Raw genomic sequence first — 576,716 nt, 5'->3', positions numbered from 1 at the left:
GCCCATATGAAATTGATGAAATCTTTGACAATGGAGCAGTCAAGATCAGGACAATCGACCAGGACTCCACCTCATTTATAGTGAATGGACATAGGCTCAAAGTTTACAATAGGCCTATCAGTAAAGAAGCATTTATGAAACAACTGATAGAAGATACAGAACTAGAACTCATGGCACACCAGGATCAGCCATCTTCCAGTCTTGTAGTTGAATAATAAAAAAAAAACATAATAAAAATATAAAAAAAAACATAAAAAAAAACAAATAATTTGTTTGCAAGTGAAAACCAGGCAACTGGCACTTAGCAAACACGAATTCATAGGGGAAAACCAGGGCAACTTGGACTCTATGAATTCCTTATACTTGTTCTATTGTTCTCAGATAATTTCAATGCAGGCACTCTCCACCAACAACTGACTTGAGGACAAGTCACATCTTCAACAAGGGGGAGACTTGCATCAGATCTTTAGCTGGAAAGCTGAAGTATAGAAGGAACTTGTATTGTCAACAGAGGGACCTGAAAGACCTGCCAATGTCAAAACAACATGTGCATATTTTGTAAGCAGTGCAGAGGGACCTGAAACAAAGAATCATTACAGAGGGACCTGACTAACAATTCAAGAACCAGAGCATGAAGAACAAGGAGCAGCAATAAAGTTTACTTTTTGATCCATCTACAACATCTGATCAATTGATTTCATCCCACTTGTACAACCATCATCCAGGGGAGTATATGTATAGTCATTTTGTGCTTGAAAATTCAAATTTTTCTTAGAAATTTTTAGTTTTTGTTAAGTTGAAATTAGTACCTGAGGATATTCATTATCATTCATATCCTATATTCCCTATACATATCCTATAACCCTTATACATCATAACCCTATTCCCTTTCATTTCCATACATATTCCCTATTTTCATTAACCCTATTACCCCTAAGTATTTTTCTTTAAGAGCTTAAAAAGACCAAACTGGGACAACTTTCAACCTGCACATACAACTCAAGCATTAGTGATGGTGATAATTTTAAATATGACCCAAGATGGTCATTTTAAAATTATAAAGATATGCTATACAATTCAAACAAAACTCATGCGCTATATGGAAATCAAAGTTATTATATACCATATCAAACTATATACCATAGTTCAAATAATGTGAATGCGCTATAGTCATATATATAACCCAAAGCGCATATGATATAAGGTTAATACATATGGTATATGAAACAATGGTGCATAACATATGGTATATATTATAAGTTATAAGTGAAGGCATATAAAAAAGCGCATATGATATGAAGAATGGTGGACGGCCGCACGCAAACCATATGGCACGACTGTGCATATAAACATTGCGGCGGGGTGTTGTTAAAATGTAATTGCATACATATCATTGCAATACAAGCAATGCTTGAATATCATTGCAAGCACACAGCGGTGGCAATAATGGTAAACACAACAGCAATGAATAAAACGATATACCCAAAACGACAAATGGCCAGCACACAGGTACAGGTTCAACACGGTGGCATGGCAACCGGTTGTCATTGGGCAATGCACTGTGCAAGGGTTATGCGCATGCCATTCAAATGAAACGATGATTTGGCCATCCTCATGACACAGTCGGGCGACTGGTCAAACAGGACGGCCATACCAACCACGCATTGTAAACACCAATGAATAAGAAGCGCACAGTACACCCATGAAACGGTCATGAACCGACTGAGTTCTTGCGTTGTTTAAACCATATTCCTCATTGCCGAATAGCTCAGAGAGATGGTGTTTGGAGCTGCAGACTAGTGAAAAGGAGGGTGAAGTGAGTTTAGGCGAATTTAAAGAAGGAAATCATCCCGGTTCTAACGTTCAGAGATCACCGATTTTCGGGATTCAATCAGGTAATGGAATAGTTGTTTAAGCTCGGCACACAGTGGAGTAGAAATTATGAATTATCTGTTATTAATGGTTACGTTACTCTGCCCTTGCCACCAGTCAATTGAACGGTTGAACAGGGATTTGGAGCGCCGGATATTCCTCAAGCGCTCATTGATAACAGGTAACGCCGAAACCACAGCACCAAATCAGTTGATTCACTGCGTAAATCTTGGCATAAACTACTAGTGAATCGCACTGCACTTAAATGAGAATGCATTGCATGGTTAACACGTTAGGGTCTGGCATTTTATGTGGAGTTTTAACGGCGTGCCGTGTTCACAACAAAATCTATGAACATAGGAGGCACGAAATTTGACTGTTATGGCGTGTTTATGTTGCATGGCGGTGATTGTTGATTGAATTGTGTGCGCTGTTGAGTGCGCAATGCGCCTTGTTTTGCTTCCGCACTTTGTTTTGTTGCGCACCGTTCCATTAAACTTCAAACAACAGTCAATCCAATATATCATATGCATGAAACGACATCAGCCTTTGTTATGAACCCTTGCTGTCTGCGCGTTGTTGTTTTCGTTTGAACCGAAACAGGGGATTGAAATGTCTAAGGGCTGAACGAACCATGCCATGTGAAATTTTTGATTGCCAAAGGGAGTTTGATTGTCGAACCATTTAAAACTAAATGCGCTGTGTTTTTGTTTTATCATCTGTGTTTTGGGGCCGAGAGTATGTTTATAATCCTCAACTTTTCATGCTGAGGCTGAGAGCCTTTTTGCAAATTTTTTATGATATAGCTAAGAGCATTTTTGTAATTTTTTTTATCATGAGGCCGCAAGCATGTTTACAATTTCCAAAATTGTGTGACACAGTCGAGAGCATTTTTGCAAATGTTTTGATTAGGCTGAGAGCATTTTGGAAATTTTAAAAACTTTGATGATGAGGCCGAGAGCCATATGAATGCGAAACACTCCTTAGTTTTCTTGGTTGTACATACACAGTAAAACGATGATTTTATTTTGGCAACAATATAAGGCGATGAGCATACATGGACATTGTTTGCATATGTATTTTGTTTTCAAGAACAGAGATTAGCATATTGACAGGGGTATACAGGTGTTTGCTTGCATTGAACAGGGAATTAAAACAGTGTTGTTGCAGAGACAAGAGTAAACAGAGGTTAAGGAAATCAGAATTAAGTTGATTGAGAGGAGGAAGGTAAGCTTCTTTGCTTTCAAAATTTCATTTTGAAAAAAAACAATAGTTATATTTTTATTGTCAAGATGAAATTAGTAACAGCAGAGGAATTCATTCACTGGTTTTCAGAAACAATGTCAGTCAGAGTAGAGCCAAAATTTCAGATAGAGAGCTGGGGGAAGGAAACTATAGAAAAACTTTATCAAGCAGGGATGATAAGCTTTTTACAAAAATTTGATGGCCACTCTAAACAGATAACCAGGGACTTTATAAATAACTTCAGTCAAGACCAGACACGGGTAAGAGATGTCATTATTCCTGTAACCCAGGAATATCTTTCCCAAGCTTTAGATCTACCTTAGAAGTATTACAAAGGCCTGCACTTCAAGGAGAAAGCTTGGACTTTCTTTCTTGAGAAGAACCGGAAAAGGACATTTGATAGAACAAAAGGGATACCCAGGGAATGGTTCAATGAACTATGGGGTGAGTTGGTTTTGGTCATCCAAAAGTTTTTGACTTGTGATAGAGGATATAGCGTTGCCCACTTGTATCATGTCAGACTTCTGCAGCATATTAAGGGAGAGGATAGGATTAACTTGCCTTATTTCCTATATAGGAGCCTCTTGAGAATGATTGAAATAGTAAAACATGAACACAGGCCTAAAGCAGGACAGATTTACCACCAAGGATTGATCAAAATCCTAGTTGAGTATCAGGTGAGGTCACAGGGCATAGTGTGGAGAGAGTTCATGTCTAAAAATCAATTCATTGAACAGCTTAATGAAGTACAGGATAAAACAGAGGATTGATGAACTCACCCTTGTATCCCAGAACAAGAGCTAAGCAACAGAATAACATGGCCATGCAGGAAAATGAAACATCTGTTATGTCTATTCCTAGAAGATTTAGGAATAAAAGTCCCATTGACTTAGACAAGGAAGTAGAAACATATTCCCCAAGACAACAAGAAGAAAATGATATTGCACAAGAAGTATTTGAGAAGGATTCTTCATATGATGCTGCAGCAACAACATCACTAATGAAAACAACACAAGATTTTGAGAGAGAAATCAATTTGGGAAGAATCAGAGACTTAACTGACCAATTGGAAATTAGCAAAATCTTGGAGAAACAATTAAAAGAGGAAAACAAGGCAAATAAGAAAGATAATGCTAAATTGGTTAAGGCAAATGAAAAATTAAATGAAGAATTGGGGAGACTGAAAAGGAAAAATGATCTACTATCTAAGCAAGCATTTAAATGGCTAAAGGGAAAGAACATGTGGCAAGCAAAGTATGAAAAACAGAAGGTCAAAGCAGCTTTGTTCAGGGAGAGACATGACACAGGTTTGGATTGTTTGGTCAGGGCAGCACAACAGGAAGCATCTACAGGTACAACATCTACTACAGAGAGAAGAAGGTCAAAGAGGAGTAAGCAAGCATGGGGACATGCTTGATGATAAGCAAGGGAGAGATGTTGGGCCTTAGTTTTGGTCTTATTTTTGCTTAAAGAAAGTTACTTATCCATCTATTTTCCATCCATTTTCCCTTCATTTATCCCATTTTGATATATATTTGATATCCATTAAGGTATTTAATTTTAATTTTTCAATTTCTAAAGTTTTTATGAAAATTTGGTTTTTTTAGTGCAAAATTGGCAGATTCAGAAATTCCCGTAATAGCTCTATGGTTGATATGGTTGCAGGACACTTGGGCACGAATGGAATGCATGGATGGACAGCTTGGGAACTAGGACTAAGCTAGCAATGCTTAGTTCGAACAGAACAAGCTTTATTAGGCCCATTTGGTGCTAGTCAATCATGACTAGTCATTCAGAAATCCCATAGAAATAGGGCAGTTTTGAGATTCTATAGGATTAGTCATCTTTCTTGGGATGGGAGTAATGAATTCGACTTAGATAGGTGGATTAGAGTAGATGGGTTTGTTTGAGTGAATATAGATCAGTTTGTTTCATGAGACTTCTTATTTAAAGCCAAAACTTTGATGGTTTATGTATTGACTTATTATATGCTTTTATGCTATGACATCTTTGGATTGAGGAGTTAATATGAAGACTTGTGTTATTATTATTTTTCTGTTCAATGCTATGGATGTGTGACTGAATTTAAGCTTCTGATATCACCTCTCAAGTGTGCAAGGCAAGGGTGGAGGGCCCCCATTCCAAGCTAAGTACACTTCCTTGTTAACTAGTTTTATTTTCTTGTAATTTGGTTATTATAGAACTGGTTTTTCAAAGCTTTATTTCAGATTGCTTTATGGTTCATGCATAGTGATTGATTTCATTAGTTAATAGCTTATTCATCACTTTATTGAGTTGGAAAAACAGGTGTTCAAGTTGGGCATCCCTTCTACTAAAACGATGAATCAAAACTAGTTTCTTTTGTTTGCATGCAAGTAGTTTCTTATTGAGATTTTGATATTGAGATGAATGAATTATGATGGAATACCTTATGTGTCTCTTAAGTTAAGAGCTTTTTTCATTAATAATTTATCCATCTTAAGCTTTTGGCTTTAATCTCTGATTCATTAAGTGGTAATTGAGGTGAAAGTGGACTTCTTGAGTCAAGAACCATTTCAATGTTTTTCCTCTTTTTAAACTGATTGAATTAGAGTTATAGAATGTATTACTTTTAGCTTTTAAATAACTTATCTTTCAAGGTTTGATTACATCTGATCTTCACATATAGTGAACTTGCCTCAAAGCATAAACAACCCGGATTGATAAGAAATAATTGTGTTAATTTAGGTACACAAATTAGCTCAACATTTTGTGATGTAGATATACAATTCCTAAAATGCAATCTAAGATGATAAACAATCGTTTAGTCTTCTTTTTGTAATGAAAATCCTAGCTACTAAAGAAAGAGAGATGATATTCTTTCAACATAGAGCAGAGAGCACACACTAGATGCACTGTCCTAAATCAAACCAACAAGCAGCCTAAATGCAAATGCACATGCATGTATTTGTTTTCATCTTTCTTAATGTGTGAATGACAAGAAGAATGCTAAGTACAAATTTGAATTATCTTTTCAAAGCAACAGTACTAACAAATTTCTCTTCAAAAACGAAAGGAAGATAATGACGACACTTTGCGACATTGAATTGAAAACTACTTTCGACACTTGAAAAACTACTAATTCAAATCAAATACAAGAGTAATTGTACAATCGACGATCAAGAACAATAGGATTCTTTTCTTTGACTGAAAACGACACTTGCGACACTTCCAAATCAAAAGACGACAGTTTGATTACGCTACTTTTTGTAAAAGGGAACTGTAAATGGCGCACAATACATAAAAACATTCACAATTCTTTGTACTATGGAGGCGGAATCATGAAAAGGAAGGGAGTTTCCACAGTGGTATATTGATCAGAGACATCAAAACTCTTGAATAAAGCTAAAGAGAGTGAACAAAGAAACCAAAATCTGGAAGCAGAAGAGGTCTTATCTGATCAGCACGTGCAACACAGGGAAAGTGCGATGCAGTGCACCTACTGCACACAGGAGGTGTGATGTATCCAGATTTCCAAGAGGAGAAAGTGCGATGGTCTAGGGACGAGACTTCAACTTGGTTCTTCATCACAGTTTGCAGCTTAGTTAAGGGATTTAAGCCGAGCTAATGATAGTCAGTAAATAGAAATCACAGGGGCTGATCTAATGAGGTTACTAGAGCCACCACTAGGGCAATTAGGATGTTTTCAAATCGATTGTTCAGTTTATAAACAAAACCCAGAGATAGACATAAGCAACATTGATCTACTTTGCACTTGCATAGAAAATGCAGTTCGAAGGCTAGCTGGCTTAACTTCAGGCTCCGTCTGTAAGTTTATAAAGCAAAAAAGTATAAAGAAGCAAACAAGCTATTCGCTCCCCAGTGGAGTCGCCATTTTGTTATTGGGAAATCTAGTGTTTATGCAGAGCTGCTAGTCCCACTAAAACGGGTAGCTATCTTAGAAACAAATAGATTAAAGTTACTTTCGTTTTCCTTTACGAGAAGTAGATAGGAGAGGATCAAAGAATACCAACCTCGACCTTTCGCTAGGTTCCTTGCTTGTTCCTTCTCCTCACGATAGGTCTTTACCACTTCTCCCTTGACCACTCCACTTCAAAGAGTACCTGTAAAGTCAAAGCAACATAATACCTTCAAAGTTCAAAGATCTACAATCATAAACAATATAGGACCAGATATATATTGACCACACAAATGCATATACTATCAGACATACAAGAATGTGGAGGAAAACTTGAATAGCTTTATTAATAAGAAGATTAGAAGAGAGGATTACAACCCATTGATCTGACCCAGCGTCATCCTCTTAGCATGAAAGCCCTACTTCACCTCATGAAAAGCTTAGATCACCCAACACTATGATATTCCACCAGGAAACCAATAGCACTTCCTTACAAGATACAAAATTCCAACATCTTGATCTCTGGATGAGGGATCCATATATAGATCATTGCAGGGAGGTGAGTCAGCTTCTGGGATTTTGATTAGTGTCTTCTCTCTGATAGTTCTTAATTCCACTTGGAGATTGATGATCTCTTACTCATCCCTGGGCGAATTCAGAGAGGCAAGTGTCACAGGAGAAGTTTTTGGAAGATTCCATGATCATCCACCTCGCAAACTGTCTCTGTCATTTGTCCATTCTCGCCCATCGCATCCTACAGAAGGGCTTTCCAGTATGCATCACACGTTTTACACTAGGCAGGTGAGATGCATCGCACCCTTAGCACTGAGCAACCTGTATGGTCCAGTTTTGACCAGTTCTGAGCAGTTTCCTGTGGAGAACTTCTGGGAGATGATGTAATCCGCTGACCTTGTTCCTTTAGGGCATGAAACAACACTTTTTGGGACTCAGAAGCCCTTGGTTTATGGACATATATGATTGGGATTGCAGTGCCAAAAAATGTTTATAACACCGTGACTCCAGTTACTCCAACCATTTCTGGTATCCCTGCCTCTATAGAAGAAGTTCCGCAGTTAGAAGAGGACATTAGAATTGATTCTAGTGTAATAGTAAACACTTCTATTCCTGAACCAGCTCCATCTAGGGTTGATTCAGAAGGTGTTGCCCCTCTAGCATTTGTCACTGCAGAATCTATACCTTCTTCGGCACCAGAAATATTTTACGAACTTGACGGTCTACCTCTTCCACCTGGATTGATTGCTATAGAAGAGATTACGGAGGATCTTCCATCCAGTATTCCATCGCATTTTGGAACTGGGATCCACCTATATCCTTCTACTTCAGAAGTTAATACCCCTTCATCGCAAGTTCCTGTAGAATCGCTAGGAAGTCTTTTTGATAGACTCGATATGTCTGGACAACCGTCGACATCTAGGACTGTGTCATCCGATACATAGGTAGTAGAACCTCCTGCCATCACTCCAACAATGTTCGCTGGTATACCATCTGTCCCAACTAGCTCTCAACCGCTAGAGGGAGTCCCCCCAGGGACTGTTTCGACAGTATGGTTTTTTCCTGTTTGTTCGTGAGGAATAATATCTGGAATTTCTTATGTTGGGTCTCAACAAATTGATCTTTCACAACTATATCAATTTGGGCAGTCCGGTCTCCAAAGGCCAATCTTTCCTTTGAGCACTGGATTACCGCCGTATGGGGGGAAGTATGCCCTTTCATTGTTCCCTCCGGGAGAACAACCATATGAGAGTTCACAACCAAATTCGGGTTAGATTGGAATCACATCAAGTGGTTGGGTGCCAATACTACCTGAACAACCAAGAGTTGTATACTCAATGCAACCAAGTCTACCTGTGTCGAATATCCCCACTACACCAGCTATTGTGACGGTGTCAAAAGTACAAGTGTTGCCTGTTGTATGCCAGCCTCAAGTTTCTCAGGTCGTAATACAACAACCTCTTGTCTCCACGATGCAACCGCAATCGCCGATTGGTGGCTCCTTAATTGGATCGACTCAGGCTCAAACGGGTACTATTACCCCTCATCTTGGTCAAACATCCAGTATTGGGCAACAACAAATGGTTTCATAACCATGGCTGGTGCAACATCAATAATCACAATTCCAGCAAGCTTACCAAGGAACTGAGCAACAAAACTTTGCAGGTAATGGGTAGCCGTATATTCAAAACGGTTATCATCAATCATCTCAAAATGGTTATGCCCAGCAACCTTATCAAAGTTATTAGCATCAAATACATTATGCTGGTATGCAAAGGCTCACTGCTCAGGAGATCCCATCTTATCTTGGGTATGCTTCGCTGAACCTGAATCAACAGTTGCCCTTTGTGGCGACTTTAGAGTTACCAGATCTAAATCAACTAACAAACGATCCAATTGCTTATGCCCCTTGGTGGCCAGCGATTCCTCATAAACTTCCGTAAGATATTCCTAAATTCAATGGAAATCTAGGTGAAGATCCGTCGAATCATGTGATGAACTTTCATCTATGGTGTTCCTCCAACACTCTAAATGATGATTTGATTAGGCTTCACCTTTTTCATCGAACGTTAACTGGCCCGGCAACAAAATGGTACATCGAATTTCCTAGAGTTTCACTTGATAACTTTGGTGCCCTTGCCACCACATTTTTAACCCATTTTCAGTTACCAATAAGGTACGAAACAAGAACAGAGCTTCTTACCAATTTCAAGTAGACGATGGCCACTCACATATCCGATCATATTCATGAGTGGCGACGTCATCGTAGAATCGTAAAAACATATGTTCCTGATCAGCTACTAGCTGAATGGTTTATCAAGTCATTGTTACCTTCTATTACAGAAGATGTGGCAAAGGGAGGAGTCGTCACTGAAGAACAAGTCATTTCTCATGCGCAATATCTAGACTTGATATATACTCAGTCTGGCACGCTCTATGACAAAATCCCTGATGCTCCCAAACCAGAATTTTCCGTTCCTCCTCCTCCTAAATCAAACAAAGACTCTCATGTCGGCGATGGTGTGATAGTTACAACCAACACGAAATCCACAAAGGTTGCATCTAAGAAATCCCGTAAGGTTTCTGGTCAAAATGCAAATGAAGAACTTCTAGCCTTGGAGGTTAATGTCGTGTCGACTGACAAAGGCAAAGAACTGAAGCAACCAGGAGGCAAGAAGAAAGCGAAGAGAAAAAAGAAGAAACAGGACGATTCGTCTCCTGAAAAATCTTCTGCAAACCCTTCTGGACAAAAGAAACCTAGTTAGCCATGCCTCATATGTGATGAGCACCATTGGACGAGAGATTGTCCATATAAAGTTGAATTTAAGAACATCTTCAAGAATTCAGGAACTTCAGCAACATTTACTGACCCATTTCTGAACCCAGGAACCAATCTGGTTGCTAGCGACAATGCTTCCCCATCCCAAGTGCTTATGTTGTCCATTTCAAAATAGCAAAATGATGCTTTGATATCGACAAGGAATAAAGATTACAGGAATCCACAACTGTCGAACAACAAGGCTACTGATCAACCTAGTAGTTCGACAACAAATTTGACCGAAGTTGTGCCACCCATCATTCCTGAGCTAACCATAAAGCTGCCAAAGGGAGTAGTACACGAATCGACATTTAATCCTCGTGCCAGAGCAGCACAGAATTATAATATAGTAGAGGACCTGGTCCAATCACCATCCGCTATGTCGACACTTAAAGTACTGCAAAATTGTCCCTCCCAAAAGTAGGCTTTATTATCAGCAATAGGTGGGATTGGCCCAACGGACTCCAATCTTATGGCCTTTAATCATAAAGGATATGAAACTTAGTTACCTTCTCAACTCGCTTTCCTCATTCAAGTGAAAGCCCTCAACAAAATTGTTCATCGAACAATTATTGATGTGGGGGCATCTACATGTATTATGTCAATGAGTTGCTGGAAAACTTTAGGATCACCACCCTTGTCACAATCGTCAACGACATTAAAAGCATTCGATGGACAAACATACGCTCCATACGTGATTTTGAGTAACTTACAAGTTGAACTGGGGGGAAAAATAGTAGAAATTGATGTTGAAGTTATCGATGAAAATCTTGATTATAACATCCTACTGGGAAGGCCTTGGATTTATGCTATGGCCGCTGTTGTGTCAACGTACTTCAGAAAGATTGCATTTCCTTTTCAAGGAGGAATTACAATCGTCAACCAACAAACCTTTCTCCCCAACAGTTCACAAGTTACGAGAAGCATCTCGATGATCCATGGAAGCTCTCAGTTGCTTCAAAATATCGGAGTAGGCCTGCTAAAAGACCCTACATTGATGGGTACTTTTGCCCTACCGCCTCCAAAAAACCTAGTGAAAGTGGCCATGGTGGGAACCTACAACATGGTATCTTCCATTCAAAAGATGTTCAAACACGATGTTAGCATGGATCATCACCAGGTACTGCCTCCAAGCCCAATAGAAATATTGTAGCAATCAATGTTCTCGGCATGGGAGGCAAACCCAAATGAACGCTCATCGAGTGTTTGGGTAGATAGGTCTAAGGAGTATGGTACCTCTTCAGATGCTTGGTCGCATGTACATTCTACAGACGAAGGAATTATTCAGTCAATGATCATAGAAGGGGCACAATGGGAAGATTACCACCATCGTTCCCATCTTCCAGATTACAACGAAGATTGCTCCAATGACCTTAATCATCCATCAATTTTTGATTTTCTATCAAATACTGTAAATACGGTGGATTCCGAGCAAAATATGTCCAATATTGAAGAAACTATCGCCATAAATATCTCGACCAAACCAGATGTTGTAGAGAATATTCATGTCGGCAAATCTTGTTCTTCTTCAGAACTAGAAGTATATTACGCTCTCTTTCGCGAGTTCAGAGATGTCTTTGCATGGTCATATGAAGAAATGCCAGGCATTGACTCGAGCATAGTTGAACACGAAATTAAGATGTATCCAGATGTCAAACCAGTAAGACAACGGCTTCGGCAGGTGCACCCAAAGAAAGCCACTGCCATTAAGGCAGAAGTTGAAAAACTTCTCCGTGCTGGTTTCATTTACCCGGTTCCTCTAACTGATTGGGTATCAAAATTTTTTCCTGTGATGAAAAAGCAAGGAACGATTAGAGTGTGCATCGATTACAGGGATGTAAATCAAGCTTGTCCAAAGGACAACTACCCTACACCCTTCATCGACCAGATAATTGATGAATGCGCCGGATGCGAAATCTTTTCGTTTATGGATGGATTTTCCGGGTATAATCAAATAAATATCCGCCCACAGGCCCAGTCAAAGACTGCATTTATTTGTCCGTGGGGCACATTCGCGTACCGTAAGCTACCTTTTGATTTGAATAACGTAGGGGAAACTTTTCATGGGGCAATGAATTATGCCTTCCATGACATCAAGAACATCATTCAACCATACCTCAACAATCTTCCGGCTCATTCGCGAAAGTGGACCGATCATTCGCAGCATTTGAGAGCAATATTTCTATGTTGCCGACACTACAAAATAAGACATAATCCGCACAAGTGTGTGTTTTGTGTCAGTTCTGGTTGTTTACTTGGCTTTGTAGTTTCAAAGGATGGAATTCGCCTCGACCCATGCAAGGTTCAGGCAATCATCGATTTGCCTCCACCTTCAAATTTGCTTCAGATTCAGAAACTCCAAGGGAAAGCAAACTTTCTGAGGAGGTTCATTCCAAATTATGCCGAACTTGCTAAAGGTTATATGCGTCTGTTGAAAAAAGAAGTACCCTTCAACTGGGATTAGGTTGCGCAAGCTTCCTTTGATGCTCTAAAGGAATCCCTAATAAAAGCATCATTAATGTACACTCCTGATTATCAAAGAGACTTTAACCTGTATCTGGCTGCAGCAGATACGACCATCGCAATGGTTTTAGTTCAAGAAGACAATGGAATCGAACATCCTGTTTATTATTTAAGTTGAAACTTAAATGATACAGAAAGCAAGTACTCCTATGTTGAAAAGCTGGCTCTTGCAACTGTTCAAGCAATAGAGAGATTTCGACACTATGTTCTCTTTCGAAAAACTATTGTTTTGTCAGATTGCAACCCCATGACTTACATCTTGTCGCGACAGTTACTTGGGGGAAAATATTCGAAGTGGATAGCAATATTTCAAGAGTTTGATCTGGAATTCATAAAATCCAAATCAAATAAAGCTCTTGTTTTTCGCGACGCTACTATGTGATTTCCCATCGTCGTCCAACGATTCAACATCCAAAGCAACAATCGTGGATGAATCCTTGTTTCTGATATCTTCAAGCAATCCATGGTATGGAGATATAATCATCTATCTCCAAACCCAAACATATAGGTCTAATACCTCTCGCTCAGAACAACGACGTACTCGATACCAAGCAAAAGACTACATGATCGTCGGTGATACACTTTACCATCATGGTGTCGATACAGTTCTGCGAAGGTGCCTCACCCATGAGGAGGCCGAAAAAGTCCTGAATGATTGTCATTCAGGCACATGTGGGGGGCATCAATCTGGTTATGCTACAGCACAAAAGATTTTACGAGCAGGATACTTCTGGCCAACAATGTTCAAAGATTGCATAACCGCAGTCAGAAGTTGCCATGCTTGTCAAATCTTCGACCGCAAAACCAGAATACCACCCGCACCTCTGCAGCCAGTAGTTGTTGTTGGGCCATTCGCCAAATGGGGCATAGATTTCATGACATGTAACCCCACCTCGGTCGGGGGGCATGGGTATATCATAGTCACAGTTGACTATTTTACGAAATGGGCTGAGGCGATGCCTACATTAAACAACAGCGACGAAACGAGCGCTCTTTTCTTTTTCAATCATGTAGTCTCCAGATTCGGCGTTCCACAAGCTATAGTCACATATCATGGATCGCATTTCCGCAATCACATGATGGTTGAATTGGCTACCAAATTAGGATTGTCCCACGACAGCTCTACTCCGTATTATCCGCAAGCTAATGGGCAAGTTGAGGCGATCAACAAAGTCTTGAACCGCATGCTGCAAAGGATGATTGGAGTCCGTAAACGAAGTTGGCACCTAATCTTGTACTCAGCTTTGTGGGCATACCAGACATCGGTGAGAAATGCGACTGGGTTTATGCCCTTTTAGCTGGTGTATGGCCTGGAAGCGATCTTGTCAGTTTAGTGTGAAATTTCTTCTCTCAAGCTCGCAGTTTACCTCCTCCCCGGAACTTTAGAGGAAGAGGCTCGTTTCTTAGAATTAATCTAACTGGATGAAACCTGTCATGACGCCGCCTTGGATAATTAAGCACATAAGAAACGATTCAAATCACAATTTGACAAGAATTTCAAACCCACATTTTCTCAGAAGGTGACCTGGTCTTGCTTTACAATCAAGAATCCGAAAAATTAGGAGCAGGTAAGTTCTAGTCTTTGTGGATGGGTCCCTATATTGTTAAGCGTGTATTAGCAAAAGGAGCCTACAAGCTAGTAGATTACGACGGGATTCCACTGTCGCAACCCTGAAACAGGTTGTACCTTAAGCGTTACTATGCTTGACTCAACGTAGTAACCTCTTCATATGCTTTTGTTATGTTTTTATTTCTGTTAAGAGTGATCGTTTTGGTTAGGTAATCCACTTTTGCATTTTGTTGCAGATGTCTAACCTATTGGAATCATTTGTTGGGTACACCGACGGAGCAAGTTGTAGTACAGGAACCTATCTTCTGCAGCTTGGGCCATCTTTGATCCAAGCGGCGAGTTAGTGAGTTTCAGAGGGGTGTGTATTGGTTGATCAACGAACAACATCGTTGAATACAACGCGTTGATAGAGATCCTCTCTGATGCCATCACGCATGGCATACGCCGACTTGTCGTCAGGCTAGACTCACAACTCGTCATTCTACAACTTACTGGCATCTATTCCGTTCGAAATCCAGCTATATATCGTATGTTCCTAAGGGTCAAGATTTTGGAAAGGCAGTTTGATTCCATTCAATATTAGCATATTTCTAGAAACTTAAACAAATTAACTGATTCATTAGCAAATTATGTGTTAGATAGACATTTGCAACATTTGTAAAAGAAAAGCATTTCATCAATATCTGCATCAGGATCATATAACTTAACCAAAATAAAGCTCTGAAAATCAAAAATATATATAACTATTTATAGTTTGTACATAGTGTTCTCTGTCCAGGACAAAATCAGTCATATGACCCAAAAACTAAAAATGCAAGGGGGCACCCTAATCTAATGGTGCTAGTGATAACTAGTCACCGCCTGTGAAATCATGCGTAAGAGCCTAGTCCATCGGCTCGGCATGGCAGTGGTATGGCGCTGTAATCTCAGAGGCAGCACATCGGTCCTCACATCCGAAATACTGAGGGTGAGACCCTTGATCTCATCCTGCAACACTGCAAGGGTCTCAGCTACATCCAGATCGCAAAGGACGGCCCTCCCGACAGCCTCTCCTGCTGGAACGACAGCTGTTGCTCTCAGGCGCACTGCTGGTCACACTGGCCCGATATCTGCATAAGCACATGAGTTTTGATTAGTCTTGATAAACATTTGAAAAGCACGAGAACATTATTAAAACAATAAATAGGGATATGGTCAGAACATTTAACTATAACACCCCACTGCTCACCGGCCGATAGTACCAAATCTTGGTCACCCCGAAAATCCATCCCAGCATATGGATACTCAGCAAAGACCATCTCTTGACAATCGAACCACTCAAAGAAGGCATCAAAGAATGAAATCTGTGACTGACCAGCATGTCTGGCCATAAGATCGACCCATCTTTGCATCCGTGGTTCCGTTAGTATTGATGGTCCCTGTGGCTGCATCAGTGGGATCTTCTCCAAGGTGAAAGCGGTCAGAATGGAACCATAGCCAAAGTTCTTAGATCTTCCATTTTTCACCTTGGTAAGATGTTCTTTTACCATCGGAAGTACTGCATCACACCAGTTGAATACCTTTGGTTAAAGGCATTCCAAGGCGTACTGCATATAGGACCTATTGGCCAAGTGAAGGGTCGCACTACCAGCCAATCTATCAAAGGTGAATAAAATAGTGAGAGAGGGGCACCACGCCTTGATAAACCGGTCAAGAAGTAGATGTACTCAACAGTAAAGGGGATGGATTTTCCTCTAATCTGGAACACTTGGTTGGTAGGATCCCATGCATCAAGGAAATATTGCAACAAGTTGATTTGTTGCCTCATGCTAGATATGCGGAAGAACTTGAGCAAGCTGCAGTTCCACAATGTAGTTACCGTACCCGGATAATGTAAGGCAACCATGTCCTCTTCTTCATGCTCATGTTCACGCCATGTAACGACCATTTTGCTCCAATGAATCTCTGAAAAACAAAAAAGAGAAGAATTAGGATCCTGATTTGGCAAAAAACAGGCAAAATTTCCATGAAAAATCAGTGCAAAAGTTTTCCTCCTTGCGCCCATCGCACCCTAGCTATGTACTAGGTGAGATGCATACTGACTGGCCAGTGGCCAACCTAGGATGCATCACACCTTTCGATGTATACTAGGTGCGATGGGGGCAGAACGAAATGTTCAAACCCCAGAGGCTCAGAAAAGCAGGAAAACATGCTCAGAATTCAAAAAGGAAAGAATGAAATTGAAGAGCTCAGGTTTAGCTCCTACCTGGTCCAGACAGTGCCAAAAATCGTCCACAGAATCTCCCAGAATCAGTTGATGAAAATCAAGGGGGAAAACACCTCCAGAGCTCCAACAATCACAAATCCAAATGAAATGGTAAAATGAGGGGTAAAAAACTAGTTGTAAGTTACTTTTCACATAATTTAAGTAGGGTATTAGTTTTTTAACTCATTTTCCAAGCATGTATTCTCATTTCTAATCAGTTTGATGGAGCAATTGAACAGGTAGTACGAACTTCAAAAGAACATAGTGTTAATGGTGAATCGAATATCAATGACCATTATCACGAGTAGTTTTACGCGAAGTTCAAGCTCGTTAAAAAATAAACCTAGCAATGAGCATATGTTCCACCAGAGTTTAAGCTCGTTAAAAAATGAACCCACCTTCGGTAAATAACCATTGCGATCGCATTATTATCTGCTTTTGAGCCTTGGTCGTATTCTTACCATCACCTCCACTCCTTTTTAGCCAATCATATGCCTCTGTTTGATTGTTTACCCCTTTTGAGAAACAACTGCGACAAGTGATCCTATTAGCCACCTTCTTTACACTGCCATGATTGAAAAGTTCCAAACATTACCTGGAACCAGTTGTTATCCGAAAACATCACTCGTTCCTCAAAAAACGAGTCTCCTTTAAGCTCTTTTCATCTGACTAGTAAAATATGAAAAGATTGTTGAGAAATTGGCCTCTCCAACTCGTTAAAGTGATTGGAAGTGCCATCCTTCCTTTAGATTTTAATCTTTTTGGACCTGAGGGATTATTACACAAAAAGATTGAGCGTTTGTTTTGTTTGGCTCATTAAAACTATTGAAAAGTCATCCCTTTCGCATTGTTTTATACTTTTTCGGACTTAAGGGATTATATTACGAAAAAGGAATATTGGAGTTTCCTTTCCGTCTCTTTTGAGACTCTCTAAAATTGAAAAGAACCGAGTTATCCTTGTCGTTAAACTCGTTAAAACAATAGTGACAAACTTGTCCATTCAGACAAGAGCGAGTCTCACTGTCGCTAGGCTTGTTAAAACATAGCGACGGGTTTTCCCGAAGGGAAAATTATAGAACAAGCATATGTTATCCTCCTCAAGCATGAAAAAAATAAAGAGGTATTGGTCAGAAATGACTGGGGACTTGAAGAAACTTTATTGGTAGCAGGTTGCTCTTGAACATGAAACTTTCACTCCATCACCATGATTAAGTCAGGTTGGGTTATTTCGTTCACTGGTCATATCACCATTGGTCCATTATACCATCCACTTTTGGGGTTAATGCTACCAATCCATTTCGGTGTCGCCGATATGTTCAAGAGAAGTCGCTAAGAGAATTCACCTACCCAGCTTGTGTCTCATCCATTGCAATACCTTCACGCTTCATTCTTTCATGACCATCGTCTTGAACCTTGTATCATCAGATCGTTTTCACCTCCACAAAATCATTTGCTCTGTTCCGTGTCGTAGATGTGGGATTCATTAATGCCCTCCTATGATGGGTCACTTCTTGTCGACATCAGCTCATTATCCAAGAAGTCGACCTAGGAACAACCCTTTCAGTACTTTGAAGCTTGCATGCCTCAATGGTAAGTTTCTCACTTCCGGCGATAGGTTTACATTAATGGCCTTCGACCGAAAGATTTTCGGTGGTGTTTGACATCGACTCATGTATTCACACCACGTGAATTGTACTGCAGTACCTTGAGGGTCATCATCATCATCGGTGATTCCTCTCGCGCCTGTTAATAGCTTACATCATTGGCTGGTAATCTGACAATGTCTTTCCATTTTCGACATCAGAACATCTTTTCACATGGACCGACTTGTACTTTCAGGCGAAGATTGAACGGGTTTTGAAGACCCCGGATCTAGTTTCATCCATCCGGGCTGCGATATATTCAGGAAAATAAAGACATCAAATGTACATCATTGCTACACAGCTAATCATTAAAACCAAAGGATGATGGCTCTACCAGAATCATTTGTCTGCTACACAGACGGTTGTTTGTCCTATGTACATGAAAATGAAATTATAAAGCTGAGCATGGGAATGCCCGCCTCAGCTAGATCATGAAAATATTATGAAGATAATGTATTGTATTGTATCTTATTACAGGTCACCTTCTAGTTCGAAAAACCTCGGATCCTCATAATAAAGCATTTCACCCGACATCAAAAAGATTTACGACCTCATGCTTTAGGGGGAAACTGTTATAGACATATTTGGGCACTGCAAACCCAATCATATATGTCCATAAACCAAGGGCTTAAAAGTCCCTAAAAGTGTTGTTTCATGCCCTAAAGGAGCAAGCTCAGCTGATTACATCATCTCCCAGAAGTTCTCCATGAAAAACTACTTAGAACTGGTCAAAGCAGGACCATACAGACTGCCCAGTGCTAAGGGTGCGATGCATCTCACCTGCCACATGCAAAAAGTGTGATGCATACTGGAAAGCCCTTCTGTAGGGTGCGATGAGCGAGAGCAAACAAATGGCACAAGCATTTTTCTAGGTGGAGAGCCTCAGAATCTTCTAGAAGCTGCTCATTTGACACTTGCCTCTATGAATTCGCCCAAGGATGAGTAAGAGATCATGAAATCTCCAAGTGGAACCAAGAACTATCAGAGAGATGACACTAATCAAAATCCCAAAAGCTGACTCACCCCCCTGCAAACATCTATATATGCATCCCTCATCCCAGAGATCCAAAGGCTGGAATTTTGTAATTTGCAAGGAAATGCTAGTGGTTTCTCTTTGAAGACATTGTTGGGTGATCTTGCTTTGTATGAGGTGAAGAGGGCTTTCATGCTGGGAGGATGGCACTAGGTCAGACCAATGGGTTGTAATCCTCTCTTCTACTACTTCTATCACTAAAGATATTTGAGTTTTCCTCCATATTCTTGTATATCTCTAAATTTTATATTGATATATTCATTTGTATGGTTAGTATACATCTGATCCTATATTGTTTATGGTGATAGATCTCTATGATTTGATGGAATTATGCTGCTTTGACTCTACAGGTGCTCTTTGAAGCGGGACAAGTAAGGAAGGAGTGACGAGATTCCGTCAAAGGGGAAAGGAAACAAGCAAGGAGCCAAGTGAAAGACTGAGGTTGGTACTCTCTGATTCTTTCTCATCTATCTCTCGTAAAGGAAAACACAAGTGACTTTAGTTTGTTTGTTTCTAAGATAGCTACCCGTCTTAGTGGGACTAGCAGCTCTGAATAGACACTAGTTTTTCCCGATAACATCATGGAAAATTCAGAAAGATGGACCTTGAAAGAACAAAGAAAGGTCTATTTACTTTTTCTAGAATCTATGTAGGAATAGACATTATCAAACATCTACCTAATCACATTCAATTGAAATATAAAACCATTGAGTGGAACCAAGAATTAGATTATGAGAACACGACATTCCGATGTAGTATATGCTTCCAAATAGGTCATTTGTAGAACACATGTGCATAGGAAAAAAATTCCCCAAAAAGAAAAAGGGCCAATCCCACGAATCCAAATAATGACAACCCTCAGATCCCCATTTCTTTGAAGAAGAAGCAAAAGGAACCATGGAGAACCATCCAAACCAAGCATAATAGGATGCACATGACCAGAATGAAAACATGTCTCACTTGTAGAATGAGATCAAAGCTCATGAGACCTAGGCATCAAATCTACAAAAATATGAGGCACATATAGAAAATGGGATGGGGGGTACCAAAAGAGTATATGTTTCTAAGAGTTCAGACTCAGATAAAGAATCCCAACCAAAAGAATCAGGAAGAGAACTAGCAATGGTTTTCATTAAACCAAACTCAAAGGGATGGTAGAAAGTGCCAAAAACAAAAGGCAAAAAAGAGAAGTTAAGTGATTATTACCACTCTTAACTTCAAATACTTTTGTAATATTTTTTTATAGTTTTTTCTCATTAGATCAAATGTGGTGAGGCATAAATACCATAATGTTGTTAGCATATGCATAATGTAACTTTGTTCTTTATTTCATGATGACTAAAATTATGAATATTTTTCTATAAAAAAAAAAAAAAAAACAAAACAAACAAAAACACACACACACACACACACACACACATATTTTTACATTTAAAAATGTACTTTCACATTTCTTTTTATAAGGAATAACCAAAATGCACCATATAATATGCAAAAGCCAATAATATATATGCACCACACAATACATAAAAACCAATAATCAAAGTGAACTTTTGAATAATGAAATAATATTGTACATGTGAGGATATACATGTCTAGCTTCGTGTGTGGATCCATAATTGTACTAATAATGTACATAGCTAGAACAAGCCTAATCTATATGTTCTTCGCAATGGATAATGTATATGTAGCACATGAAATTAGTTCATATATGATCCCATAACATTAATTACAAATAACCAAGCAATTAATCATAGATCATCTTCCAAATATTCTTCATCTAATCTCTACAATTCGCAACACCTTAGTAACTAGTCTAGTGCTCAAATGATCTCACTAAACAAGGCACATGTCCCTATGTTGAGACTAGCCATATATCAATTGATGTGGAATGGATGCAATAACTCATCCCACTTAAGAATACAATAGGCATCAAAAGTTAATCATCACAATTTTGAAGAAATGCGAGCATATCCCTATCCATCTCCAAGGCTATAAGCATCTAAAATATCACTAACTTTAGAAATATCAAAAGGCATTATTGCCTTAAGCATCGCATAGATGTGGGGTCACCAGTAGAGAGTTGGTGAAAGTGTCTTATTAAATCCTTAATCTATATTACTAACCTAGATCAATGGTGGGAATGAAATGAAAATAACAATAATAGGAAAAACAATGTTGGCCCAAAGGTGACATTTGGGGGGGAGGGTGTGAATCAATGTGGGATCACTTTTACCATTTCACAACTTTTCTTAATTAAACAATCATATAGTAATGAATCATAGCCATAAGCATCATATCATCAAATAGAAAAATGCATCATTAAGCTACCATCACACAAATAACATATCAAGAACCCATCACATCACAAGAGAGTGTAGGAATTTATAGGGTAAGTTCCGCAGATAGAACACCAAAGGACACCACTCACAAATAGATCACAGATCAATACACTAGTATTCTTGACGTGGTTAAAACCCTCAAAGAGGGAAACAGTCCATGGCCTGAGCCAACGCGGCCACTTTAGGCAATTTATTAATGTAAAAGAAAGAAATTTACATAAGCTTCTCTCATGAATGATCACCTTACAAAAGACCCTCCATGCTCTTTAAATAGAGATCATGGACCAATCAGGTGTTAATCCACGAATCAAGTATCGGTAATACCTAGGAGAGAATGAATCATTGGATCACTTCATGTCTAGAACATATCATGACCTTCAAATTGTAAGTTACAAAAGTTCATCGTAAAGAAACACACTTTACCTAACTCTACACTAGACCAAGTTATACTTAACTATTTCTTATGTGTCAGAATATCCTAACATCCCCCCTTATTTAAGGATGTACAAATATGACACAATAGGAGAAGGAAGGAGGCATTAGAGCCTATCCCCCCTTAGTGACAACTTCCTGAACTCCAACCATAAATTAAAGTTTAGTAAACTTCACCTCTACGAGAGCCTTTGTAAAGATGTCTGCAACTTGGTCATCGGTTGAACAATATTGCACTTCAAGAACATGGTCATGAATGAGCTTTCTGATGAAGTGCATGTGTAGTTCAATGTGTTTTTTGTGTTGATATTGGACTGGATATTTGCATAGTTAAATGGCACTTTGCTTATCACACAAAAGTGGAGTCAGATGGTGTTGCTGAAAGCCAAACTCTGATAGGATTTGACGAAGCCACAAAGCTTCCTTACTAGCTTCTAGGGTGCCACGATACTCTGCTTCTACTGAAGAAAAAGAAATGGAACTTTGTTTCTTGAAAGCCCATGTAATAGGTCCAAAACCAAGAGTGAAGACATAACCTGCAATAGATTTCCGATCATCAGCGTCAGCAGCCCAATCAGAATCAGTGAAACCAACCAATAGAGGAGATGCTTCTGCACTATAATGAATCCCAAACTAAACTATACCTCGAACATAATGAAGTATTCTTTTAGCTACTTTCCAATGACTTTCATGTGGGTTTTTCATACACTGAGAAATAAGGCCAACAACAAAGGAAAGGCCAGGACGGGTATGGGTTAGATACAAAAGTTTTCCTATAAGTTGATAGTATAAGGTAGCATCAACTTCAGGGGAAGTACAAGTGACTGAAAGTTTGGCTCCACACTGAAAGGGAGAACGGGTTGGTTTATAGTCTTCCATGTGAAAGTGGCATAGAAGATCACAAACATACTTGGATTGGGAAAGGGAAATACCTTCCTTGGATTGCAAGACTTGAAGACCAAGAAAATAATGCAAGTGTCCTAAGTCTGTCATTACAAACTTCTTTTTAAGGTTGGACTTCACATGGTTTATAAGGTTGGGATCACTGCCAGTAAGGATAATATCAACAACATAAATAATAAGAATGATAAGAGACTTACCCACTTTCTTGGTGTAGACAATATTGTGAGAATGACACCTAGAAAAGCCAGTATCTAAAAGAAATCTATCCATTTTGGCATACTAAGCCCGAGGGGCTTGCTTGAGACCATAAAGGGATTTCTTAAGTCGACATACAAGGCTGGATTCTGTTTGTATAAATACAGGAGGTTTTTCCATATAGATTTCTTCATGCAAGTCCCCATGCAAGAAGGTAGATTTAACATCCATCTGATGGACTTCACATTTGAAAGAGGCAGCAAGGGAAAGAACAAGGTTCTGTAAAACCATTTGCATCTAACATGTTTTCTTCGAAATTGAAATTAATATGACATTGTCATCAAATGGATGTTTTAAATTTTGAATTCATCACATGCAATATCTAAATGGGATAAGTGATAAACTAAAGAATTTTAATATGATAAATTGATAAGAAACATGCATTCAAGAAGTGCACAAATGAAAAGTTAAATCAGTCATAAATTTAAGAGGAAAGAAAATGGATGTTAACTTTAAAAATATGTCACATTCTAAGATTCAAACCAAACATATGGTTCGTGTTAATGTTATGAAGCATTGTGACATTCCAAATATTAGAAAATGTCATGTTAAAGGTAGATACATAGATGCCTTGATTGTTTTCATATATACTGACACATCATTAAGCGCTTCATTTTGAATTTAATATGATATTTGAAATTCAAATGGAAAAAGTGACAAAAATATCTTATATGGTAAAGATAACATATCCTAATCTAAAATGAAACCAAATGTCATGTACCTTCTCAAACACATTTGTAACAAGGTGATGCTACACAATTTTGCACGATTTTGGCTAAGGAAGAGAGCCCATTATTTTCGACTTAGGGACTTAGGTGGCAATTCGACTTTATTTAGTTGCTAGTGGAATGTGGGGGCCACCCACACGGGAGTTTGAATTGGCCCATTCGAATAACTTGGAGGGAAAGTCGGATAGGTGGATGGAGGGGCCCACATGAGTTTAGGGAGGCCCAAGGAGTTATAAGGAGGGAGCAACTCTCATTTTGGACTCATTCATACATCTTGCAAACAAAATCTCTTGACTGTTCACTCTGTCGTTTAGTTGAGTAAGCTAGTTGTTTAGCCACGAATCTCTCAAGCGGGAGATTCAACCTCTACTTCCGGGGACCATTTGTGCCCGCCTTAGAGAGGCATTTCTACAAGGATTTCAGGAATATTGGGGTAGCGACATAGCACCACCAACCAGCGAAGAGCAAGGAGTGCGTATTTATGGGCAGCCAAGAAACACGCAGAGGGAGATTAAGGCAAGCAGAGATATAATTTCTTGTCTGGGAGTTGGGGCGTTGAGGTAGCAACATTAGACCATCGTTCTTGCTAGGGTTTACAGCCAACTGAGCCAACATTCCAGCAATTCGAACTACTGGGCTGGGGCACAGTGCAGAGGCCACACAACAGATTTTTGTGGTACTTGGGAGCAGCTGGGTTGGACCAAGAGATCATCTGGGGAGTCAGGGATTGGATAACATAGGTGAACTTAGCATCGTGGATAACTTTTTAGGTGGATTTACAGGCAATTTCTAGCAAGTCAAAATTGGTAGTTAGAGCTGAGGTGAGGCTCCAAGGGGGTCGAAAATCATAAGTCTAAACAAGCCAAAATCCTTTCTGGGTTTTCCTGGGTTTTTGACAAGGATACCAAATATAAAGTTTCATCATTTTTTTAGCAATAAGGGTGTGGTTTTAAGCCGTATATTTTGTAGTAGACAATGTAGAATTACTTGGGATTGAATAGTGCCTTTGGGGGTTGATTTTGGGAAGTACATATTGAACCAAACTATTTCTGGGTTTTTTTGGGTTTTGGCCAAGGCGTCTATGATTAAAATCATATAAATTTCTGGGCAATTTCAGTGCACCTTCCAGCCATTCGAACTTCAGTAGAGCAATAATTTATGGGCAGCGCAGTGCAGATTGGTGCAACAGCTCGGTAGCCTTAAGCTCAACCATTTTCCTACCTGCGTTTGGTCCTGCTTGTCCTTTTAGAAAAGCCCAGGTGCACCATTCCATCATCTATTGTATTTGACTTGTAGAAATATAATAAAATGGCTCAGAAGTTCTCCATTTGCAACTTTTATATGGGTGTTTGCTTAATATTTCGTTTTTGTAATTTGTTGCGTGTATTATTTGCTTGTTATCACTTATATTCCTATTAAGGATCATTACAGTGGTATCAAAGCATGATCTTGACCCAACTATGGGAAATTAGCCAGAAGATGATGGAAGCTTTGGGTATGAGTGCACAGTGATGGGTGAAACTGGAGACAAACCCATGGCTCAAGGGAAATCTAGTATGCAGAAATTCTGGGGTAGAATTCATTGGGACGATGAGAGGTTGGCCCAGTTGAGGAGGGTGACAAACCAAACCCATCCTCACCCTTACAACAAAGACGTTAGAGGTGAGCAGGTTGTGGGGGTGAAACCATCTACATTGTGTGGGGAAAGTCGACCAGATTAGGGCACCAGATCTCCTGAAAAGGAGCAGACAGGATAAAGACGGTTAGAGGGTGAGACCAAGGGCGGCTTTTGCTGGTGGAGACCTGGCTTTAGATATCAGGAGCCTGAGGATGAGGTTGAGCATGATGTTGAGAGCCCACATGATGGTGAAGAGAACATCGATATACCCAGTGTGGCACAGGAGTCACCTTTAGTAAAGACCTCTTTGATAGCCCCAGTTGACACCCAAGTGGAGAGGATAGAGCATACTCACAGAGAGCCATTTTTTGAGGGGGTTCCATCCTTGGACAAGATGCCAATAGTTGATGAGGTATCTAGAGCCGTGACCGAGTTTACAGGTGATAGATGCCCACGATAGTTCCATCAATTTTAAGCCGACCTTCTAGCATTAAAAAGGAAGCCCACGTTAGTGCAAGAGGCAATTCTACAGTAGAACGAGGAGATGGAGGGCATGAGAGTGGTTTGTACCGAGTCCACAACCAAATTGACTCACGTTGGGGAGCAGTTGGATTACCTACTGATGCAGCTAGAGTGCACGTTGGAGCGTGAGAGCAAACCTCTTCGAGCATACATAAACAGGGCTTATAACACTATTAGGTTACCTTAGCCAATTGGACATAGGGAGACAGAGCTAACTAGTCAAATTGTATGTATTGGCCAGCATAGAGAGATGAGACGACCTGAGTTACACAAGGTGTAACACCCGCATGTTGGGGTTGTTCTATGTGTAGGAGCTTGTGCATTTGATCCCTCTCTTGGGGTTGGGTGGAAAGATATTCTGAGTTGGTACCTTGTGGAGTGGACTATGGAGATGGTAGTGGACCCCAATGGAGCTCAGCAGGAGTTTCCAGACAGTGGGGATGTTGGAAGCCCAGACTGACATTGTGATCTAGGAGGGACCACCTATCATTTCCCATGTATGTCGGTTGAATACAACTGGGATGGTGCAGTTAACCTAGTAGTTGAGCATGCACATTTCCTAGGGGAGTCTCGGTCAGCACCAATGGTCGACCAGTTTATCGACAAACTCTTTTAGTTTTCTTGGTATGGAATTTGTACACGGGATCACTGGGTGATCAACATACTCTGGCAGGAGTTTGTCGGGGGAGGTGGCATTAGCAGGCCACCAGATGGTACCTTGCATGGAGCTGGGGGCTCTTCACTTTTTTACGGGGCACAGAGGATGCAGAGGAGTGGAGCAGTGGTGGCATCACTACTGACACATAGGGAGAGTCACTTCTTAGATCCCTCAGGGGGGATTTGGAGGGAAGATCCATTCATCGGTGGGGATAATCATGCGATGGTGGAGGTGATGACACTGATCGGGTGTGGCCTCACACATAGAGGCATAGATCTAGGCCATCATATCTAGGGATGTGTGGGAGCATCGCATTGAGCAATGGTCTATAGGTGGGCATGGAGATGCATGTTGGTGTGTTGTAGCGTCTTGGACTGCGTTGCGGAGTGGGAGTGCCTCACATCGTAGTGAGTACATGTAGGGAGTGCAAGGTGTAGTGACATAAGTAGGAAGGAGGACAATACAGGATGGCATAGCTGCAACCAAGGGTATCCGATAGCGTATAGAGGTAGGCCACGGTGTACAGTGGCATGTCCAGGAGTACTGGGATGATCGGTGGCATGCAGAGCGTATGGTTCTGCACAGCGAGGTCTTGGAGTGTTGCCTTTGGGGACACCCATGGATGGAGATACCGGGCATACCTTTGGATAGAGCTCACCCAAGATCGATGGGGACACAAATGAGCGATACTTGATGGTATCCGTGGGGACCCACACTCCTGATCGTCTTCTATGTCACTTATAGGAATGGGTGATCTGGTTGTTGTCGTTTGACACTCTCGGCACGAGCAGGAGGGGACGAGGAGCTCACCCAAGATATTTGGATGATACTTGGTGCGATAGAGAGGAGACTTCTCAGCAGGGGCATCGAGTCAGTGTACAAGTTGACAACCACAGGTCGAGGGATGAGGTGATCACTAACAGGGATGGCATATCATTCATCATTGATCCTATGCCTGGGGAGCTGGTCATAGGGGAGACATGTTTCACTCTTTCCAAAAGGCATGTCTAGACCTTGCACGAGTAGAGGATATTGTGTACGTCTGAGAGAGTTGTCCAGTATGTATCCAGGTTCCCGACATTGTATCGACACATTCTCCAGGGGGCGGGTAGCTGAACCAGTGGAGATGGTTGGCAGGAGCAGGATGGATCTGCATACACTGAGTTGATTACACATATCAGATACCCATATATTGGTTGCATTCAGGGGGTAGCTATTTGGCACACATGGTTTCCAGTAGTCATTAGTACTACACAGTGGGAGGCACTGGACAGTTTAGCATGCCTCATAATAGTTCATAATGTATGGAGCCTATATATGGGTGGCATGCAGGGACCAGAGATGAGGGCCAAAGGGATTCCATCGGTTGTTAGGGTTATGCCATAGTCGGTCTGCCTATGGGATGCAGGGATTCAGTTGATCGATAGATCACTCGTGATGAGCGAAGTCGTGGAAGAGAGTGATACAGTTTGCTCTTGGGATGACACATGGGGGTTTACAGAGGGTTTCATCATATGGGGAGGTAGACATTCTCTATTGTTGCACAAGTTTAGAGTTAGATTTGGATGGGTATGCCTTGGTTCCATGGAGATTCCTAGGCATGATGTGTCTCGCCTCTTTCAGTATTCCACCATCGATTTCCAGGAGAGGAGGACATTGACTACGCACAATGGGGAGTATGACATAGTTAGAGTAGCACAATGTCAGCATGGTGGCACCACTCTAGGACTAGCAGGGAACTGGGGCATCACATCTCTTCACAACTCAATAACCTTTAGGGATGCACCAACTACTGCAGGGGGAGATCATACAAATCTTCCATTGGGCTTTAGCAATCCACCGATGGAGCAGGGAACTTCTGGTACTTTCACCCAGCAGGATAGTGAGTGGAGCGAGGGGAGCTTCATGTTGGACAAGATTTCCTGGGATCTTGATATTGAAGGTTCTTCCATATCAGGATAGTGCAGAGGTCAGGCATGATCCAGTGGCACATTGTTATAGACATATTTGGGCACTGTAACCCCAATCAGATATGTCGATAAACCAAGGGCTCTTAAACCCCTAAAAATGTTGCTTCATACCATAAAGGATCAAGGTCGACTGATTACATCATTTCCCAGAAGTTCCACCTTAAAAACTACTCAGAACTGGTCAAAACTGACCCATACAAACTGCTCCTTGGTCAAGGTGCGATGCATCTCACCTATTACACATGGGGGTGCGATGCATACTAAAAAGGCCTTCTGTAGGGTGCAATGGGCGAGAGCGGACAAATGGAAGAGATAGTTTGCTAAGTGGAAACCCAGAGAATCTTCTAGAAACTTCTCATATGACACTTGCCTCTCTGAATTCGCTCAATGATGAGTAATAGATCATGAAATCTCTAAGTGGAACCAATAACTATCAGTGAAATGACACTAATTAAAAACCCAGAAGCTGACTCAACCCCCTGCAAATATCTATATATGGATCCCTCATCACAGAGATCTAAAGGCTGGAATTTTGTAATTTGTAAGGAAGTGTTGTTGGTTTCTCTTTGAGACATTGTATTGTTGGGTGATCTTGCTTTTCATGAGGTGAAGAGGGCTTTCATGCTGGGAGGATGATGCTAGATCAGACAGCTGGGTTGTAATCCTGTCTTCTACTTCTACTATCAATAAAGCTATTTGAGTTTTCCTCCATATACTTGTGTACTTGTAAATCTTGTATTTGTGAATGCAATTGTATGGTTAATGTACTTCTGATTCTACATTGTTTATGGTATTATAGATCTCTATGCTTTGATGGTATTTTGCTGCTTCGCCTTTACAAGTGTTCTTTGAAGCGGGACAAGTGAGAAAGGAGCGAAAAGCTCTATCAAAGGAGAGAGGAAACAAGCAAGGAGCCAAGCGAAAGATTAAGTTTGGTGCTCTCTTCTTCTCTCTTATCTATCATCCATAAAGGAAAACAAAAGTTACTTTGAATTGTTTGTTTCTAAGATAGCTACCCGTCTTAGCGGGCCTAGCAGATCAAATAGCGACACTAGTTTTCCGGGAAACAAAATGGCAACTCCACTGGGGACCGAATAGTTTGTTTGCTTGTTACTGTTGTTTTATTTATAAACTACATATGGAGCCTGAAGTTAATCCAGCTAGCCTTCGAACTACTTTTTCTATGCAACTGCAAAGTAGATCAACACTGCTTCAGTCAATCTCCGGGTTGGTTTATGAACTAAACATCTGACTTGCAAACATCCTAAGTGCCTTGGTGGTAGCTCAATAACCTCATAATATCATACCCATATACTTTGTGTTTACTGTCTATCATAGCTTAGCTGAAATAACTGAACTTAGCTGCAAATTTTGAGCAAAAACCAAGCTCAGTTTCGTCCTCTGGTCCATCGCACTGTCACTCATTAGTAGTCTGGATGCATCGCACCTCCCGTGTGCTACAGGTGAGATGCATCCCTGTTTCCCTTAAAGACAAGTGCGATGATTGAATGAGACGGTTTCCCTCTCTGGAATTTGGTTTTTTCTTCATTGTTTTCAGCTCTATTCAGTAGTTTTCCTGCTTATGATCAGTATATCATTGTTGAATCCTTCTTCCTTTACATTATTCAGCCTCCATTGATAAGGAATTGTGAATGTTTTTTAATGTATTTTTCATCATTTACAGTCCTCCTTTGCAAAAAGTAGCTCAATCGAATTGTCGTCTTTTGATTCAAAAGTGTCGTAACTGTCATTTTGAGTCAAGAAGAAGAGTGTCGTAAAGTCTTCCTCTTCTAGATAGTCTATTGTACTTTTTCCAATGTATTTGATTTGAATTGTCAGTATTTGAAGTGTCGAAAACAGTTTTCTTTCGAAGTTGAAAGTGTCGTTTTAGTCTTCCTTTGATTTTGAAAAGAAATTGTTGAAGTGTCACTTTGAAGAAAATAATTCAGGTCTGTACTTAGTTTTCCTTTTTGGCATTCACACATTAAGGAAGCAGAAAAACAAATACATGCATGTGCATTTGCATTTAGACTGCATGCGGAAAATGATTTAGGAAAAGTGCATTTAGTGTGTGCTCTCTGCTCTTTGTTGAAATAATCATACTCTTCTTTCCTTAGTAGCTAGGATTTTCTTTGCTAAAAGAAAACAAACGATTGTTTATCATTTTAGACTTCATATTTAGGAATTTTACATCTACATCACATGGTGAACCTTGAAAGACAAACTTTTAAGAAAGATCAACTCTAAAATAAACCTCAATGAACATAAAAACGCTTTGGAACCTAATGCACAACATCTAGAAGTCTAGACTAGAGACGTATTCCGGCGTCGTAAAACCTAGTAACTATCATTTTCATTGAAGGTTGGGTGATTCCTCCTCTTTGATACGAAAGGTGCCAGTACGGACTTGTGCTCCCCGTACCGTCAAGTATATATTGGGAGACCACAATAGGCTGATATCCTTTATCCTTAGGAAGCCATGTCTGCCACCCTATCGATCGCAATGCACTGAACACAGCATTCGGGAAGATTGACTGTCGTACGTAAAGTCCTTGGTAATTTCTCTTTAATTTACCACCAAGGTGTATATTGCAGTTTTGCGATTGGTTTGGTAATCCCTCTATCTAGATTTCCAGAGTAGTCACTTTCGTTCCTTTTCGACTCCCTAAAAGAAAAGGTCCATCTGAGCACTTGTCACTTCAAGCTCATTAAAAATCGAAGGCGACTAGAGTCACCTTTAGCTTTTTCTCGACTCTTAAAAATTGAAAAAGAAAGTTGTGTCAAAGAATCATAAAATTCATTTAATTCAGAATAACATTTTCCCCTTTTAATTTTGAGTTGATCAAGTAATCCGCAATCGTGGAAGAAAGTCAATCAAAACCCCGTCGTTCACGGAGACTAGCGAGTCAACCGTCTTTGACGTCATCAGAGACTCCAGTTACTCCAATTATTTCTGGTACATCTGCCTTTACAGAAGAATTTCTGCAGTTACAAGAGGACATTAGAACTGATCCAAGTGTCACGGTAAACACTTCTATCCTTGAACTAGCTCCATCTAGGGCTGATTCAGAAGGTGTCACCCTTCCACTGTCTGTTACTGCAGAAGCTATACCTTCTTCGGCTCCAGAAATATTTTACAGACCTTACGGTCTACCTCTTCCACCTGGACTAATTGCTATAGAAGAGATTGTAGAGGATCTTCCATCCAGTACCCCATTGCATTTTGGAACTGGGATCCACCTATGTCCTTCTACTACAGAGGTTAGTTCTTTTAATCACCCTTCATCGCAAGTTCCTGTCAAATCGCTAGGAAATCTTTTAGATAGACTAAATATCTCTTAACAACCATCAACACCTAGGACTGTGTCATCTGATACAGCAACAGCGGAGCCTCCTACTGCTACTCCGACAATGTTCGCTGGTATACCATCTGTCCCAACTAGTTCTTAACCGCTAGATGGAGTCCACCCAGGGACTATTTCGGCAACATGGTCTGTTCCTATTTGTTTATCCGGAATCTTATCTGGAATTTCTTATGTTGAGACTCAGCAAATTGATCCTTCACATCAGTATCAATTTGGGCAGTCCAGTCTCCAAAGACCAATTTATCCTTTGCACACTGGATTGCTGCCATAAGGGGGGCAGTATGCTTCTTCATTGTTCCCTCCAAGAGAACAACCATATGAGAGTTCACAACAAAATTCAGGTCGAACTAGAATTGCATCCAGTGGTTGGGTACCAATACTGCCTCAACAACTAAGAGTTGTATATTCAATGCAACCAAATCAACCTGTGTCGAACATTCCCACTACACCTGCTATTGTGATTGTGTCGCAAGTACAAGCGCTGCCTGTTGTATGTCAACCTCAACTATCTCAGGTCGTAATACAATAGCCTCTTATCTCCACAGCTCAATCACAACCTCAGATTAGTGACTCCTTAACTGGAGCGACTCAGGCTCAAACGGGTACTGTCACCCCTCATCTTGGTCAAACATCCAGTATTGGACAACAACAAATGGTCCAACAACCATGGCTGGTACAATATCAACAACCACAATTCCAGCAAGCTTACCGAGGACTTGAGCAACAAAGCTTTGTTGGTAATGGGCAATCGTATTTTCAAAACGATTACCAAAAATCATATTATAATGGTTATGCCCATCAACCTTATCAAAGTTATCAACATCAGATACATTATGCTGGTATGCAAAGACCTACTGCTCAGGCAATCCCATCTTATCCTCGGTATGCTTCACCAAACTTGAATCAACAGTTGCCTTTCATAGCAACTTTAGAATTACTAGATCTAAACTGGCTGATGAATGATCCAATTTCTTACGCCCCTTGGTGGCTAGTGTTTCCTCATAAACTTCCCTCTGATATTCCTAAATTTAATGGAAATCTGGGTGAAGACCCATCGAATCACGTAATGACTTTTCATTTGTGGTGTTCATCTAACACCCTCAATGATGATTCGATTAGGCTTCACCTTTTTCAGCGAACGTTAACTGGTCCGGCAAAAAAATGGTACATCGAATTGCCTAGAGCTTCATTCGATAACTTCAGTGCCCTTGCCACTACCTTTTTAACCCACTCTCAGTTACCCATAAGGTACGAAAAGGGAAAAAAGCTCCTTACCAACTTTAAACAGACAACAACCACTCACATATCTGATCATATTCATGAGTGGCGACGTCGTCGTTGAATGCTAAAGACGTATGTTCCTAATTAGCTTCTCGCTGAGTGGTATATTAAATCATTATTACCTTCTATTACTGAAGATGTGGCGAAAGGAGGAGTTGTCACTGAAGAGCAAGTCATTGCTCGTACACAATATTTATACTTGATCTATATGCAGTCTGGCACGCTCTATGACAAAATTCCTGACCCTCCTAGACTAGATTTTTCCGTTCCTCCCCCTCCTAAATCAAACAGGACTCTCATGCCGGCGATGGCGTGATCGGTACCTCAAGTATGCAAACCGAAAAGGCTCCATCTGGTAAAGCCCTTGCAATTTCTAGTCAAAAAGCAAATGACAAACTTCTTGCCTTGGAGGTTAATGTCGTGTCATCTGACAAGGGTAAAGAACCAAAGCAACCAAGGGGCAAGAAGAAAGGGAAAAAAAAAAAAAACAGGACGATTCGACTCTTGATAAAACCTCTGAAAACCCTACTGGGAAACAAAAACCTAGTTATCCATGTTTAATATGTAATGACGATCATTTCATGACAGATTGTCCACATCAAGCTGAGGTTACAAAATTTTTAAAGAGTTCAAATACCTCAGCGGTGTTGACTGATCCGTTTCCAAACCCAGAAACAAACCTGGTTGATCATGCTTCCAAATCCCAAGTGCTTATGTTATCCATCTCAAAATAGCAAAATGATGCTTTGATATCAACAAGGAATAAAGATTATGGGAATCCACAATCGTCGAACAACAAGGCTACAGATCAACCCAGTAGTTCGACAACAACTTCGCCAGAAGTTGTTCCACCCATCATTCCTGAATTAACTATAAAGCCGCCTAAGGGAGTAGTACATAAATCAACATTTAATCCTCGTGCCCGAGCAGCACATAATTATAATACAGTGGAAGATCTGGCTCAATCTCCATCCACTATGTCGACACTTGAAGTACTGTAGAATTACCCCTCCCAAAAGCAGGCTATGTTATCAGCAATAGGTGGGATTGACCCAGCGGATTCCATTCTTGTGGCCTTTAACCACAAAGGATATGAACCTCAGTTACCGACCCAACTCGCTTTCCTTATACAGGTAAAAGCCCTCAAAAAAGCTGCTCATCGAACAATTATTAGTGAGGGGGCATCGACCTGTATTATGTCGATGAGTTGCTGGAAAACTTTAGGCTCGCCACCCTCATCACGATCATCAACAACATTAAAAGCGTTCGATGGAAGAACATACACGCTGTATGGGATTTTAAGTAACTTGCAAGTTGAACTAGGGGGCAAGAAAGTAGAAATTGAAGTTGAGGTCATTGATGGAAACCTTGACTATAATATCCTACTGGGCAGGCCCGAGATTTATGCTATGGCTGTCGTTGTGTCAACATATTTTAGAAAGATTGCATTTCCCTTCCAAGGTGGAATTACAATCATTGACCAACTAACCTTTTTCCCCAACATTTCACAAGCTTCTGGAAGCATTCCATTGATCCATGGAAGTTCTCAATCACTTCAAAATGTCGAAGTAGGTCTCCTAAAAGACCCTTCCTTAATGGGTACTTTTGCCCTCCTGCCTCCAAGTAATCTGGCGGAAGTGGCCACAGTGGAAACCTATCATATGATATCTTCTACATCATCAAATATTAAGAAGAACTCTAACCATTTTGATACTATGGGTCACCGAGGATGATTCTTATCTTGTGTCGACCTCGTTACAAAATGAAACAAGGGTTATGAGGATAGTTCTTTTACTGTGTCAACCTCATTAAAAAATGAAACAACTCCCTTTCCAAATTGAGTCTTTGATTACGATCTCGTAAAATCCAAGTCAAGTCTTTCAAAGATCTTGATGGTAAACCTTCATTCCAACCACTGCGTTGAATGCAATGAAGCTTGGGGGGCATGCACCTCTATTTGCGTCATTACACTGGGGGCATGCAAGCTTATAACAAGAATAGTTTTTTGTTTTAAGCTTGTGTAAACATGAAATTGAATCTAAGCATAGTTTCTTCCGATTCAAGCTCATTAAAAAATGAATCCACCCTCAGTAAATAACCTTTGTGATTGCCATTCTATCTGCTTTTCGAACCTTGGTTGTGTTCTTTCCATAACCTCCATCTGTTTGACCGATCATACCCTTCCACTTGATTGTTTACCACTTTGAGCAACAACTGCGATGAGTGGTCCTGTTAGCCAACCTCTTCACACTTCCATGTTTTGAGAAGTTCAAAGATTACCCGGAACTGGTTCCAAGATTACTCAAAACCTGTTTGCTATCCTAAACACCACTCGTTCCTCAAATAAAGAGTCTACTTTAAACTCTTTTTAGACTTGCTAAATATGAAAATATTGTCGAGCAATTGGCCTCTCCAGCTCGTTAAAGTGATTGGAAGTGCCATCCCTCTTGTGTTTTAATCTTTTGGACCTGATGGATTATCCCACAAAAAATATCGAGCGCTTGTCTTTTTCGATTCGCTAAAGTGATAAGAAAAGTCATCCCTTTTGTATTATTTTAACCTTTTTTGGACTCAAGGGATTATGCTATGAAAAAGAACTACTGGAGTTTCCTTTTCGTCCCTTTTCAAACTCTCTAAACATGAAAAGGACCGAGTTATCTTTGTCGTTAAACTCGTTAAAACAATAGCGAAAAACTTGTCCACCCGAACAAGAGCGAGTTTCACTGTTGCTAGGCTCGCTAAAACATAGCGACAGGTTTGCCCAAAGGGAAAATTATAGAACAAGCATATGTTATCCTCCTCAAGATTGAAAAAAATAAAGAGCTACTGGTCAGCAATGACTGGGGAAAAAGGGAAGAAAACTTGAAGAACTTCATTGGTAGCAGGTCACTCTTAAACATGACACTTTCACTCCATCACCATGATTGAGTCGGGTTGGGTTATTCCATTCCCTGGTCACATCACCATTGGTCCTCCGTACCATCCATTTTTGGGGTTAACGCCACCAATTCCATTTCAGTGTCGCTGATATGTTCAAGATAAGTCATTCAGAGAATTCACCAACCCAGCTAATGCCTCATCCACTGCAATACCTTCACTCTCCATTTTTCATGACCGCCATTCCTGAACCTTGTATCATCAGATTGTTTTCACCTCCATAAAATCATTTGCTTCGTTTTGTGTCGTAGATGTGGGATTCATTAAGGCCCTCTTACGACGAGTCACTTCTTATCAACATCAGCTCATTATCCAAGAAGTTGACTTAGGAACAACACTTTCATTACTTTGAAGCTTGCCTGACTCAATGGCAAGTTTCTCACTTCCAACAACAGGTTTACATCAATGGCCTTCGACCAAAAGATTTTGCGTGGTGTTCAACATCAGATCCTATATTCACACCACGTGAATTGTATTGTAGTACCTTGAGGTTCATTATCATTATCGGTGATTCCTCTCGCGCCTGTTAACAGCTTACATCATTAGCTAGTAATCAAGCGATGTCTTTCCATGTTCGACTTCAGAACATATTTTCACATGGATCGACTTGTACATCGGGCGAAGATTGAACGAGTTTGAAGACCCCGGATCTAGTTTCATCCATCCGGGCTGCGATATATTCAGGAAAATAAAGACATCAAATGTACACTATAGCTGCACAGATGATCATCCAAGCTAAGGGATGATGGCTCTACAAGAATCACCAGTCTGCAACAGCAAACGATTGTCTGTCCTATGTACATGAAAATGAATTTATAAAGCTGAGAATGGGAATGCCCGCCTCAACTAGATCATGAAAATCCTATGAAGATAATATATTGTATTTTATCTTATTACAGGTCACCTTCCAGTTCGAAAAACCTCGGATCCTCATGATAAAGCATTTCACCCGACATCAGAAGATTTACGACCTCATGCTTTAGGGGGCAATTGTTATAGACATATTTGGGCACTGCGACCCCAATCACATATGTCTATAAAACAAGGGCTCTTAAACCCCTAAAAGTGTTGTTTCATACCCTAAAGGATCAAGGTCAACTGATTACATCACTTCCCAGAAGTTCCACCTTAAAAACTACTCAGAATTGGTCAAAACTGACCCATACAAACTGCTCCTTGGTCAAGGTGCAATGCATCTCACCTATTACACACGGGGGGTGCGATGCATACTGAAAAGGCCTTCTGTAGGGTGCGATGGGTGAGAGCAGACAAATGGCAGAGACAGTTTGCTAAGTGGAAACCCAAAGAATCTTCTAGAAACTTCTCATATGACACTTGCCTCTCTAAATTCGTCCAGGGATGAGTAAGAGATCATGAAATCTACAAGTGGAACCAAGAACTATCAGCGAAATGACACTAATCAAAAACCCAGAAGCTGGCTCACCCCCCTGCAAATATCTATATATGGATCCCTCATCACAGAGATCTAAAGGCTGGAATTTTGTAATTTGTAAGGAAGTGCTATTGGTTTCTCTTTGAGACATTGTATTGTTGGGTGGTCTTGCTTTTCATGAGGTGAAGAGAGCTTTCATGCTGGGAGGATGATGCTGGATCAGACAGCTGGGTTGTAATCCTCTCTTCTACTTCTACAATCAATAAAGCTATTTGAGTTTTCCTCCATATACTTGTGTACTTGTAAATATTGTATTTGTGAATACAATTGTATGGTTAATGTACTTCTGATTCTACATTGTTTATGGTATTATAGATCTCTATGCTTTGATGGTATTTTGCTGCTTTGCCTCTACAGGTGTTCTTTGAAGTGGGACAAGTGAGAAAGGAGCGGCAAGCTCTATCAAAGGAGAGAGGAAACAAGCAAGGAGCCAAGCAAAAGATTAAGGTTGGTGCTCTCTGCTTCTCTCTTATCTATCATCCATAAAGGAAAACACAAGTTACTTTGAATTGTTCGTTGCTAATATAGCTACCCATCTTAGTAGGAATAGCAGATCAAATAGCGACACTAGTTTTCCCGGAAACACACATCTGGGACCCTGGCACATTTTGCAGTGACAGTGGGGAGAAATAGTTAGAGAGGTTACTTTCTTAGGCATTACTCGAGGACAAGTGACTTTTTTTTGGTGCATTGGAGGAGCTTATCAGATGAGGGTGCCTCTGGGAGGGTGAGCACATTTTGGAGCACCCAACTTTGAGGTTGCTTGAGGCAAGAAACATTTGGGAGGGGAGTATTGTCATGTCCCTTCCCAAACAAATTTGTAACAGGGTGCTGCTACACAATTTTCATGATTTTGGCTAAAGAAGAGAACCCATCATTTTCGACTTAGGGACTGAGGAGGAAATTCGACTTTATTTGGTTGCTAGTGGAATGTGGGGGCCACCCACATGGGAGTTCGAATTGGCCCATATGAATAACTTGGAGGGGAAGTCGAATAGGTGGATGGACGGGCCCACATGAGGCTAGGGAGTCCCAAAGAGTTACAAGGAGGGAGCAACTCTCATTTTGGATTCATTCATACATCTTGCAAACAAAATCAGTTGATTGTTCACTCTGCTATTTAGCTGATTTAAACGACTATTTAACCAAGAATCTCTCAAGCAGGAGATTCAACCTCTACTTCGGGGGACCATCTATGCCCGCCCAAGAGAGGCAGTTCTACAAGGATTTCAGCAGTTCCAGGTGTTATCGGAAAAACCTAGTGTATATTCAGAGCTGCTAGTCCCACTAAGACAGGTAGCTATCTTAGAAACAAACAAACTAAAGTCACTTGTGTTTTCCTTTACGAGAGATAGATGAGAAAGAAGCAAAGAGTACCAACGTCAGTCTTTCGCTTGGCTCCTTGCTTGTTTCCTTTCCCCTTTGACAGAATCTCGCCACTCCTTCCTTACTTGTCCCGCTTCAAAGAGCACCTATAAAGTCAAAGCAGCATAATACCATCAAAGCATAGAGATCTATCACCATAAACAATATAGGATCAGATGTATATTAACCATACAAATGCATATATCAATATAAGATTCAAAGATATACAAGAATATGGAGGAAAAATCAAATAGCTTTATTGATAGAAGTAGTAGAAGAGAGGATTACAACCCATTGGTCTGACCTAGCGCCATCCTCCCAGCATGAAAGCCCTCTTCACCTCATACAAAGCAAGATCACCCAACAATGTCTTCAAAGAGAAACCAATAGCACTTCCTTGCAAATTACAAAATTCCAGCCCCTGGATCTCTGGGATGAGGGATCCATATATAGATGTTTGCACAGGGGTTAGTCAGCTTCTGGGATTTTGATTAGTGTCATCTCTCTGATAGTTCTTGGTTCCACTTGGAGATTTCATGATCTCTTACTCATCCTTGGGCGAATTCAGAGAGGCAAGTGTCAAATGAGCAGCTCCTAGAAGATTCTCGGGGTCTCCACCTAGCAAATTGCTTGTGCCATTTGTCTGCTTTCGCTCATCACACCCTACAAAAGGGCTTTCCAGTATGCATCGCATTTTTTTCATGTGGCAGGTGAGATGCATCACACCCTTAGCACTGGGCAGTCTGTATGGTCCTGCATTGACCAGTTCTGAGTAGTTTTTCATGGAGAACTTCTGGGAGATGATGTAATTAGCTGACCTTGCTCCTTTAGGGTATGAAAAAATAATTTTAGGGACTTAGAAGCCCTTGTTTTATGGACATATATGATTGGGGTTGCAATGCCCAAATATGTCTATAACAATTGCCCCCTAAAGCATGAGGTCGTAAATCTTTTTGATTTTAGGTGAAATGCTTTATTATGAGGATCCGAGGTTTTTTGAACTGGAAGGTGACCTGTAATAAGCTACAATACAATACATTATCTTCATAATATTTTCATGATCTAGCTGAGGCGGCATTCCCATGCTCAGCTTTATAAATTCATTTTCATGTACATAGGACAGACAACCGTCTGTGTAGCAGACCGATGATTCTGGTAGAGCCATCATCCTTTGGTTTGGATGATTATCTGTGTAGCAATGATGTACATTTGATGTCTTTATTTTCCTGAATATATCGCAGCCTGGATGGATGAAACTAGATCCGGGGTCTTCAAAACTCGTTCAATCTTCACCCGAAAGTACAAGTCGGTCCATGTGAAAAGATGTTCTGATGTCGAACATGGAAAGACATCGCCTGATTACCAGCCAATGATGTAATTTTTTAATAGGTGCGAGAGGAATCACCGATGATGATGATGACCCTCAAGGTACTGCAGTACAATTCACGTGGTGTGAATCCATGAGTTGATGTCGAACACCACGCAAAATCTTTCGGTCAAAGGCCATTAATACAAACCTGTCGTCGGAAGTGAGAAACTTGCCATTGAGGCATGCAAGCTTCAAAGTATTGAAAGGGTTGTTCCTACGTCGACTTCTTGGATAATGAGCTGATGTCGACAAGAAGTGACCTGTCATAGGAGGGCATTAATGAATCCCACATCTACGACACGGAACGGAGCAAATGATTTTGTGGAGGTGAATATGATCTGATGTTACAAGGTTCAGGGTGGCAGTCATGAAAGAATGAAGCGTGAAGATACTGCAGCGGATGAGACACAAGCTGGGTAGGTGAAATCTCTGAGCAACTTCTCTTGAACATATCAGCGACACTGAAATGGATTGGTAGCATTAACCCCAAAACTGGATGGTACGGTGGACCAATGGTGATATGACCAGTGAACGAAATAACCCAACCTGACTCAATCATGGTGATGGAGTGAAAGTGTCATGTTCAAGAGCGACCTGCTACCAATAAAGTTTCTTCAAGTTTTCTTCCCAATTTTCCCAGTCATTTCTGACCAGTACCTCTTTAGTTTTTTCAAGCTTGAGGAGGATAACATATGCTTGTTCTATGGTTTGCCCTTTGGGCAAACCTGTCGCTATGTTTTAACGAGCCTAGCGACAGTGAGACTCGCTCTTGTCTGAATGGACAAGTTTGTCACTATTGTTTTAACGATTTTAACGACAAGGATAACTCGGTTCTTTTCAATTTTAGAGATTCTGAAAAGAGACGGAAAGGAAACTCCAATATTCCTTTTTCGTAATATAATCCTTAAGTTCAAAAAAGTATTAAACAATGCGAAAGGGATGACTTTTCGATAGTTTTAACGAGCCGAACAAGACAAACGCTCGATCTTTTTGTGTAATAATCCCTCAAGTCCAAAAAGATTAAAATCTAGAGGAGGAATGGCACTTCCAATCACTTTAACGAGCTGGAGAGGCCAATTGCTCGGAAATCTTTTCATATTTTACGATTCAGATGAAAAGAGCTTAAAGGAGACTCGTTTTTTGAGGAACGAGTGATGTTTTTGGATAGCAGCTGGTTCTAGGTAATGTTTGGAACTTTTCAATCACGGCAGTGTAAAGAAGGTGGCTAATAGGATCACTCGTCGCAGTTGTTCCTCAAAAGGGGTAAACAATCAAACAGAGGTGTATGATCGGCTAAAAAAGAGTGGAGGCGATGGTAATAACACGACCAAGGCTCAAAAGCGGATAATAATGCTATCGCAATGGTTATTTACCGAAGGTGGGTTCATTTTTTAACGAGCTTAAACTCTGGTGGAACATATGCTCATTGCTAGGTTTATTTTTTAACTAGCTTGAACTTCGCGTAAAACTGCTTGTGGCCTGGTTCATTTTTTAATGAGCTTGAACCATTCGACAACATATGCTCAGATTCGGTTTCATATTTACACAAGCTTGAAATGAAAAACTATGCTTGTTATAAGTTCGCATGCCCCCAACATAATGACGCAAATCGAGGTGCATGCCCTCCAAGCTTCATTGCATTCAACGAGGTGGAGGGAATGAAGGCTCACTTTCGAGATTTTTGAAAGACTCGACTTGGATTTTACAAGATCATAATCAAAGACTCGATTTGGAAAGGGAGTTGTTTCATTTTTTAATGAGCTTGACACAGTAAAAGAACTATCCTCATGGCGACCTTTGATCACAACTCATAAGGGGTCATGAAGGAAAGATTTGGTTCCAATGCCCCCAGTACATAATGTACAACATCACTGAATTGATCGTCAGATGATGTAGCTATGGTAGGGCTTGGAGGCAATACCTTGCAATGATCCACACTATCAAAATGTTCAGAGTTCTTCTTCATCTTTGTTGATGTAGAAGATATCATGTGACAAGTTTCCACTGTGGCCACTTCTGCCAGATTACTCGGAGGCGGAAGGGAAAAAATCCCCATTAAGGAAGGGTCTTTTAGGAGACCTACTCTGATATTTTGAAGTGATTGAGAGCTTCCATGGATCAATGGAATGCTTCCGGTAACTTGAGAACTGTTGGGGAGAAAGGTTTGTTGATCAACAATTGTAATTCCTCCTTGAAAGGGAAATGCAATCTTTCTAAAGTAAGTTGACACAACAACAGCCATAGCATAAATCCAGGGCCTTCCCAGTAGGATATTGTAATCGAGGTTTCCATCGATAACTTCGACGTCAATTTCTACTGTCTTGCCCCCAGTTCAAATTGAAAGTTACTTAATATCCCATACGGCATGTATGTTCTTCCATCGAACGTTTTTAATGTCGTTGATGATCGTGACAAGGGTGGAGAACCTAAAGTTTTCCAGCAACTCATTGACATAATATAGGTAGATTCCCCCTCATCAATGATTGTTTGATGAACAGTTTTGTTGAGGGCTTTTACCTTTATGAGGAAAAGGATTTGGGCCTGTAACTGAGGTTCGTATCCTTTATGATTAAAGGCCACTAGATCGGAACCCATTGGATCAATCCCACCTATCGCTAATAACAAAGCCTGTTTTGGGAGGGTCAATTCTGCAGTACTTCAAGTGTCGATATAGCGGGTGGCGATTGGGCCAAATCCTCCACTATATTAAAATTTTGTGCTACTCGAGCATGAGGATTAAACGTCGATTTATGTACTACTCCCTTAGGCAGTTTTATTGTTAATTCAGGAATGATTGGTGGAACAACTTCTGGCGAAGTCGTTGTCGAACTACCGGGTTGATCTTTGGCCTTTCCGTTCGACGACTATGGATTTCCATAATCTTTATTCCTTGTTGATATCAAAACATCATTTTGGTGTTTTGATATGGATAACATAAGCGCTTGGGATGGGGAAGCACGATCACTAGCAACCAGGTTTATTTCTGGGCTCAAAAACGGATTAGTCAACACCACTGGGGTATTTGAAGTTTTTAAAAATTTCATAACCTTAGCTTTATGTGGACAATCTTTCGTGAAATGCTCATCGTCTCATATGTAACATGGATAACGAGGTTTCTTTTGCCCAGTAGGGTTTTCAGAAGGATTTTCAGGAGCTGAATTTTCCTGTTTCTTCTTATTATTTTTCCCTTTCTTCTTGCCCCCTGGTTGCTTTGGATTTTTGCCCTTGTTAGTCGACACGGCATTGACCTCTGAGGCGAGAGGTTCTTCATTTGCATTTTGACTAGAAACCGTACGGGATTTCTTAGATGTAGCCTTTGCGGTTTTTGTGCTTGTCATACCTATCACACCTTCGCCGGCATGAGAGTCTTTGTTTAATTTAGGAGGAGGAGGAACGGAAAAATCTGGTCTAGGAGCATCAGGAATTTTATCATAGAGCGTGCCAGACTAAGTATAGATCAATTCTAGATATTGCGCATGAGCAATGACTTGCTCTTCAGTGACAACTCCCCCCTTAGCCACATCTTCTGTAATAGAAGGTAACAATGACTTAATAAACCATTCAGCTAGCAGCTGATCAGGAATATATGTTTTTACCATTCGACGACAACGTCGCCACTTATGAATATGATCATATATGTGAATGGATGTTGTCTGCTTAAAATTGGTAAGAAGCTCCATTCCTATTTCGTACCTTATTGGTAAATAAAAATGGGTTAAGAAGGTGGTGGCAAGGGTGCTGAAGTTATCAAACGAAGCTCTAGGCAATTCTATATAGCATTTAGCTGTCGAACCTGTTAACGTTCGTTGAAAAACGCGAAGCCTGATCGAATCATCATTCAGGGTGTTGGATGAACACCACAAATGGAATGTCATCACATGATTCGATGGATCTTCACCTGGATTTCCATTGAATTTAGGAATATCAGAGGGAAGTTTATGAGGAATCGCAAGCCACCAAGGGGCATAAGCAATTGGATCATTCGTCAGCCGTATTAGATCTGGTAATTATAGCGTTGCTACAAAGGGCAACTGTTGATTTAGGTTAGGCGAAGCATACCTAGGATAAGATGGAATCGCCTGAGCAGTGGGTCTTTGCATACCAGCATAATGTATTTGATGCTGGTAACTTTGATACGGTTGATGGGCATAACCATTATAGTATGGCTGTTGATAACCGCTTTGGAAATGCGGTTGCCCATTACTTACAAAGACTTGTTACTCAGGTCCTTGATATGATTGCTGGAATTGCAGTTGTTGATATTGAACCAGCCATGGTTGTTGGACCATTTGCTGTTGTCCAATACTGGATGATTGACCAAGATGAGGAGTCATAGTACCTGTTTGAGCCTGAGTCACTCCAGGTAAGGAGGCACTAACCTGAGGTTGTGATTGAATCGATGAGACGAGAGGCTTTTGCATTGCAACCTGAGAAACTTGGGATTGACATACAACAGGTAGCGCTTGTACTTGCGATGCAGTCACCATAGCAAGTATAGTGGGAATATTCGACACATGATGGACTGGTTGCATTGAATATATAACCCTTGGTTGCTGAGGTAGTATTGGTACCCAATCGCTGGATGTAATTCCAGTTTGCCCTGAACTTTGTTGTAAACTCCCATATGGTTGTTCTCCAGGAGGGAACAATGAAAAAGCATACTGCCCCCCATATGGTGAAATCCAAGTACTTAAAGGGTAGATTGGCCTTTCAAGACACATTGGATCAATTTGTTGAGTTTCAACATAAGAAATACCAGATGAGAATCCGGATGAAGAAATAGGAATTGACCATGTTGTCAAAACAGTACCTGATTGGACTCTAGCTTATTGTTGATAACTTGCCGGGACAGATGGTATACCAGCAATCATTGTAGGAACGATGGCAGGAAGCTTCGTCGTAGCTGTGTCAGTTGACACAATCCTAGATGTTGATGGTCGTTCAGACATGTTTAGTCTATCCAAAAGATTTCCTAGTGATTCGACAGGAACTTGCGATGAAAAAGAGCTAACTTCTGTAGTAGAATGATGTAAGTGGATACCAGTTCCAAAATGCACTCGACTACTGGGTGGAAAATCCTCCACTATCTTTTTTATAGCAATCAATCTAGGTGGAAGAGGTAGATTGTCAGGTTCGTAAAATATTTCTGGTGTCGAAGAAGGTATAGACTCTGTAGCGACAGATGTTGGAGGGGTGACACCTTCCGAATCAACCCTAGGTGGAGCTGTTTCAGGAATAGAGGTGTCTACCATTACACTAGGATCAGTTCGAATGTCCTCCTGTAACTGCGGAACTTCTTCTGTAAAGGCAAATGTAACAGAAATAATTGGTGTAACTGTAGTCTCTGACGATGTTGAAACACAAGTTTCAAATAAATCAGGTGAATTCGACTCAGTTAAACAAGAATGCCTTGCCTGGGATGGTTTTGTTTCTGGGGTCAAAGATGGTTGACTTGCTGGTCTCCACGAACGATAGGGTTTTGATTGACTTTTTTCCATGATTGCGGATTATTTGATCAACTCAAAATAAAAAGGGGAAATGTTATTCCGAATTAAATGAATTTTATGACGCTTTGACACAACTTGCTTTTTCAATTTTTAAGAGTCGAGAAAAAGAAAAAGATGACTCTAGTCGCCTTCGATTTTTAATGACCCTGAAGTGACAAGTGCTCAGATGGACCTTTTCTTTTAAGGAGTCTGAAAAGGAACGAAAGTGACTACTCTGGAAATCTAGACAAAGGGATTACCAAACCAATCGCAAAACTGCAGAATACTTTTTACGGTACGGCAGTCAATCTTCCCGAATGTTGTGTTCAGTGCATTGCGATCGATAGGGCGGCAGACACGGCTTCCTAAGGATAAAGGATATAGCCTATTGTGGTCTACCAATATATACTCGACGGTACGTGGGAGCACAAATCCGTATTGGCACTTGTCATCTCAAAGAGGAGGAATCACCCAACCTACGATGAAAGTGATAGTTACCAAGCTTTACGACGCCGAGATACGTCTCTAACCTAGACTTCTAAATGTTGTGCGTTAGGTTCCAAAGCATTTTCATGTTCATTGAAATTTATTTTACAATTGATCTTTCTTAAGAAGTTTGCCTTTAAGGTTCAAGGCGTGATGTAGATATACAAATCCTAAATATGCAATCTAAGATGATAAACAGTCGTTTAATTTCTTTTTGCAATGAAAAACCTAGCTACTAAGGAAAGAGAAGCAAAATTCTTTCAACATAGAGCATAGAGCACACACTAGATGCACTTTTGCTAAATCAATATCAACAAGCAGTCTAAATGCAAATGCACATGCATGTATTTTTTTTCCACTTTCTTAATGTGTGAATGATAAAAATAATGCTAAGTACAGATATGAACTATTCTCTTTCAAAGCGACAGTACTAACAATTTTCTTTTCAAAAAACGAAAGGAAGACTAAGACGACACTTTGTGATTTTGAACTGAAAACTGCTTTCGACACTTGAAATACTATTAATTCAGATCAAATACAAGAGCAACCGTGTAATCGACTATCAAAAAGAGGAGGATTCTTTTCTTTGACTAAAAACGACACTTGCGACACTTTCAAATCAAAAGACGATAGTTCGATTAAGCTATTGTTTGCAAAGGAGAAATGTAAATGGTGAAAAATACATAAAAACATTCACAATTATTTATCAATGGAGGTTGAATAATGCAAAAGAAGGGAGTTTCAACAGTGTTATATTGATCACAGACAGCAAAACTCCTGAATAAAGCTGAAGACAATGAGGAAAAAAACCAAAATCTGGAGGCAGAAATAGTCTTATCTGATCATTGCACCTGTAACACAGGGAAACAGGGATGCATCTCACCTACATCACACGGGAGGTGTGATGCATCCAGACTATCAAAGGGAGACATTGCGATGGTCCAGGGATGAGACTGGTCTTGGTTTTTTTCACAGTTTGCAGCTTAGTTCAGGGATTTAAGCTGAGCTAATGATAGTCAGTAAATACAAAGTATAGGAGCTAATCTAATGAGGTTACTTGAGCTACCTCTAGGTCACTTACGATGTTTGCAAGTCAGTTGTTCAGTTCATAAACAAACTTGGAGATTGACTAAAGCAACGTTGATCTACTTTGCACTTGCATAGCAAATGCAGTTCGAAGGCTAGCTGGCTTAACTTCAGGCTCCGTCTGTAGTTTATGAAGCAAACAAACAGAGACAAGTAATCAAACTATTCGATCTTCCCAGCGGAGTCGCCATTTTGTTATCGGGAAAAACTAGTGTCTATTCAGAGCTTCTAGTCCCACTAAGACGGGTAGCTATCTTAGAAACAAACAAACTAAAGTCACTTGTGTTTTCCTTTACGAGAGATAGATGAGAAAGAAGTAGAGAGTACCAACCTCAGTCTTTCGCTTGGCTCCTTGCTTGTTTCCTTTCCCCTTTGACAGAATCTCGCCACTCCTTCCTTACTTGTCCCACTTCAAAGAGCACATGTAAAGACAAAGCAGCATAATACCATCAAAGCATAGAGATCTATCACCATAAACAATATGGGATCAGACGTATATTAACCATACAAATGCATATATCAATATAAGATTCAGAGATATACAAGAATATGGAGGAAAACTCAAATAGCTTTATTGATAGAAGTAGTAGAAGAGAGGATTACAACCCATTGGTCTGACCCAGCACCATCCTCCCTGCATGAAAGCCCTCTTCACCTCATACAAAGCAAGATCACCCAACAATGTCTTCAAAGAGAAACCAACAACACTTCCTTGCAAATTACAAAATTCCAGCCCCTGGATCTCTGGGATGAGGGATCCATATATAGATGTTTGCAGGGGGGCGAGTCAGCTTCTGGGATTTTGATTATTGTCATCTCTCTGATAGTTCTTGGTTCCACTTGGAGATTTCATGATCTCTTACTCATCCTTGGGTGAATTCAGAGAGGCAAGTGTCAAATGAGCAGCTTCTCGAAGATTCTCAAGGTCTCCACCTAGCAAACTGCTTATGCCATTTGTCTGCTTTCGCTCATCGCACCCTGCAGAAGGGCTTTCCAGTATGCATCGCACTTTTTGCATGTGGCAGGTGAGATGCATCGCACCCTTAGCACTGGGCAGTCTGTATGGTCTTGCTTTGACCAGTTCTGAGTAGTTTTTCATGGAGAACTTCTGGGAGATGATGTAATCAGCTGACCTTGATCCTTTAGGGTATGAAACAACACTTTTAAGGACTTAGAATCCCTTGGTTTATGGACATATATGATTGGGGTTGTAGTGCCCAAATATGTCTATAACACCAGGGCAGTGACATAGCACCACAAACTAGCGCAGAGCAAGGAGTGCATATTTCTGGGCAGCCAGGAAACACGCATAGGGAGATTGAGGCAAGTAGAGATCTGATTGCTTGTTCAGGAGTTGGGGAGCTAAGGTAGCAACATTAGACCAACGTTCTTATTGGGTTTTACAGCCAGCTAAGCCCACATTCCAGCAATTCAAACTACTGGGCTGTGGACAGTGCAGAGGCCACACAACAGATTTTTGTGGTACTTGGGAGCAGCTGAGTTGGACCAAGAGATCATCCAGGGAGTTAGTATTGGATAGCACGAGTGAACTTAGCATTGTGGAGAAGTTTTCAGGTGGATTTACAGGCAGTATCTAGCAAGTCAAAATTGGCAGCTAGAGTTGAGGTGAGGCTCCAAGGGAGTCGCAAATCAGAAGTCTAAACCAGCCAAAATCCTTTCTGGTTTTTTTGGGTTTTTGACAAGGACCCAAATATAAAGTTTCATCATTTTTTGAGCACCAGAGGTGGGGTTTTAAGTCGTATCTTTGCAGTAGACAATGTAGAATTGGTGGGGATTGAATAGTGCCTTTGGGGATCGATTTTGGGAAGTCCAAATTGGGCCAAACCATTTCTGGTTTTTTGTGAGTTTTGTCCAAGGAGTCCGGGGTTAAATGCATATAAATTTTTGGGTAGTTTTAGTGCACCTTCTAGCCATTCAAACTTCAGTAGAGTAACAGTTTCTAGGCAGCGTAGTGCAGATTGGTGCAGCAGCGTTCAGCTCAACCATTTTACTACTTGGGTTTGGTATTGCTTGTCCTTTTAGACAAGCCCAGGTGCACCATTCCATCATCTATTGTATTTGACTTGCAGAAATATAATAAAATGGCTCAGAAGTTCTCCATTTGTAGCTTTTATATGGGTGTTTGTTGAATATTTTGTTTTTGTAATTTGTTGCATGTATTATTTGCTTGTTATCAATTATATTCCTTTTAAGGATCATTAGACCAAACTAGTGACAAATAAAACATCAATTAACATTAATTGTTATTGTATGATTGTGTTGCCAGTGAACCAACTTTTTCGTAAGTTACCTTCCAACATCCCCTTCAGAAATATGATGTAACTACCCCATAATTCTCTTCATATTAGATCAAATTTAAAGTGTTCCATAAAAAAATAGCATGGACGCCCACTTCTAGTAGTGACCATATTTTGAATGTGTGCAAGGTACTCTTCATGCATGGTGATATCATGCAAAAAAAAAAAAAAAAAAAACTTTGAAGAATCTGTAATGTTTATAACTGCAAGGCCGAAATAAGAACATTAATAAAGAATATTATCAATTAAGTAGGAGAAAAATTTATAAACAAGAAGAAAATAAAACATCACATAAATTGTGAATACAAAGAGAGATGAAAATTGAATAAACAATAATGTTGTAGATCATCCTTGCAAATAATTCACAAAGAAATAGAAAATGTAAAATCACTCTCTAATTGAGGAAAGGCATGTGTAACATATGCACTATTTTTCATCTTAGTATAACAAACAAAAGAGAAGAGTGGTGAAATGCATAAACCGTCCATGGATTTTTCTCTTGATATAGTGTTAAAATCCAAAAAATATCTTTCTCTATTGCTAATATCAATAGTATATCATTCTAAAATCAGCCTTCCTTATATGTGTATAGTAAGGGCCCGTGCCATCTTCAAAGGTATTTCTTTACAATTTCCTCTAATAATTGTTGTTGTGGGTACAATGTTTGGAGAAGTTTTGTCAAATGGAACACCTATTTATTTATCCAAAAGAATCGTAGTGAGAAATGGAATTTGAGGGACCTTGAGCCAGTCACATAAAAGATATCTTGAGTATATCCAAGTGCACCATTAACTAAGCCAACTTCTACTCACAAGTTACATGTCAATAGACACACTATCCATGGCATTACAACACTTCATGTTCTAATTAGTGATCATCATTGCCAACTATTTTTGTTCTTCTACTATGCTATGCAATTGGAGAATTCAACGATTTTAGCATCTAGTTGTTATGAAAAATAACCAAATTATTTGTTGAAAATAATTGAATTGTTTTTTTTCCCAAAAGATAAATCGTAATTTCCATTAATAAGAAAATGAAAATTACATGTAGTAGATGCTTTCAAGCATATCCTAAAAATATTACGATGATGTTGTTATGCCTCCTAGATAGTAAAACCATCTATTTGAATATAAAACTATCCACATAACATATTCATCATTGATATCTATACCTAAGTTATTGTTTATACATCTATATCAAAACTAGATAAAATATACATGACATCCAAAAAAACATAAATAGGTGGCATGGGTAGTATCTCAGGTAGTTGCAAACTGTCATAAAAAAAAATGCCTCAAAACTTTTCTATATCCCATCATCCTGTTTGTATGCCTAAATTCTAAACTGGATGGTGATAGTATTGGTAGGAATTCTTCCCATTGTGCTCGTGTATCATCCATGTGCCCGGAGCCTATTTCTCACCTTCTTTGGATAGCTGATTAGAAATGGTATTTCTTTCCTTGTAAATATGTGAACATGAAATGTCATCAAATTGTGCTTCTATCATGTGGGTGTCTTCCAAAAGATTTATGAGTGTGTGTGTGTGTGTGATATTGCACTATCTGATTGAACCAGTCAATGACAATTTTGGAGTCACTGAATACCTAAATTTGTCCACGCCACTTTTCCAGTGCGAATAATACAAGTAGCTTTAAGCTGAAAAGTTCAGCGAAGTTATTTTTCCCTGGCCCAAAGTCGAAGCTGATTATGAAGAAATGATTATCATTTAGGAATAGGATAGCTCCCCCTCTACTACTATTCTCATTTGTAGATCCGTTGAAGCAAGCCCAAGATTTTGACGAGTCATTCACTTCAATTCTGATCATGCGATTTTTTCTCGTGGATGGTTCTTCTAGAATGAGATCATATATGACTAGGCAAGGTCCAAGATTTTCAATGTTAAACAATTGATCTTTAAATATCTTCTAATTTATTCCTATCCAGATATCCCTACAAATTAGACTCGGAAGGTTCCATAGCTTTTGAGATTTGGGCTCCTGAAACCATTCCTCTCATGCTTCATTTATCGATCCTCCTCTCCATCTGTACCAGATACCTAAATATCGATATGCTAGATCCATATCCTATTTGTTGTCAGGCATGTTATGAAAAGGTGATCTATTGTCTCTTCTGCACGTTGACATAATGAACACCCTGATGGTCCCTGAAAAGCTCTTTTCTTAAAGTTATCAGTAGTAGGAATTTTATTTATTAGGATACACCATAATAATAATGTAGCTTTTGGAGGACTTTTCAGCTTCCAAATATTGTTCCACCACTAATGTGTTTCTTAAAGTTTTCTATAATCATATGCAACTAGATATCCTTATTTGGGATTGTATATACCCCTTTTCGAGTGGGTCCATACCAATTCATCATCCCTGTCAATGATCCTAACATGAGATCTGGATAATGCATTTGTAAACTCCTACCAAGCTTGATGCCATTGTTTAGGAATATTTAGTCTTTGCGCAATCATCCATCCCTATCCCCATATGGATGTGGCATCTGGGTTTGATATTTGATTGATGGTTTTCATCCCCTGGCCATTTAGAAAATTTATGAGATCAAGAGGGAGAGTGTAGCTATTTCCACTGCCAGACCAAGGATCAAATCCTATCGGGGCATGTTCCCCCGATTCAATTCTCCATGCCAACCCTGATTCAATTATGTTAAATGATGTCAGGACAACTTTCCATATAGTTGATACATTTGTTTTGAAGATTAACCCAATCAATAATAGATAGAGGATAAATGTACTTTCTCACGATGACTTCCATCCAAAGATTGTTTGTCGTTATCAACCTCCAGCTGACCTTTGCAGCCAAAGCCCTTGAGAAAGTGAATAAGTCCTTGATGCCCCATCCTCCCCATTTTTTTGGTAGTGCAATGCGTTCCCATCTGATCCATGCAAAGACCCTGCCTTCTTTTTCCCCACGCCATAGGTATTCACAACATTTCTTCTGAATTATGTGTAAAATGCCTTTCGGGATCCAGGATAGAGCCATCCAAAAGACAGGAATTGCTTCTAGTACAAATTTTATAAAAACCAATCTTCTTGCCCGAGATAGCCATCTATGGCACCATAAGTTGAGTATTTTTTTTATATTTGCAATCATCCACATCTAGTTAGTATTCCTGTAATAATTTGGTTTAAGCCTGAATCCCAAGTATTTTATGCCCTCTTCCAATTCAGTGAAATGAAAGGGAAATATCTCCTTGGTGTATGGTTATTTCATCTATATAACATGCAAAAGTTGTAATAGTTGATTTATGTGGATTTATTTCCATGCCTGATGCCTTCCTAAATAGACTGATAATTTGATGCAGGGTTGTAGAATCACTCATGGATCTGTCAAGAAGTACCAAGACATCATCTACAAATAGTACATGCGATCATGATATATTCCTAATGATTTTCATACCTTTGAAGAACCCTCTTGATTTTGCATCCATTATAATTCTATTTAAACCCTCCATAACAAGTAAAAATAGTAATGGGGAAAGGGGACATCCCTGTCTTAAGCATCTTTCCCTGTGAAAAAATTAGTTGTTGATCCATTTATTAACACTGTAAAGGAAGCTAAAGTGATACAACACATAACCCAATTTATAAAATTATATGAAATCCCAAGTGAGTGTGTAACATCCTAATATAAAGCCAACTGGATTTATCATATGCTTTTGTCAAATCAATCTTAAGAATCATACGCTTCAATTTCCTTGTCTTTAAGCTATACATCGCTTCATGTGCAACTCTTATGGCTTCATGAATCTGACGATCATCCAAAAATGCAAATTGTTCTTTTGATATGTGTTTGGACAGAATCGACTTCAACCTATTTGCGATAATTTTGCAATGATATTATAAATGTAATTTCATAAAGATATAGGCCGATAATAGTCATAGGACTGGGGCTTATTTACTTGCGGGATAAGTAATTGAATTGAATTGCCAAACAAAATATTCTTTTCCATGGGAGGCAGGCTCATGTCAACACATGACATGAACAATCCCAATTATGAAGAAATGGTTTTGGATTTCTCATGTCAGATAAAAGATTACAAAACGAGGATTGTTTCATATCATTTCCTTGCAGGAAAAAAACATTCTATCCAAAGTGACAACAATGTTGAAATTTTCCACAAGACTTTCCTTGTTGTTTTACATACATAGAAAGCTTTATCTTTGACAAGAGGTAATTGACCAAGGTCGCCCACAAGAATGATGGATTTACCACCAAAGGAGTAGATTTATTATCTAGGAATGTTTCTCATAAATGAGAATCTATCTATATGACTAACCTTGTACTTATAATGCTCATTTCATGAATAAGGATATATCAAATATGCCTCATCTCTTTTGGAAATATTGCTAGAGCTTGGCCATTAAGTGGTTATATATATTTAATAGGAAGCTTTGGAGTAGAGTGTATTGCTTTTGCATGTATAAAAGAGCAACAATGCCAATTGGAGCGAGCAATAGCAATGGACTGCTATCATTAGTTGTTAGAGTAGAGAAAGCAAAAAGAAAGAATAATAAGAAAGGCCTTGTCAATGTTAGATGTTCCTTGAAGAATAATTTTGAGAGGATCATAAATTTCATATTCAACAAAGTTATGTAAAATGATGTCAAAAGTAAGTTGTTATTTCTCCAACAACGAAGATGGTGACACAAATGTATTCCCAATTGAGTTGTAAAAAAAAACTCGATAGATTGGACATTTTTTATAAAATGAATTGCTTCTACAACATCATCTAAGAAACATTGAGATTATTTGGATGAATTATTCAAAATAGAAGTTGCCACTCTTCAAAATATTCTTCAACATTGGCTTGTTGTATGAGGTAGTCAACATCTTCTTTAGGGGTTTCTTATGACAAAGGGGCTCAATCAACATGCCATGGATGATATCTTAAATTCCTCCAAATCTCAATAACTATTTCATTTGAATCACTTATATCTAAAGGAATGTTACAAAATGGTTTTTTACAAAAACAAATCAATCCAACAAAATGTTTTTGTTGAAAAAATGTAGCAAGAAATGCTCAATTTTACTTTAGCCGTAGTCAAATTGAGTAAATCGAATTTCCACATTAGCAGGACAATGTGGAGGCAGTTAACTTGTCTGACATGGCTCTTGTCAGTCAGTTAGCTCAGTAAATTCAAGTTAGGGAGCTTGGAGTTCAAATATGCATGTGTGATTGCTAAATTTTAGTGATCCAATTCAGTTATTTTCAATTGTATTCAATTAACAAACCTCTAACTATTGTAGAGTTAGTTGAAGGTCAGTGGTTTAGTGGGACAACAGTATAACTCATATATCTATCAGTTAACTGATCAATCAGCCCAAAATAGCTAGTGCAAGCAAGGAATTTGAATTCCTCAGCTGAAGTGGAGATGACAAGGCAATGTAACATTAGTTGTAAACTAGTTTTGAGTGTACATGTAATGCATGCAATCAATGATCAATCCTTGGGAATTGAACAATAAATTTGGAGGAAATTCATATCTTTTAGGGGGGAATTTCCTCAGGAATTGCGTAGGGAAATAGGAGGCGTGGTGGGAAAATAATTGGCAAAATGTTTGCCAGAGTTTTCTATTGAGAAAAGAGAACAATTATTCTTTTATAGGTTTACCTCAAAGTTGGAGCTAGAAATTGTAATAGTTTCCCTATTCCTGTGATTAATGCAAAAAGACCTAAGGAGTTTTTCCCAGTTGGGTTCCCCTTGAAATCACTATGTATTTATGGTTTTGATTATTGCATGTCTATGCATGTTTTTCTAAATATTGATTTATATTCCACAAATCAATAGAGTAGAATTGTGTCTCTTGTTGTCATGTTGAAATCTTGAGAAAATGCAATTTATATCAAACTTTATACATGTTGTCGAAGCCCTGAAATCACATTAGAACTAGTATTTTGAACTTGTCTCTTAGGAATTTCGAAATAGTAAATTCAGTGTAGCAGTTTTTCTTCAAGACCTAGAGAATCTTTCAATGGTCTGAGATTCGAGTATGCCCTAGAGGGTAGCTCGAATTTCAAAGCCTGGAAGGGTCAAATGGAAGTAGTGCTTGATGAAAATGGTGTGTTAGAATATGTGAAAATTAATATTGTAAAACCTCCATAGTTAGATGCACAACAGTTAACCCATTGGAAGAAGGATGTTGCAAAGCGAGAATAATTATTCTGGAAGGTGTGAGGAACCATGTGGTCTCAAACTTCCATGGAAAATAGACACCATTTTCTATGTGGAAGACACTGACTGAGCTATTCGAAAATAGAAATAACCATAGAAAATTGGCCCTAAAAGACAAACTTCGAAACATCAGGATGCAGAAAAATGACACTATTCCACAGTATCTTTCCAGGGTTACACAAGTTCGATGAGCTTGGACGGTTTAGGGTGAATGTAGAAGAAGATCACCTGGTGAGCCTCGCTCTTCTAAGCCTTCCAAAATCCTAGGACAACTACCAAGACTCTGTGAATGGAAGGGAAAAATTATTGAATTGGGAAAGGTTGTGGTCTGATTTGGTTCAAGAAGAGTTCAAGAGATATAATAGAGATGGAACATTATCCAAAGCTGAGGTTGAAGAGAATTTTGCATTGGTTAGGAAAGGGGAGAAGGGTAAAGGAAAGAAGACCCAAAGAAAACTTGAATCTAGCCAAAATAATGGCAAGAAGAAAGACTTAAGCAAGATAACATGCTTACACTGCCATGCATACGAGCAAAATGATGGCAAGAAGAAAGACTTGTGCAAGATAAAATTCTTGCACTGCCATGAATACGGGCACTCTGCAATAAAATTTATGCACAATAAGTCTAACAAGAAGCCTTCAAGAGGAGCAACGGGTGAAGCACTGGATTCACAATTCGAATTGGACTTCACGCTAATAGCATGCAAGGCCAACACTGTTATGGGGAGTGTGTGGTGCCTTGATTTTGGTGCCTCGTTCCATATGACAGGGTGCAAGGATTTTTTCAGTAGCTTGGAGGAGAAGGATCTCTAGATGCATGTATAATTGGGGATGATGGGAGGTACAGTGCTACAGGAATTGGCATTGTCACCTTTGAGAGATAGAAATCCTCCCCTCTTCGCCTCAAAGATGTTATGTTTGTACCTGAGCTGAAGAAGAACCTAATCTTTATAGCAGTTTTGGAGGATCGTGGTTATGATGTTATTTTCAATAAAGGGAAAGCCTTTATGATACACATATCTACCGGGTAAGTGAAGTAGATGGGAGTTCAAGTCAAAAACCTATACAAACTTGAGGTAGGAGATTGTGATGCATTAACCAACAAGGGCGAAAAAGTGTAGAGTCAAGATGTTAGAGAACTCTGACACAAGAAATTGGGTCATATTGATCCAGGTGGATGTTGGTGGCCACCCACCTATTCCACTTGGCCCCCACCATCATCTCTTTCAGTTTTTCAGTTTCCTTAATTGTAGCACATTTTATTATTTTTGGCAGTTTTTCGGGCCCTGAACTTTCGGAGTCATTTTCAGGCCCTAAACAATGTTGTTTTGGGAAAATTGGGGCCAACATGGGTGTTAGATTAATATTGGCCACTTGATATTTGTATTCCTCGGATAGATATTTCTAATGAGGTATTGTGCGCGTCAAACGGAGATCGTATGCCAAAGTTACAACCCCAAGAAGTTGATGTACCAATTTACCCAAACGAGGCTCATAGTTTTTCCACTTCATCTCCTAGGATTAGGTTTTTGGATATTTAGCATTTTCCATTGTTTCTCAATAATAAATATGCCTTCGAGCCTCATTGTAACATAGTTCAAAGGCATTTAGCCGCCACATCTCTTCTCAGAGATAAGCTACCATCGTCGAAGCTAGTCTTATTTCCATTGTGTTTGTAAGCATATTTTAGTTTTTGATATTAATGAAATTAAGTGTTATTTATGTTGTATCCCTGTAATTTTTTGTGTGCCTGTTTAAGTTCGAATCACATCTACACCATGGTGGCTTAAAAAGCATGCAACAAATTACCATCGGTCTCCCTAAAGGCTCCCTTGACGGGCAGGATGTCTGCAAGGGATGCACATTGGGAAAATATGCCAAATCCACTTTCAATGGTTGAGATAGCAGAATAGGTGCAACCTTGGAGCGAGTCCACTATGATGTTTGGTGATGCAAGTGCATTAGGCCGAGCACATAAAAATGATAAGTTATTAAAGTCGGACCAAGAGCCTAGCAATGTGATGGATTCATCACATGTCATGGCTAGAACATTTTAAAGTTTATTTTTGAAAAAGTTTTTGATATTCAGTTAAGATTAGTTAGAAATATCTAGTTAAAACAAATGATTTTATAGTTAGTAGGCAGTTAGGGCTAAGGGAAATTGGTTCACATCCACGAACTCATTTCTTGGACAATGAATTTTTAGTTTTGAAGGAGAGAGGAGGAACATTTTTGGGTGCTGGAAATTTTGGTGTGAGATTGAAGTTAATTGAACAACATTTCTTAGACCAGTGGTTTTTTGTATCAGTAAATCAAATCTGTAAGTGTGTGTGAGACAGTTATTTGCATACATGTTTGTGAGGCTTATGAACCATAGTATCAATATCTGGAGATTGAAATTGATTTGGTCTTTAAATTGTTGTGTTGAATGAGGAATTCTTGCACTGTATTTTATCTGTTATTTACATTTAAATGAGAACCTGGAGAATCATATTTCAGTTAATATTTTAATCCAATGCTTTTTCACCCATTATTGTGTATTGGAACGAGTCATTTTACATTTTAGATTTGAGAATACAAAGCACTTTGTATCAAGCAAACAGAAGAAAGAAAATTCGTAAAGGAAAACCGTCACCAATATTGCGAGTCAATTTCTGACCAAAGGAAGACGAATTTTGAAATTCTAGCATCTGGGTTTTGTGTAGAGTAGGGTCTATTTGATATCACACAAGCGATTTCCCAAAAAGATCCTTCTTTTGGGAGTTACAAAGGGATCTTTAAACTGTGTTTTCACAAATTGTGTGGCTAAAAAAAAAAAAACCAAAACAAAAAACAAAAAAAATGTTGTTCCTCCTGTGACAGCACTGTAGTTTGTTGTGAGAGTCTATAACAGCACTATAGTCTGTTGAGAGAGCCTATAACAGCACTGTAGTTTGTTGTGAGAGTTTGTAATAGCACTATAGTTTGTTGTGAGAGTCTGTAACAGCACTGTAGTTTGTCGAGACAGCCTGTAACAACACTGTAATTTGTTGTGAGAATCTGTAACAACACTGTAGTTTCCTCAGAGAGCCTGTAAAAACATTGTAGTTTGTTGAGAGAGCCTGTAACAACACTGTAATTTGCTGTGAGAGCAAAGATTTATTGTTCGTCCTGTAACAACACTATGGTTTGCTGAGATAGCAGCCATCAATTTGTGGTATCTGAGCCTCAACGTTGTTCGTATCTACAGTATAGAGAGATGAATAGGCGTGCAGGAAGGGCACAAGGTCGAGGAGGCAGGCCCGCAGAAAATTTAGAACTCCAGGAAGAGATAGGGAGATTGAAAATTCGGCTAGAAGCCATGGAAGTAGGGAGACCACTGGATCTAGAAGGTGGAGATGTTAGTGAGGCTGAAGAGGAATTTGAAGAAGAAGGAGAAACACCTGTTGAAGAAGTTGTTGATATTAAGTCATTGAGAGCAGTATTGGGCTCAAGTTCAAGGCCAAAGCCTGAAATCTCTATTTATTATGGCAGTTTGAAATATGAGAATCTACTAGATTGGATCAGTGAGATGGACAAGTATTTTGAGTACGAGGAAATTGATGAGGATAAGAGAGTTAAGTTTGTTGTGACAAGGTTGAAAGGCCATGCTGCACTATGGTGAGACAATGTACAGGCTGAAGGAAGGAAGAAGGACAAACCATTGATCAAGAGTTGGGATAGAATGGTGGAAAAGATGAAGAGTAAGTTCTTGCCAAAGGATTGCCATATAACTCTTTACAAACAGATGCAAAATCTTAAACAAAAGATAATGACAGTGAGAAAATACATCGAAGAGTTTTACAAGGTGAATTTGAGAGTAGGCTATGTAGAAGATACCTCGAAAAATACAACAATTATATCAATGGTTTGAGGTTAGATATTCAAGATGAAATCAACATACTTTCTCCAAGGACAATAGAGGAAGCATACCAGTGTGTTTTGAAGGCAGAAGAAAAGATAGCTAGGAAGCAAAGCTCTGGCAAAGGACATGGTTTTTCCAAAGGGAAAGGACAGACAAGTGGAAGAGGAAAGTTTCATGCACAAAAGAATGATGAAGGCAACTCAAATCAGCAAGGGCAGTGAGAGAAAGAAGGTGGCAACAAAGGAAAAAGACCTTACCAGAGAGGTAGAGGTAGAGGATGAGGCAGAGAGACTACCTACCGGTGTTACAAATGTAACAAATTGGGTCACTGATCTTTCGAATGTCCTGATAATGACAATACGAGACAACGAGGTGCATACATACCTAAAACCGAAGCAGTAGAGGCACAAGTACCTGAGGTAGAGAATGTGCCAGAGACTAGAGAGGTGTTGATGATGCACAAAGTCCTTTTTAAAACTAGCAAAGGAGGTTGTTGAACCAGTCCAAATGAAATCCTTATTCAAGACAATGTGTAAGGAAAAAGGTAAATGCTGCAAATTGGTGATTGACAACGGAAGTACAAACAATCTAGTTTCCAAAGAAATGGTGGAAAATTTGGGATTGAAAAAGATTAAGCACCCCACACCTTATAAGGTATCGTGGTTGCAAAAAGGACACCAATTGTTGGTGCATGAACAAAGTGAAGTTGAGTTTCAAATAGGCAGGTATAAAGACAAGGTGCTCTATGATGTAATGCCAATGGATGCTTGTCACATTATTTTGGGTCGCCCATGACAGTTTGATAGGAAGGTGACACATGATGGAGAGAGAAATTGTTATAAGTTCGAAAAGGATGGCATCAAGCACACTCTTGTACCATTAAAAGAGTAAGGTACAACTGAAACAAGCAGCCCAAAAGCACTGCTACTTAGTGGAAAGGAATTTCTACAACATATGGAAGAAGAAGAGGTAAGCTATGTAGTGACTTGCAAGCCAAAGGTAGTACTTCTGCACATTGAAATTGTAGATTTACCTCTTGAAGTTCATGAGTTGTTGCTTGAGTTTCATGATATTGTAATTGATGAATTGCCAAGTGAGTTGCCACCCAAACGAAGCATCAGTCATCACATAGACTTGATACCAGGAACAATTCTTCCGAACAAGGTTGCATATCGAATGACACCAAAAGAGAATGAGGAAGTGAGGAAGCAAGTGCAAGAATTGTTGGACAAAGGACTAATAATAGAAAGTTTGAATCCATGTTTCGTACCTACAGTATTAAGTCCAAAGAAGGGTGGAGAATGGAGAATGTGCACTCACTCTAGAGCAATCAACAAGATCACCATTCGTTACAGGTTTCCATTACCACGGATGGATGATATGATGGATTTCTTGGGTGGAGCAACTTACTTCTCAAAGATTGACCTTAAAAGTGGTTATCATCAAATTTAGATCAGAGAAGGAGACGAGTGGAAGACAACTTTCAAGACCAATGAAGGCTTGTACGAGTGGATGGTCATGCCATTTGGATTGTCAAATGCACCTAGTACCTTTATGCGGCTGATGAATGAAGTCTTGAAGGAGTTCATTGGTAAGTTTGTCATTGTTTACTTGGATGACATTTATATTTTCAGTCAAACTAAAGAAGAGCACTTAAGTCATTTGAAGTATGTTTTAGAGAGATTGCAGCAAGAAAAGATATTGATTAACATGAAGAAGTGTTCTTTTATGAAGAGTGAACTTGTATACTTGGGTTTTTTCATTTCTAAGGATGGCTTGAAAATGGATCCGGAAAAGATAGAGGCAATTGTAAACTAGCCCTCACCTAAAAATATTTTTGAGAAGAGACGTTTTCATGGTTTAGCCAGCTTCTATAGAAAATTTATCAGGAATTTTAATGGCATTTGTGCACCTATCATTGACGCCATCAAGAAGAATAGGCAACCGTTTTATTGGATAGCAGCAGCCAAAAAAAAAATTCAACTATTGAAGAAGAAGATCACTAAGAAGTTGGTGTTGAAGTTGGCAGACTTCAATCAGCCCTTTCAAGTGAGATGTGATGCTAGTGGGGTGGCCATTGGAGCCGTATTGAGCCAAGAAGATAAGGTCGTTGCATATTTCAGCGAGAAGTTAAATGAGTCAAAACATAAATACTCTTCCTACGACAAAGAATTTCATGCAGTGATTCAAGCTTAGAAGCATTGGAGGCATTACTTGATGCCTAACGAGTTTGTTCTATACATGGATAATTCTGCCTTAAAATACATTATGCAGCAGCATAAGCTAAATCATAAACATGCAAAGTGGGAGGAGTTCCTTCAAAGTTTCACTTTTGTTTTGAAGCAAATTAGTGGGAAGGAAAATAAGGTTGTTGATGCCTTGAGTAGGAGATGCTTAATCACGCAGGAAAGTCAAATATAAATTTTAGGCTTTGATTATTTGAAGGACTTATATGAAATTGACGTTGATTTTAAAGAAGCTTTTGTAGCGTGTAAAAATCCAGTTAATAGGGACAACAGTCCATGGAAAGAGTTTATGTTGCAGGATCGGCTATTGTTCAAGAACAATCAGCTATGTATTCCCAATTGCTCAATGCAGGAAAACTTGGTCCAAGAAAAGCATAATGGTGGGTTGGTTGGACACTTTGGTGTTGAGAAAACACTTGGGCTGCTGAGTCACTTCTATTATTGGCTTAAGATGAAGGCAGATGTACAAAGGTATGTGAGTAAGTGCATGGTATGTCAACATGCAAAAGGGAGAAGTCAGAATACTGGACTATACATGTCGTTACCCATTCCCAATAGACCTTGGGATTCGATCAGTATGGACTTTGTTCTGGGTTTACTGAGAACTCAACGAGGTAATGATTCAATCCTTGTAGTTGTGGATAGATTTACTAAGATGGCTCATTTTATTTCGTGTTTCAAAACTAGTGATTCTACCCATGTCACTAATTTATTTTTTGATGAGATTGTTCGGTTGCATGGTTTGACAAAATGTATAATATCTGACAGGGATACAAAATTCACCGGACATTTCTGGAGAACCTTGTGGAAGAAACTTGGCACTAAGCTAAATTTTAGCTCAGCCTATCATCCACAGTCTGATGGGCAAATGGAGGTTGTAAACAGGAGTTTGGGTAATTTGTTGAGGAGTTTAGTAGGTGACCGACCAAAGTAGTAGGATCATGTGCTAGCCCACGCCGAGTTTGCATATAATGACTCACCAAATAGGAGCATGGGAAAAAGTCCATTTCAAATCTTTTATGACATGCATCCGAGGGGAATTTGTGAGCTAAGATACTTGGGAAAGCTTGAGCATAGAAGTGTCGATGAAGAGGATTTTGCACTAGCCATGAGTGAGCTGCACGAGCAAGTAAAACAAAGATTACAAGATACAAGAAATAGCTACAAGCAACGACCAAATGTACACATGAAAGAGGTAAAATTTGAACTGGGAGATATGGTCCTAGCTCACCTAAGAAAAGAGAGGTTTCCAAGGGGAGAATATAACAAATTGAAAATGAAGAAGATAATACCTTGTAAGGTCCTCCGCAAGTTCTCAGCGAATGCATATGAGCTGGAGTTACCTCCATAAATTGGCATTTTACCCATTTTTAATGTAACGGATTTGTATCCCAACACAGTTGGTGATGTAGATCAAGCTTCTAGGAATCTTGACCAGGATGAAGGAAAGGAAAAATAGTGGCTGAATAAAATGCCTGCGGCAAAGAGTTTAGAGGCTAAACAGATTTTGGATACATGTGTTTCCAAGAAGACCAGAAAGTAAGAATACTTGGAATATCTTGTGAAATGGAAATATCGTCAGATGGAGGATTCTACTTGGATGGATGAAGCAACACTACAAAAAGCAGGTCGTCCTATACAAGATCTTATGAGCAGGAGCTCATAAAATTTTCTTTCTTAGGGAGTTTGATGCAGGTGCATTAGGACGAGCACATAAAAATGATACGTTATTAAAGTCAGACCAAGAGCCGAGCAATGTGATGGATTGATCACATGGCAAGCCTAGAACATTTTAAAGTTTATTTTTGAAAAAAAAAATGATATTCAGTTAAGATTAGTTAGGAATATCTAGTTAAAATAAATGATTTTATAGTTAGTAGGTAGTTAGGGCTAAGGGAAATTGGTTCAGAATGTGATACAAGTAAATTCTAAGTGCGACACAAACAATACCTCTAGCCCGAGAGAGCGGGTCTAGTCACAAACATACAATCTACGGAAGATTTCCTTAAGCTAGAATCAATTAAGCGGGCCTACCTCTTAGAACGTTATTCCGCTTGGTGATGATCCTGCTTCCTCGCTCCAGCTATCTTTCGTTTCCTTCCTTCCAACACTTGAAACAAGCAAACAATAGCAAACAACAAGCATAATAACATACCATATTGTATTCAGCATAATTAACAGGTCATGGAACATTAAGTCATAAAGTTGTAAAATTACACTTCATGTAGGAAATCAATCGATATTGTATTTATATAAATCAAAAAGAGATTACAACCAGTGCCTTGACATTGCTGGTCTCCTCTAACGTATCTGGGTTCCCACACTTCCTCTAGGACTTCATGGACAGCCCCAACAATAGAGGTTTTAAGGCCTCTTTCCCTCTAGTTGTTACCGGGAAATCTAGTGTCTACTCAGAGCTGCTAGTCCCACTAAGACGAGTAGCTATCTTAGAAACAAACAGATTAAAGTCACTTATTTTTCCTTTATGAGAGAGAGATGAGAAAGAAGCAGAGAGTACCAACCTCAGTCTTCCGCTTGGCTCCTTGCTTGTTTCCTTTCCCCTTTGACAGAATCTCGCCACTGCTTCCTTACTTGTCCAGCTTCAAAGAGCACCTGTAGATTCACAGCAGCATAATACCATCAAAGCATAGAGATCTTTCACTGTAAACAATATAGGATCAGATATATATTGACCATACAAATGCATATAACAAACACAGTATTCAAAGATACACAAGAATATGGAGGAAAACTCAAATAGCTTTATTAGTAAAAGTCATAGAAGAGAGGATTACAACCACTTGGTCTGACCCAGCGCCATCCTCCCAGCTTGAAAGCCCTCTTCACCTCACACAAAGCAAGATCACCCAAAAATGTCTTCAAAGAGAAACCAGCAGCACCTCTTTGCAAATTACCAAATTCCCAACCTATAGATCTCTTGGATGAGGGATTCATTTATAGATATTTGCAGCGGGTGAGTCAGCTTCTGGAATTTTGATTAGTGTCATCTCTCTGATAGTTCCTGGTTCCACCTGGAGATTGTAGATCTCTTACTCATCCCTGGGTGAACTCAGAGAGGCAAGTGTCAAATGAGCAGTTTGTAGAAGATTCCCTGGGTTTCCACCTAGCAAACTGCTTGTGCCATTTGTCTGCTCTCGCTCATCGCACCCTATAGAAGGGATTTCCAGTATGCATCGCACTTTCTGCATGTGGCAGGTGATATTGTTAAGGGAAATGTTCCCCTAGGGCTTTTGGGTTGAAATCCTAGCAGACTGAAAGTTGTCTATAAAGAGAAACACACATTCACACAGCCATTATGCTATTATAAGCAAATTCTTTGATAAGGGGGCATACCTTAGGTCCTACGTTTGAGAAGGTCCTTTAGGGTCCAAACCCTTCTTCAAGTTCCTCCTGCTCCTTTGTCCTGCAAAACAACCAATTCCGGAGAGCACAACAGTATATGGACAAAACCTTATAAAGAAACCATCTTCATGTTATAAAGAAAGGTAGTTAGTTATGAAATTTAAACAGCCATTCACATATGAATTTCAACATGAATATCATAAACATAAAGAAGATTTATATCAGGAACCAAGACATGTGTTTCTTTTATTATAGACAAATAAAGTATAGAAAAGGAATAATTTCACCTGAGTCACCTTCCCCAGACTCCAAGCAAAGCTTTCTTCCGGATTCGTCCAACCTCAAGCCTTTAACAAAACTCCTTCCATGACTTACTCCATGATGTCACAAGTAGTGGATTAACATCAACACACAAGGAAACAAAGGTTTCCTGTACAAATGGGGGAAGTGCAGGAGGCACAAGGATCTTCAGACCTGGTAAGGGTAAAAATCTCAGCATAATAACCTTTCTCTCTCTTCTCTCCTCCTTTAGGCCTTCCCATTGAGGTCTTTTTATACCTCTCCCAAAGTAGTTTTTTAGTTGGGAGTTGGTTGGGAATAGTTGGGCCACGGGCGCTAACAGGTGATCAACAGGTAAAACCCGCGATCTCCGCTCGGAATTAAGGAGTTTTATATTTTTTTAAGTGTTTTAATACATACATGCGGGTTGGGTATATGCCTACTCGCGTATACACGAGTTTAACTCAGGGCAATGTCGCGTATAAGGGATAAAACACTGTTTTTTAAATTTTTGGACCAGGTCTGGAAGGAGGGGTTGCCCTAGGCCATGAGTGCAGCATCACAAAACATAAGAGTGAAATTTGGAGCTATAACAGAGATGCATCGCACCTTTAGCACTAAGCAGTCTGTATGGTCTTGATTTGACCAGTTTTGAGTAGCTTTTCATGGAGAACTTCTGGGAGATGATGTAATCAGCTGACCTTGCTCCTTTAGGGTATGAGACAACACTCTCAGGGACTTAGAAGCCCTTGGTTTATGGACATATGTGATTGGGGTTGCAGTGCCCAAATATGTCTATAACAGTTGCCCCCTAAAGCATGAGGTCGTAAATCTTTTGATGTCGGGTGAAATGCTTTATATTGAGGATCCTAGGTTTTTCGCACTGGAAGGTGACCTGTAATAAGATACAATATAATACGTTATCTTCATAATATTTTCATGATCTAGCTGAGGCGGGCATTCCCATGCTCAGCTTGATAAATTCATTTTCATGTACATAGGACAAACAACCGCCTGTGTGCAGACTGATGATTCTGGTAGAGCCATCATCCCTTGGTTTGGATGATTATCTGTGTAGCAATGATGTACATTTGATGCCTTTATTTTCCTAATTATATCGTAGCCTGGATGGATGAAACTAGATCCGGGGTCTTCAAAACTCGTTCAATCTTCGCTCGAAAGTACAAGTCGATCCATGTGAAAAAGATGTTCTGATGTCGAACATGGAAGGACATCCTCTGATTACTAGCAAATGATGTAAGTTGTTAACAGATGCGAGAGGAATCACCGATGATGATGATGACCCTCAAGGTACTGCAATACAATTCACGTGGTGTGAATACATGAGTTGATGTCAAACACCACGCAAAATCTTTCGGTCGAAGGAAATTAATGTAAACCTGTCGCCGGAAGTGAGAAACTTGCCATTGAGGCATGCAAGCTTAAAAGTACTGGAAGGCTTGTCCCTAAGTCAGCTTCTTGGATAATGAGATGATGTCGACAAGAAGTGACCCATCGTAGGAGGGCATTAATGGATCCCACATCTACGACACGGAACGGAGCAAATGATTTTGTGGAGGTGAAAACGATCTGATGATACAAGGTTCAGGGTGGCGGTCATGAAAGAATGAACGGTGAAGGTATTGTAGTGGATGAGACACAAGCTGGGTAGGTGAATTCTCTGAGTGACTTCTCTTGAACATATCGACGACACTAAAATGGATTGGTAGCGTTAAACCCAAAACTGGATGGTACGGTGGACCAATGGTGATATGGCCGGTGAACGGAATAACCCAACCCGACTCAATCATGGCGATGGAGTGAAAGTGTCATGTTCAAGAGCGACCTGCTACCATAAAGTTTCTTCAAGTTTTCTTCCCAATTTTCCCCAATCATTTCTGACCAGTACCTCTTTATTTTTTTCAAGTTTGAGGAGGATAACATATGCTTGTTCTATAATTTCCCCTTCGGGCAAACCCATTGCTATGTTTTAACAAGCCTAGCAATAGTGAAACTCGCTCTTGTCTGAATGGACAAGTCTGTCGCTATTGTTTTAACAAGTTTAACGACAAGGATAACTCGATTCTTTTCAATTTCAGAGAGTCTGAAAAGAGACGAAAAGAAGACTCCAATATTCCTTTTTCGTAATATAATCCCTTAAGTCCAAAAAAGTATAAAACAATGCGAAAGGGATGACTTTTTGATAGTTTTAACGAGCCGAACAAGACAAATGCTCGATCTTTTTGTGTAATAATCCCTCAAGTCCAAAAAGATTAAAATCTAGAGGAGGGATAGCACTTCCAATCACTTTAACAAGCTGGAGAGGCCAATCGCTCGTCAATCTTTTCATATTTTACGAGTCAGATGAAAAGAGCTTAAAGGAGACTCGTTTTTTGAGGAACGAGTGATGTTTTCAAATAGCAGCTGGTTCCAAGTAAGGTTTGGAACTTTCCAATCACGATAATGTAAAAAGGTGGCTAATAGGATCACTCATCACAGTTGTTCTTCAAAAGGGGTAAACAATCAAATGGAGGCGAATGATCGGCAACAACAGAGTAGAGGTGATGGTAAGAACACGACCAAGGCTCAAAAGCTGATGAAAATGCATTCACAATGGTTATTTATCAGAGATGGGTTCATTTTTTAATGAGCTTAAACTCTGGTGGAACATATGCTCATTGCTAGGTTTAATTTTTAACGAGCTTGAACTTCGCGTAAAACTGCTTGTGATAATGGTCAATGATATTTATTCACCGTTGACACTGTGTTCTTTTGACGGTCGTACTACCTGTTCAATTTCTCCATCAAACTGATTAGAAATGAGGACATACGCTTGAAAAATGAGTTAAAAATCTAATACCCTACTTAAATTACGTGAAAAGTAACTTAAAAATAGTTTTTTTTACCCCTCATTCTACCATTTCATTCAGAGTTGTGACTGTTGGAGCTCTGGAGGTGTTTTTCCCTTTGATTTTCACCAGTTGATTCCGGGAGATTCTGTAGACAATTTTCGGCGCCGTCTGGACCAGGTAGGAGCTAAACCTGAGCTCTTTAATTGCATTCTTTCCTTTTTGAATTCTGAGCATGTTTTCCTGCTTTTCTGGGCCCCTGGGGTTTGAACATTTCGTTCTACCCCCATCGCACTTAGTGTATATCGAAAGGTGCGATGCATCTTAAGCTATCCACTAGCCAAAATGTATGCATTGCACTGTGTACTTAGCCAGGGTGCGATGGGCGCAAGGAGGAAAACTTTTGCACTGATTTTTCATGGAAATTTTGCCTGTTTTTTGCCAAATCAGGACCCTGATTCTTCTCTTGTTTGTTTTTCAGAGATTCATCGGAGCAAAATGGTCGTTACATGGCGTGAACGTGAGCACAGACAAGAGGACATGGTTGCCCTACATGATCCGGGTACGGTAACTACATTTCGGAACTATGGCTTGCTCAAGTTCTTCTGCATTTCTAGCATGAGGCAACAAATCAATTTGTTACAATATTTCCTCGATGCATGGGATCCTACCAACCAAGTGTTCCAGATAAGAGGCAAATCCATCCCCATGACTGTTTAGGACATCTACTTTTTGACCTGTTTATCGAGGCATGGTGCCCCTCTCTCACTTTCAGGGTCTGCCCATGGGGGTGAATCCGTGAGGGATTATATTTGCCGATACTATAGGGAAGGATCTCAGCCGAGCAGGGACTGTAAGATCAGCATCTGAGATGTCACTGACCAGCCTTTGAGGACTATTTTATTCACCTTTGCTAGATTGGCTGGTAGAGCGGCCCTTCACTTGGCCAACAGGTCCTATATGCAGTACGCCTTGGAATGCCTCGAACCTAAGGTATTCAACTAGTGCGATGCAGTACTTCCAGCTATCAAAGAACAACTCACCAAGGTGAAAAATGGAAGATCCAATAACTTTGGCTATGGTTCTATTCTGACTGCTTTCACCTTGGAGAAGATCCCATTGATGCAACCACAGTACATTTCACTTGGCCTAAAACCACCGGCTGAGCCACGGATGCAGAGATGGGTTGACCTTATGGCTAGACATGCCAGTCAACCACAGGTTGTATTCTCTGATGCCTTCTTTGAGTGGTTCAACTGTCAGCAGATGGTTTATGCCGAGTATCCATATGCTGGGATGGATTTCCGGGGTGACCTGGATTTGGTGCTGCCGGCTGGCGAGCAGTGGGGAGTTATAGGTAAAAATCTCTGACCACATCTCTGTTTATCGTTTTCATAATTTTCTCGTGTTTTTTAAATTTTTATCAAGACTAATCAAAACTCATGTGATTATGCAGATATTGAGCCAGTGCGACCAGCAGTGCGTCTGAGAGGAGCAGCTGTCGTTCCAGCAGGAGAGGCTGTAGGGAGGGCCATTCTTCGCGACTTGGATGTATCTGAGACCCTTGCAGTGTTCCAGGAGTAGATCGAGGGTCTCACCCTTGGTATTTCGGATGTGAGGACTAATGAGGTTCCTCTGAGATTACAACATCATACCACTGGTGTGCCGAGCCGATGGACTAGGCTCTTACGAATGATTGCACAAGTGGTGACTAGTTATCACGAGCACCATTAGACTAGGGTGCCCCCTTGCATTTTGAGTTTTTGGGTCATATGACCGATTTTGTCTTGGACACAGAACATTATGTACAAACTATAAACAGTTATATATATATTTTTGATTTTCGGAGCTTTATTTTGGTTAAGTTATATTATCCTGATGTAGTTTATTGATAAAATGATTTTCTTTTACAAATGTTGCAAATGTTTATATAACACATAATTTTCTAATGAATTGGTTAATGTGTTTAAGTTTCTGGAAATATGTTGATATTGAATAGAATCTAACTGCCTTTCCAAAATCTTGACCCTAAGGAACATATGATATATGCCTGGATTCCAAATCGAATAGATGCCTGTAAGTTGTAGAATGACGGGCTGTGAGTCTAGCCTAATGACAAGTCGGCATATGCCATGCGCAATGGCATCAGAGAGGAGTTCTATCAATGCGCTATATTTAGCGATGTTGTTCATTGATTGACTAATACACACCCCTATGAAACTCACTAACTCGCTGCATGGATCAAAGATGGCCCAAGCTGCAAAAGATAGGTTCCGCGTACTACGACACGCCCCATCGGCATATCCGACAAATGATTCCAATGGGTTCGACATCTACAACAAAATGCGAAAGTGGATCACCTAACCAAAACGATCACTCTTAACGAAAACAAAAATGTAACAAAAGCATATGAAGAGGTTACCATGCTGAGTCAAGCATAGTAACGCTTAAGGTACAACCCGTTTCGGGGTTGCGACAGTGGAATCTCGTCATAATCTACTAGCTCATAGGCTCCTTTTGCTAATACACGCTTAACAATATAGGGACCCATCCATAAATACTGGAACTTACCTGCTCCCAATTTGTCGGATTCCTGATCGTAGAGCAAGACCAGGTCACCTTCTAAGAAAACGCGGGGTTTGACATTCTTGTCAAATTGTGCTTTGACTTGTTTCTTATGCGCTTCGTTAGCCAAGGTGGCATCACGACGAGTTTCATCCAGTTGGATTAATTCTAAGAAACGAGCTTCTTCCTCTGAAGTTCTGGGGAGGAGGTCAACTGCGAGCTTGAGAGACGAAATCTCACACTGAACTGGTAAGATTGCTTCCAAGCCATACACCAGTTGAAAGGGTGTAAACCCAGTCGCATTTCTCACCGATGTCCGGTATGCCCACAAGGCTGAGTACAGGATTAGGTGCCAACTCCGTTTATGGACTCCAATCATCCTTTGCAGCATGTGTTTCAGGACTTTGTTGATCGCTTCAACTTTCCCGTTCACTTGCGGATAATATGGAGTAGAGCTGTCGTGGGACAGTCCTAATTTGACGGCCAATTTGACCATCATTTGATTGCGGAAATGCGATCCATGATCTGTGACTATAGCTTGCGGAACGCTGAACATGGCGACTACATGATTGAAAAAGAAAAAAGCGGCCGTTTCATTGCTGTTGTTTAATGTAGGCAGTGCCTCGGCCCATTTCGTAAAATAGTCAACTGCGACTATGATATACCCATGCCCCCCGGCCGAGGTGGGGTTACATTGCATGAAATATATGCCCCATTTGGCGAATGGCCCAACAACAACTACTGGTTGCATAGGTGCAGGTGGTATTCTGGTTTTGCGGTCGAAGATTTGACAAGCATGGCAACTTCTGACTGCGGTTATGCAATCTTTGAACATTGTTGGCCGGAAGTATCCTGCTCGTAAAATCTTTTTTGCCATAGCATAACCAGATTGGTGCCCCCAACATGCGCCTGAATGACAATCACTCAGGACTTTTTTAGCCTCCTCATGGGTGAGGCACCTCCGCAGAACAGTATCGACACTACGACGGTAAAGCGTATCACCGACAATCATGTAGTCTTTTGCTTGGTATCGAGTATGTCATTGTTCTGAGTGAGAGGTATTAGACCTATATGTTTGGGTTTGAAGATAAATGATTATATCTCCATACCATGGATCACTTGAAGATATTAGAAAAAAAGATTCATCCACGATTGTTGCTTTGGATGTTGAATCGTTGGACAACGATGGGAAATCACATAGTAACTCTGCAAAAACTAGAGCTTTCTTTGATTTGGATTTTACAAATTCCAGATTAAACTCTTGCAAAATTGCTATCCATTTTGAATATTTTCCCCCAAGCAACTGTCACGACAAGATGTAAGTCATGGGATTGCAATCTGACAAAACGATAGTTTTTCGAAAGAGGACATAGTGTCGGAATCTCTGTATTGCTTGAACAATTACGAGAGCCAGCTTTTCAACATATGAGTACTTGCTTTCTATTTCATTTAAGTTTCTACTTAAATAATAAACAGGATGTTCGATTCCATTGTCTTCTTGAACTAAAACCATTGCGATGGTCGTATCCACTGCAGCCAGATACAGGTTAAAGTCTCTTTGATTAGGGATCCCTTTAGAGCATCAAAAGAAGCTTGCGCGACCTGATCCCAGTTGAAGGGTACTTCTTTTTTCAAGTGACGCATATGACCTTTAGCAAGTTCGACATAATTTGGAATGAACCTCCTTAGAAAGTTTTCTTTCCCTTGGAGTTTCTGAATCTGAAGAAAATTTGAAGGTGGAGGCAAATCGATGATTGCATTAACCTTGCATGGGTCGAGACGAATTCTGTCCTTTGAAACTACAAATCCAAGTAAACGACCAGAACCAACGCAAAACACACACTTGTGTGGATTGAGTCTTATTTTGTAGTGTTGGCAACGTAGAAATATTGCTCTCAAATGCTGCGGATGATCGGTCTGCTTTCGCGAGTGAGCCGGACGATCGTCGAGGTATGGTTGAAGGATGTTCTTGATGTCGTGGAAGGCATAATTCAATGCCCCCTGAAAAGTTGCCTCTGCATTCTTTAAACCAAAAGGTAGTTTACGGGACGCGAATGTGCCCCACGGACAGATAAATGCAATCTTTGACTGGTCCTGTGGGTGGATATTTATTTTATTATACCCGGAAAATCCATCCATAAACGAAAAGATTTCACATCCGGTGCATTCATCAACTATCTGGTTGATGAAGGGTGTAGGGTAGTTGTCCTTTAGACAAACTTGGTTTACATCCCTGTAATCGACGCACACTCTAATTGTTCCTTGCTTTTTCATCATAGGAACAATATTCGATACCCAATCAGTTAGCGGATCTGGGCAAATGAAACCAGCACGGAGAAGTTTTTCAACTTCTGCCTTCATGGCAGTGGATTTCTTCGGGTGCACCTGGCGAAGCCGTTGTCTTACCGGTTTGACATATGGATACATCTTAATTTCGTGTTGAACTATGCTCGAGTCAATGCCTGGCATTTCTTCATATGACCATGCAAAGACATCTCTTAACTCACGAAAGAGAGCGTAATATATTTCAAGTTCTGAAGAAGAACAAGATTTGCAAACATGAATATTTTCTACAACATCTGGTTTAGTCGAGATATTTATGGCGATAGTTTCTTCAATATTGGACAGATTTTGCTCGGAATCCACCGTATTTATAGTATTTGATAGAAAATCAAAAACTAATGGATGATTAAGGTTGCTGGAGTGATCTTCGTTGTAATCCGGAAGATGGGAACGATGGTGGTAATCTTCCCAAGGTGCCCCTTGTATGTCCATTGACTGAACAATTCCTTCGTCTGTAGAATGTACATGCGACCAAGGATCTGAAGAGGTACCATACTCCTTAGACTATCTATCCAAACGCTTGACGAGCGTTCATTGGGGTTTGCCTCTTATGCCAAGAACATCGATTGCTACAATATTTGTATTGGGCTTGGAGGCAACACTTGATGACGATCCATGCTAATATCGTTTTCGGACATCTTCTGAATGGAAGATACCATATTGCAAGTTCCCACCGTTGCCACTTCCGCCAGGTTGTTTGGAGGCGGTAGGGCAAAAGTACCCATCAATGTAGGGTCTTTTAGTAGGCCTACTCCGATATTTTGAAGCGACTTAGAGCTTCCGTGGATCATAGGAATGTTTCCCGTAACTTGGGAACTGTTGGGGAGGAATGTCTGTCGATCGACGATTATAATTCCCCCTTGGAAGGGAAATGCAATATTTCTGAAGTACGTCGACACAACGGCAGCCATAGCATAAATCCAGGGCCTTCCTAGTGGGATGTTGTAATCGAGGTTTCCATCGATAACTTCCACATCAATTTCTATTGTTTTGTTCCCCAGTTCGACTTGCAAGTTACTTAAAATCCCATATGGAGTGTATGTTCATCCATCAAATGCTTTTAACGTCGTCGATGATCGCGACAACGGTGGTGAGCCTAAAGTTTTCCAACATCTGATTGACATAATGCATGTAGATGCCTCCTCATCAATAATTGTTCGATGAACAGTTTTGTTGAGGGCTTTCACTTGAATGAGGAAAGCGCGCTGAGTTGGTAACTGCAGGTCATATCCTTTATGACTAAAGGCTACAAGATTGGAATCCGCTGGGTCAATCCCACCTATTGCTGATAATAAAGCTTGCATTTGGGAGGGTCAATTTTGCAGTACCTCAAGTGTCGACATAGCGGACGGCGATTGGGCCAGGTCCTCTACTATATTATAATTTTGTGCCGCTCTGGCACAAGTATTAAATGTTGATTTATGTACAACTCCCTTTGTTGGCTTTATCGTTAGTTCAAGAATGATGGGTGGCACAACTTTGGTTGAAGTTGTTGTCGAACTACTAGGTTGATCAGTGGCCTTGTTGTTTGACAGCTATGGATTCCAGTAATATTTATTCCTTGTCGATATCAAAGAATCATTTTGCTATTTTGAAATGGACAGCATAAGGACTTGGGATAGGGAAGCATTGTCACTAGCAACCAGATTGGTTCCTGGGTTTGGAAACGGATCAGTCAATACTGCTGAGGTTTTTGAATTCTTAAAGAATTTATTAACTTCGACTTTATATGGACAATCTCTCGTCCAATGATCCTCATTGCATATGAGGCATGGCTGAGTAGGTTTCTTTTGCCCAGAAGGGTTTGCAGAAGATTTTTCAGGAGACGAATCATCCTATTTCTTCTTTTTTCTCTTCCCTTTCTTCTTGCCCCCTGGTTGCTTCGGTTCTTTGCCTTTATCAGTCGACACGGCATTAACCTCCGAGGCTAGAATTTCTTCATTGCATTTTGATCATAAATCTTACGAGCTTTCTTAGATGTAGCCTTTGTTGATTTCGTGCTCGTCGTACCTATCACGCTGTCACCGGCGTGAGAGTCTTTGTTTGATTTAGGAGGAGGAGGAACGGAAAACTCCAGTCTCGGAGCATCGGGGATTTTGTCGTAGAGCATTCCAGACTAAGTATATATAAATTCTAGATATCGCACACGAGCAATAACCTGCTCTTCAGTGACAACCCCTCCCTTTGCCACATTTTCTGTAATAGAAGGTAACAATGACTTAATAAACCATTCAGCTAGCAGCTGATCAGGAACATATGTTTTCACCATTCTACGACGACGTCACCATTCATGAATATGATCGGATATGTTAGTGACCGTCGTTTGCTTGAAATTGGTAAGAAGCTCTGTTCCTATTTCATACCTTATTGGTAATTGAAAATAGGTTAAAAATGTTGTGGCAAGGGCGCTGAAGTTATCACATGAAGCTCTAGGCAACTCGATATACCATTTTGTTGCCGGACCAATTAACGTTCATTGAAAAAGGCAAAGCCGAATCGAATCATCATTGAGAGTGTTGGACGAACACCACAGATGAAAGGTCATCACATGATTCGACGAGTCTTCACCCAGATTTCCATTAAATTTAGGAATATCTGACAGAAGTTTATGAGGAATCACTGGCACCAAGGGGCATAAGCGATTGGATCATTCGTTAGCCAATTTAGATCTGGTAACTCTAGAGTTGCCACGAAGGGCAATTGTTGATTCAGGTTCGGCGAAGCATACCCAGGATAAGATGGGATCGCCTGAGCAGTGGGTCTTTGCATACCAACATAATGCATTTGATGCTGATAACTTTGATAAGGTGGTTGGGCATAACCAATTTGAGACCATTGGTTACAACCGTTTTGAATAGACAGCAGCCCATTACCTGCAAAGTTTTGCTGCTCGGGTCCCTGGTAAGCTTGTTGGAATTGCGGTTGTTGATATTGCACTAGCCATGGTTGTGAAACCATTTGCTGTTGCCCAATACTAGACATTTGACCAAGATGAGGGGTAATAGTAGCCGTTTGAGCCTGAGTCGCTCCAGTTAAGGAGCCACTAACTGGCGATTGCAGTTGTGTCGCAGAGACAAGAGACTGTTGTACAACGACCTAAGAAACTTGAGGTTGGCATATAACAGGTAATGCTTGTACTTGCGACACTGTCACAATAGCTGGTGTAGTGGGGATGTTTGACATAGGGAGACTCAGTTGCATTGAGTATACAACTCTTGGTTGTTGAGGCAGTATTGGAACCCAACCGCGGGATGTGATTCCAGTTTGACCTGAATTCAGTTGTGAACTCTCATATGGCGGCAATCCAGTGCTCAAGGGAATGATTGGCCTTTGGAGACTAGACTGCCCAAATTGATGTTATGAAGGATCAATTTGTTGAGATTCAACATAAGAGATTCTAGATACTATTCCGATGAACAAACAGGAACAGACCATACTGTCGAAACAATCCCTGGGTGGACTCCTTCTAGCGGTTGAGAGCTAGTTGGGACAGATGGTATACCAGCGAACATCATCGGAGTGGTGGCAGGAGGTTCTGCTACTGCTATATCGGATGAGACAGTCCTAGATGTCGATGGTTGTCCAGACATATTGAGTCTATCCAAAAGACTTCCCAGCGCTTCTACAGGAACTTGCGATGAAGGGGTATTAACTTCTGAAGTAGAAGGATATAGGTGGATCTCAGTCCCAAAATGCGATGGAGTACTGGATGGAAGATCCTCCGTAATATCTTCTATAGCAATCAATCCAGGTGGAAGAGGCAGACCGTCAGGTCCGTAAAATATTTTTGGTGCCGAAGAAGGTATAGTTTCTGCAGCGACAGATGTTAGAGGGGTAACACCTTCTGAATCAACCCTGGATGGAGCTGGTTCAGGAATAGAAGTGTTTACTATTACACTAAGATCAGTTCTAATGTCCTCTTGTAACTACGGAACTTCTTCTGTAGAGGCAAGGATACCAGAAATGGTTGGAATAACTGGAGTCTCAGAGGATGTTGAAACACAAGTTTCAAACAAACCAGGAGACTTTGACCCAGTTAAACGACTTCTCTTTACCCGGAATGGTTTGGTTTCTGGAGTCAAAGACAGTTGACTCGTCAGTCTCCACGAACGACGGGGTTTTGATTGACTTTCTTCCACGATTGCGGATTTATTTGATCAACTCAAAATAAGAGGGGAAAATGTTATTCCGTATTAAATGAATTTTAGACGCTTTGACACAACTTGCTTTTTCACTTTTTAAGAGTCGAGAAAAAGCTAAAGATGACTCTAGTCGCCTTCGATTTTTAATGAGCCTGAAGTGACAAGTGCTTAGATGGACCTTTTCCTTTAAGGAGTCTAAAAAGGAACGAAAGAGACTACTCTGGAAATATAGACAGAGGGATTACCAAACAAATCGCAAAACTGCAGAATACTTTTTACGGTACGGCAGTCAATCTTCCCGAATGCTGTGTTCAGTACATTGTGATCGATAGGGCAGTACACACGACTTCCTAAGGATAAAGGATATAGCTTATTGTGGTCTCCCAATATATACTCGACGGCACGTGGGAGCACAAGTCCGTACTGGCACTTATCGTCTCAAAGAGGAGGAATCACCCAACCTACGATGAAAGCAACAGTTACCAGGCTTTACAACGCCGAAACACGTCTCTAGCCTAGACTTCTAGATGTTGTGCGTTAGGTTCCAAATTGCTTTTATGTTCATTAAATTTATTTTACAGTTGATATTTCTTAAGAAATTTGCCTTTCAGGTTCACCGCGTGATGTAGATATACAATTCCAAAAATGCAATCTAAGATGATAAACAGTCGTTTAATCTTCTTTTTGCAATGAAAATCCTAGCTACTAAGGAAAGAGAAATGAAATTCTTTCAACATAGAGCAGAGAGCACACACTAGATGCACTGTCCTAAATCAAAATCAACAAGCAGTCTAAATGAAAATGCACGTGCATGTATTTGTTTTTCGTTTTCTTAATGTGTGAATGACAAAAAGAATGCTAAATACAAATCTGAATTATTTCTTCTTTCAAAGCGACAGTACTAATGATTTTCTTTTCAAAAAACGACAGGAAGGCAAGATGACACTTTGTGATTTCGAATTGAAATTTGCTTTCGACACTTGAAATGCTACTAATTCAGATCAAATACAAGAGTAACAGTACAATCGACTATCAAGAACAGTAGGATTCTTTTCTTTGACTGAAAACAACACTTGCGACACTTCCAAATCAAAAGACGACAGTTCGATTAAGCTACTTCTTTGTAAAAGAGAAATGTAAATGGCGCACAATACATAAAAACATTCACAATCATTTGTACAATAGAGGTTGGATGATGCAAAGAAGGGGGTTTCAACAGTGGTCTACTAATCACAGACATCAAAAGTCCTGAATAAAACTGAATAGAGTGAAGAAAAAACCAAAATCTAGAGGTAGATTTAGTCTTGTCTGATCATCGCACCTATAACACAGGGAAACAGGGATGCATCCCACCTACTGCACACGGGAGGTGCGATGCATCCAGATTGCCAAGAAGACAGGGTACGATGGTCCAGGGACGAGACTTTAACTTGGTTTTTGGTCACAGTTTGCAGTTTAGTCCAGGGATTTAGGCCAAGCAAATGATAGTTAGTAACTACCAAGTATAGGGCTGATCTAATGAGGTTACTCAAGCTACCTCTAGGGCACTTAGGATGTTTGCAATTCAATTGTTCAGTTCATAAACAAACCCGGAGATTGATTGAAGCGGCGTTGATCTACTTTTCACTTGCATAGCAAATGCAGTTCGAAGGCTAGCTGGCTTGAATTTAGGCTCCATCTATGGTTTATGAATCAAACAAATAGAGACAAGCAATCAAACTAATCACTCCCCAGCGGAGTCGCCATTTTGTTACCGGGAAATATAGTGTCTATTCAGAGCTGCTAGTCCCACTAAGACGAGTAGCTATCTTAGAAACAAACAGATTAAAGTCACTTGTTTTTCCTTTACGAGAGAGAGATGAGAAAGAAGCTGAGAGTACCAACCTCAGTCTTTCGCTTGGCTCCTTGCTTGTTTCCTTTCCCCTTTGACAGAATCTCGCCACTGCTTCCTTACTTGTCCAACTTCAAAGAGCACCTGTAGATTCACAACAGCATAATACCATCAAAGCATAGAGATCTTTCACTGTAAACAATATAGGATCAGATATATATTGACCTTACAAATGCATATAACAAACACAGTATTCAGAGATACACAAGAATATGGAGGAAAACTCAAATAGCTTTATTAGTAAAAGTCATAGAAGAGAGGATTACAACCACTTGGTCTAACCCAACGCCATCCTCCCAGCTTGAAAGCCCTCTTCACCGCACACAAAGCAAGATCACCCAACAATGTCTTCAAATAGAAACCAACAGCACCTCTTTGCAAATTACCAAATTCCAAACCTCTGGATCTCTTGGATGAGGGATCCATTTATAGATATTTGCATGGGGGTGAGTCAGCTTCTGGGATTTTGATTAGTGTCATCTCTCTGATAGTTCCTGGTTCCACATGGAGATTTTAGATCTCTTACTCATCCCCAGGTGAACTCAGAGGGGCAAGTGTCAAATGAGCAGTTTCTAGAAGATTCCCTGGGTTTCCACCTAGCAAATTGCTTGTGCCATTTGTCTGCTCTCGCTCATCGCACCCTATAGAAGGGCTTTCCAGTATGCATCGCACTTTTTGCATGTGGCAGGTGAGATGCATCACACCTTTAGCACTGGGCAGTCTATATGGTCCTGCTTTGACCAGTTCTGAGTAGCTTTTCATGGAGAACTTCTGGGAGATGATGTAATCAGCTGACCTTGCTCCTTTAGGGTATGAAACAACACTTTTAGGGACTTAGAAGCCCTTGGTTTATCAACATATGTGATTGGGGTTGCAGTGCCCAAATATGTCTATAACAGTAGTCTCAAATCACACTATTCTCCCTCAAACATACACTAGAAAACTTCAGACTTTAGATGTCTTGCTGATTATTCTAACTCCAAACTAAAATCTAGCTTTTGCTTGGGAAAAAGAGAGGTTTTTATAGCTTGGATGGATGGTCCCTCTTCTCATGGGAGAAGGCCTTATCTCTTGGATTAGTTCCATCTTAATAGGGAAAGGATCTAAAACTAACCTCCTCAACTCCATCCAGCCTAACCATTTACCAGAATTTCATTTGAAACTTCTAGAGCTGGAATCTTCGACTCCATATTTAAAAAAAATTCCAAAAGAGGATCAACGTGACTAAGAAAGGGCTCAGTCAATCTGATTTGTGCTAGGGATAGTTGTAATCCTTGCATATCGGCACGAGGACATAGGTCATTAGCGTCGGTCTTGTAAACTGGGGTAAACAGAAGATTTTTGGGAAATGATGCAAAAGGGAATTATTCTGCTCATGAAGAGGGACATAATGGGAGTTTCTTCATGATGGGAAAGCATGTAGGGTTCACTGTAAAGGTCCTCCAGGATCATGGAACGGGGTGTACAGGGATAGTGAAAAAATGTTGTGTAACAGATGCCCCCTAAAGCATGAAGGCTGAACTAGAGTGAGGAGTGAAATGCTTTACAAGTGCATGCGGGGAACTGGAGTTTGTCGTCGGAGAACATGCAAGCAAGCATAGATACATATACATCACTGAAAAACTCTGAATAATAATACATGAATCATGGTATGGACACAGCCATCCAGAGAATGATCATGTAAAGGGATCCAAGGGATGGGTGCAGCCATCTAGCAGAAATGATCATAATGAAACCAAGGTATGGTTGCAGCTACCCAATAATGAGAAGGATCACATATAACAACTCATGATATGGTCGCAACCATCCATCTAAAAGAGACATGTATATCAACATGACCATGTCACATCGTCTCACAACTTGGACTTGTGTAATCTTAGCCCAGGGTCTTGCGCTCCAAACGACCCAATCAAAGTACAAATCTTAACATGCGAATGAATGTGTTGAAATCGAACATGCTAGGAAGTCACTTGATTACTGGTTAATGATGTGAACTGTTAACAAGCATGAGAGAAACCACTAATAATGATAATGGCTCTCAAGGTACTGGCAACACAGTTCACGGAATGCGAATAACAGAAATGATGTCGAACACCCATGAAATCACTCGATCGAAAGCCAATGACGTGAACTTGTGGTCGAGTGCGAAGAACTTGCCATTATGGCATGCAAGCTCTAAGGTACTAGAAGGGAGTCTCTCAGTCAACTTCCTAGATAATGAGCTGAAGTCAACAGGAAGTGACCATGTCGAAGGAGGGCCATGATGTATGCCACTTCATTGACACGAGACAAAGGGATGCAAATGATTTTAGATGGTATAGAGAATCGGGAGTAAGTGTAACTGTAGAGGGACTAACTCTTGAACATATTGGCGACACAATTCTGGAGTTTGGCAACTTTCATATCCATGGAATCAGCGGTCATGATGATGTGGCAGAGATAAAATGGAAGGTCAAGTGAACGGCCCAACCCAGGAAAGTAAATGATGAAGGGAGGATATCCCAACCCGACACGAAACAGAGAGTGTCAAGTTCAAGAGTGAGTTTCTGACACGACTAATAGGATTTCCAATTTCCCCCCACCATTTCTGGCAGGTAGCCCAATTATCTTTGATAGCAAGCTTGAAGGGCATAGCATGTGCTTGTACTATAAGTTCATCCTTCGGGCGAATCCGACCTAGTAAGTTTAATGAGCCCTAGGAAGGAGAAGCTCATGTTCGTCACAGTGATGAATCCGATGTCGTTTAATGCTTTAACGAGTCCAACAAAGGTGTAACTTGGTATCTTTTTCATGTTTAGAGAGTTTGAAAAAGACACAGAAAATAAAACTCCACATGGTCCATTTTCGTACATTTGTGTCTCTTGAGCCCGAAAAGGTAGAAAATGATACTTGAGAGAAACGCTTGACCATTTTAGTCAAGGAGTACCTTTTTCGTAAATAGTTTATCCCAGCCCCAAAAAAGGGGTAAATGTATATTGGGTAAACAATGTTTCGCATCCTTTAACGAGTTCAAAATGACAAGAGATCGACAATCTTTTCGTGTTTAAAAGGTCAGAAAAGAGCTGAAAGCAGACCCTCCCCCATTTTGATGTTTTTTATTGTTTTTTAAATATATGTATTCGTGACATTTCAACTTTATGAATGCAGATGTTGGACCAGAATGCCTTGTCAGGATGTCCCTGATTACCAAGCGTATTGCTCGTCAGTTTGATGTCGCTCCTTATCAAGAAGGAAGAGATAATGAGGAAGAGATTGCACGGAACCTTGAGGGCTTGACCCACGGTATCCCAGAGTATGCCCAGGTGGGTGATATTCCGTGCTAGCACCAAAGGAACACAATGGGAGTATCAGATCAGATTTGTCAACTTCTGACTCGTGTAGTCCGAGAAATTACATGCTACCATGAGCATCATGCTGATTAGTGCATAGGCCTAGCATTCCACATTTTTTGAGGCCTACGAGCCATGGATGTTTTTGAACACACATATTTTTATTTTGGGTTTTGATATATGACAAACATTTTATATATATATATATATATATATACACACATATACACACATATATATTTTCTTGCTTACTATGATACAAATGATTTGTTTTTTTATTTTTACATGTTTTGCAAATGTCTATCCAACACATAATTAGCTAATGCATCTGTCAATGTATTCATATGTCTAGGAATATGATGATATGTAATGTAATCAAAATTTCTCTCCAATAGACGAATATGTAGATACATTTTCAATATCTGAGGGTTTCTGACAGAATATTGCATGTTGAGTTGAAGAACCACAAGCTGTGAATCAAGGTTGACAACTAGATCCCGGATGCTAAGAGCGATAGCTTCTGACAACAATTCGATAACTGTTTTATACTCAACGACGTTATTAGTTTTTTGACCTAGACAAATACCTTGAAGATCAATCAACTCACCATGAGGGTCATAAATGGCCCACGCCGCGGATGATAGATTCTGGGTACTTCGGCAAGCACCATCAACAAAACCGATGCTAGGAGACACCAACGTCTGCAAATTAGGAAAAAACATAATAAGTAGGAAAGTTGCTTGCAAAACAACACACCAAACCTCACTGCACAATAAATTAATGACACACTTATTGTACAAAAGTAACCATGCAAGATGACCTAAGCATAGTATTTTTTGAGATAACCCATTACGGGGCTTGTCTAAGGGATTGCCCTCGTAGTTAATAAGCTCATAGGCCCATTTTTGTAACACGCGTTTAACAATGTAGGGCCCATGCCACATGGGTTAGAACTTGCCTGCCCCCAGCTTATCATTAGCATGACCATACAGAAGGACAAAATCGCCTTCGAAAAAAGCTCGAGGAGAAACAGACTTGTCAAAATGGGATTTGACTCGTATTTCTGTGCTTCAATGACCAAAGTAGCAAGATGGCGAGTCTCGTCCAGTCATTCTAAATACAAGAGATGCTCTTCCTGAGGTGAGGTCTCGGGGAGAAAATCAACAACTAGCTTGAGGGATTGAATTTCGCATTCAATAGGTAAAGTTGCTTCCGACCGTAGACTAGATGGAATGGTGTAAATCCAGTTGCATCCTTGGTTGAGGTTCGGTAAGCCCATAGAGTTGAAAAGAGAATGAGATTCCAATTTGACTTGTGCATCCCAATGGTGCACTGAAGCACTATAGCCAAGACTTTGTTCACAACTTCAACTTGGCCATTGGCCTGAGGGTAATATGGGGTTGATCCATCGTGGCGTAAACCCAACGTAGAGGTCAGCTCAGCCATCATGTAATCTCAGAAGTGGGAGCCATGGTCGGTGACAATGGCCTGAGGCACTCCAAACCTGGAAATAACGTGATTGAATAGAAACTGAGCTGTTGTTTTACCGTCTACAGAGTATGTAGGCATCGCTTCGGTCGATTTGGTGAAATAATCCATAGCAACAATAATATAGCCATGCCCCTCGGCCTAACGAGGGTTACATGTCATATAGTCGATGCCCCATTTGGCAAAAGGACCAACGGTAATAACGGGGTGTAGGTGAGTGGGCGGGGCTCGCATTTTTCGCTGGTAAATTTGGCACTCATGGCATTTTCAAATATAAAGGATGTAATCCTTGAATATGGAGCGCCAGAAGTAACAAGCGCAAAATATTTTTTGAGCAGTAGCATATCCAGACATATGATCGCCACATGCCCCGGAATGGCAGTCATTTAAAACTCGCTCAGCCTCCTCGAGAGTAAGACCTCAACGAAAAAATGAATCGACACTGACACGGTATAAGGTATCTCCAATAATATGGCAAGGTTGGGAGTGATGCCGAATGCATTGACGGTCATCCTTAGTTAACGTAGACCAGAAGGTGGATTTCTAGAGATACACGATGATATCTTCGTACCATGGGTCGAGGGTGTTAATCAGGAAAATAGTCTCATCTTAAAGCTGCCCAATGGCACCACCAGGAAGAGATGTAGAAGGAAAGGAGCAAATCAATTCGGCAAAAACCAGTGATTTCTTAGATTTGGTAGTTGTGAACACCAAATTGAACTCTTGTAGGATGACAATCCATTTAGAATACTTTCCCCCTAGCAACTGACGAGTCAGGATATAGGTGATGTGGTTGCATTCAGAAATCACAGTGGTAGTGCGTAGGAGAATGTAGTGTCGAAAGCGTTGAATGGCATGGACGACAGCCAAATCCAACTTCTCGACATCAACATAACGCATCTCAGTTTCGAGGAGATTGCGACTAAGGTAGTAAACAACATGTTCATGGCCTTCACCATTCTCTTGTACCAACACCATGGCGATGCTGCTAGCGGCTGCAACAAGATAAAGGAAGTAATCTCGATGATAATTCGAGGGATGTAGCAAAGAAGATTTTATGAGAAAAACCTTGAGGTCATTGAACGACTTTTGGGAAATTTCATCCCAAACAAAGGGTGTTCCTTGCTTGAGCAACCGGGTGAACCCTAAAGCCAAATCAACATAATTTGGTACAAAACGATGGAGGAAATTTACTTTTCCCTAAAGAACTTGCAGTTGGTGCAACAAAGATGGAGAGGGTAAATTAACTATGGCCTCAACTTTAAGAGGGTCAAGGCGAATGCCTGAATTAGAGACAATAAATCCAAGGAGTCGTCCGAATTCGACGTAGAAGACACACTTATGCGGATTGAGCCGAATGTTGTAGTGTTGACAACGAAGGAAAATTTGTCGAAGATGATCAGGGTGGTCACAACATTTACAAGAATGAGCGGGAAGGTCATCCAAGTAAGGCTTAATGATGTTTCAGATGTCGTGGAACGCATAAGACATCACTCTCTGAAATGTAGTCCCAACATTTTTAAGGCCAAAGGGGAGCTTTTTGTACGCGAAATTACCCCACGGACAGATGAAGGTTGTCTTATCTTGATCATCCAGTGTAATTTTGATCTGGTTGTAGCTAGAAAAACCGTCCATGAAAGAAAATAATTCACTCCCAACACATTCATCAATGGTTTGATCAATAAAGGGAGTGGGGTAGTTATCCTTTCGACAGGCACGATTGAGATCACGGTAATCAATGCAAACACGAATCGTCACTTGCTTCTTTGTCACTGGCACAATATTCGGCACCCAATCTGTAAGAGGGATTGGATAAATGAATCTAGATTTGAGAAGTTTTTCAACTTCACCCTTAATGGCAGCTGCTTTTCTAGGGTGCACTGGGTGGAACCGTTGGCGAACAGGCTTTGCATGAGGATAATTCGATATTTCGTGCACGACTATACTTGGGTCAATGTCGGGCATCTCTTCATATGACCATGCAAAAACATCCTAGAACTCTTGGAATAGACGAGTATAGAGCTTGATCTCTTCGGGAGAACAAGTTACCCTGATATGGATATTTTCAGCGACACCAGGTTTGATAGAAATATCAATTGGCATCATTTGGGTAATGTTACCCATGTTCCCTTCCGACCAAACTTCATGAGTCATGATCGATGTCTAAAGTGATAGGGAGGGGAACTGAGAAGAGAACTCCTCGAGACAAGTAGACAAGACCGCCGAGCTAGGCAAGAATGAGGAACGATGATGAGTATCGTTCCAAGGTACTTATTCTAGATACATTACTTCCATGATACTCTCATCAGAAAGAAAAGTCTCGACTAAGGGATCGGGAGAGTCCAAAGCACCACGCCACGGGGATTGAAAATACACATCAAGAGAGGTTTTTGAAACAAGATAAGCAGAGGACAACGAAGGCGAAGATGAAACAATTTCCAAGTAATTAATTTCGGCAAGACTTAACGGCATTACCTCGCCCCATGTGTCAACAAGATCTGGAGAGGGAATTACCCAAGGGTCATACTTGACCAAAAATCATCTTAATAGAAGCAATATGAAGAGGTGGGAGCAGAAAGATACCCATCAAAGAAGGATCTTTAAAGCATCCTGCCCCCACCCTCTCATAAGGAGCATCGGTGTGCTTAACATAAGGAAAATCCCCATTCACGGAGGAAGAGGAAAAGAAGGATAATTGGTCAACAGTGACCATCTTCCCTTGATGGGGAAAATGAATCACGCGGAACAAGGCGGAGGCTACAACATGCATGACACGGGTCCAACTCCGTCTGAGTAGAAGATTATAATTGAGATTAGCATCAACGATCTCTACTTCGACATGCACTGTCTTGCCCTCCAAAGTAATGGCAAGGTTGGGTAAGGCATTGAATGGTCGTGAATCACGCCCGTCAAAGGCTTCCAAAGTGTTAGGGGACTCGTTCAGAGTAGGAGAACCAATTGCCTTCCAACGAGCAACAGACATGATGCAGGTGGAAGCACCTTCATCAATGACGGTTCTGTGAATGGTTTTCTCATTGATGATGACCTGAATGAGAAAGGAAATTTGATGAGGCAAATGTGGAACGTGGTTTTCCAAGTCAAAACAAATAAGATTAGAATCAATAGGATCAATACCCCCAATAGCCGACAGTAATGATTTCCGTTGAGGATTGCTTTGAAGGACCTTGAGAGCAGACATAGTTGATAGTGCTTGAGCCAAATCCTCAACAATGTTATAATGTTGAGCGGCTTGAGCATTTGGATTGTACGAGGACTTTTGTAGCACACCCCAAGAAGGTGGTCGAATGACAGAATGAGAATTAGGTCACTCTATATGCATAGGATAAAAACTTGACGAGGTAGAAGAAGAAGGGGCATATTCTTTTTCTTTCCCTGCTGTCAGAGTAGGAGTTTGATAATCTTTTGTTCAGGTAGCCACATTAATTGGTGTACTCATCATAAACACTTGTGAACCCGAGGAAACAGATGACTGAGGTTGGTCTACCATTTGGGTCTGTTGGGATGGAAAGGGCTCTTTCAGGACAGTTGGGGTCCCTTTGAGCAACCGACTAACTTTGGATCGTCTGGGACAATCCTTAGTATAGTGATCTTCCTCACAAATGAGGCATGGATACTTAGGCTTCCGTTGGGAAGCATCACCAACAAACGACTTAGGAGGACCCTATTTTGGGGCATCAGCTTTACCTTTTCCTTTACCTTTCTTCTTACATTTTGAGGATTTTTTTGTTGTGGTAGACTGAACAACATGGACCTCTGAGGTTTTATTAGGGCCAGGTGGATTCTAAGAGGGCCTATTGGAAGTAGTGTTTGAGGTCGACTTATGTTTGGAAGAAGATTTTGCAGGGGGCCTGGGACACTAAACCAATTTCTCTATCAACAGGAGGTGTATCTTGTGACTTCGATGTCATTGGATTGGATGATGGCCTTAGAGCATTGGGTAATAACTCATACAAAGTGCCAGACGGAGAGTAAACGAGATCTACGTACTGGGCATGAGCAATGGCTTGCTCCTCTGTGACACACCCACCCATAGCGATATCGCGAGCAATTGGAGCGACGAATGATTTGGTGAACCATTCGGTCAGTAATTGATCAACAATCTTGAATTTGATCAGGCGACGCCTACATCTCCATTCATGGATGTGATCAGAGATGTGAGTTGCAGTATTTTGCTTGAGCGATGTAAGCAAATAGGTGTCGGTTTCATAGTGAATCGGCAATTGGAAATGCGTGAGGAAATCCATGGCTAAAGAGTTGAAGTCATAATAAGTACTTCGAGGGAGCTTGATGTACCACTTGGTTGCAGCGCCTGTGAGAGTGTGAGAGTTCGTTGGAAAATATGGAGACGAATAGAATCGTCAACGTATGAATTCGAAAAGCACCATAGGTGATATGTCATCACATGGGCTTGACGATCCTCTTTCGCTTTCCCATTGAACTTCAAACAATCGCTTGGGATCTTGGATGGGGCTGGAGGCCAATATGGCGAATGAAGAATTAGATCATTCATGAGTCGAGACACATCTGGCAACTCTATTGTAGCAAAGAACGACAATTTCTTATTGAAAGGCATTGGAGGTCGATAAGCGGGTCCAACTGGAGGAGCCCATCCCTGCTAGTAAGGATTTTGTCCCCATAGTGGAGGGTTTTGTCCATAGGGCATTTGATTTTGCCCCCACTGTAGGTTACCTTGCCCGTAGGGAGGATTCTGACCTTGAAAGCCTTGAAATTGTCCAGCCATAGGTTGTTGATAAGCAACATATGGGTTAAAAGGTTGTTGAGCCTGTTGACCTTGGACATATGGGTTTTGCACCTGCTGTCCATGCACATACAGGTTTTGAACCTGTTGGCCCTAGACATAAGGATTTTGGACCTGCTGTCCTTAGACAAAAGGATTGTGAACATGTTTCCCTTGGACATGAGGATTTTGGGCTTGTTGCTGCAGGACTTGACCCTGACCTTGTCCTTGTGAAGTTTGACCCTGTTGATATGTATATAAGGTTTGTTGTTGCCTGGGTTGGCCTTGCTACTGCGAGGATTGACCTTGCGGCTGCAAAAGCTGTCCCTGCGGCTGCATAGAATGGCCTTGCGAAGACATAGGTTGGGAGGTTTGTTGAACATACTGCATTTGCGGCTACATGGTTTGCTGCAACTGCTGCGAGGGTTGCCCCTGCAGCTGTTGTTGTGGTCCCTGTTGCTACATCATCAACCCCTGCTGCTGCATGGATGGCCCTTGCTGCAACAAAGATTTCCCTTATTGCTGCAGAGGTTGTCCTTGCTGCTACAAGGGTACTTGGACAGCTCTCCGATTGAAACCTTGAAAATTTCTGAATTGTATCTGGCCATATCCATTAGGAATGGTGATTGGACCAGGCTGAATGTACTATCCAGGCTAAAGGACGTAAGGTGGATTTACCATTCCTTGGGAACCATATGGAACATAAGGAGTTTGGTACTGAACCTAAGCCTCATAAGGCTACTGACACTGGAAATTGCTTGACCTAGACGGACCAACGGGATTTTGGACCTATTGGTACTAGACATTCATGATCCAGTAGGACCAGCAGGGTTTTGAATGGCACCAGAAGAAGGTTGGTTCACCCCAACCATGTGAGCCTTTGAGCTACTCACATTAGTTGTGCCCGACACCATAGAGACATTTGGATTCTGCCCCCTAGGTGGTGGCAAAACCTGTGCACTTACTGGAGGGACCGAAGGACTAACAGAAGCAAGACTCAAGATCATCGGTTGCACTGGACAGGTGACTTGGATTGATGAGACAAGAGGGTTCAGAACGATGGGTTGCACCGGGACTGAAGTAACTGTAAAAATCACCGTCTGGTTGGGGGCCGGTTTCCGAATGAACGGACCTGTGGTAGGCATAGCGCCAGACGCCCAAACATGATTATGATAAAGCGAAGAGGCACTAGGTGTACCTGAGACCAATTGTGCTAAATTCATATAATTAGAAGGTAAGTCCCAATAAACATTGATGAGAATGCTTCCCGTGTAGGGGAAACCTTCAGCAGGAAACTGACCTTCTTCCTCTTCGATAGTGTGTGGAGTGGAAACCTCCAAGTGACTCGGAGAGGAGACTGGAAATTCGCCTTCGAGTTCCATGGGTAGAAACAAGTGACGACGAACGACCGAAGATGTTCAAGGGGATAATTCCAAAGAAATACTTGGCTGATCGTACGAACTGTACAGACGCTGCGGTGATATCATAACAGGGTTGAACAAAGGATTCAGAGGATAAACAACCAGTCCAAGCTGACCGTCAGTATTCGGTTGACTCTTAGGAGTCTGGATAGGGTTATCCAAAGATTCAGGGCCAATATCAGAAAGTGACCCAATATTTGAGGGAGGTGGAGGACGAGATGACAAAGGTTGAATGCTTAGAACAATTCCAAGTTTATCACCTTGGTCCTCCACTAACTACAGTAATTTAGGAAATGGTTCCTCAGACAATCTTTCAAACGGAGGAGAGCAAGAGGAACTAGATGAACCGGATGGTTCAGCCACGATGGCTTCGTCTCATATAACAGGAAAAGAGAGATAAATTGCAAGGCTTTTAAATGTACTTTAAAAGGAGTACTCATGATTTGGTCTAGAAAAGACTAACAGGGATGTTATGAGATCATGGGCAACAATTTTTTAAGGCGCATAAACAAACTGGTGATATTTCATGTTTTAAGAGTCGAGAGAGAAGAAAAGGTGACCCTATCACTTTTGATTTGAAGCAAGCTCGAAAGGACAAGTGCTTGGATGATCTTTTAAGCTTAAAGAGTCAAAAAGATTAAATGACTACTCAGGATGATCTAGGTAAAAAGGATTACCAGGTAAACGTGAACTGTAGAATACTTCCGGGCGAACCGAGAAGTACAGGCAGGCGATCTCCCCGAATGTTGTGTTCAGTGTATCATGTTTACAAGGAAACAGACTCGGCTTCCTATGGATAAAGGATTGCAGCCTAGTGGGGTCTCCCTTTATATACTCGACAGTACGGGGAGCACTAGCCCATACTAGGGTTGTCTAGTTTTGGAGCGAATGACAAATGATAGGTTTAAAGACTTTGGAACACGTCTCTAGCCTAGACCTTCTAGATGTGATCGTTAGATTTCAAATGTGCCTTAGTTTAATTGAGTTTATTTTAAAGTTTATCTTGAATTATGTCTCGGATTTTAGGCTTTAGCGATGTGACTCGAAAAATCCTATATGTAGCTAAATGAGACAATACTCTTCCAATTCGATGAATTGTTTATGCTAGAGAGGGTAGAAAACACAATCAAATACAAACGACCAAGCAACTAAAAGCAAAATAATTTTTTCACTACTTTACTTTTTGAAAACAAAATAATGAAAAAACTCTTCCCAATTCCTATTTTCCTAACAAGTGCACTTCAGCAGTGCTTTCAAAGGTAAAGAGAATTATTTTTATTTTTAAATACAAATGCAACTCTAATCTTCAATGATGCTAACTAACATAACATATTTACGCAACAAACTAGAATTGTGTACTTTTCATGAAATGACAACAATATTTTATTTTTTTTGTAAACACTTCAATGAAAAAGTTTTCGAGACAATCAATCCTGAGACAGATGAAAAGACACAAAAAGAACTTCTTACAAACTAATGACGCAATGACTCTACCAAAAAACAAGACAAGCAAGGTGATCTGTGCCGGAAAAGAGACGTTTAAATAATCAAACGAAACTTTTCAAACTTGAATGATGGGGATCAAAGCAATGAGAGGACTACAAACAAAATGCGAGTAAATTTACCAACAAATTGACTCACTGAGTTCACAATCAGCTGAATGGATGACAACCTAGATGTCATAGAGCCACTAACCATCCAAAGACTCAAGAAATCAAGCAAAGAAGGCAAACCAACAAGCACATAAACCAAGCCAAATCAAGCTTTCCAGTCAGGGAGAAACAATCTAAAACAAGTTAAGAGGCAGAAATCAAGAGAGCAAGGCACACTGGTTGAGATATGGGGTAAACCCTAATATCCACCTATAGGCATCAACGCGACTACCTAACTAACAACAAGGGCCAGAAGGGGGTCAGCGCAACTGTTTTACAAAAACCGCGTTGCTCCTCTAGCCCGAGAGAGCGGGTCTAGTCACAAACAGACAATCTACGAAATATTTCCTTAAGCTAGAATCAATTAAGAGGACCTATCTCTTAGAACGCTATTCTACTTGGTGATGATCATGCTTCCTCGCTCTAGCTATCTTTCGTTTCCTTCCTTCGAACACCTAAAACAAGCAAACAAGAGAAAACAACAAATGTAATAGCATACAATATTGTATTCAATCTACTTAAGAGGCCAAGGAACATTAATCCATAAATATGTAAAATGACACTTCATGTAGGAAATCAATCGATAGTTGCATTTTTATAAATCAAAAAGAGATTACAACTAGTGCCTTGACGTTGTTGGTCTCCTCTAACGTATCCGAGTTCCCACACTTCCGCTAGCACTTCATGGATAGCCCCAACAATAGAGGTTTTAAGGCCTCTTTCTCTCTAGTCTCAAATCACACCAAAGCACACTATTCTCCCTCAAACATAGACTAGAAAACTTCATACTATAGATGTCTTTCTGATTATTCTAACTCCAAACTAAAAACTAGCTTTTGCTTGGGAAAAAAAGAGGTTTTTATAGCTTGGATGGATGGGAGATGGCCCATCTTCTCATGGGAGAAGGCCTTATCTCTTGGATTAGTTCCATCTTAATAGGGGAAAGGAACCCAAACTGACCTCCTCGACTCCATCCGGCCTAAACATTTACCAGACTTATGTTACGAAGCTTCTCAAGCTGGAAGCTTCGGCTCCATATTTAAAAAACTTTCCAAAAGAGGATCGACATGACTGAGAAAGGGCTTAGTTGATCCGATCGATGCTAGGGACAGTTGTAATCCCTACATATCAGCGCGAGGAGGACACAGGTCATTAGCGTCGGTCTTGTAAACTAGGGTAAACAGAAGATTTTTGGGAAATGATGCAAAAGAGAATTATTATGCTCATTAAGAGGGACATAATAGGAGTTTCTTCATGATGGGAAAGAATGTAGGGTTCACTGTAGAGGTCCTCCGGGATCATGGAAATGGGAGTACAAGGACAGTGACAAAATGTTGTGTAACACACATCCATGAACTCATTTCTTGGATAGTGGATTTTTAGTTTTGAAGGAGAGAGGAGGAAAATTTTGTGTGCTAGAAATTTTGGTGTGAGATTGAAGTTAATTGAACAATGTTTCTTAGACCAGTGGTTTTTTGTATCAACAATTCGAACATGTAAGTGTGTGCGAGACAATTATTTGCATATGTATTTGTGAGGTTTATGAACCATAAAATTAATATCTAGAGATTGAAGTTGATTTGGTCTTTAAATTGTTGTGTTGAATGAGGAATTCTTGCACTATATTTTCTTTGTTATTTACATTTAAATGAGAACCTGGAGAATCATATTTCAGTTAATATTTTAATCCAATACTTTTTCATCCAATATTGTGTATTGGAAAGAGTCATTTTACATTTCAAATTCGAGAATACAGAGCACTATGTATCAAGCAAACAAAAGAAAGAAAATTCGTAAAGGAAAACTGTCACCAATTTTGCGGGTCAATTTATGATCAAAGGAAGACGAATTTCGAAATTCTGGCATCTGGGTTTTGTGCAGAGCAGGGTCTATTTGCTAACACACAGGAGATTTCCCAAAAAGATCCTTCAGTTGGGAGTTACTAAGGGATCTTTAAACTGTGTTTTTACAGACTACGTGGCTGAAAAAAATAATTAAAAAAATAAAAAAATATAAATATAAATATAAATAAATAACATAAAAAACAAAAATAAAAATTGTTCCTCCTATAACAGCACTGTAGTTTGTTGTGAGAGTCTGTAACAACATTGTAGTCTGTTGAGACAACTTGTAACAACAATGTAGTTTGTTGTGAGAGTTTGTAACAACACTGTAGTTTGCTATGAGAGTCTGTAACAACATTGTAGTCTGCTGAGAGAGCCTGTAACAACACTGTAGTTTGTTGTGAGAGTCTATAACAACACTATAGTTTGTTGAGAGAGCCTGTAACAACACTATAGTTTGTTGCGAGAGCAAAGATTTGTTGTTCATCTTGTAACAACACTGTGGTTTGCTGAGATAGCAGCCATCATTTGTGGACCCGTTTCTACAGCTCCACAACAAAACATAAGCACTATGTTATGTTTATGATGATTTCTCTAGAAAATATTGGATCTTCTTCATACAGAAGAAGGATGAAGTTTTTTCAATTTTTTTTTAATTCAAGGCATTGGTGGAGAAGGTAATTCAGAAGAAGGTGAAGGCTCTCAGGAGTGATAATGGAGGTGAATTTGTTTCGCATGCCTTCAAGGATTTATATGCAAAAGAGGGTATTCAAAGGGAACTCATAGCACCCCATAACCCACAATAGAATCAGATAGTTGTGAGGAAGAATAGGAGCATAGTGGAAAAAACAAGGGCCATGCTGCAGGATCAAGGGTTGCCATTACATCTATGGGAAAAAGCATGCAACACCATAGTCAACTTGTAGAACCAAAGTCCTCATAGAATACTTGGTATGATCACACTGGAGGGAGTTTTCTTTGGGAGAAAGCCTGATGTGTATCATTTCAAAAAAAATTAAGCCTTTTTTATTGTCTGTCTCCAAGCATTCGAGGAATAAATTTGAGCCTACAACAGAGTTCGGAGTTTTTGTAGGATACACCGAAACTCCACACAATTACCGGGTGTATTTTCCTTCACTGAGGATGACATTTATAAGGAGATATGTCAAGTTCGATGAGTAGAAAGTTATGAGATGCTCTATGGAATGAGAGATGAGTATCCAATTGGAGAAAAAACTTCTAGATCCAAAGGAGGAGCCTCGGGATGAGCTTCAGGAGGTTATGGAGTAGCCACATGCAGAGGAGCAGACAGGAGGATAAGTGGAGGGATCCACTCAACCAGAATCTTCCAGAGGGGAGAAAGAGAACTAGAGAAGTTGACAAATTGTTGCAGGATGCTAGGAGAATGTGGGAGCCCCCACATCACAGCGCAGGCATAGGAGGTCACCTGATAGGTACACTAGTTACATGGATATCATAACAAAGCCTTATTCATTTGAGGAAGTTATTTCTCAATTTGTTTGGGTTGATGCCATGGTGGAAGAATATGAATCCATAATTAAGAATAGTGTATGGGAGGTGGTGTTGAGACCAGAAGGGAAATCAGTGGTTTGTTCGAGATGGGTCTACAAATTGAAGCATGCAACTGATAGGAGCATCGAGAAGCATAAGTACAGATTTGTGGCCAAAGTAATTTCTCAGATATAAGGAGTGGACTATGAGGAAAAATCTTTCACCTGTTGCAAGATATTCCTCAATCAAATCCATTCTAGCATTCGTTGTGCAAATCGGGTGGAAAATCCACCAAATGGATGTGAAGGCTGCCTTTCTCAACAATGTTTTTGAGGAGGAAATTTACATAGAGTAACCAAAAGGATTTGAGACATATGATCGATTTTTGCATGTGTGCAGACTCAAGAAGGCATTGTATGGTCTCAAACAGGTGCCCCGAGCATGGTACACTCAGATCGACAGTTATCTTAGAGGATTGGGCTTCACCAAAAGTGAAGAAAATGTGAACCTCTATCACATTGTGGTAGATGGTAAGTTGTTTATTCTTGTTTTGTATGTAGATGATTTAATATTGACAAGTGATGAGCAATTGATATACTCTTGCAAATAGGATCTTGCAAAGGGAATTTGAGACGAAAGACATGGGCCGCACACATTACTTCCTCGAGTTATAAGTATGGCAAGGTGATGGTGAATTATTTATGTCTCAAGGCAAGTATGCTACCGAGATACTTCAGAGATTTCACATGGAGAATTGTAAGCCCATGGATACACCTTTTACTACAAACTAGAGGAAGGAGTATGCTTCTTCACGTGAGGAAGTTGATGCTACCATTTATAGGAAGCTTGTGGGTTCACTGATGTATCTTGTGAACACACGACCTGACAGGTGCTATGCAGTCAACACACTTAGCCATGCTATGGTGAGGCCTACCAAATTATATTGGAAGGCAACAAAGCATGTGTTACGATACCTCATAGGCACTACCCAATATGGATTATGGTACAAATGGACAGAGGGACTGAAGTTAAAAGGCTTCACTGATGTATATTGGGTGGTGATTCCATCTTACAGAAAGAGTACATAAGGTTCTATCTAGTGTTGGGTTTGCAACTATTTCTTGGTACAACAGGAAGTAGAGCTTTGTGGTGCTCAACTCAACATAGGCTAAATACATGATTGAAATCCAAGCAACATGCGAATCTATGGATGAGGAAAATACTTGTGGGACTATTTAGTTAGGAGATGGATCTGACATTGGTATATTGTGATAACCAGAGTTGCATTAAGCTCTCTAAGAATCTGGTATTTCATGACAAGTCCAAGCACATTGATATCTGGTATCATCATCTGTGAGACTGTGTGCAGAGGAGAATTATGTTGCTACATTATATTCCAACTAAGGAGAAAGATGCTGACATCTTTAAAAATGCATTATCAAGAGGTAAATTCGAATTCCACAAGTGTCGGATAGGGGTGATGGAAAATCCCTTTCTTGCTAAGAGGGAGCGTTGTAAAAATGTAGCAAGAAAGACTCAATTTGAATTTAGCCTTAATCGAATTAGGTAAATCAACAGTACAACTTGGAGGCAGTTAACTTGTGTGACATGGCTCTTGTCACTCAATTGGCTCAGTAAATTCGAGTTAGAGGGCTTGGAGTTTAGTTATGCATGTGTGATTGCTAAATTTTAGTGATGCAGTTCAATTATTTTCAATTGTATTTAGTTAACTAACCTCTAACTATTGATAGAGTTAGTTGAAAGTCAGTGGTGCAGTGGGACAACAATCTAACTCAGAGGTCTGTCAGTTAACTGATAAATCAACCCAAAATAGCTAGTGCATGTAAAGAATTTGAATTCCTCAAGTAAAGTGGAGATGACAAGGCAGTGTAACATCAATTGTAAACTATTTTGAGTGTACATGTGTTACATGCAATCAATCATCAATCCTTGGGAACTGTACAATCAATTTGGAGGAAATTCCTATCTTTTAGGGGCTAATTTCCTCATGAACTATGCAAGGAAATAAGAGGCTAGGTGGGAAAATAATTGGCAAAGTGTTGGCCAGAGTTTTCTATTGAGCAGAGAGAATAAGTATTCTTTTGCGAGTTGAGCTCAGAGTTGGAGCTAGCAATCGTATAGTTTCTTTATTCATCTAATTAATGCAAAAAAGGCTTGAGGGGTTTTTCCTAGTTGGGTTCCCCTATAAATCGCTATGTGTTTGTGGTTTTGCTTATTGCATGTTTATGCATGTTGTTCTAAATTGTGATTTCTATTTTGCAGATCAATAGAGTAGAATTGTGTCTCTTGTTTTCAGATTGAAATCTTGAGCATTTGCAATTTCTATCAAAATTTCTACAGTCTCAACCCCTTATCAACCCTCATTTGGAATAGCATAAAACCATGGCCAAAATTGAATAATGGCATGGAGATATATATTTTTCCATGGTTCTTTCTTATGGTGGGCATCAAATGTCCAATATCTTCAATTTCTATCATAGAAAAATGTTCTAAAAAATCGGGCTAACTTTTGAATGAAACTATTTTGGCAAGAAAAATGATGAGCATCCCTTGACAGTTTCTAGGACACATTTCTTCCAACATTCAAGGGAACAATTTTGCAACTACAGACAACAAGAAGTAAATTCAACAACATATGCCAAGCTTCTTGTGCTCAAATGTCGTAGTCAACAAGGGTTTCTACAAGGAACGTTTTGTATGCACACAAAGCTAGATCTTCACATCCATTTTCATTTGCAATTCTTGTCACATGTCTTGATAATTTTTATAGATATTTTATATTTTTGAAGCATACTTTATAATATATTTCAAGGCTGCATGCCGAGAAACAATTAGCTGACAATCAACATTTGCTCGCCACATTGTGAACATTTAGCCTATCATCATTATGTGCAAGCTCATATTTCTTTCCCCCCTTCTCATATATGAATAATATTGATTCATCATGAACCTACCATGGAGCAATGAAGCAACATGCTAGTATAAACCGCTTTTTGCACAAACAATTATCAACACCACACTTTGTATGTATCTGAATATGATTCAACAAATCCTCATGATCTTCATGAGCATTTCAAGAAAAAAGTTTATAAAGTGTTCAAAAGGTTGGGATTATCCTTCATAATTCAATGAACCATTAAGTTTTTTCGATGGATGTCATGTGGATTTCAAGCAGTTACATATTTTTCAAAGAATATATTTGCAACATGCACATTGGAAAGGTTGGACTAGTCCAATGTTTAATGTTTGGAGCACCTAACAACCATAAGAAACTATGGATGTGGGTTGAACCTCTATGTTGCTACTCTTACCTAAACAAAAATAAGATATAGTAAAGATATAACAAGCAATTAGAACAACATAAATACATGCCAAAATCATAAAGTAAGCAAAAAAAATGAATGAACACAAACTTGTACCAAAAGTCTTTAGCTCCAAGGTATTTTTACAACACTAATTCACAAAATGTGTTGAATCTATGGTGCATATACATGGCAACAATAATGGGGATAATAAATAACATTTTCAATTTTATTCCATGTTGATTTTGTGCGTGAGAATATGCTTTTGAAGGCATTAGATTATGTAAGTCGGGACACTTCATGCATGATGCACTTCAAGCAACAAACAAAGTTGGGCAACCCAATTGGGATTAATCTCAACGAGTTTAGTATGACAATTTGTCCTATATACCCTTGTACCCCTAAGAAAATAACCAAAATCCATAATTAACTAACTTTTTTTAGGTAAATTCCTGAGTTGTTGACACAAGCCTTGGAAAGGCATAGGTACAATGTCATGAATATTCTTTTGTACAAAGAAGGAATTTATTCCTTGGCTTTAATGACATGTAATCATGTTCAATAAAAAATATTGAAACCAAGGATGGCTTCCAAAACTTATATCAAAATATATGAGTAGATGCAAACCATATTCATGCATTTAAACATTACAAATACATGGATTTAACCAATCAACACCACCAACAAGAAAAAGAGTGAGGAAAGCCATGTCTAATAAGCCTTCGATATTATACTCATTGATGATATATGAACCGATTTTTGGCCAATCCATTGGTTGATTAGGTGTAGAATCTACATTTTCAATAAATATTTTTATTTGATCTACTCCCCTTCCTTCATCATGTAGACAAGCAATAAAAGATGAGGGATGAGAGTGCCAATAATTAGGGGCCAATCCTTCAATCCCTACATCATTTCTCTCTATTTCATCAATATCACAATCAATCATTCTTTCTGGGAGAGAAATAATTGAATCCATGTCAATTTCAACATACATATAATATTTATCCACATGAATTATGTAAAGCAATACATCCATCACCCATGCTCTTTTTACATAATTGGAATGGGCACCACATCTCCTCACAATCAGGAAGTCAAATTGTTCAACAAGTCATGGGAATTTCTTTGCAATCACATATATATCTCGTGGAAAGCTAAATGTATGGCCACTATATTTATATTAGCAATATTAGATTAACCCAGGTTATTAACGTCTCTTCAACTAGTGTAATAATTGTTATAACATGAGGTTCTTCACTAGGATCTATGTTATTGAAATGAGATAAATGATAAGAACCTCTCTCATTCTTACATATTTTACAAATAGGTCCTTCAAGTCCTCTCACAACCTATATGATAGAGTAAGATTCATTGCATACATGGCTCATTTGGACAATATAGAGAAACTATCAATTTAGGACCCAATTTTTTTTATGAACTTCAATCATGTCTCTGCCAAAATGAAGAAAGTACTTTCATTTTCTCTATCATGAGGAACTCTAACATAATCATGATTTGAAGCATTTCATCAAACGTGACCATTAATTTGAACATTATATCCATAAATGATGGGATTGCATTCTTATAATTTGGTTGCATCCAATCATGTTATGCTTAGACAAAATTAGAATTATTAATGTTAACATAAAGCATGGTAAAAAAAATAAGAATGTTAATGTTAACACAAGGCATGGAAAAAATGAGAAGTGAAATTGTAAAAATAAAGAGTAAATAAAAGACATAAAACATTCACATTTTGATGTTAGTTAGATGGTTCATGTTCAACTTGAGATTGCCTTGGTTGAGAATGTGTATTTATTTCTCTAGAAATATTTATTGGAATATTGTTTTGCAAAGAATAAAAAAAGAAAACATGTATAAAATAAATAATATAATAGATCGAAATGTGCAAAATAATGTTTACTTAAAATACTTGTGTTGTTTCGAGAGAGATAGTATGGACATACACTATAGGAGGGACAATATTTTCTCTGGAGGAAAGGTAGATGAAATGTTGGCAATAAAATGTTCTAAATTTTCAACCATTTGGGCAAGCATATTACTATCACCAACAAATGAAATGTTGTTAATTGTTGAATGCCATCGTCGTGCATGTCTTCCATACTTCCTTCATGGTCCAAACATGGGGTTGCATTTGTAGAAGGTTAGAGGTTGTGTTATGTAGGCAGGGTATCTTTGTAAACACATTATTCTTGAAGAAGACTATTGTTAGGAGAGAGTGGAATAATAGAAAATTTTGGAGATAAAAAATAGTTAGGGAAATAAACATTGGTAGGGAAATTTGGAGATATAAAATAATTAGGGGAATAAACATTAGTAGGAAATGTTCTTCGCATGATATGAACTTAAAGCTTTGATACTTGTAGTTAGTGGGATCATGATTATGAAGATTTATTTAACTTGTTGTTTCTCTACAATATACAACTCTTTTTTTGTTTGTTTATTGCATCATTATTTTGTTGATACCACATATGTTGATTTTCATTGGTTCTCTCATGTGATGCAAGCCAATGTTAGAAATTGTAGCAATAAAGGCTCAATTTGACTTGTGCCTTAGTCAAATTGAGCAATTCGATTGTCCACATCGGCAGGATGACTTGGATCGCAGTTAACTTGTGTGACATGGCCTTGTCTACTAGTTAGATTAATAAATTTGAGTTATAGGCTTGGAGTAGAGTTGTGCATGCGGTGATTGCTAAAATTTAGCAATCTAGTTCAATGGAACTAAGTTAACTGAGCTCAATTCAGTAGTTGAGTCAGTTGAAGGTCAATTGAGTAGTAGAATTGTTGTTAACTCAATGATCTCTCAGTTAAACTAGTCAATGAACTAAAAATAACCAAGACATGCAAGTAATTTGAATTGCCTAGTTGAAGTGGAGGAAAAGGCACACTGTAATTATCAATTGTATACTAGTTGAGTGTACATGCTTGGCATTGATGTAGGTTATCAATTTCTTGGGATTTGTGCAAGGAAATAGGGAATTCCCCTATTATTTAAGAGCCTAATTTCTCTTGAATTGCACAAGGAAATAAGAGGAAGCTAGGGCCTTGAATTGGCTAAGTGTTGGCCATAACAGGATAGTCAACAAGAGAATAGGCTTACAATGCAGGGTGTGCTTCAAGATTAAAGCAAAACATTGTAATAGTTTCTCATTCTCATTTGATTAATGAAAAGCAATGGATGGGATTTTCCTAGTTGGGTTCCACTGTAAAACCATTGTGTTCTTGTGTTTTTGATGGTTGCATGTCATTGCATGTGTTTCTAAATTGTTATTTTCATTCTGTGGTATTGTAGAGGAAAATTGTAATCTCTTGTTTTCATTTCGAATTCATCAGTAGTAACAAATTTCAATTAATTTATACATGGTATCAAAGCACGAAATCACAATAGAAACTAGTCAATAGAGCTTCTCCTTCAGAGATTTCAATTTGCAGATTCAGTGAAGCAAGTTTTCTTCCATGCGAGAAAATGTCTTTCAATGGGTTGAGATTGGAGTATGCCCTGGAGGGAACCTCGAATTTCATAGCTTGGAAGGATAGGATGGAAGTTGTACTCGATGACAATGGAGTGTTGGAGTACACCAAAATTGGCATTCCAAAACCAGCAATATCAAATGCATAACTGTTAGCCCAGTGGAAAAATGATACCACAAAATCCAAGAGGATCATCCTAGAGGTTGTGAGAGACCACATAGTATCGAATTTACATGGAAAGGAGACTCCATTTTCTATGTGGAAGACCCTCACTGATCTATTCGAAAATAGTAGCAATTCCATGAAATTGGCATTGAGGGACAAGCTTAGAAGCATTTGCATGCAGAAAAATGAAACCATTCCACATTACCTCTCTAGATTCACTCAGTGTCGAGATGAGCTTGGAGGAGTTGGAGAAAATATACCATCTTCAGAGTTAGTGAGCCTAGATCTCCTATGCCTTCCAAAATCCAGGCACAACTATCAGGACCCTATAAATAGAAGGGACAAATTGCCAAATTCGGAGATACTTTGGTTCAATTTAGTGTAGGAATAAATTTAGAGGAACACTAGATATGGAGTAACATCAAAAGACGAGGAGGAAGATAATTTTTCCTTGGTTGGGAGGGGCAAGAAACATAAGGGTAAGAAGGCCTAAAGCAAGCCAGAGTCCAAACAGAACAATGGAAAGAAGAAGGACCTAAGTAAGATAAAATGTTTTCACTCTCATGAACATGGGCACTATGCAACAAAGTGTCTGCATAATAAGTATAACAAGAAGCCTTCAGGAGGAGCAGGAGGTGAAAAACTTACCTCATAATTCGAATTATACTTCACCCTAATTGCATGCATGGCAAACAATGTAACGGGAAGTGTGTGGTACCTAGATTCAGGTGCCTCGTTCCATATGACAAGATGTAAATAATTATTTAGTACCCTAGAAGAGAAGGATATCGAGATGCACATAGAATTTAGAGATTATGGGCGGTACAATACCAAAGGAATTGGAATTGTAATCTTTAAGAGGGAGTCAAGCTCCCATATTCATTAGAAAGATTTTATGTATGTACCGGGTCTGAAGAAGAACTTGGTCTATGTAGCTGTATTGGAGGATAGAGGTTATGATGTTGTTTTCAATAAGGGGAAATCCTTTATGAGACATGTAGTTACCCGACAAGTGAAACAGATTGGAGTTAGAGTGAAAAATATTTACAAACTTGAGGTGGAAGCTTGCACTACACTAAGTAGCAAGGCATAAAAGGTGCAGAGTTGAGATGTTGGAGAACTCTAGCACAAGCGCATGGGACACTTACACCATGGGGTCTTAAAAATCATGCAGTAGATTACCACCAGTCTCCTGAAATGTACCCTTGACTAGCATGATGTCTGCAAGGGATTCACATTGGGGAAATATGTAAGATCCACCTTCTAGGGACAAGATAACAAAGCCAGAACAATCTTGGAGCAAGTCCACTATGATGTATGTGGACTATTTTCTATAGCCTCTATAGAAAAACACAGGTATTATGTGATTTTTGTTGATGACTTTTCTAGAAAATGTTGGATATTATTTATGCAGGAGAAGGATGAAGTTTTCTCAAAATTTGTCGAATTCAAAACATTGGTTGAAAAGAAGACTGGCCAGAAATTGAAATCCCTAAGAAGTGACAATGGAGGAGAATTTGTTTCTAGCACCTTCAAGGACTTTTCTGCCAAAGAGGGTATTAGAAGAGAAATGATAGCACCCCATAACCCACAACAAAATGGGGTGGCTGAAAGGAAAAATAGAAGCATAGTGGGAGCAACAAGATCCATGTTGCATGATCAAGGGATGCCATTACATCTATGAGCATAAGCATGCAACATCGCAGTTTATTTGCAGAACAAGAGCCCTCATAAAATACTTGGCATGATCACACCCGAAGAATATTTCTCTAGGAGGAAGCCAAATGTATCTCATTTTTGAATTTTTGGAGCTATTGTGTATTGTCTTGTCTCCAAGGCTAGCAAGAAGAAACTTGAGCCTACAATTGAGAATGGAGTCTTTGTAGGATACATAAAGACACCACATAATTACCGGGTGTACTTGTCCTCACTCATAGTGATATTAGTTAGGAGAGATATCAAATTTGATGATGAGAAGGCTATGATATGCTCTCTGGAGAGAGAGCTAAGTATCCCTCCGGAGGAGGAGCCCATATAGAGCTTCAGGATGTTGTGGAGCAATCACATGTGGAGGAGCAAACATGAGGCTGAGTGGAGACACCCATTCAACCAAAATATTCCAAAGTGGGGAGGAAGAGAACCAGAGAAGTTAACAGATTGGTGCAGGATGCACTAGAGCATGTGGGAGCTCCTACATCTCAACGTAGGAAGAGGAGGTCACCAGATAGGTACACTAGGTATATGGCTCTCATGACATAACTCATTGAGTCAGAGCCTTCCTCATTTGAGGAAGCAATTTCTCGGCCTGTGTGGGTTACTGACATGGTGGAGGAGTATGACTCCATCATGAAGAACAATGTATGGGAGATGGTGTTGAGACTAGTGAAAAACTCAGTGGTTGGTTCCAGATGGATCTACAAAGTGAAGCATGCAGTCGATGGAAGCATCAAGAAGTACAAGGCCATATTTGCGGCCAAAGGCTTCTCTGAGGTAGAGGGAATGGACTATGAGGAAACTTTTGCCCCGATGGCAAGATATTCCTCGATCATAACCATTTTAGCATCAGCTGTGCAGATGGGGTGGAAGATCCATCAGATGGATGTGAAGACTGCCTTTCTCAATAGAGTTGTCGAGGAAGAAATGTACATAGAGTAGTTAAAGGGATCTGATAAATATGACAAGGAGACACATGTGTGTAGACTCAGGAGAGCCCTGTATGGTCTCAAATAGGCGCCCTGATCATGGTACACTCAAAATGACATATATCTCAGTGGATTGGGCTTCACCAAAAGTGAAGTAGATGCCAATATCTATCATATTGTGGTAAATGGCAAGTTGCTTATCTTGGTATTGTATGTTGATGACTTGATACTTACAGGGGACGAGTAGTTGACCCACTCATGCAAGGAGGACATTGTAAGAGAATTCAATATGAAGGACATGGGCTTGATGCATTACTTCTTTGGGCTGGAAATATGGCAGGGTGATGGTGAGTTTTTTGTGAGTCAGGGGAAGTATTCCTCTGAACTACTTCAAAGATTTCACATGGAGAACTACAAGCTTATGGACACAACTCTAGCTACAAAATGAAGGAAGGAGATTGCTTCTTTAGGAGAGGTAGTAGATGCCACCATCTACAGGCAGACAAGGCCTGACATATGCTATGCAATTAATTAGTTGAGTCAAGCCATGGTGAAGCCTACCAAGCTGTATTGGAAGACAACAAATCATGTGTTAAGATACCTCAGAGGCACAACTGAGTATGTGTTACGTTACAAGAGGACAAAGGGAGTGAAGCTCTAAGGCTTCACTGGTGCAGTTTGGGCAGTGAGTCCATCATACATGAAAAGTACTTCAGGTGTTATCTTCAGTGTTGGGTTTGTAGCTATTTCTTGGTATAGCAGGAAACATAGGTCTATGGCACTCAACTCAATAGAGGTTGAATACATGGCTCCGATAGTGATTTATTGTGATAATCAGAGTTGTATTAAACTCTCTAAGAATCAAGTATTTCATGACATGTCCAACCATATTGATATCAGGTACCATCACTTGCGAGATTGCGTGCAAAGGAGAATTATGACGCTACAATACATTCCAACTGAGAAGCAGGATGCATATATCTTGATAAAGGCATTGTCAAGAGGAAAATTCAAATTCCATTGGTGCAGGATAGGGGTGGTGCAAAATCCCTTTCTTGCTAAGAGGGAGTGTTAGAAATTGTAGAGAGAAAGGCTCGATTTGACTTGTACCTTAGTCAAATTGAGTAATTCGATTTTCCACATGAGCAGGATGACTTGGATTACAGTTAACTTGTGTGACATGGCCATGTCTACTAGTTAGATTAGTAAATTCGAGTTATAGGCCTGGAGTAGAGTTGTGCATATAGTGGTTTCTGAAATTTAGAAATCTAGTTTAGTTATTTTTAGTTGAACTCAGTTAGGCCAGTTTAGTAGTAGAACTATTGTTAACTCAATGATCTCTCAGTTAAACTAATCAATCAGCTAAGAATACCCCATACATGTATGGAATTTGAATTCCCTAACTAGAGTGAAGGAAAAGGTACATTGTAATTATGAGTTGTATACTAGTTGAGTGTACAGGCTTGGCATTGATGCAGATGATCAATTCCTTGGCATTTGCGCAAGGAAATATGGAATTCCCCTATTATTTAGGAGCCAAATTTCTCCTGAATTGCATAAGGAAATAGGAGGAAGTTGGGGCCTTGAATTGGCTAAGTGTTGGCTAGAGCAGGACAACTAGCGAGAGAACAAGTTTATCGTGCAGGGTATGCTTTAGGATTGAAGCAAGACATTGTAATAGTTTCTCATTCTCATCTGATTAATGAAAAGCAACGAAGGGGTTTTTCCCAGTTGGGTTCCCCTGTAAAGTCATTGAGTTCTTGTGTTTTTGATGGTTGCATGTCATTGCATGTGTTTATAAATTGTGATTTCCATTCCACAGTATTGCAGAATAAATTTGTAATCTCTTGTTTTCAGTTCAAATTCATCAGTAGTAGCAATTTTTCTATTAATTTCTACAAAGAATGAGTCTTTGTAAATTACACCTACTTGTTCCTTCACTTGACATTTCTACAAATAATTACGAATATTTATAGAACTAAAAAATATTTCAATTCTTAATAAACATAAAAAATATTTAAACTTTAAAACTAATAAGATATAGATATGTAAACAATAATTGAATAATCAATTTTTGAATATTTGGATATACAGGGACATATGCATTGAAGTGCATTGGTCCATCTCACAAATAGTACATCTTACAAATAGTATAAGAATGTAAGTTTTTCAGCAAACTATAAAACAAATCGATATCACTGTGTTTTTTAGTATATAGTCAAAAGTGGTATGACAATGACTTTCAATATATAGTAAAAAAGGTGAAACAACAGTGACATGTTTGAAAATGTGTGAGAACACATTTTTGGAAGCCTTAAAGCCTAAGGCATGATATCCACAATAAGTAATGATATGTCAACAATAGAATATGTATGTGGAACAAGTGAGAAAATATTTCCACTTTGAGTAAGAGCATTGCAATGTTCGAGCAATGACACATGGAACACAAATTTCTCTAACTTGGATACATTAACAACAATTAACGGGACACAAAAGCGAGTAAGTAAATCATATAATTTGGATGGTACTTCCATGTACTTGCACATTGGTACTTTCCTATCAACTGTAAAAAAAAGGAATGTAGGCATGAAATCTATTATTAATATCTGCAGGAATGATATGCAATAAGGTCCATCTAAATCCCCAATCATATTCAAAATACTCTAGGCTTTGTTCTTTTCAGGGTTGGCCAACTTGAAAATTTTAAATTTCCTTAAGTAACTAAACATTGGTAGAACCATCAACGATGAGACAAATAAGCTAGTTCTTGTATAATGCCAATGGTATACATCCTATGTCAATGATAGGAACAATGAATAACCATACATGTTTTTAAAAATATCCAATCAATAGATAGTGTACCCATGTAGGGTAGTCATCACGATCTTTGTCTAAATACAACCAATATCCTTTTTCTTTATAGAAGATGGTCTCTTTTAAGGGAGTTATTCCACCATAAAGAACTTTTGTCCTCCCCAACACCATATCGATATTGCTACAAATGCAAAAATGTGATTGCATATTTTCATAAATATGTTTAAGGAAAACCCAATAATATTTTCATGCACTAAATTTTTCTATAGACTAATCAAAATAAATGAATAAAATATTAATCAAAATAAATCCAACAAAATGAAATTAAAATGTTCTGTATATTTTAATATAAAATCGAACAAATGAATGTTCATTAAAAAAAAAATGAATATTCATTAAATATAATATGGATTTAATATAAAATCAAAGAAAATGATGTTCATCAAATAGAATATAGTATAGTTGTTAATAAATTGAATATAGATTTAATAAACCATGTTTACTCTATAGAATATAATGTTTATATGTTTTAATGTGAAATTAATAGAATAAAACTTTAAATAAATTGAAATAAAAATATATTAAAACATAAAAAATGAATGAATTGAAATAAAGACATAGTAAAATAAATGAATAAAAATAAATATAACATAATGAAATTGAAATGCTTTATATATTTTAATATAAAATCAAATTAAATGATATTCATCAAAGTTGTATTCATAAAATAATATAGATTTAATAAACATGGTTGATTAAAATGAAATATTTTATATGTTTTAGTATAATATTAAATGGAATAAAACATTAAATTAATGTAAAGCAAAATATATTATAATATAGATTTAATAAACATGGTTGATTAAAATGAAATATTTTATATGTTTTAGTATAATATTAAATGGAATAAAACATTAAATTAATGTAAAGCAAAATATATTAAAACATTAAAATGAATAAATTGAAATGAAATAATCAAAATATTTTATATGTTTTAATATGAAATTGAGCGAAATGAATAAGATATTTATTAAATATAATTAAAATGAATAAATTGAAATGAAATAATCAAAATATTTTATAAATTTTAATATGAAATTGAGCCAAATGAATAAAACATAATGATATTTATTAAATATAATGAACATCAGTGTCAATTTCATTAAACAAAATATGTATTTATTTAAACATGGGTCATTAAATGAAATGAAATAATGGTTTATAAAACAATAGAATGAAATCAAAACTTGATTGATATACATGCCTGCCAAAGCTTGGAATAATCGAGCAACAAGCAGTTAAATGAGCCAATCAGTGATTTAGTGGAATAATCGAGCAACAAGCAGTTAAATGAGCCAATCAGTGATTTAGTCTAGCTGCGTGCAGCTGGGGTGTGATCTAGGTGCGCGCAGTTGGGCTATGACAATCCAACAACAATAGAGAGAGCAATCCAGTGGATGAAGACAGACAGCCATATGATACACTTTCTAAAAATGATTAAAAATAGAACTCAAAAATATATATATATATATATCTATATAAAAGCGATATACCTTGCGGGAAATCATTACATTAAAAATAAAATAAAAAATAAATATATATAAATTTTAAACAACACTATTTAATTTTCAAGTCAAAAAGCAAACTGCAGCTTACCCAGTACATTATCTACCTGCGTGCGAAAATATAAAAATGATATTTAAAGCTTTATGATCATAACTTCGTGTGAAAATATAGAAATGATATTTAAAGTTTTATTATCATAATATTAAAATAAATATAATACATTGTTTACATTATCTACTGAAAATAAAAAATATAATTTTCTATTCACAATAACATATGAATTCTGCTTTCTAGCGGGAAATGTGTTATATCTGATAGCATATAAGTGGTAATATCCTCTCGTCATATTGCCTGGTTACCTCAGGTGTTCAAACATACCCTATGGAAGTTAAAGGCGCACACATGGGGAGGTTAAAATTCCTTTTCATAAATAAAACATACAAAAACAGGAGAGTAAATACGGGTCACAGAAAAACAGAGAGTTAATGAAGGTGCCTGGTAACGAGCCAATAGTAGCGTCTAGAACTGTCTTCACAACACTGGCTATTTGCTTATCCATATGCATATATACAAGGAATTATTGTGTATTTGCCGTAACGCCTGATGAGCTCCTTTTGTTCCACCGGGCGGGAGTGGGGCGTAGTAGTAGCAATAGTAGCTTCCGTCGCCCGATGGCCACTGCTATCGATTCTCACGCTCTTTTCCCTCTCATGAACTTTATCCCATCAAGCAGATCAGCTCCTCGTAAATATACCGCCAAAAGGACGCGCAATTTCAATTTAAGTCTGATGGTCTGCGACAAGCTACGAATTAGAAACAACATGGACTCCGTGAATGGTGTATCCTCCAGAGCAGTAGCGCGAGAGGAGCGGGAGAGTTCATTAAATTTGAAATCGATATTGGAAAGATGCGCGTTCCTCTTGCGAGAAAGCGTGGAGCATAGCTTAGTTTGGTGTACGAGCATGGCAGCAATCCTCTCCATTCTTACACTTAATGTCGTCGATACCGCCGACGCTAACGCTTTTGTTGTAACTCCTTCCCGGAAACTGCAAGCAGATGAGCTCGCCACTGTTCGCCTTTTTCAGGAAAACACACCTTCCGTGGTCTATATTACCAATCTCGCTGTCAGGTAACATTACTTTACTATTTTCTCTTTAGACTTCAATGGGTTAGTTGCCCTTATCTCTATGTAGGTTAGTATCTGTGACATTGTCCAAAGATAGTCTTTGTTGCTTTTAGCAGGTAATATTGAGATAAACTGCCTACTGTTCAATTTTCTGTTTCACTGGCGCGGCTGTAGCCATTCCCATTTGTTCAGCGTAGTTGCCAAAGACAAAAACTTCACCCAAAATTCTGTAATTTTTGTTAAATTAAAGTTCAATTTTAGGCGAAACTCTGCAAAGTTTGTTGGTGAAGCTGCACACATGAAATTCAGAAACGGCTGTTGGTCCAAAGTGTTCGTTACTGCTTTTTTCCTTCTCAAATTTAAGGGTTTGTTTCAAAACGATGTTATATACGGGTAAATTTGAACAAACTGTGCTTGGATAAGGTGTCCAAATTGTGTGCTGCATTAATCTAAATTCTTCTTATTGTTTTCCGCTGAAAATTTGAGAGCATTTTGTATAGTAAAGCAACCAAAGTTGAGTGATGGTGTGGCAACAATCAGTTGGAAGCGAGGATCTTTACGATGTTGTTGTGGCCTCGTTGCACTTGCAGGCAGGATGCCTTCACGCTTGATGTTTTGGAAGTGCCTCAGGGTTCAGGATCAGGGTTTATATGGGATCAGCAGGGGCATATTGTTACTAATTATCACGTTATTAGAAATGCGTCGGATCTCAGGTCAGTTTTATCCAACACTTATATATCAAATATCCAAGTTAGTTATATCTAAAGATGCCATGAGTAAAGATCTGAATCCTGTGAGTGTGAAAACGATGTTCTTAATACGTAACTGAGTATATGCAGAAGATCATGTAAACTTTCAGGTTAGGCATGTAATCACGTTTGGTTACAATTTGACTAATTTTTAAATGCAAACTATATATCAGAAAAACTAACCTGGTTGGTTAAAGCAGGTCTCCTAGCTGGTTTCTTATCTTATTAGCAGTTTTTCCAGCGCCCCTATGAAAGAAACTGTATCCTAGCTAATGTTAGTCGTGCGAATGAGGAGTAGCGATGGTTAGGTGCTGATGATGGCTCAGATTCCAGATGGTTATATCCACCTAACTTTAGTTAAACATGAACCTTATTACAAATGAACTCCGGGAACATAGTAATAGATTGTTCTATGGGTCCCAGTCCACACGCCATTTATTTAGTTGCGTCTATTCCAATAAAAATGAAGAATTTAGATGCAGTAGTAATATTCGGACTCTGTTTTTCAATCTTCCAAAACATACTCCTAGGCATTAACCTCGGAAAATGTCCAAACCAACCTTGAGCGCTTGCATTCAAAAGTGGACCCCAGTAAGCTTAGCTCCTTAAGTTGATAGGGACGCATATCTCCTGTCTTTGTGTGTATCTGTTATGAGTTTTCAGATTATTCTGGGTTGTGTGAACACTCACAAAATGTGCTGGATTTGTGAAATTTTACGTTCTTCTGTAGATTTCGTTAAATTTATATAAATAAACAATATTGATTATTCCAATTATGAGTTAAAGCAATGATCTCGGAGAAAAGGGGCCTGCTTTTGTTTCTGCAAAATATACACTCCTTCCCCCTGCACATTCCAGGGATGTTGAAGTTCCTTTGTCCGGTGCTTGTAATTAGAGCATGCGGCCTTATTTTCAGGAAGAATGCAGCTTTTCTAGATGCTTCATCTACATGCATGTCCTTCGTGATTCAACTTCATGCCGTGCCTAGCAAGATAAGGCAATTCATGATTCCCTAAACGAAACAGTCTTAGTTCTGAACTTTATGTTACTTCTCTATTACTAATTGTATTTCTAGGCAAAAGTAAACTCAATGAATAAGAGCTGCAAAATAGATCCAATAAGGAATCAATACTAGTTATCACAAAAGTTTATGCGAAAGAGAAAGACTGAGAAACTGAAATAGAAAAGTGAAGAAACTGGCATCTGTTCTTTGATAGATCTACTCTAATCTATCAAGCGTAGTGTATAAAAACTAAAAGGTCTCTCTGGGCTCTACACTTAAATTATTGCATTTATAAGAGGTGTGCTTAGAGAATGCCAGACTGGAGCCCCGGGTGGGCATGCAAATTGAAGCCCATCAAGAGTATGATTTCTGTAAATTTCTTCTCTGGTTTTAATATGTTTGGTCATATTTTATTTTTATTTTACACCGTGTAAGGCAGAATACCTGCCAAGCCTTTAATGGCTAGAACTGTGATAGCAGGCATTCTCGTCCAATGAGGGAGACATTCAGCATCATGCTAAGCTCATCTTTGTCCACAATCTACTCATCTGTGGATATGTATTGGAGCTCTATTGCTCCTCTCTGCATTATGTCTTGGATGAAGTGACTTGGCCATGTCCTTTTGGCTTTTGAAGCCTCATTGCTTCATGACTTGTGATATTCCTGCAAACACTAACTTCATCTCATGAGATATATCTCAAATCACATCCAACTTTACAACACAGGTACCATATGCTTTGCTGTCATCCACTGTATATGCCTCGGCTCAACCATAAATTGATTTAGGGTGTTTATTGCAAAGCGAATATTTGGCCTGGTGTTAACTAGGTACATCACGAATCCAATCGATTGCCTGTACATTGTGGGATTCACCAGCGCTGAATCTTCAATTTCAAGAAATAATATATCTGCTAAAATCCTTCATTTTGATCTTCGAGGCCAAACTCCCTCTAGCATTGAAGCAAATCCTCCTGCCACTGCTGCTTCCTCTATCACGCAAACAAGTCCATCTGCTAAAGCTATAATCAAATCCTTCTGCTGTAGCTACTCCCTCTTACTGCGAAAACCCTCTTGTTACAAACTTTGCTTCATTCTTTTCGATGCTACTAGAATCATTGCCTTGGCAGCCTCCACGATGTACTTGCAAACCTCATTCGGAAGGCTATGGAAGAAACAATATGACCAAACAAATATTGTGACACTCTCCTCCCACATCTACCCAAGTAACTGGCCAACCGGGGTAAACATGCGACGAGAGGCTACTATGATCAGATTTAACCTCCTATGTGACCTTAAGGAAATGGAATCAACAAAAACACAACATACAAACCTTCCACATCAGCTACAGGACCCCTGAGAACCATCACAACCCTTCAAACAGCTTGCCCCTGGGTCCCACTGAAATTTTTGATCACTTGACGTCTGGACGCTCTCATACTATAGGCCTGCCAGCGTCCAGGAGGCTCTGGACGCTCTCATGCTGTAGGCATGTCAGCGTCCAGGGACTATTTTGTTTAAATCTGTGCTAGCGTCCCCGGGATTTAAGCCACTTTTTAAGGCTCAGAGCCTAGGTCACTGCCCATAAGTGAATGACATATTCAGAACAATAAAGTATCAGGGAAACAATGATGCACAAGCAAATAGTTGACAATTCCTTAACTAAACCCCTACTAGCCATGACAGACATTTCGTCAAACATATCACAAATATTTAATCTACAGGTGTAAACAACAGATTTAATTGCTAAGAACTTATGTTCCCTCATATCATTTGCTGCAATATCATCTATTAGTTCATAAATAGATTGTTCATTCATTTATAAGTAAAAACATGATGAGGGCCATACATAGCCACTGTCATAAAACACATATATAACTAGCATAATAGAAACAGAAATACCAATGAAATCATAGCTATATGATCCACATATAAATCAGTATAATACTCATAGAAATATAAGGAGAAATAATCTCTCATTAATGATGCAAAATCCAAACCCGGGACGGGACTACCACGTTTCACCTGACCATAGAATGGCTGAGCCAAATCTCTCTTCAGCCATTTACCCCCATGCCATATTCCAAGCATGAATATGAGACTCAAACCAAAAGAACCAACTAGGGCATCCCGAGGCTAAAACACCTCACCATCATCAATAGAAACTAGGCTTTACCGTAATACATCTTGGATCATTAGACCAACACAATAAACATGTCATAACAGACTTTACCATGATCTCCACCCAATCACTAGGACAAACAAGCATGGATGCCACCGGATTTCTCCACCTACACCCTGAGGAATTTCCCTGTTTCCTAGTCTCTCAGGATTTACCGCAATCTAAACCTGGATCACTAGGCCCTAAATCGAGACCCACTCTCCAGGCTTTACTGCATATCCCAAACCCGAGATTACTAGGGCTAACGAAGAGCAAACCACCTCTTGACTTTATTGTATATCTTGCTATTCACCGGCAAGGACTCCTTAGGCCCACTGAGGCAACACAATCCTGGCTTCACTACAACCCATAGTTTGGCTCAGGGGTCACTAAGCTAGTGGCTTTACCGTGATCCACAGTCCGGTTCAGGAACCACTAGGCCATGTGCTCTATCATTCAAAGATCCACCTCACTTAGCTTCGAATCCATCCAACAATCCAACTCAAACAAAACATGAGAATCGCATCACACTATGGCTATCCAGAAATGGCAAGGCTAGGCTGAAAACATTGTTACACCTGGCAAAACCCATGCCATAACAGCAAAGGAACCACATGCAGTACCATGCATGCCAAATCTAGCAAGGAAAATACACACGCAAATCGATACCTGCAAAGAAGCATGCTGTCGTTGCTTGATCATGCCTTTCCCTGCTTGATCTTTGCTTCCTCTTGCCTTCTTTGCCTTTTTTGATCCAATGCCAAAATGCTCCAAGAAAACTCTTAAGTGTCTAAGAGTGAGAGAGAGAAAATAATGAGAGAGCTCAAAAACTGAACTAACAAAAGGTTACCAACTTATCCTCATAATCTTTTTTATTAATGAGGCCTCTAATTTCTTCATTTTCCATTATATTCCTTCATTTTCCTCCTCACATGCAACCTGTGACCTCTCACTTCCCTTTTCTCCTACTTTCCATTATTTTCATAAATAAATGTGCTAAAAATGCCATTTTGCCTTTCCAAAGCCTTAGCCATTGCCTTTTCCAATTTCCTTAGCCATAATAAACCGATGAACACCCACACTAGGATGTCTTGCCCAACATTCAGTTTGGAATAAGTGTCCCATCAACCGTGGTTATTATTTTTGCCTTTATTAACTTTTATTGCATGGAATTTTCACCAGGGCTATTACAGAACCCTCTTGGGGGGAACCGTCCTCAGTGTTCAACCACACCTATACCTCAGCAAAACCGTTGAAAAGAAAACATATTGCCCATGGAGCTTTATAACATAACTTGATGCAATATTTACAATCATCACCCTACTGAGAAGCAAACCAACACGACAACATAACAACATAATGACATGACACCCATACCGCTTATTGGAGCTTTATAACATATCTCATGGCGGTATTTACATCCATATACATATGTACATATACCAAAACATCACCAAACATGTACCAAAACATATACCAAAGACATATGCCAAAACACCATGCCAAAATTGCTTTGCCTCAACCAGCAAACAATGAAGGATACATAGTCCGCATCTGATCCGCCATCTCCCATGTAGCTTGATCGGCCTTAAAGTGCTTCCACTGCACTTTAACTTGCTCGATTGCTCTATTCTGGAGCATGAGCACATTTTTCTGCAATATACACTGAGGCTCCGACTATAATTATCCATCTGGTTCCACCTGCAATACAAACCAGTCAATCACATGATTGACATCTTTAACATATTTGTTAAGCAATGACACATGGAAAACATCATGGACTTTCACTGTTAGAGGCAGCGCAAGTCGATAGGCTACTGGCCCAATCCTCTCAACAATACTGAAGCGTCCACAAAACCGTGGTGCCAGCTTAGCACTTGATCTAATCTACAAGGAGCTCTTCTTCGGTTTGATGCGCAAGTACACTTGTTCCGCAACCTGGAACTCCTTGAACAACCTGTTCCGATCTGCATAGCTCTTTTGCCTATCTTGTGCTGCCTTTAGATTCTTCTTGATTACCTGCATTTCCTGTTCCATGTCTGCCAACATATCTGGTCCAATCAACACCCTATTAACTGGATCACTCCAACTGACAGGAGTATTGCAACTCTGCCCATACAATGCCTCAAACAGACTCATCCTCAAAGATTCTTGATACCCATTGTTGTAAGCGAACTCTACCAGTGGAAGGTACTCTTCCCACTTTCGCTGTTGATGCATCATGTACATCCTCAACATGTCCTCCAATATCCGGTTGACCCTCTTTGTCTGTTCAGCTGTCTGCGGATGATAAGTTGTACTGAAGGCCAACTCTGTGCCCAAACCTGCAAATAACTCCTTCCAAAATTTGGAAGTGAACTTTGCATCCTTGTTTGACACAATCTTCTTCGGAACACCATGCAATCTGACCACATCCCTAATGAATACCTGTGCTACATCGCTAGCTGAGAATCTAGACTTCACAGGAATGAAGTGTGCAACCTTTGTCAACCTGTCTACAACAACCATGATGGAATCATGCTGTCTCACTGTCTTCAACAATCCTGTGATTTACCTGTATCCGCCTGCTGAGAGCATCTGCCACCTTGTTCTCCTATCCTTTGATGTACCTGATCTCAAAGCCAAACTCACTGATCGTGGCCAACCATCTAGCTTGCCTGATGTTCAAATTCGGTTGATCAAACAAATACCTCAACTCAATGTGATCACTCATAAGTACAAATCTCTTGCTAAGAAGATAATGCCTCCACATCTTCAATGCATGTATGATCGTTGCTAGCTCAAGATCATGCGTCAAGTAGTTCTGCTTGTGCTCATTTAGTTTTCGTGACTCATAACATACCACCTGTCCATCCTACATAAGGACTCCACCAAGTCCTTTCTTGCAAGCATCTGTGCATACTACAAACTCTTTGTCTGGATCTGCAATCTTTAACACTGGTGCATGTGTCAACAATTGCTTAAGCTGCTCAAAACTGGTCTCACACTCCGCTGTCCATTCAAACTTCTTACCTTTCTTTCACAATGATGTAATAGGATAAGTGATTTGTGAGAAGTTCTTGATGAACCTCCTGTAATAACCTGCCAAGCCCATGAAAGATCTCACCTTGTCCACATTCCTGGGAGCTACCCACTCCATGATGGCCCTTATCTTTTCTGGATCTACTGCAATGCCCTCCTTGGAGACATGTCCAAAGTAATGTACCTTAGTCTGAAAGAAACTGCACTTGTTGAGCTTAGCATACAACTGATGCTCTCTCAACAACCTCAACACTGCTGCTAAATGCTCGACATGCTCTTCCTCATTTTTAGAATATACCAATATGTCATCAATGAACACAATAACAAACTTATTCAAATACAGATGCAACACACTATTCATAAATGTAGCTGGAGCATCAGTCAAACCGAATGGAACTACAACAAACTCATAATGCCCATACCTGGTCCAAAAAGCTGTCTTGTAAATATCCTCCTCTTTGATGCGTACGTGATGGTATCTTGACCTCAAGTCGATCTTAGAGAACACTGTTGTTCCCTTCAACTGATCAAACAAGTCATCAATCCTTGGTAACGGACACCCGTTCTTGATGGTCACTTTGTTCAATTGCATGTAGTCAATGCATAATCTGAGAGTACCATCCTTCTTCTTTACAAACAATACAAGTGCGCCCCAAGGTGATACACTTGGTCTAATGTATCCTTTGTCCAACATTTCCTTTAACTGTAGCTTCAACTCTACCAACTCTGGAGTGCTCATCCTATGAGGTGCTTTTGATGTTGGAGCTGCCCCTAGCACTAATTCAATAGAAAAGGATTCTCTATGAGGTGACAACTCTAAAATGTCCTCAGGAAACACATCCCGAAACTGCTGTAGAACTGGGTACCTGCTCAAAATATCTGCATCCTCAACTTCCTTACCTTTGTCACTAGAAATGTGCATTGCAAATAACCTACACTCTTTCCTGCGACTACGCTTTGCCTACATAACTGTCACCATCCTAACTGATTTGGCCTTCTTCTTTCCCTGCAAGACTTTTGGTTCCCCATTGTCATCCACACACTCAATTGCTTTATCATAACAATCCACCTTGGTTCTATGAAGATACAACCAATCCGTGCCCAACCACATACTGTATGATCCCAACGGTAATACATTCAAATGTGCTGCGGTAGACAGACCATTCAAATCAAATGCACAAGCTCTTACCCAATGATGAACTCGCTTCTTTGTACCTATAGCCAACTGCACTAACCAAGATTTTGCATGCAATTCCTTACTCAAACCACACTTATCCACTAAGTCAGGACTAACATAGCTATAATTAGATCCAGGGTCAATCAAAATAGAAATAACTTGATTACAAAGCTTACCGTCCATCTCAATGATAGATGCTCGATGGTTGTTTGTTTGCTATCCAATGCTGCATAAATACAAGGAACGCTTTGACCAACATCCCCAACAGTTTGTGCCTCCTGTGCACTATATATCTAAGGCCTACCACCCTAATTCTGTGGACAATCTCTCTTAAGGTGTTCCTTATCGCATGTCCAACACTCCAACCGACCAGTACCCTCACCTCTATGCTGCTGTGACTCATGTCCATGTCTAGCTGCATTAAACCTCTTTTGTGGTGCCACATTTTCTTTCTCATCTGCATTTTGAGGCCTTGTTCTTTTCGGCTGCCATTTACCTTTACCTTTGTCTTTCCCTTTCCATCCTTGCTGAGATTCATTCTTACGCTTTGACTGTTCATAGCAATGCTTCAATTTCCCAATAACTTCCTCAAGTGACCGAGGCTCATCATACTCAATCCAATCTCTAAATGCTAATGGCAATCCACTGACAAATCGCTGAAATTTAGCCTTCTCATCTTTAAGATACGGTACATACCTCAATAGCTCCAGAAACTTGGTCGTGTACTCTTCATCTGTCATTGATCCCATCTTTAACTCATAGAACTCTTTGGCCTTACTGTCGTAGTACCTTTCTGACAAGTATTTCTTCCTGAAAAGCCTCTTGAACTCATGCCAACTCAAGTCATCTGTCCTGATGTCTCTGATCCGCTTCACATCTTCCCACCAAATGTCTGCTTTACCTTTCAAGCTGAATATCGCTACTTTGGCTTTCATGTTATCTGTGTAATTATGCAATTCAAAGAATTTGTTCATCTCAAGTATCCAAGCCTCTGCATCTCTCGACTTCTTCACATCTCCAACAAAAGTAGGTGGCTTTGCTTTCTTAAATTCATCTGGCAAGTATCCCCTATCACTCCTTTGGTAACGATGATAACGATGACGATCATGATGTCTATCAGAACCAGAACTAGAATAGTACCTGTATCTATCACCTCTCCTATCTGAAATACCATCTTTCATAGTGTCATCGCTATCTGAAATGTGGCCACCATGAGACCTACTGCCATATGCCCCATTAGTTTTGTCATCCTGTCCATGGCTGATCCGAAGTGGCCCTTGTCATTGCAATTATGACATACTTTGAAGAAGTATAACATTAACCTTTGCTTGTTTCTCTTGTGCCTATATGATCTGGTCATTGTCTGCCTTACAACTCCTTATTTCTTCTTTCAAGTTTCTCAATGTGTCTGCCAAATTAGAATAGTGCTCAACACCATGCTGCTCATCTGATCCATAGGGAGAGTCTTTCTAGTTTACCATCTTGCTATCCATTTGATCTTTCTCCTGCAAGGCATACTATGTCAGCAACACCAAATCACAATAAACCAATGTACCTTAGCATAGCTTAAGGAGGATGTCTCATTTGCAAGATCATCAGATCAACGTGATACATGTATAACATAATCGTAACATCATATAGACATATACAAATAAGTGCGTCAACACATAAACATCATTCTAGCTAGAGTCTAGTCATCAATGCATGACTATATCGATTACACATACCATGACCTCATGCATGACAACAATCATTTCGCCACTGTACACATGGCCACATGCAAACATCAACATGCATAATCAATGCGAAATCATCCACACTCACGCATAAACACATATAATCAAGCGTAAACAAACAATACTTGAAACCAAGCTTACAAGAATGATACATGTAACCAAGCACACAAGAATGTAACCAAACATATAAGAATATAACCAAGCGTACAAAATGATATATTTAAGCGACAATAACAACATGTAACCAGTCATACACTCATGACGATGCATCCCACAACAACAACATCAATTTCCACATGGCGATATCACTACAAACATGATCAATACCATGCAATGCAACAAGCACATGGAATGCAAGCATAAGAGACACACATGCAACCGACATGTATGCATGACCAACACACACGACCCATCCAGTTCGAGGGGTGAACCATACTCTGATACCACTCTGGAACACCCTCCTCTCACATCTACTCAAGTAATCGGCCAACTGGGGTAAACATGCAATGAGAGGCTACTATGACCAGATTCAACTTCCTATGTGACCATAAGGAAATGGAATCAACAGAAACACAACATACAAACCTTCCACATGAGCTACAAGACTCTTGAGAACCATCCCAACCCTTTAGGCAACTTGCCCCTGGGTCCCACTAAAGTTTTTGATCACTTGACCTCTAGATGCTCTCAAACTATAGCCTTGCCAGCGTCCAGGAGGCTCTAGACGCTCTCATGCTATAGGCATGCCAGCGTCCAAGGACTATTTTGTTTAGTTCTGTGCTAGCATCCCCGAGATTTAAGCCACGTTTTCAGGCCCATAACCTAGGTCACTACCCAGAATTGAATGACATCTTCAGAACAATAAAATAACAGGGAAACAATGATGCAAAAGCAAATAGTTGAACAAGCCCTTAACCAGACCCCTTCTAGCCATGACAAACATTTCGTCAATATGTAATCTATAGGTGTAAACAACAGATTTAAGCATAAGGATCTCATACTTATCTGAGAATCGCTAAGAACCATTGTTCCCTCATATCATTTGTTGCATTATCATCTATTAGGTCATAGATACATTGTTCATTCATTTACAAGTAAAAACATGATGAGAGCCATACATAGTCACTGTCATAAACACATATATAACCAACATAATAACAACATAAATACCAATGAAATCATAGCCATATGATCCACATATAAATCAGTATAATACTCATAGAAATACAAGGAGAAATAACCTCTCATTAATGATGCAAAATCCAAACCCGGGATGGGACTACCACGTTCCACCCGACCATAGAATGGCTGAGCTAAATCTCTCTTCAGCCATTCACCCTCGTGCCATATTCCAAGCATAAATGTTGGACTCAAACAAAAAAAACCAACCAAGGCATCCCGAGGCTAAACCACCTCACTCTCATCAATAGAAACCAGGCTTTGCCGTAATCCATCTCGGATCACTAGGCCAACACAATAAACATGTTTAACAAGATTTACCATGATCTCCACCCAATCACTAGGCCAAACAAGGATAGATGCCACCGGATTTCTCCACCTGTATCGAGAGGAATTTTCCTGTCTCCTAGTCTCTCAGGCTTTACTGTAATCTAAACTCGGATCACTAGGCCCTAAACTGAGACCCACTCTCCAAACATATCCCAAACTCGGGATTACTAGGCCCAACGGAGAGCAAACCACCTCTTGGCTTTACTATATATGATGCCATTCACCGGCACAACACAATGTTGGCTTTACCGCAACCCATAGTCTGGCTCAGGGGTCACTAGGCCAGTGGCTTTACTGTGATCCAGAGTTTGGTTCAGGGACCACTAGGCCATGTGTTCTATCATTCAAATATCCACCTCACTCAGCTTCGAATCCATCCGATAATCCAACTCAATCAAAACATGAGAACCCCATCACACCATGGCTATCTAGAAATGGAAAGGCTAGGCTGACAACACTGTTACACCTGGAAAAACCCATGCCATAACAACAAAAGAACCACATGCAGTACCATTCATGCCAAATCTAGCAAGGAAAATACACATGCAAATCGATACTTGTAGAGAATCCTACTGTAGTTGATTGATCCTGCCTTTCCTTGCTTGACCTTTGCTTCCTCTTGCCTTCTTTGCCTTTCTTGGTCTAATGTCGAAATGCTCCAAGAAAACTCTTAAGTGTCCAAGAGAGAGAGAGAGAATAATGAGGGAGCTCCAAAACTGAACTGACAAAAGGTTACCAACTGATCCTCAGAAGCGTTTTTAGTAATGAGGTCTCTATTTTCTTTATTTTCCTTCATTTTCCTTCTCACATGCAACCTTTGACCTTTCACCTCCCTTTTCTCCTAATTTCCATTATTTTCATAAATAAATGTGTCAAAAATGCCATTTTGCCTTTCCAAAACTTTAGCCATTGCCTTTGCGAAGCCTCAACCATTGCCTTTGCCAATTTCCTTAGCCATAATAAACCCATGAACACCCACACTAGGATGTATTGCCTAACATTCAACTTGGAATAAATGTCCCATCAACCGTGGTTATTATTTTTGCTTTTATTAACTTTTATTATGTGGAATTTTCACTAGGGATGTTACAAATATGACAAAAACAAGAGGCTGGCCAAAGAATTGAATAATAATAGTAATCAAGGGAGAAAGATATGAATTACTTATTTTATGATTAAATTGCTGAGAGTTGAAGGGAGTTGTCAATTCCCTCTTGGTCCTTGATTCCTTGTAGAAATCAATGAATTCCATTTGCAATCTCATCACACTTGGATTCTTTTTCTTCTTCTGAGGTCAATGGTCATTCTCATTGTTAGCATCTACTGCTAATGCATGATTTGTAAGGGCTAAGGTTTCTTGATTAAGTCATGCATCACATAAATTCTAGGTTTTTCTTTAGGGTTTCATCTCACTACCCCTAGTACTTTCTTATTCAAGACTTCAATACAAGATGTAGCCTCCAAGTCTTCTTATGGACGTGCTTTTATCTTGTTAGCTCCTCTAGAACCAAGCCTTTGATTGACCTAAAAAATCCTTAGCCTCCAGTGACAACCTAGCCTCTTTGAGGTTGAACCCAAAATTGTCATAAAAATATCCTCTTGTCAAAATCTCTCTGATGACATTTTTGTCTCTGTATATATCAGCAAAAGATTTATCTCCATTTGGACCAACGAATGATTCAATATGATCACTAACATTTGTATTTGTATTATGTTTACAGTCCGTCATATCATCAAAGTGGCTTGATATAAGGATAGGAGTGTTTCCAAGCCTATTAAATGTCTGAGGTAGAACTACAATTTGAACCTACAATATCATCTTCTTGATGCCAATATTCTTTGCTACCTTCACTTGAATAGGCTGTGTGAGGCTGCTAGTAGTGCACAAACCTTTCATGTTGTCCTTCTAAGGCTCATACAAATTGTTGGGGCAATGTTTGGGTGTAGGCCATAATTTTCCTATTCAGGTTCCTTGTTGTCACAACATTATTCTTTCCTCCATTGCCTAAATTCCAACATTCTTTCAGTGCTTGATCTTGGTTGTGATCATAGCTTAATCCACTGATAGTTTGTATCTTAGCTTTGAAAATGGATCTTATGCCATATCCCCCATTCTTGTCACTTCCTCTTTTGCACTAATGTCCATACTTTGCAATGTCAGTTAACTAGAGGCTCTATTGAAAGAATTTTGGTAAGGTACCTTTGTTAGAAGAAAGGGGTAATAGCTAGCTCGAACTCTTGCTTTAAAAAAATAGTTGAAGGAGCCTTTCTCCTCAGCTCCCTCTTGGCTTAGGAGTAACTTCCTTGAATCAAATCAACATTTCCTCTACGATTTGTCTTCCATTCTAGGGCTTGAGAACATTTGGCAAATGACATACTTTCCCAAGCTTAGCTTCTTCAAGTTACTTTGATGACTGCTCTTTCACCAAGGCTCTGATACCATGTTGATTTTCTGTAAGAGAAACTGATCTTCTAATCTGATAATTACTTTCCAATGATTGTTTGATCAAGTTAACTTATGCCACATGTACCATTAAACAATTATACATAGAAAATCTCAACAATAATGTTGGAATTACTAAGTCTAACCTGTTAGAAACCCTTCATGTACTTTCTGATTTATTCCTACCTACTTGTTCTGTTAATTAACAAGTTATTTACCATGTAAACACTGGAAATAAATACAAGTACATGCTGAACACATTATAGATCATCAATTGAAGGAAACAGAAACAAGTACACAAGTGACACCATTGTTTTTGGACTAATGTCCTCGGAAAAACCCAATGCGGGAAAACCGGTGCAGCTATCTGAGGGTTTGATTTATTAAGCAGTTTCAGAATACAATCTGGGTGCCAAATCCGGCTCACCCAACAAAGAAAAATCTCGGCAGTAGTACCTCTCTACTCGGAAGCAGATATTCCGGCTAAAACCCCGGATAAACACTCCGACAGCTCCACAGCTCCAATCTGCCCCACGAAACCCCAACGTCAGCCTCTCTCTGGCCCAACGTTAGCCCAACATCACTCTGGCTTGGCCTGCATCAGCCTCTGGAGGCACTGCGTCAGTCCTCTGGTCCTCTGCGTCACCCACGCTGGCCCTCTAAGGCACTGCGCAGCTCCTAGTTGTTTCTGCGTGAGCCCTGGCTGGGTCTGCGTGAACCCTTGTCTGCTTCTGCGTCCCTCTCTCCGGCTACTGCGTTGATCCTCCTGGTGCTATCTCTGCCTCTCTACTTTTGTATTCACTGCCCCTCAGCTGCAACTCTGATCACTCTCTCAACTTTCTCAGCAAACCCAGCCCCAGAAAGTCGAAATCTTGATCTCTTGGTGTGTTCTCCAAGTGACCCTCAAGCTTCCTCTTATACTTTTCTCATTGACAAATCAACGGCCGAGATTAAGTCCCTAATCAACGGCTAAGATTAGATCTGGCTTGATCCATGTCTTTTGGACCATTCTAACACAGTTTTATATTAATTCACATTAATATTTTATTTTCCCTAAGTTTAGACTTAGGGACTCCATTAAAAATATTAATTATTTTAATATTTCCCAAACTGTTTAGAATCTGCCCAAACCCTTTCTGGGTATTGGAGATTTCATGTGCCTTAGCTTCTCTACCAATTTTTCTGGCTAGAGCACATCCAATGCTACCCTAAATCAACAAATAATACAATGGTAATAGTGTTGAAGAATGTAACTAGTGTCGGTCTTCATAATTGTATTTGTCAAAAGAAAGAAAAAAGAATTTTTATTGTAAAAGAAATTGACTTATTAAAACATGGGTTTCATGCTTGGGTCAATGGTTAATATGTCAAAGTACCCATTGAGTGTTCTAAGATTTTTGTATTATGTCAAAATCAAAGTCATAATGTAAAAGACCCTTCATGGACACCTTAAGTCAAAGAAGAAAAATTGTTGTGTCAAAAAGACTCCTCCACCAAGTCAACTTCCTCTCCTACATGTCAGACTACCCTAATCCTCCAAGTCAGCCTCAAACAGTTGATAAGTCAGCCTCAAGTGGAACCTCAAAGAACTATTAATAGTCTATCATTCGACCTATTGAGTAGCAAGAAGAAATGAGTTTCGATCTGTAGTTAGGAGTAATGGAGTGCGAAATATCAAGAGAAGAGTCTATCCTATGCCGAGAATGAAGAGAAGTCCAAGCATAAGTCTGAAATAAGTGATCCTTGGCCGCATGTGCAAGTTTTTCTGATGAACTACAGGGCTGAAAAAGAGTAGGAAACCAAGTGTTGCAGAAGAAATAAGAAAGGGGCAGACACCCTAGTTTGCGGTTTATGGAACACTGACTTGGTGGAGTGAGGGAAGTCATTTTTCTTGTTCTTGGGTTCTGGTTGTTTCAATTTTGATCTGAATCTATTAGAGGCAGAGTTTGACTGGGTTTTTCATCTTCAAAGGGGTTTTGCCCTGGGTGGGTGCCTACATCTGGTGTTCTCTTGTCATTGGTGATTTTCATTTTATGGGTAGCTGTTTGATGATAAATTACCAAAATAATAATAAAGAGAAGAATAATCTAAAATAATGTCACAAGCAACTATCAAAAGTTAAGAGAAAGCAAATTGAATTAACCCTAACCTTGCTGCCCTAGATTTCTCTACATGGTTTCAGAGCTTGGGTTGGGTGCATAAGGGAAGCAAGAAGGTCATGTTGGCTTCTAAGCAAGAAAAGAAGTTTAATTACCTAAGATCGAGTTCTTAGAAGAAAAAAGAATAAAATTCTGGGTACATTTATTAGTTCTCATTGTAGTTACTAAGCCGCAGGCCTGTGCAAAAAAGTTAAAAGAGCAAGGAGTTTTTTGAGAAGCCTAGAAGCTCTGTTCTAGAGGTCTGAAACGCTAATCTACTAGCCTAACATAGGCCGAATATCATGGTAAAAAGAGCGAGGTTCTAAAAGCCAGTCTACAAGGTCTAAAATCATCATCAAAGATCTGAATTGTGTTATCCAAATCATCAGAAGTGTAATCATATTTAAGGGTAATAAAAAAAATCTATTGTGAAAGCATTGACAGCCAACAAAGTATCTCTACTTGAAAAAGACAAATTGAAGGTATTGTAAGACTAGTTGGAAGGCTAGATGTCAAGCTACAGTCACCCTGGAAGGAATCCGAGCAACATCATCTGAAGATCCAAAAGCTTAGAAATTAAGCCTTAACAAGGCTGAACTTATCATGTTAATAAGTGAAGTTTTTTGCTCAAAATTTAGGGCCTAATCATGCAAAAAACATTCTGTACCAGTTACCCTAGCGATCCGAACTCTGTGCCAAGATGATCAAGTTATATAATTTGGACTGAAATTACCTCTCATAGCCAACAGATCTAGTTCAAGTTTGCATAGAGATATTAAAAGCCTAGTTGGAAGACCTATGGTGTGACTACAGTCAACAAAAGGATCTGAGAATCCTGTAACATTATCAAAACCTGTAGCAATTCTTTATGCCCTAACCAGAAGATTGAAGAACAATGGAGTCATTTCTATTTAGAATCTCTTGAAGAAAGCAGTATATATCAGTGTGAGAAATGTCTATTTGAGGACATGTAGCAAGCTTATCCTTACTACAGTTAAGAGAAAATCATTAAGCCTGAAGTCCTTATCTAACTCAAGTAAAAATTGATACTTCTCATTTTATTTTAAGACATCTAACATTATGTATTCAGATTGCAAGAAAAAACTACAAGCTCAATTGGGATGTCAATCCTCCAATTATGAAAGACAAGGTATGTATAAAATGTTCACAGTATGTTTAAACTTTAAAGACATAACCACATCATTTGCTTGTTTCCTCTCAATCATCCTAAGATATATATAGCATTCCTTGGCGAGAATGAGATGGAACAATATCTAGTTTTTGATATGTTGCCTTTTAGAGCTAGTTTGGGTTCTTACTCAAAATCCCTTAAAATTCATTCGTTAAGGTATTGGAAACTCTAGATATTTATTACTCTATTGTACATGTATATTTTGTCGTGCTTGTCAATAATCATTGCAAGTATATTCTTAAAAGAAAGATTGTAACAAAGGAGCCCTACAATAAGGAAACCCTACAAGGTTTGTAAAAGGAATAGCTCAAGGTATGTCTATGACCACTTGATTTGTAACTAGTCCTCTTCATATAAAAAGGTGCGATCATTTTTGAATTTGCTCTATATTACTACCTTTCTCATGTCTAGGTCTTTCAAATCATAAAGATTCAGTGATTAATCACTAGATTGAATCTACCCATGTCATATTATCTCTTGCTATTTGTTCATTTTTGGTGAAACCCTAACCTTTAGGGTTCACTGTAAAACCCTAGCCTTTTGATACTTAGGATATGTTGATAATGAATCCCTAGTCTACTTAGGGTTTGTCAATAAAATTTAGATCACATGATAAAATCCTAATGTTTAGGGTTTTGGTAATATCATAATTCTTGTCTTTTAAGGTTTGTCATTGATGTTCAAAATAGGCATTGTCTACCGACGCAACAAAATAGCCCGGACGACAAATTTTTGCCGGAATACTGTAATTGTTTTTTTCAAAAAATTTGAATTGATTTTTTTATGGTGGAAATGGATTCAACACCATCAAGAACCCTTGGGGCACCCAAAATCCTGAAGTTTGACAACTCTAACCAAGATTTTAAAATTTTTTTGCTGGAATTTTTCAAAATCTTGCTGGAATTTTTGGGCTATTTTGTAGGTTTTTGAGACTACGCGTTTAAAATATATAATGAAACCCTAGATTCTTAGGGTTTGGAAATTAGGGTTTATGAACAAGAACCCTTGAAATAGTTAGAAGTAAGATCTTAGGAATGAAACCCTAGGTATATGTGCTTCCATATAATTGAAACCCTAGTTTGGTTAGATTGTTGGAGTTTGATGTGTATCTAGGGTTTATGATAAAAACCCTAGTAAGAAATTGATATAAGGAAATAATAATGAAACCCTAGATATGAAATGCTAACTTGATTGTTGATATACATGATTTAGTTTTATTGATGAAATCTAGGGTTTGTAACAAAACCCTAGTAGAATTTGGCATGAAACTCTAGGGCATAATATTGGAATCCCTAGATGTAAAATGCTCTCGCTATGTTTTGTGATATTATAAGTTTAATTTTGATGGAATCTAGGGTTTGTGACAAAGCCCTAGCAAAATTTGTTGTAAGAATCTAGGGTGTGAAAGTTGTAACCTTAGATTAATTGAAAATCCAAGTATAGTTTGATTTCTTATTTGATAACCCTAAATGCTCCCATTATAATGCTAACCCTATATTGATAAAGTTGACTTCATGCTCTTGTATATACATATTTGTGCTTGGTTGTACTTGTTGTTGAAGATTTGCAGGTACATAGTCTTCAAGATGTTGAAGATATTTGGTGATGACTTGATGATGATGTTGAGCATGATGAAAAGAGGGAGCTGTAAGAATCTTGGTGACATTGAAGCATACATGTTGCCAAGTGAAAATAGAAGGAATAAAGTTCCACAAGGTTGAAGTTCTCTGATGATATGATGATGCGGAAAGAAATAGAATTTGTAGCTGAAGTTGATGAACTTGTCCCTAGTAAAAGCTTGGATAAAGAAAATATATACATCTCCCCAGCTGAGAGGGAGCCTGGTTAAAGAAAAGTAAAACTCCTCCATAGTTGAAAAATGATGTGAAGGTCATTAGGATGTTTGAGATCGGAGAATAGCTAAAGCACTACAGATGATTAATCATTTGTATTCATGAAGTTGCAAACGAATTGGAGGTTTTGAAAAGTGCTGAGGCCGAGTTTGGTGTTGCTGGAAAATTAAAGAAGGAAGCTTCTGACTAGATGTATTTGGATAATATGACGATGATTTAAGCAACATCAAAATGATTAAGGACCCCGAAGGTTTGTGCTAAACATATGTGTATATATATTGAAAGTTTATTAGTGATTGGGGTTGTGATTGTGCAGAATATCTCCATAAGAAGGTTGAACATTTTGTTTTTTAAAGCATGCTTGGATTGGTGCATATATCTAATTTAGTTGATAAGGAGAGCCGAAGCATCTTGGGGCGACAAGATGCTTGGGAGGACATTTGGCCGGCCTATGATGATGTCTAGATCTTGAAGTAGGGAGGGTATCGTTGGTCTTGTGGAGCTCCAACCGTAGATATGATACCTAGATCCCTGGGTTGGTATTAGAGCTGAACCTTGATGATTACCTAGAGTAGCTAAAGCTTGGAACACACCTTACTCCTGCCTAGTTAGATACCTTGGTCAAGTATCTAATCAATAGCACTGCGTGTGTTGTGACACTTCATAGAGCATATCATTTTGAGATCTTCCATGTGCCTTTGTATATATGTAATTATAAATATCTCCTTAGTTAAGAGGGAGTATTGAAGAATGTAACTAGCGTCGGTCTTCATAATTGTATTTGTCAAAAGAAAGAAAAAGGAATTTTTATTGTAAAAGAAATTGACTTATTAAAGCATGGGTTTCATGCTTGGGTCAATGGTCAATAGGTCAAAGCACCCATTGAGTGCTCTAGGATTTTTGTGTTATGTCAAAATCAAAGTCATAATGTAAAAGACCCTTCATTGGCACCTTAAGTCAAAGAAGAAAAAATGTTTTGTGTCAAAAGGACTCCTCCACCAAGTCAACTTCCTCTCCAACATGTTGGCCTACCCTAATCTTCCATGTCAGCCTCAAACAGTTGATAAGTTAGCTTCAAGTGGAGCCTCAAACAACTATTAGTAGCCTATCATTCAACCTATTGAGTAGCAAGAAGAAATGTGTTAAAATTGGCAATTAGGGCCAAACTCCATGTGGGTCATCTTATTTATGGAAGATGATATTTTTCTTGGATTCCTCTCGTCGAGAGGTGTAGGATTGATTTAACGATCATCCGATTCCGACATGTATTTATGGAGATATGAATTTATTTGTATTTACTTGACAATTTGTCAAGGTCGGCCAGCAACTAAATGTGTGGCACACATCCTCAACGATTCATATAAATAGATGATACCTTGTGGCATTATTCACTCATCTCATCTCATCTCACATTCTTCTCTCTCTCCTTATTTGATTGGGTACACACAAGGAGGAGCATCTCTCTCACGCGGGAAGAAGGAGGACGCAGGATTGTTTTAGTTGCATTGATCGAGTTTGACTAGGGTTGCAGAAAGTCTCTTTGACCAGTGTTGACCAGCGTGGACCTTTCTTGGACTGTGGTTTTGGTGTGGCTGTCTCTCCTAGGCAGGCCACAATTTTGGCACACAAACTGAGGCAATTTGACCTCATGTTTGACCAACATTGACTACCCTAATTGCTCGCTGCAGGTTGACTTCTGTTGACCTTCGTTTGACTGAGTTTTTCGGACTGTTTTGGGCTGCCTCTTCTTGTTGTTGGAGGTCGAGTTGATTGGGATATTGACCAAGCTGATTGGAGGTCAATTCTGACTTGTTTGACTAGCTTTGACTTTGCTGGTTAGGGTTTTGCTGCTGCTGTCATAAAATTATAGAATTGTATATTTGTACTATTTCTCTCTCTTAGTTGAATTATTGAAGATTATAGAAGAATTGATCAAAGGGTTTCCCCACATTGGGGTTTGTCCTTGGCTAGCCGCCACATCTGGTGTCTCTTGTCTTGGCTTGTCTTTTGTCGATTTATTTATGTTCTATCAACATTTTACTTTATGTTAATGTGATTGCTAAACAGTGAAATTGACATTGGGCTAATAAGAAGAAATTGAAGTAAATTGCACTAAGCATAGAACATACCATAACTTAACATGGTATCAGAGCTGAGGTGAAGACAAAGCCCAAGCAAGAGCAAGAGCAAGAGCAATCACCGAAGACTGTTGGAAAAAGTCTTAAGACTTCATGGGTTCCTCATCACACTTCCCGCTGAAGACAAGCTCCATGAGAAGTCTGACTATCACGGATGGAAGATGTCTCTCGATCTGACATTGGAAGAGCAGGAAGTGTTGGACTATGTGAGAGGCAGAATTATTGAGCCTCCATCAAATGCACCGGTTGCTGCAAGGAACAAGTGGACTAAGGGTGAAGTCAAAGCAAAGAAGATCATCCGAGACTCTATCGACAAGCGCTTGGTGGCCTACGTTTCCGAGCTGAACACCTCCAAGGAAATCTATGATAGACTGGTAAGCTTGTTTAAAGTTAGTGATCCAAATCAAGTTTTGTTCCTCAAGAATAAGCTGAAGGAAATTAAGAAGGGCAAAGATGAGGATATGGAGTCTTACTTCTTAAGGATCATCGAGATCAAGAATGATCTCCTATCGATTGGGGAAGTCATTCTTGACAGGGAACTGACTATCACACCTCTTAGAGGGCTGCCATCTGAATGGTATTTATTTAGAACCACTCTTCTCAACAATAATGTAATTCCAGGATTTGAGGAATTGATGGCGAGATGCATTCAAGAAGAGACAAGGATGGAAGAGCAGGAAATGCCTGCATTTAAAAGCAACCTCACAACTTTCTCTTCTCATGCTAAAGGAGAAATAATTCCGGGTCTAAATCTAAAGGAAAGGCCAGATCGACAGGTGGAAGGAAAGGAAGATGTTTCGTTTGCAACAAAATTGGCCACTATGCGAGGGAGCGTCCTAATAGAAAGGACACATCTCATGACGATGATCAAAATCACTCCCGAGGCAATTCCAACCACAATCAAATGAATGGCAGCTTCAATGGCAAAAGAAAGAGGAATGCTGGAAAGTGGTCAACCCTCCACGAAGGTAAGAAACACCAAGTATGAATCTAATGTTGTTAACAATAAGCAAGATGAATATTATCTGATATCGACCCTCTCTACTACTTCTCCTTCAGATTCGTTGGGCAATTGGCTTATTGATAGTGTTACCTCAAGGCACTTCATTAGTTACAAAGTAGCTCTCTCTAATTTGATAGAGAAGGAGACCAACCTGGAAATTATTCTTGGAGACAACTCCACCTATCCCGTGAAGGGTAGGAAATGTTACTCTTTAATTGAATCAGGGTAACACAATTCATTTGCAAGAAGTCCTATATGTACTTGATCTTAAGAAAAAACTGGTGTCCATTTCGGCAATGGAATACAAAGGCTACAAGATGACCTTCATCGATGGCAAGGTACGTGTATGGAAAAAGAATTTTAAAGATGCTTTCACTCTTGGGTTTTGAGTTGACTTTCTATATCAAGTCGGAGGAAGTCTGTTGGGAGTCATGTCTTGTGACACATCTCTTCAGTCCGAACTATGGCACCGGAGGTTTGCCCACCTTCATTATAAGGCTCTACCCGATGTGAGACAAATGGTGACAGGGATGCCCGAGTTCAAAATAGAGCAAGAAGGTGTATGTCCGGGATGTGCCGAAGGAAAGCTCAAAAGGGGACCATTCCCCTCAAGCCATAGCAAGACCTCCGATATTTTGCAGTTGGTTCACTCCGACATATCTGGTATGATGCCCGTGAACTCTTTAGGAGGTTATTTATATTATCTCACTTTTACAGATGACTATTCTCGCAAGACGTGGATATACTTCTTGAAAAAGAAGGATGAAGTGTTCTCCTGGTTCCGACACTTCAAAGCCTTGATCGAGAATCAAACCGAAAAGAAGATCAAGATCTTAAGGATTGATAATGGGACTGAGTATGAATCCAATGAGTTCCATGACTTTTGCAAAGAGGCTGGCATTAAGAGGGAGACCACAACACCATATACTCTTGAGCAGAATGGTGTGGCGGAAAGGAAGAATCGTATGATTGTGGAAGCTGTTCGTGCTATGTTCCATGATCAAAGGATTCCAAAGTTCTATGGGCCGACGCTGCGAATATCGCTGTATATGTTCAAAACCGATGCCCTCATCAAGCATTGGGTTCCAAGACTACCGAAGAGATGTTCACTAGTAAGAAACTTGATGTCTCTCATTTTAGAATTTTTGGAAGTCTTGTATATTTTCATGTGCCAAAAGAGAAAAGGAATAAATTGGGTGCATCTGGAAAGAAGGGAATCTTCGTGGGCTATAGCGAAAATTCTAAGGGCTATAGAATCTATGTGGCTGGTCAAAGGGAAGTCGAGATTAGCCATGATGTCACCTTTGACGAAGATATGGCTCTTAGCAAAGTTGACAATCTTCCTATACTAAGGAAAACTAAAGAAGTTGACACCAGGAAACCGAAGGAAAAAGAAGATGAGACGATGCCTGAAGAACCTATGGATCCTATTGATCCCCCTCCGCAAGAGCCTTCCTCTTCTAGGAAGAGGCCCTCATGGCTTAGGGGGACTTGATGATGCCGAAGGCGAAGGACGCATTGCACCCAGAGTGACTTTCCGTGAAAGTAAGAAGCCGACCAGGTATTAGGGATACTTGACCATTATGAGCACGATCATTCAAAATGAGCCTTCTTCTTTCGCAGAAGCTGTGAATCATCAAGTATGGAAGGATGCTATGAATGATGAATACGAGTCCATCATGAAGAACGATGTTTGGGATGTGGTCCCCAGACCCGAGGACAAAACTATTGTCACCTCAAAGTGGCTTTACAAAATAAAGCATGGAGCTGATGGAAGTGTTGAAAAGTACAAGGCTCGTTTTGTCGCTCATGGCTTCTCTCAAAAGGAAGGTATAAATTATGACGAGATATTTGCACTTGTTGCTTGATACACCACCATCCGCTCAATCATAGGCCTTGTTGCTTCGCAAGGATGGAACCTACGTCAGATGGATGTCAAGACCGCTTTTTTGCATGGTTCGATCAAAGAGGAAGTCTATGTGGAACAACTTGAGGGATTTGAGATTCATGATTGAGAATCTCACGTCTTCAGGTTGAAGAAAGCCCTTTATGGGCTGAAGCAAGCACCCCGAGCTTGGTATGAGAGGATTGATAACTACTTGATGAAGCTGGGATTCACTAGGAGTGAAGCCGATCCAAACCTTTACTTTAAGTTTGAAGATGATAAGCCTCTCATACTGGTGCTGTACGTTGACGACCTCTTTCTGACAGGTGCAGACCCTCACATTCACAAATGTAAGAGGGAGTTGGCTTCCGAATTTGAGATGAAGGACCTAGGACTGATGCACTATTTCCTAGAGCTGGAAGTTTGGCAGAAACTAGAGGAGATTTTCCTATCTCAAGGAAAATATGTGGTGAAGATATTGGAGAGTTTCGGTATGGTGGATTGCAAGCCTATGACTACCCAGATGGAGCTGGACTTCAAGAAGTTAAGCGGTAGTGCTATCGGACCTGCTTTGGGAAATACTACCGAGTATCGTCAACTCATAGGAGCATTGATGTTCTTGGTGAACTCCTGTTCGGATATATGTATTGCAGTCAACACGTTGAACCAACATATGGTTGAGCCTCACCACTCACATTGAATTGGTGCCAAGAATATTTTGAGATATCTTCGGGGCACAATCACTCATGGGTTGAGATACACTGCCGGAGATGTGAGACTACATGGATATAACGCTGCTGATTGGGCAGGCAGTGTGGTGGACTGAAGGAGCACTTCTGGGTGCTGCTTCTCCTTGGGATCTGTCTCGATATCCTGGATGAGCAGGAAACATAAGTCGATGGCTTTGAGCACTGCTGAGGCAGAGTACATAGCTGCGAGTATGGCCTCTTGTGAGGCTGTTTGGTTGCGGAAGCTCTTCAGTGAGCTGTTTGGATATACATTGGATATTGTTATCACTCCCAAATTTCTTCAAAGTTGTCAGAAAAAGAAATGATAAAGGTAACCACAAACCACTTTTGGAGATCATGACCTTGCCGTCTTAGTCTCAGAGAGGGCTCTCTCTTTATGATTTAACTTTGTTTTAGTTAATTAATTTTAGGCTAGTTATGATTATGCTTGGGTTTTTGATTTGAATTTGGGTGGTGGGATCACTTACTTAGATGAAAAGGGTTGTCTTTTACCATTGGGCTATGGGGTCAAATATCAGACAAACAAGACTGGATTAAGTTCTAAAAATAGTGTCTAGAGGGCAAGATAGAGGAGTTACTACAAATCACAGAGGCTTGAAGGTGAAATGGTTTCCAATCGGATCCAGGGAGCAATTAAGGGTTCCCTAGGTTGGATCATGAAGAGAATGAAAGAGGTCAACTGAGATGGGAGAGCAATTAAGGGTTCTCAAATCCGGGTATCAGAGGAAAACATATAAATGACTAACTGTGCAAAACAGAGTGTACTTAAACAAATTCTGAGTGATATTTCCAGTTAATTCATTCAAATTTAGATAACAATTAAGTTTATGAAACACATAAGAAGGTAACAAAATCAGACAAAGAAGATACTTCACTGCAATAGTGCATCTCATGAATCCTCTAGTGCAATCTTTTTATTATTTGCTCCAATCTATTGACTTGAAAATTGGTACAATCACCCTTAGGTTTAAGATCAAAATAACTCTACAAATGTATAGCAATCCACACTCAATACTTCGAATTATGAAGTATTTATACAAAAAGAACTTACAAAATATCTCAAACTGCATTGAGAACTAATCTAGGAAAAGGAAATATCTTCATGCAAGAAGATAGAGACAACTATTGAACCGCTGTTTGTTGTCCCTGTTATGTAGGTTCTGCTGTCTTTTGGTCTCTGATCTTTTGCCCTTTAAGCTGCTTCGTTGTTTGGTCTTCACGCTGGATGTCATATTTACTTATGACCTTTCATCTGATACACTTTAACCTTGCTGACTTGTCAATATCCTTTACTGTGCTTTTTACTTTTATTGTACATTTCAAACTTCTATTGTGTATTTCAACAGTAAATCATTTAGTTTTTTCCATGTATCAGCATCTGGTAGTTGGATATTGAGCATCTTTCTGTATGTTTGATCTGTTTGTCTTTAAATTGTATGCTCTATCTCCTGCTTTCATTTTCACCTTTTATTGTAAATCTTACTCACTCTTTCATGTTTGTGTTTTTAGTAAAAATGATTTTTACTATGTAGAATACATAATGTTGCTTGGAGAGGTTTGTAAAAGTCTTTTGTTGTGCTGGTGAAAAATGATTTCATCTGTGTTTTAACCATTACTGCCTCTGTTTTAATGATTTCTTCTGCTCTGTGATGATTGTCTTTTTCTTCTGAATAAAGGCTTTTGAATTCATTTCCTTGTGAATCTTGGAGTAAACAAGTTTTGGAACTAGTATCAAAACTGTTTATCCAAGTTCTTGTTCTTCTAATTACCTGCAAAATACAACAATTCGTTAATAAAATCCAGGTCTGGGAGGAGGTGACCAAAGGTTGTTTTTGAATTGGGAATAACTGTGGACGGAGTCCGGAAGGTGTTCGGGAGGTAATCCATGGTGAAATTCAGTTGCAGAGGCTCAGGGTGGCATAAATGGCTAAGGCAACTTTTTAGTGAAAAACGATTGAAAAGAGTGAAAACGAGGGTGTTCGGGGTTTTAACGGGTAACGGATAGAATTGGCGCGGAAATTCATAATGTGAACAGTGAGTGGTTTCGGCTTTAGCGAGGAGGCGATTTCGGAGGCCATCGCACTGCTTTTGGCAATCGGGCGGTATATCCCCGAGAGCACGCGAGTTCACCTGGAGCTGCCATGTAACCGAAAGGGGCCCGAGCAAAACCACGAATTTCATGTGCTCTCGTGCGGGTAAAGGTCGGAAAGGAAGTCTGCGCGATATGGATGCGCGCCGTCAGATCTGGGGGTGCAAGATCTAATGGTTGTCGTGCGGTGGAGCTGCACGAAGGGAAATCGGGCGGAAATTTGCGGGGCCCGGGGTGGTTAATTACACTTAACTGTAATTAATTAATGAATAAAGCGAAGATTTAACATATAATGAACAAGTTTATGGAATGGGACCAGGGTTAAATGCGGTGGGGTTTATTAATTGCACTAGGGTGGTGGGTTAAAAGGTTTTATGTCGGGGAAAATGTGAATTTGCAAAGTTAATTAAATAAAGCGGGGGGGGGACAAAACTTATGATAAAGGGGTTTTATGGGTTCTTGATGAAGAATAGGGAAATTAATAAGGGGAAAATTATTTTTTCAAAGGGGAATGGGTTCCATACTAGGGAAAAGGAGTTTTGTGTAATATTCCTAACCCAGAATATTCCTCAAACCCCAGCAAAAACTCCAACCAAATATATGCAAATGATACAATAACCCACAAGTGATAAAATAATAGTGGAACCACATATAATAATGTAAACCAGAAATATAAGTAGATACACAAGAAATGCAGCGAGAAATGCTAAGCCATTTTATTATACTGAGCAATAAAATGAGTACAAGAGGTGATTAGACAGATGGCACCTCAACTTGCACAAGGCAAGTGAAGAAATACTCTCAGAATGACAAGAATGGCCTCTCTGCGTGGATGTTGCTGCTAGGAAACAAATGATGATTTGGGGCTGCTCCCCTCCTTGGAAAAAGCTGAAACTCTGGATTCGAGCTCTACTCAAGAAACCCAGAAAAACCCAGAAAGCTTTCTTGGAATGGTCGACCCCCGAAAAACACCCTCTTGGGGTTCTGCGCAGTTCCTCAATGCCCTGCACTGCCACTGAAGAAAACCCCTCTAAACTCTGCCTGAAACACTTCCTGAAACCCTGCCAAAAATCCTCCTTCGAGACAAGAGCTGGACCCCTGCTCAATCTCCCAGCATAAATCCACCTGCAAAACCCCAATCCCGCACTACAACCAAAAAAGAATTGCGTCCCTCTCCAAGTGCTGCGCAGTCCTCCAAAATGCTAATGAAACTGCTGCTGAAATGCTGATAAAACTACTGCTGAAATATCGATGGAAATACCTTGCCCGAGCAGGCACTCGAAGTCCCCCGGGGCTAAGGGTGAAATCTCCGAACGGAAACAGCGAGCGTGCTTAGAAGTCGAAACGACTAGCTCAAAATGCACATAACTGAATGATCAAAATGAGGGGGCTCCTCTCTATTTTATAGCCTCTGCTTCTCACAATCCCTAGGCTCACCTCCTCCTGCGTGCTTCTCCTCTTGCCATGTGTTCTTCCCTCCTGCGCAGTCTCTCCATGTGTCTGTGTGGGCTCCATTTCTGCGTCCCCCTTTGGCCCCCTTGGCTCCCCTTTAAGTCACAACGTTGTGCTATCTAGGAAGTGACTTTTTATTCTAAAGTGAGTTATGTACCCCTTCCTCACTTTTTATTTACAAATAACTATAGAAGGCAAAAATTGAACAAAATCGAATATTCCAATTAGCCATGGCTAATTAGGAATATTACAGTCTCCCCCCGGCAAAATGTTGCTTGTCCTCAAGCAACTGAAGTGATGGATGCTGCAAGATCTTCTCATTCTCCCAAGTGGCATCCTCATCAGGCAAATTCTTCCACCTCACCAAGAATTCCCGGACCGTCCTGTTCCGCAGCTGCCTCTCCCTGGTATCAATGATAGCCTCCAGCTGCAATACCAAATGCCCCTCGTCATCCATGGGTGGTAGCTCATTTGTCACTTTCACCTGTTGCTCCAATGCCTTCTTTAGGCATGATACATGAAAATTTTTATGAATCTTGCTGCCTTGGGGCAGCTCCAACTCATATGCAACCTGTCCAATCCTGCGTATCACCCTGTATGGCCTATAAAAGCGGGGCTTGAGCTTCTCAGCCCCCTTCTGCTTCAGTGAAGACTGTCTGTATGGCTGTAATCGTAGGTAGACCATGTCCCCTACCTCGAACTGCCTCTCCGCCCGACCTCTGTCGGCATACAACTTATGCTGGTTCTGTGCTGTAGCCATGTTATCCTTGAAAGCTTGGAGGATATCCTAACTCTCTTAGATCTAAATCTTGGCTCTAGGAGCCCTGCTATCACCAAACATCACATCAACAAAAGATAAAGGATGATACCCATATAAGGCATAAAATGGTGACATACCAATGGACATGTGATGTGAAGTATTGTAGCAGTACTCCCCCAGATGCAACCACCTCAACCATGCTCGCTGCTACCCACTGACATAGTTAAGCAAGTAGTTCTCTAGCCACTTGTTAACTATCTCTGTCTGTCCATCCGTCTGTGGGTGATAACTGGTACTCAGTGTTAACTCCGTCCCCACCAACCGGAAAAGCTCCTGCCAAAACCCGCCCATGAAACGGCTGTCCCTATCATTGATGATGGTCTTAGGAAGACCATGTGGCCTGAAGATCTCTCTGAAGAACAACTCGGCCACCTGTGCTGCTGTATAGTGTGCGGATATGGCAAAAAAATGTGCGTACTTTGTCAGTCGATCAACGACAACAAAGATACAATCCTTGCCCTGTACCATGGGCAACCCTGTGATGAAGTCCATCGAAATACTCTCCCATTTCCCCTCCGGAATGGGAAGAGGCTGTAATAATCCCGCGGGATGGCTCATCTCTCCCTTGTTTCTCTGGCAAACATCGCACTCCCGGATGTGCTGGAGTACGTCCTCCTTGAGGCCTTTCTATGAGAGCCTCTTCCTAATGGCCCTGTAGGTTTTGGTAAACCCCTGATGTCCTGCCAATGGCGAATCATGAGATGCCTGGAGTATCTTCTTCTTGAGCTGAGACCCCTCAGTCAAGAAGATCCGGTCCCTGTAATAGATGATCTCATCGACCACCATGTACCTGTCATCTGCCACCTGCCCATCCAGAACCTCACATGCAAACCTGTCCTTGGAGTACTCTACTAAAAGTCGAGCCCTCCAGTCTGTATCCAATCTCATAAGAGACAACGTGGCTGGTCTACGTGAAAGGGCATCTGCTACCACGTTGTTCTTAACCTTGACATACTCAATGTCAAAGTCATATGCTTGGATCTTGCTGATCCACTTTTGCTGCCTCTCCTGTAGCTGCTTCTGCTCCAAAAAGAACTTGAGGCTATTGTGATCAGTCCTCACCCTGAACCTGTTACCCACCAAATACTACTGGTACTTAGCCAATGCATGCATGATGGCCAGCATCTCCTTGTCGTATATGGAATACAACCTCTCATGCAGAAGGAGCTTCTGGCTCTCAAAGGCTATAGGATGACCTGCCTGCATCAATACTGCGCTGATCCCCTCTCCCGACGCATCACACTCCAAAACAAATGGCTGATTAATTTGGCAACGCAAGCACTGGGCAGCTGCTCATAACCTCCTTGAGCCTGTCAAAGGCTCGCTGCGCTGTATCCGACCAACTGAATGCCCCCTTCCTCGTCAAATCTGTCAGGGGTGCAACAAGCTGTGAGAAACCCTTGACGAACTTTCGGTAGTAAGTACAAATGCCAATGAATCCTCAAAGTTCCATCACGTTTCTCGGCTCCGGCCATTCTCTGATGGCCCTGATCTTCTCCTCGTGGACCCTCACTCCGTCCACTCCTATGATGTGTCCCAGATACAACATCTCCGTCAACCCAAACTCACACTTGGAGAGTTTGGCATAGAATTACTGCTCCTGTAAGATATGCAATACCGTCTCAATGTGCTGGAGATGCTCCTCCCAAGTCATGCCGTAAATGAGAATGTCATCGAAGAATACCAACACGAACTTCCTCAAGTGATTACGGAAGATGTGATTCACGAAGGACTGAAATGCAGCGAGGGCGTTGGTTAGCCCAAAAGGCATCACCAAGAACTCAAAGTGTCCATAGTGACACCTGAAGGCGGTCTTGGGAATGTCTTGCTTCCTCACGCGAATTTGATGGTACCCAGATCTCAAATCAATCTTTGAGAAGAATCGTGCTCCCCTCTACTCGTCCATCAACTCATTGATCCTGGGTATGGGGTACCTGTTTTTCAGGGTCTTTTTGTTCAGGGCCCTATAGTCAACGCACATCCTCAATGTACCATCCTTCTTCACCAACACTACAGAAGAAGCAAAAGGACTCGTGCTTGGTCGAATGTGCCCAAGAGCTAGCAACTCCTGGATAGCTCGTTCAATCTCATCCCGATAGGCCTTGGGGTGCCTATAGGGGGTGGTGATCACGGCTTGTATGCCCTGCTCAAGCTCGATGGTGTGCTCAAACCCACGATCCGGTGGCTGTCCTGGTGGAATCTCCCCAAACACTATGGCATACCGATCAAGGATGGATTGTATTTCTGGATGTACCGTCTGTCCTGTAGTCCTTGCCTCTGATGCCCGCAGCTCCACTGCCCACTCTATGTCTCCCTTCCAGAAGACTGCCTCCATCCGATGAGCCGAAATAGTTTGAGGCAGATATGTGTGCTGTCCTCGTATCTTCTCATGCCGCCCTGTCTTCTCATCATCCCACTCCATCTCTAGGGTCTTCCAATTCGTCGTGACCTTCCCTAGAGTAATAAGCCACTGAACACCTAATATCATGTTGGTGTCTGGAATATCGACCACGAAAAAGTGGTCAGTCAATGTGTAGGTGCCCATCGTCACTGAAAGCTCTGGAACATAGCGAGCACACGTCATGGTTTGATCTCCTGGAACCAATACTGAAAACTCATCGAAGCTCTCTGTCTGAATACCTCTCCGCTCAACCATCTAGGCATCGATGAAGTTGTGCGTCGCCCCACTGTCCACCAATAATGATACTCGCCGGCCATGTATTGTCCCCCGTACGCTTAGCGTCAGATACTTGGGAACTCCTCGCAATGCTGCAAGGGCTCCTCCGGTAGGTGCAAAAGATGCACTACCTGCTGCTGGCGGTGGAGGTGGCAAAGGGCCTTGTATGGCATGGCTATCTCCTACCTCCACATCATCCTCGTCATCCCCTTCTCCATTGCTCTCGGAGAAGGCCTCAATAAAATGTGCTTTGCCAGTAGCACATCTATGTCTCGGTGCCCACGGCTCCGGACATGTGAAGCACAACCGCTTCTTCTTCAGCTCCCTCCTGGCATCGTCATTAAGCTGTACTCGTCCTGGATTCCCCTTTGGAGGAGGAATCATCACATCCTTCCCCTTAGACTGAAAAGTCTGTCTCTGGGGGTAAGGTGTCCGGGTCCTGGGTAAGACATCCTGTAAGTCCCGGGTCCTGGTGATAGTGTCCTGGAGTGTGGCCGGTTTAGTGGATCGGACTAAACCTCGAAGTGGCTCTGCTAACCCCTCAACATACATATAGACCCTTCGTGCTGTGGATAGGTCTGGCACCATCACGGAGACCCTCAAGAAATCTGCAATGTAGGTCTCTGGGCTCCTTGTTTGTTTGAGCCTCGTCAGCTCAACAAAATGCTGCTTTGGATCCCTCCGATCAAATCGCTCGATCAGTCTCCTAGTAAACTCGTCATATGTCGTCACTGTGGAGTGCCCCAGTGTAACCAACCCATGAAACCACCAATCCTGGGCCTCGCCATCCAAATGCAATGTTGCCACCTTGATGGCCTCTGCCTCCGACATCTAGTTAAGCTGAAAATAAATGTCTAGCTTCTCCACCCAAGACTTTGCCGAACTGTTTGATGAACCATCAAACGTAGGCAAGTGGAATCTACTCGCTACACGGTGGGTGTCACCATCATGGTAATGCCGGTACCCTCTATGATTGTCGCGGGGTCTACTATCTCGCTGGAGCTGAACAAAATCTCTGAATGAGAGGGCTTCCCTGAACTCCTGCCCATAGGCTTGGTACTCTGCAAAATAATCGCCCATATGTCTGGGCTTTGCCTCTTACTGGGCTACGGCCCCCGTGTCGGCTCCTAAGAAAGTGGGCATGGTAGAGCGTGTAGGGGCATGTGAGGCCACCTGCTGCGTAGTATCACGCTGCTCTGGCAAATGGTGGGATGCACCTGATCCCTCACCAACGTGGAGAACTCGTGGGCTCTCACGCTGTTTAACCTCTACTGTCGTGAATCTCTGCCCCATCACCTCAATCTGTCTCGATAGATCTTGCACTGATTTGAGGAGCATATCTGCAAATCTCTTCCCATCCTCGTCTGCCATCTGATCATTCTGCTCTGCGTCCACCATAGGCTCCTCCTGTTTTGCGTCCACCACCGAAACACAGTCTCCCTCTCCGTAGGTATTCTCCAACATGCGCTCACTGCCTCTGTATTTCCTACCTTTGTAACAGATGTAGGGTTTTTCCCCTGGTGTCATAGATTGCTAGCTCCACAGGTTGAGCCAGATCTATGCTCTGATACCACTGTAATATTCCTAAGCCAGAATATTCCTCAAACCCCAGCAAAAACTCCAACCAAATATATGCAAATGATATAATAACCCAGAAGAGATAAAATAACAGTGGAACAACATATAATAATGTAAACTGGAAATGTAAGCACATACACAAGAAATGCAGCGAGAAATGCTAAGCCATTTTATTATACTGAGCAATAAAATGAGTACAAGAGGTGATTAGACAGATGGCACCTCGACTTGCACGAGGCAAATGAAGAAATACTCTCAGAATGACAAGAATGGCCTCTCTGCGTGGATGCTGTTGCTGTTGCTAGGGAACAAATGATGATTTGGGGCTGCTCCCCTCCCCGGAAAAAGCTACAACTCTGGATTCGGGCTCTACTCAAGAAACCTAGAAAAACCCAGAAAGCTTTCCTGGAATGACTGACCCCCGAAAAACACCCTCTTGGGGTTCTGCGCAGTTCCTCAATGCTCTACGCTGCCACTGAAGAAAACCCCTCTAAACTCTGCCTGAAACACTTCCTGAAACCTTGCCAAAAATCCTCTTTCGAGACAAGAGTTGGACCCTTGCTCAATCTCCCAGCATAAATCCACTTGCAAAACCCCAATCTTGCACTACAACCAAAAAAGAATTGCGTCTCTCTCCAAGTGCTGCGCAGTCCTCCAAAATGCTGATGACACTGTTGCTGAAATGCTGATAAAACTACTGCTGAAATACCGATGGAAATACTTTGCCCGAGCAGGCACTCGAAGTCCCCTGGGGCTAAGGGTGAGATCTCCGAACGGAGACACTCAATGCACTAAACAGTGCTGCAGACCAGCTAAACAGCCAGCGTGCTTGGAAGTCGAAACGACTAGCTCAAAATGCACATAACTGAATGATCCAAAATGAGGGGGTTCCTCTCTATTTTATAGCCTCTGCCTCTCACCATCCCTAGGCTCACCTCCTCTTGCGTGCTTTTCCTCTTGCCACGTGTTTTTCCCTCCTGCGTAGTCTCTCCATGTGTCTGTGTGGGCTCCATTTCTGCGTCCCCCTTTGGCCCCCTTGGCTCCCCTTTAAGTCACAACGCTGTGCTACCTAGGAAGTGACTTTTTATTCTAAAGTTAGTTATATCCCCCTTCCTCACTTTTTTTATACAAATAACTATAGAAAGCAAAAATTGAACAAAATCGAATATTCCAATTAGCCATGGCTAATTAGGAATATTACATTTTGGGTGGGGAAATGACTTTTGGAAGGTAATTTGATAGGGAAATGTGTGAAACCAAGGGGTAAGGGTCAAAATGAAGGGAAAAGGGTATACTAACAAGAAATGATGGGATAATGGGGAAACTAGCAAGTATGTAATGGGGGTGAAATGAAATGAGGGGAAGTTAATTAAATTAGCTTGTGAACATCCTTTCACTTTCATAACTGCTCCTGCACATTGAAACATTGGATTAAGCATGATAAATGTGCTTATGCTTCAATCAACTTTGTACTTTTGCAACCTTTCTTCTACTTACCCTTTACTTACCCTAACATTTTTTCTTCACTTTATTGGGTGCATTTAAAGTAGCAGACTCTTTCTTTCATTTTTCTTTTGAAAAACAAATTATGTAATTCTAACCTTATATTTTCCAATGGTTCAGATTAAGTTGTTGAGCACATTTTATTTCTCTACCTAACTACTGATCTGCTAAGATTAAATAGTTTGGCTAGATCTTTATTCTCTATCCTATCTATAAACATGAAATTTAAAGCATGAACTAGTCAAGATTAAATTATTTGACTATCATGGGTTGTGGCATTTATGACAAGCTGCACACAACCATTATTTTGCATAGTAAAGTAAAAAGTAGTGGCACTTGGACTTGCACACTTTCATGATTTGTTTTTGTTTGGGGTTCATATTTTTTTCACTTTTGTCCTTTGATATTTCTTTTAGGACATACCGTCTTTACATTTTTTAATTTTTAATATGGAAAAACATTTTGCAGAAAGCAAAAGTATGTACAATATTACAAGACTAACCATAGCCAATTCAAAATTCTGAATCCTATTATTATAGGACCCTAACAATGGCTCCACATGGGGATGACATTTCAGTGTGAAATGTCAAGAATTCTAAAGATCAGTAGCCTTTGAATTGTGACTGCAGTTTCCCTGTAAACTGTTCTTATGTGATTTCTGCCTTATTCATACTTATGATGGTGAAACCTTCAAAGCTCAGGGCCTTCTCTCCGGGCTTCAACTTCAAAAGATCACCATCCAATCCAATCTAACACTAATGTTATATACAATGAGTAAAGTAAAGTGAACTATTGTTAATCTGTGGAAAAATAATGCTTCAGCATTCTACCATTACAGGTCCTCCTGGTAGATTTGATCCATCTATCTCTCTTAAGAAAAATGCATTGTTACCCTTGTAACCATAAATGACATACGACCCTTGCCATAAGAAGTCAAATTTGCCATGTTTGCCTTTGTCTTCTCTTCCTGAATCCCACTTAAGAACTTTATCACCTATGTAAAAATCATCAGCTTTGGTCTTTCTATCAAATATCTTTTTGATTTTGTCTCGGATTACCTATGACTTTACATATACTTCTTCTCTGGTCTGCTGCAAATTTATGGTTTGTTTTATCTTTCTTTGGATATCATTTGGTTCTACTTGCAACTCTTGGATGATCTTCATCATTGACACTCCCAAAGAGGATGGAAAAACAACATCCATCCCATATACTAACTGATAGGGAGATGTGCCAATGGACTTCTTTGTAGTTAGTCTATCTGCCCATAAGGCATTGACCAACTTTTTGTTCCATGTCTTTTTGTTGTCTTCCAGTAATTTCTTAATGATATTGACCAGGCTTTTGTTAGAGGATTCTGCAAGTCCATTACCTTGAGGGTAATAGGCAGTGGAGTGGCCAAGGGTGATGTGGTATTTGTTACAAAAGTCTATCATTCTCTTGGATTTAAAGGCAGCTGCATTATCAGTAATGAGCTTTTGGGGACATCCAAATCTTGACAGGATATTATTTTCTAGGAATGAGATAATGACAGTGTCTGTGGCTTGTCTAGAAGGGATGGCTTCTATCCATTTGGTAAAATAATTAGTGGCTGTCAAAATCCACTTATGTTGGGCTGAGGAGGCTAGGTGTATTTCTCCAATGAAGTCTAACCCCCATTGTTGAAATGGCATTTCAGTGGAGATTGGTTTAAGAGGCAAGGGTAAAAGTTTTCTCTTTCCCTCAAATATCTGGCACTTATGACAGGAGGTCACATGTTTCTTAACATCTGCAAACAGGGTGGGCCAGTAAAAACCAACCCTCAAAATTTTGTCAGCAGTAGTCTTCCAATACAAGTGTCCTCCACAATCCCCTGCATGAAATTCTTGCATAATTTTATCAGCTTCATCTTTCAGTAAACAGTTCAAAAGAATACCACTAATGTCTTTCCAAAACAAAGCATTATCTATGATACAATATCTTAATGACTTCATTTTCAAAAATCTAGCTTTAGTTCTTGTTAAACCAGGAGGAGCTTGTAAGTTTAGTAATACAAATATGATATCTACATACCAAGGTGAATCTGTAAAAGGTTCATTGATCTGTGGAGTCGCCATCTCTTCTTGATCATCAAGGGCACCAATGAAATTAATATCTAGGGCCTGACAGTTCGATTCAGCCATGAGTTTAGCTAAAACTTGGCCTTTGATAAGTTTAGTAGGTTTTATTTCTATGTCATATTCCAATATAATGGCAATCCATTTGCCTCTTTTGCCTTCAGGCCTATTTTGTGTCAAAATGTCCTTAACTACTGAGTTTGGAACATAAGCAATGATGTGAGAATACAAAATATAGACTCTGAAATCTTTGATAGCCTTTACTAAAGCTAATGCTTGTTTTTCCATAATATTGTATTTGAGTGTGGCATCTCTTAAGGATTTACTGAAAAATGCAATTGGTTGTTCATATCCTTGGTCATTCTTTTGCAGCAAAATTGCTGCAATGGTGTGTTTTGAAGCAAAAGAAAAAATTATAAAGTCTTTCTTAAAATCAGGACTTATAAGGGCTGGAATTTTAGTTAAGGCTTCCTTGATGGCTTCAAAGGATTGTTTGGCCTCCATTGTCCATTTAAGCGCTGAGTCCTTTCTTAACATATTATTTAGTTCTCTAATCAATTCTGCTAAATTTGAAATGAATCTCCTAAGAAAATTTATCTTGCCTAAAAATGACTGTAACTCTTTAATGTTTCTAGAATGGGCAATGGTCAAAATGGCCTCTATTCTAGCAGGATCTTTTCTAATTCCATCTTTGGATATTATATGGCCCAACAGTTTACCCTCTTCTAAACCGAAGAGTGTCTTTTTGGGATTTAAAGAAATCCCAAATTTCCTACATTTGATGAAAACTCTTCTCAAGTGATCTAGGTGTTCATTATTAGATTTAGAAAAGATAGTGATGTCATCTTGGTATACCACTAGGAAGTCATGGATCTCCTTGGCAAAAGCTATATCCATAGCTCTTTGAAATGTTGCTCCTACGTTCATTAATTCAAAAGGCATCTTCAAATACGTGAAGGTACCTCAAGGAGTAGTAAACGAAGTTTTGGCTTGGTCCTCTGGTTGAACTAAGATCTGATTATATCCAGAAAATCCATCAAGCAATGAAATTCTGGATGAAGCTACTATCCTCTGAAGGATATGGTCCATTTTCGGTAGAAGATAGCTGTCTTTTAATGAGACCTTGTTTAAATTTTTGAAATCAACACAAAGTCTGATTTCTCCAGTCTTTTTCCTAGTAGTGACTAAGTTTGAAATCCAATGTGAATAACTAATGGGAGCTATGATTTGGGCATCATACATTCTTTTAACTTCTTTCTCAATTGATGGCATAAGAACTAGATTAATTCTCCTAAGTTTCTGCGTAAAAGGCTTATGATCTTCTTTGAGAGTTATTTTGTGTTGAATGATGCTGGTGTCATAAGACTTCAAGTTTTCATAACTCCATGCAAATACATCTTGGAACTCTTTAAACAGATTTATGTATTTTACTTTTTCCTTTGGAGGTAAGGTTTTTGATATTTTAATGAGTTTTGGTTTTTCTTCAGTTCCTATGTTACATTCTTCTATATCTGCTATTAAAGGGTTCCATTTTTGGTTTTCTAGCTACATCGTTGGAATCAAACAAATCTTCTAAGGGGACTAATCCCTTAGGCAAAAAATTATTTTTAAGATTAAGAATTTCAGGATCATCATTCATTATTTCCTCTATTTCTACATTTTCTAAGTTATCTACTTCTAATCTAGTGAAATTAGTAGGTTTAGCTATATCTAAAATATTTACATCTATGTCACTATCTATGTCATTATCTATTGTACAGTCTGTATCTATTTTACAATTCTAAAACTCACCTTCAGCATTCATGAAGTCATAAATCTGAGAATCCTGGGAGAAAATCTGCCAATACTTCAAGTTGTCTGGTATAACAGGCCTATGTCTCACTTCTGCAGTGTACTGATGGTTGGGTTGGAAGGGCAATTTGCAGGTACTAGCAAAAGTGGCAAGACTGTGGGCTTGCATATTTTGTTTTCTAGGAATGGCAACAAAGTTTGTTTCCAGGAGGTCTTTAATCAAATCTAGGACAATCTCCCTATATTGACTAAGTCTAGGATTGTTTACAGAGTATTCACCATTAATTTGTTTAATAATCAATTCTGAGTCTCCAAGTATAGAAACTCTCTTGGCTCCAAGTTTTCTAACCATTTGTAACCCTAATATTAGGGCTTCATATTCAGCCATGTTATTGGTACACTTGAAGTTTAATCTGAATGCATGTCCCTCAGAATGATTATTCTCCATATTATGGATCCACACTCCTGCACCAACCCCTAACCTATTCACAGATCCATCAAAATCTAGATGCCATAGGGACTCATGAAAAATGTTCTCATTATCAACTGTTTTGTATTTCAATTCTTCAGCTGTGATTTGATTATTGTCATGCTCTGAATTGTACAAGATGAAACAGTCCATATCAAAATGCATGGAGTATATGGGAAAGTTTTGTGGTTTTTCAGCACTACTCACCATGTATTTCATCAAGGTCTCTCTATAAAATTTCCTTTGTTGGCCAAAAACAGATATGGTGGCATAAGACACATCTAACTGCAAGGATCCTTGCAATTTTGCTCCCCATGAGCGAGATAATAACATTCCATATTTGGGTGGGATGTCTATAACTACTATGACCATCAGAATACTCTTTGCTGGGCAATGGACTAGAGTTACACATAAATCTTTGATCAAACCAAGGCATTTAACTTGGCTAGAGTCAAAGGAAAACAAGTCCTTATATGGTTTGGTGATGTCTAAGTTCAGTTTCTCCATAATTGCTTTTGGCGTCAAATTATGGGATGCCCCTGAGTCTAACATAGTACTATGTAATATTTTGTCATGAATGTTTAGGCTAATGTAGAAAGGGGGGACTCCCCCTTGCTGATGAATACCATTGGCCTTAGGGCCAAACAATAATTCATGTTGATCATCATTCAAATTGACAACATCTTCTCCCTCTCCTATATTTAAAGTTTCAGTTATCTGTGATCCATAGGATTTGTTCTTTACTAGTTCGGTCAAAGGACCTGATATCTTTAGTTTTGCTATTTCAGTTTTGATGTTGAAAGGGAGATGAGCTTTGTTTGTTTGGATGAGATCTTCCTTAACAAATGCAATTTGTGTGTTTTTATCTTGTTTTTCAATACTAGGCATTTCAGTTTGTGTTTCAACCGTTTTGCCTTGACTTCTCTTGTCTGGATTGGTTTAAGTAATTGTTTCAGTTTGAATTTCAGTGGAGGTTATATCTACAATTTTTGGGGTAGAAGTCTTCGGTGTTACCCGAGGGAGGATTTGTAAAATCTTAGTAACATGAGCTTTATTATCTTTTTAGTTTGGGTTTGGATTGATCTTTTAGTGTGAGCTTCATTGTTTTTTTTACTTCTCAAGTTATACTGTTTGTGAACCTCGTATATAGTTGACTCATAACCCTGTTTAAAGTCAAGGGACTCACCAGATTCTAATTGCAATTGTTGCAGCATGTACAACTCCTATTCTTTTTGAGTAAGAAAAACGACATCTTCATTGTTGATTCCTAATAAGTTTATCTGGGTGTCATCTTCTTCTTCATGGTTCTGTGAACCCTCAACATAGTTCTCCTGGAAGGGAGGCCTAATTTGCTGATTTGATATAGCATTTTTTCCAGCATTAGGATTCTTCCTAAATTTGGGGTTTCTTATTGGGGGTGGTTGTTGATTCTCCCATTGAGTTTTTCCTTCCATGTTTTCTAATCTATCCATTATTCTCTCTACACTTTTAGCTAAATTATTTATTTTTCCATCAAAAGTGGAAGTTTCCTCTTTAATTACAAGTCTCTTTTCATTTCTCATTCTGGCTTTCTTGGCTAATAGGTTGGCCTCTACACTAACAACTTTACTTTGCATTTGTTCCAATGTTTGAGGGTTTCTTTCTCTTAACCGGTATGACATGTCAGTTTCAAAACCATCAGGGAACTTGATTAATGCTAGGTCAGGGGGAGGCTTAAGATTAGCAGGGATTGCATTGTAGATGTTATTGAACCTAATACAATAATCCTGAACTGACTCATTAGGAGCTCTTCTAATGTTATCATATTCAGAAAGTATTTGCAGGGGGTTTTTCTTTCTCTCCCATCTATCAAGGAATAATCTATGAAAAGCAGTTAAGTCTACAATATGGGCAGCAGGTAAAGCTTTGAACCATTTCTTAACATCCCCAGTTAATGTTTGAGCAAACAACCTCATTTGGATATCTGATTCATCTACCTCATGCAACTCAAAATAGTCAGTCATTTTGTTCACATGCTGTTGGGCAGTGTACTGACCAATAGCATCAAACAAAAATATTTTTCTTTGATAATCTTGGGGCATGGCATGGAGTTGCACACGTAAAACCAGAGGTGCATATCGGTCTGCCATGGATTGTATTCTGGCTTGACTAGGGGGTAAAGAAGTGTTGCTTGAGGAAGGGCTTGAACTTGATGGAGATGAACTAGATGATGATGAGGATGAGGGTGGTTGATGAATCACTAGTTTAGGGGAATGTACTGTGGTGAATACTATTGGTGAGGTTGTGGTAAAAGAAGGTGTATTTACAGTGAGTGAAGATTGTGCAGAAATTTTGGAGGCAGCAGCAGTGAGGGCAGCTAGTTCAATAGATTGTTGAAGGTAAGCATTATCTATGAGGGTAGCTAGTTCAATAGATTGATTGTTGAGAGACCCTCTTATGAGGGTCCTGTATGACGCATGCATTGAGCTCTGGGAGCTTCGGGGGGCTTTGGGTACTTCTTGGAGCGACAAGCGACCATAGGGCGACTCACCCTCCCCTACTGGTGTGTTGTGTACAGGGTGAATGGTTCAACCTCCCCCTGTGATACCCCATGGCGACTTATCGATAGGATAAGTGGTTCTCCTGTCGAGGCATACTACCCATGCAGTCTAGGACTCATGGGAAGTACCTCTCATTTGGCCAATGAGTAGGGAAATGGGGTTAGAGACCATAGTAGTACTATTGGTGGACGCATCGTTGTATCTACGTACTCCCTATGCTAGGATGACATACATTGATCTGGGATCAATTGGAACTAACTTCGGGTTAGTAAGAGTGATATAGCTCATTCTCTTTTGGCACTGATCTGGGATCAGTAAGAGTGGTATGACACACTCTCTGGGATTGACTTCGGGTCAGTGGAGGATGGTATGATACATCCTCGATCATTTCTTCTTCTTCATAGTTCAGCAAAGCATAGTCGAGCATTGCAGGGCAATGCATTTGATGGCAGAGATAGTAACGACGGTTAGTTGGATCAGCAGATGGAGTTCTCCTTAGTTGAGAGGGAGTGTTAAAATTGGCAACTAGGGCCAAACTCCATGGGGGTCATATTATTTATGGAAGCTGATATTTTTCTTGGATTCCTCTCATCGAGAGGTGTAAGATTGATCTAACGATCATTCGATTCTGATATGTATTTATGGAGATATGAATTTATTTGTATTTACTTGATAATTTCTCAAGGTCGGCCAACAACTAAATGTGTGGCACACATCCTTAACGATTCATATAAAATTTAAATAGATGATACCTTGTGGCATTATTCACTCATCTCATCTCATCTCACATTCTTCTCTCTCTCTCTTTATTTAATTGGGTACACACAGGGAAGAGCATCTCTCTCATGTGGGAAGGAGGAGGATGCAGGACTATTTCAGCTGCGTTGACCGAGTTTGACCAGGGCTGCAGAAAGTCTCTTTGACTAGCGTTGACCAGTGTGGACCTTTCTTGGACTGCGGTTTTGGTGTGGTTGTCTCTCCTAGGCAGGCCACAGATTTTGGCACACAAATCGAGGCAATCTGACCTCAGGTTTGACCAGTGTTGACTGCCCTAATTGCTGGCTGCAGGTTGACTTTTGTTGACCTTCGTTTGACTGAGTTTTGTGGACTGTTTTTGGGCTGCCTCTTCTTGCTATTGGAGGCCGAGTTGACTGGGATATTGACCAAGTTGATTGGAGGTCAATTCTGACTTGTTTGACTAGCTTTGACTTTGTTGGTTAGGGTTTTGCTGCTGCTGTCATAAAATTACAAAATTGTATATTTGTACTATTTCTCTCTCTCTGTGCTGAATTATTGAAGATTATAGGAGAATTAATCAAAGGGTTTCCCCACATTAGGGTTTGTCCCTGGCTAGCCGTCACATCGGGTGTCTCTTGTCTTGGCTTGTCTTCTGTCGATTTATTTATGTTCTATCAACATTTTACTTTATGTTAATGTGATTGCTAAACAATGAAATTGACATTGGGCTAATAAGAAGAAATTGAAGTAAATTGCACTAAGCATGAAACATACCATAACTTAACAAAATGACATTCGATCCGTAGCTATAAGGAGTAATGGAGTAAATATCAAGAGAAGAGTCTATCCTATGTCGAGAAGGAAGAGAAGTCCAAGCATAAGTCTGAAATAAGTGATCCTTAGCCACACGTGCAAGTTCTTTCTGATGAACTACAGGCCCAAAAAAGAGCAAGGAACCAAGTCTTGTAGAAGAAAGAAGAGAGCGGCCGGGGCTCAAAACCGTAGTTTGTAGTTTATGGAAGGTTGACTTGGTGGAGTGAGGGAAGTCATTTGTCTTGGTCTTGGGTTTTGGTTGTCTCAATTTTGATCTGAATCTATTAGTGGAAGAGTTTGACTAGGTTTTTCCCCTTCATAGGGGTTTTGCCCTGGCTGAGTGCCTACATCTGGTGTCGTTTTGTCTTTGATGATCTTCATGTTTTTGGTAGTTGTTTGATGATAAAATAGCAAAATAATAATAAAGAGAAGAAGAATCTAAATGAATGTCACAAGAAACTATCAAAAGTTAAGAGAAAGCAAATTGAATTAACCCTAACCTAGCCGCCCTAGATTTCTCAACAAATACTAGGATCATAAAGAGACAACTAAGCAATAAAGAGTCAACAAATTTACTTTGGGAAAGCCCAACCTTGAGAAAAACCTAACAAACTTTTCTTCTTAGAAGAAGTTGTTCTTCAAGAATAATTACAATTCCAAAATATTCTAGGAACTTGTGCCAAAATCAAGTCAAAGATAACAGTCAAATCCTTGCCTCTTTAATTCACAGGGAATGTCTCCTTTTAGTGCCTTGTATACTCAACTGCTTCACTGTGGACTTTTCCCTTCAGTCAACTGTACTAACTATTGAGAAATCTATAGGGCAATAGTTAGGATGATTTCTCTTTCTATGATAATTGCTTGTGATGTCTTTTTACTTATTAGCTTCTTCAATTATTATTATGTTTGTATATCATCAAACAACTACCAAAACAAGAAGAACAATAGTACATAAGAACACAAAATGTACGCTGCAAGCTAGGGCCAAAACCTCTCCACTTGAGAGGAAAACCCGCAAATCTCCTCTTTTCTTATAGATTCTTCAATTGACGAATTCCAAGACCTCTAGACCAAGACCAATACCCTCCAAGACCAAGTCCAACCTTTCTTGATGATGTGCTTCCTTTGTCCAAGTCAAACCCAGTCAAATCTCTTCCAGTAACACAACTTCGATCCCCAACTTCAGAATTTCGGCCTTTACTGCAGGTTTGAAATTTTCGACCCCCAACAACTGCTGCTCCTACCACGCTTGTGAGCAAAATTAGCCTTCCAAGGCCTCCCAACAACTCCGCTTGCCTTGCTTCATTGTCTAGGGATAGTAGATGACCTATTAGGTCCTTCTTCTAGCAACTTTGATCCTCTTCCAACAGATAGCGAATTTTGACCTTGAAGCAACAAACCCTAACTTCACCTTTTCGCACGTGTGAGAGAGAATTAGCCCAGATACAATCTTTCTTCGTCCTCTTCCTTCTTTGCTAGCCTTCTTGTTCTTCTCCTTCGCTTGAATGAGTGAGTGATGAATGTGTCTCAAGGAGGTATAGTTCCTTCCTTTATATAGGCTTCTCAAGGTGGACGTGGCTCCTCAAAATAGGCCGACATTTCCGCTGCCAGGTCGACTTGGTCTTGAAGGGTATTTTGACACTTTTAAAGACAAAAATAATTTTCTTTACAAGTTACAATGTGCCTGATGGGGTTTCAACTTATGACAATGACTCTTTTGACTTCTTGACTTAGGGAAAACCTTAGAAGCACTCAATGGGTGCTTGACTTCTAAAATAAAAGACCTTGAACATGAAACCCCTGCTCCAAAAATAACAATAATATTTTTTTTTCATTTTGTAATATTCCTACTTATGAAATAAAATGATAATCAAAGCAAAAACTGACATGCACACACAACATTCAAAAACATAAGTAGACACCCATAAAATCTCCAAAAACGCCATCTAATTGAGCAATTTTATTATATTTATGGAGCAATAGTACAATGTGGTGTGAAAGTAGTGCACTTGGGCTTGCCCCAATGACAAGCTTGACAAACCCTAGGTAGGAAAATACAACACTCAGATGTGGGAATGAGCTGCCCCACATATGCCCTGTGCTACCCTGGAGAACTGCTTTGTCTGCTGGAAATTGTTGAAAGAGCCTCCTCTGGTGCTCAAAACATTTTGCAAAATTAGCCCCAGGTTCCTCTCAACAAACACACCAAAACCCAGAAAGGGTTTGGCCTAGTTTTGACCCCTGAAATTGACCCCCAAATACCACATCCTCCTCAATTGGCTGGAAAATATGACTTGTCTGAAAATTCACTGTAGTAGCCCTCCAATTACTCCAAAATGCTGAGCTTTACTCCCCCGGATGACTTCCTCAAATCCCCTACACAAACCAACTCCACAAATCCTCTCCTCAACTCGCCACGTGTGCCCAAAAACAGTCTCTTGCGCAGGCGTTGGAGAAGAGAAATTTGTCTTGCGTTGAAGCAACAACCTCTAATCTCAAAACTTTTCACAAGGCTTAGCCTACCCCTGGATCAAATACACTTAATTTCTCCCAGCAAACACCCCTTGGAAAATGGTTGAAAAGAATGGCACGTGATCCTCTACTGCGTCCTCCTGGAGCACGAATTAGCCGAGAGAAATCGCTGAAAGATACTTCCAAAATTCCACAAATCTCCCTCCAATGTACTCGAAGTCCATCGAAAGAAGGGTGAGCTCTCCCCTTGGAAAGCTCTATGCTAAACAACAATGTAGCCCAACTAAACAACTTGAGCAACAAGATAATAGTTAGATTTATCAAAGACCCCAATAGCTGCTATGCCCCTTCTATTTATAATTTTGACTTGCCTCCCCATGTGGTTCCCTCCATCAAGCATTTCGACCTCCCCAGCTTAGCAATTCTATTTTTCCTCCAAGGGAGTGTGTTTTTCATGAGGGGTGGCCCCTACACACCACTATCCAAGTAATTCAACCTCCTCTCCCAAGTATTGTTTGCCCAAAAATTCGTGGGTCCCACACATTAGCTAAAAATGCAAAATTGTGAATCCCCTTGAGCATAATTATTTTTAGGAAGGGACATGATAATCCTCCCCTCCCAAATGTTGCTTGTCCCCAAGCAGCTGCAATGCCGAATGTTGAAGTATGTGCTCACCCTCCCAAGTAGTATCCTCATTTGGTAAGTTCCTCCAGCGTACCAGATACTCGTTGTTGGTTCTGCTCCTCAACTTCGTCTCTCTAGTTTCCAAGATGGCCTCCGGCTCCAACACTAAGTGTCCCTCATCATTAAGTGGGGGCAACTCTGTAACAACTGTCACATGTTGTCCCAACACCTTCTTGAGGCATGAGATGTGGAAAACATTATGGACCTTGCTCCCAAGTGGAAGCTCCAACTCATAAGCCACCTCTCCAATCCGCCTAATCACCCTGTAAGGCCCACAAAAACGTGGTTGTAGTTTTTCGAACACCCTTCTGCTTCAGTGTTGACTGCCTATACGCTGCTGCGTTGTCACCTAGTTTTGTAGGTACCCCTCCAACCACTTGTTGACAATCGCGATCTGCCGGTCCGTCTGAGTGTGATAATTGGTACTAGGAGTGAACTTAATGCCCACCAGTCTGAAAGCTCTTGCCAAAATGCCCCCATGAAACAACTATCCTTGTCACTGACTATGGTCTTGGGAAGACCATGCAGACGAAAGATCTCTCTGAAGAACAACTCTGCTGCTTGTGAAGTTGAGTAACTGGCTAGAATAGCAAAGAAGTGAGCATATTTAGTCAACCAATCCACCACCACATATATACAATCTCTGTCTTGCACTGCGGGGAGCCCCGTGATAAAATCCATAGAGATACTTTCCCATTCTCCCTTAGGAATGGGAAGTGATTGCAATAACTCGACTCGGTGGGTTAACTCTCCCTTGTTCCTTTGACAAGCCTCACACTCCTGCACATGCCTCAACACATCTCCTTTGAGGCCCTTCCGCGTGAAACATTCTTTGATTATCTGATACGTTTTCAGGAACCCCTGGTGACCTAACAATAGGGAGTCATGGGTTGCGTGGATAATCTTCTCCCTTAATTGTGACCCCGACACTAGAAATATTCATCGCTTCTAGTAGATGACATCAACAATCACCCTACAACACTCATCAGCATGTGTACCCTCCAAGATTTCACATGCCTGCTGATCTTTGGAGTACTCTACCAACGACTGTGCCTTCCAATCATGGCAGATGCATCCGCCACTACAATGTGCTTGCCCCTAATATACTCTATATCAAAATTGTAAGCCTGGACTCTGCTGACCCACTTTTCTTGCTTGTCATTGAGGTCCTTTTGCCCCAAAAAATGGTGAAGACTGTTGTGGTCAGTCTTCACTCTAAACCTATTGCCCACTAAATATTGTTGGAATTTGGCCAATGCATGCATAATGGCCAAAACCTCCTTGTCGTAAATGGAATACGACCTCTCATGTGGAAGGAGTTTCTGGTTCTCAAAAGCGATGGGGTGGCCATCTCGTGACAAAACTGCGCCAACGCCTTCACCTGATGCATCGCACTCCAAGGTAAATGGCTGAGTGAAATCGGGGACGGCTAATATCAGACAATTGCTCATCATCTCCTTGAGGTGTTCAAATGTTGCCTATGCCTTATTTGTCCATGTGAAGGTCCCCTTCTTAGTCAAATCCGTGAGGGGAGTTGCCAACTGTGAGAAGCCCTTTACGAACTTCCTGTAATAGGTGCATATGCCCACGAATCCCCTTAACTCAGTCACATTCCAGGGTACTGGCCAATCCCGAATGGCCCTAATCTTCTCCTCATGCACCCTCACACCATCCTCCCCAATAATATGCCCCAAATAGAGCATCTCTGTCAACCCGAACTCACACTTGGACAACTTGGCGTAGAACTGCTGCTCCTCTAAAATACACAACACCACCTCCAAGTGCTGTAAATGCTCCTCCTAGGTCCTGCTATAGATCAGAATGTCGTCGAAGAATACCAATACAAACTTCTGCAACTGCCCATGGAACACATGGTTCATTTAGGATTGGAAAGTGGTCAGTGTGTTGGTTAGCTCGAAAGGCATAACCAGAAACTCAAAGTGTCCATAGTGACATCTGAAGGTCGTCTTGGGGATGTCCTGATCCCTCACTCCGATATGGTGGTACTCCGAACGCAAGTCTATCTCGGAGAAGTACTTGGCTCCTCTCAGCTCATCCAACAACCCATCTATGCATGGAATGGGGTAGCGGTTCTTCAGTGTCTTTTTGTTGAGTGCTTGGTAATCTATGCACATGCGGAACGTCCCATCCTTCTTCTTCACTTGGACAACTGATTAAGCGAAGGGGCTAGAGTTAGGCCTAATGTGCCCAAGTGCCAGTAGCTCTTGAATGACTCGCTCAATCTCATCCTTGTAGGTTCTAGCTCAATCGTGTGCTCAAACCCTCGGTCAGGTGGCTGCCCTAGTGGTATGTCCCCAAACACTACTGGGTACCTGTCTAGGATGGCTTGTATGTCAGGGTGTGGTGGCTTGGACTGACACCCAGCCTCATAAATCCTCAACTCCTCCACCCACTCAATGTCGCCATGCCTCAGGTTAGCCTTCATCTTGTGTGCTGAAACTGTTTGTGTAGGGTAAGAATGCATGCCCCGAAAAACAATTAATTTGCCATCTGACCCCATAAACTCCATCTCTGACTTCCTCCAATCAGTAGTGACTTGTCCAAGAGAATAGAGCAACTAGACACCCATCACCACATTGGCGTCTGGTACATCCACCACGAAGAAATGATCCGTCACTGAATAGTTCCCCATGGTCACTGTCAAAGCCGAAACATATTGTGTACACTGCATGGTCCTATCCCCCGACATAAGGACTGAGAACCCCTCAAACTCCTCGGTCGTGATACCTTGCCTCTGAACCATCTGTGCATTGATGAAATTGTGGGTGGCCCCATTGTTCACCAAAACTGAGATATACTGCCCCTGCACTGTGCCTCTAATCCTCAACGTCAAGAATTTGGATGCAAGGATCCCTCCTATTGGTGTGAAAGGGGCTCCTGTTGATGGTGGTGGTGGTCCCTGTTAGCTCTGCTACGTTCTTCAGCATTTGGAGCACCAAATATTAGCTTCGCCATGTGTTTATGTAAAAAGGGAGCTCGCAGCAGTTTATTTCCTTCTTCTCCTTCATTTTCCTTGTACTCTCATAGCCCTTGCTATCTCTGTTTCCTCCGAAACTTGGTTAAACCCGCTTTCCCTCAGGTCCCCGGGTGCAAAGTTTAAACCCATGAGACCGTGATCGCGTGACCGCCCACTTTTCATAAGATCTTTTCCCTCAATCGCTATCGGCAAATTGCATGTGTGTAAAGGCTGACTTCCGCCGATGCGATCTAATCGCTATAGGCAAATCGGCAAACGTAAAGGCCCAAAATTATCAAAGGAAAGTGCCGAACTTGATATGACTCACCACTCCTGTGTAATAAATTTCAAGTCTGCTTTCCGCCTCCGATAGTGTATTTGCCATATTGCATAGTTTTCCTCAGCCGTTAACCCCCGTTTATTTCCTCCACCGTTCAATCATCTGCCATGAGATCCAACGACATTTGCTTCCCACATTGCCATAACCTAACCACTCGTTAACTCGCGATAAAGTGGTTTTCACCCTGTCCCATCCGCCACGCGTCACCTGGTGAGTGTGATCGTGAGCTCGTGTACGATTACCGCCGTAGGCTCCAAAGTGGTGCGATCAATACCGCCCGCTGCCTAAACTGTTTTCCTCGGCCGTTAAGCTCCGTGTACCTTCCACCCCTGATAATCGTTGGATCTATCCGCCCAAGATCCAACGGCTCAGGATTGTTTGTTCCCACTTCTTCCTAATGTCTCCCACCGATAGATCTCCGCCGTCCATCCATGTGATCCAACGGCTGATATTTGTTCCCGTCTTGCCCATTCATCCGCCATGCAGTCTTCACATCCATAGTCTGTCCTGTGCGCCCGAAGGAAGAAGGAGGCTAGTATCCAGTACCCAGCGCATTTGCTCCTCAACAACCGCTTTCAAGAGACAGAATGGCCGAGAAGGACCAACCTCGAGCAGAGTAGAGCATTTATCAGTTATGGGGCTTCTTTCATACGACACTCCACCTGCTAGACGAGTACAACAGAGCACCAGAGAAGGTCAAATTAATTCATTAAAGCAAGTACATTGTAGAAAAGACGCCATCAGAGAGTTAAAGCGGTTGGTGGTTCATTATGACCCCTCCACACATAGAATAGTAGAACATTTTGTAAAGAAACTCTATATATACCCAGAAAACAGAGGTAATTTGGGAGATGGGTTGATGGTTGTTGTTTTGATGTAAGGTTCTACTTCTGGAGACTGTAATTACTTTGATACTTGCAGCGTCTGGTCTTCATTTTCAGCTAATACAAGCTTCTTTTGCTGTTAATTGCTCACTTTCCATTTCTACTCTGTTCTCGGCTGTGCCTGTTATGCGTTTATTCATGTGCTCTTGATATTTAGCATTAGAGGGGCTGTCATCCCACCTCTGTGTTGAAGTCTAGTATGTATCATTGAATGTGTAATGCAGGTTTCTGTTTACTTAATGCCAGAGAGCAGTCATGCTATCTGTGCATTAGGAAATAGATTTGCAGACCTCTTTACTGGTTGCAGCCGGCCATCACATGGTCTTGTGTATCTGCTGGTGTGGTCAGTATTCTCCATGTTCACTTAATCCTCAAACTATGAGTAATTGGTGGTCTAAAGCCTTGTAGTCTGGGGGTGTTCACCAATGTCTGGAGTTAAGCATAGTAGAAGTGGTTATCTGGCTTGAACAAGCATCATTCCTTCCATTCGTCCATTTCCAACATTTAGTTGTGATTGTAATGTTCCTGAGCATCTCCGAGCTACAACCTAGGAGAGTTTCTTGGGGTGATAACATTAATTGACGCCGTTGCTGGGGAGAGGAGATTGAAGCTCAGCTTCCTTGGGGAACGACACAGTTCCAAATTTTGATGATAGACAAAGTCTGGGCACATTTCTGGTTGTAATCATCTATTTGGCGACTCCACTGGAAGGAAGACCAACCTTTGGCGACTCCACATTTCAGTCCTGGCTCAGTTCGTGAGGCATACTCGAAGAAATCCTCAGAAATCATCAGCCGACCCAGTGCCTGACCCTGAGAAGATTGTCAAATCGAAGAAAACATCGCAGAAAGGAGCATCAGGATCAGGTAAGCCCAAGAAATCTTATGAATCTCTGCAAGAGAAGGTTATAGTTGAGAATATACAATTTGAAGATATACGGCCGAGGACTGCTAGTGAAGAATCAGCTGCAGAGATTCATAAAGCTCCTTATTCGTTTAGTTCCCATTTGGATCTTAGTCCAAAGATAGCATCCCATATAGTCCAGATGAGAACACACAAAGAGGGGTTGAAGTATAAACTATCTCTACCTAATAAGATCAAATGCTCTAAACTCTTTGAGGTGGAGGATCAAATCAACCCAATTTTGCAGATCTTTGATGAGTCGGCTGATAGGCCAGGCGAGAGGAAGAGAAACAGTTTTGATGGTCTAGTAGATGGCCAGTTTTCGAAGATTTATGTTGTTTAAGGTTTTCGAGCCTTAATGATTGTAAGCATGTTCTTTTACAGGTTTTAGTGTAGGCTTAATTAGACTCCATGCCCAATGGAATACTATGCAATGTTTTTAAGCTCGTTTTGTATGAAGGCATTGGTTTGTAGTTCTTGAGATCTCACAGGGAGGATCTCATCCCCAGAAGGAGCCAGTGTTAGCTCTGCTACGTTCTTCAGCATTTGGAGCACCAAATACTAGCTTGGTCGTGTGTTTATGTAAAAAGGGAGCTCGCAGCAGTTTATTTCCTTCTCCTCCTTCATTTTCCTTATACTTTCATAGCCCTCTCTATCTCTGTTTTCCTCTGAAACCTGGTTAAACCCGCTTTCCTTCAGGTCCCCGGGCGCAAATTTTAAACCCATGAGACCGTGATCGCGTGACCGCGCACTTTTCATAAGCTCTTTTCCCTCAATCGCTATCGGCAAATTGCATGTGTGTAAAGGCTGACTTCTGTTGATGCGATCTAATCGATATCGGCAAATCGAAAAACGTAAAGGCCCAAAATTATCAAAGGAAAGTGCCGGACCCGATATGACTCACCGCTCCCGTGTAATAAATTTCAAGTCCGCTTTCCGCCTCCGATAGTGTATTTGCCATATTGCATAGTTTTCCTCGGCCGTTAACCCCCGTTTATTTCCTCCACCGTTCAATCATCTGCCATGAGATCCAACGGCATCTGCTTCCCCCGCTGCCATAACCTAACCACTCGTTAACTCGCGATAAAGTGGTTTTCACCCTGTCCCATCCGCCACGCGTCGCCCGGTGAGTGTGATCGCAAGCCCGTGTACGATTACCACTGTAGGCTCCAAAGTGGTGCGATCAATATCGCCCGCTGCCTAAACTGTTTTCCCCAGCCGTTAAGCTCCGTGTACCTTCCGCCCCCAATAACCGTTGGATCTATCCACCCAAGATCCAACGGCTCAGGACTGTTTGTTCCCGCTTCTTCCTAATGTCTCTCGCCGATAGATCTCCGTCATCCATCCATGTGATCCAACGGCTGATATTTGTTTCCGTCTTGCCCATTCATCCGCCATGCAGTGTTCACATCCATAGCCTGTCTTGTGCGCCTGAAGGAAGGAGGAGGCCAGTATCCAGTACTCGACGCATTTGCTCCTCAACAACCGCTTTCAAGAGACAGAATGGCTGAGAAGGACCAACCTCGAGCAGAGCAGAGCATTTATTAGTTATGGGGCTTCTTTCATACGACACTCCACCTGCTAGAGGAGTACAACAGAGCACTAGAGAATGTCAAATTAATTCATTAAAGCAAGCAGATTGTAGCAGAGACGCCATCAAAGAGTTAAAGCGGTTGGTGGTTCATTATGACCCCTCCATGCATAGAATAGCAGAACATTTTGTAAAGAAACTCTATATATACCCAGAAAACAGATGTAATCTGGGAGATGGGTTGATGGTTGTTGTTTTGATGTAAGGTTCAACTTCTGGAGACTGTAACTACTTTGATACTTGCAGCGTCTGGTCTTCATTTTCAGCTAATACAAGCTTCTTTTGCTGTTAATTGCTCACTTTCCATTTCTACTCTGTTCTAGGCTGTTCCTGTTATGCATTTATTCATGTGCTCTTGATATTTAGCATTAGAGGAGCTGCCATCCCACCTCTGTGTTGAAGTCTAGTATGTATCATTGAATGTGTTATGCAGGGTTCTGTTTACTTAATGCCAGAGAGCTGTCATCCTGTCTGTGCATTAGGAAATAGATTTGCAGACCTTTTTACTGGTTGCAGCCGGCCATCACATGGTCTTGTGCATCTGCTGGTGTGGTTAGTATTCTCCATGTTCACCTAATCCTCAAACTGTGAGTAATTGGTGGTCCAAAGCCTTGTAGTCTGGGGGTGTTCACCCTTGTCTGGAGTTAAGCATAGTAGAAGTGGTTATCTGGCTTGGACAAGCATCATTCCTTCCATTTATCCATTTCCAACATTTAGTTGAGATTGTAATGTTCCCGAGCATCTCCGAGCTACAACCTAGGAGAGTTTCTTAGGGTGATAACAATCCCCTCTCCACATGTGTCACGCTCAATGTTGCACGAAGCCCCCCCCATGGTTCCAAGCCCCAAAGCGCGTCACGTACGGAAGCGCCTAGGAAGCTTGGCCGGAAGCGCGCTTCTGAATTTTTTGCCGCTTCCTGGAAATTCGGAAGCGTGGTATGGAAGCGTAGCTTCTGAAGCGCCGAAGCACGCTTCATACGACGCTTCGGGCGTCGGAAGCGTGGCGCTTCGGAGGAGGAAGCATATGCTTCTTGTACGCTTCCAGAAAAGCGTTTAGAAAATCGTTTTTTTTCCAAATTTTTATTTATTTTTTATTTATTTATTTATTTATTTTTTTATTTTAGGTGAGTTTGCTTGTTGGGGGTGGGTCCACCTTGGGTTAGGGTGACGAATGAAGGCAAAAAAAAATATAAATATAGCAGATGCTCTCTCATGGTAATGTTAAATTCTTAAAGTAAAAGTGACATTCTTCTTTATTTTTCATTTTCATCCTTTTACTTAAATTTTTAACATTACCATGAAATGACTCAGGATGTTTGAGAGTGGTTCCAGCCTCATTGGACTTCATATTGAGAAAATAGAATTTCATATCCTATTCAAAATTCAGCAGACTTAACAGTTTTCAGGAATTCAAGATCAATGGGATTGTGGCATTTCATTAGATTATATCAAGTATGAAGGTATGTGATTAGCATTTAATCAAGAGCACCAAGCCCTATATGTACCCTAGTGTTGGTGGTGTTAATTGTTGAACTCCTTTGTCACGCGGCACGTCCTTAGCAAAAAATTACCTTTCAATCAAGTCAAAATCATTGATCAAGCATGTTAAGCTTTTTCTACCATATTTTAAGTCTTGAATTAGGTAGTTTGATCAAAATTGGGCAACGTTGACTTATATCCCTAGACAATCGAGGTAGAGGCAAAGGCTAGACGAGAGGTGAAGAATCTAGATTCTAGATGGTTGATGCATCTAAATGGTTGATGCTCGAATAATTAATCATTAATGTACAATGGATGTTATATCTATCTTGATTTATGCAAAAATATGCATGTTTTCATGTCTTCTACAACTAATTTGGTATTTGGGATGTTTGTTTTGAGTATAAATGCAAAAAAATATAAATATAAATATAAATATAAATATATATATATATATATAGCAAACGCTTCGCTTCCTAGATTTTTGGAAAATGACGCTTCCACGTCCCTGCTTCCAAAAAACGCTTCCGCTTCGTCCCCGCTTCGTGCAACATTGGTCACGCACGCTGTCATCTCCGCCTATCTCCAACTCTACGTCATCCTTCTAGTCATTGTCAGAGAAAACCTCAATGTAATAGGCCTTGCCCCCTGTGCATCTATGGCCTGGTGCCCAAGGTTCTTGACAGGTGAAGCATAGCTTCCTCTTCCAGAGGTCTCTCGTTGTCTCCTCATCCAAATGTCCACGCCCCTGGTTGGCTCTCGGTGGTGGAGCCCTAGTGTCCCTCTCCCTCTGCTGGAACACCTGTTTGGGTGGTATCTGCGTTTTGGTTCTGGGTAGAGCATCCTACAATTTTTAGGCTCTACCAACTTTGTCTTGCAGAGTGGTGGGCCTGTTGGACCTCACCAAACCCCTTAGCGGCTCTGCTAGCCCCTCAAAGAACATGAAAACCCTCTTGGCCTTTGATAAATCGGGCACCATCACTGACAATCTTAGAAACTCTGAGATATAAGCCTCGACACTCCTCGTCTGCTTGAGCCGTGTCAGCTCTCCAAAGTGTTCCTCCGAGTCTCTCCTCTCAAAGCGGTCCAACACCCTCTGAGTGAAATCCTCATAGGTCGTAACTCTTGTGTGCCCATCGTGGTCAACCAATGGAGCCACCAGTCATGGGCTTCCCCCTCTAAGTGCAATGTGGCAATTATGATTTCCTCCAACTCTATCATCTGATTGAGCTGGAAGTAGACACCTAACTTCTCAACCCATGCCTTGGTTGAGCTCTTGGGTGTGCCATCAAAAGTCGGGAGGAATAATCTCCCCATAGTGCGCTATAAGTCGATGCCATGCATGTAGCCTCCTCCACTTTAGCCCTTGCTCCTATTATTGCCCTTCAGCTGACAAAAGTCCCTTATGGTGATGGCCTCCCTGAAGTCGGGCCCATAGGATTGATACTCCATAAAGTAGTCCTCGATGGGCATCTCCTCTTGCCCTTGCGACCCTCCAGCATCGGATGCTGGAAATGCAGGGATGGTGGATTTCGGTGGTGTACTAGAAAAAAGCGGTACATTGGGTGTATTCGATGCATGGTGGTGCGAAGTACTTGAGTCTTCGCTTAGATGAATTTCTCCCTGAATCGCCTTTCCCTTGTCGTTGTTGTAGTTTTGTTGCCTCAGCTCGTCAATGCGCTTAGCAGATCGTAGATGGCCTTCAAGAGGTGTTGGTCAAACTCCTCTTCTTTAGTCACCTTGTCTCCGCCATTATCCCTCATGTCTGGCCTCTCAACCTTTGGCTCAACACTTACTGGGTTAGGAGTAATTTGTAGTTGCCTTTCTCTGCTTTTGTACCTGTACCTCCTGTAAGTGATGTTCTGCTTATACTATGGTGTCGTAGACTAAAGCTCTTCCACTGGTTGAGCCAAGATTTTGAGCTTCGATACCACTGTAATATTCCTACTTAGGAAATACAATGATAATCAAAGCAAAAACTGACATGCACACAAATTTTAAAAATATAAGTAGACACCCCAAAAATCTCCAAAAACGCCATCCAACTGAGCCATTTTATTATATATATGGAGCAATAGTACAACGGGGTATGAGAGGAGTTCACCTGGGCTTGCCCTAGTGGCAAGCTTGACAAGCCCCAGGTAGGAAAATACAACACCCAGATGTGGGAATGAGCTGCCCCAAATATGTCGTGTGCTATTCTGGAGAACTGCTTTGTTTGCGAGAAGAAACTGCTGAAAGACCTTCCTTCGATGCTCAGAAAATTCTCCAAAATTAGCCCCGGGCTCCTCTCAACAAATCCACCAAAACCCAGAAAGGCTTTGGCCTAGTTTTGACCTCCGAAATTGACCTCCAAGTACCACATCCTCCTCAACTGGCTGGAAAATATGGCTTGTCTGGAAATTTGCTGTAGTAGCCCTCCAATCACTCCAAAATGCTGAGCTTTAATTCCTCGGATGAATTCCTCGAATCCCCTACACAACCCAGCTCCACATATCCTCTCCTCAACTCCCCACGTGTGCCCAGAAACAGTTTCCTTCGCAGGCCCTGGAGAAGAGAAATTCGATCTGCCTTTAAGCAGCAACCTCTGGCCCCAAAACTCCTCACAAGGCTTAGCCTACCCCTGGAGCAGTGAGCTATACTTAATTTCTCTCGCAAACAACCCCTGGATAATAGCTGAAAAAAGTGGCACGTGATCCTCTACTGCGTCCTCTTAGAGCACGATTTAGCTAAGAAATGGCTGAAAGATGCTCCCAGAATTCCACAAATCTTCTTCTAATGTAGCAACAAATTGATTTTCCTAGGGTGGCACTCGAAGTCCACCGAAAGAAGGGTGAGCTCTCCCCTTGGAAAGCTCTGTGCTAAACAACAATGTAACCTAGCAAAACCACTTGAAAAACAAGAGAATAGTTAGATTGACAAAAGACCCCAATAGCTACTATGCCCCTTCTATTTATAATTTTGACTTGCCTCCCCATGTGGGTCCCTCCATCAAGCATTTCGACTTCCCCACCTTAGCAATCCGATTTTTCCTCCGAGGGAGTGTGTAGTTGTTAATTTTAGATATGTTCTATGCTTAGAGCAATTTATTTCTATTTTCCCAGTTAGCTCAATATCTTTTCCAGATTAGCAATCACATTAGCACAATAGTAAAATTGCAAATAGAACATAAACATAAATCGCAGAAGACAAGCCAAGACAAGAGGACACAAGATGTGGCGCTAGCCAGAGACAAACCCCCAATGTGGGGAAACCCTTGATCAATTTTTCTTATATGTTCTTCAATAGTTCAGTAGAGAGAGAGAGAGAGAGATAGTACATATACAATAGAAGTCAACACTTTGACTTATCTAAATAAGAGCATAGATCATCTCTAAGTAGATGATACATGAGGTAGCTAAACTCAGTTGAAGACATGCTACTTCAACTGATTCTCCAAGGTGACTCCATCACCATGCTGCACCTATCATTGTGCTGCTCCTCATCATCAGGCTGCACCTCATTGCGCTGCACCATGCTGCACCCATCATCACTGTGCTGCATCTCATCATGCTTCACTAATCATCACTGTACCCATCATTTTACTGCTGTACTATGCTGAACTATGATACGCATTGCTGCTCCATGTACTTGCTGCACCAAGTACCATTGATGTCCCAAGTACCATTGCACCATGTTCTATTGCTCCACCATGAACCAATGTTGCACCAAGTACCATTGTTGTCCCAAGTAGCATTGCTGCACTACGATTGCTGCACCATGTACTTGCTGTCCCATGTATTCACCATGAACCTTTGCTGCACCAAGTACCATTGCTGTCCCAACTACCATTGCTGCACTACGATTGCTGCACCATGTACTTACTGTCCCATGTATCCACCTTGAACCATTGTTGCACCATGACTATCGCTGCTATGTACCACTACCAATTTGGCTCCCACAAACTGCCCATCGTTCTGATCCAAACTAACCGAAGGAATGGATCCAACACACATCACAACTGTTGCTCCAAGACTGCTGTACATCACCGTTTGCACTGCTATGCTTGCACTTCTGGTTAGGGCTTGTACCACTGCCCTTAACCCAACACACAGTCAGCAAGACTAGCCCTCAAGGGCTGCGACCTGCCTTGGAGAAGCTCCTCCCATGCCACGTTGTCCTTTAAAGGGTTTGTCCACCTCAACGCAGCCTTAGAACTCCAACAACTTGTTATGGCCTGTGACCTATCTTGTTGTAGCTTTCGGCCTCCAAAACGTGTCCAAAAAATCACCCAATTGCCAACGTTAAGCTCCTCCTCTACTCAACCTAGCAGCCTGCCCTCTCAGCCCTCCTTCCAACAATCCGGTCACCTGAAATGACCTTCGTTTAGGGTATCATGGACTTACGGCTAGAGTAGGATAGACCTGCGTATAATGACAACATGTGTAGGCTTCCTCCACTGTGTTATATCTCCATGCTTGGACTGCGGCTAAACATCCTTTAGGCAACGTATAGAAGCAATTATATTCTCTCTAGGACTGCAGTTAACCCATCCATTAGGACTGTGGCTAGGGCAGCTTGATTTGCCTCCTTTCCTCTTGCGTCTAGGGCTTCATCCTCCTAGATTTCTCTTCCACTAAAACCCAAAGTAAGTGGAGAGAAATCAAGAGTGAAGTGTGTGTAAATGACTCTCAAGTCACGTCCTTTTATACTAAAACGTTGAGCACACGTGGGGGTTATTTGGTTGCTGGCCGGCCTTGACGAATTGTCCCATAACACAAATAAATTAATATCTCCACGAATACTTATCGAAAATGGATGATCTTTAGATCAATCCTACACCTCTCGACGAGAGGGATCCAAGAAAAATATCAGCTGCCATAAATAAGATGACCCATATGGAGTTTGGCCCTAGTTGCCAATTTTAACACTCCCTCTCAACTAGGGATAACTCCATTCGTTGATCCATCTGCCAGACTGTACTATCTCTGCCATCAGTGCCATGCACTGCTTTGCTTTGCTCTGCTTTGCTGAACCATGAAGAAGAAGAATTGATCGAGAATGTCTCATACCATTCTCTACTGACCCAAAGTCAGTTCCATATGAAGAGAGTGTCTCATACCACTCTTATTGATTCCAGATCAATTCCAAAAGAGAGTTAGTTATATCACTCTTACTGACATGAAGTCAGTTTCATTGATCCCAGATCAATACCAAAAGAGAGTGAGTTATATCACTCTTACTGACCCGAAGTCAGTTCCAAAAGAGAGTGTCTCAAACCACTCATATTGATCCCAGATCAATTCCAAGAGAGAGTGAGCTATATCACTCTTACTGACCCGAAGTCAGTTCCAATTGATCCCAGATCAATGTCGGTCATGCTAGCATAGGGAGTACGGTAGATACACGATGCGTCCATCAGTACTACTATGGTCCCTAACCCCATTTCCCTACTCATTGGCCAAATGAGAGGTAGTTCCCATGAGTCCGAGACTGCATGGGTAGGATGCCTTGAAAAGAGAACCACTCCTCCTGTTCATAAGTCGCCACGGGGTATCACAGGGGAAGGCTGAACCATTCACCTTGTACACAACGTGCCATTAGGGAAGGGTGAGTCGCCCTATGGTCGCTTGTTGCTCCAAGAAGTACCCCAAGCCCCCCCTGAGCTCCCAGAGCTCAATGCATGCATCAAACAGGACCCTCATAAGAGGGTCTCTCAACGAGTGCAAGTCGTTCTGGAAAGTCACAAATTTGACCTTTCCTCGGGGCTTCGACAGAATGTCTGTAACTTGCACATCAGTTCCAATGCATTGGAGCCTTCTTGCTCATCGATGTACTATATCCTAGATAAAGTGGTACCTGATGTTTATATGCTTGGAGCGATCATAACACATGGGATTCCTCAACAGTTGAATCCCCCTCTGGTTGTCACAGAAAATCACGGTGATATCCATCATGTGTCAAACAACTCACTGAAGAGCTTCCACAACCAGGCATCTTCACCCGAGGTCATACTCGTAGCTATGTATTCGGTCTTAGCGGTGCTTATAGCAACCAACGTCTGCTTCCTGCTCATCTAGGATATCGAAGCAGAACCCAAAGAGAACCAACACTCAGAAGTGCTCTTGCGATCCTCCACACTGCCTGCTTAATCAACATCAGAATAATCATGTAGCTTCACATTTCCGGCAATGTATCTCAATCCATGAGAGATTGTGCCCTGAAGATATCTCAAATGATTCTTGGCACAAACCCAGTGAGGCTCAACCAAATAGGAGCCCGACATGCTAACTGCAAAACATCTATCTGGATGGAAGTTCACCGAGAACATCAATGCGAATGAGTTTATGAAACTCAGAGGCATTTCCTAGATCTGGTCCGGCATCACTACCACATAACTTCTGAAAGTTAAGCTCCATCGAGGTAGTCACGGGCTTGCAGTTCACCATTCCAAATCCGAAATCCAACTCCCTCTTACTTTTGCAAATGAGAGGGTCTACACCTGTCAGAAAGAGGTCGTCCTCATAAGGTGCCTGTATGAGAGGTCTATCATCCACAACCTTCAAGCAAGGGTTTGGATCGACTTCACTCCTAGTGAATCTTAGCTTCATCAAACAACTATCAATCCTGTCATATTAAGCCCGGGGTGTTTTGCTTCAAGCCATAGAGGGCTTTCTTCCACCTGCATACATGAGATTCCTGATCATGAATCTCATACCCCTCAGGTTGTTCCAAACCTGTGGACTTGCTATATGAGGGGAATGGTCCCCTTGTAAGATTTTCCTTCGGTACATCTCGGGCATGTACCTTCATGCTCTTCTTGAATTCAAGCATCCATGTCACCATCTAACTCACATCGGGTAGGGCACCATAATAAGCAGACCTCCGGTGCTATAGATGAGATGTGTCAACTGACATGGTCCCCAATGGACTTCCTGCAACTTGATACAAATTGTCAACCCTGAATCCATGAGTAAAAGCATATTTGAAAATTCTATTTACAAACACGTACCTTTCCATCGATGAATGCCACCTTGAAACCTTTGATTTCCATTGCCGAAATGGACACTAGGTTCTTCCTGCGATCAGGTACATAAAAGAGATTCTTGTAAATGAGTCTAGTTATCCTCATTCAATTGAGGGGTAGCATTCCCTACACCCTTTTCAGGATAGGTGGCATTGACTCCAAGTATAATTTCACGATTGTTTCCATCTCTATCAATTTAGAAAGAGCACCCTTCTATCCGATGAAGTGCCTTGAAGCACTATAATCAATAAGCTAGATTCCCAAAGACTTTGGAGGAGAGGGCCAATATAAGAACAACATTTGATTCTTCATACTTGGGGTTCCTTGCTTTCTTTGAAGAGTCGGCTATTTCCTTGATGACTTGCATTACTTGTCATTCCTCTGATCATTGAAGATGTCCCTGGAATGATTGTTATCATCATCAAGTGATGTGTTCCTACCATTCAGACACTCCTTCGCATAATGGCAAACAAGGCATCTGCCTTTCCTTCTACCCTTAGATCCGGACTTCCCATTGAAGTGATCTTTAGGTAGGCCATGAGAAGCTTCTGCTGCGTCATCTTGATAATATTCTCTACTTTGACTTCACCCTTGGTGAATATGAAGAGGGATGAGGAATCCATTGAGCCTTTTGTCTTTTCCCAACTGTCTTCGGTGATTGCTCTTTCACTCTTGCTTGGGCTTTGTCTTTACCTCAGTTCTGGTACCATGTTAATTTTAGGTATGTTCTATGCTTAGAGCAATTTATTTCTATTTTCACAGTTAGCTCAATATCTTTTCCAGATTAGCAATCACATCAGCATAATAGTAAATTGCAGATAGAACATAAACATAAATCGCAGAAGACAAGCCAAGACAGGAGGACACAAGATGTGGCGCTAGCTAGGGACAAACCCCCAATGTGGGGAGACCCTTGATCAAGTCTTCTTATATGTTCTTCAATTAGTTCAGCAGAGAGAGAGATAGTACGTATACAACAGAAGTCAACACTTTGACTTATCTAAATAAGAGCATAGATTATCTCTAAGTAGATGATACTTGAGGTAGTTGAACTCAGTTGAAGACACGCTGCTTCAACTGATTCTCCAAAGTGACTCCATCACCATGCTGCACTTATCATTGTGCTGCTCCTCATCATCATGCTACACCTCACTGTGCTGCACCATGTTACACCCATCATCATTGTGCTGCATCTCATCATGCTTCACTAATCATGACTGTACCCATCATTGTACTGCTATACTATGCTGAGCTATCATATGCATCGCTGCTCCATGTACTTGCTACACCAAGTACCATTGATGTCCCAAGTACCATTGCTGCATCATGATTGCTGCACCATGTTCTATTGCTCCACCATGAACCATTGCTACACCATGAACCTTCGTTTAGGGTATCATGGACCTGTGGCTAGGGCAGTATAGACCTGCGGCCAGGGTAGGATAGACCTGCGTATAATGGTAGCATGTGGAGGCCTCCTCCACCGTGTTATATCTCCATTCCGGGACCGTGGGTAGACATCCTTTAGGCAGCCTATAGAAGCAATTATCTTCTCTCTAGGACTGCGCGTAGACCATCCATTAGGACTGCGGCTAGGGCAACTTGATTTGCCTCCTTTCCTTCTGCGTCTAGGGCTTCATCCTCCTAGATTTCTCTTCTACTAAAACCCAAAGCGAGTGAAGTGTGTGTAAATGGCTCTCAAGTCACTTCCTTTTATACTAAAACGTTGAGCACACGTGGGGGTTATTTGTTTGCTGGCTGACCTTGACGAATTGTCCCATAACACAAATAAATTTATATCTTCGTGAATACTTATCGAAATCGGATGATCTTTAGATCAATCCTACACCTCTCGATGAGGGGGATCCAAGAAAAATATTAGCTGCCATAAATAAGATGACTCATATGGAGTTTGGCCCTAGTTGCCAATTTTAACAGTAGTTCATGAGGGTTGGTCCCCACATACCAGTATCCAAGTAATTCGATTTCCTCTGCTAAGTATTGTTTGCCCAAAAATTCATGGGTCCCCCACATTAGCCAAAAATGCAAAATTATGAATCCCCTTGAGCATAATTATTTTTAGGAAGGGACATGACACATTTTACAAAATACATGAACCAAAGGTACATTTCATATTTAAGAGAGCGAACCTAGTTACACATTTTTCAACACTCCCTCTTAACTAGGGAGGTATTCATAAATGGTACATGGACATTCTCAATTTGAAGAGATTTCATAAGAAGAGTTGGATTGGTAACTCATCTGTTTAGCATCATAACAGCCAACATTGTCACATAGCAAGGCCTTGACTAACAACTCTATCTCTCCACAAGGTCAGAGCACAATGTTGGCTAGACGAATGATTTATAGACACCATCATCATTGTCTTTCAATGCACATACCCCACCCAGGTGTTCACAGAGTATGTCCTTCCTTGGACTATTCTTCTCTTGGATAGCTAGTCTTTAAAAAAATCTGTCCTCGACTACTCTTATCTTGGATGCCCTACGTCATCCTCAAAGAGTATCGGATGCCAAATTCTTACCTAATCCTCCATTTTGTCTTCCCAAGTGAAGATAAGAATGATGTGCCTATCTCTCCCTCTCAATCAGGGAGGATATGTCAACCAAACCAAACTTGTCTCTCAAATACACAAGCTTCTTATTAGGAAGAGATTTTGTCAATATGTTAGCTACCTGCTCATCAGTGGAGATATAATGTAGCTGTAACACACCATCTTGTCCTAGATTCCGAATTTAGTGATACTTGTTTATATGCTTTGTCTTTCCATGAAACAATGTGTCTTCAGACAATCTTATACAATTGGTGTTATCAATGTATCACTATAGGGTCCATTGGTCCTTCAACAAGTTAGATAGCAACGTCCTCAATCAAGCAACTTTTCTTCTTACTTCACAGGCTGCAATATATTCAGCCTCAACACTACTCAAAGCAATCAAATCTTGCTTTCTACTCATCCTTGGGACCATGGAGGATCCCAAACTAAAAAATCCTCCTTGTAGTGCTCCTTGCACCCTGCTCATTGCCTTCCTAGTCGGAATCTGTATATCCAATCAAGTGGACATCATTCCTCCTTTCCTATATCAGGCATTAGTGGATTGTTCCTTGCAGATATCTCAAAATGTGCTTGGCTGCTATCCAATGATCATGCTTTGGCCCCACTTGGAATTGACTAAGAACATTCACTGCAAAACATATGTCTGGTCGAGTATTCACCAAGTACATCAATGATCTAATCAATTGTCTATACATGGTTGGATCCACCGGGCTAGATTCAAAACTCCTTAGTCTTTTCAAGTTTGTGATCATCGAGGTTATTGTTGGTTTGCAATCTATCATGTCAAACCTCTTCAACATCTCGATCACATACTTTCCTTGACCTAGATAGATCTCATAAGGTCCTTGCCAGACTTCTAGTCCCAAATAGTAGTGCATCAGCCCAAGATCCTTCATATCGAATTTTGCTACTAGTTGCTTCTTGCATTCTTGGATTCAATCTTCTACACTTGTCATGAGAAGATCATCCACATACAGAAGAATAATCACAAGCTCACCTTTTACAACCTTGATGTAGAGATTCAAATCAACATAACTCTTTGTGAAGCCCAATCTTTGAAGGTATGCATCCGTCCTTGCATACCATGCTTTTGGTGCCTGCTTAAGGCAATATAATGCCTTCTTCAACTTGCAAACATATGCCTCTCTATCTTTGACTTCAAATCCCAAGGGTTGCTATATGTAGACTTCCTCATCAATTGTGCCATCCAGGAATGCAATCTTAACATCCATTTGATGTATATTCTATCCCATCGATGCTGCCAAAGAGACCAATGATCGAATATTTGCATACCTTGTTGTTGGAGCAAATGTCTCTTCATAATCGATGCCTTCTTGTTGAGAGAAGCCCCTAGCCACAAATCTTGCCTTATACTTATCAATACTTCCATCTGTCGCATGTTTAATCTTGTATAACGACTTGGAAATTATCACAGACTTGTCTTCAGGCCTAGGTACGATCTCCCACACCCCATTCTTCATTATTGATTGGTATTCTTCGTTCATAGCATCTTTCCATTCTTGATGATTGACAACTTCCTCAAAAGTGGATGGCTCTGCTTTTGTTAACTTTGTCATATATGCTGCATATCTTGAATATCTTTTGGGCTTATTGCTTTTTCTAAATGTGCCTTTAGCTGCTCCGCGACCCTCTGCATCTAATAGGGTGGATTTCAACCAAGTAGGTCTCTTTCTAGTCTCAGGGATTACCACAAGTTGTATAGGTTCACTGGGACCTTCATGTTCATGATTTTATTCTTCTGCCTCCCTAGTAACTTCCTCTTCGAGTACCAGAACTTCTTCATCATCAGAGTCCATAGGGAGATCCTTTGATTTCTTGAATGCAATACTTTCGTCAAATATCACATATCGATTGACTTCTATTTGGTGTCCTTCTTTTATGTAGATCTTATAGGCCTTAGAGGAATTATTGTAGCCAACAAATGTTCCCTTCATGCCTGATGGATCCAACTTCTTTCTCTTGTCTTTCGGTATATGAATATAGACAGGACAACCAAAAATTCGAAGATGATCCATGCTTGGTTTCTTCCCAGTGAATTCTTCTTCAGGAGTCAAGTTATCTAGTGAAGCATGGGGACTTCGATTTTGTATGTATACAACTGTGTTTGTTGCTTCTCCCAACATAAATTTCGGCAAATCTTGATCATGTAGCATCACTTTTACACTTTCTTCAATGGACCGATTCTTTCGTTCAACAACTCCATTTTGCTCGGGATTTAATGGGACTATTAGGCTTTAGCTCCCTCTTAATCCTAGACTCCTTACAGAAGGCTATAATTTCCTTGGATGTATATTCTCCTCCATTATCAGACCTTAATATCTTGATTCTCCTTTCTGTAAGGTTCTCTACTTCAACTTTGAATTCTTGAAATTTGATAAAAACTTCATCCTTGGATTTCATTAAGTAAACCCAAGTTGTCCTTGAATGGTCATCTATAAAAGTGATAAAATATAGATGACCTCCAAGCGACTTTGGAGTATAGGACCGCAGACATCGGAATGAATAAGACCCAAGATTTATTTTGACCTTGAAGCATTGCTTCCAAATTGTCTCTTGGTGTTCTTACCCAATGCACATCCCTTGCATACACCTTCATGATCTTCTTTCAGTTCGGGGATGCCATTCACTATTGAATTTAGGGTTAGTAGGATCTTGTAGTGAAGATGACCAAATCTTCTATGCCAAAGTTCACATGGGCTAACTTCAATGTGAACCAATGCTTGAGCAAAGGGAGTTAACAATCTGTAGAGTCTTCCTTCATGGATCCCAATCATTCTAGCATCTTCTATGCTTGAGTTGTTGCCCCATACTACAACTTTTCCATCAATGAAAGCAACTCTATCACCCTTGTCTTATAGACATGAAATGGAAAGTAAATTCTTGTGCAAACCTGGAACAAACAAGATGTTGTTGAGATGATGTTTCCTCCATTCTCCAACTCAATTGAAGTTGATCCAATTCCTCTCACAGGGTAACTTTTATTATGACCAAGTTCTATTGAGTAAGAGGACTTCCCTTTTGATATTGTTTTCAATTGCTTATGTTGACTAGTCATATGCCTTTATGCTCCATTGTTGATCACCCAAATATTCTCATCTTGAAATGTGCCATTGAGTGCTGAGAATAGTCCTTCATCTTTTGTCGATGTCCTGGTCACTTCCTTCTTAGAAGAAAATAGGGTATCCCATACTTCTTTGATGCCCTTCTTGAGTTGACTTGCCACCTTCATACACTTCTTTAGGAAATGCTTCAGTGTAGTAGAGATCTTCATTATGCCCTTAGCCAACCTTAGCTCTGATACCATGTTGAGAAATATATAGGGCAATAGTTAGGATGATTTCTCTTTCTATGATAACTGCTTGTGATGTCTTTTTACGTATTAGCTACTTCATTTATTATTATGTTCGTATATCATCAAACAACCGCCAAAACAAGAAGAACAATAGTACACAAGAACATAGAATGTAGGCTGCAAGCCAGGGCAAAAATGTAATGTTCCTAAACAAGAAATTAAGTGATCAACAAGCAAGCAAACAATCCAGCAATCAGAAAAACGAAATACACATCAGGCACCCATGAAAACGCTAGAAATAGAGAACTGCTGAGCCATTTTATTAAATATTCAAGGGCAAATATAATGATAAAGAGAATGGTGCACCTGGGCTTGTCTCTAAGGACAAGCGTGACAAAACCCAGGTGAGCAAATGCTGATCTGAAGGCTGCCCATCTGCTGACCAAAATTGATCTGTGCTTCCCATAAACTGCGCTATTTACTGGAATCACTGCTTCCCGTGCTCAGAAAATTATAAGATTTCAGCTCCCGGATCCTCAGCCAAAACCCACCAAAACCAGGAAGGGTTTGGCCTAGTTCAGACTTCTGAAATTCGACCCTCAAGGAGCCCAACGTCTGCTGCAACTGGTAAACTCGGCCTACTTGAGTGAAGTTGGGAAACCTCCCAAAAACTACCCCAAATCATTGGGATGAACCCTCCTATGAATTTCCTTCCTTTCCAACTAGGATTCTGGTGCTGTGGCTCTTTCCCTCAAGACCCACGTGTTGCCCAAACTGGCCCCCTGCACTGTCCTCCAAGATTGGAATTCAAACTGCTTGTTTGATGCACTCCCTTGCTCCAAAACTCCTCTCAAGTGTTGACTCAATGATGTCCTTGGAATCTCCTGGTTTCTCTAGCTAATGGCTGGCCCAATGAAGCTCTTCCCTCAATTGCGTGTTCTCTATCTGCTGGCCCAAAAATACACACTTCTGGATGATGGCTGAATGGACTGGTTGTAAATACTCCCTGGTGCTCCTCAAGATGCTATGAAACTGCCTTCCTAGGGTGGCACTCGTAGTCCCCTGAAGGTAAGGTTGAATCTCCCGCTTGAGAGATTCGTGGTTGAACAGCCAGTTGACTCGGCTAAGCAGCTCGAGCAAACAGTGAAGTAATTTTCGATATGCAAGAGTGAATGAATGCCCAAGTGAGGAGCTCTTCCTCCTTATGACTTCATGGGCCTCCCTTTGCCTCATGTGGGCCCCTCCAATAGCTATACGAATTCCCTCTAAGGCAATTCGAATTGCCTAGTACGCTTTCCCACATGGGTGGCCCCCACCTTCCACTAGCAAAATAATCAAGCCATAATTCTCCTAGGTCCCTAAGTCGAAATTGCTTGGATCCTTTTCCTTAGCAAAATTGTACAAAATTGTGTAGAGACAAAGCTTGTTACAAATTCTTCTGGGAAGGGACATGACAAAAAACCTCTCCACTTGAGAGGAAAACCTGCACATCTCTTCTCTTCTTATAGATTATTCAATTGACGAATTCCAAGACCAAGTCCAACCTTTCCTGATGATGTGCTTCCTTTGTCCAAGACAAACCTAGTCAAATCTCTTCCAACAACACAACTTCGATCCCCAGCTTCAAAATTTTGGCCTCTACTACAGGTCTGAAATTTTTAGCCCCCAGCAAACGCCGCTGCTACCACACGTGTGAGCAAAATTAGCCTTCAAAGGCCTCCCAACAACTTCGCTTACCTTGCTTCCTTGTCTAGGGCTATTAGATGACCTATTAGGTCCTTCTTCCAACAACTTTGATCCTCTTCTAGCAGATAGAGAATTTCGACCTTGAAGCAACAAACCCTAGCTTCACTTCTTGCACGTGTGAGAGAGAATTAGCCTAGAAACAATCTTTCTTTGTCCTCTTCCTTCTTCGCTAGCGTTCTTGCTCTTCTCCTTCGCTTGAATGAGTGAGTGATGAATGTGTCTCAAGGAGGTCGAGTTCCTTCCTTTATATAGGCTTCTCAAGGTGGATGTGGCTCCTCAAAATAGGTCGACTTTTCAGTTGCAAAGCTAACTTGGCCTTGAAGGGTATTTTGACACTTTTACTGACAAAAATAATTTTCTTTACAAGTTACAATGTGCCCGATGGGGTCTTCAACTTATTACGACTCTTTTGACTTCTTGACCTAGGACAAACCCTAGAAGCACTCAATGGGCGCTTGACCTCTAAAATGAAAGACCTTGAGCATGAAACCCATGCTTCAAAAATAACAATAATAATTTTTCTTCCATTTTACGAAATACAAGAATCAAAGGTACATTTCATATTTATGAAGACCAAACCTAGTTACACATTTTTCAACACTAACTAGCCTCAAAACTTGCTATTCAAACCTATTTTATAAAACATACCTCATTTACATGCTCAACAAACCACCTTTCATAGAACAACAACCCCTTAAATCTACCTCGCTGGCTTCTCTAAGGTCTTGAGGCACCTTGACCCCTTCCGCCCACAGATCTGACACTTTTCAACCTCTTCTGCTCACCACTTGAGGCCTTTCAGCCCTCTTGAACTTAGCTTGAGGCCTTTCAGCTTGCTTCTAGGGTTTTGACCCTCTTCCTGGTCTTATGTAAAACACAAAAATTTCGGCAGCTTCCTTTTCCTTCATACAACAGACAAAAACCTCCCTTTTTGTCCAACCAACAAACAGAAAAATCCTTCGTTCAACAGACAAGATACTTGGCCCTCTTTCAAAAATCTACTAGTCACTTCCTTAGAGAGATTTGCTCCAACGTGCCCTCTTCTTGAAGATTTGCAGTGCTCTCTTAGGCTTGCTATTCTTCACAAAGATGACGTTCAAATTGGTCAAAGTGGAGGAGGTCATCTTGTATTTATATTAGTTAGATGGGGTGACTTTTGACCAAAAGTAACACCCCTACACTTGTGGGGTCAATTTGACTTTTAGGGCCTACATGCATCCCAAAATAATAATTTTAAATTTTCATTTTGTACAATTTTCTGTTGCCGACTTGTGAGGCCTTTTGGCATGCGACAATACCTCTCGATACTACAAAAAGTCAACATTTTTGGGGTTATGGAACAACAAGTATCAAACAAATTTAAAAGTACATTGATTGTACCATATGGAAAAGATGCCAAATTTTGTACTAGTGATGATTTTTTGTATAGCAACGACCAATATCGCTGAATCTTGCTACTATGGCGTGAACTTCACTTTTGGTTATTGCGAACTCTATATTGTATCATATGTTATATTTATGTTTGGTTAAGGCTGACCTAATTAATGCAGGCTCCTAACTCCTTGTGGGGGAAGCATCCTACCCCTTGAGTTGTGTATATAAACCATCTCTTATTTGCAATATTTTATTCAAGTGGATTCTTTTCCTATCTTTAGTAAATTGTTATGCCTAAGGGTGCCATTAAAGTTTTGTCCTATATTGTACTTTGTTTATTTCTCTTTTCAGGGCACTCATGCTCGAGCGATTTCTCTGCTTTTATTCTCTCTATAGAATTATTTTATGTTAGTGCTGGTTTATTCTCTTTCTTACAGAATTAGGATTTTGTGGGTTTGTTCCATTCGATCCTCTCCCTTTCTCTCTTATCAATATCATCACTTATTTTGCCTTAGACACCCTCATAGGCCATGGCTATATGATGATCTTGTCAACATCGAAGTGGGACAATGCCAATGTGAGCTATATTGGTTAAAAGAAAGCCCTCAATGGGGCCTCGTCATTGCAGATGTTGGTGTGTAAGTGAGGGGTGGCACATTAGATCAACGTGACCTCTTTTCTCATATCTAAGTTGCCTTTAATTGATTTAAATACGAGATTAAATTTTCGCTGGCTTATCATTAATTTCTTTTTGTATACAGTTGCTGCTTGAATCCACACTTGGGATTATCGTGGAGAAAATCTTGAACTCCACTTAGTGTGGCCTTGGGGGCAAGTTTCGAGTTGAGTTGCTATGACTCAAATCTCTACTCCTCCGTCTAAGCTAACTCTTAGCAAGGCCAAGGGGGGTGGATCGTACAAAAATAACTAAGGCTTAACTAATCTATGCTAGGTAAGTTAAGTTCTAGGAGTTAAGACCATGATACATCCAATTTAATATGTGAATTGCAACAAATATATTCAAAGCATCAATTTCATGAGCATGATAACAATAACCATCTACAAGTAGAGATATTGCAATAATGGACAAGATGAAGCAAAAGTAGATCAATGCCAAATATAAAGTACTTGCAAAAATAAATATTCCAAGTGAAGAAGATGACTTTGAAAGTAAAGCTTGGAAGTAGATACTCAAAAGATAAATTCCCAAATGTAAATGCTTGGAAAGTAAATATGGCAATAAAGGATAAGCAAGTACAAAAATGCTCAATATGAAATGCTTAGAAATGTAAATACTTGAAAAGGAAAGTACTTGGAACAAAATGCTTTGTAAATGAGATGTATATACTTGAAGTAATGACAATTGCCCCAAAAAGATAGACAAAAGTTGTAAAATAAGAAGGCAAATGATATAAAAATTCAAGTACCAATGCTGCAAAATAATGTAGTGAAGTGTGGTTTTGGTTTATTTTAAGTTAGTTAAGTTAGTTGTAAGATTAAAGCAAGCTGCAATTGAACTCCTTCCCTAGGCCTTGTCCTCGTCGCGGCCCCGATCTCAGAATAAGAAGACTTAAGGGGAAGAAGTGTCCCTAAGTTACCACTTCAATCAACAAGTTGGAGGTAAATTAATTATTGCTAAAAACAAAACTAACTATTGGAATTGAAAATGGATCTAATCTAGAGAATTTCTTGAAATGCAAAGTAAAATAACTAAATTAGATTGCAAATGAAAGGGGATTAAGCTACACTAGATTGTTGCTATGAAATGAGAGTGGATTGCATGGAATAAGTAAATCGCAAGCTAAATCAGGTTGCATGAAATGAAAAATTAACCAACTACTCCAGTATGATTATTGTATTCTACTTTAGTTTGACAAGAAAAGATAATCGTCAAGCACAACACAAAAGACACTTTACCAAATGGGGAAGGGGGGCTGCTTAGCGGAAAAATCACCTAACTCCCAAGAAAAAGGTTACTTGTTTATTAAACCCCCTTATAGAATGGGGGATGGAAAGGGAGAGAGGTTACAATGAATGCTTTTTGAGAAAGGGATTTAAAGAAATGATTTGAAGAGAGCTTACAATAATTTCCCTTGATAAATCAAAGGGATGAAATGCTCCTCCAAAAGTTTCAACTTAAAAGCAATTTGAAAAGGTTACAATGGGCCCTTTGAAGAACTTAAAAGGTGAAGAGAATCTCTCTCAAAGTTACAATAAGTCCCTTGGAAAACCAAGGGAACAATTAGGAGTATTGCTGGTTTTTTTACAAGTGGTGGTTCAATAAAAGCCTTTGGGTGCTCCAATCTTCAAAATTGGCACAACCAATTAACATTCCCCCTTGTGCTCCAATCTTCAAAATGGGCCTGCAAGAAATCAGCAAACAATGCAAAGTAAAAGATCCCCAAATCAACCTTCGAACATCCACAATAGTTAGTACAAAGGTTAGTCTAAAATATCTAAATGAAATCTAGATAAGTCAAAGGAAATCCCCACTCTAAAACAACCAAGAAGAACTGAGTTTATTAAGATTTTCTTGGCTGATTTGTGACTGTTAGGATAGCCACAAATATAAGCCTTCAACTTGCTAGATATTCAATGAAGATCATAAGTAAAGTAACCAAAGGAATATTTGTTTGAATGAAAGCAGGGTAGGTGTGGGGCTGCTTGAAAGCCCTTTTTAGATCCTACTTTTGGAGCCCTTTGGGTGGTCCTTTGATGAAACTGAGATGTGTGTTCCTTGAGAGCTTGGAGGTGGCTAATGCAGCTGAGAATGTCCCCAACTCCAAAGCTTTGGGTAACTTGCATCACACTAATAAAGGCCTTGCACTACAAAATTAATATCACAGGGGAATTGCTCACATGATGGCAAGATTGGACATGTTGTTCAACTGAGAACACACATATCCCAATGAAACTTATGATACAAGCAAGCCCAAGAAAGCTACAAGTACTTGTGGCTTTCTTCCTTGGACAACATTGCCCTGTAGCTAAGATACAACATATTGAAAGCAAATAAAACAATTGAAATAAACACAATGTCACCTCAAGTATGCAAGAAAAATCAACACAAGCTCAACATCATTGGACTTCCAAAGTCTTTTTTATTATATTATGCATAAAGCAATTACAAAATTTGGCAGTGTACCAAGCTCCAAGCTTCCAACCATGGGAGAATGAGCAAATGGGAGCTTTATTTATACAATTTGTGGGAGCAAATCCCAAGAAGAAGATGATCAACAAGTGAAAGATGGTGGAGATCTCAATGCAAAGTTGAATTACAAGTGTTCCTTGACTACTGTAGGTGTCACCCTTTGCTGGCAGTGTAGATCCCGGTCCAATTGTGCGAGTTACAAATGTGTCCTATAGGTGGTAGTGTATGGATATGGGTTGCCAAATGTGATAACAAATCATGAGTGACAATCCCTGTAATATCCCTAAGGAAATTTTACAATGAAAAACAAAGCATGCATAGCAAAAATACCCACAAAAATCACACACAAATTAGACACCATGAAATAAGCCAAAAATTGCGCTGCTCTGAGCCATTTTATTATAAAAGTATGGGGTTACAATAGATGTTTGGAAACTGTGCACCTGGGCTTGCCCAAGTGATGAAAGCAAGTGCCCCAATTGCTGCGTAGCTGTCCTCTCTATGGCTTTGCTCTTATCCCCCATAAAACTAATTTGGCCCCCTTCCGGTGCACAAAAAATTCCGGTAAATTAACCCCGATCTCTCCTCCAATAACCCACCAAAACCCATAAAGGGTTTGGCCAAATCTTGAACTCGAAATTTCAGCCCAATTTCCCCTCATTCCACTATCTGCTGGGTATCTTGACCCACCTGTAAATGTCACTGCTGAAGGTCCCCAAAATGGCTGCAATACTTAGCAAATGCCCCTTCGGGATGATCCCACAAGCTACAACCCTCAATCCTTCTCTCCTCGAGCTCCCACGTGTGGCACGAAAGTACCACTGCGCAGGCCCACACAGTCCCAGGTACGAATGGCTTGGTCTCTGCAAGCTCCCACGAATTGGGCCTTGGAAATACTCCAAATCTTCAGCAAATGAAGGCCCTAGGCTGTTCCTGAAAGCTCAACAATTTTTCGGCTCCGCAACCAACTCCACCAAAGGCAACGTAATTCCCTTTTGTGTCCCACCTGCTCTCCAGCTTCACGAATTCACTTGGCAAGCTCCCTGGTCAGATCTGAAGTGATGCAAAACACCTCCTTGGGTTGGCACTCGAAGTCCACCAAAGGTAGGGTGAGATTCTCACTTGAAAATTTCGTGTGCTCAATAGAACATGCAGACTTGGCTCTAAGCTCAAGCGTGCTAGTCAAGGGTGAATGTTCAAATGATCAAGATGCGCAAAAATGAGTGCCTCCTCCTATTTTGTCATTGAGCCTCCAATTTCCCCCATGTGGTACACATCCATCAATTTCCTCACTTTTCCCTCCAAGAGTGCATATTGCCAAGAGGAGAGCGTATTCCCTTTTGGGGATGGCCCCCGCCGTCCACTAACCATCCAATTTTCTCTTTTTCTCCTATGTTGGGCCCTTACCTTAGATCAAAACTCCAAATGGGGGTCCCGTAACCCACTTTTCCTAAGCATTAGTCCAAAATATGACAAAAATGATATTTCCCCTTGGCAATATTGCTAAGTGGGAATATCACAATCCCGATGGAGATTCACGTTGCTAGCAAAAGAGAATCAGGTTGCCAAGTCTTAGATTAATTGCCTCTGAGTGGACTACGTGTATCCTTTGACTGGCTTTGTGTAGCTCCTATAGATGTTGCAAAATTCCTCTTGTGTGGACAACTGTGAATGGAGGAGGAGTTAAGTGGGACAACTCCCCTTCAAACTCTGTGTTATCTCAACCACCCAATCTTCAATTAAATGATGAACTCACCTTGCCTCCATGTGATCGAATTCAACCCATAAAAAGAGGAAACTCGTCCCCCAACTGGCTGTGGTTTCAACCTCCATGTGCAATGAGCTAGGCCTCAACTTGTGGGCCTAAATGGCATTCCAAATCAGTTTTTTAACTTGCACTTAATTGCCAAGTCACTCCTTTGACTTTCCTCGACTTGGAACATGCCTTTATTATGTCCCCAGTTATTTAATTTTCCACTTTTCCTATTTGTTCCTCCACTTTTATGAGTAAAAGTGGGTTTTCATGGGGAAACTCTCAAAGTGGGTGCTAGGATAATGTTGCTGCTGTGAGCATGAATTTTGTGCACCCACATGCTGCCAATATTTCCTAGCACCACTTATTTACATTATTATATAGAAAATTAATTAAAAATCCCGTTTTGCGAGAATTTTTAATTATTTAAAAATTCCTAGAAAGACTTAATCAAATTTCGTAAGACTCTAGATATGACCTAACATGGTAATATACATTGACCCTAGACACTAGGACACACTCAAGGCCCAATTATTAAGCCACACTTCAACTTTGAAGGTATACAAGTGAAATTTTTTTTACTAGTTATTTATTGCTAAAAAGAGAAAATAATTAGTCAATTGAAAAAAACACTCTAGAGTGGATTCACTTAGTAACTAGGTCCCAAGTTGCTTAAGTTTGTTACATAAGTTCATCATGCTAGAATTCATTTATTACAATTCCCTCGTGGGGGTACAAAATTTGAGAGAGAAGAAAGAAAAGGGGTAGAGATGCCCTGTTGTACTTCTGATCTTCAAAAAATTGATGAGTGCCTCGTCCATTAGGCAATAAGGTCTTTGTTCTCTACCATGTGCATATGAGCAGGTAACATATACGACAACTTGGTGTAACAATATGTAGACCTTGCCAAACTATGGATCTATGTCATGTCCCCATTTTATTCTTCTTCATAGTACAATCAGAGTGGATTTCCAGGATAGGGGGTGGCCAGGTCAGTGGAGCAGGTTTATGTCATTAGGGGTCCAGATGGATTTTTGAGGAGTTTTTATGGGATTTTATGGCATTCGTTTGGCATATTCCATCATCAACACAGTGTGCCTTTCGTTCCGTTGCATTCCAACAACTTTAAAAAATTAGCATTACTATTGGGCATAACTTAATTAATTATGCTTGAGGTGCCATTCCGAGGAGATTAATTGATGGAACACCTCAGTGTAACAGCTCGTTTGAATCAGAACGAGAAGATCTACATGATGGGCCTTTTGGATGTAAGTTTCGGTGACCTGAGGAGATGTGGTGGCCAATTTACCCTTTTCCCGCTTTAAAAATAATATTTTAATTAAAATAAAAGAGGGAAAAGTGCTCCATGATTAAAATAGTAATAAAATAGAAGGTTCTAGAGGAGTCCATCGGATCTATAAAAGAGGAGGAGGAGGCCATTGGAGGACATCTTGGATTTGATATTGTTTCTTGTGTAGAGGTTTGAGAACCTGGTTCTATACTTCAGTAGTAGCCCTAGGACGGAAACCCTCAGGTGATTTAGTGAGAGTGGGCGAGCACCCATCTCTTCCCTTGGTGGATCCATTCAGGGTTCACAGGGTGCAGTTTATTGATTTTCAATTTTGTTTTGGAGGCCGATTTTGGCATTATTGTAGATCTGTTTGAGGCCAGTTTATCTCAGCTATTTTGTTATTCTAGCATGTAAACCCCAGTTATATATATTATAATAAAGCTGAGATTGTTTTCTGCTTATCGTGTTATGGAATTGCATGCATTTTGTCTATTATATTTTACATGGCAATCTTCCATTAAGTGAATGATAATTTTTTAAAGGGTTGTTCCAAATTTTCTTCCTTTGGGACATTACAGTGGTATCAGAGCCATGATCTTGGCTCAGCTTGAGGGTTATTGCAAATAAATTTTGAAGAAGTTCGTGGTCAAATTTCTGAAGATATTTTCTTGAAACCATCCCTTAAGTATTCAACAAATTTTTACTTTTATTTGGCCAAGGATTGAAGGGCCGATTATTGTAGAAGTTGTTGGTCAAGTTATGTCAAACTTTTGTGGGCCATAGCATTTTTTTTATGGGCAATGTTTATTCTGCAAATTTGAATGAGGGTTATATTTCGTAGGGTGATTGCATTGCCGTCAACAATTTTGTTTGATTCAAAGCAAGCATTTATACGAACAGGGTGACGTCTGGTTACCATGCTTCTACAAACTCATCAAAGATTTGATTGTTGTTTCAAGGGTCGTGATTCATTTTTTTGGCCAGATTATCAAAGGAGCCAAACACATCTTGTGAAATTGACGTGGGCACCCAAATTTAGAGAATGTCGAAGTTGATTTTGTCGTCACACGCTAAGTGAAGCCGCGTTTCTTTGATTGATTCATTTGGAAAGGTCGTGGAGTAAATTTCAAAGCCCAGGCAGGGGACGAGAAGATTCTCAAAAGGAGGCTGAGCATCCCATTTTAGTGCTTAGTCAGAATGCAGGCCATGTAGAGTGACTAAGTTGGAGCCCATATTTAGTTATCAAATTGTGTTGAGATCGAGAGTGGATTATCAATCAAAGTATTGTTGTGGACTCGGCGAAAAAGGGCATTGGAACTGCAGAACAACAACGAAAGTCATCTTGTATGACGCTTGTGTAGGGAATGCGATGAGCATAGGGCGACGATCTTCAACCTATGTGCAATAAGATAATCAATTGATGCGTGCTGGATCAGAAATTGTTGACTGTGACCTGATCTGAATGGGTAACTCAAAGTGGGAGAAAACATGGAAATTGCGCTAAACTTAGCGTCATGCTGTCAAGTCTGCATGTGGAACTGTGATGGAATAGTGCTGTGCAAATGATCAGCGTAAGGGGAGTGAAGACCATACGCTATTCACAGTCGAGCTAACTGCATACAGACAATCCATACATTTGCGGCTTTTTGCATACATGTATCACCATTTTCACTGTGTGAAACAACCAAACCTGCGGTTGTGAGTTTGATCCCCTCTTAGGAATCTGAATTAGTAACCAAGGGTTCTCCCTTCTGGGGTCTGCATATTATTACAGTCATTTGTGGGACATTACAAAAGAGCACGAAGTCATAGTCGTATGGGGTGATCTGGTGCCTGTGGCTTGTCAAGCGGATAGATTGTGGCTATTCTGCGTTGTTGGCGTTTGCGTCAGGGGTCGAATATATAAAATCATCGCCAGTGTAAGGACAGGCCACGGGTTGCAGACTTGGTGAAAATTGCATTGCATGTGTAGATCCTGCGATCTTGTCAAATGATCAGGATCAAGTGCACGAATAGAAGAACTCGAGTCGTCTGGAGCAAATTGATGATTGGCGATCTGATTTGTTGAATCAGCCGAATGTATGGTCGAGCACGTCATTGGTAGGGGTTGAGACCATCAAAACGTTGGGCGTATCCGTAGAACCTGTGATGGGTTTGGAGTGAGTGCCAGGAGTACCGTATTACATGCTTCAAAGGGGCCGCATTGGCTGTTGAAGGCAACGTTATTGCCAGGGTCAATTTTTTTTTATTGCTGATAGGTGCTATGACGTGTAATGTTGCCTTAATTCTTGTATGATGAGGAATACGTGTTGGAAATACTGAGAGGGGGGTGGATCAATATTTCTTTTCAATTGTTATTATTACTAGTTTAGATTCTTTACAATTTTAATCAAAGAAATGATTTTATTAAATATAGAAAAAAATTTGAATACAATATATGATGAATTTTGCCAAGCACCAACTTGGACTTTGATGAGGCTCCAAGCTCTAGGGCTTCGATCCTATCTTGTCAAGGCACCAACCTTGGATTTAAGAGCACCAACTCCAAGGACACCAATCCTTCCAATTTTGAGGCACCAACCCCAAGGGCTCTGACCCTATAGTTTTGCTTTGTCAAGAAATTACACTACTCCTTGTCCTTGTGATCTTTGTAATAGATCGCGGTCTGCACTACATAACTGCTTCAGGAGTGACTGCTTCTCACTATCTTACTTCTAAGGAATATACTCATACATACTTCAATGCTAGTGTAGTCTATTGCTTCCTTCAAACGATGATTGATGAACCCTTATTTTGTTTACAAAACTGTTCTCCAGGTTGCGTTCTGTACTTCTTCCACAGATTACAGGTTTGAGCCCTTTTAGAGATTAACCCAACCAACAGACTTGCTCGACCTTCGGCTTCCTTCCTTTTTGCTGGACCTTCGGCTTTCGTCTTCGACCTTTGTCTCTCTCTGTTTCTTCAAGTTCACGAGTTGTGAATTGTCAATTCTTCTTTGTACTTGATATCAAGATTGATACTTGAGGTTAGGCGTTTTAACCCGTATTTATACGAGTCTCACCAATAACTAAGAGACACATTCATTGGAGGGAGAGGTCGACTTATGAATATTCATCCAATTATTCACAGACTTGTTTATATACAAAAAATTTCATAGGAGAGGCCATAGGAGAGGCCATACCCACATGAGGTCCCACATCCACGTCATCACCTCAATCACAATCCCAACTTTCAGAGGTCTTTTACAAGTCGTGCTCATAACATAGCTGATTGCCGATGGTCCCTACTGGATGCGATATTATATTAAACTGGTTTGATAACTCTGTTGGGTCCACCACACTATCGCAATTGGCGGTCCGGGGTCCACCACTCTATCGTAATCGGTGGTCTGGGGTCCACCACTCTATCGCAATTGACGGTCCGCAATACTATCACAATCAGCTTTTTGACCGTGACAACCCTTTATGATTTTCGATATGATACGACTGATTTCACAAGGTGTATTATAATGGAACCATGGGGTCTGCAGTACATATTGCAATCGGGGGTTTTGGTGTGACATTTCTTTAACATTGGCGATATGACTTCCTATGAGGCAGACACGATATTGCATTAGGGAGTGTTTTATTGAAGCAGTTGGGTCTGCAGCTCAAATCATAGTCACAGATTTGAATGTGACATATGACAAAGCCCGCTGATAAAGCTGTCGATATGTTAAACTTCGATGCGCTGTGGAATTTTAAAGGGTTTTCCATGGTTTAATCTTCCGGATTTGCTCTGCACGTAATGCTATTGGATCTGCTCTGCTTGGCTTCATATCATCATTTAGTATCCCAGAATATTGCCATATTGACATCAATGACAATCTAGATCAACAATCTCCCCCTTTGTCATTGATGACAATATTCTTCTTCTATCCCCCTTTGACATCAATGGCAAAGGAGTGCACAAGGACTCCCCTTGTCGAACTGCTCCCCCTTGTCAAATTTCTCCCTCTGTCATGCGACATCTTAAGAATCGGTTTAGTGTGATACTAAAGCAATAACCCCCATGTTTTGACGGAGATGTTCAAATGCTTCTCGAGTAAGAGGTTTGGTGAAAATATCTACAATCTGTTCCTTAGTATTGATATATTCCAACTTGATGTTTTGTTCAGCCACCTGTTCACAGAGAAATGATAATTGATTGTTATATGTTTGGTCTTTGAGTGCATCACTGGATTTTCACTGAGACTGCTAGCACTTGTGTTGTCACAATAGATGGCGATTGGCTGCTTAGTTTCTATGTTGACATCCTTCAAAGCTTCCTTCATCCATAGTATTTGTGTACAACAGTCAGTTGTGACTATATATTCGACTTCAACTGTAGAGAGAGATATAGATGATTGTTTTTTGCTGAGCCAAGCTACCAGGCAATCTCCCATAAAAAATGCATTTCCACTGGTGCTTTTACGATCATCCATGCTTCCAGCCCAATCAGCATCGGTATAAGCTGTCACTGTAATATTTGTGCTTTTGGGATACCAAAGACCAAAGTTAGGAGTTCCTTTCAAGTATCTGAGAATTCTTTTCACAGCCAACATGTGGGATTACTTAGGAGCTGATTGAAATCTTCCCACCATTCCTACTGCTTGCATAATGTCGGGTCTTGTAGCAGTTAAGTATAAGAGAGCTCCAATTATTGACCTATAAAGAGTTGCATCTACCGGGGGAGATTCATCATCTTTGCTTAATTTGCAGTTTGTGGTCATCGATATGCTCATAGGTGCACATTCTTACATTCCATATCTTTTAAGCATGTCTTTGAGATATTTTGTTTGAGAGATACACATACCTGCTGTGGTTTGCGATACTTGTAGTCCAAGGAAGTAGGATAGCTCACCAGTCATTGACATTTCAAATTCTTTTGACATATTTTGAGCAAACTCATGGCTCATTTCATCATTATTGCTAGCAAAAATCAAATCATCAACATATACAAGGGTAATTAGCAATTTATTTTTATCCATCTTCATGTAGAGATTACTTCCTGCCACCCCCTTTTTGAAGTTTTGTTGTTGTAGATAGTGATCAAATCTTGTGTACCACGCTCTAGGAGCTTGTTTCAAACCGTATAATGCCTTTTTCAACTTACATACAAAGTCTTTCCTTCTGCTAGATCAAAATCTTCTGGTTGCTCCATGTAGACTTCTTCCTTGTTCCCCATTCAGAAATGCTGATTTTATGTCCATTTGATAGACTTTGAATCCTTTTGAGCAAGCAAATGCCAAGAACATCCTTATAGCTTCCATACGAGCTACAGGTGCAAATGTTTCTTCAAAATCGATTCCTTCAATTTGTCAATAACCCTTACAGACAAGTCTTGCCTTATTTATGATGATATGTCCATCTTCATTCATTTTGTTTCTGAACACCCACTTAGTTCCAATTATATTTTTATCCTTTGGACGAGGTACCAACTCCCATGTCTCATTTTTCTCGATTGGAGACATTTCTTCTTCCATGGCTCCCACCTTACGAGGATCCTTGCTTGAGTAAAAGTTTCTGGTTCTATCATAGATAGGAGAGCAACATCATTTTTCTTTGGTGTACTTGTCATCCTTCTTCGGGTTTGTATTCCTTCATCTACATTGCCAATAATATTCTCTTTCGGGTGATGTTTTTGGAGGAATTTCACTTTTGAAGGATCTTTTTCCTCCTTTTCAGGTTCTTCTTCGCTTTCTTCAATAAAGGGGTCAACTTCATGATCTTCAATTTTCTTTTCTGGAAGGCCTTCATCAATCTTTACATCAATACTTTCCACTATTTTCCGTAGTCGATTATTGTAGCACTTGTAAGCTTTGCTTCTAGTAGAATATCCAAGAAATATTCCTTCGTCAACCCAAGAATCAAACTTTCTTGGTGAGTCATCATTGATCTTTATGAAGCATTTGCTTCCAAAAATCCTGAAGTATTTTACTGAAGCAGATCTTCCTTTCCATAATTCATAAGGAGTCTTCTCATTATTTGGTCTTAGTTGAGTTTGATTCAAGGTATAAACTACTGTCTCGACTGCTTCCTTCCAAAATTTTGGCTGCAAGTCAGCTGCTAGTAACATAGTTCTTGCCATTTCTTGAACAGTTCGGTTTCTCCTTTCAACTACCCCATTTTGCTTAGGTGTTCTAGTAGCAGAGAATTCTCTTTCGATTCCATGTTCATTACAGAATTCATCAAATTCTTTTGATGTGAATTCTCCCCCTCTATCCGTTCTAAGACATTTAATTTTGGAGTCCTTTTCATTTTCTACAAGAGCTTTAAGATTCTTAAAACATTTAAATGCTTCATATTTGTATCTTATGAAATATAACCACATCATTCTAGTATAGTCATCAACAAATAGAGCAAAGTACCTTTCTCCTTGGATTGTTGGGGTTCTGGTTAGCCCACATAAATCTGCATGAATGATCTCTAGAAGTTTTGATGTGGAGAATTCCTTAGTCTTGTGGCTAGCTTTAGTTTGCTTGCCATGTTGACATGGGCCACACACAACTTGAACTAGTTTGAACATCTTTGGAATGTCCCTTACTGCATTGATTTTGCTGATATTGATCAAGTTATCAAAACTTGTATGCCCCAGTCGCTTATGCCACAACCAACTTTCATCTATTTGACTTAGATAACATTTATCTTCTTGAATTTTGTTCAGAATATAGACATTATCTGATGTTCTAACTCCTTTCGCCACAAGTTCTCTTGATGAAGAGTTCCTTATTTCACAATTTTTAGTGTTGAAGACAACATTATGTCCTTGATCATAGATTTGGCTGACACACAAGAGATTGTGTTTGAGCCCATCTACCAGCAAAGCATTTTGAGCCCTTCCTTTTGCATTAATAAGGGCAACGGTTCCTTTTCTAGAAATTTTGGTAGATCCACTCCTAAAGGATACATTTCCTTCCTTTTTGTTTAATGAGACAAACTTCCTTTTGTCACCTGTCATATGTCTAGAGCACCCACTATCTGTTGATTTGTGGTAGCATCGAATGTGCTCTAGCCATGAAAATTGGTGGAGAGGCTAAAGCACATGAGATATCCAAGCTCCAGAAATGGTTTGGGGAAATTCCACCCGGTTAGAGAGATATTAAAATAATTAATATTTTTAATGGGGTTCCTAAGTCTAAACTTAGGAAAATTAAAATTTTAATGGGTATTAATATAAAACTGGGTGAGAAGGTACTAAATGACATGGATCAAGCCAAATCTAATCTTAGCCATTGATTAGAGACTTAATCTCGGCCGTTGAAGAGTCAACAGGAAAAGTATAAGATGAGTGTCAGTTGGAGATACACCAAGTTGATCAGTGAGTTCAATTTTCTAGAGCAGGGTTTGCTGAGAAAATTCGAACAAATGATCTGTTGCAGCGAGGGGCAGTGAGTACATAGTAGAGAGGCAGAGATAGTGCCTGAGGGTCAGCGCAGTGACTGAAGAGGCTGACGTAGAGGCAGCAGGAGCCACGCAGAGGCAATGAGAGACCGCGAAGAGGCTGAGGGGCCTGTGTGGGTGACACAGAAAGCCAGAGAGTTGACGCAGAGAGTCAAAAGGCTGATGTAGAGGGTTCAGGAGCTACGCTGAGGCTAGTAGGGTTGACGCAGGGCCAAGAGGAAGCATCAGAAGGTTTTTCGTGGGGAAGACTAGCTGAATATCTGTCTCCGAGAAGAGGTATTACTGTCGTGTAACAATCTCTGTTGGGTGAGCCCGTTCGATACCCTAGTTGTACTCAAGAAAACTGCATAATAATAAAACCCTCAAAACTGCGTCACCAATTTTCCCCGCATTGGGTTTTTCCGGGGATGATTGCCCAAAAATAAGGGTGTCCCTTGTGTGTTTGTCTCAGTATTTTTAGTTAATGATCTGTATATGAGTTAAGGCTGCATTTGTGTTTATTTTCAGTATTTATATGTATAAATAACTTGTTAAGAAATAAGCAAGTAGGTGAAATAAACCAGATAATGCAGTAGGGATTTCTAACGTGTTAGACTTAGAAATTTCAACACTATCCACAAACCAAAGATTTTCCTCACTGTGAGCACATAGAGCTAGACCACATTTATCCGTATTAGGATTTTTCATCTTTTGCTTCTCTTCTTTTGAGGGGGCAATTTTGTTCACTATGTCCATTATCATTACATAATGAGCAAATTGGATCAAATTTGGCCAAAGGATCAAAAGAGTTGAAGGTCTTGATTTGTCCTTGCCCTTTGAGACTACATGGTTTGTTTGTTTGATCCTTCAATCTTGGTGCTTCATTCTTACGAGCCATGCAATGTTTAGCTTGATGACCAAATTTTTTACAATAATAACAATGCCCAAGAAAGATAGTTTGGTACCTGTTATAATAGCCATGATTTGAATAAACCTTCTTTCTTGGAGTTGCTCTTTCTTCATTCTTTGGATTTGAGACGGGCCTTTGCTGAGATTATTTTTCTTCTTTTGGATTGCTGCAAAGTACGTTGGCATAGCTTGCATTATCCTTAGTACTTGATGATTCTTCTTTAAAACCAATCCCGGACTTGTCACTTTGAGATTTTTGAGTGTTGAGAATGTGATCAAGTGTTTGAGAACTTTGCCAACTTCTTTTGATTTGTTCCAATTCTTTCTTGAGAGATACTATTTCAGCTTCATGTCTTTCATATATGATGCCCTCCCTTCTTTTAGCTTCCTCTTTATCCGTTTTAAGTGAGATGACGTTCTTTCGTAACTTTTCATTTTCTTCAATGGCACTTATTAGTAATTTGTTTTCATCTTCTTCGTTTTCTCGGTCTTGATTCATCATCTTCAGTGAATGCCATTAATAGTACTTCCTTGCTTCCAGCATAGTCATTTTCTTCATTTGATTCATCATTACTTCCTTTGGATGATTTCTTTTTGATGACCACATATTCATCCTCATCAGATTCATCTTGTTTAGAGAGGAAATTCTTCTTAGTAAATCCTTTCTTTTTGTATATCCTCCTTTTTGAATCTTCCTCATCATCACTGTCATGCTTATGAGGACATTTTGCAGCATAATGACCTATTCTTCCACAATTGAAACAAATAAGAGGGTGCTTACCTTTGAGCTTGGGTCCTTTCTTTTGTATTCGTACAAATTGCGCCAATTCAAATTCAGCATCAGAGTCATCACTGCTAGTATTCCATCCTTTCCCCTTTTTTGATTTTGAAGCCTTGAACGCTGCATCTTTGGAACTTGGGATTCCTTTTCTCATCTCATAGGCAATGCGGATTCCATGAAGTTCACCCATCTTGAGAGTATCTAGGTCCTTCATTTCTTCTATAGCACTTACTTTGGAATCAAATATGTTTGGGAGAGATCTTAAGACTTTTTGAACAACAATGCTTTCTTCAATCTTTTCTTCCAAACCTTTAATAGAGTTGACTACTTCAACTACTCGAAGGAAGTATGATGCAATATCTTCTTCATCGTCCATTTTCAGACTTTCGAACTGCCCCCTATGAGTTTGAAGCTTTGCCTTTTTAACTTTGGAATCCCCATCATATAAGCTGACCAACTTATCCCATACTTCTTTGGTTGAGTCACAATTCAAGACTTTCGTAAACTCGGAATCAATAATTCCACTAGTAATGGAATTTAGAGCTTTGGCATTTGCAATGTAAGCTTTCCTTTCATTTTGATTAGTAGGAAGAGTGGGAGGAGCATTGTACCCATTCAAACCAGAGTTCCAAACTTCAGGTCCAAAAGACATTCAGTAGTAAGACATTCTCTTTTTCCAAAAACCAAAATTTGTGCCATCGAATAAGGGAAGCCTTCTTGTCATTTCTTGATTCTTCATTGTAACAAAGAATCCTTCTTCCAGCTGTTAGGCTGATTATGAAGAACTTGGATTTGATTCCAATTGTTGGAAATACTGAGAGGGGGGTAAATCAATATTTCTCTTCAATTGTTATTATTATCAGTTTAGATTGTTTACAATTTTAATCAAAGAAATGATTTTATTAAATATAGAAAAAGGTTGAATACAATACTTGATGAATTTTTCCAAGCACCAACTTGGACTTTGATGAGGCTCCAACCTCTAGGGCTCTGGCCCTATCTTGTCAAGGCACCAACCTTGGATTTAGGAGCATCAACTCCAAGGACACCAATCCTTCTAATTCTGAGGCACCAACCCCAAGGGCTCTGACCCTATAGTTTTGCTTTGTCAAGAAATGTTTTGATTGTATTACATTGTTCCCTGTCCTTGTGATCTTTGTAACAGATCGCAGTTTGCACTACATAATTGCTTCAGGAGTGACTGCTTCTCACTGTTTTACTTCCAAGGAATATACTCATACATACTTCAATGCTGGTGTAGTCTATTGCTTCCTTCAAACGATGACTGATGAACCCTTATTTCGTTTATAGAACTGTTCTCTAGATTGCGTTCTATACTTCTTCCACAGATTATAGGTTCGAGCCCTTTTAGAGATTAACCCAACCAATAGACTTGCTCGACCTTCGACTTCCTTCCTTTTGGCTGGACCTTCGGCTTCCTTCTTCACGCTGGACCTTCGGCTTCTGTCTTCGACCTTCGATTCTCTCTGTTTCTTCAAGTTCACGAGTTGTGAACTGTCAATTCTTCTCTGTGCCCGATGCCGAGATTGATACTTGAGGTGAGGCGTTTTAACCCATATTTATATGAGTCTCACCAATAACCAAGAGACACATTCATTGGAGGGAGAGGCCGACTTATGAATATTCATCCAATTATTCACAGACTTGTTTATTTACAGAAAATTTCATAGGAGAGGCCGTACCCACATGAGGTCCCACATCCATGTCATCACCTCAATCACAATCGCAACTTTCAGAGGTCTTTTACAAGTCGTGCTCATAACATAGCCGATTGTTGATTGCCCCTACTGGATGCGATATTATATTAAACTGTTTTGATAACTCTGTTGGGTCCACCACACTATCGCAATCGGTGGTCTGGGGTCCACCACTCTATCGTAATCGTCGGTCTGCAATACTATTGCAATCAACGTTTTAGCCGTGTCGACCCTTTATGATTTTCGATATGATATGGCAGATGCGATAAGGTGTATTATAATGGAACCATGGGGTCCGTAGTACATATCGCAATCGGGGGTTTTGGTGTGACATTTATTTAAGACTGGCGATTTGACTTCTGATGAGGCAGACACGATATTACATTAGGGCGTGTTTTACTGAAGCAGTCGGGTCTACAAATCAAATTGCAATCACAAATTTTAATGTGACATATGATAAAGCTCGCCGATAAAGCTGCCGATATGTTATACTGCCGATTTGTTAAACTTCAATGCGCTATGGACTTTTAAATGGTTTTCCACAATTTAATCTTTCAATTGGGTTTTTAGTTCTTCCCTTTAGCTCTTTCATTGTTGTTTGTTCCTCTTTGCTCCTTCCGATGTCGCTACTCTTCCGACGTAATGCTCCTGTTTCTTCACAGATCTGCTCTGCACGTAACGCTGTTGGATCTGCTCTGCTTGGCTTCACATCATCATTTAGTGTCCCAGAATATTGCCACAATGACAATCTAGATCAACAATACAAACCTCTTCCTGCTGAATGTAATGGAGTTTGTCATGCAGAACAAGGGTGGTTGTTAGTTGATACTGTATTTATATGATTGAACCTGTAGGAGCTTGAAAATTCTGCTCAAGTTAATTTGGTGTCAGAACCACTTGCTTGAGGGTGTTATCGTTATTATTCATTGAACTATTGAATTGACTGTGGTCCAATGCTTGACAGGGTCTAAATTTATGCCTGGGGAAGCCAAGACTCTTGTACTTGCTACAGGAAAACAATATTGTTGTTCCATCTCAGGCATGACGTTTGGAATCAATTGGTTAGCTTTTAGAAATCAATTTGTTGTAGCAGAGGTTCCACATAGTTGGATATCTTCTTTGCGATGCGTACGACCTTGATTTTGTTGACACACTAGTCCTAAAGCTAGTTGGATACTTTTCTGAGAGGTCTGAAGCTGTCACAACTTGCTAAACTGAACAAGTGGTTATATTTTGGAAGTCTAGACTGATAGCTTCACCCTAGAGCAGCATATGTCTATATCACAAGCTGGGGTATCATCTAAGGAGAACTGTGTCATTTATATATTCCAGTTGGAAACTTTTTCATACCAAGTTCCTTTATCATCTCAACGTTTCTTTTCCTTTCTTAATATGTATGATGGCTGGTCTAAATTATTCATGCTGTAAGTGATCACAAATATTACTGTTATTTAATATCCCGTTTCAGAGATGTTCTCCAAAACCCCAGTAACTCCAACCAAATACCTATAAATGATATAATAACCGGGAAGCTCAAAATGATAAAAATAACAGTGGTGCCATATATAACAATGTAAACGTGAAATATAAGCAGATACTCAAGAAATGCAGAGAGAAATGCTAAGCCATTTTATTATACTGAGCAATAGAATGAGTACAGGAGGTGATCAGAAAGATGGCACCTTGACTTGCACAAGGCAAGTGAAGAAACACACTCAGAATAGCAAAGGAATGGCCTCTCTCTGATTTGCGTCCTAGCTATTGGAGAACTGTCGTGCTGCTGCTGCTGCCGGAAATCAAATGAGGATTTGGGGCTGTTCCCCTCCTCAGAAAAGGGTGAAACTCTGGAATCAGACTCTACTCAAGAAACCCAGAAAAACCCAAAAAGCTTTTCTGAAATGGCCGACCCCCGAAAATCACCCCATTGGGGTTCTGCGCAGTCCCTCAATGCTCTGCGCTGCCACTAAATGAAACTCTCCAGTAATCTGCTTGAAACCTCTGCCAAAACCCTCCAATATGCAAGGGCTGATCCCCTGCTCAATCTCCCAACACAAATCTTGCTGCAAACCCTCAATCCAAAACTCTTGCAGAAAGAACTGTGTCATCCCTTTCAGTGCTGCGCAGTCGTCCAGGATGCTCAATCCTCCTGCCAAAAATGCTGATGAAACTACTGCAAAAATGCTGATGGAAATACCTTGCCTGAGCAGGCACTCGAAGTCCCCCGTGGCTAAGGGTGAGATCTCCGAACGGAGACACTCAATGCACTAAACAGTGCTGCAGACTAGCTAAACAACCAACGTGCTCTAAGTCGAAGTGACTAGCTCAAATGCACATAATCGGATGCCAAAATGAGCAGACACTCGAAGTCCCCCGGGGCTAAGGGTGAGATCTCCGAACAGAGACACTCAATGCACTAAACAGTGCTGCAGACTAACTAAACAGCCAGTGTGCTCTAAGTCGAAGTGACTAGCTCAAATGCACATAATTGGATGCCAAAATGAGGAAGCTCCTCTCTCCTTTATAGCCTTTTCCTCTCTCAATCCCAAGGCCCACCTTCTCCAGCGTAATTCCTCTCTTGCCACGTGTTTCTTTCCTTCTGCGCAGTCCCTCCAAGTGTCTGCGTGGGCTCCATCTCTGCATCCCCCTTTGGCCCCCTTGGCTCCCCTTTAAGTCACAACGTTGTGCTACTAGGAAGTGACTTTTATTCTACAAGTGAGTCATGTCCTCTTTCCCTCACTGTTTTTTTATTCATAAATAACTATAGAAGGCAAAAATAAGCAAAATCGAATATTCCAATTAGCCATGGTAAATTAGGAATATTACAGTCTCCCTCAGAAAAATGTTGCTTTTCCTTAAGCAACTGAAGTGATGGATGCTGCAAGATTTTCTCACTCTCCCAAGTGCCATTCTCATCCGGCAAATTCTTCCACCTCACCAAGAATTCCTGGATCGTCGTGCTCCGCAGCTGCCTCTCCCTCGTATCAATAATAGCATCTGGCTGCAACACCAAATGCCCCTCATCATCCGTGGGTGGTAGCTCATCTGTCACTGTCGACTGCTGCCCCATTGCCTTCTTCAGGCATGATACCTGAAAAACGTTATGAATCTTGCTGCCTCGGGGCAGCTCCAACTCATATGCAACCTGTCCAATCCTGCCTATCACCCTGTATGGCCCATAAAAGCGGGGCTTGAGCTTCTCAGCCCCCTTCTGCTTCAGTGACGACTGTCAGTATGGCTGTAATCATAGGTAGACCACGTCCCCTACCTCAAACTGTCTCTCCACCCGACCCCTGCCAGCATACAACTTCTGCTGGTTCAGCGCTGTAGCCATGTTATTCTTGAGAGCTCGGAGGATATACTGACTCTCTTGGATCCAAATCTTGGCTCTCGAAGCCTTGCTATCACCAAACATCATGTCAACAAAAGATAAAGAATGATACCCATACAAAGCATAAAATGGTGACATACCAATGGACATGTGATGTGTAGTGTTGTAGCAATACTCCCCTAGATGCAACCACTTCTGCCATGCTCTCTGCTGCCCACTGACATAGTTACGCAAGTAGCTCTCCAACCATTTGTTAACTATCTCTGTTTGTCCGTACGTCTGTGGGTGATAATTCTTGCTCGGTGTCAACTCCGTCCCCACTAGCCGAAAAAGCTCCTGCCAAAACGCGCCCATGAAACGGTTGTCCCTGTCACTGATGATGGTCTTAGGAAGACCATGTAGCCTGAAGACCTCTTTGAAGAACAACTCGACCACCTGTGCTGCTTTGTAGTGTGCGGATATGGCAAAGAATGTGCGTACTTCGTCAGTTGGTCAACGACGACAAAGATACAATCCTTGCCCTGTACCATGGGCAACCTTATGATGAAGTCCATCGAAATACTCTCCCATTTCCCCTCCGGAATGGGAAGAGGCTGCAATAAACCCGCGGGATGGCTCATCTCCCCCTTGTTCCTCTGGCAAATGTTGCACTCCCGGATATGTCGGAGTACGTCCTGCTTGAGGCAGTTCCATGAGAACCTCTCTTTGATGGTCCTGTAGGTTTTGGTAAACCCTTGATGGCCGGCCAATGGTGAATCATGTGATGCCTGGAGTATCTTCTTCTTGAGCTGAGATCTCTTAGTCAAGAAGATCCGATCCCTGTAGTAGATGATCTCTTCGACCACCCTGTACCTGTCGTCCGTCACTTGCCCATCCAAAACCTCACATGCAGACCTGTCCTTGGAGTACTCTACTAAGAGTCGAGCCCTCTAGTCTGTGTCCAAGCTCATAAGAGCATCTGCTACCACGTTGTTCTTACACTTGACATACTCAATGTCAAAGTCATATGCTTGGATCTTGCTGATCCACTTCTGCTGCCTCTCCTGTAGCTGGCTCTGCTCCGAAAAGAACCTGAGGCTGTTGTGATTAGTCCTCACCCTAAACCTGTTACCCACTAAATATTGCCGGAACTTGGCCAATGCATGCATGATGGCCAGCATCTCCTTGTCGTATATAGAATACAACCTCTCGTGTGGAAGGAGCTTCCGGCTCTCATAGGCTATAGGGTGACCTTCCTGTATCAATACTGCGCCGATCCCCTCTCCCGACGCGTCACACTCCAAAACAAATGTCTGTGTGAAATCTGGCAATGTAAGCATTGGGCAGCTGCTCATAACCTCCTTGAGCTTGTCAAAGGCTCGCTGCGCTGTATCCGACCAACTGAAAGCCCCCTTCCTCGTTAAATCTGTCAGGGGTGCAGCAAGCTGTGAGAAACTCTTGACGAACTTTTGGTAGTAAGTACAAATGCTAATGAATCCTCGGAGTTCTATCACGTTCCTCGACTCCGACCACTCTCTAATGGCCCTGATCTTCTCCTCGTGGACTCTCACTTCGTCCACCCCTATGATGTGCCCCAAATACAACATCTCCGTCAACCCAAACTCACACTTGGAGAGTTTGGCATAGAACTGCTGCTCCTGCAAGATACGCAACACTGTCTCAATGTGCTGGAGATGCTCCTTCCAAGTCTTGCTGTAAATGAGAATGTCATCAAAGAATACCAACACAAACTTCCTCAAGTGACTGCGGAAGATGTGATTCATGTAGGACTGAAATGTGGCGGGGGCGTTGGTTAGCCCGAGGGGCATCACCAAAAACTCAAAGTGCCCATAGTGACACCTGAAGGCGGTCTTGGGAATGTCCTGTTCCCTCACGCAAATCTGATGGTACTCAGATCTCAAATCAATCTTCGAGAAGAACCGTGCTCCTCTCAACTCATCTATCAACTCATCGATCCTAGGTATGGGGTACCTGTTCTTCAGTGTCTTCTTGTTCAGGGCCTTGTAGTCAATGCATATCCTCAATGTGCCGTCCTTCTTCTTCACCAACACCACGAAAGAAGCAAAAGGACTCGTGCTTGGCCGAATGTGCCTAAGAGCCAGCAACTCCTGAATGGCCCGCTCAATCTCATCCCGATAGGCCCTCTCATCCCGATAGGCCTTGGGATGCCTATAGGGGGTAGTAATCACTGCCTGTATGCCTTGCTCAAGCTCAATGGTGTGCTCAAACCCCCGGTTCGGTGGTTGTCCCGGCAGAATCTCCCCAAACACTATGGCATACCGGTCAAGGATAGATTGTATCTCTGGATGTACCGTCTGCCCTGTAGTCCCTGCCTCTGATGCACGCAGCTCCACTGCCCACTCTATGTCCCCCTTCCGGAACACTGCCTCCATTCGATGAGCCGAAACAGTCTGAGGCGGATATGTGTGCTGTCCCCGTATCTTCTCATGCCTCCCTGTCCTCTCATCATCCCACTCCATCTCTAGGGTCTTCCAATCTGTCGTGACCTTCCCTAGAGTGATAAGCCACTGAACACCCAGTATCACATTGGTGTCTGGAATATCGACCACGAAAAAGTGGTCAGTCAATGTGTAAGTGCCCATTGTCACTGATAGCTCTGGAACATAACGAGCACACATCATGGTCCGATCTCTTGGGACCAAAACTGAAAACCCATCGAAGCTCTTTGTCTGTATATCTCTCCGCTCAACCATCTGTGCATCGATGAAGTTGTGGGTTGCCCCACTGTCAACCAAAACTGATACTCGCTGGCCACGTACTGTCCCTCGTTTGAGTAGAGTCAAATACTTGGGAAGTCCTCGCAATGCTGCAAGGGCCCCTCCGGTAGGTGCAAAATATGCACCACCTGCTGCCGGCGGTGGAGGTGGCAAAGGTCCCTGCACGGCATGACTATCTCCTGCCTCCACATCATCCTCTTCCCCACTGCTTTCGGAGAAGACCTCAATAAAATGTGCTTTGCCAGCAGCACATCTATGACCTGGTGCCCACGGCTCCTGACAGGTGAAGCACAATCGCTTCTTCTTCAGTTCCCTCCTGGCATCATCGTCAATCTTCGCTCGTCCTGGATTCCCCTTTGGAGGTGGAATCCTCACATCCTTCCCCTTAGACAGGAAAGTCGGTCTCTGGGGGTAAGTTGTTCGGGTCCTGGGTAAGACATCCTGTAAGTCCTGGGTCTTGCTAATAGCATCCTGGAGTGTGGCTGGTCTAGTGGATCGAACTAAACCCCGGAGTGGCTCTGCTAACCCATCAACATACATATAGATCCTCCGTGCCATGGATAGATCTGGCACCATCACTGAGACCCTCAAGAAATCTGCAATGTATGTCTCTGGGCTCCCTGTCTGTTTGAGCCTCGTCAGCTCAACAAAATGCTGCTCTGGATCCTTTCGATCAAATCGCTCCATCAATCTCCCGGTGAACTCAGCATATGTCATCACTGTGGAGTGTCCGAGTGTAACCATCCCATGAAACCACCAATCCTGGGCTTCACCATCCAAATGCAATGTTGCCACCTTGATGGCCTCTGTCTCCAGCATCTGGTTAAGCTGGAAATAAATGTCCAACTTCTCCACCCAAGACTTTGCCGAACAATTTGATGAACCATCAAACGTAGGCAAGTGAAATCTACTAGTTGCATGGTGGGTGTCACCATCATGATAATGCCGGTATCCTCTGTGATGGTCGCAGGGTCTACTATCCCGCTGGAGCTGGACAAAGTCTCTTAATGAGAGGGCTTCCCTGAACTCCTGCCCATAGGTTTGGTACTCTGCAAAATAATCGCCCATATGACCAGCCTCTGCCTCTCGTTGGGCTCCGGCCCCCGTGTCTGCTCCTAAGAAAGTGTGCATGGTAGAGCGTGTAGGGGCATGCGAGGCCACCTGCTACATAGTATCACGCTGCTCTGGCAAGTGGTGGGATGCACCTGATCCGTCACCAACCTGGAAAACTCGTGGGCTCTCACGCTGTCTAGCCTCTACTGCCATGAATCTCTGCCCCATCACCTCAATCTGCCTCGACAGATCTTGCACTGATTTGAGGAGCATATCCACAAATTTCTTCCCATCCTCGTCTGCCATCTGATCCTTCTGTTCTGCGTCAACCACAGGCTCCTCCTGTTCTGCGTCCACCACCGGAACACAGTCTCCCTCTCCGTAGGTGTTCTCCAACCTACACCCATTGTCTCTGTATCTCCTACCTCTGTAACAGATGTAGGGTTTTTCCCCCGGTGTCATAGATTGCTAGCTCCACAGGCTGAGCCAGATCTATGCTCTGATACCACTATAATATCCCGTTTCAGAGATATTCTCCAAAACCCCAGTAACTCCAACCAAATACGTATAAATGATATAATAACTGGGAAGCTCAAAATGATAAAAATAACAGTGGTGCCATATATAACAATATAAACGTGAAATATAAGCAGATAGTCAAGAAATGCAGAGAGAAATGCTAAGCCATTTTATTATACTGAGCAATAGAATGAGTACAGGAGGTGATCAGAAAGATGGCACCTTGACTTGCACAAGGCAAGTGAAGAAATACACTCATAATAGCAAAGGAATGGCCTCTCTCGGATTTGCGTTTCAGCCACTGGAGAACTGCCATGCTGTTGCTCCTGCCAGAAATCAAATGAGGATTTGGGGCTGTTCCCGTCAGAAAAGGTTGAAACTCTGGAATCAGACTCTACTCAAGAAACCCAGAAAAACCCAGAAACCTTTTCTGAAATGGCTGACCCCCGAAAATCACCCCCCTGGTGTTCTGCGCAGTCCCTCAATGCTCTGCGCTGCCACTGAATGAAACTCTCCAGTAATCTGCCTGAAACCTCTGCCAAAACCCTCCAATATGCAAGGGCTGATCCCCTGCTCAATCTCCTAGCACAAATCCTGCTGCAAACCCTCAATCCAAAACTCCTGCCAGAAAGAACTGCGTCATCCCTCTCAGTGCTGCGCAGTCCTCCAGGATGTTCAGTCCTCCTGCCAAAAATGTTGATGAAAATACTGCAAAAATGCTGATGGAAATACCTTGCCCGTGTAGGCACTTGAAGTCCCCCGGGGCTAAGGGTGAGATCTTTGAACGAAGACACTCAATGCACTAAATAGTGCTGCAGACTAGCTAAACAGCCAGCGTGCTCTAAGTCGAAGTGACTAGCTCAAATGCACATAATCGGATGCCAAAATGTGGAAGCTCCTCTCTCCTTTATAGCCTTTGCCTCTCTCAATCCCAAGGCCCACCTTCTCCAGCGTAATTCCTCTCTTGCCACGTGTTTCTTCCCTTTTGCGCAGTCCCTCCAAGTGTCTGCGTGGGCTCCATCTTTGTGTCCCCCTTTGGCCCCCTTGGCTCCCCTTTAAGTCACAACGTTGTGCTATCTGGAAGTGACTTTTATTCTAAAAGTCAGTCATGTCCCCTTTCCCTCACTTTTTTTATTATTCATAAATAACTATAAAAGGCAAAAATAAGCAAAATTGAATATTCCAATTAGCCATGGCTAATTAGGAATATTACATGTTACAATCTAAGATATAGTCAAATGTGGAAACTTTTGTGATTATCATAAAAATGAATTGCACTGCATTTATCTTTAAATGAAAAATTGTTTGAGGCCCTTATGCATATGTGCACTTGCGCTGGAGAAATGAATATATAGCTATAAACAGTCCCATCTACAACAACCCAAAATTTTCAAGTTTCAGTAGTGATATGCTTCTAAGTGATTGGTGTCAATTCAGAGGATTAAATGGTAACCCAAGTAGATGTTTGAAGTTTGGTTGCTAATAATTTCCATTGTGTGTTTGCTCAAACTGGAACCTCAATGATTCGTTCATTACATTTTATGAAGTTGTTCATTGCAGAACCTCATTAAAACCATAGGGAGCTTAAGATTTTCAAATTTATTGCGTCATGGATGAGTTACTAAGGCAACTTGTAGCCCTTAGCGCTGACCCTCTTGTTAGAAGAAATTTGATAAGGAGAATTTTTGGAGGGCTCAAATCTAGAAAATACGAGGAGCCAAAGAAAGAGAAGTCCCTAGAGCCCCCAAAGAAGAGCAGAAATCAAATGAGAAAGGAGCGGATTTGTTTTACATGTTAGGGAGTGTTGACATTAGATCACAGGTGTAAAGCTAAGGGAGAAATTATAAAGGTAGAGTAGGGGGAGACTCATTTTGTCCATTCAGGTGTGGATTTTTTTGAAGAGCATTAGCAGACATGTGGGGATGACGACAACAACCGTGGTATGATAAATATCTGGTGAGTCGGTTTAATGAGCAATATATTATTCCCATAGAGATCGGGGAGGTGAGCTATTAGTGGAAATCCATCATGGTGAGCACATAGGGGAGCTTGAGCAGATCTCTAGAGATGTTGATGACAACCCAAATTTATATTCGGGGGTGTATGATGAGCCACCAACAGATCCTAGGAGAAACATTCGGGATGATGAGTCACCAGTGGAGATTCGGGATAAGCAGCATATGGGGGGATCATGAGTCAGCCGAGGAGGATGATGTGTGCAGTATGCAGGCTGAGCCTTCTAGGGAGGGCCAGTTGGAGGTTCATATTGCACCCGTGATGGTGGAGGGTGAGCAACCACCCTTGGAGTTAGCCACTGGAGTGGAGCAGAGAGATGTGTAGGCAATCTCCAGGGAGGCAGTATTCAGAGACACTTGTCCTCAAAAGACGTTGGAGATTGACTGGATAGTTTGGTAGGAGGATAGTAGACGACAGGAGTTGTTGGGGATGGTGGTGCATCCATCTTTAGGCTGACCCATTGATGAGGTGTGGGCAAATGCACAGGCGGCTGGCAGAGCTGCAGGACATTTAGGGAGCAACCCTCTTTAGGAGTACATAGATAGGCTTGCAGCACAGTTTGGCCACCTGTACCCATTACAAGGAGAGAGGCAAGACTTTCTCGATCGATATTGCTGACCAACCAGATAGGGCAACACGAGTTGAGCATAGACCAAAATCAACATAGTAGACTTGTCCCTTACAGAGGAGTGCATGACTTAGATTGGCGGGAGATCATGAGTTGGTATCCAATTGATGGAGTATCATTCTTAGTCGGGAGCAGTGTACTGTAGGAGCCCTTAGAGGTGGGGGATATTACATGCTCTAGTCGGCAACAAAATATGGGTTGGCCACTCATCAGTATCTCATCGCAACATCAGTATGGTGAGACTGACCTTGGGGTATGCTAAGGATTGGATTGGAGAGGTGATGAGCTGGTACACAGTTGGTGGGGCAACATTCACAGCAGGAGCCATGGATTATTAACGCTCCTTCTTGGTGCCATTGGGATCTAGTTGGATCTACTAGCAGCAGGTTGAGTCAGAGATGAACATGGGATCTAGGTATTGGAGGATCCATCATGTTTCGATAACTTGGAGACGTGACGTGGACCAGTGGTTCGTATGGGATTTGGGCATTAGGTCTCAGTGGCATTGGACCACATATTTAGATTGCTTGAGGGCAAGCAATCTTGGGGTTGGAGGACTGTCATGTCCCCATTTTTATTCTTCTTCATAGTACAACCAGAGTGGATTTCCAAGACAGGGGATGGCCAGGTCAGTGGAGTAGGTTTATGTCATCAGGGGTCCCGATGGAGTTTTGAGGAGTTTTTATGGGATTTGATGGTATTTGTTTGGCATATTCCATCATCATCACAGTTTGCCTTTCGTTCCGTTGCATTTCGACAACTTTAAAAAATCAACATTATTATTGGGCATAACTTAATTAATTATGCTTAAGGTGGCATTCCGAGGAGATTAATTGATGGAACACCTCAGTGTAATAGCTCGTTGGAACCAGAACGAGAAGATCTACATGATGTGACTTTTGGATGTGAGTTTCAGTGATCTGAGGAGACGTGGTGGCCAATTTACCCTTTTCCCGCATCAAAAAGAATATTTAAATTAAAATCAAAAAGGGAAAAGTGCTCCATGATTAAAATAGTAATAAATGGAAGGTTCTAGAGGTGTCCGTTGGATCTATAAAAGACGAGGAGGAGGCCATTGGAGGACATCTTGGATTTGATATTGTTCCTTGTGTAGAGGTTTGAGAACCTAGTTCTCTACTTCAGCAGTAGCCTCAGGACGAAAACCCTTGGGTGATTTAATGAGAGTGGGCTATGTCACAAAGTTCGCCGAAATTGAACCTTGAGGTTCGAAATTCGGCGAACCCAAAAAAAAAATCGTTCAGGTTCGGCAAACCTGATAGTCGAACCTAAACGAATTCGAACTTGAAGGCGAACCTAAAGACGAACCTGAAGCCGAATTTTAAATTCTTTTTAACTTTTTTGCCATTCGAAGTTGAGTTCAAGTTGTTTTTGTTAGTTGTTTTAAGGTTTATGAGGAAAACCATGGCCAGTGCATGGTTTTCTCTTGTTTCGCTTACTGTCACTTAGTTTCTTGTGGTGGCCACTAGTTTGGATTTATTTACCATGGTTGTCGATAGATTTTCACAAGCCAACTTCAGTTTGAGTGTACTCGCTCTATTGTGCTCAGTGTTGCTGTTGTGTGTTGTATTGTTTGCAATTTCCTGAATTCAATTTCTAGACGCTGCTTGTCCCCGTCGCCTGGAGCGTGAAGTGAATACTGGTCGTGATTTGTGGCTCGTGGGTGCTCACTACTACTCATATAGCTTCATTGATTGATTTTGATTTTTTATTGTTTTATGTCATATATATATGTGTGTGTGTGTTGAAAAATATGTATAGTCGAACTTAATGTCGAACCTCATCGGAAAATTCGGATTTGAATCGAACTTAATCGTTGTCGAACTCGAATTCAAACCCGAACCATGTGACAGAGAGTGGGCGAGTACCCATCTCTTCCCTTGGTGGATCCATTTAGGGTTCACAGGCTGTAGTTTATTGATTTTCAGTTCTGTTTTGGAGGCTGATTGTGGCATTATTATAGATCTGTTTGAGGCCATTTTATATCAGCTATTTTGTTATTCCAACATGTAAACCCCAATTATATATATTATAATAAAGCTGATACTGTTTTTTGCTTATCGTGTTATGGAATTGCATGCATTTTGTCTGTTATATTTTACATGGCAATCTTTTGTTAAGTGAATGATAATTTTTTGACGGGTTGTTCCAAATTTTCTTCATTTGGGACATTACAATCCATGCAGCTCATCCATCTTAATTATAACTACAACCAAAACAAAGACAAATCAACTTCAGATCTAAGTGAAACCCTGTTTATGGTGGTTAAGTAGTACTTGCTTGTGGTCCATTAGTTTGACCTGCATACAAATGCTTCCATATATAGGCACGCATTCTACATATAAAGAGGTGGCACAAGTAATAAAAATTTTTAGGTCGTAACATTTGTGTCTTTTTTCATCAAATAACTGTGCAAGTTTAATAATAAACTTATTTGGGTATAACAATATATTTTACAATGTATAGACCATGTTAAACTATGGATCCATGCACTTCATTCTAATTATACTTGTATTGAAAGCAAAGATTAATCAACTTCAGATCTAAGTGACAACCTGTTTATAGTTATGAGCTAGTACTTGGTTGTGGTCCAATAGCTTGATCTACATAGAAGTAACTTTACATAAAGGCATGCACTTTACATATTGATGCTAGGCATATGTAATGCAAATTCTTGGGCTGTAACATTTGTTAAAATGTGACAGCTCAGAGATGAATTTCTCCTAGAAGAAATCATATCTTTCAGTTCTGTTTGAACCACTTATAATAAAATTTCATTTCTGACATTCTAATATGTCTTTGCAAAAATAGTAAGTCACATCTCAATTTGGAAGTGACTTTCCAAAAAATAGAAAGTCATGTTTAAATGATCAAGGATGATCTCAACATATGGAATCCACTTTAAAATCAAATCAATCATGATTATCCGAGTCAAGAATTAATATTTTTGTTCTTACTAGTATTATTATTATTATGATGATACTATTATTTATAAAATAATCTAAAGTCATTCACCTTTAATGGATTAATAAAAAAAATTCTTTCATGGAATAAGTAAATTAAATTGAGTCTTACTTGGCAAATCAAACCTCTCTCTTAGAATAAAATAGTAACTCCACACTTAAGAGAATGTAACTCTCCCTCTCTAATTGAATGTATGGCGAAAGTGTAACTCTTCCTCATTAAATGCACTTGTAACTCCCTCTTTCAATTCGATTTGTAACTCTCACCAAATATTCTTTCATGTCTAAGTATTACTCTCTCTCTCTCTCCCTAATTTGAATTGTAACTCCCCAAGACAAGTGTACCTCTCTCTCTATTCTTGGGATGAGTTACACATTTCCTCAAGTAACTCTCTCTCATGGAATTCGATTCTCCTATTATTGGCTGAAGGCATGAATTTATGTTGTAACTCCTCTTTTTTTCATCCTATTTAAACAAAAGCAATTGAGAGTTGAGAGTAGCATGTTCATTGTGAAAGAGAGCTAGTGTTGAGTGTGTGCAAGATTTAAGTGTGAGGGCACTTGAACAGTAAGAGCAAGGGAAGCGCTAAAGCAAGTGTGAAGGGCAAGATCTGATCAAGAGAAGAAGATCTTCAAGCAAAGAGCAAGAGTACTTTAGCTGCAAGTTGATTAGACATTGGTGACTTTATTCATTCTCATTCTCATTCTCTCTCTCTCTCTGTACTCTGCCAAACAATTGAAGAAATCTAATAGAAGAAGAATCATTTTCCCTTTGTGGGTTTTCCCTCTGTGGGTTTTTCCCTGGCCATTGGACCTAACTCTCAGTGTTTTATATTTGTACTTGGTTGTCTTCATATGATCCTTAAGTTTATGTTCTATCTATAATCGTTGATTTGAAAAGTTTTGAAGAAGAAATCTGCATTCTAAGTAATTGTAACAACATAGAACATTCAGTTTTCTACAAAGTACATTAAGATTTTTGCAAAGTACATTCAGTGCCATTCAATTTTTTACAAAGTGCATTTAGTTTTCTGCATAGAACTTTCAGATTTCTAACAACATTCATATCCTTTCTTCTTCAAAAATTTGTGCAAATTTAATAATAAGCTTACTCCCTGAGTTATGTAATAAACATGAAACACATGGCCTTTTAAGAAATGCACATGCAAAAAAGATACGGTTTAATGCCTAAATTAGCTTCCAAGTGGAAAGTCCAACCACATATGCTACCCTAGGGCAATGAATGGGAATCCCCTTCACTTTAGTCCATGTCCCAAGGGCCAAGGAGGGTCTCCCTAGTTTATTAGTAATAAATCTTAAGTAAATTTTCTTTAGTGAATTAATCTATGAGATCTTATGAAATCAATATATGTATCCCACAAATATATAGTAATGTAAAGATACAAGGATTCCAACAATAAGTGATCAAGTGCTTTAAAATAACACTTCAACAACAATAGCATAAAACCGCAATTATCCACCTAAGTATTATGAGTTAGGAGCTGGTGGATTGATGCCAAATCTGATTGTAGAATATGCAAGTAAAGATAACTTTAGATTTGAATTAGTTTGATTAACAGCTCAAGAAAACAATCCTTGGTAGGAGTAACTATGAAAAGAGCCCACTTTAAGTTAGTTTAAACAACAATAGATGAAACTGCCTAGCACAAATTGATATGGGATGTGCTTCTAAGTGCCAAATAACAATGTGCTCTCAGTGCTCTCTAACCCAGTATGGTAGAGATGTAATGTAATGTCTTGTAAACATTTTGAATTGATCAAAATAAAGTAAAAGTAAAAATAAAAATAAAAATAATCCAATGTTAAAATAAAAGTAACTTCAAATACGTTATTATTTTTATTAACTTTTGTTGGATAGTTAAGGTAAACTTGACTTGGTCAAGTTACTGGTGGTTTTTGAACTTCAAGTTTATGAGAACCCATGGTATTAATGTGGAATATAGCCTATTTAAAGGGAGAAATTAAACAGGCCTAGATACATCTTAACTCCGAATCTACCAAGTGCCAAGAGGGATGAAACTGCCTAGCACAAATTGACTATGTGATGTGCTTCTAAGTGCCAAATAACAATGTGCTTGATTAAGGACGAGCTCAAGTCTGTCCTTAATTTTGAAATCTGTTTTACTAATGATTTATTGGAGATTCCAAATTTGAAGTTAGAGAAACAACAACCATCCAAGGGATAAATTTCAACCTTTAAGCAAGACATCTCAGACATTTAGCTAGGGTTTAATGATATGCAATAAAATAGTAACCTAATATTGCTTAGAATCAAGTTCACCACAAGTACATCAATGCAAAGGAACAAGAACCTGAAATGAATGGTAAATTCCCCCTATGGTTTATCAAGATCAGCTTTAGAATATACCAAGAAAGTCTCTAAGTTAATGATAGACAATTAGCACCAACTTAGAGATGAATTGCACCGCTAGAAAAGAAGAATAAGCTTGCCAAAACCTTTAGTAAATGAAATGAATGCTAGGTTTAGTTTAAGCTACTCGTTAGATGCATAAATTGTAGACTTAGCGTTCATGTAATCTGGTTCTTTCTCTTTTTATGAAATTTCCAGATTTAGATAAACTTCAAAATCAGCCCAAAGAAAGATAAAGTTTAAAAGCACACTGAAGTGCCAAATTTCTTGTTAGGATTTTTAGATAATAAATTAAGCTCAAACCCTAATTTGATCTAGTCTAGAAAATACAATAAGCAATTGACTTTAAGCTAAACTAGGAAAGAAATCTAACTAATGATTTGTAGTGATTTTTTTAGATTTCTTCTAAACAAAAGTTTTAAAAGGGAAATTTGGATTTTGTAGTTTTAGTTGGTTCTTGGGAGAAGACAAGTGCCTTATTCCAACTAGGGCTTATGGGGTCAAGAAGAAAATCCCGCTTCAAATTATGTCTATTTTATTTTAAGGATTAGGATTAAGAGACTAGAACCCACAGGGAGGAATATTTTCCTATCTAATCAATATAAACTAGATCTAGAAGGGGTTCTCAAAGGGAGACCTTCACCACCAAGATCAACTATAACTTGATAAACATACCAATATGCTTCTAGGGTTCTAAAGGATAGGCAAGGAAATGAATTAAGTAAAAACTAACAAAGGAAGAAGGATATGCGTTACCCCAAAATGTCTTTTTCCCAAGTGGTAGACTTTCCCTTCAATAAATCAACCTTGTTAATTTGTAGTAGTCTTGAACATCCAGAATTAACTTTTAATCCAATATAGAAGAGGTTCAAGAATTGACACGAATTCCTCATTAGGTAGATATTTGACAAAATTGCATTCTCAAAAATAGCCAACAACGACAATTTGTGTAATATCCCAAGGAAATTTTACAATGATAAACAAAGCAAACATAGCAAAAACACACACAAATTTCACACAATATTAAACGCCCAGAAAATGGCAAAATCTGTGTCGAGCTGAGCCATTCTATTAAGATGAATGATGGGAACAATATGAGGTCGGAAGGCATGCACCTGGGCTTGCCCAAGTGATGAAAACAAATGCCCCAATTGCTACGTCGCTGTTCCTTATATGGCTTTGCCCTAAACACCTAGAAAGCTGAACTGTTGGCTATGAAAAATGGCTGATTTGACCCCCTTCTAGTGCTCAGGAAATTCTGGGAAATTAACCCCAACCTCTCCTCTAATAACCCACCAAAACCCAGAAAGGGTTTGGCCAAATGCTGACCCCGGAATTTCGACCCAATTTCTCCTAGCTCCCTTGTTGTTGGGTATTTCGACCCACCTATAAATTTCACTGCTGAAGGCTCCCAAAATGGTTGAGATATTCAACAAATCCCCTTCTGGAACTCCTCCACAAGTCTCAACCCCAAACTCCTCTTCCTCCCAATGTCCCATGTGTGGCACGAATAGGTACTGCGCAGGCCCATACAGTCTTTGCTGAACCAACTCCACAACACACTGAAAAAGGCTCCCAGATCAGACTGAAGGTGATGAAGACTCTCTCCTAGGGCTGGCACTCGAGGTCCATCGAAGCAAGGGTGAGATTCTCGCCTGAAAATCTCTTGTACTCAACAACACATGCAGACTTGGCTTCCAGCTCAAGCGTGCTAGTGAAAGTGAATGTTCAAATGATCAAAGATGCCCAAAATGAGTGCCTCCTCCTATTTTGTCATTGTGCCTCCAATTTGCTCATGTGGGACCCAACCATCGATTTCCTTCATCCTTTCCCTCCAAGAGTGCGTATTTCCAAGAGGGGAGCGTATTCCCTCTTTGCTGTGGCCCCCACCATCCACTAACCATTCGATTTTTCCCTTTCTCATATGTTGGGCCCTTGCCTTAACTCCAAAACCTCATGTGGGGTTCCGCAACCCACTTTTCTGTAGGAATTTACAGGGTAAGTTCCTCAGACAGAACACCAAAGGACACCGCTCACAAACAGATCACAGATCAATACACTAGTACTTTTGACGTGGTTAAAACCCCCAAAGAGGGAAACAATCCACGGCCTGAGCCAACACGACCACTTCAGGCAATTTATTAATAAAAGAATGAAAATTTACATAAGCTTCTCTTATGGACTGTTAACCTACAAATGACCCTTTATGCTATTTAAATAGAGATCATGGACCAATCGGGTGTTAAGCCATGGATCAAGTGTCGGTAATACCGAGGAGAGAATGAACCGTCGGATCACTACATATCGTGACTGTCGGATTGTAAGTTACAAAATGTACATAGTAAAGAAACACACTTTACCTAACTCTATACTAGACCAAGTTATACTTAACTATTTCCTATGTGTCGGAATATCCTAACATCCCCCCTTAAGAACAACTTGGGATAGGATTGAAGTATTTACAAATATGACACAATAGGAGAAGGAAGGAGGCACTAGAGCCTATCCCCCCTTAGTGACAACTTCCTGAACTCGAACCATAAATCGAAGTTTAGTGAACTTCGCCTCTGTGAGAGCCTTTGTAAAGATGTCTGCAACTTGATCATTTGTCGAACAATATTGCACTTCAAGAACATGGTCGTGGATGAGCTTTCTGATGAAGTGCATGTGCAGTTCAATGTGTTTGCTGCGCTGATGTTGGACTGGATCTTTGCTTAGTTGAATGGCACTTTGATTATCACACCAAAGTGTAGTCGGATGTTGCTACTGAAAGCCAAATTCTGACAGGATCTGACGAAGCCACAAGGCTTCCTTACTAGCTTCTACGGCACCACGATACTCTGCTTCTGCTGAAGAAAGAGAAATGGCACCTTGTTTCTTGCAAGCCCATGTAATAGGTCCTGAACCAAGAGTGAACACCTAACCTGCAGTAGACTTCCGATCATCAGGGTCACCAGCCCAATCGGAATCAGTGAAACCAACCAATAGAGGAGCTGCTTCGGCACTGTAATGAATCCCAAACTGAACTGTACCTCAAACATAACGAAGTATTCTTTTAGCTACTTTCCAATGACTTTCATGTGGGTTTTTCATAAACCGAGCAACAAGGCCAACAACAAATGAAAGGTCAGGACGAGTATGGGTTAGATACAAAAGTTTTCCTACAAGTTGACAGTATAAGGTAGCATCAACTTCAGGAGAAGTACAAGTGACTGAAAGTTTGACTCCAGACTGAAAGGGAGAAGGGGTTGGCTTACAGTCTTCCATGTGAAAATGGCGTAGAATATCACAGACATACTTGGACTGGGAAAGGGAAATACCTTCCTTGGATTGCAAGACTTGAAGACCAAGAAAATAATGTAAGTGTCCTAAGTCTGTCATTTCAAACTTCCTTTTAAGGCTAGACTTCACATGGTTTATAAGGTTGGGATCACTACCAGTCAGGATAAGATCATCAACATAAAGAACAAGAATGATAAGAGACTTGCCCACTTTCTTGGTGTAGGCAGTATTATTAGGATGACACCTAGAAAAGCCATTTTCTAAAAGAAAGTTATCCATTTTGGCATACCAAGCTCGAGGAGCTTGCTTGAGACCATAAAGGGATTTCTTACGCCGACATACAAGGCTGGAGTCTGTTTGTATAAAGCCAATAGGTTGTTCCATATAGATTTCTTCATGCAAGTCCCCATGCAAGAAGGCAGATTTAACATCCATCTGATGGACTTCCCATTTGAAAGAGGTAGCAAGGGAAAGAACAAGGCGGATAGAGTTCATTTTGGCAACAGGGGAGAAGGTTTCAGTGTAGTCAATGCCTTCGATTTGTGAAAAACCCTTAGCAACAAGACGAGCTTTATGTTTATCAACTTTCCCATCTGGTCCATACTTCGTTCTATAAACCCATTTGCATCTAACAAGTTTTCGTCCCTTTGGTAGAGGAACAAGATCCCATGCATCATTTGCCAATAATGAATGATATTCTTCATTCATAGCTGCTTCCCAATCTGGATGGCTTGAAGCTTCTGCAAAGGTGTCAGGATCATAATTCAATGAAGCTTGAGCCAATAAAGAAGAGGCTCTCTCGAACTCGCTGATCTGTAGGATCACCGGCAAGATCACTTGCTGCATCCCGAGTAGCATGGACCCATTTTGGAAGCTGAGGAGCTGAAGGAGGATCCTGAGAAGGTGGGGGAGGATTGTCATCCTCGCTTTCATCATCCGAAGAAGAAATATTTTCAAAAGTAGAAGAGATAGGAAGAGGTGGCGCATCCGCCGAACTAGGCTCGTAGGTCGATATATTTTCAACAAACTTTACATCTTTTCTAATGATAACATTCTTGGACTTAAGTGGAATAAGTCTATATCCTTTGACATCTTCAGAATATCCAACAAAAATACATTTTTCACTCTTAGGTTCTAAAGCTTTATGTTTCTCATCTGGAATATGGGCCCATGCTTCACTTCCAAAAACACGAAAGTGACTTACATCTGGTTTAATTGAGCTCCATGCTTCTTCTGGAGTGATATTCTTTAAAACCTTAGTAGGAGTGCGATTTATTATGTAATTTGCACAGTTAATTGCTTCTGCCCAATAATTAAGACTAAGTCCTTTAGATTGAAGCATACAATTAGCCATTTCCTTTAAGGTGCGATTCTTCCTTTCAGCTACACCATTTTGTTGTGGAGTATATGGAACAGTATGTTGCATTTGAATTCCATTCTCAGTGCAAAAGTTGATGAATTTGTTGTTAACATATTCTCCGCCATTATCAGATCTTAGCTTAAGAATTTGATGTCCAGATTGTTTTTCAACAAAGGCCTTAAAGGCCAAGAACATGTTAAATACTTCACTCTTGAGTTTTAAGAAGTATACCCAAGTGCGTCTGGAGAAATCATCAATGAAAGTTAAGAAATACTTGTAGTCAGAGAATGAAACAACTGGAAGTGGACCACACAAATCACTATGCACAAGCTGTAAAGGGGCTGAGACGTGCCAAGAGGCACGTTTTTCAAAACTGTCTCGATGATGTTTTCCGAGTACACATCTGGAACAAACACCATCTTTGCAAGATGTTGGAAATAATACTGAGAGGGGGGGTGAATCAGTATTATATAATTCTTTTAATAAATCTTCTTTATTTGTTCTTTGAATTATTTTGCATGTCAGTACCATAAAATAGTGAGCATGAACAAAAGAAAACAGATAGTCACACCAAAGAACACAAGATGTAAGGTGGAAACCCAATGTGGGGAAAAAACCACCTGCTGCAATATGTCTCTATCTTCTTTCAAATTAGAAACTCTTTTTACAATGGTTTTATACTGGTGCAGTCCTTTACCAGTACGCAGGCTGCAACCTGCAGAGAGCTACAACTCTCTCTCGTTTTCCAGTCTCTCCTGGAAGGGAGCTACAACCCCCTATTTTTTTCATACAAGGACCACTTTTCATAAATTTTCAAACTGGATCCATAAGCATCAATTGATTATCAAGTGTAAGAGAATCACCCAATCAACTGTAGTAACCAGATCAACAATAATAGGACCAAAACCCAGAACACAACAATGATAAACAAGGATTTTCAACTGCCAGAGTCCGGAAGTTCAACTGCTAAGTCCCTGGACTCACCCTGCTCAACTGCTGACCTGAGCCTGAGTCCTGGACGTCCCACCCTGCTCAACTGCTAGCCTGCGTCCCTCGCACTGAGTCTATTGAACTGCCTGCGTCCCGGCGCCCTGAACCCTTCCTGCACCTGCGTCCGGCGCACCTGAAACACTTTGCTCCTGCGTCCCGGAACCTGCTGCACCTGCGTCCCTCCAAGACTTTAGAAGTAACCCAGACAATCAGATCTACAGACGAGCAAGAGCCGAAGAGATCTGTCCATCAGATTCGCCTTGTTTAGATCTAGACCAGATCTTGCCCCCATAAGATGTTCAACCAAAAACATGCTCAATCCAAATGATCTCCTTTGCTTTATATAGGCAAGCTCCTCCTCAAATCTACCACGAGCCGACACCTAAAAAACACAATACCGTCGGCTAGATACCAGGAGTAAATCACAAGAAAACGTGTGCTTTTCTCTGCCTTAAAAAGTGTGCATGGACGCACCTTCTGAACGGCTGGACTGGACGCGGAGCCTGCAGATGCTACCACCTGAATGGGCTGCCAATCAAGAGACAACATCATGAACCTGAACCATAATGCCAACAATCTCCCCCTTTGGACTTGATGGCAACCTCATAATCTTCAGCTTCATTCTCCCCTTTTGACATCAAGGGCAAAGGGTATGCTCCCCCTAAGATCATGCTCCTCCTGAATATGAACCAGATCTGCAGCGACAAACCATAATCCACCAGGAAAGAGATAGAGACATATTGCAGCAATTTCCAAGATCTCCTTCTGACCATCCTCCATAATGCCAACAATGCATTATGTGCTCCCCCTGAGCCAGTATCACCAATAAGAAGAGGTTCAACAATAAGATGATGCATCAACAACCCCCAGCTTTTGCCTGAGGTATTCAAAAGTGTCCCTGGGCAATGGTTTGGTGAAAATATCAGCAACTTGTTCCTTAGAAGGAACATACTCCAACTTGACCTTCTGTTCAAGTACTTGTTCCCGGAGAAAATGGTACTTGATTGGTATGTGCTTGGTTTTTGAATGCATAACAGGATTCTTTGAGATGCTGATTGCACTTGTGTTGTCACATAAGATAGGGATTGGTGGTGTACAAGTGATTTGATAATCCTGCAAAGTCTGCGTCATCCAAAGGAGTTGAGTGCAACAAGATGCAGCAGCAACATATTCCGCTTCAGCTGTAGACAAGGCAATCGAACTCTGTTTCTTGCTGAACCAAGATACCAGTCTGGAACCCATAAAGAATGCACCACCACTTGTGCTTTTCCTGTCATCCACGCTTCCGGCCCAATCTGCATCTGTATAAGCATGAAGTGTAAGATCTGTATCTCTGGGATACCATAAGCCATAATTTTGAGTCCCTTGAAGATATTTGAAAATTCTCTTCACTGCCTGAAGATGAGTCTCTTTCGGATTTGCTTGAAATCTTCCAACTATTCCAACTGCATGCATGATATCTGGTCGGGTACCTGTTAAATAAAGTAAACTTCCAATCATAGATCTGTAGGTTGGTTGATGTACTGCTGCAGATTCATCATTTGCACTGAGGCTACATCCTGTGACCATGGGTGTACATACTGGTTTTGCATCTTCCATACCATATTTCTTCAAAATCTGTTTGAGATACTTGGTTTGAGATAAAAAGATTCCTCCTTCTTTTTGTTGGATTTGCAAACCAAGGAAATATGTCAGTTCTCCTAGCAAAGACATTTCAAATTCTTTCTGCATGACCGAGGCAAAGCTTTGACTCATAGCTTCTTCATTGCTGCCAAAAATAATGTCATCTACATACACAACAAGTATTAGCAATTTTTCATTTTCAACTTTTATATAAAGATTACTATCTGCTGAACCTTTTGAGAACCCTTGTTGATGAAGATATTTGTCCAAGCGGTAGTACCAAGCCCTTGGAGCTTGTTTGAGACCATAGAGGGCCTTTTTCAATCTGCATACGAGGCTTGGATCATTTCCAAGAATAAACCCATCTGGCTGTTCAATGTACACTTCTTCTTCCAAGTCTCCATTCAGAAAGGCTGATTTCACGTCCATTTGAAATACTTTGAAGTTTTGAAAACTTGAGAGAGCAAGGAACATTCGGATGGCCTCAAGTCTTGCAACAGGAGCAAAAGTTTCTTCAAAGTCTATTCCTTCTTGCTGTGCATACCCTTTACAAACAAGTCTGGCTTTGTTTCTAATTACTTCTCCATTTTCATTCAATTTGTTTTTGAAGACCCATTTTGTCCCGATAACATTCTTATCTTTTGGTCTAGGAACCAGCTCCCAAGTGTTGTTCTTTTCGATCTGCTCAAGTTCTTCATCCATTGCTTTCACCCAACATTCATCTTTGCATGCTTCCTTCACATTTTGTGGTTCAGTCGAGGAGAGTAATGCCAAATAGCTTGAGGCTTTTGCAACTGTTCTTCTAGTTTGTCCACCTGCTTCTTTCTGTCCCATAATCTGAGATTCTGGATGGTTTTTCTGAACATATCTGGATGGAGTCTTTTCTTCTATTCTTGTTTGCTCCTCTGGTTCTTCTTGAGGTTCTTCTTCTTCATCATTCTGTCTTTGAGGGTAGCCTTCATCTTCTTCGATATCTTCCCGATGTACTTGCCTAGGAATGTATCCCTTCCCATCAACCACCACATCAATGCTGTCAACAATTCTGCCAAGTCTTTTATTGTAGCACTTGTATGCTTTGCTATGTGGAGAGTAACCAAGAAGAATGCCTTCATCTGCTCTAGGTTCAAGTTTGCCAAGCTGCTCATCAGTATTCTTGATATAGCATTTGCTCCCAAAGATTTTGAAGTGCTTTACCGAAGGAGTTTTACCACTCCAGAGCTCATGAGGAGTTTGAGTGCTGTTTACCCGGACATTTGTTTTGTTGAGAATAATAACCGCAGCATGTGCAGCTTCACCCCAGAAAGTTGCAGGAATTCCTGATTCATCAAGCATAGCACGAGCCATTTGTTGGATTGTTCTGTTCATTCTTTCCACAACTCCATTTTGCTGGGGAGTTCTTGCTGTAGAGAATTCTCTTCTTATCCCATGTTCTTCACAGAAATCGAAAAATTCATTTGAAGTAAATTCCCCACCTCTGTCGGATCTGAGGCACTTAATTTTGTGACCTGATTCATTTTCAACCAAGGCTTTGAAGGATTTGAATTTTTCGAATGCTTCATCTTTGTGCTTCATAAGTCCTAACCAAACAAACCTGGAGAAATCGTCAATGAATAATATCAAGTATTCTTCTCCTCGAGGTGTCCTTTTTCTGAAGGGACCGCATGTATCTGTGTGTACTAGCTCAAGAGGCATGCTAGCTGATCCTTCTTTCTCTGGGAAGTTAGTTCTGGTTTGTTTTCCATACTGACATGATTTGCATATGGTGTTGTCAGGAATTTTGATATCTGGAAGATCGCGAACTGCCTGATATTTGCATGCTTTCCTTATTTGTGAGAAGCTTAGATGTCCCAACCTTCGATGCCATAACCAGTGCTCTTCATCCTTGCTTAGATAGCATTGTTGTTGTCCTTCTTCAAATATGTACAGATTATTTGGAGTTCTTTTCCCTTTGAGAACCGTTTTACCTGTATCAAGATCACGAACAAGACATCCATTTGATCTGAATATAACCTCGGTTCTTTGATCACACATCTGGCTGACACTTAGTAGATTATGCTTCAATCCATCAACATACAAAACATTTCCAGCCTTGACCGTTTCTTTTAAAGGAGCAATACCTTTTCCTTTTATAGTTGCAGGAGTATCATTTCCAAAAGAGACTTTCTTTCCCTTTTCTAAAGTAGAATAAGACTCAAGTTTTTCTTTATCACCTGTCATATGCTTCGAACATCCACTGTCAATGTACCATAGATTTTCCTGTCCTTCTGCATAAAATGCTATCCCACATCTTTCTGTTTGAGGTTCCTTTATTCTCCATGTTTTGGTGTTTGAGGCTTGTTCCTTTTTCTGCTCTTGTTCCTTTCTCTCCTGAAACCTGCTCCTGCATTCAGAGCCTTCATGACCAAAATTATTGCAAATAGAACATTCAACTTCGTTTTCAAGAGCCAAAAAGTTGTTATAGGTCCTTTTTGTAATCCCTGTCATACTTCTTTGTTTTTGAGCTTCCCTAGTCATGATTGTTTTATATGCAACACATTGAGCTGCTTTGTGACCAAATTTATGGCAAGAAAAGCATTGTCCATTGAAGAAACTTCTGCGGTTATTGAATCTACCAGCCAATTGATTGTAATTTCTATTGTCATCTATTCTTGAGCCAAATTGAGAAGATTTTACCTGTGGCTGGTTGTAGCTTTTGTTCACCCTTAAGATGGATTGCCCCTGATAATTTCTGTTTGTAATTTGTCCCTGCTTTACCTGATGATTTTCATTGTGCTTTTGCTCATTTCTTCTTGCTGCATCAAGATAACTTTTTGAAGTGGATGCTTGAGAAGTTTCTCCATTATAGCCCAGACCTGTCTTGTTTAGTGGAGACCGCTGCACACTGATAATCTCATCCAAAGTTTCAGATCCTTTGACAAATTTGAGATTAATAGCTTTTGTTTTCTCAATCTCTTTTCTAAGACCAACAATTTCACCTTCTAATTTTTCAAGATGTTTTTCCTTTTCATCAATTTGAAATTGTAGAGTATCAATGATCATGTTCTTTTCTTCTATACATCTCTTGAGTCTAGTAATTTCATCATAAAGGTTATCCACATCTACAGCATCCATATAATCATCATCTTCAAATGCCATTAACAACTTATATTCATTACCTTGTTCATCTTCATCACTGTTTGATAGCCCATCACTATCTTCATGAGTGTAGTAGCTTTTCTTGTTTGCATTCTGTTTCTTGTTCCATCTAGCAGGTTCTTTTCCTTTATCCTTGTAAGGACATTTTGCAGCATAATGACCTACTCTTCCACAAGCAAAGCATTTAAAAGGTAACTTACCTCTGAACCTTCCAGAACCCCTTTGAAGATTTCTGACAAAATTTGATTCTTCTTCCTCTTCTTCTGGGACACGGCTTTCTTCATAATAATCTCCTTTTCCTGATGCCTTGAAAGCAGCTTCTCTTCTATCTGATGGACCTCCCTTTCTCATTTCATAAGCAGTTAGAATTCCATGTAGCTGAGACATAGTAAGAATTCGTAGATTTTCCTTTTCTTCTATTGCAGATACTTTAGATTCAAACTTGGGGGACAATGATCTTAGAACCTTTTCAACCACAATAGCCTCTTTAATTTCTTCACCCAAATTTTTCATACAGTTAACAACCTCATCTACCCGAAGAAAATAGTTAGCCACACTTTCATCATTATACATTTTGAGAGTCTCATACTGAATTCTGAGAGTTTGAAGTTTAGCACGCTTTACCTGTTCATCTCCTTCATAGCTTGTGACAATTTTGTCCCATATCTCTTTTGCGGATTTATAGTGCATTACCTTCATGAATTCTGATTGAGATATACATCCTAATAGAGTACTGACAGCTTTTGCATTTGTTTCATACTTCTTTTTTTCGGCTGCATCTGTAGGAGTAGCTGAAGGAAAAGCGTAGCCTGTTTCTACGATGTCCCAAACTTCTGTACCAAGAGATTGAAGATAGGCAGTAACTCTTACCTTCCAATAATTGAAGTTTGTCCCATCAAAAACCGGTGGCCTGATTGATGCTTCTCTTTCGTAGTTGCTCATGATGAACGATCTACCTTCAAGCGATCAAGCTTCTCTGAAGGACCTGCTCTGATACCAATTGTTGGAAATAATACTGAGAGGGGGGGTGAATCAGTATTATATAATTCTTTTAATAAATCTTCTTTATTTGTTCTTTGAATTATTTTGCATGTCAGTACCATAAAATAGTGAGCATGAACAAAAGAAAACAGATAGTCACACCAAAGAACACAAGATGTAAGGTGGAAACCCAATGTGGGGAAAAAACCACCTGCTGCAATATGTCTCTATCTTCTTTCAAATTAGAAACTCTTTTTACAATGGTTTTATACTGGTGCAGTCCTTTACCAGTACGCAGGCTGCAACCTGCAGAGAGCTACAACTCTCTCTCGTTTTCCAGTCTCTCCTGGAAGGGAGCTACAACCCCCTATTTTTTTCATACAAGGACCACTTTTCATAAATTTTCAAACTGGATCCATAAGCATCAATTGATCATCAAGTGTAAGAGAATCACCCAATCAACTGTAGTAACCAGATCAACAATAATAGGACCAAAACCCAGAACACAACAATGATAAACAAGGATTTTAAGAGAAGGAAGCACCCTGCTCAACTGCCAGCCTGAGTCCGGACTCACCCTGTTCAACTGCTAGCCTGAGTCCCTGGACTCACCCTGCTCAACTGCTGACCTGAGTCCCTGGACGCACCCTGCTCAACTGCTAGCCTGCGTCCTGGACGCACTCTGCTCAACTGCTAGCCTGCGTCCCTCGCACTGAGTCTATTGAACTGCCTGCGTCCCGGCGCACCTAAACCCTTCCTGCACCTGCGTCCGGCGCACCTGAAACACTTTGCTCCTGCGTCCCGGACGCACCTGAACCCTTACTGCACCTGCGTCCCTCTGGGAAAAGATGATTTCAAGACTTTAGAAGTAACCCAGACAATCAGATCTACAGATCCGAGCAAGAGCCGAAGAGATCTTGGTCCATCAGATTCGCCTTGTTTAGATCTAGACCAGATCTTGCCCTCATAAGATGTTCAACCAAAAACATGCTCAATCCAAATGATCTCCTTTGCTTTATATAGGCAAGCTCCTCCTCAAATCAAGGGACAATACCACGAGCCGACACCTAAAAAACACAATACCGTCGGCTAGATACCAGGAGTAAATCACAAGAAACCCCCACGTGTGCTTTTCTCTGCCTTAAAAAGTGTGCACTGGGTGGACGCACCTTCTGAACGGCTGGATTGCGTCCCTGGACGCGGAGCCTGCATGGTGTACCTGCGGGTACGCACCTTCTGAACTGGCTTCCTGCGTCCTTCATAAATTTTCAATAAAATGAGAGCTGATCATCAACCTTTGCTGCTGACATGAAGAACAGAGATCTACCACCTGAATGGGTTGCCATCAAGGACAACATCTGAACCATAATGCCAACACAAGATACCATTGGAAGACCTGTCACCATATTTTCTTTACATAGATTCTGAAGAGAGGGATAGTTTAAGTGACCAAATCGCTCATGCCAAAGTTTGCTCACTTCATCATTATGAGCAACAAATATCGAGGGAAGATTTGATGACCCAAAGTTGTGAAACTTATATAACCTTGTAGAATCATCAGCAATGCCAGTAGCTAAAATCTGTCTAGCATCTCTTAGGTCCTTAAGTACAACATTGTGAGGTGAAAATTCAACGATTTTACCTTCACCTGAATGAGTTATCTGATATATAGATAGAAGGTTGCAGGATAAGGTTGGAACACATAATACATCATTAAATTGACCATTGTCTATATGAACAGTTCCAGTCCCTACAACACTAAGAGATCTATTATCACCAACATATATATTTTTGGTGTTACAATCATTTAAAGAAGAAAACATGGCTTTGTTTTTGGCCATGTGATAAGAAGCTCCAGAATCAATGAGCCACTCATGAGAATGAGAAGAAGAAGATACATTTAGTGCATAGCTAGACCGAGATGCTTGACAACCACATGCAGAAAGTGCCATTCCTGAAGATGAAGTTGAAGTTGAAGAGTGCTCCAAATGGATGTTATGCTTCTTCATTGCTGCTTCCAAGGCTTCCATCTTCTTAAAGCATTTGGATTCTAAGTGGCCATCTCGATTACAAAAGTTGCAATGTCTATCAGTCTTCTTCCCTTTGTTTTTATTTGTCTTATCATTTTGTTGAAATGATTTTTCATTTTGAGGTTGAAATTGCTTAGGACCCTTGTTTGGTTTAGGACCATTCCTTTTAGGATACAACTTCTTAGGATTCTTTGAATTTGGTTGCTGCTGGGTGGGTAACGCTTTCTTAGAAGAGTTTCCAAGATGAAGAAGACCAAGGTGTAAGAGTTTTTCTTGTTCTCTTATTAAAGAATCACAAAAAGAATCAAAGGAAGGGGACTTGTAGTCTTGTCCTTGAGAAATGAAGGCTTCTCTAATAGAATGGAAGGTGGAAACAAACACAGAGTAGGCTGGTCCCAACTTAGTAAGAATGGAATAGATAAGGTTACTATCTTCTTTCTTAACCTTAACACCTTCCAAGAGAAGTCTAAGGTTCTTGAATTTGGACAAAAAATCTTCAATGCAAGAAAAATTAATGGGGTCCAATGTAAGCAACTCATTTTCAAGTTGATGGGCTCTAAGTTCATTTTTGATTCCAAAAACTTTAGTAATCTGTTTCAATGCTTCATCAGGAGTATCAAGTTCTGCAATATGGAATCTAAGATCTGGAGAAATAGACATCCCTATCAACCCACGTGCTTGATCTTGCCTATTTTCCCCTTTAGCTACCTTATCTTCATCTTTCGGTTTGGTCTCTTGGCCTGAGGCTATTCTGTAAAGACCTTTACTTCTAAGTAAATCCACAATGTAGGACCAACATTGGAAGTAGTTGGTGCTGTCAAGAATAACTTGGCATGGACTTTCCATTTTAACAAACTGAAGCTATAGATGCTGAAACTAAGTGTTCCAATGGAAAGAGCTCGAAAAATTAGGCTGGTTCAAAAAAACGGCTCTGAAAACGGCTTCCGGATGAAGAAGTTATGGCTTTTTGAAAAAAATTTGATGAAGATGCCGACTAAGTGCGGGAATGTGTGGAAATGAAAAATCTGCCCCCACAAAAAGGAGACTTGAACTCAAGACCTCTACTCTCATAAATTAGCTTTGGACCAGGTGAGCTATACAAAAAGTTTGAGAGAGAGAGAGGGGGTTGAAGCTTTGGGTTGTGTGCTTGCTTTGAGAAAGCTCTTTTTCCCTACAAAACAAAAAACACAAAACCCAACACGGACATACCAAAAAAATGAACCTTACGGCTCGAAGTTAGCTTTAGCCGGAAACTAAATATTTCCCTCAATGTTTCTGATTTTCCGAGATCACACTAAGGCGCAGTGGAAAAGAGCATACGCATGAGAAAAATCCTTCCTTTCTGTTTCTGATTTGCCCAGATCGCACAACGTCGCGGGGCAAAGAGCATACGCAGAAATGAAAGTTATAGATCCGGTAAAAAAAAAGGCTAAATAAACCGAAACCGAAATAAACAGAGAGAAAATAACTGTAAACTGCAAATAAACACTGTATACCTCCAGATCTTTGAAATGACGCAGCTAGGGCTACCGGAAACCTTTTCGCGTGAAACGAAAGGGGTTCCTCACTGGAACAGATGCTCCCAACACAACAGAGCAGTCCTCTCGGCCCGAAAGTAGTTAGAAACAATAGATCTAGGAAACGGTAGTCGGATGCAGTTCTACCGGCTTCAGATTTGGATCACCAACGGACGCGGCCCTCAAATAGCACTGATACCATGTAGGAATTTACAGGGTAAGTTCCTCAGACAGAACACGAAAGGACACCGCTCACAAACAGATCACAGATCAATACACCAGTACTTTTGACGTGGTTAAAACCCCCAAAGAGGGAAACAGTCCACGGCCTGAGCCAACGCGGCCACTTAAGGCAATTTATTAATAAAAGAATGAAAATTTACATAAGCTTCTCTCATGGACGGTTAACCTACAAATGACCCTCCATGCTCTTTCAAAAGAGAGCATGGACCAATCAGGTGTTAAGCCACGGATCAAGTGTCGGTAATACCGAGGAGAGAATGAACCGTCGGATCACTACATATCGTGACCGTCATATTGTAAGTTACAAAATGTACATAGTAAAGAAACACACTTTACCTAACTCTATACTAGACCAAGTTATACTTAACTATTTCCTATCTGTCAGAATATCCTAACATTTTCCTTAGTGAAAGTGCAAAATATGACAAAATTGGCAAAATAGATATTTCCCCTTAGCAATATTGCTAAGTGGGAATATCACAGTCCTCCTTGCCAAAATGTCGGTTGTCCTTAATCAATTGCAAGGATGGATGCTAGAGTATCTGCTCTCCCTCCCAAGTGGCACCCTCATCAGGCAGATTCCTCCATTTGATCAAGTACTCTTTGATGACCCTATTCTGCAAGTGTCTCTCACGGGTGTGCAAAATAGCCTCGGGCTCCAAAACTAGATGCCCCTCATCATCCATGGGCAGTAACTCTGTAGCTACTGTCACCTGCTGCCCTAGTGCCTCTTTTAGGCAAGACACATGAAAAATATTATGAACTCGGCTCAGTGGGGGTAGCTCTAGCTCATACGCTACCTCTCTAACCCTCCTGGTGACTTTGTACGTCCCATAAAAGCGTGGCTTGAGCTTTTTGGCCCCCTTCTGTCTGAGTGTGGACTATTTGTACGGTTGAAGCCTTAAGAAAACCAGATCCCCAACCTCAAACTGCCTCTCTACTCGACCCCTATCAGCATAGAGCTTCTCTTGGGTTTGCGTAGTCTGTAGGTTGTCCTTGAGAGCCCGTAAGATATCCTGGCTCTCTTGTATCCAATCCTTGGCCCTTGGAGCCCAACTGTCATCAAACATCATATTAGCGAAAGTCAACGCATCATAACCATACAAAGCTCGGAATGGAGACATACCTATGGACATGTGATACGTTGTGTTGTAGCAGTACTCGCCCAAATGCAACCAACGTATCCATGCACACTCCTGGCCTGTCACCTAGTTGCGTAACTATCCCTCCAGCCACTTGTTTACAATATCCATTTGCCCATCGGTTTGGGGGTGATAGGTAGTGCTCGAGATGAGCTTAGTACCCACCAGTTGAAATAACCCCTGCCAAACCCCCCCCCAATGAACTTGCTGTCTCGGTCATTGACAATAGTCTTCGGAAGACCATGAAATCGAAACACCTCCTTGAAAAATAGTTTAGCCACCTGTGAGGCTGAAGACTGGGTGGGAATAATGAAGAAGTGAGCGAATTTGGTTAATCTGTCTACCACCACATAGATGCAGTCCTTGCCTTGGACTGTAGGCAACCCAGTGATAAAATCCATTGAAATACTCTCCCATTTCTCCTCAGGGATAGGAAGAGGCTGTAACAATCCAGTAGGGTGTGTCTGCTCACCCTTGTTCTTTTGGCACGTATCACACTCCCGGACATGCCTCAAAGCATCACCCTTAAGGCTCTTCCATGAAAAACGCTCCCTGATAGCCCTATATGTTTTGGTGAATCCCTGATGCGCTGTTAAAGGTGAATCATGGCATCTTGCATAATTTTCTCCCTTAATTGGGAGTTAGGCACTAAATAAATCTGGTCCTTGTAGTAGATCACCTCGTTCATTACCCTGTACCGGTCATCTGTAACTGCGCCATCAAGGACCTCACATGCAAATCGGTCCTTAGAATACTCCACTGGCAACTACACCTTCCAATCTGGCGCAATGCTCATCAGCGAAATAGAGGCCGACCTCTTAGACAACGCATCAGCCACCACGTTGTGCTGACACTTGAAATACTCAATGTCAAAGTCGTAATCTTGAATTTTGCTCACCCACTTTTGTTGCCTCTCCTACAACTGTTTCTGCTCCAAAAAGAATCTGAGGCTATTGTGATCGTTTTTCACCCAGAACTTGTTGCCCACTAGGTACTATCTAAACTTGGCCGGAGCATGCATGATGGTTAGCATCTCTTTGTCGTATATGGAGTATAGCTACTCGTGGGGAAGTAACTTCTGACTCTCAAAAGCTATCGGGTGCCCCCCTTGCATCAAGATCACTCTTACGCCCTCCCCTGATGCATCTCACTCAAGCACAATGGGTTGCGTGAAATCTAGAAGTGCCAACACCGAGCAACTTCTCATCACCTATTTGACGCACTCAAAAGCCTCCTGTGCTCCATCAGTCCACTCAAATGGCCCCTTCTTGGTCAAAGCGGTGAGGGGGGCTACCAACTAGGAGAAGCCCTTCACGAACTTCCTATAGTTAGTGCATATACCCATGAAACCACTCAACTCTATCACATTTTAGTGTATTGGCTAGTCCCGAACGACCCTAATCTTCTCCTCATGCACTCTCACGCCATCCTCCCCAATAATATGCCCGAAATAGAGCATCTTTGTCAATCTGAACTTACACTTGGACAACTTGGTGTAGAATTGCTGCTCCTCTAGATTGCGGAACACCAGCTCCAAGTGCTGCAAATTCTCCTCCCAGGTCCAACTATAGATCAGAATGTTGTTGAAAAATACCAATACGAATCTCCGCAACGGCCCACGGAACACATGGTTCATGCAGGACTGGAAGGTAGCAGGTGTGTTAGTTAGGCCGAAAGGCACAACTAGAAACTCGAAGTGCCCATAATGATACCTGAAAGCCGTTTGGGGACATTTTGATCCCTCACTCTGATTTGGTGGTACTCTGAATGCAAGTCTATCTTGGAGAAGTACTTGGCTCCTCTTAGCTCATCCATCAGCTCATTTATGTGTGGAATGAGGTAGCGATTCTTTAGGGTCTTTTTGTTGAATGCCCAGGAATCTATGCACATGGACAACTGATGAAGCGAAGGGGCTAGAGCTAGGCCTAATATGCCCTAGTGCCAACAACTCATGAATGGCTTGCTCAATCTCATCCCTGTAGGCCTGGGGATGTCTGTATGCAGTGCTAATAACAACCTGCACCCCCGACTCTAGCTCAATCATGTGCTTAAACCCCCGATCAGGTGGCTACCTCGGTGGTATGTCCCCACAAGGTATTTGTCTAGGATGGCTTGTATGTGCTGGTGTGGTGGCTTGAGTTGATACCCAGCCTCAGAAATCCTCAACTCCATTGCCCACTCAATGTCACCATGCCTCAGGTCAGCCTCCATCCTGTACGCTGAGACTATTTGTGGAGGGTAAGAATGCATGCCCTGTAGAACAACCAATTTGCCATTTGGCCCTGTAAACTCCATCTCCAACTTCCTCCAATCAATAGTGACCCGTCCAAGAGAATAAAGCCACTAGACACCCATCACCACATTGGTGTCTGGTACATCCACCACGAAGAAATGGTCCGTCACTGAATAGTTCCCCATGGTCACTGTCAAAGTGGGAACATATCGTGTACACTGCATGGTCCTGTCCCCTGGCACAAGGACTAAGAAGCCCTCAAACTCGGTCGTGATACCCCTCCTCTGGACCATCTGTGCATTGATGAAATTGTGGGTGACCATACTATCCACCAAAACCGAGACACATTGTCCCTGCACGGTGCCTTTGATCCTCAAAGTAAAAAATTTGAGTAAGGACGCAAGGACCCCTCCTACTAGTGTGAAAGGAACTCCACCTGGTGGTGGAGGTGTTGGTGGCACCCTCTCTGCATGTGCCACACTGTCATCTCTGCCCATCTCCAACCCTATGTCATCCTCTTGGTCACTATCGGAGAAGACCTCAATGTAATGGGCCTTGCCTGCTGTGCATCTGTGGCCTGATGCCTAAGGAACCTGACGGGTGAAGCATAGCTTCCTCCTCTGCAGGTCTCTCCGGGTCTCCTCATCCATCTATCCATGCCCTTGGTTGCCTCTCGATGGTGGAGCCCTAGTGTCTCTCCCCCTCTGCTGGAACACATGTCTAGGCGGTATCTGCTGTTTGACCCTGGGTAGAGCATCCTATAAGTCTTGGGTTCTACCAACTGCGTCTTGCAAAGTGGTGGGTCTGTTGGACCTCACCAAACCCCTTAGTGGCTCTGTTATCCCCTCCAAGAACGTGAAAACCCTCCTGGCCTCTGATAAATTGGGCGCCATCATTAAGAACCTCAGGAACTCGGAGATATCGACCTCAACACTCCTAGTCTACTTGAGCCGTGTCTGTGAAAATTCTATTACTGCAACAATTGATTTATTTTTCCTACTTATTCTTCAATAAGTTATTTATGAAATCGCTTAAGTAAATATTAAAATAAACTCTACTGCAGATATCACACCATAGAACAGAAACAAAACATGCACAAAGACAAACACATCAACACAGTTATTTTTGGACGAATGTCCTCGGAAAAACCCAATGTGGGAAAACCGGTGCAGCAGAGGAGGATTTTATTAGCTTTTCTAGAGTACACTGGGTGCCAAACTAGCTCACCCGACTGAGATAAATTCTCTGACACCTCTCCTAGGCTCAGCATCTGACCTGTTAGCCTCTGTGCAGCTCCCAGACCCTCTGCGTCAACAATTAGCCTCTTTGCGTCAGATCTAGGCCTCTCTGCGTCACCCACGCAGGCCCTTAGTGACTGCATAGTCTTGTTGCCTCTGCGTCTCTCTGATTGGCTTTGCTTCTGCCTGTCTGACCTCTGTGCTGATCCTCTAGCATTGTCCCTTCCTCTCAGCTCCGTGCTCGCTACCTCTTGTTGCAATCCAGACCTCTAGTTCGAATTTCTCAGCAAACCCCACTCCAGAAATAGAACTAACTGGTCTCCCTCAGTGTGTCTCCAACTGACCTTCAAGTCCCCTCTTATACTTTTCCTGTTGATCAATCAACGACCGAGATTAAGTCCCTAATCAACAGCTAAGATTAAAATAGACTTGATCCTTATCTTTTGGAAGCTTCTCATCCTTATCTTTATTAATACCCATTCATATTTTTACTCATTAAAAATATTAATTATTTTAATAACTCTTCATTCGGATGGATTTTACCAAAACGATTTCTGGGTTTTGGAGATCTCATGTGCTTTAGCCTCTCCACTAATTTTCGAGGCTAGAGCACATTCGATGCTACCCCAAATCAACAAGTGTCAGCTCTCCAAAGTGCTCCTCCAGATCTCTCCTCTCAAAATTCTCCAATACCCTTTGGGTGGAATCCTCATAGGCTGTGACCCCCACATGTCCCATGGTGGTTAATCCATGGAACCTCTAATCACGAGCTTCCCCCTCTAAGTACAACGTGGCAATTTTAGTTGTCTCCGCCTCTATCATATGGTTGAGTTGAAAATATACATCTAACTTCTCAACCCACGCCTTGGCCGAGCCATCAAATGTTGGGAGGAATAATCTCCCCATCATGCATTGAAGGTTAGTGCCATGTGTGTAGCCTCCTCCACTCTGCCCCTTGCTCCTATTGTTGCCCTTGAGTTGGCAGAAGTCCCTGAAGGTGATGGCATCTCTGAAATCGGGCCCATAGGACTGATACTCCACAAAATAGTTCCCCATGGGCATCTCCTCCTACCCTTGCGGCCCTCCAACACCAGATGTTAGAAACGTGGGAATGGTAGATCTGGTTGGTGTGTTAGAAATAAGTGGTGCGTTGGGTGGATTTGCTGCTTGATGGTGTGAAGTGCTTGAGCCTTCACCCAAATGGATTTCTCCCTAAATCCCCTTGCCCTTGTTGTTGCTGTAATTTTGCTGCCTCAACTCATTAATGCCCTTAGACAGATTGTTGATGGCCTTCGGAAGATGTTGGAAAACTCCTCTTCTTTACTCATCTTGTCTCCCCTATTATCACCCATGTCTGCTCTCTCAATCTCCAATTCAACAGTCACTAGATCATGAGTGATATCCAGTTGCCTTTCTTTGCTTCTATACCTGTAGCTCCTTTAGGTGACATTTTGCGTATCCTTTGGTGTCATAGATTAAGCTGCTCCCACAAGTTGAGCCAAAACTAGGAACTCTGATACCACTGTATTATCCCTAAGGAAAATTTACAATGATAAAGAAAGAAAACATAGAAAAAACGTGCACACAAATTTCACACAATATTAAACACCCAGAAAATGCCAAAATATGCACTAAGCTGAGCTATTTTATTAAGACAAATGATGGGTACAATATGAGATCAGAAGGCATGCACTTGGGCTTGCCCAAGGCAAACTAGCAAAGCCCAAGTGATGAAAGCAAGTGCCCCAATTGCTGTGTAGCTGTTCCCACTATGGCTCTGCGCTGGACACCGAGAAAACTGAACTGCTAGCTGATTTAATCCCCTTTCGGTGCTTAGAAAATTTTGGGAAATTAACCCCAGAATCTCCTCCAATAGTCCACCAAAACCCAGAAAAGGTTTGGCTAAACGCTGACCCTAGAATTTCGACCCAATTTCTCCTAGCTCCGTTGCTGTTGGGTATTTCGACCCACATGTAAATTTCAATACAGAAGGCTCCCAAAATGGTTGAGATATTCAGCAAATCCCCTTCCAGAGCTCCTCCACAAGTCTTAGCCCCAAACTCCTCTTCCTCCTAATATCCCACGTGTGGCACGAATAGGTACTGCACAGGCCCACATAGTGTTTGCTAAACCAACTCCACAACACACTGACAAATGCTCCCAGATCAGGCTGAAGGTGATATGAAGACTCTCTCCTAGGGCTAACACTCGAGGTCCATCGAAGCAAGGGTGAGATTCTCTCTTGAAAATCTCTTGTGCTCAACAACACATGCAAACTTGGCTTCCATCTCAAGTGTGCTAGTGAAAGTGAATGTTGAAATGATCCAGGATGCCCAAAATGAGTGCCTCCTCCTATTTTGTCATTGTGCCTCCAATTTGCTTATGTGGGACCTGTGGTGAAGTAAAATTATAAGTGCGGACACGAACGAATTCCTCTAGCCCGATAATGGGTCTAGCCACAACAGATACGTTCTATGGAATATTTCCTTAGGTTAGAATCAATCAAGAGGGCCTACCTCGTGGTTCGCTTATCCTGCTTGATGATGTCCTCGCTTGCTCACTCCAACAATATCTCGCTTCCTTCTTCAAGCTCCTGAAACAAGTAAACAACAACAGACAACAAACATAATAATAGACAAACTGCAATTCAACCTATTTAACAAGTTAAGAAACATTAAGCCATGAATATGTAATATTACAAGACATGTAGGAAATCAATCAATAGTTGCATATATTAATATCAAAGAGAGATTACAACCATTCGTCTTGACGTTGTAGTCTTCCTCTCACAAGACCAGGTTCCCACACACTTCTGCTAGCATTCCATGATGCCCTCAATCAACAATAGTTTTAAGGCTCTTCCCTTTAGGCTTCACTCTAAACCAAATCACACTTCTCTCTCACACAACTAGATAGCTACAACTAGTAATAGCTTGCTTGCCTACTCCAAACCAAAATAGCATCAACATTCAACCAAAAACTATGACTAGCTTGTGCTTGGGAAGAAGGGAGGTTTATATAGGAAATATGGATGGGAGATGGATCCCCTTCTCATGGAAGAATGACTTATCCCTTGAGGTAGTTCCATCATTATAAGGGAAAGGAGCCCAAACTGTCATCCTCGACTCCATCCGGCCAAACCATTTACCAGACTTCCATTACAAAGCTTCTAGAGCTGGAAGCTTCGGCTCTAATTTAAAAAATTTTCTATAACAGGAACACAACTTAGTTGCTCCGGTCGGCGCGAGTAGTGATAATCTCTGCACATCGGCGTGGGGGAGACAAAGGCCATTAGCGCCGGTCTTGTAAACTGGGCAAAATAGAAGTTTCAAGGGAAATGGTGTAAAAGGGAATTTTTTTGCTCATGAAGAGGGGCACAATGGGAGTTTCTTTATGAAGGCAAAGCATGCGAGGTTCACTGTAGAGGTCCTCTAGGATCAAGGAACAGGGAGTACAGGATAGTGACAAAAATGATGTGTAACAGATGCCCCCTAAAGCGTGAAGGCCGAGCTGGAGTGAGGGATGAAATGCTTTATAAATCAGTGCAGGGAACCATAGTTTGCCATCGGAAAACCTCCAAGCAAGTACAGATACATATACATACACTGAGATCTCTGTCAAATGATACATGAATCGTGGCATGGACGTAGCCATCCATCAAAGAGGATCATAACGAAACCAAGGTATGGTCGCAGTCATCTAATAATGAGAAGGATCACATATGATAACTCATGGTCTGGTCGCAGCCAGCCATCTGAAAGAGACATGCATATCATCATCACCATGTCACATCACTTCGCAACCTGGACTTTTGTGATCTGAGTCCAGGGTCTTGCGCTCCAAGATGACCCGATCAAAGTACACATCTTAGCATGCGGATAGATGTGTTGACGTCGAACATGCTAGAAAGTCGCTTGATTACCAGTCAATGATGTAAACTGTTAACAATCGCAAGAGAAACCACCAATAATGACAATTGTCCTCAAGGTACTATCAGCACAATTCACGGTATGTGAATACAGTTACTGAAATCAAACATCCGTGAAATCACTCGATCGAAAGCCAATGATGTAAATTTATTGTCGAGTGCGAAGAACTTGCCATTAGGGCATGAAAGCTCCAAGGTACTGGAAGGGAGTCTCTCGGCCAACTTCCCGGATAATGAGTTGAAGTCGACGGAAAGCGACCGTGTCAAAGGAGGGCCATAATGAATCCCACATCATCGACGCGAGATGAGAGGATGCAAAATGATTTTGGACTGTGTTGCACGGGTACCCGCACCCGGGGGTGGGGTTCTCGAACCCGTCCCGGGTTCCCGCACCCAAGTACCGGATTCGGGTACGGGTTCTTCCCAGACGAACCCAGAAGAACCGGGTTCTTCCATGAAGAACCAAGTTCTTCAAAAAAAAAATTTGGGTTCTTTTCCTTTAACGGGTTCTTGGGTTCTTCGGGTTCTTCGGGTTGGGTTCTTCGAGTTGGGTTCTTTGGGTTCTTCATAAAAAAAACTATATTAAAAATTTAATTTTCAAATAATTTTTTTTATTGAAATTTAAAAAATAACTTATAACAAAGGTAAAAAACTTAAAAAACCCTAAATCTTTAAGACTTTAACTCTTTACACAAGCAAATCTCTGATAGACTGATAGTGATTATTCTTGGCAGCAAAGCACCGCGACATACCAGAAGAACAAACACCGTGATCACTGATTACTAATTTCATTTAACTTTTAAGTTTTTTCCATTTGGTTGAGGCTTGAGCCGTCCCCGTTTACCATTTCTGGTGGCAGTGGGCAGCTTCAGCAGCAGTGGGCAGTGGGTAGCTTCAGCAGCAGTGGACAGAGCAGCTTCAACAGCAGTGGTATTTACGAGTTTTCGTTTTCAATTTTATTATTCCATGAAAAAGTTTCACAAGACCCGTGTGTGAAAAATATAAGTGCATTATAATTTATATTACACATTTGAATAGTGAACACCCACAGGGGCTCAACTACATTAAGCTGCATTACACTTTCATTGTAAGTGGATCGCAATTGCCCACTAGCAGCCACTACTGCAATATCCCTAATGCCATAGGTGTTCGTGATTACTTAAAACCAAAAATCCAGGCCTGTAGACCCGTGTTCTCTGTTCTGACAATGAGCTTTGTGGAATGGAACGTAGACACCATCTAATTTGCAAGGCTCCTTGGAGCATATTAGCAAGTTTAATTGCAATGTTTTCCATCGACACGTAACATTGAGCTGGCAAAACATATAATAAATAATTCCCTTCTCTATACAGATGGACATCCAATTATAACAACTCAATTTAAAAGCTAAATATGTCACTTATGTCGAGAACATAGAATATATGGCATCGAAACCAGAACTGGAAAAGAGACCTCTTACTCTATAATTTGAGCCTGCAAATTCTTGTAAATCAATTTGGAATGAAACATTCATTCTCGAGCCAAATAACCATCAAATTATAAACTGTAAATGCACACATACAGGTTCAGACATTTTCGGTCAAATAGAAAGTAGGATTGAGACCAGCCATAAGCTGTAATCAGCTGATGCTGTTAAATGGCGAAGGGCTATTTTGGACAATGGCTAAATTAAGTATCAAAATCTGCCAATTTCTCACAGCATTCTCAAAGTTTTCTTGTTTAAAGTTGAAAAAATATACAAATTCAAATTTCATATATATTATTAATTATAAATTTATAATTTATAAAATATAATTATTAAAATTTAATATTATTATATTACCCGACGAACCCACGCACCCTGTTTCCAAAAATGCCGTCCCTGTCCCCGTCCCCGTCCCCGCCCCCGCCCCCGTCCCCGCACCCACGTTTCCTGGCAACATAGATTTTGGATGATACAAAGAATTAGAGGTAAGTGTAACTGCAGAAGGACAACTCTTGAACATACCGACGACACAAATGGAAGTTTGGCAGCTTTTGGATCCATAGGATCGGTGGTCATGATGACGTGGCAAAGATTAGATGGAAAAAAAATGAACGGCCCAAACCCAGGAAGGTCAACCATACAAAGGAGGATGTCCCAACTCGAGACGAAGCAAAGAGTGTCATGTTCAAGAGTGAGCTGCCGAAACGACTGATAGATTTCCAAATTTCCCCCCACCATTTCTGGCAAGTACCCCAATTATTTTTTAATTGCAAGCTTCAAGGGGATAGCATATGCTTGCACTGTAAGTTCATCCTTCGGACAAATCCGACCTAGTAAGTTTAACGAGACCTAGGAAAGAGAAGCTCATGTCTGTCATGATGACGAATCCGATGTCGTTTAATAGTTTTACGAGTTCGACAAAGGTGTAACTCGTTATCTTTTTCATGTTTAGAGAGTTTGAAAAAGACACGTAAAAGAAAACTCCACATGGTTCCTTTTCGTACATTTGTGTCTTTCGAGCCTGAGAAGGTAGAAAATGATACTTGAGAGAACCACTTGACCATTTCAGTCAAGGAGTACCATTTTCGTAAATAGTGCCTCCCAGCCCGAAAAAGGGGTAAACTTATACTGGGCACACGACGTTTCGCATCCATTAATGAGTTCGAAACGACAAGGGCTCGACCATCTTTTCGCCTTTAAAGGGTTGGAAAAGAGTTGAAAGCGGACCCCCCGTTTTTATTCTCTTTAAAGAGTCAAAAAGGGAAAAAGTACTCGACAATCTTTTCATATAAGTTTAATGAGTCGAGAAAAGAGATGAAACGTGACTCATAATCATCGTTGAACATCCATCACTTGTCGCTGCACAAGTAAGGTAAAGTGTATTATTGAGTCCTTGAGGCAAAATAGGTCAAAATATTTACAAAACCTGATATTTTCATGAAAAAATGAATATAAAGGGGAAAAGTAAATATAATTTTACCATTTACCATTTTACCTTTGCTGTGAAGACTTTTTACCCACTTTTGCCCTAATTGTTCTTGAGCAGATTACGAGAGATCCGGGAGGTGAATCGACGAGCTGCTAGTTCCACGTAACAACCGAAGCCTTGAGCTCCATTTTCATGCTATCTATTTTTGCTTTTAGCCCTTTTTTATATTTTTAAGGAGGTTTTTGAAATTTTTTTGCCCTCGGTTGGCACGATTTCTGGGCATGGAATCGCGTCGACTGAGGGTGATTAACAAAGCCATCTGTGCTGACTGGCGCAATTGTTTTTAAAACAGGTGCTCTGGCGCCACGGTTAGGGCAAAACCTTATTTTCTCAAAAACTGACCGTTTAAACTTGAATTTTATGTGCCAAGGATGATTATTGACTCAAACTAATGGCTTTTCCAGGATAGAAACGCTGAAAATGGTGGATTGGAAAGAACGGGAACATGAAGATGTTGACACCCAGGCAATGAATGACCCAAATTGCCTGGAGGCTTTGAGGGCTTGCGGGTTCCTCAAATTCTTTCTTACGCCAGGGATGTGGGCCCAACCCGAGATGCTTTGATACCTGATTAGCCTTTGGGACATTAATCGGGAGATTTTTGTCATTGGCTAGCAGGAGCTGGAGTTGGAAACTTTAGATGTATACTTCATCACTGGACTGTCCCACATAGGGGAGCCGGTGAACTTGTATGGGTCACGTTCGATTGGGGCAAGCATATCTTCCTTGCTGGGCGAACACTGTCCTGAGGCCTTGAAATCCAAGAGTGGGAAGATAGAGATTTCCAGTGTGCGGGATTTGACACTGAGGGTGATTCTGTTGACTATCAATAGAGTGGTGGGGTCCCAGGCAGAACATGAGACTAACAAGTCGAAGTTCCTTTATGCTATTGACTGCACAACTCCTACGATCTTCAACTGGGCAGAGGCCATGAAGATGAACATCAAGCGCCAGTTGTCCAAAGCCAAGGCGGGGAATTTGAAGCAATTTTGCTTCGGATCTGTACTTGTGACCTTCTTCCTAGAACGAGTACCACTGTTCTAGTATCAACTGACTGAGGTAGATCCTCCTATGCTAAGCGATCCGCGGATGACCCACTGGAGCTGTTTGATGCCTCGGATCATTGGTGGTCAACATATGTCATACCGACTTGCATTCTTTTCATGGCTACGACGACAGAAGATCATCGTTGAGGACTGGCCATACAGCGGCACTGATTTCCGTGGAGATCCAAACATGCCCTTACTAGATGGAGAGGACTTCGATGATGAAGGTAAAAAAATCAAATTTTTAATTTTGAGATTTTTTAATTGTTTTTGGTATATATGTGCTTATAACATTTCTCTTGTTCATGCAGATGTTGGACCAGAGCAGCCAGCTGGGATGTCTCCTATAGCCAGGCGCGTCCCCCGCATTATCGATGCTCTCGCCCCTTATCAGGAGGGGAGCGACAACGAGGAGGAGATTGCGAGGAACCTTGAGGGGTTAACTCATGGTATCCCAGAGTATGCTCGGGTATGAGACATTCCCCGTCGGTACAAAAGACACATGGTGGGAGTCTCAGATTGGATCTGCCAATTGCTGAGTCGTGTTGCACGAGCCGTCTCATGCTACCATGATCACCATGCTGATTAGTTCCTAGGTCCAGCACTTACATATTTTTTGAGGCATGCGTGCCACGGATGTGTGAGGCCTACGAGCCGCTGATGTTATTTTAGACACATTATTTTTTTGGGTTCTGATGTATCAAACACTTTCACCATATATATATATATGTTGTATTTTCCTGTCTATTATGGTACAAATGGTTTGTCTTATCTTTTACATGTTTTGTAAATGTCTATCCAACACGTAATTAGCTAATGCATCTATCAATGTGTTCATGCGTCTAGGAATATGATGATATGTAATATAATCAAAATGCCTTTCCAATAGATGGATACAGAGATACATTCTCAATATTTGAGGGTTATTGACGGAATATTGCCCGTTGAGTTGAAGGACGAAAAGCTGTGAATCCAGGTTGACAACCAATTCTCTGATGCCCATAGCGATGGCTTCTGACAGCAGTTCGATGACCGCACTGTATTCAACAATGTTTTTGGTTGTGCGACCTAGGCAGATACCTTGAAGGTCAATCAACTCACCGTTAGTGTCATAGATAGCCCATGCCACAGATGATAGGTTCCGGGTAGTACAACAAGCACCATCAACGAAACCAACATGAGGAGTTGTAGACATCTGCAAAGCAAGAAAAGCATAGTAAACAAGAAAGTTGTTTGAAAAATATGACATAACACCACGCTGTACAAAAATGAATCACACACTAATGTACATAAGTAACCATGCAAGATGACCTAGGCATAGTACTTTTTGAGGTAAAGCCCGTTTCGGGGCTTATCGAGAGGATTTCCTTCATAATCAATAAGCTCATAGGCTCCTTTCTGCAAAACGTGTTTCACGATATAGGGCCCATGCCACATAGGTTTGAACTTGCCTGCCCCCAGCTTATCGTTAGCTTGGTCGTATAATAAGACCAAATCACCCTCAGAGAATGCGCGAGGGGAGACCGACTGATCGAAATGGGATTTGACCCATTTCTTTTGTGCTTTGATGACCAAGGCAGTGAGACGGCGAGTCTCGTCCAGTCGTTCTAAATATAAGAGGCGTTCCTCTTGAGGTGATATTTCGGGGAGGAGTTCAACAACTAACTTGAGTGAAGGAATCTCGCATTCGATCGACAATGTTGCTTCCAGACCATAGACCAGCTGGAATGGTGTGAAACCAGTTGCATCTTTGGTTGAGGTTCGGTAGGCCCACAGATTTGAAAAGAGCATGAAATGCCAACTTGACTTGTGCATCCCAATAGTACGTTGAAGCATTGTGGCCAAGAGCTTGTTCACGGCTTCAACTTGGCCGTTGTCCTAAGGGTAATATGGGGTCGAGCCATCGTGGTGCAAGCCCAATGCAGATGTCAGCTTAGCCATCATGTAATCTTTGAAATGGGAGCCATGGTTTGTGACAATGGCTTGGGGTACACTGAACCTGGAAATAACATTGTTAAAAAGGAATTGTGCTGTCGTCTTACCATCTGCAGAATATGTAGGCATTGCTTCGGCCCATTTGGTGAAATAATCCACAACGACGATAATATAGCCATGCACCCCGGCCGAACGAGGGTTACATGTCATATAATCGATGCCCCATTTGGCAAAAGGGACCAATGATAATGACGGGGTGTAGGTGAGCGGGTGGGGCGCGCATTTTGCGTTGGTAAATTTGGCATTCGTGGCAATTACGAACAACAAGAATGCAGTCCTTGAAGGCGGCCAGAAATAACTAGTGCGAAGGGTTTTTTAAGTTGTAGCGTAACCACATATATGACCACCACATGCCTCGGAGTGGCAATCATTGAGAACTCTTTCAACTTCCTCGATCGTAAGGCATTGGCGAAGAACTGAATCGACACCGACATGGTATAAAGTATCGCCAATAATACGGTAGGGTTGGGAGTGATGTCGAATCCTTTGGCGATCATCCTTGGTCAATGCGGACCGAAACGTGGACGTCTGGAGATACACGATGATATCACCGTACCATGGATCAAGGGTGCTAATCAGGAAAAGGGTCTCATCTGGAAGTTGTTCATCTGCACCAGCAGGGAGAGCCTTGGAGGGGAGGGAACAAATCAATTCAGCGAAAAAAAGTGACTTCTTAGATTTGGCCGTAGTGAAGACCAAATCGAATTCTTGCAGGATGACGATCCATTTAGAATACTTGCCCCCCAGCAACTGACGAGTCAGGATATAGGTCATAGGGTTGCATTCAGAAATCACTGTAGTCGTACGTAAAAGGATATAGTGCCGAAAGCGTTGAACAGCCTGAACGACAGCCAAAGCCAACTTCTTGACATGTGCATAACGCATTTCAGTGTCGAGGAGATTCTGACTAAGGTAGTAGATTACATGTTCGCTACCTTTGTCGTCGTCTTGGACCAAGACCATAGCAATGGTGCTAGGGGCCGCGGCTAGGTAAAGGAAGTAATCTCGATAATAGTCCGGTGGGTGCAACAGAGGAGCATTTATGAGGACGATCTTGAGATCATCAAAATATTTTTGGGCCACCTCGTCCCATACAAAGGGCGTTCCTTGTTTGAGCAACCGGGTAAATCCTGTGGCTAGCCTGACATAGTTGGGTATAAAATGACGGAGAAAGTTGGCCTTTCCTTGCAGGCTCTGGAGTTGGTGCAGTGAGGATGGAGGGGGTAAATTTACAATGGCCTCGACTTTTAGCGTATCTAGGCGAATACCGTCCTTGGAAACGATGAAATCGAGGAGTCGTCTTGATTCCATGCAGAAAACACATTTGTGCAGATTTAACCAAATGTTATAGTGTTTGTAGCGTAGAAAAATCTGCCGAAGATGGTCTTGGGTGATCTTGGCGCTTACGAGAATGAGTGGGGAGGTCATCTAAGTAAGGTTGGATAGTGTTACGAATATCATGAAATGCGTAGGACATCGCCTGTTGAAATGTGGTTTCAACATTTTTGAGGCCAAAGGGGAGCCTCTTGTATGCGAACGTACCCCATGGGCAGATAAAGGCTGTCTTTTCTTGATCCATCGGTGCGATATTAATCTGGTTATAACCAGAAAAACCGTCCATAAAGGAAAAGATCTCGCTCTCGGCACATTCATCAATGATTTGATCAATGAAGGGAGTCAGATAGTTGTTTTTATGACATGCACGATTAAGATCTCAATAATCCACGCAAACGCGGATCATGCCTTGGTTTTTAGTCACTGGGACAATATTGGACACCCAGTCTGTAAGGGGATGGGATAGATGAACCCAACCTTGAGAAGCTTTTCAACTTCACCCTTAATAGCAGCGACCTTCCTAGGGTGCACTGGGCGAAGCCGTTGGCGAATGGGCTTTGTGTGTGGATACGTTGGTATTTCGTGCACCACAATGCTAGGATCAATGTCGGGCATTTCTTCGTAAGACCATGCAAACACATCACAGAATTCCTGAAATAGACAAGTATATGTCTTGATCTCATCCGGAGAACAAGATACCCCAATATGAACGTGTTCAACGATACCGGGTTTGATAGAAATGTCAATCGACATCATTTGGGTAATATTACCTAGATTTCCTTCCGACCATACTTCATGAGTAACAATCGGTGGCAGAAATGGAGAAGAGGACTCTTCGAAAGCAGTAGACATGATCGCCGGGGAGGCAGGAACGAGGAGTGATGATGAGTATCGATCCATGGTGGTTCCTCGAGAGACATGATTTCCATGATACCTTCATCAACAAGGAAGGTCTCGGCTAAGGGATCAAATGATTCCAGAGTGCCAAGCCAAGGGGATTAAGAGTACGTATCGAGATAGGTCTTTGACATATGAGAATCAGAGGATGCAGTGTTCGAAGCCGAAACAATTTCCATGTAATTGACTTCGACGGGACTAAGCGGCATAACCTTGCCCCAAGTATCAACAAGATCTAGTGCAAGTATGACCCAGGGATCAGATTTGACCGAGATCATGTTGAGAGAGGCAACATGAGGAGGTGGGAGTGGAAAAATTTCCATTAAGGTAGAGTATTTGAAGAGACCTGCCCCCACTCTCATACGGAGCACCAGAGTGCTTGACGTACGGAACATTTCCATCCGAGGAGGAAGAGGCAAAGAAAGACAACTGATCAACGGTGACAATTTTCGCTTGATGGGGAAAACGAATCACGTGAAATAAAGAGGAGACCACGGCATGCATGCCATGAGTCCAACTTTGGCCGAGTAGAAGATTATAATTGAGATTGGCGTCAACAATTTCTACTTTGACTTGCACTGTCTTGCCTTCCAGGGTGATGTCAAGGTTAGGTAAGACATTGAAGGGTCGCGAATCGCGCCCATCGATAGCTTCCAAAGTGCTCAGAGACTGGTTCAGTGCAGGAGAACCAATAGCCTTCCAACATGCGGTTGACATGATGCAGGTGGAAGCACCTTCATCGATGACAGTGCGGTGGATGGTCTTCTCATTGATGATTACCTAAATAAGAAAGGCAATCTGATGAGGGAGCTGTGGAACATGGTTCTTTAGATCAAAACATATCAAATTGGAATCGGTGGGATCGATGCCCTCGATAGCTGACAACAAAGATTTCTGCTGCAATGGGCAGCTTTGGAGTACCTCGAGAGTCGACATGGCTGACGACGCTTGAGCCAAATCCTCAACAATATTGTAGTGCTGAGCAACTCGGGCGTTGGGATTATACGAGGATTTCCGTAGTACACCTCGAGAGGGTGGCTCGATCGTGGAATCAGGGTTAGGGCGCTCAATTTGCAGAGGGCCAGAACTCGGGGTAGAAGAAGAAGGTGCAACTTCTTTCTATTTCCCAGCTGCCAAAGCTGGAGTTTGATAGTCTTTCGATCGGGTAGCCACATTAATAGGCGTGCTCATCATGAACACTTGAGATCTGGACGAAGCAGATCGGGGTTGGTTTACCATTTGGGTCTGCTGAGATGGAAACGATTCTTTGAGGACAACAGGGGTCCCTTTGAGCTGGCGACTAACTTCAGATTGTCAAGGACAATCCTTAGTGTAGTGATCTTCCTCGCAAATGAGGCAGGGATACTTAGGTTTCCTTTGCGAAGATTCACAAGCAGATGATTTAGGAGGACCCTGTTCCGGGGCATCGTCTTTAGCTTTTCCTTTGCCTTTCTTTTTTCTTTTCGAGGATTTGTCCGCTGCGGTAGACTGGACAGCGTGGACCTCTGAGGTTTTACCAGGGCTAGGTGGATTCTGAGATGAACTATTAGGTACAGTATTTGAGACCGACTTCTATTTGGAAGAAGTTTTAGCAGGGGTCTAGGATACTGAACCAATAACTCCATCGACGGGAGGAACAGTTGGTGACTTTGATGCTGCAGGATCAGATGATGGCCACGGAGCATTGGGTAATAACTCGTATAAAGTGCTAGACTGAGAGTAAACCAGATCCAAGTACTGGGCACGAGCGATGGCCTGCTCTTCAGTGACGCATCCACCCATAGCTATATCGCGAGCAATTGGGGCTATGAATGATTTGGTAAACCATTCAGTGAGCAACTGATCAACAATCTCGAATTTGATCAGGCGATATTTACCTCTCCATTCATGCATGTGATCAGAGATGTGCGTTGCAGTGTCTTGCTTAAGCAATGTGAGCAAATAGGTGCTAGTTTTATAATGAACTGACAACTGAAAATCCGTGAGTAAAGCCATGGCTAAAGAGTTAAAGCCATGATAAGTATTTTGAGGTAGCTCGATGTACCATTTCACTGCAGCACCCGTGAGGGTTCGTTGGAAAAGACAGAGATGAATGGAATCGTCCACGTACGAGTTCGACGAGCACCAAAGGTGATATGTCATCACATGGGCCTGAGGATCTTCTTTAGCTTTCCCATCAAACTTTGGGCAATCACTTGGTATCTTGGATGGCACCGGAGGCCAGTACGACGAATGAAGGATCGGATCATTCGTAAGGCGCGATACATCTGGCAACTCGAGTGTAGCGAGGAAAGGTAATTGAGTGTTAAAAGGCATGGGAGGTTGATAAGCGAGCCCATAGGGAGGAGCCCATCCCTGCTGGTAAGGATTTTGGTTGCACAATAGGGGATTTTGGCCATATGGCATCTGAGGCTACCCCCATTGCGGATTACCTTGACCATAGGGAGAGGATTTTGACCTTGAATACCTTGGAACTGTCCAGGCACAGGTTGCTGATAAGCAACATACGGGTTAAAAGGCTGCTGAGCCTTTTGATCTTGGAGATATGGATATGGAACCTATTGTCCTTGAACATACGATTGATGAACCTGTTGTCCTTGAATAAGAGGATTTTGGACCTGCAGTCTTTGGACATAAGGTTGATATATTTGTTTCCCTTGGACGTAGGGATTTTGTACCTGATGCCCTTGGCCGGTAGGATTCTGAACCTGTTGACCTACGACATGAGGATTTTGGGCCTGCTGCTGCAGGACTTGACCTTGACCCTACCCCTGTAAGGGTTGACCTTGTTGGTATGTATACAAGGGTTGCTGATTCCCTGGTTGGTTTTGCTGTTGCAAGGGTTGACCTTGCGGTTGTAAAATTTGTCCCCGGGGCTGCAGAGGTTGGCCTTGCGAGGACATGGGTTGAGAGGTGTGCAGAGCATATTGCATCTATTGCTGCGCGGCTTGCTGCAACTGTTGTAAGGATTGACCTTGCGGTTGTTGCAGGTGACCTTGCTATGGGATAATTTGCCCTTGCTGTTGCGCAGAGAGCCCTTGCTGTAACAAAGGTTGCCCTTGCGGTAACAAAGGCTGCCCTGGTTGTTGTAGAGGCTGTCTTTGCTGTTGCAAGGGTACTTGAACAGTGCCCGTGTTAAAATTGGCAACTAGGGACAAACTTCATGTGGGTCATCTTATTCATGGTTGATAATATTTTTATTAGATTCCTCTCATCGAGAGGTGTAGGATTGATATAAAGATCATCCAATTCTGATAAGTATTCATAGATATATGAATTTATTTTGATTATGGAATTATTATCAAGCCGACCTACAACTCATGTAGGCTCAGAAGCCCAACAGTCGCATCTATTCAAATACCAACGTTGTGTATAAATACAGGAGGACTTTTCGTCATTTGGACTCACTCATATCATCACATCTCTCTCTTTCTATTGCGCAGAAAAGGGCCTCTCCCTCACACATGTGAAGCCGGAAGCTGCTGAAATTGAAGCTGTAACTGCAGAAGTAAAGTTTGACCTACGTGGACCAGAATATCTCCTCATTTGAACTATGCTGTAGGTTCATCTGAACCTCCTCTGAAAGCCGCAACTTTTGGTGGTGTAATCAAGTCAATCCGACGGACGGTTTGCAAGATATCAACTGCCCTAGTTTGAAGGACGCTGCTGAAACTGAAGCTGCAACTGCAGAAGTGAAGTTTGACTTGCATGGAACAGAAGATCTCCTCATCTGAATTGCGCTGTAGGTTCATTTGAACCCCCTCTGAAGGCTGCAACTTTTGGTGGTGGAATCAAGCCAATCCGATGGTCGATTTGCGAGATATCGTCTGCCTTAGTTTTGATGATGAAGCCGCTAATGCTGATGCTGCTGATCTAGGGTTTGCTACTGTTGATATAAATAAGATTTATTGTACTATTTCTCTTTGCTGAATTATTGAAGATAAAAGAAGATTTGATCAAAGGGTTTCCCCACACATTGTGGTGTTTGCCCCTGGCTAGCTGCCACATCTTGTGTCTCTTGTCTTGGCTTGTTTTCTGCCGATCGTTTAATATTCTATTTGCACTTTACTTTATGTACATGTGATTGCAAATCTGTGGAATATAATAAGAAAAGAAGTAAACTGTTATAAGCATAGAACATACCATAACTTAACATGGTATCAGAGCTGAGGTGAAGACAAATCCTGGGCAAGAGCAAGAGCAATCATCGAAGAGAAGATTGGCAAGGCTATCCTAAAAGAACTATGGGGTCCTCAACACTCTTTCCTACCGAAGACAAGCTCCGTGAGAAAGCTGACTATCACGGATGGAAGATGTCTATCGATCTAACCATAGAAGATCAAAGAGTGCTGGACCATGTAAGAGGCAATATTGTTGAGCCTCCATCAAATGCATTCGCTGCTGCCTAGAACAAATGGAAAAATGGAGAAGTCAAAACAAAGAAGATCATTTGGGACTCTATCAACAAGCGCTTGGTGGCCTACATCTCCGACCTGAACACCTCCAAGGAAATCTATGATAGACTAGTGAGTTTATTGAAAATTAATGATGCAGATCAAGTTTTATTTCTTAGAAATATGTTGAAGAAAATTAAGAAGGGTAAAGATGGGAGTATGCAAGCATACTTCTTAAGAATCACCGAGATCAGGGACGATCTCCTATCTATTGGGGAGACTACTATTGATAGGGAAATGGCAGTCACGACTCTTGGAGGATTACCATCCGAATGATACGTGTTTAGGACTACTCTTCTGAACAATAATGTAATTCCTTGTTTTGAGGAACTAATGGCTAGATGCATTCAAGAAGAAACAAGGGTAGAAGAGCAAGAAATGCCCATGCCTAAAGGTCCTCCTGCTGCCTTTTCTTCGCATGCTAAGAAAAGAAATAATTTCGAGTCTAAATCAAAAAGAAAGGCTGGACCTAAGGGTGGATGAAAAGGACGATGTTATATCTGCGATAAAGTAGGTCACTATGCAAGGGAGTGCCCTGATAGAAAGGACTTACACTGAGACGATGATCAAAATCCCTCTCATGGTAATCAAAGGAATGGAAAATCTAATAGCAGAGGTAAGAGGAGTACTGGGAATCAAGGAAGAGGACAACCATTCAAGGCGGCTAGAAATTCCAGGATGTATTAAATGCACCTGACCTCAAAAAGAACTTGGTGTCCATCTCGGCAATGGAAGACAAAGGCTACAAGGTAACCTTCGGCGATGGCAAGGTACAAATAATGTTAAAGATGCCTTTACTCTTGGGTTTCGTGTTGATTCATTATATCAGGTCGATGGAAGTCTGCTAGGTGTCATGTCTTATGACACATCTCTTCAGTTCGAACTTTGGCATCGGAGGTTTGCCCACCTTCATTATAAAGCTCTACCAAATGTAAGACAAATGGTGATAGGGATGCTCGAATTCCGAGTAGAGAAAGAAGGTGTATGTGTCAAAGCAAGACCTCCGATATATTACAACTAGTTCACTCAGACATATCTGGTATGATCCCTGTGAACTCCTTGTGAGGATATTCATATTATCTTACTTTTACAGATGACTATTCTCGAAAGACTTGGATATACTTCTTGAAGAAGAAGGATGAAGCGTTCTCTTGGTTTCGACACTTCAAAGCCCTGATCGAGAATCAAACCGAAAAGAAGATCAAGATCTTAAGAACTGATAATGGGACTAAATATGAATCTAATGAGTTCCATGATTTTTGTAAAGAGGCTGGCATCAAGAGGGAGACTACTACACCATATACTCTTGAACAGAATAGTGTGGCGGAAAGGAAGAACCGCACGATTATGGAAGCTGTCCGGGCCATGCTACATGATCAAAGACTTCCGAAGTTTCTATGGGTTGAAGTTGCAAAGGCCGCCGTATATGTACAAAATTGATGCCCTCATCAAGCATTGGGTTTCAAGACTCTTGAAGAAAAGTTCACCGGTAAGAAACTTGAGGTTTCTCATTTTAGAATTTTTGGAAGCCCTGTATATTTTCTGTGCCGAAAGAAAAAAGAAATAAATTGGGTGCATCTGGAAAGAAGGGAATTTTTGTGGGCTATGGTGAAAATACTAAAGGCTATAGAATCTATGTAGCCGGTCAAAGGGAAGTCGTGATTAGTCATGATGTCACCTTTGACGAAGATATGGCTCTGAGCAAGGTGGACAATCTTCCGACTTTGAGAAGCTCTTAAGAAGCCGACACCAGGGAACCGAAAGAAAAGGATGATGAATCAATGCCTGATGTAGAAGAACCCATGGATCCGATTGATCCTCCTCCACATGAGCCTTCCTCTTCTAGGAAGAGGCCTTCATGGCTTAGGGGGATACTTGATGATGCAGAAGGACATGCTGCACCCCGAGGAACCTTCCGTGAAAGTAAGAAACCTAACGGGTATCAGGGAGACCTGACCATCATGAGCACGATCATACAAAATGAGCCTTCATCATTCGTAGATGCCATCAAGCATCAAATATGGAAGGATGCTATGACCAAAGAACATGAGTTTATTATGAAGAATGATGTCTCGGAAGTAGTTCGTAGACCCCCGGACGAGAAAGTTGTCACTTCTAAATGGCTTTACAAGATAAAGCATGCAGCAGATGGAAGTACGGAAAAGTATAAGGCTCGTTTTGTTGCTCGTGGCTTCTCCCAGAAGGAAGGTATAGACTATGATGTGATATTTGCACCTGTTGCCAGATATACGACCATCCGCTTGATCATAGCCCTTGTGGCTTCACAAGGATGGAACCTACATCAGATGGATGTCAAGACCGTGTTCTTGCACGGTTCGATCAAAGAAGAGGTCTATGTGGAACAACCCGAAGGATTTGAGGTTTATGATTGAAAATCTCATGTATGTAGGTTGAAGAAGGCTCTCTATGGGCTGAAGCAAGCACCTCGAGCATGGTATGAGAGGATCGATAGTTACTTGATGAAGCTGGGATTCACTAGGAGTGAAGCTGATCCTAACCTTTACTTTAAGGTTGAAAATGACAAACCTCTCATACTGGTGCTGTATGTGGACAACCTCTTTTCTAACAGGTGCATACCCTATCATTCAAAAATGTAAGAGGGAGTTGGCTTCTGAATTTGAAATGAAGAACCAAGGACTTGAAGTGTGGTAGAAGCCAAGGGAAATTTTCCTATCTCAAGGAAAATATGTGGTGAAGATTCTAAAAAGATTTGGTATGATGGATTGCAAGCCTGTGACTACCTCGAGGATCTTAACTTTTAGAAGTTATATGGTAGTGATGTCGGACCAGATTTGGGAAATGCCTCTGAGTTTCGTAAACTCATTCGCATTGATGTTCTTGGTGAACCTCCATTCGAACATATGTTTTGCACTTAGCATTGTGAGCTCATATTTGGTTGAGCCTCTCTGGATTGATGCCAAGAATCTTCTGAGATATCTTTGTGGCACAATTACTAATGGGTTAAGATACATTGCTGGAGATGTGAGACTACTTCGATATACTGATGCTGATTGGGTAGGTAGTGTGGTGGACCGTAAGAGCACTTCCAGGTGCTGTTTCACCTTGGGATCTGCTTCGATATCCTGGATGATCAAGAAGCAGAAGTCGGTGGCTTTGAGCACCGCCGAAGCAGAGTATATTGCTGCTAACATGGCCTCCTGTGAGACAGTGTGGTTGCGAAATCTCTTCAGTGAGCTGTTTGGATTTACATTGGATACCACTGTGATTCTCTGTAACAACCAGAGGTGGAATTCGATTATTGAGGAATCTCGTATTTGTCGATTGCTCCAGCAAATAGACATTATCTGGGATATGGTAAATCGATGAGCAAGGAGGCTCCATCACATTAAGATGATGTACAGGTCGATGCACCTTGTCAAAGCCCCGAGGAAAGATCTAATTTGTGATTTTCCCGAACGACTTGGAGTCGTCAAGAAACCCTTATACAAGGGTCCTGCATGTTGCATACATTGAGCTTTGGGAGCTCTGAGGGCTTGTGGTTCTTACTGGAGCAACATACGACCACAGGGTGACTCACCCTCCCCTGGTGGTGCGCACTGGAACAAGATGATTCGCTCTCTTGTGGGACAAGATGATTCGCTGTCTTGTGGAACAGGATGATTCGCTCTCCTGCGTAGTAGGATGATTAGTTCTCCTGTGAGGCCTGGATTGATGTGTTCTCCATGGCGATTGTAGCAGGATTGATGTGTTCTCCTGTGAGGCTTGGATTGATGTGTTCTCCATGGTGATTGTAGAAGGATTGATGTGTTCTATGTGAGGCCTGGATTGATGTGTTCTTCATGGCGGCCTAGATTGATGTGTTCTCCATGGCGATTGTAGCAGGATTGATGTGTTCTCCTGTGAGGCCTGGATTGTTGTGTTCTCCATGGCGATTATAGTAGGATAGATGTGTTCTCCTGTGAGGACGGGACATCCTACCCATGCAGTCTGGGACTCATGGGAAGTACCTCTCATCTGATCAATGAACAGGGAAATGAAGTTAGGGACCATAGTAGTACCGATGGACGCATCGTTGTATTTAACGTATTCCCTATGCTAGGATGACCTCCATTGATCTGGGACCAGTGGTAGGAGTGGTGCATTCTATGACACCGACTTCGGGTCAGTTGTTACTGGTCTGGGACCAGTGGTACATACTTTGACACTGACTTTGAGTCAGTGGAGGATGTTACTGGTCTGGGACCATTGGTATATACTCTGAGACTGACTTTGAGTCACTATGATACATCCTCGATCATTTCTTCTTCTTCATAATTCGGACAAAAATAGAGCAGAATAAAACAAAACAGAGCAGAGCATAACAGAGCAGAGCCGTACAGATCAGTGCAGGGCAGAACAAGACAAAGCAGAAGAGGCAGAATAGAGTAGAGTAGGGCAAGGGTTAGGCTGTACAGGGTAGTGCATTTGATGGATGAATAGTAGTGACCGACAGACAGATTGCAGAAGAAGTTCTCCCTATTTGAGAGGGAGTGTTAAAATTGGCAACTAGGGCCAAACTTCATGTGGGTCATCTTATTCATGGCTGATAATATTTTTATTAGATTCCTCTCGTCGAGAGGTGTAGGATTGATATAAAGATCATCCAATTCCGATAAGTATTCATGGAGATATGAATTTATTTTGATTATGGAATTATTATCAAGCCGACCTACAACTCATGTAGGCTCAGAAGCCCAATAGTCGCATCTATTCAAATACCAACGTTGTGTATAAATACAGGAGGACTTTTCCTCATTTGGACTCACTCATCTTATCACATCTCTCTCTCTCAGAAAAGTGTCTCTTCTCTACTGCGTAGAAAAGAGTCTCTCCCTCACACATGTAAAGCCAGAAGCTGCTGAAACTGAAGCTGCAATTGTAGAAGTAAAGTTTGACCTACGTGGACTAGAAGATCTTCTCATTTGAACTGCGCTGTAGGTTCATTTGAACCTCCTCCGAAAGCCGCAACTTTTGGTGGTGGAATCAAGTCAATCCGACGGACGGTTTGCAAGAGATCGACTGCCCTATTTTGAAGGAAGCTGCTAAAACTGAAGCTGCAACTGCAGAAGTGAAGTTTGACCTGCGTGGAGCAGAAAATCTCCTCATCTGAATTGCGCTGTAGGTTCATCTGAACCCCCTCTGAAGGTCGCAACTTTTGGTGGTGGAATCAAGCCGATCCGATGGTCGGTTTGCGAGATATCGTCTACCCTAGTTTTGATGATGAAGCCACTAATGTTGATGCTGCTGATCTAGGGTTTGCTACTGCTGATATAAATCAGATTTATTGTACTATTTCTCTATGCTGAATTATTGAAGATAAAAAAAGATTTGATCAAAGGGTTTCCCCACACATTGTGGGGTTTGTCCCTGGCTAGGCGCCACATCTTGTGTCTCTTGTCTTGGCTTGTTTTCTGTCAATTGTTTAATGTTCTATCTGCACTTTACTTTATGTACATGTGATTGCAAATTTGTGGAATATAATAAGAAAAGAAGTAAACTGTTATAAGCATAGAACATGCCATAACTTAACAGCCCGGGAAATTACCAAATTGAATCTAGCCGTAGCTAGATTGGATGTACTGCCCAGATTGGAGGGTGTAAGGTTGATGAACCATTCCTTGAGAACCATATGGAACATAAGGATTTTGGTATTGGACCTGAGCCTCGTAGGGCTGCTGATACTGAACATTGCTCGATCCAGACGGACCAATGGGATTCTGAACCTGTTGGTACTGGAAATTGCTTGATCCAGTAGGATCAACAGGGTTATAAATAAGAGTAGACGAAGGCTGGTTTATACCAAGCATGTGATCTTGTGAGCCACTCACATTAGTGGCACTTGACACCGTAGAAACATTCAGGTTCTGCCCCCCAGTGGGTGGCACAATCTGGCCACAGACTAGCGGGACAGAGGAACTGACAGAGACAATCTTTGAAACTGCTAGTTGTGTCTGACGGGTAACTGGGATTGATGATACAAGAGTATTCAGAACGGTGGGTTGCACCGAGACTGAAATAACAGCCTGTTGGGAAGTCGTGTTCGTAACAAACGGGCCTGACGTAGCCCTGATGCCTGACGCCCATACAAGATTATGATAGAATGATGAGGCACTAGGTGTCCCTGAAACCAAGTGCACCGAAGACACATAGTTGGGTGGAAAATTGGCGGGAATACCTTTTGAAAAAGGCAAACCGCCGGGAGGAAATTGCAATTGCAATTCTTCCCCCTTAATAGTGTGTGGAGTAGAAACTTCAGACTCATCCGGAGATGTGACTGGAGCATCGCTTACGAGTTCCATGTTTGAAAACAAACGACGATGAATGGCCCAACGTGTATGAGGGCATAGTTCCAAAGGAACACCCGGCTGGTCGTATGGACTGTAAGGATGCTGTGGTGATATCTCAATAGGGTCAAACAGAGGGTTCGGAGGGTAAATAACTAGTCCAAGCTGATCGTCAGTGGTCAGAAAGTTCTATGGAGTTCGAACGGGGTTGTTCGAAGATTCCGGGCCAAGATCAGTAGATGACCCAGTATCAAAAGTAGGCGGAGGACGAGATGAAAATGGTTGAACACTCAAAACAATTGCGAGTTCAACATTTTGGTCCTCGAGCGACTCTGGTAACTCAGGAATCGACTCCTCAGACAGTCTTTCAGACGGAGGAGAGCAAGAGGAATTGTGTGGACCAGATGGTTCAACCATGATGACCTTGTCTTAATCGACGGAACAAATAACTTAAAGGCTTTAAAATGTTTCTTTAAGGAAACTCATGATTTGGTCTCAAAAAGACTAATAGGGTGTTTTGGATCGTGGGCAATCAATTATTAAGAAGCATAAAACACTGATGCTCTTTCATTTTTTAAGAGTCGAGAAAGAAACAAAGATGACTCTATCACTTTCGATTGGAAATGAGCTTGAAAGGACAAGTGCTTGAATGGTCTTTTAAGTTTAATGAGTCGAAATGATCAAATGACTGTTCTGGATGATCTAGGTAAACAGGATTACCAGGCAACCGTGAACTGCAGAATACCTCCTAGCGAACCAAGAAGTACGAGCAGGCAATCTCCTCGAATGCTGTGTTCGGTGTATCACGTTTGCAAGGCGGCCGACTCAACTTCCTAAGGATAAAAGGATTGCAGCCTTGTGGGGTCTTCCGTTATATAGTCGACGGTACGGGGAGCACAAATTTGTACTAGCATTGTCTAATGTCGAAGCTAACGACAACTGCTAGGTTTAAAGACGCCGGAACATGTCTCTAGCCTAGACCTTGTAGAGATGATCGTTAATGTCAAATGCGCCTTAAGTTAATTGAATTCATTTTAGAGTTGATCTTGAGTTAAGTAGTTTTCAAGTCTTAGCGATGCTACTCGAAAAACCTCAATGTAACTAAATGAGACAAGACTCTTTCAATTCGATGAAATGCCTACACTAGATAGGGTAGAAATTACTCAATCAAATGCAGACAATCAAGCAACTCAAAATGAAATGATCTTTCACTACCTTACTTTTTCAAAAAAAAAAACTAATGAAAAATGCATTCCAATTCCTACTTTCTTGACAAGCACTTATCTATTAGTCTCTTCCAAAACAAAAAATTCTCTTCCTTTTCCAAATGCTGATGCAATTCTAGTCTTTTAAGGATGCAAGTTATCGTAACATAATGATGCAACAAGCTAGAATTTCATACTTTTTCAGGAAACAACGAAACAAATTTTCGCATACAATCTTTCAATGAAAAATTTTCGAGACAATAAGCTCTTCAAGTAGATGAAAACATGAGAAGAGAAGTTCATTCAGATCAATGAAACACTGACTATACCAAACACACGACCAACAATGTAATCTATGCCAGAAAAGAAACGTTTAGGCAAGTAAACAAAACTTTTTCAAACTTGTGCAAAAAGAGGTCAAAGTCATAAAAAAGGACCAAAAACAAAATGCAAAGAGTAAGTACACTTATAACCCGGCTTAGTTAGTTCATAAACTGCTAAATGAACGGCAAACTAGATGCCCTAGCATCGCTGGCTACTCAATGACTCAATCAATCAAGTAGAAAGATGACAAGCCAACAAGCAAACAAAACCAAATGAAAAGTAGCTTTCTAATTAGGGAGAAAACAGTTAAAAGGGCTTATAGGGTCAAAAATACAAGAGTATAACACACTGGCCAAGATTGGGGTCAAGCCCTAATCTTCACTTACAGGCATCAGTGCGATTGCATAACTGACAACAAGTGCCAGAGGCTAATCGACGTGACTGTTTCTCAGCAACTCTCGATGGTCGGTGCCACTGTCAGCGGATTAAGTGCACTAATCGAGGGAGCTAAGGAAAAATATTTTTTTTTGAAAACAGGGACCAGATCTGCTACTATGAATTTTAGACTCAGGCAAGGAAGCAGGAGAAAAGAAACAGAACCAAAGGGAAAAAGTGGAACTAGAAAAGTTCTCACGAAATCATGAAATCCAAGACAAACAAAAGGATCTCTCTTCCCCAGCGGAATTGCCAATTTGTGGTGAAGTAAAATTATAAGTGCGGACACGAACAAATTCCTCTAGCCCGATAATGGGTCTAGCCACAACAGATACATTCTATGGAAGATTTCCTTAGGTTAGAATCAATCAAGAGAGCTTACTTCTTGGTCCGCTTATCTTGCTTGATGATGTCCTCGCTTGCTCGCTCCAACAATCTCTCGCTTTCTTCTTCAAGCTCCTGAAACAAGTAAACAACAACAGACCACAAACGTAATAATAGACAAATTGCAATTCAACCTACTTAACAAGTCAAGAAACATTAAGCCATGAATATGTAATATTACAAGATATGTAGGAAATCAATCGATAGTTGCATATATTAATATGAAAGAGAGATTAAAACCATTCGTCTTGATGTTGCAGTCTTCCTTTGACAAGACCAGGTTCCCACACACTTCTGCTAGCATTCCATGATGGCCTCAATCAACAATAGTTTTAAGGCTCTTCCCTTTAGGCTTCACTCCAAACCAAATCACACTTCTCCCTCACACAACTAGATAGCTACAACTAGTAGTAGTTTGCTTGTCTACTCCAAACCAAAATAGCATCAACACTCAACCAAAAACTATGACTAGCTTGTGCTTGGGAAGAAGGGGGGTTTATATAGGAAATATGGATGGGAGATGGGTCCCCTTCTCATGGGAGGACTTATCCCTTGAGGTAGTTCCATCATTATAGGGGAAGGGAGCCCAAACTGTCATCCTCGACTTCATCCGGCCAAACTATTTACCAGAATTCTGTTACGAAGCTTCTAGAGTTGGAAGCTTCGACTCTAATTTAAAAAACTTTTTCATAACAAGACCGACGCGACTGGAACACAGCTCAGTTGCTCCGGTCGGCGTGAGGAGTAGTGCTAATCTCTGCACATCAGCACGGGTGAGACAAAGGCCATTAGCGTCGGTCTTGTAAACTGGGCAAAACAAAAGTTTCAGGGGAAATGGTGCAAAAGGGAATTTATTTGCTCATGAAGAGGGACACAATGGGAGTTTCTTTATGAAGGCAAAGCATGCGGGGTTCACTGTAGAGGTCCTCTAGGATCAAGGAACGGGGAGTACAAGGACAGTGACAAAATGATGTATAACAGGACCCAACCATCGGTTTCCTCCATCCTTTCCCTCCAAGAGTGCGTATTTCGAAGAGGGGAGCACGTTCCCTCTTTGGTGTGGCCCCCACCATCCACTAACCATTCGATTTTTCCCTTTCTCCTATGTTGGGCCCTTGCCTTAACTCCAAAACTTCAAGTGGGGTCCCGCAACACACTTTTCCTAAGTGAAAGTGCAAAATAGATATTTCCCCTTAGCAATATTGCTAAATGGGAATATCACAATTTGGAAGGGAAGGAGAAGCCTATTTTATAGAGGAGGATTTATCAACCATTTCATTCAATAATATTTTTCCAGCTCCTTAGATATAAAATAAGAGATCTCACAGTTTTTGTCTTATCTTCCAACTAACTAAAGAGACTAAGTGAAGTGTTACATAAAATGCAAAGTAGATGTCCCACATATACTATATTTCCCCTGAAAAGTGTTGAAAAGTGTAACTAGGTTTGGTCTTCATAATGACATGTAATTGTGACTTTTGTAAATGATGTAATGAAGAAAAATAAAATTATTATTGTAAGCCTTGCTTCATGGGTTTCATGAGCAAGTGATTTTATTTTAGTTGGCTCCCATTGAGAGCCTTAGGATTGGTCATTAAAAGTCAAAGAGTCTATGTCATGTATGAAGAACCCTTCTTGGGGATATATCAATGTATATGAGTCTACAAAATGTCTAGATAGCCCTCCAACAACAAGCACTAGCCATCCTCTTCAAGTCGGCCTCCAAATGAATAAATTAAACTCATGTTGGCTCACAGTTAAAGGGACACATCCCTTCGATAGATCATGTGAACTTATTTATGGAGACAAACTACTATATATACAGCGCTAGGCTGTTCACATTTACACAGAAAATTTTGGATCTCTTTGAGGTTTTCGGATGGGTATATCAGACATAAGTTCAGTGGAAGGAACAACAGGGAATTCGTATACATCTCTGTAATTTTGGATGATGATTATAGCGAAGAAGTTTAGAGGACAGTGAGGATATGTTTAAGGGTAATCATAGTTCATAAACTTGGATTCTTTGAGATTTGGATCATAGAAAGAAGGTACTGAAAGGGCAACGAAAGTCTCTCATGATAAAGGGAATGTAAGGACTTTTTGTAATATTACTAACCTAGAATATTCCTCAAACCCCAGCAAAAACTCCAACCGAATATATGCAAATGATATAATAACCCAGAAGTGATAAAACAACAGTGGAACAACATATAATAATGTAAACCAAAAATATAAGCAGATACACAAGAAATGCAGCAAGAAATGCTAAGCCATTTTATTATACTGAGCAACAAAGTGAGTACAGGAGGTGATTAGACAGATGGCACCTTGTCTTGCACAAGTCAAGTGAAGAAATACTCTAAGAATGTCAAGAATGGCCTCTCTGCGTGGACGCTGCTGCTACTGCTGCTGCTGGGAAACAAATGATGATTCAAGGCTGCTCCCCTCCTCGAAAAAAGCTGAAACTATGGATTCAGGCTCTACTCAAGAAACCCAGAAAAACCCAGAAAGCTTTCCTGGAATGGCCGACCCCTGAAAAACACCCTCTTGGGGTTTTGCGCAGTTCCCCAGTGCCCTGTGCTACCATTGAAGGAACCCCTCTAGACTCTGCCTAAAGCACTGCTTGAAACCCTGCCAAAATTCTCTAATGAGACAAGAGCTGGACCCTTGCTCAATCTCCCAGCATAAATCCACCTGCAAAACCCCACTCCAGCACTACAACCCAAAAGGAACTGCGTTTCTCTCCCAGTGCTGCGCAGTCCTCCAAAAGGCTGCTAGAACTGCTGCTGGAATGCTGATAAACTATTGCTGAAATGCCAAGGAAATACCTTGCCCGAGCAGGCACTCGAAGTCCCCCGGGGCTAAGGGTGAGATCTCCGAACGGAGACACTCAATGCACTAAACAGTGCTGCAGACTAGCTAAACAACCAGCGTGCTCAGAAGTCGAAACGACTAGCTCAAAATGCACATAACTGAATGAATCCAAAATGAGGGGGCTCATATCTATTTTATAGCCTCTGCCTCTCACAATCCCTAGGTTCACCTCCTCCTGCGTGATTCCCTTCTTGCCACGTGTTCTTTTCCTCCTGCGCAGTTCCTCCATGTGTCTGCGTGGGCTCCATTTCTGCGTCCCCCTTTGGCCCCCTTGGCTCCCCTTTAAGTCACAACGTTGTGCTACCTAGGAAGTGACTTTTTATTCTAAAGTGAGTTATGTTCCCCCTTCCTCACTTTTTATTTACAAATAACTATAAAAGGCAAAAATTGAACAAAATCGAATATTTCAATTAGCCATAGCTAATTAGGAATATTACAGTCTCCCCCGGCAAAATGTTGCTTGTCCTCAAGCAACTGAAGTGATGGATGCTGTAAGATCTTCTCACTCTCCCAAGTGGCATCCTCATCCGGCAAATTCTTCCACCTCACCAAGAATTCCCGGACCGTCCTGCTCCGCAGCTGCCTCTCTCTAGTGTCAATGATAGCCTCCAGTTGCAACACCAAATGCCCCTCATCATCCATGGGTGGTAGCTCATTTGTCACGGTCACCTGGTGCCCCAATGCCTTCTTCAGGCGTGATACATGAAAAATGTTATGAATCTTGCTGCCTTGGGGCAACTCCAACTCATATGCAACCTGTCCAATCCTGCGTATCACCCTGTATGGCCCATAGAAGCGGGGCTTTTCTGCTTCAGTGATGACTGTCGGTATGGCTATAATCGTAGGTAGAGCATGTCCCCTACCTCGAATTGCCTCTCCACCCGACCCTTGTTGGCATACAACTTTTGCTGGTTCTACGCTGTAGCCATGTTATCCTTGAGAGCTCAAAGGATATCCTGACTCTCTTGGATCCAAATCTTGGCTCTAGGAGCCCTGCTATCACCAAACATCACGTCGACAAAAGATAAAGGATGATACCCATATAAGGCATAGAATGGTGACATACCAATGGACATGTGATGTGAAGTATTGTAGCAGTACTCCCCCAGATGCAGCCACTTCAGCCATGCTCGCTGCTGCCCATTGACATAGTTACGCAAGTAGCCCTCCAACCACTTGTTAACTATCTCCATCTGCCCATCCGTCTGTGGGTGATAGCTGGTACTCGGTGTCAACTCCGTCCCCACCAATCGGAAAAGCTCCTGCCAAAACCCGCCCATGAAATGGCTGTCCCTATCACTGACGATGGTCTTAGGAAGACCATGTAGCCTGAAGATCTCCCTGAAGAATAGCTCGGCCACCTGTGCTGCTGTAAAGTGTGTGGATATGGCAAAAAAGTGTGCGTACTTTGTCAGTCGGTCAACGACGACAAAGATGCAGTCCTTGCCCTGTACCATGGGCAACCCTATGATGAAGTCCATCGAAATGCTCTCCCATTTCCCCTCGGAATGGGAAGAGGCTGCAATAATCCCGCGGGATGGCTCATCTCTCCCTTGTTCCTCTGGCAAACATCGCACTCTCGGATGTGCCGAAGTACATCCTCCTTGAGGCCCTTCCATGAGAACCTCGCCCTAATGGCCCTGTAGGTTTTGGTAAACCCTGATGTCCTGCCAACGGTGAGTCATGTGATACCTGGAGTATCTTATTCTTGAGCTGAGACCCCTCAGTCAAGAAGATCCGATCCCTGTAATAGATGATCTCATCGACCACCCTGTACCTCTCATCTGCCACCTACCCATCCAGAACCTCACATGCAAACCTGTCCTTGGAGTACTCTACTAAGAATTGAGCCCTCAAGTCTGTATCCAAGCTCATAAGAGACAACGTGGTTGGTCTACGTGAAAGGGCATCTGCTACCACGTTGTTCTTACCCTTGACATACTCAATGTCAAATTCATATGCTTGGATCTTGGTGATCCACTTCTGTTGCCTCTCCTGTAGCTGTTTCTACTCCAAAAAGAACTTGAGGCTGTTGTGATCAGTCCTCACCCTGAACCTATTACCCACCAAGTACTGCCGGTACTTAGCCATTGCATGCATGATGGCCAGCATGTCCTTGTCGTATATAGAATACAACCTCTCGTGCGGAAGGAGCTTCCGGCTCTCAAATGCTATAGGGTGACCTCCCTGCATCAACACTGCGCCGATCCCCTCCCCCGACGCATCACACTCCAAGACAAATGGCTGCGTAAAATCTGGAAACGCAAGGACTGGGCAGTTGCTCATAACCTCCTTGAGCCTGTCAAAGGCTCGCTGCGCTGTATCGGACCAACTGAATGCCCCCTTCTTCGTCAAATCTGTCAGGGGTGCAACAAGCTGTGAGAAACCTTTGACGAACTTTCGGTAGTAAGTGCAAATCCCAATGAATCCTCGAAGTTCCGTCACGTTTCTCCTCTATGGCCAATCCCTGATGGCCCTGATCTTCTCCTCGTGGACCCTCACTCTGCCCACCCCTATGATGTGTCCCAGATGCAACATCTCCGTCAACCCAAACTCACACTTGGAGAGTTTGGCATAGAACTGCTACTCCTGTAAGATACACAATATTGTCTCAATGTGTTGGAGATGCTCCTCCCAGGTCCTGTTGTAAATGAGAATATCATCGAAGAATACCAACACAAACTTCCTCAAGTGACTATGGAAGATTTGATTCATGCAAGACTGAAATGTAGCTGGGGCGTTGGTTAGCCCAAAAGGCATTACCAAGAACTCAAAGTGCCCATAGTGACACCTGAAGGCGCTCTTGGGAATATCCTGCTCCCTCACGCGAATCTGATGGTACCCCGATCTCAAATCAATCTTTGAGAAGAATCGTGCTCCCCTCAACTCGTCCATCAACTCATCGATCATGGGTATGGGGTACCTGTACCTATTCTTCAGGGTCTTCTTGTTCAGGGCCCTATAGTCAATGCATATCCTCAATGTGTCTTTCTTCTTCACCAACACCACAGAAGAAGCAAAAGGACTCGTGCTCGGACGAATGTGCCCAAGTGCTAGCAACTCCTAGATAGCCCGCTCAATCTCGTCCCGATAGGCCTTGGGGTGCCTATAGGGGGTGGTGATCACTACCTGGATGCCCTGCTCAAGCTCGATAGTGTGCTCAAACCCCCGATCCGGTGGCTGTCCTTGTGGAATCTCTCCAAACACTATGGCGTATTGATCAAGGATGGACTGGATCTCTGGATGTATCGTCTGCCCTGTAGGCCCTGCCTCTGATGCACGCAGCTCCACTGCCCACTCTATGTCTCCCTTCCGGAAGAATGCCTCCATCCGATGAACCGAAACAGTCTGAGGCGAATATGTGTGCTGTCCCCGTATCTTCTCATGCCTCCCTGTCTTCTCATCATCCCACTCCATGTCTAGGGTCTTCCAATCCGTCGTGACCTTCCCTAGAGTAATAAGCCATTGAACACCCAGTATCATGTTGGTGTTCGGAATATCGACCACGAAGAAGTGGTCAGTCAATGTGTAGGTGCCCATCGTCACTGAAAGCTCTGGAACATAACGAGTACACGTCATGGTCTGATCTCCTGGGACCAATACTGAAAACCCATCGAAGCTCTCTGTCTGAATACCTTTCCGCTCAACCATCTGTGCATCGATGAAGTTGTGGGTTGCCCAACTGTCAACCAAATATGATATGCGCTGGCCAGGTACTGTCCCTCGTACGCGCAACATCAGATACTTGGGAACTCCCCGCAACACTGCAAGGGCCCCTCCGGTGGGTGCAAAAGATGCACCGCCTGCTGTTGGTGGTGGAGGTGGAAAAGGTCCCTGTATGGCATGGCTATCTCCTGCCTCCACATCCTCCTCATCATCCTCTTCTCCATTGCTCTCGGAGAAGAACTCAATAAAATGTGCTTTGCCAGCAGCACATCTATGTCCTGGTGCCCATGGCTCCTGATAGGTGAAGCACAACCGCTTCTTCTTCAGCTATCTCCTGGCATCATCGTCAAGCTATAGTCGTCCTGGATTCCCCTTTGGAGGAGGAATCCTCACATCGCTCCCCTTAGATTGAAAAGTCGGTCTTTGGGGGTAAGGTGTCCGGGTCCTGGGTAAGACATCCTATAAGTCCCGAGTCTTGCTGATAGCGTCCTGGAGTGTGGCTGGTTTAGTGGATCGGACTAAACACTGAAGTGGCTTTGCTAACCCGTCAACATACATATAGACCCTCTGTGCCATGGATAGGTCTGGCACCATCACGGAGACCCTCAAGAAATCTGCAATGTAGGTCTCTAGGCTCCCTATCTGTTTGAGCCTCGTCAGCTCCACAAAATGCAGCTCTGGATCCCTTCGATCAAATCGCTCCATCATTCTCTTGGTAAACTTGGCATATGTCGTCGTTGTGGAGTGCCCCAGTGTAACCAACCCATGAAACCACCAATCCTGGGCCTCGCCATCCAAATGCAATGTTGCCACCTTGATGGCCTCTGCCTCCGACATCTAGTTAAGCTAGAAATAAATGTCCAGCTTCAACACCCAAGACTTTGCCGAACTGTTTGATGAGCCATCAAACGTAGGCAAGTGGAATCTACTCGCTGCACGGTGGGTGTCGCCATCATGGTAATGCCGGTAACCCCTATGAAGGTCGCGGGGTCTGCTATCCCGCTGGAGTTTAACAAAATCTCTGAATGAGAGGGCTTCCCTGAACTCCTGCCCATAGGCCTGGTACTCTGTAAAATAATCGCCCATATGTCTGGGCTCTGCCTCCTGCTGGGCTACAGCCCCCGTGTCTGCTCCTAAAAAAGTGGGCATGGTAGAGTGTATAGGGGCATGTGAGGCCACTTGCTGCGCAATATCACGCTGCTCTGGCAAGTGATGGGATGCACCTGACCCCTCACCAATCTGAAAAACTCGTGGGCTCTCGCTCTGTCTGGCCTCTACTGCCGTGAATCTCTGCCCCATCACCTTAATCTGCCTCGACAGATCCTGCACTGATTTGAGGAGCATATCCGCAAATCTCTTCCCGTCCTCGTCGGGCATCTGTTCTGCGTCCACTAATGGCTATCTCTGTTCTACATCTACCACAGGCTCCACCATCTGTTCTGCGTCCACTACTGGCTCTCTCTGTTTGGCGTCTACCACAGGCTCCATCTGTTCTGCGTCCACCACAGGAACACAGTGTCCCTCGTCGTAGGTATTCTCCAACCTACGTCCAGTGTCTCTGTACCTCCTACCTCTGTAACTGTTATGCTCTTAACCTGCAAAATGATACCCAAATACAGAATATGCGAAGAAAAGATACCCAGAACAAAAAATAGCAATGATTTTATTATTCAGAGAGTAATGTTCACTTGCCTCTTCGAGGGGGCAACCTCCAATAGAGCAGAGCTCGACTACAAAATAAGACACGATGCTCCTCGCAGGGAGTCTCTATCCTTTATATATGACTCATACATGCAATACCACGGGCCAATACCGTGGGTTTTATTAATACCATCTATCTAATACTACGACCCATTTGCAACTAACTGTGGTTCCGTCATTAATTGCGGATTAACCACTTACAATTATTAATATGGGCTTTATTGACTCTTGACTATGACGTGATCCCATTACATAAATAAGGGGGTTAGGGTGGGACCCTAACATGCCCTCCCCCTTAAGACTAGCCTTGTCCTCAAGGCTGAAGCTGCGGAAACTGCTGAAGAATAGTGGCTGGTTCCCAAGTTGCATCTTCCGAAGAGGTGTCTTTCCATTTGACGAGGACTTCCTTAATCATGCGGCCGCGCAGTTGCTTGTCTCGTGTGCCTAGGACCTGTTCGGGTTGAAGCCAGATGGACCCTTCTTCGTCCAATTCAGGTAGACTGGTCTGAATTCTGCAATTGTTCCCTATCACTTTCTTGAGGCATGAGACATGGAAAACTGGATGGATTTTTGCAGTAGGTGGCAAGGCCAACTTGTAGGCCACTTCTCCAATGCGCTGAAGTACTTGATATGGTTCGTAGAATTTGGGACTCGGGAGAGAGTTTCTGACACCCCTTGTCTTTGAGTGATGTTTGCTTATATGGTTGTAGCCGTAAAAAGACCTGATCCCCTTCTTGAAATTGGCGCTCTGAGCGATGCTGGTCTACCTGTTGCTTCATGCGGTTCTGAGCTTGATGAAGATTCTCTCGAAGATGGGCGAGCATGGTTGCGCGGTGTTGTAGGAGTTGATCCACTGCTTGTACTTTTGAGCATCCCTTGAGATACGAAGTAGGTGAAGGCGGGAGTTGACCATATACTGCTTCATAGGGAGTCATTTTGGTGGTGGCATGATAGTTGGTGTTATACCACCATTCAGCCAGAGGTAACCACTGTACCCAAAGGTGTTGCTTTTCTGAAGTGAAACACCTAAGGTAGGTTTCTAGACATTTGTTGACGGCTTCGGTTTGACCATCTGTTTGCGGATGATAGGAAGTACTGAGTTTTAGTTGAGTGCCTTGTATTCTGAAGAGTTCCTGCCAAAAATTACTGGTGAAGATCGGGTCGCGGTCGGACACAATAGAAGTGGGCATGCCATGCAATTTGAAGATCTGATCCATGAAAGATTGAGCAACCAAAGTTGGTGTAAACGGGTGGGGTAGGGCGCAGAAATGAGCATACTTCGACAGTCGGTCCACAACCACCATGATGACTGACTTGTTCCCTGACTTTGGAAGACCTGTAATGAAATCCATAGAAACCTCCGTCCAAATTGATGTCGGAATGGGCAATGGTTGTAATGTGCCTGGTGTGTTGACGGTTTCCCCTTTGTGGCCTTGACAGACATCACATTCTGCTACAAAAGTAAGGATGTCCTTTTTCATGCTTGTCCAAAAACATGATCTTCTGGTGCGAGCATACGTCTTCTGAAAGCCCGAATGTCCTGCAATGGGAGATGAGTGCAATTCTGCCAAAATGCGACTTTTGAGGGTGGATGTTGGTGATATTACGACTCTGTCCTTGTAGCGAAGAATATCATCCTGCCACGAGTAGCCCTTGGTGGAATTTGGATCTACCTGTAATTGAGAAATGAGTTGGGAGAGCCCGGGGTGTGAAAACCATTCCCTGCGAGCCTCTTCAATCCATTCTGGATTGGGAAGGGAAATTGCTAGCAGAGTACTTTCCTCCTCAAATTGGCGAGATAATGCATCTGCTACACTATTGTCTTTCCCTTTCTTGTAAATGATCTCATAATCATATCCCAGCATTTTGGCTAGCCATTTATTTTGTTGTGGGGAGGATAGGCGTTGCTCCAAAAAATATTTAAGACTGTGATGATCTGTGCGGATTTGGAAACATCGCCCCAATAAGTAAGGTCGCCAGGTCTCGACTGCATGTAAGATGGCCATCATTTCCTTCTCGTAGATAGATTGGCCCAGATTCCTCCCACTGAGTTGTTGGCTTGTGAAGGCCAACGACCGCCCTTCCTGCATTAAGACCGCCCCACTACCTGTACCCGAAACATCACATTCAATGATAAAAGATTTGGTGAAGTCAGGTAGTGCTAAGACTGGAGTGGAACACATGGCATTTTTTAGAGTTGTAAAGGCCTGTTGTGCTTCCTCATTCCAGAAGAATGAATTTTTCTTTAGGAGTTGGGTGAGGGTTTTCGCTATGCGACCATAGTTGCAGACAAATTTACGATAATAGCCTGTGAGACCCAAAAATCCTCTCAAGCTCTTCGAGGTCTTAGGTTGAGGCCATTCCTGCATTGCCTGGATCTTTTTGGGGTCCACCTTGACACCTTCACGCCCCACAATGTGGCCCAAATACTCTACTTCTGCCATGCCAAACGAACACTTGGACATCTTGACAAATAATTTATGCTTGCGGAGCAATTGCAAGAGTAGATCTACATGCTGAAGATGTGCGGCCCAAGTGCAACTATAGATGAGGATGTCATCGAAGAAGACAACGACAAATTTCCTGAGATGTGGTTTGAGAATGTGGTTCATAAGGCTCTGAAAAGTAGAGGGGGCATTACAAAGACCAAATGGCATGACCAGGAATTCATAATGGCCTTCATGAGTTCTGAAAGCAATCTTGGGGATGTCGACTTCCTTCATGCGAATTTGGTGGTACCCTAAGCGAAGATCCAGCTTAGTGAAGAATTGAGCCCCATTGAGTTCATCCAGCAAATCATCAACCACCGGGATGGGAAATTTATCTTTGACTGTCAACTTATTGAGGGCCCTGAAGTCGGGACACATCCGCCACTCCCCATCTTTCTTGAGCACCATGACCACTGGGGATGAATAAGGACTAATGTTGGGACAAATGACACCTGCTTCCAAAAGTTCCTTGATGATTTTTTCTATTTCATTCTTTTGGGTGAACGAATATCTGTATGGGCGCACATTTGGGGGTTGGGCCCCTGGAACCAAGGTGATGCTATGATCATGTTCCCCTCGCGAGGGTGGAAGCTCATGAGGCTTGTCAAAGACCGACAGATGGTTATTTAAAATCTGTTACATCTCAGGATGAATTGGCAGAGGCTTGGTTTCGACTGCCTGGATGGCATTAAATTGAGCTACAACTCCATGATTGCCCTTTTTAACAATTTTTCCATCCTATGCGAGCTGATGATAGAGGGGGCTGCCGCCTGGAGTCCACGGAGGGTATGTGTGTAGTTGTTCTGCTTAAAACTCATATATAACTCCTGGAAAGCCATTGTGATTGGCCCAAGAGTGCGGAGCCATTCAGCGCCGAGGACAATGTCGCAACCCGCCATGTGTATGGCAATCATGTGGGTTTTCAACTGATAATCTCCCATTTGAAGTTTGACATTTTCACAGCGGCCTTCACATTTCATTGTGCCTCCATCCACAATTTGAACTTGTAAGTTAGAAACTGCTCGTACAAAACAATGCACTGCTTCTGCGACTTTTTGATGGATGAAATTATGTGTACTTCCACTATCAATCAAGACTACTATTGGGCGATGTTTAATAAAACCTCTGATTTTGAGAGTTTGAGGGGAAGAAATTCCGGCCAAAGCATGCAACGAAATAACTGGTTTGTCAGAGACATTGTCCTTTTGGTTGTCTTCTTCTAGCGGCTCATGTTCCTCCAGTGGTGGATCTTCCTCTGTTGAGCTGTAGTCAGTGGCATCAATTTGAAAAAATTTGGGCTCCTTGCATTTATGACCTGGGGAGTATTTTTCATCACAGTAGTAACATAGGTCTTGCTTTCTTCTTTTGGCCATTTCCGCAGGTCACACCTTTTGGACCTTACGTGTTTGAGTCGTGTTGTGAGCCTGTGGGGGGCGGCCTTTAGCGGAGAAATTTGGGTGACTGTATTGGGCTGCTAATGCACGTTCCACGTTACGAGCTACCTTGCAAGCCTCCGTCCATGTGGGAGGGTGGTGCAGTAGGACTTGGGCTTTGATAGCTTCTTTAAGACCGCTGATAAAACATTCCATGTAGAACACATCTGAGAGACCCCAAGTGTGGAAGGCTAAGGCTTCAAAAGCTGTAATATATTCATCCACTGTACCAGTCTGTCGGAGCTTAGTAAGACGACCCAAAAAAGATGATTCCTGGTCAAAGCGGTCTTGAAGAGCTTTGGTGAATTTGGTCCAAGTCCTAAAAGGTCCAGTGCAACGTTGATGCCATTCCCACCATTGCCACCTTTCATTATCCAAGTACATGCTCCCCAACATAAGCTGAGTCGCATCATCGAAGATGTGATTCAGTTTGAAATACTGCTCCATTTGTGCTATCCATGCGACGGGTGAGAACCATCAAATTTATGCATATCCAACTTGGGAGGTCGCTGACTGGGTTGTTGGTGGGTGTGCCAGACGTGAGGAGAGTGGCTAGACTCACCCTCATTGTGTTCATTGCCATTATACGCCTCCTCGTGGGCTTGCTCCTTGCCCTTCGGGACTATTTTCTCGACCATGCTACATAGTCCGCTAAGCTGAATGTGGAGGGATTGCACTGATTCTTCAAGTTTGTCCATCCTTTCATTGACCATCGCTTGAGCTCTAGTTTCTACCATACACCAACCTGATTTTTTTTTTCTTTTTGAAAACTCCTAACGGAGTTTTACTCCTTCCTTATCAATACTGTAGTGGCCAAATCCTCAAAATGTCAATGCGGCCAAAAGTCCTGCGAAAATTATACCCCGGTATAGGAACCCTTCACAACGACTCCGATCTGGTGGATATGAGAGATCTGAATGGCGGATCTGATAGCTCTGGGCGACGAAATAGACTGCTTCTGCGGATCTGATGGATCTAATAGATCGGAATGGCTGATCTGCGAACTCGAGACTGGGGGATTGATGTCTGCTGCTGCTGCACTCCTTTGCACAAGCAGATCTGGAAGAGATGATGTGTGATCCCTCGATAGAAAAGGGAACTATGGTCTTGAGGAGTGTCAGGTGCTACAGATCGCAATATACATAAGGGTTTGGCAGTAGTACTCGGCCCAATGTTTCAGGGCTCTAACTAAGGAGGATCGACCGTACCCTTAGCCGTACAACCTGACTACCCTATTGTACGGGGGAGTAATCTCTCCGAGAGCTGTTCTCGGTGTACTGTAGCCGCAAGACGGCCGACGGTTTATCTATGGCGAGGTTTCTAGGGAGCCTAGGGGGCTTCCGATATACCCAGAGGGTACGTGGAAGACAGTCCGTGCGCGGTTCTGTCTAATGCGCTACTACTCGAAGGGGTACCCACAGGGGTTACAAGGGAGTCCAACAGACGTGACCACTTCTTGTATTTCCTGCGTGCATGCCTCCCCAAATCCGCAGGTTTATGCGCTCAACGACAGATCCCGTGGTTTAAAGACGCCGGAACACGTCTTTAGCCATTTTTTTTTTTTTTGCTAAGAAATGGAGATCCCACCGGCCCTGGAAAGTGCTTTGATACCGCTTGTTATGCTCTTAACTTGCAAAATGATACCCAAATACAGAATATGCGAAGAAAAGATACCCAGAACACAGAATAGCAATGATTTTATTAGTCAGAGAGTAATGTTCACTTGCCTCTTCGAGGGGGCAACCTCCAATAGAGCAGAGCTCGACTACAAAATAAGACACGATGCTCCTCGCAGGGAGTCTCTATCCTTTATATATGACTCATACATGCAATACCACGGGCCAATACCGTGGGTTTTATTAATACCATCTATCTAATACTACGTCCCATTTGCAACTAACTGTGGTTCCGTCATTAATTGCGGATTAACCACTTACAATTATTAATATGGGCTTTATTGACTCTTGACTATGACGTGATCCCATTACATAAATAAGGGGGTTAGGGTGGGACCCTAACAGTAGCAAATGTAGGGTTTTTCCCCTATTGTCATAGATCGCTAGCTCCACAGGCTGAGCCAGATCTATGCTCTGATACCACTGTAACATTCCTAACCCAGAATATACCTCAAACCCCAGCAAAAACTCCAACCGAATATATGCAAATGATATAATAACCCAGAAGTGATAAAATAACAGTGGAACAACATATAATAATGTAAATCGGAAATATAAGCAGATACACAAGAAATGCAGCAAGAAATGCTAAGCCATTTTATTATACTGAGCAATAAAGTGAGTACAAGAGGTGATTAGACAGATGGCACCTCGTCTTGCACAAGGCAAGTGAAGAAATAGTCTCAGAATGTCAAGAATGGCCTCTCTGCGTGGATGCTGCTGCTGCTGCTATTGGGAAACAAATGATGATTTGGGGCTGCTCCCCTCTTCGGAAAAAGCTGAAACTCTGGATTCGGGCTCTACTCAAGAAACCCAGAAAAACCCAGAAAGCTTTTCTGGAATGGCAGACCCCCGAAAAACACCCTCTTGGGGTTCTGCGCAGTTCCCAGTGCCTTGCGCTGCCACTAAAGGAACCCCTCTAGACTCTCCCTGAAACACTGCCTGAAACCCTGCCAAAATTCTCCAATGAGACAAGAGTTGGACCCCTGCTCAATCTCCCAGCACAAATCCACCTGCAAAACCCCACCCCAACACTACAATCCAAAAGGAACCGCGTCTCTCTCCCAGTGCTGCACAGTCCTCCAAAACGCTGCTAGAACTGCTACTGGAATGCTGATAAACTACTGCTGAAATGCCAAGGAAATACCTTTGCCTGAGCAGGCACTCGAAGTCCCCTGGGCTAAGGGTGAGATCTCCGAATGGAGACACTAAATGCACTAAACAGTGTTGCAGACTAGCTAAACAACGAGCGTGTTCCGAAGTCGAAACGACTAGCTCAAAATGCACATAACTGAATGAATCCAAAATGAGGGGGCTCATATCTATTTTATAGCCTTTGCCTCCCACAATCCCTAGGCTCACCTCCTCCTGTGTGATTCCCTTCTTGCCACCTGTTCTTTTCCTCCCGCGCAGTTCCTCCATGTGTGTGTGTGGGCTCCATTTCTGCGTCCCCCTTTGGCCCCCTTGGCTCCCCTTTAAGTCACAACATTGTGCTACCTAGGAAGTGATTTTTTATTCTAATGTGAGTTATGTTCCCCCTTCCTCACTTTTTATTTACAAATAACTATAAAAGGCAAAAATTGAACAAAATCGAATATTCCAATTAGCCATATCTAATTAGGAATATTACACTTTTCAAGGGACAACAAGGAGTTAAGGAGCTCGGATATAATCACAGTCAAGGAATTCGATAGCATGAATTTTAAACTTCTAGAAGCTACATATTAGTGTTCTAATGAAGCCACAAAAATTCGGTATGGTGTTATTACAGTCATGAGTTTCCATGTCACTACAGTTCAATAGGAGATGATCTCAGTTCATGGTAATAAGCAAAGAAAGCCGAAGTGGAAGGGGAGTCGTCAAGCAGAAGGTTGACTATCAAGAGAGCTGGTGTCTTGGTCTTGGAGTAGCTAATAGGCCAAGGGTATTGGTCTTGGTATTCGTCAATCAAAATCTCTATAAGAAGAATTTGTGCGAGTTTTCCTCTCAAAGAGTGAAAGTATTGGCTCTGGCTTATAACCTACATGCTGTGTCTCTTGTATATTTTTGTTCATGTATTGTTTACTGTTTGATGAAGAACACTAAGAATCTAACAAGAAGAAGATCCTAATCTAAAGAAGAAAAATTCATTCACAAACAGTCACTAATCAAAGAGAAATCACCTAATGCTAATGCCCTAGATTTCTCAACAAAAAGAGGGAGGCGCCTTGATATGATTGTCAAAGTAAGGTCCAAGAGTGCTCAACATCTCTCCACAATGCTAGGGGATCTCGTCAAATCATATGAAGGTACATCTCCAATAAAGAATAATCAATCAAAGTGCTAATGGCTATCCTCAAAGTTAGGAGAATCCACACATGTGGCACATGTTAGGCTCAAAATAGGAGGTAACTCATCAAATCAACTCCAAAATCTGGGTTGGAGGTCTCAAAGGTATGAACTCCTCAAATTATTCAAACCATGTCATCAAGTCAAGGGAGGTCTACATGTGCCAAATAGGAGACACAAAAACTAGGAAATGCATCCTCCAAGGTGGTTGATCCATCAAACTATGTGACACGTGCCTTCAAGTGCGTGGATAGGTTGAGTACTCCAAAATTTGAGATGTGGGATTGCATTAGAGGTGCATATGCATGAAGAATAGCCCCAAATTGCTTAGGGTGTTGTGGCTAGTGCCTTGAGAGTCTTGATAGTACCTAGGGTGTTGTGAACTTCCTTGGGAGCTATGCAGATGCCTTGGGAATTGTCTTAGGATGAAAATATGTGGAGTATTCTTGGAGGATAGCGTTAATTTTTCTTAGGGCTATATTGTTCTTTTCTTTAGATAATTGCATTTCATGATTTACATATAGAATTCACCCCACATCATCATTACATCATATGCAATTATATATAGAAAAAACAATATCGTCATCAATGCCGCGGAACATAAAGGAACAATAGAAGAAAAACAATTCACACGTAGAGACACCAGGATTGGTCGGAGACTAGGGCAAAACCTTTCAAATTCTGCTTCTTATTAGATTGTCATAAAATGTTCAACAAAGAGAGAGTACAATAATACAATTCTTCATTCATAAGGCTATCTAACAAAACCAACCTGACAATATCCCGAAGATGAACCTAGCAATAATACTAATCAAAATCATGATTCAGAAGCCTGCAGTCCACTGTCAACATCTGCGGAAAACTGTGGTCAACTGTCAACATCTACAATCAACTGTCAAAATTTGCAGTCAACCGTCGAAATCTGCGGTCAACTGTCAGTAAAGAACCCTAAGTCTCAGTCACACGAAGTTGACAATCATGTGTGTGGCTGAAGCGTTTTGGCTGCACGCAGAGGCTTGCATGCATGCAACTACAGTTGAAATTTCTCTGAGCATCCTTGCGCTTGCAGAGAAAAATCCTAATCTGCACTTGCGAGCTTCGGACCTTGCAATCTCGGACCTGTACGAACCAATCTCCGCGAACCAACTTCATACCTGTGCAAGCCAAACAAAAGAAGAGAGAAGAAAAGAATTCTTGATGATGATCTCCAAATGAGGGTCACTTGACTTGTATTTATAGCCATCCAAGGGTGTCCAATTTCCTTTTAGGGCCGATTTGTCCTTTTGTGCACATGTGGGTTTCCATATTAAATATTTATTTTTCCTTAACCAAATAAAATTCTTCCAAGGGCTAGGAGGGGTCTTTCTTGATGAGGAAGATTGTCCAAAGGAGGGAATTTGTCCCCGAGCTGCCAAATTAACAGATAGATAGATCTCATGAGTCCATAGCCAATGTGTGACAAATACATCAAGGGATCCATGCTTAGGCATAAGATAAGCATGTTTTCTAGTCATAACAACCTTTACAATACATGAACAACACTTTTACAAAAGGACTCAGAGCTAGATAACCACCATCTACCACGATTTGATAGGATTTTTCGGATGTGACACCCACAACCAGAGACATAGGTGCACCTCATTTTTTGATGCCCCTTATACTATGAGATCAGGGGACACTATCATTGCCTATATACAAACTCGGGAGGATACCTCTCTATTTTCTTTCAGTTGTAGGACTAGAGATGCCTAACCCTCTTGAACAGGGAGATCTTTAGCCAAAGATTTCAGTTCTTACACGTCGGGCCCCATCTTGGGATGAGTAGGACAATCACCTTATACTTTGAGGTTAATCCATCAGATTAGAGCAACAAGCAATGGGCAAAGTCCTAGAGTGCACTAGAGAGTAGATTGGTGAGACTCCATGTCTCCTCAACTTCCCCATTTGGGAGACCACCTGATATCATTGGGATCGGTTTGGAGGTGCCGAACAGTCCATATGTTCTCAGAGTGGTTGAGGGATCAGCTCTAGATGGACCTTGAGCAGGGCACCTTCCACCCACCAGAGTACCTCTCAAATCTAGAGGAATAGCTAGAGATATATCTTGAGTCTCCTTCTTTTGGCCTTGGATGCTAGGGGTATCTCTTGCTCCTACATCCCCTGGCCTGGAGGATCATATAGCTGGACCCAGCGATGTTTCTAGAGGACTTTGATAGTGAGCCAATACTTAGTTCAACCCCTCACCTTCAGCTATCAGAGCTTGGAGACCGTCACATCATTAGCTTCATCGTTTGATCTCTCTCTGTTGGTAGGTTCTTGAGTTGCTCACTTTTCCAGCCTTGGACGTACTCACTCAGTGTTTGTATTTTGTATCAGTGTACCTCTGTCATGGTTATATATACATGTGTTTTATTTTGAGGATGTACTACTGTAGGTTTCGTTCTTTCTTTATGTTATTTCAGCATTTTCTAGGAGTTGTGCGTGCACTCCCACATTGTATTCATATTGGTTGTATTCTTCAGTTCCATTGACCTACTTTTATGGTCCTTGTTAGACATTAATAAAATTATCTTATCTTATAAGGGCAGAGTGAAAAAACCTAGGGGTTTCCTAAGTCATGTGCTATGGTAGATCCACTCTGAGACCTCTGTGTACATACTCCAGCCATAAATGACCTCCAAGGGGTAGTTAACAGAGCCATAGGAGCAGGGACTATCTTGAAATGGGGATGAAGAGGACTGACCATGATAAACCACGAAGGGTTTAGAGAAACCACTTAGATGAAAAAATTATTGTACTTATCATTTAAGCATTATCTTAGTACAATACATCATATACGATGGTCAGAATTTTGGCTGATCATGATACAATAATACAAGTCATTGTGATAGCACATTTGATCATTGTACCCTGACATCATCAAGATAGGCACAAGATCTGTTCATATGATGGAGCACAATTAGCGAAAAAAGATGAGGTACACTGAAGTGGATTTGAGGTAACACACTGAAAGAGTGGTGACCCTGAAGTGAGAGCTAAGTCAAGCATATGATGAAGAAAAGAAGAAACAACCAACAAGAGGCATTTCTTGTTATATTTGAGGTCATACACCTTTTCCAGTTCAAATCTAAAAGAGATATCTGTTTATTTAATTAAAAAACTAAAGATTCCTTTAAAATGTAAGAACATATCGCATGGATATACATTGTACTTTTTGAATTTGCTTTTACTCTTAATTTCCTAAAAACATTTAAGAGTAGCATGAATTCAATGACTGACAGGCTTCAGTTTAATTTTCCCATAGAGTAACTCTTGGTGATCAGTCGACATATGAGGCAAAGGTAGTTGGATATGATCAAGATAAAGATGTAGCAGTGCTATGGGTGAATGCCCCAAAAGATAAACTGAGACCCATGCCAGTTGGAATCTCCGCAGATCTTTTAGTAGGCCAAAAAGTGTATGCAATTGGGAATCCAGTGAGTTTCCTTTTTCTCATTCTATTTAATTTCACCTAGCTCATTCTACCATCAAGTACTGCTTCACTTCTATAGTTTGCATTTGGCTTGTCTCAGATTTCTGTTTGTAGCTTAATGTATAAACATACAATGCATTTTAGATCTACTTTATCAATGGAGATCTTGATTTCAGAAATGCAAAACTGCTTGTTTTCTGTAAAATGTGATGCAATATTTTTTTGGATTTCTTTAAGACATCAAAATATAGAATCAAATGTGTAGAGAAAGGGGGATTTAGCTCAGTACCATGCCAATCTTGCTAGGTGTAAACTGTAATTGACTCAGTTCTGTAATCATTGAAGTTACACATGTAATTATATTGTGTATTTAATTTGTTTGTATAAAATTGAGGAGTGCATTTGGTAAATGAGCGAGGCATATGCAGTGTTTTTAAAAAGATTGTTTTATTTTACTGCATGGCATCTCGTATAATCCTCCTGTGATGTTTTGAAGTGTATTTTAGTACCCGTTCTCTCTTGTTTGTGCACATGATCATGTCTATCTTGTGTTACTTTGTGCATTTAAGAGACATGAAAATAAGTTGGTATTACAAGTTGAAGTGCCATGTTTTCCAAGCACTTGATTCTTTACAACAATGACTGTAACGTAACAGGTTAATTGGAGTACAAATCATCACAAAAATTCTTATGAGAGGGATATACCAGACATGCCTAGAGTTCAAACAAGGAAGTTAAGAAAACAAGGAACTGACTTCAATTTTAAAAAATGCCATTTTACGAGTGAGGGACACGTGTCATGGTGGTCTCTTATGGTTGTTTGATGGGGGAATTCTTATTCCAATGTTTTGCCAAGTTTCCAGAACATGGGGATACAGGAATGCAGGGATCCATCTGAGGGATGTGTAGGGACACCCCACAAATTTTAGGGATCATCACAGAGGAGTTCAGTGTCCTCAACATAGAGGAGTACCTGAAATACTAAAAATTTAAATATATGAAAAATTAAATGATTCATAATCATTGAACATTGAAATTTGAATTAATTACAAATCTGAGATAAATAATGACATGTAACAATCATGAATCATCATGTAAGTTAAAATACAACAATCGATCATCATTGTGTTTTTTATTATATTAAATTTAAAAAATAATTGATCAGTGATACATCAAAATTAAATACAATGACCCTGATACATCATATATTGGAAGAAGTAAGTAGTAAAGTTGTAAACTAAATAGTAAATATTAAATACTAAAGACTCAAAGATTCAATCGTCAATTTCTAAAACTTCAAGTTTGTCATAGCAAAAGGTGACAAAAAGAGATCAAATTAGTATCAATTTTCAAGACATTGGTCCTCTAATCCTTTGCATCCCTTTGCTGTAGGAATGAATCAACATCATCTATGGGAATGCCACTATTAGAGTCACATTTATTTGCATTTTAAAAAATGTTCTATGAGACCCCAAGCAATTTGTTTCTCCTCATCAATGTCATCCTCCCCTTCTACCTGTCCTTCATCCTTCCTATTAATATCCCATTGTGTCCTTGGTCCCTTCAAATATTCTAGTGTCTTTTTGTGCTCAAGATGTAGGGAACTAGCAATAGAAAGATTTTGGAACTTTGGATCTCCATTCCCATGCATCGTTCACCAACCAATTGAGTCATCTTAAATTAAGTCTTTGTGATCTGCCATTGCATGTAATATTGCGAGGGAATTTTGACAGTAAATAACAAAGCAAACATAGACATAAAACCACAAAAATCAAACACGAGTCAGACCATGAAATTTCACCAAATCTGCGCTGCTGAGCCATTTTATTATAATAAGAAGAGGGTACAATGAGGTGTTGGAAAGAGTGCACTTGGGCTTGCTCAAGGCAAGCTAACTAAGCCCAAATGAACAATTAGAAATCCCTCTCAAATCTGCTGCTGCTCTCTCTTGGCTTTGTGCTGAAACTACCCAGAAAATATGCTGTTGGCTGCAGAGAACTACTGCTAGGGCCTCCTTGGGTGCCCAACAAATTCCGGGAAATTAACCATGGGATCTCCACCAATAACCCACAAAAACCCACCTTGGAATTGACCAAATTTTGACCTTGGAATTTCGACCCAATTTTCCCCTAGCTACTCAGCCTACTCTGCTGTTGGTTGAGTTGGGACCCTTGTTTGAACCCTCAAATCTGCGTAGAAAATTTTGCCAAATTAATCTTGGTCTCTCCTCAATAAACTCAGAAAAACCCAGAAAGAGTTTGTCCTGACGCTCCAAAATTGACCCCCCAAATGCTTGGACCTTCTCCGCATATGATGTAACCTGTAGCAAATGCTGTGTTTTCTGCTCTGCAAAAATTCTAGAAAAGTCCCCACAACACTTCCCCAGACTCCACCTCAAGTTTCAGCCCCTAACTCCCTTCACTCCACAAGCTCCAAGCGTGCCTCCTCCAAGAGCTACGCAATCCCTTTATTGTTGCTGCCAATTCTCTCCACAAACTTCCACTCCCTGCTGCTGGTATGAACTGGTATAGGTAGGACTCCCTCCTTGGGTTGGCACTCGAAGTCCACTGAAGAAAGGGTTGAAATCTCCGCTCAGAGACACTCGTGTGCTAAACAACACTGCAGAGTTGGCTTCAGCTTAAGCGTGCTATGTTAAAGACAGAATTTCTGAATAGATGAATGAATGACCAATATGTGTGCCTCTTGCTCTATTTATCAAAGAGCCTCCAAGATGCCCATGTGGGCCCAGTTCAACTTCCCCCCACCAACTTCGCTTCAATGCGAGTGTCTTCCACATGTGGGCCATAATTCTCCATGGGGTGGTCCCCACGCTCCACTAGAGCCACAATATTTCCCTTCCTTCCTAATGTTTGGGCCCCCACTTGATTCCAAAATTCACGTGGGACCTCTGAACCCACATCTCCCAAGTGCAAACATGAAATAAGACAAAATTGGGCAAGATTAATATTTCCCTTAGCAATATTGCTAAACGGGAATATCACAATCCTCCCCGCCAAAACATTGCTTGTCCTCAAGCAACTGCCAAACAATGCTCTCTCTAGTTGTTATTCCCCATTGTCACTACAAAAATGTGCTAGGTTCCCAGATGCACCACTGATTCGTCCCTGACCTCTGCATTGTCTTGACATGAAAGAATCCCTCAATACCAGGATCCCAAGCCATCTTGTCCCATTTGAAGCTCCCCTCGCTCCACTTATTATCTTGCTCGGTATAAGTACCAAAAGTCCACTGTATACCATCAATGAGTAGGGGTTCATGATAATGTGGCACTACACCCAACTCCTCGTGAAGTTGTCCTACCACATAGACCATTCCATGCACTCCAGGAGTATACTTTCGAAGATACTGCCCAATCCTTGCAGAGATAGCGTCTCACTCAGGTGAGCTTCTCTTGATATCATCCTGCTGGCCCACCTGCCATGCTAATGAAGTCCCCCATGCCATTAGTGAGTCACCAAAGCCCAATGGAAGATTTGAATGATCTTTCCCTGTAGAAATAAGCTCATCCCCAAGGGTAGGTATATTGCCAAATCTTATGATGCTCGAATCCCATGCTAGTCTAAAAAGGGTGCCACTATGCTCTCGCTGCACAACTCTAATTATGACATTGGGTGTTGATTTCTGGTAGCATCATATGTGCTCTGAGCCTCAAAACTTGCAGGGAGGCTTGGACACATGTATTCCACAATACCTAGAAACCGTTTTGGGAAATTCCACTCTGAGAGAGTTTTATTAAAATAATTAATTATTTTTAATGGGTGCCTAAGTCTAAACTTAGGAAATTAAAATAATTAAAGGGTATTAATCTAACTGTGGGTGAAACTTCTAGAAGAAGACGAAGATCGAGTCCAAATGATCTGAGCCATTGATTAGAATCTAACTTGGGCTGTTGGTTCTCAACTAGAGGATTATAAGAAGGAGTTTAATGGGCATTTAAAAGACACATCGAGTGGAGATCAGAAGATTGAATTTTTGAAGCACAACAGTCGCTAGGAGAGAAATTTGAAGTGATCTTTTGCAGTGAGAGGTAGAGATAGTATCTGGAGGGAAGTTTTTCCTGGGACGGAGAGTACAAGGCAGAGAGGGTAGAACGATGTCCAGAGAGATTGGGAGAGAAATTTGAAGTGATCTTTTGCAGTGAGGGGCAGAGATAGTATTTGGAGGGAAGTTTTTCCTGGGCCGGAGAGTACAAGGTAGAGAGGGCAGAACGACGTCCAGAGAGGCTAACGCAGTGGCAGCGTAGAGCCAAAAGGGAGATCAAATACCTGCCGAGGAAATTGAGTCAGAAGCCGGGAGTCAAGGTGTGAGATCGGGAGGCTAAGAGCTGGAGTCTCCAGCCAACAAAGGGTCAGAAGGAAGAGAAACGTAGTCCCCAACAGAGGTGACGAAGAGACTGCGTGGGTTGATGCAATTCTACGCAGAGGCTGACATAGAAGGGATGCATAGGCTCACTTCTAGCAGATCAGAACTGGATCTTCCAGTGACAGGGTGAGATCATCTCACTATTTCGTTTTGTCCAGTTTCTCTCTGTATCAAATAGCCAGTTGGGCATCCAACGAATTGTACTCATAATTAGTAATTACTACTACATAATAATAAAACCCTTAGCTGTTGCACCGATTTTCCCGCTTTGGGTTTTTCCGGGGACTTTTGGCCAAAAATAACTGTGTATATGTGTGTGATTTTTATTTCTCTCCTGTGTTGTATTTAGTTTCCACAGTTTTTATTTGTGTATGCTACAATGTATTTAATTCGATATTTTCCGTAGCACAAAGCAAGTAAACTGGTTAATCGAATTAACATTTAGAAGAATTAATATCAGTTGATGTAGTAGGAATTGGGTAATCGATTTTTCACATGGTATCAGAGCACAGATTATGAGCAGAAGAGATCAAAAGAAAAAAGGAAGAGGAGTTCGAAATTACTATAGAGGTAGCAATTCGAAACTGTGAAAATTCCTAGATCTAACAATCTTAGGAATCCTATTGCAACCAACTAAACTTACTTCACATCGATTGTAAATTATATTACAACCTTATTTCATATTTCTTCTTGAAACATTGAAGTAAATTACTGAAGCAACCTACACCAATTAAATATGATTATGAAACATAGAAACTAAGCAAGGAAAATAGAAACACATAGGACACAATTATTTTTGGACGAAAGTACCCGGAAAAACCCAATGCGGGAAAACGGTGAGTAGCTATGAGGTTTAGCAGTAGCAAATTCTGAATACATCACTGAATACCTCACATGGTTATTCAGTTACGGAGAGAAATATTGGCAGAAGCTTTATGAGTTTTACCTCACACAATCACTGAGAAAAAGTCCTGACTGTTCCGGCCGCTGTATGAGGTGCCCCTGGTAGGCTCTGTGCTATCATTGCGCTGCCTCTATGCTTTCCCAGCGTCAACCCTCTTAGGCACTGCATCACCTAGCTAGGGAATCGATCAGTAGCCCAGAGTCATTGCTCTCAGCCTCCCGGTCTCACACCACGACGTCTGGCTGCTGAAACTGACCCTCTGCTTTGACTTTCAACTTTCTCTCTCTCCCTTTGCATTGCTTCTGCGTGGCCCTTCTGGCCCTCTGTCAGCCTCTGCGTCAAGGCTTTTGGATCACTCACTCACTGCCTCTGTCTGCTGATGTATCTCCGACTGAGAATCTCGCTCTCTGGAAACTACTATCCCTGCCCCTCAACTACAAGAGATCATCTCAATCAATTTTTCCTCTTGAGAACTTCTCACTTTAGAAAATCGATTTCCTCAATCTCTCTGTGTGTTTTCCAAATGAACCTCAAGTCCCTTCTTATATCTTCCTGTTGGACAAACAATGACCTAGATTAAATCTTAATCAAAGGCTTAGATCGTTTTGGCTTGATCCGTGTTTTCTTCTAGAAGTTTCACCCATGATTAGATTAATACCCATTAATATTTTAATTTTACCAAGTTTAGACTTTGGAACCCCATTAAAAATATTAATTATTTTAATAAAATCACTTCTGGGTGGAATTTCCGAAAACACTTTTTGGGTTCTTTGGAATACATGTGCCCAAGCCTCCCTACAAAATTTGAGGCTTAGAGTACATCCGATGCTACCCTAAATCAACACTGCTACTACGTACTGTTCTGACTCTGAAGCATCGTCCTCTGCGTTGTTGATGTCTGACATGCTATCCACCAACTACTACGTTGCTGCTACTACTATACTGCTGCCTTTGACACTGCCACTGCCAATGCTACATCTGTACTACAACTCCCTCTCAAATGATGCATCTGTTATGTTGCTAGCACTGCCACTGCTAACAATGCATCTGTACTGCAACTCAGTTGCTGAGAGAAGCAACTGAAAACAACCAAGACTGGACAAGTATCCAGTGGATACATGTTAAAATTGGCAACTAGGGCCAAACTCCATGTGGGTCAGCTTATTTATGGCAGCTGATATTTTTATTGGATCCCTCTCATCGAGAGGTGTAGGATTGATCTAAAGATGATCCGATTTCGATAAGTATCTATGGAGATATGAATTTATTTTGATTATGGAATTATTATCAAGGCAACCAACAACTTGACTAGGCTCCGAATCCCAATAGTCATGTCTATTCATCATCTACGTTTTAGTATAAATAAGAGGAGACTTGAAATCATTTTGCATAAGACATACTCTTCATGTGTGGTCTCCTCCTCTCCACGTTCTGGGTTTTGGTGAAGGAGAGACACAATGAAGATACACTGGCCTAAAGGTTATGCCCTAGCCGCAATAAGCCGCAGGCTTATGAGAATGTTCTACGTAGCAAACCGAGACTTATTCATATGCAGTCAAATGAAGACTCTTACGCAGTTATGGAAACCTTATACGCTGTTCATGATGACTTCTTATACACAGTTCTTGGAGACTCTATACACAGTCTTAAGACTCATCTATACACAACCATGAAATCATCTATACACAGTCATAAAGACTCATCTATATGCAGCCATAGAAACATCGAAATGCAGGGATGAACCAACACAGTCATGAACACTGATCCAACAACGAAGACTCTACACGCTGTTATGAAGACTCATTACGCAAGTCATACGCAGCAATGGAGACCCTATACGCAATCACTCTATACGCAGTCATACGCAGTTCATGGAGACTCTTATGCATAGGTCGTAGAGACACTTATACACTGGTAATAAAAACATTTATACGCATACAATTCAGACATCTTTGCAATGAGGTTTAGGATCTCGGATGCCTCTGAAATCTCAAGGAACATTACAGTGAACAGTTCAGGATGAAAGTCGGAAGTCTGTCCACTGTGATGATCACACAGTCATGGGAATGAAGTTGCAGGCCAGGTTGTCAAAGCCGCAGTCATAGTAGTGGAGCCGTAGTCAAGGTTGTCAAAGCTGCAGTCCTAGTAATGGAGCCACAGCAAAGACATAAAACAGTGGTCAAGCAAAGTCACAATCAAATGGAGTCACAGTCAAGGTCTTGGAACCGTAGTAAGTTATATTACTGTCTTGCTATGACTCAATGATGACATAAGGATTCAATGAGGAAATCCTTCGCACATGTATCATCAACGTATTCCTGTGGCAAGAAGATCTATGAAATCCTACAACAACATTAAAATGAGATCATGGGCAGCATGATGATAAACGAGATCATGAGCAGCATAATGATGAATGAGATCATGAGCATGGTCGGCTTGATGATGAATAAGACTATGGAAGATGCAACATGATGAGCAACATGAAGATGAGAGCAGCGCAGTCATCAAGGTTCAACACATGTGACAGTACAACAAGGTGTCACACGGTAATGTGCAGCAAATGAATGAGAGGCAACACTATGATAGGTGAAGGAGTCACCTTAGAGAATCAATTGAAGCAATATATCTTCAACTGATCTCTGCAAATATCAAAAGTCAAAATCTTGACTTCTATTGTAAATGTACTATCTCTCTCACTTTCTCTGCTGAACTATGAAGAACATAAAAGAAGAATTGATCAAGGGTTTCCCCACATTGTGGGGTTTGTCCTTGGCTAGCACCACATCTTGTGTCCTCTTGTCTTGGCTTGTCTTCTGTGATTTATGTTTATGTTCTATCTGCAGTTTACTTTAATGCTGATGTGATTGCTAATTTGGAAAAGATATTGTGCTAACTAAGAAAATTGAAACAAATTGCTCTAGCATAGAACATACCTAAAGTTAACATGGTATCAGAGCTGAGGTGAAGACAATGCACAAGCAAGAGTGAAAGAGCAATCACCAAAGACAGTTGCGACAAGATAAAAGGATCAATGGGTTCCTCATCCCTCTTCAAATTCACCCTGGGTGAAGTCGAAGCAGAGAATATTATCAGAATGGTGCAGCGGAAGGTTTTGATGGCCTACTTAAAGATCACTTGATTGGGGAGTTCGGATCTAAGGGTGGAAGGAAAGGTAGATGCCTTGGTTACAATAAGTTCGGCCATTATGCGAAGGAGTGTCTGAATGGCAGAGACACTTCTCTTGATGAAGATAAATAAATCATTCCAGGGTCAAGGGAATGATAGGTAATATAGTTTATCAAGGAGAAATGGTCAACTCTTCAAAGAAAGCAAGGAACCCCAGGCACTTCATCGGATAGATAATCATGGGATTATACTTGGAGCTGAAACCACCTATCTTGAAAAGGGTGCAGGGAATGTTACCCCTCAATTAAATAAGGGTAACTCAATTCATTTACAGAATCTCTTTTATGTACCTGATCGCAAGAAGAACCTTGTGTCCATGTCAGCAATGGAAGTCAAAGGTTACAGGGTGGCACTCATCGATGGAAAGGTACGTGCTTGAAAATAGATTTTTCAAAGATGTTTTTGAGTTCAGGGTTGTATCAAGTTGCAGAAAGTCCACTGGGTACCATGTCCATTGACACAACACCGGAGGTCTGTGAATCAGATGGTGACAGGGATGACTAAATTCAAAAAGAGCATGAAGGTACATGTCTGAGATGTACCAAAGGAAAATCTTATAAGGGGACCATTCCCCTCATGCCATAGGTCCACAGGTTTGAAACAACCCAAGGAGTTTGAGATTCATGATCGGGAATCTCATGTATGCAGGTGGTAGAAAGTCCTCTATGGCTTGAAGTAAATCACCCTGGGCATAGTATGAGAGGATCAACAACGGTTTGATGACGCTGAGATTCACTAGGAGTGAAATCGATCCAAACCATTACTCGAAGGTTGTGGATGATAGACCTCTCATATCGGCACCTATGTTTGACAGGTGCAGACCCTCTCATTTGTAGGAGACAGAGGGAGTTGGATTCCGAATGTGGAAAGATAAACTGCAAGCCTGTGACTACCTCAAGGATCTTAACTTTCAAGAAGTTATATGGTAGTAATGTCGGCCCAGATTTGGGAAATGCCTTTGAGTTTTATAAACTCATTCACGTTGATGTTCTTGGAGAACCTCCGTCCGGACATATGTGTTGTAGTTAGCATGGTGAGCTCATATTTGGTTGAGCTTCATTGAATTGGTGCCTAGAATCTTGTGAGATATCTTCAGGGCACAATCTCTCATGGATTGAGATACACTGCTTGGAGTATTTCAAATGCTGAGTGGGCAGGCAGTGTGAAGGATCACTAGAGCACTTCTTAGTGCTAGTTCTCCTTGGGATCTATTCGATATCGTGGATGAGCAGGAAGCAGAAGTCGGTGGCTTTAAGCACCGCCGAGGCAGAGGATATTGCTGCTAGCATGGCTACCTGAGAGGCAGTCTGGTTACGAAAGCTCTTCAGTAAGTTGTTTGGATACCACTATGTAGTAGGATGATTAGTTCTTCGGTGAGGTCTGGATGATGTGTTCTCCATGACGACTATGTAGCAGGATGATTAGTTCTCCTATGAGGTCTGGATGATGTGTTCTCCATGACGACTATGTAGCAGGATGATTAGTTCTCCTGTGAGGTTTGGATGATGTGTTCTCCATGACGATTATGTAGCAGGATGATTAGCTCTCCTGTGAGGCCTGGATGATGTGTTCTCGATGGCGATTGTGTAGTAGGATGATAAGTTCTCTTGTGAGGATAGGATTAATTAGTTCTCTCTGTTGCTTACATTCTGGCGCTACTAACCACGACATCCGTTGAATCAACACTCCATGACACCAGCTGAAAACTCCTCCATCCCGCTACTACTGATCATGGGCTCCTGTAGCAAGGTGATGATCCAAGAGGTGGGCTCCTCAAGGATCTTGCCCATCTGTAGATCTATCGAACTATAGTTTTATATTAGACCACCTCCCTCTTAGAGGTATCTTGGCTGTCATGGCAAACTCTTCCTCTTGTTCGATCTTTGCGGCTGTAATCTTAGGATCATGCTTCTCATCGTTGTCCTTTTTCTTCAAAGGACACTGGGATGCATAGTGGCCCATCTCGCCACATCTTAAGCACTTCACCTTGGAGACATCTTTGTTACATCTTTGTTGCCCCTGCTGTCCCTTCGATGCAAGGGCTTCGTTATCCTTCTCCTCTACTTTGGGCTTCGACCCACTGCTACTTCTGCTTCCATCAAGTTTGGCCTTGAGCAGGTCTCTCCTCAGCTCTTCTTGTTTCAGAGCTGCCCACATCTCGTCCCAATTTGGAAATGCTTCTCTGCCCAAGATACTCTTGACAAAGATTTTCCATTCATCCGAGACGGAATTTAGAGCCAGTCTCACTAACTCTGAATCCTGAGGTGTATGTCTCGCTGCCGACAACTCATCACGGGTCTCCTTCAGCTTCGTGAGCTAAGTCACACGACACGAGGACACGAGACACGGAGGACACGTAAATATGAGTATTCAATACGAAACACAGCGACCTGGAAACAGGACATGGGGGACATGTTTTATATATATTTAATAAATATATATATATATATATATATACTGAAATATAGTTTTTTATCCATAATAAATTGCAGGTTGCAGCTTATCTAATCAAATTAAAATATAATTACTTCTCAAAGTTCATAGTTCACTTTAAAAAAATAAATAGGATCAAAATTTACTATTTAGAAATTAGAATGTGATATGCTTGGTCTTGATTCTTGAATATTCAATGTTCATTGTTCATGTACAACTTACAAGCACATAAGAAAATAACTAAAGTCTAATCCTATTGATTTCCTCTGCCCCTCTTGCGAGAAAATGCCACAACTTTCCCTTTCCCTCTAGATGTAGATGCTGGTGCCGGTGGAGTTGGCAGTGGAGTTTGCTATGCTCTAGAAGCTGAAGAACTAGAAGTAGGAGCTATAGGAGGTAGACCACGTCCTCTATTGGTGACAGGGGTAGCTCGGGCAGGTGGTGTCACCTGGAAACATTACAATCTCCCAATCTTGAAATCCTGAAAAACTGATAAGTCTGCTGCTAAGTTGCACGAAACGGGGAAACGGAAACGAGTTTCCGAAACGGGAAGCGATACGAAACGCGACCTCCCCAAATTTTGGAAACGGGGAAACGCGAATATATATATATATATATTAAAAATATTTAAAAATTATTAATATATATATGTGCAATCATAAAGCATTAATGATACATTTACATTATATGATTATAATTTATTACATTTAAACATTAAGATTAAATTTACATCACATTTACTCATGAGTCATGAATAATCACATAATGAAAATAAAAATATAGGAACTGGAAAATCCAAAATCAGCCTTTATTTATATTAGTATATGAGGCTGCAAGTACAATAAAGACTATAAGGATGCAAGAACTATAGAGACAAGTCACAAAAGACTAATCCTCATCATAACAATCCTCATCAAAAATAGAAGCAGCAGAATGCTCAACAGTGGATGGTGGTGCTGAAGAAGATGATGCACCAATTCCACTTCCAGAATCGTTTCTAGAACATCCTGGAAACCCTAAAAAAATTTAAAAACAAATTAAAATAAAAAATAAAAAACCACTGTCTTTTTGGGGAAACGTGGCCCGTACGGCCTGGAAACGCGTTTCCGGCCGTAAGGCCACGTTTCCGTTTCGGGAAACGTGGCCGTAGGAACGAAACGCGTTTCCAGGCCGTACGGTACGGGGAAACGCGTTTCGTTTCGTTTCCCCTGGGGAAACGACCCCTAAGGCCACGTTTCCTGCTACTTAGGTCTGCTGCATTTTGAATGAAATCTAAAATTCTACTTTCTCCATATGAAATCCAATGAGGTCGGAACCACTCTCAAACATCCTGAGTCATTTCATGGTAATGTTAAAAATTTAAGTAAAAGGATGAAAATGAAGATTAAGGAGAATGTCACTTTTACTTTAAGAATTTAACATTACCATGAATAGCATATCAATACTAGGGCCTAGACTTGATCATTAAGCTACCCCACTCAAAAATTATTTGTTTCTTTCAAAAAAAATTGTAGCCTATGCAAGCAACGTTTTCTATCAACGGAATACGTGTTTTCCTGATGCAGGACACGACGAAAACCGGCGAATACGTTTTACATTTTATAGGACACGATGAAAAACGTTTTCAACACGTTTTAGGGCCATTTTCGTGTCCGACATGTAAAATACGGGACACGGGACCTTGGAGGACGTGTCCTGTGACTTAGTCCGTGAGGAATGGATCCACACGTTGTCCCTTTTGCATCTGAGCAAATCTCAACTTCTGCTCTAAGTACATCTTCCGCTGCTCAGAAGATCCCTGATACAATGTGGCGAAGGCAACCCACATCTCCTTAGCAGATGCTCTTCTAGCAACATGACACACCACGTGATCCTTGACTCCATCCAGGATCATCCTTTTTGCCCTAGCCATCTCGGCTTTGTACTTTTTCAACAGATTTGCATCCGTTGGGACAACTACTACACTATCAACATACATCTTGAGGGCATACTCATCTAGAATGAAAGACATTCTAGCCTTCCAAATGACATAGCTGGAAGCCTCGTTCAACTTGTCATGATCCCTCAAGCCACTAGTTGCCATATCCTCTGAAGAATGTCGAACAACTCCCTCTTTCTCCCTACTGTGTAACTCCTAGGCTAGCTTACGCACTCCCTGATGGAGCTAGTAAGTTGTTGTTCTTCTGCTGCTCAACAAATGAGAATTATTCATTTTCTCGGCAAGAAATCACCAAGGAAGTATTCCCTCACTATACGATTTGCTTCCTCCTTCTGACGACTTTTCTGCTTAGCACTCAGCTTGCAGAAAACCGTGTCCCTCTAGATCTGCCTGGCTGTGCGTAGCTCCTTCTGCCTTGGCAAGTTTTCGATCTGGCAGTCTTACCTCTCTGTCCGCTCACTCAGAGAGAGACACCCACAAAAATATAGCCCTCCTGGTTAGAACTGCGTAATCCCTCAGGGGATTCGAATTACTGCTTGCTATAGCAAGTTGGCCCTTGCTTCAGTGTTAGATCCGGTCTTCCCTGTTTCACATCAACAACTCTGATACCATGTGAAAATTCCTAGATCTAACAATCTCATAAATCCTACTGCAACCAACTGAATTTACTTCACCTAGATCATAAATTATATTACAACCTTATTTCAAATTTCTTCTTGAAACATTGAAGTAAATTACTGAAACAACCTACACCAATTAAATAGTATTATGAAACACAGAAACTGAGCAAGGAAAATAGAAACACATAGGACACAGTTATTTTTGGACGAAAGTCCCTGGAAAAACCTAATGTGGGAAAACCGATGCAACAACTCTGAGGGTTTATTATTATTAAGCAGTAGCAAATTCTGAATACATCACTAAATACCTCATGGGGTTATTCAGTTATCGAGAGAAATAATGGCAAAAGCTTTATGAGTTTTACCCTACACAATCACTGAGAAAAAGTCCCGCTATTCCGGTTGCTGGATGAGGTGCCCCTGGCAATCTTTGCACTATCACTGCGCTGCCTCTACACTGTCCCAACATCAACCCTCGCAGGCACTGCGTCACCCAACTAGGGAATCGATCAATAGCCTAGAGTAACTGCTCTCTGCCTCCCGGCCTCACACCCCGGCTTCTGGATGCTGAAACTGACCCTCTGATTTGACTTTCGACTTTCTTTCCCTCCCTCTGCATTGCTTCTGAGTTGGCCCTTCTGGCCCTGCCTCAGCCTTTGCGTCAAGGCTTTTGGATCATTCATTGCCTCTCTTTGCTGATGTATCTCTGGCTGAGAATCTCTCTCTTCGGAAACTACTATCCCTGCCCCTCAACTGCAATAGATGTCCTCAATCGATTTTTTCTCCAGAGAACTTCTCACTTCAGAAAATCGATTTTCTCAGTCTCTTCGTGTGTTTTCTAAGTGACCCTCATGCCCCTTCTTATATCTTCTTGTTGGACAAACAACGACCTAGATTAAATCTTAATCAAAGGCTCAAATCGTTTTGGTTTGATCCATGTCTTTTTCTAGAAGTTTCACCCATGATTATATTAATACCAATTAATATTTTAATTTTCCTAAGTTTAGACTTAGGCACCCCATTAAAAATATTAATTATTTTAATAAAATCACTTATAGGTGGAATTTCCCAAAATGCTTTCTGGGTTGTTTGGAATACATGTGCCCAAGCCTCTCTGCAAAATTTGAGGCTTAGAGCACATTCGATGCTACCCTAAATCAACAAAAGCCCCAACAAGCAGTGCAATCCATGGTCCATAAGGTCGAAGTTTTGAGGAGAAATCAATTTCACTGAGAGAGTTGACAGAGAAATTCAATCCCCAGATCGATGCTTTCCAGAGAAATAAGAGATGCATATTTTTCCTTGAAGAGCAGATCTTCAGCTAGGACACAGACATTTTGCAGTAGTTGCTGGCAGAATAGCGTCAGTGGGAGAGAGAGAGACACTTGAGGGAATTTCTTCCTGAAAGAATTCCTATCTAGGGGGTTCGAATTCTCATTTGCTGAGCAGCAGCAAGGGGCAGCAGATCTATTGACTCCAGCAGGGAGTGCTTAGGCTAGCCCAGCAGCAACGCAAAGGAGAGAGGAGGTCTTTCGACTTTTTCTATTGGCAAAGATGGCAACTAGCGGGTTGAGAGATCATGGTTGGTTGGATGGTGCATCCAACTATGTGATCTGGAAGGAAAGGATGTCATGTCTTCTGGATGAACATTTTCTCAAGATCTACGTTGACAGTGTGGTAGCTGAGCCCGCAGATCCAGATCCGCTCAAAAAGTACAAGGGAGAGATGGTGAAGGCCAAGCGGATGATCCTCGACAGGGTGAAGGATCATGTAATATGTCACATCTCAGGCAAAGGGATTGCCAAGGAGATGTGGGATGCCTTGTCCATGCTATATCAGGAATCTTCCGAACAACGGAAGATGTACTTGGAGTAGAAGATGAGATCCACACATGCAGAAGGGGGAACACATAGATCCATTGCTTGCAAAGCTTCACGAGACCCGTGCTGAATTGGCAGTTGTGGGGTCAACACTTCAACCTATCAATATGGTGAGGTTGGCTCTAAATTCAGTCTCAAAATAATGGCAAGTGTTTCTCTAGAGCATCTTGGGCAGGGAGATATTGCCAGACTGGGAAGGGATGTGGGCCACTCTTCAGCAGGAAGAGATTAGGAGAGACTTAGCCAAGTGAAAACTTGACAGTAGCAGCAACAACAGTAGGACGAAGCCGAAGGAGGAGGATGAGAATGTAGCCCTCGCATCTAAGGGACAACAGGAGCAGTGGAGGCGGAAGAAGGACGTCTCGAAGTTGAAGTGCTTCCGGTGTGGTGAATTTGGTCACTACGCTACACAATATCCTCTCAAGAAGAAGGACAAAGACGAGAAGCATGATTTGAAGGTTGCATCCGCATAGATCGAGGAGGAGGAGTTTGCCATGATCGCTAAGAGGTGTGGTGATATAGAATTGTAGTTTGAAAGAACTGCAGATGGGCAGGATCCTTGAGGAGTCCATTGCTCGGATCAATACCTTGCTATGAGAGCCCAGACCAACAGTAGCAAGATGGATTGGATCAGTGATGCACAAGAGTGTCGGAGTGACAGTTGTAGTAGCTAGGAGCGCCAGAGACTGAGCAACACAAAGATAGAGTTGGAAGAAGTGCAGTGGGCACAGAGTAGAGTCAACAACAACGCAGAGGCTTCAGAGGGTCAGCATAAAGACTCGTAGCAGTCATAACTCCAGCAACAGTTGCAAATACAGTAGCAACAACAATTAGAGAAGGTTGCAATGCAGATGCAGCGTTGGCAGTGGCAGTGCCAGCAACATCACAGATGCAAAATTTGAGAGGGAGTTGCAGTACAGATGCATTGTTGGTAGTGGTAGTGTCAACAGTAGTATATTTGCAGCATTTGTGTAGTAGTTGGTGGGCAACAATGTTAGACATCAGCAGCGCAAAGGGAGATGTTACAGAGAAGGGTGATGCTTCAGCAGGTTGCATTACTAGAGCACATTCCTCACTAAGAGGGAGTTTTGATTTTTGGTAGCATCGGATGTGCTTTAAGCCTCAAAATATGCAGGGAGGCTTGGACATGTGTATTCCATGATACCCATAAATCGTTTTAGGAAATTCCACTTGGAGAGAGTTTTATTAAAATAATTAGTTATTTTGATGGGTGCCTAAGTCTAAACTTAGGAAATTAAAATAATTAAAGGGTATTAATCTAACTATGGGTGAAACTTCTAGAAGAAGACGAAGATCGAGTCCAAATGATGATTAGAATCTAATCTGGGCCGTTGGTTCTCAACAGGAGGATTATAAGGACTTCGATGGGCATTTGGAAGACACATTGAGTGGAGATCAAAAGATTGAATTTCTGAAGCACTGCAGTTGTCGGGAGAGAAATTCGAAGTGATCTTTTGCAGTGAGGGGTAGAGATAGTATCTGGAGGGAAGTGTTTCCTGGGCTGGAGAGTACAAGGCAAAGAGGGAAGATTGACGTCTAGAGAGGCTGATGCTGGGCAATGCAGAGCTGACGCAGTGGCAGCGCAAAGCCTGAAGGGAGATTGAATTCCTGCTGAGGAAATCGAGTTTCAGAAGCCGAGAGTTGGGGTGTATGACCGAAAGGTTGAGAGCTGAAGTTTCCAGCTAGCAGAGGGTCAGAAGGAAGAGCAGCTCAGTGCCCAGCAGAGGTGATGCAGAGACTACGTGTGGTTGACCCAGTTCTGCGCAGAGGTTGACCGAGAAGGGACGCAGAGGCTCACTTCCAACAGATCAGAGCCGGATCTTCTAGTGACAGGGTGAGATCATCTCACTATTTCGTTTTGTCCAGTTTCTCTCTGTATCAGATAGCCAGTTGGGCATCCAACGAATTGTACTAAGAATTACTACTGCATAATAATAAAATCCTCAGCTGTTGCACTGGTTTTCCCACATTGGGTTTTTCCGAGGACTTTTGTCCAAAAATAACTGTGTAGATGTGTGTGATTTTATTTCTCTCCTTCGTTGTATTTAGTTTTCACAGTTTTTATTTGTGTAGACTACAATGTATTTAATTCGATATTTGTCGTAGCACACAACAAGTAAATTGGTTAATCGAATTAACAATTAGAGGAATTAACATCATTTGCTGCAGTAGGAATTGAGTAATAGATTTTTCACATTGTATCGAAGCACAAATCGTGAGCATAAGAGATCATAAGCAGAAAGGAAGAGGAGTTCGAAATTACTACAGAGGCAACAATTCAAAACCCCAGTAAGCAGCGTAGTCCTTGGGTCAGAAGGTCAAAGTTTTGAGGAGAAATCAATTTCTTTGAGAGAGTTGACAGAGAAATTCGATCCCTAAATCAAAGCTTTCCAGAGGCAAAAGAGAGCAGGATATTTTTCCTTGCAGAGAAGATCTTTAGCTGGGACACAGACATTTTGCAGCAGTTGCTGGCGGATTAGCGTCAGTGGGGGAGAGAGAGACACTTGAGGAAATTTCTTCTTTAGAGAATTCCTAGCCAGGGAATTCAAATTCTCATTTGCTGAACAACAACAAGGGGCAACAGATCCACTGAATCCAGCAGGGAGTGCGTAGGCTAGCCCAGCAGTGACTCAGAGGAGAGAGGAGGTCATTTGACGTTTTCGATTGGCAGAGATGGCAGCGAGTGGGTTGAGAGATCAAGATTGGTTGGATGGTGCATCCAACTATGTTATATGGAAGGCAAGGATGGCATGCCTTTTGAATGGACATTTTCTCAAGATCTACGTTGACAATGTGGTAGCTGAACTCGCAGATCTAGATCTGCTCAAAAAGTAGAAGGGAGAGATGGCAAAGGCCAAGTAGATGATCCTTGACAGAGTGAAGGATCATGTAGTATGTCACATCTTAGGCAAAGGGACTGCCAAGGAGATGTGGGATGCCTTGTCCACGCTATGTCAGGGATCTTCCAAGCAGCGAATGATGTACTTGGAGTAGAAGATGGGATCCACGCAGATGCAGAAGGGGAAACACATTGATCTGTTGCTTGCAAAGCTTTAGGAGACCCAAGATGAATTAGCAGCTGTGGGGTCAACACCTCACCCTTCCGAGATGGTGAGGCTAGCTCTAAATTCGGTCTCAAACGAATGGCAAGTGTTTCTCCAGAGCATTCTGGGCAGGAGAAATTGCCAAACTGTTGACGGATGTGGGCCTCTCTTTAGCAGGAAGAGATGAGGAAAGACTTAGTCAAGTGCAAACTTGACAGTAGCAGCAACAGAAGTGGGACGAAGTCGAAGGAGGAGGATGAGAATGCAACCCTCGCATCTAAGGGACAACAGGAGCAACGAACGTGGAAGAAGGACGTCTTGAAGATCAAGTGCTTCCGGTGTGGTGATTTTGGTCACTATGCTATACAATGTCCTCTAAAGAAGAAGGACAAAGACGAGAAGCATGATCTGAAGGCTGCATCCGCACAGATCGAGGAGGAGTTTTCCATGATCGCCCAGAGGTGGGGTGATATAGAATTGTAGTTCGAAAGAACTGCAGATGGTTAGGACCTTGAGTAGTCCACCTCTTGGTCAATACCTTGTTACGAGAGCCCAAATCAGGAGTAGCTGGATGGACTGGATCAGTTGATGCACAGGAGTGTTGGAGTGACAGTTGTAGTAGCTAGGAGCGCCAAAGACTGAGCAACACAAAGCTAGAGTTGGCAGTGCAGTTGGCACAGAGCAGAGTCAACAACAACGTAGAGGCTTCAGAGGGTCAACGCAGAGAATAACAACAATCATAACTCGAGCAATAAATGCATCATGCTGAGAACTAGTTCAATAGTTTTGGATGCTTTTTCGTTGTTGATACAATAGCAGCAAAAATTGGAGAAGGTTGCAATGCAGATGCAGTGTTGGCAGTGGCAGTGCCAGCAACAACACAGATGCATAATTTGAGAGGGAGTTGTAGTACAAATGTAGTGTTGGTAGTGTCGGTGTCAGCAGCAGTATAGATGCAACATTTGTGCATTAGTTGGTGGGCAACAATGTCAGACATCAACAACGCAGAGGGAGATGTTACAAAGAAGGGTGATACTTCAGCAGGTTGCATTATTAGAGCACATTCCTCGCTAAGAGGGAGTGTTTATTGCTGGTAGCATCGGATGTGCTTTAAGCTTCAACATTTGCAGGGAGGCTTGGACACATGTATTCCACAATACCCAGAAATCGCTTTGGGAAATTCCACCCAGAGAGAGTTTTATTAAATAATTAGTTATTTTTAATGGGTACCTAAGTCTAAATTTAGGAAATTAAAATAATTAAAGGGTATTAATCTAATTGTGGGTGAAACTTCTAGAAGAAGACGAAGATCGAGTCCAAATGATTTGAGCCATTGATTAGAATCTAATCTAGGTCGTTGGTTCTCAACTAGAGGATTATAAGAAGGACTTCGATGGGCATTTGGAAGACACATCGAGTGGAGTTCAGAAGATCGAATTTCTGAAGCACAACAGTTGCTGGGAGAGAAATTCGAAGTGATCTTTTGCAGTGAGGGGCAGAGATAATATCTGGAGGGAAGTTTTTCCTGGGCCGGAGGGTACAAGGCAGAGAGGGCAGAACAATGTCCAGAGACGCTGACGCTGGGCCACGCAGAGCTGACACAGTGGCAAAGCAAAGCCAGAAGGGAGATCAAATTCCTGCAGAGGAAATTGAGTTTCAGAAGCCAGGAGCCAGGGTGTGATATTGGGAGGCTGAGAGCTGAAGTTTCTAGCCAACAAAGGGTCAGGAGGAAGAGCAGCGTAGTCCCCAACAGAGGTAATGCAGAGACTGCATGGGGTTGACGCAGTTTTGCGCAGAGGCTGATGTAGAAGGGATGCAGAGGACTTCCAGCAGATCAGAGCGGATCTTCTAGTGATAGGGTGAGATCATATCACTATTTCGTTTTGTCCAGTTTCTCTCTGTATCAGATAGCTAGTTGGGCATCCAACGAATTGTACTTAGAATTACTACTGCATAATAATAGAACCCTTAGCTGCTGCACCAGTTTTCTCGCATTGGGTTTTTTCGGGGACTTTTTGCCCAAAAATAACTGTGTCGATGTGTGTGATGCTAATTTCTCTCCTATGCTGTATTTAGTTTCCTCAATTTTTATTTGTGTGGGTTCCAGTGCATTTAATTCGATATTTGTCCTAGCGCACAACAAGTAAATTGGTTAATCGAATTAACAATTAGAAGAATTAACAATAGTTGCTGCAGTAGGAATCAGGTAACTGATTTTTCATAGTCTGCCCCTCATGCTCAAGTTGTATCCTCCTCTCCTAAGACCTGACGACAAAACAACTATGGATTCCCAACGCATCTGGATCAAGCACCTCCATGATGTCACCTCCTACCCATCTAATACTCACCCTGATCTGTAGCGATAACAAGGAAAACCAACCTTGCCATGCGATCAAGGCCTCAATGCTCCCGCACATGTTAAACCAAGGGTGAGTTGGGTCATCCACCATCCTGATCTCACTCACCACGAAGCAAAGTGTCCAATCGACCAACCAAACCCTGAATCCCACTACCAGAATGACTGTGGCATGGTCCTGACAACTGATGGAACCAATCTGTACCACATCTCAGGTCCCTGCATGCAATCAATATATGAACTCCATACATCACGAACAAATCTGGTGCGTGCAACACAGCCTTGCACTGGCCATAGCACACAGTGGGATCTGTCGTCTTGCCTCTTAAAAGTGCTCCCCAATATCCCTGGAGTCTAAACATCTGCCTATAAGCAAGGTCCACCAACTGCTCTAGATGCTTCAGAGTCACCTTGGAATGTCTCACCAAAGGGGGAGCATGTATTACCCTGAGTGTGGGCTCAAGGGTGGTGCAGGTGCTGCCTTTATAGGAGATCAGACTACCCTCGAGCCTGCATCCACCAAGTCGCTTCCTGACAATATGTCATAACTAGAAAGCCTCTCTCCCAATGCACCGTGTCCCATCCATCTGTCTCAGATGAACCTCATGGGTCCTGTTGCTCGTGATGGGAGCATCAAGAGATGATATCCAAATCCCATGTGTTAGTGTGCAATGTTGGAGAATGATAAATAGAAGCTCACGGTCGAATCTGTGATTAACTCGCTCTCCAAATATGAGTGTGCCAAACCCAATGGTGTGCTTGATGCCCTCGTCAGGATATTTTGCTGGCGGCAAGACTCTGACAACTTGTTGTGCATCATCTTGCTCGGCTGCACACAAGTATGTATCCCTACACACCTCTACATAACACTGAACTCCATGCCCCTGGATACCAACGCTCAATGAAATGCCCCCATGTACCAGAGGGAATCCCATATGTGCCCATGCAACCACCACACTGCAAGTACACTTGCCACGAAGTGATCTACACGTCCTGATTTGCCCTGGTAGACCTGAGCGACCTAACTCCACACCTGCTCGAGGGGATATCTCTGCTGTGCCGGTCCTTGGTGACTCTTGTTCCCAATACTGTTGGAAAATCGGAAAGGTAGTAAAGGTTTTCGTGATCTTGATAATTACTTGTGATGTTTCTTATTATTACGATTTTTTAAATCTTCTTTCTTTAGTTCATCAAGCAATTACCAAAAGCAACAATACATAAAACAATGGACAGAAGATGTAGGCACATGCCAGGGCAAAACCCTCCTCGAGGGGAAAACCCAGTGGAAGTAATTCTTGCTTTCAATAGTATTCTTTGAGACTTTTCACCCTAGACCAAGACGAAACCTTCCCTCCACACCAAGTTAGCCTTCAGAAGATTGACCTCTTCCCATGAACTTCGACTATGCAGCAACATGAAGCAGCTAACAGCTTCCGGCAACAGTCCAACTTGGAAGACTTCGTTCTCCCAATCCAGAACACGAAATAGAGAGAGACCTCCACCAAAATTTCGATTTTCCTTGACTCCTTAGACTCCTCCAAACACGCATTCACTTCGGCTTCCTGACAACACATTTTCCAAGCTTCCTACTTCGTACTTTTGCCCAACAAACAAATTTTTGCACTTTTGCCCAGTAGAGAGAGAATGAGAAATGACGCTCCAATTGAATTCGAAGTCCTTACTTTTATAGGCTTCTTGTGGGGTCGAATGGGTCCCTAGGCCGACATGGTGTGGAGGTTACATAATTCGTATTTGACTGAATACTTAAGCTTTTTATATGTTTCAAAAGCCCAAGAAGTGTCTCTTTAAATGTACAATAATTCTATAGATTCAAAATAAATCCTAGAAGTCCTCAATGGGGACTTTGACCTAAAACATGGTGACCCAAGCATGAAACCCATGATTTAATAAGTCACAACAATAATAATAAAAATTCTTTTCTTTATTCTTTTGACAAGTACATTACATAATGACTCAAGTACATTATTGAAGACTGAACATGGTTACTTTTTCCAACACTCCCTCTTAACTAGGGAGGTATTCATAATGCACATATACAATGGAAAATCTCAAACTATATGAACCATGAAGAACTTTAGGCATCGCAATGCCATGGACTAGATTCTTGACCAGGGCAATCTATCGAACCAGTCAATTAATTTAGGCACCGCAATGCCATGGACTAGATTCTTGACCAGGGAAATCTATCCAGACAGTCACTCAATAGTTTAGGCAGTGCAATGCCATGGATTAGATTCTTGACTAGGGAAATCTATCCAAGTGGGATTATGATGGAATCAAGTTTTTAGCCCCTGTAGGTGACATCAGGGTTACCAACTAACCATCAATCGAAAAATCCAGGTGTGTATCCAAAACAGAGCTCAATGATCAACACCACCTTTCCAACTTCTAGATATCAACACAATATGTCGGCCAGATGTCCTCCGAGGCAATGCTTCACGCACAAAGCCTCAACACCCCTTGATCTAGAAAAATCAAGAATGATCAATCTCTCCCATTAAAATTGATTGGTAACCAATACGCTTTCCTTCGAGAGGTTCACCTATACAAAACACAACCCCAATCAATAATATCCTTTTGCATGTACATAACCAAATACAAACCTCCAGGGTTTTCCATGCAACAGATGTTGCATCTCAACTTTCCGTAGTAGGACTATCAACTAAATCTTTGATAGAACATTCCTCAATCATACATTTTTGTTCATACTTCATATGCAACAACATATTGTTCAGTCAGATCCTGTTTTCCTTCTTTCAACAACACTTCAAAATGCATTCTCCAATTTCCTTTTCCTATTCATGGCCTTCTCTTAGACTTACGACTGTTAGTCTTGGTCTAGTGCATGACACAAGAAGTAGATAACCATATCTGACACTCCCTCTCAACCCGGAAGCACCTCTTTATCCACTCTCTCTTAATCTTAGGGAGATCTCTTCTTTTCAGGCTTCCTCTTGGAGATCAACTTCTTCTTTTTCGACATAGGAGAATCTTTTCGTGGTTTCCAACCATTTCATCAGAGTTATTATCAACCTCATCATGCTTGTCACATCAAGCATCTTCACCAAGTTGAAGATTGTGTACCAGCACAACTTGCTTGTCACATCGAGCATCTTCACCAAGTTGGAGATTATGTACCTGCACAAATTGCTTGTCACATCGAGCATTTTCACCAAGTTGAAGATTGTGTACCTGCACATCTTAGATAACAAGTACAACCAAAACTATAGAAGCATGATGTTAGCCATATAAAAACACAGAAGCATTTCAACTTTATTCATATCAGATACCCAAACTTAATTATAAACAAGAGACATATAGTCTTCAACATCTTTCTAGGGACTTTGTCATACACTCTAGACTACTTTATAACAACATTGATTCCATCTAGGGTTTCAATATGTCTTCCAAAGGTATGACATACCTTACTACAACATATAACAAACTCTAGAAACAATTCACACAACTATAGATCTACAAATCATCTACAACCTTCCAAAATACATGGGTTAGATTTCTCACTAGGGAATCAAGATTCATACAAATCCTAGATTTCATACAAAAGAATCAATCAAAGTCAATCACAACTTAGTCATTAACCTAACTAGCTTCCACTAGGGTTAGTTCCAAACCCCTAGATTTTCAATCAACCATCAATCAGTCACTAGCATGACCAACTACTACTAAGGTTAGTTGCAAACCCTAGATTTCCGAGCAATCATCATACTCAACCAAAAATTCAAATTTCAACAATTCATTCATCAGAGATTTCTACTTCGACTAAGGTTCAACTCCAAAACCCTAGAATTCCATTTTCACAAATTCAACAATCTTATACAAATCTCAAACCATCATATTCCAGAGATTTTACTTTGACTAAGGTTCAATTCCAAAAACTTAGATTTCCAATTTCAACAATCATTATATACATAAATAGATAGATGTTATATTTCACACTAGACAATGTCACTAGTAGGGTTTAACTGCCAAACCCTAGATTTTCATTTTTCAACAATCACCTAATAGATTTCAGATTGCTATGTCACACATACTAAACAACTTTTAACTTCACTGGGGTTTATCTATAACACCCTAGATCAACATCCTAGAATCTCAGGCAAGTTCAACATACATATCTAGGAATTCATAACCATACATAAGCATATCATATGTCCAATAACATTAATACATCTGACCTAGACCAAGCTAGGGATTCAACCAAAAGGTCATATCTCTATATGTCTAGATTTCATCACTATTCAAATACATTTCATATCATGAGATAGTCAACCCAACTTCACAAATATCAACTAGAGTTAGACATACAAATATATTGATTATACTAGGGTTTGATTAGACAACACACACATACCAAGTAAATCAATTCTAAGACAACATAAGGGTCTTGCTTACACATTCCACCAAACCTCAATGAGCTAGGGTTCCAATGTAGAACACACGTTCCACCAAACCCCAATGAGCTAGGGTTCCAATGTGGAAATATAGGAAACCCTATATTACCAAAACTTCAAAGGTTCCGAGATTTTAGATCTTATCATTCCATCCTAACAAGTCAGGATTTCCCAATCATACCAAAATACGAAATATGAAATCATCAATAAGGACTTCAACGAACAATTCACAATATCCCTAATTAGTTTAGGGTTTCAGACATTCACAATAGCATACCCTTCGGATAGGGTTTTCCAGAACCTATCTAGGGTTCTACCCCATGTTACTTGGGAGCGGGAGCGGGAGCGGGGAGCGGGAGCGAAAATGGGAGCGGGAGCGACCATTTTCAGAAGCTCCCGGTTTGGGAGCGAATCCCGGAGCGATTTTTTAAAAATATATATATTTTTCATATTTTTTAATTTTTGATACATATATGTCAACAAAAACATGTAGAATGATGAATTAGATATAAAAAACATAAAAAAGCATAGATTGAACCATATAACAACAATCATCTAGAAGTTATAATCTTCATCAACCACGTCCGCAAGTTAGTAACATAGTAACATACAACATATTGAGCTTCATGATTCATCAATCTTAAAGTTTCAAGCTTTCAAAATTCAATATATAACATTTATCATCATTGATCACCAAAGTTGTACTTGTAAGCTAAGTGTAACCATTACAACAAATAATATCTAACATGAAATGACATGTTATAAAATGAAATGAAATGAAACAACTTTCAACTTTCATGAAGCATCATATTCATAATTCATTACTAATGAGTTATAATTGAGATATATTGTTTAAAAAAATATCATAATAAATATGAAAGAGTCAATAGTTATAAAAGCTACTAGAAACTAGAAAAGAGAAGTAAATCTATTATCTATTTCTTATGCTTGGGCCTCTTGCCACCACGAGAAATGTCTATTTTTTAGTCTTGTTGCAAAATCAGGATCTTTGTCATTAATATCACCCTCCAAGCATTAATATCCAGAGGTATCTTTGTCATTACCTTTGTATCTGTATAGGGATCTTTGTCATTAATATCACCCTCTAAGCATTAACATAAGATAGAAAAAGCATAGCATGTCAAGTCAAGATTTTGTTTGAGTGATGCGTACATTTTTAGAAGGGTCATGATAGAGGAGTTCGACAACCAATGTCACTAACATCAAGGTACATAACGAGATTGGTACTCTTGATTAAATACGAATTCCATACCCTAATACATGACAAAATTCAATGGAAACATTGCAATCCCCCAATCCTAAAATCCTGAAAAACTGATAAGTCTGCTGGATTTTGAATGAAATCTAAAATTCTACTTTCTCCATATGAAATCCAATGAAGACGAAACCACTCTCAAACATCCTGAGTCATTTCATGGTAATGTTAAAAATTTAAGTAAAAGGATGAAAATGAAAATTAAAGAAAATGTCACTTTTACTTTAAGAATTTAACATTACCATGAATAGCATATCAATACTAGGGCCTAGACTTGATCATTAAGCTGCCCCACTCAAAAACTATTTGTTTCTTTCAAAAAAAATTGCATTTTGAACATTACTACAAAAAAAAAAATGCAAAAAAGGCAAAACGCTCCTGAAAACGCTCCCGAAAAGGCAGGGAGCGAAATTTTTTTTAGGGAGCGCGCTCTCGACCCGCTCCCGAGTCGCTCCCGCCCGGAGCGCGGATTGGGAGCGGGAGCGAGGGGGGGGGGAGGCGCTCCCCCGCAACACTGGTTCTACCAAATCAAATGAGAGTGGGGTGGGTAGATTTATCAAGAGATGAATCACCCTAACAAGAATTACTAGGATTCAATACTGCTAGTCATAACAAGGTTAGTAATAGATCGTCAAATGAATAGTCTTTTCAATCAATGAATTCAAAGCATACCTTTGTTTCTTGACTATCCTTGTCTTGAGAGATCCTCCTTGCAGATGTTTTCCCTAATCAAGACAATAGAGGGAGAATGGTGATTAGTATTTAACATAATCAAAACTAAATGAATGCATGAGCCCAAAACTAAAAAGACATGAAATACTTATCTTTTTCTGGAACAATCTCATTAATGGCCAAGAGATCATCCTTGAGACTAGCTATCTTCACAAAGAAGGTTTCCACACTATCTTCTTTAGTCATCTTCGTAGTCCTCAACTCATTCTTCAAACTTGGTACTTGACCAATGTTCTTAATAGTGAACAACTTCGACAAGGCTTCATACATCTCCTAAGCATGATCGATGTTAGCTATGAATGGGACAAGATTGTCTTTTATCCCTTCTACCATCAGAGTCATAGCCACCAATTCTAGATCCCTAAATTTCGCTTTGTCGGCATCACTGACTTCTTCTGTAGGCTTCTTTACATTTCCTTTAACCAAGTCTAGCACCTTGTTCTATTCAAGGATTAGGTCAATTCTCTTCTTCCAAGATCTGAAGTTAGATGCTCCTTCAATCTTGATCTCCCCCTTGATAGAGCTAGACATCTTCCTTGAATATGATAATCTCCTTCCCTGAGATAGTGCCTATGAATGGATCTGCCTTTTTCTTCTTTCTTCACCAAAGCTCTGATACCATGTTGGAAAATCAGAAAGGCAATAAATATTTTCGTGATCTTGATAATTACTTGTGATGTTTATTATTATTATGATTCTTTATATCTTCTTTCTTTAGTTCATCAAGCAATTAGCAAAGGCAACAATACATAAAACAATGGACACAAGATGTAGGCACATGCTAGAGAAAAACCCCCCTCGAGGGGAAAACCCAGTCAAAGTAATTCTTCCTTTCAATAGTATTCTTTGAGACTCTTCACCCTAGACCAAGACCAGACCTTCGCTCCACACCAAGTCAACCTCTAGGAGATTGAGCTCTTCCCAACAATTTTGACTATGCAACATGTAGCAGCTAATAGCTTCCGACAATAGTCCAACTTGGAAGACTTCGTTCACCCAATCCAGAACATGAAATAGAGAGAGACCACCACCAAAATTTCGATTTTCCTTGACTCCTTAGACTCCCCCAAACTCGCATTCACTTCGGCTTCTCGACTACAGAGTTTCCCAGCTTCCTACTTTGCACTTCTGCCCAACAAATAGATTTTCATACTTCTGCCCAGTGGAGAGAGAATTAGAAGTGATGCTCCAAATGAATTCAAAGTCCTTCCTTTTATAGGCTTCTTGTGGGGTCGAATGGGTCCTTAGGCTGACTTTATCTTCTCTTAGGCCGACATGGTGTGGAGGTTACATAATTCATATTCGACTCAATACTTAACCTTTTTATATGATTCAAAAGCCCAAGAAGGGTCTCTTTAAATGTACAATAATTCTATAGACTCAGAATAAATCCTAGAAGTCCTCAATCAGGAGTTTGACCTAAAACAGTGTGACCCAAGCATGGAACCCATGCTTAATAACTAAGAACAATAATAATAAAAATTCTTTTCTTTATTCTTTTGAAAAGTACATTACATAATGAATCAAGTACATTATTGAAGACCGAACATAGTTACTTTTTCCAACAAATACCCTAATGAGAGAACATCATCTCCATACAATGCCCGGTCTGGTGGCCTACCCATGCCAACTCCTCCTACCAGCTCCTTCCAGAGAATGCTAATCATCTTGCGACACATGCGCAACCAACATGCCAATACAATCCATGGAACCTGCTAACAAACCCCCTGTTTTCTAATGTCGACTGGAATTCCCCTAGGGAACATATGTGCTCGGTCATTGGGTCGACTACCTCATCAATGCCATATCCATCCCGCATGTCTAATATCGGATAGGGAGCTCCACCTAGATCCTAATGCCAACCTGGGCCTCCAGTGCCCTCGGTGTCTAAGAGCTCCCACTGAGCTTTACTTCAGAATATGACCATCTCCATGAGTCTAGTCCAATCCACTGGGTACCAATTCAAAGTCTCTTGCCATTCGACCCCAAGAGAGGGATAGAATGCACGAACTCCCGCACACAGAACAACCCCGACATGCGGATGTTGCACCTTGTGAAACTCTGATCATCTCATCCCGCTATCTGGGTTAACACATGAGATCTGACTAGGTAGCTCCATCTCCCTCTCTCCAATGGGAAAAGGTGTCCCAACAGTGCTGCCAACCCAGTCATCCCCTCTGGTATGTCTAGACAACTCTGCCTCCCACAACCCATTGCATAAGGGTGGGCTAATAACATTGTGGATCCCATGAACGTGTGCCTCTGAAGCGAACTTTGCTGAAATCCCAATGTGTGGTCTCTATGCTACCCCTCATCAATGGCTAGCCTAAACGATGGCTGCACATCCTCCTCCATCGTGGACTCAACACGAGCCTCTGACCATTCCTCCATCGACAACCCAACATGCAAGACAAGCTCACCAGTCAGCTATAGGTCACTATCGTCCGACAACTTTGTCATAGATCTGGATGCCTCTTTACGTATTGGCTCCTCATCAACAATGGAGATGTCCCTCGAAAACTCATCAACCTGTGGTGCGCTACTATCACCTGAGAAATCGGTCACAACCCGGGATACCTCAACAACGGATGGCATCTCATCAATGATTGTATGGTCAACTGCCTCCTTGCCAACCATGGCCCCTTGAACTACTCTCTCATCTTCTTCCTTAATCCTCATCATCCCATCAAAATGCCACTGAATCTCCATTGGTTTGTGCATGCATCTTAGTTCACAGAACTCCCAAAAAGAGAGAGATCCCTGAATGCCATGACCCAATGATTAGTATGGCCTCCAATTTGTTTCCAATAACTCCACATAAATTGCAATCATGTCTTGCCATCTTGATACATTACCCATAGTTTTGGGTATAGTGGATTTGTTGTATAATTGAGAATGGTTCTAATTCCCAATTGTGGAATGAATCAACTTCTCCCCCACATCAATCATCATTTGTTGCATCCTAATCACCTCATTCAAGGTTACTGCCATGTTGTTTGATTCTAATCTTTCTTTGGATCCCATGATTTCTTAGCTTTTTATTCTGGTATTGTCATAGAACAAAGGGTTTCTCACATGCTGAGCCAAGATTATGGCTTTGATACCACTGTAATATTCCTAGGGATTTTTTATAGTAAATAACAAAGCAAACATAGACATAAAACCATGAAAATCAAACACATGAGTCAGACCATGAAATTTCACCAAAATTTGCGCTGCTAAGCTATTTTATTATAATAAGATGGTACTACAATGAGTGGAAAGAGTGCACCTGGGCTTGGTCAAGGCAAGCTAGCTAAGCCCAAATGAACAATAAGAAATCCCTCTCAAATCTGTTGCTTCTCTCTTCTTGCTATGTGCTGAAACTACCAAGAAAATATGTTGTTGTTTGCAAAACACTGTTGTTAGGGCCTTCTCAGGTACTTAGAAAATTCTGGGAAATTAAGCTAGGACTCTCCATCAATAACCCACAAAAGCCCACGAAGTAACTGACCGAATGTTGACCTTGGAATTTCAGCACAATTTTACCCTAGCTACTCTTGCTGCTGGTTGAGTTGGGACCCCTGTTTGACCCTTCATTTCTGCACAAAAAATTCTGTCAAATTAATCTTGGGCTCTCCTCAATAAAACCAGAAAAACACAAAAAGGGTTTGTCCTAGTTTTGAAGCTCCAAAATTGACCCCCTAAATGCTCGGACCTCCTCCATAAGCAAAATATGTAACTTGTAGCAAACGCTGCATTTTCTGCCCCGCAAAATGCTAGAAAATCCCCCACAAGACTTCCCCGGACTCCACCTTAAGTTTCAACCCCTAACTCCTTTCACTCCACAACCTCCAAGCGTGCCTCCAAGAGCTACGCAATCCTTGTATTATTGCTGCCAGCTTTCTCCACAAACTCACACTCCCAGGGCTGGTACGAACTGGTATAGGTAGGACTCCCTCCTTGGACTGGCACTGAAAGGTCATCGAAGCAAGGGTTGAGATCTCCACTCGGAGACACTCGCGTGCTAAGCAACATTGTAGACCTGGCTTCAGCTCAAGAGTGCTATGTCAAAGACATAATTTTTGAATAGATGAATGAATGACCTAAATGAGTGCCTCTTGCTCTATTTATCAAAGAGCCTCCAAGATGCCCATGTGGTCCTAGATCGACTTTTCCCCACCAACTTCGCTCCAATGAAAGTGTCTTCCACATGTGAGCCGTAATTCTCCATGGGGTGGCCCCCATTCTCCACTAGAGCCACAATATTTCTCTTCCTTCCTAATTTTTGGGTCCCCACTTAATCCCAAAATTCATGTGGGACCTCTGAACCCACATCTCCTAAGTGCAAACATGAAATAAGACAAAATTGGGCAAGATCAATATTTCCCTTAGCAATATTGCTAAGTGGGAATATCACATCACATCAAACTTGTTGAAGGAGACCAAGAGACCTACAATTTGGATAAACTATTTTCAAAGTTGTGTTCTACCTCCTGATTGCACATATTGCAATCAACACTCAAGACCCAAACCCTTTCTTTGCCCAAGCATTATCAGTGGAAGGAATTCTCCCATGCCTTTCCACATACCATTTGTTACAAGTGCATAGTCTAGAATGTGCAAAGGTGTCTTCATGTGGTTCCACCTACACTGAATGATGGGTTGAATATGATTCATATATAGCTGTATTGAGCAATCACACTAATGAATGCATGTTATAATAAGGCAGAACATGTTGTCAAAAGTCTTATAGATTTCTTGAACTCTAGGAGCACCTATGTTGATGTAGTGAATGACCTCTACTATAGGGGCTAGAATTGACACCAAGTATCTACACTTTGCCGACCTATCATAATTCAATGCCAAAACCTAACCTTCTTCTCCCTTTGACTTAGATTCTGTCCAACTAGTCCAATTAGGATTCACAACTATGGACTCCAATGGTAATTGCATCTCCAACATCCTTTAATAGGAGATAATTGTTGGCATATCTAGTTGGTTTGATTGAGGAATTCCTTCCTCATGTGAGAATTGTAAATGGCTAAGGAGGTGTGGTGGTTGCAAATAAACTCTTGCACATCTCTATCAGGGATTGTGATGTCTAGTATCCACTAAATTTTGTTAATGTCCTTCAATGCATTGTTGAGTGCATGTTCACGAGGGTCCTATAAATATGCCTATGTATTTTTTTGAGCCAATAAACCAAATGATCTACAAATTGTTGTTGCATCTGTCGCAACCAGCACCACATTGAAGGGCCCGACAAAATTTATTAGAATTAGAATCGCAAGCCCATTGTCACAATCTGGGCTAGAATTGTCTCAAAAATTGGTCTGGTAAAATATCCACAAAAAAATTATCACCCAGGGTGCCCCACATGGCCTTGCAGGTAGAGATATTATTAGGGGTTGACAACCCATTAATTTCCTTAATGTTGCCTACAGAATTATGGCCAAGGCAAACTACAGAATTATGGCCAAGGAAATGGCCCTAAGGATTCTATCAATTGAATGGAAAGTAGTTTGCTAGGAGTAGAGAAGTTTTGTTGAGGGGAGATTCATTCTTGACATTTGTTTCAACAGGGGAGGCTTTGGAGTCGACTACAAAGACTAGCCAACAATTCCTCTTTTTGAAAATTGACTTTATCAAGTCACAAAACTAATGATCAAGTTCACTGGTCTTTCATTTTGGAGATCTTGATATGTTTTGGTTTTGGACTAGGTTGTGTAACTATGGTGAACACTCTCTTTACTAATGCCTTTGCCTGTCTTAGTTAATAATTTTTTGTCCTTGTGGGTTTTCTTGCAACGTTCCATTTGGTATGGGTGCCCTTTGGCTCCTTATATATGTGTGTGTTGATGATGGATGCTCTAGGTTGCTTGTTAGAGATGACTAGTATAGAGGGGAAGACGTGAGGCATTTTGCTCCTAGATGGTTTAGATATTGTTAACCATTTTGTTAATGATCTCTCCTTTATGTGAATGTTGAGTGAAGTTTAATTGATGGGGTCCTTGCATGTTTGGATGCATCTTCTTTGCTTCAGGTGCCGTGATTAGTGATCAAAAGACAAATTTTTGGTTGATTGTGATGGATTGATTATGGATTGGATTCCTATAGCTTGGACACATGTTTCATTTGTGCTATTGTGCAACATTTGGGTATTCCTTTTAGGGTGGGCTTGTTACTGGTGTTTGTGGGATTATTGCCTTTAAAGGCTTTAGAGCAAGCTTCATGGGTGGCATTAGAAGGATATTCAATTTGGTAGGAAACTGATCGTTGTTGGGTTCATTTTTCAGGCTTCACATGTGTTTCCACACAATATAGCAGGACCTCAAGGAAGGAAGAACCTAAGGACAACTACTAGATTAAGTGACAACAATGAGACAATGACCCATTGTCACCTTAGTCAAAGTCCCCTGCCCTTTAATGACTTTCACCGATGGAAGGAGTCTCGGTAGGAAGGGAATCACTTAGTATGAGTAAATTAATGATTTAGGTTAGATGTGATTCCACAAAGCCCATTCAAGGAGAGACACAACAATGGCTCAATGCTTTAGGGAAGCTAAATGCTCTCCAAGAAAGGCCTAGGAAGAGATCAAGACTTAGGGTTTGAGATTTATGATTATAATATGTATTCCTAAGATCAAGATTCCAAGTGATGGGATAGGACCTCTCAAAGAAGCTCAATGTGATGTTTAACACTTCCAAAGGGTTCTTCGCTTCCTTTGAGAGACCTAGGAAAGACTTGCGCTAGACCTAGGGTTTTATGAATAATCGTGGGAAGAAATACTTCCAAGGTACTCACTAGGTCAAGGCAAGGGAGGAGAAAGGGTTTCTTATGATTTATTCCAATGAATACTAAGCTCATACAACCCTCAAAGAAGTCCCCAAGGTGAGAGAGAAAGACCTAGGTTTTCCCTCTTAGAGTAGCACCTAGGGCAAGAGATTTTATGGATGAAACTCGGGTGGATGCCCACCAAACTTGGAGCATAGGTAGCCTAGACCTTGAGCTTGATGTTTGGACCCTCAGATTCTCAAAAAATCACCTCTCTTAAATTTCGTTGCAAGCCCTAGATTTCTGGCCTACCTTTAAGGGATTGAAATTTAGAAGAAAAATATGGATGAAGAGAAGTTTGATCACTAAAATCCTTGGACTAGTGCCTAGTCCTTTGGGCTATGGAGTCCTAGATGCATTAGATTGGCCAAATTTGTCCTCAAGGAGGTCAAAAGTTGATGCCCTAGTTACCAAAATTAAATAATTACCTACTAAGAATATGGAGTTTCATGAAGAAAAATAACATTTCATCACTAGGAACACTTATTACATGTTATATCATAAGTAGCATATGCAAGAGCCAACCAAATAGCTTCCAAACAAATTTCTTCAACAAAATTAGGGCACAATAACATTTACATTAGTTGCAACAATTACATACATTAGACATTTTCAAGAGAAAGATTTCATCAACAAAAGAACTTACAAGATAATCATGCAATATATCCATCCATATTCAAGAAGTAGCTCCAAGACAAGACAAAAAATCAGCTCAAAATATCATAGTGCATCCAAGATACTCCAATAGCTTCGAAAGAAAAAGTGCAAGTTCTTTTACCGAAGAAGAATCCAAGTGATGATGATGAGTTCTCACAAATGAGACTCACTTCTATTTATATGAGTCTCTCTAAATTGAATTAGCCTAATGAGCCCCCAAAATTATAAAATAATGTGCTAAAAACAAGTCTTGGTCACAAGCCGACCAAGTAGCTATCACAAGTTATGAATTAGCCATCCATATGCAAGCCAAGTTGATGACATCATGATGATGTAGGGCCGTTGGAGGGCCATGTTGAGTCCTCTAAGTGCCATGATGAGAGAGAGGTTTCCAATAAAGATGAATTAGGGGATGGCCCCTAATTTTCCATGCAAGTCATCATGTGGGGCCCCAAAGTGGGTTTGGGGCACAACTGTTGGTCTCATGGGTCTCCTGATGAAAGAAAAGTTTGTACAATGCTCCAAATGAGGGTTTTGATGATGGTGCCTGCCCTCCCATGTCTCAAGGGTGAGACAAACCTCCTTTGGGCCTTGGATCAACTGCCATGATCATGCTAAGCCAATCGGGGCACACTGGTCCAAGTGCATCATCTCGTGAATAATGTGGGGCAATGAACAAACTGCTGAAGGTGCTGAGGGTGCTCAGGGCATGAAATGACGCTTTAACACATGATGGAGTCCCATGGCTCTCAATGCATCCCCTAGGAGTGTCAATATGATTCTTTGGTGGGCTTGAGCCCTAGTTAAGTTGCTCAACCCATAATGAAACCACCTGCCAATTACATATAAGATCCAATGCACTTCCTCACCATCATGTGCAATAATTCGTTTGTGCATCTAAGTGAACCAAGCTTGTAATCATGGGTACATTAAGACTTCATATTAGGCTTCCCTTCCAAATTTGGGGCTTTAAGCTTGTGACAATGTTATCTCCCTGGCTAGGAGTGGCTAATAAACAACTCTATTAGGTGTTCCTATCTCCTAAGGGGAAAAACAGGTCCATGGCACATCCTTCAATTGATCGGGGTCATGTGAATAATGATGAGATGGATAGGGATACATGGTCTAAAAGCCAAATTCCATGGCTACAAGGATGGTAATAATGAGAGATGTCCACATATTTAGGTGTATAGATGTAGGAGGGAGCAATCATACATACATGAGTTACCTCGGCCTTTGTTTTTCCATCGTTCTTCATTTGATTTTTGCCTTTTCTTGATTTTTCTTTGCATTACTGCTCGGGGCTCCAAGAGATGAGAGCATGTTATATATGATATAAGCAGTCGTTACCCCCTTAAGGTGGGGTAGTTCATTGCACACTAGGGGTTGGGACGTGCATGGGTAATGATGTGGGGGCACTCATGTGGCCTAGGAACAGGGGTGATGGCCATAGCTAGATTTCATGTTTGGCTTTTGCCCACATGCTATTTTAATGTCCCGACCATCTTTTGAATTTTATAATATATTTTTTTTTTCTTGCTTGTGGCCGTGATATGATTTTAACGTTCTTTTAGCTGCTTCAACCTATAGGGCAACATTTCTAGGCCTGACCCAAACATGTGGACAAGGGGAGGGGGTGTACCAATGCCTTGTGGACCCTTTGGTCATGTGGACCCAGAGAGGGAAGATGATGAAATAGGGCTTGTAATGTGCGGAGGGAAGTGAAAAATGTGAAATGTGAAAACGAGACCGTGCTACCAAAGTCAGGGTTTCCCAAGTAGTGCCCTTCCTGAAGCTGTAAGCCAATAGAAGAGATCCTGTTAGGGTCCCACCCTAACCCCCTTATTTATGTAATAGGATCGAGTCATAGTTATAGTTAAGTAAAGAGACAATAAAGCCCATATTAATAATTGTAAGTGGTTAACCTGCATTTAATGAAGGGACCACAGTTAGTTGCAAATGGGCCATGGTATTAGATAGATGGTAGTAATAAGAACCATGGTATTGCCCCATGGTATTGCATGTATGAATTCTATATAAAGGATAGAGACTCCCCTCGAGGAGCATCGTGTCTTATTTTGTAATCGAGCTCTGCTCTATTGGGGGTTGCCCCCTCGAAGAGGCAAGTGAACATTGCTTTCTGAATGATAAAATACTTGCTGTTATTTCTCATTGTTCTATGTTCTGGGTATATTTCTTCGCATACTTGGTATTGTGGTATCGTCTTGCAGGTTAAGAGCATAACAAGTGGTATCAGAGCACTTTCAAGGGCCGGTGGGATCTCCAATTTTTAGCAATTTTTTTTTTTTGGCTAGAGACGTGTTCCAACATCTTTAAACCACGGAATTTGTCGTTGAGCGCATAAACCTGCAGATTTGGGGAGGCATGCACGCAGGAAATATAAGAGGTGGTCACGCTTGTTGGACTCCCTTGTAACCCCTGTTGGTACCCCTTCGAGTAGTAGCACATTAGACAGAACCGCGCACAGACTGTCTTCCAAGTACCCTCTGGGTATATCCGAAACCCCCTAGCTCCCTTGAAACCTCACCATAGATAAACCATCGGCCATCTTGCTGCTACAATACACCGAGAACATCACTCGGAGAGATTACTTGTGCATACGATAGGGTAGTCGGGTTGTATGGCTAAGGGTACGGTTGATCCTCCTCGGTTAGTGCCTTGAAAAATTGGGCCAAGTACTTTTGTCAGACCCTTATGTATATTGCGATTTGTTGCACCTGACACTCTTGGACACCATAGTTGCCTCCTCTATCTCTGGATCATGCATAATCTTTGCCAGATCAGATCTCGCAAGTGGAGTTTTGTCACAACAACAGCAATCAGTTTCGACGTTCAGATCTATCGGAACAGCCATTCGGATCTATTAGATCCATCAGATCCGCAACAACAATCAATTCCACCTTTCAGATCTATCAGATCAGCCATTCAGATCTCTCAGATCCATTAGATCTGGCATCTAGATCTGAGTAGTTGTGTGGGTTCCTATACCTGGGCATGATTTTCACAGGACTTTTGGTAGCATTGACATTTTTGGGATTCGGCTACTGCAGTATTCCTAAGCAAGGAGTAAAACTCTGTTCAGAGTTAATAAAAAAAAAGAGAGACCCCCCCGGGGGCGCTTATTGGTGACTTAGCCCATCAGAATCAGGATGACGAGCTGAGCAAGGTGGTACCATTCAATTGCTAGAGCAAAAAAATTCGGGCGGTCCCAAAATTTCAAGTACATTGGATCGGTGCATGGTAGAAACTAGAGCTCAAGCTATGGCGAATGAGAGGATCGACAAACTTGAAACAACATTGAACGAGCTCGTGTCGTTGTTGCAGAACTTAAATACAACACTGTCTAAGGGCAAGGTGGAGGCACGCGAGGAGGCATATACTGGCAATGAAAACAGTGAGGGTGAGTCTAGCCAGTCGCTTCACCTCTTTTGCACCTACCAACAATCCCATTCACGATCACCCAAGCTAGACATGTACAAATTTGATGGGTCTCACCCGGCTGCATGGATAGCACAAATGGAGCAATATTTCACTCTGAATTACATCATGGATAATGCGACTCAGCTTAGTGTGGGTATCATGTTCTTGGACCATGAAAGATGGCAATGGTGGCAATGGCATCAACGTTGCTATGGAAGGCCCTTGATGTGGGAGACATTAAAAAAAGCTCTTATGGATTGCTTTGACCATGAATCTGACTTTTTGTGTCGTCTCATTAAGCTCCGACAGATGGGAACATTGAATGAATATATTGCAGCCTTTGAAGCCTAAGCTTTCCACACTGGAGGTCTACACGATGAGTTTTACGTGGAATGTATTGTCAGTGGTCTCAAAGAAGCCATACAAGCCCACGTGCGACTGCACCACCCTAGCTCATGGTTGGATGCTTGCAGGATAGCTTGTGAAGCCGAACGTGCGTTAGCGGCCCAGTCCAATCGCCCAAATTTCATCGCCAAGGGTCGCCTCCCACAGGCTCAAAACACTACCCAAACACTCAAGGTTCAAAAGGTGTCACCAGCAGAAATGGTGGAAAGAAGAAAGCAAGGCATATTTACTACTGTGATGAGAAATACTCCCCCGAGCATAAATGCAAGGAGCCCAAATTCTTTCAAATTGATGCTACTGATCATAGTCCATCGGAGGAAGCCCCACCGGTTGAGGAACCAGAGGAGGAATAAGAGGACAACCAGCAGAACAATGTACCTGAAGAACCAGTTATCTCGCCGCACGCTTTGGCAGGGATTTCCTCGCCTCAAACTCTCAAAATCAGAGGTTTTATTAAGCATCGCCCAGTAGTAGTCTTGATTGATAGTGGAAGTACACATAATTTTATCCATCAAAGAGTCGCGGAAGCAGTGCATTGTTTTGTCCGAGTAGTTTCTAACTTCCAGGTCCAAATTGTTGATGGGGGAACAATGAAATGTGAAGGCCACTATGAAAATGTCAAACTTCAAATGGGGGATTATTAGTTAAAGACCCACATGTTTGCCATACACATGGGAGGGTGCGACATTGTCCTCGGTGCTGAATGGCTTCGCACACTTGGCCCAATCACAATGGATTTCCAGGAGTTATATATGAGCTTTAAGCAGAACAACCACACACATACCCTCCGCGGACTCCAGGTGGGAGGTCCCTCTATCATCAGCTCACATCGGATGGAAAAATTGTTAAAAAAGGGCCACCATGGAGTTATAGCTCAATTTAATGCCATCCAAGCCTTCGAACCCAATTCTCTTCATATTCATCTGAGATGCAACATATCTTAAACAACCATCTGCTAGTCTTTGACAAGCCTCATGAGCTTCCACCCTCGAGAGGGGAACTTGATCATAGCATTACTTTGGTCCCAGGGGCTCAACCACCAAATGTGCGCCCATATAGATATCCATTTGCCCAAAAGAATGAAATAGAAAAAATAATCAAGGAACTCTTGGAAGAAGGCGTCATTCGTCCATTACTTTGTTCATGGTGCTCAAGAAAGGTGGGGAATGGCATATGTGTCTAGACTTCAGGGCCTTTAATAAGTTGATACTAGATAGTCAAAGATAAATTTCCCATCCCGGTTGTCGATGATTTGCTAGATGAACTAAATAGGGCTCAATTCTTTACTAAGCTCGACCTTCGCTCAGGCTACCACCAAATTCGCATTAAAGAAGTAGACATTCCAAAGACTGCTTTTCGAACTCATTAAGGCCATAATGAGTTCCTGGTCATGCCATTTGGTCTTTTCAATGCCCCATCCACTTTTCAGAGCCTTATGAACCACCTGTTCAAACCATATCTCAGAAAATTTGTGCTGGTTTTCTTTGATGACATCCTCATCTACAGTTGCACCTGGGCCGCACATCTTCAGCATGTAGATTTGCTCTTGCAATTGCTCCGCAAGCATAAATTATTTGTCAAGATGTCCAAGTGTTCTTTTGGCATGCAAGAAGTTGAGTATTTGGGCCACATTATGGGGCGTGAAGGTGTCAAGGTGGACCCCAAAAAGATCTAGGCAATGCAGGAGTGGCCTCAACCTAAGACCTTGAAGAGCCTGAGAGGATTTTTGGGTCTCATAGGCTACTATCGCAAATTTGTTCGCAATTATGGTCGCATTGCTAGGCCCCTCACTCAACTCCTCAAGAAAAATTCATTCCTCTGGAATGATGAAGCACAACAGGCCTTTATAGCTCTTAAACATGCCATGTCTTCCACTCCAGTCTTAGCACTACCCGACTTCACCAAATCTTTTGTGATAGAATGTGATGCTTCGGGTACGGGTATTAGGGCGGTCTTAATGTAGGAAGGTCGACCCTTGGCCTTCACGAGCCAACAACTAAGTGGGAAGAATCTTGGACAATCTACCTATGAGAAGGAGATGATGGCTATCTTACATGCAGTGGATACCTAGCGACCATACTTATTGGGGTGCCGTTTCCAAATCCGCACAGACCATCAAAGCCTTAAATATTTTTTGGAGCAACGCCTATCCTCACCACAACAAAATAAATGGCTCGCCAAAATGCTGGGATATGATTATGAGATAGTTTACAAGAAAGGGCGCGAAAATATTGTAGCAGATGTGTTATCTTGCCAATTTGAGGAGGAAAGTACCCTGCTCGCAATTTCCCTTCCCATTCCAGAATGGATTGAAGAGGCTCGCAAGGAATGGTTTTCACATCCCTGGCTCTCCCAACTCATTAATCAATTGCAGGTGGATCCAAATTCCACAACAGGCTACTCGTGGCAGGATGAGATTCTTCGCTACAAGGACAGAGTCGTAATATCACCAACATCCACCTTCAAAAGCCGCATTTTGGCGGAGTTGCACTCATCGCCCACTGCAAGACATTTAGGCTTTTAGAAGATGTACGCTGGCACTCGAAGATCTTTTTTTTGGACATGCATGAAAAAGGACATTCTTACTTTTGTAGCTGAATGTGACGTCTGTCAGCGCCACAAAGGAGAAACAGTGAAATCTCCAGTCACATTACAACCATTGCCCATCCTGGCCTCAATCTGGACGGAGGTTTCTATGGATTTCATTACGAGTCTTCCAAAGTCAGGAAACATGTCAGTCATCATGGGTGGTTGTGGACAGACTTTCTGAGTATGCTCATTTTTGCGCCCTACCCCACCCTTTTACACCAACTTTGGTCGCTCAATCTTTCATGGATCAGATCTTCAAATTGCATGGCATGCCCACTTCCATTGTGTCTGATCGTGACTCGGTCTTCACCAGTAACTTTTGGCAGGAACTCTTCCGGCTACAAGGTACCCAACTACAACTTAGTACTTCCTATCATCCACAAACTGATGGTCAAACTGAAGCAGTCAACAAATGTCTGGAAACCTACCTTAGGTGTTTCACTTCAGAAAAGCAACATCTCTGGGTACAGTGGTTACCTCTCGCTGAATGGTGGTATAACACCAACTATCATGCCACCACCAAAATGACTCCATATGAAGCAGTTTATGGTCAACTCCCTCCTTCCCCTACTTCTTATATCAAGGGATGCTCGAAGGTACAAGTAGTGGATCAACTCCTACAGAACTGCACAACCATGCTGGCCCACCTTAGAGAGAATCTTCATCAAGCTCAAAACCACATGAAGCAACAGGTAGATCAACATTGCTCAGAACGCCAATTTCAAGAAGGGGATCAGGTATTTTTGAGGTTGCAACCATATAAGCAAACATCACTCAAAGACAAGGGTTGTCAGAAACTATCTACAAAATTCTACGGACCGTATCAAGTACTTCAGCGCATTGGAGAAGTTGCCTACAAGCTAGCTTTGCCACCCATTGCAAAATCCATCCAGTTTTCCATGTCTCATGCCTCAAGAAAGTGATTGGGAACAATTGCAGAATTCAAACTAGTCTACCTGAACTGGATGAAGAAGGGTCAATCTGGCTCCAACCTGAACAGGTTCTTGATACACGAGAAACGCACATGCGTGGCCGCATGATCAAGGAAGTCCTCGTCAAGTGGAAAGATACATCTCAGGAAGATGCAACCTGGGAACCGGCCACTATTCTTCAGCAGTTTCCGCAGCTTTAGCCTTGAGGACAAGGCTATTCTTATGGGGGAGGGCATGTTAGGGTCCCACCCTAACCCCCTTATTTATGTAATAGGATCGAGTCATAGTTATAGTTAAGTAAAGAGTCAATAAAGCCCATATTAATAATTGTAAGTGGTTAACCCGCATTTAATGAAGGGACCATAGTTAATTGCAAATGGGCCATGGTATTAGATAGATGGTATTAAGAAGAACCATGGTATTGCCCCATGGTATTGCATGTATGAATCCTGTATAAAGGATAGAGACTCCCCTCGAGGAGCATTGTGTCTTATTTTGTAATCGAGCTCTGCTCTATTGGAGGTTGCCCTCTCAAAGAGGCAAGTGAACATTGCTTTCTGAATAATAAAATACTTGCTGTTATTTCTCATTGTTCTATGTTCTAGGTATATTTCTTCTCATACTTGGTATTCTGGTATCGTCTTGCAGGTTAAGAGCATAACAGATCCTACGGGACTAGGATTGAGGATTAACCCCCCACTTAAGGTGAGAGAACAAAACTACAGTCAAAACCCTTCCTTCTTCCGGGACCAAATAATCCATGCCCAAAGTGCCTACGGAAAAACAAGCATAAGCATCTAATTACACAATGAAAAAAATACCTTTAAGATTGGATTGCCCACCTTCAAACATATGCTCTCGACATATGGGCGAGGGGACATATGACTGGCTCAGGGAGCAGGGATGAAATGGCACAATATATCTGCTACATTGGTGGCTGTCAAGGGCTGCTGGTTGAGGACATATCTAGTATAAATTTTTTCTTATAGGGTCACCACTTTTTGTGGGTAACAACATGTATATTATGTCTCTCATTGGCTCCCTTGCAAGGCCTTAGTTTGGTGGATTGAGTAGATTTTGCATGTGTACTTGTGGTCCAAGTATGGTCAAGAGAGGGGCCTTCCTTTGGTTCCATGGGATTTGTGTACTATGCCCAATGATGAGGGAGGTCTTGGTTTCATTGATGTTTCCACTTGTTGCAGTATTCTTGCAACTGAGAGGTTGGCGAGGTGTATAGACTTTAGAAGGTTCTGCTCCATGGTAGGTTTTGTTTTGGCATTGAATTATGTTTGGTCAACATATAGGTAGAGTGTAAAGAAATTTCAATTTATGTGATATCATTCCTTCGTCCCACTTGTTTTAGGTCTTGGACTTGTTCATTTTTAGGAGCATATGGCTTGCTTGGAAAGCTATTGCAGGTTTGGTTTGCTGGCATTGGGATGGTAGCACGGTAGGTAAGGATTTGGCATGTTGTCCCATTTGTAGCTAGAGGATCTAGGGTACATGTGTTGTGGAGATGCTATGTTGTAGGAAACATGGCCCCCTCCCCCCAACGTACTAGTTGCATTTCTATGTCAAATAACTGAAACGTGAACGAAGTGCACTTAAAACATGTTTCAGTTCATAGCAAACAAGTTTCAATATCTATATGACACATTTCCAAATGATATTTGTTCTATTGAAACATGTTTCAATGCTTGTACAACACGTTTCCAAATGATAATTGTTCAATTAATCATTGATTTAATTTTTGGGACCCACATTTTTGGATTTAATGCCTAATTGGTGGTTAATATTGAATTATTGAGACTTCTAGAAACCTATAAGATCGGAATTTTTTACTTAAAAGAGGGTTTCACTCTCATTTTGTGTTAAGGCGTTGGCAATTAATGATAATTTTAAAGTAAAGGTGACATTTCCTTTATCTTTCCTTCTTATCCTTTTGCTTAAGTTTTTAAGATTACCTTTAATTGTTTCAGGACACTTGAGAGTCTTTCCAACCTCATTAAACTTCATACGAAGAAAGTAAAATTTCGTATCTCATTCAAAATTCAACAAATTTAACAATTTTTAGGATTTTAGGATTGGTAGGATTGCAACATTTTCATTAGATTCGATTGTGTATGAGGGTATGGAATTGGTAGTTAATCAAGAGTGCACTTAAAACATGTTTCAGTTCATAGCAAACAAGTTTCAATATCTATATGACGCATTTCCAAATGATATTTGTTCTATTGAAACATGTTTCAATGCTTGTACAACACGTTTCCAAATGATAATTGTTCAATTAATCATTGATTTAATTTTTGGGACCCACATTTTTGGATTTAATGCCTAATTGGTGGTTAATATTGAATTATTGAGACTTCTAGAAACCTATAAGATCGGAATTTTTTACTTAAAAGAGGGTTTCACTCTCATTTTGTGTTAAGGCGTTGGCAATTAATGATAATTTTAAAGTAAAGGTGACATTTCCTTTATCTTTCCTTCTTATCCTTTTGCTTAAGTTTTTAAGATTACCTTTAATTGTTTCAGGACACTTGAGAGTCTTTCCAACCTCATTAAACTTCATACGAAGAAAGTAAAATTTCGTATCTCATTCAAAATTCAACAAATTTAACAATTTTTAGGATTTTAGGATTGGTAGGATTGCAACATTTTCATTAGATTCGATTGTGTATGAGGGTATGGAATTGGTAGTTAATCAAGAGTGCACTTAAAACATGTTTCAGTTCATAGCAAACAAGTTTCAATATCTATATGGCGCATTTCCAAATGATATTTGTTCTATTGAAACATGTTTCAATGCTTGTACAACACGTTTCCAAATGATAATTGTTCAATTAATCATTGATTTAATTTTTGGGACCCACATTTTTGGATTTAATGCCTAATTGGTGGTTAATATTGAATTATTGAGACTTCTAGAAACCTATAAGATCGGAATTTTTTACTTAAAAGAGGGTTTCACTCTCATTTTGTGTTAAGGCGTTGGCAATTAATGATAATTTTAAAGTAAAGGTGACATTTCCTTTATCTTTCCTTCTTATCCTTTTGCTTAAGTTTTTAAGATTACCTTTAATTGTTTCAGGACACTTGAGAGTCTTTCCAACCTCATTAAACTTCATACGAAGAAAGTAAAATTTCGTATCTCATTCAAAATTCAACAAATTTAACAATTTTTAGGATTTTAGGATTGGTAGGATTGCAACATTTTCATTAGATTCGATTGTGTATGAGGGTATGGAATTGGTAGTTAATCAAGAGTGCCAATCCCTTTATCTACATGAATGTTAGTGATATTGATTGTTGGATGCCTCCATTGTGGCCTTAGCAAAAATGTACCTTTCGCTCAAACCAAAATCATTTATTAGGTATTCTAAGCTTTTCATGCCATATTTTAAATCTTGGATTACGTAGTTTCGTAAAAATTGGGTGGTGTTGATTGATGGAGGATTGAGGTAGAGGAAAAGGGTGGTACTAATGATGAGGATCTCAGCGTAAGCAATGGTGGAACATTTTTTTGTCATTTAAATGTTCTTGCTCATTTATTCATAATGATTTCTTTCCAAGTTTTCATATAATGTGTTATATATATGTATATTTATTGTGTTTCCTCGTGTGCAAATTTTTGGGGTGTCAATTTCCAGTGCTTTTTGATTCATCAATGCATACCTATTTTCCTGTATCATGCAACTTAGTGGGGATGCCTAGTTTTAAGACACATAGGTTGAGTAGGAAGTGCTTTTTCTTCTGCGGAGATTTGTGGGATTTAGGTGCACTTTCTTGGAAGGATTGGAGCTCTCCAACTTAGGAGTATGGATTGATTGCTTGGACCACCCATCGATTTTGGAGTTGAGAGGGCTAATTCCAAAGTCCTGTGTATATTCAAAATGAATATGGAGTATTTGGACTAGTTTGGAGAGTTTGGGGTTTGACCTTTGGTCGCCATACTAGTATGACACCCCATATCTGTATCTTGTGCTACATCATAAGCATTGGTTATACTCGATACTTATTGCAAGATAGGTATCCATTGAGTTGGAGGAGAGATGGGTGGGCATAATACATACTGTTTGGTGTGTTTTTGGGAGTATTTGCTTGGTTAGTGTTGTATCAGGGGATCCCATCTAAGGCTTAGGTGGTCGAGAGTGGATTCTTTGATGGCGTTTGTCTTATATGTCATCATTCGTAGACAATCAAGAATACATTTTAGGAGCGTCAATTTGCCAAGGGTTGCTAGAGGCATTTAGAGGGTCAATATTTAGTTTTGCTTCAAGGCAGGGTTCATTAGCATGTTGAATTGTTTGAAGATTGTTGATTTATAGTTCACTTTTCTTTCTTTTGGGATTTGGAAGTATTTGTAGATTTCTTTGTACCCCCTATTTTTACGCATAAGGTTCAAGACCCATGTGGGGGTGTTGATGTATTTGTGCTTGCTTCAAAACTCTCTTATTTGATTCAATTTTTCATATATCCTCAAGCATGAGGTCCAAACAATGTACATTTCAAGGAGTCAAAAAAATCACAGGATGTTTATCCTCCAATTATTTATGTGCAACAACATAGTTAAAGGCATTGTTAGTGATGACTTAGACAACATTCTCTACCCCCACGTCAATAACTACCTTCAAAAGCTTAAATAATATTTTGCCTAATTGGATGTATCTATTGATTCCAAAAGCATAGTTCCATGTGGTCAAGAAATGAGGAAATTAAATAGTGTTTGAAACTTTCGATCAATCTATTTATCATAAATTTTAGTACATCTTGTTTTTTTCTAGGGTCCTTTAAATTCCTTCAGTTAGCATATTATTGTAATGTAAATTTGTGAAATTGCTCTTTTGAATCATGAAAACTAGGGCCATTGAAGCCCAAATGACATGCAACTATAACATTTGTCATAGGCTAAGAATATGGGGGACATACAACATTGAAATATGTGTTTGCATCACATTGCCATTGAGAAATTTATTAGAAAGAAACATTCTTGTATTCCTTTCTCCATTGTTTTTTGATGATGAGATACAAACTAGGATTGGTACAAGGTACAATGAATAAGTCAATATTTTTCCTGTTAGGTTCAAGTGGGGCATCCTTGTGACATGGAAGCATGAATTGAAAGAGGTATTTAATAGGGTAAGTGTAGGAGGCCTTACACTATCATGTCTAGAAATCTCTTCACTTTCCCGTGTCTCATGTTGAATCTTCTTATGCTTGGCTTTATCCATTTCATAGGATTCAATGTCTACTTGCATTTGATATTTTGATATCAATATACATTTTTAAGTAGGGACTTGCACTTGAATGTTAGCTAAGCATTATACCTAATGTATAACCCCCTTGGGTTCCTTTTGGCAATATTTGCATATGAACTACCCTTCAACAACTGTGCAATAGCTCCATGTAGGGTCTCTCCCCCTTTTTGGAGCTATGTAATTTTCCTAAATAATAAAAAGTTGTGCAAATAAAAAAACCACTCATTTTCTAGAGAGTAAAGCAACAAATTTACACTTATTGAGGGTTAGAAGTTTTTGTAAATACCGCCAAATTGGCATGAGATTCTCTTGTGAAATCCTCTCCAAGCCTATAGAAAATTGGTAGACCAATGATGGAGATAAATTCCTTGTTATTGCAAAATCTAGAACCTGAGTGCAAAGCTTCACTAAGCGTTCTAGATAAAGGGAAACAATGGTATCAACCACCACTTTTCATCTTAGTAATTGTTCCCCTATTGTTTTGTGGATGATATTATGGCCACAGGGGAGGCTTACCCAACAGATCTTGGAGATTAAATAACCCAAGAACTCTTAGGTTAAACACCCTCCAAGGGATCTCCTACTTAAAACACTCAAAGATGATATTCAACAAAGAAGGGATTAGAGTGGTATTTTTGGACCTTTTGACTGTGTTGTCGCTCGAATTGTACACAAGAATGTGACAACGTTTATGGCAGGGGCTTATGGCAGGGGTTGTCACTCTAATCCCTGCTCTCTTCGTTTAATTTGTCTCCTAATTGCAGACTAAGGGGGTTAGTCCCTGTGAATGAAGAGATGAACTACTTGTTGGAAATCAACAAGTGAAGGAGACACAACTGAATGGCCTAGCAACTTGGTTAAAATTTAATAGGCAGGTAAGGTTGTTAAGCACCACTTGATTAGATTTATTGAGATTGTTAGAGACCAATGCCTTTAAAATGAGTACTTGCACAATTTGAATTATAATTCCAAGTCACTGGATGAACAGTTGTTGCAATATGCAAATTCTATCCTATATGAAGTGTAGGACCTAGTTCTATGTGAGATGCAAGCTCTTGGCTATTTTTAATTATATGCCTACTCTATATTTATCCTTCTTCTCAATTATTTTGGACCTAGTCATGAACACATGTAGTAGAGAGAAGCCCACAAGAAGGAGGCTATGGGCTCATTAGCGATACCTCCCGTGAGGTTCTAACCACCTAGGTCCTAAAAGGGATTGCCCGCAAGAGAACTGCAAGGTCACCTATGTTGATCACGAATGAGGGTCTAGAGTCCTCAAATTGCTAAAATAAGGTGGTCCTATCTTCTTACAACCAAGCTTATGCTTGGAGGTATATTTTATAAATGCTCTTCTAGTCCTAGAATGAAATGCAAGATGTGAGTGATTGCTCCAATGAGATTATTAACCGAAATAAGTTCCTCAAACAAGATTTATTTGATTCCAAACACTTATTTGATGCACAATTAGCAAGAGGAACTTGAAATTACGATGTTACAAAAGAAAGTACTTAAGGTATGATGCCCTACTTGCAATATCAAAGTGTAAAAGATCTTTTAAAAGCAACACACTTTGAACTACTCCAATAAACCAATGCTCCTCAATGATATTCAATGACAATTACTATCACTCACTTTAAAAGCATTAGCATATCCCATAAATAGAAAGAATTGACGTGAGCACAATAGCAAGATCTCTTTATACTTGTTTTGACAATCAGGGACAATGAGGCAATAATTACATTCACCACAATAGTTATCCAAGTTTCTTATTTATGCCACTTAGGTTTATCTTTTGCAATAATGAAACCAATGCTTATTATGAGAGACATTTAGAGCACAATTATCTTGAAATGAGATTGTTAACAATGATCTTCAAGGATAAAGGACACTAATGAGATGCAAGAGAAGTACTTTCCAATGATTCCTCTTTACCACTTTAAAAAATAAACAAGTTTCATAAAGGAAATCACTTTACTGTTAGCTTAGAAAGAGAGAGATAATATTCCCAAGACTTAGAAATGAATTCTTATGAGTGTTAAGCCTTTGCAATATGTTTTCTTACCACTGTTACTTTATATATCAGACTTTTATATGCTCATATCAGACCTCAGAAAAATCATATCAAACCTCAAGAAACATCAGGAATATTATCAATAGAAAAGCATAAATTTTTACTTGGCTTATGCAATATTTTAGATGTATCTTAGGGCTATTAAGGATGATTATATTGAGATATTATACCACTGTTAAGAGCCACTTCAAGATCTGATTATCAAAACAGAGAGGAAAAGAGGGGATAAGAGGCAAACCCTTAGGCCTAGAGGCCTTGTTGAATGGATAGATGGACTTCCAATGTGCACTTGAACTCCTCCAAACACCTGCAACACCAATTTTAGTTTGATAGAAACCACAAAATGATAGATCAACCCTCTTGTGACAGTGGCTAGGGCTTCTAGGGCTAATTGATGGGCTAGTGAGACTTCAAGCCCCTTGAATCCTTCTTCAAACCAATGATAGGTCTGCAAAACCAAGTGTTAGCTTGAAACATAATAGATCAATGGCAAAAATGATATGAAAATCAACTTCAAACCCTTGCCAAACTTACCCTAAGCCTGCAAACACAAGAAATTAGTGCCAAAATCAATTGCAAAGCCAATGAGCCAATAAGGGACCGCACTAAGGGGATAACGGCCTAATGAGGCTTGTGTTGAGCTTGGGGGGGGGGGGGGGCGAAGCACTGCAGCCTAGGGCTAGAAGCCCTCTAAGGCCTGCGGCTAAGAGGAACAACCCTCAAAAGGGTTGTGGCTAAGGGAAACAAGCCCTATTAGGGTTGCGGCCACAAGGAAAAGTCCTCAAAAGGGCTGCAAATAGAGGAAAAAGACCTCAAAAAGCTTGCAGCCAGCGTCCAAGAGGCTCCAAACTCACACAACACCCCTGCAAAACAAGATTAGCCCAAAAATTTGATGAAAAATCACTTCTAGACACCTCTCAGGGCTGCGACCTTCCTTTAATGTGTGAACTTTAAGCGAATAAGGCTTGGGAAGGTTAGATCTGCCCTCTGGCCTCCTTTCTTGAATAGCTTGCTCACTTGGGCTAGACGACTCCTCTAGAGGCCTAATAACCCTTGAAACCCTATCCATTTAGGCTAGGTGAGGCTAGAGCTCTCCAAAGAATCAATTTCTCTTCAATTGCTTGAGCTAGCACCTGCAAAAAAATGGAAAACCCAAATACCCAATAAATACAAAAGTTTGAAATAAACCCCCAAATCCACAACGCTATACAAAATAGAAACAATTATTGGAATTTCTAAGTTTAACCTGTTAGAAATTCTTCCTGTACTATTTGATTTATTTTTTCCTACTTGTTCAATTACTTAACAAGTTATTTACCATGTAAATACTAAAAATAAATACAAGTACAGTATCAACACATATAGATCATCAATTGAGAGTAAACAAGCACACAAGTGACACTGTGGTTTTTGGACTAATGTCCCTGGAAAAACCCAATGCGGAAAAAACGATGCAGCTATTCAGAGGGTTTTATTATTATGCAGTTTCAGAATACAACCTGGGTTGCCAGAAATGGCTCACCCAACCGAGAATGCCCTCGAGAGTAGTACCTCTCAGTCGGAGACAGATATTCCAGCTAACTCAACGGATAAACGATCCACAGCAACTATGCAGCTTCTGCTGCTCTGCGTCACTCTGATAGGGACTGCGTCACCCTATCCGACTCTCCAGCTCCCAGTTTGTCCCATGAAATTCTCCCAGTGTCGTCTCTAGGGCCTGTGTCAGCCTCTCCGGCCCAACGTCAGCCATTCTGGCCCAGCGTCAGCCTCTCGGGGCTCTGCGTCAGCCTCTGGAGCCTCTACATCCCATATGCTGGCCCTTTTTGGCTCTACGCAACTCCTGGATGCCTCTGCGTGGCCTCTGGCTGCCTCTGCGTGGCCTCTAGCTGGCTCTGCATCAACCTCTTCCGGCTTCTGCGCTGATCCTCGAGGTACTAACTATGCCTCTCTGCTATGTATTCACTAGCCCTCAGCTGCAACTCAGATCACTTCACTCAATTTCCTCAGCAAACCCTGCCCCAGAAAATCGAGTTCTTGATCTCTCTCGGTGTGTTCTCCAACTAACCCTCAAGCCTCCTCTTATACTTTTCTCGTTAGTCCATCAACAACCAAGATTAAATCTCTAATCAATGGCTAAGATTAGATTTGGCTTGATCCATGACTTTTGGACCCTTCTAACCCAATTTTATATTAATACCCATTAATATTTTATTTTTCCTAAGTTTAGACTTAGGAACTCCATTAAAAATATTAATTCTTTTAATATCTCCCACACTAATTAGATTTTGCCCAAACCATTTTTGGGTCTTGGAGATCTCATGTGCTTAAGCTTCTCCACCAATTTTCATGGCTAGAGCACATCCGATGCTACCCCAAATCAACACTCCCTCTTAGCGAGGACTGTGCTCTAGTAATACTCCTCATTGAGTATCCTCTTGATCATCTAGCATCGGTCCCTGTGCTGATGCTAGACCTCCACGCCCAACATCCTCTGCACTACTGCATATTGTACAGCTGCCCATGGCCCTCCCACTGCCACTGCTGCATCTGTACGACAGCTCCCTCTACATCCGTGCTATTGCCCATGGCCCTGCCACTGCCACTGCTGCATTTGCACTGCATCCCCTCTCATCATGTTGCATCGTGCTGCCCATAGCGCTGCCACTGCTAACTGTTGCACCGCAACTCAGTTACTGAGCAGTGAGAAGTAAGTAACTGATTCTCCCAACTTTGACATCTATGTCAGGCTAGAAACACTCCTGATGCTGAAGCTCCCTTTGTCACTGACAAGTGATCCCTCTACTGACCTCTATGCTACTGCAACAACTCCATGCATCTCGCACTGCTGCCTCACGCTGTCCTGGGACTCCTGCAATGTAGCACTCTCTGTTGCTCCATCTCCATCCTTTTCTACCGACATCTGCCAGTCCTGCCACTCCTCTTCGGGGCTCCCTTAGCCACGTATAATCCTTGAGGTTGGGTACCTCGAGGATCCTACCCCTCATCGTCTGTAGTTCGTCTGACTACAGCTCGATGTCTCCCCAGTTCCTCTCAAGTGGCGCATGAGCAGTCATGGCACAGTCATCATCTGTCTCCACTTCTTTCTCTGCCCTTGCTAGCGCTGCCTTGGTCTCAAAAGCCTCTCCCTTGCTCTTCTTCCTTGGACATTGGTTCGCATAGTGACCCAGTTCCCCACAGTGGAAGCATTTGACCTTGGAGAGGTCCTTCTTCTTCCGTTTCTCTTGCTTTCCCGTAGATGCTAGGGCAACATCCTCCTCTTCCTCCTTGATTCTGATCCCCTTGTCATTGCTCCCCACCATGGTCAGCCGTTTGATCTCTTCTTGACGTAGAGCTGCCCATAGTTCCTCCCAATCTGGAAGGTTCGTCTTGCCCAGTAAGCTCTGGACAAATACCTCCTAGTCCTATGAGACTGTGTTTAGTGCGGTCCTCACCAACATTTCCTCATCTGGCGTGGCCTCTATGGAAGTCAGCTGGTCCCGGATCTCCATTAATTCCTCGAGGAAGATATCTATCTGCTCCCCCCTCTACATTTGGTATGACAGCAACTGATTTTCTAGAAGCATCTTCCTCTGCACGAAAGTATGCTGATACAACTTCTTTAGGGCATCCCACATCTCATTTGCTGTACCCTTCTCAGCAATATGTGGTTACCACATGATCCTTGACCCCGTCAAGGATGATGCACTTACCTCTGGCCATTGTCTCTTCGTACTTCTCATTTTTAGCCGGGTCAACTGGGATCACTATTGTTTTCAAGACGAAGTGCTTGATTCGATACTTGTCTAGAATGGACAAGATCCTGCCCTTCTAGACTACGAAGTTGGAAGCTCCGTCCAGTCTATCCTAATCTCTCAGCCCATTCATTGCAATTTTGTTGCTCCTCTTTCGACTCTTTCGAGTCTCTCAACATCCTGTCTGGAAGTTCTCGGTTTTACTCCATCTGATCCTCGATTTCCCTCTTGGAAACCCCTCTGCCAATGTCGAGATGCCCCACTTCGATCGTTTGTGCAACTGCATCATTGATCCAGATTTCTTGGCTAGAAATCCTCGGCAACAATTCCCTCCTCCTTGGTCTTTCCCTGTTAAGTACTGTTGTGACCACAGTACCCCACCAGCTTCGCTCCGCAACTTACCCACAACCTCCTATGCCTCAACAATTTGAAGGTCTGAGCCTCTAGGCTTTGTGCAATCATGGCGCCTGCAAAATCTGCACCTCCTGGCCATAGCGTCGATTCTTCCTGATTGAGAAAGATGAACGGCCACTGTGTAGGTGAGGTCTGCTCCACTCTGCCTCAATGCTGATCCTCCTCCTGGCTCGAACTGATGACACATGCCCTTTGCGTCACCCCTTTCTTGCTGCTTTCTGCTAGGAACAATTTGTGTCACTCGGGACAATTGTTTCTGCTGCTACTGCTCTGCTCGGCTGATGCCTTTAGTTATCCTGTGATCTGCAACCATGCTCTGATACCATGTTGGAATTTCTAAGTTTAACCCGTTCAAAATTCTCCCTGCACTATCTGATTTATTTCTTCCTACTTTTTAAATTACTTAACAAGTTATTTACCATGTAAATACTGAAAATAAAATACAAGTACAGTATCAACAGATACAGATCATCAACTGAAAGTAAACAAGCACACAAGTGACACCGTTGTTTTTGGACTAATGTCCTCGGAAAAACCCAATGCGAGAAAACCGATGGAGCTATTTAGAGGGTTTTATTATTATGCAGTTTCAGAATACAAACTGGGTGCCAGAAATGGCTCACCCAACAGAGAATGCCCTCGACAGTAGTACCTCTCAGTCAGAGACAAATATTCCGGCTAAATCAATGGATAAATGATCCCACAACAACTATGCAACTTCTGCTGCTCTGTGTCACTCTGATAGGGACTGCGTCACCCTATCCGGCTCTCTAGCTCCCATTCTGTCCCACGAAATTCTCCCAGCACTACCTCTAGGGCTTGCGTCAGCCTCTCTGGCCCAACGTCAGCCCAACGTTAGCCTATCTGGCCCAACGTTGGCCCAACATCAGCCTACCTGGCCCAACATTAGCCTCTCGGGGCTCTGCGTCAGCCTCTGGAGCCTCTGCGTCTCACACGCTAGCGCTCTTTGGCTCTGAGCAGCTCCTGGCTGCCTCTGCGTGGCCTCTGGCTACCTTTGCATGGCCTCTAGCTGGCTCTGCGTCAACCTCTCCTGGCTTCTATGCTGATCCTGGGGGTACTAATTCTGCCTCTCTACTATGTATTCACTACCCCTCAGCTGCAACTCAGATCACTTCACTCAATTTCCTCAGCAAACCCTGCCCCAGAAAATCGAGTTCTTGATCTCTCTCGGTGTGTTCTCCAACTGACCCTGAAGCCTCCTCTTATACTTTTCTCGTTGGTCCATCAACGACTGAGATTAAATCTCTAATCAATGTCTAAGATTAGATTTGGCTTGATCCATGACTTTTGGACCCTTCTAATCCAGTTTTATATTAATACCCATTAGTATTTTATTTTTCCTAAGTTTAGACTTGGGAACTCCATTAAAAATATTAATTATTTTAATATCTCCCAAACTGGTTAGATTTTGCCCAAACCATTTATGGTTCTTGGAGATTTCATGCGCTTTAGCTTCTCCACCAATTTTCGTGCCTAGAGCACATTTGATGCTACCCCAAATCAACAACAATGAGTTAGTACTAAAATACAATTGTTAGAGAAAAACAATTTACAAATATTTACAAAAATGAAATTGCTCTTATTAGCATATTAAATCCTTGTAGCACAATTTAATAGATGAGAGAATTTTAATTAATTTAAAAATTTGCCAAGACCCTCCTGCGTCAAATATTCATTAGATCAAGAGTTGAAGCCAAACGAAGTGTTATCCCCTCACAGTATGTGAAATTGGGGTTTCCAAGGGTTGGAGCAACCTGTAGCTCAACACACTTTGAAAAAATAGATTATTAGATCAAAATGGGTTCGATTGACACAAGAGATCTAGAAATTTGGAGATACTTGCCAGATCCACTATACCTAGAGTGCTTACTCTTGCCCAACACCTAAAGCAAGATACATGTGGTAATAGATGTTCCTACTACTGGCAATGGAAATAATAATCATATAATATAATAGCTCAAAGGATATACAAATAAATCATCCAACGCATACCACAGATCAACAAGTGAGAGACACCTTGAATTGAACTCGAAAGTCTTATGCTTTTATTACAAAATTCAGCAGATCCTTGCTCAGTACAAAGATAATTTTGATCTAGTTAGATCATGCTACAAGAGGAGCTTGATTGCTTCCTTATATAGAAAAAATGAGAGGGAATAACCCCTCCAAGTGGAAATAACGACTAGTTCCTTGAGCCATGGCTTGATTTTCGTCAAAATAATTTGATCCGTTGATTTTTTGAAAAACAATCGATCTCCTTAGTTGATGGAGAAAAATTCCTTGATCCCTGTCAAAATTTGAAATTTATTCCTTGACTTAGAGGAAAAATTCGAATTCCATATTAAACCCCTTTTTCCTTAGTCCAAAATTTAATATTTTGAACTTTTACCCTCAAAAAATCTTCTTTGACTTAACCACCATGGTCGAAAGGGTCATTTTCTTTTAAAAATTTGACTTTTCCTTTGCTGGAGGACCTCATAAAAATGATTTTTTCTGGACCCACCATTTTTTTGATCATTTTTGATAATTTTCCATATGGAGGGTAATTTATTTCCCTTTTTATTTTTTGGATATTTTTTGGCTAATATTAAGTTTTATTTTTGCCAGAAATTAAAATTAAAATGACTTAAGAGGGGATTAATGATTTTTCCACCCTCTAAAAATATTTTTGGCAATGGTGTCTAACTATGTGTAACCATTCACCAAAAATAATATTACATCAATATATTACAAATTCAACCCTTAGATGGGGAATACACATAGACATAGACTCTTGAGATTCAACCAAATTCTACAACAAGACACATGATCTAGTATGAAAAATACATAGACTCGATAAACACTAGGACTTGTTAATTTGACAGCTCAGTGACAAAATCCAACCATGGGAATAGATTCCTCTTTTTGAGAGGACCAATTTTTACTACTGAAGCGCCCAATTCAGACCAGGGAAAGTGTACTTAACTAGAAAAGCCCACATATGCACATTTGGATAGGTTGGCCCTAACAGGAATTGGTCACCATTGGAGGCCTATCAATACAAGTGACCTCAAGATCATTTGGAAATTATCAAGCGTCGTCTTCGTCTCTTCTTCATTGATTGGTTTGCACAGGTTTGTGGCTGGGTCGTTGAAAGAGGTTCACACAAGTCCGAAAATATAGGGCTCGAAGTTTGCACGTGTTGTAGGGTTTCTGTGTCATAACAACAGGCTCGTCAAAGGCAATTTCCAGTCACAACTGCTGGCTAGCAGGCTTAAGAGAGTGGTTGGAAGGCCTCAACCACATGCCCAACACCTCCTCCATGTGGTTGGGCTTCTAGGTTAAAATTTGATATTTGACTACAGTCGACCGCAATTGACCGAAGTTAGATCATGTTGACTCAGATCTAGGTTGTTGTTGGGAACCTATTTTTTGAATGTTGTTTGGTTATTTTTGCTGCATGATTTTGTATTGGGATCATTGTACTGTCTTTTAAAAAATTTATGACAATCTAATAGAAAAATAATTTTCAAAGGGTATTCCTCGTAGTGGTTTTTTCTTGGTCTTTAACCAAATCTAGTGTCTCTTGTTGATGTGTTGATTGTCTCTTTTGTCATTGTATTTATTGTTCTAACTTCAATTACTATTGATGGTTGGAAAAAATTAATTGGCATTGAAAAATTCACTAATTTAAGTATTACATTGGGCTAAAGTAATTGATACAACATAGAACAATCTGAAAATTAATGTAATGACCCACCTAGAATTGTAGGGAACATAAGACTATAACATGCATATGATAGCTACATGTGCATATATCGCATGTACTGTACTAGTATATATATTAATTGGTTATGAAAATACCCAAGTATAAAGTAAATGGTTTCATTATTGAAATACTAAGTCAAAACTTAACTCTCAAAAATATATATTGAGTGGGGTACTTAATGTGTGTACCACCATCATAATGTATATAACTATATTATATAAAATAAAAGGGGAAATGTAATATATTGTACAAAATACAAAGGATATATATATATATATATATATATATATATATATATATATATATATATATATAATACTAACAAAAAAAACTATCATATGTATCTGCAATTAAACATATATAACATAACACATATATGGGAATATAACATATTTTATGAAAAAGGGAATATATATATATATATATATATATATATATATATATATATATATATATATATATTGGTTATTCAAATTAATACTAAAAGAATTCATAATATATTATATTAACTAAAGGTAATACATTCAAAATAAATATAACTCTTTAAGACATTTTTAAGTCATGTTGTCAAAATAAAGCGGCGATCTCAAATAATTAATCCATCGTATTCAAGGGCAGGAACTGCCTGCAAATTCAGGAGAAAATTGAATGGAAGGTAGTGGAGGAACCTCAACAATAGAAGGAGAAAGGGAAGGGAAGAACAAGGGGAAGGAAAACACAAAGGGAGGGTTTCATTTCTAACAGTGGGAGAAGCAAGACTGTAATCATATGGATAGAAACATAGAGGCTTGAGCAATTGTTCTTGGGTTTTGGGCACGGGGTCTAGAAGACTGTTATTTCAAAGTTTTCTGGGTCTGGGAACCGGATAGGTTGGGAGGAAAAGGGTTGGTTTGGTAGCAGGAGCGAGAGCAACAACAACTCAAGAACATCTCCAAACAAAATTTCAGGTAAATACTTGCTAATGATTTGTTAAAATTTAAGAATGTTTGGTTGATTCATAAATTTAGGGCTTCATTTATGGATAAATGGTTAAATTAGGGATTTTCATTATGCTATTTTGATTATCAACTTTTAGTCCCTGGTTATATTATAAAATTAGGCCTCTTCAATTAATATGGTATCGGGGCTAAGGTGAAGGTCAAGCCCAAAAGGAGACAAGCAATGAAGCAATCATCTTTGGAAAGTTTAAGGAGCTTATTTGGTCAAGTCAAAATGTCTTCCTCTTTCTTCAAGGACCATGAGAAGTTGGGTGACTCATCTAACTTTGCTGCATGGAAAATCAAGTAGGAGATCATAGCTGATAACAATGATGTTTTGGAATACATTCAAGGAAAAGTACTTGAGCCTTCGGAGAATGCTTCCGTTGCCACCAAGAGCAAGTACAAGAAACGTAAGTTAAAAGCAAAGCAAATTATAGTTGATGGTTTACAAGATAGTTTACTTCCATATGTTGGAAATTTGAGGAAGTCTAAGGACATGTATGATAAGATAGCCAACGTATATGAAGTCAACAACTTAAATGAAATCATCTCCTTGAAAGAACAACTCAAAGACATAAGGATGAACAAAGGAGAGTCTGTGCAATCTTACATTATGAGGATATCTCGTCTTAGAGATCAATTGCAAAGAGTTGGAGAAACTATGCCTGACAGGGAATTGGTGATTGTTACTCTTAGAGGTCTCCCTCCTATTTGGGAAACCTTCATTACTACTATAAGCAACAACAATGTTTTTCCGTCATTTGATGAGATTGTTGGAAAGCTCACTCAAGAAGAATCAAGGATGGTTTCTAGAGGCAGGATACAAAAGCATGAAGAAGGAGAGCCCGCTGCATTCATCACTCACGACAAGAAGAAGAAGAAAGGAAAAGGAGGTCCATCAAATTCAAGAAATCCTCCTCGAACTTCAAATAGAAGTTTTGGAAGTTTCGAGGAATCATTGCACATGGAGTGCTTCAATTGTCATAAGAGAGGTCACTATGCTCGAGATTGCCCCGAGAAGACCAATGGTCCATGCAAAAACACTAGAAGCAACAACGACAGGTTTGATGATCGAAGAAAAAGGGATGATCAAAGGAATGATGTGTTAAAATTGGCAACTAGGGCCAAACTCCATGTGGGTCATCTTATTCATGGCTGATAATATTTTTATTAGATTCCTCTCGTCAAGAGGTGTAGGAATGATCTAAAGATCATCCGGTTCCGCTAAGTATTTATGGAGATATGAATTTATTTTGATTATGGAATAATTATCAAGCCGACCAGCAACTCATGTAGGCTTAGAAGCCCAACAGTCGCATCTATTCAATCATCAATAGTTGTGTATAAATACAGGAGGTCTTTTCCTCATTTGTACTCACTCATCTCATCACATCTCTCTCTCTCCTGCGCAGAAAAGAGGCTCTTCTCCTACTACGCAGAAAGAGACTCTTCTCTCACACATGTGGAAGGAAGGACGCAGATTTAGGGCTGCAACTGCAGAACCAAAGTTTTACCAGCGTTGACCATCAGTTTGCCTCTCAGAACTGCGCTGTAGGTGAATTTGGATCTCCTCTGAAGGCCGTATTTTTGGTGAAGGAATCAAGCCGATCCTATGGCCGGTTTGCAAGATATTGTTTGCCCTAGTTTGGCTGATCTAGGGTTTGCTGCTGCTGATGTAAATAAGATTTATGTACTATTTCTCTCTGCTGAATTATTGAAGATAAAGGAAGATTTGATCAAAGGGTTTCCCTATATTGGGGTTTGTCCCTGGCTAGCCGCCACATCTTGTGTCTCTTGTCTTGGCTTGTTTTTCTGTCAATTGTTTAATGTTCTATCTGCACTTTACTTTATGTACATGTGATTGCTAATCTGTGGATAATAATAAGAAAGATAAGTGAACTGCTCTAAGCATAGAACATACCATAAATTAACATGATGGCAATGGAAGAGATGAAAGAAGAAGAAGAGATGCTCCAAGTGATCATGAAAAAGATCGTCATCCTTAAAAGAAGTCAAGATTCTCTAGGTATGAAAGTAATGTTGCCGATCAATCTAAATATATTCTTATTTTTGACCTTACTAGTTCCCGTCCTCCGAACTCATGGGATAGTTGGTTGGTTGATAGTGGGGCTACTCATCACTTCTCTGGGAATAAGGAAGTTCTCTCTAATTTGGTAGAGAGAGAGAGTCAAACTTGAAAATTATTCTTGGAGACAACTCCACTCATCTCATGAAAGGCTTTGGGTTCGTCAAATTCCATTTGGATTCCAAGGAATTTGTTGTGCTCCATGATGTGATGTATGTGCAAAATTGAAGAAGAATTTGTTATCAATATTTTCTTTGGAACACAAAGGGATGAGGGTTGCCTTCATTAGGGGAAAGGTTCTTACTTGGCCTATTGGATCACCTATGAGAGATGCTTTCACATTGGGATCAAGATTTGAAGGACTCTATAGAGTCACTGATAGACCTCTTCTAGCATTGGTCCATGATACAAATCACCTAAGCGAGCTATGCAACGAAGATTGGCCCATTTACATTATGATGCTCTTCTGAGATTGAATAAATTGGTCTTTGGTATTACCAATGTTCAAGTCCAACATGATGGAGTATGTCCAGGTTGTGCCAATGGAAAAAAGACAAGGGGACCATGCCCCTCTAGCGAGAACAAGATGAATAACATCCTCCAAATCGTTCATTCTGATATATGTGGTCTGATGCCCGTGCATACTATTGATGGCCATCTCTACTACATCACCTTCATTGATGAATCTCAAGAAAGACATGGATATATTATTTGAAGCACAAGGATGAAAACTTTGAAATGTTCAAGGAGTTCAAAGCTTTGGTCGAAAATCAAACAGGAAATAAAATCAAGATATTCAGATTTGACAATGGTGTAGAGTACATTTCAAAGGAGTTCATTGATTTTTGCAAGAGGAAGGTATCAAGAAAGAGACGATTGCGCCCTATACTCCTGAACAAAATGGTGTGGCTGAAAGAACAAGTCTATTGTGGAAGTCGCTCGTGCTACGCTCCATGATCAAAAGTTGTCGAAGTTCCTTTGGGGAGGAGCAACGACTGCTGCCGTATATGTTCAAAACAGGGTGCCTCATCAAGCATTGGACTACAAGGCCTCCGGAGAAGTGTTCATAGTTGTCAAGCCCAATGTTAGTCATCTTCGTATCTTTGGATGCCCCGTATATTTTCATGTGTTGAAGGACAAAAGAAACAAGGAAGAAACTAGCAGAAAAAAGGTACGTATGTTGGATATTATGAAAATTATAAAGCGTTTAGAATATATATTCCTAGTCAAAGGAAGGTTGAAATTAGCAAGATGTAACGTTCGATGAAGACGTTGCCCTTGGGAAAGGAAGGGACCTTCCTGTGAAAAATCCTTAACCAGAACCCCTACTGCTGTAATTGATGATATTACTCCTATTTGTTAAATTCCTTTAAACAAATTACTTGTAGTTTCCTAGGGAAAATATCGTTATACACACACTGCAACCTTCACTTAATTAAATTATAAGCGGAAACAAGATATTGGGCAAGAAAGAAAATACAACACAACAGACACTGTTATTTTTGGACAAATGTCCCCAGAAAAACCCAATGCAGGAAAACTGGTGCAACAGTTCTGAGGGTTTATTATTATTATGTAGTGGCAAATTTTTAATACATCTCTGAATACCTCTCAGATTATTCATTTATAGAGAGAGAAATACTGGCAGAAAGATCTGTGAGATTACCTCACACTATCACTGGACATCCTGGCTGATCCAGCTCTAGAATGATTGCCCTCGACTTTTCTGGCTGCCTCTGTGCAGCGTCTGCCTCAGCCCAACATCAAGCTCTCTGGGACAACGTCAATCCTCTGGATGGTTAACTTGTTACCTTGGAGATTCGTTTTCTGCCTCCCGGTCTCACTCCTGGGCTCCCGGCTTCTAAAACTTGAATTCCCTTTGCAAATTTCGGACTCCCTCTTGGCTTCTGCGCTGCCACTGCTGGGTTACTCTCTTCCTCTCTCTGCCGATGATTCTCCGGCTGAGAAAATCTCTCTCCGGATGATATCCCTGCCCCTCAACTGCAAAAAATATCCTCAATCGAATTTCCTCCTGAGAACTTCACTTCAGAAATTCGATCTCTTGATCTCTTGGTGTGATTTCCAAATGACCCTCAAGCTCCCTTAAATAATCTTCTCGTTGACATTAAATGACCCAGATTAAAAGCTAATCAATGGTTAATATCATTTCTGCTTGATCTTCATCTTCTTTTAGAAGTTATACCGACAATTAGATTAATACTCATTAATTATTTTATTTTCCTTAGCTTACACTTAGGGCCCCATTAAAAATAGTTAATTATTTTAATAAAAGTGTCTCTGGGTGGAATTTGCGAAAACACTTTCTGGGTTCTTTGGAATACACGTGCCCGAGCCTCCCTGCAAAATTTGAGACTTAGAGCACATCCATTGCTACCAGAAATCAACACTCCCTCTTAGCGAGGAATGTGCTCTAGCAATATACGCTGCTGCATACTGCTCTAACTCTGAAGCATCGTCCTCTGCGCTGCTGATGTTTGATATGCTGTCCACCAACTTTTGTGCTACTGTTGCAATTGTACTGCTGTTGACACTGCCATTGTCAACATTGCATCTACTACAACTTACTCTCAAGTGTTGCATCTGTGCCGATGCTAGAACTGCTACTGCCAACTGCCTACTGCACTGCAAATTGTTGCTGCTACTCTATCAACAACGGACAAACATCCAAAATTATAACTAACTATGTTCAGTATGATGCCACGTGAATGCTGAAGTCTGACTACTGCTAGTCTTTGCACTAACCCTTTGAATATACTGTGTTGCTGCTGACCTCTGCTTTGTGCCATCTGCACTGCTGCCAACTCTACTCTGCGCTATTCAGTCTCTGGTACTCCTAGTCACTACAGTTGTCTCCCCGGCACTCCTCGGCACCATTCGACACTAGTCCTTCCTGCTACTTCTTATCTGGGCTGTCGTAGCAAGATATTGATTCATGAGGTGGACTCCTCAAGGATCCTGCCCATTTGTAGCTCTTTCGAACTACAACTCCAAATCAGCCCACCTCCCTCCTGGAGGTATCTCGACTATCATGTCGAACTCCTCCTTTTCAATCTTTGTGGGCGCAACCTTCAGATCGTGCTTCTCATCCTTATCCTTTGCTTGAGAGGTCACTGAGTAGTGTAGTGACCCATCTCAGCACACCTGAAACACTTGATCTTCGAGACATCCTTCTTATGTCTTCGCTGCTCCTGTTATCCCTTCGATGCATTATCCTCCTCCTCCTTAGGCTTCGACCCACTGATGTTTCTGCTTCTGTCAAGTTTGACCTTGACGAAGTCTCTCCTCAGCTCCTCTTGTTATAGAGCTGCCCACATCTCATCACAATTTGGCAATGCTGCTCTGCCCATGATACTCTGGACAAAGACTTGACACTCATCTAAGACAGAATTAAGGGTTAGTCTAACCAACTCTGAATCCTGAGTTGTATGCCCTGCAAAAGACAACTCATCACGGGTTTTCTTCAGCTTCGTGAGGAATGGATCCACATGCTCTCCCTTCTGCATTTGAGCAGATCCCAACTTCTGCTCCAAGTACACCTTTTGCCGCTTTGAAGATCCCTGATATAACGTGGCCAAGGCATCCCACATCTCCTTAACAGTTCCTCTACTAGCAACGTCACACAACACATGATCCTTGACTCCATCCAGGATCATCCTCTTGGCCTTTGCCATCTTAGAGCTATACTTCTTCAGCAGATCTGCATCCGCAGGTTCAGCCACCATGTTGTCGACGTACGTCTTGAGCGCATGCTCATTTAGAAGGCATGGCATTCTAGCCCTCCAGATGACTTGGATGGTCCGTCCAACCTGTTCTGATCTCTCAAGCCACTGGTTGCCATATTTGCCGAAAATGTTGAAAATCTCCTCTATGCTTCTGACTATCGCTGCTCGGCCAATGAGCAAACAGACTTCTCGGTGGGAAGTCTGCTGAGGAAAAGTTCCCTCAAAGTGCTTCTCTTCCTTCTTCTGACGTTTTTCAGCCCATTAATCTGCCTGCTGAAAATCTCTGTCTCACCAACTCTCTCACGCTGAGGCTTGAACACTGCTCCTTCTGCCCCGACAAAAGTTTGAACTAGAAGTCCATCTCTTTGTCGACTCACTCGGAGAGAGACTGCCTCGAAAATCTGCCCTCCCGTCTTGGACTGCGCAAACCCTCTAGGGTTTTGAACTGTTGCCTCCTGCAGCTTTTAGATTTCCCTCTTTTGCTCAGTGCTGGATCTACCGGCTCTGCTCTTCTTGCTTCACCTGCAACACTGATACCATGTGAAAATTCCTCAACTGGAACCTCTACTGCAACGACTGATGATATTACTCCTATTTGTTAAATTCATTTCAACAAATTACTTGCAGTTTCCCACGAAAAATATCGTAATACATTCTCTGCAGCCTTCACTTAATTAAATTATAAGCGGAAACAAGATACTGAGGAAGAAAGAAAATACAACACAATAGAGACCGTTATTTTTGGACATGTTGACCACTAGAGTGGCACCTGATGATTATATGAAGACTCCATGCCCAAGGATGATCTAGAGGACACTTGTACCATCAGATATCATCAGTCAACAAAAGTTTTTTTAACTCTCCTTCTATCTTCTCATCATCTTTCTTGTACCCAGATTCCACACCCTGCGGGGAATTGTAATTAGTGATACTAGTAATGATGAGTTTTTGAGACTGTAACAGGCTTAGGATGTTGGGACTCAATCAACAAACGAGTACACTTTGGAGAGTTTTTTTATTTGGTTAATTATCCCTTTTTTAAGAGATAGATAATTTTCTAGGTTTTTTAACTCACTTTTTACCCCAAAGTCGGGGTGACGGTTTGAACGCTGAGCCCCTAACACATCTTAGTGTCTAGAGTCGATGTATATTACCATAATATATCACACAAAAAATTTCGTGGAATTTGGTTAGGTCTAGGTAGTCAATTTTTAATTTTTTAGATTTCCCGCAAGTCAAAAATTGCAATTTAAATTGTATTTAAACTGTAATAAGTATAGTCTAGAGAAGTTGTATGGGGTATTATGAGTAATCAAAATTACACCTCTCACCCTCAACTTTCTACTATGACACACTTTGAGGAGTTAATAATGTGTTTTGGACGGTCAAAATCCACATTTCCTAAGTTTGCTGGAAATTGTGGCATTTAATTAGGCTAGAATTAATAAAATAGAGAGATAAATTATTCCATGTGACAGAATGATGTGGAAATGTTTGGAAATTATCTTAAGTCAAAGAGTTGAGTCAATGGACATGTGGAAGATGACTAAGCACACTGCATGATAAATACACCATTATTTCATAAAATCGAATTTCCCAGAGATAAAGAAGCAGTTGCACATGTGAAAAATCAAGTTTATTAGAGGACTCACGCACTGAAGGAATATTCCATGGCATATTTGGACTGAAGATTAGGTGGGGCCTCATCTCACAGTTATCTCAGGTTCTTCTACTCACTCTTGAGCACTACAAGTTGCACATGGAGGAATCACACAGTTCTTGAAGGAATCACGCAGAGCTATATGGGGATCATCTACATGTGGCATCACTTAGTTCGAGTTTGTGTTTGTTGACTGGAGTTATCACGTACTTGGATTCACTCATGGATGAGTTTGCTATGCCATATATGGAATTTGATTTCCCTTGATGTGCACATATGGAATTTTATTTTGCTCTGATGTCTCTATCTTCTCCACATCGAATTTGACTTATCTTTCCTTGGGATTTGCTCCAAGTTTAGTTCTCACATGCATTCTTCCTTGGGATTTGCTCCCAACTCTGTATATAATGACGCTATATGCTCTCATATTGTATCATGTAATATGAGCTATTGTGCTTGAGGGGACTCTACGAGATTGTATTTACTACTTGCAATATAATACAATAGCCTTTGGGGTAAAGCGTGATGGTGTTCTTCTCCTTGCATGTGTGGTATATTCTTGACTTGGTGTTATGCTTTTATTTGTTTCCTCATGTCATTGTTTCTTTCATGCTTGTTTCAAGTTATGTTAGTATGCAACTATCTCATATTAACATAAAAATTAATTATTTGCTTTAGGAAAAGAAATCTTCTAGTGGATAATAGATGTATCTCTAGGAATTCTTTCCACTGCACTTATTTAATTTCATGTCGATTTAATCATTTTGGGAAGTTTTGTAGATGAATAATTATTTGGTCAAGCTTTTCAAGCGTGAGGGGAAATTCTCAAAGGAATCAACCCATTCTTGAAAAATATTTAAGGAGAACCCGCATGTTTTGAATTCCAAAGTCTCATCTATATCTTATTTGTGTCTTGCAGGGATTCTTTCAAGTTTCTTAAAGCTTTTATTTATTGTTTAAAAATATCAAACTTGGAAAAATTTATTTTTACTTATTGTACTTCATTTATCAATATCCGGCTATTTCAAAGAGGAGAGCTTGCTCATACACTTTGGCTTAGCCTCTTGTAGATTATTTTTGTAACATACTTTGTAATTATCTTGAGCTAACATTTGTTGTTGTAGATTGTTTCTAACTTGTTCTCTTGTAGCTATTTGCGGGATTCATCATCAGAAAATTACTTACAAGTTTGCATGTAGGACCTTGGGGCTCAGATTTAGTGATTACTTCCACCTTTAGGCCGAATTCATCTTGGATACGGCCGTGTTCTCTTTGAGGGAGACCGAGTTCATTTTGGCCATCTCTTCCTCTCTCTTGGTTGTGGCCATAGAGGAGGCTTATCTTCTCTTCTTCTTCTTCAAAAAATCTGCATTTTGTTGAGCCTTTGTGGGCCTCAAATTGCAGAAATTTTCAGCGAGGAAAGATTCATGGTTTGATGTCAATTTGTTAAGATTTTCCTTGGATTTTAGAGAAGACTTCATTGTCTTTTCCTTGTGGTAACAACTAATAACATTTTTGATTTTGGGACGTGGGTTTTATCCATTGGTATCCCTATCTCTCCACATTTTGGAGAGGCTTGATGGTTTGACTTTGTTGGTTAAATTTTATTTTGCATGATTGTCATCTAATTGAGAAATTAACATAACATGCATCACATTCATTTTGCATGCACTTTAATTTAATTTATTACATGTTTTAAATCCATAACAAGTTCAGATTTTTGCATGCAAACACTTTTTACTTGATCTTATTTGGCTTGAACATAGTTCCAAATTTACTTATGCTTCACCATTAAAAACATTTTACATGCATCAAGTATTTGGACAAATTTTCTCCATAAAGTAACATTTTATTTCACATCCAACAAGTACATTTCAAGTAGAAGTTAATTTTCATTGTTTGGTTAATTTATTTACAGGCCACAAGCATCACTAAAACTTACCTCCAACTGAAGTTGGTTGAATAGACTTTTAGGGACCCTCTACCTCTATTGACTCGTCATTGTGAGATCCAAATATTTTTGCGAGGATGAGGTCCGAGGACTAGAGTTCAATCGTAACTTTGCCTTAGCACTAATCAAATAAAATGAACCAAAAACAACATTCTATCACATTTTCTTTGGTTTAAAGTTTCACATGCAAATCTTATTTCAAGAGGCACTTTGGATGCAAGCATTGTAATCTCTTTTAATGTTGCAACAAGTTTAATTTTCTTGTACTTGGAAATTGACTCATCTTTTGGTTTAATTGCATATTGTCATGAATGGTTCATTTCACTTTCAAGTACTATTATTTTGGGTTGCAAACTTAATTGCATGTTGTCATCTTGGTCTAACATTTGAGTTCTTTTGTATCCTTTTGAGCAAGATAATTTCCATGTTTGATTTGTAGACTTATTCATCTTGAAAGCATTTATAATATCTCGTGCTAACAATTTATTGTTTCACTTTTCAAGGTTATTTTGGCTTTCCATTTGAAAACATTTTACTTCATTTTAAGCAAAATACAATTTCATTTCTTAAAGAGCAATACTTTGACGGCATTGGTTGTTTATGTATTTCATGCTTATCTTATGTATTGATGGTTATTGCTCATATCAGTTTTTGCTTATAATTCTTAGTGAAATAATCTGTGTAACTCTAACAATACTCCTAGAAACTCACATCTTTTTTAACTTAACTTTTCATTAGGGACCACCCCCTTAGCTAACCTAGGAGATAGCTCAAACAGAAAGAGTTGGGATTAGTTTGACAGCCCCTTCTCCGAGTTCCCTGCCACCAACCACACCTTGTGGGGTTGAAGGCTTTTCTCACTAACTTTTAGGTAGGTGTAGGCAGCAGGGTCAACATCTTTTGGCGGTGTTGCTGGGGACGAGCTTTCTTGTACCTGGGAAATCGACTAACCTTTTGGTTTTAGCATTTTGAATTTCAGATTTAGATTTTTGTTCAAGTGGCGACTCCACTCAATCCAAATTTTGCAAGAATCTTTACTAGGAGAAATTCAAGTGGTCTAGTTAGCCCCTCTTCTGATCCTGAAAGGGTTTTTAAAGAAAGGTTGAATAGACTTTCTCATAGTAGAGCTCTTGCTCGTCTTGGGCAAGATTCATTTGTTTTTTCAAGAATAAGTAGAGCCTAGCATCATGAATGATTTTTATGTTCCTTGTGACTTCACTAACATAAATGGCTATCCTCACAATATCCTTGACAAGGCTATTGAAAAGTTGTCTTTCTTTCAAGGTAACTATGCCATTAGTGCTACATCACATGTGAAAAACTTTAATGTTTGTATCTTTAAATGGTGTAACACTGCTAATTATGAGGATGTGGAGATGAGGCTTTTTGTTTTATCTTTAGAAGAGGATGCTCTTGATTGGCTCACTGAGCAACCTGCTAACTAATATAACTCTTTACAATCCATTCTAACTGCAGTTTTAGATAAGTTTGGAGAGAAGAAGGTGTTGACCACTATGTGTCAATGACCAACAGCAGTACACTCCTTTTTTTCGCAAAAAGGATAGTGCCCGATTGATGTGTCCATGCCATTCAACTATCATCATCAGCCTGATTTCCAAGATGTTATAATGTAAACCTAAGTCATCGGATTCGTCCTAAACCCCCTGCGAATCCTGAATCCCGCAAATCCGACATGATTCGGTCTGGGTTCGTGTCCAAATCACAGGACACGTCGTGTTCGTTTCGGACACGTCGTGTCCAAGGGCGTGTCGCGATTTTCAAAAGCGTGTTGCGATTTTAGGACACGTGTCCGGTTTCCAGGACTCGCTAAGCTCAGCGCAGGAATGAAAAGGGCGTGTTTGCTCATTAAAATTGTCATTTGGCAAGTGATTTGTGCTGTTGGAGCAAGGAGTAAAGCATTTTGGCAGCTTCATGATCAAGTCTAGGCCCTAGTATTGATATGCTATTCATGGTAATGTTAAATTCTTAAAGTAAAAAAGTGACATTCTCCTTAATCTTCATTTTCATCCTTTTACTTAAATTTTTAACATTACCATGAAATGACTCAGGATGTTTGAGAGTGGTTCCGGCCTCATTGGATTTCATATGGAGAAAGTAGAATTTTAGATTTCATTCAAAATCCAGCAGACTTATCAGTTTTTCAGGATTTTAGGATTGGGGGATTGCAATGTTTCCATTGAATTTTGTCATGTATTAGGGTATGGAACTCGTATTTAATCAAGAGAACCAAACCAAGAGCTTCTGAATATGTCGCTCCTACTCCCGTTTTCGCTCTCGCTCCCCGCTTTCGCTCCCGCTCCCAAGTAACACTGTTCCTGATGATATGGGTCTGGACACCACTGTTGAGTTGGCATTGGCCAACATGGATCTCAATGATCCAGTGCTAGAGCCTGTTAGATTTGATGACTTAGAGGGGTCAACCTCCATACCAACAGATGCAGAGGCGACTATGGATACAGCGGAGTAGGAGGATGTAGAGGAGAGCAGTGGGGACCATGATGATGGGGACAGTGATGCTGATTTTGATGCTGATTGATGCCTTGAGGCTTGCATACCTGTAGTTGTTTTATATTTTCTATTTCTATTTGCCATTGGCATTGCACCAACACTACCTATGTAACACATTTTGATTTGATGACTTAATGAGAAAACTACAGTTGTTAATAGATTTATCATTTATGTGACAAGTACCATTGACATTTTTTTGAATTTTGTATGTACTATGCATAGTTTTAAAATTCGGCCATTTCGAAACCGAAACGGCCGAGTTGATCCGTTTTGTTGCCCTCAGGAGTGACTCGGTAGAAGAAACGGCTCGTTTGGCCGAGTCATGGCTGACTCGGCCAACTCGGCCATTTCCATACTGACTCGGCCGAGTCACAAACAGCGGCCTGTAACCCCAGTAAAACAACGATTTAACAATTTTTTAATGATTTTTTAAGGTGTTTGCTGATTGGTTTGGACTCCAATGTGTTTTATGAATTAGTTAAATGTTATTTGGGGTCCATTTCCCACTCCCAAACCCTATTTAACACATTCAAGTGCTCTCTACTATTGATATGCTATTCAAATTTCATGGTAATGTTAAATTCTTAAAGTAAAAGTGACATTCTCCTTAATCTTCATTTTCATCCTTTTACTTAAATTTTTAACATTACCATGGAATGACTCAGGATGTTTGAGAGTGGTTTCGGCCTCATTGGATTTCATATGAAGAAAGTAGAATTTTAGATTTCATTCAAAATCCAGCAGACTTATCAGTTTTTCAGGATTTCAGGATTGGAGGATTGCAATGTTTCCATTGAATGTTGTCATGTATTAGGGTATGTAACTCGTATTTAATCAAGAGCACCAATCCCTCTATGTACCTTGATGTTAGTGACATTGGTTGTCGAACTCCTCTGGGATTTGCTCCCAAACGAGGAGCTTCTGAAAATGTCATTGCTGCTCCCATTTTCGCTCTCGCTCCCCACTTTCGCTCCTGCTCCCAAGTAACACTGAGCCAGATGATGTTGGCAACTCTAGCAGTAGCCAGTAGTACTGGTCACAGACTTTTGTTGTAGAGGCCATTTATAGCCTCCTTGTTTATGTGTTTTTGTTTTGATCTCTATATCATCATCGTTATGTATTGGACAATGCACTGGGTGCCATTTTGATATAATGGATATATTCATGAGCCTACTTTGATCATATGCTGTGTTATATCTATATTCTAATGCTGTGTGTTTGGAAACATGAATGAAAATCTTTAAAATTATGTGTTTTTATAAAAAATAAATATTTAATGTATTTTTTACAACGACCGAGTCATTGAAATCGAGTGGGCCGAGTCGATACCGAGTCGGAGTCGGAGTCGACCCTTGGCTAATAGCTATAGATGAAGATCTATGTTTGAAATCAATAAATTTGTATCATTAATTAAAATTTGTGTAAGAAATATGATAATATCTAATTTTTAATATATATGTATATTTTTTAAATATATATATATATATATCTATATATATATTTTAATAAAATAATATATAACGTGTCCTAACGTGTCCTGTTCCGGGGGGTCAGCTTGTCCGAATCCGACACCACGAATCTCGAATCCTACGTGTCCCGAATCCTCGTGTCAGGTGACTTAGATGTAAACCTATTTTGCATGTATATGATATAAATAATCTCAGCAGATCCATGTCATGTATGTAACGACCTAGGTAAACCTACTTTCCTGGTGACGATCTACATTCTAGGAGGTTTTTTGTCTCACCGATCCATTCTCGGATGGTTAATAGAGTTTTCCTTCAGTCTTACCCCAAAGTTGAAATGAATTTTGTCGCTGGGATCTTAGGCGAGTCCTAGTGTTCTAGATAGAGTCTATGTAAAAGTGATTTGGGAATAATCCTAACTATTTGGTTAGGTTATTTTATTACAAATTGCTTGGTTTGCTGGATTATATTTGTGTTGCAAAAATGGGTAGTCTATGAGGGCCTGTTACAAATGGGTTTTCTTCCTCATGATGTAAAAAAATATGAAAATCGTGATGTAAAGTGTCTTGAGGGTTGGAAAAATAATTTATCCCCTCAGAAGTTAATTAATTAAATTTTGTGGCGAAAAATTAATCAAAATCCCAAATTAGAAATTTAATTAGTTCTAGGTCCTACGTAAATTTAAATTCTCCAAAGGCGAAATTCGTCGGTCCTTAAAAATTAAATTTTAAAAGGTTCTGGGACTAAGGTAAATTAATTATTTTGCTAAATTTTAAACCTTTGATTCTTGGGGGTTTAGTCAAAGTCAATTTTTTGGGGAAATTAAGTCAAATTTTTTTATTTTTGAGCTAATTAAAATGCATTTAATTAAAAATTTCGAATTTCCCCAAATATTTAAATTTTTTTACGGATGAGATTAAAAGAAATTTTAATTTTCATCAATGGTTGAGATTGCTTTGACAAGGATCACTCGAATTAGCCGTTGGAGGATTTATCTTTAAATAGGAAGTCATTTGTCAGTTGATTCATTTGATCTCTGAGCCATGTGCTAAGCAAAAAGCTCGTGTAATCATTTTTTTGGATAATAAAGAAAGAATTTGGTGTTAATTTCTGTTGGTGTTACTTTTCATGGGAATACTGTAAGATGTTTTATTTTCATGCATAATTTTTTCTACAACCATTGATGATAGCTTCTGAAGAGTGATTTGAGTACAGGTATTTTGCTAAGTCGCTGAGGTTTAAATAATAATTTAAATTTTGAATGTAATAGCAGGTATATGTATTTGTCTGAATTTTATTATTATTTTCTCGCTCTATTTTGATGGCTGGATTGAGTTTTGCAGGGACATCTTGATTTTTTAGATCCTCGGGCAGTTGGACCAACAAACTCCCGATCCGTGTTGTCTGAAGAGCCCAGCTAAATTAGCTTCGGGCTTATCATAAGATTTTATTGGTGATACACGAAGGGTTTCGAGTTAGCACCTCCTTTAAAATTTATTTATTTATTTTTAATTTTTTTGTGTGGAAAATTGATAGATATGGCTATTAAAAGCCTTAGATTATCAGATCTGGGAGCGGAGTTGGACTCGTACTCCTCAGATCTGATAGATCTACCATTTTTGTACATAGATCTATAATTTTTCTCGGTTTTCTGACTTGGGTTTCTGAGGTTTTATTTATTTTTGTATATTTGGGTTCTGGGTGTTTTTCATTTTCGTTTTTGCAGGTACAAGTTGCAAATCTGAAAGAGAATTTTGATTTGAAGCCAGATCTATGCCTCGGAGAGTCAGATCTGGCCTCAAACCATTTTGTAGGGATATTTGTCAAAAGATTTTACAGCTTGAAGGGTTTCAAATTTTTTGAGGAATTCATAAGTTTTGTGAAAAGAAAATTTAGGCAGACGAATATATCATTTTTATTCAGAAATTTCTGGGAAATTTTTTAAGGGTTTATTGGGCTATCATTCTCTTTTCTGTCTACTTCATTTTTCCCTCTAAAAACTTTTGAAATCGTTTTTTAGTTCCTCCTCCTCAAAATTTCAAATTTATCTGCTGCTTGGGGTTTCTCCTCTTTCCTGCGTTTTTCCTTGCTGTCATTTTTGCTGTCCCTGTGTTCCTCAAGCTCTTTCGAAGCTCTAAACCCTAGTCCGCATTTTCCTTTGCAACTTTTCACTTTCCATCGCTGCAACTCCATTTCCCCTTGGTCAAGCTACTGCTGCCATCTGCGTGCTGCCTCCTGCGTGAGTCCCTCTTGCCATCCGAGCTTTTTTGCCAAACGCTGTCCATCGGCCTTCGAATCCTCCTTCTCTCTGCTCCGCGACGCTTGCTTCCTCCCTTCGCGACATCTCTCCAACGCCGTCACTGCTCAACTCCCGCATCCTCTCCCGCTTAACTCCCAGTGCTTCCCTACGCTTCTTCCATTGATTTTCGCTGTAGCTTATCCCTTTGTTGCTGCTCGGCTTGCGTCCAAGCATCCCTCTTGAACTCCGTCAAGCATCCTTCCTCCGTCGGCTGCTCCTTTTCCTCATTGCCGCTACCATACCTACAAGCAAACTCGAACAATACGCTTTCCTCTTTGATTTTATTTTTTATGTTTCGTTTTAATCTTTAATTTGGTTAGGGTTAGGTGTTTCATAAATAAAAGAAAGAAAAAATCAATTTACATTTTTTTTTTTTAAGTTTAGGTTAGGTTTTATTTTAGATAATTCGATTTTTCTTTTTAATGAGTTTCCTTTTTTGTTTTTTTTTAAAGAAACCTATAAAAAAGTATTTTTTATTTTTATTTTCGACTTTGATCTTTTTTGTATTTTCAAATTTCGTTTTATTTTAATTTTAATTTTTTGGTTTTGATTTTTGATTTTGATTAAAAAAAATAAAAATAAATTGAAACTAATTTTTTATTTGTTTATTTATTTTTTGTGATTTAAATCAAAAGAAGACTTCGGGCTTTTTCATTAAAAAAATTTAAATTTTTATGTGGCCTTTGGCCCATTGAAAATCTAAAGTTATTGACCCCTTTTGATTTGCTTTTCTTTGGACACAAGATTTTTTTTTTAATTGATCATTTACCACATTAGACTTGCTTCATAAAACATAGCACATCTTTTTTTTTTTTTTTGTCCCTAAGGAATTATTTAATTGTTGATTTAAAGTTCCTTCCCTTCTTGGTGTCTTTTCGTGTTAAAGATAAAAAATTTAAAAGAAACCGTGGTATCAAACATTTTAATTCCTCCATAGTCAAACACACTTAATTTTTAATCGTATCTAAAGATTGACTATAGGAAAGTGGCATATTTTCCTAGATTTGGGTCACTAAGGACAAATCATTTTTCTAGGATTGTGAATTGCTTAGCATTTGAATTTCATGGTTTTTCAAAGTATTTAGATCTCTAGAAATTTAATTGCTAGAATATTTTGCATCTATTTGATCGTCATATTAATCGCTTGAATTATTTGATGTTCATAGCATGTTAAATATTTTGCGAATATTTCAAGTACTCTGTCATGAAATTGTAATGAATTGCATATCTTCTGCTGAGTATTTTGTGAGCATCTGTAGGTGTTGACATTTAATTATTCATGATCGTTGCTTTGCCACATTATAAATTGCTCTAGGTAACTTGTTTTTATTTAATCTTTGGTTAATTGAACATAAGGCACCGGTCTAAAATCATTTTTATCTTGTGGTTGTGTCTTATTTTATTAGATCTATGCATGTCAGTTAACCAGGACTCGTTTACACTCGTCAAGTTGTCCATCTTTAAGTATTCTAGAGCCTGTGTTTCATAGGCTATTCCCATTCACCTTAGGGACTACGCCCCTTGACTTGTTTAGGAGAGAGTCTAAACGGAGTAAGGATTAGAGTGACAACCCTTACTCTAAGCATTGTCGCGTTGCTTAGACACTTTGTGTGACAAGAAAAGGAAAATAGGCATTTGATCAATGCCATTAGCAACATGAAGAAAAACAAGAATGAAACCATGGAGGAGTTTAACAAGAGATTCAATGAATTAGTAAAAAGCATGCCTGCTATTGTTAAACCTCTTGATGAATTTCTTTTATGCTCATATCTAGATGCTTTTGGGGCTGACATTGCCTATGAATTGAGGAGGAAGGAGCCTACGAATCTAAATGTAGCTCAATCTGAAGCCTTGAAGATAGAAAGGGCTAGAAAGCAATAGGAAAATCTAAAATTCCTAGTTTCAATAGAGGGCCATCAAAATCAAATGATTACAAAGGCAAGGCCAAGGAAGAGACTACGCATGATCCTATTAAAGAATTAACTCAACTCATCAAGAGCATGGAAGCAAATCACATTAAAGAAATGCAAGCCATGCAAAATAGGTTGGTGGCCATGGAAAGATCACAAGTGCAAAGATTCCAACCTAGGCCAAATGATAGATGGCAAAAGAGTAAAGGCTCTCAACAGGAGCATAGGCCTCCAAACCCATTGGTATCCACCAACATGGTAGATCAGATTGCCCCTTTTTGTAGGCCATGTAATGAGTTCCATGAAGAAGCCACATGCCCATATGTGAAGTGAATCATGGAAAGTGGCATGTTAGGAGATGAACATGTAGGGACAACTGGTCAAGTCAATATGTTCTCCATGGAAGATCAGATATACAGCATTGAGAGAAATCAAGAGATTGACCATAGGCCTAATAATCTTGGGGTTTACAATATGATTGCAAAATTTGACGAAGTCACTAAGGTTTTTGGGGAAAAACCTACATTTGGACAGGTTCTTGCTGTGGCAAAACACAAAGGGATGACTTATCAGAGAAGGGATATCCAAGATCGGAATAATCGCATAAATTTTTCTCCTCCTACTTCAGAATTGAATTTTGACTTGGACAATTGGGTGAATAATGTAAAGGTTTCTATTCGAGTGACAAAACTTTTAAAGATACCATCTCAAAGGGCCAAGTTACTAAGTGCCATTGAAGTTACTCAAAGGGAAGAAAAGCCTAGTGACGAACCAAAAGATGAGGAGATTGTGTTAAAAAGTTCTCTACTAAGTGCCATTGAAGTTACACAAAGGGAAGACAAGCCTAGTGACGAACCAAAAGATGAGGAGAGTGTATTAAAAAGTATGAACTGTTATGTGGGGAATGAAGATCATCTACCATTTTATGTTTCTTTGATAGTGAATGATCGTCTTTTACCCAACTGCATGCTTGATTCAGTGGCTTCATCAAATGTCATGACGAAGAAATTCATGGAGCAACTGAATTTAAGGGTATCTAGGCCCTATCACAACATATGTTCAATGGATTCTAAAAGAGTTGAAGTGTGTGGGATAATTAAAGATTTACAGGTTTTCCTAGCTGCATACACAGATAGAATAATGACTATGGATATTGTTGTGATAGGTGTTCTTGATTCATGGAGAATGCTCCTATCAAGAAAATGGGCATCAGATCTAGGTGGTAGCCTTTAAATGGACTTATCATATGCCAGCATCCCCATGCTTGATAATACCTTTGTCAGACTTGATCGAGAGTTAGAGAAAAGATATCATGTTGAAGATCCAAGGAAACCTGACAATGAGATTATCTACAGATCATGCCAGACAAGAAGTGATGAAGAGATAGGCATAGCTCCAAAAGTTAGGGTACTTCAAATTCCATCAGAGCATTTTCAAGACAAAGCAGTAGGATTGGCAATAAATGCATCATCATCTCCATCACAACTAACCAAGAAGAAAAGTAAAAGCAAAAAAAGAAAAATGATATAAAAAATGAACCGCTAGTTTTGAGCAGGATCAAGCCTCAATGTATCAATAGTTGAAAAAGAAAAAGGAAGAGGTTTGGTATATCTGATGGCCACAAACAGGTTAATATTGGGGGCAAGTCGTTGTCCCAAGATAGTCAAAATTGGACAAGGCACATCAAAGAAAGAACCTATGGACTTGCCTGTGAGTAGGCAGGTTTTCAATATGGATTTCACCGAAGACATCTGATGCCATGGGGCATCTTTTTGTATCATATTTCTAACCTTATCCCTTGTCATTTTTGTTTAATTAATTTTATTTCATGAATAAATTATCATTAATGCTCTTAGAATAAATTTTAATTTCTTCATTTCTGTACTTGATTTCATTTGATGATATTTTGAATGGATACTGTTGATATATGTCTTTTGTTGGTGGATGCAAATTCCAGCTTCTTGCACGTTATCACTTCATATCTAGCATGCATCCCCATATGGAGCCAAATGTTGACCACTGGAGTGGCACCTGATGATTATATGAAGACTCCATGCCGAGGGATGATCTAGAGGATACATGTACCATCAGAGATCATCAGTCAACAAAGTTTTTTAATTCTACTTCTATCTTCTCATCATATTTCTTGTGCCCAGATTCCACACCCCGTGGGAAATTGTAATAAGTGATACTAGTAATGATGAGTTTTTGAGTTTGTAACAGGCCTGGGATGTTGGAACTCGATCAACAAACGAGTACACCTTGGAGTTTTTTTTTATTTGGTTAATTATCCCTTCTTTTCCAGAGGCAGATAATTTTTTGGGGTTTTTCATTCACTTTTTACCCCAAAGCCGGGGTGACAGTTTGAAGGTTGAGCCCCTAACGCATCTTAGTGTCTAGAGTTGATGTATATTACCATACTAGATCAAACAAAAAATTTCGTGGAATTTGGTTAGGTCTAGGGAATTGGTGATTGGTACTCTTACAGGTCTCCTTCCTATTTGGGAAACCTTCATTACTACTATAAGTAACAACAATGTTATTCCGTCATTTGATGAGATTTTTGGAAAGCTTACTCAAGAGGAATCAAGGATGGTTTCTAGAGGCAGGATACAAAAGCGTGAAGAAGGAGAGCCCGCTGCATTCATCACTTATGAAAAGAAGAAAAAGGAAGGAAAAGGAAGTCCATCAAATTCAAGAAATCCTCCTCGAACTTCAAATAGAAGGTTTGGAAGATCCAAGGAATCATTGCACATTGAATGCTTCAATTGTCATAAGAGAGGCCACTATGCTCGAGATTGCCTTGAGAAGAACAATGGTCCACGCTACAACACTAGAAGCAACAACAACAGGTTTGATGATCGAAGAAGAAGGGATGATCAAAGGAATGTTGGCGATGGAAGAGATGAAAGAAGAAGAAGAGATGCTCCAAGTGATCATGAAAAAGATCGTCATCCTTAAAAGAAGTTAAGATTCTCTAGGTATGAAAGTAATGTTGCCGATCAATTTGAATATATTCTTATTTTTTCCCTTACTAGTTCCTATCCTCCGAATTCGTGGGATAGTTGGTTGGTTGATAGTGGGGCTACTCATCACTTCTTTGGGCATAAGGAAGTTCTCTCTAATTTGGTAGAGAGAGTCAAACTTGAAAATTATTCTTGGAGACAACTCTACCCATCTCATGAAGGGCTTTGGGTTCATCAAATTCCATTTGGATTCCAAGGAATTTGTTGTGCTCCATGATGTGATGTATGTGCCAAAATTGAAGAAGAATTTAGTATCAATATTTACTTTGGAAGACAAAGGGATGAGGGTTGCCTTCATCAGGGGAAAGGTTCTTACTCGGCCTGTTGGATCACCTATGAGAGATGCTTTCACATTGGGATCAAGATTTGAAGGACTCTATAGAGTCACTCATAGACCTCTTCTAGCATTGGTCCATGATACAAATCAACTAAGCGAGCTATGCAACGAAGATTGGCCCATCTACATTATGATGCTCTTCTGAAATTGAATAAATTGGTATTTGGTATTCCCAATGTTCAAGTCCAACATGATGGAGTATGTCCAGGTTGTGCTAGTGAAAAAAAGACAAGGGGACCATGCCCCTCTAACGAGAACAAGATGAATAACATCCTCCAACTCATTCATTCTGATATATGTGGTATGATGCCCGTGCATACTATTGATGTCCATCTCTACTACATCACCTTCATTGATGACTCTCAAGAAAGACATGGATATATTATTTGAAGCTCAAGGATGAAACCTTTAAAATGTTCAAGGAGTTCAAAGCTTTGGTCAAAAATCAAATAGGAGAGAAAGTCAAGATATTTAGATTTGACAATGGTGGAGAGTACATTTCAAAGGAGTTCATTGATTTTTGCAAGAGGAAGGTATCAAGAAAGAGACGATTGTGCCCTATACTCCTGAACAAAATGGGGTGGACGAAATAACAAGTCTATTGTAGAAGTTGCTCGTGCCACGCTCCATGATCAAATGTTGTCGAAGTTCCTTTGGGGAGAAGCAAGAAAGTAGCTCATGGAATCTCCTTTGGAAGCATATCAGGACAAGTAAAGTATCATATATATATATATATATATATATAGATGTATGGTTGAAAGAAAGTCATCTAGTATGATAGAAGATAGAAAGGTCATCATACATCATCATTGTTAAGGAGCATTTGTAGAATGAGGATCATCGAGACCTTAAATTAGAATCTTTATAAGAAGATTCACCTCTACTTGGAAGAAGCAAGTGTCTCGTTGATAGTCTACTGTCCACCTTGTGTGAGATCCACTGGTAACGTATGATGATGAGGATGTGCAACGTGTCACGAAGGTTGAACTAATTTCAAGCAAGGAAGGGAAGCTGCCGAAGGAAGTCTAGATGACCTAAAGGAGAGAAGAGCTATGTATATATTTGATAGATTAAGTCATGTCATCATATAGTTGCAAATAGCATGGTTGAATGCTCTATCTCATGAGCATAATCGAAGAAGAAGGATCTCTTCCTTTAAAAAGATGCATGAAGGCATGGAGGCAATATTCCTTGAACTCCTTCACATATTGATAAGATGAAATCAACATAATATGAACTCATATGGAATATGAGGTGGTTGATAAGATGAAGGAACTATGTATAGAAATTCCTGGGAACAATATGTGAAGAAAGGAAGAAGAATTTGTGAAAGATGAAACTATAGTCTTGTAAGATAAGATATGCGATCAACATCCGATAATTAGAAGAGTTAGCTATGACATATCCATGGAATAGGTATGGAGACTCTGATAAAGTTTGGAGAAGAAGGTATGAAGTGTTGATTTCTGGTAGCATCGAATGTGCTCTAAGTCTCAAATTTTTCAAGGAGGCTTGGGCACATGTATTCCAGAGAACCCAGAAAGCGTTTTGGGAAATTCCACCAAGAAACAGTTGTATTAAAATAATTAATTATTTTTAATGGTACCCTAACTCTAAACTTAAAGGGTATTAATATAAACTCTAGGTGTAACTTATAGAAGAAGACAATGATCAAGCAGAAACGATCTTAGCCATTGATTAGCTTCTAATTTGGGCCGTTGAATATCGACGAGGAGATTATTTAAGTAGGCTTGAGGGTCACTTGTAAATTTATACAAAGAGAGTTCAAAAGTTCGATTTTCTGAAGCAAAGCAGAGGAGCTACCGGGAGAATTTCGATAGTGAGATTTTGCGGTAAGGGGCAGGGATAGTTGTGTTGGAGTATCTTCTCCAGAGCCCACGATACACAGCAGAGAGGCAGAGAGATACCAGGAGGAGGTAGCGCTGATCTAGGAGGGGTTGATGTTGGGCCAGAATGGCCCACACAGTGCTTGACACAGAGCCAGAAGGGCTCACGGAAAAGCAACGCAGTCTTCCTGTAGAAGTTCGAGATTTGCCTGGGAATTGACGTCTAAGACGAGAGGGTTGGCGTTAGAGCTCTAGGAGGCCAATAGACTTAGTGTAGAGCTGACGCAGAGCCTTTGAGGCTGATGCAGTGCCTACATAGGGCCAGTGCAGAGATAGTCAGTGATAGTTGGTTTAACCGCTTGATCAGTCGGGACTTGTCGAGCAGAGTGAGGTAATCTCACTAAGTTTTTTTGCCAGTTTATTTCTCTGTAATATAAAATCCTTAGAGTTGTTGCACCGATTTTCCCACATTGGGTTTTTACAGGGACATTTGTCCAAAAAATACTGTGTCACTTGTGGGGATTTTCTCTATTGTTTTGTTCTTGTTTTAGGCAAATTAATTAATTAAGTGAAGGCTGCAATTTTATTAGCTTCGAAATTTTTTGTAGGAAACAATAAATAATTTGTTTCAGTAATTAACGTATAGGAAAAGTTTAATCAGTTGCTGTAGTAGTTGATTCAGGTGGGATTCTCGAATGTTCACATGAAGGCCTTGATAGGTGTGTTGGAAAAGGAAAAACCTTGGTAATATATGTCTTGGAGATGGATTCATACATGTGCAAGATGTTGATGTTACGAGAAGCAAATGTCATGATGAAAGGCCATCATAAAAGGTAACTTTGATTTGATGTTCATTTTTTATTTTTGAACAACATCTGGTTGGGTTGAAACAGGGCTACCAAAAGAGAGTTGTAGATGTCACCTACAACTAGTACTCATGGGAATGGATGGAAGATCCTGAAAGAAACATGACTTGGAAAAAGGTAGCTATGTGAAGAAAAGCCAGATGTGGACTAGAAGATCACTTTCTGATGCAAAGAAGGATGACATGACTATTGGTTCAACACTATGGTTTGTTGAAAGGAAAGTGATGGATGGCCGATGCCCTACGAAGAAAATCTAGAAGATGAAGGATCCATAATGAAGAAGATGAAGTTCATGACATCGAAAGGACGATCCCTACAAGCAACATATATTACCAAGATCTCCACCAAAGAGCAGATAGTTGCTGTTGATAACAAGTCCCTAGTTAAGAGGGAGCTTGGACAAGTCCTTGGGTAAGAGGGAGTTTGGGTATATTCCTTTTATAGGAATGAGCATATCTTCCCTAGTTGAGAGGGAGAGATAGACACATCATTCTTGTCTTCATGTTGTGAAGAAAAATCGAAGGATTGGGTAGGCATCTGAGATTGATTCCGATACTCTTTGAGGATGTGGTAGGGCATCTAGTAGGTAAGAGTAGTCGAAGAGGAAATTCCTTGAGAATGTGTTATTCCAAGATAGGAATTGTCCTAAAATGACATACCCTGTGAACACCTGGGTGGGTTATGTTCCTTGAGAGACAATGATGATGGTGTCTATCAGTCATTGGTCTCGCCAACATTTTGCTCTGATCTTGTGGAGAGATAGAGTTGTTAGTCAAGGCCTTGCTATGTGACAATGATGGTTGGTATGATGAGATGCTTTGGCATAAACTAGCAAAGTAGCTTATGAGATGGCTTACCAATCCGACTCTTCTTATGAGAATTCTTCAGTTTGAGAATGTCCAATTACCTTGTATGGATTATGAATACCTCCCTAGTTAAGAGGGAGTGTTGAAATATGTAACTAGGTTCGGTCTTCATAATGACATGTAATCATGATTTTATATATTTGATGTAAAGAGAAAAATAAAATTATTATTGTCATTCTTGAGGCATGGCTTTCATGCTCAAGGTTATTTGATTTATAGGTCAAGCACCCATTGAGTGCTTCTAGGGCTTGTCATTGAGTCTACAAGTCAGTTTAGTCATTGTCATGTATGGAAGACATTTTTGGGCATGTTACATCTTGTAAAGAAAATTTATGTAAAGTCAAAAGTGTCAAATAGACCCCCCCAAGATCTTGTCATCATCAAAAGCACAAGTTGGCCTCTATGAGTGGACAAGTTGGCCTAAAGGCAACAATTTGACTTAGAAAGAAGCCTATATATGAGTAGACTTCGATCTCATTTCAAGGGCATCCAATCAACTCTCAAGAAGTTCGATCTAAGAAGAGAAGAGGATGAAAAAGAAAGTCGAATACCTAACAACGAAGAGGTGAAAGCGAAATTGTTGGATTTGTTTTGGGCTAATATCCTTCACACGTGTGAGGAAACTAGGGCATCAATTGCAGCAATAAGACCGAAATTGCAACTACCTTAAGAGACCGAAATCAAGTGTGAAAAAGACTAAGTTTGCAAGCAGAGTAATCAATAAGGAGGAGACTATCCAAGTGAATAAGGAAAGGAAGAAAATTCATCATTATCATCCCACACATGTTGTCTAGGGTTTTTGCAGAAGAAGCTGCAGGGGGTCGAAGCTGCAGAAGAAGCCGTTGGGGGTCGAAATTGTAGAAGAAGCTGTAGGGGATCGAAGTTTCAAAATTTGTTTGGGTCAAAATTGTTGGAAGGAAAGCTCATCAAGGAGGAAGGATTGACTTGGTCTTGGAGGGGACTTTGACAAAGGTCTTAGGTCTTGAAATTTGTCAATTGAATTTCTATAAGAAAAGGAATTCTTGCGGGTTTTCCTCTCAAGAGGAGAGGTTTTTGCCTTGACTGATAGCCTATGTCTTGTATCCTCTTGTATCATTGCTCGTTATTGTTTGGTATCCTTTTGATGATAAGATCAAATAACAATCAAGTTGAAGAAGAAGATAATCAAGATAAGTAAAAGGATATCACAAGCAATTATCAATTTAAGAGGAATCACTTAATTTAGCGGCCCCAAGATTTCTTAACAATCTGCATGTCTACAAGGTATGTCCTCTTTGGACTATTTTTATCTTGGATCTCCAATCCCGAGTCCTTAAAGAATATCTGTCCTTTTCGACCACTCTTCTCTTGGATGCCTGTCACATCCTCAAAGAGGGTTGGTCCCTTTCCTTTCTCGGGATTCTATATCTTGAAGGAAACCACAAATGCTTATCCAATCCTTCGCCATTCTCTCTTTATCACCTAAAGAGGAGAAGGCACATGTGATGTCCAACATCTCTCCCTCTCAGCCAGAGAGGACATCCCTATTATCCCTTAATCTTGAGAATAGAACCTTGCTCCTATAAAAGGAGACTCCTTTACTCCCTCTCAAAATCAGAGGAGATACAGACTTCCTTTCTATTTGGGAAGTCATCATCACAAGCCTTACAACTTGTCTTCATGAAAGTATCAACTACTAATTCTTCATAGTTGTTCGTCTCCCTCTTTCCTTTGCATTATCGAGCTTTCTTTTAAGGTATCATGGAGCCACCTTGTTTCTTCAATCTTATGATAGGTTTCAGGCCAATCTTCTTGCTCATCACTTTCTTCCATGACATGGAGCGTTCCTAAACTTCAAGCTGATCATAGCTTCTTCTTGAAAGTGACCTTTCTTTGACCTTCGAGTTATCTTCTCACACTGCTACCTTTTAATCAAGATGGCCACATCTTGACTTCACAGTTGTTGTCATGTCCCTTCTCAAACACACTAGTAACAGGGTGCTACACAATTTTGCACATTTTTACTAAGGAAGAGGGCCCCACGCTTTCGACTTAGGGACTTAGGGGCCAAATCGACTTTATTTAGCTGCTAGTGGAATGTGGGGGCCACCCACATAGGATTTCGAATTATCCATTCGATATGCTTGGAGGGAAAATCGAATGGTTGGATGGAGGGACCCACATGAGGCTAATGGGGCTCAAGGAGTTATAAAGAGAGATCAACTCTCATTTTGTTTTCATCTTTGACATTCACAAACAAATACACATCTGTTCACTCTGCTGTTTAGCGAGTCTACCGGCTGTGTAACCACGAGTCTCTCACGCGGGAGATTCAACCTCTACTTCGGGGGATCATCCGTGCCTGCCCTAGGGAGGCTGTTCTATAGGAGTTTCCAGGAGTTCCGAGGAAGTGACACACATCAACAACAACGCAGAGGAAGGGAGTGCGTATTTCTGTGCAGCCGGGAATCACACAGAGGGGTTTGAGACCAACAGGGATCACACAACTTGCCGAGAGGTGAGGGAGCTAAGGTAGCAGTGTTGAACAGGCATTTTTGCTGGAGCTTTCAGCCAGCTGAACCAACATTCCAACAATTAGCATTTATGGGCTGAGAGACAGCGCAGAGGCCACACAACAGAGTTTCGTAGTTCTTGGAGAGCAACTGGGTCGGGCCAAGAGTTCATTCGGGGAGTTAGGAGTTGGATAGAAAGGGTAAAATCCAACATTTTGGAGGGGTTTGCAGGTGGATTTGCAGCTAGTTTCCAGCAGGTCGAATTTGGCAGCCATAGCTGGGGTGAGGCCCCAAGGGGGTTAAAAAATCGAAGTCAAAACTAGCTAAAATCCCGTCTGGGTCTTTCTGGATTTTGGCCAAGGAGTTCGGAATTAAAAGGATATAATTTTATGGGCGTGTTGACCTCTACCGGTCAACTACCCATGCCGTACACCACCCTTTTCTTTGCAAGAAAAGGGCAGCACCTGAACGACGTGTCCGTGCCAGCCTACAGTCATCAACAGCTTGATCATTTCAATTGTAAACCCAGTCTGCATGTATGAATTGTAAATAATCTAAGCAGATCAGAGTCATGTATGTAAAATTGCCTAGGTGGACCTAACTTTCTATGATAATCTATGTCCTGGAAGGTTTTTCGTCTCACCGATCCATGGATCAGCAGAGTTTTCCTTCAAACCTGACCCCAAAGCCGGGATGGATTTTGTCATTAGAACTTTAGGAGAATCCTAGTGTGTTAATCTGCTAGATTATAGTTGTGTCGCAGAACTGGGTGATTTATGAGGGTCTGTGTTAAGTGGGCTTGTCCCCTTGAGATGTAAGTTGTAAAAGTCATGATGTAATGTGTCTTGAGGGTCGAAAAATGTTTTAAATCCCCTCGTGAGTCCTAAGTCCTAGGTCCTAGGTGATGTTTCCAAAGGTTTAGTTCGATGATCCATTTAAAAAATGAAATAAAATAATAAAAAATAATAAAAAATTTAAAAATTTAAAAAATGAAATAAATAAAAAATAATAAAAAAAATTTAAAAATTTAAAAAATAATAATAAAATAATAAATAATAAGAAATTTTAAAAATTTAAAAAATAATAATAAAAAATTAATTGAATAAATCGACGGATGAGATCAAGAGATGTCTTGATCTTCATCAACGGTCGAGATCATTTCTACATGGATCATTCGAACTAGCCGTTGGAATCATTTCCTTTATATAGAGTCTTAGGTGGTCATTTCAGATTCATTCGATCTGTGAGTCTGGTACTGAAGAAGCTCTCTTGTAAATCTGTTTCTGGTTAATAAAAGAAGACTTTGGGGTCCATATCTTGCTGGTGTTACTCTCTTGAAACGCTGTGAGATTGTTTCATTTTCTGCATATGTTATTTTCAGCCGTTAATAATAGCTTTTCGTAGAGTATTGTGAGCACAGGTATCTTGTTCACTTGCTGGGGTTTGGGTGCTGTTAGGGTTTCTGAAGTAATGGCAAGGTATCTTCATTACTTCCTGAGATCTAGCAGCATTTTGCCCTCTTTATTGACAGTTGTTTTGAGCTGTGCAGAAAACATCATTGAAGGAAATTTTGTGGGCGTTCGGGGAAGTTCTCGGCTGAACCAGCCAACTCCCGCAAGCATTTTTTGCTGAGCCCAGTTGGATTTGATCCTGGGTCTATCATTCGGTTTATTTTTCTAATTTGCATGAGAGATTTTCTGAAGTTCTTCACAGTGACAGTCTGAAATTTCCTCTTTTTTTTAAATATTTCTGTGCTCATTGATGAATCTGGCTGTTAAGGAGCCAAATCTGTACATTAATAAACTATTCTAGGGTTTTAATTTTTCTGATCTAGGGTTTTAATTTTTTGCTTAATGCAGTTTTCTTTAGGGTTTTGTCTTTTTTTTTTGCAACTTGCAGGAGCCAGGTTTTTCTTCAAGGGTTTGCCAAGCATAAGATTGTGAGAAACCCTATTGTTTCAAAGACTTTGTCTCTCGGAGGATTGCATTATTCTGCTACATGCATCAGCTGTTTGTTAATGCCATTCTGAGCCGTTTCAAGCATCGCTAAACTATACATCTTTCATATATCTGTGCAAATTTTTTTCCAAAGGGTGGTCTCTGCGACGGTTGGTTCCAGACGTGATTAGCGTGAGATCCCCCAAAGAAATCAATGGATTTATTTCCCTCGCAGTCAGGGTTCTGGTCAGAGTTTTCACGTGTTGAATTTATCATTGGAAGCCTCCAGCCATAAGTCCAGATCGATCACGCCATAAAAAAAGGGGCTGTTACGCAAGTCCTGTTCACGCATTTGTTTCAAATCGATCACGCTATTTATAACTGTTATGCAAATCCTTTTCATGCGTTACCTTGGAGAAGTGGCCAGCCTGAGCAGTGAAACAGCTCTGGATATTTCGCTTGGAAGCCCCGGTTGCATCAGGTCGTTCTCATTCACGTCGGCATTGGGTCGTTGGAGCCAAAACGAATCTGCATATGCACCTCATCAGCCAGGTAAAACCGATTCATTCTGCCCTCCTCCTGCATTTCAAACTCTGGCGGCGTCGGGATTTCCATTTTAACGCAGTCGATAACATACAAATCGAGATCTGTTCTGGGTATAACGCCGGATTTTTTGACTGCTCGTTTTGCATCAGAGGTTATAGCTCCGTCGTCGCAGTCTTAGGCTTATTTTTTGTTTTTTTTGTTTAGATTTAATCGTTTCTGATGCCTTACGTTTAGGTTAGCGTTAATAGGTTAGTGTTAGTTTTTTTTTAGTTAGAAGTTTTGATATTAGTTAGATTTTATTTTCTAGAGTTTTAGGTTATGTTAGATTTTGATTTATATTTTAGTTTAGTTAGATTTTGATTTATTTTATGTTTTAGTTTAATTAGATTTTGATTTATTTTTTAAGTTTAGTTTAGAGTAGTTTTCATTTTACGTAAATTTTAATTTATGTTTAGTTTAAGTTTTGTTTTATTTAGATTTTAATATTTAGTTCTTTTTATATCTTATGTTTTAGATTTTAGGTTTTTTAAATAGAGTTTCAATTTCTTTTTTTTAATTTAACTTAGCTTTTGCATAGTTACGATTTTAGATAAATTTTAAATTTTAGTTTAATTTGTAATTTAAATCTTTTGTTTTAGTTTAGGACCTTTTTTAGGATTTTAAATTAATATAAAAAATAAAAATTTTCTTTAGATTTTAGATTTAGTTTTAAATTTTCATAGTTTAGATTTTTTAGTTTTAATATAAAAAAATAAAAAATATTTTTAATGAGTTTTTTTTAGGGTTTTAGGTCTAGATTTAGAATTTTGCTTTATTAGATTCAAAAAAAAAAAAAAAATCGAAAAAAGTATAAATTTTTTTTTTGTGGAAATTTCTCTTCGTCAGATCCAGTTATTTTTCGGGAATTATTATCTTTCACGCTGAGATCTGAATTTTCAAGTCGAGATGCGAAGTTGATATCTGGTTAATGGTTTATGATTCGTGGTGGTTTAAAGCATTCATCTTTTTTAAATTTTTAGTTGCTGGATATCGTTTTCATCATTCTAAGAGCATTGTGATTTTGCTGATGATAGATGATCGCTATTCATGATCCATGTTTTTTATATCATTTAACAAGTAATTGTCTTAACCACAATCTCTTAAGGCACTGGTCTGCTGAATTAATCAAATCATTTTAGTGCTTATCTTAATCGTGTCTCGTGTCTCCCAACCAACTGGTCGACAGTTGGTCTCATCATCTCACAGGGTCTACCCCCTTTAGCCGCGGGAGACAGGGTTAAACGGAGGGATCGGGGATCAGAGTGACAGCCCCCGGTCTGAGGGTTGTCGTGTCAATGCGCGCGACAACATTTTTTGGCGCCGTTGCCGGGGATAGAGTTTTTTCTGTCCTTGGTTTTTCAACATCTTTTCATCATTTATCATTCGTTTGAGCCGGCAACGCCAACATTTTTTGGCGCCGTTGCCGAGGACAGAGTTTTTCTGTTCCTGGAGTTTCATCGATATTCATCTTTTCATCTTTCTCATCTCTCATTTAAGCTGGCAGATTTAATATTTTGGCATGTTTTCATCACATATCAGCGGCATCTCTTCGGTTTGTTTCTTGTTTGGGTGGCGACTCCATTTTTTTATTTTTCCCAGACAAGAAGCCTCCCGCATATCTGTTTGCTGGTTCCTTTTTGGATCTTAGAATCAGATTCATTGTTCAAGTGGCGACTCCACTGTTTTCATCTCTTGATTTTCTTGAGCAGATATCTAGTTCTATCATCCTTTTAATCCCTTATCATTCGTCATGGATTATTCATTTAAGCCATGTCGTTTTACTGAACGTCTCCATGATTTTCCGGAAGATGCCATTCCTAAGTTACCTATTTTCTCTGGTGGTGATCCAATCGCTGTTAGAAGGCATCTAGTCTTGTTTACTCGCATCATGATCATATACTGTAGATCCCCTCAGTTTAATCATGAAGATATCAAAATGCGTCTATTTGTCCTTTCTTTAGAAGATGATGCTTTGAATTTGGTTTAACAATTTTCCAAAGGAATCTTTCACTTCTTTAGAAGACATTGTCGATGCTTTTAAAAATAGATATGGTTATCCAAACAGCTTGCCTTCTGCCTCTAAAATTGTGCAACAGAATGAAAGTAATTTGATAAGAGGTCCAACTGAAACTGTCCAGAAAGACGATTCATCATGTCAGAATGTGTCATCCACCGGAAATATTGCAGATCAAGTTCATGATAGTGAAAAATCAGGGACAAATGACAATGAAAGGGAAGAGCAAAAGCAAATTTTACGAGATCTAATGATGCTGGTGAGAAATATGGAATTCAATCAAACTAATTATGTCAATGATGTGAAAACTTTATGCACCCACCTGGAAAAACGTAATAGGGAGATTGAGGTCACGCAAAATCAGCATGCTAAAGAAATTGAGGCCATGAAAACTAAATATGAAACAGAAATTGGAAACATGCATAGCAAGATGTCAGTCTTAGAGGAAAATATGGTGACCATGAAGGTTGATCATGATAGGGAAATTGATTCTATGCAAAACAAGTTATTAACTATGGATGAGGAAATGACTATCATGACGTTCAATCATAATAGTCAGTTGGCTGACATGCAAGCGAATCATAAAGAAGAAATAAATTTCATGTAGCATTACTTGATGGACATAAAGGAAAAGAACAATAAAGTGATAAAAGACATGGAAGAACATCATGCCAGACAAATCGGTGATATAAAGGTTGAACACTCTAGACAGATGGATGCCATTAGAATACAGGTTCAAAGGTTTCAGCAACTGGCAGAGGATAAGAGAAACCAGCAAACATCAACAGATCAGGAGTCTTCTCATTTGCTGCAACAAGATTCATCTTATTATTGGGAGGTTGTTGATTCGATTGAAGGATGGTTGATTGAGGGTGATCCAGACAGACTTAAGAATGATAAAGATCAGATGCAAGATGAAGAAAGACATAGCACGCATATCTTACATACTTCATCTGATAGCTTTGAAACAGAAAGTACTAGGTCATCAGTAATTCAACCAGCCAGAAAGAAAAAGCGCAAGAGAAAGAAGATAAGACGAAGATTTGACGCATCAGACGGCCGTGAGCAGCTTGATTTTCGGATAGGAAAGAGTCCTACCATATGCAAAATTGGACATGGCACATCCGACAAGCAGCCGACAGATTTGCCTGAAAGCAGGCAAATGCTCAGTATGCACTATATTGAACACATCTGATGCCGTAGGGCATCCTTTGTATCGTATTTCTAACCCTACTCCTTGTTTTTTCCGCATTTTCGTTTCTGCTTTAGATAGTTAATAAATGAAGAGCTTTTATCTTTCCTGTACTTAATGTATATGATGATTTTGGATGGACGCTACTTATTTTTGTGTTGTATGGATGCAGATTCTGGATTCTCACATTCCTGCAAGCAGCAACGTGTCCCCAAGTAGAGCCAGATGTTGACCTCTACCGGTCAACTACCCATGCCGTACACCACCCTTTTCTTTGCAAGGAAAGGGCAGCACCTGAACGACGTGTCCGTGCCAGCCTACAGTCATCAGCAGCTTGATCATTTCAATTGTAAACCCAGTCTGCATGTATGAATTGTAAATAATCTAAGTAGATCAGAGTCATGTATGTAAAATTGCCTAGGTGGACCTAACTTTCTATGATAATCTATGTCCCGGAAGGTTTTTCGTCTCACCGATCCATGGATTAGCAGAGTTTTCCTTCAAACCTGACCCCAAAGCCGGGATGGATTTTGTCATTAGAACTTTAGGAGAATCCTAGTGTGTTAATCTGCTAGATTATAGTTGTGTCGCAGAACTGGGTGATTTATGAGGGTCTGTGTTAAGTGGGCTTGTCCCCTTGAGATGTAAGTTGTAAAAGTCATGATGTAATGTGTCTTGAGGGTCGAAAAATGTTTTAAATCCCCTCGTGAGTCCTAAGTCCTAGGTCCTAGGTGATGTTTCCAAAGGTTTAGTTCGATGATCCATTTAAAAAATGAAATAAAATAATAAAAAATATTAAAAAATTTAAAAATTTAAAAATTTAAAAAATGAAATAAATAAAAAATAATAAAAAAAATTTAAAAATTTAAAAAATAATAATAAAATAATAAATAATAAGAAATTTTAAAAGTTTAAAAAATAATAATAAAAAATTAATTGAATAAATCGACGGATGAGATCAAGAGATGTCTTGATCTTCATCAACGGTCGAGATCATTTCTACATGGATCATCCGAACTAGCCGTTGGAATCATTTCCTTTATATAGAGTCTTAGGTGGTCATTTCAGATTCATTCGATCTGTGAGTCTGGTACTGAAGAAGCTCTCTTGTAAATCTGTTTCTGGTTAATAAAAGAAGACTTTGGGGTCCATATCTTGCTGGTGTTACTCTCTTGAAATGCTGTGAGATTGTTTCATTTTCTGCATATGTTATTTTCAGCCGTTAATAATAGCTTTTCGTAGAGTATTGTGAGCACAGGTATCTTGTTCACTTGCTGGGGTTTGGGTGCTGTTAGGGTTTCTGAAGTAATGGCAAGGTATCTTCATTACTTCCTGAGATCTAGCAGCATTTTTGCCCTCTTTATTGACAGTTGTTTTGAGCTGTGCAGAAAACATCATTGAAGGAAATTTTGTGGGCGTTCAGGGAAGTTCTCGGCTGAACCAGCCAACTCCCGCAAGCATTTTTTGCTGAGCCCAGTTGGATTTGATCCTGGGTCTATCATTCGATTTATTTTTTTAATTTGCATGAGAGATTTTCTGAAGTTCTTCACAGTGACAGTCTGAAATTTCCTCTTTTTTTTAAATATTTCTGTGCTCATTGATGAATCTGGCTGTTAAGGAGCCAAATCTGTACATTAATAAACTATTCTAGGGTTTTAATTTTTCTGATCTAGGGTTTTAATTTTTTGCTTAATGCAGTTTTCTTTAGGGTTTTGTCTTTTTTTTGCAACTTGCAGGAGCCGGGTTTTTCTTCAAGGGTTTGCCAAGCATAAGTCTGTGAGAAACCCTACTGTTTCAAAGACTTTCTGTCTCTCGGAGGATCGCATTATTCTGCTACATGCATCAGCTGTTTGTTAATGCCATTCTGAGCCGTTTCAAGCATCGCTAAACTATACATCTTTCATATATCTGTGCAAATTTTTTCCAAAGGGTGGTCTCTGCGACGGTTGGTTCCAGACGTGATTAGCGTGAGATCCCCCAAAGAAATCAGCGGATTTATTTCCCTCGCAGTCAGGGTTCTGGTCAGAGTTTTCACGTGTTGAATTTATCATTGCAAGCGTCCAGCCATAAGTCCAGATCGATCACGCCATAAAAAAAGGGGTTGTTACGCAAGTCCTGTTCACGCATTTGTTTCAAATCGATCACGCTATTTATAACTGTTATGCAAATCCTTTTCACGCGTTACCTTGGAGAAGTGGCCAGCCTGAGCAGTGAAACAACTCTGGATATTTCGCTTGGAAGCCCCGGTTGCATCAGGTCGTTCTCATTCACGTCGGCATTGGGTCGTTGGAGCCAAAACGAATCTGCATATGCACCTCATCAGCCAGGTAAAACCGATTCATTCTGCCCTCCTCCTGCATTTCAAACTCTGGCGGCGTCGGGATTTCCTTTTTAACGCAGTCGATATCATACAAATCGAGATCTGTTCTGGGTATAACGCCGGATTTTTTGACTGCTCGTTTTGCATCAGAGGTTATAGCTCCGTCGTCGCAGTCTTAGGCTTATTTTTTTTTTTTTTTTGTTTAGATTTAATCGTTTCTGATGCCTTACGTTTAGGTTAGCGTTAATAGGTTAGCGTTAGTTTTTTTTTAGTTAGAAGTTTTGATATTAGTTAGATTTTATTTTCTAGAGTTTTAGGTTATGTTAGATTTTGATTTATATTTTAGTTTAGTTAGATTTTGATTTATTTTATGTTTTAGTTTAATTAGGTTTTGATTTATTTTTTAAGTTTAGTTTAGAGTAGTTTTCTTTTTACGTAAATTTTAATTTATGTTTAGTTTAAGTTTTGTTTTATTTAGATTTTAATATTTAGTTCTTTTTATATCTTATGTTTTAGATTTTAGGTTTTTTAAATAGAGTTTCAATTTCTTTTTTTTAATTTAACTTAGCTTTTGCATAGTTACGATTTTAGATAAATTTTAAATTTTAGTTTAATTTGTAATTTAAATCTTTTGTTTTAGTTTAGGACCTTTTTTAGGATTTTAAATTAATATAAAAAATAAAAAATTTCTTTAGATTTTAGATTTAGTTTTAAATTTTCATAGTTTAGATTTTTTAGTTTTAATATAAAAAAATAAAAAATATTTTTAATGAGTTTTTTTTAGGGTTTTAGGTTTAGATTTAGAATTTTGCTTTATTAGATTCATAAAAAAAAAAAAAAAATTCGAAAAAAGTATAATTTTTTTTTTTGTGGAAATTTCTCTTCGTCAGATCTAGTTATTTTTTGGGAATTATTATCTTTCACGCTGAGATCTGAATTTTCAAGTCGAGATGCGAAGTTGATATCTGGTTAATGGTTTATGATTCGTGGTGGTTTAAAGCATTCATCTTTTTTAAATTTTCAGTTGCTGGATATCGTTTTCATCATTCTAAGAGCATTGTGATTTTGCTGATGATAGATGATTGCTATTCATGATCCATGTTTTTTATATCATTTAACAAGTAATCGTCTTAACCACAATCTCTTAAGGCACTGGTCTGCTCAATTAATCAAATCATTTTAGTGCTTATCTTAATCGTGTCTCGTGTCTCCCAACCAACTGGTCGACAGTTGGTCTCATCATCTCACAGGGTATACCCCCCTTAGCCGCGGGAGACAGGCTTAAACGGAGGGATCGGGGATCAGAGTGACAGCCCCCGGTCTGAGGGTTGTCGTGTCAATCCGCGCGACAACAGGGCGGTTTTAGTACCCATTCTAGCCATTAGAACTTCAACAAAGCAGTAGTTTTTTGGGCAGGTGTTGTGCAGAGTGGTGCAGTAGCTGGGAAACCTTCAAATCAACCCTTTTCCTACCTGGGTTTGGTCCTACTTGTCCATTGAGACAAGCCCAGGTGCAACATTCCCTCATCTATTGTATTTGGCTTGCAGAAAATTAATAAATTGGCTCAAAAGTTCTCCATTTACAATTTTTATATGGGTGTTTGTTGAACATTTCGTTTTTGTATTTTGCTGCGTAGAATATTTGCTGTTATCACTTGTATTTCCTATTTAGGATCATTATAGTTGTGATGTACTAGATATTGAGCTTCCCTTAATATCTTTCATCCATACAGTTGAACTTACATCAACTGCTACAAGGTAGCAAAGTAATATGTTAACCAGATAACCAACAATAGTGAAAATCAGACTTACCTCATCATGATCACCTTCTCACCAACATCCTTGTCGACCATCTCCACTTGAAACTTCCTTCATGCATTAGAATTCCGAAGGATCAAACTTGATTACCAAGTTACAAATTTTCTTCCGAAGATTATACTTGATGTTAATCATTATTTTACATATTCTAGAGAAAGTTTTAAACCTTTTATACATCCTCAAGTAAGTCAAATCCTAAGCATCATATATCCATATTCCTAAGCATATTTTATGACCAACTTTCTTTCACAAGATTCTACACACATGAATCTTATCCATAGTTCTGTATCCCACATGAATTCCTATGCTTTCATCCGATCATCCAGCTATTCACATTTCTCACAAATAGCTTGTATCTTGACCCATTGCATTCCTTCATCCCTTTACTAGTATTGATTCCACATTACATGGAATGTATACTAACCTTGACATGATGTGTTTGCCAATGACCTTCCAAAATTATGTTCTTTCCTGAATCATGATGATTCAACTAAGTAGGATGACAATCTTCTAACATAATGTTAGACAATATCTGGATGATCAATATGCAAAATGGTCTACCTATCTATCTATATAGATGATTTCTACAAAGCAACTTAATCATGAAAATTCTAGGCATGCTACTATCACATGCTTCTTTCTATAATGCTATGCAAAACAAACTATTCTAAAAGAAAGATTAATCTTGTTAGAGAACTTGAGCGTCAGTGAACCTTCTTTAGTAGTAAAGATCCCTCACTTCTTCCTTCTTTTCGTTCTTCTCAGGTTCTTCCATTGCTTCTGCTACATAAGCCTCACTCCTTTCCTTTCTCTTATTGTTTTGCTTGTTTGGACAATCCCTCTTATAGTGTCCAAATTCATTGCATCCAAAAAATTTCACTTTGGACATGTCTTTCTTCTTGGACTTGCCAAACTTTCCCTTCTTTAGCTTCTTAACTCAGGCTAGAAAGGCTTGAGATTGCTCATCTAATCCAATATCATCCTTGACCTTGATTCTTGATTCTTCCAATATGAATTGTGCCCATCTCTTGAAAGGGAGTTGAATCCTTCTTGGAGTAGATGCTTGTTGCAAAGCTAATCCATTTTGGTGGCAATGCATTCAGTACATAGATTGTTACTTCTGAATCAGTAATAGGTTCCTCAAGTCCTTGTAGATGGTCTCTTAGTTGAGAGACTCCTTGTTGCTTAGATTGTATAAGCATCGCAACAACGACTCAGGGTGGGGGATGTCACTTGGATCCCCGTCCACTCTGTTCTAGCTATCTCCCAACAACATGCTTAGCGGGGTAGTCCCTATGGAAACAATATGATGAAGTACAAGTTGGGAATGAACTTGTCCGAGAGACACAATTGAGTGGCCTAACTACTTGGTTAAATTTAGCAAGACTTAAGGATTTGATTAGATTTAGAAATGAGACTAGTGCCTTATGGAGTCAAAATTCTTGCTTATTAAAAATTAAGACCAAGTAATCAGATGGACAACCGTTGCTTAAATGATTAACTAACCTATATGTTATGCAAAACCTAAGACTTAGGTGTGATGCAAGGCTTTTGATTGATTTTAAATTAGATGCCTATTTTGAATGGAGCCTCCCTCTTAACTGTTTTGAGATCAGTCTTTAGAGTAGGTTGTGGGATGGAAGCCAACGGGAAGTAAGCATAAGCTTGATTAATGATACCTCCCCTGATGTTCCAACTGCTTAGTTCCTCCGGCGTTGCAGAGACTGTGGCTTTGATGACTACAAGGTCACTGTGTTAACCACTAAAAAGGTGTTGAATCTTTCAAGCTAGGTGAGAAAGGGTGGCCCTATGAGTCTATTGACCAAGCTTATGCTTGGAGGTAAATTATTAATGTACTTGGGCCTAGAATGCTTATGCAAGGAATGTGAGTGGGTCTTGAGTTAAGATTGTTTATGTTCTTTAAGTACTTGATGTTAATATCCTTATAACAAGAGTACTTAATAATGAATTGAAAGACATTTTTAAATCAAGACAAGTGCTTAAAGATATAAGTGTCAATGTTAAACAATAGATTAATCCACAAGATGCTTAGCAATTTAGAACAATTATCTAATTTAACAATGATTACTTGGGACCATTTAAGATATGCCAATGACCAATGTTAAGAGATGCTCACTTAGAATGATAACCAATGAAACTTGAGATGCCAGTGGTTAAGATAGACAATAATTTTTTTAGGGGACCTTGGGATTATTTTCCATGGTATCTTCTCTACTTTTCTAGGAGTCTTGAGTTATGCTAACTTCCTAATTCTTTAATTTTCTTGCATATGTTAGAGTAGCTCACTAACCATTTATATCTAGTTTCATTGTTAATCTAATTGGCATCTAGCTATTGTTTCTAACTTGCATTGCCTAGGCGCTTCACTGGATTATCATATATTGATCTAAATAACTTTGGTTTATATTGAAATAACATTTATTTGGCTAATAGATCTAAGTTCTATTGAAGTTTCTTATATCTCTCATCATTTAAATAAATTCTTGTGCTTTGTTTCACAAAAGAGAAAATTTCTAATTAAGAAACACTTGTGTTATTTCTCTAATATTACATTCTCCTTAAACACTTCGTTTCATTGAGTAAGTTTACATGCTTCATTGATCTTGTGATTTTGGGCTTAAAGTACTTTTCATCATAAGAGGATTAGCATTTCTCTCTTTGAAGCATATTATTTTAATTGCATCTCATTAAAATATTGCATTAACATTTGCATATTCGATCTAATCTTTGCATCTCACATAGATTACTCTTGCATTCATTCATCTAACTTTCCCTTTCAATTGGTTATTTGTAATTTGAATTGTGGGCTAACTATTTCCTTGCAAGCGTTTCCTTAAATTCTTATGCTCAATGTAATGTATTTGTCTTTTGATTGTCATATCATAAATTAAGCATCTTTACTTCAAGTACAAGCTTTCTTTCTTGCAAGTTTTACCTTAAGTCTTATTGCTCATAATTTTAATTGCTTATAATCTCTTGGTTTCTTGTACTAGCACTGGTCTTGCAACAATACTTATCTTATAGCTTGAAATATCTTTGTGCGAGTTTTATAATCTGTCTTGAGCATTGTTTATAAGGCACTAGTCTATCATCTATTTATCTCATTAAGTGTCTTATTGAATTAACTAAATCTATCTTTAATAACCACATTGCTCATTAATCACACTTTCAAATTAATTATAATCAAGTTGATAAGATAACTAAGTGTATCTCCTAGAACTTGTTGGTTCCCAACACGTTTCCCCTCATCCTTCACCTCACACCTTTAGGGACTACCCCCCTTAGCTTGCCTAGGAGATAGCTAGAACGAAGTGGGCAGAGATCAGAGTGACAACCCTTGCCTTGAGTGTTGTTGTCCTTGGTGTACACTTCGAGCGACCACATTTTTTGGCATCGTTTCTGTGGATAATTTTCTTGTTCTTAGCGTTTCGACATTTTTTCTGGAACTATTTTGAGTTTTTGGTTTTGAACTAACTTTTTCAATTTAATCTTCTTGACCTGGCCACACCACATTTTTTTGGCGCAGTTGCTGGGGATAGAGTTTTTCTGTTCCTGGTTTTTGACTAACTTTTGATTTTTGGCATATTGGATTTTTAGAGTTAGATTCATCTTCAAGTGGCGACTCCACTTTTTTCATTCTCTGCAAGAATTCCTACTAGACGCCTTCTTGTCGTAGATTTCTTGCTAATCTTGAACACGAAGCTCTCACTGATATCTATTTGCTCTTTCTTGACCCAATTGAACAAGACATCATGAACTTGTTCGTACCTTGTAATTTTACTTGCATTCAAGGTTATCCACATGACCTTCTAGAAAAGGTTGACTTGTTGCCTTCCTTCCAAGGAAATAATGCGATTAATGTTGAAGCTCATCTCAAGGCTTTTAAAGTTTTCTTGGGTAAATTTTCTAGCCATGCTAATTATAATCATGAAGATGTGAAAATGAGGCTTTTTGTCCTTTCTCTGGAAGAAGATGCTTTGGACTGGTTTACTGACTTTCTGGATAACTCTTTTGATTCTTTGCAATCGATCACCAATGCCTTCAATAATAAATATGGAGATAAGAAGAATAAAAGGGATTTACTTTATGCCATTAACAATATGAAGAAAGATGAAAATGAGACAATGGAAGAATTCAATAAGAGGTTTAATGATATTGTTAGGAGTTTATCTCATGATTATAAACCTCCAGACAAGTCTCTGCTTCTCCATTACCTTGATGCATTTACAACTGATATTTCTTATGAGTTGAGACACGCTAAGCCTAATGATTATAAGGTTGCCCAAACTTTGGCAGAAGAAATGGAACAATGTAGGAAAGCATCTAAGAAATCTGAAATTCCAGGAATTGAATTACAAAACCATAGAAGTAATAATACTTGGCAGAAGAAAGGCCCTCCTCATGAGCAAAGACTGCCATATCAACTTGAGTTTACCCATCTTGTTGAGCAAGCTCCGCCTTACTGTAGACCTTGCAACACTCTTCATGATGAAGCTATGTGCCCTGTTGTCAAAAGAATCATGGATAGTAGAATGATGGGGACAAGCAATCAAATTAACATTGTTGGTAAGGAACATCATTTGCCTATAGAGGATCACTTTGATGATGAAAAGGAAAATGATAAACATCTTATCAAGGAGTTGACTCAAATGATTAAGGATATGCAACTCAATTATACACAAATGATTCAAAACATAGAAGGTAACTAGATCAATCTTCAAAATAGGATAGGAGCCATTGAAGGAGATCATGACAAAGAAAAGAATTCCATGCAAAATTGTTTACTTGTCATGAGAGAAAAACTTGTTCAAGAAATGAATGCATGGAAAACAGGCTAAAGATAATGGAAGTTAATCATTCTAATCAGATGTCCACTATTCAAAATCATATGATTGCAATGGAAGCAAGACACACTTATTGCCACGAATGATAATCACTTGCAGGAAATGAAAACTATGGAGGCCAATTAGATCACTCTACAAGACAAATTTGTGAAAAAAGAACTCAATCAAGCAAAATTAATAGTAAGGCATGCTAGGGAAATGAGTTCCATATAGAAAAGATTGGAAGAAATGGAAAAATTACAGGTACAAAAGTTTCAACCTTGTCCAGATAATAGATGTCAGAAAATCAAAGAGCTTTCAACAAATCATACACCTCCTAACCCATTGAAGTTGGTCACATCTTGTTGTGAACTTCATGAGAAAGTTGCTTATCCCATTAAGGAAGGTTTAACTGAGAATGACATGGTTAGAAAGGAAATTGAAAAAGATCAAGTTATAACTATTGGGAAAAATCAAGGAATTGGTCTTAGTCATAACACTTGTGAGACTGATCCATCATTCATGACAAAACAGATGCAAAATGAAGAAAGGCATGTTACAAAAGTTTTGGATGGTCCAAATTTTCCATCTAAGCATTTCCATGAGCAGGTAGAAAGGTCTACTTTGATCACATCATCATCAACACCACAGTTTACCAAGAAGAAGAGAAAAAAGGAAAAAAGGAAAAAGGATCTAAAAGATAAATCATCAATGTCAAGTAGTAACAAGCCTCAGCAAGTTAGAAGTCAAAAGCAGAAGAGGCTTGATAAGTTGGTGCTTGTATACAACACAACATTGAGATGGGTCAGTGTCCCAAAATCTTCAGAATTTCACATGGCATATCAAAGAAACAACCTATGGATCTACCAAAGAGCAGGCATGTTCTCAACATGGACTTCATTGAAGACATCTGATGCCGTAAGGCATCCTTTGTATCGTATTCCTAACCATACTTTCTGTCATTTCAATTCAATACTTCTATTCCATAGATTAAGTTTCATTTTTGTCTTTAGATTAGATTTACATTTCATGTTAGTAGAATAGTTTCTGTTATAGAGCTTCTATATCATGTACTTGTATATGATGATTTTTTAGATTATATTTGGATGGGCGCTACTTATATGAACTTGTCTGTTGCTTGGGTGCAAATTCTAGATTCTCACATTCCTCAGTGAAGCAATGTGTCCCCAAGTAGATCCAGATGTTGACCACTCCGTGTCAACTACCCTATAGCAGTACACATTTTTGCAAAGGACTTCCATCATGTTTGAGCAATCAAATATCCATGTTTCATCATCATCATTCGTGAGTTCATTAAACCCAAATTTTGCAAGTTTATTGTAATTGACTAGTATGACCATTTAATTATGTAACAACACCTAGGTAAGCCTCTGATTTTGGCAATGAATTTCATCCTAGGAGGTTTTTCATCTCATTGAGTTATGTGTTTTTAAACATAGATACTTGACAAAGTTTTTCCCTTTAGCTTAAATCCCGAAGCTAGGATGGAATTTATCGTCAAGATCTTAGGTAAGTCTTAGTGTTTTATTAGAGTCTTTTGTAAAAGTGATTTGGGAATAATTTAAGCTAATTGGCTAAATTATTTTATTACAAATCACTTGGTCTACTAGATCATATTGAGTCGTAGAATTGGGTAATAAATTGAGGGTCTATAACGAACAGGTATTCAACCTTTGAGGGTTAAAAGTGTAACATCTTGATGTAAAAATATTTCGGTGCATGGTCCCTCATATTTAGACATCATGGCTGAAATATTTAAGGGTGGAAAAATTATTAGTCCCCTTTAATATCAATTAATTAATTTTTTCTGGCCAAAATAAATTAAAATCCTAAGCCAAAAAATTAATTAATTTTTATTTTTGGTTTTCCGGGGAAAAAGTGGTAAAAAAATTAGCCAGAAATTGGTCAAAAAATAAAAATGAGAGAAAAATAAATTATCTCCAAGTGAAAAATATTAAAAAAGGGAATGTGCACTTTCCAATAAGGGAATCTCCACAAATAAAGCAAGAAAAATTCCAGGAAAATATTTTTGGCTTAGTAAAAATGAATTAATTCCCAGAAAATTCAATTTTTTAATGTAAATCGAATTTATTGTCCAAGTTGGTTAAGAGAATGGGGATTTTTTGAGGAGAAAAAGTCGAAAAAAATATTTTTTGGACCAAGAAAAAATGCATTATCAAGGAATTCGAATCTTTTCTCAAACAATCAACGATGGAGATTATTTCAACATGGATTAAGCATTTAGTTAGCCAAGACCAAGTCAAATTGGTGCACTTTCATGGAACTAGCCGTTATTCACTTGGAAGAGTGTCTATAGCTCTCATTTTTTCTATATAAGGAAGCATATGCTCCTCATTGTAACATCTCTTGATGTTGTGTTTTGGCTTTTTGGTCTTGAAGCTCTCTCTGTTTTGAAATAATAATACACAAGTCTTTGGGGTGAAATATTGTGACTCTTCTCTTATGGATATGGTAATGAATTCTTGAGCTTAATTTTCTACTGGTGATTATATTTGCTACTTCATTTGTTTACATAGTTTTATTAATGTATAGCTATCTTACATTGGTAATTAGATTTGGAAAATATTTTAGGATTGGATGTGGCTAGTGCCCTTTTGTTTAAGTTGCTAGAATTTCCTTCCATTATATTTTTTATGTCTTATCTGAAGCTAACAAAATATTTCTGAGTTGTGTAGAAAACATTTAATTGAATCAGAACTCAAGCATGAGGGGATGTTTTTGTTTAAGTTAACCAAATCTTGAGTGATGAAGTAGGAGGATCCACTCTATTTTACTTGAAGGATTTATTTAACGAGTTTTTGTTGCAGGGTTTCTAGACCTTAGCTAGAGGAAAATTTTATTTATCTCAAATCTCTTTAAATTATTGTGCTTAATAGAACAAATTTGTTATTTAGAGTTGTTATTAGTTGATCATGGAACCGAGTTGTATTCATATTCCATTGATCTAGCTATTGTAAATTTGTAAATAAATTCTTCTGCATAGTTTTATTTATTTTGTATATATTTTTCATTCATTTTGTATATATATATATATTTTGTTTGTTTGCTTTTTTTCTCACATTTGTGTTCATAGATTTGAAGGCTTGAGTGAGGATTTCGCTAACGAGTTCTTTGAAGGTGGATTAAGAGGAAGATTGGTCTTATAGTTTTTATTAATTTTTGGAAGTTGTTAACCTTGGAAAGCTTATTCTAGCCTTTTGCATTACAAGATTTACTTTTGTGTGGTGTAAATAAATTTGCTTGGGGTCGCAGACCATTTTTGCATGGATCAATTTCTTTGAAGGGCACAGATTTTTTTTTTTTTTAATTGAAAAGAAGGTTGCAAGCCTTTTGGGCTTCTTTCTTGCTCTTGATTTATTATCTAACCCTTGTCTTTTTTGAAAAGATCTAATATTTGTTTTAGCAAGGGTTTCATCAAATTCTTGGTTTAAAAGAACATTGTTTTTGGAAAAGCAAATTAATTTTATAAAAGAGAATTGATTAAGCTTGGGATTTTAGGATTTAAAATATTTCCATGCACAAATTTTATTCCTCTTAATCCCTAGCATATACTTTTCCTTGATTTTAGACTTCAAATTATTTTTTTTGCAACGGGGGAATGCTGTTTTTTTGGGAGAAAGTCTATTGTTAAAATTGTAAAATTATTATAAAGTTTTTCTCTCATAGGTATCTTGGGGAAGGATATTAAAATTCTATTTGAAAATCTTTAAGATTATTAAAGCCCTCTTATTTCTCAAAAAGGGGGGTTTTATTTGTAACTTTTATATATATATATATATATATATATATATATATATATATTTTAGGGGAGCTTGGGATTATTTCCGATGGTATCTTGTCCTTTTTTCTAGGAGCCTTGAGTTATGCTAACTTCCTAATTCTTTAATTTTGTTGCATTTGTGGCTCACTAACCATTTAGATCTAGTTTCATTGTTAATCTAACTGTGATCCAGCTATTGTTTCTAACTTGCATTTCCTAACCACTTCACTTGATTATCATCTATTGATCTAAATAGCTTTAGTTTATATTGAAATAACATTTATTTGGCAAATAAATCTGAGTTCTATTGAAGTTTCTTACATCTCTCATCATTTAAATAACTTCTTGTGCTTTGTTTCACAAAAGAGCAAATTTCTAATTAAGAGCACTTGTGTTATTTCTCTAATTGACATTCTCCTTAAACGCTTTGTTTCATTGAGTAAGTTTACATGCTTCACTGATCTTGTGGTTTTGGGCTTAAAGTACTTTTCATCATAAGCATATTAGCATTTCTCTCTTTGAAGCATATTATTTTAATTGCATCTCATTAAAGCATTGCACTAACATTTGCATTTCATTTGCATATTAGATCTAATCTTTTCATCTCATATAGATTACTTTTGCATTCATTCATCTAACTTTCCCTTTCAATTGGTTATTTGTAATTTGAATTGTGGGCTAACTATTTCCTTGCAAGCTTTTCATTATATTCTTGTACTCAATTTAATGTATTTGTCTTTCGATTGTCATATCATAAATTAAGCATCTTTACTTCAAGTACAAGCTTTCTTTCTTGCAAGTTTTACCTTAAGTCTTATTGCTCAAAATTTTTAATTGCTTATAATCTCTTGGTTTCTTGTACTAGCGCCTGTCTTGCAACATTACTTATCTTATAGCTTGAAATATCCTTGTGCAAGTGTTATAATCTGTCTTGAGCATTGTTTATAAGGCACTAGTCTATCATCTATTTATCACATTAAGTGTCTTATTGAATTAACTAAATCTGTCTTTAATAACCACATTGCTAATTAATCACACTTGCAAATTAATCATAATCAAGTTCATAAGATAACTAAGTGTATCTCCTAGAACTTGTTGGTTCTCAACAAGTTTTCCTTGATCCTTCACTTCTCACCTTTAGGGACTAACCCCCTTAGCTTGCCTAGGAGATAGCTAGAATAGACTGACAGAGATCAGAATGACAACCTTGTGTTGAGCGTTGTTGCCCTTGGTGTACACTTCAGGCTACAACACTCCCCATGCTTCTAGACTCCTTTTTTAATTATTATTTTATTGGTGGGGGCCATTTTCCACTAAGTGACTTTTTCATCCATTTTAATAAGATAATAATTTGCAGCCAATCTCCAATAAAATAATACTTGCCACCTTTCTCCAAAATAATATTTGCCCCTTTACTTAATATCACACAACTTAGGGAAAATTCCCATGCTCACAAAATTGGGGATTTTACATGGAGATTGATTTTTGCCTTGGAGGTATCTTTTTGGGATTGAGAGAAGGCTATTTCGTAGAGGAATTGTAAGTTTAATTGCAGATTTTTATGGTTTTTTATGTGATTAATTAATGCTAGGATTTTTCTTGTTCCATGTCTAGATGGATATTGTTTATGGAAAATCTTAGTTGATTGTTTCTTTTAGATTTATCTTCCTTGAAATCCATATGGGACCTCTTAGATAGCTTCCATATGGGACCCTTGTGAATGCCTCCTTAGTAGTCTTGTCCTCCAAGATCTTGTGCAGACTCTTGTTTTGATGCAGACTATCGTGTTGCAAGCTTCTGTCCAAAGAAACATGGGCAGATCCTGATCATGGATCATTTCCTTGGTAGCTACAATGATGGCCCAATTCTTCCTCTTTGTAACCCCATTTTGTTGTGGGTTGTAAGGCATTGTCAACTCCTCCTTGATCCTTGCCTCCTTGCAAAAATTCTTGAAGTCATTGGAGGTATACTTGCCCCCATTGTTTGACCTCAAAACTCTTACCTTCCTCCTTGTTTGGTTCCTCACAAGGGTTTTAAATTCTTGAAACCAACTAAAGATCTCATTTGTGACCTTCATGAAGTAGATGCACACCTCCTAGAGCATTCATCTATGAAGGTCACGTTGTAGCTATAATCACTTAAAGACGACATTGACATAGGACCACACACATCTGAATGTACTAGGTCCACTTGGACCCACTGCCATTGTTAGGAAAGCTCATCTTGGCATACTTGCCAAGTGCACAACCCGTGCACACACCCTCCTTCCCTACACTGAGCTTTGGAGGACTAGTGACCATCGCCCTCAATATAAGTAAGGCTATGTGGTGCAAGTGACCTATCCCATAACTCGCACAAACTATCGTTGCCATGAACCAATGCACGTATAGGCTGACCCCTCAACATGTACAAGTTCCCTTCTCTCCTCCCAATCACTAAACCTATGCTCGAATTTGAAGATTTGAGCTTGACAAATACTTGCCCATCTTGGAAGAAAATCTCATACCCCTTGTTCTCCATGGATGAGATTGCTAGAGGGTTCTTAGTCAACCTTGGAACATAAAATGCCTTTGTCACGTCCAAAGGCTCTCCTAAATTTAGCTGAAACTGGATAGTCCCAACCCCCTCTACTACACACCTGACATTGTTTCCAAGCTCAAAATGTAGATTTGAGTCTTTCTGAAATAATTATGAGCAAATATCATGATCCCGCTGTGTGACAGGAAGCACCACTATCCATTAACCAAACACCCTTCGCTATGGTGTTAGAAAAACAAGACACTAACGAGATCTACTTCTCGAACCTAGATGAAAACGCATTAATCTATGAATTTGCTGGGGTTATGTCCTATGCCTTCCCCTTGCTCTTCTTCTTGTTTGGACATTGACTTGCATAGTGGGCGCACTTGTGAGAATAACAGGTACAGTGACACAGGAATGTTGGTATGAATGCTATTGTTATCAGATCCATGTGAAATAGTATTTGTAAGACTTGAAAGCAATATTACTTCGTTCAGAAACATAGTCATATCATCCATTACTCTCATATTGCTGTAGAACGTGTACATACGGTTGAGGGTTGCTGTTCTATTAGTGTGTTTTGTATATATGATTGACGTTCTTGTTTTACAATGAACTGCTGTTCTAAAATCCATTTGTAAATATTGTCTCATAAAGTAAAGTTCATTGAAATTACTTTTGAAGATTGTTATTTTATTGCCGAATGTATGTAAGTTGATGTCAAGAATTGAGAGTGTCGAACTCGCGAGATTTAGTTCTTTTGATTGATGTTTCATTTACTGCTGTCTATTTCCTTTTGTTATTTCATTTCTACTTGCTGCCATTCCATTTCCTTGCATTTATTGCTTTGGTGTGAGAGGAGGATCAAGGCTGTCGTGAGACACAGTAGACGCTATTATGCTCCCAGAACCATGATCCATACTCTAATTCCTTGTGCATCAATTTCTAGAGGAATGAGCTATTGCTACTATATCCTCGATTGATGGTTGTTTGAATGAATGAGTTAGTTTAAGACATTTTCAGTTTCTTGTTGTTTCAATTAGATTTCTTTTTTCAAGCATTCATTTACTTTTGGGTTTTAAGCACTATACTGCGAAACATTACTCTTAAGAAAATAGCCGCCTCAGACAGAGTACACTCTTGAAATAAAAAGTCGTCCCTGGGTTGATAATTAATGTGAGGTAATTAGGAGTTCACAAGACACCTTTTTATCGCCCCACATCATGTTATCTGAATTTCAATGGGTTTTGGAACACTATAATGTCCCTTGTATGCAAATACACCTATCTCACTAATTCTTCTGAATTTTGACTTATAAACTTTTTCAACAGGGAGATACTAGGACCTAGTCAAACCCTTTTAAGTAGTAATGTGTATGAGAAGGGAAAATTCCTAAGCATTTACACATAAATCTTCTAGCTTTGGTAAGTTGATGCGACCCTTCAAATATTGCTTTGGCCTACGTAAATTTGTAACACAGTCATATGAAATTGGCCCTTGGGGCAGATTCAACCTTGAAAGGAAACCCTCAACTCGATCTCATGGATATTCCTTTCCCTTTCGTACGTGCTTCAGCCTAGAGACGGGTTCGGCAAGAGGAACCCGACCCAAAAAGATTCGGTTTAGCCTCTACCACAAGAGATTAAACTCTTCTAGAATTAATGTTTGCGCTAGGGTTAACAAATCAACATAGCTTCGACCTCTAGGGTTATATTGCCACTCCCATAAACTCCAACTTGACCTTAAGGAATTTCATGAACTCAGGTTTTTGCAGAAGTTGTCTTTGAATCATTTTGGCCCATAAATAACAACTCGAACTTAGAATTTACTTGGCCTCAAGTGAGATTCAAATCTCAACTTCTGGAGAGAAGTCTCGGGCCTTCAATAACTTATTCTTATATTTCGATTTCTGTTAGCATCAATGCTGCCTTCACAATTTTACGCCATCTCGGATTATCATTGGGACCTGCACACAACTCAATAATTAAGTGCTAGTGAGTGGAACTGTATGATCCCTCCTCTTCCTTTGATATAAGCACAAATGAGAGATTTGAGTGATCCCTCCTTATCGACTAGCTAGGTTGTATCATTGCAACACCAAAAGAAATCTGGTCGGATCAGCGAAGGTGGATCTTGCACCACCAAAACTACACTGTCGTTTCTTCAAGCTTCACGAGCTCTTAGACCAATTATCAATCAATCATCCAAATCAACCTGTCTAAGAGTAAGCCGCAGTCCTCCTTTTATTGTCATGGCTATCAGAATACGATGGGTTATTACCATGGGCCATCCAAATGCCATGGGTCGTTTTTTTTTCCTTTTTTAAGAAAGTGACTTTGTAAAGTTTTATTTAATTAATCAAAGTCGCTCATTAATATGTTTTATATTAATTACTTAATGTCACGTTAGAAATTACATCAAATAATTAAATTACTAGACTGGTTTTGCTTGTCTCCCTAGCAATCTGACCCTGACACCATTCATCGATCCTCCTCCTCGGAAAGGGACATTACATATCAACATCAACAATCTTTGGAGAACTTTGTTCCAATTGCAAATATTTGTTGAAGTGTTTGGAGGTAAGTTGCTCATTGCAACTATTTATTTGTTCACAAAAAGAATAACTGCTTCATTGACAAATTTATATTTGATAGCTACTGTTCTTTCATAGCGTGTTCTATATGTGGTATAACAGAAGCTTAAATTAGGTCAACTTCATTAACGGGCTCAAGCTATGGCCCGCTCCCTAATTGTAGTATTTGTTGATTTTTACTAGGGCATTACTAGAACAATTTCCTTATACATTTTCACAACTTCAAATCATCATTAGCATTTTATTTCATTAAACATTGAAAAGAAAACCATTCATAAGCATAAAAGAGTAGTAGTAAATCAATAGAAACACACAGAAACCATGAGACAAGAGACATAGAGATTAGGCTCGAGGCCAGGGAAAAACCCACAAAGGGAAAACCCAAAAAGTTCTTCCTTATGCGAGAGAGAGAGAGAGAGAGAGAGAGAGATCAAGATACATCAGTACATTAGAATTATTGATGGCCTGTGTCCCTCCTGTGTCACTGTACCTGTTATTCTCCGCATGTACTCAATGCGATGTGAGGCATTCCCACTCCACAACGCAATCCAACATACTATGACACACCCCCATGCGTCTCCATGCCAATCTGCAGACCACTGCTCCACGCTAGATGCTCCTTCCCATCCCTGAATGAGATGGCCTGCAACCGTGTTCATATGCGTTGGCCCGCATACCACCCGTATCATTACCTCCACTGTCGCATCACCATGCCCTGCTTGAGGGGACCTCGCCTCCAAGTCCTCCCTAAGGTACCCAAGAAGTGAATCTCCCCAGGTGTCAACAATGATGTCACCATTGCTTTGATCCTCCTTGTCCCACAGAAATGCGAAGAATCTCCAGCTCAATACAAAGCACCATCTGGTGGCTTGCCAATGCCACCACCTTTGACAAACACCTGCCAGAGTATGCTAATCACCCAGTGATCCTGTGTACAAATTTCATACCAAGACAACCAGAAGAGTCTGTCCATAAACTGGTTTGCCACTGGTGCTGACTGGGACTCCCCTAGTGAATGTGTATGCTCAACTGCTAGGTCAACTGTATCATCCAGGTTGTAGTCAATCAACAAACTTGGGAAATGATAGGTAGTCCCACAGGGAACCCGATGCAAGTCTGCGCTGCTAGTATCCCCAGTGCTTGGAAGGTCCTGCTGAGCTACACCCAGGTCCACCACCCTCTCCATAGCCCACTCCACAAGGTACCAACTCAGAATCTCTTGCCATCCAACCCCAAGAGATGGATCGAATGCATGAACTCTTGCACAAAGAACAACCCGAACATGCGGGTGCTGCACCCTGTGCCTCTCAGGTCGTCTCATCTCGCTACCCTGGTCAATACATGAAATCTAACTAGGTAGCTTTGTCTCCCTCTATCCAATAGGCCAAGGTAACCTAACAATGTTGCCAACCCCGTCTATGTATGCCCGAAGAGGGCTGCTCTCACGCCCCAACATGTACTCTTGCTCCACCAATAGGGAATCCAACCCAATGTTGCACGAAGCGGGGATGAAACGGGGACGTTTTTTGGAAGCGGGGATGCGGAAGCGTCGTTTTCCAAAAATCTAGGAAGCGAAGCATCTGCGGAAGTGTTTGCTATATATATATATATATATTTTATATATTTTTGCATTTATACTCAAAACAAACATCCCAAATACCAAATTAGTTGTAGAAGACATGAAACCATGCATATTTTTGCATAAATCAAGATAGATATAGCATCCATTGTACATTAATGATTAATTATTCGAGCATCAACCATCTAGAATCTAGATTCTTCTCCTCTTGTCTAGCGTTTGCCTCTACCTCGATTGTTTAGGGATATTAGTCAACATTGCCCAATTTTGATCAAACTACCTAATTCAAGACTTAAAATATGGTAGAAAAAGCTTAACATGCTTGATCGATGATTTTGACTTGATTGAAAGGTAATTTTTTGCTAAGGGTGTGACAAAGGAGTTCAACAATTAACACCACCAACACTAGGGTACATATAGGGCTTGGTGCTCTTGATTAAATGCTAATCGCATACCTTCATACTTGATATAATCTAATGAAATGCCACAATCCCATTGATCCTGAATTCCTGAAAACTATTAAGTCTGCTGAATTTTGAATAGGATATGAAATTCTATTTTCTCCATATGAAGTCCAATGAGGCTGGAACCACTTTCAAACATCCTGAGTCATTTCGTGGTAATGTTAAAAATATAAGTAAAAGGATGAAAATGAAAAATAAAGGAGAATGTCACTTTTACTTTAAGAATTTAACATTGCCATGAGGGAGCATTTGCTATATTTATATTTTTTTTGCCTTCATTCCTCACCCTAACCCAAGGTGGACCCACCCCCAACAAGCAAACTTACCAAAAAAAAAAAAAAAAAAAAAAATCGATATTTTTACGCCACGCGGCGCTTTTTTTGGATGCGTGTATGGAACCGTACGATTCGCCCTCCGAAGCACTGCACTTTGTATGGCCAAAGCGCCGTATGAAGCGCGCTTCGGAGGGACGCTTTTAGAATTTCTAGGAAGTGTCCAAAACAGGCAGAACCGCATTTCCGAATTTTGGAGTCGCGCTTACGGGGATGCTTCCTGTACAAATCTATACGGGACGCGCTTCGGGCCTTAGGTCTGGGGGGGTTGGGGGGGGAGGGACGTTTCCTACAACATTGATCCAACCACTTCCCAACATGAGTCAATTTGGCCGTGGACTCGACACAAACCGCTCTCATGCCCTCCAACTCCTCATTCTGCTGTAGAATAGCCTCACGCACTAATGTGATCTTCCTTTGTAATGCTAGAAGGTCAGCCTGAAACTTGTGGAACCACTGTGGGCATCTATCACCTGTAAAGTCGGTCACACCTCCAGATACCTCAACAACCATTGGCATCTCGTCCATGGGTGGCACCTCCTCAACAAATGGCTCTATGTGTGTAGGCTCTATCTTCTCCACCAAGGTGTCAACTGGGGCTATCAAAGAGGTCTCTAATAAAGGTGACTCCTGTGCCACATCGGGTATATCGATGTGCTCCTCACTATCCTGTGGGCTCTCAACATCATGCTCAACCTCCTCCTTAGGCTCCTGATATCTAAAGTGAGGTCTCCACCATCAAAACTGCCCCCTAGCTCACCCTCTAACTATCTCTGTCCTGCCTGCTCCTTTTCAGGAGATCTGGTGCCCTGATCTGGTCTACTTTCCCCACATGATGTAGATGGTTGCACCACCACACCCTACTCACCTCTAATGTCTTTGTTGTATGGGTGAGGATGGGTTTGGTTTGTTACCCTCCTCAACTAGGCTAACCGCTCATCATCCCAATGATTTTTACCCTAGAATTTATGCATATTGGATTTCCATTGAGCCATGGGTTTGTTTCAGGTTTCACCTGTCACTGTGCACTCATACCCAAAGCTTCCATGATCTTCTGGCTAGTTTCCCACAACTGGGCCAAGATCATGCTCTGATACCACTGTAATGTTCCAAACTAGGAAAAATAGTGCTATGCAAAGCAAACAATAAAAACAACACCATAAAATTGAAACATTCAGTGCACACCCATAAAAAGTCCAGGAATAACCAACAACTGAGCCATTTTATTATAATCTGGGAGAAAAGTACAATAATGTGGAAGTGGTGCACCTGGGCTTGCCTCAATGGCAAGCATGATCAAGCCTAGGTGGTAATATGTCAAGCCCAGATGGCACAAATAACTGCTGCAATGATGCCCTGCGCTGCCCTTGTGAAACTGTGTGTCTGTTGCAAAGATGCTGCTGGAAACCCCACCTCCAGTGCTCAGAAAATTACGGGAAATTAACCCCGGCCTCTCCACCAAATACCCAGAATAACCCATGAAGGAATTGGCCAAATGTTGACCTCAAAATTTTGGCCCAAATTCCCCTTAGCTCCTCTAACTACGAGTTGAGTTGGGACCCCTGTTTGACCCCTTAGATCTGCCCAAAAAATTCTATAAAATTAGGAGTGTGATCCTTGCCCAAAACCCAAAAAAACCCAGAAAGGGTTTCCCTTGGTTCCAACCTTCAAAAATTGACCCTTCACAACTTGGCCCTCCTCCAATTTCGAATTCTGTTGTTGTGACTGATCTTGTCAATCTCTGCTCTCCCAAATCTAGAGATCCTTCTCAAATGGCCCTCCAAATGATCTCCCAGCCTCCTAGCTCCAAACTCCCTCAGATGGTGTTGCCCCAAAGAGTCTCACTCCAATAACTGCAAAGTCATGGAGGAGATGATGCAGTCTTGCGTGTGATGAAATGAGAGTTGCGTGTAGGATGACCCTCTTGTCTGTAGCTGCTCTCTATACTCCTGAAAATGATGAAGGATGCTCCTGTCTCCCCAACATCCCGGAGTGCCTCACTTTGTGATTGCGCAATCCCTGCGCTGTTGGTACTCCCCCTGCTGCTGGTACTCCCCCTGCTGCTGGTACTCAACTTACAATTGCTATAACTCGTCTCCCTGCTGGTGCTACGAACTGAGATGAAGAAGAACTCCCTTCTAGGGTTGACACTCGAAGACCATCGAAGCAAGGGTTGAGATCTTCGCTCGGAGACACTCGTGTGCTAAACAACATAGTAACCTGGCTAAGCAGCTCGAGCAACTAAGATTGAGTTCAATATGTCAAAAGATAAGATGTTGAAATGAGAGTTTCCTTCCTTATATAGATTTCATGGAGCACTTTTCCCTCCATCGTGGGTCCCTCATTTAACCATCGATTTCCCCTCCATGCAAATCGAACTAGTGAATGCATATTCTCCTAGTGTGGGTGGTCCCCACGTACAAATTAACCACATCGAAATAACTTCTACTAAGTCTAGCCTCCTAATAAAATCGAATGGGCCCCATCACCTCTAAAATCGGCTCCAAAATGTAGAAATTAATCATGTTCCGAAATAATTTAGGAAGGGACATTACAGTGTGTCAGCCCCCTCTTGACCTCTATCTTCATGGGTCCTGTCAATCTTGTTTAACTCTTCAAGGAGTGCATGTCCACATTATTATGGATTAATGTCCTCATCAACAACATCAATGAGTCAATGTCATTGTCAAAAAGTCTATATCATTGTTAGAAAGTTCACTTTATTGATAAATCACAAGTCCACATCAAAAAGTCCATATCATCAATAAATTCACATCATCAAATCATTAAGAAGCCCAATCCATATCATTGACCTTGTTAGCATCATCATCAAAGATTACACATCATTAGTGATGATAAAAGAAATAAAAGAAATATGAGTTACTTATCTCTCAATCTTTAGCCTCCTTACATTCAGCCTGCAAATTATACTCATCATCTAGATGTCATATCTTCTAGAAGTTAGGGTTTCTTCTTTCAAGCAGAAACAATTAGGACTAGGGTTTGATCCATAAGCCCTAGGCTTTCTTCTCCAAACCCTACCCCTGGTTTACAAAATAATCCACGACTTATAGCCTTTTAAATTCTTTGTCGTATTCAATAGATGGCACATTCCATGACAAAGTTTAGAAACAGTAACATTCTAACCTCAGACATTAGCAGGGCATCAATTCCTAGCAGTCATCCATCATACTATGGTGAGTACATACAAATTTACTCAGTCAGCAGGACCCACCAGGGTTATATGACAACAACTAAATACTCAAATCAATATCCTTAACTTCCAAATCCTAGGCCTTCTTTAGCTGCCATAGAATCAAGGTTCTCGGATCGCAACATAGCGCTACTTCTCAGGGCAATGACATACACATCAGCAAATATTTATGTACAAACATTAGATCAGCCAGGAAATTTACAGACCATAATCATGTGGCTAGTGCTTAACTGAATATCAGAGGCAAATTTGAGTCTCCTAGCTAGGGTTTCAACAAAACCCTAACAATCCTCAAAGCTTAAGAATTTCAGTCAATCAACCTAATACTTCAAACCCTAATAACTCTTCAAATTTAGTCCAGGATTTACAAATGCTAGATGTGAAACATTCATCCCTGCATTTTAGATCTGGTTCATTATTATATAGGATTCTCAATGTCAATTATCAGACCTAGGGTTTCATAAACCTTAGGTTTTTACTTACCCAAACCCTTGCTAGGATTTTCCCATCCTTGTGATCAATATTCCAAGAGGTAATAAATGGCATCTAACAACCTCAGAAATAATCTTCAAAGAACACAGCCTCCAAAATTCTCATGGGCCTGGATCAATATTACAGTTCAAGAAACTTCCATCAAGTTTTATTAATCCCGTGGTCTGATAAAAGAGAGGAGCACGGCCTCTTATAATACATCTTATCAGATGCTAACAAAATCTTCAATGGAGCAAAGGATGTAACAAAGGTAACCGTGTAACTATTTCCCAACAATCAAGGCTTTGTCCTCTTAATATTTCTTTCTCCTTTGCTAGAACAGAGATCTCAAGGTACAAATCAATGTGCAGACTTGCAACCTGTCATCATTGTATTATAAGCTTTGTAGAGTAACCTCTAGACATGTTCTAGCATTTTACATGTATCCTCACGAAATATTCTTTTATCACAATAGAACAGATTCCCTTATGCAATATCATTATGGTCTTACAAAATATATACTTCCAGGCCTAAGTCTCCCATCATGCTAGCGGTCAGGTTCTGTATGAATTTGATCATATGAACATAGGCATTAAACAACACATTCAATAGCAGAGAGGTCGGCTTTCTTACTTCCAGACTGGTCAGTTCTATTGGAGACTAAGGTAGAATACTGGCAACTCATACTCGGATCACAGCTATGAGAGCCTCAGGTTCACATCACGGTCACAAAGATTTTTACAAAATATGCCTCTGTCTCAGCTTCCATTTGAGAGCCAAACTCATACACAAAGACGCATAGGAAACTTGCATACATGATATGGGTGACTTTGGTCTGCAATATTTATAGAAGGTAAGTATAGGATCATACTCAGATTTCCTTAAAACCACAATGTGCCTGAGAGAAGCTCCAATTCATAGAAGTATAGTGCGTTTGCATCAAAAGACAAAGATGTATCATTTCTGGATAGGAGGCTCACATAGGAGGGTTTTAATATGTCACAGAACTACGCAGTAAAGAACTTCGGTCTCATAGTGACTTGCATAATTTATGCCTTGATCCTTCCATGGAACTTCAGACTCACAAAATGGACTTCCGCTTTGATCTTCAAACTTCCACAGAATTATAATCTCGCTTATAGTACCGAATCATAAACTTATATCGTATCACAGGAGCTCGCATATTATTTGGTCTACTTGTATTTAAGACTTGCATTACTCCTCAGGACTCTTAGAGAAAGGAAATATGCATTCATACAAAGCTCGCAATACATGCAACATACCTTAGAGTGGAGGCCGCAGAAGATATTCAGTCCTTTAATCATAGAACTCGGATCAATCAGAGCCATGCCATAGAGATTAGCTTTTTCCACAGAGGCTTGCATATGGTCTTCACACAGGTAATAATTCACATTAAACAGGCATTGAATCATTTCAAAGACCTCCGGATCATGTAGACAGGGATCAAGAGGCCTTAAAGTTCAGACCCACAGAAGATATATTACTACAATAGTTTACATCACAGAGAGATATTCCACAGATCCTTAAATCCTTAGATCTGTAACAAATAGAGGATCACAGAGATATGTCTCAATTGCCACAGATCAATTTTCAGATAGCTCTCACAGAATTTCGGATATCACTAAAGTAGTTCGCACAGAGTTTCAGATACAAGATTTTACCGTACAGAATTTGCAGAGGGGTTCGCATAATATGTCATAAGGATGCTCACAGAAAGTTCACATCTTTCTTTCACAGAGACACTTCCACAGATATTAGAATAATTCAATTAGTTCAATGAAAGTCTCCACAGGAGTTCGCACAGGCAGCTTGCAAAATACCACAGGAATGTTTTCATGACAAAGAGAATTTTAAAAACAAAAGGATCTCAGGCTAGAATAATAGAACAATCACAGAGATATCCAAAAGCTCACATACCTTGGGAAAATTTGCATATCATAGGAGATACAGCACAGAAGTTCGGCCTCTAGCCATAAGAGATTCGTTCTTCCTGAAGCTGCCTCAGATTGATTTTATTCCAACTGCTCTTCACTGCATCCCCAGCTCTGAAACGACAATGATTTTTACTAGGGCATTGCTAGAACAATTTCTTTATACATTTTCACATTTTCAAATCATCATTAGCATTTTATTTCATTAAACAGTTATAAGAAAACCATTCATAAGCATAAAAGAGCAGTAGTAAATTACAGTAGAAACACACAGAAACCATGAGACAGGAGACACAGAGATTAGGCCGGAGGCCAGGGCAAAACCCACAAGGGGAAAGCCCAGAAAATTCTTCCTTACGAGAGAGAGAGAATTCAAGATACATCAGTACATCAGAAATAATGATCGCAAGATAATAGCCAAACCAGTAACCAAGATCATGATCAAGTGCTATGACAACAACCAAACTCCTGAAATTTCGGTTCTCACTGCAGTTTCACTGGATCAGAGATGCACAAGTTGAATGTGATGTGTCTAAATGATGGAGGTCTCTCCTTTATATAGACTTCCAAGAGGGGTTGAATGGGTGCCTTATTGGGCCCAGTCGACTTGAAATATTTTGGAGGGAAAATTAATAATTTCAAATGTGCATTTTAATTTTTCTTTTCTTTTATTTTTTCATGGATGGAAATGCCAAACTTGGCTACAATTTTTAACAGTATTTATTCAAAGTGTTGATTGTTTTGTGGTTATCTAGGATTTCCAATTGATAGTGTTTTGAGTTGTTTTAATTGGGCAGTTTTCTATGTCATTTTTGAACAAGACAATATGCATGGTGCTTTGCATTGGATTTCATTGTGAGGGAGCCACATTAGTTACTGATGACGAAACATGGAAGACAGGATTGAAACAAAACCATGAAGGACAGTAGTTTAGGGCCTCAAGGTGGTGTTTCTTCATTGTAAACTACATACTTGTGTTCTTCAGAGCTATTCTTAATTAAAGTTATCATGCTTTAGCCTTGAGAATCAGCGTTGAACACTGTTCTTTTGTTTATTTTTGCTTTGGTGTTTGGGACATTTGTGCATGCATATACAATGTACATAGATAAATCTTTTTTGTTAGTTGCTTAAAAGTAACTAGTTGCTCATTTGGACACTATTACAGTTTGGTCTGGATCACACCTTGACGACTGGTGTCATCAGGTAACAGTTTTTTCTTTCCTTTGGCACTCACATAATTTCTTTTTCAGTTTTTTTTTTGTAAGTTGTTTTTGATTGAGCTTTCCTTAATGATGGACAGGTTTGTTAGCTTTAAAAATATTTTGACAGTCAGACTCTAGTGTAAAAGTTGGCAATGATTGAATGAGTTTTATTTAAAATCGTACTAATGAAAATCTGGCATCTGTCTCTTTATCCAGTGGGCTTCGCAGGGAGATAAGTTCAGCTGCAACTGGCCGTCCAATACAGGATGTGATTCAGACAGATGCAGCCATAAATCCTGGGAACAGTGGAGGTCCTCTTCTTGATAGCTCTGGAAATTTGATTGGCATAAACACTGCTATATACTCTCCATCAGGAGCATCATCTGGTGTGGGGTTTTCAATTCCAGTAGATACTGTGAGTTATTTATACTCATTTGAGATTTATGTTCCTTCATCTCATACTTATTTAAACTTAGAATTCAGACTAAAGGGATAATGGCTCTTACGGTTTAGGGATTAGAGGTAACATATGTTGTAGCATTAGCATGATGACTTTTTAGATTGTTATAATATTGTTAGATGTATTTCCTTTCCCAGGTAAGTGGCATTGTTGATCAGTTAGTAAAGTTTGGAAAAATTACTCGACCTATTTTGGGCATTAAATTTGCACCGGATCAGTCTGTTGAGCAACTAGGTGTAACTGGAGTGCTGGTGCTTGATGCTCCTGCAGATGGACCGGCTGGAAAAGCTGTAAGCCTAAATCATTTAAGTTCAAAGTGTTTTTATAAATTAGGATTTAGTATGTATAGTGAATTCCAAGGCATATACAAGTCTTTCTGGAATTTTAATGTTCTTCCTGAACCTTTGACACACATGGAACCATTCTAGGTTGATTCACATCTAATGCTACTGTATAAGGTTGTTTGTTTTCAAAAATTTCCATGGAGTCAAAAATGTTAGATTACTCAAGAGGAAAGAGGAGATATCAAAGTACACTGTTTTCAAGTGAGTAATGAGCCATTTACAGTTAAAGCCAGAGTTGACAACTTGAACACTGAAGAAATTATAGAATGATCTAAAAGAGTAGAAAATTCTTATTAGCAACCATAGATTTCTTTCTGAAGGAAATGCAGCATATATGGCAACCTGCTTTTCTGAAAATGGATTCAGTGATGGGTTATTCATCAAACAAATATTATAGTCTTGATTTAAAAATTGTATATATTTTAATAATGAATATAAGATTAAGCCGTCATAAATAAAAGGCTATAACCCTTGTTGAAATGAAAAAGGTACAAGGTCCATATATGCCCCTGGAAGTAAATATCGGATAGCAGGAACAGACATCAACTATCTGAGCCTTGAATTATTATTATTATCCAATTTTAAGGTCACGGCCAAGCTAGACACCAAATTGGTGTATGAGATCCCCTTGTTTGTGGGACATGGGACCCACCTCCGTGCAGTGATTTCACTGCTAAGTCTACGAAGGCATACATACTCTACCCCGCCCTGGTTTTGAACCTGTGACCTCTTAGGAGGAAACACATGCTCTTAACCATTAGGCCCACTCAAGCTAAACTTAGTTAGGAATTACAGAGCATTTTGTTTATACATTGCCAAGCAGAGCTGTCCAGACAAAATACTTTTGCATTATCAGCAGCGACTCTTCTCCTTTATGGATGTCAAGCAGATGCAAGCAGGTACAAAAATGCAGTGTTGCGAACATCTCGATAACATCCTGATTTTATCTCGAAATCACGATTTTTTGGCCTAGCCAATGTTTGATGATTTTTAAAGATCTTTATATGGTATCTTAATTTCGCCGCTGTTTGCCGATATTTTCCCGATTTTTACGATTTTTTGGTTTTCCAGGCCCTTGCCGATTTTATCCCAATGTCGATGTTCGCAACATTGCAAAAATGCACACAATTTGAGGGATATACTAAAGAGGGTTGTCCTAAGAATTTTTATTCTAATGAATATCCTCTGATTTCAATGGTAGTTGAATTGAAACAAAACAGCCACAAATAGTGTGGCGATGTTTGTGGATGGTAGGTTGTAGAATTTGACCAAGGGAGAGTGTAATAATGTCAGAGAAATTTCAGAGAAACAAATACCTAGTGCCTGAATATATGGGAATAGTTGATATTGGAGGTTCCAAATCTTAAGACATATTTTCCAAGCTAGGCCAATATGAAGCTCATCAAGAAATTTTTGACAAATCACATGAATTTTGTTTGGGATGATACATTACTCTGTCTGACATAATTTGTCTTTGCTGCAGATCATATCCATGTTCTGTTTATCAGATTGAGTTTTTTGTCTCCCCCATAGACTTTACTGTCATTTGGCTATATAACATTTCAAAATTTATCTATATTTTCCTCAAGGTTCCTTGTATCCCGGTTTTTTGAGGATGTTCATAAAATTTCAATTTTAGAATTTGGTCTATTTTGGAATTGCGTTAGGTAGTTTCTTATTTTTAATCTACCAAAGTAGCTGTTGATTAGCAATCTCTTTTAGAAGAGCTGATTAGGTTTCAAAGCATGTTGGTGTCTGCTTGAAATGCTACTAAAATCTTCCTAGATTGTGAACTCTCCTACCATTGCTTTGACTGCATTTTGTTACCATTGGTCTTGGCATATATTTATTTCTGATTTTTAATTGGATTATCTTCCAGGGACTGAAACCAACAAAACGAGATGCTTATGGCCGGCTTGTCTTGGGAGACATCATCACAGCTGTAAATGGGAAGAAAGTCAGTAATGGAAGTGATCTCTATAGAATACTTGATCAGTGTAAAGTTGGTGATGTGGTGAGTTCATAATTCACTATTTTGTTGTTTGGTATGCCTCTTTAATCTGTTATGGAATGTTTTATCATATGCGTAAGGTAAATATTTCCTTAGCTTGCTTTGTTGCTTCATTTTGATTATACATCATAAATCCTTGGAAGACATGTTGGTGTGTATCAATGTTACATTTATTGTTATCGGCAATTTATTGCTCGGGGTCCGAAATTTAAATTATTGACAATTTTGGGGAAAATATTGAAAATTATTGGGAAACTCAAACAAATACAAAAATAATAATTCTTTTCAATTTTTTATTCTTTTAAAGCAATATCAACATCGAACAAAAATATTGTCACACAAATATGAAAAAACTGCAATGTGAAATGTATAAGATGTCAATTGGTACGTCCATCATTGATAGAAGATACTGAAATATGATATCTATCCTGAGTCATAAGTCTTGACAAGATAATACAGAATCACATTAAAACAAACATAAATGTATCTCGTGAGATAATCATCATGAGGCATCTATATACTATAGTGATAATCTAATGATCATAGTGCACTAAGGTGTGGCCAAAGATTAGGTTTCCCTTGTTGTTGAAAAGCTTTTGGTTCCCATGAAATTCCATAGTTCCTCCCTCTAATCTCTCCTAGCATTATCAAGAATTGAGTTCTTTGCAATAAGGACAATGTCTGGGGTAGCTTTAGGGAAAATATTCACATCATGCCTTGGAATTTTGGCAAGGTAGTATTTCAGGTAGGTGATTCTGCCAGACATTTCCATTTCACATAGCTTGCAACTGAACTTTGTGCTATTATCATCCTTACATGGTTCACCATACTCTCACATTTTCTCCCATGGCCTTGCTATTTTGTAGAGCTTTCATTAAATTTTAAAAATTTTCCCCTATGACACAGAACAAATGTGGAAATCCAAAATCCAAATCCACAAATAACACGAAGAATGCTGCAATTAAAATATCATAGCTATATAAGACTTAAGTATTGAATTTCTCATTAAAAATGGGAAAGAATAGGCATATCTAAATTTATACTAGATCTAGAAAAACAAAGAAAAGGAAGGCATTTTATTTTTACATACCTAGAAATATGGATACGGTATGTTGGAATAGATATCCATTCCATAAATGCTCAGCTGATAGCAAAGAAAACTATGGATTTTCCCTTGTTTCCTGGCTAGAAAATGGTCACAAGGTTCACATTACCCTCAAAGTTCAATCTCAACACAAGAAAAACCCAAAATGACTCTAAAAACCCCAAAGCAAAGCTTTTGTAACGATAGTGTAAGAAGCAAGTTGATAAATTGGGGTCTTATCGCGATAAATTGGGAAATTCTCACAATAATATCAACAACATTTAATTAGGCGATAATATTGAGATAATTTCAATATTATCGAATATGTGCAACATTAATGTATATTAAGATTCCAGTAATATCTAACTTAGGAGTTCCAAACATTTATATAATAGTCATTGTTAGCCACCAAAAAGTGGCTAACCCCATAGGAGAAAAATTTCTCCTTCTTTGGACAACCAACTAGCCAACAACCCTACATTTGCTGAGTGCATAATGATATGCCATATTCTTTCACCATTTGCACCAGTCAGACACCTCTCACCATCTGGCATTTCTCTTGACGGAAGGTGGGTCACCATTTGGTAGGTACTTTAACTGTTTCGCAATCATGTGCTTTTACTTAATGTTTTTGGGTATTGTATCATGGATTGAAGATTGATCTGTATGATTGACCGATCTTGACTATAAACCTGTTCGCTCACTTTACAAGGGAGGTTAGTCTTTGACCCTAGTATAGTGGGATCTCCTCTAAGGTCTTAGGGTTATAGGAAGGGCACTACTTGGGAGACTTAGATTGATATAGCCTGTCTATGATTTTTGCTTACCTTTTCCATCATTCCCTAGATTTCATGTCCATTCTTCGGGCTTGTTGCCATTGGTTCATTAAGCTTGGTACTCTCTTATCCTCATCCTTGAGTCTAGGATGAAAACTTTGCCCTGTAGGTTGATTCAGCTAAAAGAACAATAAAAGCATAAAATGGCCACAACGAAAGAAAATGAAAGATGCATAAGATGGTTAGGACATAAATTAGCATGTGGGCAATGTTACTGCTTAAACTAGTAGGGGACCCAAAAGGGAATCACTAAAGGGAAAATGCTAGGCCAAGGGCAACAAATGGAGTCTTAGCCCACTATCACCTCAGTGAAAGCTCCCTTCTATTTACGGATTTTCACCGATGGGAGGAGACCCGATATGTGTGGGGTCACTAATGAAGGATAAGTCAATGGATATGAGTGACTCGGATATCCCTTTCCTAGAATTTGAAGGATAAAGATTGCTTGCTTTGTAAGCAAGGTATTAGGTAATCTAGGGAAAGGAAGAGAGGATTTGAGGGTTAGGTTTATGGGATAAGACCTGTGAAGGAGTTTCCCAACCCCTAAAATCCTTGTTAGAATTGGTACTCGGATGGTTCTTGAAGAATGGTCTTTCAAAGGAGTGGGACCACACAGGGACAAGTAGACCTGGTTTAGGGTATGAGGAAGAAATGTAGCAACCAATGATATTCTTACTCTAGACAAGTCAGGGAGAGGATCAAAGAAAATATAGTTACTCAATGATGTTGGTTTGACCTTGGGAAGTGCTAGCCGTGGGGATGGCAGGGCAAGGTTTGGTCCCGCAGCTAGGGCTTGGATTTTCTCCCAACTCCACCATCAGAATGCCTTCAAATTTGGAGGAGGGCTAGAGGAAAGGCTAACGTAAGAGACCCTAGGAGATCGATTTTTTTTAGTGGCTAACTTGCTGGGAAATTGATGCCCTAGGCACCCCAATGTGGCTAGAGTTCGGAGAAGGTGAAAGAATAAGAGTTTTGGTGACCACCCTTGGTAAATCAATGACTTAATCCTTACGAGAATGGAGTCTATGTTGATTATGTGTAATATTTCTTGGTTCCCAGTCAAGGAGGCCTCAAAATTACTTCAGAAACCCTCTAGGTCAAGTGAAAGTAATCTTGCAGCTTTTATACTTCAAATGCATAAGAGGAATGGCTTATTAGGGTCAAATTTTACCCCTAGGAGATTTCACTCACACTACATGGCCCATGCATGGAGAGAACGTTATAATAGAGACAGTTCCACAACATTAAGCAATAACTGCATGCAACAATTAGCCCTAAAACAACGAAAATCCCAATCTAGCATATATGACAAAAGTAAGAAGAATAACATCAAATTTTCGTACTTACAGGCAGTAGAGTATATCCAACCATTCACAAATGACAATAAAGAAGCTCCAAGAGAAGATAGACCAACAACCATACATCAAAATTCATCCATAAAAACTCCAATTCATCCTCTAGAAAAAAGTGTGAAATTCTCTAAAGAAGAGAGGGAGCTAATCCAAAGTGATGATTAGAAATGATCTCACCTCGTATTTATACACATCTAAGGAGTTTGAATTAGCCTCCTTGGCCTACATAAGCCCCAAAAATAACATAATGTGCTAATATTACAACTTTTGGTGCCAAGCCCACCAAACTAGCTCATGAATGAAAAGATAAGCCTCTCAAAAGGTCAAATAATAATTTATGCGTGTCGTAGGGCCCTCTTAGAGGCCTAACGAGGTCTATGGGTGCCATAATGAAGATAAGGACCCTCAAAAGCAATGGACAAGGGGGTGGCCCCTTGTAATAACTTGTGGTGCTCCAAATGACATGTGGGGGCACTCAAGCGTCCTCATGGGTCTCCAAAGAAATCGAATATCCCTGTAGGTCGCCCTCAGGGGCTAGGATGATGGTGAAGGTGATGCCAAATCATCGTGGAAGTCCTGGATCATCTTACAAGTGTATGGTGTAGATCTAGGGCCAGTTGGACATGATGGATCAAGTGCATCCTCCTCGTCCAATAAGTGAACCACGAGAAATCTCTGAATGACTGTGGTGAACCATGGAGTGTAATCTGCTATTGTGGAGGCCCAGGGATCTCAATGCTCACCCTACATGTGCCAATGTAGCCCTCTGGAGGATTATGACCCCGTATAGGGAGACCAAACCCCAAAGGGAAACCATCTGCAAATTTGCATAAGGTCCAATGTGTGCACTCAACAAGTCATTAGAGAAATTTAGTAAATGAGCTTACCTAATCATGGACCATAGGTGGGGATTTCATAATGGTTTTCCCTTCCATAATGGGCTTCGGGATGTGCCAATGTCTCATAAATGCCAAATGGGTTAACCAAGCATGCTATTAGGTGGTTTCTACCTCTAAAGGGGATAATTCAGTCAAGGTACATTCATCAAAAGGTGGTGGCATGTGACATATAGGTGAATGAAGTAGGAGATGATAAGGGGCAAGCCTAGGTCACATGCTGGGGTACAATGGTAGCTAATAAGATGGAAGCCCACACTTTGGATTTATAATGTGTAGGAAGGAGCAATCATGGTACGTGAGGTGCCCCAGCCTTGGTTTTTCCACCCCTCTTTATATTCCTTTTGCCTTTTATGATTTTATTTGATTATCTGCTCAGGGCTTAAGGGGTTAGAGCATGATGTGTAAGATATAACAGTGGAATCCCCCTTTTAAGGTGGGGTGGTTCATCGCCCACCAGGGGTTGGGACAATCATGGGTTCCTATATGATGAAGAAGGCTCATAGAACTTGTAGGAACCAGGGTGATGGCCATGATAATGGGGTAGAGCTCATGTATTGGCTTTTGCCCATGTGCTAAAATGTTTTTGTCCCGACCATCTTTTGCATTTTGTGGTACTTTTCCTGTTGAATGTGGCCATATATGCTTTTAACTTTCTTTTCAGCTGCATCAACCTCCGAGCTTCATTCCAGGCCATGACCCAAGGTGTGGGCAAGGGGAAGGGGCAAGCTAACCCTATGTGGACCCAATGGAGGAATGTGGACCTAGGCAGGAAAAATGATGGATGGGGTAGTAATGAATGGAAAGGGTAATTTAAGTGAATAGGGAGCGGGACCACACAACCAAAATCGAGGTTTTCCATGAAATACCATCCCTAAAACAAAATGGTCAGTAAAAGAGATCCCACAGGACTAGAATCCAAGGTTAATTCCTAAAAGGGGTCGAGGGTCAGAAGCACAGACCTAGCCCATCCTTTCTACCGAATCCCCCCATTAATCCATGCTTAGAAGTGTCCATGACAAGCAAAGTACAATACTCAATTTCAAAATGACAAGGCATACCTTTAGATTCAGGAGGCCCACTTTCAAACATACGATCATGGCAGATGGGTGAGGGACCACATGGCTGGCTCAGGTGGTGGAGAAATGGTACAATGAGCTAGCTGATGACTACAAGGGGTTGTTGGCTGCCGACTGAGGACCATATCAGAGAAATTTTTTCTCCTAGGGATATTACCCACAAAATGGTGGGTAACAAGCAAAATCCTAGCATGAGCTTTAGCCCCCGCATTAGCCATCACTCGATTCTTGAGCATATGATGCTCAATCACATAATAAAATAACCCTTGCATGTCCCAACCTTGATGAGTGAGAATCTGACTCATCATTAAGGGGTAAAAAAATGCTAAATCATTAGAAGCAAGCTTGGACAATTAAGCTATGCTCCCTATAAAATCATTGTAAAGAAGAAGGAAAAAGCACACTTGTGGGTTGGAAAAAGCAAGCCAAGGAAAAGGGTAACTCATGCCCCCATGATTGCTCCCTCCTTACATCTATACACTCATGATGATGGACCTTCATCAACTAGTCTCATGACCATGGCACCTTGCCTTGAAGTCCTTCCCCTCTGTTGATGTTGATAACAGAAGCACCTATAGATTGAAGGGTTAACCTAGGACATGTCATCTCCCCTTGGGGGCTGGAAGCAACTAATAGGGTTGATCATCTAGCCATTCCTATTATAGGTAGGGAACACTTTTACGGGGCATGGTCTAGTTAGATATTTGAAGGCGATCTCAATTTGAAGTGTTATTATTCCGTTAACAATGAAGTATGGTCCACTGTAATGGATCTATGGTCATTGTCCCTAATGATTGACGACTTTCACTTGATCTTGATATTGTTTTTCCAAGTGCTTCTTCACATAACAACCAAGGTCTTTGAGGGAACATTATATCTCTCCACTACACAACATGCCCAAGCCGTTTTACAATTTTTAGGAGAGCAATGATTACCTTGTAGATACAACGTTTCCCCTTCAGAGCAATGTTTTGGGCACATTGGCGATTCCAATTGATGATCAAAACCTTAGAGCATCCCCAGATATTGAAATGTTGAGTTCCTCTTGCTTGTTGATTTGATTTCCTCCATGTTGTACCCAACAAACCCAACATACCCCTAGGCTGGCTTTGACATTGTTTGATGGGCATTGCTTGATCCAAAGTCTAGATGATGATTGTCATCCCTAGGATGACAAGGGAGGGCTTGTACTCACACTTGGAGCCCCAACAATAGAGAGAGATGATGCCATGTCACCTATCTAGCCATTGAGAGGGTGATGTACGACACCTAGAGCATGTTTTTGACACGTGGAGGCATTTTGAGGCACTGCTTGAGATCTTTCCTCAAGACTTGTAGTTGATTATGATGATGGGGCATCTTACTAGCCCATCCCATGCACTTTCATAACATTTATTGCCCAAAAACGGCATGGCATCATGCTTTTGGAGGATATCGACCCACACGTGGGATTTTATGGAATTATTTTATTGTTTTGAGCTATAGCGTTGGCTTGTAACCCTTTGTCTTGTCAAATGCGCGAAATAAAACCTGTGTAGGGGCTTGTGTGCCAATATTATTGTGTAAAATGAAGGGATGGACGTCATATAAATGGAGGATCCCTTCACCCTTTTCATTCATCATCACACTTGAGATTTCGGCCCTCTTCTAAGACACGATTTAGCCTTGCCTTTTTCACTAATTGTGGAGATGTTATTTTTATGGAGCATTTGCTATTGTAGATGTTGAATTTTGGTAGCTGTAGTCGGTATGAATTAATTGTATTAGCTCACAAAAGAAAAAGAAAAAGGAAATACAAATTTGAATTCAATTCGGCTCCAAATAAAAGAGGGAAAAGTCAAATTTTGAAATTCAAAATTATGCTTCCAAAAGTCAAGTCGGCCTAGCTAAGTGTCACACCAATTCGGGTTCCTTCGACCACCATATATTCCCATTTGTCCTCACTCATTTGGAACCAATTCAGGTCACTCAATCATCTGTTTTTTGTTCACACGTGCAAAGGAGAGAGAGAGCTATTAGAAAATTAGAAAGGCAGAAAGATTTTCTTATAGAGATAATTACTTGTGATTCTTTTATCTTTTTGTTCTTATTTTATTTTTTAGTTCATCTAGCAATTACCAAAACAATAACATAAGAACAATAGATGTAGGCAGACAGGCAGGGCAAAACCCTTATCTAGGGGAAAACCCAGTCAACGATTTTTCGTTCAATAGAAGAAATATTAACAAATAGAAGAAATATTATCAATTGCTGCAGTAGGATTTGGAATTTCCAGATTTTCACATGGTATCAGAGCATAGACATGAGGCAGGAGAGATCTAGTGCAGAAGAAAAAGGAGCAGCGTAGCATTGCGGAGGCAGTTGTGCGAAGCCCCTAGAAAGCTACGCAGTCCCCGGGTCAGGTAGGTAAGATTTTGAGGGAGAGTTAATTCTCTGAGTGGGTCGGCAAATAATCAATCTCTAGATCGAAGGGTTGTCAAAGGCAGAGGGAGCAGCTGTGGTTCTTTTGCAGAGCAGATCTCCAACTAAAACGCAACGTCTTGCAGTAGTAAGTGCAACGTTGAGAAGGAGAATAACACAAAACAACATGGATAGTCAAGATGTATTATCTTCCAGATTGGAAGAAGAATTCACATGTTTGTCAAGTTCAGCATCAACAGGTGTTTGGTATATTGATAGCGGGTCTTCAACTCACATGACTGGAGTACGAGAGTACTTCTCTAGCTATCAAGAAGAGCAGATGGACTTCCAGATCACTATGGGAAACAAAACGAAGTGTACTCCAGTAGGGAGAGGCAACATGGTGTTTCAGATAGAAGCAGGAACCAATGTAAGAGCCACTAATGTTCTGCATGTGCCGGGATTAGGAATGAATCTGATTTCAGAATCCCAATTACAGGACAAGGGGTATGATGTATACTTCATTGGAAGGAAGGTGTATGTCAAACATCCCAGTTGGAAGAAGATGAGACAAATTGGAGCTCGAAGTAACATATTGTATTGAATGCAACTCGAATTTCCAATGGCACTGATAGGTAGTAATCATAATGGTGAAAAGGAACTGAATGAACTATGGCACAGGCGAATGGGACACTTACACCATGGAGCACTGAGGATGCTCAGAGAGACAGTTACAGGAGTTTTGTTGATTTTTCGTAGCATCGGATGTGCTCTAGCCATGAAAACTGGTGGAGAGGCTAACGCACATAAGATCTCCGAGACCCAGAAATCGTTTTGCGAAATTCCACCTGGATGAGGAGCTATTTAAATAATTATATTTTTAATGGGTTCCTAAGTCTAAACTTAGGAAAATAAAAATATTAATTGGCATTAATAAAGATAAGGGTGAGAAGCTTCTAAGAGACGAGGATCGAGTCTGTTTTAATCTTAGCCGTTGATTAGAGACTTAATCTCGGCCTTTGATTTATCAACAAGAAAAATATAAAAGAAGACTTGAGGATCATTTGGGGAGACACCGACAGATACTCAGTATCTCAAGGAAAATCGATTTTGAAGAGAGGAGATCGATTTCAGAGGGAGAGTTGTAGGGTGGAGGAAGAGGAGGGCATCAACAACAGGCTGTGTCTGAGGAGGAGGTGACGCAGGGACAGTGAGAGACAATGCAGAGAGAGACACAGTCCCGAGGAGAGATGTAGCCCTCACGCAGGTTGACGTAGAGGGATGCAGAGCTACTTAGAGCCACGCAAAGTGACGCAGAGGTGACACAAGAGTGGAAGAAGGGTCTCCGAAGTGTCAGAAAGAATGCAAAGGGAAAGCCTTAGGTGCTTTCTTTTAGTTTCTCTGTAAAATCATTCCTTGTAAAAGCAATTGTTGCTAAAGATTAATAAAACCCTCATCTGTTGCACTGGTTTTCCCGCATTGGGTTTTTCCGGGGACAATTGTCCAAAAACAACTGCGTTGATGTGATTGGTTCTTGTGCATGCATTTTTCTCTGTGTAATTATGTGATAATTGCACTAGAATTTATTTTAATATTTGCTGAAGGTATTTCGTAAATAACTTATTGTGAAGAATAAGTAGGTGAAATAAATCAGTTGTTGCAGTAGAATTTCAGTTTAGAAATTTTCACATGGTATCAGAGCAGAGATCCAGTAATAGAAGAGAAAAATCGACTATGGGTCAAGAGCATGATGCAGAGGCATCAACTCAAAGGCACTCTCGTAGATTTCCAGAAGAATGCCCAAGGGACATGAATCACGATTATTCCATGTTGGCTTCCAGAATGGAAGAAGAAGTCGCTTGCCTAGCAAGCTCTGCCTCGGAGGTTTGGTACATACACAGTGGAGCTTCCTGGCATATGACAAGAATTCGAGAATGTTTTTCAGATTATCAGGAAGAAAGAATGAATTTTCAGATCACCATGGGAAATAAGGCAAAGTGTACCCCAGTAGGAAGAGGTACTGTAGTCTTTTGAACTGACGTAGGAGAGTGGCTTCGAGCAACTAATGTGCTGCATGTGCCAGGATTGGGGATGAACTTACTCTCCGTATCTTAACTTCAAAACAAGGGCTATGACGTTTTCTTCATTAAGGGGAAAGTATATTTCAAACACCCGAGTTGGAAAAGGAAGGCCCAGATTGGAATCAAAAGTAACAGGCTGTACAAATTACAGCTAGAATCACCAATGTCACTGATAGGCAGAAATGGAGACAAAGATTTGAATGAACTATGGCACAGGAGGATGGGACACTTACACCATGGAGCTCTGAGAATTCTCAGGAAAACAGTATCAGGAGTTCCAGAACTATGTACCAAACGAGATGATGTATGCAGAGGGTGCACTCTTGGAAAGTATGCCAAAGTAGCGTTTTCTAGAAGTAACAATAGAGCTAAGAGTGTGTTAGGATTGATACACTCAGACATCTGCGGACCGATGTCCATAAAAACTCTTAGTGGTGACGAAGTGTACCGATGTCCATAAAAACTCTTAGTGGTGCCGAATACTTCGTCACCTTCATCGATGACAATTCCAGGAAGACTTGGATCTACTTTCTGAAAAAAGGATGAGGTTTTTGGTCAATTCAAAGAGTTCGAGGCTCTAGTGGAGAATCTGACAGGAAAGAAGATAAAAGTGTTGCACTCAGACAATGGTGGAGAGTATGTTGACAAGGACTTCATCGATTTTTGCGCTAAGGAACGCATCAAAAGAGAGTGGACAACTCCCCACAATATGGAGAAGAATGGGGTAGCAGAAAGGGAAAACAAGACTATTGTGGAAGCAACTAGGGCAATGCTGTATGATCAGGATATGCCCAAATTCCTGTGGGCAGAAGAATGCAGCACGACAGCTTATGTCCAGAATAGGACTCCACATAGGGCATTGGGAAAAATCACTCTGGAAAGGGTCTTCACCGGGAATACACTTGAAGCCAGTCATTTTAGGATATTTGGGAGTTTAGCATATTGTCGTATAACCGAGGAAAAGAGAAAGAAATTGGATCAAACTGCTGAGAAAGGATATCTGGTGGGATATAGCGAGAATGCTAAGGCATATAGAATCTATCTTCCAGGGAGTAGGAAGGTATTAGTTCGGCAGGATGTAAAGTTGATGGAGGACAAAGCTTTTAGGGAATCCCGAGAAATGCCTTCCGAGGAGCAGTTGAAAGACGAGCTGTTGGTCCAACCATTTCAACCAGTAGAAACTAGTAGTAGAAATTCTCCTGAAGACAAAGCTTCAGAACAGGAGGAATCTCAGGAAGAGGAAGAGCTGATAGATGTGCCCACTACCAGTGGAAGAACGAGCTGAGATTTCCGACAGATTCTACGGGATGCAAAGGACTTCATTGGTGCGCCCAGGAATAATAAAAGGGAGTGAAGACAGCCAGACAGATACCAGGCCTTAGTAGCTCAGGTTGGGGAACCTTCGAGTTTTCAGGAGGCCGTTTAGCATCAAGTATGGGTAGATGCTATGGCGGAGGAGTACAACTCTATAATGGTCAATGATGTCTGGGAAGTGGTACCTAGGCCTCAATATAGGTCAGTGGTAGGCTCGAGATGGATCTACAAGATCAAATATGCTGCAGACGATAGTGTGGAGAAATATAAAGCCAGGTTTGGGCTAAGGGGTATGCTTAGAAGGAAGGGATAGATTATGAAGAAACCTAAGCCCCAGTATAGACTAGTCAGGTATATTTCTATTAGAACTGTGATATCTCTTGCAACACAGATGGGGTGGGAGATTCATCAGATGGATGTCAAGACGACATTCTTGAATGGGGTAATAGAAGAGGAAGTATACATTGAACAACCAGAGGATTTTGAGACACATGAGAAGAAATCTCATGTATGTAGATTAAAGAAAGCCTTGTATGGGCTTAAACAGGCACCTAGAGCGTGGTATGGTCAAATTGATGGCTACTTGTAGAAGATGGGGTTCGTCAAGAGTGACGCATACCCTAATCTCTACTATCATGTCATAAAGAATGAGCCTCTAATCCTAGTGTTATATGTGGATGGTCTTTTACTGACAGGATCATCCAGGCTCATCAAAGACTACAAGAAGAACCTAGCCACAAAATTCGACATGAAGGATTTGGGACAGATGCATTATTTCCTGGAGTTGGAAGTTTGGCAACAGAAGGGTGAGATCTTCCTTGGACAAGGGAGATATGTTGCAGAGATCTTAAGATATTCTTCGATATCTTAAGGGCACAACGGAATATGGTCTATGATATCCCAAAGGAAATGATCTGGTTATCCATGCTTATACAGATGCAGATTGGGAAGGAAGTGTTGATGATTGTAAGAGTACCAGTGGAGAAACATTCTATCTAGGTGGTTGTCTCGTTTCATGGTTAAGTAAAAAGTAGTCTTCAATCTCGTTATCCACAACAGAAGCAGAATATATCGCGGAAGCAACTTATTGTACACAAGTTCTCTGGATGAAGCAAACTTTGCAATATCTTCAAGTCAAGTTTGATGAGCCTATTCCCATATTTTGTGATTACACTAGCGCCATCAATATCTCCAAGAATCCTATGATGCATTCCAAAATGAAGCACATTCCGATTAAATATCATTTCGTTAGAGAGCAGGTCGTCGAAAGGAATATCAAGCTTGAATATGTTGGCACCAAGGAACAAATTGCTGACATCTTTACCAAACCATTATCTAGTGAAGCATTTGAGTATCTTCGCCAAAAGCTTGGGATTTTCCCAAATTTTCAGTAGACTCTTTCTCTTATCTACTCGAGTAAAAAGCGGGAGTGGAGGTGTGTACAGGTCTATAGGATGGCTGTTTGTCAGGGGGAGTTACCCTTTGCCATTAATGACAAAGAGGGAGAGAAGGCAGTAGGAAGAGGTGTCATGATCACAAGGGGAATACTTGAGTTGCCATCAATGCCAAAGGGGGAGATTGTTGATCAATGGTTGTCATTGATGTCAACCCAAGCAGCACTAGGGGCTACCCTGATCTTGCAAGGGAATTTTGACTTGAAAACTCATATTATTTTGCGTCAAAGATCTTCTCGATGGATTCTACTCGTCGAGATGTTTTCGTTGATATATGGTATGCCTCCCAGTTCTTCATGGTTTGAGAGTTATTTGCATTTGAAGTTAGTAACCCCAGTTAGTGGGCTAAAACCCTATGGGGTTGTGGCATGGCACTCATAATTGGTTGTGGTCATTGAATAGTCAATAATTAATAATATTTTTTTTGCTCCTAAAATCCCTCCAACGTTCACTTATTGAGGACCCTCTCAACTCAAGACATTCATATAAATAATGACCCTCATATCCTCCTCTTGTAGGGATTTTGTGGCTTCAAACATGTCATCATGGCATTTTTGCTATAATATATATTTTTATTTTTTATTTTTTGTTCTGCGAAGCTTCAGAAGCTGAAATTAAAACCCATTTCAGCCGAAATCTTGATGAACCTTGTGACCGAATTTCAGATCTTGGTTCGCTATATTGTCAGAGATATGATCTGAGGAAGTTAGGGTTTTTTTAGGCTCCTGAATTCCATGTCAAGCAGGTGACGTTGGCAAAATCGTCATAACTTTCTCTTTGAGCGTTGGATTCAAATTTCGTAAATAGTCACAAAAAGAGGACGGACTGTAGTTTGTTGAGTAGCATTTTCAGGGCCGAAGGTCACAATAGTGACACGTGGCATTTCGTACAAGTTCGCTTACTAAACCAGGCTATAATAAGGTCATCGTGGGAGATTGGGCATAACTCTTTGTTGAAGAATCCAATCTTGATCAGACTTGTGGGGTTGCAAAGAGGACTCAGATGGCTATCACAGGACAAATTTCAGACCTTGGAGATCTGAAATTACATAGATACAACAGATTCAATATCGACCTCCTAGAAGGCAAGAAAAAGCATGCATTCAAGGATCATTGCAGTAAGGACCACAAATCAACAGTCAAGGGTAAGATTCCTACAACAAGGTATGCATGATTAAGTGTTTACATTTGAATTTTGAGTATCATCTCTGACATATGTTTTTCAGGACAACGTAAGTATATACAGGGTCTCAGTTATATCTCTATGTCTCTATATGTCACAGTTAGTTTTAATACCACATTTTAGATGTCCTATTCTTGATATTACAACTTTGATGCTACACCAAGCCCGCTAAATCTATATGATGTTGTAAGTTCATGTTACTTGTCTTGTCATAGTTGATAGAATGCAGGATTGCCGGCCCATGGCTATGCCTATGATCACCAATTGGAAGAAAATAGATGCATCAAGAGACAAGGAAGTGGACCCCACTTTGTACAGACAGCTCGTTGGGTCGCTCATGTATCTGGTCAACACTAGGCCAGACATTTGTTTCGTTGTCAACAACCCTTAGTCAGTTCATGGTGGAACTGAAAAGGGTACATTGGGCAACAGCTAGGCACATTCTTAGATATGTGCATGGAGAAGTTGGATATGGGTTGAAATACACCCGAGGAGATGATGTCAGATTGGGCGGATTCACAGATGCAGATTTGGCAGGTAGTTCAGTAGACTGGAAAAATGGCTCTGGGTATTACTTCAACGTTGGATCAAGAATGATCTCTTGGTGCAGTAGGAAGCAGAAGTCAGTAGCTTTGAGCACAACAAAAGCAGAATATATGGTGGCTAGCACAGCTACGTGCAAGGCTATATGGCTTAGAAAACTACTTGTGAGTTTGTTCAGGAACAGGATGGAAGCGACCAGTGTTTACTGTGATAATCCGGTTGTATCAAACTCTCTGAGAATCCAATGTTTCATGATCGATTGAAACACATTGATATTAGATGTCACTTTATCAGAGACTATGTTCATCGTGGGGCAGTACAATTGCAGTATGTCCCCACAGGAGATTAGGTAGCAAATGTACTCACAAAGGCTCTAGGAAGAGCTAAGTTCATCCAGTTTAGGGAGCAGATGTGTATGCTAGAGAACTTGTTTTAATAGCAGAAACAGATGGTTTCTCAGTTGCAACAGCAACAGATGAGAAGGAGTTGCGATGTAGATGCAGACTTGCAGTAGTTGGCAACACAGATGCAACATTTGCACGGTAGTTGGTGGACAGTGATGTCAAATATTAGCAACACAAAGGGAGATGATACAGAGTTAGGTTGATGCTTTAGCAGGTTGCATTACTAGAACACATTCCTCGCTAAGAAGGAGTGTTGATTTCTGGTTGCATTGGATGTGCTCTAAGCCTCAAAATTTGCAGGGATGCTAGGACACATGTATTCCAGAATACCTAGAAATTGTTTTGGGAATTCCACTCAGAGACAGTTTTATTAAAATATTTTTTTAATGGATGCCTAAGTCAAAACTTTGGAAATTAAAATAATTAAAGGGTATTAATAAAACTGGGTGTGAATCTTTAGAAGACAAAGATCGAGTCAATATGATCTGAGCCATTGATTAGAATTTAATTTGGGTCATTGATTATTCAGTGAGAAGATTATAAGGACTTTCATGGGCATTTGTAAAATACACCAGGCAAATACTTAGTTGCCCAAGTAGATCGATTTTCTCATTCGCAGAAGTTCGACAAGAGGAAATCGAATGAAAGGGTGAGTTGCGGGGTGATAAAGAGAGGGTATCAACAATATTCGAGAGTGCAGGAAACGACAGGAAGAGGCAGCGCAAAAGAGGGATGCAGATCACCAGCGCAGAGGCAGTGACGCAGGGACAACGCAGTCACTCCGCAGAGGGTGACGCAGTGTGGCCAACGTGAGGGCAACAGGTGCTCTCAGGTGTTAGAAATTCACTATGGAGTGGAGAAATTTGTTTGTAAAATTTCTCTCAGTGATTCTTCTTCTATTATGTTATCTGTAGATTGTACATGAGATTTTGCTGAAGAATAGTAAAAGAAACCCTCATCTGTTGCACTGGTTTTCCCACATTGGATTTTCCAGGGACAATTGTCCAAAAATAATTGTGTATTGTGTTATTTTTGTGCTAGTATTTTCCTTACATTTATTTTCTGCAGTAATTTATTTGTGAAGGCTGTAGTGTATTTATTTCGATATTTTCCGTAGATAACTGCAAATAATTTGTTTCAGTAAATTAACAAATAGAAGAAATATTATCAGTTGCTGCAGTAGGATTTGGAATTTCCACATTTTCACACTATCTTCCTCCAAAACCTTGCACTCCTCTCCAGCTCTTCTTCCAGGCCTTTTCCAACTTCGTACTTCCTAGCTTCCATATTAAGATATCGAACTATGTGTGTGAGAGTGAATTGCTCCAAAAGAATTCGAACTGCCTTGTATATATAGCCTTCCAGTGAGGTCGAATTATCCTTCTTGAGGCCGACTTGATCTTCTTGAGGCCGACTTGGTTCCAGTGAGGTCGAATTATCCTTCTTGAGGCCGACTTGATCTTCTTGAGGCTGACTTGGTGTGGAGGAGACTAAATTCATTTTTGACTCAAAATTAATTCTTTTTACATGATTTGAAGGCCCAAGAAGTGTATCTTTTAATGTACAGACTCAGAATAAATCCCAGAAGTCCTCAATAGGGACTTCGACCTAAAACATGATGACCCAAGCATGAAACCCATGCTTTAATAAGTCATTGTAATAATAATAAAAATATTTTCTTCATTCTTTTGATATTGTGACTCAAATACATTTATGAAGACTGAACCTAGTTACATATTTCAACACTTTCTCTTAACTGGGGAGGTATTCACAAGTTAAAGGAAGATCTTAGAACACATGAACCATGAAGAGTTTAAGCACCGCATTTCCATGGACTAGATTCCTGAGCAGTGCAATCTATCCAAGGTCTCTCAACAGTTTAGGCACCGCAATGCCATGGACTAGATTCTTGACTAGGGCAATCTCTCCAGGTGGAACTAAGATGGACTAAAGCTTTTAGCCTCTCTAGGTACCATCAGACTTGCTAACCTTCAACCAATGTTACTTGGGAGCGGGAGCGGAAGCGGGAGCGGGAGCGACCATTTTCAGAAGCTCCCGGTTTGGGAGCGAATCCCGGAGCGATTTTTTAAAAATATATATATTTTTTATATTTTTTAATTTTTGATACATATATGTCAACAAAAACATGTAGAATGATGAATTAGATATAAAAAACATAAAAAAACATAGATTGAACCATATAACAACAATCATCTAGAAGTTATAATCTTCATCAACCACGTCCGCAAGTTAGTAACATAGTAACATACAACATATTGAGTCTCATGATTCATCAATCTTAAAGTTTCAAGCTTTCAAAATTCAATATATAACATTTATCATCATTGATCACCAAAGTTGTACTTGTAAGCTAAGTGTAACCATTACAACAAATAATATCTAACATGAAATGAAATGTTATAAAATGAAATGAAATGAAACAACTTTCAACTTTCATGAAGCATCATATTCATAATTCATTACTAATGAGTTATAATTGCCAACTTCAAACTTAAATTGTCATATATTGTTTAAAAAAATATCATAATAAATATGAAAGAGTCAATAGTTATAAAAGCTACTAGAAACTAGAAAAGAGAAGTAAATCTATTATCTATTTCTTATGCTTGGGCCTCTTGCCACCACGAGAAATGTCTAATTTTTTAGTCTTGTTGCAAAATCAGGATCTTTGTCATTAATATCACCCTCCAAGCATTAATATCCAGAGGTATCTTTGTCATTACCTTTGTATCTGTATAGGGATCTTTGTCATTAATATCACCCTCTAAGCATTAACATAAGATAGAAAAAGCATAGCATGTCAAGTCAAGATTTTGTTTGAGTGATGCGTACATTTTTAGAAGGGTCATGATAGAGGAGTTCGACAACCAATGTCACTAACATCAAGGTACATAGAGGGATTGGTACTCTTGATTAAATATGAGTTCCATACCCTAATACATGACAAAATTCAATGGAAACATTGCAATCCCCCAATCCTGAAATCCTGAAAAACTGATAAGTCTGCTGGATTTTGAATGAAATCTAAAATTCTACTTTCTCCATATGAAATCCAATGAGGACGAAACCACTCTCAAACATCCTGAGTCATTTCATGGTAATGTTAAAAATTTAAGTAAAATGATGAAAATGAAAATTAAAGAAAATGTCACTTTTACTTTAAGAATTTAACATTACCATGAATAGCATATCAATACTAGGGCCTAGACTTGATCATTAAGTTGCCCCACTCAAAAACTATTTGTTTCTTTCAAAAAAAATTGCATTTCGAACATTACTACAAAAAAAAAATGCAAAAAAGGCAAAACGCTCCCGAAAACGCTCCCGAAAAGGCAGGGAGCGAAATTTTTTTAGGGAGCGCGCTCCCGACCCGCTCCCGAGTCGCTCCCGCCCGGAGCGCGGATCGGGAGCGGGAGCGAGGGGGGGGGGGGGCGCTCCCCCGCAACACTGCCTTCAACCTAGGGATCTGGTTGCGTATCCGAGGTTAGAGCTCTATGACCAACACTGCCCTCCCTACTTCGAGAACACATAGTGTCGGCCTGATGTCCTCCCAAGCAATGCTTCACTCACAAAACCTCAACAAATCTGATTTTTACAATTAGTATCAAATCCATCCCGATCAAATAGATCGGTAACAACAAATCTCTCTCGATCAAACTGATCGATAACAACAAGCATGTAAAACATGCTATCAAAACTTTCGAGAGATTTACCTGTACAAACACAACCCCAATTAGTAACAATCTTTCAAATGTACATAAGTAAACACAAACCTCTGGGGTCTTCCAGACAACTGATGTTGCTTCTCAATTTATCATAGTAGGACTTCCAAATGAATCTTGACAGAAGATTCCTTAATCATACATCTTCCTTTCCTACTTATGCAGCAACATATTCTACAAACATGTCTTGCTTTTCTTATCTCAGCAGCTCCTCAAAATGCATTCTCCAATTTTTCTTCTTTCAGGGTGTCCATCATAACTACAATGTCCTCCCTCTTAACCAGGGACTTGTTTCCATGAAGACAAGAGTGATCTACAATGTCCTCCCTCTTAACCAGGGACTTGTTTCCATGAAGACAAGAGTGATCTGTCCTTCTCTCAGTCATGGCCTTCACTAAGACTTACAGCTGTTAGTCTTGGTCTAGTGCATGCCACATGAAGTAGAGAACCATATCCATCACTCCCTCTTAACCAGGGAGGATCTAATCATTCCTATACAAGGAATATACCCAAACTCCCTCTTAACCTAGGGAGATCAACTTCTTTTCTACGGAGAATCTTTCATGGATTCCATCCTTTTCATCAAAGTTATCATGACCATCATCATCCATCTAAATTTCTTCATCATGCTTATCATATCAACTTTACTTACAAACATCTTCACCATCTTGAAGATTATGTACCTGCACAACTTAGATAGCAAGTACAACCAAATCTATAGAAGCATGAAGTTAACCTCATCAAAATCATACAATAATGGAAGCATTAGACTTTATAAACATAATCAACAAGAGAATTTACTTCTATACTTCGACTTCTTGCCCAGGTTTTGTTACAAACCCTAAATCACATCGACGAATCAAGATATCAATCTCATTATATCTAGGGCTTCAATATTTCTTTCAGCGATCTGACAAATCCTCTATAACATATAGCAAACCCTAGAGACCAGTATAACAATGCATGTAACAACTTTCAAAATTCATATGTTAGACTTCCTACGAGGATTTCATACAAACCCTAGATTTCATACATGAGATTCAACAATGAAAACCAGTGACAACTCAATCAACAACATGACTGGCTTCTACTAGGGTTTGATGTAAACCCTAGATTTTCATTTTCTAATTCTCAACAATCAAAGTAATCACAATACAATTTCAAGTTTTTATCAACCTTTCATAAATCCCAGATTTGTCAAATCATATACTAGAGAATTTAACTAATACTAAGGTTTAGCTACAAAACCCTAGAATTCACAAACAATATCAGCCCAGAATATCAACCTTAGACCAGGGATTAGTTCCAAACCCTAGGACTTATGACCATCAATAATCAGGTCAACACATATGCATATCTAGGATATAAGCATATCATAACAACATATGTTAGGCAAACCTAATGACACAAACACATTAAAGTTAGACATATAATAAACTTGATCAGACGAACAAACATATACCTCGAGATTCATTTCTAGGTCATAAGGGTCTTGCTCATAAACCCTAAAGATCTAGGGTTTCAATACATAACATAGCAAACCCTAAATTACCAAAACTTCGGAGGTTTAGGATTTCAGATATCACCTTTCAACCCTAACAAGTTAGGGTTTTCATAACCATACCAAAACCCCAAACATGACATCATCAAGGCATCTAACATTTTCTTTAGACTTCATCAATAACCCTAAGTAGGTTGGGGTTTCACACATTATCATCGAAATACCCTTAAGTTAGGGTTTTATAGAGAACCTATTTAGGGTTCCATAAGAATAATTAAATATGTGAGGAGGGTAGATTTATCTAATGATGAATCACCCAATCAAGAATATTTACAATTCAAGAGTGCTAGACACGACAATATTAGTAATGTAGAATAAATTTCCAAAACTAATGAATATAGCTTTAGCATGAAGAGGACAAAGCTTATGGTCTAAGGTATACCTTAATTTCTTAACAAACCTTGTAATCCCAATGCTTTGTCTTGTGAGGCCTTCTTTCATAATCCTTGAGTATTCGGTAAGCCTTTCCGAAACAAGGAAAATATGAATAGAAATGTGATTAGTATTTAATATAAACAAACTTAGATAAGTAAGGGAAACCAAATATAAAAGATAATACAAGGAGTAAGATACTTATCTTTGGAAAGTGGTGGGGGCTCCTTCTTAATCCAAACTTGAGGGATAGAGTCCCTAACAAATATGTCTTTGACTTCGGGTCCTTCCATCTTGTTCTTCTTTGGTGAAACTTCTTCAACAAAGTTTGCTTGATCCTTGTTCGTTCTTTTATTCCTTGGATTCCCTTTATTGAGTTAGACATTGTCCTAAGCTTCTGCCCTTGTAAGGTCCCCTTTTATGGTTCCTTGATCAACTACTTGAGATTCCTTAATCTTCTTTCAATAGATATTCAACCTACGTTTTACTTTATTCTTCACCTTAGCTCTGATACCATGTTAGAAAATCAGAAAGGCAGAAAAGATTTTCTTATATAGATAATTACTTGTGATTCTTTTATCATTTAGTTCATCAAGCAATTACCAAAACAATAACTCAATGACAACAAGATGTAGGGTGACAGCCAGGGAAAAGCCCCTATCAAGGGGAAAACCCAGAAACAATTCTTCCTTCAATAGTTTCTCGAGATAATCCAAGACTCTTTGACCTAGACAAAGACTTCCTCCACACCATGCCAACCCTCAGTCCTTGTTGCAGATGATAACCCTTCAAATGCAACTTCGACCTAGCAACAACTTCGACCTAGTAGCAGAAGTAACAACAACTTCGACTAGACTAGGAAGACTTCGATCTCCCTTGATACACCTCAGAAGTGAGAGAGAGTTGACCCAAAATTTCGATCTTGGTGTCTTCTATCTTCCTCCAAAATCTCACACTCCTTTCCAGCTCTCCTTCCAGCCTTTTTCCAACTTCACACCTCCCAACTTCCAGCTTCAGGTATCGAACTATGTGTCTAAGAGTGAATTGCTCCAAATGAATTTGCATTGCCTTGTATATAGCCTTCAAGTGAGGTCGAATTACCCTTCTTGAGGTTGACTTGGTGTGGAGGAGTCTAAATTTATTTTTGACTCAAAAATAATTCTTTTTACATGATTCGAAATCCCAAGAAGGGTCTTTTTTAATGTACAATGACTCTAATGATTCAGAATAAATCCTAGAAGTTCTCAATGGAGACTTTGACCTAAAACATGATGACCCAAACATGAAACCCATGCTTTAATAAGTCATAATAATAATAATAATAAAAATTTCTTCATTCTTTTGATATTGTGACTCAAATACATTTATGAAGACTGAACCTAGTTACATATTTCAACAAGAGCAAGACCTAAGTTTGACCAGCCTTGACCACTGAATCTTGCTGGGCAACAAACTGAGTTTTCTGGGTAATAGCAGTAGGCCGAAATTCGACCCGTCTCTTGGTAGTTTGACTGCAAGTTGTTTGAGGCTATTATGGCTAGTTTGACCAGGTATGACTAGGAGAAATTAGATTGTATCTCTTGTTGAATTAGACAATTTCTCCTAAGAAAAGGTTGTTGGGTTTTTCCTTGGTTGGGTTTTCCCAGTGTAAAAATCCATCTCTTGTGTTTGACTATGTCTTTATGATCCCACTATCATTATTGCATTTATGTTTGAAATTTCTGAAGTATAATTGCTTAATGATAATTTAGAATGTGCTAAAGTAATAACAATATCATTAGAAGTATTATCAGTTTTAGAAATTGTGCTTGTTTATATTGCACTTGAAAAATCGACATAGTATTAGAGCTTTGGTTAAGAAAGAGTTTTGGAAGATCACTCGTTGAAGACACCTATTCGACAATCAACTCCTTAACCTGAAAGAGGGTTGAGTTTGTTCAAGGATTAGTGCTGGTCAAGTCCCTAGCAAGAGATCGGAATAAAGAGGTCGAAATTTTGTTGGGGGTTGAAGTCCCTTAAAGACTGTGACAAGAGTGGGCGGAAATGCCTCAAACAGTGATCAGAAAGGACCAAAAAAGTCTCAGCATGGTGAACAAAAAGGGTCGAGGAGGTTAAGAAGGGATCGAAACCTGTTTTGTGGCTAGGATGTTGTTTTAGGAGGAGGTCGAGAGTCTCAGATAATGTGAACAAGGGTTCAAAGTACCTCAAATTCTATAAATCCCAACTCTCAAAAAGACATTGTCAAAACATGGACAACACAAATTTCAGGTCAGGTTTTTTATACAGCTAAACCAAAGGCTTACACATTTGTTTTTAGATTGAGAAAGACCATGGTTAGAATTTGGAAGTGACCGGATGAAATTTATTTGTTTGAAGTTTTTGGAAACAATGGTGTTGAAACCAAAGTAAGTTTGAAGTCTCTGACACATGTTTTTTGCATTTGTATAATTTGAGTTCCTCAAGTTGGTTAAGGACCCTAAAAACTCTTGTTTTCAAAAAGGGGTTTATTGTATCCATGTCTTTGAAGACAAATCTATATTGGGGAACATCATTAAATAACAAAGTTAATTTGGGAAAGCTATTTTGCTAGTCATGTATTTGTGGAACACTGACCTGATCTCAAGAAAGTTTGATTGAGTCTTAGACTTGGAAGGTTGGCTAAGCTGGACAAGGTATTATATCCACCATAGTGTTTTAAAACTTCAACTCGGATTCAGAATTGGTTGAGGGTCAACTCTGACTCCCACTCGGATTCGGAACTGGCCAAGGGTTGATTCCGACCCAGGTTTAGAATCGGTCGAGGGTTGACTTCGATTCCTACTCCGACTCGGTATCGACTTGGCCAGTTTGATTTCAATGACTTGGTTGTTGTAAGAAATACATTAAATATTTTTTATTTATGAAAAAACATAATTTTAAAGATTTTCATTAATGTTCCCAACACAATGCATTAGAATATAGAGAGAAGACAACATATGATCAAACAAATGTTTTAAAACACCAACTCCGACTCCCACTCGGTCGAGGGTTGTGTTGAGCTTTGAAATTACACCTCTCCTACACATTTCCCCAGACTTTTTCCCCTCACCAGTACTCCATAAGCTATCAGAAATCATTGCATATTGATTCTAAAAGAGCATTTAAGTGGTTTTCTAACTATGTTTTTGTGTTTGCTGTTTGACTTAGATTTTGCTCATTAGCTGCGGAATGCAGCCACTTTCCGCAGCTGATTCAACTTTTCGCAGCTGTTTTTGTTAAACTCCAGATTGTAGGTGTCATCAGGCAAAACGGGATACGTGGGTAGATCAGGAATGACCTGGACATGGATCAGGTCCTATTGGTTTAGCCGGATTCATCAAGGAAAGCCGTGGTCAACGGTGGTCAAACAAAGGAATCCTACAGCAACAAGACTCTGTCTTCAAGCACGTGAAGGATTTGTGGCCATTCTTAGATCCTTGGGGTCATGTTGACAGCTGTAGACTGCCCCACGATGCGAATCCAACAACGACTTATAATAGATTGAATAATCTTGGCAACCATTACACTAAATCCATGGATGTTGTCTTTTACGTGTCCTCTGTTCACGTAGTTTCACAGGAAAACAGTTATGAAGCTTTTGTTATAAATAACGCATTTCCAAACGCATAGTTTAGTCTTTTTTTGTTAATGTAATTTGGCTGTAAAAGTTTAATGTGCTGTGACATTAGTCCCACTGTGGTAACGAGAGGATTATTCCTCTGTTTTGAATTTTAAAGAAGACTCTGTTTTTATATGACTGCGTGCGCATAATTTTGGAGTGATAGCCTATTGACCGAGGCCGTGCAGAGGGCCCCTGCACGCTGAGGTTTCATTTTCTTTTTGCTGTATAGTTTTTATGTATTGTTTCATTATTTTCACTGCACATGTTTCATAGTTATCCACCTGTGTATATATTTCTCTGTTATAATATTAACATTTCATTCCTGTTTATGATTTTACAAGCTTTGTATATTGCTGTTAGCGCTGATCAGCGTGTGTACGTTTCAGGAAAGAGTAGGCCCGGGCATTTGCATATAATTTTCGCAATAACTAGTGACATGGAATTAGCCTCGTTGCTGACTTTGCTTTTCTTAGTTTTTTTTAATTCCAGTTCTGTTTGGTTGATTTCAGTCTTATTCACTCGCTTTGTTAGTTAGCTTAGATATCGACTTGCTCATATCATTGACGATTATCTCTGAAAGCCATAGCTTAGACTAACTGGTGAGGAATCGGATTATGAATGATGTGATTTGATTTTAGTTTTACTTTTCTGCAATTAGACATCAACTTGCTTATAGCATTGACGATTATCTCCGAAAGCCATAGCTTAGACTAACTGGTGAGGAATCGGATTATGAATGATGTGATTTGATTTTAGTTTTACTTTTCTGCAATTAGACATCAACTTGCTCATATCATTGACATTATCTCCGAAAGCCATAGCTTAGACTACCTGGTGAGGTATTGGACTATGAATGATGTGAATTGATTTTACTTTTACTATATTGCAATTTTTGATTTATTTGAGTGCAGTAGCTTAATTCATTTTTCTGTATTTAGACAGCAGCAGAGATAATAGTTTCATGATCAGTAGTTCATTATTTGCTTGATTTGAATAGCAGTGCATTTTTGTTCAAGTATCAATTTCATCACTAGTATGTTCTAAGACCCTCTGAAGTGTTAAGTTCTAGAAATCATTATAGAGGACATAATTGCCTTAAAATCTTTATCCATACTTGCCTTCTAGAGTATTCTTAAAACTCAGGAATAGGATTTCCATTCATATTAGAAGATAAACGAAGATAAAAACCCCCGAAGCAAAATAAAAATTGAAAACGACAAAAAGGTAAGAAAGAGGCTGTCTTGCACATATAGTGCGCCACACTTCATCAGTCTACGACTCTTGGATTGATAATTAATGTAGCAATTTAGGACACACTAAATTGACTAAACATTTGGGCGTCGTTGCTAGGGAAGTGTAACTAGGTAGTCAATCTCTTAAAAAAAAAGAAAGAAGGGAAAAATTGATAACTTCTTGAAGTATGCTCTCCTCTTGCACCTAGTGTGATCTGGAGGATCAGAAAAGAGAGTTGTTAGTTCAATAATTTTTTGATTATGCTCTCTTCTTGCACCTAGTGTGACCTGGAAGATCAGAAAGAGAATTATTAACCCGACTTAAAAAAATAAAAAAAATAAAAATAAAAAATGACATGCATAGAGCAAGAGATTCTAGGGGAAGGTTTATAGCTAGGGCCAAAAGTTCGATTTTCACAACTCCAGCTACTTCAAGGCATAGACAAGATACATCTCCATCATCTCCGACTCACACACCCAGCCTTATGATTCCTGGAATTCAAAGGGCAACAACTAAATTATGATACTCTCCCACACTATCCATTAAATCTGACCTAAGAGAAGAACCTTTCTTCACTTCTACAGGGGAACATATTGTAATCAAAGAAGTAGAATCACTTGAAGAAGAGAAGGGAGAAATTCTTCATCGTTCGCCATTAATAGAAGAACCAAAGGATTCTGAGAACTCTGAGGAAACTATCATGATGGAGGAAGTAATGAATGGATTTGAAGGAGGGGGTAGAGGTAGAGGTAGAGGAGGAGGAAACAATGGAGGAGGTAGAGGTAACAATGGGGGAAATAGGGATGGAGACAACTCATTTGGATTCCCTATAGCCGATGAGGAAACCCATACAACAACGAAAAACATTTCGCCATTTGTCCTCCCAAACTTTTATGGGTTGCGAAGTGAGGATCCTGAAACATTTCTATTTGAGTTTGAAGTCTTGTGCCGAACCTATGACTATATGGAAGACCCTCAAAAACTCAAACTGTTTCCTTCAAAATTGAAAGGAGCTGCTTTGAAATGGTTCATGGGATTAGTCACTCAATTTATTAGGACTTGGAATGATATGAAACAAACATTTTTGGATAGATACTTGGATTATTGTATGCCCACCAATCATAAGGATGAGGTATTCAAGATAATGCAAAAAGAAGATGAAAACTTGGAGGATTTACTTGAAAGATTTCAATACAACTTAAAGAGAGCAAAAAAGAGTAATTTAGATGCGGAAACCTTGAAAGCCCTTCTATTGAAAGCCATTAGAGATGAATGGATAGATATTTTAAACATGATGGGGAAGGGAGATATTTCTCAACTCCCACTCCATGACATAGCAGAACTATGTGTCCATCTCTTAAGGGGAAAATCTAAAACTGGAAAAGGGCCTAGAGATCCTTCTCTTCTTAGAGCAAACAAATCTGCAAATGGATCAGTAAGTAGGGCAGAGATTGGCAATATGCTTGATGAGTTCAAAACTGATATTCTAGGGAGCCTTAGTGAACAACTAGACACCCTTAAAATACAAAACAAACAGAAAGCAGAAGCCGAAACCTTAGCCATCTTTTGTCCAAAATGTAGAAAGAAACATGCTTTAAGGGAATGTCCCTTGGATGAAAAAGTTGTAGAGACGTGTGATTTGCTCAGAAAGCCATGAGACCAAGGATTGTCCTTCAATTCCTAGCCTCAAAGCTGTCTTTCAGGAAAATCCAAATTCAGTAGGGTCCCTTTGTTTTGTTTCAAGAAGGCCATGGCAGGGGCCACAAAATCAAAGATTTAACAATCCTATGAACTTTCAGCTCCCACCAAATTGGAATTCTTGGCAACAACCTTGGCCCCAATCTCAAAATCCATACCAATCATGGGCACAAGGGATGCAAAATCCTTATGGGAGATTTGCTCAATTTTATCAATATCCTCCATCTTTTCAAAATCAACAAAATCCACAAATTCCAAATCAAAACCCACAACTTTCATTACCATTTCCGCAACAACAACCTTCTCAACAAAATCCAAATTCTCAACTCTTGCTTCCATTTCAACAAAAGACAAATCAACTACCAGCCCAGCCATTGCCAAATCCCAATAACAAAAATCCTCAGAATGCTTACATGGTAGAAGAACAACAATTTCCTACCTATATGATTGTTCATCTCGATGATGTACAACTCAAGATCTGGTAGAGTTTTAGAAAAACCTTCTATAGATGTTCAAAAGCAAGATACATCTGAAGAGGATTCTCTTAAAGCCAATAAAGGTTTCGAGGACGCATCTCTTCAAAACCCAAACATTCAAAAAGAAAAAGAAAAAGAGTCAACCCACACAACTCCTATAGTTGAGCAACCTACATCTTCATCCACACCTCCTTTCCTTGAAAGATTACAAATTGACAAAGGGGTCGAAAAACAAATCTTATTGCCTGACTATGATTTTCTAGATGAATTAAAGAATGTCTGTATCAAGATTCCCTTGCTACAAGCCATTAGAGAGATTCCTATTTTAGCAAAAACAATAAAGGAGTTGAGTCTCAAAAGACCAGGAAGGAAACCAAGAGATACAAGAAGAATCCACCTGGTAGGAAAAATCACAGGTATCATGATGGAAAAAATTACCATGCAGAAATATGTAGATCCAAGTAGTCCAATTGTCAAGACACATATAAATGGAATAGAAATTCCAAATACTTTGATTGACTTAGGGGCTGCTATCAACATTATGAGTAGATAGACTATGGAACAACTTAAACTTCCTAATCTTCTTTTTACACCCACCTTACTGCAACTTGCAGATAGATCAATAATCAAGCCAGATGGTGTATTAGAAGATATTTCAGTCTCCTTAGGTTCTTGGGAATATCCAGTAGATTTCATGATTTTGACTCCCAAGAGTAATTTAGGAGAGCACCCACTCATCTTAGGAAGACCTTGGCTAGCCACAACTGATGCTTTCATTAGTTGTAGATCTAGAGATATGTACATTTCTGATGGTAGTTCGACAAAGAAATTCAATTTGTATCCTCCAACAAAAGCAGTTACAAAAGTAGGAGACAATGAATGGGTCGATGATGAGGACAATATACAACCTGTCTTTACCATTTCTGAAATTAGTGAAGATAGTCAAATTTTGAACACATTAGAAAATTTTGAAACAGCTTCAGAATATGACCACACACAATTTTAGTTAGATTCGGATATTGAGTATTTATCATGAAGACAAATGTCTCTTTACTCTATGGAAGAGTTCGGTAGTTCTACCATTGAAATTCTTCCAGGTAAAACATTGAATATCAACAAAAATTTGGAAAAATCACAACAGGAAGAGCTAACCAAAATCTTGCAAAAACATTCTACTGCATTTGCATGGGAGTATACTGATATGAAAGGTATTGACCCTAAGACTTGCATCCATCATATCTATATCGAGGAAAACAGTAGATCAATCAGACAACCTCAGAGAAGGATGAATCCAAATCTTAGAGAGATAGTGAAAGAAGAGCTCCAAAAACTACTCAATGTAAACTTCATTTATCCAATTTTAGACAGCTGATGGGTTTCTCCTTTGGTTATAGTACCAAAAAAGAATGGTAAATGGAGGGTATGCATTGATTATAGGGAATTGAACAAAGCAACTTCGAAGGATCACTTTCCTTTGCCCTTTATCGATCAAGTATTAGATACATTAGCAGGCAAAAAGTACTTTTCATTTCTGGATGGTTTTAGTAGTTATAATCAAATTCAGGTAGCACCCAAGGATCAAGATAAGACCACATTTACCAGTCCATGGGGAACTTTTGCTTATCGAGTGCTTCCTTTTGGATTATGTAATGTACCCGCAACATTCCAAAGAGCAGTACTAAGGATTTTTTCTGATCTAATCCATGATTGTGTAGAGGTTTATATGGATGATTTTACAGTTTATGGTGATTCGTTTGAAGAGGCATTAGAAAATTTGGAAAAAGTCCTTATAAGATGTAAAGAGACAAACCTTTCATTAAGCCATGAAAAATGCTTTATGATGTTTACTAAAGGTATTGTTTTAGGAAATCATATTTCAGGAGATGGGATTAAAGTTGATAGATCAAAAGTTGAAGTCATCTCCAAATTGCCTATTCCAAATTGTCAAAAAGATGTTAGAAGTTTTCTAGGATTTACTAGATATTATAGAAGATTTATAGAAAACTTCACTAAAATAGCATCTCCACTCTTCAAACTGCTTACAAAAGACTGTGAATTCAAATGGGATCCTGATTGTCAATCAACATTTGAAACTTTGAAAACAAGAATATCTGAAGCGCCTATCTTGAGAGGACCAAATTGGAAACTTCCTTTCCATATTTCTACAGATGCTTCAGATACAGCTTTAGGAGCTGTGTTGGGTCAAAAAGATTTAGTTCCTTATGCCATTTACTATACTAGTAAAAATTTAACTCCCACTGAGTTGAACTATACTGTGACTGAAAAAGAGTTCTTAGCTGTTGCTCATGCAATTAATAAGTTCAGACATTATATAACAGGCTATGCAACTTTTATTCATACTGATCATTCTGCAATTAGATATCTAATGAACAAACCTATTACTAATGGCAGAGTTACAAGGTGGCTCCTACTTTTACAGGAATTCAATATTACTGTGTTGGATAGACAAAGGAAACAAAATACAGTAGCTGATTTCTTGTCTAGGATTCAGAATACTAAAGAAGATTCTCCTGTAGAGGATAAGTTCCCTGATGAATATTTATTTGCAGTAACTACTAAGACCCCTTGGTATGCAGATATAGCTAACTATTTGGTTACAAGGAAACTACTTCCACATTCATTTCCTGGTGAAAGAAGAAAGATTATTCAGGAGAGTTCAAAATGTTCATGGATTTCTAACGAATTGTTTAAAACAGGACCAAATCTTGTGATCAGAAGATGTGTTAGGGAAGATGAAATGCCTGATATCCTCAAAGCATGTCACGATGAACCATGCGGCGGACACTTTGCTGACAAAAGGACAGCCTATAAGATCCTCTCTTTAGGATATTATTGGCCATCCCTCTTCAAAGATGCAAAACAATATGTCAAAAGGTGTGACAGCTGCTAAAGAGTAGGGAAAACTACCATTTCAAATGAAATGCCATTGCAGCCACAGGTATTCATCGAACCTTTTGATAAATGGGCTTTAGATTTCATTGGACCTATTAACCCACCATCTAAACAAATAAAGTATATATTGGTATGTACTGATTATGTCACTAAATGGGTAGAAGCCAAAGCATTATTTTCTGCTACTGAGAATTCAGTTTTTAGTTTTCTTTATGAGGATATTTTTACTCGCTTTGGTGTTCCAAGAGAAATTGTGAGAGATCAGGGAAGTCAATTCACATCCAACCTGGTGGAAAAGCTGATGGAAGAATACAAAGTCAAGCATAGAAAATCTACTCCTTACCGTCCACAAGCAAATGGTCAAGTGGAGTCTACAAACAAAGTTATTGAAGGCATCATCACCAAGACTATTCATCTACACAGAAGAGATTGGGCAGAAAGGCTTCTTGAAGCCTGTGGGCCTACAGAACTACATGGAGAAATACAATAGGACATTCTCCTATGAACTTGTTTAGGGGAAAGAAGTCCTGCTCCCCATTGAGTTCCAAGTCAAAACTTTCAAGATGGCAGTTCAGTTGGGAATGAATCTATCAAAAGCCCAAAAGCATAAAATGGAGCAGTTGAATGAGCTAGATGAGATCAGACAAGAGGCAATCCTAAGAAGTGATCTAGTTCAATATCAAAGAGCTAAGTGGCATAACAAATACATCGAGGAGAAAAAGTTTCAAGAAGGAGATTGGGCATTGCTATTTGATTCCAAGTTTAAAGATTTTAAAGGAAAATTTCAGACTCATTGGCTTGGGGCATATGAGATTGACAAAATCTTTAGCAATGGAGATGTAAGAATCAAAGCCATTGATGAACATCATACTCCTCTTATTGTGAATGGCCACAGATTAAAAATCTATCATAAGCCACTCTCAAAAGAGGAATTTATCAAAATCTTTCAAGATAGTTCTGCAATAAGACTGATGAAGAAGAATCCTTCTTCTCCACTAGCCTAGCCTTTGTTGTTTTCTGTTTTTTTTTTTTAAAGAAAAAGAAAAAATAAATAAAAAAATTGTGTATAAGCCTGAAAACCATCACTAATTGGCAGTCTTATACAGAAAATACAGGGCGAAAATCAGGAACTCCTGACGCCCTATATTTTCCAAAAAAAAATAAAATCTTCTCTCGTTATATCCATAGTTTCATGACATCTCACTTCACTTCATTTCACTTCACTTCATTTCACTTCACTTCATTTCACTTTCATTTCGTCATCTCATTCCGCCAATAAAATTTCTTTTATGACCATTTTCATTCACTCAGCCATTATTTATCTATCTCCATTCAATAATATGATCACTGTGTCAGTTTTCGCTGCTGAACCCAGTTTCCGTAGCTAGAAGCTGATTCCACAGCCACCACTCTGTTTTTCAACACTGACAGTCAGATGTTAGTTAAATGATCATGAAAATCAAATGCAGGTATGACCAAAGGAAGATATTTTGAAGATATAAAGCACCTAGAAACATAATCAGGAAGCAGCCAATCAAAGGTCAGTGGACAGAAGTGGTAAGTTCCAAGGTACAAGCAAAGTTTATTTCAAATAGCATTTTAAAACACATTTTACATAGTTATGAAACCACCAGCTCCATTATATGTAATGATTCACTTTGATAGCTTCCATAACCCGCTCCATAACCTTTCCATAATTCCACCACAAACCTTGCATTAATTTCTAACGACTTCATGATCCATCTCCGGACTTAACTCATGTTTAATCGTACTTTGACACTCCATCTGTTAAGCCGGGTAATTATGAGGACATGATCGATTTGGTCACGGCTCTTTCCTACCGCACAAATTCTGCAGCCATTTTGTGAGCATGCTAACGTCTCTTCCGCAGTCGTCTAGTTCAAAACTTTTTCGGGTTCACTCTATTTCCATACTACCCATCGAAGTTGCATTTGTATTGTGGGTCTGCTCACATAAGCCATCTTTCTGTGAACTCATTCTCGCTACCTATTCTCTGTCCCTCCATTTACGACTACTGGTTTTTCTCCACAGTCCTTCGACATCCCCCGCAAGCACAACCGTCTCACCTCCGTCAGTCTATCATTCATGCGGATGTATTTTAAAAGCAGGGGAAGGAATGGGTCTTCTGTCGAGAATAGAACCGAAAGGGCCCAAATTTATGGAAGGGTATTCGCAATTGAAAAGCATGCTAAGGAAGGCCCGGTGGCTACAATTTATTTAGAAATTCAGGGGCTACAACAAAGAAGTTACGAAGACTTTTGCGAGATCTTTTGATGGCGTGGAAGCGGAGGTTGGAGACCTTAAATTCTCAATCACAGAAGCATCCATAGCAGTTGCAACCGAACTCCCACAGGGGGGAGAACGGTGGTTCAAAAATAAAAGCTTTGAGGAGAGAGCATGGAGGGTTATCCTACGAAATCCAGGTATGGATGTAACCATCTTTAACCGTGGAATCCCTGTCTCTACTTTAGAAGAAAAGTGGGCTAGTCTATTATTGATAATACAGAAATTCATTACCTGTGAGGGACGATTCGGGTCAATGTACATGTGCCACACTCGGTTGCTAATGAATTTTCTAGAAAACCAAACTATTAATTTGCCCTACTTCTTGTTAAATAGCCTGAAGAAAATGTCCATCATTGTCCAAAAGAATCTGGGGGACGTAGAACCCCACTTGTATCATCACGGCCTTGTGAAAATTTTGATTGAAAGACAATTAAAGGAAATGAAGGACACCTAGGAGCAGTTTTTAGTTAGAAATTTCTTTCAAGATCCACAAGAAACCGCTGAAAGCAGCGCATCAAGAAGAAGCAGATGAAAGAAAACAAGTGATACAATTCAGGATACTCCTACTAACATAGTTAAAGAAACTAGTAGGGAAGAAAAACTGTCTGAAAGTAGGAAGGAAAGAACTGAGGGTAAGAAGCCAAGAAAATCAAAAGGGAAAAGAAGTATTGAGGCTGTCTATCAAACCCCAAAACCTTCCTCAGAAGAGGACCACCAAATACTGTCTGAAAGATTAGTTTACCTTCAGGAACAGTTAGCTGCAGCAAAGAGAAAAGGGAAAGAAAAACAGAGTGTGGAGAAAGAAGACACTAGTTCACAAAATTTGAGGAGAAGTTCTAGATTAAAAGGGAAATTGAGGAAAATACAAATTAAAGGGCCCCACTTTATTGATTTAGGAAGGGAAACACCGGAACAACCTTCAGCAATCCCTCTTGGCCGTGGCCCACACCATACTCCTATTCCTCAGCCAGATTTTGAAAATAGTCCTTCTCGGCTAGAGTTTGAGATCAGTCCTTCTCAACCAGATTTTGGGGACAGCCCAAGGAAGACTACACTTGAGATAGATCCAGTCCAGCAAAAAATGTATGATTATATTGAGACCTTGGAGAAAACAGCCACAGACTAAGGCACTTCATCTGCCCAGCCTAATACAGCTCAAGAAGCTCAAATCCAATCACTAAAACATGAAGTTTTTGAGCTGGAGGTCTTAAATAGACACATCAAAAGAGAAAATGAAACATTAAAACAACAGAGCAGGTTAGATAAGATTATTCACGACAACACCATGTTGCATCTTGGGCTATGGTAGAAGAAAAATAGAAAATTAAAGAAAAAGAACAGGAGGTTGAACAGGGCTCTCATCAACCTCAAATTCAGGTTTCTAATGAGGAAGCCGAGGATGACAATGGTTCCAAGAAAAAAGAGAAAAAGGCTGGATGTATTGGCAGAGGTCTCAGAACACATGAACTGAAAGGAGGATGATCAAAGTTTTGGTTGTATGGGGACATGCAACACCTTCACAGTGGGGGTATGTTGAGCTTTGAAATTACACCTTTCCTACACTTTTTCCCAGACTTTTTCCCCTTACCAGTACTCCATAAGCTATCAGAAATCATTGCATATTGATTCTAAAAGAGCATTTAGGTGGTTTTCTAATTATGTTTTTGTGTTCGCTGTTTGACTTAGATTTTACTCATTAGCTGCAGAATGCAACCACTTTCTGCAGCTGATTCAACTTTCCACAACTGTTTTCATTAAACTCCAGGTTGCAGGTGTCATCAGGCAAAACGAGATACGTGGATAGATCAGGAATGACCTGGACATGGATCAGGTCCTATTGGTTCAGCCGGATTCATCAAGGAAAACCGTGGTCAATGGTGGTCAAACAAAGGAATCCTACAGCAACAGGAGTCCGTCCTCAAGCACGTGAAGGATTCGTGGCCGTTCCTAGATCCTTGGGGTCATGTTGACAGCTGTAGACTGCCCCACAATGCGAATCCAACAACCACTTTTGATAGATTGAATAATCTCGGCAACCATTACGCTAAATCCATGGATGCTGTCTGTTACGTGTCCTCTGTTCACGTAGTTTCACAGGAAAACAGTTATGAAGCTTTTGTTATAAATAACGCGTTTCCAAACGCATAGTTTAGTCTTTTTTTGTTAATGTAATTTGGCTGTAAAAGTTTACTGTGCTGTGACATTAGCCCCACTGTGGTAACGAGAGGATTATTCCTCTGTTTTGAATTTTAAAGAAGACTCTGTTTTTATATGACTGTGTGCGCATAATTTTTGAGTGATAACCTGTTGACCTAGGCCGTGTAGAGGCCCCTGCACGTTGAGGTTTCGTTTCCTTTTTGCTGTACAGTTTTTATGTATTGTTTCATTATTTTCACTGCACAAGTTTCATAGTTATCCACCTGTGTATATATTTCATCTGTTATAATATTAACATTTCATTCCTGTTTATGATTTTACAAGCTTTGTATATTGCTGTTAACGCTGACCATTGTGTGTATGTTTCAGGATAGAGTAGGCCCGGGAATTTGCATATAATTTTCGCAATAACTAGTGACATGGAATTAGCCTCGCTGCTGGCTTTGCTTTTCTTAGTTCTTTTTAATTCCAGTTCTGTTTGGTTGATTTCAGTCTTATTCACTTGCTTTGTTAGTTAGCTTAGATATCAACTTGCTCATATCATTGACGATTATCTCCAAAAGCCATAGCTTAAACTAACTCGCTAGGAATCAGATTATGAATGATGTGATTTTAGTTTTACTTTTCTGCAATTAGATATCAACTTGCTCATATCATTGACGATTATCTCCAAAAGCCATAGCTTAGACTAATTGGCGAGGAATCGGATTATGAATGATGTGATTTTATTTTAGTTTTACTTTTCTGCAATTAGACATCAACTTGCTCATATCATTGACATTATCTTCGAAAGCCATAGCTTAGACTACCTGGCGAGGTATTGGACTATGAATGATGTGAATTGATTTTAATTTTACTAGAATGCAATTTTTGATTAATTTGAGTTCAGTAGCTTAGTTCATTTTTCTGTATTTAGACAGCAGCAGAGATAATAGTTTCATGATCAATAGTTCATTATTTGCTTGATTTGAATAGCAGTACATTTTTGTTCAAGTATCAATTTCATCACTAGTATGTTCTAAGACCCTCTGAAGTGTTAAGTTCTGGAAATCACTATAGAGGACATAATTGCCTTAAAATCTATATCCATACTTGCCTTCTAGAGTATTCTTAAAACTCAGGAATAGGATTTCCATTCATATTAGAAGATAAACGAAGATAAAAACCCCCGAAACAAAATAAAAATTGAAAACGACAAAAAGGTAAGAAAGAGGCTGTCTTGCACATATAGTGCACCACACTTCATCAGTCTACGACTCCCGGATTGATAATTAATGTAGCAATTTAGGACACACCAAATTGACTAAACAGGTCGACTCCGACTCCGACTCCGACTCCGACTCGGACTCGGTATCGACTTGGTCGACTCGATCTCAATGACTCGGTCGTTGTAAAAAATACATTAAATATTTAATTTTTTTATTAACAAACATAATTTTAAAGATTTTCATTCATGTTGCCAAACATGGAGGTAGCTATAGCCTATAACATCTACTATTGGCATGAGGTAATGAGTCTATCAAGGAACATATTGAAGCTCCATATGCAGAAGATTCTGGTCATATATTTATTATTCACTCAAGAGTCAAGAGAACAATACTCTATACTAGAAATTAAGAGGTAGTGTCATATGTGTATTTCCCATATCCTTTAACCAATGATAGAAGTAGATAGTTGAAAGCAGGTAATAAACAAGGGTGTAAATTGTTAGAGTCGGTCTTGAGCCCTCCATCAGCGATCAATACTCTTGCATTTGCATAGGTAGGTGTCTCATCAGTGTCAATTTTTGCATCCCATTAGGCATGCCATAACCCTGATGGAGGAGCTGGTATATTTTACCCCTCTTGGCATTGCTGGATCAGGTCATTTCAGTCATTAAGCTCTTTCAAGCTTGTCTTGTCTTGTCTTGAGGTCAATTTCCTAGGTCTAGGGTTTTGGTCAAATATGTTTACAAGGTCATGTTTTTGAAGGTCAATAAGTGCTCAGCAAGCCAGAGGGATGATTGTAAAGATGTTTATTCGAGATTTTTTATCTTGTACAGTTAATTTTCACCTTGGATTTAAAAACTCTATTTTTAAAGCCAAGGTCATTTTTCAAATGTTTGTAAAAAGTGATGAAATTTCAAAAGACTTCAACGGACAGCATGTAACCCTGGTCCCCTTGCCAAGATCCCTCAGATGATCTACCTGCAAAAAGAATCAAGCAAAGCACTAAATGAGTCAATTTTAGGACAAAGGAAACCAAAAAGGTCAGTTTTATAAAGTGTCAAAGAGAAACATTAGAAAGTGGGTTTGAACATGAAATTTATTCAAATGAAACCTATAAAGACCCAATCTCCCTCCTTTTACTCTCATTGTGCATCCAAGACACTTGCAAGAGAGATTGGGCGAACATCCAAGCGATTTGAGTGAAGACTGGTCGAAATTAGGAGCAGGACAGGTGCGCGACCCGTCAGGCCAGGCGCGCGACCCGTCAGGTGCGCGCGACCCGTCAGAGCTCAACCTGCAGTGTATTTTCACAACGGGCGCGACCCGTCAGGCCCGCGCGACCCGTTGGGCGAGGTGCGCGACCCGTCAAGCAACCTCCCTCCCAACTCATTTCAAATTTGCTCAAGCACCCTCTAAATCATCAAATTGCTTGAGGTAGGTTCTCTAAACTTGGAAATGGTTGCTGGTTATGTTGAAGGACATCATGAGTGTGTTTTTAATGATCAAATTGTGCAAGAGAAAAGCTCCATATGGCTGTATGTTAAATTTGTAAAAAATTGCTAGGGTTTGTTGCTGTTTCAATGGTTTTTCCCTTGTAATCATTTTTCCTTATTCCCATTTCATTTTCCTTGTATTTCCATGTAAATTTCCCTTTTAAATTTGTAAAGAAAATAAACCCTACCCCTTTTCCCTTTAAAAATAAAAAATCACATCCTAACCCTATCTCTCCTTATGCCCATGTAAACATATGAATTTGATGATGTATATGCAATGATGTTTGTAGTGTATTTCCCTAAATTCCCTGTTGTATACATGTATTCCCATTTTCCTTGTAAAAATGTCCCTCCCCTAATAGTTCCCTCATGTTCCTTGTCCCCTTGAAACAACATATAAATAAGCTTTTTACAGGCAGAAACAGCAGCACAGTTTGTCCACTTTGCTCTTTAAACAATGTCAGAAACCGAAACCTATGAGCAAAGTGATGACCAATCATCAGCTTCAGAGATTGAGATACAGAGGAGGCCTCATAAGGGTTGTAAGGGTGGACATCATAAGCGAGAGGAGCCCACCTCTTTAGCAGAGTTACAGGCTTGTCCTATGGCAGTCACATGTTTTCAGTATATGTCTTGCTATGAGTTTTGTGAGAGGATCTCTCGGATTCAACACCACAGAGAGTTGGCTCGCCTATTTGTTTTACACTTGCATGATGGACATGTCAACCTTGCACGGGTGAACTTTACATTGACACCCGAGGTGATCTCACATGCCACAGGGATACCTAATGTTGGGGAGGTGTGGAATAAGCGCAAGGTGCTGGATAATGTTCACTTTGAGCCTTTTGTCCAGCCACCATTCATGAGACATTTGGCAGGTGTGTTTCCATTCAGGTTTCTCAGGATTGAGTATGCTCCCATGATGAGGCTCATCATGCACTATTTTACCTGTGAGGGCAGATTTTCACAGGTATATTCATATCATATTCGCCTCTTGATGCACTTCACCCGAGTGAGGATGATGAACATCCCTGTTTTCTTCTATCAGAACATTCAGAGGATGGTGCCCATGTTGCAGAGGAAGAGCCCGACACAGCAGTATAGGAGCCTGTAACATTATGGTTTGATTCAGCTTGTAGTATTGCATCAGTTGGCTCAGCAGGGCATCTCATGGGAGGAGTTCATCTCTCGTGAGTTTTTCACAGCACCACCCTCGCCACATCCTGAGGTTGTTCACGAGGAGGGAGGACCATCACAGCAGCATGACATCCCTGTCACTAGACATGTCAGCTCCTCACCTTTGGTTACCTATCAGAAGGCCCGAGGGCCTTGTTTGCAGCAGCTCGGCGAGTACTATCTCCACAGCAGGTGGAAGGGGTCTCGCCTTCTTCATCGGCTCAGCGAGTGTTATCTCCACATCAGGTGGAAGGGGCCTCGCTTTCTTCACCAGCACAGGTACCAGGGAGGGGCAAACAACCCATGATTGATGAGGGGCCATCGAGAGCTCCAGATATTGAGCTTGTTGATTTTGAGGCCATTTCTCCGAGCCAAGAGGCAAAGGAGGTCATTCAGCACCTTAGAGCTGAAAATGAGGTATTGCAAAAGAGACTAGAAGGTGCACAATGGACCATCACATACCTCGAGCAGCGCAACAAACAGTTGGAGGAGGAGAAATCGCTTGATGAGCTGTGGAGGATTCCTAGTGACCGAATCTTGAACCGAAGAAGACCCGGTGACCCATTACCCGGTGACCGAGAGTCCATGCTCATCCAGGTAAATGCACACTTGGAGAGGCTGTTGGCTAAGGCCAACCAAGAAAAGAAATTGCTGAGGAACATGAAAAATCATTACTGGGCAAGGATGCATGTGTGCAAGGCAAAGATGAAGATGTTTCAAAGGCGGTTGACCGAGGCACTAAAATGGAGAAAGAGGCCCAATCCCCTCCGTATCTTGGCTGAGGCTTCACTCAAGGATCAAGGCACTAAATAGCCTAGCCACAGCACAAATCCCAAAATTTTTTGAGAAATTTGGCATTTTCAGGCAATTTGCAGGTTTTTCCCATTAACGGGTCTCACCCCCCGCGCGACCCTTCATCATGGAAACTCCATTTGGCAAAAACTCAGCATTTTCAGATTTGTCATGCAAAGTTACATATGCTCATGGATGGACTTGAGATTTGGTGAAGTTTTGGGCCTTCAAAAAGTCAAAAAACTAGCAAAAAATGACTTTCTGCCACTTTTTTGAATTACAGAAAGCAGTCTTGGGAGATTTGATTTTTCACAGGGCAAATGAACTCCAAATTCAAAAATTCCAGTTGGGTTGGAAAGTAGACTCACAGACCTTTCCAACAAGCCTACTTTTGCTCAATTTGGCCACCTGCAAGTGCCCCAAAGATGGCTCCAAAGGCGCGCGACCCGTCAGGCAGTTTTTTCAAAGATGCACTGTACAGCTCAGAAAACAAAGATTTGACTCAGTTTGACTTTTTGGGGTGAATTATGATTCTCTTTGATGTAATTATTGTACTTTTTAGATACTTTCACTCTTATGTAACATTTCTAGAAGATTCATTCATGAAAAGGGTAAATATTAAATGAATGAATTGGTTTCCTAGCTTATAGAGGCAAGTTGTTTTGACTGCCTAGTTTGTAGTGCTTAGTTTAGAAGTGGTTGAAATAGCTCCTAAGATAGTGAGCTCGACCCATGGAGGCAGGGAAAGAGGTTAGATCATCTATATTATGTACTTTCTTGCTCATTTTCATGGTTGGACTCTTGAGGGAGAAGCTATCATTGTATTATTTCACTGTATCTCTGCAATTTTTGGCTAAGGAAGACCAGGGTTTTGCAGTCCTCTTTGGGATTCTTGTGGACTCATGTGTTGATGGTGTGTTTCTCAATGTACTTGTAGGCTTGTTATGTGACTCATTTCATTTCTTTTACTTCTGCACATTAAACAAATGAAGTGTTAAAGTAAGAATTCATGCTTGCCATGCTCTGCTTTTAAGTTTGTTTAATTTCAATGTTTTCTACTGTCTAAAGAGAATTCAAAGTTATTGTTTGCTCTCTTTAGCTCTTCACCTTTCATTCCTGACCATCCACCTCAATTAAAGGCATCAACACTGTCTCCTACCTCGCCCCAAGGAACCCCCTGCAGAAACTGTGTCCAATCCCCGCACCCAAAATTGCCCTCTCCTCAATTTGCCACCAAAAAACCCAAAAAACCCCAAATCAAACTCTTTGATTAGTTTACTAGCCTAATATCAGTGTTACTTTATTGGTCATCTCACCTATTGAAGATTTTACCGAGATAGACCGGAGAGAGACCGGAGAGAGCCTTCTCCTGCCCCGTAGGGCTAGCTACGAGGCTAAATGGTTTGATGTTGCCTTGAGGTTTACCTTTCTCAGCCTGAGGTGAAATTTCAAGCGCTAACATAAATAACCTATGCTTATTTCATATAAAGGATCATATATGAGTGAAAAACCCCATCATAAATAGGGCTAGGTATAATCAATCTTATTTGTGTTGGAGAAGGTTCTAGATAGTAGAGACCTGCTTGATTACTGGAACAAACGATAATATCTAGGTTGAAAACTTGAATCTCATAGTACACTGTATATCAAAAGATAAATTGTGTCTCAATCTTGAAAGAACAATGGTTGTAGATGTAGTTCTCTTTAGGTATATGACTGTCTACTTCATTCCACAACTAGTGAGAACCAAATTTGATTCGTTTCATAACTTAAGAGTCAAATTCTAGTTGAAGATTGAATTATGAACTAATAGCACATCAAGTTGGGACTTGGAGAAGTAATGAAATGCAAAAAGAAAATACGACAACCTGAAGGACCTCTTTGAAACAGTTAACGCGCCGCAGTTTCCAACCCGGCTGAGTAGGCCCGGACTCGGCCGAGCCAACCGGGTTGATACCGAGCCGGCCGAGTTGTTAGACAACCCGGCTGGCTCGGTATTAACCCGGTCGGACGAACCGTTTCATAGGCCGGGTTGCTTGGGGAGGCTCTGGCTTGGACCAACTTGGATGAGTTGGTTTCGAGCCGGCTGTTTATGAAAATAGTGGATCAAAGTAGGCTCATGAATATATCCATTATACCAAAATAGCACCCAGTGCACCATCCAATACATACATGATATAGAGATCAAAACAAAAACAGATAACGAAGGAGGCTCTAAATGGCCTCTACAACAAAAGTAAACTGTAAAACATCACTAGGCACTAGTACTACTAGTTAATACTAACCTCCCCAGCAATGTTTTAAAACTCCGGCTCCGACACCGACTCGGCCGAAGGTCGACTCTGATTCCGACTCTAACTCGGTATCGACTCAGCCGACTCGATTTCAATGATTCGGTCGTTGTAAAAAATACATTAAATATTTTTTTTTTTATAAAAAAAACATAATTTTAAAGATTTTCATTCATATTTCCAAACACACAACATTATAATATAGATGGAAGACAACATATGATCAAGGTAGGCTCATGAATATATCCATTATATCAAAATGGCACCCAGTGCACTGTCCAATACATACATGATCATAGATTCGAAACAAAAACACATAACCAAGGAGGCTAGAAATGGCCTCTACAACAAAAGTAAACTGTGACTAGTACTACTGGCTAGTAGCTACTGCCAGAGGAGCCAGGATCATGTGGATCAATCTCTAGATCATCATCAGAGTCAGACAGGGTTCCCATGGCTCCTCTTCATCATCATCTCCAACTGCAACTGTAGAAGTGGTAACACTAGCAGGCTATGCAGCAGATGCAAGATGAGATAGACGAGATATGCGGCTGTGCTTTTGTCGTGGCTGAGCAGAGGAAGCGCTTGCAACTGAAGGACTTGCTCGCTGTGAGGCTGAGGCTGGTACAAGTGGATTAGGATCTGCATTCAACTGAACATCATGTTAGAGTGATGCCTCCCCCTGTAAATCCAAATCAAGATCCTCATCAGAATCAAACTCTTCTGGATGACTCTCCACTACCCAATCTAATGTTTGATCAATGTCTTCCAACACAATGGGATTTGAATGAGGGCTTTAGTTCAGCAATTGGTTGCGTTTGAGCCGGAGCTTGTATTGGACATAGACTAGATCATTTAACCGTTTTTGATCCAAACGGTTTCTCTTCTTTGTGTGAATCCTCTCAAAGACAGACCAATTGCGCTCACACCCAGTAACACTGCAAGTTTGACTTAAAATACGAATTGCAAACTTCTGCAATTCAGGACAATGGCTACCAAAAGCCTCCCACCGTTGTGCTGCAAAAAACATAGGAGTGTAATGAGTTAGCTCAACAAAATTACAAATATTCAAATTATAAACGATTTAACAAAATTTAAAAAAACTATTAAGAATTTGAAAATTGAAATTTTTATTTACTTGGCTCATCTGCTTCTCTTGCAATCTTTGCTAGGTTCTTCCCACAGGTATTCGAGGCATTGGTGAAGGTCGTGACCTGTCGGTGTATCTCCAGCTGATCAGACTCCAAAGGGATCATGCGATCAATGCAGTCAATCAGTCCATCTCTAACCTCCCCCCTCAAAGTTCCTGTCTCCTTAGCTTTATAATAATACCGTGGGTTCAAAAAATACCTAGCTGCATGTATAGGGCGATGGAGTTGATTGTTCCATCTTTCATCAATGATTGCCCAAATGGGCCCGTACTTAGCCACTTTATCCTTGTATACCCTCTTTATTTGCTCCTTTGCTTGATCCATAGCCTCATAAATGAAGCCCATAGCCAATGTTTTCCCATCCACCAACCGCAACACCTTAATCAGTGGCTCAACAAGCTTCAGAATCTCTGCTGCCTTTCTCCAAAATATTTCTTCATTAACTTTTTTTTTCAATTCTTTGCCTTCCAGTTTGTGAGACCACTGGCTTTGATTCCATTCATCACTGGAAAACAACTTTTGCAAGTTTCTATGTTGGGAAAGCATAGATTGCAATGTCAAAAAATGAGTAGCAAATCTGGTGATGGTAGGCCTAATAATATCGTTGCCTCCAGTGTGTTTCCTCATGAGGCTCAAAATCCATGAATGATTGTAGATAAATTTTGTTATGCTTTTGGCATGATCTACAGCGTTTTTGGCCCAATCTAATTTTCCAGTATCCTCAAGCATGAGGTCTATGCAATGTGCAACACATGGGGTCCAAAAGATGGTCTTGTGTTTTTCCTCTAACAGTTTACTAGCAAGAACATAGTTAGAGGCATTATCTGTGATGACTTGAACAACATTAGCTAGCCCCACCACCTCAACAACCTCATCCAATAGTTGAAACAATAATTGCCCAACTTTTACCTTATCAGATGCATCAACTGATTTTAAAAACATGGTTCCTTGTGGGTAGAAGATAAGAAAGTTTATGATGGTATGGTTTCTTTGATCAGTCCATCCATCTCACATGTTGGTAAATCCTGTTTTTGCCCATGAGTCCTTGAAATCTTTCAAATACTCATTGATGGATGAAATTTCTTTCTGCAAACGATACCGCCTTAGCTCATGCATAGTAGGGCCTTTGAAGCACTTTCTAGCAGCATGTATGTCATTAAATATAGGCTCATAATATGGTGAATGGGAAGCATTGAAGGGGATATCAGCGTGATACCACCATCTAGGTATGTAATCACAAGCAGTCTCCCCCAATTCTTTCTTCCAATGGTCATCTAAAGTGGGCTGCATTTGACTTCTACTAGCTTGAGGACCATGTGCATCTGATGGAGAGGAGGGGGTGAAATAAATTTTGATATTCATATCACCCTTTTTCATTCTACCCTTTCCCTTTTCTTGAATAGACTCAAAAGAGGGAGGAACATATCGGAAGGGGTTGGACGCATCAGTACAAGGGATAGAGGAAGAACTCTCAAAATCAAAATGGGGGTTGGTAGCCATCATTTTTTGTATATTCCTCTTCCTCCAAATTTCAACCTCTAACTCTTTTTGCCTAGCCTTATCTTCTTTAAACTTCTCAAAGCTGGCTGACAATTCCTTCCTAATCTCCCCAATTTTTGGTGAGATACATGGAGTAATTTGGCCTCTAATCTCCTCCAAGTGTTGTTTCAGCCTATTAATGCCCCCAGGACCTTCCTTAATTTTCCTATGGCAAAATTTGCAATGCATTTGACTTTCAACCATTTCAACATATGCCCAAGCAACATCTTTCACTCTAGGTGCCATTTTTTGACTTGGAAATGAAAGCAAAGAATCTGAAAATGAAAAAAAGAAGAAGAGAAAACATTGATTCAATGTTCATTTCTTTCACAAAAAACACTTTTTAGGATTTCTAGATTTTCACATAAAATTTAATAAGCAAAAACAGATTTGTACAAGTGAAAAAAAAATACCTCTAAGCACAAACTGCCTCCTCAAGCTTGCTCCAAGAAACCAACTCCTCAATGCTGCTCCAAATGGTTGCCCAAGAAGCTCCTCACTCCAGCTACAATGCTTGCCCAGGAGTACTCACTGTTGCTCCAAAAACAAACTCAACAACTCCTCACAAACTTTCACTGAAATTCTCACTCAAATGCATGAGATGGCTGTGAGAGAATGACAGGAGTTGAGTGGGTTAAATAGGGTTTGGGAGAGGGGAATGGACCCCAAAGACCAACAAGCCAATTACTAAAACCCATTGGAGTCCCCCACACTCAGAAAATATTAAAAAAAATATAAAAAAGCCATTTTTTGAAGTGACTGGGCCGCTGTACGTAACCTGGCTGGGTTGATACAGACTCGGCCGAGCCAACCGGGTTAATACCGAGCCAGCTGAGTTGTGTAACAACTCGGCCTGCTCGCTATTAACCTGGTCGAGTTGTCATGCCCTGCTTCAATGTCAAAGGGAGTTGACCTCTTAGTTTGAGATGAAGGATCTTGTTTGGATACATTACTTCCAGGGATAGAAGTGTGGCAAAAGATGGGTGAGATCTTCCTTGGTCAAAGGAAGCATATTATTAAGATCCTTTAACAATTTGGATGATGGAGAACCAGTCCATGACCACTGCCATGCTAACTAATTTAAAGAAGTTGAGTGGCAATGGGAGCAACTAAGATTTCCACTGTGGGATCTGTTTCAATGTCAGAGGGAGGACCCAGTCAAGGTGATTGGGAAGTAGTTGTGACATAACAAGCATTGAGGTACCAACATGGTATTCTTGGATATGGATTGAGATATTTCTCAAATGATGTAATACAACTGCATGGATATAAAAATTTAAATTGGGCAGAGAGTGCTAAAGATAGGAAGAGCACATTAGTATGAGATTCGGTTTTAATTTTGCTATGATATCCTGGATGGGCAGGATGTAGACATCTGTCACACTGAGGATTGCAAAGGCCGGGTTTATTATAGCTAGTTTGGCGACTTGTGAAGCAGTGTAGCTTGAGAAGCTGCTTGCAGGATTGCTTGATTAAATGCTGGAGATGACTGTGATGACAAGTTGAAGCACATGGTACGAAAGGGAGCATTGAGGCTCCTATGCATTTATATAGATGAACAGGTTGCTGACATTCTCACAAAGCCTCTGTCCTAGGATGAAGTTTGTATACTTTAGGGACAAGCTTGGAGTGGTTGAGAATGCTTCCCTTGGTTAAAGGGAGTGTTGATTTTGTAGCATCAAGACACGATATTCTCCCTAGGCCATGGGTATTGACTGAGAGCCATGTTATGTGGCTAGGGACATTGGCCTAGATAGCATCAAGGCTCGAAGTGTTGCCCCGATCAGGGGTTGATTGAGTGTCTTATAGCTTTGGGCAAGTGTTTTTCCATTCAATAGCATGTGACAACATGTGGGAATGGTAAATGGGTCTAGGGTTTCACCATTTGTCAAGGGGTTCCTGACATGACCCCAAGTGATGACTTGTTGAGCTGGTGACCTAGGACTGGTCTTGTTGACCCCGGTCAGAAGGTTCTGACCATATTGCCATGGGTTTTGGCTAGTGGGTGACTAGATCAATTTGCAAAGGGTATGTGTCTAATGGGTGACTAGATCCCTTTGCATCATGTTGATGTAGGATGCGTTCCACGTTGTTTTGGTATAGAACATGAGGTGGATGGATTCATCAACATAGCTAAGCTCATTCAACCTTTTATTGTGTAATGTTCCTAAACAGGAAATTAAGCGATAAACAAAGCATGCAAGCAATCCAACGATCAGAAAAATGCAATTTACATCAAGCACCCATGAAAGCTCTAGAAATAAAGAATTGCGGAGCCATTTGATTAATTCTTCAAGGGCAAATACAATGAAAAAATAGAATGGTCCACCTAGGCTTGTCTCTAAGGACAAGCCTGACAAAGCCCAGGTGAGCAAATGTTGATTTGAAGGCTGCCCCAACTGCTGCACCAAAACTGAACTGCGCTGCCCAGAAATTACACTGTCTACTGAAATCGAAGGGCTGTAATCACTACTTCCCGTGCTCAAAAAATTATAAGATTTCAGCTCCTTTCACCTTAGCCAAAACCTAGAAAAACCCAGGAAGGGTTTGGTCTGGTTCAGACTTCTGAAATTTGACCCCCAAGGAGCCCAACCTCAGTTCCAACTACGAAACTTGGCTTGCTGGAATGAAGTTGTAAAACCTCCTGGAAACTACTCCAAAGCACTGAGATGATCCCTCCTATGAATCTCCTTGCTTCCCAACTGTTATTTTGGGCTGTAGCTCTTCCACTCAAAACTGCTTGTTTACTGTCCTCTCTTGCCCCAAAACTCCTCCTGAATGCCGGCCCAATGATGTCCTTGAGATTCCCTGGCTTCTCCGGCTAATGGTTGGCCCAAGATAACTCCTTTCCCCTACTACATATTCTCACTACTGGCCCAGAAACACACAATCCCTAAAGATAGTTGAATGAACGTGCTGTAGACACTCCTCGGAACTCCTCACAGTGCTGTGGAACTGCCTTCCTAGGGTGGCACTTGAAGTCCCTTGAAGGTAAGGTTGAATCTCTCGCTTGAGAGATTCGTGGCTGAACAACTAGTTGACTCGGCTAAGCTGCTAGAGCAAACAATCAAGTAAAATTCGATATACAAGAGTGAATGAATGACTAAGGGAGAGACTCCTCCTTATGACTTCGTGGGCCTTATTTGCCTCATGTGGGCCCCTCCAACAGCTATACGAATTACCTCCAAGTAATTCGAATTGCCTAGTTCGAATTCCCTCGTGGGTGGCCCCCACCTTCCACAAGCAAACTAATCTCGCTGAAATTTCTCCTAAGTCCCTAAGTCGAAACTACTCAGGTCCTTTTCCTTGGAAAAATTGTGTAGAGATAAGCCTGTTACAAATGTTTTTGGGAAGGGACATGACAGTCCTCCCCTCCCAAATGTTGCTTGCTCTCAAGCAACTTTAGAGCTAGGTGCCCAAAATGTGCTCACCCTCCCAGGTGGCATCCTCATCCGACAAGTTCTTCCAATGTACCAAGAACTCCCTGATGGTCCTGCTCCTCAACTTGCTCTCCCTCCTCTCGAAGATGGCCTCAAGCTCCAAAACCAAGTGGCCCTCATCATCCAATGGGAGTAACTCTACTGTTCTTGTCACCTGTTGCGCCAACACCCTTTCAAGGCATGAGACATGGAATATATTGTAAATCCTGCTCCCTGGAGGGAGCTCCAACTCGTAGGCTACCTCCCCAACTCGCTTGACCACCCTGTATGGCTCATAAAAAAAGTGTTGTAGCTTCTCGGCCCCTTTCTGCTTCAACGTGGACTGCCTGTACGACTGTAACCAGAGGTACACTAAATCCCCGTCCTCGAAATGTCTCTCGGTCCGGTGCCAATCTGCGTACACCTTCTGCTGGTTCTGCGCTGCCAGTAATTTATCCTTGAGAGCCTTGAGGATGTCTTGGCTCTTTGGATCCAATCTTTGGCCTTTGATGCCCGACTGTCTGCAAAAACAACATCAACAAAGGATAATGCATCATAACCATACAAGGCATGAAAAGGAGTCATACCGATGGACATGTGGTGGGTGGTGTTGTAGCAATACTCGCCTAAATGTAGCCACTGGATCCAAGTCCTCTGTTGCCCAGTCACGTAGTTCCTCAGGTACCCCTCCAACCATTGATTAACTCGCTCTGTCTGGTCATTTGTCTGGGGGTGGTAGCTCCTGCTAGGGGTGAGCTCGGTACCAACCAACTTGAAAAGCTGCTGCCAAAAGCCTCCCATGAACCTGCTATCCCTGTCACTCACAATGTGTTATATACCTAGGGGGGATAATATGGGGTACAAAGGGAGGTACCCAAGGGAATAATGTAATAATGGGATGGGCCATAGTAATAAATAAGGTGGTTAACCCGTATCATGTAAGGGACCACAAGTAGTTAGTAATAATGTAATGGGTCCATGGTATTAGTTCGATGGTATGAGGGAACCATGGTAATGATCCATGGTATTGTATGTATGAGGCCTATATAGAGGCTAGAGACTCCACATGGAGAGATGTCAAGGAATATTGTCGAGGATTATTGTATGAACAGGCATATCGCTTGTGGAGTGTTCTCCTTCCTTAAGGAGTGAATGTATGGTGTTGCCCTGCCTTAAGGGTTTTGATATCAATAAAGAATCATTTCATATTATTTCTGGGTTTATTTGAGTTGAGTAGCTTAATTCATTTTTCTGTATTTAGACAGCAGCAGAGATAATAGTTTCATGATCAGTAGTTCATTATTTGCTTGATTTGAATAGCAGTACATTTTTGTTCAAGTATCAATTTCATCACTAGTATGTTCTAAGACCCTCTGAAGTGTTAAGTTCTGGAAATCACTATAGAGGACATAATTGCCTTAAAATCTATATCCATACTTGCCTTCTAGAGTATTCTTAAAACTCAGGAATAGGATTTCCATTCATATTAGAAGATAAACGAAGATAAAAACTCCCGAAACAAAATAAAAATTGAAAACGACAAAAAGGTAAGAAAGAGGTTGTCTTGCACATATAGTGCACCACACTTCATCAGTCTAGAACTCCCGGATTGATAATTAATGTAGCAATTTAGGACACACCAAATTGACTAAACAGGTCGACTCCGACTCCGACTCCGACTCGGACTCGGACTCGATATCGACTTGGTCGGCTCGATCTCAATGACTCGGTCGTTGTAAAAAATACATTAAATATTTAATTTTTTTATTAACAAACATAATTTTAAAGATTTTCATTCATGTTGCCAAACATGGAGATAGCTATAGCCTATAACATCTACTATTGGCATGAGGTAATGAGTCTATCAAGGAACATATTGAAGCTCCATATGCAGAAGATTCTGGTCATATATTTATTATTCACTCAAGAGTCAAGAGAACAATACTCTATACTAGAAATTAAGAGGTAGTGTCATATGTGTATTTCCCATATCCTTTAACCAATGATAGAAGTAGATAGTTGAAAGTAGGTAATAAACAAGGGTGTAAATAACCTATGCTTATTTCATAGAAAGGATCATGTATGAGTGAAAAACCCCATCATAAATGGGGCTAGGTATAATCAATCTTATTTGTGTTGGAGAAGGTTCTAGATAGTAGAGACCTGCCTGATTACTGGAACAAACGATAATATCTAGGTTGAAAACTTGAATCTCATAGTACACTGTATATCAAAAGATAAATTGTGTCTCAATCTTGAAAGAACAATGGTTGTAGATGTAGTTCTCTTTAGGTATATGACTGTCTACGTCATTCCACAACTAGTGAGAACCAAATTTGATTCGTTTCATAACTTAAGAGTCAAATTCTAGTTGAAGATTGAATTATGAACTAATAGCACATCAAGTTGGGACTTGGAGAAGTAATGAAATGCAAAAAGCAAATACGACAACCTGAAGGACCTCTTTGAAACAGTTAACGAACCGCAGTTTCCAACCCGACTGAGTAGGCCTGGACTCGGCCGAGCCAGCCGGGTTGATACCGAGCCGGCCGAGTTGTTAGACAACCCGGCTGGCTCGGTATTAACTCGGTCGGCTGAACCGTTTCATAGGCCGGGTTGCTTGGGGAGGCTCTGGCTCGGACCAACTTGGATGAGTTGGTTTCGAGCCGGCTGTTTATGAAAATAGTGGATCAAAGTAGGCTCATGAATATATCCATTATACCAAAATAGCACCCAGTGCACCATCCAATACATACATGATATAGAGATCAAAACAAAAACACATAACGAAGGAGGCTCTAATTGGCCTCTACAACAAAAGTAAACTGTAAAACATCACTAGGCACTAGTACTACTAGTTAATACTAACCTCCCCAGCAATGTTTTAAAACTACGGCTCCGACACCGACTTGGCCGAAGGTCGACTCCGATTCCGACTCTAACTCGGTATCGACTCAACTGACTCGATTTCAATGATTCGGTCATTGTAAAAAATACATTAAATATTTTTTTTTTATAAAAAAAAACATAATTTTAAAGATTTTCATTCATATTTCCAAACACACAACATTAGAATATAGATGGAAGACAACATATGATCAAGGTAGGTTCATGAATATATCCATTATATCAAAATGGCACCCAGTGCACTGTCCAATACATACATGATCATAGATTCGAAACAAAAACACATAACCAAGGAGGCTAGAAATGGCCTCTACAACAAAATTAAACTGTGACTAGTACTACTGGCTAGTAGCTACTGCCAGAGGAGCCAGGATCATGTGGATCAATCTCTGTATCATCATCAGAGTTAGACAGGGTCCCCATGGCTCCTCTTCATCATCATCTCCAACTGCAACTGTAGAAGTGGTAGCACTAGCAGGCTATGCAGCAGATGCAAGATGAGATAGACGAGATATGCGGCTGTGCTTCTGTCGTGGCTGAGCAGAGGAAGCGCTTGCAACTGAAGGACTTGCTCGTTGTGAGGCTGAGGCTGGTACAAGTGGATTAGGATCTGCATTCAACTGAACATCATGTTAGAGTGATGCCTCCCCCTGTAAAACCAAATCAAGATCCTCATCAGAATCAAACTCTTCTGGATGACTCTCCACTACCCAATCTAATGTTTGATCAATGTCTTCCAACATAATGGGATCTGAATGAGGGCTTTAGTTCAGCAATTGGTTGCGTTTGAGCCAGAGCTTGTATTGGACATAGACTAGATCATTTAACCGTTTTTGATCCAAACGGTTTCTCTTCTTTGTGTGAATCCTCTCAAAGACAGACCAATTGCGCTCACACCCAGTAACACTGCAAGTTTGACTTAAAATACGAATTGCAAACTTCTGCAATTCAGGACAATGGCTACCAAAAGCCTCCCACCATTGTGCTGCAAAAAACATAGGAGTGTAATGAGTTAGCTCAACAAAATTACAAATATTCAAATTATAAACGATTTAACAAAATTTAAAAAAACTATTAAGAATTTGAAAATTGAAATTTTTATTTACTTGGCTCATCTGCTTCTCTTGCAATCTTTGCTAGGTTCTTCCCACAGGTATTCGAGGCATTGGTGAAGGTCGTGACCTGTCGGTGTATCTCCAGCTGATCAGACTCCAAAGGGATCATGCGATCAATGCAGTCAATCAGTCCATCTCTAACCTCCCCCATCAAAGTTCCTGTTTCCTTAGCTTTATAATGATACCGTGGGTTCAAAAAATACCTAGCTGCATGTATAGGGCGATGGAGTTGATTGTTCCATCTTTCATCAATGATTTCCCAAATGGGCCCATACTTAGCCACTTTATCCTTGTATACCCTCTTTATTTGCTCCTTTGCTTGATCCATAGCCTCATAAATGAAGCCCATAGCCAATGTTTTCCCATCCACCAACCGCAACACCTTAACCAATGGCTCAACAAGCTTCGCAATCTCTACTGCCTTTCTCCAAAATATTTCTTCATTAACTTTTTTTTCAATTCTTTGCCTTCCAGTTTGTGAGACCACTGGCTTTGATTCCATTCATCACTGGAAAACAACTTTTGCAAGTTTCTATGTTGGGAAAGCATAGATTGCAATGTCAAAAAGTGAGTAGCAAATCTAGTGATGGTAGGCCTAATAATATCGTTGCCTCCAGTGTGTTTCCTCTTGAGGCTCAAAATCCATGAATGATTGTAGATAAATTTTGTTATGCTTTTGGCATGATCTACAACGTTTTTGGCCCAATCTAATTTTCCAGTATCCTCAAGCATGAGGTCTATGCAATGTGCAACACATGGGGTCCAAAAGATGGTCTTGTGTTTTTCCTCTAACAGTTTACTAGCAAGAACATAGTTAGAGGCATTATCTGTGATGACTTGAACAACATTAGCTAGCCCCACCACCTCAACAACCTCATCCAATAGTTGAAACAATAATTGCCCAACTTTTACCTTATCAGATGCATCAACTGATTTTAAAAACATGGTTCCTTGTGGGTAGAAGATAAGAAAGTTTATGATGGTATGGTTTCTTTGATCAGTCCATCCATCTCACATGATGGTACATCCTGTTTTTGCCCATGAGTCCTTGAAATCTTTCAAATACTCATTGATGGATGAAATTTCTTTCTGCAAACGATACCCCCTTAGCTCATGCATAGTAGGGCCTTTGAAACCCTTTCTAGCAGCATGTATGGCATCAAACATAGGCTCATAATATGGTGAATGGGAAGCATTGAAGGGGATATCAGCATGATACCACCATCTAGGTATGTAATCACAAGCAGTCTCCCCCAATTCTTTCTTCCAATGGTCATCTAAAGTGGGCTGCATTTGACTTCTACTAGCTTGAGGACCATGTGCATCTGATGGAGAGGAGGGGGTGAAATAAATTTTGATATTCATATCACCCTTTTTCATTCTACCCTTTCCCTTTTCTTGAATAGACTCAAAAGAGGGAGGAACATATCGGAAGGGGTTGGATGCATCAGTACAAGGGATAGAGGAAGAACTCTCAAAATCAAAATGGGGGTTGGTAGCCATCATTTTTTGTATATTCCTCTTCCTCCCAATTTCAACCTCTAACTCTTTTTGCCTAGCCTTATCTTCTTTAAACTTCTCAAAGCTGGCTGACAATTCCTTCCTAATCTCCCCAATTTTTGGTGAGGTACATGGAGTAATTTGGCCTCTAATCTCCTCCAAGTGTTGTTTCAGCCTATTAATGCCCCCAGGACCTTCCTTAATTTTCCTATGGCAAAATTTGCAATGCATTTGACTTTCAACCATTTCAACATATGCCCAAGCAACATCTTTCACTCTAGGTGCCATTTTTTGACTTGGAAATGAAAGCAAACAAACTAAAAATGAAAAAAAGAAGAGAAAACATTGATTCAATGTTCATTTCTTTCACAAAAAACACTCTTTAGGATTTCTAGATTTTCACATAAAATTTAATAAGCAAAAACAGATTTGTACAAGTGAAAAAAAATACCTCTAAGCACAAACTGCCTCCTCAAGCTTGCTCCAAGAAACCAACTCCTCAATGCTGCTCCAAATGGTTGCCCAAGAAGCTCCTCACTCTAGCTACAATGCTTGCCCAGGAGTACTCACTGTTGCTCCAAAAACAAACTCAACAACTCCTCACAAACTTTCACTGAAATTCTCACTCAAATGCATGAGATGGCTGTGAGAGAATGACAGGAGTTGAGTGGGTTAAATAGGGTTTGGGAGAGGGGAATGTACCCAAAGACCAACAAGCCAATTACTAAACCCCATTGGAGTCCCCCACACTCAGAAAATATTAAAAAAATATAAAAAAGCCATTTTTTGAAGTGACTGGGCCGCTGTACGTAACCTGGCTGGGTTGATACATACTCGGCCGAGCCAACCGGGTTAATACCGAGCCGGCTGAGTTGTGTAACAACTCGGCCGACTCGGTATTAACCTGGCCGACCGAACCGGTTAGTTGGCCAAATTGCAAATCTTAGGCCTGACTCGGACCAACTCGGCCGAGTCAGTTCCGAGCTAGCGATTTTTTAAAACATTGCTCCCTAGTGAAGCTTTTGTCTCCAGAGCTTTATAATGATACCTTGGGTTCAGAAAAAACCCAGCTGCATGTGCCATGTATAGGGTGATGGAGTTGATTGTTCCATCTTTGGTCAATGATTTACCAAATGGGCCCATACTTAGCCACTCTATCCTTTTATGCTGCCTTTATTTTCTTCTTTGCTTGATCCATAGCTTCATAAATGAAGCCCATAGCCAATCTTTCCCCATCCACCAACCATAACACCTTAACAAATTGACTAGGGTTTTGGCTCGGTTTACTCTGTCAGCTTGGTCGACTCAGTTCGATTGGCTCAGTCAGCTCGGTTCAGTCAGCTCGGCCGGTTTGGTAACAAGCGGCCATCGGGCCGTTTTTTCTGCTGAGCAGGATTGACCGAGGATCTGGCTCGATCGTTTTCTAAAACACTGATCCACCACCAAACTGAGAGACCTCAAGGAAGAATTTATTAATGCTGATCAAAATGTAAAGTCCTTGTGTGAGTATTTGGGAAGAAGGACAACCTATATAATGTACTCATAATGCTCAATGGTTAATGATTTTAAAGTTGTTTGGGAAGTTACTCTAAAGCAAAATTCAATATGATAAGTTCTACTTGAAGATATGGATAAGTCGAGGGCATTCAAAATTTTGCATTCTCCCACAATGAAGAAGAGGCCAACAGAAAAGAATTTATTTGTTTTCCTTATCATGCATAGGGGTCGAGTTCATATTGTTGACAGTTGAGGTTCAAGGGGTTGCATGTATCTCCATGAGAGAAAATTGTCCCTAACTTGAAACCTTGTTGGTAACTACAAGGCTGAGATATATTGCTAGGGTCTTGCCAGAATAGATTGAAAGAAACTGTTGAGCTAGAGGGAGCTGTGGAGAAAGTCTCTCTCATATAAAGCAAGAAGAGTCATAACACTTGTGCTAAAGTGTGATCCCCTCTTGGAAGAACTTGTAGACTTAGGGTTTTGTAAACCCTAAAAAACTGGAAGGTTATGACTTGAATAAGGGTTTGTGAAACCCTGATTGTGACGAAGAATGTTGAATGCTAGTAGGAGTATGCACTTGGAAATATGAAGATGTTATTAGCTTGCAGTTAAGTCCTTTGTGTGGATGGACAATTTATGGATGAAGAAACCCTAGCTCATACATTTCATGAAAGGAAGAAGGTATAGCAACATGCATTAGTAGCTAATCACAAGGACAAGGATGATGAAATTGCAGAGGGATTTCAATGATTTTTGCAAAAGGCAAGGATCTAGAGAGAGTTGAAAATTTCCTTGCAATCCTCAAATTAAAAGATAAGTACTTTGTATCTTTCTTCCTTGATTATTGCTTTATTTTTGGTTAACCTCTTGTCTTTGTATTTTTTTTTTGCTTGGTTATAATTATTTCTTGGTTGACCTCCTAATGAGGTTTACGGGTACATTGTGAAGGTTGCTTAGGCTCCGGCAATAGATGGAAGCATCAGGAAGAATGAAGCAAAGTTTGTGGCAAGAGGATTCTCCCAAGATTGAGCATAAAACTTAGCTAGAGTGATTTGTGCACAAGAGGGAGAAATTGTACTCGCATTTAGTACCATACTAGATGACCTCCTAGTTCAGATGGAGTAGGCGATGCAACAAGTTTGAATGATTCCATGATGGAGAAAATTGTGCCAAATAGAAGTCATTGGTGACTTCCAAGTGGATCTACGAGATCAAGTATGCTGTAGATGGCAACATGGAGAAGTACAAAGTAAGATTCTTGAGGTTTATTCCAGAAAGAGGGAGAGGACAATGAGGAGACACTTACTCTAGTTGTTAGGTACACTTCTGTTAGAACTATTATTTATGTTGCTTCTACATCAGATGGATTTAAAAACTGTCTTCCTCGATGGAGTAATTGAGGAAGAAGTGTACATAGAGCTACCTCAGGGCTTTGAGGTACATGAGAAGGAATCTCATGTCTGCAAGCTTTGTATAGACCTTAGGCATGGTATTCTTGGATTGATGGATATCTGATGAAGTTTTGGTTGATCTTATTATTATATGACTTGTTTCTAATGAGAGCAGAAGGACTCATGTGACAGAGAGAGAAACAATGGTAGGAGGATTTGCGTCTATGATAGAGGGAGTAGTCATGCCCTGCTTCAATGTCAAAGGGAGTTGACCTCTTAGTTTGAGATGAAGGATCTTGTTTGGATACATTACTTCCAGGGATAGAAGTGTGGCAAAAGATGGGTGAGATCTTCCTTGGTCAAAGGAAGCATATTATTAAGATCCTTTAACAATTTGGATGATGGACAACCAGTCCATGACCACTGCCATGCTAACTAATTTAAAGAAGTTGAGTGGAAAAAGGAGCAACTAAGATTTCCACTGTGGGATCTGTTTCAATGTCAGAGGGAGGACCCAGTCATGGTGATTGGGAAGTAGTTGTGACATAACAAGCATTGAGGTACCAACATGGTATTCTTGGATATGGATTGAGATATTTCTCAAATGATGTAATACAACTGCATGGATATACAAATTTAAATTGGGCAGAGAGTGCTAAAGATAGGAAGAGCACATTAGTATGAGATTCGGTTTTAATTTTGCTATGATATCCTGGATGGGCAGGATGTAGACATCTGTCACACTGAGGATTGCAAAGGCCGGGTTTATTACAGCTAGTTTGGCGACTTGTGAAGCAGTGTAGCTTGAGAAGATGCTTGCAAGATTGCTTGATTAAATGCTGGAGATGACTGTGATGACAAGTTGAAACACATGGTACGAAAGGGAGCATTGAGGCTCCTATGTATTTATATAGATGAACAGGTTGCTGACATTCTCACAAAGCCTCTGTCCTAGGATGAAGTTTGTATACTTTAGGGACAAGCTTGGAGTGGTTGAGAATGCTTCCCTTGGTTAAAGGGAGTGTTGATTTTGTAGCATCAAGACACGATATTCTCCCTAGGCCATGGGTATTGACTGAGAGCCATGTTATGTGGCTAGGGACATTGGCCTAGATAGCATCAAGGCTCGAAGTGTTGCCCCGATCAGGGGTTGATTGAGTGTCTTATAGCTTTGGGCAAGTGTTTTTCCATTCAATAGCATGTGACAACATGTGGGAATGGTAAATGGGTCTAGGGTTTCACCATTTGTCAAGGGGTTCCTGACATGACTCCAAGTGATGACTTGTTGAGCTGGTGACCTAGGACTGGTCTTGTTGACCTCGGTCAGAAGGTTCTGACCATATTGCCATGGGTTTTGGCTAGTGGGTGACTAGATCAATTTGCAAAGGGTATGTGTCTAATGGGTGACTAGATCCCTTTGCATCATGCTGATGTAGGATGCTTTCCACGTTGTTTTGGTATAGAACATGAGGTGGATGGATTCATCAACATAGCTAAGCTCATTCAACCTTTTATTGTGTAATGTTCCTAAACAGGAAATTAAGCGATAAACAAAGCATGCAAGCAATCCAACGATCAGAAAAACGCAATTTACATCAAGCACCCATGAAAGCGCTAGAAATAAAGAATTGTGGAGCCATTTGATTAATTCTTCAAGGGCAAATACAATGAAAAAATAGAATGGTGCACCTAGGCTTGTCTCTAAGGACAAGCGTGACAAAGACCAGGTGAGCAAATGTTGATTTGAAGGCTGCCCCAACTGCTGCACCAAAACTGAACTGCGCTGCCCAGAAATTACACTGTCTACTGAAATCGAAGGGCTGTAATCACTACTTCCCGTGCTCAAAAAATTGTAAGATTTCAGCTCCTTTCTCCTTAGCCAAAACCTAGAAAAACCCAGGAAGGGTTTGGTCTGGTTCAGACTTCTGAAATTTGACCCCCAAGGAGCCCAACCTCAGTTCCAACTGCGAAACTCGGCTTGCTGGAATGAAGTTGTAAAACCTCCTGGAAACTACTCCAAAGCACTGAGATGATCCCTCCTATTAATCTCCTTGCTTCCCAACTGTTATTTTGGGCTGTAGCTCTTCCACTCAAAACGGCTTGTTTACTGTCCTCTCTTGCCCCAAAACTCCTCCTGAATGCTGGCCCAAAGATGTCCTTGAGATTCCTTGGCTTCTCCGGCTAATGGTTGGCCCAAGATAACTCCTTTCCCCTACTACATATTCTCACTACTGGCCCAGAAACACACAATCCCTAAAGATAGTTGAATGAATGTGCTGTAGACACTCCTTGGAACTCCTCACAGTGCTGTGGAACTGCCTTCCTAGGGTGGCACTTGAAGTCCCTTGAAGGTAAGGTTGAATCTCTCGCTTGAGAGATTCGTGGCTGAACAACTAGTTGACTCGGCTAAGCTGCTAGAGCAAACAATCAAGTAAAATTCGATATACAAGAGTGAATGAATGACTAAGGGAGAGACTCCTCCTTATGACTTCCTGGGCCTTATTTGCCTCATGTGGGCCCCTTCAACAGCTATACGAATTACCTCCAAGTAATTCGAATTGCCTAGTTCGAATTCCCACGTGGGTGGCCCCCACCTTCCACTAGCAAACTAATCTCGCTGAAATTTCTCCTAAGTCCCTAAGTCGAAACTACTAAGGTCCTTTTCCTTGGAAAAATTGTGTAGAGATAAGCCTGTTACAAATGTTTTTGGGAAGGGACATGACAGTCCTCCCTTCCCAAATGTTGCTTGCCCTCAAGCAACTTTAGAGCTAGGTGCTCCAAAATGTGCTCACCCTCCCAGGTGGCATCCTCATCCGACAAGTTCTTCCAATGTACCAAGAACTCCCTGATGGTCCTGCTCCTCAACTTCCTCTCCCTCCTCTCCAAGATGGCCTCAAGCTCCAAAACCAAGTGGCCCTCATCATCCAATGGGGGTAACTCTACTGTTCCTGTCACCTGTTGCGCCAACACCCTTTCAAGGCATGAGACATGGAATATATTGTAAATCCTGCTCCCTGGAGGGAGCTCCAGCTCGTAGGCCACCTCCCCAACTCGCTTGACCACCCTGTATGGCTCATAAAAAAAGGGTTGTAGCTTCTCGGCCCCTTTTTGCTTCAATGTGGACTGCCTGTACGACTGTAACCAGAGGTACACTAAATCCCCGTCCTCGAAATGTCTCTCGGTCCGGTGCCAATCTGCGTACACCTTCTGCTGGTTCTGCGCTGCCAGTAAGTTATCCTTGAGAGCCTTGAGGATGTCTTGGCTCTTTGGATCCAATCTTTGGCCTTTGATGCCCGACTGTCTGCAAAAACAACATCAACAAAGGATAATGCATCATAACCATACAAGGCATGAAAAGGAGTCATACCGATGGACATGTGGTGGGTGGCGTTGTAGGAATACTCGCCTAAATGTAGCCACTGGATCCAAGTCCTCTGTTGCCCAGTCACGTAGTTCCTCAGGTACCCCTCCAACCATTGATTAACTCGCTCTGTCTGGTCATTTGTCTGGGGGTGGTAGCTCCTGCTAGGGGTGAGCTCGGTACCAACCAACTTGAAAAGCTGCTGCCAAAAGCCTCCCATGAACCTGCTATCCCTGTCACTCACAATGTGTTATATACCTAGGGGGGATAATATGGGGTACAAAGGGAGGTACCCAAGGGAATAATGTAATAATGGGATGGGCCATAGTAATAAATAAGGTGGTTAACCCGTATCATGTAAGGGACCACAAGTAGTTAGTAATAATGTAATGGGTCCATGGTATTAGTTCGATGGTATGAGGGAACCATGGTAATGATCCATGGTATTGTATGTATGAGGCCTATATAGAGGCTAGAGACTCCACATGGAGAGATGTCAAGGAATATTGTCGAGGATTATTGTATGAACAGGCATATCGCTTGTGGAGTGTTCTCCTTCCTTAAGGAGTGAATGTATGGTGTTGCCCTACCTTAAGGGTTTTAATATCAATAAAGAATCATTTCATATTATTTCTGGGTTTATTTGCATTGTTTTATATTTTCATATCAGATCTATAACAAGTGGTATCAGAGGTATAACACAATGTTCATAGGAAGCACTTGTAACTGGAAGACCTCCTTAAAAAACAACTTTGTAACCTGTGAAGCTGAATATCTGGGAGGAATGGCGAAAAAGTTGGCATACTTGGTCGCCCGGTCGACCACTACATAAATGCAGTCCTTGCCCTATACTGTGGGGAGCCCTGTGATGAAATCCATGGAGATAGTTTTCCATTCCCCCTCGGGGATGGGAAGCGGCTGTAACAATTCTGCAAGGTGAATCAACTCCCCGTTGTTCCTCTGACATGCCTGACACTCCTGTACGTGCTTCAGCACGTCCCCCTTGAGGCCCTTCCATGTAAAGCGCTCTCTGACTGCCATGTATGTTTTCTTGAACCCATGATGCGCTGACAATGGCGAGTCATGTGCTGCCTGGAGCACTCTCTCCTCAACTACGAGCTAGGCACCAAAAATATGCGTGCCTTGTAGTAGATAACCTCATCCATCACTCGGTAGCGCTCATCTGGTTGGGTACCCTCCAGAATCTTGCATGCCCTCCTATCCTTGGAATACTCCACCAATAACTTGGCCTTCGAATCATGGCAGATGCTAATGAGTGATAGGCCTGTGGGTCTTTGTGGTAGAGCATCAGCCACCGCATTGTGTGTTCCCTGCACATACTCTATGTTGAAGTCATAAGCCTGCACCTTGCTAACCCGTCTCTGTTGTCTGTCGTTGAGGCCCTGCTGCCCATGAAGTGACGAACAGTGTTGTAATTAGTCTTCACCCGAAACCTGTTACCTACCAAATACTGTCGGAACTTGGCCAATGCATGCATGATGGCCAGCATCTATTTGTCATACATAGAATATGACCGCTCATGGGGTAAGAGCTTCCAACTCTCGAAAGCAATGGGGTGCCCATCCTGTGATAGTTTTGCTCCAACTCCCTCCGCTGATGCATCACACTCCACGGTGAAGGGCTGGGAAAAGTCCGAAAGTGCTAAAACTGGACAACTGCTCATTACCGCCTTGAGGCAATCAAAAGCTGCCTGTGCCCCATCAGTCCATGCGAAAGCCCCTCTCTTGGTCAAATCTGTTAGGGGTGTTACCAACTGTGAAAACCCCTTGATGAACTTCCAGTAATAAGTGCAGATGCCCAAGAAGCCCCTCAACATTGTCACATCTCTCGGTACTGGCCAATCACGGATAGCTCGTATCTTCTCCTCATGGACCTTCACCTCATCTGCACCAATGATATGTCCCAAATAGAGCATTTGTCAGGCCAAACTCACACTTGAACAGTTTGACATAAAACTTTTGCTCCTCCAAAATACGCAACACCTCCTCCAAGTGCTGGAGATGCTCCTCCCAAGTCTTGCTATAAATCAAGTTATCGTCGAGGAAAGCCAACACAATTCTCCTCAACTGCCTCCGGAACAGATGGTTCATACATGACTGAAAAGTAGTCGGGGCATTGGTCAACCCAAATGGCATGATTAGGAACTCGAAGTGCCCATAATGGCACTGAAAAGTTGTCTTGGGGATGTCCTGATCCTTCACCCTGATCTAGTGGTACCCCGAACGTAGATCTATCTTAGAGAAGTAGTTGGCTCCTCTAAGCTCATCCAGCAACTCATCAATGTGAGGGATGGGGTACCGGTTCTTCAGGGTCTTGCTCGATAGTCAATGCACATGCACAAGGTTCCATCCTTCTTCTTCACCAACACTATTGAAGAAGCAAAAGGACTGGAACTTGCCTTGATATGGCCCAATGCCAACAACTCTTTGATGGCCCTCTCAATCTCATCCTTATAGGCCTTAGGATGCCTATAAGGGGTAGTGATCATTGCCTGAACACCCGGCTCCAACTCAATGGTGTGCTCGAATCCTTGTTTGGCGGTTGCCCGGGTGGAATAGCACCAAACACCACTACGTAGCTGTCCAACAAGGCTTGTATGTCTGGAGGTGGTGGATGGACATGTCCTCCAACCTCTAAAACCCTCAACTCCACTGCCCACGCTATGTCCCCATGTCGTAGATCTGTCTCCATCCTATGCACTGAGACTGTCTGGGATGGATATGAATGCATGTCTCTAAGGACCACTGATTTGCCATCTAGCTCAGTGAACTCCATCTCCAGTTTCTTCCAATTAGTAGTGACCCACCCAAGGGAGTACAGCCACTGGATACCCATCACCACATTGGTGTCTGGTACATCGACCACAGAGAAATGGTCTATCATAGAGTAGTTCCCCATATCTACTGTCAAAGCGGGCACATACTGAGTGCACTGCATGGTACAATCACCTGGTACCAAGAATGAAAAGCCCTCAAAGTCGGTCGTGGTGAGGCCCCTCCTCTGAACCAATTGGGCATCTATGAAGTTGTGGGTAGCCCCACTGTCAACTAAGACCGATACCCGATGTCCTCTAAGTCTGGAATTCGAACTGCCTATTTTTTGTCCTCTCTTGCCCCAAAACTCCTCCTAAATGCTAGCCCAATGATGTCCTTGAGATTCCTGGGCTTCTTCGGCTAATGGTTGGCCCAAGATAGCTCCTTTCCCTTGCTGTGTATTCTCACGGTTGGCCAAGAAGTACGCACTCCCTGAAGATAGTTGAATGCATATGCTGTAGATACTCCCCCGGAAATCCTCGCGGTGCTGTGGAACTACCTTCCTAGGGTGGCACTCGAAGTCCCTCGAAGGTAAGGTTGGATCTCCCGCTTGATAGATTTGTGGTTGAACAGCCAGTTGACTTGGCTAAGCAGCTCGAGCAAACAGTCAAGTAAAATTCAATATACAAGAGTGAATGAATGACCAAGTGAGAGGCTCCTCCTCCTTATGACTTCGTGGGCCTTCCTTTGCCTCATGTGGGCCCCTTCAACAGCTATGCGAATTCCCTCCAAGCAATTCGAATTTCCTAGTTTGAATTCCCATGTGGTTGGCCCCCACCTTCCACTAGCAAACTAATCTCGCCGAAATTTTTCCTAAGTCCCTAAGTCGAATCTGCCAGGGTCCTTTTCCTTGGAAAAATTGTGCAAAGTTGTGTAGAGATAAGGCTGTTACAAACGTTTTTGGGAAGGGACATGACATATTGGGATGGAGAATTTTTTTAAGAAAAGAACATCTGGAGAAGCCAAAGAGAATACCTCCCTAGCTAAGAGGGAGTGTTGAATTGTGGTAGCGGTAGTCAATATTATTTAATTGCAGTAGCCCACAAAAGATAAAGAAAATGATAATAAAGATTTGAATTCAAGTCGGCTCCAAATAAAAGAGGGAAAAGTTGAATTTTGTAATTCAAAATTATTCCTCAAAAAGTCAAGTCGGCCCTGCTAAGTGTCACACCAATTCGAGCTCCTTCAACCATCATATATTACCATTCGTCCTCACTCATTTGGCACCAATTTGGATCGCTCAATCATTTGTGCTTTGTTCACATGTGTGAAGGAGAGAGAGAGCAAGAAGACCTAAGTTTAACTTGCGTTGATCACCGAATCTTTCTAGGCAACAAACTTAGTTTTTTGGGCAACAACAGGAGGGCAAAAGTCGACCTGTCTTTGGGCAGTTTGACTATAGGTTGTCTGAGGCTATTTGTGGGCAGTTTGACTAGGCTTGACTTGTGTTAGTTTGCTAGTCAGTTTGACTTTGTTTGATTGGGAAAAAACAAATTGTATCTCTTGTTGAATTGGACAATTTGTCACCATTAGTCCTCACTCATTTGGCACCAATTTGGATTGCTCAATCATTTGTGCCCTGTTCACATGTGCGAAGGAGAGAGAGAGCAAGAAGACCTAAGTTTAACTTGTGTTGATCACCGAATATTTCTAGGCAACAAACTTAGTTTTCTGGGCAGCAACAGGAGGGCAAAATTCGACCTGTCTCTGGGCAGTTTGACTACAGGTTGTCTGAGGCTATTTGTGGGCAGTTTGACTGGGCTTGACTTGTGTTAGTTTGCTAGTTAGTTTGAATTTGTTTGATTGGGAAAAAACAAATTGTATCTCTTGTTGAATTGGACAATTTGTCACCATTCGTCCTCACTCATTTGGCATCAATTTGGATCGCTCAATCATTTGTTCTCCATTCACATGTGCGAAGGAGAGAGAGAGCAAGAAGACCTAAGTTTAACTTGCGTTGATCACCGAATCTTTCTAGGCAACAAACTTAGTTTTCTGGGCAACAATAGGAGGGCAAAAGTCGACCTGTCTCTATGCAGTTTAACTACAGGTTGTTTGAGGCTATTTGTGGGTAGTTTGACTAGGCTTGACTTGTGTTAGTTTGCTAGTCAGTTTGACTTTGTTTGATTGGGAAAAAACAAATTGTATCTCTTGTTGAATTGGACAATTTGTCCGAAGAAAAGGTTGTTGTTTCTTTCCCTAATTAGGGTTTTCCTAGGTGAAAATTTGTGTCTCTTGTGTTTGATAGTCTCTTTATGATCCCATTGTCATTATTGCGTTTATAGTTGAAATTTCTGAAGTATAATTGTTTAATGATAATCTTGAATTTGCTAAAGTAATAACAATATCATTGGAAGTAATTATCAATTTTATAAATTGTGCCTGTTTATATTGCACTTGAAAAATCCGCAGGAGATTGGCTGTTGTACTAGAGATGTCTTTTTGGGATTGAAAATTGGTTTTTTCCTGGAATAACTAGTAAGTTTATTGCTGATTTTTCATTATTTTACATGTAAATGAATTAATGAATGAATGCCTTCTCCAATGAAATAGGTTCTCAAAGGCGAACCTCATGTTGGATGTTATCTTTTAAAGTCTCTATTAAGACATCAATCCTATGCTCCTCTGGAATATTAGTTACCTTAATATTCAATTTTTGGAAGTCTTCAATGTGCTACGCTATTGAACCCTTTTGTTTGAGATTTATCAATTGACTCGAGAATGTGTTGCTCTTTGTATCTTTATAATGTGTTATCATTTCCTTTGTAAAAATTGCCCAGGTGACAAGTGGTTTACAAGAACAAAGCCATCTATACCATACAAACTGATTGGGTTCTAAAGATAAAGATGCAATACATATCTTTTGCGAGGGTTGCACGTCATGTAGATTAAAATATTGCTCCATCCGTAGTATCCATGTTATCGGATCCTTCCCTTCAAAATTCTTCATATGGATCTTTGGAATGTGGTAGGTTTTCAACACAAAGTTGGAGTCTCTAAAATCATGATTAATATTCCTTTTGTTCTCATTATGAGTTTCATGGAATACCTTTTCACCATTAGGAAGGATTTCTTGTAGCAACTTTGTCAAACCTTCCTTCAAACCTTCCATTTCTGCTTTTAAATGATCTTTCAAACCTTCCATTTTTGTTTCTAAACCATCCTTCAGGCCTTCCATGTCCATTTTTTTTTTGATTCTAAAGCATCCATGTTCATTTTTAAACCACCCATCTTAACGTTCATCATCGCTTCCAATTCATTTTTGGTTACTCTTTGTGAGAGTGAAATTTGTTGTACTTGGTCTTGCAATTTTGATATATCATGCTGCATTTCTTCCTCTTCTTCATGCGTCATAGAAGAGCTTTGTGGTTGCTTACTAGGTGTGTCCATTTTTTGTTTCAAGGTATTTTGGAATCAAAAAATGCTATCTATGCTTCTGAAGCATAAAAACTGATAGCTTGTAGACTTCAATGTACAAATACACGAGCTATTTGAAATAATAATTTATTTTATAGAAAAATGTATGTGTGATGAATGTTACAACGAGGACGCACATATATATACCTAAGTAGGTGTCCTTTCGTGACTAGGCATGTCTTTTAGACATGCCTTTTCACTTAATTTAATGACTGTTTAACATAATCGATATTTGAATATTTAATATTTACATTTATTTTATTTATTTACTTGTTATGAATTATATTCATAACATAGCCCCTTCCTTCAGAAGCTTTGTCCTCAAAGCTATATTGCTAACAATTTCTTCATCTTGTGTTTGTCATCTCGACATATGTAATTCACTGTAAGTGGTAGGTTGTATAATTAGCTAGTAGCGCTATTGGTAACTCTATTTTGAACCCAGGGTTATATCTGTGCCCCCATTTTTTTATATATATATATATTTTTATAACTCTAATTTTTTAATTTTTTTTTCTTTTAAATTATATATATATATATTTTTAATTTTTAATATATATATATATATATATATATATATATATATATATATATATATATATATATTATTTTTTTTTAAATTTTTATAGCCCCTTTTTTTTTCTTTTTTTTTTTTTTAATTAATTCTATAGTTATAAATTGTATATATTATATGATTATAAATATATATATTGGTTTTACGTGCACCTTATATCCATATAGGCTTCCGAGCGTTACGACGTAGTGAATTTGATGGTATGTAATTACATTGATTGGGTATGGATGACACAACGGTTTGCTCAAAGCAAAACAATGGACGAGGTTGAGGCTAGCACGAGGGTGTGGACAGGGTGTTGATGCAGATGACTAATGCTAGACGGAGGTGCGGAGAACATGAGCACTGATGCAGACAATGAGAGCTGGACACAGAAATGGACCAGTGTGGGCACAGGAGGAGTGGAAGCTGGGAGCATGGGAATGAAATCAGTGGGGTTGGTGATTGACACTGTGCGGGGGAGCAGAGGTAGTCGAGCTGGAATAGGGGGTGGACGTGGATGTGATCCGCGGTAGGAACGTTCGAACATGCTGGACAGGGGACAATCACATTAACGATAGTGTCCAGCATAGGGACAACACACGTAATAGGGTTGATGAATTTTTTGGTGGAAGGGACGTTGCGGGAGCACGATGTAACAATTGTTACTGTTGGGGAAAGGCCAGCAGGGAACACAACATAGTAGCGACACATCAACACAGCAGCGACACAGTCAATGACTGCGGGATTTTGAACACGCAGTGGACATATTTTCCTTGATTTTCCTTGAAGGTGGGCGGAAGAATTCTTCCAGTATTTCTTCATACTTCTTAGTGTGATCCACATCAATTGGGCCTGGGCTTCAGTCTCGCTTTCTGTATCTCTTGGTCATCATTTTTATTTTTATTTTTATAAATTGTATTGACCCTGCAGTAATCAGGTAACAACTATGGTTGTGCCACTCTAGGCATTCATAGTCTTTCTGAATCAACTTCTACTGTAAATATTGTGCTTGGTGCGGATGAGGGCGAGGGTTGATGCCCGCCAAATTACATTTCTCCACTTCTGTTGCACAACCAAAAATCCAAACCCACTCATTTTGGAAATAAGCATCCTCTAGGAAGGCGAGCAAAATATATAGCCTTGAATTGGTAGAATAATCATAGATACATAAACACCATTTGATGAGATTATTCTTGAAAAACTGAAGCAGAAATCTGGTTGGCATTCTTGATTGTATGAAGTATGGAATTGCACATGATATTCTCCTCCTTTATTAACAAAAGATTCAAGGGGTAGCACACTTGGACCAAAAACTGAAATAATTACGGACAACAATGTCACAACTGGTGGTGAACCCATCGATTTAATTAATGGAAATAATTTTGCAGCGACAGGTCTTGCAAGGTAAACTAAAGGCAAGTTTTTTCCCTTCCCCATCACACATGTTCCCAATAAGGAGAAAATTTCTGAAAGTAGATCCATGTGCTGCTTGCATTCCAGTGATGCACCATCTCCAGCTAGCTGCATGATTTTCAGTGAATCTGCTTGGGATTGATCACTAAAGGCATGGAGCAAGCTAGGATCCAAAGTGGAGATACTTGATAAAATTTCAATAATATAGTTCTCCAACTCTTGCATGAAACTCTTAGGATAATTGGGAAGCGACTTAACATTCACAGGCAAGTTGTTGATGAAAACATATGACCCATTTTCTTTTATAGTGCTCTTATCTATGAAATTGACATAATTGGGACTTGGGACAGTTGCTGGACATTGAGCTAAAATTGGTACAACCTTACTCATCACAAGAGACGATTCCTGGATTGCAACAGTGGACGGTGCTACATTTTGTTTAATAAATGAAGCATATGACTCTTTATGTGCTTGGACCTCAACTAGAGCTCTTTGAGGAGGATGAGGTGGCAATTCCTTATGAGCATGATTAATTTCTGATCCTTTTTGGCCAGTTGAGTCTTTAGGGACTTCCCTCTGCTGCATGGGATTTTTATGTACCTCCTCAACAACATGAACAAGCTCCTCCTTTATTGTTGTGGATTGTTCAATCACACCATTCTAAGCTGCTTGTTTAGGCTTGACAATTGGTTCTGAGAAAGGATAAGCTTTGTCAGCTTCTTCTAAAAGATTTTGCTTTTGTTTCTTCCTGTCCCTTAATTGGGCAAGCACATCATCAAATTCATATTTATCATCTTTTATAGTTGTTGTAAATGCAAATTCATCATTATTTGGTTCTTCATAGTCATCTCTGTTTTTAAAATCATCTTCATCTTCATGTGGATCTTCTTCATCATCTTCCTCCTCATTATCATCATTCTGATCAACATCTTCGTCTCCTGCTTCACTTTGTTTCGTTTCGTCACTATCGCTATCGTCTTCATTATGATCGATTTCCTTTTGACATGCTTTAACTTCTGCATATGATTTTTCTAAACGTTGAAATGCTTCTTGAATTTTATTAAACTGCTTAATGCAATCAGGATGTGAACGTAATGGCACATTGTGCAACGAACAATGTTCAAAGACCCGCATGATTATATTGTGTGCCATGGCTCCGATACCACTGAAGCATAAAAACTGATAGCTTGTAGACTTGAATGTAAAAATACACAGGAGGTATTTGAAATAATAATTTATTATATATAAAAATGTATGAGCAATGAATGTTACAATGAGGACCCGTATATATATATATATATATATATACCTAAGAAAGTATCCTTTCGTGACTAGACATGTCTTTTAGATATGCCTTTTCACTTAATTTAATGATTATTTAACATAATCGATATTTGAATATTTAATATTTACATTTATTTTATTTATTTACTTGTTATGAATTATATTCATAACAGCTTCTTTATGCCCTTTGAATCACTTCAAATTGATTTTTCAAACAAAAGTTATGCAAAATTTAAAAAAATTACACACTTTTTTCTTGTTTTTTAGGAGCTCGATTTTGAAATTGTTGTATCTCTGTAATTTCAGATCTCCAAGGTCTAAACTTTCATCTAGTTTTAGCCCTTTGAGTCCTCTTTCCAACCCCACAAGTCAGACCGAGATTGGATTCTTCAAGGAGTTATGCCCAATCTCTCACGATGACCTGATTATCGACTGGTTCAGTAGAGCGAACTTGCACAGAGTGCCATGTGTCATTGTTTCGACGTTCGGCCTTGAAAATGATACACGAAAAACTACAGTCTGTGCACTTTCAAGTTTCAACCACTTTACGAAATTGAAATTTGATGCTCAAAGAGAAAGTTATGACGATTTTCCCTAGGTCACCTATTTGAGACTGAATTCTGAGCCTGCAAAAACTCTAACTTCCTCAGATCATAACTCCGAAAATATATCAAACCAAGATTTGAAATTTGTGCACATCGTTGACCAAGATTTCGGGTCCACGTGGTTGCAATTTCAACTTCTTAAGCCTCATAGGAAAAACTTTATAGCGAAAATGCCAAGATGACCTGTTTGAAGAAGCGCAACCCTAGAATCCAAAGCTCTGATACCAAATGTTATGCAACCGGCTCACAAAATAAAAGAAAAGATAGATCATCGACTTAAAAATTATCCTCTTCGAGGGGGAAACCTCCTTTACATTATAGACAATTCTTGGATGATACAATTGATAAGACCTCTTTGATATATATATGAGTCTAATGGGTCACAATATAATTAGAGCCTACATAACAATAATAATGTAAAGGCACAACAATAATAATAGTGGGGTTCTATGGGGCACAACAATAACAACATGGGGATACATGGGCACAACAATAACAATAAGGGGAATACACTAGTATTATAGCGACAGCAATTTCTTATTGATGCATGCCTAAAAACATTTTATTTATTGGAATCTTGGTTAAATTTTGCATGTTAAATGTTTCTTCCTTGAAAACCATAAAAGAGCTTCTAGTATGCACCTTTTATTTAATTTCTCCGATCACAAAAAAGATAGTCAGGGTTTTATAAAATGGAAAATAGATTCCTCGCCTGCCCCTTACTCCAATCAATTGTCTCTTTCCTCTAAAATTTGCTTTAAGACTCTATCACCAAAGTAGGATTAGACATTGGTAGCGTTTGTGTTGATAAAAAGTCTTCAAAAACTAAAAATTTTCTCACTTTTTAAATCTCCTAGGCTTTTTAAGGTAAGTTGCTAGGGATTTTTTATGGTCGAAGTGATTGTAGGGTTAATGCGGATGGATGTTAGTGGATAAGAACCTAGTGCTTACCTCCCTATACCTTTGTGATGCAACATCTACGTTTCTTGGTGGTAGACCTTCCCTTAAGAGGGTTGACTTCATCAGTCCTTGACCAATTTTGTCACTTGGAAAACCCCAACTATAGTCGAGCTTCAACTTGAAACTGTGAAAATTTCTGAATAGAAATCCAACTGCAGTGACTGATATTATTTTTTCTACTTATTAATTTAGAAATAAGTTATTCACAATGTTTCTACAACAAATATGAAAATAAATTCTACTGCAACCGTCACAATTAAAATACCGTGGAAAGTAAATGCAAGGAAAAATACTAGCACATGTGCAATCACAATGACAGAGTTATTTTTGGACAATTGCCCCTGGAAAAACCCAATGTGGGAAAACCAGCATAGCAGATGAGGGTTTCTTTATTGATCTTCAACAAAATCTCATGTACAAGATACAACCAACAGAATAGAAGAGGAATTTCTATGAGAAATTTTATAGACAATTTTCTCATGCTTCACAGTGAAATTTTGACTCTGGGGAGGACCTGCTGCCCTCACTATGTCACCTTCTGCATAGTCCCAACATCACTGTCTCTGCACTATCCCTCCTTTGCTCTCCTTCTCTCTGCTTCTTGCATTCCCATCTATAGCCGATGCCCTCTCTCTCCAACTTGCAACTCTCCCTCTGATTCGATTTTCTCTTGCCGAACTTCAGCCAGTGAGAAAATTGATCTACTTGGGCAACTAAGTATCTGCCTGGTCTATTTTCCAAATGCCCATCGAAGTCCTCATAATCTTCCAGTTGAGTAATCAACGACCCAGATTAGATTCTAATCAATGGCTTAGATCATATTGACTCGATCTTTGTCTTCTTCTAGAAGATTCACACCCAATTTCATTAATACCCTTTAATTATTTTAATTTCCTTTGTTTAGACTTAGACATCCATTAAAAATAATTAATTATTTTAATAAAACTTTCTCCGGGTGGAATTTCCTAAAAAGATTCTGGGTATTCTGGAATACATGTTTCCTAGCCTCCCTGCAAATTTTGAGGCTTAGAGCACATTCGATGCTACCAGAAATTAACACTCCCTCTTAGCGAGGAATGTGCTCTAGTAATGCAACCTGTTGAATCATCACCCTGACTCTGTAACATCTCCCTCTGCTTTGTTGATGTCTGACATCATCGCCCGCCAATTATTGCGCAAATGTTACATCTGTACTGCTGCTGACCCTGCATACTGCTGCTAAATGCATCTGTACTACAACTCCCTCTCATTTGCTGCTACTACAACTGAGAAACCATCTGTTTCTGCTACTAAAACAAGTTTTCTACCATACCCATCTGCTCCCTAAACTGGATGACCTTATCTCTTACTAGAGCTTTTGTGAGTATGTCTGCTACCTGATTTCTTGTGGGGACGTACTGTAGTTGTATTGCCCCACGCTGAACACAGTCTTTGATAAAGTGACATCTGATATCAATGTGTTTCGACCGATCATGAAATACTGGATTCTTAGAGAGTTCGATACAACTTTGATTATCATAGTAAACACTAGTCGCTTCCATCCTCTTTCTGAACAAACTCACAAGTAGTTTTCTAAGACAGATGGCTTAACACGTAGCTGTGCTAGCCGCCATATATTCTGCTTTTGCAGAGCGTAGAGCTACCGGCTTCTGCTTCTTGCTGCACCAAGAGATCATTCCTGATCCAACATTGAAGCAATACTTGGAGGTACTTTCCGGTGTACTGAACTACCTGCCCAATCTGCATCTGTGAATCCGCTCAACCTGACATCATCTCCTCGAGTGTATTTCAACCCATATTCGACTGTTCCATGCACATATCTAAGAATGTGCCTAGCTGTTGCCCAATGTACCCTTTTCAGTTCCACCATGAACTGACTAAGGGTGTTGACAGCGAAACAAATGTCTGGCCGTATGTTGACCAGATACATGAGCGACCCAATGAGTTGTCTGTATAAGGTGGGGTCCACTTCCTTGTCTCCTGATATATCTATTTTCTTCCAGTTGGTGATCATAGGCGTTGTCGTGGGTCGACAATCTTGCATTCTGAATCTATGTATCATATCTTCCTTGCCCGAGAAAGATCTCCCCATTCTTTTGCCAGACTTCCAACCCCAGAAAATAATGCATCAACCCCATATCTTTCATGTCGAATTCTGTTTCAAGGTTCTTCTTGTAGTCCTTTATGAGCCTAGACGACCTTGTTAGAAATAAGTCATCTACATATAATACCAGAATAAGTGGATCATTTTCCACCATTAGATAGTAGAGATTGGGGTCAACATCACTCTTGATGATTCCCAACTACTGCAAGTAACTATTAATTCGACCATACCAAGCTCTGGGTTCTTGCTTGAGCCCATATAGGGCTTTCTTTACCTACATACACGAGTTCTCTTCTCATGAGTCTCGAAGCCTTCGTGCTGTTCAATATACATCTCCTCTTCGATCTCCTCGTTCAAGAATACTGTCTTGACATTCATCTGATGAATCTCCCATCCCATTTGAGCTGCTAGGGATATAACATATCTGATAGAGGTATACCTCGCTACAGGGGCGAAGGTTTCCTCATAGTCTATTCCTTCCTTTTGTGTGTACCCCTTTGCTACGAACCTAGCCTTATACTCCTCTACACTGCCATCTGCAGCGTACTTGTTCTTGTAGATCCACCTTCATCTTACAATTGATCTATTAATTGGTCTAGGTACCACTTCCCAAACATCGTTTCCTGCAAATTTGCTATTGAGCCAAGTTTGTAACTTGAATCATTTCTCAGCTATCTTTGCAATTTTCTGTCATATTACCATTTCTGTCTAATATTATGGCTCCTAAGAAGAAGGAAAAATCTTCTGTTGGTTCTTCTTCAGCACAGGAAAACCCGCAAACTTCCGATCCTCTTGACTTGGACCATATCCCATTAGCCGACCAATACTTCAAAATCACAGATACTGAGTGTGAATTTGACATGCTTGAATTGCACAATTGGCTCAGACAAACATACCTTGATTCAGAGGATGAAATAAACCTCTAGGAATCAAACCTTCCTCTGTACATGTTTCCCCAAGCTCATTCTTTCCCTGATTTGGTTATTTGGTGTCAATCCAAGTATAATCCCTTGCAAAGAACAATAGTGGCTCAGAATGGTGACATTCTGATAACCATCACTGTTGAAGCCATAAACAAAATGCTTTTGATACCTGAGAGTGATTCCCTCAACTTTTTCTCCCCTGCAGCTCTGATTGACCTATATCATAAACTTACATTCCCTCAGAGAGCTTAGATCTTTGAGATTTTTCTCCCTAAAGATGTTGAGCTTCCCAAGAAAAATCCTCCTTACTCAGCATCCATGTTTCCAGAGAGAGCCAAGCAAATTATTTCCCTCATTTCCTACCTGTTAGGCTACCCATCAGATCAATGGGTAGATGAGGCTATCTTAGGTTATTTGTCTATCTTTTCAAAAGAAAACAAGCCTACCTTCATGTATAACTACAGTCAATTTTTGGCTGATGCTATGCATGAGAAGCTTATGAATATCACAACTGAAGGAGTATTCAAATACTCTTTTGTCTTCTTTCACATGTTTATTTTTTAGCAGGGAGACAAATCACCCATTATTTTGCACAAGAAGGATGAGCAATAAGAAGATCAACCAGTTATTCTTTGGACCTCGTTGATCATAAATAACTCAACTAAGTTCAAATTTGCAGATTTCATAGATTGTTTCATTCACCCAATAACACAACTTTTTAGCAGTCAAAGTGAAACAAGATTCAGTCCCGAAATCAAGAGGATCTTGCACCTTAGTGATCAAGTCAGAACACGAGACTAGTATTTGTACCAAAACTACACAGAGATCGGAGTATATGGGTGTGAGTTGGCTCGATATAAGTTGCCAAATTATTTTCCAATGATAATTTTCTGTTTGGAATATATTAGGCAAATGATGAATATAGATGAGCTACATTTCATCCTAGGAAAGAGAAAATCACGATTTAAGATTAAAGCACAAGTTGGGTCATTCATTTGCAACACTAGATTAGATGGCTCAGAGGCAGATGCCATACTTAAACAGATGGGCTTTCAACCCAGCTTCACCTGGTCCTACGATCCATTCAACATTATTTCAGATTTAAGGGTGGAGCTTAATACTACTCCTTATAATCACACACCTAGGCCTAATATTGAGAAATTTAGAAATCAGGAACAATGGGAAGAGAATACTCTTCAAGAAGCAGAGGAACAAGGCTAGCCTTCTTCTACTTATCAGATTCCAGTTTCTCAAAAACTAAGCTAGACAAAAGGCCTAGGGAAGGATCATCATCATCAGCAATGGCAGAAAAGGAGTTCATCCACTACCAGAAGAAACCAAGGATTGAATCAAAGGCTACTACTACTGCAACTCAAGGTCAAAAGGAGCCTATTGTCATCAATCTGGATGATTCACAGGTATCTATAGGCACTGAGGAACCTGTAATTACTACTCCTTCTTCCTCTTATACTTCACAAAATTTGCTAGAAATTTCTCATTCTGCTGGACCAAGTGAAATAGAGGAGTCAACTGTTTTCACTTTCTTGAGATGAAGCAAAAGAATGAAGCTTTGAAAGCTAATGTCTATGCGCAGTTCTGGGAGCAAACTTCCACTTCACAACATAGGTTACTGACAACATTTGACAACGAGAAGGGAAGAATGCAGATGGCCTTTCTGTAGGCTCAAGTACCTTTTCCCAAAGGTTCTTCTAATTATAAGAAAACTATATTCTCATTTGATGCCGATCATATTCATCCAATTGACCAAAGGAACATGCATAGGCAGTCTGGTGAGATGCTGTTCTCAATGATGACCAACAATGCTATGGTATTGTTTAAGCTTAAAACTGCTTTGTCAAATGTGTAGTCCCAATTGAAAATTGAGAAAACATCATCTCTAGCTAAGGATAATAAGGTTAAGTCATTGGAAGACTTAGTCACTAAAATAGGATATGATCCTACTGATGTAAAAGCAACAAAAGATATAATCAGAAGGAAGAACACAGATATTGCAACATTGAGAAAATAGTTGAAATTGCCTTCTTCAGAGGACCCCCAGACTAAGGAAATAACAGAGACTGAACAACATAAGGAAGAAATGCTCAAACTAATAATTGAGCAAAATGTATAGATTAAAACCATGGAGGAACAGATTGAGAAGTTGCTTAAAGAAAAAGAGCAATTTACTCAATTATCTATAGCCCCCATCACAACTATTTCTATTATATCTTCATCAGTGATAAGGGAATCTACATTGACAACAGAGTATTTGAACAAACTTTCATAGGAACTCATTCATCAAAAGCAAGAGAATGAAAGGCTCCATAAGAAATTCCAGACTTTGGAACCACAAAAAATAAAAAATAACAGTTTGTATGTTAAGGAAATGTAGAAAACAAACAGGTTGAACAAAAGGATCGAAGAATTGCATAGTCAGTCACTGATGGCACAAACCTTGGCCCAAGCCAAGGAAAGCATTTGGGCAGACATTAGTCAAGCCATAAATGAAATATGGCCATCCATTCAGATCGTTTTTGAGCAAGAGGAACTCATCAACAAATGTCAAGTAGCCATTGATGAAGTGAAACAATTGCTTAAAGATAAACCAAGTGAGGCTACAAATATGATCAGAGTTCTTAATTCCAAGAGCAAGACAGAGTTGGAGCAAATACAGATTTTATACAGAACATAAACCATTTTGGAGATCAAGAAGGTTCTCCAAAAGGAGAACTTTATGACACAACTAGAAACTAAATGTCAAGTATTAAGGACCTCTGTTCAAAGGTTTCACTTTAAGTTTAATTTACATAATCAGAGAGGATTTCCAGGATTAGTGGCTCCAAATTATAGGCTTATCAGTTTGGAAGATTACTACCAGAAACTTTACAGCATAGCAACTGATAGATCAAGTTTTGTAGGCATAAATGGGAACATTACAGGGAAGCAAGCATTGGAAGCTTTGGATTTGATTTGACCATTAAACATGAATTAAAACATCCTTTTATAAATAAGCCCACTTTTGAGAAATACACAAAAGTAGATAAAGTTGACAGGAAATTGGTAAATCTCACCATACCAAGTGAACAAATATGGGATCACTTCTATGAAGTAATTGAGTAACTTTCATCTTCAACTAACAGACAGCTAGGCAACACTTTTTGGGGACCAGTCGTCAACAAATTCCTAAAGAATAATGCCACCACTTGGCAGTTTTTGAATTTCCTATTATTTTGTACTATTTTTATAAGAGTTTGTAAGAAATATTTTAGTTTTATATAAATAACTCCTCATTTGAGTTATTATGGGTTGAACCCTTGTATGAACATTGAAGAACAAAATTGTAATCGAGCTGGAGATTTGCAAAGCTAATGAAAGGATTCTGAATTTGCCTAATGTAGTTTTGTCTTCTTGTCAGTTTTCATATATGCTTATTTCATTATGTATTGCTTCATATATTCAATTCCTTATGCAGAGAACTGGGTAAGATCATACTGAGTATCAATCAGTCTTAAATCCCATGTGAGGTTATCGGCAATAATTGTTGGCATTTTGGCACAGGTGTGGCGCAACAGTACAGGTGTTGTCCTTGATGGCAACTCTCTTTGAAGACAGATCTCAGTCCAGACTACAAGAATGAAGAGAAATTTCATATACGCAGGTTCATTAAGCCCAAGTTGCGTATACACGCTGGTACGCTATATACTAAGTCGCGGATACGCAGGCTCACTATATACGAAGTCGTGTATACACGCAGTTTCATGAACAGAAAAGAGCGTACATGTCGAGAAGCTTCCCTTTGGTCCATGGTAGTGAGTCCTCGGTACTTGAACCTATGTTTTTGACCAAGGTATCTCGACAGGCGTGTTGATCCCGAGTTTTGAAGTTGATGGTATTGTGTTACTATGGTTTTGGACCATGGTATTGTGAAGGGCCTAAGGCTATATAAGGAGAAGAAGATCATTAGGCAAGTGCATTGAAAAAGTCTTGAATATCTGATAAAGAAAGAGATCTTGTATGCAGGTTCTGGGTTGCTTGATCTGAGCTAAGGAGAGATCACACCGGTTGATGGAAGACTAGATCTAAGGATAGATCGGGATCAAATTGTTTGAAATGAACTATCTTTATATGGTTGATTATGCGTATTTTTAGATCTGCATACTGACGCAATGTTATGTTCTGGGTATGACCGATGTTTGGTACAGCTGCAAGTTATGAAAAATTATTTTTAGATCTGTACGCAGGTTGTCTTTAGTAAAAGCGCGTGTATACACGGGTTGGTTTCATTGAAGTAGCGTATATCTTTTGAAGCTTAATTTTTGGGGTTGCAGTTGGGTCTGACTGTTATTGCAGAAGTTCTGTAGTCTGCTCTGTGCTCTGGTGACTGGGTGTTGACAGGGTTTCAGTGGTTCAGTGATTCAAAGATTGATGATGCTAGTATGATCTGTTATGAAAATTGATGAATTGTGGTCTTCAGATTGTAATGTTGTGCTTCAGGAATAACCAGTCTGAAAATGTATGAAAAGTGGTTCCTGAAGGAAAGAAGATTGTAGGCCAGCACCTACTTACTAGTATCTTAGCTAGTACAAGAGCAAAGGGGGTTGGAGCTCCCTTCCAGGAGAGTCTGGAAAACGAGAGAAGGTTGTAGCCTTCTGCAGGTTGTAGCCTGCGTACTGGTATAAGGCTACACCAGTACAAAAGATTGTAAACTGAAGTTCTTATTAAAGAAAGATAGAGACGACTTGCAGCAGGTGGTTTTCACCCACATTGGGTTTCCACCTTATATCATGGTGTTCATGTGTGTGGCTTTTGTGTGATGATCTATTCTGTTATACTGCACCTGTTTACATTTAATATGGTTAATAATGTCCTGATGCATTTACTGAAGATAAACTAACTGAATCATAAGATTTCTGGTTATACGCTGGTTGCTTTAGACACAGTAGCGTGTACACGCTGGTTCACTTAACTGAAGTAGTGTATATGATTCTGAGTATCAAATTGAAAAAGTTTTATTGATCTGATAATACTGATTCACCCCCCCCCTCTCAGTATTATTTCCAACAATTGGTATCAGAGCAGGTCCTTCAGAGAAGCTTGATCGCTTGAAGGTAGATCGTTCATCATGAGCAACTACGAGAGAGAAGCATCAATCAGGCCACCAGTTTTTGATGGGACAAACTTCAATTATTGGAAGGTAAGAGTTACTGCCTATCTTCAATCTCTTGGTACAGAAGTTTGGGACATCATAGAGACAGGCTACACTTTTCCTTCAGCTACTCCTACAGATCCCGCCGAGAAAAAGAAATATGAAACAAATGCGAAAGCAATCAGTACTCTATTAGGATGTATATCCCAATCGGAATTCATGAAGGTAATGCACTATAAATCCGCAAAAGAAATATGGGACAAAATTGTCACGAGCTATGAAGGAGACGAACAGGTAAAGCGTGCTAAACTTCAAACTCTCAGGATTAAGTATGAGACTCTCAGAATGTATAATGATGAAAGTGTGGCTAACTATTTCCTTAGGGTAGATGAGATTGTTAATTGCATGAAAAACTTGGGTGAAGAAATAAAAGAGGCTATTGTGGTTGAAAAGGTTCTAAGATCATTATCCCCCAAATTTGAATCTAAAGTGTCTGCAATAGAAGAAAAGGAAAATCTACGAATTCTTACTATGTCTCAGCTTCACGGAATTCTAACTGCTTATGAAATGAGAAAAGGAGGTCCATCAGACAGAAGAGAAGCTGTTTTCAAGGCTTCAGGCAAGGAAGATTATTATGAAGCAAGTCACGTGCCAGAAGATGAAGAAGAAGAATCAAATTTTGTCAGAAATCTTCAAAGGGGTTCTGGAAGGTTCATAGGTAAGTTACCTTTTAAATGCTTTGCTTGTGGAAGAGTAGGTCATTATGCTGCCAAATGTCCTCACAAAGATAAGAATGACAAGGGAAAGGAACCTGTTAAATGGAACAAGAAACAGAATGAAAAGAAGAAAAGCTATTACACTCATGAAGATAGTGATGGTCTTTCAAATAGTGACGAAGATGAACAAGGTAATAGATATAAACTTTTAATGGCTTTTGAAGATGATGACTACATGGATGCTATAGATGTAGAAGGCTTTTGTGAAGAAATGAATAATCTCAAAGTTTGCTTAGAAGAGAAAAGTGCTATTATTGATTCTCTACAATGTCAACTGGCGGAAAAGGAAAAACATCTTGAAAAATTGGAATGTGAGATTGTTTGTCTTAGAAAGGAGATTGAGAAAACAAAAGCGATTAATCTTAAATTTGCTAAAGGATCTGAAACCTTGGATGAGATTATCAATGTGCAGCGTTCTCCTCTGATCAAGACAGGTCTGGGATATAATGGAGAAACATCTCAAGCCTCTACCTCTAAAAGTTATCTTGATGCAGCAAGGAGGAGCGAGCAAAGACCAAATAAAAGTCATCAGGTGAATCAGGGACAGTTTACCTCAAGAACAAATAAAGACTATCAAGAAATTCGGGGAAAAGCTGCCTTAAGGACAAACAGAAGCTACAATCAGCCACAGGTAAAATCTTCCCAATTTTCCCCAAGAATGGATGTCAATAGAAGCTACAATCAGTTGGATGATAGATCTGATTATCGCAGAAATTTCTTTAATGGCCAATGTTTTTCTTGCCATAACTTCGGTCACAAAGCAGCTCAATGTGTTGCCTACAAGACAATCATGACTAGTGAAGCTCAAAAGCAAAGAAGTATGACTGGAACCATGAAAAGGACTTATAACAACTTTTCGGTTCTTGAAAATGAAGTTGAATGCTCTATTTGTAATAACTTTGGTCATGAAGACTCTGAATGTAGGAGCAGGTTCTGGAAGACAACTCAGAAGGAACAAACCTCAAATGTCAGAACATGGAGAATAAAGGAACCACAACCAGAAAGATGTGGGATAGCCTTTTATGCAGAAGGTCAAGAAAGTCTATGGTACATTGACAGCGGATGTTTGAAGCATATGACAGGGGACAAAGAAAAACTTGAATCATATACCGCATTAGAAAAGGGAAAGAAAGTTTCTTTTGGAAACGATATCTCTACAGCCATAAAAGGAAAAGGCGTTGCTCCGTTGAAAGAGAAGGTCAAAGCTGTAAATGTTTTGTATGTTGATGGATTGAAGCATAATCTTCTGAGTGTCAGTCAGATGTGCGATCAAGGAACAGAGGTAATATTTAGATCAAATGGATGTTGTGTTCGTGATCTTGATACAGGTGAAACAATGATCAAAGGAAGGACTCCAAATAATCTATACATATTTGAAGAAAGACAACAACAATGCTATTTGAGCAAGGATGATGAACACTGGCTATGGCATCGGAGGTTGGGGCATCTAAGCTTTCCACAAATAAGGAAAGCATGCAAATATCAGGCAGTTCGTGATCTTCCAGATATCAAAATTCCAGACAACACCATATGCAAATCATGTCAGTTTGGAAAGCAAACCAGAACTAATTTTCCTGAGAAGGAAGGATCAGCTAGCATGCCTCTTGAGCTAGTACATACAGATACATGTGGTCCATTCAGAAAAAGAACACCTCGAGGAGAAGAATATTTGATATTATTCATTGACGATTTCTCCATGTTTGTCTGGTTAGGACTTATGAAGCACAAAGATGAAGCATTCGAAAAATTCAAATCCTTCAAAGCCTTGGCTGAAAATGAATCAGGACACAAAATTAAGTGCCTCGGATCTGACAGAGGTGGGGAGTTTACCTCGAATGAATTTTTCGATTTCTGTGAAGAACATGGGATAAGAAGAGAATTCTCTACAGCTAGAACTCCTCAGCAAAATGGAGTTGTGGAAAGAATGAACAGAATAGTCCAACAAATGGCTCGTGCTATGCTTGATGAATCAGGTACTCCCGCAACTTTCTGGGGTGAAGCTGCACATGCTGCGGTTATTATTCTCATCAAAACAAATGTCCGAGTAAACAGCACTCAAACTCCTCATGAGCTCTGGTGTGGTAAGACTCCTTCGGTGAAGCACTTCAAAATCTTTGGGAGCAAATGTTATATTAAGAATACTGATGAGCAACTTGGCAAACTTGAACCAAGAGCAGATAAAGGCATTCTTCTTGGTTATTCTCCACATAGCAAAGCATACAAGTGCTATAATAAAAGACTTGGCAGAATTGTTGACAGCATTGATGTTGTGGTTGATGAGAAGGGATACATTCCTAGGCAAGTTCATCATGAAGACATCGAAGAAGATGAAGGCTACCCTCAAAGACAGAATGATGAAGAAGAACCTCAAGAAGAAGAAGGACCTCAAGAAGAACCAGAGGAGCAGACAAGAATAGAAGAGAAGACTCCATCCAGATATGTTCAGAAGAATCATCCAGAATCTCAGATTGTGGGGCAGAAAGAAGCAGGAGTACAAACAAGAAGAACAATTGCAGAAGCTTCAAGCTATTTGGCATTACTCTCTTCCATTGAACCACAAAATGTGAAAGAAGCATGCAAAGATGAATGTTGGGTCAAAGCAATGGATGAAGAACTTGAGCAGATCGAAAAGAACAACACTTGGGAATTGGTTCCTAGACCAAAAGATAAGAATGTCATAGGGACAAAATGGGTCTTCAAAAATAAATTGAATGAAAATGGCGAAGTAATTAGAAACAAGGCCAGACTTGTTTGTAAAGGGTATGCGCAACAAGAAGGAATAGATTTTGAAGAGACCTTTGCTCCTGTTGCAAGACTTGAGGCCATCCGAATGTTCCTTGCTCTCTCAAGCTTTCAAAACTTCAAGGTATTTCAAATGGACGTGAAATCAGCCTTTCTGAATGGAGACTTAGAAGAAGAAGTATATATTGAGCAGCTAGATGGTTTCATTCTTGGGAATGATCCAAACCTTGTATGCAGATTGAAAAAGGCTCTCTATGGTCTCAAACAAGCTCCAAGGGCTTGGTACTATCGTTTGGACAAATATCTTCACCAACAAGGTTTTTCAAAATGATCAGCAGATAACAATCTCTATATGAAAGTTGAAAATAACAAATTGCTAATACTTGTTGTGTATGTAGATGATATTATCTTTGGCAGCAATGAAGAGGCTATGAGTCAAAACTTTGCCTTGGTTATGCAGAAAGAATTTGAAATGTCATTACTTGGAGAATTAACATACTTTCTTGGATTGCAAATCCAACAAAATGAAGGATGTATTTTCTTGTCTCAAACCAAGTACCTCAAGCAGATCTTGAAGAAGTATGGCATGGAAGATTCAAAGCCGGTATGTACCCCCATGGTTACAGGATGCAGCCTCAGTACAAATGATGAATCAGCAGCAGTTCATCAACCAACTTATAGATCCATGATTGGGAGTTTGCTTTATTTGACAGGTACCCGACCAGACATTATGCATGCAGTAGGAATTGTTGGAAGATTTCAAGCCAACCCAAAGGAAACTCATCTTCAGGCAGTCAAAAGAATCTTCAAGTATCTTCAAGGGACTCAAAACTATGGCTTATGGTATCCTAGAGATACAGATCTCACTCTTCATGCTTACACAGATGCAGATTGGGCCGGAAGTGTGGATGACAGGAAAAGCACAAGTGGTGGTGCATTCTTCATGGGTTCCAGATTAGTATCTTGGTTCAGCAAGAAACAGAGTTCGATTGCTTTATCTACAGCTGAAGCAGAATATGTGGCTGCGGCATCTTGTTGCACACAACTTCTTTGGATGATGCAGACCTTGCAGGATTTTCAAATCACTTGCACTCCACCTGTCTCTATCTTATGTGATAATACAAGTGCAATCTGCATTTCAAAGAATCCAGTCATGCATTCAAAGACCAAGCACATACCAATCAAGTATCACTTCCTCCGGGAACAAGTGCTTGAACAAAAGGTCAAGTTGGAGTATGTTTCTTCTAAAGAACAAGTTGCTAATATTCTCACAAAACCACTGCCCAGGGAGACTTTTGAATATCTCAGACAAAAGCTGGGAGTAGTTGATGCTTCATCCTGCTGTTGAAGCTTGTCTGTTCTAAAGAAAAGTTGGTGTACGCGTGTTGTATACGGGATATCCGCGTACATACGCTGATTTATGCAGGTGAAGTCGCGTATATGGAGTTCTGAACAGCAAGGGCAGACTCTGGCTGGAGAAGGTCTGAGATGGGTATGCCAGAGTCCTTCAGGCACAGTTTCAGGGGGTGCAGCAGGCATAGTTTCAGGGGGAGCAGCTTAAAGTCTAATAAAGCATTGTTGGCATTTAGATGTTTTTGGTTCTAGTTCACAACTGTTGTTGGTTTCAGGAGAAGGAGCACAAAAGGAAATCTTGGTTGCTGATCTAAAAGATGATTATCAGATGCTGCTGGTGACTTTCATAAGTCTTGGTCTAGATTTTTCGTCTCTATGTCATGTATCTCTTGCGTGATATCTCTTTTATGATGTCAAGGTCATGTAACGGCCTATGTTGGTTTCCCCACTATGCCTGGGACGAATGATGTAATGTAATTGGTTGTTATATGTAAATTTCTGATGTATCCCCTCTTGGTTGGGAGTATGGATGTATGTATTGAGTTTTTTGGTGATAGGAAGGTCCTTTATGATGTATAAGTCTTGGTTCTTTTTAAAGAACATCTTTTGAAGATCTTGCCTACAGTCAAGGGGAGCATGTTCAGCACAGCAGAGCAGAGATATCAGCATGTACTCAGGGGGAGCACAACCCTTTGCCCTTGATGACAAAGGGGGAGAATGATTCTAAGGATCTTGGGGTTGCCATCAAGTCCAAAGGGGGAGATTGTTGGCATTTTGGCACAGGTGTGGCGCAACGGTACAGGTGTTGTCCTTGATGGCAACTCTCTTTGAAGACAGATCTCAGTCCAGACTACAAGAATGAAGAGAAATTTCATATACGCAGGTTCATTAAGCCCAAGTTGCGTATACACGCTGGTACGCTATATACTAAGTCGCGGATACGCAGGCTCGCTATATACGAAGTCGCGTATACACGCAGTTTCATGAACAGAAAAGAGCATACATGTCGAGAAGCTTCCCTTTGGTCCATGGTAGTTAGTCCTCGGTACTTGAGCCTATGTTTTTGACCAAGGTATCTCGACAGACGTGTTGATCCCGAGTTTTGAAGTTGATGGTATTGTGTTACTATGGTTTTGGACCGTGGTATTGTGAAGGGCCTAAGGCTATATAAGGAGAAGAAGATCATTAGGCAAGTTCACTGAAAAAGTCTTGAATATCTGATAAAGAAAGAGATCTTGTATGCAGGTTCTGGGTTGCTTGATCTGAGCTAAGGAGAGATCACACCGGTTGATGGAAGACTAGATCTAAGGATAGATCGGGATCAAATTGTTTGAAATGAACTATGTTTATATGGTTGATTATGTGTATTTTTAGATCTGCATACTGACGCAATGTTATGTTCTGGGTATGACCGATGTTTGGTACAGCTGCAAGTTATGAAAAATTATTTTTAGATCTGTACGCAGGTTGTCTTTGGTAAAAGCGCGTGTATACGCGGGTTGGTTTCATTGAAGTAGCGTATATCTTTTGAAGCTTAATTTTTGGGGTTGCAGTTGGGTCTGACTGTTATTGCAGAAGTTCTGTAGTCTGCTCTGTGTTCTGGTGACTGGGTGTTGACAGGGTTTCAGTGGTTCAGTGATTCAAAGATTGATGATGCTAGTATGATCTGTTATGAAAATTGATGAATTGTGGTCTTCAGATTGTAATGTTGTGCTTCAGGAATAACCAGTCTGAAAATGTATGAAAAGTGGTTCCTGAAGGAAAGAAGATTGTAGGCCAGCACCTACGTACTAGTATCTTAGCTAGTACAAGAGCAAAGGGGGTTGGAGCTCCCGTCCAGGAGAGTCTGGAAAACGAGAGAAGGTTGTAGCCTTCTGCAGGTTGTAGCCTGCATACTGGTATAAGGCTGCACCAGTACAAAAGATTGTAAATTGAAGTTCTTATTAAAGAAAGATAGAGACGACTTGCAACAGGTGGTTTTCACCCACATTGGGTTTCCACCTTATATCATGGTGTTCATGTGTGTGGCTTTTGTGTGATGATCTGTTCTGTTATACTGCACCTGTTTACTTTTAATATGGTTAATAATGTCCTGATGCATTTACTGAAGATAAACTAACTGAATCATAAGATTTCTGGTTATACGCTGGTTTCTTTAGACACAGTAGCGTGTACACGCTGGTTCACTTAACTGAAGTAGCGTATATGATTCTGAGTATGAAATTGAAAAAGTTTTATTGATTTGATAATACTGATTCACCCCCCCTCTTAGTATTATTTCCAACAATAACTAGGGACTAACTTATAAGACTATTTGTTATTGTAATCTCCCCTATATCAATTAATTGTCACACAAATCTACATTTGTTTGTATATATTTTGTTCTACACGAATCGTTGTTTACCTGTATTCTTTGCTTATAACCAATCAAATATTCTGTTTGAATATTTAGCAAGTTATACCATCACATATTCTGCTATTCATTCACTTTAAATAAATTAACTATAGCTAGACAAACAACAACCCTTTCATCTAGTTTAGTAATTGTTAAGGCTTAAGCCCCTATTTTAAATAATTCATATCATTGGTCATCCATAGAGTTTAAAACCAACAAAATATTTTAGATGCTCTGGCATGACTAACTGACCTAGAGTCATCTCAAAGGACAACATCAGACGGGTGTCGTTGCCGGGGAGCGAAATTGATTAGTTTCCTTACGACAATGATTAAGAAATTATTTCTTTAAGGTGAATAAAGAAACTGTAGGTTAAAATCCTTCACCTGGCGACTCCACTTGACCACACTGGTTCCTTCAAAACATACTAGATCTTACTTTGACTCTCAAATTATATCTCCTTTATCTGATCCTAAGAGACTGGTGAGAGAGGCCTCGTTTAGAAGGAGACTTGAAGCTTCTGCTTATTCCGCTGTACCGTTGCAACTTGAAGATATTCTAGCATCTGATCCCTTTAGCTTTGTTCCTTCCCAATTAGATTTGGCTGATCTAACACCTAGGGTTTTAGAAATTTTATCTAAAGGAGTTGATCTGCAGTCAACTCTCTTAGTCCAATCTTTGGAATCTTACAAACTTCCTGAAATATTTTCAGATTCTCCCAAGTCAGAGGAAGAACTATATGTACATTTACCGGAGCTAAAACCAACTAATTTTATCCTCCCCACTCATTATACATTCCCATCCACTTCTGCCCAACTTGAAGAAACCTTCTCTGTATATTCAAACCCACTGTTTGAAAGTAAAGAGCAGGTTGAAACAAAGGTTCAGAAGTTAGTAATAAAAACACCTTTGAAAACTTTTAGATCTCCTCCACTTTCCCATTCTCCTCCTCCCACTTTTACACCTCCATCTTCACCCACTACTTCACGTGCTTCATCATCTTCCACTACATGATCTCCAACCTTTTCTACTGAATCATCTTCTTCCTCATCTTTAGATATGGCATTTCGACCTATAGTTCAAGCTAGATATGCTGCCCTGCATCTTGCCAACTAGTTAAACCATTTTCTTCATGGGTATTTGAAGCACCTGCCCAAGTTTAATGGTGAAACTGGCTTGACTGCAGAAGATCATCTAGCTGCATTCTTAGATTTTGTAGATAATATGAATATAGAGCATGAGGATGTATACATGCATTTATTTTTTCAGTCTTTAGAAGGAAATGTTAGGATATGGTTTAGGCTATTAAGGGCTGATTCAATTCAGTCCTGGAATGATTTATCTGATATATTCAAAAATCAGTGGGGTGTCAAAAAGTATGCAACTTACTTCCTTACTGAGTTTGAAGAGCTTAAAAGGAACCATGGAGAACTTGTGGCAGATTTCATTAAACGATTCAATAAACTCTACCACAAAATGCCTCCTGATTGTAGACCTCCTATTGGAGTAGCAAAGGTTAGGTTTTCCAAAGTCTTTGATGAAGACTTTGTAGTCATGTTGAGGGAAATGATATCTCCTACCCTTCAGGAAATGCAAACTAACGCTATAGAAGTTGAGGCTAACAGATCAGCTTCATCTAAACTCAAAGCCAAAGCTGAAAGAAAATTGAAGGCTAAGGAGGAAGGATCTTCCTCAAATTCCAAAAATGATAATAAAAAAAATAGACGAGATAACATCATTAGTTGGAAACTTATCTTCTAAGATTAAACTCAAAGGCAAAGCTGAAAGAAAATTGAAGGCTAAGGAGGAAAGATCTTCCTCAAAGTCCAAAAACGATGATAAAAAGGTAGACGAGATAACATCATTACTTAGAAACTTATCTTCTAAGATTGAAACTCAACTTAGAAGCATACAACAAATTGTTGTTAGACCATATAATTAGTTTAGAAGAGCCCCTAAAACTCAAATTTTACAGAGGCCTAACACTGATCAACATATCCAACCTCCTCTGATGATTGATGACCAACAACCAGATGATATTGGTCCTCTGATTTCTGAAGATATAAATAATTTTGATTCTACATCTATACATAATGCTATTGTTCCTCACCCTTCAAATCAATCTTCCCAAAATCAAGAAGACAATCAAATTTGTAAATACTGGGCCTTCTTTGAATTCCTAATTGGTGAATTAAATAGAAGATATGATCTTAGACCTAGGGCAAGGCTTGGTAGACCTCCAGAAGGTCCCATTCAAAATGAACCTCAGATAAACTCTGTTGAAACCCAGACAACGATCATTCAACCCTTAAATCAAACAGGTGAAACAAATAAAATTGATAAAGCTGGTTTGACAACCTATAATGTTGAAAGAGAGCTAGAAAGGGTTAAAATACCAATTTGCCTCGCTGAACTGTCAAAAAATCCAGGTTATAAGAACCGAGTTTCAAAATGGATTCACTCATCTAGTGTGGATGCTGAAGGGGATGTGATAAGCATGTAGGACAAAAAACCCTCAGTAGTTATTGGTCCTAATTCTGACATGATAGACGAGAATGTACCACTGTTTTATGTGACTTTGAAAATTCATGATTTCCTGCTATATAACTGTATGCTAGATTCTGGGGCTTCCCATAATCTAATGCCTAAAGTGATCATGGACCAGTTGCAATTAGAAGTCACTAGAACTTACCATGATCTTTATACTTTTGACTCCAATAAAGTTCCTTGTCTTGGACTCATTAAAGATTTGTTGGTAACCTTAGCTCAGATCCCTGTGAAACGTGTGGTTTTAGACATAGTAGTCACCGACATCCCCCAAAATTTGGCATGCCACTATCAAGATCTTGCTGTGCTAAACTAGAAGGGAGCCTACAAATGGATATGTCTTATGTCACTATTCCAGTTTATGGGGTGAGCATCTCAGGCTATATAGGGAGGTCAGATTTATGAACACTGTTTGTAGAGCTGATTAGGCTAGGAATCATCCTATTTATGCTATTGACCAAGACTTTGGGTGTTTTGAACTATCTGTAAATAATTCACAAAATACTCAACTAACTATTGAAGATATTGTTGATCAACCTAAAACCATTGAAACTGATATTTGGAAAATGTAATTTGATGGTTCTTGCTCAAAGCGAGGAGCAGGAGCTGGAATTGTATTAATTTCTCCAGATAAAGAAAACATTACCCAATCATACAAAATTGAATTTGATGTAACCAATAATGTAGTAGAGTATGAAGATTTTTTGCTAGGATTGGAGTTAGCAAGAAGTCTTAAAGTGTAGAACTTAAGTGTATACAGTGATTTTGAACTTATTGTCAGACAAGTTAGGAATTAGTGTCAAACTAAGCACCCAAGATTGAGATCTTATAGGAATGAAGTTTGGGATTCAATTGAAAATTTCTTTTCAACATTCAATATTACTGCTATTCCTAGAGATCAAAACATGCATGCAGATTCCTTGGCTGTTTCTGCAAGTTCCTTTAAAATCCCTGATAAGATGCTTGTCCAATATCAAATTCAAGTCAAGTATAGACCATCTATTCCTGACAATCTTAAGTACTGGAAAATTTTTGATGATGACGAGCAACTAAAATCCTTTTTGCAAGTCATAGATGGATTCTCAAACATGCAAGTTGAGGAAGAACCACTTAATAATCTTGAAATTGACAACGAAGATCAAACACCACAATTTGATTCTACAATTGCTGATCATAACATTATTCAACTCTCTAACAATTTTATTCCAAAAGGGTTAATCCCTCTTGAGAAGCTCTTTGATCATAATGATGTCCCCAAAAATCCACTTTTTGATTCACCTGATGAAAATATTGAAATTTATAACATTGGAAGTTCTGAAGAGATCAGAAATGTTAAAATTTTTGCATCCCTATCAATGGAAGCTAAAGACAAATATTTAGCCCTCCTAAAAGCCTACAAAGATGTTTTTGCCTGGTCTTATAATGAATTAAAAACCTATGATACATCTCTTATTGAACACAAAATTCCATTAAAACCAGAGGCAAAACCTTTCAAACAAAAATTGAGGAGAATTAATCCTGTACTTCTTCCTGTAATTGAAAAAGAACTAAAGAAGTTACTGGATGCTAAAATAATACTTCCATTAAGATATTCAGATTGGGTAGCCAATCTAGTTCCAATGAGAAAAAAGAATGGTGAAATTAGATTATGTGTGGATTTTAGGAATTTGAATAAATCTTCCCTAAAGGACAATTATCCATTACCTAAGATGGATCAATTACTTCAAAAAGTTTCAGGAGCCCAGAGAATTTCCATGTTAGATGGTTTCTCTAGATATAATCAGATTATGGTTAGTCCAAAGGATAGAGAAAAAACTGCATTTACAACTCCATGGGGCACATTCATGTATAATCGGATGCCTTTTGGGTTAACTAATGCTAGAGCCACATTTCAACGTGCTATGGACCTTGCATTTGTAGGTAAGATCAACAAATTTGTTGTTATTTATTTAGATGATTTAATTGTTTTTTCCAATTCTGATGAAAAGCATTTGAAGCATTTGAGAAAGGTTTTTGACAGGTGCAGAAAATTTGGGATTTCTCTTAATCCCAAGAAGTCTTTGTTTGCACTTCAAGAAGGAAAACTGCTTGGCCACATCATTTCCAAAGGAGTAGTCATTGATCCTAAAAGAGTCTCAACAATTCAAGCACTCATATTACCAAGGAACAAGAAGGAAGTTCAAGCTTTCCTTGGCAAAATTATTTTTTTAAGAAGATTTATCCCTAACTATGCAGAAATAGTTAAGGAAATAATTGATATGCTGAAAAGGAATCATGAAATCAAATCGACTTTTCTTGGTAGGTATGCATTTGATCATATTAAGAAGGCCATTGCAGAAGCTCCCATCTTAGCCATTCCAGATTACTCCCAACCTTTCAGTGTCATTTCTTTTGCTTCTGAAACCACACTAGCTATTGTTCTTTTGCAAAGGAACAAAGATGGAGATGACCAACCCATTGCCTTCTTTAGCAAGGTCATGAGAGATGCTGAGCTAAAATATGACATCATTGAAACACAAGCCTATTCTTTAGTTCAAGCTCTGAAAGCCTTTAGAGTCTACCTCGTCCACTCTTCTATCATTGCCTATGTACCTAATAGTGTTGTCAAAACTGTTCTAACTCATCCTGACACTGATGGAAGGAGAGGGAGACGGATAACTAAAATTTTAGAGTATGATCTTATCATCACGACTACCAAACTGATAAAAGGTCAAGGCTTGGCCAAGCTCCTTGCTAAATCCAATTGCAAGATCTTAGGAATAAATTCTGTTTTTGACATCCTAGTTGAGAAGAATACACAAGAACCTTCTACAACCCCTACACAGGAGAATCCACAAGAACCTTCTGAGAGCCCAACTGAGAAGAATCCACAAGAACCTTCTGAAATCCCCACACAGGAGAATCCACAAGAACCTTCTGCATCAGATCAAACAATTTTGATTCACATTGATGAAAAAATTTTGTTATCAGATTGGTACTTTGACATTGTGAACTTTCTTAGAGAATTTGAATGTCCAATTGAATTTAGCAGAAATCAATGTAAAACACTGAAATTGAAAGCTGTTAAGTACTGTATTGTGAATGCAAATTTGTACTGGAAGGATCCTCTTAATATCCTTCTACTTTGCCTAATAGAGAATGAAACAAAAGGGATCATTGATGAATTTCATGCAGGAATTTGTGGAGGCCATTATGCTTGGAGGGCCACGGGATACAAGATCCTAAGGGCAGGGTTTTATTGGCCTACTCTTTTTGCACAGGTGGGAGAAAAGGTTAGAAGCTGTACACAATGTCAAATGTTTGTTGGAAAGCAAAGATTAGTAGCTCTTCCATTGGTTCTAGTCTTAGTCCAAGCACCATTCCACCAATGGGGATTGGATTTCATTGGTGAAATTCATCCTTCATCAAGCAGTGAGCACAGGTGGATATTCACTGCTACAGACTACTTTACCAAGTGTGTAGAAGCCATTCCAGTCATAAATGCAATTGATACTATTATGATCAAGTTCATTGAAGAATATATATTGTCTAGATTTGGATGCCCTCAACAAATAGTGACAGACAACGCACAAACATTCAACAGTACTAAGATGATTGAGTTCTGTAATATTCCTAACCCAGAATAATCCTCAAACCCCAGCAAAAACTCCAACCAAATGTATGCAAAAGATATAATAACCCAAAAGTGATAAAATAACAGTGGAATAGCATATAATAACGTAAACCATAAATATAAGCAGATACACAAGAAATGCAACGAGAAATGCTAAGCCATTTTATTATACTGAGCAATAAAATGAGTACAAGAGGTGATTAGACAGATGGCACCTCGACTTGCACAAAGCAAGTGAAGAAATACTCTTAGAATGACAAGAATGGCCTCTCTGCGTGGATGTTGCTGCTGCTAGGAAACAAATAATGATTTGGGGCTGCTCCCCTCGGAAAAAGCTGAAACTCTGGATTTGGGATCTACTCAAGAAACCCAGAAAAACCAAGAAAGCTTTCTTGGAATGGCCGACCCCCGGAAAACACCCTCTTGGGGTTTTGCGTAGTTCCTCAATGCCCTGTGCTGCCACTGAAGAAAACCCTTCTAAAGTCTTCCTGAAACCCTTCCAAAAATCCTCCAATCAGACAAGAGTTGGACCCTTGCTCAATCTCCCAGCATAAATCCACCTGCAAAACCCCAATCCCGCACTACAACCAAAAAAGAACTGCGTCCCTCTCCAAGTGCTGCGTAGTCCTCCAAAATGCTGATGAAACTGCTGCTGAAATGCTGATAAAACTACTGCTGAAATGCTGATGGAAATACCTTTTCCCGAACAGGCACTCGAAGTCCCTCGGGGCTAAGGGTGAGATCTCTGAATCAAGACATTCAATGCACTAAACAATGCTGCAGACCAGCTAAACAGCCAGCGTGCTTAGAAGTCGAAACGACTAGCTCAAAATGCACATAATTGAATGATCCAAAATGAGGGGGCTCCTCTCTATTTTATAGCCTCTGCCTCTCACAATCCCTAGGCTCACCTCCTCCTGCGTGCTTCTCCTCTTGCCACGTGTTTTTCCCTCCTGCGCAGTCTCTCCATGTGTCTGCGTGGGCTCCATTTCTGCGTCCCCCTTTGGCCCCCTTGGCTCCCCTTTAGGTCACAACGTTGTGCTACCTAGGAAGTGACTTTTTATTCTAAAGTGAGTTATGTCCCCCTTCCTCACTTTTTATTTACAAATAACTATAGAAGGCAAAAATTGAACAAAATCGAATATTCCAATTAGCCATGGCTAATTAGGAATATTACAGTCTCCCTCGGCAAAATGTTGCTTGTCCTCAAGCAACTGAAGTGATGGATGCTGCAAGATCTTCTCTCTCCCAAGTGGCATCCTCATTCGGCAAATTCTTCCACCTCACCAAGTATTCCCAGACCATCCTGTTCCACAGCTGCCTCTCCCTGGTATCAATGATAGCCTCTGGCTGCAATACCAAATGCCCCTCGTCATCCATGGGTGGTAGCTCATCTGTTACTGTCACCGGCTGCCCCAATGCCTTCTTTAGGCATGATACATGAAAAATGTTATGAATCTTGCAGCCTTGGGGCAGCTCCAACTCATATGCAATCTATCCAATCCTGCGTATCACCCTGTATGGCCCATAAAAGCGGGGCTTGAGCTTCTTAGCCCCCGTCTGCTTCAGTGACGACTATCTGTATCGCTGTAATTGTAGGTAGACCATGTCCCCTACCTCAAACTGCCTCTCCACCCGACCCCTGTCGGCATACAAGTTTTGTTGGTTCTGTGTTGTAGCGATGTTATCCTTGAGAGCTTGGAGGATATCCTGACTCTCTTGGATCCAAATCTTGGCTCTAGGAGCCCTGCGATTACCAAACATCACGTCAACAAAAGATAAAGGATGATACCCATATAAGGCATAAAATGGTGATATACCAATGGACATGTGATGTGAAGTATTGTAGCAGTACTCCCTCAGATGCAACCACCTCAACCATGCTCACTACTGCCCACTCACATAGTTACGCAAGTAGCTCTCTAGCCACTCGTTAACTATCTCTATCTGTCCATCCATCTGTGGGTGATAACTGGTACTCGGTGTCAACTCCGTCCCCACCAACCGGAAAAGCTCCTGCCAAACCCGCCCATGAAACCGTTGTCTCTATCACTGACAATGTTCTTAGGAAGACCATGTACCCTGAAGATCTGTCTAAAGAATAGCTCGGCCACCTGTGCTGCTGTATAGTGTGCAGATATGGCAAAAAGATGTGCATACTTTGTCAGTCGATCAACGATGACAAAGATACAATCCTTGCCCTGTACCATGGGCAACCCTGTGATGAAGTCCATCATAATACTCTCCCATTTCCCCTCCAGAATGGGAAGAGGCTGCAATAATCCCGCAGGATGACTCATTTCTCCCTTGTTTCTCTGGCAAACATCGCACTCCCGGATGTGTTGGAGTACGTCCTCCTTGAGGCCCTTCCATGAGAACCTCTCCCTAATGGCCTTGTAGGTTTCGATAAACCCCTGATGTCCTGCCAATGGTGAATCATGAGATGCCTGGAGTATCTTCTTCTTGAGCTGTGACCCCTCAGTCAAGAAGATCCGGTCCCTGTAATAGATGATCTCATCGACCACCTTGTACCTGTCATCTGCCACCTGCCCATCTAGAACCTCACATGCAAACTTGTCCTTGGAGTACTCTACTAAAAGTCTAGCCCTCCAGTTTGTATCCAAGCTCATAAGAGACAACGTGGCTAGTCTACGTGAAAGAGCATCTGCTACCACGTTTTTCTTACCCTTGACATACTCAATGTCAAAGTCATATGCTTGGATCTTGCGATCCACTTCTGCTGCCTCTCTTGTAGCTACTTCTGCTCCAAAAAGAACTTGAGTCTGTTGTGATCAGTCCTCACCCTGAACCTATTACCCACCAAATACTGCCGGTACTTAGCCAATGCATGCATGATGGCCAGTATCTTCTTGTCGTATATGGAATACAACTTCTCATGCGGAAGGAGCTTTCGACTCTCAAAGGCTATTGGGTGACCTCCCTGCATCAATACTGCGCCGATCCCCTCTCCCGATGCGTCACACTCCAAAACAAATTGCTGCGTAAAATCTGGCAACGCAAGCACTAGGCAGCTGCTCATAACCTCCTTGAGCCTGTAAAAGGCTCGCTGCACTGTATCCGACCAACTGAGTGCCCCCTTCCTTGTCAAGTCTGTCAGGGGTGTAGCAAGCTGTGAGAAACCCTTGACGAACTTCCAGTAGTAAGTACAAATGCCAATGAATCCTCGAAGTTCCGTCATGTTTCTCGGCTCCGGCCATTCTCTGATGGCCCTGATCTTCTCCTCGTGGACCGTCACTCCGTCCACTCCTATGATGTGTCCCAGATACAACATCTCCGTCAACCCAAACTTACACTTGGAGAGTTTGGCATAGAACTGCTGCTCCTATAAGATACGCAATACCGTTTCAATGTGCTGGAGATGCTCCTCCCAAGTCCTGCTGTAAATGAAAATGTCATCGAAGAATACCAACACAAACTTCCTCAAGTGACTACAGAAGATGTGATTCATGTCGGACTGAAACGTAGCGGGGGCATTGGTTAGCCCAAAAGGCATCACTAAGAACTCAAAGTGCCCATAGTGATACCTGAAGGCGGTCTTGGGAATGTCCTGCTCCCTCACGCGAATCTGATGGTACCCAGATCTCAAATCAATCTTCGAGAAGAGTCGTGCTTCCCTCAACTTGTCCATCAACTCATCGATCCTAGGTATGGGGTACCTGTTTTTCAGGGTCTTCTTGTTCAGGGCCCTATAGTCAATGCACACCCTCAATGTACCATCCTTCTTCTTCACCAACACTACAAAAGAAGGAAAAGGACTCGTGCTCGGTCGAATGTGCCTAAGAGTCGGCAAGTCCTGGATAGCCCGCTCAATCTCATCCCGATAGGCCTTGGGGTGCCTATAGGGGGTGGTGATCACGGCCTGTATGCCCTGCTCAAGCTCGATGGTGTGCTCAAACCCCCGATCCGGTGGCTGTCCTGGTGGAATCTCCCCAAAAACTATGGCATACCGATCAAGGATTGACTATATCTCTGGATGTACCGTCTGTCCTGTAGTCCCTGCCTTTGATGCCCATAGCTCCATTGCCCACTCTATGTCTCCCTTCCGGAAGATTGCCTCCATCCGATGAGCCGAAACAGTTTGAGGCGGATATGTGTGTTGTCCCCGTATCTTCTCATGCCTTTTTGTCTTCTCATCATCCCACTCCATCTCTAGGGTCTTCCAATCCGTCGTGACCTTCCCTGGAGTAATAAGCCACTGAACACGCAATATCATGTTGGTGTCCGGAATATCGACCATGAAAAAGTGGTCAGTCAATCTGTAGGTGCCCATCGTCACTGAAAGCTCTTGAACATAGCGAGCACACATCATGGTCTGATCTCTTGGAACCAATACTGAAAACCCATCGAAGCTCTCTGTGTGAATACCTCTCTGCTCAAGCATCTGGGCATTAATGAAGTTGTGGGTCGCCGTATTGTCCACCAAAACTGATACTCGCTGGCCACGTACTGTCCCCCGTATGTGTAGCGTCAGATACTTGGGAACTCCTCGCAATGCTGCAAGGGCCCCTCCGGTAGGTGCAAAAGATGCACCACCTGTTGCTGGCGGTGTAGGTGGCAAAGGTCCTTGTATGGCATGGCTATTTCCTGCCTCCACATCATCCTCGTCATCCTCTTCTCCATTGCTCTTGGAGAAGACCTCAATAAAATGTGCTTTGCCAGCAACACATCTATGTCCCGGTGCCCACGACTCCTGACACGTGAAGCACAACCGCTTCTTCAGCTCCCTCCTTGCATCGTAATCAAGTTGTACTCGTCCTGGATTCCCCTTTGGAGGAGGAATCCTCACATCCTTCCCCTTAGACTGAAAAGTCTGTCTCTAGGGGTAAGGTGTCCGGGTCCTGGGTAAGACATTCTGTAAGTCCCGGGTCCTATTGATAGCGTCCTGGAGTGTGGCCAGTTTAGTGGATTGGACTAAACCTCGAAGTGGCTCTGCTAACCCCTCAACCTACATATAGACCCTCCGAGACGTGGATAGGTCTGGCACCATCACGAAGACCCTCAAGAAATCTGCAATGTAGGTCTCTGGGCTCCCTGTCTGTTTGAGCCTCGTCAGCTCAACAAAATGTTGCTTTGGATCCCTCCGATCAAATCGCTCCATCAATCTCCTGGTAAACTTGGCATATGTCGTCACTGTGGAGTGCCCGAGTGTAACCATCCCATGAAACCACCAATCTTGGGCCTCGCCATCCAAGTGCAATGTTGCCACCTTGATGGCCTCTGCCTCCGACATCTGGTTAAGCTAGAAATAAATGTCCAACTTCTCCACCCAAGACTTTGCCGAACTGTTTGATGAACCATTAAACGTAGGCAAGTGGAATCTACTTGCTGCACGGTGGGTGTCACCATCATGGTAATGCCGGTACCCTCTGTGATGGTCGCGGGGTCTACTATCCTGCTGGCACTGAACAAAATCTCTGAATGAGAGGGCTTCCCTGAACTCCTGCCCATAGGCCTGGTACTCTGCAAAATAATCGCCCATATGTCCGGGCTCTGCCTCTTGTTGGGCTACAACCCCTGTGTCGGCTCGTAAGAAAGTGGGCATGGTAGAGCGTGTAAGGGCATGTGAGCCCACCCACTGCACAGTATCACGCCGCTCTGGCAAATGGTGGGATGCACCTGATCCCTCACCAACCTGGAAAACCCGTGGGCTATCACGCTGTCTAGCCTCTACTTCCGTGAATCTCTGCCCCATCACCTCAATCTGTCTCGACAGGTCCTGCACTGATTTGAGGAGCATATCTGCAAATCTCTTCCCATCCTCATCTGCCATCTGATCCTTCTGCTTTGCGTCCACCACAGACTCCTCCTGTTCTACATCCACCACCGGAATACAGTCTCCCTCTCCGTAGGTATTCTCCAACCTACGCTCATTGTCTCTGTATTTCCTACCTCTATAACAGATCTAGGGATTTTCCCTTGGTGTCATAGATTGCTAGCTCCACAGGCTGAGCCAGATCTATGCTCTGATGCCACTGTAATATTCCTAACCCAGAATATTCCTCAAACCCCAGCAAAAACTCCAACCAAATATATGCAAATGATATAATAACCCAAAAGTGATAAAATAACAGTGGAACAACATATAAGAATGTAAACCGGATATATAAGTAGATACACAAGAAATGCAGCGAGAAATGCTAAGCCATTTTATTACACTGAGCAATAAAATGAGTACAAGAGGTGATTAGAAAGATGGCACCTCGACTTGCACAAGGCAAGTGAAGAAATACTCTCAGAATGACAAGAATGGCCTCTCTGTGTGGATGTTGCTGCTGTGTTGTTGTGCTGCTGCTAGGAAACAAATGATGATTTGGGGTTGCTCCACTCCTCGGAAAACGCTGAAATTCTGGATTTGAGCTCTACTCAAGAAACCTAGAAAAACCCAGAAAGCTTTCCTGGAATGGTCGAGCCCCGAAAAACACCCTCTTGGGGTTGTGCGCAGTTCCTCAATGCCCTGCCCTACCATTGAAGAAAACCTGTCTAAACTCTGCCTTAAACACTACCTGAAACCCTGCCAAATATCCTCCAATGAGACAAGAGTTGGACCCTTGCTCAATCTCCCAACATAAATCCACTTGCAAAACCCCAATCCCGCACTACAACCAAAAAAGAACTCCGTCCTTCTCCAAGTGCTGCGCAGTTCTCCAAAATGCTGATAAAACTGCTGCTGAAATGCTAATAAAACTATTGCTGAAATACCGATGGAAATACCTTGCCCAAGCAGGCACTCGAAGTCCCCCGGGGCTAAGGGTGAAATCTCCGAACGGAAACACTCAATGCACTAAATAGTGCTGTAGACCAGCTAAACAACCAACATGCTCAGAAGTCGAAACAACTAGCTCAAAATGCACGTAACTGAATGATCCAAAATGAGGGGGATCCTCTCTATTTTATAGCCTCTGCCTCTCACAATCCCTAGGCTCACCTCCTCCTGCGTGCTTCTCCTCTTGCCACATGTTCTTCCCTCTTGCGCAGTCTCTCCATGTGTCTGCGTGGGCTCCATTTCTGCGTCTCCCTTTGGCTCCCTTGGCTCCCCTTTAAGTCACAATGTTGTGCTACCTAGGAAGTGACTTTTTATTCTAAAGTGAGTTAAGTCCCCCTTCCTCACTTTTTATTTACAAATAACTATAAAAGGCAAAAATTGAACAAAATCGAATATTCCAATTAGCCATGGCTAATTAGGAATATTACAAGTTCTGTCAGAAATATTAGATTTTGTTGCATCGTTCTACACCATATTATCCACAGGGAAATGTACTGGCAGAGTCCTCAAATAAAAGTTTGGTTAATGTAATGAGGAAAACATTGGAGGATCATAAAATGAGTTGGGATAGTCATCTTATTTATGCTCTTTGGGCCAACAGGATTTCACCCAAAAGATCAACATGTAAATTCCCTTCTCAGCTTGTTTATGGAAAAGAAACAATATTTCCCACACATTTAGCTTTTCTTGTTTTAAAGTTTTTGCAAGAATCAAATGAAGAGGTTGATGCCTTCTCTCGAAGAATAAATCAGATCATGGAATTGAATGAGATTAGAGATGAAGTACAATACAACCTTAAGAAATATCAGAGTAAAATGAAAAGCTTGTTTGATAGGAAAGCTAGGGAAAAAGATTTCAGGCAAGGAGATTTGGTATTGAGATGGGATGCTAGGATAGAAGACAAAGGCAAACATGGCAAGTTTGACAACCTTTGGTTGGGACCTTTTAGTATTGTTGAGGTCAAGGGTAATAACACTTTCATTCTGCAGGATTTGGAGGGAGAGTATTCCCCATTGTTTGTCAATGGGAAGTACTTGAAGCACTATATTCAGTATTGAGAGGTTTCCATTTATTCACAATTGTATTATACCAGAGAGTTTTATTTTACATGCAGTGTGTATTTGTTTCATCAGAAGACCCCATTAGCCCGAGGAGAAGGCACATGGATCTGCAAGTTCTCTGCATCCTGCAGGAGGAAGCAGTCCCCAGTTGGAGCTGATGTTGTAACATTCTTTATTTTTGATAATTTAGTTGTTATTTTATAAAAGAGGGTATGAAAAAACAAATGAAAATATGAAAAATATAGAAAAATAAAAAAGATGAAATAGAGCCCCATCAAAAGAAAGTCAAAAAGATTTAAATAAGTGTGCTTGTTAAAGTGCCACTTCATGAATAAATTCCATTTTGTAATAATAAAGGTCTGTGTGCAGTTTGTTTTTATGCCACAACCTTTTCTTCTGATCTGAATCAAACTGTTTAATCTTGATCAGATCATTTAAATTTTTGTTCTAGACTAGAGAATAAATTCAACCAAACAGTTTAATCTTGGTTGAAAATTAGAAATTAGGTTAGATTAGGACAAATAAAAGGCCTAATATGCTTAAAAATTGGCCTAAAGTCATATAGATTAGGTTTAGAATAGTTGATTAGATTATTAAGGGCAGCTAGTCTAAATGCGCCTGTGATTGTATTAATTCTTATTATTGTTAATTACCCCGCTTAAGTGGTGATTAATTATTGTAAAAGGTTATATGTAAATGCTTTTTAAATCAAGCTCATATATGACAAAGATGTTTGTCGGCAAGTGTTAATGATCGAACCGAAATCAACGGTTGCCGCCCTTCTTGCCCAGATCAATGGCCGGGAAGAAATTTGCACCCCCAGCTATGAAACTAGAATAACGGCAAGGGGGGGGGGGGTGTGAAAAGCGGTTTTTCCCACGTGGGCGCCCCACTTATGTGTCACCATCTCAATGCTTCGCACCCCCCGAAATCTGCTATTCTCACTCCCACGTCTTCCGATACCACTTCAACATCCAATCCTTCCGTGCCACCTTCGTCCAATCCTTTTGTGCCACGTGCCCTCCACCTATTTTCATAGCCGTTCCCGCTCTCTGTTGTCGAATAAATGCCTTATCCATTGTCGAATAAATACTTTCCCATTGCACTGTAAATGCTTATCCATTGCTACAATCCTTTCCCGTTAAATTATTAATTTTCGGATTAGCCCATTATTAATGGCATCTGCTGTAACGGTAGCTTAAATTTCCCCATAAATACTCATTGTCCCTATTACACTTGCTTTTCTTACTGTTCCATTGCTTCTAAACTATTCAGTTTCTTGTAAATTTGCTATTCAACCAAGTCTGTAACCTGAATCATTTCTCAACTACCTCTGCAGTTTTCTGTCTAATATGATGGCTCCTAAGAAGAAGGAAAAATCTTCCACTGGTTCTTCTTCAGCACAGGAAAACCTGCAAACTTCCGATCCTCTTGACCTGAACCATATCCCATTAGCTGACCAATACTTATCACTATTACTGAGTGTGAATTTGACATGCTCGAATTGCACAATTGGCTCAGACAAACATACCTTGATTTAGAGGATGAAATAAACCTCTAGGAATCAAACATTCCTTTGTACATGTTTCCCCAAGCTCATTCTTTCCCTGATTTGGCTATTTGGTTTCAATCCAAGTATAATCCCTTGCAAAGAACAATAGTGGCTCAGAATGGTGACATTTTGATAACCATCACTGCTGAAGCCATAAACAAAATGCTTTTGATACCTAAGAGTGATTCACTCAACTTTTTCTCCCTTGCAGCTCTGATTGACCTATATCATAAACTTACATTCCCTTAGAGAGCTTAGATCTTTGAGATTTTTCTCCCTGAAGATGCTGAGCTTCCCAAGAAAAATCCTCCTTACTCAGCATCCATGTTTCCAGAGAGAGCCAAGCAAATTATTTCCCTCATTTCCTGCCTGTTAGGCTACCCATCAGATCAATGGGTAGACGAGGCTATCTTAGGTTATTTGTCTATATTTTCAAAAGAAAACAAGCCTACCTTCATGTATAACTACAACCAATTTTTCGCTGATGCTATGCATGAGCAGCTTATGAATATCACAATTGAAGGAGTATTCAAATACTCTTCTGTCTTATTTCACATGTTTATTTTTCAGCAGGGAGACAAATTGCCCATTGTTTTGCACAACCAGGATGAGCAACAAGAAAACCAATCAGTTATTCATTGGACATCGTTGATCACAAACAACTCAACTAAGTTCAAATTTGCATATTTCATAGATTGTTTCATTCATCCAATAGCACAACTTTTCAGCAGTCAAAGTGAACCAAGAGTCAATGCCGAAATCAAGAGGATCTTGCACTTTAGTGATCTAGTCAGAACAGGAGACTGGTATCTCTACCAAAACTACACAGAGATCAAAGTATATGGGTGTGAGTTGGCTCCATATAAGTTGCCAAAGTATGTTCAATGAAAATTTTTTCTTTGGAATATATCAGGCAAATGATGAATATGGATGAGCTACATTTCATCTCAGGAAAGAGAAAATCACAGTTTAAGATTAAACTACAGGTTGGGTCATTCATTTGCAACACTAGATCAGCTGGCTCAGAGGTAGATGCCATACTTAAACAGATGGGTTTTCAACCCAGCTTCACTTGGTCCTATAATCCATTCAACATTATTTCAGAGTTAAGGGTGGAGCTTAAGACTACTCCTAATAATCACACACCTAGGCTTGAAATTGAGAAACCTAGAAATTAGGAACAGTGGGAAGAGAATACTCTTCAAGAAGCAGAGGAACAAGTCTAGCCTTCTTCTACTTATCAGACTCTAGTTTCTCAAACTAAGCTAGACAAAAGGCATAGGGAGGGATCATCATCAACAATCGTAGAAAAGGAGTTCATCCACTACCAGAAGAGACCAAGGATTGAATCAAAGGCTACTACTACTACTGCAACTCAAGGTCAAAAGGAGCCTATTGTCATCAATCTGGATGATTAACAGGTTTCCATAGGTATAGAGGAGCCTGTAATTACTACTCCTTCCTCCTCTTCTACTTCACAAAATTTGCTAGAATTTACTCAATTTGCTAGACCAAGTGAAACAGAGGAGTCAAATGTTTTCGCTAACTTTCTTGAGATCAAACAAAGACTGAAGCTTTAAAAGCTAATGTCTTTGCACAGCTCTGGAAGCAAACTTCCACTTCACAACATAGGTTACTGAAAGCATTTGACAGTGAGAAGGGAAGAATGCAGATGGCCTTTCTGCAGGCTCAAGTACCTTTTCCCAAAGGTTATTCTGATTATAAGAAAACTATATTCTCATTTGATGCCAATCAGATTCATCCAATTGACCAAATGGACATGCATAGGTAGTCTAGTGAGATTCTGTTCTCAACCATGACCAACACTGCTATGGCATTGTCTAAGCTTAAAACTGCTCTATCAAATGTGCAATCTCAATTGAAAATTGAGAAAATATCATCTCTAGCTAAGGATAATAGGGTTAAGTCATTGGAAGACTTAGTCATTAAAATAGGATATGACCCTACTGATGCAAAAGCAACAAAAGATATAATCAGAAGGAAGAACACAAATAGTGTAGCATTGAGAAAACAGTTGAAACTGCCTTCTACAGAGGACCCCCAGACTAAGGAAATAACATAGACTGGGCAACATAAGGAAGAAATGCTCAAACTAATAATTGAGCAAAATGTACAGATTAAAAGCATGGAGGAACAGATTGAGAAGTTGCTTAAAGAAAAAGAGCAATTTACTCAATTATCTATAGCCCCCATCACAACTATTCCTATTACATCTTCATCAGCCACAAGGGAATCTACATCGACAACAGAGGATTTGAACAAAATTTCACAGGAACTCATTCATCAAAAGCAAGAGAATGAAAGGCTCCATAAGGAATTCTAGACTTTGGAAGCACAAAAAATAAAAAATGACAGTTTGTATGTTAAGGAAATGCAGAAAACACATAGGTTGAACAGAAGGATCGAAGAATTGCAGAGTCAGTCACTAATGGCACAGACCTTGGCCCAAGCCAAGGAAAGCATTTGGGCAGACATTAGTCAAGCCATAAATGAAATATGGCCATCCATTCAGATCGTTTTCGAGCAAGAGGAACTCATCAACAAATGTCAAGTAGTCATTGATGAACTGAAATAGTTGCTTAAAGTTAAACCAAGTGAGGCAACTGATATGATCAAAGTTCTTAATTCCAAGAGTAGGACAAAGTTCGAGCAAATACAAATTTTAGACAGAACAAAAACCATTTTGGAGATCAAGAAGGTCTCTAAAAGAAGAACTTTATGACACAACTAGAAACTAAATGTCAAGCATTAAGGACCTTTGTTCAAAGGTTTCACTTTAAGTTTAATTTACTTAATCAGAGAGGATTGCCAGGATTAGTGGCTCCAAATGATAGGCTTATCAATTTGGAAGATTATTGCCTGAAACTTTGCAGCATAGCCACTGATAGATCAAGTTTTGTAGGCATAAAAGGGCACATTACAGGGAAGCAAGCATTGGAAGCTTCAGATTTTGATTTGACCATTAGGCATGAAATAAAACATCTTTTTATAAATAAGCCCACTTTTGAGAAATACATATAAGTAGATGAAGTTTACAGGAAATTGGTAAATCTTACCATACCAAGTGAACAAATATGGGATCACTTCTATGAAGTAATTGAGTCACTTTCATCTTCAACCAACAGACAACTGGGCAACACATTTTGGGGACCAATGATCAACAAATTCCTAAAGAATAGTGCCACCACTTAGCAATTTTCAGTTTCCTATTATTTTGTACTATTTTTGTAAGATTTTGTAAGAAATATCTCTAGTAGATATTTAGTTTTATATAAATAACTCCTCATTCGAGTTATTATGGGTTGAACCCTTGTATGAACATTGAAGAACAAAATTGTAACTGAGTTGGAGATTTGCAAAGCTAATGAAAGGATTCTGAATTTGCCTACTATAGTTCTATGTTCTTGTAAGTTTTCATATGTGCTTATTTCATTATGTATTGCTTCATATATTCAATTCTTTATGCAGAGAACTGGGTAAGATCATATTGAGTATCAGTCAGTCTTAAATCCCCTATGAAGTTATCAACAATAACTAGGGACTAGCTTATAAGACTATTTGTTATTATAAACTCCCCTATATCAATTAATTGTCACACAAATCTGCATTCATTTGAATATATTTTGTTCTACAGGAAACATTGTTTGCCTGTATTCTTTTCTTATAACCAATCAAATATTTTGTTTGAATATTTAGCAAGTTATACCATCACATATTCTGCTATTCATTCACTTTAAATCAATTAACTATAGCTAGACAAATAGCAGCACTTTCATCTAGTTTAGTGATTGTTAAGGCTTAAGCACCCGTTTCAAATAATTCATATCATTGGTCATCCATAAAATTTTAAACCAACAAAATATTTTAGATGCTCTGGCATGACTAACTGACCTAGAGTCATCTTAGAGGACAACAGGTGGCGTTGGTCATAGAGCCCCGACTTTGCATTACGCACCTAGTTCCTTGGTTTGATAGTTAGCAAGTAAGCTTGATGGTACCTAGAGAGGCTGAAAGCTTTAGTCCATCTTAGTCCCACTCAGATAGATTGCCCTAGTCAGGAATCTAGTCCATGGTACCATGGGTGCCTAAACTCTTCATGGTTCATGTGTTTTGAGATCTTCCATGTACTCTTATATATATGAATACCTCCCTAGTTAAGAGGGAGTGTTGAAGAATGTAACTAGGTTTGGTCTTCATAAATTGTATTTAAAGTATATTTATCAAGAGAAAGAAAAATAATTTTTTATTATTATTACTATGGCTTATTAAAGCATGGATTTCATGCTTGGGTCGTCTTGTTATAGGTCAAAGTCCCCATTGAGGACTTCTAGGTTCTCTATTAAGTCATTAGGGTCATTGTCCATTTGATGACACCCTTCTTGGGCTTTTGAATCATGTAAAAAGAATTACTATTGAGTAAAATATGTAATTTGTCACCTCCACACCAAGTCGGCCCTTGCTTGATGAAGTCGGGTTACATAAGAGCAATTCGACCCACAAGAAGGCTATATATAGAAGTACAGTTCGATCCATTTGCCACTCAACAAGTTTGATATACACAAGAAAAAGTGCAGGAAAAAGTGCGAAGTTCCAAGATAAGAAGGAAAATTGCAAGAGAAGAATAAAATCGATTTTTGGGGCTATTTCTCTCTCTCTCTTTCCTATGAAGTTGCTAATGTCAAAGTTCTGCAATTGCTGGGGTCGAAATTCTGCAGCTATTTAGGTCAAATTCTGTTGCTGCTTCACGGTCGAAGTTGCTGTTGCTAAGGTCGAAGTTGTTGCTAAGATCGAAGTTGCTATTGCATCAAGGTCGAAGTTGTTACTAGATCGAACTTTTTGTTTCTATTAGATTGAAGTGATGCTGCTGTCCTAGGTCAAAGATATTATTGGAAGATTATCATCTGCAGATAAAGGGAAGGGTTGACTTGGTGATTGGAGGAAGTCTATGTCTAGGTCAAGGAATCTTGGATCATCTCGTGAAACTATTAAAGGAATAGTTGTTGACTAGATTTTCCCCTAGATAGGGGTTTTTCCCTAGCTGTTCGACTACATCTGGTGTCTTTGATCTTTGTGTTATGGTTTTGGTAATTGCTTGATGAACTAAGTCAACAGAAGAACACAAGAAAATTAATAAGAACATAAGAATATCGCAAGTAATTATCAACATAAAGAAAATCTTTCTGCCTTTCTGATTTTCCAACAGTCATGCCTCGTGGCACCTCACCAATCCGCTGTGGCCTACTATCACCAGAAAGCTTAGACATGACCTTCGACACCTCAACAATGGATCCCTCAACGACGGACGACACCTCATCCTTGGGTGGCACCTCATCAACAGATGGCCCTTTGAGTGTATGCTCTACTCTCTCCACTAGGGTGTCAACTCTAGCTACCAAAGGGATCTCCAACAAGGGTGACTCTTGCGTCATACTAGACACATTGACACGCTCCTCACACTCGTGTGTGCCCACAACCTCATGCTCAACCTCCTCCTCAGGCTCCTGATATCTAAAGTCAGGTCTCCACCAACAAAAGTGCGTCTTGTGTTGGAAATACTGAGAGGGGGGGTGAATCAGTATTCATTTTCAATTGTTACTTTTACCAGTTAGATCATTTATATTTAGAACAAAAAATGAACAACAATAAGAATAAATGCTTTTATTAATTTCTTCAATAAATCAAGTACAATATATGTAGGGCTCCAACCCTAGATGAAGACACCGATCTTCAATCTCCCAGGCTCCAACCTGTATTTTCCAAGCACCAACTTGGACTTCCAAGGCTCCAACCTTGTCAATTTTGAGGCACCAACCTTAAGGGCTCCAACCCTATATCTGGTTCAGGCTCCGACCTGGTTTCTTGAGGACTCCGATCCTCTAGGGCTCCAACCCTATCCTCCAAGACTCCGATCTTGTTACTTTGAGGCTCCAACCTCTAGGGCTCCAACCCTATCTCTGGTACAGGCACCAACCTGGTCTTCTTGAGGACACCTATCCTCTAGGGCTCCAACCCACAACTTCAATTTGTCAATATAAGATTACTAGTTCTTCACGGCTCCCAATATCATCTGCAACAAGCCCTACCAATCTCTTCACCTTCAACACTGCCCTCAAATGATCTCCAAGGCAGTCAGCTCATCAATGACAACTTTTGTCTTTTCAGAAGGTGTCACCACAACTCTTCATGTCACCCAAACAAACTCTCCAAGGTCACCTCATGATGACTTCAACGCATCATGATCTCAAGGGTGTCTCCAAGACCAGCTTCAAGATGTCTTCACAAGGTCTTCAGTAATGCTCCAAGGTATCTTCAATAAGATGCTTAAGTTCTCTTCAAAGGTTCAAGCGCTGATTTACAATGATCCTTCTCAAGCAAAAGATTGTCAAGGTTCCTCCAAACGATGCTCAAAGGTTGCTCTTAGGTCTTCACCATAATTCTTTAATAAGGCTGCTCCAAGTGTGCCCTATAAGAATGTCTTCAAAGCTTCAAGGTTTTTAGAACTTCTCCAAAACTACTTCCGAGTCAAAATCTGCTCTCCAAAATTGAGTGTGGATTTGGCTTCAAAAACTTCACTGTCCAATATTGGTCTTCACAATGCTTGCCCAACAAGGTATCTTTAATAGTCTTCTCCAAGAGTACTTCTGCCTTCACTTGGCCTTTCACTTAGAATTTGCTGCAATCAAGGAGGTAATACTGTACCACAGTCACAGGGAGATCAAAATCTTCAAGCCACTGTTATTATGTTTGTTGCACTATACTCCACCACTGTCCGAGATCAAAAGGTGAATCCAAGCTACTGTGCAACTGTGTTATACCCTTGTCCGAGCCACAGTCAAGTAATCTGAATCACAGTCCCACTGTAATAGGCTCCACAGGTCTGAGGTTCTGTGATAGTCCGAGCACTGTAATGCTATCACAGTCTGAGCTACAACAATTATAGATATTCTTCTTCCACAGAACCTAATCCGAGCTTGATAAGACTGTCCCTATCACAGTTTCAAGGTATAGATGCCAGAAATTATGAACTTCTGCAATGTTGTCCACACACACTTGTCACAGGTTTGCTGTAGTACTGTTTAGCCCAACAATCAATCACAGAAAACCAAAAAAGAATTTGCCCAAACAATAATGTCTTCTATGTCCTCCTCAGCCTCCTGTCTTATTTCTGTGTTGCTTCTTTGTGTTTTTCACTGAATTTGATCATGAAATGAAGTGTCCGAATCCTTATTTATATGGTTTTTCATTTGACGAAGGGACTTGTCTCTTGGGCGACATGTTGAGCCTACACAAGTCGGCTTAGGTCGGCTAGGAAAAAATAATTATTTTTCTAACTTATAGATTCAATTTCTCACAATCTAGAAGGAGTTAGGAGGCATATAATAGCTCGCTAGAAAGGGAAAAATATCCTCTACAAGATGATGTCAATTTCATCCTTAGGTAAGGTCATTTGATCATCAATAAAATAATATTTGTGAAACTGTCATCATTATTTCATTTAGGCAGCCTTTAGGATTTTATGTCAAGGACAGAGTTTAGGGCTTCTTCACTTGAGTTCTCCATTAGGATAGGCATCCTTATTTCATTAAAGATTAGGGCACTATAAGCATCAATCAAGGAGGGCTTGTCATCATATGGATAAGGGCTAGGGAATCATCAATGTATAATATTATGCTATGGCATACAAGGTAAATAACATCATTATAAAATGCCCTAGGGTTGACTCCATTAATGGATTGACCTCATATTGACTTAAGTCTTCTAGGATGAGGATAGGGCAACATCACACATCACAAGAATATTTTCCATCTCAAAGAATGCCATATTGACGTCAATGACAACCTTGATTAACATTTTGGTCTCACCCTCTAACTGTCCCTGTCCTGCCTGCTCCTTTTGAGGAGATCTGGTGCCCCGAGTCTGTCGACTTCCCCCACATGGTGTAGATGGTTGCACCCCCATGGGCTGTGCACCTCTAGTGTCTCTTCTATAAGGATGGGGACAAATCTGGTCTGACACCTTCCTCAACTGGGCCAATCTCTCATCATTCCAATGGATTCCACCCCAAAATTCTTACATGCTAAATCTTCCTTGAACCATGGGTTGTCTATGGTTTAACCTGTCACTGTGCATACATGCCCAAATCTTCCATGATCTAGTTGGCTACCCCATAGTTGGCCAAGATCATGGCTCTGTTACCACTATAATATTCCTAATAAGAAATTAACAATGAATAACAAAAAAACATGCTCATGAATAATACCCAAAATTGCAAATATACATCAATATTAGATACACATATATTGGCACCAAAACTAGGTCTTTATATTAAATTTTGAGTAGGAAAAATACAATATAGTGAGGGAAAGAGGAACCTGGGCTTGCTACAACAAGCAAGGTCAAACCCGAGGTGATGATCAAGCTGTCGAAATGCCAGATGAGCTCCACACCATGTTCTGCACTAGCCTAGAAAATCAATGCCATTGTTGTTGTAGGCACACTAATATTTCGGCCCTCAAATCTACCCCAAAAATTCTGCAAAATTAATGCAGGCTCTCCACACCAGCTCCAACCAAACCCAGAAATATCTCGCGGTCCCAAGTGGTGGAAATGGTTTCGAAGTGAACTACGCCCTCTAGTGATTTCTATTACTCGCTATTGATTGGAACACTGATTTTGGCAAAAAATATTGCCTAGAAAATTCTGCGAAATTAACCCCAGGCTCCGCGCACTAAACCCACAAAAACCCAGAAAGAATTTGGCATGAATCCACGGACCCAAAATTGGTGCGTTCTCCTCCAACTGCTGGTCCAACACCCAGTTCAGAAATCTCTGCTAAATCCTTGCTCCTAAAATCCTCCACTGAGCTGGAAATTCCTGCAATATTTCTCCTAGAAGAGACGTGAAATTCCAACATTCAAATCCCATTAGCTCTAAGTGAATTTGCTGCTATAAGCTGAGCCCATAAAATGATTGCGCGGTCCCTATAAAGGAAAATTTGTCCCACACTGAAGCAAGCACCTCCAACCCAAAAAAATCACTCTAGAGTTTGGTACTCCCTCAAGGAAATTTCTTGTAAGTTCTCAAAGGGAAATTCCCCGGGAATCTCCTCCGCCAAGCACAATGAATTAGCTTCTTCGTCATTGTCAAAAGATAAAAAATCGACTGAAGTGATGGTCTCCAATTCAGCCAGGGAAATCATTGTCCAAACTTTGGTCTAACAATAAGAAAATTTCCTGCAAAAACCAGAGCCTCTAATCCACACTTGCTCCTACAATGTGCTCCATGAAAATACCTTTGCCCCCAAGAAATGCGCATGACTAAGTAAACTCCTGCAATGATGTACATTGGAAGCTCTTAATTGAGATCCCCAGATCGCTTCATTAGGGAGGCACTCAAAGTTCTCTGAAATGAGGGTGGAATTCCTGCTCAAAAATCCCTTGTGTTGAACAACATGGGTTGTCTTGGCTAAGCAACTCAAGAGAACTAGAGTTGAGCTGTAAAATGACCAAAAGATGCCAAAAGTTAGGTCCCCAAGCTCTATTTATAATTTGTTGGCCTCTTCTCTCCTTGCGATACCCACTCTCTCTCCTAATTCGCACTTCCTTCTCCTTTCTCTCTCCTCCAAGAGTGTGAGTTCCCTCCTTGGGTTGAATTGTGAGTTCCCTCCTTGGGTTGAATTTCCTTCTCCTTTCTCTCTCCTCCAAGAGTGTGAGTTCCCTCCTTGGGTTGAATTTCTCTTTCTTGTGGCCCCCACATTGCACTAGAGCTGCAATTTCCCTTTTTCCTCCTAATTCCCAATGTTGGAATTGCGTCCTCTCCCAATACTTGTCTCTAATGCTGATCATCAACATTGGGGTATTACAGAATAGGTACCACTTCATCAAAAATATAGTCTAGAAGGGAGGAGTGGTTGTTCAATACATCCTATAGGTCAGCAGGTGCAGATGTCTTAACCAAGCCCTTGGCAAGGGGGAAGTTCAAGATGTTCAAGATGTTCAAGGAGAGGCTTGGTGTAGTAGAGAATGCTTTCCTCACTAAGGGGGAGTGTTAGTGTAACCTTTGTGTCGCAACTACAACACCTTTCCTTTTCTATTGGAGTATACAACAACAATGTGCAACAGTTCCATATATCCCTACTCCAACAATTGAATACAACTGTAGGAGATAAAGAAATAGAAGGCATGCATGTGCCATCCTTAATAAATTTCTATTTTAGATGGCTTTTCTAAATTAACAGTTCAGTCATATTTTAAGTTTTTTCATGCACAATTAGAGGGCACAATTTTCTATGCACTCATGCATGTGGATTTTAGTGCAAGTTAAGAGTGCATATCCCTAAGAATGAATTCTTGTCTTGTAGACTAGTAGAGGCGCACCCATTTGTCTTGTCTATTCATGCAAGGAAGTTGCACTAGGATTAGGAGTTAAGACCTTTTAGTTTTGTCATTGTTATGCATATGTCTAGATTCATTGTATGTTCTATTCTTCCTAGCCTATAAAGGAGAAGCAGAGTTGTGTTGTAGTATTTAGTTCTTTGTTTTAAGCTATAATAGAAAATCAATAATGTTGTTTTGAGTGTTCAGAGGGTAGTGTTTGGTGTTTTAATCATTAAATGTATGTGTTTGTAGGTTAGAGTACTCTGTGTTAAAAAAATGTAACTAGTGTTGGTCTTCATAATTGTATTTGAGTCATAATGTAATCTATTTGTCAAAAGAAAGGAAAAGAATTTTTATTGTAAAAGAAATTGACTTATTAAAGCATGGGTTTCATGCTTGGGTCAATGGTTTTTGGGTCAAAACCTCCATTGCATACTTCTAGGGTTTTTGTCAAGAGTCCTTGTCCTTGTCATAATGTAATAGATCCTTCTTGGGTTTCTTGAGCTAAGAAAAAAAATTATTTTTATGAAAATTAGGTCTTCTAGGCCTCCTCCACCAAGTCGGCCTCAACTTGGACAAGTCGGCCTCACCAAGGGAATTTGACTTCACATAGTCACTATATATTGGCAGTGATTCGACCTCATTTGGAGTGTCAACTCAAGAAGTTCGATCTACAGTAGTTGGAAGTAGTAAAAAGCGTGTGAAATTCAAGGAAGAAGGAAACCCTAGCGAAGGAGAAGGAAGTCTTTTTCAAGCAAAAGAAATCGAATTTTCTCTCTCTGTCTCACGCGTGCAAAGTTGGTTGGTTGTTGGAAAGGTTGAAATTGCAGTACTATAGCTGGGCCGAAATTCTAGAATAGTTGGGCCGAAATTTTGGATTTTTGTTGGGCTATAGCTACTGGACCAAAAGAGACTACTGTGGTTTGATGAATTATATTGGAAGGCTAACTTGGTGGATGAGGAAGGTCTTTTGGGTCTAAGGTCAATTTGATTAGTGGAAGAGTTTGATTGGGTTTTCCCCTAGAGAGGGCTTTTAGCCCTAGCTGAGTGCCTAGATCTGGTGTCATTGATCTTCATGTTTTGATTTGATGATTGCTTGATGAAACAAAGATAAAAGAAGAACTTAAAGAGAAGATAATAAGACTACAAGAATATCACAAGTAATTATCAATATAAGAGAATCTTGCTGCCTTTATGATTTTCTAACATGGTATCAAATCTAAGGTGAAGAAAGAAGGAAAAAGGTAGCTTGAAGGTCAATGGAAAGAAAGGTTAAGGAAGAAGGAACAAAATAAGGCCATTAAGGAAAGTTTCATATAAGAAGAGAAATCTACTATCTATAGAGACTATGTCAACCACAATGAAGATAGAAAACAAGTTAGAAGGAGCTTCCAACTACAAGGCATGGAAGAAGAGGATAGATCTTATTCTCCCTAAGCATAAAGTTTTGGATCTTGTTCAAGGAAAATTTAAGAAACCTATGAATGATGAAGGAGAAGTTTAGGGAAATCGATATCTTGGCCATGAATCTGATAGTATATGGAGTAAAAGACAATCTAATCTCATACATATCCAATATAGATTCCGCACAAGAAATGTATGAAGCCCTCTCCAAGTTTACCATCAAGAATATTGGTCAGATAGCTAGCCTAAAAAATGAACTAAGGACAACAAAGATGACAAAATATGATATTGAGTCATCATATTTGGTAAGGATATCTACAATAAGAGATGAACTCCAAGCAATTGATGAAGTTGTACCCAGTGTTGTTAAAATCGCGATAAAATCGCGATTTTATCGGAAAATCGCGAAAATCGCGATTTTTTCCTCTGCCCGATCAAATCGCGATTTTTATTCGTAAAAATCGCCACTTTTTTTTATACCGATTTTTATCGAAAAAATCGTGGGGGCTTGGTACAGCATAGTTTTATAACTTTTTTTGGGTTTTTTCATGCAATTTTTTTGAAAGAAACAAATAATTTTTGAGTGGGGCAACTTAATGATCAAGTCTATGCCCTAGTATGGATATGCTATTCATGGTAATGTTAAATTCTTAAAGTAAAAGTGACATTCTCCTTAATCTTCATTTTCATCCTTTTACTTAAATTTTTAACATTACCATGAAATGACTCAGGATGTTTGAGAGTGGTTCCAGCCTCATTGGATTTCATATGGAGAAAGTAGAATTTTAGATTTCATTTAAAATCCAGCAGACTTATCAGTTTTTCAGGATTTTAGGATTGGGAGATTGTAATGTTTCGAGGTGACACCATCCGCCCAGCCTACCCCTGCCACCAGTAGAGGACGTGGTCTACCTCCTATAGCTCCTACTTCTAGTTCTTCAGCTTCTAGAGCACGTCAGACTCCACTGCCATTTCCACCAGCACAGGCACCAGCTTCTACATCTAGAGGGAAAGAGAAAGCTGTGCCATTTTCTCGCAAGAGGGGCAGAGGAAATCAATAGGATTAGACTTTCATTTTATTGTATATGACATTATGACATGATGAGATACATTATCATATTTTTTGTTGATATTTTGAGGCTGAGTTGGACTTGGGACTCAGGACTTACTATTCAGGACATGATTCAATGTTATGTGTGATTTTAGCGCTAGAAATGATATTAAACATCTTATATATTAGTTTTTTTATCATATTTATGTGTCAATGTATTTATTTTATGTTGTAGATGGTTTAGATATTAAAAAAATTGGAAAAAAATGAAAAAAAATGAATATTTTTGTGCCAAACGATTTTTTCCCGCTTTTTTCCGATTTTTTCCCGATTTTAACGATTTTTTCCGCTTTTTTCCCGGCGCCGATTAAATCCCGATCGCGATGTGTGCAACACTGGTTGTACCAAAGAAAGAACTTGTAATTGCTGCACTACTAGGTCTACCAAAATCTTGGAGCTCTTTTTCATCAGGAATTAATCGTTGGAAAAATAATCCAACCTTTGAACAAATGTGGAATTCAAGCAGTCAAGAAGAAGCCCACATCTCGTTAGTAAGTGAAAAAAAAGAGGATGGAGAAAACAACACTTCTAATGCCTACTCTACTCATCACAAGAAAAAGGGAACATACAAGAAGTTCAAAGGACCAAAGAAGAAGGTTGATCTATCAAAGATTTAGTGCTATAATTGTCATAAGTTAGGACACTATAAAAGTCAATGTCCTGAGAATCCAAGGAATAAGAAGAGAGCAAGAGAACTTGCGAATGTTGCCGATGAAGCTCCACATAAGAAGAATAGTTATGAATAATTTGAAGTCAATGACTTATACTATTAAGTCTCCTCTTACATATCCCTCTTAGTCTACTACTTTAAGTTTTGTAATATGTTTTGGTTTCTAGAGTTTGTAGATCTAATATATCTTGTTAGAACATTTTTGAATTGTTTTGATAAGTTGTAGGTATCTCTCAGAAAGATTGGATTAAGAGGGAGCCTTCACCATTTTATCCAAAGATAAGTAACTTGTTCCTTGTTTCCTCTTTTATGTTTGGCTTCCTCCTCACATCGAGATTTGTTTGTATTGTATACTAATAACCTCTTCTTTATAATTTTCCATGATAGGAAAGCTTGCAGAATACACAAAGGTTATGGAGAAGACTTCAAAGGAAAGAGTTGAATCGTGAAAGAAGTTCTGTTGCAAAGGAATCCCTTCAAGAATTGAAGTCCTACAAGATTTTTCAAAGAACAATGTAAGGTATGTCTTAGACTACAGGTTTTGTTAAAGGTTCTCTTCATACAAAATGTATGATCATTCTTCTTTTGAAATTTGATTTACATTACTAACATCTTTATGTCTAGGGTTTTGAATCATAAAGATTCTTGTTAGGGTGATTAATCATTAGATTGAATCTACCCTCATTATACTATCCCTTGTAATTTTGTGAAACCCTAATATTATGGTAAAAACCCTAGTCCTTTAGGCTTTCCTGTTAATGTCTAGGCTATATAATGAAACCCTATATTTTTAGGGTTTGGTGAATTAGGGTTTATGAACAAAACCCTTATAATAACTAAAGTATGATACTAGGAATGAAACCCTAGGTGTATATTCGTCCACCCTAGTCAAGTCAAAATTGTTGTATATCTAACTTCGGTGTTTGTATCTTGGGTTTACCTAGTAGATATTGATATGAGATGCTAATGATATGTCTATGCGAGTATGCTAACTTAATTATTGATATTCATGTTTTAGTTTGTGAAATCTAGGGTGTGTAACAAAACCCTAGTAGAGATTGATTTTATAGGGCATGTTGATGAAACCCTAGAAGTATATTGTTTTCAATTATTGATATGATTTACTCTTGAAGATGGAATCAAGGGGTATTGAAAAAACCCTAGCAAGTTATTGAAGTTTACAATATATAAAAAATGTGACCCTTGTTGAATATGAACCTAACTAGGTTTAGATGTTTGATGCAATGTTGCAGGAAACGCCCCGCTCGCCCCCGGATCTAAGGTCCAAAGCACGTCCCGTACGGATTCGTACAGGAAGTGTCCCCGAAAGCGCGACTCGAAAATTCAGAAACGCGGTTCCGCCTGTTTTGGATGCTTCCTGGAAATTCCAGAAGCGTCCCTTCTAAGCGCGCTTCTGAATCTTTGAAACGTGCTTCGTATGGTGCTTCGGTCGTACGAAGCGCGACGCTTCGGAGGGCGAATTGTATGGTTCTGTACACGCATCCGAGAAAAGCGTCGTGCGCCCTAAAAAAATCGATTTTTTATTTTTTTATTTTTTGGTGAGTTTGCTTGTTGGGGGTGGGTCCACCTTGGGTTAGGGTGAGAAATGAAGGCAAAAAAGTATAAAAAAAAAATAAAAATATAACAAATGCTCTCTCATGGTAATGTTAAATTCTTAAAGTAAAAGTGACATTCTCCTTTATTTTTCATTTTCATCCTTTTACTTAAATTTTTAACATTACCATGAAATGATTCAAGATGTTTGAGAGTGGTTCCAGCCTCATTGGACTTCATATGGAGAAAATACAATTTCATATCCTATTCAAAATTCTGAAGACTTAATAGTTTTCAGGAATTCAAGATCAATGGGATTATGGCATTTCATTAGATTGTATCAAGTATGAAGGTATGTGATTAACATTTAATCAAGAGCACCAAGCCCTATATGTACCCTAGTGTTGGTGGTGTTAATTGTTGAACTCCTTTGTCACACCCTTAACAAAAATTTACCTTTCTATCAAGTCAAAATCATCGATCAAGCATGTTAAGCTTTTTTTACCACATTTTAAGTCTTGATTTAGGTAGTTTGATCAAAATTGGGCAATGTTGACTAATATCCCTAAACAATCGAGGTAGAGGCAAAGGCTAGACAAGAGAAGAAGAATCTAGATTCTAGATGGTTGATGCTCGAATAATTAATCATTAATGTATAATGGATGCTATATCTATCTTGATTTATGCAAAAATATGCATGTTTTCATGTCTTCTACAACTAATTTGGTATTTGGGATGTTTGTTTCGAGTATAAATGCAATATATATATATATATATATATATATATATAGCAGACGCTTCGCTTCCTAGATTTTTGGAAAATGACGCTTCCGCATCCCCGCTTCCAAAAAACGTCCCCATTTCGTGCAACATTGGTTTGATGTCTAAAGCATGAATGTTTTGATACTTCATGGTAATGTCATGATCTTGAGATAATTGACTTCATGCTTCTGTATATTTGTATTTGTTCATACTTGCTATTAAAGTTTTGTAGGTACATAATCTTCAAGATGTTGAAGATGTTCGCAATTGAAGATAATAATGATGAACATGGTGAAGGAAGCTATAAGGATGATGATGATCAAGATGGCCTTGATGCCATGAAGCCTTCAAAAGTTGAAGTTTCTTCGATATCATGAAGCTATTGATCTCCCTAAAGTTGAGAGGGAGCTTGGATAGAAGAAAGGATATATCTCCTCAGCTAAGAGGGAGAGCATATGATGACAATGATAGTATATACCTCGAGGAAAGGATAAAATTGGAGAATGAATGAAAGTAATGCAAATGGATTTGCAAACAAAAGACTTGGAAAGTACTGAAGCTGTATTTGGTGCTATTGTTGAGGTGATAGAAGAGAGCTTCCAACAAAGTTGTATCTAGATAACTTGATGATGATATGAGTAGCATCAGAATGATTGAGGACCCTGAAGGTTAGTGTTTACTTGTATACATCTTTAAGGTTTATTATTGATTGGGGTTATGATTGTGCAGGATCTCTCTATAAAAAAATTGAAACATGCTTGGAGTAATGGATATGTATCTAATTTAGTTAAAAGGAGAGATGAAGCATCTTGTGGCAACATGATGCTTCAGAGGACATTTGGCTGGCCTATGTGTTGATGTCTAGATGCCAAAGTAGGGAGGGTGGAATTGGTCATGGAGCTCCAACCTTGGATATGCACCTAGATCCCTGGGTTGTTGTTAGAGCTTAAAAGCCTGATGGTATCTAAAGTGGTGAAAGCTTTAGTACACCTTAGTCCCAACCGATTAGAGTACCCTGGTCAGGTATCTAATCTATAGCACCGCGGGTGTTGTGAACTCTTCATAGAGCATATCACTTTGAGATATGTAATTATTAATACCTCCTAGTTAAGAGGGAGTGTTGAAAAAATGTAACTAGTGTCAGTCTTCATAATTGTATTTGAGTCACAATGTAATGTATTTGTCAAAAGAAAGAAAAATAAATTTTATTATAAAAGAAAGTGACTTATTAAAGCATGGGTTTCATGCTTGGGTCAATGGTTTTTAGGTAAAATCCTCCATTGCAGGTTTCTAGGGTTTGTGTCAAGAGTCCTTGTCCTTGTCATAATGTAATAGACTCTTCTTGGGCTTCTCAAGTCAAGAAAGAAAATTATTTTTATGTAAATTAGGCCTTCTAGGCCTCCTCCACCAAGTCAACCTTAACCTGGTCAAGTTGGCCTCATCAAGGGAATTCAAACTCACAGATTCACTATATATGGGCAACTCTTCGACCTTATTTGGAGCATCAACTTAAGAAGTTCGATTTGCAGTAGCTAGAAGCAGTAAAAAGGGTGCAAAATTCAAGGAAGAGGAAGGAAACCCTAGCGAAGCAAAAGGAAGTCTTTGTCAAGCAAAAGAAATCAAATTTTCTCTCTGTCTCACACGTGCGAAGTTGTTGGGTTGTTGGAAAGGTTGAAATTGTAGTACTATAGTTGGGCCGAAGTTCTGGAATAGCTATGCTGAAATTCTGGAGTAGCTGGGCCGAAATTATAGCTATACCGAAATTCTAGAGTAGCTGGGTCGAAATTCTGGATTGTTGTTGCGCTGTAGCCACTTGGCTAAAAGATATTATTGTAGTTTGATGAATTGTATTGGAAGGCTGGCTTGGTGGAAGAGGAAGGTCTTTTGGGTCTAAGGTCTTGGTCTATCTAAATTTGATTAGTGGAAGAGTTTGACTGGGTTTTCCCCTAGAGAAGGGTTTTAGTCCTGGCTGAGTGCCTACATCTAGTGTCATTGATTTTCATGTTTTGATTTGATGATTGCTTGATGAAACAAAGATAAAAGAAGAACATAAAAAGAAGATAATAAGACTACAAGAATATCACAAGTAATTATCAATATAAGAATCTTTCTGCCTTTATGATTTTTTAACACTCTATAGCAGAAATTTTGATTGCTTTTTATCAGTTTTTAGCTATATAGGTTTTGAGGTTAGATTGCAGAGTCCAGAATCTGCTTGGCTGGTCTGATCTTTGACAGATTTTAATCTGTGTAACAAAGTTCTTTTCTTTAAGAAAATATTAAAATTTCTTGACATTTGTAAAAGGCTGAATACTGGGTAGGAAAGTTGGCTATTCTTTTGGAAGGGCCGGGGCACCCATTGAATGGCCTTTAAAGCCCTAGTTCGCTGCAAAGAAGGCATCCTAATTGAATCCCACTAAATAGGGAAAGCATGGATCATGATAGAAATAATCTAATAGAAATCGACTGTTGAGTGTGAAAGCATGGATCATGATAGAAATCATCTAATAGAAATCGACTGTTGAGTGTGAGAGAAGTTGACCTTGAACATTCATGATTTCAATCAAATAATGAATACGACCTCTCAAATCCTGAAAGCGATTTTCTTCGCATTTTGAACCATATTGGGGTTACAATATTGGGTGTGAACATGTGTGTATGTCTGAAAGCCTTATATATTGCTGAATTTCTTGATTTTTTTTTTCTTCTTCAGAATGAATTTGTAGCGATCTTACTGAATTTGAACCTTGTAGCGTAGATTTCAACACTGAATCTTAGTTTACTATGAAAAATTTGCTGATTGTCTATGCTGAAAGTGGTCATTATAAATAACATTTATACTCCTTAACGAAAGCTGAATCTATGTTTATAATGTTTCTTTATTTTCTGCTATGACATAGCAATTTCAAACAGCCTCAGCTCTATGAAATGTTCTCAAGGCGGTTATTTGAATAGGGATGTTCCAAAACTGCTTAGTGTGCCAACTTAAATGCCATATAATTTGTAGACCATGTACCGTTAAATTATTGCAATTAGCTTTGTCGCTGCATATATTCTAGAAAATAATTTGACGGTTTTCATCATTTACGTTGCGTAAATCAGGTAACAGTCGAGGTCTTACGTGGAGACCACAAAGAGAAAGTTTCGGTTACTCTCGAACCAAAAGTTGAATTGGTGAAGGATACCTAAAGACGAGGGAAGAACGGAATCGTTGCTCTCTTGGTGGCAAGTTGTCTTATTTTGCCAGTATAAGAAGTATATTCAAACACAAAAAGCGTTCTTATTTTGTAGCAGTAACTAATTTCAACAGGCTATTCTCAAGCCATTTGAAAATATGTATTTTAAATTGAGACTCTGTAAATATGTATTGTATTTTCCGTTTCGAAACCTGAGCAAACAAGTAATTCCAGAGGCCCTTCTATGGAAATTGGAAAATTTCAACTGTGTTTATTACATCTCTTCCAGCAAGAGACCCTTCTGTGATATGTATGAATCATTTAAATATGACGCATGACAAAAACAGAGGAGAGTAACGCAATAATTATGAAGTGGGAAAATCCTTAATTTATATGGCTTCAAAAATCGAATTTGTTTTGAACTAACGTGGTTAATCTGTTTATAAAGTTACAAAATATATTTCTTTTGTAGTTTTATAATTATATGAAAAAAGCTAAAATTATCACAATGAAAATAACTAAAAGTTTGCAGCTATTCTTACAGCACTGTATGCTATCATCATCAAGTTTGGATCCTATCGTTGCAAGTTGACTCATTAAGGACGTCAAGTTGTTAATATGATTTTTTCATACATTGACCTTTTAACATCTCTAAACTGTTCTTTTTTTTCAAATCCAAACTAGGCTGAGCCTAGGCTGCCCCCAGCCTCATCGTTGGATGGAAGAGTCCAAGTTCCCTCCATTATTCAGATAAATATCTCTATTACCAAAAAACTTTCGATTCAATGTCACCTTGGTACTATTCTTCTTTGTTCCAAATAACATTTCCGATGACTCCCAACTTCCTTGGAATCCTTTCTAAGATGGAAATGGTGCATTTTCCTATACACAAAACCTAACCCAATAGTGCCTTTGACATTGTTATTTCAAGTTTCCCTTTTCATTAAGGTATTGGGATCATTGAGCATAGTCTCTGTACAATCAACCACTTTCTACATATACATACCTTTCTGGATCATATATAGTTACATTTTTACCTTGAGGTGTGAATGCTTTCAACTTTTCCACCATAAGAGCAAGAGCCATGATTTTTCTTGGTGGGTCGTTACCTTTGTTGTGAAAAGTGCTTATTCTCACCTATCACAATCTTCACCTGTTTTGATACCGTGTTAAATATGATGTGGACAAAGAGGTCAGCCACAGTGATGGAGAAGGATAATTCTTCATTCATATTGTTATATATAATATAACACACTACTATTGGACTTGGTATCTAACCCTATTGAGGGAGATGAATGAATATTAGAACATGTTTCTGCTTTTTGATGGAAAAGTAGAATTACTTGAGCATACTCCTTGTTACTGCTCAAACTAGGAAGGGTCCTAGAGGGGCACATTCTAGGTCAAGAGCAACAATGAAGCTAAAATTCACTGTCACCACAGCTAAAGCTTCCTACTCTTTACAGAATTTCACCGATGGGAGGAGGCCTGATATATAGATAATCACTTATGAAGGATAGATCGACTAAGATGGATGTGAAGTGATCTCAATGCCTCTTTCCTAGGAGAGACTCGAGTGGGAATTGCTTGCTTCTTAAGCAAGGTGGAAGGTTCTCTATGATAGGGGAATATGGATTTGAGGGATTGGCTTAGGGAATGTGGCTAGTAATGGAGCTTGCTAAACCGTAAAATCCTAGTGGAACTTAGTTTCCCAAGTGGTTTTCGAAGAGTTGACTTTGATAAGGTATGGGACCACACACGACCAAGTGGATGCAGGTTAGGCCAAGAGGAGGGAGTTTAGTAACCAATGATGAGCTTGACCTAAACAAGGAAGAGAAGGGGATCAAAGAAAGGATCTTCACTTAGAGGTACTAAAATTATCCCTATGAGGTACTAGCTTAGGGAAACCTAGAGCGAAAATCGGTCTCAAGGCTAGGGCTTGGGATATATCGCAATCCCATCGTCGAAATTGCTTCAAATTTGGAGGAGACCTAGGAGACACACCAACGCAAAAATGCCTCAGGGATTGAAGTTTTTCTTTGGGTGGTTTGTTGAGAAAATGATGCCCTACGATGCCTCATGTGGCTAGACCTAGAATAGAGATGAAAAGGCGAAGAAAAATGGTTCTTAAAATGATCACCTTATGGTAGACCAGTGCCTAATCCTTTGGGGAGATTGGAGTCAAGAAGAATAATGAGAATGGACTTTGTCTCTAGGTCAAGGAGGCTTCAAGGACTACTTCGCTTAGTATTAGGGCAAAAGAGAGTGACCTTAAAGCTTTATACTTCCTTTGCAAGATGAGATGGATTATCAAGATGAATTCAACAATAGACTTATCCCTAGGAAAATTTGTTCAACATACATGGCCCATACAGAGAGATGCTATCTAGAAACATTAACTCCACAATGCATGCAACAATTAGCCCTAGTATATCGAAAATCCCATTATCAATGCACGTGACAAAGTAAAAGAAACAATAACATTAAATTTGTACTTACATATAAGAGAATATATCCAACCATCAACAAATTGCTAATCAAGAAGCTCCAAGACAAGAGTAGATAATCCAAACATCAAAATTCATTCAATGCTCCAAAATTTCATCCACCAAGAAGGGATAGCGAAAATATCTAAAGAGATCCAAGTCCAAGACCAAATGATGATGATAAATGAACTCTCATCACTTGTATTTATACACCTGTAAGGAGTTTGATTTGGTTATTTAGGCCTACATTAGCCCCTAGGATAAAATAATGTGCAAAATAACTAACTTTTGGTGACAATCCCACCAAACTAATTCATAAACATAAGAATAAGCCTCCCAAGTGGTCAAATGATCAATAATACATATCATTGGGCCTTCTAAGAAGCCTAATGAAGTCCATAAGTGCCATAATGATGAATATGACTCCCAAAAGTAATGTACAAGGGGTTGGCCCCTTGTTCTCCACATAATGAACTGGTGGTGCTCCCAATGGGTGTGAGGGCGCACAAGTAACCTCATGGGTCTCCAAGTAGATCAGAGATGCCTGCAGACCATCTGTAAGGGCTCATATGATGGTGTAAGTGATGCCACATTGTGGGGCCGACTGGGCATGGTGAGCTAGGTGCATCTTCCTCGTCCAATAAGTGAATCTCGAGTAATCTCTAAACATCTCTAGGGATCCGTGGAGTGTTGCCTACTGCTATGGAGGCACATGGCTCTTTACACACACCCTACATGTGCCAATGTGGCTTTCTGGAGGGTGAGGGCCCCATATAAGGAGACCAAACCCAAAATGAAGACCATCTGCAATCCTGCATAAGATCCAATCTGTCCCCTAACCTTCCAATACAAAAATTCATTTAAGGAAATCGTGTTAAAGAGCTTACAAACCATGGACTATAGGTGGGCACTTCACAATGGCATGCCCTTCCATAGTGGGCTTTGGCATGTGCTAATTTTCCAAACTTCAAATGGGACTAGCCAGGTACCCTATTAGGTGGTTTCTACCTTTAAAGGGGATGGTATGTCCAAGGTATGTCCTTCAAAGGGTAGTGGCATGTGATAAAGAGATGAATGGAGTCGGGAGTAAAAGGGCTAGACCTGTGCCACATATTAGGGTATAAGGGTAGCTAATAAAAGGGAAGCCCACACTTGGGTATATAATGTATAGGAGGGAGCAATCGTGGTACATGAGGTGCCCCAACTTTGAGTTTTCCACCTTTTATATGCCTTTTTCTTTTTATGATTTTTCTTTGATTAATTGCTCGGGTCTCGAGGGATAAGAGCATGATGTGTAAGGTATAGCAGTGGATACCCGCTTTAAGGTAGGGTAGTGCATTTCCCACCAGGGGTTGGGACAATCATGGGTTGTTGAATGATAAAGAAGGCTCATATAGGGCCTATAGGAACAAGGGTGATGGCCATGATAATGGGGTAGAGCTCATGTATTGGCTTTTTCCCATGTGCTAAATGTGTTTGTCCCGACCCATCTTTTGCATTTTGTGGTACACTTTCCAGTTGAATGTGGCCAATTATGCTTTTACTTTTCTTTTCAGCTGCATCAACCTTCGGGGCATCATTCCAGACCCAACCCAAGGTGTGGGCAAGGGGAGGGGGAAGGCTAACCTTATGTGGACCCAATGGAGGAATGTGGACCTAGGTGAGAGAAATGATGGATATGGTTATAATGAGCGAAAGGGGAGTGATATGTGTGGATGAGGGAGTGGGACCGCACAACCAAAATCAATGTTTCCCATGTAGTACCATTTCTAAAGCCCAAAGGTCAGTAAAAGAGATCCCATGAGACTAAAGTCCAAGGTTAACATCAAAGGGAGGTATAGGGGACAAGAACACATATATCCCACTCTTTCCGTTGAATCCGCCAATTAATCCATGCCCAAAAGTACCCACGCTAAGAAAGCTACAATACTCAATTACCAAATGACAAGTCATACCTTTAGGTTCGAGTGGCCCACCTTCAAACATACGATCATGACAGATGGGTGAGGGACCACAAGGCTGGCTCAGTTGGCAGAGAAATGTCACAACAAGCTAGTTGGTGGCTGCAAGGAGTTGTTGGTTGTCGGCTGAGGACCATCTTGGAGAATTTTTTTCTCCTAGGGATATCACCCATAAAATGGTGGGTAACATCTAGCTCCAACTGGGATGTGATCGCTCGGAAAAGTGGACAAAGCTACTTGAACGGGAGTTCACGAGAACTCCAACAATCTCTTGGTTATCATAGACCTGTTACCTACACATATAATAGATGAAAAACACGGGGCAACATGCTTTCACGGGGTCTCATGATCACACATGCTTGGATTCAACCCATAAAATCGATCCATAGAAGTAATCTTTCAAATGCAATTTTTAAATCTAAATATAGATGGTCTATCATGAGAAATATAATATGACATTAATTCTAATAAAAGATCAACATGTATTACATCCTACTCTAGCATGCATATGGTACAATGCCAAGTCTCAAGGAAAGGGGTGATACAACTTAACTTGATCGGCTCGGGCCAAAGTTCATCATTGAGTTTAGCAATGTAATAATAACCTTCTCCCACTTTTCCATAAATCTTGACAAGGATTGGGTCTCTATCAACGATGGCCAAGTTCCTAACCTTATATTTTGTTTTAGGATTCCAGTTTTTGCTCGTATAGTGATTTGGTTGTTTGAGAATGAAAACCTCTTGTGATGGGAGAATAAGAGAAGGCTTCTCGATTTCATGTGTTTCATAGTATGGGATTGGTCCAAGCTTGATCACATGAGAAAGGTAGGTAGGCTCTCTATAGAGGACAAAAGGGGTACCATCAGTTTGTGGGATAGTAGCATATGACAAGTCCATTTGGAGATGGTCTCCAACTGTGGCTCCCCACTTCCTAGATAAGAGAATCTCCCATACGTCAAGGACATCAATGACCACAACATCTATGAGAAGTGATATATCAGGGTTCCTAGCCAAAGAGACCTTTAGGTCTTTTATGAGACCTTCCACCTCTATGGGCTTAGAGTTAAAACCACATACCTTTTTGTATGGGCAAGTGATGTTGAGACCCAATTGCTTCATAACTTTTAAAGGCATGATGTTTGTTGAAGTGCCTAAGTGTAACATATAATTGTGTAAGAGGAGGTCATTGATAGCCAAATTGAGCATAAATGGTTCATACCTAGGGTTTCGATTAGGAATATGAGTGTTTTGTAAGTCTTAGGGTAATTCTTCTTCTTGAATTCCTAGGGACATCTTGATTTGTTGTTGTCGCTCAAGAGTTTTGCAATCTCTTTCAAAGGAACAAGTATGGCTATTTTCCCTATAGTAGCCCCTACGTCAATGTCAAGCCTAGCCTCTTTTCCCTTCTCTTTCTTTTTGATGTTTTCTTTCCTTGGAGGATCCTTTTTTCAATTGGCTTTGGTTGGGGGATCCTTTTTGGGAGGATTTTCAGGGAGAGACTCCTTGGGAGGGGCTTGCTTGGGCAATGAGTTTTCTTTAGGTGGTTCCTTAGAGGTTGTAGGGTCTTTGTTATTTTCCTTTCGAGAATATTGGACCCCTTTGAACCTTCCATTGCTATCAGCATTAAGACGGATTCTTCCTTTTCTTCATTAAGGGTGACCTCACTAATGGGAGGATGCGTGTACTAGCCTCCCAACAAAATGTTGAAAATTTCAGATTCCACAAGGTTAGCTTGCTCATATTTTTCTTCATTGTCACTTTCCCCCCCTTCACTTCCCTCATCTTCAGAAAATGAGTCTTTCTCAACTGCGTTAGTTGGAGCCAAAGTGTTTGGAATTTATGAGCTCGACTTATCCTCTTCATTTTTCTTTTTGAGAAAGGGTTTTCCTTTTGGAATATAACTAGATTTTTGGGCCCTTTCCAAGGCAATGATTTTATTCATGATAACCTTGTCACGTGAGTTGACTTCTTCATTAAACTTCTCCATTTTATTAAGGATGGTTAGCAAGGTCTCTTCTTGTTGATCTTTACATTTCTCCTTTTTGACCTCAGTTTTAACCCTAGGGTGGTCAGTGACATCCACTTTCGAGATTTGTAAGTTTTCCTCAACTTCCATTGTTATCTCTTTGGCTTCAACCAATGTGGAAGGTTTCTTGTCCCTTAATGCATAGGTCAAGTGGCCACCCACAACTTTTATGAATTTGTCAAGGATGTTAGCTTCAGAGGGTTTCAAATGATTAGGGATATCCTTGACTACCCTATCAAATTTTTGAATGAATTCCCGAATGTCTTCCCTTCCCCTAGTTATTTGATAGAATTTTTCAATGTTAAAGGTTCCTTGGGCATTGCATGACCATCTCTTCATGAATAGGTCTTCGAAGTCATCAGAGTCTTCTATGCATGCTGGGGGAAGACTAAGGTACCATTCTCTTGCTTGTCCTTCAAGTGATAGAGAAAAAAGCATCATGAGCCTATCTTCATCGAAGATCATCCTAGGGGACATGTGCCAATAGAATTCTTCAACAAAGTCATGGGCACTCCAAGTAGCATCCCCTTTGAACTTGGGTAACCATCGATTATACTTTTCAGGTAATGCTTTGGGATCATCACTCAATTTCAAAGGGGAAAAGACACTAACCAAGCATCTCTCACATTTGGTCATCTTGGGTTGGTCTTGTTTTGGGTCAGAGTTAGAACTAGATGCCATCTTTTGGGAAGGGTCACTGACCTCTTCAAATTCAGGGAGAAGAGCAGTGCCAACAAGATATGGGGCTCTTTTCTCCTTTTTTTGTAGTAGCCCTAGTTTTGGGAGGAATGTTGTCGCTTTAAAGTAAACTAAGGGTTTTAAGAATGAGTGGAGTCGCCATAGGTATACTTGAATTGTCGTTAATGAATCAATTCCTCAATGATTCACTAGGGAGGTAGACTTGCTTCCTCCCGGGCAACGACACCAAAATGTTACTGCTCAAACTAGCAGGGATCCTAGAGGGGCACTTGCTAGGTCAAGAGCAACAATGAAGCTAAAACCCACTATCACCACAACTAAAGCTTCCTACTGTTTACGGAATTTCACCAATGGGAGGAGGCTCGATATATAGAGAATCATTTATGAAGGATAGATTGACTGAGATCGATGTAAAGTGATCTTGATGACCCTTTCCTAGGAGAGATTCAAGAGTGGGACTTACCTACTTCTTAAGCAAGCGGCAAGGTTCTCTAGGATAGGAGAATAGGGATTTGAGGGATTGGCTTAGGGAATGTGACTTGCGATGGAGCTTCTTAAACCATAAAATCCTAGTGCAACTCGGTTTCCCAAGTGGTTTTTGAAGAGTTGACATTGATAAGATATGGGACCACACGGGACCAAGTGGATGTAGGTTAGGTCAAGAGGAGGGAGTTTAGAAACCAATGATGAGAATTACTTAAACAAGGAATAGAATGGGATCAAAGAAATAATCTTCACTTAGAGGCGGTAAAATGATCCGTATGAGGTATTAGCCTAGGGAAACCTAGAGAAAAAAATCGGTCTCAAGGCTCGGGTTTGGGATATCTCGTAATCCCACCATCATAATTTCTTCAAATTTGGAGGAGACCTAGGAGACACACCAGCGCAGAAATGCCCAAAGAGATCGAAGTTTTTCTATAGTTAGTTTGCTGGGAAAATGATGCCCTAGGATGCCCAATGTGGCTAGACTTAGAATAGAGAAGAAATGGTGAAGAAAAATCGTTAAAATGATCACCTTATGGTAGACCAGTGCCTAATCCTTTGGGGAGATTGGAGTGAAGATGAATAATGAGAAAGGACTTCGTTTCTAGGTCTAGGAGGCTTCAAGGACTACTTCGCTTAGCATTCGGGCAAAAGGGAGTGACCTTAAAACTCTACACTTCATTTTGCAATATGAGATGGCTTATCAAGATGAATTCAACCATAGAATTATCCCTAGGAAAATTCGTTCAGCTTACATGGCCCATACATAGAGAGATGTTATCTAGAATAATAATTCCACATTGCATGCAACAACTAGCCCTAGTATAGCGAAAATCCCATTACCAATGCACGTGACAAAGTAAAATAAAAAATAGCATTAAATTTGTACTTACATGTAAGAGAATATCTAACCATCAACAAATTTCCAATCAAGAAGCTCCAAGACAAGAGTAGATAATCCAAACATCAAAATTCATTCCATGCTCCAAAATTTCGTCCACCAAGAAGAAATAATGAAAATCTCTAAAGAGATCCAAGTCCAAAACCAAGTGATGATGATAAATGAACTCTCATCACTTGTATTTATACACCTATAAGGAGTTTGATTTAGTTAGTTAGGCCTACATTAGCCCCTAGGATAAAATAATGTGCAAAATAATTCACTTTTGGTGACAAGCCCACCAAACTAGCTCATAAACATAAGAATAAGCCTCTCAAGAGGTAAAATGATCAATAATACATGTCGTTGGGTCTTTTAATAAGCCTAATGAAGTCCATAAGTGCCATAATGATGAATAGGACTCCCGAAAGTAATGGACAATGGGTTAGCCCTTTCTTCTCCACATAATAAACATGTGGTTCTCCCAATGGTTGTGAGGGCACACAAGTAACCTCATGGGTTTCCAAGTAGATCGAAGATGTCTATAGACCATCTGTAAGGGATCAAATGATGGTGTAAGTGATGCCACATCAATATACAAGTCTTGGGTCATCTGCTAAGTGCATGGTACAACTGTGGGGCCGACTGGGCATGGTGAACAAAGTGCATCTTCCTCGTCCAATAAGTGAATCTTGAGCAATCATCTATGCGGATCCATGGAGTGTTGCCTACTGCAGTGAATACCCATGGCTCTCTACACACCCTACATGTCCCATTGTCGCTCTCTAGAGGGTTATGACCTCGTATAGAGAAACCAAACCCAAAATGGAGACCATCTGCAATCCTTCATAAGATCCAATGCATCCCCTAGCCTTCCAATATAAGAAATCATTTAAGGAAATCAAGTTAAAGAGCTTACAAACCATGGAAACAGGTCAACACTTCATAATGGCATGCCCTTCCATAGTAGGCTTTGTGTTAAAATTGGCAACTATGGCCAAACTCCATGTGGTTTAGCTTATTTATGGCAGCTGATACTTTTATTGAATCCCTCTCATCGAGAGGTGTAGGATTGATATAAAGATCATGCGATTCCGATAAGTTTTATGGAGATATGGATTTATTTATGTTATAAATCAAATTGTCAAGTCGGCCAACAACTTGAGTAGGCTCAAAAGCCCAATAGACGTGTCTATTCATCATCCACGTTTTAGTATAAATTGGTGAGGACTTGAAGTCATTTTAGACATGTATCCTGGAGGTGATCTCCTCTCCACATCTTGGGTTTTTGGAGAAGGAGAGAACAAAAGAATATGTTGGCCTAGAAGGAGCCCTAGCTGCAGATGATGCCCTAAATCAACACAGTCATGAAGACTCATTCATAGGGAATGTTATATGCAATCAATGGAGACTCTATATGATACAGGTCATGGCGACATCTACACGCTGTCATGGAAACACCTTACAGTCAGTTATGTTGATCCTAACATTTATACGCAGGGCATAAAGTTATTAACACACAGTTAATGAAGGGTCTATACACAGTTATGAAGATATCATACACACAGTTCATACGTAGTCATGGTAACAACTTATACGCTGTTCATGAGACTTCTTATACGATGTTCATGAGACTTCTCATACGTTGTTCATGGTCAACCCTATACGTTGTTCAAGGAAACATGACACACTACTCATGAAACCCTATATGTTGTTCAAGGGATGTTGTTCATAAAACCCTATATGCTGTTAATGAAGACCTGTTAACGCAGAAGGAAATTTCGGGTATAGTAGCTGCAGTCTAAGTGTAAGGTATGAAGTGAACTAAACTCGGGTACAAGGACCTGCATTCATGGTTTATAGATCCGCATTGAATTACGGTATCCCAGATTGATGGAGCAGCAAGGTTCTAGGAGGTGTGATGAGGACGCAGAATAAATACATATCTCGGCATACTTGTGATTGAAGGAAATATCTTCTGATGAATAAATCAGAGAAGATGATCTCAGAATATCTATGAGCAACATCTCGTCATACCTGTAAGTGTTCTCATCAAATGGCACTGAAGGGTATTAAGTCGTGTACTAATGTATGACATAAAACTAATCACTGTCATTGTGATAAAGCAGTCATAATGACAAGGATCATAAGCAGTAATGTTTATGATGGTTACAGTCTCAACATAATGAGAATGATAAGGATGAACAGTCTCGGATCTTGATGATGTAAGAGCAAGCATGATGGGCATGTCAACAACGGGCAGCATGATGATGAATGAGATCATGAGCATGGGTAGCTTGATGATGAATAAGACCATGGAAGATGTAGCATGATGAGCAGCATGAAGATGATGAACAAGAGGCAGAACTACAATAGGTGAAGCCGTCACCTTGGAGAATCAGTTGAAGCAGAATGTCTTCAACTGATCTCATCATTATAGGAAATGATCTATGCTCAGATATAGATAAGTCAAAGTGTTGACTTCTTTTGTAAATGTACTATCTTTCTCACTTTCTCTGCTGAACTTTGAAGAACATAAAAGAAGAATTGATCAAGGGTTTCCCCACATTGGGGTTTGTCCCTGGCTAGCGCCACATCTTGTGTCCTCTTGTCTTGGCTTGTCTTCTGCGATTTATATTTATGTTCTATCTGCAGTTTACCTTAATGTTGATGTGATTGCTAACTGTGAAAATTTAAATAAATTGCTTTAGCATAGAACATACCTAAATTAACATGGTATCGGAGCTGAGGTGAAGACAATGCCCGAGCAAGAATGAAAGAGCAATCACCAAAGATAGTTGGGATAAGATAAAAGGATCAATGGGTTCCTCATCCCTCTTCAAATTCACCCTGGGTGAAGTCGAGGCAGAGAATATTATCAGAATATCGCAGCAGAAGGTTTTGATGGCCTACCTAAAGATCACTTCATTGGGAAGTTCAGATCTAAGGGTGGAAGGAAAGACAAATGCCTTGGTTACAATAAGTTTGGCCATTATGTGAAGGAGTGTCTAAATGGCAGAGACACTTCTCTTGATGAAGATAAACAAATCATTCCAGGGTCATGGGAATGACAGGTAATACAGTTCATCAAGGAGAAATGGTCGACTCTTCAAAGAAAGCAAGGAACTCCAGTCGCTTCATTGGATAGATAATCGTGGGATTATACTTGGAGTCGATACCACCTATCATAAAAAGGGTGTAGGGAATGTTACCCCTTAATTGAATGAGGTAACTCAATTCATTTACAGAATCTCTTTTATGTACCTGATCGCAAGAAGAACCTGGTGTCCATGTCAACAATGGAAGTTAAAGGTTACAGGGTGGCACTCATCGTGGAAAGGTACGTGTTTGAAAATAGATTTTTCAAAGATGTTTTTGAGTTTAGGGTTATATCAAGTTGCCAGAAGTCCACTAGGGACCATGTCCATTGACACAGCGCCGAAGGTCTGTGAGTCAAATGGTGACAGGGATATCTGAATTCAAAAAGAGCATGAAGGTACATGTTTGAAATGTACCAAAGGAAAATCTTAAGAGGGGGACCATTCCCATCATGCAGCAGGTCCATAGGTTTGGAACAACCCGAGGAGTTTGAGATTCATGATTGGGAATCTCATGTCTACGGGTGGAAGAAAGCCCTCTATGGCTTGAAGCAAAACAGCTCAAGCATAGTATGAGAGGATTGATAGCTGCCTGATGAAGTTGAGATTCACTAGGAGTGAAACTGATCCAAACCATTACTCAAAGGTTGTGGATGATAGACCTCTCACACTAGCGCTTATGTCTGACAGGTGCAGACCCTCTCATTTGTAGGAGACAGAGGGAGTTGGATTCCAAATGTGGAAAGATAAACTGCAAGCTTGTGACTACCTCGAGGATCTTAACTTTCAGAAGTTACTTGGTAGTGATGTCGGACCAGATTTAGGAAATGCCTCTGAGTTTCATAAACTCATTCGCATTGATGTTCTTGGTAAATCTCCGTTCGGACATATGTTTTGCATTTGGTATGGTGAGCTCATATTTGGTTGAGCTTCACTGGATTGGTGCCTAGAATCTTCTGAGATATCTTCAGGGTACATTTTCTCATGGATTGAGATACACTGCCGAAATATTTCAAATGCTGAGTGGGCAGGCAGTGTGGAGGATCACTAGAGCACTTCTTAGTGCTGGTTCTCCTTAGGATCTGCTTTGATATCCTGGTTGAGCAGGAAGCAGAAGTCGATGGCTTTGAGCACCGCTGAGGGAGAGTATATTGCTGTGAGCATGGCTCCCTGAGAGAGTCTGGTTACGAAAGCTCTTCAGTGAGTTGTTTGGATACCACTATGTAGCAGGATGATTAGTTCTCCTGCGAGGTCTGGATGATGTGTTCTCCGTGACAAATATGTAGCAGGATGATTAGTTCTCCTGCGAGGTCTAGATGATGTGTTCTCCATGACAATTATGTAGCAGGATGATTAGCTTTCCTCTGAGGCCTAGATGATGTGTTCTCCTTGGCAACTGTGTAGGAGGATGATATTTCTCCTGTGAGGATAATATTGATTAAGTTCTCTTGTCGAGGCATCCTACCCATGCAGTCTGGGACTCATGGGAAGTACCTCTCATCTGATCAATGAGCAGGGAAATGAGGATAGGGACCATAGTAGTATCGATGGATGCATTGCTGTATCTACCGTACTCCCTATGCTAGGTTGATCTTCATTGATCTAGGATCAATGATACTGGTCTGGGACCAGTTGTAGGAGTTGTACCTACTATGACACTGACTTTGGGTCGGTTGAGACTAGTTTGGGACCAGTGGTACATACTCTGAGACTGACTTTGGGTCAATGAAGGACTGGTCTAGGACCAGTGGGAGTTGTACCTACTATGATGCTGACTTCGGGTCGGTTGAGACTGGTCTGGGATTAGTGGTACATACTCTGAGACTGACTTCGGGTCAGTGTTGGACTGGTCTGGGACCAGTGAGAGTGGTACATACTATGACGCTGACTTTGGGTCAGTTGAGACTGGTTTGGGACTAGTGGTACACACTCTGAGACTGATGATATTGGTCTGGGACCAGTGGTAGGAGTGGTACCCCCTATGATGCTGAATTCGAGTCGATTGACACTGGTCTGGGATCAGTGGTACGCACTCTGAGACTGACTTCGGGTCAATGGAGAATGGTTTGAGACATTCTCGATCAATTCTTCTTCTTCATGGTTTGGCAGAGCTAAGCAAAGTAGAGCAGAGCCAACAAAGCAAAGCAGAGCCAACAGAGCTGAGCAAAGCCAACAGAGCTAAGTAGTGCCAGCAGAGCTTAGCAGAGAAGAGCAGAGCTGGGCATAACAGTGCAGGGAAATGATGGTAGAGATAGTATAGTCGGACATATGGATCAGTGGATGGAGTTCTCCCTAGTTGAGAGGGAGTGTTAAAATTGGAAACTAGGGCCAAACTCCATGTAGGTCAACGTATTTATGGTAGCTGATATTTTTATTGGATCCCTCTCATCGAGAGGTGTAGGATTGATCTAAAGATCATCCGATTCCAATAAGTATTTATGGAGATATGAATTTATTTATGTTATAAATCAAATTGTCAAGTTGGCCAGCAACTTGAGTAGGGTCAAAAGCCCAATAGATGTGTTTATTCATCACCACGTTTTAGTATAAATTGGTGAGGACTTGAAGTCATTTTAGACATGTATTCTTTAGGTGATCTCCTCTCCACGTCTTGGGTTTTTGGAGAAGGACAGAACAAAAGAATACACTGGCCTAGAAGGAGCCTTAGCTACAGATGATGCCCTAAATCAACGCAGTCATGAAGACTCATTCATAGGGACTGTTATATGCAATCAGTGGAGACTCTATACAATACAGGTTATGGGGACATCTACACGTTGTCATGGAAACACCTTACACTTAGTTATGTTGATCATAACATTTATACACAGGGCATAAAGTTATTAACACGCAATTAATGAAGGGTCTATACACAGTTATGAAGATATCATACACGCAGTTCATATGCAGTCATGGTAATAGCTTATATGCTGTTCATGAGGCTTATTATACGTTGTTCATGAGACTTCTCATATGCTGTTCATGGTCAACCCTATACGCTGTTCAAGGAAACCTGACATGCTGCTTATGAAACCCTATATGTTGTTCATAAAACCCTATACACTGTTAATGAAGACTTGTTAATGCAGAAGGAAATTTCAGGTATAGTAGCCGTAGTCTAAGTGTAAGGTATGAAGTGAACTAAACTTGAGTATGGGGACCCACATTCATGGTTTATAGATCCGTGTTGAATTACGATATCCCAGATTGATGGAGCAGTAAGGTTCTAGGAGGTGTGATGGGGACGCAAAATAAATACATATCTCGGCTTGCTTGTGATTGAAGGAAATATCTTCTAATGAATAAATCAGAGAAGATGATCTCGAAATATCTATGAGTAGCATCTCGTTATACCTGTAAGTGTTCTCATCAAATGGAGCTGAAGGGTATTAAGTCCTGTACTGATGTATGACATAAAACTAATCACTGTCATTGTGATAAAGCAGTCATAATGACAAGGATCATAAGCAGTAATGTTTATGATGGTTACAGTCTCAACATAATGAGAATGATAAGGATGAACAGTTTTAGATCATGATGATATAAGAGCAGCATGATGGGCATGTCAGCAAAGGGTAGCATGATGATGAATGAGATCATGAGCATGGGAAGCTTGATGATGAATAAGACCATGGAAGATGCAGCATGATGAGCAGCATGAAGATGATGAACGAGAGGCAACACTACGATAGGTGAAGCCATAACCTTGGAGAATCAGTTGAAGCAGAATGCCTTCAACTGATCTCATCGTTATAAGAAATGATCTTTGCTCAGATCTAGATAAGTCAAAGTATTGACTTCTGTTGTAAATGTACTATCTCTCTCACTTTCTCTGTTGAAATTTGAAGAACATAAAAGATGAATTGATCAAGGGTTTCCCCACATTGGGGTTTGTCCCTGGCTAGCGCCACATCTTATGTCCTCTTGTCTTAGCTTGTCTTCTGCGATTTATTTTTATGTTCTATCTGCAGTTTACCTTAATGTTGATGTGATTGTAACTGTGAAAATTTAAGTAAATTGCTCTAGCATAGAACATACCTAAAATTAACACTTTGGCATGTGCTAATGTCTCCAAGCTCCAAATGGGACTAACCAAGTACCGTATTAGGTGGTTTCTACCTTTAAAGTGGATGGTATGTCCAAGGTACATCCTTCAAAGGGTGGTGGCACGTGATAAATAGATGAATGGAGTAGGGAGTGAAAGGGGTAGTCTTAGGGCACATATTGGGGTATAAGGGTAGCTAATAAAAACGAAACCCACACTTGGGTATATAATGTATAGGAGGGAGCAACCGTGGTACATGAGGTGCCTTGACCTTGATGTTTGTTAGGATATTCTGACACATAGGAAGTAGTTAAGTATAACTTGGTCTAGTGTAGAGTTAGGTAAAGTGTGTTTCTTTACTATGTACTTTTGTAACTTACAATCTGACGGTCACGATATGTAGTGACCCAACAGTTCATTCTCTCCTCGGTATTACCGAGACTTGATTCGTGGCTTAACACCCGATTGGTCCATGATCTCTATTTAAAGAGCATGGCAGGTCATTTGTAGGGTAACCATTCATGAGAGAAGCTTATGTAAATTTTCATTCTTTTATTAATAAATTCCCTGAAATGGTCGTGTCGGCTCAGGCCGTAGATTGTTTCCCTCTTTGAGGGTTTTAACCACGTTAACAACACTGGTGTATTGATCTGTGATCTGTTTGTCAGCGGTGTCCTTTGGTTTCTGTTTGAGGAACTTACTCTGTAAATTCCTACATGGTATCAGAGCTATTTGAGGGCCACATCTGTTGGTGATCCAAATATGAAGCCGATAGAACTGCATCCGAATACTGTTTCCTAGATCTATTGTCTCTGACTGCTTTCAAGCCGAGAGGAATACTCTATTGTGTTAGGAGCATCTGTTCTAGTGAGGAACACCTTTTGTTTCATGTGAAAAGTTTTCCGGTAGCCCTAACTACGCCATTTTTAAGATCTGGAGGTATATAATGTTTATTTGAAGTTTTTAGTTATTTTCTCTCTATTTATTTCGGTTTATTTAGCTCTTTGTTTTTTTAATTACCGGATCTATACCTTTCATTTACGCGTATGCTATTTGCCCCACGACTTTGTGTGATCTGAGCAAATTAAAAATAGAAAGGAAGGATTTTTCTCATGTGTATGCTCTTTTCCGCTGCACCTTAGTGTGATCTCAAAAAATCATAAACATTAAGGAAAATATTTAGTTTCGGGGTAAAGCTAACTTCAAGCCGTAAGGTTTGTTTTTTTTGTATGTCCGTTTTGGGTTTTGTGTTTTTTGTTTTGCAGGAAAAAAAGAGATTTTTCAAGTAAGCACACATTCCAAGCTTCAGTGACTAACTAAAGCTAAAAAAAAAAAAAAAAAACCCTTCCTCTTTTCCAAAAATTATTAACCTTTCGGGGTAAAGCTAACTTCAAGCCATAAGGTTTTTTTTTTTTGTATGTCCGTGTTGGATTTTTTGTTTTTTGTTTTGTAGAAAAAAAGATTTTTTTCAAGTAAGCACGCACCCCAAGCTTCAGTGACTAAATAAAGCTTAAAAAAAAACCCTTCCTCTTTTCCAAAAATTACTAACATTTCGGGGTAAAGCTAACCTCACGTTGTAAGGTTTGTTTTTTTTGTAAGTTCATGTTGGGTTTTGTGTTTTTTGTTTTGCAAGCAAAAAAGAGTTTTTCCAAGTAAGCACACACCCCAAGTTTTAGTGACTAACCAAAAAACAAAAAAAAAAACTTCTTTTTTCCCAAAAATTACTAACCTTTTAATCTAGCTCACTTGGTCCAAAACTACTTTATAAGAGTAGAGGTCTTGAGTTCAAGTCTTTCTCTTTGTTGAGCTAATTAGATTAAGTTTGGAAAAGGGGCAGATTTTTTTTTAAATATAAACTTATCATTCGTTTCTGCACATTCCCGCACTTTGTGAGCATCTTCAACAACTTTTCTTCAAAAAGCCATAACTTCTTCATCCGGAATCCGTTTTCAGAGCCATTTTTTTTTTAATCAACCTAATTTTTCAAGATATTTCCATTGGAACACTTAGTTTCAGCATCTATAGCTTCAGTTTATGTTAAAATGGAAAATCCATGCCAAGTTATTCTTGACAGCACCAACTACTTCCAATGGTGGTCCTACATTGTGGATTTACTTAGAAGTAAAGGTCTTTACAGAATAGCCTCATGCCAAGAAACCAAACCGAAAGATGAAGATAAGGAAGCCAAATGGGAAAATAGGCAAGATCAAGCACATGGATTGATAGAGATCTCTATTTTTCCAGACCTTAAATTCCATATCGCAGAACTTGATACTCTTAATGAAGCAATGAAACAAATCACTAAAGTTTTGGAATTTAAAATGAACTTAGAGCCCATCAACTCGAAAATGAGTTGTTTACATTGGACCCCAATAATTTTTTTTTTCCATTGAATATTTTTTGTCCAAGTTCAAGACCCTTAGACTTCTCTTAGAAGATGTTAAAGTTAGGAAAGAAGATAGTAACCTTATCTATTCCATTCTTACTGAGTTGGGATCAGTCTACTCTGTGTTTGTTTCCACCTTCCATTCTACAAGAGAAGCCTTCATTTCTCAAGGACAAGACTACCAGTCCCCTTCCTTTGATGCCTTTTGTGATTCTTTAATAAGAGAACAAAAAAAACTCTTACATCTTGATCTTCTTAATCTTGGAAACTCTTTTAAGAAAGCCTTAGCCACTCAGTAGCAACCAAATTCAAAGAATCCTAAGAAGTCGTATCCTAAAAAGAATGGTATTAAACCAAACAAGGGTCCTAAGCAATCCAATCTCAAAATGAAAAATCATTTCAAAAAAATGATGAGCAACATAAAAACAAAGGGAAGAAGACTGATAGACATTGCCACTTTTGTAATCGAGATGGCCACTTAGAATCCAAATGTTTTAAGAAGATGGAAGCCTTGGAAGCAGCGATGAAGAAGCATAACATCCATTTGGAGCACTCTTCAACTTCATCTTCAGGAATAACACTTTCTGCATGTGGTTTTCAAGCATCTCGATTTGGCTATGCACTAAAGGTATCTTCTTCTTCTCATTCTCATGAGTGGCTCATTGATTCTAGAGTTTTTTATCACATGGCCAAAAACAAAGCCATGTTTTATTCTTTAGATGATTGTAACACCAAAAATATATATGTTGGTGATGATAGATCCTTAGTGTTGTAGGGACTGGAACTATTCATATAGACAATGGTCAATTTAATGATATATTATGTGTTCCAACCTTATCCTGCAACCTTCTATTTGTATATCAGATAACTCATTCAGGGGAAAGTAAAATCGTTGAATTTTCACCTCAAGATGTTGTAATTAAGGATCTAAGAGATCCTAGACAGATTTTAGCTATTGGCATTGCTAATGATTCTACAAGGTTGTATAAGTTTAACAACTTTGGGTCATCAAATCTTCTCTCGGTATTTGTTGCTCATAATGATGAAGTAAGCAAACTTTGGCATGAGTGATTTGGTCACTTAAACTAACACTCCCTTCAGAATCTATGTAAAGAAAATATGGTGAAAGGTCTTCCAATGGTATCTTGCAGAGATGGTGTTTGTTTCGAATGTGTACTCGGAAAACATCATTGAGATAGTTTTGAAAAACGTGCCTCTTGGCATGGCTCAGCCCCTTTACAACTTGTGCATAGTGATTTATGTGGTCCACTTCCAGTTGTTTCATTCTTTAGCTACAAGTATTTCTTAAATTTCATTGATGATTTCTCCAGACGCACTTGGGTATACTTCTTAAAACTCAAGAGTGAAGTATTTAACATGTTCTTGGCCTTTAAGGCCTTTGTTGAAAAACAATATGGACATCAAATTCTTAAGCTAAGATCTGATAATGGTGGAGAATATGTTAACAACAAATTCATCACCTTTTGCACTAAGAATGGAATTCAAATGCAACATACTGTTCCATATACTCCACAACAATGGTGTAGCTGAAAGGAAGAATCACACCTTAAAGGAAATGGCTAATTGTATGCTTCAATCTAAAGGACTTAGTCTTAATTTTTAGGTAGAAGCAATTAATTGTGCAAATTACATAATAAATTGCACTCCTACTTAAGGTTTTAAAGAATATCACTCCAGAAGAAGCATGGAGCTCAATTAAACCAGTTGTAAGTCACTTTCATGTTTTTGGAAGTGAAGCATGGGCCCATATTCTAGATGAGAAACATAAAGCTTTAGAACCTAAGAGTGAAAAATTTATTTTTGTTAGATATTCTGAAGATGTCAAAGGATATAGACTTATTCCACTTAAGTCCAAAAATTTTATCATTAGAAGAGATGTAAAGTTTGCTGAAAATATATCGGCCTATGAGCCTATTTCGGTGGATGTGCCACCTCTCTCTATCTCTTCTACTTTTGAAAATATTTCTTCTTCAGATGATGAAAGCGAGGATGACAATCCTCCCCCACCTTCTCAGGATCCTCTTTCAGCTCCTGAGCTTCCAAAATGGGCCCGTGCTACTCGAGATGCAATAGGTAATCTTGTCGGTGATCCTACAGATAAGTGACGTACACGTTCTCAGTTAGAAAGAGCCTCTTCTTTACTGGCTCAAGCTTCAGCGAATTATGATCTTGACACCTTTGCAGAAGCTTCAAGCCATGCAGATTGGGACGTAGCTATGAATGAAGAATATTGTTCCTTATTGGCAAATGATACATGGGATCTTGTTCCTCTACCATAGGGATGAAAACTTGTTAGATGCAAATGGGTTTACAGAACCAAGTATGGACCAGATGGAAAATTTGATAAACATAAAGCTTGTCTTGTTGCTAAGGGTTTTTCACAAGTTGAAGGCATTGACTACACTGAAACCTTCTCCCTTGTTTCCAAAATGAACTCTATCCACCTTGTTCTTTCCCTTTCTGCCTATTTCAAATGGGAAGTCCATCATATGGATGTTAAATATGCCTTCTTGCATAGGTACTTGCATGAAGAAATCTATATGGAACAACCTACTGGCTTTATACCAATAGGCTCCAACCTTGTATGTCGGCTTAAGAAATCCCTTTATGGTCTCAAGCAAGCTCCTCGGGCTTAGTATGCCAAAATGGATAACTTTCTTTTAGAAACTGGCTTTTCTAGGTGTCATTCTGACAATACTGTCTACACCAAGAAAGTGGGAAAGTCTCTTATCATTCTTGTTCTTTATGTTGATGATCTTATACTTACTGGTAGTGATCCCAACCTTATAAACCATGTGAAGTCCAGTGTTAAAAAGAAGTTTGAAATGATAGACTTAGGATATTTGCATTATTTTCTTGGTCTTCAAGTCTTGCAATCCAAGGAAGGTATTTCCCTTTCCCAGTCCAAGTATGTTTGTGATCTTCTACGCCATTTTCACATGAAAGACTGTAAGCCAACCCCTTCTCCCTTTCAGTCAAGAGCCAAACTTTCAGTCACTTGTACTTCCCCTGAAGTTGATGCTACCTTATACCGTCAACTTGTAGGAAACTTTTGTATTTGGCCCATACTCGTCTTGAACTTTCCTTTGCTATTGGCCTTATTGCTCGGTTTATGCAAAACCCACATGAAAGTCATTGGAAAGCAGCTAAAAGAATACTTCGTTACGTTCGAGGCACAGTTCAGTTTGGGATTCATTACAGTGCAGAAGCATCTCCTCTATTGGTTGGTTTCACTGATTCTGATTGGGCCGGTGACCCTGATGATTGAAAGTCTATTGCAGTTTACGTGTTCACTCTTGGTTCAGGACCTATTACATGGGCTTGCAAGAAACAAAGTGCCATTTCTTTTTCTTCCGCAGAAGCAAAGTATCATGGTGCCATAGAAGCTAGTAAGGAAGCCATGTGGCTTCGTCAAATCTTGTCAGAGTTTGGCTTTCAACAGCAGCATCCGATTACACTTTGGTGTGATAATCAAAGTGCTATTCAACTATGCAAAGATCTAGTCCAACATCAATGCAACAAACACATTGAACTGCACATGCACTTCATCAGAAAGCTCATTCATGACCATGTTCTTGAAGTGTAATATTGTTCAACAGATGATCAAGTCGCAGACATCTTTGCAAAGGCTCTCATAGAGGCGAAGTTTACTAAACTTCGATTTATGGTTGGAGTTCAGGAAGTTGTCACTAAGGGGGGATAGGCTCTAATGCCTCCTTCATTCTCCTATTGTGTCATATTTTTACATCCTTTAATCCTCTCCTAAGTTGTTCTTAAGGGGCGATGTTAGGATATTCTGACACATAGGAAGTAGTTAAGTATAACTTGGTCTAGTGTCGAGTTAGGTAAAGCGTGTTTCTTTACTATGTACTTTTGTAACTAACAATCCGACAGTCACGATATGTAGTGATCCGACGGTTCATTCTCTCCTCGATATTACCGACACTTGATGCATGGCTTAACACCCGATTGGTCCATGATCTCTATTTAAAGAGCATGGAGGGTCATTTGTAGGGTAATTGTTCATGAGAGAAAAATATGTAAATTTTCATTCTTTATATGCCTTTAAATTCCTACAATGTTTCCACTCTTCTTTATATGCCTTTTTCCTTTTATGATTTTTCTTTGATTAATTGCTTGGGGCTCAAGGGATAAGAGGATGATGTGTAAAGTATATCAGTGGATACCCCTTTTAAGGTAGGGCAATTCATTGCCCACCAGGGGTTGATACAATCATGGGTTAAAGGAGGATCATCTAGGGCCTATAGGAACCAGGGTGATGGCCATGATAATGGGGTAGAGCTCATGTATTGGCTTTTTCCCATGTGCTAAATGTGTTTGTCCTGACCATCTTTTGCATTTTGTGGTACATTTTCTTGTTGAATGTGGCCAATTATGATTTTACTTTTCTTTTCAGTTGCATCAACCTTTAGGCCATCATTCCAGGCTCGACCCAAGGTGTGGGCAAGGGGAGGGGGAAGGATAACCTTATGTGAATGTAGTGGAGGAATGTGGACCCAGGTGGGAGAAATGATGGATATGGTTATAATGAGCGGAAGGGGAGTGATATGTGTGGATGAGGGAGCGAGACCACACAACCAAAATCAAGGTTTCCCATGTAGTATTATCCTTGAAGCCCAAAGGTCAGTAAAATAGATCCCATGGGACTAAATTCCAAGGTTAGCATCAAGGTAGGTCTAGTGGACAAGAACAGAGACTTAGCGCACTCTTTTCGCCGACTTCCCCATTAATCCATGCCTAGAAGTACCCATGAAAAGCAAACTATAATACTCAATTACCAAACGACAAGTCATGCCTTTAGGTTCGGGAGGCCCACCTTCAAACATACGATCATGATAGATGGGTGAGGAACCACATGGATGGCTCAGGGGGCGAAGAAGTCGCACAATGAGCTAATTGGTGGCTGCAAGGGGTTGCTGGCTGCCGGTTGAGGACCATCTTGGAGAAATTTTTTCTCCTAGGGATTTCACTAACAAAATGGTGGGTAACACTCCTAAGCAATTGGCACAATAAAAAGAAAATCTGAAGATATTGGAAACAAATAGAACAAAAGTAATGAAACACATTCTTTCCGCTGTAAATAAGAATTTAGAAAAATTTCCTTTTTTTTTGTTTATCTCGAAATATATGGCTTTAGTAAAGCATTAATGTCTAAAACCTCTTCCTCTACAAAAAAGGGAAAAAAATTGCTAGAATACAAGACTTTGGGATTAGATACCTTATCAAACTATCCCTTTAGTAACCCCAGAGAACACCGAGTTGGAGTCTTGTTCCAGGGTGTTACTAAAAGGTTAAATAGAATAGGAAATAAATGACAGAGGTTAGAAAATACATAGAAATCTATAATCTAAATGCTTTTATAACACAAAGGGACATGGATATTGTAGTGCATGAAACCAAAGCCAATGGATGTTGTCTCCATGGGGGATACAGTTACATGTGAAACTGCTCAAGCCCATTTGAAACTTGGTTCTACGGGATACTCTAAATGGTTATATAAGAAAGGATCACCTTTGTGCATTTATCCACGTACTCTCCTAGAAACTACAATTACCAGTTTATTAGAAACTTGTTCCATAACAGATCTTGGCTATAGAATTTGTTAGGAGTTTAGAAAAACCCTTAATGTATGCAAAGAATGGGTAAAAGGCGAGCACACCCTCTCACATGGAAGACTCAGTGAGCATGAAGCAATGTTAAGATTAACCTAGGGTTTTACTGGTCACTTTGAAAACTATTTTAAATTAGAAGACTTGGGTATACTTACAACAATAACTAGTTCATGCACTCTATAGGATATGATTAATGCAGTTGGCAGTGAGTTTTATGGTACAAAAAGTGATGAAAAGTCACGTGCGACTAACATGTTTCTCAGATTGTCTTTATGTAACCTACAATGGAGGGAGGATTACAATGTGTAATGTAAAATCCGTTTTATCAAATTGAGAAATCCATAGAGCCTTGTATTTATTTAATATTGCTTGAGAGTATGACCACAACCAATTCCAAATTATGATGATTGCTATAATTGAAATGGTTTTAAAACATAAAGGGACATGGATATTATAATACATGATGCTGAAGCCAATAGATCTCACATGATGTGGGATATTCACATATGCAACTTCTCCAACACCTTTGAAGCTTGGTTCTATAGGATACTTCAAAATGTTATCTAAGGAAGGAACACCTTTGCGCATTTATCGACATACCCTCCTAGAAACTACTAGGACCAATTTATTAGAAACTTGCCCCATAACAAATCCTGACTACAGAAGTTGTTGGGAGATTAGAAAAACCCTTAATGATGGGAAGGATGGGTTTGATGGGTAAAAACCCAACATACCCTCTCACATGGAAAACTTAGTGAGTATGAAATGTTTAAGACTAACCTGGGGTTTCAATAGTCACTTAGAAAATTGGTGGCTTAAATTGGGAGGCTATGGTATACTTACGACATTAACTAATTTGCATCCACTATAGGATATGATTAATACAGTCAACCAGTTTTAAGGTACAAAAACTGATGAAAAATCACATGCTGCTAAATTTCTCAGTTAGTCTTTACGTAATCTTCAATGGTGGGAATATTGTAGCGTAATTGTTGATAGGTGTAATCGACCATATGTCAACAAGAGGGAACATCCTGATCCGAGGTTCTTTAATCTAACTCAAGCCATTTGGTAGGGTTGTCCTTGACAAGTTTAATGGATCTGTTAGCCAAAGATTTTTCTTCCTCCAAGGAGAAAGAAAGTGTTAAAAGATATCCTAAGGGTCCTACGCTAATATTTACAACTATTATATACAAAATAAAATCAATGTAAATAACCCTAAACTGGTGGGAAGCAGTATTTGATATAAGCTAAAAAGAATTTTGAAAGCAACTTAATTTCTAAGTAAAGGAAAGAATAATTCTAAAACTAGAAAACAAAATAGATTTTTAATGTGAACAGAAAATAAGAGGCACAAGATAGATCACAACTAACTTATTGATCCTCTAAACAATTTGAAGCAAATCTTAAATCATTTTAATGAATTCACACTAACAATCATAAAAGAATCTATCTACTTATCTTGGCCACGATCTAAGATGAATAAGATGATTGATTTCACTTCATAACTGATAGAATAAGCATTCATTAACTACGAACTAGGGACATCTAATCCATGAAATGAAGAATTGCATCATAACATTCAAAAAACAGAAGAGAGTTAGAATGTTAATTCTATTGTCATCAAATATGTATGTGTGAAAGTTCTAATTTATGAAAGACATTCCACAAATTATAACACAACGTTACAATGGCTTAAACTAACTCTTGTTAGTAGCAACCACATGATCTAATCCAATCTGAATGCGAGCCAAAAGAATTAACTAAAGGTATGAAAGATGAATTGAAATAAAACCATTAATCCCTGATACATAGTGAGGTATGTAGCAATAATAAAATCTCCAATAAAATTTCGAAACACAATCAAAATATTATTAGAGAATACATACATACATACATACATACATACATACATACATACATACATACATACATACATACATACATACATACATATATATATATATATATATATATATATATATATATATATGAAATAATTGAATGATAAACAATTATGTTTTTTGCATTAAAAACATTCAATACAAATAATTTTAGAAGTTTGATCAAACCAAATAAATTATAAGAGGCACAAAATAAATCTGGATGAAATAGAGTTTATCTAGATTCTTAAATCCTCGTTGATATAACTTAGCCATTTAGTAAGACCCTTATATAGGAAATAGGGAAGGTATGGTAATAAAAAACCAAACCATAATGACCTTCACAGGTGATATAGTGCCTAATAATCATAACAAAATCACGCCATTTAATTTTGAGTTGGTTAACAAGCATACCTTTTATATTATATAATGACTTCTTGGATACCAAAAACTTGCTCTAAGGTATGTCCTTCACAGGGCAGTTTTTCAACCATCTTTCACCCTCGACTAGCATGCGAGTAGATTAGGCAATGAAAGCCTTGTTCACCGAAATTTCGAGGTCTCTCACTGGTGTTGTCTTGCCATTACAAGATTGAGAAAAGCTCCGACAATATCCACATTGTGACCATGAAAGGCTATGATGAAATCCCACCATCCTATCTTCTTGAACAAGGACAAGTATTCTTCATATGCTTCTATAAATTCAGCTCTGGGAGGTTCAATTTTGACCATGGGCACCATGAACAAGTCTTACAATGCAACACAATTGGATTGGTTCATAGAAGAGAAACCTATGGCTAGGAAGTCTGAGCGAGAAACCCTCATTCCTTTTGGAGATATCAAATGAGTTAGTGTTAAGAGGGCCAAACAGGTATGCAATGACATTGCAACTCAGGTACTGAAAATCAAAGATTAGATTATTGGAGTGTGTTAATGAATGATGATAATGATTATCCCTGAGGACGATTCCACTCATAACTATAGTCCAAGTGTTAAGTGCTCAATGCACAACAAAACTTGATGTTGCGAGGTGGTTAGAAATGTCCCATTAAAACATTTAATATTAATGTTTTCAATCATGAACATTGGTTATTTGACATGACTGTCAATCAAGGTTTAAAAGGATAGAGAGTTGAAAAACATGAAGTTTAAATTTCAAAACGTGGTAAACCATATTGCTTAGATTTAAACCCTATACAAAACATTTTCCCCAACATCTGAATTTCCATAACGTTGACTTATTACAAAGATCGAATTCCAAAATCTAGATCTTGATAATGTGTTTGTAACAAACATGGAGTTATAGGATTTTTAAAATTACAAAAGACAAACAACACCTTGTATAATCAAGACTAAAACTATGAATGAGAATATGTTCCCTTAATTCGTTAGAGCAAGTAAACATAAGAGTGTCATGGAATGAATGATGGAATTGAAAGAAAATGGGAAAAAATGTTGTAATCATGTTTTTGAATTTCATGTTTTCAGTAATGAAATAAAGACATTTTTGTTAAGATAAAAGATCGAATTCATGATGAGTTTTGAGGGTATAAAATATTCGAATTTTTTTCCAATTTGTAATGTTCCTAAATAGGAATGTAAGTGATACAAAACATGCAAACAATCCAACAATCAGAAAAACGAAATATACATTAAGCACCCATGGAAATACTGGAAATAGATAATTGCTGAGCCATTTTATTACTTCTTCAGGAGAAAATACAATAGTAAAATAGAATGGTGCACCTAGGCTTGTCTCAATGGATAAGCATAACAAAACCCAGGTGAGAAAATGTTGAACTGAAGGCTACTACAACTGCTGCACCAAACTGAACTGTGTTGCCCTATAAACTGCTTTGTCTATTGATTTCGAAGGGTTGGAATCACTGCTTCCCATGCTCATAAAATTATGTGATTTCAGCTCCTTGCTCCTTGGCCTAAACCCAAAAAAACCCACAGGAATTGGCCAAATGTTGACCTCGAAATTTTGGCCCAAATTCCCCTTAGCTCCTCTACTTGCTAGCTGAGTTGGGACCTCTATTTGACCCCTTAGATATACCCAAAAAATTCTATAAAATTAGGAGTGTGATCCTTGCCCAAAACCCAGAAAAAACCCAAAAAGGGTTTCCCTTGGTTCCAACCTTCAAAAATTGACCCTTCACAGCTTGGCCCTCCTCCATTTTCAAATTTTGTTGCTGTGACTGATCATGTCAATCTCTCCTCTCCCAACTCTAGCAATCCTCCTCAAATGGCCCTCTAAGTGATCTCCCATTTCTCCCGGCCAGCTCCAACTCTACAATTCCTTCTTCCAACTCCCATGTAAGCCTAGTGATGACTCTCTGTGCAGACCCACGTAACTGTAAATCAAACCGCTGGGATACTAACTTTGCTAGCTCCAAACTCGCAAGAAAGGCTAGCCCTTTGCTTCTCTCCCAATCCTCTAACTCTTCCGGCAAATGCTTGATCACTAATAGCTCCAAAATCCGCCTGCATATTCTCTAGCTAGCCAGAAATAGACACTCCTTATTGTGGTTGAATGGTAGTGTTGTAACACACTCATTGAACTCTTGAAATACTTATGGAACTGCCTCTCTAGGGAGAACATGGATGGTCCCCCAAAATAGAGGTTGAATCTCCTGCTTGAGAGATACGTGGCTAAAAAACCAGTTGACTCAGCTAAATAGCAAAGCGAACAATCAAGTAATTTTGATTGCAAGGTGTAAGAATGAATTCAAAATGAGAGTTGCTCCCTCCTTATAACTTCTTGGGCCTCCCTAGCCTCATGTGGGCCCCTCCATCCACCTATTTGACTTTCCCTCCAAGCTATTCGAATGGGCTGATTCAAAATCCCATGTGGGTGGTCCCCACATTCCACTAACAACCAAATAAAGTCAAATTGCCTCCTAAGTCCCTAAGTCGAAAATCATGGGTTCTCTTTCTTAGCCAAAATTGTGCAAAATTATGTAGCAAAACCCTGTTACAAATGTGTTTGAGAAGGGACATGACAAATCTGCCCTCCCAAATGTTTCTTGCCCTTAAGAAACCTCAAATTTGGGTGCTCCAAAATGTGCTCACCCTCCCGGGTGGCATTGTCATCTGGCAAGCTCTTCCAATGCACAAAAAATCGCTTGTCTTCAAGCAATGCCTGAGCAAGCAACCTCTCTAACTATTACTCCCCACTATCACTGCAAAATGTTCTAGGGTCCCAGATGTGCCACTGGATCATGCCTGACCTCTGCACTGTTGTGATATGGAAAATTCTTCAATACCAAGATCCCAGGCAATCCTGTCCAACATGAAGCTCCCCTCACTCCACTCACTATCCTGTTCGATGAAAGTACCATAAGTCCCGTGCTCCATCAGTGACTCGCTAAAGCCCAATCGAAGATCTGTATGATCTCATCATGCAGTAGTCAGTGCATCCCTAAAGGTTATTGATCTGTGAAGAGCTCTGATGCCCTAGTTCCCTGCTAGTCCCAGAGTGGTACCACCATGCTGACGTTGTGCTACTTTGAGTATGTCATACTCCCCATTGTGCATAGTCAATATCCTCCTCTTTTGGAACTCTATGGTGGAATATGGAAAGACGCGAGACACATCCTGCCTGGGCATCTCCATGGAAACCAGGCCTACCCATCCAAATCTAACTCTAAACCTATGCAACAACAAAGAATGTCTGCCTCCTCGTATGATGAAACCCTTTGTGAACCCCATGTGTCATCCCAAGAGCGAACTATATCACTCTCTGCCACGACTCCGCTCATCATGAGTGATCTATCATTGAACTGAAACCCTGCATCCCATAGCTAGACCTGCTGCGGCATAACCCTTTCAACCGATGGAATCCCTCTGGCCCTCATCTCTAGTCCCTGCAGGTGATCACTATATAGGCTCCATATATCGTGGGCTAATCTAATGCATGCTAATCTGCCATGTGCCTGCCACTGTGTAGTACCGATGATCGCTGAAATCCATGTGTGCCAAAGACCTCACCCCTGAATGCAACCAAAATATGGGTATCCAATACTCGTAATCGACTAAGGGTATGTGGATCCCTCCTGTCCCTGCTAACCATTTCCCCTGGGTTTTCCATCCACCCTCTTGATAATGTTCCAATATAAGGTCTGGATCCTGGACACATATTGGGAAACTACCTCAGTCGTAACCACTATCCTTTGCTCATGCTCGATCTCGACATGCCCTGAGAAAAGAGTGACACAAGTCTCCCTTGGGACTAGATCCCTAGAGGTAGGCTCGGTGATGAACAATATGCCACCCCTACAGATGATCACCTCATCCCCCAACCTGTGGCTGTCAACTGACGCACCAACCCAACGCCATTGCTGAAAAGTCTCCCCCCTAGTGCACTGAGTCTCACCCAAATATCTCGGGTGAGCTCCTTGTCCCCCGTGGCTCATGCCCAAAGTGCAGAAAGTCAATAGCAAAATCGACTGCGCCCATGAGGGATGTAGAAGAGGGTCAATTGTGTGAGTCCCTGCGGATACCATCAAGTATCGCTCATCTGTGTCCACATCGATCCTAGGTGAACTACGCCCAGAGGTATGCCTGATGTTTTTTTCCAAGGGTCTCCCTAAAGGAAACACTCCATGACCTCGTTGTGCATCACTATACACCCCTACATGTCACCGATCATCCCAGTACTCCTAGACATGCCATTGTAAACCATGGCCTACCCCTGTACACCGCTGGATACCCTTGGCTATGGCTATGCCATCCTATACTGGCATGGATCCCGCATGTGTCACTGTACTTGTCACTCCCTGCATGTACGCAATGCGTGTGAGGCACTCCCACTCCACAGCGCAGTCCAACATACTATGACACACCATCCTGCATCTCCATGCTCCTCTATAGGCCCTTGCTCCTTGCTCCATAGCCCCACACACCACTGAATGCTATGGCCTAATGTTGGGTCCGTATGCATTATACTGCATTCCTCTACATAACACTAGATGCTATGACATAACTCTGTGTAGTCTTGTGTACCACTGCCTACAGTCATACCACCCTGTAACATATAGTGTCCTGCATGGGCCAAAATATCCACCTCTCTGCTAGTACACCCTCCATGATGTGGGCTACATCCCCCCATCTTCTCTAAAAGACCTGAGCGGCCTAACTCCCCACATGCTAACGGAAATGATACTATTGCGCCTATCCTCAATAGTCCCTATGTCCCATATGCTAGTAAGAGAGAACTCTCTCCATACAATGCCTTGTTTGATAGCCTATCGATGCCACCACCTCCTACCAGCTCCTGCCAGAGTAAGCTAGTCACAATGTGACTCCACGCACCGTCAATATGCCAAGACAACTCATGAAATCTGTCTGCTCGCCTGTCAAACCATCCTGTCACTAATGCTGACTAGGGCTTTGATGGAGATATGAAAATAGTCCGGCCCTCGAGTCCCTCTGGTAATCCATGGCCTCTGCTGACATGTGGCCATGGATGTATCCAACTGCCTAACCTACTCCATTGAGTACCAGCTTAGTACCTATCGCCATCCAATCCCCAAGGAGAGATCGAATGTGTAATCATTTGTGGAAGGAACAATCCCTCTAAGCTGATGTGGTATCATGCTTTGCTCAGTCATGCTAACCTGTCCACCCCCTTGGGTACGTATAAACAACTTTGCCTCCCTCAATCCAACACATAAGGGTGGGTTGATAACGTTATAGACTCCGTTAGTGGGCCTTTGAAGTGAACTGTGCTGAAAACCCAACGCGTGACCTCTATGCTTCCCCTCATCAATGGCTAGCCCAAGGGATGGTTGCACATCCTCCTCCATCACGGGCTCAACATGAGCCTTTGATTGCTCCTCCATAGACAACTCAATATGCATGATATTCTCACCAGTCAGTTATAGGCGACTGTCGTCCGATCTGGGGGCCTCTATACCTGTTGGCTCCTCAACAACAATGGAGTTGTCTTCTGACACCTCACCAACCTATGGTGCATTGTTATCACTTGAGAACTCGGTCACAACCCCGAATACCTCATCAATTGATGATACCTCATCAATTGATGATGCCTCATCAATGGGTGTATTCTCAACTATCTCTTTGCCAACCATTCAACTACTCTTTCATATTTTTTCTTAATACTTCTCATCATCCCTGCAAAATACCACTGAATCTCCATTGGTTTGTGCATACCCCTTAGTTCACAAAATTCACAAAAAGAGAGGGACGCCTGAATGCCATGACCCAATGATTGGTATGCCCTCCAGTTTTCCCCCAATAACTCCACATTAGTTGCAATCATGTCCAGATCAGGGAAAATTTTAAGAACCCCCCTAAATTTATATATATAATAAATGGGCGAATCCCCATGATACATAGGAAAAATGGAAGGCGATTTTATCAATAATATAATACGTATATATAATTTTTTTGGCGAATCTCTCACCAAATTATATCATCTTGTAAAATCGTGGCGAAACTTTCATTGGATTATAAAATCTTGTAAGATATTGGCGAATATTTCATTGAATAATAAAGGCTTCATAAAGGGCTAACAAAGTTCATAATGAGTATTTCTTGTAATGGCTTGAAGCCTTGCTAATCAATCCGTCAAGAACCAAAACATGTATATTCCTTATATGGAATATAAAGATATATCTCATGGAAAATCAATTAGGTTTAGCACAGGTGGTAAGGATAAATCCTACATGTGACAATGTGTTGGACTCATAATGAGTATTTCTTGTAATGACTATGAGCCTTGTTTTCTAAGCAATCCCTTGAGGACTGAAATATGTATATTACTCATATGAAATATAAATATATTTCTCATGTATTGGAATATAAATATATACAAGGGAAAAATGGTGAAACAACAAATTAATAATCCATGGGAGGAACAATGATTAGAGATAGTGAGGGAAGATATTCCCTCAGCCTAGGGGTAACAAAGGTAGACATTAGAACTCTCACTTATGCAAGTGTAGCTAAAAAGACATTAAGCTTTATGCCAGTCATGATTTGGGAAAGAAATGTGAGAACAAGGATTTAAATGGAACAAAGAATTGGGATTACAATCCTTGCTCGTTAAGTTTGGGTACTTCCTTTGAGGCCTATTGAAAAATTAGGAATGATCTATCTATGTATCTTGTTACATAATTAGTTTGTAAAATAGTTGCCAAGTAGCTATGTTAGAGCATGGATTTTGTGAAATGTTTTTTTACTCATCCTACCTATCTTTAGATGGAGATGAACAAATATGAGTATTGGAGATAGAATTCTCCCATTTTTGTTGTAACAAATTGTATAGGTATAGCCATGTCCATCATTAAGTATGCCCCAACTATATCGACAATATTCCCAACCAAAAACTTTTTAGTACTAAAAAGCATAAAAAAACCCAATATTACATACTAAAAGAACATATTAATAAAACCTGCATGGTGAAAATCAGCACGAAAGGTTATAGCACATAAAGGTTTGCAATAGAAATCAACCTTAAAACTCCTGTGGCCAAGCAAAACAATGATAACAAGCTTGCATCTCCCTTGGAATTTTATGTATCAAGATGAAACCCCAAAACGCAATGCCCTAGCCAAAAATAAGTGAGAACCCCTCGCATCAATCAAAGAAGAGGTTTCTACCCTGCAAAAATTCTCAACATTTCAAAGTGCGGCCTTAAAATGTAGAGCCCTACATATATTCGCAAGAGCTAAGAAGGAAGATGAGATTTTACTATTTGTGAGCAGGTAAATAGCCTAATCATGATTTAAGTCATGTTTTGTTAAATTTCGAGCGTTGCGGCTTGCAATTCAACTCAAAAAAATTATAATGTAATTAACTTGTTTATTCTTTATTTTACAATATTTTTTGAGTTGCTAGTTTTTACATCTTAGTATCATCCTCCCAGCAATCTTAGCGCAAAGAAGCCTATCATGTGGAAAGGAATCTTTTTTCTACTAGGGTTTTGGATTTTAGACCATCATTGGAAAACTTGGCTCAGTGTGAATAAAAAAATGTTTTGAATATTTAGTTTTTAAATATGTACTAATTAAAAAAGATTTTATATAACATTTGAAACTAAGGAGAGATTTAGTTTTCAGTTTTGAATATTATTTTTTAAATGTATATTAATTACAAAAGTCTAGGGAGAGATGTAGTTTTGAGAGAGATTAGTAGATAAGTGTTGTTATGATTTTGCTTAGTGAATTTTAGTTTTAAAATTGTCTATATTAACAAAAAATATTACAAAATATTTAAATTTTAAAATGAATATACATGGTCACCTTAGGTACTATGATTGTTTCCTTAACATGATAAAAAATGAACTAGCTAGAATCTAACAACACTTTAACAACACTTTGGGATACCTCTAAGGACACATATAAAATAATAATTATAGTTATCATATTAAAATAAATAATTTATGTTTTAATTTAACGGAGTCAACATAATATTATATTGCATGATGGTTAATTTATATATATATATATATTAGACAAACCCTTGTAACTTGAAATGACCTCTTTAGTTTTGGAATTAAATAATATATCTTTTTTTTATTATGTTTTGTGAGTGACCTCCTCGTGGAAAAATATCATGTTTGAGTGATGATTATATAAATAAAGCATTACAAATTTAATTATATCTCAATTCAGAAATTGAAAGTGAAGATAATCATTCACTCACAAATTTGGACAACTTGTAATTATAATTATCAAATCACTTTCCCTTTATATAATATTGTCTCATCAATAATTTTTATATCAAGTTAATTAATTATAATTTAAATGAATTTAAAAAAAATTAACCATTAAGATAGAAAGTGATATAAAGCAACAAAAAAAACATTTTTCTCATGATATTAGAAAACTTGAAATCTCCCAACAATTACTAGTGCTTCTAGCTTTTTTCAGCCCCATAATTGATATTTTTCATATTATTGATTTTTATTTTAATTTGAAATGAAAAAAAAAAGATTAATTAAGTGGATAGATGTCCTTGTTTTGGAATAGGGTTTCACAATCATGATCAACCTATGCAAACCTCCCAAGTGATATGTAGAATATGGACACTTAATAGTCAAGAGTCATAGATGCTTCACTTGATCAAAACCATAATCAAAAGTAAACCATATCCCTATATAAAAAAACCTTACATTTTGCAAATCCAATAAACTATATGCCTATGTAAAAAAACTTACATTTTGCAAATAAGAGTATATACTTTAAGAATTCACAATATACCTCTCTTTTGATACACACCAACCTAGATCCATCCTTAGTTAAGGTGAATGGGAAATGAGAATCAAAACCTAGTGAGTGGGAAATGAGAATCAAAACTGACGGTTTCGAGGGATACCCAGAGGAAGAGGGAGAAGATGGATCTAGGCTAGTTTATGAGAATCAAAACCTAGCGAGTGGGAAATGAGAATCAAAACTGATGGTTTCGACACATAGGAAGAGGAAGAGGGAGAAGATGGATCTAGGCTAGTTTAATTCCCCCTTTAAAAAGACTATATTCCGCATTAATATCATGGGAAATACCATGGGTTCTCATAAACTTGGAGTTCAAAAACTGCTGGTAACTTCACAGAACAAGACAACATCCTTGGATGCAATAAAAAAACCTCCCAAATGATAACTAGAATATGGGCACTTAATAGACAAGGGTCATAGATGCTTCAGGTGATCAAAACTAGAATATATACACTTAATAGGAAAGGGTCATAGACGTTGCACCTGATCAAAACCATAATCAAAACTCATCAAAACGAGAATATGGGCACTTAATAGGCAAGACCATAATCAAAAGTAAACGATATCCCTATGTAAAAAAAATATTACATTTTGCAAATCCAAGTATACTACTTTAGGATATCCCTATGTAAAAAAACCTTACATTTTGCAAATCCAAGTATACTACTTTAAGAATTCATAGCATACCTCTCTTTAGATATACACGAGCCAAGATCTATACCTCTCTAAGCTTGAGAGATCGACAAATCTTCAGAGATCGATAATTAAGGCTAATGCAAAATGTGAATCAAAACCGAGGGAGAGAGAGAGAAAGAAGGAGAATGAGAAGATGGATTTAAGATGGTATAATTCCCCCTTTAAATAGACTATATTCCACATGAATACCATGGGTTCTTATAAACCTTGAGCTCAAAAACCAGTAATGGACAAAACAATATCTCTTGATATAATAAAAAAATAATAATGTAGAATTTTCATTTTTACAGAGTTATTTCTATTTTTATTTCAAATTTGCCTTTACTCAACAAAAATTCATTAAAAAAAATAATAACCTAAATTTTTTACATAAAATAATAATGTACACTTTTCATTTTAACATAGGGTTATTAATTATCAAATCTCTAGATAGATCCAAAGTTAAAATAGATCTAGGTTTGTTTAATTATTAATTATTATAATTATTAATTTTATTTTTTTTAATGTAATTTCTATTTTTATGTAATTTCATTTTAATTTTTAATTAATTAATTAATCATTTTTTTTTAATGTGATTGAGTTATAATGTTTAGATAACATAACATGACATTACAATATCTTTTCCATACCAAAAATGTAATAACATTAAATTAAAAAAAAAAAAACTATAAAATATTTTGATTGTAAAATGAGAGATGGTTTTTGGGCATGTGGTATTGATAAGTCATGGTATTGGCTCATGGTATTGTAATAAAGCATGTTCACAACTTAATAATGTCCATGGCAAAGTGGGGGTGAATATCCATGGTTAGAAAAATTGTTATATTATAAGTATTAATTTTTTATGTGCTTATTAAGAAAGTTTAAATATGGTTACAAAATTATTAGACTAGCTTATATGATAAAATGGATCTTAATTTATAACTATTATTTATATCTCATATATTGAATGTGATAAGGGATTTAGATATATATTAAAAATAATCATAATATTTTTGCTTTTAGTTTTAATTAAAAAATGTTATAAAATTAAAATCAAATAAAATATTTATAAATATTTTGATTGTGAAATGAGAGATGGTTTTTGTGCATGTGGTATTGGCCCATGGTATTAAAAAAAATTGCGCCCAATGTAAGGTATTAAATCTTTTTAATCTCCCAAACCGGGCAAATATCAAAATTCGACGATTTTAAGGGAATACGATTTCCCAAAACCAGCGAATTGGGCCAAATGAAGGTTCGGTTAGTTTATCCGACCATTTTTATTTTTGGGCTAAAATAAATAAAAAAATATATATTTTTTAAATAAAATTGGGGCTAATTATATAAAAAGGGGTTTTAATAAAAAATTCACCCTCTTAAAATGTAAAAACCCTACATTAATCATCATTTGTTATATCCTCACCATGTCATTCCAGGTGACTGCCATGTTATTTGATTCTAATCTTTCTCACAGGCTGAGCCAAGATTATGGTCGGATACCACTGTAATGTTCCTAAACAGGAATGTAAGTGATATAAAAAGCCTGCAAACAATCCAACAATAAAAAAATGAAATATACATTAATCACCCATGGAAACATTGGAAATAGATTATTGTTGAGCCATTTTATTACTTCTTCTAGAAAAAATACAATAGTAAAATAGAATAGTGCACCTAGGCTTGTCTCAACAGACAAGCATGACAAACCAGGTGAGAAAATGTTGAACTGAAGGTTGCTACAACTGTTGCACCAAACTGAACTGTGTTGCCACAGAGAACTACTATGTCTGTTGACTTCGAAGGGCTGGAATCACTGCTTCCCATGCTGAGAAAATTATGAGATTTCAGCTCCTTGCTCATTGACTTAAACCCAAAAAAACCCACGAAGGAATTGGTAAAATTTTGACCTCAGAATTTTGGCCCAAATTCTGCTTAGCTTCTCTAGTTTCTAGCTGATTTGGGATCCCTGTTTGACCCCTTAGATTTGCCTAGAAAATTATATAAAATTAGGAGTGTGACCTTGCCCAAAACCCAGAGAAACCCAGAAAGGGTTTCCCTTGGTTCCAACCTTCAAAAATTGACCCTTCACAGTTTGGCCCTCCTCCAATTTCGAATTTTGTTGCTGTGACTGGTCCTGTCATTCTTTGCTCTCCCAACTCCAACAATCCTCCTCAAATGGCCCTCCAAGTGATCTCCTACTTCTCCCGACCAACTCCACCTCTACAATTCCTTCCTCCAACTCCCGCGTGAGCCTAGTGATGACTCTCTGCACAGACCCAGGTAACTGTAAATCAGATTGTTGGGACGCTGGCTCCAAATCACAAGAAAGGCTAGCCCTTTGCTGCTCTCCCAATCCTAATTCTCCTAGCAAATGCTTAATCAATGATAGCTCCAAACTCCCCTTGTGTATTCTCTAGCTAGCCAGAAATACACACTCCCTGTTGTGGCTTAATGGTAGTGATGTAACACACTCCTGGAACTCCTAAAATACTTATGGAGCTGCCTTTCTAGGGCGGGCATGGATGGTCCCCCGAAGTAGAGGTTAAAGCTCTCGCTTGAGAGATTCGTGGCTCAACATCTAGCTGACTCAGCTAAACAACAGAGCGAACAATCAAGTAATTTTAATTGCAAGGTGTAAGAATGAATCCAAAATGAGAGCTTCTCCCTCCTTATAATTCATTGGGCCTCCTTAGCCTCTTATGGGCCCCTCCATCCACATATTCGACTTTCTCTCCAAGATATTCAAATGGGCCAATTCAAACTCCCATGTGGGTGGCCCCCACATTCCACTAGCAACCAAATGAAGTCGAATTGTCTCCTAAGTCCCTAAGTCGAAAATGATGGGTTCTTTTTCTTAGCCAAAATTGTGCAAAATTGTGTAGCAACACCCTGTTACAAATGTGTTTGAAAAGGGACATGACACAATTTGAAAGAATAAAATTGATGTTCAAAATTAACAATCCAATCAACTAACATTGGGTATCATTTATTTCTGTGGGGTTCCATTTCATTTCAATTGGAAGGGGGTTTGTAGTGAGGCCAACAATAATGTATGATATTTTATATCCAATTGAGAAGCCCACAAAGCTTGTATTTATTAGATATCACTTGACATTATGATCACAATCAATTCCATATTTAATGGAAGCAATATTAGCATAGAAAGGTTTGGATATTGATAAAATGTCTATTGTGATTATCATTTGAATTGAAAGACTTTTACAAGACAAATGCAAAGGCCATAGATTGTAGAAGTTATTGAAAAACCAACAAAAATGGCTTAATCTAGCACTTTGCAACTTTATGCAAAAGAACATATGAGTTTGGTTGTTATACGAAGTCAAAACATAAATCCAATTGAATCTTTTAGGATCGTTCTTGTAAAAGGTATTTTGGACAAAATTGAAGATCATTTTGAAAGGAAACATTCAAACAAAGGTCTTCTCCTCTGATGTTTTATCTACAAAATGTCATTGGGAAAACAAATGTTCGAATAGAAAACAATACATTAAGGTTAATAATCTATTTACCCAATTCGTTCATGGTATGACTCTAGATAAATGAATAGATCCTTTATGCATGCTATTACTTGAGATGAATGTATAGATCCTTTATTTTTTGGATTATGATTGTGATAATTCCTTTAGTAACCATGATTTTGATGTGAATTTTGATATTCCTCTCAATAAAAATGATCTAGTATTTCATTTTCCTTTAATAGTAGTCAATATGATGATGATAAATTTATTCCATTTCATGAAAAAAATTTGTCCATCTTGTTATGCTTGGTCTTTCCCTTGACTGATTTTATCCAAGATTTATTGTAATAGCTTCAAGTTGTTCATGCTTGGGATTCCTGATATTGACAATCTTTGCAAACTTGTCTCCAAGACCATTTACATGCCATAAGGAGTGCTCTACATTGCTACCACTATAACCCCTTGGCCAATATAATAGTCTAAAAAGCATATTGAGCAAGTCTAACCAAGAATTGAACCAAGGTGGGCATCATTAACACCATCAGTCCCACCCATTTGGGATGCTCTTAGGTAAGCTGCTATTTGTCATATATTATTAAAATGAAAATGTTGATATTATTATGACTAACCATGGTGGACCGTGTTTGATCATGTTTGATTATGGTTAACCATGGTTGACTTTAGTTGACTATGGTTCACCATGCTTTACTTTGTTTGATTATAATTAGTGATTGACTATGATTAGTTATGGTTAACTATGGTTGAACATGGTTATCTATCATTGAATATATTTTATTATAATTGACTATGGTTGACCATGTTTTATGGTGGTTGACTTTGGTTATCCATAGTTTATTATGATTTACTTTAGTTATCAATGGTTGATTATGATTGAATTTTGTTGGGCATAGTTCATTATAATGGAAAACGTTAACCATGGCTCAATATGGTTGACTATGGTTTACTATAGTTCACCATAGTTCACTATGGTTGATCATGTTTAATCAGGGTTGACTATGGTTGACTATGTTTAACTATGATTGTCAATGGTTTTTTATTTTACCATTTTTTCCATGGTTGACTATGGATAACTATTTGACGATGTTTAATAATGGTTTATCCATAACTGGTTATGTTTGATCATTGTTAACCATGGTCGGGCATGCTACCATGGCTAACAATGATTGAACAAGGGTGACATTGGTTAAAAATGTTTGATTATGGTTGATTATGTCTCATTATGGTTAAAAATAGTTGAATATGGTTGAATTTGGTTACACATGTTTAATTATATTTAATTATGGTTGACCATATATAAAGGTCATCCTTAACTTGATTGTGTGTTTGGGCCATCGAATGTGCATGTAGAAAAGTCCACTGTTGTCTTTTCTACTTGTCTATCTAATGGCCTAAATGCATAATCAATTTCTGTTAAAATATGTTTTGTCTATGGTTGACTTTGTTGTACCATGATTTCTCATGGTTAGCCATGTTCACAAGTACAATTTCTAGTAAAATTTCAAAGATATAACAAATAATCCACCATAAAACTTCTAAGATAACGCTTGAACACAAAATATATCTAGGGCATTCACCATAAACAATGCAATAATATAGAGGGAACCCTTAAGGTAGAATAATACAATCAAATATGCTTTTTGGAAGGAATCATTCCGTATGTCACGCTTGCTGCAAAACAATACAATCCAAAACACCTCCAATACAATGATACTCATGTATGCTAATTTATCATGATTATTCAATAGGATCTATGCAAAATACCCCTTATTATTATATTAATATTTATCTTTATTTATATTGTGGATCTATTCCATTAATATGACCACATTATATTCATTATCTCCTTGGCTACCTCCCTGGATGCCCAATATTATCCTCCTTGGGTATATTACATTCCATCCCCCTTGTTATGTTTCATCCTCAAAACATGTTAAGAAACCATGTAATATGATATATTGAGTAATGTAGTCAATTGGTATTGTGCATGAGCATCCATACATCCTAGTGAATTGTGAACATGGGGTGCAACTATAGTCTTTCCTCCATCTTGATTCTTGTTTCTTCCTAGAATTCATGTCTCTATTGTGATACTCTTATATCTCCATACATTTCTTTTAGTCCTCCATGTGCTTCCATATCAATTCCCTTTTTAATTCAATGCTGACCCATACTAAGTTTTCTAACACTTATGCCTTTTCCTTGATGATTGTTGTCTCTAAGTGGTGATATATAGCGACCTTAGTGATTAGATCTTCTTTCTATGATTCTTTAACATGTGTTTCCCTTTAAGGCATTCAATTCATTAGCTTCTTCTTCCTTTTTATGTCCTTCTTGGGGATTTTCTTCAAGTGCTTTTATAGGCCCCTTTTCTAATTCAATCTTAGACTCTTCATTTGATTTGTCATTAAGTACTACAATTAGTTTCTCTGTAGTGATTCCTTGCTTACTAAGAAACCTATCTTACAATCTAATCCTTTTATGATTGTACCAAAGCTTTGAAAACTACTTTTGCACATTAATATTGATTGCATTAGTTGAGTCCATCCAATGATATCCATAAATAATATCTATATAATCAATGCAACACATATTTTTCCAATGTAATATTCAAAAAATTGAATATTTTCACCTTCAACATGTGTGTTTTGAATACTTGCAGGTACTTGCAATCTTTTAGCCAAGTTAACATTGATGAAGTTATGATTGCTACTAAAGGTTATAGAAACAATAATATTTTCATGTTGAATACATCCATGGAGTTAGTAATATGAAATTTGTGCATGAAAACATGCAGGCTTGGTATTTTTCTTCATACTTTCAGTGCGCATCAGACCACTTTTCTAAAGGTAATTTTTCATATGCTTCATCAAAAAGTGTCATCAGTTTTCAATAGTCAAAGGAGTACCATCCAAATGATAACAGTTTCTTTGAAACCGTAGTATACCCCTGTTTCCCACTTCTCTTTTCATAATGACTTTGAGAAATTTATGAATTCCTCAATTCTAGGATCATCATCTTTATTTTTAAAATAAATGTTGTGATAACCTAAAAATAGAATTTGGATTAGAAAAAATTTACTTACTTTTCAATGGAGTTTTTTCATATAATTAGGGTTTGAGGCTGAAAACATAAAATGATCATAATTTGTATTATACTTAGTGGATTGGTTATTATGGCTCCAATTATGAAATGCCATAAATTTTATGAATATACATGCATTGGTTTGATTGAAATCTATGAACTTTATCAAAATATATCCAATCTGTAAAAGACTATAGTCATCACCAAAAAACCTTAGAAATTATCGATTTTAAATTGTTGATGACTTCACTTCCCTGTCTCTAATCTGGATGATTTGTTTTTAGAAATTTGGTATTTTTATGATAAGAATTCATATATTAGGATATATTTTCTGGATTCTACACATAAAATTTTAGTAACCTAAATGCTATTGTCCTTTTTTCTATAAAAAATCAATGTATTTTTTTTTTCCAAATGGTGTCTGAAAATTCTCCCACCTCATGCCCAGAAAAATCTCAATACCATGCAGTAAACCTCAAAGATATAAGAGATAATTCATCATAAAACTTTCAAGATAAGCCCTTAAACACCAAAGCTATTCAATACATTCGTCATAAACAATATAAGAATATAGAGGGGAGAATCCTTAAAGTAGAGTAACATCATCAAATACCCCATATTATTCTCACTAGGTAAATTACAATATTTGACTAATTTTTAACTACATAACCAGAAAACGTTAGTTATAACATTTGTTATAACATAGATACTAACAAATTTTAACAATTTTGATGTATTTTAAGTTTAAATTATATTATAAAATAATAACATAAAATGCTAAAGTAATTTAGGGATAGATATACATCACTAATAAAAAAATAAGCAGATATAACTTAATAATGTAATATAATTTAGTAGTGTTTGTTGAAAATAGCAACAAGAAATGCTAAAAATAGCATTGCTATAAATAGTATTTCAGGATATACTCCAACTCTGTTGGAAATAGCAAAAAATAGAAATGATAAAAATAGCATTGCTATAAATAGCATTTTGGGATATATTCCAATTTTGATTTGTCCTTGAATCAAAATTGAGAATTAAAATTTGAATTTAGTCTCACCAGTTGTTTAAAAAATAATTAATTAATTCATCTTGAGTTAATTAGTTGGAGGAACTAATTGTGAGTTCAGTCAGTTAATGCATGCATGCAAGCAAATAGTGTTCTCCAGAAAACTGAATATTCTCTCATAAATAACCAATGCATGTTAGTTCAGAGAAAGACCCAATTGAGAGTAAAGACAGGGACATTGTACTATCAGTTGGAGGAATTTTCTTATAAAGGAAACTCATCCATGCAGAAGGAATTCAACTCCTTTAGGATTGCGCAGTTATTTCAGAGGTCAGAGCAGTATGTGAGGTGAGAAACACATAGGTGGTAGCGGGAGGACCTAGGAGAAATTGTGTAAGGAAATAGGAGGCTTGGAGGGCAGAGGAGAAGGTTTGTGAGAAGCCTTGTCTGTCTATGAGTAGTAGTGAGGGATTGTACTGAGAGCTGGATAGCTTGAGAGCTAAAGCTTTGGGTAATCCTGAGATATTTCCACTTGTATGATAATACAGATAACGGGGTTTTTAGCTGAGGCTTTCCCTAGAGTATTCTTCTGTGTTTCATGTGCATGATTTATTCTTCTTTAGGTATATTTGTTCTAATTGATCTTGCTCAAATCGATTAAGCTTACGCAAGCTTGATTATAGAAGTAGATTAAGTATTTTTCTTTAGTACATTGCATAATCAGTTTAATCTACAGTTTCTCTACAAGATGTGTAGAGAGCAAAATTTCTACATGGTATTAGAGCGAGGTTTTGTAGAAAAAGTTCTACATGGTATCAGAGCAAAGGTTATCATAGCTGTGAATAGTTTACTGAGAAGAATTCGAAGTTTGAAGTTCAGGGTTGCAAGTGCAAACCGAATTCACAAGATGGGACATTATGCAACTAATTTCCCATCGAAGAAGTCCAAGAAGGGATCCTCGAAAGGATCGGAAGGTGAGGCATTAGCCTCCCAGTTGGAAATGGACTTTACCCTCTTCGCATGCATGGTGTCATCGATGATGGGTTGTGTTTGGTATATTGATAGTGGAGCCTCATTCCACATGACCGGTGATAAAAATATATTCAGTTCCTTGGAGGAGAAGGACTTCCCGATGCGCATAGAGATGGGTGATGATGGAAAGTACTATGTTTCAAGTGAAGGTACGATTGTGTTTCAGAGGGACCATGGAGCTCCTCTCACCCTGACTGATGTGAAGTATGTGTCAGGGCTGAAAAGGAACTTGGTATCGGTCGCGATGTTGGAGGACAAAGGCTACGATGTTGTCTTCAGTAAAGGAAAGGTGTTCCTGAGACACATAACCACGGGTCAGACCAAGAGGATTGGGATTCTAGTGAAGAATATCTACAAGATAGAGGTAGATGACTGTGCTACATTGAGTTCCAAAGAAAAATTGGTGCAAAGCCAAGATATTGGTGAGTTATGGCATAGAAGGTTGGGTCACTTGTGTCATGGGGCCTTGAAGATAATGCAACAGATTTCTACCATAATTCTCAAAGGCAAACTTGAGCAAGTGGACACATGCAAAGGTTGTACCTTGGGTAAGTATGCAAAATATTCCTTTCAAGATCGAGATAGTCGAGCTGAAGCAATCTTGGAGCGAGTTCATACAGATGTGTGTGGACCATTCTCGATAGCTTCCACCGCTAAACAAAGGTACTATGTTTTTTCATTGATGATTTTTCTCGTAGATGCTGGATCTATTTCATGCAGAAGAAGGATAAAACCTTCTCAAAGTTTTGTGAGTTCAAAGCCTTGGTTGAGAAAGAATAAGGAAAGAAGATCAGGGCCTCGCAAAGCAACAATGGTGGAGAGCATGTCTCTTAAGAGTTTAAGGACTTTTGTGCTGCAGAAGGAATTAAACAGGAGTTGACGGAACCCCAGAAGCCACAACAAAATGGGGTGGCCGAAAGGAAGAACATAACAATTGTGGGAGAAGCTTGGGAAATGTTGCATGACCAAGGCCTACCACTTCATTTGTGGGCTGAGTCATGCAACACAACGGTTTACTTGCAGAATATAAGCCTGCATCACATTCTTGGGATGAAGACACTAGAGGAAGCTTTCTCCGGGAAGAGACCAGATGTGAGTCACTTCAGGATCTTTGGCTCATCGGTTTATTTCCATGTGACCAAGGATGATCGAAAGAAGCTAGAGCTGACAACAAAGTTGGGGATACTTGTGGGGTACACTGATACACCCCACAAATATTGGGTGTACTTGCCTACCAGTCGGAGGGCAGTGGTTCGCAAAGATCTCAAGTTTGATGAGCAGAAGGCCATGCGAGTTTCCCTTGAGAGGGAGCTCAAACTATAGGCTGTGGAGGAATTGTTGGTTCCTAAGGAGGAGGAGCCTCAGATTGATGCGGAGCAGTCACATGTAGAGGTTCCAGGAGTGGAGACATCCACTGATGTAGAGTCTTCCAGAGATGGGCAGAAGCACACGAGAGAAGCTGACAGATTATTGTCGGATTGGAGAGAGAATGTGGGAGAACCATCTTCTCAGCGCAGACAGAGGAGGTCACCTGAGAGGTACACTGGATACATGGCCCTTGTTGGGGAATGTGTTGAGACCGAGCCATCTTCCTTTGAGGAAGCAGTGTAGCAGCTGATTTGGTTTGATGCTATGGTAGAGGAGTATGACTCCATAGTTCGGAACAATGTTTGGGATGTGGTTCCAAGATTGGAGAACAAGTCAGTTGTGAGTTCCTGTTGGCTTTACAAGGTAAAGCATGTTGCTGATGGTAGTGTAGAGAAACATAAGGCAAGGTTTGCTTCCCGTGGTTTCTCACAGGTCGAGGGGATCGACTATGATGAGACTTTTGCTCCTGTAGCAAGGTACTCATCTATCAGATCGATGTTGGCACTATCAGCACAGATGGGTTGGAAGATCCATCATATGGATGTGAAGGTTGCATTCCTCAATGGAAAGATTGAGGAAGAGGTGTACATAGAGCAAATGGGAGGATTTGAGACCTTCGATCATGAGTCGCATGTGTGCCGACTCAAGAGAGCTTTGTACGGGCTGAAGAAAGCATCCCATGCTTGGTACACCATGATTGACAACTACTTCACTGGGTTGGGCTTCACAAAGAGTGAAGTGGATGCAAACTTGTACCACATCATGGTGGAAGGTAAGCAGTTGATCATTGTTCTTTATGTTGATGATCTGATATTGACAGGTGATGATCAGTTGATCATGTCTTGCAAGGAGGACCTTGCAAGAGACTTTGAGATGAAAGACATGGGTCTCATGCACTACTTTCTAAGCATGGAAGTGTGGCAGAAGGATGGGGAAGTGTTTGTGTCTCAAGGCAAGTATGCCAATGAGATACTTAGGAGATTTCATATGGAGAAGTGTAAACCCATGCAGACTCCTCTAGCAGGTAACTGGAGGAAGGAGGATGCTACTTTAGGTAAGGTAGTAGAGACTACTGTGTATCAGCAACTTGTGGGTTCATTGATGTACTTAATGAACACATGAACAGATTTGTGCTTTGCGGTGAACCAGCTGACTCAAGCTATGGTTCAGCCTACCAATTTGTTTTGGAAGGCAATGAAGCATGTTTTGAGATACTTAGAGGCACATCTCAGTTTGGATTATGGTACAGGTGGTCAGAGGGAGTGAAGCTAAAGGGCTTCATAGATGCAGATTGGGCAGGGAGTCCATCAGATCGGAAGAGCACACCAGGAGGAATTTTCAACCTTGGTTTAGCTTCAGTTTCTTGGTACAACAAGAAACAGAGGTCAGTTGCACTTAGCTCAACAGAGGCTGAATACATGGCTGCAAGTCAGGCAACATGTGAGGCCATTTGGATGTGGAAAATTCTAGTTGGTTTGTTTGATCAGAGGATGGATCCAACTTTGATCTATTGTGATAATCAGAATTGTATCAAACTCTCTGAGAATCCAGTATTTCATGACAGGTCCAAGCACATAGACATTCAGTATCATCATCTCAGAGACTGTGTGGCGAGGAGGATCATGTTGTTGCGGTATGTTTCAACCGAGGAGCAAGATGCTGACATTTTGACTAAGGCATTATCAAAGTGTAAATTCGAGTTTCACAGAGATAGGATCAGGGTGATGGATAATCCCTTTCTTGTTGAGAGGGAGTGTTGAAAATAGCAACAAGAAATGCTAAAAATAGAAATTCTAAAAATAACATTGCTATAAACAGTATTTTAGGATATACTCCAACTCTGTTGGAAATAACAAAACATAGAAATGCTAAAAATAACATTGATATAAATAGCATTTCGGGATATATTCCAATTTTGATTTGTCCTTGAATCAAAATTGAGAATTAAAATTCGAATTTAGTCTCACCAGTTGTTTGAAAAATAATTAATTAATTTATCTTGAGTTAATTAGTTGGAGAAATTCAAACATGAAGTCTTTGTGAAGACATGCATCAGTTATCCCTTTGATTGAGGAAGTTATCCCTTAATTAAGGAGATAAGGATGAGTTGTAATTAGTTAGCTCAGTTAAATGAGTTAAATCCAATTAAATTAGTTCCAAACAATTGGAGGAACTAATTGTGAGTTCAGTCAGTTAATGCATGCATGCATGCAACTAGTGTTCTCTAGATAACTGAATATTCTCTCATAAATAACCAATGCATGTTAGTTTAGAGAAAGACCGAGTTGAGATTAAAGACAGGGACATTGTACTATCAGTTGGAGGAATTTTCCTATAAAGGAAACTCATCCATGCAGAAGGAATTCAACTCCTTCAGGATTGCGCAGTTATTCAAGAGGTCAGAGTAGTGTGTGAGGTGAGAAACACACAGGTGGTAGCTGGAGGACCTAGGAGAAACTGTGCAAGGAAATATGAGGCTTGGAGGGCAGAGAGAAGGTTTGTGAGAAGCCTTATTTGTCTATGAGCAGTAGTGAGGATTGTACTGAGAGATGGATAGCATGAGAGCTAAAGCTTTGTGTAATCCTGAGATATTTCCACTTGTATGATAATACAGATAGCGGGGTTTTTAGCTGAGGCTTTCCCTAGAGTATTCTTCTATGTTTCATGTGCATGATTTCTTCTTCTTCTGTTATATGTGTTCTGATTGATTTTGCTCAAATCGATTAAGCTTCTGCAAGTTTGATTGTAGAAGTAGATTAAGTATTTTGCTTTAGTACATTGCATAATCAGATTAATCTACAGTTTCTCTACAAGATGTGTAGAGAGTAGAATTTCTACAGTGTTTATTTCTTTTTTGTAATTTAGTTGTAGTACTAGTAATTTTGGCATACTTTATCATGTTATTATGTTTTTCATGTTGAATTCATTTTAGTAGTATGTATAGATGTTCTAGACATGATTCATGACATCACACATAATCACATATACAATATAACTATTTATTGCATGAAATTCAACTCCTAGCCTAAATATTGATCCAAATAAAACTAGTGCCATTTAGATCTAAAGGTGGTTGAGCATTTTACATCTAGTCTTAATTAATCAATGATGTTATCCCTACATCATTAAATTTAACATCACTAAATTGATGTATCTCAATATCCCTTGTTTGTGGGAAAAAGTGACCATTAAATGATTTGAGCATGCATAGGTATACATATATGTACCCTACCCACCTCTAGATTCAATCCTATAACTTTTAAAGTGGAAAAAATACATAATGTGTTTAAATATACTACTAAATTATGTGAATAGTAAATCACCATTTATTTAGCTCCAACTCCCATTTTATATAACCACCATAGATCTATCTTAAATTCGAATCCATCACTAAGAAGAATCAAATTCTATAAAACATACTTTATTTAATTATTTAATTCCATATTATTTATTTTTCAATTATCACATTACAATATATGACATCTTCACATTTAACTATAAAACACTTCACTACTCTTTTATATATATATAAATATATAATTTATTAATTATAATTATAATATATTAATTACGAAATTGATAAAATATATTATATACATTTAACAATTCTAACAACTCACTCTCCTTTTCCATAGCGTTAAATTTCTCATGTAGGTATGTAACACCATATTTAAATTTTTTATTGGAAAAATTATAAGCACCTAAAATTCTATGCTTTGTTATTATTAATCTATTCTAAAACAGAAAAATGCTTTCTTTGATTTTTAAAAATTTCCAGGCATTTCCTGGATGGACATAATATTAGAGAATCTAATCGTTTGTATTTCTTAAATTTAAATAAAATAAGAATTCAATTTTAATTCAAAGAAAACAAAAAATCAATTATATATATTTTAAATGAAAATCATAAAATTTTAGAACGTTTAATATGGATATGGGTTGTATCCATATAATTTGGTATTTATGATGTTTTTGAATACTCTTTTTTTCCAAAAAAAAAAAAAAAAAATCGTAATTTCATTAATATTCATAACAACATTACATTAAGCAGATACATGATGTAAATGCATTTCTCATATTGTTCCTATCTGAACATAGATGAGCATGAAGCCCATCTCTAAAGAAAACATAACCAAAAAGACATTTATGTCGAAGCCTATGTCGCTTATGTCATAGAGTACCATAGAAACCAATCAAACGAATTTATGTTCCAAAATGCCACAAGGGTGAAGCTTCCTTGAACACTGTTAATATACAAATTTATTAATTAAAGGTAGAATATTTATAAAATATTATTACAAATTACATAATGATATAAAAGAGTGTGGTTATTTAAAATGGAGGAATAGTTAAAAGATTTGGAAGGCCTAAAAGGAAGGAACACACATGTCTATTATTAAAGGAATATAATTATTTGAAAGAGGGAAAAATTGTTTAACATTATTTATACTTTCAATCTACATAAAATATGTATATTTTAATCTTTCTCGTTCCATTGAGAAGTATTGGGAGTTTTCCATAATCTTGATCATGTCTACATAGACTGGTATTAGATGACTATATTATTTTTCTTTGTTTTCCATAAGTATTGCACCAGTAAAGATCTTGGTATTGAAGGTGCTCAATGGCATCTTATAGCCCAAGTTGTAACCATATAGTATAATAAGCTATTTTGCATCTAAAGCTTCAATATATATTTTATGGCACAACCAAATTTACATAATAACAACATACCCTAATTTATGATTTTCATCCTATGCATGGAGTTTAGTTGTAATTAAGAATATTGAAGTCCAATTATCAACAATTAAGTCCTCTTTATAATGAGGAATTTTTGAATTGTTTAAATCTCACAATAGGGGCAATGACTATAATGGGTATGGTTCTCCATGTTGTTGAAAGAACAAAAGTTTAGACCCTAATTTTGTTGATAAAACACTATTTTCCCTTCTAAAGTGCCCACTAAAACCTGAATTGTCCAACGAGTCACAATAGTCTCATGACTAGAGTTATCAACAAGAAAAGTGAATGTAAAGATGATGCCACTTACCTTGTTTATGAGAAGGGGTAGGCTGGATGGAGATTTCTTGAAATTTATCTTGAATCCCAGAGATGGAAATGCCTTGAATTTCACTAAACATTGGTTTACAACCTTGATAAAATCGAAACAAAGTCATCTATCAAAATGCAAATTTGTCTCTCCCATTATAGGGACCACAACCAAAACACTAATGTCATTGTCCGTTATCTCACCTTAATGCAAAGTAATAGATGAATTATCTTGGATTTGTTGACCCTCCATAAAGAATGCAATGTGAAAAGGTACAATGGAGATAAAACCAAGTGATGATCTCATTAGTGACTTGAATTCCATTTTCCATTTCCTTGAATTGAGAATGCCATGAAAAACTTTGCTCCATTCATACTTGATGCAACAACTAACCATAGGGTGTGCACTTTGTTGGAAATACTGAGAGAGGGGGTGAATCAGTATTCCTTAGTAATTATAACTTTTAAATCTTGTCAGAGCATTAGTTAATATTCAATTATTATTAATGTTTATGCAGTAATAACAGTAAATAAAATAACATAGTAGAGACAAGAATTTTAGGTGGAAAACCCCCTCCGGGTCAAAAACCACCGAACACTTTTCTAATAAATTCTTTAATCTTTAGCCCCAACTGAAATGAAAGCAACAATTTCCTAGAATTATAGAAAAGAATTCTTCTCCAGATCCCACTGGAAGGACGCCCCTGTTATCACTCTGATTTTTCTTTCAAAGTTAATGAAGGAAGAAAAGTCAAAGGTAACCACAAACCACTTTTGGAGATTAGGACCTAGCCTTCTTGATGCTCAGAGAGGGCTCTCTCTTTATAATTTAACTTTGTTTTAGTTAAGATGATTTTAGGCTAGTTATTGTTTGCACTTGGGTTTTGGTTTCAATTTGGGTGGTGGGATCACGTTACTTAGATGAACAAAGGTTTGCTTTAACCATTGGGCTATGGAGTCAAATGTCAGAAAAACAAGACTGGATTCAGTTCTAAAAACAATGTCTATGGGGCAAGATAGATGAGTTACTGTAGATCTCAAAGGCTAAATGGTGAAATGGTTTCAAATTGGATACAAGGAGAAATTAAGGGTTTCCTAGGCTAGAATCTGGAAGGAATGAAAGAAGTCAACGAGGATGGGAGAGCAATTAAGGGTTTTCAAATCCGGGTATCAGAGGAAAACATGTAAATGACTAAATGTGCAAAACAAAGTGTACTTAAACAATTTCTGAGTGATATCTCTAGTTAATTCATTCAAATTTAGAACACATTTAAGATTATGAAACACATAAAAAGGTAAAAAGATCAAACAAAGAAGATACTTCACTGCAAATGGCTCATCTCATGAATCGTGTAGCGAAATGCTTTTATTACTTGCTCCAGTCTGTTGACTTGAGAATGGTACAATCACCCTTAGGTTTTAAGATCAAAATAACTCTACAAATGTAAAACAATCCCTCATAATACTTTGAATTATGAAGTATTTATACAAAAGGAATTGCAAAATATCTCAAACTGCATTGAGAACTAATCTAGGAAAAAGAAATATCTTCATGCAAGAAGATAGAGACAACTATTGAACTGCTTCTTGATGTCCCTGTTATTTAGGTTCTGCTGGCTTTGCTCTTTGATCTTTTGCCCTTTATGCTGCTTAGTTGTTTGGTCTTCACGCTGGATGTTCTATTTTACTTTAATCTTTCATTTGATACACTTTAACCTTGCTGACCTATCAATATCATTTACTGTGATGTTTTAATTTTTACTGTACATTTTTATTTTACTGTGTATTTACTACAGTAAATCATTGAGTTTTTCCCAGCTTTCCTCATATGGTAATTGGATATTGAGCATTTTTCTGTATATTTCAACTGCCTTTGTATATTTGGAAAAAGTAGGCTTATTAATAAACAAGTGTTTTACCTCATGCTGGAGGTAAAACAAGTTTTCAAAATTTTGATACAACACTTTTCCTGTTGATAAGCCCTTCATGGATGAAGTGATTACCTGTTCTCTGGCCACTTCCCTCATCTTATTATTATAATCCTCATGTGCATTTAACTTATCATTTATTACTACAGGATTAGGTAATCCCTTTTCCTTCAAAAGTTCGAACTTATCCATGAACCTGTCAATGGCTAGTTGCATGTTTTGACACTTATCTTCTAAGTTCAATGTCAAATTCCTCTTGGTGAGGACTTTTCCGACATCCAAAATTGTACCTGTCATGTTAGGTATCTCCAGTTCTTGCAGCTCATACTTATTCTTGGATTTGAGCAAGTGGATGATTCTTGAAGCTTCCTCTGACATATCTCTAGGTTCTTCCCTGACTCTCTGAATGGCTTCTATGGCCTACTTTATCAAATATATTTGTTCAAAAACAACTTGAATGGATGGACAAATATCATTGACAGAGTCAATGGTATTGGCCCACAGTTGCTCCTTAGCCTTACCTATAGGTTCATTGAGTGTCAGTTCTTTCTCCAGGTTTTTTATTCTTTCATTCATCCTTATAGCATTTTGTTGTTATTCTTTATGCATGATCTGGGCAAGTCTGTAATCTGTCTCTAGGTTGGTGACTTTCTCCTTCATTCTGTTCATCTCAGTGGTTTGAATGGACATTTCTTCCATTGCTTTGACCACCCTTTTTGCTTCATCACTTGTGGAGGTTGTTGTTTTTGATCCTGTCGCTGATGTAGTCGGTGCTGATGTCAGTGATGCAGTGGCCATTGGACCAATGGGAGCTAATGCTGCTGCCAAAGTAGAAGGTACAACTATGGTCACTGTTGGAATGACAGTTGCAGGAGCATTATCAATACTAGCTTGTTTGAGTTGAATCAAGCTATCCAACTCTTTCTCCATCTCCTTTAACTAGTCATTCAGTTGCAGCACTAAGTCCATCATTTCCTCATGATTGGTTTGTCTTTCTAGGACTTCCTTTGTCTGTGGGTGCTGTAAATGAGGCAACTTGAGTTGTTTCTTTAAGGCTGCTATGTCCTCATTCTTATTTTTGATTAGTTTCTCTGTGGCCTTAATATCACTTGGGTCATGGCCCAATTCAATGACCAAGTCCTCAAAGGACTTTATCCTGGTGTCTTTAGCCTGTGAAGAGTCCCTCTCCAAATTGTATTGAGATGTTACATTGTCCAATGAATCCTGCAACATGTAAGCAGTCATGGCCTTTGTTGTGAGGGTGGAGTAGAGCATTTCTCCAGCCTGCTTGTGAAACTCTATCTGATCAATGGGATGAACATCCCTGGCCAATACCTCAAAATTAGTTTTCTTGTAATCTGTTGAGGTCTTTGGTTGTTGTACCGTGGGCTGAAAAAATGAGACCTGCATTTTTCCTTCTTTGATTTCAAAGGATGACATTAGTCTAGTCTGGTTTGGTGGTGTAAGCTTGAGGTACTTGACATATGTTTTAGCTTTCAACTTTTCATTCCTCATTTTTATCTCTTTAAATCTGTCTTTTATATCTTTTTCCTTGTCAGCTGGCCTGACATACGAAGAGATCTCTGTACTTTGCTGTCTATCTATCATTTGTGGGTTGGAGGTTGATGGTTGCTATGTTTCCTCTGATGCAGTTGCTTCTTTACTGCTCTACCCCATTGCCTTAGTGTCAGTTATTTCCTTTGATGCAATGTTCTCCTTTTGTTCAGACACAAGATTCAACTTGGGCCTTTTGCTTGGCTCAAACAGCTCTTGAGACATCTTCATGGTAGAGCTAGATGCCTCCTCCCTGTTCCTCTTAGGATTCTTCCCTTCATTGGTTGGGGTTTGTATGACAAGAGGAATGTTCATTGGCTCCCATTGTTTTGGAACCTACAGGAAAGAGCTCTGGTCAAATTGATTTTCTAGATCAATCAGTGTGTTCTCCACATCCACGATAGTGCTATCCATATCAATCAAGGTGTTCTCCACCTACTCATCCTGGTTAGAAAACTGTTCAATTTTATGCCTTGGTGGTGGATGTATACTTCCAACTTGACCTTGAGTCTGAGCTTGTTTATGACCCCATGAGGGTCATAGTGCCACATGACACTATTTCTGAATTTCATTTATTGAAGTAACCTGTCGGCCTCTGGTCCAGCCTCTCTGTTGTTGCAAATGAATGGGCCCATTTGGTTTTTCACTTTGAACTGGGTTTTCTTCCTATAAGCTAGGAAGTGGACCTCATTAGAGCCAATGATTTTTTTGAAGTATTCAAGAGAAAATACCCTCATAGTGAGGTATTTGGGAAACTTATAAGGGGCTAGCTCACAACCATAAATTCTGATCTCAGTGTGGTTTTGGTAGAAGTACCAATCTCCCACCTTGCTGCTCTTGGCCAATCACAGTACTCTCTTGATCTTTGGGTTGATTCTACGTTGAGTCTTAGAAGTCAGCATGTTCATGACTGGGTACACAAAGGAATCTATGAAGTCTTTGTAGGTGAATGTTGTGGAGAACTTGTGGACCAAGGGTGCCCAGTAGATGACTGATCTCTCCTTTCCCTTGGTATCCAGCTTCTTGATGCTCAAAGGGAACTTATCTCTCTGGTAATACAAGAACATACGAAACAACACTAAAGAGTATTTGAAAACTCTTTCAGTGGGCAGTCTAGAGAATTGTTCATGCATTATGTTTGCAATGAACTGAGCATAATCATACATAATAACAGGAGGCTTTCCTGGAGTGAAAGTGGACAGGAAGGCCATGATGACCTCATCCACATGCTCATCTGATGTGTATCCTAGGATGCATGAGAGCATGGTGATTATGCACCTGCTAGTCTCTGAAATTATATTGGAAGCATAGGGTGGAGTGTCTGTAGGAGTATGGCATTCCTCAATGATGAAATTATGGAAAATTTGTTTGGTTTTGACTGAGTCTAGTGTGATGTACAGGTCCAATAGGTTTCCAATGGACAAAGGGGTCAGATTAGGACTAGGATGGATTTGCAACATCTAGTTGATGGATTCAGCAGTAATGGTGAATAATAACTCATGGTTTAGTGCCACAATAGCCCTTTGGCTAGGGATATGACAAGCATGACAAAAATGTACAATGTCTGGCAATGGGTGAACTTCTGGGAATGTATACTTGGGCAAATTGGATTCCCAAAGGTTGATTTCATCAACATGGTTTAGGCACCTAGTGGATTTTCAGAAGGTGGCCTGGAGTAGAAGTGTCTTTAATTTGGAAATACCTGTCTGCCAGGGCCAAATGGTTAATGTCTAACTGAGGGGTTGAGACCAGTTTGACATCCAGGGAGGTCTGCGAAGCCATCTTTATGATAAAATGTGGAAATTGGGCTTATACAGCTTGTGGAAATGAAGTCTTGACAACTCTGGTATATGGATAGGGTAATGGAAATTTGCAGGATAGGGGTTTTTGTATTTGGGCAGAAATACTCTCAATTCAAGGGAAATTAGTTAAATTCAATTATTTTAATGTTTGAATTTACTGTATACTTTTGAATTTGAGAGGGTTGTTTGTGGTTTGTTGTCAAATACCTGGAGTTTCAGGTTCAGACTGTAAATTGGTTTTGATGGTGGCTGCAGAGGGTTTTGTGGCTTCAGTTGCACACTGGAGGGCTGAATTGGGC

At 40.0% G+C, this 576,716-nt stretch overlaps 1 protein-coding gene across 1 annotated transcript; it reads left to right on the top strand.

Moving 5' to 3' along the window:
- The first annotated feature begins 110,082 nt into the window (after nt 1–110,082).
- LOC149205256 (protease Do-like 1, chloroplastic) lies at nt 110,083–520,904 on the top strand. The gene is made up of 8 exons (XM_089394965.1): nt 110,083–110,841; nt 111,429–111,551; nt 278,673–278,844; nt 397,015–397,052; nt 397,268–397,466; nt 397,649–397,801; nt 399,735–399,869; nt 520,500–520,904. The coding sequence occupies exons 1-8, from the start codon at nt 110,198–110,200 to the stop codon at nt 520,584–520,586; spliced, it is 1,551 nt and encodes a 516-aa protein (XP_089251091.1). The 5' UTR covers nt 110,083–110,197; the 3' UTR covers nt 520,587–520,904.
- The last annotated feature ends 55,812 nt before the right edge of the window (nt 520,905–576,716 follow it).

This window comes from Pinus tabuliformis, chromosome 1_2 (genome assembly GCF_031772625.1).
Source record: "Pinus tabuliformis cultivar Carrire ecotype Pingquan chromosome 1_2, CPIR1, whole genome shotgun sequence".
Classification (NCBI taxonomy): Eukaryota; Viridiplantae; Streptophyta; class Pinopsida; order Pinales; family Pinaceae; genus Pinus; species Pinus tabuliformis.
The sequence above is the reverse complement of the archived record's forward strand: the minus strand, read 5'-3'. Positions and strand labels throughout refer to the sequence as shown.

Coding starts and splice junctions, on each gene's coding strand:
- LOC149205256 (XM_089394965.1), top strand. CDS start 110,198: ATGAAGGTGCCTGGTAACGAGCCAATAGTAGCGTCTAGAACTGTCTTC. Junction 111,552..278,672: donor AGAAATGCGTCGGATCTCAG/GTCAGTTTTATC, acceptor ATTTTCCCATAG/AGTAACTCTTGGTGATCAGT. Junction 399,870..520,499: donor AGTGTAAAGTTGGTGATGTG/GTGAGTTCATAA, acceptor TGCGTAAATCAG/GTAACAGTCGAGGTCTTACG.